This window comes from Polyodon spathula, chromosome 6 (assembly GCF_017654505.1).
Source record: "Polyodon spathula isolate WHYD16114869_AA chromosome 6, ASM1765450v1, whole genome shotgun sequence".
Lineage (NCBI taxonomy): Eukaryota > Metazoa > Chordata > Actinopteri > Acipenseriformes > Polyodontidae > Polyodon > Polyodon spathula.
Window position 1 is genome coordinate 64542648 of NC_054539.1, and position 520691 is coordinate 65063338.

Consider the following 520691-nt stretch of genomic DNA (forward strand, 5'->3'; position numbering starts at 1 on the left):
ACGTTTAAAGAACAACAGGTTCTATATAAACAGATTAAACATGTTAATATCAGGGCTTCATCTGTTTTTTAATTTAGATTTGAGGACATATAATACGTTTGTAAGTGTTTGGTGGCTGCCTCTAATCGAGTTGAGAGTGTACTTTCTCTTGCACATTTTGTATGACAGGCCTGACGAGAATGAAATGCACTCTTAACTTGATTTGAGGTAGCCACTGAACACTTATAAACATGCATTATAGGGAGAGGGTATCCTAACCTACAGAGCTACATATAAGCCCTTCCTACTGAATGAGTACAATAAAAGAGGGGCACAAGTACACAGATGTGATTTTTGACTTAGGCACCAAATAAAGAATGAGTCAGTCTGATACATGTGTGACGATTCCGGAAAATCACAAAGGAAACCTTTCCAGTATCATCCATTTATCCCCAGTGAGTCTTCCTGTCTGAGGACTAGATCTGCATCTGGAGATAGATGCTTGCAGGTTCATTCTATTTTTTGTAGCTGGTTTCTCGGCATTGAATTACAAGGTTGAATTTGGCTAAAGGTTAAAGGGTTAACAAAAGTGTCCAGTGACTTGCAAAAGATAGCATTTTAGGTTGACAGGCTATATAAAATAAGATTGTGACTAGACATTGTCTCTAGACCAGTTATTTGCCAGTCAGGTCACATCATCCTGATAAATTTAACAGCAGCTTGCGTACAGAGTAGATTCAGTGCAGAAGGGTACAAGTTGCAAATGCTCATCTGTTGCCTAGAGCACTTTTAAAATACCATACGGTTTTATTATTTGTGAAATTGTTAGACAGAATACCCCTAAATGTCATAAGTCACTTTGAGTTTCCTCTCAGGCTGTGGTAAGGACATGCAGGCAGCTACTTTGCCAATCATTTTCTTCAGATGAGTTTTAAAGGGAAAAAAAAACTGCCTTGATTTTTGGAAATGATGTGCAGTGCTTTAGTGTTTATTTGAGTGTGGGTAAGGGGTCGCGGAGCTGACATCTGACTGGTCCAAAGCACCAGTGAACTGCTGACACGGGCCGAACCAAACTAAAGATAGGATTGGACTGTTGAGGTTCACATCTGATGCAGTAATGGATGGGAGATTTTGTAACAATAGCATTTGTAATTTTATTTACATACAGGTTGAATTGTCAGCTTCAAACCAGACCTTGTGGTTTATAGCACATGGGTCCTCTCAGAGCTGTGGTGTGTATACAGATATTATCAACACATCACAAGCATTATCCAGTGAAGGGAGCTCTTTTAAAAGTTCTTTCCTATAATCCCCCACCAACCACTCATTTTGGAGTCGTGGTGCCACATTTCGTCTTGTTATCATTCCCCATGATGCCACATCTTACACAAAGCAATAGTCAGACTTAAGAAATATACTGTACCTGAGTCCCCTTTTGCTCCAAGGCCATCTTTAGTTTGGACTGTATTCTAGGAGGCTCCTGAACTGAGATAGTATCCATCAGACCTTCACATTGGCACTGTGTTTTTTACACAGGTCATTTTTGTCTCTCATTTTGGATACCATCTCAATTCAAGAACCTCCTAGAATACATTCCAATCTAAAAGATATAAACATGTTTTGATTGAACTGTCTGGTTTGTAACCCATGGACTTGAATTTGTTTTCATGTCTTCCATCTCTTCAATGATATAAGTCTCTCTAAAGTATATAGTTATAGTAGGCTATCCGTATGTATCTATATTATGCTATATGATAGCATGTAATGTTCACCAGATGCAATGTACATGATAATAACCTCCTGGGGTCATAGACAACAACAATATTGCCTATCATGTCTTGTAGAACAAAGTTTAAATAAATACATTAATGCATAAACAATACATTTAAAATGCAAACATGTACCTTAACAGAGTGACTGTTGACACCCAACTGTCCGTATTTCACTTCTACACTTACCATGTGGATCATAAATACTTTTTAAAAAACATTTTCTCCCATGCTAATTCGGATATGAACAATTATTGGACTAACTTCACGAGGGTTCACCAATGAGAGACCAGGTCCTTCCAGTATTCCGGGCAGTTTTCTCTTTTCATCGTACAGTCTCATACAAAATGCATTTCCAAAAGTCAGCTGGCGTCTGCTCGCCAATTTGCATTTGTCCCTGCGACTGCCTGTCTTGGTTGTTAAACTAGCAGTGTGAAACAGGGATCTAGCATGCATCTTTCCTGACTGTGTGTATGTCTATACACAAGAGTGAACGCCGTTATAAATTAAGTGCCCTGTGTTTCAGCAGGAGAAAAACTAAAACTAAAAACGAGGTTTGAATATTACAAAATAAATACATATCCAACTATGTCAGAACATAGAACATTTGAATTGGTGTATAATGCAGTTAACACTTGAACTGACATTGCGCCAAAATTACTTGCATCTCCTAAAGCCACCAAAATGTACTACCAGTTTTCTAGAAACGGCTAAAGAAATACAAGATGCTAGTATTAACAAGATTATTTTCTATCTGCATTCTTGTCTTTTGAAACGGGTGTCAATAACTTCCTTGTCTATTGTTGCCACATGGGTGTCTATTGAAATTAATATGTGCCTGGTGACACAATGGTGTCAACAGCATCTTCCTTACATTATTCATCCTATCTGTACCACGTAAACTTAAGCAAACAAGTAAAACACTTTCTAGAACCCGGTACAGTATCATGTTTATAAGCCCGCCAGCAGCACCCCGGTCGATTGATTCTGCTGTGCGCTGCCTGCTTGCCGACTTGTTGTTTGATGTTGAGAGTGACAGCGTGCGGTAGCAGCCACAGCTTTTCCGATTAGGTGTTGCTGCTGCTGCAGTCAAACGCTGAGCGGAGCGGGAGTTGGACTAACGTGAACATGGAGAATTACTACCGCTTGTTATCTTCTTGCCGGGAGATGTAATAAACGTATGCAGCCAGCCGCGACCGCTGACATTAATTTTTACCAAAACCTACTGTGATGAAATAAAGAAGACGTAATATTTCTACGCGTCCAGCACTAGGACGGATTTTTTTTTTCTATCTGTGATGCTGGAACTGGTAGTACCCGAGTAAGATTTTTCTGGTAAGTGTACAGCAAAGGTATTTCTTTCCATCTTAGACTTTAGCTGCTTGCAGGGGAGAGTTTGCTGCAGTTGTAAGTTAAATTAGTTTTTTTTCTTTATTAATTATGTCTTATTGAAAACTTGTACAGATCATTTTTATTATTATTTCGGGGGTTTATTTGGCATTTTAGTTATGAATGTATTTGATATTACTGGAAACCATTTATTAAATAAAAAAATAAAAAAATAAATTAACGGGTAAATAGTGAGTTAATTTTTGCAATATGGCCGCTCTTTTGTGTCTCCGTTGCTTTCCTGGAATTACATGATAGTACAGCGTTCTGTATTCTGCGGTTTAAATTTGATCATCCGTTTTATTTGCTAAAGGTGATCGAAAATGTAACGCAGTTGAAATATAATGTGCTGTGCACTGACTATTGATTGGAGAGACGCCGCTGTCAAACAATAAAGCCTGCTTAATGCATAGGACTGCAGTGCATTGACATCAAACGGATGCTCACGTTCCTGTTTAGATTAGAAAAATGTTGAATTAGTTTATGGAGCAATACACTTGTTTTAATAACATGCTGTTGCAAGAAAGGAAATAGGCGTTTTTTCAGGAAACGGCAGAATCTACATAAACTCGTTCTCCCTTTTTCATGTCATTACACATCAAAATGAATTGTTTGTTTAATTAAATGCATAGTGAGTACTTACAAATTGAATAGAAAAAACTTGGTGCTGTAGTTTTCAGATGCTGCTGTAATCGAGCTAGCTGAGAGAGCCTGCGCAGAATTTCCAAAATCGTTGTCCCTATGAAATAAAATGTGCATTGCAACGTTGTGCACTGTATGGCTCAATTTAGTTATTACAAAAATGTAACTTGTTTTTGTAACTTTTTATCCAGATGATTAGATTAGATGTATGTTCGTGATGTGAAAGTCTTCGTGTGTGTTTGACTGAGTCCCTGCGTCCCTGTGATTATAATGTGAGTGAGCAGGAAGTCTTGTTTTTTGAGGTTTTTTTGCCCATTACCTTGTACCCTTTTGACAGAACAGACCTGTTGATTTTTAATCTAATGTTAAATGATTCATCAGAAAGATATATACAGTACACCTTTGCTGTAACAAACCTGCTGGGGTCCAAGCCAGGATTTTGTTTGTTATATCGAGGGGTTTCCTTATAGCGAAAGGACAATTAAAATGAACGATAAACTGCTGGAGTAAATTCAGGGCCGGATTAAAGGACCTGGGGGCCCTACGCTAACCATATTTTGGGGTCCCAATGTATATTATGACAAATGGTGTTATTGGCATATTGGTTAATCCAGCCCTGCGTTGGGGACCTATACCAAGCCATATTTTGGAGGCCAGCTTCATACTGACTCTTTCACAATAATCAGGGTACTCAAGGTATGAGGCTTGTTAAATTATTTATGCCTTTATTGCCTTGTGCCATATGACAGAAATTACATGCAAATGATAATAATTACATCCTACTGTTGATTAATAATAATTTTAATTTACATTGAAACATCTTTTGGAACATACAACACAAAATGATGCAATATCAATTGCAGACATAAAAAAAAAATGCTTCAGTCTCAGGAGCATTAGCAAGTGCATAATATAACATCCACTTGGGTTAATGGGTCAGTGGTTTTGTTAATTAAAAAAAAAAAGTAAATAATTCACTGCAGTGTCACGGGTGAAGTATCTTTATTCGTGGAATGTGCACTATTTTGATAAAAAAAAAAAAAAATTTAAAAAAGCAAATAGAGAGAGAAATGCACTGGCATGAAAATCCATGTCAACGGGAGTGTCGTTGTTTATGTTTACTTTTCTCTACTGTTTAGTTAATTCTTCCTTTCTGTATTATTTTAGTGACATGACTTGGATTCTCTCCTATCTACATTTATTTTCATTCCCTAGCCACTTGTTTCACAGGGGTTCTAATTAGCCTCCAAGTCTCTTTTTTATTGTTATAGCAACTCTTATAGCACATTTGAGTTAAAAAAAAAAAAAAAAAAAGACAATTCCAGTAACTACTGTAATATGAATTATTGTCATTTTGTTGGTCAGGTTTTTTTTTTTTTTAAAGTAAAATGCACATATTATGCTAAACATGAAATTGATTTATTAGTGCCTTTATTTTCCCTAACCTTCTTTAGGGTTAATGTTGTGCATAACCATTTACAGGTAGATGCAATTCTCACAACATTCCAAAGTTTTTTATTATTATTATTATTATTATTATTATTATTATTATTATTATTATTATTATTATTATTATTATTTGTTGTGGTGACTGGTATTTTAACATTGCAGACTACACTTCATTTTTTGATTCCAATCCAATTCTGTGAGCTATGAGGACACAGTATTATATTACATGCAGATGTGAGATGCCTAAGCTCCCTACAGTGAAAACAAAAGTTGACTTCCACTGCAGATGCACAGTGTAACCACTGGGGACTAAATGGATGGACTGGAGCAATAGGAAGATTTAATGAGCTGTTATTTGTTGAGAAGAATAGACTATGTGGCTGCTCAATTTTCTTATCTACAGGCAATGATATGTTAATGTTAGCAATCATTGTAATACAAGCACCAGGATGTGATAACTGAAACTTATATAAAATTAATCTTAGCAACAATAATACATTAGTTATTATTATTAAGACTAGATTTTAATATTTCACGCCATACCAAGTACTGGCTTTTTAAAGTACAGTCAGCACTCACATGTCCGACCCTATAAAATTCTGACTTCAGTGATGGTTAAACGCATGTGACGCATATCTGATTATTTCATTTTGGCCCTTTCCAACCCTTGTCCATTTTTCAAGGAACACCAAAAAAAAAATACAATATCATAAATAAGCTGAAAGGACTATGTAAAATAAGTAGGCTTCCATTTAGATGCACTGTATTGGTTTTGTTGGTACAGTACTATATTTTCAACAGAATAAGTGTTTTAGTTCAGAACATGATTCTGAAAATATCCCTTGCCAAAACTAAAGACAACACGTTAACTGTAATACAGTACATACTTTTAAATCCGGTACGTATTGTAGCAGTATGTAAAATTTCCCATGAACGACCTAATAGCAAAATTAAATCTAAATGTTTTCCATGCACAGAACTGCGGAAAACGTAAAAGGCAATGCAATTTAGCAAAACCAAAAGATTAAAAAATAATAATAAAAAACACAAGTTATGTAATCTATATATGATAGGGATTGATTTTTTTCTTAATACATGGGCGGTAAAATGCAACAGATGTGTATCTGGGTAACGGATAACATGGAAAAAAACATTGAAAAACACAGTTATCATAGAGAATAACACAACACAATACTAGGGATGGAAATAAACGTTTAAACGTGTAAACTCTAACGAAGTGGTTAAACGTTGAATAATATGCTAGAGGTATAATCTGTCACATGACAAATTTCACCAAAACGCGTATTTTTTCATGTATTCATTTTAGTAATTTATCATCATATACAGCAGCCCACTGCGTTTCCAATTTCTGTGATGCCACAGTAAGGGCGGACATTATAAAAAGGAAGGGGTTTTGACAGTTGCCTCCAAGTAGTTTTTCTAACTGGTGCGACAGAAAGATTGACACTGAGGCAGGTTTTGTTCGCCGTGGATCAGGGACTTCACTGGTACACTGTGTGCGCATGCTGTAGTGGGCTTCGTGTGGTTCAGTCCACACAGTGTAAGAAAGGCGGTTTTTTCTTTCTTTCTGACATTTTTTGAATGTATTTTTAATAAAATTGCATCTCTAAATAAAGGAATGAGGCAAAGTCACGTTTTGGAATTATTTTGAGGAACTAGACGAGAAAAACGTGATATGTAAATAATTATGCCAAACTAAATTGCCGTACCAATAAAACACAAGTTCAGTGCTTCATTACTGTAATGAAAACATTCAGAATTACTGTGAATGGGGTTATTGAATGCAGTAAAAAGCAGACATCCATAATAAACAGAACGCTCTGATGGCGGCTGAATACATGTAACACGATTTTAAATGGAAGTTTTTTTTCTTTTCAAAATTAATTCAGAGAACACATAAAGTGTAGATGAATTATGTATAGGCTTTAATTTACCAGTACACTTTTACGCAGATGATTTGTTTAAAAAATAAATGCCGTGGTTATCTATGTAATCTGTCAACAGAAGTCGATATTACCAAAAAAAGAAAGCCAATAAGTGGTTTACCCGTCTGTGGCACCGACACAAATAAGACAAATCATAAAACAAATGATTTTATGAAGACCAAATTCCCATTGGTTTTTATTTAATTTAATTTATTTCTTTAGATTCTGTTGTTTTTTTGTATTACAAGCAGGACAGCTGCTATAAGATCGTTACCTTTATTAAAAATGTGCACGGATGAATCTACCGATTTGCTATACAGGTTAGTCAAGTAATGCCCATAAATTAACTAATCTAAAATTTGAATCGAGTGACAGCACTAATTTCAATATATACTTTGGTGTGTACGTGTTTTTTGTTGTTGTGGTTTTTTTTTTTTTTGTTGTTGTTGTTGTTTTGTTTTTTACTGTAGTTCAGTCTTTGCGATGTTAAAATGTTATTTGATTAATTAGGGGTTCTTTGCTAAAAATACTAACCAGGGCTGCCAGTATACATCAGAATGTAACATACAGAGAGTGTGTGTATGTAGATGTGGTTTAAATGTTTAAATGCTGACACCTGCATAGCTTTTTAAACGTTCATAACAATGTACCAAAAGCACAGCCCTACACATTGCAGGTGTCATTGTCATTAAAATAGGTCCCCATAACCTGTATTCATGGCATGCAGAATAGAAGCATGCCGTAACAAATGACAATGCATAGTTGAGAACAAACTGTTAATGTTACAGAACTAGGAAGAAACAGCTAAAGTGCATGCAGGAACTGTTAAATTAATATCCTGAAGTATCTTCTGCTTTTGCCATCAACAGCTGGATATTAAGTGGAGATAGACAGGACAGAGGGAAGGAGACACTTTTTCACACAGAGCATGATGAGGGTGTGGAATGGGCTACATCGTCATATTGTTGAGGGAGAGCACTTTAATATAAAAGCAGAATGTTTGGAGATCAATCAGCTACTAGGAACCGTGCAAGCTCAGATGGGCTGAAAGAACTCCTCTTGTTTGTAAATTGTCTTCTGTTCTTATGTTAAATTAAGGTGACCCCGACCTTTGGATAAATCAGTGCTCTGGCAGGATCACAGTGCTTAATATGAGCTCTAATGTCATGATGAAATGATGGAAATCCAGCTGTCTCTTTTTATATGTACAGCTTGAAAGTAGTGAATAATAGGTCTTTCATTTACAGAGCTGCAGTAGAAACACCAGAAGCATTCTTCCCCATAAATCAAGGCCAATCTTAACCGTAATATCCAAGTCCTTGGCCTTAACCTTGTCAAGTTAGTACTCTTAAATCTGTATTTAAAATGCTTTTGGACACTAATACAGTTTTTAATTAAGAGCCAAGCTGGTGCAGTCTAATCTTTTTTTTTTTTTTTTTTTTTTTTTTTTTTTTTCGGACTTCTACGCATGGTTGTGTTGAGAGTAATCTTTGTCAATCAAGGAATATGATGGAGGGATTTGATGACATTCAGATTATAGCTATTGAACACTGTCTTGAACTCTGATACTGAGGACTATGAGAAATGAAAGCCATTGAACTATATTGATCCCATAGATTATGAACATGAGTATCAATGTTACATTCACCAACATTAGTAGTTCTGCATCAATTCCAGTTTAATCAAACAATAGTAACATTTTCACAAATTTAATATGATCAGAATCTGTGCAGATAGAACTAGTATTGTTCCTTAAACCTGTATATCAAGAAGTTAAAACAGTGTGCTTCTCTTCCCAATGAATTTAACCTCATGCACTGTGCACTGCATGTGTTTAGCACATTCTTACCTTTCTTTTGCTGTTGTGACAAAGCAATCTAAATCCAGCCATGGTTCTTGCATTGTTAAAGTATACAAACCTTTCAAAATAATTCCAGTATATCTCCCCTAATATGTATTGCCATAATTTCGTAAGTCTCTCATTTTCCTATATGCACACATTATGGAAAAGATTAATTTGATTTTTCTTAACAAAAATCCTCATTGGCTCTCGTTCATCAGTGTATGATAAGATTGACAGAGGAACCAAGCGATATTATAATCACATATAGCTTGATGCTGCACTGCCAGTTTCAATTGTAGCCTATCTGAACTTTCAGTGTCTCATTGTGAATACTCATACAATGGGAAAAAAAATTAAAAATGTATACATTTATTTACCACAAAAAAATATCCAAAGGATTTACCAAGCAGTAAAAGCAAAGCTCTCTCAAACTAGGTATTCCAGAACTAGGTTTCAAGCTACCGTTCCTGAAAAAGTGGCTTTGTGTTCCCTCAGCTTTAGAGTCAATATATGAACGATGTCTACAAAACTGTAATGCTATTTGTAACATAACATTCGTGTTAGGTACGATTTAAGGGATTGGGCTCTGTTTAAGTAGCGAATAGCCTTTTAAGGAATTTTCCATGACGGGTACTGTTCTGTCTCCTAAAGGGAAGTAAGACCTCTCATTCCCTCCCTTGTCCCTCATTCTATCCCTCTCTGCTCGTAACCTAGGCATCATCTTTGACTTTTTACCCTTTCCCTTTTTGACCGTATCTCGGCCATAACACAGCCTGCCGTTTCCATCTATTCAACATCCGCAAAATATGCCCCTCCATTCCCTTTTGTGCTACTAAACTCCTAGTCCACTCTCTCATTTTCACCCAGCTTGACTACTGTAACTCCCTCCTCCTTGGCCTTTCCTCTTACGCTTTTACACCATTGCAACAAATTAAAAACGCTTCTGCTCGTTTCATATTCAACCTCCCCACTCCTTCCATACCCCCCCTCTCCTCCAGCTACACTGGCTCCCTGACTATTATAGGAGGGGACACACCAATTTAAATAATTATTATTTGTGAACTTTACATATATGAACATATTATATAAAACACAGTTCGACTTTAGTTTTAATACACCTATCTTTAAAATGTGAAAGAGCAGCTCAATGGAAGCAGTTTGTTTTCTGTGTGTATTTGTTAGTGATTTCTTAGTAGGCAGTTGGTGATAAATCTGCAAAATACTGGCACAAGAATTGAGAAATTTCTTTCTTTTTTTTCAGTGGACTCATCACCCGATCTATTGCTTGCCTTGATCCTTCTTTAACAAAGAGGTACCTATTCCTTAAATTTGTTCCTGTATTTTTTAAATTTGTTTTCAATCTGTGCTTTAGCAAATGTTTTGAGTGTTTGTATTCCACTGTTCATGAAACTGGATGTGATTTGTTTAAAAATTAAATGCAAATTGTGTTCTGGTCCTGGAAAAATAAATACCTGCATGCGTCAAAATTCTCATTCTCCGTCTAATACAGCAGATGGGTGCTCTGGTGGTTCGAGTTTCTGTCCATCATTTGTAGACCATTTTTACATATGCAAATGTTTAAAGCTTGATAGATGAGGCTGTTACTGTAGCTACCGTAGTTCATGACGTTCATATTGTTCTGACCTCTGATTGGTTGGGCTCTTATATCTTCAGCTGTACTTGCCCAAATGTAATTAAATATCCTTTTGACAACCACAAAAAGTACTCAAATAAAAACGTTGTTTAAGTTTCTTTTGCTCTTCAAGAATGAAGGTGACAAATTCAAAAAGGCTTTGTTATGTAGATGGACTTTAGTTTAAAGCGATTAAATAAGGTATGGATTTCCATTACAATCATTGCAACCTCTATCCTAACACTGCATAATATGTCAAAAACAATTAGTTAACTTCTTCAAGGTTTATTTTTATTATGCTGCACTTTTCTTTTTTTTTTTTTTAAAGCTGCTATAAATTGTTTTTCTATCAAACAAAGTGTGTAATCATTTGACCTGTTTTTCCATAACGAGCATTATTGAAGTAAGGAAAGTGGTCTTGGTAAACCACATGAGGGGGGGTAACAATACATTGTCATTTTTATGAGCGTATGAACATAAACTGCACATTTTACGAGATTGTAGGTGGTTATTGAACTGTTTTTTCTTCACTGTGGAAGAGGGCTTTAACTGTCAGTCAGCCTGCTAGCCTGTCTGTTTATTGTTCTTGGCACTGAGCTGTATTGTGATCATCGACTTGCCTTCCACTCCTGGGTCTCCAGGAGTAGAAAATCACGTGGCAGATTCATTTATAATGCGAATGAGACTGACATGTATTGTGTAATACTTAAAAGCTGCATCTCATCTGTTGCAAGCTGTTTTCAGTCAGGATAGGAAATACCTTTGACAGGCTTTGATGGAGAGCTGATGGTAAACAATTGTTTGGATCTTGCATGAGTTGTCCCCATAAGACTGTGTCTTTAAAAGCTGTAATCTATTCCATTACAGGTGGCTTTTCACTGGCATGTTATTTTTAACCACTGGACATATCAATTATGCAGATGATTTTTATGTGTTCTTATTACTGCATGTTTATAAACCATTCAATCTGATGTCAGATATCACTTAAATTATACCACCAAAGATGCTTTGTTTTTACACTTCTAGTTTTCAGATGTGTTTTTAAATGGAAAATTCTTGCAAGGGAAAAGACAATTTGTTGCTGGACATAATTAAAAGATTTTATATAAAAAGGTTTACTGTAAAAATAGACAATTTTATTGTTTTTCATTGGGCCATACTGTAGCTAAGGGAATACTAACACACTTTCGTCTAATGCAGTACAGCCAACATTCAGATTTAGTTTCAAAATCACTTTTTCATTTCTTTGTTAGCTTCAGTACTCTGTTTGCACACTATAGTGTATTCTGTGATTCTGGCACCCTAGTGCTAGCCCTAGTGTTCTCCCTAAATATCAACAGAAGTTGGAAGTGATGTATGCCAACGCAAAATGTGTTGCTTGTCAGTGGTTGCTCAGTTAATGTGACATGCTTTAAGATTTGTCTCTTTGTGAATGTAAGTGATGTTCTAATTGGAAAGGGACTCTAATTAATGTGGAACATTAAGGAGAAGTGTATTCTACAGTATACTATAGTTCTGTACCTTAAGAGACTCGGAGTAAAGGGAATAAAACAAAAAGTTGAGCTGTGAAGAGATAAGATCAGCAGCAGAAAATGGTGAAGCTAATAGTGTAACGAAGAGCTGGATACAGAAGGGTAGTGTGCAATCAAGATAACCCAAGAGGGGGTGTTCTGTTGGTGTGAACAAACCAATGGAAATTCCCAGTTTACAGATTTGCTTCATAGTTTTTTACACTTGGCACTAAACTTTTTATGACAATTCAAACATGGGTGCGGTATAGTATATATACATAGGGAAAGCTTAACTACAGTATTTGGCTGGTTGAATGTGTACTGTGACCAGCTGCATAGTATGCTGTAGGTTAAGAATTGAAATGTAAGATTGCATTCAAAGGTAGAATTGTTAGGGTTTACAAAGGTAAATTGTTCTCTAACCCACATGTGATTTAATGTTGCTTTTTTTGGCTCATTCACATTTACATGTCTTGCTCTTGAAGACCAATAAAACATGCATATGGAATAACACACAATGGGGTATTTTTTGTAGATACAGGATCTAAGTCTATTTTAATTTAAGTTGGTCCTATCCATCTATCTATGATTTATTGACCCCCTTATTAACATCACTAAGTGCAATAAAAATATTAAGAAAATGGGCATTTAGGTTACTTCTGCTTTTATTCTTGTTCACTAACAGTTTATGCACATGTAACTAATCTGTCTTTAAAAGATCTGTTGCATTATGATAATCTCCTCTAAAAGGCCCTATATCCCTTGGGAGTGAAACTATAAACAATAACTGGGCACATTAAGAGCGTAATTGCGTCACTATTTGGAGCTTTGGGGGCTGCCAGAGTGATTGAAGAATAAACGCATGACTCACTGGTCAGGCAGTAGTGCCAAGGTTAATTTAGCAATAAACCCTGAAAAAAAGAATGAACATTTTAATAGTCTTTCATATTTGGTGGTACTGTACCTTGGTGCATGTTGGGCTAGTTTTAGATTCAGTTGTTATTAGCGTCTACTGTTTATCACACCTACCGCACATTGTCATGCCCCTTATTTTGAAAAAGATGGTTATTTTCTGTCCTGATGCGAGTTTTATGGGGAATGCAATTTAATTTAGATTGATGTTACCGACACACTCTTTTTAGAAGTATTTGAAGTATCTGAATGAAATACACACATTTAGATCAGTCATGTGGTACTGAGAAAATGTACACTATGCCTCGGACCATAAGATCTTTACTCTAATAACTAAAGTAGCTCTCCTGAACTGATTTTCTATACTGTAATTGCCCACTGGCATCCTCTTGTCACAGTCGTCTAATTTAAGTAATCTGCATCAATGTACACATGTTAATGCTGTCAACATCTACAGTAGAATAGTTTGCAGTCTCCATTGTCTTAGTTGTAGAGTACAAACCAAGAGGGCACATCTGCAAAAACCTCCTGCCGTTGTCTTGAAGTCTTTGATGACTGTGTTGCTACATTATCTGTTGCATTGTGTTTGTATAGTAGTCTTGCTACCACATGTGTGAATACTGTACCTGATTATAGATAGTCTTTGGAGTATTTCACCAGTAATCCTGCACAGATGAAGGATGACAAAATAATTCATGCTGTTAATGCATATTCCCAATAGCAGGGTTAATGGAGGCTACCATCCTGTTATTATTATTATTATTATTATTATTATTATTATTATTATTATTATTATTATTATTATTTTGTCCTTCAGCGTTTCTCATAACCGTAAACAAAGGAACAGATCACCAAGCTACATCCTCTATTTGTACCTTCAGTCACGCCCCCTTAGTTATCGAGTGCAGCCGTTTCTCCTCCAATCCGCGGTTGCCACATCGCTTTCCCTCTGGGGCTTAGACTTAATGTATCACAGCTGTGCCCCCTTTATACATGGCCGACTTCCACCTAACTCTGGGAATGAATTGTCAGGCCGTGCAGGTCACTCTGTTCCCTTTACACTGCATCCTCGCTGATTGGGAAGGAGATTTATCACCAAGAATCATTTTTTCTCTGTGACAGGGTGACAAAACATTCTGCAGTTATGCACCAAGTTTGGGGAATGCTCTTCCTTGGGTGATCAAGTACTTTGAGACTGGCTATTTTTAAATCGCACCTTAAAACTTGCTTTTATACACTTACATTTCCTAATGTTAAATTCCCTAAATTGTAAAATCTGCTGTTTTGTTTGTTTATTTTTATTATTGAACTGTATACAGTGCTTGATGAAATCTGTACATGAAAGGCACTATATAAAATAAAGTGTATTATTGTTACATCAACTTGACTAATTGTGTAAAAAGAATCTTTGTAAGCGCATCCCATAAGATCCTAAAAATATACCCTTGGGCTGTGCCTACTTTGGAAATGCTTTAATTTACTCACTAGCAGACAGGGAAGTATTTTGGAAATGGCTTGCGATTTTAAGTAAGGATTGAGTTACATTTGTGTCATCCGCCCATGTCGTGAACTTGTGTAGATTTTCAAGAAACATAATAAAATAAACACCATATTGTTAGCTGCTTGATTTTATACAGAAAAGAACAAATAATGATACATGTGTGTGTGTGTATATATATATATATATATATATATATATATATATATATATATATATATATATATATATATATACACAGTGGCTCTCAACAGTATTCATCCCCCTTGGACTTCTACACAATTTATTGTGTTACAACATGGAATCAAAATGGATTAATTAGTAGTTTTTGCCACTGATCAACACAAAAAAAAGTCCATAATGTCAAAGTGAAAAATAAAATCTACAAATTGTTCTAAATTAATTACAAATACAAAACAGAAAATAATTGATTGCATAAATGTTCACCCCCTTGAGTCAATATTTGGTAGAGGCACCTTTGACAGCAATTATAGCCATGAGTCTATTTGGATAAGTCTCTACCAGCTTTGCACATCTGGACACTGCAATTTTTGCCCATTTTTCTTTGCAAAATTGCTCAAGCTCCGTCAAGTTGGATGGGGACCTTTGGTGAACAGCAATTTTCAACTCTTTCCACATATTCTCAATTGGATTAAGGTCCGGGCTTTGACTGGGCCACTCCAGGACATTAACCTTTTTGTTTTTAAGCCGCTCTGTGTGGCTTTGGCTGTATGTTTGGGGTCATTGTCCTGCTGGAAGATGAATCTTCTCTCAAGTTCCAGGTCTCTTGCAGACTTCAACAGGTTTTCCTCCAGGATTTCTTTGTACTTTGCTGCATCCATTTTGCCCTCTATCTTCACAAGCTTTCCAGGCCCTGACATAGAGACGCGTCCCCATAGCATGATGCTGCCACCACCATGCTTCATGGTAGGGATGGTGTTCTCAGAATGATATGCGGTGTTAAGCTTGCACCAAACATAGCGCTTAGCTTTGAGCTCTATTTTGGTCTCATCAGACCATAGAATCTTCTTCCACTTGGTCTCAGAGTCTCCCACATGCCTTCTGGTAAACTCTAGCCAAGATTTGATGCAAGTTTTTTCAACAATGGCTTTCTTTTTGCCACTCTTCCATAAAGGCCAGTTTTGTGAAGCACCCGGGCTATTGTTGCTGTATGCACAGTGTCTCCCTGCTCAGCCATGGAAGACGGTAACTCCTTTAGAGTTGCCATAGGCCTCTTGGTGGCCTCCCTGAGTAGTGCCTTTCTTGCCCGAATACTCAGTTTTTGAGGACGGCCTGTTCTAGACAGATTCACAGTTGTGCCATATTCTCTCCATTTCTTAATAATGGACTTTACTGTGCTCCGGGGGATAGTCAATGCCTTGGAAATGTTCTTATATCCTACCCCTGACTGGTGCTTTTGAAGAACCTTATTCCAGATTTGCTTTGAATGTTCCTTCGTCTTCATGATGTAGCTTTTATTATGAAATGTACTAAGCAACTGTGGAACCTCCCAGAGACAGGTGTATTTAACCTGAAATCATGTGAAACACCTTAATTACACACAGGTGGACTCCATTCAACTAATTATGTGACTTCTAAATACAGTTGGTTGCACCAGAGCTTATTTAGGTGTGTCATAGCAAAGGGGGTGAATACTTATGCAATCAATTATTTTCTGTTTTATATTTATAATTAATTTAGAACAATTTGTAGATTTTATTTCTCACTTTGAGATTATGGACTTTTTTTGTGTTGATCAGTGGCAAAAACTCCTAATTAAATCCATTCTGATTCCATGTTGTAACACAATAAAAAGTGGTAAAGTCCAATGGGGGGTGAATACTTTTGAGAGCCACTGTGTTCATTATTACAGTAGGTCAGGATTTGTTTATTTTTCTACTTTCAGTTACTTTTTAATACTTAACATTACCAGATTTATTTCCATACAAAAGCATGTAAACATGATCTGTGGTACTGTAATCCTGTCCCTGTAGACATCAGTGCACTGCTATTATCCTTATCTATTCACGTGGTTGAACTGACACATGTAATATCCTTTCATCTTCTAACTTCAAAGGTAATCCAAAAACAATGAGCCGGTGCCAAACATACAGTGAAATACAAAAAACAGCTTCTGTATCTACTAATAAAAAAATAAAAAAAAACAGCCAACCAAAACAATGAAAACTGACACAACAGAATACAGCCCTGAATTTACATTAGATAACCATTAGGATATGTTTAGTTATGTGAAGAGCTGCATAGCTTTTGAGAAACGCTGTTCCACAACACTATAAAATCTTAAGACACAGCGAGATAGCAAACTTATGCATCAGGTTAAATCCATAATTCTTGATGTCTGTATTGGATTGCTGACTTATTATCTTTGCAAAAGCATGGATATTAGATAGCTAGGACAGCTATTCATATCTTAAGAACATCCGCACTTCCTGATTTTACAAAGATTACCTGCACAAACAGCCTAGTTAAAATTGTCACATAAGCCTTTTTCAGCATCCTTTGGTCTATACAATTTATTTAAACCATAGTTTAAACCATAATTGTTTAAACTTTTAAATATTAAAAATAGGAAGCAACCTAGCATTTTCAGCTGAGTAATAACATTGAAAAGAGAACTGAATATGTATCATGTGATTACTACTAAACACAGCTGCACTGTAATCAGTTCACATTCTGTCTGTCACGTGTAGTGGAGAAAAGGGTAGCATGTTTCCTGACTTTCTTTATTCTTTCACCACAGTGAAATGTGACCAAAAAAAATCAAAGCATAATAGCTTTGCTCTTGCATGTTCACCCAACAATTACTTTACTGTGTCACAATTTAGTATAAGGTATGTAGCCATTCTGTGTTCTCTGTCCCCCAGAATGATTGATGAAGGTGGAAAAAGAGGCAAGACCGTGGCAGAGAAGAGACAGCTTTTCATGGAGATGAGTAAGTACTGGCAGCGAGCTGATGTACTGCAACTGATCGTTAACAAAGCAAGTCACCGATAGGCTGATTCAATCCACACCCCCTCCTTTTGTTCCCCTGACTGAATCTGATTGACTGCCTTGTGTGTTCATTGAAAGCATCAATTATGTAAGTTTTGCACACCCTCCCTTCATTTCGATACACAATGCTTTCAATCACACTGCTATTCAACATAGTTTTCAGTTATGTTAAGAACAATCATGTAAAATATTTGAATTTGACATTAGGAAGCAAAATATGAATGTTAAAAAATAATAAAATATTTCAACAACTGAAATCTATTTTCTAGATTGCAAGTGGCTGCAAGTGAAAGGAATTATTTTTTTGGCCTTGTGTCATAGGCCTATTTTTCCTATTTTTCCATCACTGTGACGTGCAGCGGTTTTTCCCAGCGAAACGATGTTGCAGTATATAATAAGCAGTTTGTTAGAATTATTTCCAATCAGGTACTGTAACTATAACTCAAACTCCATTTATTATTAAACTTGTATCCTTGCACAAAAAACCCTGGATTCCCTTTCATCAATCTTTAGCAGAAGTCACATGTGGGTGCTTTGTGCACCATCATGCAGGGATTTCAAATGAAAAGTGGCAGCAAAACGTCACGAAAAGAAGCAAAAGCACAAGGGATTTTATGAAAGCCATTTTAAATAAACAAGGGGAAAACATTGACTGCTTTATAGGATATGCAGTTTTCCTCGAAGTGAGTTAGCATCAGAAGCCAGCTCATAGAGTATAGTGTATGAGAGTCAGATGTTTCCCATATATAGATTAGCTAAGTCCTCAGCATTGCACTCTCATTCATGGTTGCACTAACTCCAAAAATAGAAACGTCTGTGCTATGTAGTGTGCAAATGGACAGTCCATTCCAAAACTACAGTTTTGCAACAAATATGCAGTACTAGGTGGCACAGTGAGTTAATCCACTATGCTGTGCCACAGGGGATGTCTAGCTTGTTGTGTTGTTCAGGTATCAAGCTGTTATTAATTAGGGTCTGCTCAACTTTTTCTGCTTCATGCTGCAACAATAAGTAATTAACCATCCACTCCATAATTTATCAAGGGAATATGACATCTGTTCCACAATAGGATCATATTTAACTGTTCTGTGAGTCACGTTTGTTGCTACACTGACCTGCCTTATTGAAACTTTAGCTTTCATCTCTCAGAATTAAATTGAGTAGAAAGAGTACATATTAGCTCTAGCCAATCTCAGATTCTCCCTTTTCATCATTTACTATCATCACCAGCTTGACCTCCCCCTTAGTGTCCTTTGCTAATACACCATGGGATGTTACTTTTGTTAGCAATCCTCCCATGCTGGTCAAAGCCACGCCACATTTCCTCAATTGCAAGCTTAAATCTGCTGAATTACTTTATTTCTATCCATGTCAATGCTAGACATACCCCCGTAAGAATCCTACCACAGCAAGCAACAGCCATGGGTGGGGAAGCTGTATCGGTTAGGCTTGCAATAAGAGAAAAATAAGATCACTTTTATTCAGTTCTTAATTTTTATGGCAAGGTTTAGCATTTTTATATTGTCATCACAACCTCTTATTTTAATTGTACTTGTACTTATTAATATTGGTTAATAGCAGTAGTTTAACACAAAGTGGTTTGTAAGGTCTGACACCACAGAAAAGTGATTTGCTAAAAGTAGGAAGAATTTGTTATTGTAGAGGGCTAATAATGTTTGTAAATACCGGTACGTGCAAAACCTTTTCAGTTTGATTCAATTCAATAGCTTATTGGATGATCTTAAAGTGGATTGGTTACAACCATTTATATGTAAATTGAATCAGGTTTTAAGTTACAATCTTTTCCCCAATTTGACATTCATTGGAAGTGAATATAATTTCATACAGCATAACCTTACACAGAGTTTCTTGCTGTGCTTAACCTCTTTACAGCCAAGCATTTTTGTCATAGATGTCACCCCACAGCCAAGCATTTTATGACCGTTTTTGCCACACTGTCTTTAAAGTGCTATACAAACTTATCTGAGACAGTAGAGAGAATTATTTTGTTTTATTATTTCCAGACCCTTGCTAGAACACATTATGTGAAAAATGTTTTTGTAAGATAAACAAATAAAAGGGTTTAAAAATGAAACACTTAAGTTAACCAAAGACCTTTGAAATAGAAATTACAAATAGAACATTTTTGTTGGGCCGAGGGACAAAAAGATTATTTGGAAATGTGGATCTGTGACAGAGTGACAGCGGCAACAGCAATCAAAGCCACTCTCTTCAGAGTGAACAGCCTATCAATCAAGCTGTGTAAGTAAACAGAGGCAAGTCTGGCAGGTTCTCAAAAGGCTTTACTGTCTCTATACAAAGTTTGGTGCAGTTTCATGACAGAATGTCGTAGTTTACATAGCTATGACAGGATGGATACCTCAAAATTGAATATAGCCGATGTCAGCTACCCAAAGACCAGCAGGGGAATTAAACAAAGCCAATGGAGGCTGCAGAGGGGTTAAACAAAGTGTGTGTGGTGCTGGGGAATAGTTACAAATCCAGGTTTGGAAAAATACTTCTTTTCATTGTCAATTTTTACATTGATTTCAGTAATGCTATTCATTCATCTTGTGTGAGCTCTCCTGCACGGGTGATGGAAGTGCTTTTTTTTTTTTTTTCTTGTAGTAATCTATACTGAATTTATTAGTATTTTCGCTTTTTCTTATGTTAGGGGCTCAAAATTTTGATGTCATCAGGCTTTCAACGTATCGGACGGCATGCAAGCTGAGATTTATTCAAAAGAGATGTAACCGTAAGTACAGTTTTTAAAACTTTCAGTGTTTGCATCTGGTTTTGCTTAGAGCTGTAGTAATTTAGAATTGTATCTGCTTTTTCCACCTCACAGTCCACCTTGTCGATGTTTGGAACATGATAGAAGCCTTTCGAGATAATGGCCTCAACACACTGGACCACAACATGGAAATCAACGTGTCTCGACTGGAAACCATTATCTCTTCCATTTACTACCAGCTTAACAAACGACTTCCGACCACACATCAGATCAACGTGGATCAATCTATCAGTCTTCTTCTTAACTTCATGATAGCTTCTTATGACAGGTGATTTCAAAGCACAATATTTAGACATAGATTTTTGGTCATTAATAGAATAATAAGAAATAGTCTGCTAATTTGAAAGTCTTTCTTCAGGCAGCTCATGTTTATCACATTCCCTGGAGTAGGCAGTGACCGTGTTTTGGCAAAAGTGAATATTTTCAATGAACACGTACATGACCAGGTCAGTTAAGATAGGAATTATTGTCAGCAATTACCTGCGTATGGTGATTAAGTATATGTTTGTAAGTGTTCTATGAAGTGAGTCTAATATGAGTTGAGGTTTGTAACGTGGATTCATTACGTGAGTGGCTCATCACTGAATAATACTGAGGCAGACACAAAGTTAGTTGTTGACAGGCCGCACCGGCGTGCAGATTTAATTCAACACAAGCGCTGCCACTAGGGTACCAGCAATGGCAGCCCTGGTCAGATTTAATAAAGAAAAGAAAAGAAAACAAAGCTAAAAATAAAAGTCTGCCATACAAGGTGAGCACTAGCCTCATTAAAAGAGACGACCAGTAACCTACTACACTACACAAACCCTCTCCTATACTGTTTGGAAGCAACATCCCCTAAACTAACCTACTGCTGTTGCTTTCGAAGTGACGGCCTCCCAGCGACTCTGTTTTGTTGTGACTGTCCTGGCTGAGCAGAGCTTTCACAGGCACTGTCTTGCAGTTAAAGGGTTCCGTAGTAGTTATCCTGCAGAGTGGACACTCTCCTTTTGAGCTGCGTGCAGCCTCCCCCGCCAAGCCCCCCAGCCAATCTGGAACGCCCGATCAGCTCAGTGCCAGACGAGCCTAACTGCTCAATTAGTTGCCAAGCATCGTGTCTCCTGTTCCGCATCCCAGCTGCACAAATTTGCACAAGAACCAGCAACAGGCCTCTCCCTGATACAAGGTTAGAGAACACTGTATAAATCATTAAATCTTACTTTTAGTTGTCAATAATTGGGGGTACAAAAACTGTACCTGGACTGAACCATTTCTGTTGGTTAAAGATGTATAGCTAATGTAATATCATTTAAATAAAGGGTGTCCAGAAAGTAGATAAGTAGATGTTTATCAAAGAATGCAAAAAGTTCACTCGTGGCACCACTGTCAGCAAATTTATAAATGTATTTGCTACTTTGGAAGGGTGTGGGTATTCAATGACACGGGAGACAGAAGGTTGTAATTTATTTTCTTTCTTTTATTATCCACCAGATGGCGCTAGTTCTGCTATCCCCAACACCAGCGATGGTAAAGGGGTTGCACTTGTTTTATGCAGAAATAATAATGAAAACAAACGGAGAAAGAAAAAGGGAAAATAAAATACAGTAATAAAACTACAAACAAAAGCTGCTGCTTATGCAGCATCCCCCACCACCGCTAAACTGGTCAGCTTGGGTCTCCAACCTACGCTTTGATATTCCCTCACTATACACTGGGGTGGCCAAGGTTCTCCCAACTACCTACACACGTCCCCCTCGGGTACATGACAATTATTTTTCTCTCTTTTTATTTACTATCCGCTGTCTTCCTCAGCCGTGCTTGCTTGTCCCATTCTTTCTCACCAGCTGCTGGCGGTCTTGCCTAGGTATTATTTACACCGGCTTCCAAGCCCAGCATCACTGGGTTTCCCTTGTCTTGGCTACCCGAACGAATAACGGAGCGTAGTAGTATATCCTGGAGCGTGTCTTGCTACCCGAACGATCATATACGGAGATCGTAGGTGGTATGATCTGTGTGAGCGACCCCCCCCCCCCCCCCCCACCCCCCCCCCCCAACCATTCAGAGAGAGGGAAAGACAACACACCCTCACCCAACCTCTTTGTGTCACTGCCAGGATTGACAGGTGGATCTTAGGAGGCTCTCTACCTCCCCCTGCAGGATGGTTCATGCGTCAGATAGCTATCACAGATCTCCTGTTACAGCTATGTTCTAATATTTGTATTAACAGGCAGATAGTCAAATGTTGCATTCAATGTTCAACAAGGCATAAACCATAGTTAGTTAAGTGTTAGTAAGTACTAATTTGGTTTCTTTTGAAATGGCGTGCCCAGGTATATAAACCGCTTAGCTGTAATGGCTGAAATTCAGTGTTTGCTAACAATAGATTTGCCTTTTTGTGAACTGGGAGTCCACATAATGAAATTACTACCGAGGTTGGAATCCTCCCGTCAGTCAGTGTAGACAGTTTTAAAAAGAGGTAATAATCCCTTGTTTTCCTGGAAGATCAGTGCTGTGTAGCAAGAAGCATAACTACAGCTGCACTATATTCTGTAGAAAGATTTTTTGGTGTTTTAAGATTGCCAAAATCATAAAAACTTTACCTTTTTATTAGCGTGAAGACACTGAAAAAGACTTCTAATTGAAACTTGTGTTAGCATGACAACTTTATAGGTGGCTTGTTGCATGACTGGTTTGTTGTCATACTTCCAAACACACATGATCAAGTCTGTAAAAAACCTTTATAATGACCTTGATTTAATACCTTATATGTTTTTTTTTTTGTTCAATCTCGACTTCAACATTTATAAGCCTTAAAATGAACTACCCTGTTTAATTTCCTGTCAGAAGTAGAACATTCACAGGAGATAACCTGAGATATGAATCATGTTGTACTATTATCTCCATCCCAAATGTAATTATCAGTCTACAGTGACAGGTGCTGTCTGCTCCAATGGTTTAAATAATTGAAGAGACAAAGAATGAGGATAAAATAAGTTCCTCAGAATGAAAAAAAAGTTTGAAAACATGTAACCAGTATTAGATACATAGAAATCAATTATATCAGGATGTTTTAGACTACAAGTACATTCACATTTATATGTACCTACATCAATTTTTTCTTTTATATTTTGATCCTTTTGGTACACAGTCTCTTTCAAATTGTATATATTTATATTTATAGCTATAGATATATAATGATGGGGTTGGAACCAAGAAACTGAATTGGATCTTGGAATGAAGTCACAAGTCGGATTAAGACATGTTGGGCAGGTGTTATTGTATCGAACTCGTGGTATAGTAACGAGAGCTTTAGTACCAAGTGCTTTTCAAACGAATCTTAATTAAATCAATATGTTAATGTTTTGAAATTAAGTCAAGGTCGTTAATGAACGCATTTCTCATTAAAGCTTATTTGTCGCAGGTCACAAACATCACTTCCTGCGTGAACGACTTGATAAGAGGAACTCTTATGTTCATGAGATAAAGAGAAATGAATGGAAGCATAATTTAATGTTATGGAAATCTGTTGTACAGGGAGACAGCTCTCTCACTAGCGAGCAGCAGCCAAATGGAAATAAAAAATAATGGAAATATCTATGTTGTGTATAATTTGTAAACTAAAATTGTGCATTTTGTTATCCAGAATGTACATTTATTTAGAACACTTCACATATAAAATGCTGATTTACGATTATCTGGTGAGGGTGTAAATTGGATGGCATGGATTAAAATAAAAAAAAAAAAAAATGAAACCCCATTAGCCATTTACCCTCGTTCGAGGGGACAGTTTGCCACAGCTTACTATATACTTACTTATTATATATGCATTTTGTAATCTTGTTTTGGTTAAAAAGAAAAAAATACCTTAAGCCATCTCTGTATATTGGTTAGAGTTAATTTTCTTATGATTACATCTACTTTTGTATGTATTTTAGTGTACGGTTGTAGGCTATATATAAATACATGCGTTTCATTGTTGTTTGTAGTTGTTAGTTATTATACATGTATACCATGTATGTAACACTTCATTAAGTATTTATTAAGCTTTTAATTACAGTAGAACTCCATAACCCAGTTCACAATTTGTTTATAATTAGGGATTCTGTTTTTCACGTTTTATTAATTGCATTTTTTCTCTTATTTTTTTGCTATTTTCAAGTTTACTGTAAATCGTTTTTTTCTGGGCTTTCATTTTTGATATACTGTATGAAATTAGTGTTTTCGGTTACTTTCCAAAATGCTTGAGCGTTTTTTGTGTCAAAATATGTATAGTAACTCAACAGTACTGCACACTTAAGTTGTACCTTCTTTCCTTTTCTGTCTTCCACAATGAAATCTCTAAGTTCATGGGCACATTCTTCTGGGGTTTTTGTGTGTAGGCATTTTTGTACATTTTGCCACAATTCTGTTTTTATTCCTCCGTATCTTAACTGTAATACAGCTTTAAATCCTGCTAACAAGCCTCCATCCTGATTGTAAGCTCATTTTAAATCTTGCAAGCAGAGTCTCCAATAGAATGGAATGTGCTGTCACTCAGTAGTTGGGGCGAGTTTAAAGTATTCAGAACGAATCACTGATAATTGCGTCAGGAAGGCGGGACATTGCCAGGCAGCACTGGGAAATGTATGTATTGTTATTTTTGTAGTAGGTTTTATTTTTTTTAACGGGTAAAGTCAACGTGAATAGATGAATCATTTCCACAGTTTTTCTGGGTTTTTTTTCGGTGTTTATTGGCTATCCATTGATTACATTTTTTTTTTTGTATCGGGGGTATTTTATCGGGTTTTCAAAGAAAATTAATTGGTAAAGAACGACCCGTACTCCCCACTAAAAAAACAATCCGAAATACTTAAAAGTACAATTAATAATCCTTTATTATTTCATTTTTTGATTAAAAAAATCTTTCATATCCACCCCGATTCGGAACGGAGCTGCAGACACGTCTTGCTGAAACGCATCTTTCATCCTTTTCCTAATCGGGGTGGATATAAAATATTTTTTTAATCAAAAATTAAATAATAAAGGAATATTGTACTTTTAAGTACTTTGGATTGTTTTTTTTAGTGGACAGTGGGAGTATGACATTACAAATACATTTAGGCAAAATCCATGTCAATGATCTCAATCACATGCCTACTGCATCGTTGTGTGTTCTTGATGCCTGTTCTTCATTCTTGTGTGGATAAGACACAGGTGTTAAAAGCAAATCCGCAATCACCTAAGGAAACTTTATTGTAATATCTAATATGCTGTTTTTCTATATCAAGATTTCAGTTGTATAATTCAAATAAAAGCTACAGTAGAGGTCAGCTGTCTTATAATGTACGTATGCAAAATTCAATAGCTACAGTTGCATTGATAATTTCTTGGTAGTCACTGGGTGCATTTTACGGTATGTCATTTAAGCAATACAACAAACGTTCCGTAAGGTTACAAATGGTTAAAGTAAGTGAATAAATCTAATTCATAACCATAAGTATAGAAAAGGCTAAAATATTTTCATAACTACAAATATTGAATTATCGAGGTAGTTTGTAAGAAATTAAACCTGGTCCTGTACACTCTCTCTCTGTATCGTCGGCAACACAGACGCGGTCTGTTAAATGTCTGTTTCAAGGTAAGTTATGTACTCTTTCCTTAATTAAAACCCTGTTTTTTCAAGTGCAAATTTAATTCCTGATAATTAACACGGATTTGCTTTTAAGTTTCCACACAAACAAAAGAAATAGTCGCAAGCACTGCTTGTTAAGGTATTAACATTATTTCGTAACTCAACCTAATTTCGGAAATCACATTAGCACAATTATTTAATAAAGAAATAGGCAAAACGACTGCTTGAAAAAGACAAAACCAATGCTAGATACCGATTTCTTGATTAACACTGGCGTTATCATTTATGAAATTTTGAAAATCCTGCCCATTATTTCTTACAAAAATGTTGTGGTCTGTGACAGTATATGTTTTTTGTAAGTCTGTTATTAATAAAATATAGTTTATTATTACATTTTATTTTGTATCTTGCTCTTAATTGTACTGTAATTCTTGATATGTATTTTTTGTATACATATCCTGGGTAAGGGCGCCTGCTAATAAATACATACGTACATACATACATACATAATAATAATAATAATAATAATAATAATAATAATAATAAAGAGTAGATGGCAAGAGTCTAGAAAAGTACCATGAATATAACATGACTCCACAAGGGAGTAATGACTTTATAATAAAACATACACTATGTTCATTAACTGACATTTGCTATAATTAATTATTATTCTAAATACAGAAGATGAAATATTGAAAAATCTGCTCACATTACTTACTCATATAAATAGGTCTTTATCAGGTGACAGCAACTGATATATTTCCAGTCCATTAAGTACCAGCTATAGTCATGGACCATTCATTACGCCATCATTGAGGAACCTTTGATTATTAATATTGTAGGCTGAAAAGGATGAAAGAATCTTCCATTCAATTCCTGAAAATAGTTTACAAAAGAGTGTCTTGCATGGCTGAGACAATGATAGAGTGATCTCGTTATGGATCAAAAGACCTGCTTGATGTGTTTATTGATTTTGGTGGGAATTGAAAAAAGCTAAATAAAAAACACTTTCTTCTTGTAAGATTCAATGTTCACAGTTTACGAAAAAATAATAATCCCTGGAAGATCAAGGTTGTATAGTAAGAAACATTACTGCAGCTGTGCTATGTTCTGTAGAAAGTGTGAAAGACTTGGGTGTTTTAAACATGCCTCAGTTTTACAGACTGACACGTTTTATAGTTTATCCTGACACGACACTCAAAATGTGTTTCCTCTGCAGCATTTGTGAGCCTTCTGCGCATATGACAGTGAGTTCATGTGAGGTCTTAATATGTATAGTCTGGTGTCAGGTTAAAAAAGCTTCACTTGGTTTGAAAATAAACTAAACGTTCTACAGCAAAATTAGATGTTTATTTATTTTGCTTGGTTATTACTACTTTAATTTTTTGTTATATCCATAATATGTTATCATGTTGGTTTTAAATAGCTATGAAGCATTCTGCCTTGAATTGATTTTTCATAAATACTTTAAAATGCTTTCTGTGTTTCAGTGAAGGCCATGGGAAGTTGACAGTGTTTTCTGTAAAAGCTATGCTGTCTACAATGTGTGGTGGAAAACTAGTGGATAAACTACGGTGTAAGTATACTTAAGAATAATGTATTATTTGAAGACAATGCTGTTTAATTTAATTTAGTTATTGAGCCTGTTCTTTTTTGCAGATTTCTAACCTTGAGCACCATCCAGTGGTTTCTGTAAAGACTTGAATTGTAAAATAACTACAAGCATTCTCACTGCATGTATCAGAAAATAAAGAAGAGATTCCTGCAGTTAAAAATAATAACATAAATAGGTTTGCATATCAGATCTGTAAATAACTTTGGGATGGAATTCTTACAGAAAGTTTGTTGTAAGAAAAGTACAAGTGTATTTAATTAACAACAACTTATGACATGATTCTCCTGAACTGCAAAAATAAATGTTATGCTTTAAATTAACTGTAATTTAGTCATTCCAATTTACAACTATTGCAAACAGAATTTTTTTTTTTTTTTTTGGAATAGACAATAATGAAAAACTCTTAACTATTTACTACACATATCTAGATTGTAGCACTAAAGCTTATTGGAAAATATGTAATTAATACTGTAGTGAGTTTCACAGCCATTATATGTTATTTGGTACAATTGTAGCTTATATTACAATGTGCAGTTTCTCCCTGGATAGCTATTACATTATTATCCCTTCGGCAATGGTTAATTACTTGTGTTATATATTTTCAAACTATCATGTTTGCTTACAATGCATTGACCAGGTCTGTATAACTTGGTGCCACCATTCCTACAGTATAGGGATGAGCTGAGACTTGGAGAATAGTGTAACACTGACTTGTATGTTGTTCTCTCTGTGAGTGGTAAAGCTTAACTTTGTGTTGTGTAACTAAATCATGTGAGTGCATGCAAGAATTTTACACCCAAGTCATATTAATGGTACCTGATATGTAACTCCTTAGAGGTAAAAATGTCTTAGAAAAGTTAAAAACACTTACCCACTCAACTTAATCTTCAGTATTATTCTTTCTTTCCTGTCAGACTGCAACTAGATATATAGTATATGATGTATTTTTAAATGTGATACACCTCCAAGCTCTGCAAACCTGATTATGAGTCAACTTTGAAGAAGTTACTGCAAAGATATATACATTAAAAGAGCATGACATATGGTAGTATACTTAGACTTCCAAATACAAACAGACAAAGTTTAGCACTAAAAACTAATCGTACAATTGAAATTGGTGGCAATACAAGAAACCTCCAAGTGGAGCCATGTACTCAGTGGAGTGCTGCAGGGATCTGTGCTTGGACCCCTGTTGTTTCCGATCTGTACAATTTACTTCAGGGGATACTCTGCAAGCTTGTAAAATGTACAGATGACGCAAAGCTTGGGGGAGCGGCTGATATGCTTCCAGCCACAATATCCAAAAGGGTGTAGACTGCATATATAACTGGGCAGTAACTTGGCAAAATAAATTATTCTGCATCTGGGGTAAAAATCTTCAGCTAGGTCGGTTTGACAAACTTACTAAACTTGGCTGGAAACAAACTGACCTTTTCTCTGTTCTGGGACAAAGGGATTCTGATTCCTTCCGCTGGCTGCTCACCCTGGTTACAATAACTGTGTTTGTCTTCTGAACACTTTAAACTGAAGGACTTTAAAATAAGAAACTTTCTTCACAATAAAAACAAACACACCAACCTTAAGAGATAATCGCTCAGACGGAACTATCTGCCGGTGATATATATGTTTGTTCAGTTAATCAGCAGTATTGCCCATATTTGTAATTCAGTTTCTGTCTAGTCCTAGGTGTCCCAAAACTCCCATATACACAAAATGTTATGTCTTGTAACCATATGCCACTAAGATCGAGTAGAACCACAGTCTGCCACCGTTTCCATCAACAGAATAATTCAATCTGCTCATGGGTATCTAGATCTATTGATATATTTCATTTTTTTTATTTCTTCCAGATATATTTTCTCAGATCTCAGACTCCAATGGAATGATGATGTATACAAGGTTTGATCAGTTTTTGAGAGAAATATTAAAGCTCCCAACAGCTGTGTTTGAAGGCCCTTCTTTTGGATACACAGAACATTCAGTTCGAACGTGTTTTCCACAACAGGTAAGAAAAACAAGCCCTATTTTCACCAAGACTACAACAATTGCCTGTCCAAGTATTTTCTTAAAGTCAGTGACATTATGCTGCATATTTGGAATTGTTTTATTTCAGCACTCTTCTTAAATACAAAGTATAGGCATACAAAATAGTAAATCTAAAATTAGGATTTTAAGCATAACTGAGTCAGAAAGCTGGTTGCTGTTTTGTGCAACAGTGTGTGTAACTTAATCTGCCAGAAACGTAGTAAAATTACGGCAAGACTTTTGAATTGCAAATTAGTTTCATGTCATTGCAAGCTGAGGAAGACAGCCAGATACTGATATCTCATTGCAGGCTCAAATATATGTTTGTCGATAACAAGACTGAGTATTATTATTATTATTATTATTATTATTATTATTATTATTATTATTATTATTACTATTATTCACTGCACCAGACAAGGCAAACCAAATTTTTAATACCAGAAGGTTCCGTGAACAAAAAAGCAAAATTATTTTTAACAAACAGATGGTGCCATCTGATATTTGAATCACTAGCTTATACTGAGCTGATCTTAGTCATCTATAGCTTCTATAGTAGAAATAGTGTGCAGTTATCTTTTTTAGACAAGAGCATTAAAAATGGTGTAGTCTGCTACTCATATCAAAGACAAAGCAAGGGCTGATTCTGCTGAAACAAATGGCCTGGGTGGGTTGTTGGAAACATATCTTTTTTCTTAGGGTTTACTCTTGTTAACAGATTTTGTGCCTCTTGCCATCAACAGTACTCAAGACATCGTACACACATTTAAAATTAGTTCTTGCTACCTGCTGGACAGTTATCATGTAACATGATGTCAAATTCTTTTTTTTTTTTTTAAATGTAATGTGTGTGTTTTTTGTTTTTTTTAAATTATTGCCTTGTATGGAATTCTGTGGTATTGTTGGACCAATAATCTACAGATCTGTTGTTCAGTGTAAAGCTTTATTGAAACCCTGTGCAGTGGAATTGAGAGTTCAGTTTAGCTCTCTAATCATACAAACTGATCACAAATCAAGGTTCTTCCAGGTGCATATGCTAGGCAGCGTCCGTCATGTGCTGCTACCTACAGCCAATCCTATTAGAGCTTGCGTCACTGGAAACAGCACAAGCAGACATGATACAAAACGCCATATTCACCAATAATTAACCACTGTGCTATTTTATTTTTTATTTTTTAAAGGGAGATTTCCATGGTGATTTAATACAAGAGCCCTTACTGTACCTGCAACTTATTTGTTTCTTGTTAATTCTGCAACATTAGCAGATTGTTCGTTTTACAAACAAATGGTGCACACACTATTGACGTCACCAGAGGCCACTCCCTTGCTTTTCCCAACAAGTTAGTATGTTTGTGGAATATGTATCTATACTCCCCTCTATACTGCCACTGTTAAATCCTTGCCTTTGGTGAACTGGACAAGACACCTTAACTCATGTTTGGTTTATTTGAGCTTTTTTTTTATCAAAACTGGGTTATAATCTCTTTTTTTGGTTTGTTTGTTTTGTTTTGTTCCAGAAAAAGATTGTGCTGAATGTGTTTTTAGATGCATTAATGGCTGACCCGCCTCCACAGTGTCTGGTCTGGCTACCTCTCATGCACCGACTGGCCAATGTGGAGAATGGTAAACTGCATTTATGTTCTTGTAAATCATTAAGTCCCTCTCGGTCTATTGAAATGCCTGTTGTCCAGAAAAAAAAAATCAGTTTCTATTTTTTTTGCTGACAAAAATTCTACAAGACACCTTTTTTCAAAGTAAAAATACTGTACTTAAACAGGGGTGGCCAATTTATAAAAAAAAAAAAAAAAAACTTCTTGTTGTCCAAGGGACTACATGCTAGAAAAATCTACTTGTGCTTCATAAAAATACTCGTCGCACAAAACACACACTAAAAAAAGTAGAATATAACTTGTAGGATTTTGGTTTAATTTAACAGTGAACACAATCAGTTAGTGATTAACAGATACAGATCTAGCCTTGTAGCTTGACGGGTTCACTAAATTCTTCAAAAATACTCAAAAGGTTCCTACTTTTTAAAATGTATGTGCTAGACCTCAAAAACTCTACAAATATACCAAGAGTGCCTTTCGAGCAGCAGAGCAAACATAGGAAAAATTAATTAAAAAAAAAAAACTAATTGTCCGACCGGCAAAATATAATGGCAAAACTTGTTGTCCGTCCTACAAACCTTGTTGTCCCGGCCTCAGTCGATACGAATTGCACGTCCCTGACTTAAATCATTGATAACACTTGATCAGAAATAGTTTCCCTGATAACCTTTATCAATACAAGTACACCACTTTAAATCATTCGAATTCACCAAATCTATAGAACCACCGCATTAACAAGTTGGGAAAACAGATATTATCCAAGTGGTTGAAATCTAAGTACAGTATAAACAATTTAGTTATGCTATGAACTTAATTTTGAACAGTTCTGTATCGATTATGTATAGCAATATTTGTCATAATGAAAGGAAGCCTGCATCTTTCTGATCTTTGAGTTTCATGTTGAAGGCTTGGTTAAGAAATCTTACCCCCATTTTTTGTTATTTTCAGTCTTCCATCCCGTGGAATGTTCATATTGTCATAATGAAAGCATGATGGGATTTAGGTACCGATGCCAACAGTGCCACAATTACCAGCTCTGCCAGAACTGTTTTTGGCGTGGTAATGCCAGCGGCACTCACAGCAACCAACACCAGATGAAGGAACATTCTTCTTGGGTAAGAAACATTCTTTTGCGTCGCCTGCATATTATAAAACCTTGAGTCTCCACGTCCAGTTGCGTTTCCACAAACGCAACCTACAGTATAAGATTTTTTTTTTTTTTTATATGGATTATGGTATATAGTTTTATTTTTGTTGCTGTTTTGTTTTTTAAGCCACTTGTACTTTGGTACCAGACCTATATCTCATAACTTGATTCTGTTCATTTGCAACCCGAATGCTTCGGGACAGGCATATGGAATCACAACCTTGTCAGACAGAAGTCCTGTTATAAATAGTGTGTGAGTGTGGGAATGTAAGTTTGACAGGGATGGGATTAAATCTATCCCTGCCAGCAATCACAGATGTGGCCATTCCCCAATTTGATAATTGGTGCTTATTGGGGAATGGCCACATGTATAAAAGGAAGGAAAACCCGTTTGTCTGGTCGAGGGAATGCTAATGCTCAGCCTATAGTACATACTGCTTTGTTTAACCTTTTATTTTGGCCCTTGTGCCTGTTCATTTGTTGTTTTGTTTATTAAATGTGCACTCTAGTGCTTAAACTGCAAAATAAAAACAGGACAAATAAACAGGCACAAGGGACAAAATAAACAGTTAAACAAAACAATATGTGCTGTAGGCTGAGCATTAGCCTTTGCTAAATGTATACAAACACACATTAAAATACCCGCCTACTCCCTCCACATACCATTTAGACATCCTTCTCAAGATGCAATTGTCTGAACCCTCTAAAGATAGCGATGATGATTTCATTCCATCCGTGCGGTAATGCATGTGCTGCAAGTTTATTATTGCTTTCAGTTTGTGTGTTCGCTTTAATATTACAAATAAAAACAACTCTACAGCCATTGCATTAATGAAAAAAGATTAAACTATGTCGCTCTGTTCCCCTATCGACTTCTTATCCAGCACATCCCTCCCTGCTACATGATGACGTAGTTCCCTCGGGTACTAAATAGCAAACCAGGCCAAAAAAAGCTGATGTGGCCAGAAATGGGAACGCACTTGTTTAGTAGGTTCGGCAGTGGAAACTGTGGCAGGTAAAGGAAAGGGAGCTTGTGCATAGTGTATTCATAAGAACAGTGAGGTTCAAAATAAAAGGTACCTTGACCACTGTAATACATTGGATGCAGAGTAATATAGATCTCATAGTGTGTAGGGTAACTCTGTGAAAATGGGCACTTGATAACAGGACCATTGCTTAGTTCTTGCTGTTATGTGTTAGTAGTGTATTTCTGGACTTTACTAAACAGCCTGTGCATGTTAAGGAAGGTATGCATTATCAGTCCTCCTGCCTGTAATGTGTGGTATGTTGTTTGTCATGATTAGAAAAGACTTCCCAGCTGTTTTATACTCCCACATGAAATCTTACACAGATGAATCTGCTCTATTCAAGGTCCCAGAGCTGCCACACACTCTGAATGCATTGTGAATCAAGATAACTGGGGCTGCTGCCTACTGTTTAAAAGCAAACCTAGCAGATGGTATACTGATTATGTGTTTTGTGATGAAAATTCAACATTTTAATTTGCTATGATGTTCCATCCAACTTTTTAAAAACCTTTTTAACCCCTTTATTGAACTGACTCACATTTCTTACTGCTAGAATCTAGTCACAATTATAACCTTGGACCTCAAATTCTGTACTTTCAAACAGTTATAAAGTGCAGGTAATGTGTGCAGGTAATTATTTTTCAAAAATGTGACACATTGTATAAGAGATGCAGAAAAAAAAAGTTTCACTTCAAAGGAATATAACTCATCTGCCACGCTCTGTTGATCTCTTCATTTGCATTAGCAACACCTACACCACTGTCATGGATTTTATTTGAAGTACATTTAACCGTTATGCAGATTGCGTATTTTGCATTCATTAATGCAGTTTTATTTATTTATTTTTCTTTATGCAGATTACCACATCAGCTTTGTGTGTAGGTATTTGTTTATTTATTTATGAAAAGCAATGGCTTTCAATTTTTATTCTAGCACCTTTTAAATTATTAAATTGTAATAGTAAAAAGAAAAAAACGTTTTTCATGTGTTGAATGTTAGTTGAAAAGATTATTTGGTTAAAAACTGTTAAGACAATTTTGGAGAATGAAATGGTAAAGCTCAGTTTGTACATATTTTGTTGGGATCACATTGTGTTGGGACTATAAATCAAAATAATGTTTCTAGTATCAAAAATATGTTGTTCCCATATAATAGACTTGTTGCAATCATTTTGTTAAATGGCTTATGATTTGTTGAAAATGTGTTAGCAAGAAAGAAGTCCTATCAAGTTGTGTGTATTGAATCCTATGAAGGCATCTTGTGCAGTTTTGCTAATTTTAAGGTATTTTTTCCTACATTATAGTAAATATTTTTAAATATATGTATTGCATCTTCTAATGCTAAACAGCATAATGATGGCTGAAGATGTTTAAATATGGTGCTCACAAAAAAATGTATGAAAAGTAGGACAAATTGCGTAGGATTCAGTACAAACTGGGTAGAAAAATAAAAATGTGGCATAGTTCATTTCTGCAAATAAACCCTATGGTAGTTATGAGGTGAAACAACTTCCATAGTAAATACTCATTTTTGTCTGTCACTTTTTGTCAAAATTCCGATATTGTAGACCTTTGTCTACAAGCTAAACATAACTAATACATCATATTTATTATTTACAGGCTACTATTGTTAAAAAGAGCACCTGTGTACTGTACATTTATTTAATGTAACGTTACAGTATTGGATTTTGATGGATTTTTTTTTTTTTATTTAGCTTTTCAAATGAGAAATCCAAGGCTTCTCAGATGAATGTAAAACTAATCCCCAGATTTACAAAATAAGTGAAAAGCAGCGTTTAAATTAGAAGACATGCAAAGCTTCTGTTTTTTATTATTATTCATATGGATTGTCGGGTGAAACTTCAGAATCGTACAACAGTTTTATAAATATGATAACAATTGCAAGGTCTAAATCGCTCACCAGATGGCAGTAAAAACTTCCAAATTTGTATTTGCACTTGTTAAAACAAAACATATCGCAACTGTCTTTGAATTATGTCCATAAGCCTGTCACAAACAGAGCACTGTACCAGCATTATCATTTCTACAAACCAGTAGTAGCATCTTACTAGGTAATCTTGGGGCTCAACTGCAGAAAAAAAACTAAAAAACATGGTGTTACCTGACAGCACAAACATATACAGTGCCTATAGAAAGTCTACACCCCCTTTCAAAATTGTCACGTTTTGTTGCATTATAGCCTGGAATTAAAATGCATTAAAATAGATTTTTATTTTCATTTATCTACACATCCTACCCCACAACGTCCAAGTGAAAAAAATATTATATGCATTTGTAGAAAATGTGTTCAAAATAAAAACTGAAATAGCATGGTTGGATAAGTGTCCACCCCCCTTGTAATAGCAATCCTAAATGAACTCAGGTGTAACCAATCACCTTCAAAATCACACACCAAGTTAAGTGGCCTCCACTTGTGTTAAATTGTAGTGATTCACATGATTACAGGATAACTTCAGCAGTTCCTGTAGGTTCTGGGTAGTGCATTTCAAAGCAAAGACTCAACCATGAGCACCAAGGCGCTTTCAAAGTTGTTGAAAGGTACAGATCAGGAAATGGGTATAAAAAAATATCAAAGGCCTTGAATATCCCTTGGCGCATGGTGAAGACGATTATTAAGAAGTGGAAGGTGTATGGCACCACCAAGACCCTGCATAGATCAGGCCGTTCCTCCAAACTGGATGACCGAGCAAGAAGGAGACTGATCAGAGAGGCTACCAAAAGTTCAATGGCAACTTTGCAAGAGCTACAGGCTTTTATGGCCAAGACTGTGCATGTGACAACAATATCCCAAGCACTCCACAAATCTGGCCTGTATGGTAGGATGGCAAGAAGGAAGCCATTACTCAAGAAAGCCCACCTTGAATCCCGTTTGAAGTATGCAGAAAAACACTCAGGAGATTCTGTAGCCATGTGGCAAAAAGTTTTGTGGTCTGACAAAACTAAAATGTGACTTTTTTGGCCTAAATGCAAAGCATTATGTTTGGCGCAAACCCAACAAACCACATCACTGAAAGAACACCATCCCCAATGTGAAGCATGGTGGTGGCAGCATCACGTTATGGGGATGTTTCTCATCGGCAGGGATTGGGGCACTTGTCAGGTAGAAGGGAAAATGAATGGAGCAAAGTACAGAGAAGTCCTTGAAGAAAACCTGCTGTCCTCTGCAAGAAAGCTGAAACTGGGACGGAAGTTCACCTTTCAGAATGACAACGGCCCAAAGCACACAGCCAAAGCTGCACTGGAGTGGCTACAGAATAAAAAGATAATGTCCTTGTGACCCAGTCAGAGCCCCGAATCCAATCAAAAATTTGTGTCATGACTTGAAGATTGCTGTCCATCAACGCTCCCAAAGAAACTTGACAGAGCTTGAACAGTTTTGTAAAGAAGAATGGTCAAATATTGCCAAATCTAGGTTTGCAAAGTTGGTAGAGACCTATCCCAACAGACTCACAGCTGTAATTGCTGCCAAAGGTGCTTCCACCAAGTGTTAACACAGGGGGGTGGAAACTTATCCAATTCTGATCTTTCAGCTTTGCATTTTTAATATATAATTTTTTTTCTCAGTAAAAACTTTTTTCCTCTTAACAGTGTAGAGTATGGTGTGTAGATAAGTGGAAAAAAATCCTCATTAAAATGCATGAAACTCTGAGGCACTGACACAACAAAATGTGAAAAAGGTTCAAGGGGGTGTAGACTTTCTATAGGCACTGTATTGTAACAGAGGGATGGGATATGTATCATGTTTTACAAAACACCATAATAAAGTAGCATTAAAAAGCTGTATAAAATACATACAGTAGTGTATCAAAGACAAAAAAACACGTAACCAGAGACGCCCCCTTCCCAGGTAGGTAGGTAGATGGGATCTGTTCAAAGAATTTAATAACAAATATTGCCTGACCATCTTTTACTCAAACACGCTGTATCTATTGACAGCTTGTACATCAGTTACTAGTGACTATGCATTTCTTTCTGGAATACTTATATAGAATCTCTTGATGCCAAATTGTTATTATGTAAGGATGCCCAACATATCAGAATATGTTTTGCCTCCCAGTGGTTGAATGTTGCAAATGAAAACAAAAAGTATACATGCAGTACTTTTGAATCTTCTCGGGTATGATATTACTGTAAAGTGTTGTACTCCCAGCTATTTACATTTTCTTTCATAGCCTGATAGAAGTTTGTTGGTTTCATTCTGTGTACCTCTTTTGACAACAACTACTGTATATACTGTACATCATCATTAAGCTTTATAGCTCAGATAGCAAAACAGAAAATAAAATTTATTTTTTTCAAATTGATTCTGGTGGTATGCAGCATTGGCTTATATGGTAAAAACGGACGGTGTAGGCCTATTTTTTTTTTCGTCCATATTCAACATAACAATGTGTTTTAAAAACAAATATGTGAGCCTTGGCTGTACTACTTTCTCATTTCAGTCTGCTATTTAGTAATTGTGTAGTTGACTGCTTCCTTTCTTAACGGTTGTCTTGACTCACATTGTTAGGCTGGTCATGAATGTCATATATATATATTTTTTTAATTAAGCTCAAATTCTTTGGGCGGTATGACTGTGAAACTGAGGTTGTTTGACTTTTACATTAACCCGACTGCTCTGGGCCTTTTAAAGTAATTCACACTTATTATGGTTAAAGTAGTGTCCCAATCACTGCATTTTTCTATTACTACTTCTGCTTGTAAGTTTTTGGATCTGACTGGGCAAATTATGAGACTCACTAAACAGAATAACAGATACAGGAAGAAAAAATACATAGCTGACTGTGATAGTGACGGTTTAAAACGTTAAATTTAGCACCTCATGAAATACAACTGAACTGATATATCTGTAAAATAAAATAAACCGTGACAGTGTGGCTCCATGACTGTAATTATCAGGACAAGCACCTTTTATTTTTGCTTTGAATACACGTACGCTACAGATAAGCTTCCAATACTTCCAACATGTTGAAGTAAATGTAATTATTTTGTTGTCCCGAGCCAAGGTCCTGAGGGAGCAGCACTAATTATTTTTCTGCCAAGGAGGTGAGACACTTGCTTGACCTTGAACCAAGGCTCTCGTCCAGCACGTCTTGGGAAAACAGACTTTTCAACAAATTCCTTGAGCTAAAGCACTTGCTTGACAGCATTCTTAAATGTGCTGCATTGTAAGTGTCATGAGGATTGGAGCCTCATCTGAAACATTCCACTACGTTTGAGATCATATATCAACCTTATTAAAAAGGACATTAAACCCATAGGCACCACAGGAGTGTACCTGTGCACTGCAGAAGCACTGTTTGATGGCCGCACAGAATTACATCTTGAAATCACTTCCTCTAGTCTGAAGAATCAAGTTCAAATGCTGCCTTCCCTTTGAGTGTTGTGCTTTGGTACAGATAATGATTCCAGACACAGTGCTCTTCCCTTCTCGCCAGGATCTACCACCTCCCCACCCCCCTCCACATCTTACCTCCCTTCGAGAATTACATTAGAACTGTGGTTTTGTTTTAGTTCAGAATATTATTTTTGATCCAGCAGCATTGAGGGATTTGTTGCCCTTGTTGACCTTTGACAAAAGGCAGGTTTTCTTTCAAACTGCAGTATGGTTGCATTTTTTTTAAACTTATATTTTTGAAGCATTGTACTAAATTATTACACTTAGTGTAATATTCATTCTTACAATTGACTGGTTTTGTTTTTTTAGGAAAACCTGGCCTATATAAATTTTAGCTTCTCAGGTGGTCTGGGTTCTATCTCTAGTTCTTTTGCTAGGATTTTCTGGTTTGGTGTGCATGACATTGGGCTAGTTACAATATCCACTGTATTGTATACAGGGTTGGGAAATATTTAGAGTATTCATTAACTGCATATTATTATTGTTTTATTAATTGCTGTTTAGATAAGCTCTTATTTGTGTAAATAGTTATGATGCTGTGAGTATTTACATACACATCTAATAAAAGGCACATTATTTACTATATGTATTCTTGGTGTTTCTGTAGAGGGTAGTAGGTGACTTTTAAAAATAATTTTAAGATAATTTAATTTACTTTGTGTATAGCCTTAAAGGGCAGCCAATTTACTCCCTGGAAAGTTTCACAAAGATGAGTGCTAGAGCTGCAGGAAAGAATGAACCGAGCCATCAATCTGTTACCAAGGTTGTCAAGCTTTCTCTGACTGACCTAAAGGCTGAATTACTACATTAGAAAAAAAAGTAATACATCACCATGCACTCTCTTGCCTTAAGGCAGGGGGAGTTATTAGCACACACACACACACACACACACACACACACACACACACACACACACACACACACACACACACACACACACACACACATATGTATATGTATATATATATATATATATATATATATATATATATATATATATATATATATATATATATAATACAAAGCTTGACCGATAATGATTCCTTTCATTTTATAATATGCATTTTATAAAAGTATAGGTTTCAAAGATGTATTTTATAATATTTGATTTCAGTATTAACATATTGTTTTTATAATGTGGATTATGTTGACCATGGATTTGGTCTTGTTGCTGGAATATTCGAGATACTGGCGGTAGTTGAGGGTATGATCAAGGGGGACTCCCAAGTACCTCGATTTGTAGTCGTGCACAAGCGGGGTACCACAGAATACCACATTGAGTGGTATCGTGGCCTCAGAACTTAGAGACAGTGATCTCCATGAAGTACTTTTAATTTGTGAAATATGGAATGTTGATTGACGGTCAGTGTAACAGAAGTCAAGGGACGGATGGCTACTTGAGTAGTTTCTTATGGGAGAGAATGAGAGCAAAAGCTGATTTAAAAATAGTGCAGGATATTATATTGAACTGAGCAAAAACGTACTTGTGGTCCCACGAAGAGCTTTTTTTTTTTTCTAATTTAAGAAATACGTAATTTTGTTGCATTAAAAAAAATAGTTAAATGTATTTTGTTAATTTTTTAGTTTACTGTAACTTTCAATAAAGGAGTCACAAAACTTGAGTTTCAATGCCTACTTCTCATTTCTTTCACAGAAATCACCTGCAAAGAAGCTGAGCCATGCGATAAGCAAGTCTCTTGGATGTGTTCCAAGCAGAGAACCCTCTCATCCTATGTTCCCTGAACAGCCAGAAAAACCCCTTGACTTAGCACACATAGTGTAAGTAATGGAATGTTTTAATATGTATCCTAGAACATATGCAGTACCACGATTTTGAGTTTACATAAAATATGCTTTGTTGTCAAGAAACATTTCTCACACAGATCTTGTACAACTAGGGTCAAAAGTGTTTTAGGATTGAGACATGGTTTTAAAAAAAAAAAAAAAAAAAAAACTATATATAGATCTTTTATTTAACATGTAATCAAAGAAACTACAAAGTGATATTGCAAAAGTCTAACCATAATAGTAGTACAGTAATAGTAAGCCATAATAGTAGTACAGTATTTCATGTTAGGCTTCAAAATGTCACATTTTACAATTTGTCAGTTTTTCATAAAGTATATTGAAAATTACAAAGCGGTATGTAATTCCGTATGTTAACGTAACATTATTCAGAAGGTTAATTCGACTTTAGGAAGCAAAATTAGTTAATTCTGTAGAGTGATGCAAAACTTTTGGCCATAGCTGTAGAACGCCACAACCAGTTAGACTCTGTTTTGTTAGAACCAGTTAGAATCTTGTTTGATGTTAAGCCAGTGGAAATGCAGTATTTCCATTAATTAATGTGCACTGTACTGTATTTACATAAAGATTACTCAGAACATTGTTATAGACCTTTGGTTTATCTGTAGATGTATTTTTTTATATATATTTGCTTATATTTAGATACAGTAAACAACTAACTAGAAAGAGATACAATACAAGATAAAATCTGGAAATAAATAAATAAACAAACAAACAAGTGACAGCAGTCAAAAAGTTCTTAAAGATTACAAATGCAGATTGTTTTTTTCATCTGTAATATTTAACACAGTTTAAGTAAGAAATAGACAGTATATTGGAACCAGTACAGAATTGCTGAAACATCTTGAAACGTTTCCTTGCAGAACGTTTCCTTGCAGAATTGTTGTAAGTGCTGTACAAATACCACAAAATTATAGTACAAAGTCTACCACCTCTACATACATATGAACAGGGTTAGAAGCAAATTATTTGAAACTTAAGTGTAACACTTTCATACAGGTGTAGGCCCACCATGGGCAACCAGAATGGACTCCATGTGACCGCTGTGAAAATTGATTAAATTGTTCTGGATGGTTACAATGCCATTTCTCAAAGCTTAATGCCTTTAATACCTTCATTTGGTTGAAGTGGAAAGTAGTCAGTTATGTTCTCCGGCCCATTTAAAACTTTATGATTTGTGTTTAACCCTACTCTGACTGTTCACTTAATAAATACAAATCTCTTTTTTTTTTTCTTGGAATTTCATCCAAGAAAGGGGCAGGATATCTATTGTCCATTTACCCAAATATATATATATAATTTGTAGCGCTGTGTTGCCATTTTTTCCTTTTAATGCTTTGGAGAAGACTTTTGAGGCAATTTGCATCTAATAGCAGCCAAACCATGTAAACAGAGAGAATTACATTTCAAATGTCATGGTAATTCAGGAGGCCCAAGAAAATTATCCAAACATAAGAAGACAGTACAGTAAGTGGAAGTGACACATTAGGGAAGTAATTAAACTGGCAAACAAACAGGGAAGAAAAGTGAGACAAGTGGGTAGAGGAGACTCTGTTAGCTCTGTTAATCTGAAACTAAAACTCATTGGAAATTGGCAAATTGACAAAGGGGCCCAGCCATTTAAAGTGGGGATATCAGAAACACAAGCCAAGTTTCAAGAAACCATTGGGGCAGCCTTCCCCAGCACAAAGCAAATAGGCCCAACAGTAAAACTGATGGGGGTCAAGGTGCCCCAATTATTTCTTCTAACTTGTATCAAAAACACAAGCTAAGTTAGAAGAAACAATTGGGTCAAACTTGTGGGTAGGTGTCAAGGTTGCCCCAGCTGCCTGCCATGTGTGTGTGTGTGTGTCTATATATATATATATATATATATATATATATATATATATATATATATATATATATATCTATATATATATATATATATAAAAAAACAACAAAAACAACATATGAATCCAAATTAACATGTATTTATACTAAAGTAATACAAAAATGACTACAAAAGATACTGTAAATACAGTATAATCGTAAATCTCGAAAAACTACTCACTTCTAAATCTTTTGTAGTCATTTTTGTATTACTTTAGTATAAATACGTGTTAATTTGGATTCATATGTTGTTTTTTTTCTGACTTTATGTGAACGAAAAGACACACATTTGCCCGTTTTCCTCATTGGAAATAGTGATATTTTGAAATATCACTGTCCTGGTCACAAAAGCAAAGTTTGTGGGGAATAATAGCCATTTTCTATACTTTTGAGGCATAAGCAATTAGGAAATAACACTTACTACCCAGGAACAAAAATTGTGTTACACAGTGTTATTTAAGATGTGTAAAGTAAATTACTAACAATTAAGATTGGGTCATTTTATATGCATTCTGAGACCAAAAAAAAGGTCAAAGGTCAAATTTCAGGGTAATGTATTTTAACAAGACCAATATTTATATATAATATCTTTATTTATTATATTAAATAAGCTCGTTCATATTATTTAATCAACAGTATACCACAAATACAATAGAAACTGTCAACACTGAAAATACTTCAGCATAATGTAGTTGACATATCTGACTTAAAGCAGAGATTTCAAAATATTCAGTATGCTTCTCTCCGTAGTAACACAAGTATCAAATTCTCACCTCGAGCTGGTAGAGTTACTTTCTCCACCCCCACAAATCGTAATGAGTGTGGAGATGATCCGTGACCAGATTTTTTTTTTTATAGTGTTTGGCTATTGCAAATTCAAGATTTTGTTTCCTAATTGTTGCTTTATGTTCAGAGACCCTTATTTTTAAGGCTCTGACCTATGTAAACCAGTCTGCATGGACAAATTGAAATGCATTGAAATGCAGAGCTGCTAGAAGTAGCCTAAAATATATATGGTCAGGAATGTTGTGTTCACTGTTGTGTAGAGTGACAGATCTGGAAATATTTCAACTATCAGTTAATATATTGATTTTTAACTATTCACAAACTACTCTGTAGGTCTGCAGCGCCATATGATTTTTATTTTTTGGCTCAGAAAAGAATAGCTCACAATTGAATCAGTGTAGTATCTGTCAATAAACAAATCTGTAACTTGTTGGTGTAATGATTGTAAAGCATATTACCATAGCCACCCCGCCATATTATAAAAGTGATAATAAAGTAAATAGTGTAAGTGCAAAGGTGAATTAAGGCAGTTTCCTTTTTTTGTTGCAGTTAAACCTTTAAAGACTCATCTGCATTATGTAAGCTTAATCAGCTACCCATGGTTACTAACTTGGCTGCAAATGCTGTCTTTGTTCTCCTTCTCCGAAGTGGGGGGGTGAAAGCAGTGTGGGAAAGCCTTATCCTCATGGTCATGGACATTTTGAACGTGGTTGGCCACTGATTTCCACTTGGCCTCAGCCTCCTTACCACTCTGTGATGTTGCTGCAGACCAGTAAAGATGGTTAACCACCATTTTACGCCAGTCCTTTAAGAAGCTTCCAGCTTCTTTGTAACACCTAGAAATTAAAAAATGGCACTGTTATTTTTTTTTAATTAAAAAAAAAAAAAAACAAATATGATAAACATCTACGTGTAGTATTACTACATTACTACATGTTTAATTATGTGGATGTAGCTTTAGCAACATGCCAAATGTCACAGTAGTGCTTCACTGATGGTTTCTCTTATCTCAAGTATGCCTGTATCTGGGGGTGGCTGTCTATTACGACTGCATGCATTTTTAGACCGGACTCCTCCAGAAATGCCAGACTTCTGGTCATGCCCTCTTTCTTTCTCCGTTCCGGTGCCGCTGCCTGCTTCGTTGTTCTGAAAAAAACAAAACAATGCACATGGCTTTAAAATAAAGTGCATCTTTGTGTGATACAAACAAGGGGCAGTGTTGATTTAGTAATGAAATGTCATATTTTCTGTATTGACCTGCACAAGTTGTCTATCTGTTACTCGATTGGTCTGAAGCTCCATGACGATGTAGGAGCCATACTTGGCGCAGTGACCAGGGCTGTCTGCTGTCATTTCGCCTCCTAGTACAACTGCTTCTTTCTGACTCAAATGTTGAAGGAGCTCACTCTGGTGACTCTTCCACTGCCAGTATATGGTAGACTGGAGCAGGTTGCACAAGCACCTGTAATGTGAGGAAGCGCTGATTGTCTTCACCTTGTGTAATAGTATATAATGGAGATTATAATTTCATGTGAACAGATTACTTTTATTAAACAAACGATGTATTGCAAAGTGAAGCTTATTTGTAATTTATTATACATGTACCTTGTACGGGCAATTCCTTTTTTTTTTTTTTTTATATAGCATACATGGGTTACTATATGTGTTCCATAGAAACCATGGCCCTATCTGCACTCTACAAGGAGTTATTAGCCAGTTTTGTAAGTTGATGACATCATCCAACGTGGCGTCATGTTTTTTATTGTAGCAGCTTCCCTTGAGCAAGGTTTAAAGACAATCACACTAGGATCATGTGTGCCAATTTTTGGTTCAATCGGACTAGCGGTTTCAGAGATAAAGTTTTTGTAAGCCAGTTTTTTTTGTTGATGATGTCATCCAATGTGGCGGCCATGTTTTTTATTGCAGCAACTTCCCTTTAACACCCTTTAAAGACATATAATAATAATAATAATAATAATAATAATAATAATAATAATAATAATAATAATAATAAAACACAGCAATAACAATATGCTTCCCAGCCCTATGGGCCTGGAAGCCTATAATAATTTAAGACCTGAACAAAAAGCAATAAGGGAGGTACTGGTAGACAGAGTGACTTTTTTAAATCGGGATACAACTGTTTACAAGTATAGGTGTTGCGAGAGAAAATAGTAATTAGAAAGTGTCTGGAGTAATGTATAATGTGTTGTCAACCTGGATAAAAAAAATGGAGTCTAATAAAATTCAGCAAAGCTACGTACATCTTCTTAAATGTGATTTGCAGTTATCTAATATTTACATCACTGAGCTCATTTTCTTGCATACAGTATTTGGATTTAAAATGTAGGGCTTTGATTTTTTTTTTTTTCGCCCATTACACCTGAAGGTCAGCTTAATAGACCAGAAGAGCTCTATGGGCTTTTTGTTTTTTAAATTGGATGTGATGTCAGTTGCAATGGTGCTGTCTATAAACTGGCATTTCTGTCCAGCACAGACCTGTAACCTTCTCCTGAGCATTCCTTTAGCAAGCCTCTACCAGACACCTGCTACAATAGGGTCAGTGATGATGCTTGTATTTTGCATCTCTATTCAAAACAGAAACATTAGTATTTTTATTTCTAATTTAAGGTCTAGATATGAAATACTTGAAGTTGCCGTTCCAACCCAGACTTAATGATATAATTCAGAAAAATAATTACATAATTCAGAAAAATTGAAAAAAGATTTTCTTAAGGCCCCAGTTGTATTCACAAGAGAATCTAATGTAGGTGATATTTTAGTTCACAGTAAACATAAAAGAATAATTGACGGAATTGGTTCTACAAATATTTGCACTAGTACATGTAAAATGTGTAAATACATGGACAAAAGTAAAAATATAATTAAACATAAGAACAACACATATCCACTAAAAACTAATACCTACTTTAAAATAGCAATGTTGTTTAAGGAATAAACATTGTAACATTGTGATGAAATAAAATATGTTGGAGAGACTGGAACAACTTTCTATAAAATAATTCAGAACCACCTTTAATTAATTAGAAATAAATAAGAAATAGTACAGCATTTTACCATCAAGGACATTTACCATCATTTACTTGACATAAATGGGTAAAGTGTGTAGAATTCACGTATGATAATAACATATAGGTTTCTATAGACCTATAGGCCAAATGCCCCAATTCTCTATAAAAAACCTATAGGTTCAATACAATAGCCTATAAGTCTTCTGTAGAATTCTATAGGTAACCTGTAAATTATTTTCATAAGAGTTAGAACACCTAAAATTAGACAGTGCCACAGTAAATAAACAAAATTCATTAAATGTTGTGCATGCTGATGCGCAGCGGAGGTGAAATCAAGGCTGTTCCTCAGAGCCAGCATTGCATGATAATATAAATATAAGTTTATATAAAATAAAGTTAATTAGAATTAATACAGATTTAAACATAGAAGTAAAAATGATGTAATAATATATAGAACACCATTACATCATGTAAGAATAAATTATGGATTTGAATATAAACAATAACAAGTAGTTGTCATGCCGTCAAAAACCTATAAATATCTCCAGTGTTTTGATTCAAACACGTGCTCCCTTGAGAAAGATATGTAACTATGGCTCTGCACTATAGCATTATAAAGGGTGAGCACTGTGTGTATATATGTATGTATGTGTGTGTATATATTATATATGGAATGATACATGACAGCATCTATTTTCTCATAAGTCCTGTTTCATATATTAATGCAACTAATAATACTGTAGATGTGAACATTGTAATGACTGAACACGTGTCCACTATTTTATAGCCTCCTGATGCCTTACTAATTCCGTAGAGGAGACCATCTGTCTCAAACCATCTGCTATCAACATGTAGTCGACAAGATGAATGAGACATACATACAGTATGAACAGAACATTTGCTAAAGTTTTCATTTTGAAATTCTGGTCAGGAAGAGACAACCGAACACTGGTTTTAATCTCAGGTTACAATCGGAGCAGAAAATGCCACTAATGTTCCACTGAACACTGTCAGTTCCAGTACCCTATCGCACACTATAGTTTGTACTGTAGTTTTTCAGGTGAAATAGTTAAATGCTGATGTTGTCTTCCAGGTTAAGTCCCTCTAAGAGATTGAGATTTTTATTTTTCTGCAGTAGATGTTCTTTGATAGATACCATATCATGGGGAGGAGATGGCTATAAATACTAAACAAAGGTCAACAAGGGACAGGTGAGTCCTGTAGTTGCAGGGCCCAATACTGTCTTTTTGTAAAGTTACATTTAATAGCTACTGATGAAACATAAACACAAACATCTGGAGATGAAAAGTTTGTGGTTGTACAGCCATACTACTCCAAGTATAGCCCAGAAGGTAGAGTGAATCGAAGAGTGATTGGAAACTTCAGATGCCAACATATTTTTGCTTTTCAGATTTTTTGTTACAGAAGAAGGCATTTGGTGAAATGTCTACTTGACTGAAAGGGTGACCAACGTACTGTATGTTCTGCCGGGATAAACTACTGTGGAATGTTTTAGAACATTTTACACCACTGAGCAATCCCATTGATGCAATCCTGGATGATTCCCTGGTCCTGTAAAACATTCCAATAAAATCCAGCTGTGGCTTATGTTGGGGGGGATACAGCTCTACCCAACAATATTGCTTCACCTAGAGTTTTAGGATTGAGACGTAATTAAAAACATTATGAACATAATTTAGGCAAAGAAACTACAAAATCGCAAAAGTCTACAGGAAGCCATAATAGTACAGTATTTCATGTTAGATTTCTCAGTGTCATATTTTTTCCATTTTTGTCAGCTTTTCATTGAGCATATGGAAAACTACAAAGTGGTATATAATTCAATATGTTAGCATAACATTATTCAGCATGGTTTCATTTGACTTTATGCAGTAAAATTGGTTCATTCTCTAGGGTGATGTAAAACCTTTGGCCAGAGCGGAGGACTGTATGGTTAAGTGTTTAGAAGTTATGGATGCAATTAACTTTAGTATTTATTTGGCACAATGAAGCATCACCCCAGACACATCCCATATGGTTGATATTGAGACAACTAGGTTTGCTGTGGTGCCACATCTGTAATTTTAGTCACTCTTTTGTCATTAAGCGTGCACTAATCTCCAATTTAATTATAAACAAATAGAGTATCTTATGAACCACAGTTCAGTGGATGGTAGAGTAGCGCACTGTTCAGGTCCATTCAGTGCCCATTAAACTGTGGCAAACATATTTCATGCTTTTGGAAACAAGAATTTTAACGGATGTTAAAGCACCCATTTCAAAGTGATAGTAACGTTTGCAAGCAATTAACAAAGTAATTATTGCAAAGACAAACAGGAATATTTTAAGTAGGTTTTATAAAGATAGTGCCATGTACGAGGCAATAATGTAGTCTAGTGAGTTATAACATGTAGGTTTATAAGTTAAAACAATTTAATGGGGATTTTTGTTATTATTATGAATTCTATTTCACTGGCAGACACGCTCTTACTTAATACAAATGCTTTTTAAAATATTGGATGCTATTTCATCAACAATTTCAGAGATCAATGTAATTATGAGAGGACTGCCTGATCTCGAATCATCCATGATGTACAGGCAGCCATTTTCAAAGAAGCGGCATTCTCTTCCTGATTAATTTGAAGAGAAGCTTTTATAATTTCAGCATTTTGCTATTAGACTCAGTTCTAACATTAAGGGATATTATGTAACTGAATAAATTGAAAATGAATTGAAGTGCAAAAACTTGATGTGAATAATTTAACCAATTAAATATCATTTGTTAATTAAAAAAAAAAATAATAATAATAATTGCATTCAAATCTAAAAGCCTGGAAGATGTCCAGTTAGATGTTTTTTTTAGTGTTTTTAATTTCCTGCTCTTAAAAATGTGCACAATTTAGCATTGATGTAAATGCTAGCTCTGGTTAGGAAAATAATTAATTACATTGAAAGTAAAATGCTTTATGGTGGGTAAAAAAACGCATTACCATTCTGTGAAGAAATAAAATTTTAATGAGGTTGCCTATAAATGGGAATTACATTGGGAGGCAGAAAATTACATTAGGATGTATTAAAATTAGAATTTAAGATGAAAGTTTCAGAACATTACATTCGGTTTGATAAACATATTAGCTGTGACTAACACGGCGGCAGTTTATGTACTCATATTTCTGTATTGCATTTCTTTTAATTGGCTTGACAGTGAGTGTGAAGAGGAGATCATTTGACTTTAACCAATATTTATCTTGGTCCTTTAACATTTGAATTCCCAATATAAAGTTTAGCTTTATAAATCAGGAATTGATTACTCAGTGGAAAGAAAACGTTGGGCAGGTTGATCAACTACTTTCCTAATGGCCTTAGTGTTACAAGAAGGAGCCCTATCCACAAAGGAGTTTTCTATCAGATTAGTTTATGCTCTGAAAGCATTCTTTCTCCAATAGTAGTATACATGACTGCACGATTGTTGGTAATGATAATAGCTGCCTGTTTACTCATTGTCTCATGTACAGTGTCACTTTGCTCAGTTATTGCACTAGTGTGTTCAGGTACTGTACCTGTAGGGACACAGGCTTACTCCTCAAACCTGCTTGCCTTTGTCACCCTGAGCCAAATGAGCAAAACAGCAGAACTGCATCACACTATTTCAGTAAATGTGTGGATACTTTATAAGGTGAATTTTGAGGAGTTATATACATAAAAGTATTGTGCAGAGTAAAATAAATTATGTTGATCAAAACAAACAATTAAAAGGCTAATACAGTGCATCCTATATAGATGGTGAGTCTGTTACTGTCCTATCGAGCATGGCTTGCATCCTGTTTTAGATGGTATTGGCTGAAATAGCATGTGACTGCATTTTTTTATGTGGCCATGTGACTGTTCTGTTTCCTAAGCTACAACAGCAGTGTAGTGCATTAAGATGCTCATTCTGTATGTAGACCGTCAGAGAGACATTTGGCACAGAGCTCAAAAGGTTGGAGGTACAGTTTTGTTGTAGATTGACATCTTTTCAATTCAAGCAGGTTAGTAAGTTCTCTGTTCTTGTTTCAGTGATCTTTGCTGAGAGTGTATGTGTCTAACACAATCCTGCCAGTGAATACCTAGGTTTATAACTTCAATGCAAAAATATCTGACTTTCATGTAAGATTAAATTATGGTGCATGATCTCATAAAATGTTTGAAAAAAACAAATATCTTACTTAAGGTAAATGTCCTTGCAGTTGTACTTTGCATTTTCGCAGTCATTAAGCCAGTGTTTGTGTTTTCACATGTTGTTGAAAGTCTGAGTGAGAATATAACGTTGAAGAATTGAATGTGGTTGAATTGTTTGTTTTGTATGAAAAATAAATTGTTGAATAAATGTAATATTGTAGGATATTGTTCATAACAGCCCTGTGTTCCGGTTTAACTGCAGTATTATCAACTTTGTAAAATAAAAAGGGAACTTGCACTTATACTAAATATGTGTAGCTATTTTTATGAGTGCATTGTATAGCTTGCTGTTGTAAACATGAGTGATGTTTCTGGCTGATTTTAACATTAGCTGTCAAACATGCTCTAAATAAAACAAAATGGTGCCAAATCAATGTGTACAACTGAATGTAGTTAGTTTTCGTGTTCCTCAAGATGTTGGATGTGTTTTCTTTTCTTCATTTAACTCTTGTTTGAAATGTGTATTATAAAGGTCTTAGCTGATATGCTCTGTGTTTTTTTATTTGTTTTAATGTTGCCAGCAGGGTATTGTTTTGCAGAGCATTTTACTCCATCATGTTTATGTTCATGAATTAATGTATACTTTGTGAAAAAGCACAGCATCTTAGCTCTTTTTCTATCGGGTGTAGTGGCTGCCTTGGTACAGTAATTGTAAAATAAATGCTTATAGGGAGAAATAAATAAGTTTGTTGATTTCAATACTGACCATAGTTAGTTTTGAACTGCCTTACTGAGAAATTTGTTAAGAATTGATTTTTTTTTTTTTTTTAAATGTGTGGAGTGAATTACATTTTGAAAGTACTGTATGTATGCTTATTGTGCCAGGTGGTTCTTTTAGTGGTTTTGTTTTTTTCCTGGGGCTTTTGCTTTTTATATGTTATATGAAATTGTTGTTTGTCAGTTACTTTCCAAAATTCTTGGCCGTTTTTTTTCTGTCACAATATGTATAATAACTCGACAGTAGTTGCACACTTCAACTGTTCCTTCTTTCCTTTGCTGTCTTCCACAACTAAATCCTTATGGTCACGGGCATATTCCACTGGGGTTGTTGTGTGTGTTTAGGCATTTTTATGTATTTCAACACAATTTGCAATTCTGTTTTAAGTTCCATGAATGTGATAAAAAAGCAGTGTTGCAGTACATTTGTATGTGTTTTTACTGAAATATTCTCTATTAATTTGGAGAATAATTAGTTTTTGCTTGTTTTATTTTGTCAATTCAGTAACTTTATACATTTTTATGAATATTACGGTAATATCCATTGCTTCAGATATGGTTTTGGGTCCTTGAGTAATTTACTCTCCAGTTTAGCGTGAGTACTTTCACTTGTACATACTTTAATGCTTAACAGCATTTATTTATAAAGAAACTACTGTAATACTGTATTCCTTATCGATCGCCTTGCTATACCAACGTAAAGCTTCCTGACTCTCTCCAAACACAGTTTATTCTATTTATGGTATGGATTTATCTTCCAAAGATTAAGTTGGCAGAGAGGTAAATAGCTAGGTTAGGTTGAGAGAGACTAAGATGGTTCAGAGGATTTAGAGTCCAGTAAAACAATACATAAAACACCCAGTACACAGATTATCTGGCGAGCTGGCTGCATCTATACATTCAATTCCTTGAACTCTGTTTCCTACTTGATTTTTGTTTTTATGCTGTGGCATATTGGCGGGCGATCAAGGCTGGTCAGTGGCAGAAATAGCAAACTCAGACACAGAGCTTCAGTTTAAATAGCCTCAGCGTACTTTTTCACAAATAACAAATGAAAGGTTTAAATAAAGCTCTTACATTAAGCAAACTCTATCACAAATAAACAAAATGGCACCCAAGCTACAGCTATCCCGGTGCAGGGCAGAAAGCACAACCTGCTTCTCTCTCCCAAACATTTGCTTGTCTTTTTATAGGGTGTTGTCAGGGGAAATTGACTTAAATCATTCAATTGCCACCAGCCCACATTCCACACTTTTCTAACTAACTAATAAAACAATTAAACAATTAAATTCACCTGTGGCTGTGCCTATACAGCCACCAAAAACACAGTTTGTTTGAGCAGGGCCTCTGCCCTGTGACATGTGCATTAAATAGCTGTGTTTATTTTAGCTGTGTAATTTAAGTGAATTGAATTTGCTGGTGCTTAATAGGCTTGTTGTTAAATAATAGATTAATTCAGTCTGAATGGGAAAGCAACATTGGCTTTTAAGCTGCCTGTTTTGTTGTTGTTTTTTCTTGGTTTAAAATATCCTTAAAACCTGCCTTAATAAAAGCCTGGTGCAATTATTTTCTTTGTTGTATTGTCTGTGGTACCAGAAATTATTTCTGCGTCAGTTCAGCTTACTCAAGTGCATATCCAACTGACCGGCTGCGTTAAAGAAAGGATGTTACAATAAGATATCTGCAGTCATTGAACTGGAATTCGGAGTAACCAGACACTATGTCTAGTTGTAAACCTCAGCATGTTTCTCCATGTAAAACAATGTTTCTTTATGGTTTTCTCTTCTAGCCCTTCAAGACCCTTGCCTAATAATATGAATGACACCATTTTAATGTCTTCGGGGGCACCTACCCCAACAAAAAGGTGAGCACACAGGCCTACATGCATTTATTTATTTAGTTTATTTTTTTGCGACCAGCTGGAATTACTGGGTATTCAAGACCAGTTAAAATTAACTATGGTTTTAGGGTGATAATGCTCCTAAAGACTGATACCAGTTAATGATATGGGTTAAATATTGCTGTTAGCATTATAAATCTGGATTTAGGAATTCCATAACAAGCAGTATGGTTGTGTCAAGCAGAAACGAGGGCTTTAGATTGTAATGGCATTTTTTTTCAGCAGTATCAGCAGTGACAAAGTATTTGGCTCAACTTTCCGCTGCTGGGAATGTTTACCTTGAGTACTATTGATTAGAGTTAATGTGGCCTGTGAAGTCTGAGTTTTTTAATGTCAGATATATTTCTAATAGCATTTAAAAAATAAAAAAAACAGTGGTTGTAAAGAAGAGGTGTCACACATTCACATGAGTCAAGGTGAAATAATAATTGCTTTTCCTTCCAGGGAACAAAAATATTGAAAAAAAATAAAAATAAATCAAGTGAAACATTGCATAACATGATAATTTATGTACGGTAATTAAACATGGCGTTAGTATCTACTGGCTTGTATCGCTGTCATTTGTGCAAAATATAAATCTTGTGTAATACACAGTATTGGACTTCCTGTTTTATCCCTGTCACTAGTTTTGACTAGAACATACTGGTCACTAAGTCAGTAAAATAAAAAAGACAGTTGCACTTTTGGTTATGTTTTCTGAAAGCCAATGTCATTCTACTAGAGCTCAGTTGGTAAGCCTTGCTAAATCCCACTGGTAGTACATTAACATGCGACTAAATTTGAATGTCATGTTAGCTAGTTAAACTTGTTTAGGCATTTGATTTACAATTTAAAGCTGCTTCTTTTAAAGGTGTGTGTACAGGCAGCACAAATCATTCATTTAAAATATATTATAAAAACTAATAGCCGTGTGTGTCATTGATTGTATATTCATATAAAATGAATTAAATAAATAAATCTACATTTTAGTGGGTTGAATTATAACATAAAGCCAAAAGCAGTTTATTTTTTATTTTTATTATCAAAGCACAAAACTGTAGCATCTGAAATTGGAAACACATTACAGTCCAGCAGTTGTTTCAGCCCTAATATCCAGTGGCTTATCCAGTTACCCACTACAATGCGAGTGCCGGGTGAGTCACACAAGCAGGTACTGTATGTACATGCTAGCTTGAATCTTAGTCGAACATTATATATTTTGACTGGGGGTCCCTGCATTTCACCTCATTAACCTTCAGTGACCCTTGCTGGTCAGGCACCCAATTAGATCAAGCAGATAATTCCCTGGCTGGGCCTCTAAGTTCAGCAGCTTGATATCATCTGTTTATTAGGTTTAGGCACGTAAAAACAGGTGATTGGTCTGACAGTGGGAATTGAGGTCATCTTCAGTTTACCTAATTGATAAGTGGGTGACACAATGAGTGCAGGGAGTAAGCAAGGTTGTATCGATCAGAAGAGCTTATATGAGGTAACGCAAGATGGATTTTCACCAAGTAGGGTGAAACAGGTCAAGGTTTTAGCGGCTACTATATTGTAATAGCAATAGAAAAGCAGTGATAAATGAGAAGATTTTAATTCATTAAAATACCCTATTGTGAAATGAAATTAAGTACTATACAATAACATACAGTTACCCTTAACTGAGATACCCTGACTTACAGAACCACGACTTGAAATGTGCTTTAGAGTTTGCGTGGGAATTGTGCTTGTTGCGTTATTGTGTCAATAATGGGGTTTCCATGCAGGCAATTTACACATGAAATGGTGATGTGCATGCACGTTTGGGAGAATTACTTGTGTAAATCAGGTTTGTGGCCAAAAAAAAACAGCCAAAGAGAGGGATAGGGTAAATCTCATTTACTCGGGTAAGTGACGAAACGCAAGGGAAAATCCATGCCGTTTCGCACAGAAACCCGCATTTCACGTGTAAATGTTAATGAGCATGTTTATCTTTAACTATAAATATTGCAATTGGTCAGGTCAGTTGTTACTGTGGATTCCAAGTCGGCAGTAAGTAGTGGCTGATAGGTGATTTTATGGTTAGCAGTGGTGTAGTTCACCTTAGTGATAATGCAGGCAGCTTTTTTTATTAATGTTTTTTGCTGTGTCTGGACTGTCATGTTGTATATCTCTTGTGGGTTTACAGTTCTGATAAAACCACTTAACATGAACTGCGTTTTGCCCTTGTTAGTGTATTAAAGCAGCTGTTTGAGAATACCCTTGCTGTAAAAACTAGGCTCAAGTTAAACATGAAGAGCAAGTGAGCTGCTTAAATGTCTAACTGAATTAATTCCCTTTTTTTGACCCTAGCTATGTCCAAAGACAACGTGTGTCTGCCGTCCATGTTAATAAATATAGTTGGTGAACTGGATGTCATGAGCCAGCTCAATTGCCCAAAACAGCGCAACAACATCCAACAAGTTGTTGATGCCCTATCAGAACTGACCAAATAAAATTGCAAATGAATGTATTGATTGTGTTTTATTTGTTTGCATCATTAATATTTAACACAACAGTAAATTCAGCACAACTTAAGAAAGGAGAGAATCTCAGCACAAGCCTCCTCAAATCGCTGTTGTCCAATTGAAACTGGCAGCTGAGTTAACCTTCACAGTTGCCAGGTAAGCGATCTAATAAGGGAGATGGGGCTTGTTTTTGAGAGTCGCGGGTTCAAATTGGTTAAACACCCATAATCTAACATGGGTTGCGCTTGATTTGGGCTTGTTTTGAAATGCCACTTTTTTTTCTTGTGAGACTTGGCAACACTGGCTAACCTTCCCTATCTGTCTCACAGGCAGCCACTGATTCATGAACACCTCAATTTGTTGTTGACAAGAGTTTGTGCAGGATATAGCAGGCAGTGGCAATTATGGGAATAAACTAAATGCTGCACTTCAGTCCATTTCATCAGTATCCGCCACCTCCCTTTCAAGTGCCCACTACCCGTATTTGCCCAAGCGTGGTGTTGAATGCTTCCTCAGCAGCCATGTGGACAGGTAGGATTTCTAAGCCAGGATAGTCTACGCAGCATCACCTGATCCCATTTATGCTGTATTGCCTGAATGAAAGGGAATCATATATAACATCTCCACCGATTTTCAGCCATGGTGCTCTGCAATACCTGTTGGTCAATTTCATTTTTAAATAATGAGTCATAAGATAAATTAGTTGAAACAGTATTTACTACTAACGACATGACACCACATTAATGACATTTGACAAACAATTTGGGTAAGAGCAGTAAAACACATTATTAACCAACCAGGCATGAGGTATTTTGCTTTATTACAGCAGCTTAGATTCACTCGTGTACCAGTTCTCTGTGCATGGAAACCACATTTTCACAAAGTTTCATAGTAATCTTCAAAAACAGCACAAGTACTTTATGCATAGCTCATTTACATATCAACCCCCACCTTTCCAATTCATTTGCATGATGTCGGGTGAAACGCCCAGTTACTCGAGTAAAATAAACTGAGCGAATGGAAACCCAAAAAATAATTTTACACAAGACATTTTTCTCAAGCAAATGTCTTGAGCTAAAAAAAAAAAACTCATGGATACTCCACCATTGCCTTTTTCATCCTAGAGGATTAGAAACAGGATGACAGAAAAGACAACTGCTTTTTTGCAGAAGTTTGTGGTGCTATTTGTGTGAAAATCCAAAAGTTTTGGGTGCATACCATTACCTTAAACTTTGAAGACCAATATTGCTATTTTCATAAAGTACTACAAATACAATCACAATCAAAAAGTACACTTCTTGTCAGTAGCCAGTGTCAGCACATCCACATACTGAACCTTGGAACAATCTCAAACAGACAAGAAAAAAAAAAAAAAAAAAGTCAAGCTTATGACAATGTATAATTATTTATTACAATATATATATATGTAGCATTACAGTACCATACATGTTTTCAAATTGCATTTAGAAAAATGTTCAGTATTCAAAAGCTGTACAAAGCTTAGTCAAAGCTGTCACATGAATAAATAAACAAATACGTTTTTGTTCACAATAATATTTTGAGATTCTTAAAGGTTTTTCTGGGTTAACGAAGCACTACTTTTAATAAAATCCAAAATAATTTGAATATGATAAGAGCAGTGTTATTAATAGGTAGTAGTATATTAATAATATTTTATTTTGCATTTGTTACGCTATTCGCCAGCACAGGATATGAGTATAAACCGTGCATTAAAGTAGAAGAGGTCATTCAATAGAAATCAAAATAAGAGTTTTAGAATTAGAAAGTGGAGCAGGAAAAGAAAAAAAACAAGGCAGTCACAAAGGTAGGTCATCATGACTTTCTTCTAATTGTAAGTTAAACAATTATTAGTTGATACTAAATAGCTGTGATACTTTATAGAGGATGAGTTATGATTTGTTTTCATTGATTTTAATAATATCCTGGTCTTCTCTAAATGTCATTACTGACTTCTGTGAGGTTTCAACTTGCATTCAAACGCGGTTTTAAAACTTGCCCCAAATCCAGTGATACACCCTATACCACATTAATGAGTATCAGCATCACTTTACAATAAAAGGCATTGATTTAGGCAGGCTTCCTTTGGGAATTAGTGAAGGCAGTGGCAGGTGTGTTCAGTCCCGAATGCTTCAAAAGTTAAGTGACAGCTACAACATTCTTGTTTGTTTGACCCCCGTAAAAAAAAAAATTATCATTACAAATATGTTTGTATGAATTTGCTGTATAAAATATATAGTAGCTTTGTGACATCTGAAATCTGCCTCAAAATAATTTTGCTTAGCATTAGTTTAAGCCTAAGGAATGTTTGATGGTAGTGAGTGTTACTGCATTGATGATGACAAGGGCATAGAGTAGCTGCTGAGAACTGCTGATGTATGAGAACTGTATACATTATCTCTTGTGTAATTGGCACCTCTTGTATAATACCCTAATGTCATGCCTACACGCATAAGCTGTTAAATAATTCATATTTATGTTTATCTTCCTAGTTAAGTAAAGTTAGCTGCTGTTCCTTATCTTCTGAAGATTATACTCAGGTTTTGGTTGGAGCGGTGTTCTAATTTCAGTAACTCATATTTCAGTTGTGACTCAGAGTGCTCCAGTGAAAATAAACCACATTTCTCCCTCAGACACAGATCTACAGTGATGTACTTCCTGTCAAGTCTGGTTACTTAAATATTAATCAGTAGAATTACTACAGTATCCGCTTAGACTTATTTGCATAATTGAATGGGTTGGTCACTTGTAAATGTCACTGCCATTAGACATTAGATCCCTGCATTTCAGTGCATTATAAAATATGTTATGTTTGTAGAGATTAATTTTCTACGCCAATAATAAATCGTTACAACTCAAACTTGTTGTTTACTTTTTATATTTATCAATCCAAAAATGATAGTAAGGTTAGGATTAACATCTTGGAACAGTGTGGGTATTTTGGCTCAAGTGGATGTGTGTTGTTTTAGTTTTATTCTTATTGTGAAATACATTTATTTAATTAATTTATTTATTTGTTTATAATTATTTATATAGCACAACATTTTACAATATAATAATTTAAAAGGCAAAGATAATTCCTATAAAACAATTACAAAGACAGTCTAAAATGATATATAGTCAGTTATAAAGTTAGGTTTTCAATGCTGTTTTTAACATAGAAAGATTCCCTGCTTTACATGATACTCATTGCACCAGAAGCATGTGTTAATCTCATAACCAAGTATCAAAGCAATAGAAATATATCTTGAGAATCATAATATGGCCTAGCACAAAAGCACACAGCAATATTGTACTTGCACCTATTGCATCTTTTTCTGTAGTTGTTATAGCAGTACTGTACAGATGACTCTGTGTCACTCATGTATGGCTGTACACCAGGTAAACAAGCTGACTGTAGAGAGCCTTCTTCAGCTGAAGATTTTCATTCTTCATCCGCTGCAGCGTTAATGAAAATGTAACACTAAAATATAAGAAGTAACACAAGTGTGCTAAAAATAAACCTTTACTCCCAGAAAACAGCAGAACATTTAGAAACTGCTTAGCAAGATATAATGATTGCCTTTTTTCCGCTTTCATGAAATATTATCTATATTATTCAGATTAATCTTTCACCTCGAATTACAACTACTTGTTTGCAGTTGTTTATTGTAACAATATTACAGTGTTTTAAGTCCAGAATTGTATTGTGTGTGTGTATACAGTGGCTCTCAAAAGTATTCACCCCCCCTTGGACTTTTCCACATTTTATTGTGTTACAACATAGAATCAAAATGGATTTAATTAGGAGTTTTTGCCACTGATCTGCACGGCCCGTTGTGGTTTATACCTTACATATACAGTGCCGAGAAAAAGTTTGTGAACCAAATGATAATTATGGAAATTCCATAGTTTTACCATGATAGCCTCCTTGAATCAAAACCAGTCTTTTCTTAAGTATCCAATAGAGTTTATATGAACCAATTCCATGTCTTTTGAATCAAAATGATGTATGAATTAGACAGACAATGAGTAATTAAGATTCACGGTATGTGAAAAAGTAAGTGAACCCCTGGTTTTATCAGCTCAATTAAGGGGATAATTGGAATGGGATGTTTAAATAATTAGGTAGATCTTTTGGGGTGAATTTGGGAGGCCCCACCCAATATAAAGATCAGAAACTGTGAGTTTGGTCTTCACCATACAGGTGTGTGGAAACACGTCATGCCATGATTGAAATCTCTGCGGACCTCAGAAAAACAGTTATTGATGCTCATTAGTCTAGAATGGGTTACAAAACCATTTCTAAGGATTTGGGGCTCCACCAATCCACTGTCAGACAATCTACAAATGGAGAAAGTTCAAGACCACAGTCACTCTACCCAGGAGCGGTCGTCCTACCAAAATCTCTCCAAGAACAAACCGGACAATCATCAAGGAAGTCGCAAATAACCCCAGAGTAACATCCAAAGATCTGCAGGCCACTCTTGCCTTGGCTAATGTGAGTGTTCAGGACTCAACTATCAGAAAAAGACTGAACAAGAATGGTGTTCATGGAAGGATAGCCAGGAGGAAACCACTGCTCTCTAAAAAGAACATTGCTGCCCATCTGAAGTTCACCAAAAAGCACGTAGATGATCCACTGGAACAATGTTCTCTGGACAGACGAGTGAAAGGTAGAACTTTTTGGCCTCAATGAGAAATGTTATGTTTGTCGAAAACCAATCACTGCATTCAAACAGAAGAACCTCATCCAAGCATGGTGGTGAGAGTGTGATGGTTTGGGGCTGCTTTGCTGCCTCAGGACCTGGACGGCTTGCCATCATTGACACAACCATGAATTCTGCATTGTATCAGAAAATTCTAGAGGAGAATGTCAGGCCATCTGTCCATGAGCTGAAGCTGAACCAGAAGTGGGTCATGCAGCAAGGCAATGATCTTAAACATACAAGCAGATTTACAAAAGAATGGCTGCAGAAGAAGAAATTCCACTTTTTAGAATGGCCTAGTCAAAGTCCGGACCTGAAGCGAGCTGTCCATGCAAGGATGCCCTCAAATGTCACCAAGTTGAAGCAGTTCTCTAAGGAGGAATGGGCCAAAATTCCTCAAAACCGATGTGAGAGACTGACCAACAGTTACAGGAAACGCTTAGTTGATGTCATTGTTGCTCAAGGGGGTGCCACCAGTTACTGAATCTAAAGGTTCACGTACTTTTTCACACATGGATATTGAATGTTGAATCATTTGTGGATAAATGAATGTTGAAAAAGTGTTTTTGTGTCATTTGTTTAATCAGGTTATCTTTATGTATTATTAGGACTTGGATTAAGATTTAATAACATTTTAGGTTTGAAATATGTGAAAATCCTAAGGGGTTCACAAACTTTTTCTTGGTACTGTACAGTTGCAGTCAAAAGTTTACATACCCCAATGGACATTTATAATTTCTAGACATTTTCTCTAAAACAAATAATTACAGGAAAAATCTATATACAAACACACACACACAGAGGGTCAAAATTACAGACATTATTGCAGTGGAAGTGTTTTTAACATAAGGTAGATAGATTACATCTGCAATTAGGCATGCTTAAAATTCAAAATGTAGAGCACAGCACACAGTCACAATAAAGAATCAGGAAATGCAGTTAACATATTTCTTGACTAGTGAAATACAATTCAAAGCTGCTGCAATATGTCCACTCTTTTCCCATTTCAAATCTTTTCACAAAGTAAACATTTAACTTTAAACTCTTTCCCTGTCAAATTGCAAAACCACATCACAAAAAACCTCATTTGTAGGTGAAAAAACGCCAAAATAAATCACTACATTTCAATATATGTATAAACAGGTGAGCTTTTCAGCCAGCTAAAATAAAGGGCTTTACATAGTCTCTGCATGTAATCAATGTGTAGTGTCCAGTTTGAAAACACAACATGAAATAACATCCAAAGTAGCACTATAGCAATAAAAATGCCACATTAAAAAATGGTTCTTGAGTTACAAGCTCTTGCAGTGTCTAAAAAAAATATGGATTGTAGCGTAACAACAGGAAAGTGTAATCAATCAGACTGCGGTGTCTGTATCATCTGAACTCCACGTCAGATGATACAGACGTGAGCCGTGATTTTTCCCCTTGGCAGAATTTGGTATGTATAAATCTTGTAAAGGTGGTCCTTTAAACCAATGCTATATACTAACACTAAACAGTTAAAAAAAAACACAAAAAAACAGGGCATTTTATTCAGCAATAGCATCTCTACCCAACTCCAGAAAACCTAGTTTTAACATTGAGTATTGTAGTACAAAGTGCCGTGTACAGGGAAATTGCTTTCTGTTCATTTATAGGTTTCAAGCTGCATCATAATCATTCGTTCAGAGGTAAAAATATAAAAACAGGACATACATTATCATTGTTTATACAGAGGTTGTTCTTTTTACCATTATGATTCACATTGAGTATACCAGGTTCTCTTGTTTGTTTGTTTGTTTGTTTGCCCATTATCCTATTCCACTCATTAACACCATGTATTTTTTGTTCCTGTGTTCGATTTTTTTATTTTTTTATTTCCTTCATCATCACTAGGTTGCAGCACAGCCTGGATATGGCCAGTCGATTGGCTGATGAACATGCGTTGATAGCAGTATGTGTGAGCCGGCTACAGAATGGCACACGGTCAGTGTTGGATATCTTGAAAGAGTCATATAATAATAAAAAAGCCAATACAGATTTGCAGATGTTTCATATACTACAAGTTTAAATATGTACAGTTGAGCTGGTCTCTGATGAGCAAGAGGATAACAGGGGCCAGTTTCACAAAGAGCTACTAGCACTTAGCAGGCTGCTAGCTAATAGCTATCTTAATTGTACCAGTTTCAAAAGACAATATTTTAAGATGGAACATCTACTCAGCAAGTTTATATGATTAAAGGATACATGTGTTTTCTTCTTTTTTCTTTTTTTATTTATTTTATTTTAATGGAAGTGAATTGGATTTTAGCAGACTGATCCCTATAACTGCTTTGTGAAATTAACCCCAGTACGGTACCTAGTCTAATCTGTCAGCCACAGTACAAGTGAGAAGTATGCCAAGCAGATACCGTAAATGACTTGTTCAAATGTGCATATCGGCATATTATATCGATATAAATTACAATCGGTGCCACTTAATCGGGACTCTGCTTAAATTGGACCGAACTCTGTGAGACGGTGCTTCCCAGTACGATTTATGTCGTTTAATTGGGACGTGCAGTATTTTCAAATGATGAACAAAGATTGCTTTTCAGAGCACGACAGGTTTGCGTAGCGCAGTGATTACATGATTGCTGTGTGGCTTGTGTAAACCAGGTTGAACTCTTGAAGGAGTCCCCGTGGTTTCTCAGGCTGCTGTGTCAACATCGTAATATTGTGCCGTGATAAGATGCGAGTTCATGATTTTTCATTTCAATTAGAAATAAAAAATAAATAAATAACATTTTGTTTTGGAGTAAAAAATACATTGACATTTATTCATAATGTGATGTGATTTCATTGTTTTTTTATTTAGAAATTAAAAAAAAACAGTAAACAATACTTCTCTTGTGCATGTTGTAATTTATGAATATACGTGCGAGGTAAGGTTCTCTCAGATGCCTCTCGTTTTAATTGGGATAGCTGCTTATTCAAGGTATTTTTACATCTCCCGAGGCATCCAGATAAAGCGGCGCTAACTGTATATATAAAAAAAAAAATCGGATGCTTTTCTGGAGCTTTGTACTTGAAGCTTTGCATGACAAACATCGGTTGCTTGTGAAGAACAAGCTGAGACTTAAAGATATACTTCCTGGATAAGGCAGATGATTTTTGTTTTGTCAGCTTGTGCTGTTCTAACAGACAGTTCTACAATAAATCAACTGTGATTTAAAAGAACGATTAATTTACTGTGACATTAATAGCATCCCAAGTATAATTTTGCATCCGTAATGTAGCTGTTGTTTAATCCACCTGGCACTAATTATTTAGCCATATCTTAGGTGTGTTTTGGTTGTTACAGTATCGTACGGTGACTACTAGTTTTAGATGTTTTAAACACACTACCTGGTCACTTTATTAGGAACGGAATTTGAGAATATGTCAATTTGACATGTGGTCCCTGCAGCACTATAAAGCTGTGGGAGCAGCACAATTGCAAACCGTTTACCAGAAATTGAGAAAGGCAAATATCTAACAGTATAGGAAAGAGACATTACAGTGGGTGAACAATCGGTCATCAGAGTGTATGAGCAATGGCACAATGAAAGGAAAGTGGTTGCCAAAGAGCTATGGCAGCAAACAGGTAGATGTGACAGACAAAAGGAAAGGATGGTTAGAGAGGCTTGTCAGGTCTGAAATATAAATGACTAAATGGATTAACATCCCTCAGGAAACGTTTCCGCACCCTGTGGAGTCTGTGCCACATGTTGAGGTTGTGATCAGGGTAAATTGTGTCCCAACTCGATTTTAGGTACTAATAAAGTGGTCAGGCAGTGTTGGTGTAACAAGGCTTTCCTTCCCAACTTCCCAGCTGTTCATCTTTTAAACTCGTAATGGATGTGATTTCAGAAGTGATTTGAGAGCAAGGCTGATGGCAGGCTTGGAATGTGTCCTTCGGGCCTCGTAAAATCTTTGAATGCTAAAAGATTAAGCATTCTAATAAATTCAAATGCAAGGGAATAACTGGGTATAAGAAATATTTTTATATATTTCTTTGTATACAACCTGCATAGCTTTTATTCAACCTGGAACCAGACAAATCAGTGTTCACCCTTTATAACACTATAGTGGGGAGCCATAGTTACAAGACCGTGCTATTTGTGTTCCGCTTTATAACGAGTTTAAAGGGGCTACTGTAATGGCATTAAGGAGCAAATGGGAGCAACGACTCTACCGTGCTATAAGCGATTCAGCACTATAACGGGGTGCATTATAAAGTGTGAGCACTGTAATTGGATCCCTCAAGGAAGCAAGTCTGTGAGACTTGGATAAAAAATAACTTTGTTACCTATGATGCATAATGCTGCACCAAACAGGAGTTGCAGTAGGGTGTAAAATGAGAGCATGTGGTCCATTACCAGTTCAAGGAAATGTTTTAGATACCTTTTCAAAGTTTTACATTTTTATTTCAGTGTTTTGGAAAGCCCAAGCAGATTAGATGAAGAACACAGACTCATCGCCAGGTATGCAGCTAGACTGGCAGCAGAAGCTGGAAATTCTACTGTGAGTACATGCACATGCTGTCTGTTTTTTGTTTGCTTTATTGTTGCAGTTGTAAAAATACATATTACAATTACATGAATCTGTATTCTGGTTTACGCGTAGGTTGTGTATTTTGATTATTATTTGGCTAAATCAGTTAATTTTGGTTATTAAAAATAAACACCAATCAGGGCTCCCCAGTGGCACGTCCAGCAAAGGCGCTCCATGTGGTTGTGCCCTATAGCCTGGGGATCACAGGTTCGAGTCCAGGCTATGTCACAGCTGACAGTGACCGGGAGTTCCTAAGGGGTGGTGCACAATTGGCTGAGCACCGCCCGGGTAGGTAGGGCTTAGGTCAGCAGGGGAATCCACGGCGCACCGTGCATCAGCGACCCCTGTGGCTGATACGGCGCCTGTGGTTCTGCAATGGAGCCTCCAGATCTGTGTTGTCCGCCGGCACTATAGGTATGGTGGCCTCGCTGTGGAGCCCCAGTGTGAAAAATGACAGATTGGCAGGAACACGCTTCAAAGGACACGTGCTCCAGCCTCCGTTCCCCGAGTCGGCTGGGGGGGGGGGGGTTGCGAGTGTTGAGCCAAGGGTACAGATAATAATTGGGCTTGCTAAATTGGGGAGAAAACCGGGGTAAAAAATTGGAGTCGGCTAAATTTATAAATAAATAAACACCAATCAAAGACATACATTTTCAGTTTGTAGAACTCGGGGTGAATTTTGAATCTGAGAATTGTGAGAAGTAACAGATTTCGTTTTTACGCCTACTATAGAGCTCTTTTTTTTTTTTTTTCAGCACTCCCCAGTCACAAGGACTCTAAAATGTGCTTTTGATTAAGTAGATCCAGAAAAAGTGATGACTGGTCAGCAGAAATGTGTTTGCACACTGTCAGGCTTCTGAAAGACGTTTTCTTTATGTAGAAAGAGAGTAGTGCTTGATTGACGTTATTTAAAATATACAGTCAGGTAATCGGGATCCTGATAATCGGGATTCCTGTTTAAATGGGATACAACCCTGGGAGACGGTTCTTCCCAATGCTATTTATGTTTTTTAATTGGGACGTCACTTTGTTTAATTGGGATACAGTATTTTCAAATGATGACCGGAGATCGCTTTTCAGAGCAGTACAGTTAGTACATGATTATTCTGTGAATTGCGTAAAACAATGGTTTTTGCCTCACTTCGCCTGTCATCATGGCTGAGATGCGGAAACACTTTGCTTCTGACTCAGAAGATAGAACTGGAATCTCCTGTGGCCTCTCAGGCTGCTTTGGCAAATAAATTGTGACCTTGTAATTGCTGGCAAACTTACCTATGCTGATCTTTTGGAGGCTGCAAATGACAGCAAACATGTCAGAGTTGAAACAACGGTGGGGGGATTCTGATTCTGACGATGGCAGTGTACCGCCAGCTCTCACCTTTGCCCAGAAGTTGCAAACGGTGAACCACCTTAGACAGTTCATGCTGGAAAATGGGCTGCAAGCTGTGCTGCCCCTTCTGAGGATGGTGGAAGACAAAATAGTCACAGAAACAGCACACAACTGACTCCTATTTCAAATGACTCATTAAAACAGTGAATACTTTTCCTGTTTGTGCATGTTGAAAATAATTAATATAATTGTGACGAAGGTCCTTTTAAATGCCTCTCAGTTAATTGGGACAGCCGCTTATTCTGGATATTTTTACTTCTCCCGAGGCGTCTCAAATAAGCGATGTCGACTGTATAGCCAAAACCCAGGTTATCATTTAAAAAAAAAAAAAAAAATTCTAAATATATCTTTGGTGCTGTTTTTTTGGTTATCAGTTGAAATTGAAATCGTCAAACCCTAATTTTATAAATCATATATCAGAAATCAACCAATCACAGTGAAGTATTTACCAAAATTCCAATACATCTTATCCTGAGTTCAGATAAGAACATAAGAACATAAGAAAGTTTACAAACAAGAGGAGGCCATTCGGCCCATCTTGCTCGTTTGGTTGTTAGTAGCTTATTGATCCCAAAATCTCATCAAGCAGCTTCTTGAAGGATCCCAGGGTGTCAGCTTCAACAACATTACTGGGGAGTTGATTCCAGACCCTCACAATTCTCTGTGTAAAAAAAGTGTCTCCTATTTTCTGTTCTGAATGCCCCTTTTTCTAAACTCCATTTGTGACCCCTGGTCCTTGTTTCTTTTTTCAGGCTGAAAAAGTCCCTTGGATCGACACTGTCAATACCTTTTAGAATTTTGAATGCTTGAATTAGGTCGCCACGTAGTCTTCTTTGTTCAAGACTGAACAGATTCAATTCTTTTAGCCTGTCTGCATATGACATGACATTCTCTATTTTACTCCAATCTACTTCTGTTAGTCTCTGTTTCATACCTTCATAGTTTGCTTTTATAAAATTTTAAACCTTAGCTTTAGTCATTTCTTTTGGGGATTTAAAAAACACTTCAAATGAGACCATGTTGTGGTCTGAGTTTGCCAGTGGTTCTCTGACCTCTGTTTTAGTTATTCTATCTTCGTTGTTTGAAAAGACTAAATCAAGGCATGCCTCCCCTCTAGTGGGTGCCTTCACAAATTGTGTTAGGAAGCAGTCATTTGTCATTTCCACTATTTCTATTTCATCCTTCGCGCTACCCACCGGGTTTTCCCATTTTATTTGGGGGAAGTTGAAATCCCCCATTAGTATGGCTTCTCCTTTGCTACACACATTTCTAATGTCATTGTATAACAGATTATTGTGCTCACCGTCTGAATCTGGCGGTCTATAGCATGCTCCTATTATTATGCCTTTTGAATTTTTGTCCGTTATTCTGACCCATATTGATTCGGTTTTATTTTCTTTGTCCAGGTTTAACACCTGGGCTTCAAGACTGTTTCTTATGTATAGCGCTACCCCTCCTCCTCTTCTGTCCTGCCTGTCTTTCCTATACAGTGTATACCCACAAATATTATATTCGTCCCCATCACTCTCAGATAACCATGTTTCTGTAACACCTATCACATCATAGTTACCTGTTAGTGCAGTAGCTTCAAGTTCTAGAATTTTGTTTCTGATACTTCTAGCATTTAGATAAATACATTTAATGGTTGTCTTACCTGAGTTGTTGTTCTTGTTTTGATGCGGTCTCCCTTCTGTTTTTTTTGTTGATTTCTCCCCCCTTCCTTTCTAGTTTAAATGCTTCCGATATATGAAACCGGGTTTCGTGTTCCTCTTGCTCAAACCTCTTGAGATGATACCTCTTACACTATAAGAGAACCCTAAACACAGCGTACCATAATGTACCATGTTTTTATGACAAGACCTCTCGTCTTTCGCACATTAGGAGACACAGTTAAATGAAGAGACCTCTAGTCAAAGGCACTGACAAGTTTTACTTACTATCTGCATCTTAATCTTATAGCAACACCCTCCAACGGACTTGGGGTTTAACTTTGATGTCAACAAGCAACAGAGACAGCTTATTGCAGAACTGGAAAACAAAAACAGGTAAGACACCATTGAATAAAGAGCTATTCTGCTTCAATGTTTAATACAATGTTGAATATGCTTTTTTTATTATTATTACAAGCCCCTAAATTAAATATTGAACTGGTTTACTTCTGCTTTGATAACTTTAATTTATGTATCTTCTGATAAAATTGTGCTTGCAATTGAGGAGTAAAAAGCTTTGAGTATCTTGCCCTTTTGGTTTTTGAGCACTTCTCACTTCTTCTCACGTGGCTGTGTGTGACTCTACTGATGATAATGTTATCTTTGGTATGTTAAGAGAGATCCTGCAAGAAATCCAGCGCCTGAGACTGGAGCATGAGCAGGCCTCCCAGCCCACGCCGGAGAAAGCCCAACAGAACCCCACACTGCTTGCTGAGCTGCGACTCCTCAGGTAACAGCAAGGTTTTTACAGATCACCATTATAACCTTTGAAAGCAGTGCTGTTTGTTTGTTTTTTTAACAGTAACGCTGGTCCGGAGGCCTTGTCACTATACAGGAAATGAATCTCCAGAGGTGCACCTTTACTTATCTTGGCGAAACAGGAAGTGCAGAAAGCAAGCTCTTCAGTTGGCTTAGTAGAAACATTGTTAGCCTGTTCTTGCATTCAGTGTATGTTTTAAATTAAGCGCTTCAATATGATCTGTTTATTTATTTGAAAGTTGAGCAGTCAAATTCATTTTTTAAATGTATTTATTGCTTGGACGGGCCAACAATACATTTTAAACAAATTGCCGTGTCTTCCTGTTTCAGATTGATTTCTAAAAATAAATTAATGCAGAGTAAATTTGTCCTTAATTCCATCTGTCTATTCAGAAGGGAAGGAGTTTGTATTTATTTCTATGCTCCACTTTTGCCATTAATTAAAAAAAAAAAAAGGTGATGAAAATACTTTTTGCTTATTTTTCCCAGAGTTGTCCAGTCAGGCAAGGCATCACATTCTTTCTGTCTTTGTGTTGCTCAAACAGGCAGAGAAAAGATGAACTGGAGCAGAGAATGTCAGCATTGCAGGAGAGCCGTCGAGAGCTGATGGTGCAGCTCGAAGGACTAATGAAGCTGCTGAAGGTAGGAGGAGATTCCTGATTCCAGATACTGGACTGCTGTGTGTTTTTATAGGAATCCAAAAAAATCACATAATGGCTCTCACCAAAACATTATGTATTGGGGACAATTTTAATAAGAGGGTTTTAAAGACTCTGTTACTCTATCCATACTGTTTGTAAAGTGTGAGTGAGTATAATACAGGACAAATAGCAATAATAGCCTGGGCTACCAACAACATTGCTTATAATAGAAGCCTGGTGTACTTTATTGTTGGTAAAACAAAGGTCTAATCCATAGGTGTTTGTATTGGGGAAAGCTGTATAGCGAAGCTTCACACAAGGAAAATATTGAATGGCTTCAATGGTAGTTCACCGGGCAGAACTAAGGAATCTCTGTTCCTGTTAATACTATACTTGTTACAAGTGTTAAAATGTAGCTGCTCATGATGCTTGTCGATTTGGCCAAGGGCTGTTGGTATCGAAGTACAAGTGTTTACTGGGGCACAAGTAGGGTGACAATAAGGCTGTTACTAGACTCGTTTTAACAATAAATGATTGTACCCATAAAATATGAGCTTGTCAAATAAAGTAGCCGGCACCTCACCCAGCCCCCAGCTGCTAACTTTCAGAGATGACCTGCTCACACATGGTTGTTTGTTGACACACACATTGTCAACTGGCAATTGCTTTTCATTTGTTGGAGAGCTTTAAGAGTCTTTTTTTAAGCCTTTTTTTTCTCAACTTATCATAGATTTTTCACATAGTAGCATTTTTTTTACTGGAGAATAAAAACATCTATGTTGTTTTCATTTTAGGGAGACCCAAAGTCTTCATTAGACCAGGGGAAACCATAAACATTCAGTTTCATGATAATGTCCTGGATTTGCACATGTTCACAGTTACTGTTTTTACATAATTAAGAGCGGTTCACAAGTGCTATCTTTGTGTTCTGCATAGATTGAACCTCCACCTTGGTACTGCTCAATTCACTACCGCTTAAACGTGGCATCTTTGTGGCAGACATAACACAGCTATAGAAGCTTGCAGAGCATAACAGACTCGGGACACCTAGACTTCAATTAAGCTGGTTGCTCAGTAGATAGCGATCACCAACCTTTCCTACATTACATATTTGTTATTGTATTTCAGTATTTTGTTAAACACATTGGTCCTAATTGTCATTCTGTTTGCAGCATTGCAAGATTTGCCGCAATGTAAATGTGATAAAACTAGTTAGACTACTCTGAACATTGATTTATTAATAATAATAATAATATAAAATAATAAATAATAATAATAATAATAATAATAATAATAATAATAATAATAATCTTTATAAGAAATATAAAATAGCGCGTAAAGTTCATAACCCACCATCTCACAAACTTTACAGAGGCTGTGAACTGTGCATTATATGTGGAGTCACTTACAATGTAGGACATTGATTTAACATCTCATCAGCAGGATGGAACACAAGGAGGTTAAGTGACACACATCGAGTCAATCAGTGGTGGGACTTTGTGGTTACTTTGTGGTTACAAACCACTCACCCACACTGCCTCCTATATTTAACTGATTTTAGTGAACTAAAGTTTCAGAGTTCTAGAAATATTTTAATAAACTCGAATCCTAAACAAACCAGAATAGTTACCATGACATAAAAACATACACATATACCTTCCTTCAGAAAAGTATGTAGTAATAATATAATAATAATAAATAATAATAAATATAATATTTTTATCTAGGCTACCATTTTGACAGTATTCTACTCAGGTGCCACACAATAAAATGACCCTAAATGATATCTTTATAAATAGGGGGGCAAAATGGCCCTTCAAGGACAAATCTGTCTGGTTTAATAATACAGAAACAGAAAGTGCAAGCTCCTTCAAGTGATAAGGGAAGCAATTAGACTGCAGGGCTGGCCTGTATCCAGAGGGGTCTGTTTGGAAACAGTGTACACAAGAAACAGCAGAATGCACTGGCGGATGTGCACTGAGCCAGTCAACAGTCAACCCCAAATCCTCATGAGAAGCCTCATTTATAAGGGGATGAAACATTGCTGTAGTGGGTAGGGCACGGCAGAAATTGACCTATTTGTGTCTTGGTTTGGTGAGGAATCGTGTCACAATTCATTTGTTATCACTTGAAGCCTGGACAGAAACATTTTTGACTATTCCTCCAATGGGAGGGATTGGTTCACATAGCGTACACGTCAGTAATGTAGCACTGTATCTGAACTGTTTCCCCATTTTATAATAAGAGCTTAAGAAGATAAGAAAGTTTACAAACAAGAGGAGGCCATTCGGCCTATCTTGCTCATTTGGTTGTTAGTAGCATATTGATCCCAGAAGTAGCTTCTTGAAGGATCCCTGGGTGTCCACTTCAACAACATGAAGTAGCAGAAAGGGCTGTAAGAAGTATTTGTCCTTGACATAAAGGTGCTATTCTGCATGTACTTCTCTCTCTTTCTCACACACAGGAAGCTTATCTTTCCAGCTCTGAAGGAATAAAAGCCTGTGTCCTTTCTAATTCCCAAGCTGAGCTGCAAATATAACATGTACACTTAAGAGAAAAGAAAGTGAGAGAGAGATTTGCCAGCTGTTAAGAATTTTAAAGACCTTTTTTACAGTGATCAAACAAGTTGGTTTTGGAGATTTGTAACCCTGCACAAATACTGTACTACATTTTACAATTTATAGTGACAGTTTAAAGGCACAGTGGGGCATTAGCATTCTGAAATACTGTACTACTATTGAACAGTTGTTTTAAAAATTGTGTGTGTGTGTGTGTCATTTTTTTGTATATTTGCATGTATCATTTTTAAACAATGTATAATATTGCAAAAGAAACAAACCTAATCTTTACGCTGTCTTTGTGTTTAAGAATTCACGTCTTTTTTCTACTTTGTCTTTTTTTTCTTTTTTACTTTGTCTTGTGCAGTTCGGTTAGTAATCTGTAATGTCTCTCTTTTTTGCCTTTTTTTGACTGCTGACTGTTTGTAGGACGAAGAACAAAAGCAGGCAGTAAGTTTATCGTTTGAGTGTGTAACTGCTGATGAAGCATACTGCATGCCTGAGATACATAAAAGCTACAAAAAAACATTGACTGTTCAGTCTCCTTCATTTAATTGTGCTGCTGTTGCAAAAACTAAATGCTAAATATTTGCATGTATAGCTGTGTTATATAAAATAAAAAAGAAAACAAACACAACCAAGTCTCATACGGTATAATTAACAAGATAGCAGTTTAAAGCTTCAGAGCATTAAAGGTACTGCTTAGTGATTGCATTCAGGAGTACAGTGCATGACTTTCATCGAAAACATCAGCATTAAAACCAAGTACATTTTGACATTTAAAGGGCAAATTTATACAGCAGGTGTTGTGGCATGATATTGCTTTGCATCTGAACGGTTTGACTACCACTGAAAATGCTTCTTTGTACTGTGCGTAACTTAACATATTTAGTTATGTGTTATTTAAAAAGACAACATTTGTTTTCTGAGAATGAGGAAATACTAAAGGTAATCCTTGATTTTATATATTTTTTTATAATTTCACTTTTTAATTGTAGTAGTGTTACTAGCTTTAATTAGATGCTAAGCTTATTTTCTTTCTTTCAACCTCAGTATTTACTAAGCATGGTATAAGTATGTCTGTCTGTGTATTCTTTGCTTAAGCTCATTTGCAGTTTTGTCTTTTTATATTTTCTTTTTCAAAAGTTTTACAACCTTATTTTCTGTTTTCATATTTACACAACAAACCAATACCAACCAGTACATTTTTGCTAAACTTCCATATACTGTACCTATAATAAGTACTTATCCATTCAAATTTAAAAACCATACATATTGAGTAAAGCACTTATATGCCTCTTATTGGGATTATTGGGCTTCTGTAATATTCTGTATCAAGTTATGCAATCTTTATGACACTTTTTGATACTGGTTTTATATTTTGCATAAATCCAGTATTAATGCAAATTGTGTAAAAGCACTTACTGGCCAAAAAAAATATATAATGCAAGAAAATTCTCCAGTCTTCATAGAGTTTAAATGTATGAGGACATGTCCTGTGATCCTCTAGACCTATATTAGCTGTATGAGACTTGTGTGCAACTATTCAGTTGCAATCACAGGAAAACTGAAAGGTCTAAAAGACTTCAGAAGGGGTATGGTAGGGAACTTTCACACTCAGTTCGTTTGACCCTTTGATGCGGATTGAAGTGCAGGAGTGATATGTGAAACCACATATTTGCACCAGGATGCGCATCAAACCAAGTGAACCGAGACCACTTGAAATGGTTGCCTCAGTTCGCTTGGAAGTGGACTCTGTACGTTTGCCACTTTGCTCCATTTCATTTTCTTGAAATGTGAAACAAAATTCCAGTTCACTTGGAAACAAATCGCTCCAGACAGTGAAGCAAATCGTGGAAGTGATGTACTTTAGCAGGCACCAAAAAGTGTGTCTCGGCAATGTCACACATACGCAACGCAGGGTTTGTCAAAACACACACACATACACACCAGTCAAGAACATCATAATGTCACATGTACACAACAGCACATAATTTGCTGTTGCTAATAACAGTATTTGAGATTTACAATTGCAGCAAGTGTGTTCTTTAAGCATAATAGGAAAACTGTCACAAAAAAAAGTATGAAATGACAATTGAATAACAATTTAGCACATGTATTACATCTGGCTTTATTATAATTGTGCCATATACACTCACAGGGAAAATACCGTGCCAAGACAAAGCGGTACTGTCTGTACTGACATGAGTAACTGTTGCATTTGTGTTGCTCTGGTTGAGTTCAGTGTTGCGTCTGTATCTCGCCACACTGTCATGCGTACAACATTTACAACAAACTGTTATTAGGCTTCCAGGCCCATAGGGCTGGGAAGCCTATTGTTAATGGTATACTTGTTTTTGCGTGATAGTCCAAGATTTACTGGTGTTTTGTAAGAAGCTGATAAGTTGTCTGGTATCGCGGCCATGGTATGGTGACCATGCTGCATGATGTCGTAATCACACGGTACAGAAGTCATAATTACAAAGTACAAAGATTTTCTTTTCCCAAACCACTAGTCCGATTGAAACAAACCCAATGGCATACATGATTGTAGTGTGCTTGTCTTTAAAGGGTGTTAAAGGGAAGTTGCTGCAATAAAAAACATGGCTGCCACATTGGATGGCATCATCATCAAAAAAAAAAAACTGGCTTACAAAAACTTTGTCTCTGAAACTGCTAGTCCAATTGATCAAAAAATTGGCACACATGACCCTAATGTGGCTGCCTTTAAACCTTGTTCAAGGGAAGTTGCTACAATAAAAAAAAAAAAAAAAAAAAAAAACATGGTGACCACGAAGGATGAGATTATCAACTTACAAAACTGGCTAATAACTCCTAGTAGAGTACAGATAGGGCCATGGTTACTATGGAACATATAGTAACCCATGTATGCATTCTGCACTATTTGCTTCAGTGTTTGGTACTGGCATTCTGCACTATTTGCTTCAGTGTTTGGTACTGGTACTGGAAGCCGTAAAGTTGCTGGCAACTCTAGTTATATTTAGCAGTAACAGCTACTTTGCAGTTGTTTGCAGTTGTCTTTTTTATTATTATGATTTCCACTGGCATTTCTACCAAAAGAAGTGTTTTTTCCGACAAATACTTCACGCACTTTCGGTATGTTATGTTTCTTGGTGGTGTTCTTATTTGATGTTGTGAGCACCACATAAACCAAAAAAATACGGACAACAGCACAACCACATCACAGAAAGTATTCCCCATGCCGGGCATGCTGGAAAAAGTTTTTCCAAAGAGCACTTCCACACTAGTAATCACTGCAGCGAAGCCAAAGGCAGATTATATTAATTTATTGTGTCACATTGACAGTAACAATTAGAGTGCATTCCAGGGGTGATTTACTGAATTTCTGGGCTGCGAATAAAGCCTGATAAATTAGATGGATGGTATCATCTTTACCTTTTAGTAGAAGAAAAATCGGTCATAAAAACATGTGACCACAAGAGGGTGATAGAAACTTGTGAATGCTTTAGAAACCAAACAAAATTTCATGTTGCTCTACAAGCATTCAAGTTGTTAAAACTTTCAGATTGACAGTAATAAAGAAATATTATAGTTATATTATGAATAGCAATAAAAATACAAGCTGGACAAGCACTGAACAAGTGGTGCCGGTTTAAACTCAAAATGCCCAAATAAAAAACTATCAATCTGCAGACAGAGTAGCAGGAATACAGTGTAGTACTGTGTAAAACTTCCTAAATTGAGCTGCAGTCATGTAGAAAGGTTTGATGAAACATTTCAAAGTGCTTACCGCTTGAAATTATTAATGCTTTTTCCTGTTATGTTGGCAGCACTTTTGGCACCATAGATCTCTCAGTAAGATTATTACATTAATTTCCTGATAGATGTTTTTTTTCTAGACTAAAATCTGAACAAGCACCTTTGACTTATGTATAGATGTAATGAAAGCCTTTTACACACTGATGTGATTTATCAGCAGGTCAGTTTTTAAAACGGAGAATTTCATAACCAACAGCAGTGGTTAGATTAGCACATAGAAAATGCAGGGGAAGTTAATTTACATCTGTGTTAAATATTATTTTGTGCCAGGAAATAGAGAGTCTGGATTCAATTTACCATTTCTTATTAATATGTCTAACCCAAATAACACGCTTATTATCTCCACCTGTAGTCCTGTGGCTTTAATGTAGTGAAATCATTTTAAATCTTGTAAAATAACAGTATGAGAGTCGAATCTGCCCTGGCACACACCAGAAACGTTTTAAATGAAATTGTACAAAAAACGTCCAGTGAATTAGAGACTGCAGACCTCTATATTTAGAATGTGTTTATAATATATATATATATATATATATATATATATATATATATATATATATATATATATATATATATATATATACACACACACACACACACACACACACACACAGTGCTCCCTCACTATAAGGCTGTCAGTTATAAAGTGCCTCTGATATCACGCTCCTACAACATGTCCCCCAATTCCCTATACTAGTGATTCATGCAATATTTCTACAGTATAAATACAGTACCGGTGTTCAAACTGTAAACAACTTCTCAGTCTAACTTTCGTTTCTTTCTAGCCCTTTTAATACAGTGTCTGAACTGAAGAAAAGCTGCGCTGGCACTTTATAACACGGACATCTTATTCAGCATTTGTTTTATAATTAAATAAATATTAGGCCTATTATGTGGTTATCTTTCCTAATGTATTATCTTTTTTGATGCGAGAGGAGCCGTGGCTTTCTCTGGGAGACGAGATGCTTCTGCTTCGCTTCAGCCCCGCTCCCGCAGCTGAACCTGGCGCGAGCCCATTCCCTTTTCCCTTCTCCCGACCCGCTCTCCTTTTCCCACTTGGTTTGCTGTCTGTCACTTCAGACTGAACTCCCGGCCGCTATTTAGCTATGCTTAGCTATCACTAAAAGGGCTGATATAGGCATTGCATGTAAGATGAACCAAGTTAGGCAGTAGTCCCGTACGCACTTGATTGTAAGCTTTTGACATGTACGATGCATTGTCAGACAGAAATGCAAAGACATTATCAAAATCAGCATTAAAGTTATTCAAGCACCTTACAATAACTTATGAAACGGTGTTGTAATTAACAGCCTGTAGGTAAAATGTATCAGCAAGGACAGCTTTCAGTTCTACGTCAGATGCATGTTCACCTAGACCTTGCAAAATAAGTAAAATGTGTAACACATACTGATACACAGTCTACTCGTCAGTGACCACTGACAAGCAAGCAGACTGTTTTACCAATTCCATAATCTCCTGCTTGTGATACTCAGCATCTTTAGGTAAGTATTCGAGTCTCAGCTGGGCTGATGAAGGAATCACTCCACCATTTGCTACATTCAGGCTGAAGAATGTACGTAACTTTTTAGTTGCCTAGTTTTTCAAGAAGGATCTTTGTGCAAACAAACACCTCTGTCAGGTCAAAATTTAACAAGTTTTGTGCTTCACATTTTTTAAGTGGACTTTAAAAACATGGAAGTTAGTGTTTTTTGTTTGTTTGCAAGTAAAGCAGTGCTGCTTTGGATTTTTACTTTTCTCTTTCGGTGAATGCTTGAATCTAAATGTCTGTCAACAAGCGATTTTCAGTAGTGATCTACAATAACGTTGCAGGAGGTACAGAAGAGCATACCTCCATCACAGTGTAATACTCCTGCTGGATACTGCTTTACGTGATCTGCTTCAGACACATTTTTTTGCCTTTTAAGAGACATCCACTTGTTTACAGTGTGCAATATTTTAATTTCCAGCTTAAATGGGTACATTCCTATTTCTGAAAGAATAGTGTAAATATACATATTTGTTGTCACTTAAAAATAAATACAGCAAACGCTTACCTTATTGACGCAGTACCTCAGCATTTAGAAAACTGGCAGCTGGTTTAGTTTGCTTCTGGTAAATGATTGAACAAACTGCATAGAGCTGCAAGATTGCTAAAAATCACTCTGTCCAATACAAGAAGGGGACATTTTACATGTCTATTGTTATTCTACATATTTTGTTTGATAATTCCCTGATGGTGAAAAGTGGAAAAAATTACAAATGTATATAAATATGGGCCTCAGTTTCCTGCAGTTCTTTTTTTGTGTGGCGCTTTATTTAGCGGGGTTAATTTATTGCCTCCAGTTCCCAAACACTGAGACACAGAATTAGAGAATGATCCAATATTTATTTAATTAGTTGCAGTTGCATGAAGCTTTTTTTTTTTCTTTCTGCTGTGTTGACTCTGTTCGGATACTATTTCCAGATGTTCTTTGGATACGTTACATACACGCATGTAATCCCTTAAACAGAAAGAAGTTAGACTGTTTGCACATGGGAGCACTTTATTACAATACTGGAAAAATAAAAGAATACCCAGGGGTCTAAGAATGAATAAAGAACCATCGGATGAAGATTTCTGTAAGAAATGGTGCAAAGTTCTTAGCAAATGTTCCTTGGATTTGATTCTCCTTATTATTGAATATGTCAATCTACAAGAAAGGAAATTGCAGCATCGCAACAAGAAGTCACTGAAAATTCTGACACTTGAAACTTTGAGAAATTGAGGAACGATGTAAAAGTCTAATTGAGAACAATCAATCTGAAATTCAACAAATGAAATTGAGAAAATACCGACGAGACACACTGGACTATAAAAACGACAATGTACATTCCTGGCTTAGAGGTTTACATACTCGGAGATACTCCAAACTTTCTAAATACCCTGAACGATTTGATACATCCAATAGCGTACATTCTACGTCCGGTGACTCGGGAATTGATTCAATTGTGGCGATATTTTTAGAACAAGATTAACGGAGGCGCTCCCCTGTGACAAGATCTTGCAATCTACAACACGGAAAAGACAGACAAGGAAGGTGTGACGCTGGTTGTTAATTTATCAGGTATAAATCTCTCGCCTGATCAAAAATTGGATTTGGTTGGATTTACAAAAGTGATTCTGGAAGTGTTAGAGGAGGGCAAGAAAAAAAAATTGATTTAAATAAAAATGAATTTGATAAATAAAAATCATACACCTGATTCTTGTTAAGCGTATGTAGTTGTCTCTTTGTTCCTTTATGATGCACTGACGAAGGCTTGATAGCCGCAATGCATCTGCTATTTTATCTTTTTTTTTTTTGTCATCTGCCTAACAGTGTTATTTATACTAAAATAAAAATACTATTTTTTAAGGAGTGCTGACTTGTTAAATTTTAATTTGCTATCAACAGAAGCCATTCCAAATAACCGATTTTAAAAGAAAAGGTGAAGGCATTAAACCTCTGTACGGCTTCAAAAAGCTGCGCACATATGCCTTTTAACGTGTTGTTCTCCTTTGGATCCACTTGCAAACGTGGCTAACCGTCAAGGCTTCCCCTATTATTAAATATTCACTGTGTTTCAATAGTTACATAAACCCCTGCTGCGAATACTTTGAAAATCATCCATCAATAACATTATGTTGCATACTGTACTGATGTGGGAACTAATTCTGTAAGTCTTTTATATGTTTTTTGCATATAAAAAAACCTCAAACATTTTTGGCATCAATATCAAATTCTACTAACAATACATTCTTCGTATATTGCAACAGGTCGGCAACATTTCTGGAGCAAAAATCAGTTTTATGGGTGTGATTCGCCAAATATTTATGGCTTTAGATTAACCATAATCTCATCAAAGAGGAGACAGTCTTTTCTATAAAGCAGGAATGCATGCTAGAATGTTACCGTCTCAAAGGTTGAGGTTACTAACTGTAGCTGTTATGCCTGCAGCAAAGGGACATTTAGAAAGTCCTTGCTGTATAAATAAAACGCAGTGGAAATGAAAAGTAACTGCTACAGTATGTACCTGGAGCCCAGACTAAAATTAATAAATGACTAGAGGTCCACAAATATCAGTCCTGAATAGATTGGACTTTGTTTTATCTTAGCTAGCTGCGGCACAATGATGCTAATTATACCCAATAGCCATCTGCTACCTGGCTTCCTGCCATGTGTCCAGAACAGAGGATTGGGAGGAGAAAGCAGCCATTCAGTCCATCGTACAGCTTTATTTGACAGTGCCACAGAAAAAAACATTACTGTTGAATCACATTTTGCAAACAGACTGTATGTTTATTATCCTTTTTATGTTTCACCATTGTCAAATGAAGAAATGTGGAAATCATCCAAAAAAAAAGTTATATATGTTTTACATTTTAAGATGGTATCTGTATTTAATAGAAATGCGCTTTAGAATATCATAACAAAACAGATGTAAGATTACCATTTAGAGATTTGTGATTTAGATGAGAGTAGTATTTCAATACAATACATTTAAATACTTTTAAATAGGGTTTTAAAAGGCAAGACTTGACTTCTATTAATACTAAAAAACAAATGCTGAGAAAGCATAACATGCAAAATTGAAAGCTGTTTTTTTTTTTTTTATCAGTATGACATTGTAATTAATTTTTGGTTAAGGTGTTTGTAATGACAACAGGGGACTAGTATCTGATGAATTATTGGTAGAATAGAACAGGTGAATGATGCATTAAGTATTAGAAAGTCTGTAGGCAAATCAGTCTGTAGGAAAATCACAAAGATATATATAGATATATTATATTATATATATATATACTCTATATATATATATATAGGCATATAATATATATATATATTACATGTCCTACAGGATGTCCCCAGGGACGTTTGGCCTTTTTACCGAAAAATGGTTCGTTTATGACAGGGAGTTAAAACCTCCCTGCCAAGGTAAACAAATTGTTTAATTTTAATAGTGTGGACACCTGGACCCTGGCAATTATTAAAAATTACAGCCAGGTGCAGGATATATTCTTTTGGAAAGCAGTCAAATCCCATGCTTTGAGGGTGCTGCTGTGTGGAGGGCCTGGTTGAAGGTTCTGAGGTGTTTAGGTGGTAGACTTTTGGTGTTTAATGATGGTTGTTTTTGTGTCAGCTGGTAAACAGCTTAGCTGTCTGGTTTTGTTAGAGTGGGTTCCTGTAGAGTAAGTGACTGGTCGTGACTTTGAAGGGAAAAGAACTCGTGCAAGCCTGTGTGGCGAGCCGCAAGTTCACAATATCTATATAGATAGATAAATAGAATGAATGAATGAATGTAAATCAGTTGAATTTCCATGTGGATTCCTATAGGCCAGTGTATTGTTCAAATACATGCTTTGTCATCAAGGATTGCAGTCTCAGGCAAAGACATGTTATGCTGTAGGCAATAGGGAACAACCTGTCATATTTATAATTTAACTTGGTTTAGCTGTGAAAAATGAATCAGTGATGAGCTGTCTCACTGTTCACCTCAGTGTCTTTGCCATTTACAAATATATAGTGATTGTTCAATCAGTGTACAGTATTCTTGCAGTAGTAATAGATGCATTGCCAGTTGAGAGCTGAGCATTAAAGACAAAAGTGACAGGTGATGTCACACTCCAAAATTGCGTGACCTACCCGTCACCGCGTAGGGCCAAATTCGCCCAGCAAATGCAGCGTAAGTAGCAGCCCCAGCACCATTGTGGCGACACTGGTGATCATATATCCCTAACCTGGTTAGACATAATTTACCCCAGATTAGGCCAACACATGCAGTAAAGAGCAGAGCACATTGTGGTCCATGTGGCCAAACATAACTAACCTTACAACTATTGTATTCCACTGCATTTTGCACAACAGGTTTTGTATTCCTTGTTTCCTTTCAAGTACGAAATGTAACCATTAACTTATAGGTATTTACCTCCTAAAGACCCGAAACCTGAATACTGATATACCAAAACTGCTCAACGAGCCTGTGATGCAGTCATGCCTTGCCCACGAGGGTACATAAGGACTGCACTCACAGATCTCCGTGCCATTTTTTCTTTCAAGACTGACCTGATTGGAGAGCTTGTTTCAGATAAGTACTTGTTGCTTCTGACTGTGTAATTTTTCACAAATGATTGTGTTTTACATATAATTTATGCAATAATACATTAACGCTGTAATAGTTTTTCTAATGACACGTATATTCTGCACTACAGCCTGTTGCTTGTTACGTCCCGCTGCGTCCTTGTGCCCCATGTGAAGCCAGCGGCTTGAGTCACATTTTCCCAGGGATCCAGCAACATAATTGGTGGCTTACATCAACCAACAGAAGAGAGGTTGTCACTATGGACTCATCCAGCCTGGGGATTGGCCCGGGTGCACAAGGTTTGTGGAACCCCCTCTTGGCAGGGTTTCCACATCAGTGTTTTAGAGCTGCAGGCAGTTTACCTGGCCTTGCAGAATTTTTTGCAAGGTTCAAGGAGACGTGCTTGACTGTACAGACAACACAACAGTGGTGGCATACATGAACCACCAGGGTAGCCTCAGGTCACCCACTCTCCATCGTGTGGCCTGCAAGCTTTTGCTCTGGGTACATGAGAACCTGCTTCCTGCAGGCAGTACATCTTCCCGGGGTGACAAACTGGATGGTGGACCTCCTCTCAAGGAGAGTCCCCAGCAGCTCAGAGTGATGAGCCTTATTTGGGAGAAGTTTGGGAGTGCAGAGGTAGCTCTTTGCCTTTGAGGAATCAACCCACTGTCCCCTCTGGTTCTCCATAATAGGCAGGGTGATGCTGGCAATAGATGCCTTGGCACACCAGTGACAGAGACAACTGTTATATGCTTGCTCCCACTGTATCTGGAGAAAATAAAGCAGGACCGGGCCAAGGTGCTCCTAGTAGCCCCTTATTGACCCAGGAGACTCTCGTTCTCATCTCTGATGCAGCTCCTGAGCGGCCAGCCGTGGAGACTGCCGAAGTGCAGGAACCTACTGAGGCAGGCACAGGGGACCTTATGGCATCCCAACCTATTGAGCCTGCAGCTCTGAGTGTGGCTCCTGAACAGCTACATTTGATCCCATCTACACATTCCCAGTACAGGTACAAGTGGGGTGTTTTCAAAATGTGGTGTCTGCCTCGTGGGTTCAACCCCACAACCTGTCCCATGGCAGTTACACTGCAATTTTTGAAGGACCTTTTTGATGAGGGGAAAGCCCCCTCCACGTTAAAGGTCTATGTGGCAGCCATTTCGGCTTGCCATGTCAAAATTGACATTTTCCTGGCGGGACAATTTTTTAAAGGGACCCTGTGTTCCTCGATAAAGCCACTCATAAAGCCTCCATTTAAGTCCCTGCATTCAGCTGAGCTGGAATTTCTATCGCTTAAGTGGCTTTCTTGCTTTATATCACCTCCTCAAAGCGGGTGAATGAGATGCAGGCATTCTCGATGGAGAAAGCCTGCTTAATTTTTACAGAGGCCAGGACAAAGGTTACGCTTCGTACCAATCCTGCCTTTTTGCCGAAGATGATCTCGGGATTCCATGTCAGCCAGTCTGTGGAATTGGAGGCTTTCCATCCACCTCCTTTCCAGTCTTACTAAGAGTGGCAGCTCCATACGCTCTGCCCAGTACAGCCCCAAAAAGTTGGAGGCAGTCCGAACAATTTTTTGTCTGCTGTGGGGCAAAATTGCATGGTCAAGCCCTTTCTAAACAGGGACGTCCTAGTGGATAGCAGGCCTGCCTGTGAGCTGGCCAACTTGCCCCCTCCAGAGAAGCTCACTGCCCATTCCATCAGGGGCATGGCAGCTTCATGGGCTTTACTCCAGGGTGCATCTGTCAAGGACATATGCAATGCGGTGGTGTGGGCTACTCCCCCATAACTTCACTAGGTTCTAGAAACTGAATGCTGTGAATCCTCTAAACCCTGCCTTTAGAGTGTTAAGGGTGCCTTCATAGTGGGCTCTTACAACACAGGCATGGAGTTGAGTATCTTCCTCATTTTATAACCCTAGCTACTTGTTACTGGGGTCTCCAAAGGTAACACACAAGGCAATCTCTCAGCTTAGCCTTGTAGCATTCTGCAATATTGCCCTTGCGACGGCTTTTGTGCACTCACCCATACGGTAGTGGTTACATTTTTGTACCTGAAAGGGAATATTAGGTTACTATCATGGTTCCCTCAAGTAGAAATGTAACCATTGGCGGCTCCCGAGTGGAGCGTCCAGTAAAAGCACTCTGCGTGGAGTGCAGGATGCGGCCTATAGCCTGGAGGTCGTCGGTTCAAGTTCAGGCTATTTCACTGCCGAACGTGTTTGAGAGTTCCCAAGGGGCAACACACAATTGACAGAGCACCGCCAGGGGGGAGGGCTTAGGTCGGCCAAGGTGTCCTCAGCTCACCGAGCATCAGCGACCCCTGTAGACTGGCCAGGCGCCTGCGGGCTTGCCTGTGAGCTATCCAGAGCTGCATTGTCCTCCAATGCTGTAGCTCTTGGTTGGCTGCATGGCGAGGCTGCAGAGTGAAAAAAAGCAATCGGCTGACAGCACATGCTTCGGAGGACAGCATGTGTTCATCTTCGCCACTCCCGAGTCAGCGCAGGGGTGGTAGCGGTGAGCTGAGCTTAAAGATACAATTGGATATATCAAATTGGGAGAAACGGGGTAAAATCAATTGGCGACTACTACATTTAAAAAATAATAGATAATTAAATAAATGTAACCATTAATCTTCAAGGTTGCTGCGTCAATGATTACAGCAGGCTTGAAGGAAAAAAAATAACCCTGAGATCTGTGAGCTATGTACCCTTGGGGGCAGGGCATGACTGTGTCACAGGCTTGTTGAGCAGCTTTGGTATATCAGTATTCAGGTTTCAGGTCTTTAGGAGGTAAATACCCATACGGTAATGGTTACATTTCTATTTCAGGGAACCAGGGTTATGATAATAGCCTAACGTTTTTCTCATGTGTAGGCTCAAGCGGCAGGCTCACCTCGTTCCTCACCCAGTCACAGTGCTAGTTGCCAGATGCCAATGCCGGTCCGCTCAACATCAGCTGGCTCCACCCCCACACACACTCCTCAGGACTCGCTGGCAGGAGTGGGGGGCGATGTGCAAGAAGCCTTTGCGCAGGGTGAGTGGTGACAAGAAGTTCAGTGGTGCATCCTGCCTTCATTAAAAGGGCTGTGTGTGGGAACTTAATGCACGCAGTTATGAAAGTGATTGTAATGAGATGTAGTTCACTTTTTGGCAGCCAAGGAATTTATATTCGTTAAAATTAACAAGATGGGTTTGTAACCAACCTATTTGTTTTTCAAAGTATACAGTATATTTCGAATAGTAATGTCATTTTGAAAGACTAAACAGAATGAGGGCACTTTATTTTATTTTCCCATATTTAAATTGGTATTGGATGGGAGTTTTATGTGAGGTTTAAATTTTAAAGTCTGTTTAAAGCAGAGTTAATTGACAGACTTGTGTTTTGGGATAACAAATGGGTAGCCCTGTTGGGAACATTTCCTGTCTGTGTATGCAAACTTCATTTTTAGTCACGTCCACATAAGCCTATCTGAGATTCTTCAATTTTAATGACCTTTGTCTGTGAAATGCTGCAAATATCTGGTTTTAAAGTGGACTATTCACCCTTGGGAGCATACATTATAATTAAGACTAGGATTAAGTCACGGTGGTCACAGGTGTCACGGATTCTCTGATTTGCGTTGGTCTCTGTGATTTTAGTAGAAAACATTGAACTTTACCAACACTACTTGAAATTCCACCTTAACCAAAAAAAAAAAAAAGCAAAAACCCCGCTTTTTTCACGGTTGTGCTAATGATGTTGAACCAGCTTGGTTGAGCTAATGATGTTGAACTACCTCGGTTGTACGAATGGTGCTGAACGAGCATGATGTTAGCTTGGTTTTTTGCTCCGTTACCTTAATTTGCAATGTAGCTGTTCACACTTTAACTCCAATGCCACATTGCAAACATTTTTTTTTTAAATTAGCAAAACAGCTAAAACAAGCGCAGTGTAACTGTAAGCGCACCTCACAAATATATTTTGAAAGCAACATAGCGGTAGATTACAGGAAAACAAGCTGTGTCACAAACGGGATGAGCAGTGCTTCAGAAAGGCATCAAACCCCTCAACAGACAACATGTTGTATCAGAATAATATGTAAACAAACAAAAATGTAAAATAACAGCAAACTGTACCACAGCAGAAGCAACAAATGCACACAAAGAGAGATTACTTACTGCAGAGTTGTCCATTGTAGGACTCTTCCATACAGTATATGGCTTATTGAGCCCCACAATATTTTTGAAGTATCGAATTGAAGGTTTGTAATGGGTTCTGATATCTTATTCCATGGGAGTCGCAAAAAAATGTAAAGGCCATAACATATAATGCCATAACAATTAAAGTATATAGACAATCATACGTAAAACCCTTCAGTTCCCAATAAACTCCGAAAAGCAATTACGGATTGCTTATACTGAAATAATGGTAATGAAAAAAAAAAAAACACTTTGTATGTTCTTGTTTACGGCACAGGTGCCCGGAGGAACCTTCGCAATGACTTGTTAGTGGCAGCTGATTGTATCACAAACACCATGTCCTCCTTGGTGAAAGAACTCCATTCAGGTAGGACAGCATTAATAATCACTGTGGCTTATTAGACATGGTGTTGAACTCGAGGCAAATGGAACATATTTTTATTTCGTACAGTTTTTACTTTCTACTTGCTCAGCAGGTTTCACTAAAACTCTCTTTACCAAAGCCTGCTGTTTTCTTTTTTTTCCTTTTTGGTTTGTGCAAGCTGATGTTGTTAAAGCAAGGTGCTAACAATCAGTACTTTTCTACAAATATTAATTCCTTAAATGCATAAAATGTGTTTGTCTCTTATAGATATTAAACCTTTTAATCCATATATTACACTCAAAGTCAGGATTCAGTCAATCATCAACAAAAATAAACATTTTCGCGATTTGAGCCTTTACAAATTATCAAAGAACAAAATGAAAGGTTATTTTGGTGCAAATTGTTAACCCAGACATTTCTTAAAGCAAAACTTTCAGGCCAATGATAGAAAAATTTGGCAAAACTTGTTGCACTTCAAAATGTGTTCGGGGACTGTGCATTTGCTCAAAGCACATTTCGCAATTTGAGTATAGCTTTACTCTTCTGTTTTGTGATTTGCTTGTTTTGGTATTTTCCATTTTGCAATTTGAGCAAAATAATTTGCTCAAAGACCAAAATAATCTTTCATTTCATTATTTGATCATTTCAAAATGCTTGTTTTTGTCAGTGATTGACTGCATCCTTAATGTGTAATACATATCCAAACCAAATCAAACCCCAACACTGATATGGGCATTATGGGTTTTCTCACAGATTTACAGCACATACAAAGTTGCTTCATAAATGTTTAAAAGTATACCAAGCCATTTTCATATGCAGAATGGCATAAACACATTGCTACTATATTGCCATTGAACACCATGCATTGATATAAAAAATGGAGCCCTTAGTCTTTTCTACCATTGGTCTGAAAGTTTTGTTTTTAGAAAAGTCTGGATTACCAGCATCTGAAAAACATTTGTTTTATAACTATTATACATTCTGATCTAATCTTATTGTTTATATTGTGAATAGAATTCAACAGATAAAAATATTGCAGCTGGCTGATCTTTCCAGTGGGAGCATGATGAACTTGAATAGAATACTGTAGTTTTCCACGAATTAGGATAGTTGAATAACCATTGAGCCTCATCAGTGGATAAAGTGGGCTGTTTACGGCCGTACTCAGGAGTGAAATAACCTCAGCAATCCGTGAAGTTCATGGAGTATTTTGGTTATATAACAAGCGCAGTGAATGGAAAACCAGAGTAAGTTCAGTTCTTTGAATGAGTCTGAAATAGTTCCATAAAATAAAACAATTTTCACATAGCTGCCGTGTCCAAAATTAATTGGCAACATGAAACTGAAAAACAGTTCTATCCTATTAGTCCAAATTGCTAACCTGTGTGAACTGTACAGCATAAATACAAGTTGGTATTTAAGGCAGTGCATGCTATTAAGTATATATATATATATATATATATATATATATATTTAACCTGAATTACATTTTGGTTTACTGAATAGCATACTGTTTTGCATACAAAATATTTCCTGTTCTACTTTTGTTGGGTTTTACTTTCAAATGAGCAACTTGACATTTCTAACTGTACTCCTGATTGATACGTCTGCAGAACTGAGAAACTTTACTGAAATACAAATTGAATAAAAAAACAAAAGGGATACGTAATGGCGCAAATTAGTTAAAGGAAGGGCTGAATTATGTTTTCTAAAAATGGACTGCGTTTTGTGCATTTCATGTGCCATTTATTTGTTAAAAGTACTGATCATGGACTGCGTTGTATTCTTTTGGCTTGTAGATGACGGTGGTGAAGCCGAGGAGGAAGGGAAGATGCAGAATGGAAAAGACCGGGGTGAGTCTCAGCTCATCAGGGGGGCCTTTCCGATGTTGTTCCTAAAAGCAGTCCTTGTAATGTTCAGTGAATGTAGGCCTCCCTCTGTGTGAGAGGAGCTTGTGTGTGTGTGTGTGTTCGCAAGCCTGCGGTGCCACCAGTGATACAGACACTCCTGTTTTGGAAAATCTAACCACCCTTCACTTTTAATTTTGCATATTTGAACCTTCACTAAGAAATATTCCATGTAAAAGTTAGCTACTTACCTTAATATAACATACCATCCATAATATTGTTTTTTATTCACATAACCAAGTTCTTTTTTTCATATTGCAGATTAAGTTGGAAGAAACAAAACTAAGCAATCCAAGTAAGTACTGGAGTACATTCATTTTTAGCTGTATAATTACAGAGATGTGATTTCACAGCATACTGCAATAACCTAAAGAGCCATTACCTTTTAATTTAGTCAAGGTTATAATAAGGTATAGTGATCTGTGAAATGGGTCCCTGAAGACATTGGATTTATTAAGATTCTTTTAGTATACAGTAACCTTTATGTGTATGTTGGTCTTTATGTTTAAATTTAACAAACTTTCATTTCCCTGTGCAAGGTCCTTTAATGGGGCACTTTTATTATCAACACAGGTTTGAATCCTTTATAGTTCCAGCACTGTCCTTCCAGCAGGGGGTTACAGTCCAGTCTTACTGGAGTATCCAAACTCTGGACTTATGCACAGAGTGCCATCTTATGATACCTTTCAATACCTATTATATACAGTTGAAGTAACTACAACCTGGCTAGTAGTTCCTAGACTTAAAATGTGAGTTCTCCCAATCAGGATACCTCCCTCCGTGAGCCCCAAACTCTCAGCATTTGCTGTTCAAATAGGGAATCTCTGTCCTTATTGGCAATTAGCCTTTAACAGGAGTTTTTCGTGGCATGATACCTTGGTTAATTGATCTGTGATTTATCTGAAACATTCCTAACACCTGTGCAACCAATTTTCATGCTTCACCTTTCACTAAAAGGCCAATTCTTAGAGCAGGGGTGGCCTCAACCAATTAAACTTCCATCCAGACCCTGGCATAGTTAATTATCCCATTGTACTTGTGAAACCTGGAGTGGAATGGCCCTCCAGGACCATGATTGGACACCCCTGTCTTAGAATTTTTGTCACAGTCGGTCAATTGCAACAAACTTGTAGATTTAGTATGGAGCTGCGTACTAAGTTGCAGGCTAGCTCGTCCGGTACTATCTCAAGATCACCCAGCTGAATACTGACTTAGTACCAATTGCATGCAAAAAGATGAGGAACAAAGCTGGGAACAAGCTGATCCCCAGCTTTAGTACGGAGCTCAGGATTAAGCTCTTTATTGTAGAGTGTGACCAAACAGGAACTGAAGGGGACTCAAGGTCTGAAAGAGTGATTTGTTCCAACTAGTTATGTTTTAAGAGTGTGTTATTTTTCGTTGCAAGATCCATAGAAATCTGACATTTTAATTGTTTTTTGTTTGTTTTTTTCACTTTTTTGAACTTAAGAAAATGATGCATGGAATTCTATTTACACACAAAAGTAAATACTAAAGCTGAATTGCATAAGAATATTTTCCCCTTCTTTTAAACCAAATTCACATGTATAATTTTTTTTTTTAAAACACCAAAATTAATGAAGCTGCATTAGAGGATAAACAAAACTTGTACTAGTCCTCATTATTTAATTCACACAAAAAACAAATGCTTTTATTTATATGATCAATGTAAATTGAATCAGAAATGCTAATTACATATTTCAGATATACTTATAAAATATTAATTTCAATAGATTGATCCATTTGTTGCAAACTCCCCCCCCCCCGAGAATTTGAATAGTTCAGTTTCATAGTAGTTGTCAATACATTATTGGATTTTTCATATTTGTTCCAGTTAGTATGGCACCACAAGTATTAGTCTACAGAAATTGCTAGACTAACTTAGTATTGTGTTTTAGTAGAGGACAAAAGCAATTACTATGGGTTTGTTGCAATTGAGACACATTTTAATACACAGCTGGAGACTTGAGCAGATTAGTTTGTTGGAATTGGTATTAACTTGCCTACTAATTTAGTACCGTCCTCGGTACTAACCACGGGATCAACACCAGTTAGTACACTCCCTTTAGTTCTCTGAAGTTGACCCAAGGAGACTAAAGCTCTTCACACAATTCAAATTTTAACCAAACGAGAACATCTTGCTTCTTATGTTCACTGATGTTTTTAGTACGACTGAAGCAGCCATTTTTAACACACAGTTAACTAAGTAATGACCTTTGCTGTCTGGATCTAATGGAACCCTCAGGGAGTTGGGTTCAAACACACTCAGGGTTAATGAATACTTTTAAATTCATTGAAAAGGTGTTAACCATTAGCCAGTTTGACCTTGCAGTAGCAAAACGCATCACCACAAGGGGCCCTGAATATTTTATTATTTTCTTTGTGGAAATATTCCTGGCCTACTCCATGGAAGTGAACAGACCTTGGGGGTTAATCTAAGAGTCTAAGCAGACAAGAAAACGGTTGTAAACAAATGCTGTAATATGTCTTGCCTTTTTCTCCATCTGTAGGCACAGTGACTGTACAGAACAACCAATCGCATTGCAGACATACCCTCATCCTTGCGGACAGGCACAGCATTCGATCGGTGAAGACACTGTCATGTGGCTGAAAGAACAGAAACTCAGCTGAAGGGGTGTTACTCAAACACGGTTTCCTTTCAGTAGCAGTTCCATTTATGCATGTAGTATGTTTACATTTTCTCATCTGTTAAAGGCTTAGTTTTCAAATGATTTTCCTCAATAACAAAGTTATTTTATGTCTATATGAAATGATATCTATATACCTAAAATGTACTCTTGAGGCCTGATTTTCAAAGCTGGGTACTTATGTTTAATAAAGCTCCATTTTTAATAAATCTCTGGAAGTACCTGAACAAAATAAAGCTTTACAAGTATTTTGAAATACAAAAGCAATGCAGATTTATACTAAATTGATTTGAGTAAATGTACTAAAGTCCCCTTTTTGAAAAGCAGGCCCTACGGTATGCACGGATTTCACGTACTACTGAAGCAGTCTTTTTCTCTTTTTGCTGTACTGATCTGTGGCCCTGTTTTTTTTTATGGGTAAATGGTTTTGAGTTCTGATTTCAGTGTTGCCAAAACATAGATCACATAGAAGAGTACACTGAAGAGGCACTGAAGATCTATGCACTGAAGATGATGCACTGAAGATCTATGCACAAATGCCCAAACCAACGTTAGAATGAATTCCAAGCAAAATTGATAGCACTTTAAGAAATCTGATCATTTGGATGAAGCGATCCCTTAACTGATGGGAATGCTCACTAGAAACCTGCATCCTTTGACTGCTATTCTGTGCAATTTATGTTCCAGAGGGGTTCCTACTGTACATGTGTTTTACTTTAGTAACTGCTGTTTAGCCCGGTGGTTATCTCACTAGCTGATAAATTATAATGACCACCCTGTAGTCAGGTTTGAAAATCGGTCTTTAAAAAGGATGTCTGCACTACATAATATTGGATTATCGTGCGTGATATAAGTTTTAATTGGATCAGAAGTATTGTGGCTAAAGTAAGCTTTATTTTGAATCAAACTATTTCCCCAAAGGTATAGAAGTAGTTTTGAATGTTAAAAAAATCAAAACAAAACAGTATGTATTTATGATTCTACAGAAAAAAAGGGATGAACCAGGCTCAAATAACAGTTGATTGCTTTAACGATGATGGATAAAAAAAAAAAGAAAGGTTCATGTTGGTGTTTCTTCGAAACAAAGTTTAGGTTTTGAATTAAAATAATTAGAAGAAAGCAATCTGAAATGTTAGTGTTACAGCTTATAAAATGTGCTCAGGGACATAATTGTTACTGAAACCTGTAGCACTAGTTTTATGTCATACAGCGGTTTCAGAAAGTTTGGAAAGGTTACAAAAATAATTAGGAAATGTTTGTGAGTTCACGGTGCAAAGAGAAAGTTTATTGTTGGTTGTGGATGTGACATTTTTAAAGAAACAGCTTTGGTATGTTTTGGGATTGTTCAAAAACAACCTGGTTGTTGAGTATAAATGGGAGGTGTTACACAGTAAGTTAATACATTGATGAGAGAGGTATGTTAATGGGGTTGGTATGTATTTATTGCATTTGAAATACACTGTAATATTTTGTGTGTGTTTTTATTATTATTATTAATGTTGCCTGTAAAACCAAAAAATTTTTATTTCTTGAAAGAAATTGTTTTAAGTGGGGAGTGGGGGTCACTGATGTTTATTGAAATTGCAGTATATATATATTCACACAATATGATGTAAAAGTTGCATGTGTCTTTTCCTAAAAAAAAAAAGTTATAGAAAGCACGGAGTAAAGGAACTTAAACCAACCTGCCTTGAGGTAATTGCCTTAGCTACTGTCCCAGTGTGAGGGTCTTGGAGTTTTTAAGCTATGTTATTGTAAATTTAAAAAAAGCTATACATGGAGAGGACTCTGTCCCATGTGCCGACTGTGGGGTGTGAAAAGTGAATTGTAAAACCTACAATTCAAATGCTGTTGTAAAATTTGGTTTAGAATATAAGATTGTGTGTGTTTGTATGTGCCAAATTATTTCTTCACAGTTAGCAATTGCTGTGTTTTGTTTAGGTTTCCTCTATTTTTAAAGTTTATTTTATTTACAATAACCGGTATAGTTGAAGACCTACTTGAAACTGGTTTGTTACTGAGTGAAATAAATACATATATGTTCAAGGAGACATAAAAGGATACAATTACGTACAGTTGTCTAGGTTCAGCAACACGGGTGTCTGACCGGAAGCACATATCTAATCTTGTCAAACTGTGTAATATAATGTACAACACTTGTAATATTTCACAGCTGCTACTGATGATCATATCGAGTGGTTTGTAGAAGAGTGTGTGTTGTATTTCTGAACATCATGCAAAATGTATGAATCCCCTGAGGTTTATTTTAAATAATGTTTTGGTGCTGGATGCCACTGCTTGATTCATTTAATAATCCTGATTTGATGTCACTGGATAACTGTTTCATAAATTAATAAAATGTGAAATAAAAAAGAAAGATAGAAAAAACACCCAGTGCATTACCTATTGTGAATTTCTTGATTTCAATTTTATTTCTTCTTTTCTTTCCTGGAAAGCAGGTAGAAATAAGACTCGCTGTCTGTAAAGCTGGAGAAACAAAACAAATTAAAAAAGCAGTTAATGCAAAAAGTTATTTTTATTTTTACATTTAAGTTTAGGACAAGGTGCAAGTGCAGTGAAAAGTGCAAATAAGTGCAGGCGTTTCTGTCACAACCGTGACTACCCTCACTGTTCACTTTCTTTGTAATAAATGATGTTGGTCACATGTGTAAAGCATCCATTCATTCCATGTTACTTGCCTATTAGGGGGTTATGTGAAGTTTTAATTCATGCATAAATACATGCCTTATACATGTGATCATCATTTGTTACAAAAGAACATGAACTAACAGGGCTGAATTCAAAATGAATTACTTCAGAACTCAACAGAAGTGCATACGATATCCAGGTGTTTTCCATCTTCCTCACTGTGCGTGGGGGCAAGATGCGCTTGCTTCCTTTACCAGTCAGATTTACCACTGTTCCACTGGTTTGGAACATCTTAATTATTTCCCTAATAGTTCCTTAAGACTGAGATGTACGTAAAAAAGTAGAATGTTAATGCAGTTTTAATTTTGTTTGATTTTATTTATAAGCATCTTTAGGGGTGCCAATAATTTTGACACCTATTTTTTTGAGAAGCAAAAAATATATATTACTTGTTAAAAATAAACGTTTTTTCTCTGAGCAATTGTATTAGTATAAATGAATATGGTTTTCCCATATTTTTGAGCATAAAATATAGCTCATTACCAGTGTTCTTTATTTTATACAGCCATTTTTGCTCATTGCTTATCTTTATCAAGGGTGCCAATAATTGTGTGTGTGTGTGTGTCTATTAAATATATATATTATACATTTAATAGAGAAAAGTGTGAGTTACTGCACGCAGGCAATAAAAATGTCCATTATAAATACCATATGGGAGATGAAGGAATCTATGAAAAAGACCTAGGAGTTTTTGTTGACTCAGAATTGTAAATTTGGTTGCTTTTCTGGAAGGACAACCCGCCCATAACCAATACGTCGTCATCAAGTGCATAAAAGCTCTGTGTACTATTCATTCTCATCGCTTCTTTTTGTTTCGGCTGCTTAGTCAAGCGCTGGGAGGCCGAAACGGGAGTGACGGCTTAGAGCCTGGAGGAAGGGCTGCCCTGAGCCATGGATTCCCTGAGGTTTCCCCCTAAAAAAAATTTAAAATATGTGAGTAGGGGTTTTTACCTTACCTGAGTGCTGAGTGGTCAAAATCCAGGGCTGGGGAGTGCAAGGGAGCCTGATCACTTGCATTGGCTGCCTTACCACACTGCTGCTTCCTTGCATATCAGTCTCACGTACTGCACTGAAAGCTATTGAGCCACCATGAAAAAACTCAGTTTTCTGCGTGGTGCCAATAGGCAGCGAACAAAAGCCAGGACTGGCTCCCTCTCTCCAAATGAGAAGCAGAGGCCTCCTTTTATATCAGGTGGCTGGGCGCTGATTGATCGTTAATCAACCTAATCAACTAATCAACCCCAGCCACCTGAACATAATAAACCCAGGCAGGTAGGGGAAGTTAACCCCATCCCTGCCAATTTAAAGGGCAGAGCTTTGCTCTGCCACAGCTAGTTTTTGTTCTAACAGGGACTGCAGCTTGGTATTGCAGGGAGGCCTGCAAAAAATGTATTGCAATAATTAAGCCTCTGAGAATAGCATGGACCATTTTCTCTGGAATGCACAGTTTGGCAATGTATCTGAGGTCATAGTTAAACATGGTGCCTGTCAAGCTGAAAGATAGCTGTTAACCCTTTATGGTGTCAGGCATGTTTTAAGCATTGTGTCTTTACAAATGTCAAGTGTTAACGTGCAGTATATGGAGTGACCACTAGATGGTAGTGTACAGTGTTTTGGATAGCCTCTTTATGTGGTCCCGTTTGATAGAGTTTCAGTTGTGTTCCTGAATCGCTTAAGATGGCTGCACTTGCTCCAAAATAAAAGTGTGTGGATTATTCGGTCAAGATATAACATTAAGTTAAATCCAGTGAAAGTTACAATGGAAGAAAGTAAAAGCTGGCAAAAGTGAATTCTGCCCTAGTAACTGTAAGTCAAACAATAACTGTGAATATAGTAATTGTTACAGCTGTGTATAATGGTATTTAAAACAAGATTCATTTATCTGGCTTTTTACATAGCCACCCTTTCTCTGGTCCTGCTGCAGTCGGATACAGTATTTACAAACAGTTTTATTACCATTTCTCTTTCTGTCTCAACGCATTTTGAATTAGTATCCTGCAAATTATATATACAAGAGAATGTGATGATGGGGGGAATCAGTTAAACTGAAACACAGTGAACAAAAATACATCCTTGGCTTTACTATGCAGCAGTCCTTGATGGATAAAGGAGAACACTGTGAATATATGCCAGTATTTTTGGTACCTGATGTATATAGCCTTTGATATGACCCATTCATTAGAGTAATGTTACACACATAGTGATCCTTGCTAAACACATATTCAAGGAAGAAAGCTAATTACAATGCTGCATCAAAAGCAACATCTGATAAAGCACAACATTCTAACTGCCAGGACTGAAAGGAGAAGTCTGGTGTACAGTGGCTGCCAGCATTCAGAGCAGGTTAATCCTCCTGGAATCCAAAATAGTCACCATGGTTACCTCTGCCACTTGGTCCCATGGGACTCATTAAAAGGAGGTTGGTACAAAATCAAGGCAGCATGCATGCTTACCATGTAGAGCGTTACAGACAGAGACAGACAGACACGAGGTTTTGACAAATCAGCGCCCGCTGACCTTTAAGTAACAACAATGTAATAGATTATCACATTCCCCACCCAATCAGAGTCCTGTACAGCCGCATGGGGTTCACGTGAACAGCACCGGGTGATCCCTGTGTAGACTGATCCAGTGCCAAGTCCCAGCATCTTGCCGCATGGTGCCTGCAATCAAGTTCCACAAATCAACTGTTCCAGAATGCAATACAGCCACAGACAAAGCTCAGCTGTCTGCACCTGCCGCTACGATATTATATGAGGGCCTCTAGTGGTTGCAAACAGTAAGTTTAATCTTGTTTTTCTCACAAATCTGTAGTAATCAACCATATTCAGAAAGTGATTATATTTTGGTAAATATGGCTAATAGACCCCATAAACATCTACCAAATAAAAATACTAAGGGCTAGATGTACTAAAGTGTTGCGTCTGTCGCAATCATTGCAAACCAGTCAGGAGTGTAGTGTGAAATGTACTAAACCAACGCAATGCAGTTAGCATCATTGTAACAAATGCTTTGCAGCTGCAGTTCTTATTTGTGCTTTAGCCTTAAATGAATATGTAATTCTGGATGTTCCTACAGAAACTCACAAAAACAGGGTGCAAATATTGTACTAAAGCTGCAGGCAATTGCGACACTTACAATTGCATCAATTTGATAAGAACTTTTAAAAGCATGTTTTAAACAGTGCAATTGTTGCTGGCATTTCCTAGTCTGCTTTTTCTTGTGTGTTGCCAGCTGTTCTCAATGTATTTTTGAGACCAACACCCAAGTACCTAATTTTTATTAGTCAGGGTGTACTTACAAGCCTTGAAAACAAAATTTCTAGGGCATTTCTGTTTTTCCCAGAGTGCTGGTAGCAATAGACTGTGCACACCTGCCACTAACCCCTCCAGCTCATTCTCAACATCTGTATAGGACCATGATCTATTATGTGTTAATTGTCTAGGCTACTAAGTAGACCAAGTTAAAAATAATAACAAAAAATTTAAAAAAAACTAAAATAATTTATTTTCAATTTTAAATAATCTTTTATTCGCATTATACACCAAAGTGTAGCAGCATGGTTTATTTAGTGTTACCAGTAGCTAAAGCCACCAGTCCTGGGCGCATGGAGTTCCGGGTTTTGTGCTGTCCCTTGGCGACAGCTCTGGAACATGTTAGCTGTCTAATAATAACAAATAAGAACAATTATATACAAAACAACAAACATTCACCATATTTTTCATCACTGGTTCTCTCAAGGGTTTGAAGGAACAGATTGCATCTCTCCATTCCCTTTCATGCCGTCACACATAACCCCTTGGTAAACAAATGCAGCCGCCCCTCCAGTCCGCGACTTCCCTTCCGGGTCAATGAGTTAATGCATCAGCGTTCCGCCCCCTTCCTAGCTGGCAGACTTCCCTTGAACCCTGGGAAAGAACTGTTGGACCAGCCCGTCCATGGTACTGTGTTCTCGCTGCTTAGCGCCCTCACAGGTTGAGAGGGAGATTTACTACCAAGAATCATTGTTTTTCTGTCACAGTAGCCTACCCAAAACACATTAGTGTTATTCCAGTGCAATGATTTGTATTTAAAATACATATATTTAAAATGTGTGTGTGATTTTATTGTATTGTTTTTAAAAACCAGACACCTCCTTATGCCGGACAAACATGTCCGGTTTAGTTAGGGGCAAAGATGGACAAATGGAAAGCATCATTTTAGTATTCTGAACCCCACTTTGCGGGCTGCAGATAACCAGATAACTAAAATGCAACAATCACATATTTAACAATGTTTTTGTTTACCATGTTCAATAGTTCATCCATGACTTTTTGTCATGTGCTTACTGTTTTTCTAAACTTTTTTGACTATTTGCAAAAGAGATTTGAAAAAACTGATAAACGTCGGTGTATATATATTGATATGCCACATATATTAATATATATATATATATATATATATATATATATATATATATATATATATATATATATATATATATATATATATATATATATATATATATATATATATATATATATATATATATATATATATATATATATAATATATATATATATATATATATATATTATATATATAATATATAATAGTCAGATGGCCACTTTGCCATGTTGTTGTGAAGAAAATCTTTCCTGCAGTGCAGAACAGAGGCACTATATAATAAACCATGTCTGTACAATTGTGTGGTTTATTATGTGTCAGATTCCATTGTCAAGGTTAAAAAAAAACATCCATAAAGTTAAATTATAAGATATTAAAGAGCAGCCTGGTAGGGGTGTGAAATATGTGCGTTATATGGACATTATATGAACTAACGTGTCATTATATTAACTCATGTGTCCTTCTTGTTCAGATTCATTTTGTACAATGTTATTTTTTAGTTAGAAAGCATCGGTGTGGCCTCAGTAGAGCTGTAAAGTCATGTGTACCCCAAGTGATAAATATCACATAGAAGAAATGTGCAGACAACCTCTCTACTGAGGCCATAAGGGCACTTCAAGCTTCTGCCATTTAAAAAAAAAACATGTGATTCTAAACAATTCAAATACATTAATAATGCCTTCAAACAACACAGCCTGGAAAGTTGCTTCCACAACATATGCTTTAGTCCACTTTTTACAACATTTTACAACATTTTCAATTTGACAACATGGCCCATACATTGACTCTTTGAATAATTGCTATATAAATGCAACCAGAGCAAAATTAATTCAACAGTAGAAAAATTACATTATAGCAGTCTGACACTGAAAATGAGATTAGTTCCATTCATTTTATCATTATAACGTAACAGAAACCCAGGTTTCTAATGCAAGATCTCTTGAGTTCTGTGGCGATACAGCTGTCTAGACCAGAATTTGCTATCTGAATGTAGCTAGGTTCAGTGGCTAGCTATGTGCTCAGTGAACTGTGTTAAAGACTATATTCTGAAGTGCAGCTTTACACAGCAGTTAATGAATTTCTACTCCTCAGCCAGTGAGTAGTTTTTTGTTTTGTTTGGTTTAAGCCAAACTCTGGTGCATCATTGACAGTTTCCAAATAAGTTGTAATATCAGACTGTAGTATGCCTTTTTTAGAGGGAAACATATTCCACATAAAAGCTGAAAAGTAATCTGTCGTAATCTGCAACTAACCAGAAAGTAGAGTACAGTAAGACATTTCCATGCAGGTCTGAAGAGAGAGCTCTGACTATACAGTGCCATTTGTTTTCAGTTTAATTGTTTTATGTTCCTTTTTTGGAAGCCGACACTACATCTTACAGTGCTTATCCTTTATAACGCTATAGTGGGGAGCCAAAGTTAAAAGACTGTGCTATTTCTGTTCTGCCTTATAACGAGTATTAAAGGGCTACTGTAATGGCATTATGAAGCAAAAGGGAGCCACGACCCTACCGTGCTATAACCGATTCTGCACTATAACGAGGCGCGTTATAACGGGTGAGCACTGTATGTATTTTAAAGGGTTAAAGATTATCTTATGCAAAAAAGCAACCAACTTCTCTGAACAAGAACATCACACGACCATACCAAAAACACAACAGATTTACACATTACAAAGCTTGACTTGTTGACCGAGTTTGTCTACAAAATAAAAAAAGAACCGATGGACAGATAATGAACGAAGCACAATAAGAGTTTTTTTAAGGTATGTATTTATCAAAGTGCCATTCAAAAGACATTTTAAAAATGTGCACAATTGAATGTGACATCTAAATATAATATTTAACTTATATATGCAACTGTGGCCATGATGTACTAACATACACCAACACACTCTTCCAGCTTTGTGAAGTGTTAATTCCCTAAAGGTTAGTGAGCCTGTGGTGTTTCCAGTTCAGCACAGCGAGGAGCATCAATTAATGATGTTGTTTAATAGAAGACAAGACATGACAAACATATGCACACTCACTCACTCGCACGCACACATACATACACAATGGCCTGTTTGGAAGAATGTAGACTCATTCCATTTATTTATTTATTTTTTTTACAGAGCTTTAACTTCAAAATCTATAAAACTGCACAAAAATACTATACATGATTGTGACAGAAATATAATGAGTTCTAGTTGGAAATCTCCCTCCCGACCTGTGAAGGTGCTAAGTAGCAAGAGGGGAAGTCTTTGGACGAGCTGGCCTGACAGTTCATTTCCAGGGTCGGGAAGTCGGTCAGTCTGGAAGAAGGCGAGATTCCATTGCAGGAACGTATTGACCCTGAAGGTAAACGAGGTAGCAGCTGTAAGCAATAAAAGCAGCTGCAATAGTTTACCAAGTGATCATGTGTGATAGCACAAAGGGGCCGGAGAATTGTTAATCTTTTCCTTCACTTGGTTTTTATTGAGAGACTGGAAGGACCGTGAGAGACACAGAGAGTTGTGTGTAAAGAGAGATATTCATGAGTGTTTGTTTTGTTTGTATGTTAGTAACTGTCTGTGTTTTTGAACCACCAGATGGCTAACACGAATCCAGAGCTGTCGCCTTGGGCCAGCACAAAACCGGATCACCATTCCAAAACGGGTTACTGTTTCCTTCTCTATGATTATTTCTGCACTGCATCACCTCTGCACCTGTTCATAATCAGCAGCCACTTTGCCACAGTGATGGTAAATTGTGATATTACAAATTGTTTTCAGCATAGACACATTATTAAAAAATAACCTTCTGGTGTTGGTGTTGTGAATCATTAACCTACCAAGAGATTTTTTATTTTTAATTAAAATGTAAGGAATAAATCTACTGTTGATTTTTCAGTCCCAGCAGAGGAAAACAATGATTGCAGAAACTTTTTTAAGGGTTAAGAGCCGTGCTGCTTTACAGGATACCACTGCGGCTCTATAAAGACTATATTTTAGGAGAGATGTCCACAAGTCTACTGTGTACAGTCGCTACCTATGTACTATAAACCTCAAAAGGTGTAGGGGTGGAGTGGGTGTCCATGTCTTCTGATCAGCTTTTAGCTGCTAATCTGAGAGACGGGTGCTGCTTTAAGATTGTTCCCTTGTTCTGTTCCCTCTTGGTTTGTTTTTGATTTTTGATCATGTTCAATTCCTCCCCGAAGGCAAGATTTTCATAGAGCGCAGAATTAAGATAGGAATTTCTGATTAAGCTCTTGGTTTAGAGGGGTTCAAGTGATTTTTTCTACACTTCACATCAACGGGTAGTGAAACATCCCCCAGCTCTTCAGAGTATAACTGCTCTTAATTATAATTCCTGTATCTTGTGTTTGACTTTACTCTTATATGCATCTGTATTCACGTTTTTTTTATAATTGCTCTTATTGAAATCATTTTCATCCTTTCATCATACTTACTACATGCTCATACTGGATTTTTATATGTAAAGACCTGTTTTAGTCTGGTGCTGATTACGGGGCAATCTTTTGTCTGAACTGAAAACAAAGGACATTACCACAAAAGAAAGCAATAAGGTAAACAAGCCTTTATACAGAATAACATTATTTCTGTTCTGTTTCTGAGGGGTTGGACTTAGTGAAACTTGTGGTTTGGAATCTTGTGGCTTGGCTTTGTTTGGTTGCTTAAAGGACTGTATTTGTCTTTCATGTGGAATTTTGGAGGTTTTAATGGGGAGCAAATTATGACCTGATGTGAAGTTTTGAGTTGGCCAAACTATTGAATTTTGTCAAGCAACTCAACCTCTAATAAAAGCTAGCAAATGGTTACAAGAGATAATTTTTGTTCTCCCTCATTCCTTTACAGAGAATGGGCCATTGTCCTTCCCACTGGAAAGGCATCATCCCTGACGTTCTAAAAATAACTGCTGGCTTGGTGTGTGCTGGATCCATCTTGTGGCTTCCTGCTGCAGCTCTTCTGTTAATGAAAAATCACTTTTTAATGCAAAAGAACTGGTGTTCTTTAACTGTGCAGCTAAAATGCACATCACAGTAATACTGTGTGCAGATAACAGTACCACAAGCTAATGTCATTTGATAATGCAAGTTACAATAACACTATGTAACACAATTTTTGTTCCTGGGTAGTAAATGTTATTTCTTAATTGCTTATGCCTCAAAAGTATAGAAAATGTCTATTATTCCCCACAAACTCTGTTTTTGTGACCAGGACAGTGATATTTCAAAATATCATTATTTCCAATGGGAAAACGGGCAAATGTGTCAAGTTTTTTTTGTTCAAGTCAGAAAAAAACAACATAAGAATCCAAATTAATATGTATTTATACTAAAGTAATACAATAATGAATACAAAAGATTGTAGAAGTGAGTAGTTTTTCGAGATTTACGATTATACTGTAAATATAAAATCGTGATAGCTGGTACAGTAGATGGTCACTGACTATTTGAAATGAAAGATGTAAAATGAAACATTTAATACATTCAGTAAGATTGGCTTCTCTGAAGTTCGGTGCCCATGGGGTGTTGACTAAGGAAGCTCATTGGTTATACATTATTATGAACGTAGTTTGATATTAAGGAAAGTGTTCTTCATAGATGGTTTCTTTAGCAGTAATCTAGGAAAGGTTTATAAATGACAAACTTTATTTGAAATATAAAAACATCCTCTGGACCTTTGTGAATAGGGCCCATTGCTTCTAGTGGTATATGAGCTCTGGTGAGATCACATTCAAATCATATATACGTGTGAGGTCTAGTATTTCATACATAATTAACCACTGCTGGTGTAACAGACACTTTTTTAAAATGTGGTTTCAAATTTTGCTTTTTTCCATAATCTCAGCGATACTTTGCCCCCTGTCTGACCCTAATTAAAATGTGTGCACTCCTGTGGTATTATACTAGATGTCAGGTTGCTAGTTGGCAGGATTATTATCAGCTGACTCTTTGTCAGACACTGCTGTCGTTCCCTCTGATTGCCCTTTGCTGTGCAATGTGAGTGGAAGCTCAGATGAAGAGACATCTGCCACCTGTGCACCAGAGCAGACAAACCCGTCAGTTTGATTATATTGCATTGAACAAATGACTTGCAGAGAATAGTTTACACAATCATTAACTACAAACCAAAAAAATATATAAATCGTTTTTACTCAAAAGAGCCTATATATATATATATATATATAGATAGATAGATAGATAGATATATATATATATATAGATATATATATAGATAGATATATAGATAGATAGATAGATAGATAGATAGATAGATAGATAGATAGATAGATAGATAGATAGATAGATAGATAGATAGATAGATAGATAGATAGATAGATAGACTTCAGTGAGTTGCAGGAAAATAATTCTATCTAGGGTTTCTGTGATGTCATATATTACAAGACCAAAGGTCAAGTAATTTATAAACTGTCACAGAATTCCAAGATTGAATTTTTTCCTGTAACTCACTGAAGAGGCCCATCTATTATGTTTTATAATACATACTAATATTAAAGAAGACAAGGTTGTTTTTTTTAAACATAGTGTTTCAGTGCTGTACAGATGTTCTGTGTTGTTATTCGTTAGTGCTTCAGCTTTATTCGATTGATTGCCTTTACCTTGTTTTAATTTCCAGTTCCTCTCCAGTTTCGATACGAATGTACCAGCTTTACATCATTTTTTTTTTATGTATTCTCATTTTGTTGATCATTAATGAACACTTCTGTACTATGGGTGTTGTCGAATGAGTGAAAACGAGACATTTTGTGTTTGAATTGAAAGTGATGGTCTTGAGGAGTACTTCACAAAAGACTAGATCAAGATCTGTAGTTAGCAAAGACATGGAACTCCAGGTTTGTGTCTGCAGCTGGAGCAAGGCGACAATGGTCAGGGAAGCAAACCATAACAGCACCCCTGTCATAGACGTGAGGAGGACTTGCATGGATACAGCTAGTGATGAACCTAATGATCCTTGTGAAACCAGTCAGACAAACCAACCTAAGAAAGAAAAGAACCTCAACGGGCACAAGCCTGGAGTTAAATGGCCAAGAGCTTGTAGGAAAATTACATGGGACACAATAAACACGGATCTCTGTTTTGCATTGGAATGGTTACGTGGAAAAGTTGAAAAGAAGTTGGATAAATTGGGAAATATCATCTATGCATATGGAAGCGAGAGGTTTGGAGTTGAGAAAAGGAAGGAAAAAGTACAAACTATTCCTGGAAAGTCTAAACGGCAGCAGGAGATTGAACGCTTAGATAGAGACAGCTGAGGAAGTAATGGAGAAGAGCAGAACAAAGTCAGAAGGAGGCACTCAATCTGTTACAAAGGGTTATAAAAGATAAGCTTGCAACATTGTGCAGAGCTGAGCACCTACAGAAATGCTACAAAAAAAAGGACCATACAAGAACTAACTTTTATAAAGATCCATTCAAATTTGTAAAGCAGTTATTCACCAGTAAGAAAAATGGCACACTAAAAGCATCTAAATTTGAGCTGGAGAGATATTTGGAGGAAACAGACACAGATTAAAAAAGGCAAGAGCCTATGGCAGTTCCTTCAGACATTCCACCTATCAATCCACCAGAATACCAAATGGAGGACTGTGCATCTAACGTAGAGCAAGCTGTGAAAAAAGCAAGGGCGTCATCAACTCCAGGGCCTAATGGAGTTCCGTACAGAGTGTACAAGAGTGCCCCTGGTGTTCTACGAATCCTGTGGAAATTGATGAAAGATTTTCTTCAGCATTATTGCTCAGAGATTGTCAACTTACCTATTAAAGAACTGCTTCATTGTCACTTCAGTACAAAAAGCGGGCATTCCAGGTTTCCCAGGATGCTTAGAACACATCGGTGTGATCAGGCAACAAATTCAATCAGCTAAAAAGGAAAGGAATGAGCTCGACATTCCTGGATTTGGCTAATGCATATGGTTCAGTGGACTGTGAACTTCTTTGGGCAGCATTTGATTTTTTCAGCGTACCGATGACAATAACAAATTTAGTGAAAGCCTACTTTGGAGATTTGCAATTTAGTTTTTAAACTTCAGAATTCAGCACTACATGGCAATTAAGAGAAGTTGGAATAATGGCAGGATGCACCATTTCTTCACTGGCATTTACCATGGCAATGGAAGTAATTATTAGGGCATCGAAATGGGTAGTGGGAGGAGAGCGCTTTGCTTGTGGAAGGTTACTACCACCAATTTGAGCATACATGGAAGGCACACATAACATGATCAATAAGTTCCCACCAGTTCCGTCAAAGCATTACACACAAAAGACAACATTCCTCCGTCCAGGAGAGCAGCCACCAAGAAAAGGTGTTAAAACCAAGCCTCACCCAAGACAACTGGAAGCTGCTAGAGACTGGAAACTGCTGGCAGATGTTAGTCAACGGCTAATTTTTCCACCCAAGATTGCCACCACTAACCTTTGACCAGATATTGTCTTGTGATCTGAACCAGCATGTCTTGTTCACCTGGTAGAGTTAACAGTGCCATGGAAGGATACTGTAGATAAGGCATATGAGAGGAATAAACTGTTATGCTCAAGTACGCTGGGCTGAGTTGAGTGGGGGACGGAGGTCAATGATGCTGGGACACCAGAATCACCGTCAAGCCCTCTTGAGGTGTTGTGGGCTAGTCGACCAAATACCAAGGATGGAAGGTGCCCACTTGAAGACCCCAGAGATGTACCCTACTTAGCTCAATCCAGACAGTTGTCATGCTGATGCGCTGGGGAAACAACACTGTGGTTGATCCCTGGAGCCAGCATTGCAGCCATTGTGTGTGCTAATGCACTGGGGAGGCAAAATAAGCTGATCCCTGGAGCCAGCATTACACTTCAGCCATCAATACTAGGCAGAAGGATATCTACATCATCAGATGGAAGGAAACACAAATGGATGGAGATGCAGATGGATCACATTAGCTTACTGTAAAGCAACGTCTTGGTTGGTGCTTATCTTGGCGAGAGCTGAGTTCAAATCAGAATGAAGTTTTGGGTATACGGTTATTGTGAAAAGAGCTTTAAAACAGACTTTAAAGTTTTAAGTGTAAAAAGTTGTCAGGATGTTACAATGAAAAGGAAAATTACAGGTACATTATTTAAACAGTTGTAGCAAAATATGGGGATGTGCAAAGTTATATTTTAACCCTGCTACTTTTTTTCTGTAAATTTAGTAATCTGCAATTATTTTATTATTTTCTCCTAATTTGGCATATCCACTTATTTTTAGGCTCAGCTCACCACTACCACCTGACACTGACTTGGGAGTGGTGAAGATGAACACATGCTGTCCTCCAAAGCGTATGCTGTCAGCTGACTGCTTTTTTTCTCACTGCAGAATCCATGCAGCCACCTCAGAGATACAGCTTTGGAGGACAATGAAGATCTGTGCAGCTTATAGGCAAGCCCGCAGGTGCCTGGCCAGACTATAGGGGTTGCTGGTGTGTGTTGAGCCATGGACACCCTAAGTCTTCCCTCCCCCATCTCTAATTGTGTGGCGCCCCCTGGGAACTCCCGTCTACGGTCAGCATTAGAATAGCCTGGAGTTGAACCGGTGACCTTCAGGCAACAGGGCATATCCTGCACTCCACTCGGATTGCCTTTACAAGATGCGCCACTCGGGAGCCCCCTTTTCTACTTACTCTTTAATGTCACTATCTGCATAGCATACCTCTGCATGTCATATGTTCAGAATTTCCCATGGGATGGCATAAATAATGTATGACAGGCATTTTATACTAATAGAAGGCACTTAAATGATGGTTTAGACCAGGTCTGTAGTGTCTAATCTTGTTATATCAAAGTAATAAGGAATGATGTACATTCTATAAAGAAATGCATGTTATTATAAGCTAGTATCTACTCAGTGGACAATACAAGCCTCTATAAATTATTGCCAGTGTCCTTTATCCCAATCTTACTCTCTGTCAATATGTTATTTGTTGGGTAATTCAGTTGTTTTTCTACATGTGTATATCTGTGTAATGGACCTTCCTTTTCTGGACTGTACTCCTATTTAAACCTTCCCTCTTAATACCGTGGGGTCTTGTGTTAACTTTATCAATGGTTCTTGTATTTTGTACATTTCAGTAACATTTAGTTTGTTAATGTCAAAGCATGATAAGCTATGGTAAAAACATTGGCAACATTATCACATTTACTGTGCTAAAGTTTTATAAGAGGATGCAGCAGCATCTCAGAATCAAAGATGTTTTGGTAAAAAGCCTTTTCCTCAAGAAGAGAAACATCTTGCTTCTTATCAAATCTTTATTATTTTCAGTTTCCTTCATTCATTTCTTTCTTTTGCTTCCACATGCTCATGATTAACATGTATCAATAACAACCAGCCATATATTGTTTTAATTATCCAAAACATCCATTTCATTGTCACATGTGGTCTGGTGAAGTCCACACAAAGGATTTCTGAGGTACTGCAACACAGATGTGAGGGGGAAAAATGAATTACCGGTAGTGGTGGAGAAAATATTTGAACTGCAATATCCCAATGCGAAGCATCGTGTACCATTCATCTTTCAAAGCTTTCACAGTCCACAAACAGCCTTGCCCTTAAACTTCAATCAAGTTCATAAGCACTGGATTGACTTGATTGAGATCAGACGTTTTATATTCAATCACATTCTCAAAACTAGCCAGAGAGCTCTGATGCCTCCCACTTACATGTAGATATGGAACACAGCTGAGGGTCAATCACATTGTCATTCATGTATGACGCAGCAACAGCCAATCAGTTTAAATATTCATGTTGTTAAATTGATATACTCTATAAACATGCAGTTATAGGCATGCAGTTATACCTACAGTCCATAACTGCAAAACACAAGTACAATTTGTACTGCATGTTTTTAGAAAGGTTTACCTTATACCATCAGTCCTAGATGACCTTATAACTGAATTAGATGTTTTAGGGGTGCCGCAGTTCCTATCAAAGGCAGTAAATCAAAGGATTAGTACCTTAAGTTCCAGTACTGTCCAGGTTGTATTTTTTTGTCTACAAAATATACGTGTGTACAAAGAAAATATATAATTAATTTGGGTTGTGTTGTGGTCGTTTTTTTTTTTTTTTTTTTGTAAGTTTATTTAATTACTGTCATTATTAATTTTATGTAATAACACACAAGTAATTATGTTTTGGGGCATTCTATTCTCACAAAGTGACAAGTTTCAATTCCCACTTACTAAGCTGTTCTGTCATTTTGCGTGAGGACCGGAGGACAGAGGCTAATGTCTATTTTAACTATTGTTTTGTTTGTGGTTATTGGTGCCCACTGGGCGCCGAGAGGTCAGCAGTTTAGAAGAGGAGTCTTTCTCTTTTAGATAATGAAGACACGTGCTGGGGATCCATTGGCGTTAGTTGGTTGACAGCAGCCGTGAACCACGTCCTGGCTGACAGCCAGAGAAACACAGACGCTACGTGTGGAGAATTTGAATGGGTAATGAAAGAGGCCTGATGCCTCTGCAACAAACTAGAACTATGGTAGGGAGGATTCAGTGCTTACAGATGGAGGGTATTAGTGTCAGTCTCTGGGAATAAAAGCATTCTACGCTGAGGGAGAAAGAGCCAGACAATGCATTTTCCGTGGCCTAAATCGAATCAATTTCTCTCCTTTGACATTACTTTGAAAACACACCCATGACATCTCATTGCTAACCAGGATGGAAATGCTGAGTTTCTGATAAAAGGGCCTGTATTAGTGCACTTTTACAACTTGAATGATATTGCAATGCCACACATTATTAATGGGTTGTTTAACAGGGAAACAAAACTTGGCCCTTAGCCTTTCAATTAAATAATTTACCATACAAGAACATATCGGTGAATTTGTATAAGGTGCTACTTGACCTGACTGCACTGATGCACTGATGGCTGGAGTCAATATAGCTATATGCACTATTGCACTACTATTATGTCCTTGAAAATACACATTGTCTTAATCCTAAATTGTTTCTTCTTATCTCATATTGTATTCTAGTAGTATTTGCACTAGCTGTAAACTTCACTGTACTTAAATATTGTTCTTGCACTGTAACCTTGTATTGCCCTATAACACCTGCAAGGCACCTTGGATAAAGGCATCTGCCAAATAAAGTAATAATAATAATAATAATAATAATAATAATAATAATAATATATTGACCCTTTTGAGATTTAACAGTTTATTTGAAGCATGTTTTAGTGGTTAATAAACACCATAACTATACAACCATGCAACTTCAGAATTGAAGGTACAATAATTATATTTAATTTAATAGGCAACCAACGTTTTATATTTCAGAAGAAAGGGATTTCAAGAAATGGTAGAGAACACTCAGGAGTAATTAGAGTAGATTTTCATCATGTAAAAGGGCCTTAGATGCAAACACCCCAGAGTATACAAATGACAGCATGACAAAATAGACTTGATGAGACTAAGGCTGTGCCTTATACTTCTCCTTTTAAGGTCTTTTAAGCTGGCTCATATTCATTTTAATTTCAAAGAAAATTCTATTGCTCATCCACATAGACACAAAAGAGATTATCACTGCACTCTAACTATGGGCACAATGGAGTGGGTGTAGATTTATCATGGAAACAAACAGCGACTTGGTCTCCTGTACAGAGGATAGGCAAGCATTTAGAATATTTGTCATCGGCTGTTTGCATTATAAATCCACACATACTACAAAGACCACTGCAGCTAAAAAAATAACATTGTTAACATTTTGAAGGATAGTTATTGTTGACAAATCATCCTGACAAAAATTATAAATGGTAAAAATTGATAAAGACGTGACAGTAGACGATTTTAACTCAGAACTGTATCCAGTATCATTATTATACTCAGAAAATTCCGTTTTTAAGAAAGGTAGAGCTCACATTTTTCCACATGAAAGATGCATGTTTTATGTTAAATGCATTTTTCATTGTTCTTATTTTTTTAATGTTATACATTTTTTACTTTTAGTTTCTTTAAAGAACTCAAACGTCACACAGAACCGATCTGTGCTTTTTCAATGACTGACGTGCTTCCAATGCGACTTCCTGCCTCTGAAATTTATAGTGCAGCTTTGAAGTATCTGCAAGGAGCACTCAATACATTTTCTTTAATAACAGGTTAAAATAAATTACCATCAAACAAATCAAATTCACCTCCACACCAATGTGTACGGCTTTCATTTAGTAAATGTTAACACATATTTGGTAAGGTTTATAGAATTATTTTGTTAGCACCAAGACCGTCGACCGTGCTGGTAACAATGACTTGCAAATGCAAAGCAAAGAAACAACACAAATACTAATGTTCTTAAAAATAATGTCACTCTTCTTTTCAATCAAAATAGTTTAATTCAGGAACAAAGCAAATCCAAAGACAGTACGGAACGTAATCACATGCAGAGGCTGCAGGTACAATCTTGAACAAACAAAGCTGAAGGTCAAAACCTACATGACTCTGTAACTGGAAATATAATGAGCAATGCAATACAAGCTACAGAGGTTAATATACAGGACAGGCCACACCCCCCGGGTAGTGGAAATCTCCCACCTTTGCCAATGTACAATGTTAGCCCCCTGTTTCTTAGAGGTGTGCCAGCCGGAGGCCTATGACAGCTCCATTTTACTAAAGCTGTGATCTGAACCAGTTTTATTTGGGTAGATTGTGGTTTGCACCTGTGGTTAAAATTAACATTTTAAGTAGCAAAGCAACTCACACATAAACAAGGGTCATCCACCCAAGGTCACAACGGCACTTTGGATCTTAAAAGAACCAGTTTGTTATTTTGATTCAGGCACCTTTTGCTGGGTGCAAATTTACATAGCTACAAGGACCTCATTGATTCTTCACTTTGCCATTTAAAGGGGTACATAAAATTATCACAATTAATATAAAACATTAAAACCTTACACTAGGCATTCAGAATAAATTAAATACAACTGTATATGAAGGCAGTTTCCTTGTTATTCTCACAGTTACCTATTCCAGTGTGAGTTTATTAGTCCCTCGCGAAACACAATTTACTGTCACAAATGGCTTATTGTAAAAAAAAAAACAAAAAAAAAAACAATGTATTTTTCTTGACAAAACACAAAGGGTTAGACAGAAATGACTGGGCTCTGTATTTATGCAAAATTATATTGGGATTATTTTCAGGTGCCATGTCACCTTCATATCTCATTCTCCTCTTTGCCATTTACTCTTTTATATTGAGACATAAATCCCAACAGAAGCAATGCACCTTGTCACAGGATGAACATCCTGAATTTACAACGCCACTTCAGTTTAAATGGACAGTACATCATAAAATATTTAGCATGAGAGGAACAGAATCATAAAACTTCTAGGACAGTGAGATAGTCTCAAAGCCTGTGTGATGGGGTACACCCTACCCATGTGTGTATTTAGTATTTTTATTGTTTTACTGTATGGTTTGGTGTGTTAAAAACACAATGTTTTGTTTATTGTTTACATCCTGGATGGGGTAAAATCTGGATAACATCGTGAGAATGCGCTGTCAACAGCGAGTGCTTATTGAAAAACTGGCTATTAGCCACGCATATGATAAGACTTGTGCCGAATGTGGTTGAGGGGTAAACTAGGTGATGAATAACCAGTTAACACTAGACCCGCTGCGGGATTAATGAGATTTAAAATGTAAACCAATCTACGTAATTTCAATGCTAAAAGGACAGCTGCATTGCATTCACAAATGCAGATTCCTTTACATTTTAAATCGAAACTGTCAAAATGACTACTCTAATGGTTCTAGTGTTAATCCCTCAGCCACAATATAATAACCTGCAGCTTTAGCTGAAGAAGGTTAATGTGTTCAGAGGTGGAAAGAGAGTCAGGAGGTAAAGAAACCAGAAATTATTACTCGTGCTAGTTTTACACCAGCACGATATTTGTTTTGTTCCGTGTCTGTTTGTTTTGGCCACTGTGCCATTTTGTTTTGTATCAGTGTTCTGTTTTGTTCAAACCTTTGTTTTGTTTATTTATTATTAAACCACGCATCAGCGTGTCTCCTCCATGGTCTGACGTCACCCACAAGCCATCTTGTCACAGCCTGTCATTGCTAATAGCTTATGAACTGATGCAACTCTACAACATTTGAATAATTCATAGGTATATTTAATAAGGGACCATAAATTCACAAGTTTCAACCTTGCAGGTAATCACACCCCAACCCCCCCTCCTGAATGTGGGTTTAATGCATTTATTGATTTATGAATATAAACTTCTGTATGTATGTAAAGTGCTACCCATTATAACGCTTTTGTTGGGGTCCATAATTGGAGACCACGTTGTTTTTTTCGCCTTTTAACAAATATTGGCATTTTTTGTTCCCGAAATGACTTACAATGGCCAAATTAATATTGTAGCGTACTGTGGAAAATGAAGGAAGGAGACACACACAATTTGCAGGTACTCAAATCCACGGTTTATTGGGACAATTATTCCTGGCACCAGTCAGCCTGGGCCATACCAAAAACAGTCTTGCACGTTCGCACAGCAGCTTGTCTGTCAGCTGTCAGCTCTATCTGTGTTGATGTGTGCTTTCATGTCCCCACATACCTGGATGTCAATCAATTCTGGCTGAGGCAAGCTTACCACTTCACTGCTTACACACACAGGGTCCGTAGACCAGTCATGTAACACTATAAATCCTGGGTCATTACAATATATACAGTATAATAGAAACTGATATTCCACTAGTGTAAAGTTTACACCACTCATATTTAAATTGTATATTTTTTATAATAAATGTTGTAAACTGTAACACAGAATCCAAGGACGTTTATACACACTTTTATTGTTTTGTACTTCTTTTGTAACATTAACAGACAGTTTGTTTTTACTTTTAGAAAAGTGCAAGCACAGGAGCCTTATAAGTAGTATATGTCCCTGTTTCAATTTAAATGGGTTTAATACAGTAATGTAAAACAACAATAAAACCCAACATTTGTGAGTCAAATTGCATTGTGGGGGAAATGGGAACTATGCCCTTACTGTGTTATAACTGATTCCATACTAAAACTGAGTGAACAATTACCAGCAAAGAAAATCCCCAAAAGCAGTAAGTAGACAAGCCAGTTTGGATGAAGAACAATTAAATGAACTGGAAGATATCAAAACAGAAATTTTTTTTTTAAAAAAATGCTGTATTTATACTCACTCATCCTGACTTTTGTCACTTTAAATAATGTCTTTTTAGCGGTTTGTAAACACTACAGAAAAACAAAAACACTTCTGCACACCATCCACCCCTCTCCGACACACACCTTGAAAGATTATTGAAATATGAGACGTTATTATTATTTATTTCTTTTTACCCCCGTTCTGCTGAAACAACAGCGTCTTGCACTCACAGAGAAATAATGAAAAATGAACAATCTCCTGGTGGACCTTTTCAATGGCAATGTGCAATTCAACACATCAAAAACAAACACTTTGCAGGTTTCAAGTTAATCAATTTACTCAGCTTAACTTAGTGTGTAGCTCAAAGTTATAAATGGAACTACTTTTGTGGTCCCTTTATTGATGTAAGGATATTTAATAAAAAAAACTAAAAAGTTTGCCCTAAAAATGACTTCTAGATTATAAATGCAATAAGGCCTTTCAGGCTGTTCATATACATCGAATATATACATTTCTCAGAGGTTGGTGGCACTCGACTTTGTCTAGTGTCCTACAACACACAAGATGGTGGCGTATATCTGACGTATACGGACACCCTGTCGGGTCTTACTGCATACATATATACAGTTGTAGTCAAAAGTTTACATACCCCGATGAATTTATAATTTCTAGAAGTTTCTCAAACTAAGAATTTTAGGGAAATTCTTTTGTAGCAAAAGTTTTGCTTTTGTGGATGAGGAAAAAAAATTACAAGAAATAGATGCAGTTTTTTTTCAAAGCTTCAAAAATGCTAATTCGAAAGTATTCATATCCTTTGATGCTATAAGGTGCTAGAAATTTCAATATGATAATGCAGAACCTATTTCTAGAAAAGTCTAGAAAATGCTGGACTGTAGGTGAACATACTTAGAGTAATAAAGGGTTAGGCATTGGCTGATTGCAGACATTACCAATAAGTCAATATGGGAAAAAGTAAAGAGCTGTCTGAAGACCTTAGGCAAAAAATTATTTATTGCCATAAAGCTGGAGAGGGATAAAAGAAGATTTCCAAGCATTTGAGTATCCCAATTTCAATTATTGTTTCTATTATCAAGAAGTACAAGACTCATTGTACTGTTGGTTCTTTCACCAAGAACAAGTAGAAGAATTGTGAGGAAGGTTAACAATCCGAGTTTGAAAGCCAAAGATATTCAAAGTGAATTGTCTGCAAGTGGGAGTGGGGTTTCCATTTCAACCACAGGTCAAGTATTGCATGTTAAATTTCTCAATAGTTGCAGGCAAAGGAAAAAGCTACTCTTAGGAAAACGTCACAAGGACATTCACTTAGTTTGCAAAACGGCATTTGTATGATGGATAGGAGCACTGGTCAAAGGTTTCGTAAAGTGAGGAATCAAAAATAGAGCTATTTGGTTATGCTGAGAAAGTTTGGAGAAAGTCTGGTGAGGCATACAAAGAAAAGATCACCATACCTACTGTGAAGCATGGAGGTGGTAATATTCTTCTATGGGGCTGTTTTTTTCCTCTAATGGCACAGGAAATGTAGTTCTAGTACATGGTAAAATTGTTTCCATGGCATACCAAAAGACATTGGCCAATCATCTGAAATCCTCCACTACAAAACTTGGTATAAAGCGCAACTGGACGTTCCAACACAACAATGATCCAAAGCACACATCAAAATCTACTTCAGAATGGTTAAAGAAGAATAAAATCAAGGTTCTGGAATGGCCTAGTCAAAGTCTCGATCTAAATCTGATTGAGAATCTTTGGTATGGATTGAAGGTGGTTGTGCACGAGAGAACAATCGGAATTTGAATGAACTGGAACAATTTTGAATTGAAGAATGGTCAAAAATCATTAAAGAATCATTACTGCTAAAGGTGCCTCAGCTAGCTATTAGTTTCATTTTACTTTTCAGAGTAATAATACTTAGCATTTTTTGAGCTTTGCAAAACAAATGCTGAAATAATTGTAGACATCTATTTTGTAACTTTTTCCTAATCCACAAAAGAAAAACTTCCAATTCTTTGTTTTAAAAAAAGTTCTAGAAATTATATATTTCCATTGGAGTGTGTGTGTATATATATATATATATATATATATATATATATATATATATAGTGGCAACATGAGGTGCTATTTACCACGGTACTCAACAGGTCTTTTCACAGCAGTCCTCTAGTGTGGTGTTGCAATAACACTCAGACAACAGAAATAAGGTCTAAACAGGGCAGGACCTGTGTGTTTATTCAGGTTTTACTGTGTCCTGTCAGGGGAACACAGAGTCATCAATTCACCAATTTTTAAACAAAAATTACAAAATAAAACTATCTCCTTTTTTTGGAGAACTTACTAACACAACAGCCATTTACCCTAACTATTACCCAGGCAGCTAAGCTGCTTGCTGGTTTCAAAACAAATTTAAATAGATACACACAACCCAAGTAGTTGTCGTTGATACCTTGTTTTTATTTTCCTCCACTCCGGTCTCCTCCATTGTTCATAGACATTAGCCCCACACTGCGAGAGAACCCCTCAGGTGGGGTGTTTAAATACCCGTCATTAATTAAGCACAGGTGCAACCCATTCTCCTATACTCTAGCCACTCAAAGCCCCTTGGGAAATGTAGTCTTTTAGCCCGCCGTCATTATCTCCCTGAGCTACATTTTGTAACTCAGTGATCAGAATAGTGCTAAACTTACTTTCTAATCACACTGTACATATCTAATCTATTACTTAATAGAATGTTTTGCAACCCTAGTGACTGCATGTTTTTGTATGATTAAGTAGACTTTTATTTTATTTTTATGTTTATTGTTTATTGAGTGTATTTTTTTTTATTATCTTGCTGTGACTTTTTGCTTAGTAAAGAATTTTAGGATGTATTGGCATGACTATGCTTAGACAGCAGTTCACTTCCTGTTAAATAACTTAAAGCCATACCATTTTTTCCTAAATTTGTTGAATCTTCCTTTTCTGTTATTAGAAAAAAATTTGAATACATCTCCATACCAAATAACTGGTTCCAGAGACTTTGATTGAATGCAGTAAGTAACATTTCGTTGCTTTTGTTATTGTTCAAAGGCCTCGGCTGTTATCGACTCCAGCCCATGTAGCTGCTTACTACACAGGTCTGTCCTTCTCACCTTCATCCTTCCCTGTGAGAACGCCTTTGTCAGTGTGGTTAATGCGGGATGTCAGTCAGGAATTCCACTAAACCCTTATTGAATTACAAATAACTTTCTTCTTTTATTCATCCTGAATTATTTTTCAGGCACCATTTTGAGACAGGACAGGCTGCAGAAATAACCTCTGCTTTTGTGCCTGTCTGGCTCACATTCTCCATTTGTTATTTTTCAATGTACTGTTTACAGTGTAAATTATTTTTTGTCGTTGCCAAGCCTGCTGCATAAAATAGATTGAATAACTAAAAACTCTTTCATTACTGAATGGCAAAGATCAGTGGCATAACTAGGTTGGTTTTAGGGGTTTGAACACCCCCCCCCACCCCCCACCCCCAATATTAATTATTCAATGACGTGGAAAAAAAAAAGTCTGCCACCTGCAAAACTGTAAACCCCAATCCAACCAATGAAAGATCCTGCAAGCTGTTTGCTTCGCTGCCCTCATAAGCACACTTAAAAAAAAAAGTAGTCAAACAACCCGATGTGTGATGAGACAGCGAAGTCGAAGATTAATCTACAAATTATGCCCTCAGCTAATGCTAGCAATACGGGAAAAGAAAAAAGAAATCTGTGATTTTTTTCATTTGTCCTACTTCTTTAAACCAGTGGTTTTCAACCTTTTCATCTTAAGTGCAATCTAAAGTCTGATTTGCACGGGACTAAAAATCATATAACCAGGTGGTTTCAGAATATTTATCGACACTGGTGAAATTTAGTCTTGTTCGAACTGTCCCGTTCTTTTTATCCCAGATCATTTTCTCAAAGGTCCTCTGATACTTTTACAGGACATCGGGACCTTCTGTAAAATGTAAAACTCAGACATCCTGTGCCTTTTACTCCTGTGCATATTGATCATGTCAGTGTTATGTTACAATTCATATAGCATTTCCATGGTATTCGCCTCAAAGCAATACCAGCCTTAGCAATAAACCATAATATAATATTAAAATTGGTACGAATTGGAACGAGATTCTACAATTCAGTAAAACACAATGATTGGGTATAACCAAGCTGTCGACTCTAATCTAATTATTTAAACTTGGTTCATTTAAAAATCATGCACAAAAACGCCTTCTCTGGCCACAACATTGCATTTAAAACTAATTTTGGGAGGTTCATTTTTACTTGCAGATACATTTTTATAAATTATTACCCATCTGCCAAAATATCCATCATCCCTGAAACAAAATCCTGGCTACGCCACTGGTTAAGCCAAGATGTAATAAAGAGTGATTGAAACATATTGTTGCTGAAGTACAGGAAAGTATTGTGAGACAGTAGATCGTTTAATCAAGTATGCTCACAATGACTCCACTGCAGGATGATGACACACTGTAGCATTACTTTTTATTCACTACAGGGGTTTTACAAATAAATACAGTACTGTTTTTAATATACATTCAATAAAAGTATGCAATTTACGTAGTTTTAATTGCCTGATTGATTACGGTCTTAAGTCATATTAGTCTATATACAAAAAAATGAATTTTCTGATTGTAGTCAAATTGGCTGGTAGTCTCCATTTGTCTTTGGCTCTGAGTTTGGCTTAGCACTCCTGAGGATTGTCCCCTTCTCCTTTTCCTCTTTACTCCTCTCTCTGACATTACTGATCCCCTGTTTGTGTGTTAAGACCTGTTTCTATAGCAACTAATCATTTCTAACCATCTCCTATTCTCCTATATGTTGGCAGGGACACAAATGTTCAATTGGCCTAGAGGTTTTTTATTTCCCCTCAGTCTGGCAGTTCACCTTTGGGACATGTGTTTGACTGGCACAAAGCAGCATTTCCATGTGCTTTGAAACATAAATAAGAAGGGTCTTTTCTCTTTCAACACTGTCCTGTGGGAATTGTCCCAGACTGTAAAGAGTCACAAGAACCAGGTGTGTCTGGTTTATCTTTTTTTTTTTTTTTTAAACAGCTGCCAAAAAAATATTTGGAACAGTTTATTCCAATGCATTTGTTAATGCAGTGTTTTAAAAAGCCTGCTACAGTACTACTTGTTGCAAAACTAACCTGAAACAACTTTGTACCACTGAAGAGTCTCAGTTTAAATGACTGTATTAATTAAAGGTTTTGTTTTGTTTGGGTTTTTTTTAGAAAAAGGGTACAATGGGGCAAAACACTACAGAAAAATCAAAATATCTCTAATATCTGACATTAAGGACATTTGTTTACACACACATATATATATATATATATATATATATATATATATATATATATATATATATATATATATATATATATATGGATGAAGGTGTCCACCAAAGAAATGAAATAAATAATATGTGGTCAACCAAAGTTTACAGATCAGGAAACAGGCAATTTATCAAAATCAAAATCAATTAATTCGGTCATCTCTACTGCTGATCCAGCTCAACTGGTCTCTTGCTGGCTCTTATTCAACCCCATAATTAAATAAATATAAAATTAAATATTCTAAGCAATAATCATAAAGCCTGTATTGCATAAAAATAGAATAAACACATAAAAACACATATTGAGCAAACCTTTACTTTGAGACATACAGTATGTTCCAACAAACTTTTCATTCATTCACACGTCTGTTTAAAAATAAATACAATCATGTAAGGGCAAACAGAGAGAGAGTCAAATATTTTGCAACAGAACACATGTTCAATGTATATTACTCAAGCTTCAGAGATGAACCATAACTAGTTGAATCTCTGCTGAACCCTTGACATGCTCTGTAAAGCTATTTCATACTGAATTTAAACTATGACCTCATCATCATCCTTATAGCAACTACGAAGAACTACTAAATAACAAAAATCTTTTGTTCACAGATCATTATAGTTATTATTAATGTAATCATAGTCTCATTCCCAATGGGCAAGACAGCAGATCTCACAGGCTTTGATAGAGTCACTTCTATACAGTAGGAGCTCTCTTGGTTGAAGGAGCTTCCGTATCTAACACTGTGTACTGGAAGAGCAGGCTCAAAACTAAAAACAGCCTTCACTTATAATGAGGTCCTAACCCTATTGACATTTTCAAGGCATGCAAGTTGGTTGTCCTGACCATGAATATGGACAACTTGGTAGGTATTCAGAAAAATTAGCAGCTTGAAAGGAGCATTACAGCCCTGTATATTTGGCAACGTGTTAATGCTTTATAAATAATTGTTGACTTGTTTTATGGCTATTTCCTATTTAATTATCTCAAGTAAAATATGGAGCTTTTTGATCATCATTTATTTCTGAAACATTAATTGGGATACAATTAAGGCACTATTCATAGAAGCCATATACATTTTTATTTAAATATAAAGACTACTATAATGGCAGTGTCATAAATCATTTACTTTTTTCTTAGAAATGGAAAAAAAACCTATGTAATGAATGTGCCTAATGTGAAAGGTGAGGGATGGATGGCACAGGAGAATAAAGCTCTGCACCTGTACCATCTTTCAATCCAGCACACGGAACACAGTGCCATGTACATCAATGTGATTCAACGGCCTGCCTCTACTCAGGAGCCAGGCAGATGGAGTTACCATTAGTATTCCATAAAGGGCCTCTCTTAAGGTTACACTTTAATTATAGCGGAGCTACAGTCTTCACTGTTGTACCTGTCAATCCCTAAAGTTTTAAATGCATGAAAAATGCATTCAATTATGAAACGACTTTGCCTGCCAGATATAATATCTGTTAAGCTTCTGTATAGCAGCAGTGTCAAGGGGTGAATTGGACTTTTTTTTTTCTCCGTCCTGTACAGAGTAGCTGTGCATACATTTTTGCAATCCCTGTTGTGTGCGCTTGCTGTCCAGAATTATTGTTAAATAATTTTTTTTTTTTTTTTCACACCACCTTGTAACATGCATTGTGTACCCACAGCTGGGATTTAATTGTATGTATAGTACTAACAGAAATGTTGTTGTTGTTTAAAAAGAAAACAAACAAACAAACTAATCAGTTTTAGCATAACATTGCAATTACATTCATCATACAGTAGTTTTAGAAAATGTTTTGGTTTCTATAGTGGCACCATAGTTAAAATGTAATCACAAACAAATATTCAAGCTATTTAAGGTGATATAAAGTTGCCAAATCACAAGGAATGTGGAAGATGGCTTGTCACATGACAAGCCAACTGTGCAACTGTGCATTATATACTGTAAAATGTAATTTCTAACATACATGAGATGAGAAAAAAATACATTCCATCTAACTTGCTTAACTGAATAATGTCTTGTGTTCCAACTTTTGATGATGTCATATAAAATATGTATTTTCTTCTGTTTGAATGACATTTTATCCCCCTCTTAATTTTTTTTAATTAAATGAAAGTTCTTCAGTGACCAGGGGTCTTTTAGGACCTGCTATGCTGAGAGGCAAGAAAATATGTTTGACATGTATTGATTATTTCTCCTTTATTATTATTATAAAATAATAATAATAATAATAATAATAATAAATAATAATAATAATAATAATTATTATTATTATTATTATTATTATTAGAGAAAAGCTACCTGCTTACAAAAATAAAACCGTGTAATAAACTCCTAGGTCTTGTATGCTAGTTGTTCAGTTTTGACATTAACATGTATTTTCCTTCTTTCAAAAATACAACCTTATTATAACAAATTGAACAGATTCAGTCTCTTACATGGAAATAAGTTATACAAAAATCATATCGGAGCATAACCCGAGACCAGTGCAGTGCTGACAAAATTCACGACAGAAACACTTTGAAAATACGCCCCCTTGTTTTAAATGTACATGCATGTAGTTTTAGTAAGTATCCATCACTGAATTGTATTTTTGCAAGCTGAGCAAACATAAACCTGAAAATAGATAATTCTATTTTAGGCTCAGTAGGCTAACTAATATGCAGATCCAAGACAGAAACAGAGAGAGGGCTGTATTTAGTAAAGCAAAAAAAAAAAAAACAAGGTTATTGAAATGAAAGCTGATGAAAGTGGATGGAGACATTCCCCTTTAGTGGAAAGATGCTATGGTGTATCTATTATCTTAATTCAAGCCGAGTAGCTGTACTACCCAACGAGCGAAGCTACCAAACTTGTAAAGTTAAAAATAAATAACTGCTGAAAATGTCAAAGCTCATGGCCAATGTAGCCTGGCTAAACAAAGCAAATGAAACCAGGTGAGAAAAGAACCAATATTGAGTTTTAATGTACTATTGTGCTGCTCTGTTACCAGATAAGGATCCCCCTAATAACCCTACAATTAATACAACAAATGATGGTCTTTTGGAAATGTACAAAATATATTTTACATTACAGCATGTGTTCAATTTATTATGCTATTAGATTATACATGTCTAAGGTGATCATATAGCTCTGTGTTCACTGGCGCAGTTCAGGCTTTACGACTCACAACCCAATGCATTCTGGTATGCGTAGACCTGCTTCTCTTAAAGGAAAGAGGTAAGTGAATGGTACCTGAGACAGCTAAAACGTACCAGACTGCATTGAGTTAAAAAGCCTGAACTGTCCCAAACTGTCCCGCTGAACACAGAGCCACATGGTCACCTTATACATGTCTAATCAGAGGCTAATCAGAAAGCGCGCTACTGCAAATCCAGAACTTCTTAAGAGCAGCACCATCACTTTCTTTAAGATAAAAAAGCTGCACTTTATAAATGGAAAGTCGGATATATCTTTGGCTTTCATAGCATTTTAGTTTAAATGTAGAAACAGATATACCTTAGTTAATTACCCCTTCATCAAGTCAATTACAAAATGCTTTTACTACACTTCATTTTCCAGTAATAAGACATCACCATTCTAATGTATTGTATGGCAATTGATTTATACAGCTGATTCCCTGCATGTAATCTTCTTGAGACTTTTAGGACTTTCACTAATCCTGCAATACACAGCTGTTTTGTTGTTATTTTAAGCCCAAATGTGGCCTATAATCCTGGGGGAGGTTAAAAACAAATACCCAGGCTTATAGTTACACAATTCATTAATAATTAAACTTAGTTTTATTTAGGTGAAAACTGTTTTGAGGAGCACTTCAATGCATTACAAATGCATTCCCCAAAGGCCTGCTTAACAATCGAGAAACAAAACAATTTAAACACAAACATAGCTTGTTCTCAGTAACAGCATACAGTAAAAGCAGAAATTTGAAAATGGATTGGTTTTATTATTTCGCATGTTTGTCGCAGCTGCTTTGGAACTGCCCATTCAGGAACCGAGAGTGTGTGTCTTTCATGGGGAAGTGAACTAGGAGTTCATTGTTGTAGCGTCTGGTGCTCCTTGAGCTTGTCCTGTGAAAAAATGAAAAATCTCAACAGGATGGAATAACTGAAACACAGCATTTCTGTATCACCGGATGGCTGAATAATTATTTAATGTGATAGGTCCCAATATTGTGCTGACTGGATATCAAATTCGGTAATGGACTCGGCAATTTACTTCAATAAAAATAAAAACATATGGAATACTGTTACTACTGCCTAACTACGCTATATTCAATGCTCCTGTATTCGGAAGTGGGTTCCAGTATTACTGATTTGTTAAACTACAGTATGTACATAGGTCTGAACTGTATTGAAGCTGAAAAGGAAAAGTAACTGCATTTGAAGGAGGCTGCAGAAGCACTGTATCATGCCTTTGTCCTTGAATGAACTCTTCTGCTAGACAGACAGAAGACAGACAGCCAGGGTCTGGTAATTACTCACAAACGCTTAAAGATCACATTTGACACAAATTATAATGTTTTTACACTGAGGGCACCTGAAATCAGCTGATTTGTTTATTTACTTTATATACTGTATTTGTTAAAGCATTTTTCTCTTCATCTTTCAAAGAACACAGCACATCTTTACTAAAAACAACCCCACCTAGTGGTAAGGAATTGAAATGTTCCCAGTTTCGAAGGAAATCTAGAACTGAGTGAGCTTTTCAAATCCTGACCTGTACATTGTGTGGGCCTATATTGCAATACTGTTCTGTTGTTGTAGACAAAACACTTTCTAAGACGTTACAAGATTGCTATCAGAAAAATGCAGTGGCGTTTTTGTAATGCTTGGATTTATTAAAAAATTAAAGAAGCCACAAACAGTTCTAAAATGATTTCTGAATATTACATTTTATTTAATTCAGTATTAAATAAAAGCAATTTTCTCAAAAATACTGCTGGTGTCATGTGCAGGGCCAAGATTACATGCAATGATTAGAAGTTTTAACTCATGGCTTAAAAATTGGTGTAGGCAAGAGGGGCACAGGTTTATGGGGCACTGGGGAAGCTGCTCGACGGGGCGTGGCATGTACAGATGGGTCGGGCTGCACCTGAACAGGAGAGGATCCAGTGCACTGGGGGAGACAGTTAACAGAGCAATCAGGCAGAGCTTAAACTAGTGAATTGGGAGGCAGGGAGACTAGAGCCAAGGGGAGCTACACAGCAAACTACAAAGTGCAACCAAATTGTTGCCGATGTTCATTAACTGAAATGCCTATATTTAAATGCAAGAAACATTAGAAATACATTTCTATAACTAAAAGCCGTAGTCAGTGTGGATAACTATGACATTATAGGGATAACGGAATCCTGGTTAATTCCAAGCAATGGAGACGAGTTTAACATGGAAGGATATAGCATAGTTAGAAAAGACTGACACGACTTAGAATTAAATCAAATCTAAAGGTTTAATGATGGGAGGCTGTTATAGGCCCTCAAGCTCCGATGAATCACTAAACAAAAACCTACATGCAAGCATCAAAAAAATATGTAAGAAAGGACACAATAATAATAACGATAGACTTCAACTTCCCAAACATAAACTGAGACCACATGACAAGAAAATAGTTCAGAATGATACAGTTAGTGCAAGACTGTTTCTTATCACAACTGGTGAATGCCCTGAATAGGTACAGTTCATGTCTAGATTTTGTATTAACAAACAATGAAGCAAGGATACACAACTTACAGGTAATAGAACCACTAGGAATAAGTGACCATGATATGATAAAGTGTGAGGGGCAGTACATAAATCATAGACAATGGTATATAATTTCAAGAGAGTAGATTACAAAGGAATGCAACAGGAGCTTATAAACATAGACTGGGATAAAATACCAATAGATAATGATGCTGAAAACAATTGGATTACATTTAGGGATATAATGTTAGAAATACAGGATAAATTTATCCCAAAAATGAGAAAAGGTAAACTTAAGAAAAAGAAACCACGATGGGTAAATTGATCTAGTCCGTTGGGTATTAAAAAGTAAAAGTAAATTATATCTTTCTATTAAATCAAAGGGAGCAGCCTCACAAACAGAATACAGAGAGGCCTGTAAAGACCTTAAAAAGCAGACTAGTAGATATATACCAAAATTAACAGAATGCACACAAACATCATTACCAGAGTTTATTATAGAAGAGAATGAAGTATTAAGGGAGCTAGCAGCACTTAAAATAAACAAATCCCCAGGGCCCAATGGAATCTGTCTAGGAGTCCTCAGGGAAACTAGAGAACAGATTTTAAACCAATATGTTATATATTCAACAAATCTATAAAGGAGCAATCCCACTGGACTGAAAAATTGGCAATGCTGTTCCTATATTTAAAAAGGGAGATACAGGAGCTCCTGAGTGGCGCATCCGGTAAACGAACTCCACGTGGAGTGCAGGAATGCGCCCAATAGCCCACAATTTGCCGTACATCACCCAGGTGGGGAGGGCTTAGGTTGGCCAGGGTGTCCTTAGCTCCAGCACTACGCACCAGAGACCCCTGTAGACTGGCCGGACGCCTGCAGGCCTGCTGGTAAGTTACCCCAAGCTGCGTGGTCCTCCGATGCTGTAGCTCTGAAGTGGCTGCATGGCAGGCCTGCAGAGTGAAAAGAAGCTGATGGCTGACGGCACACGTTTAGAAAGACGCATGTGTCTGTCTTCGTCTCTCTTGAGTCAGCTCCGGGGTGGCAGCGGTGAGCTGGGTTGAAATAAAAAAATAATTGGGCTTTCCAAATTGGAGAGAAAATGAGAAAAAATAATTGCTGATTCCAAATTTTAAAAATAAAAAAAGGGAAATACATTTCACCCTGGGAACTGCAGACCTGTACATCAGTCATATGTGAAATCATTGAAACTACAATAAGGACCAAAATTGAGAAATATTTATATAGTAACAACATTATAGGAGACAGCCAACATGGCTTTAGGAAGGGTAGATCTTGTTTAACTAATTTACTAGATTTCTTTCAGGAGGTGACGACTAGAGAGGACAAGGATAGTGTGTATGACAATCTACTTAGATTTTCAAAAGACATTTGACAAAGTATCGCATGAAAGGCTATATCTAATGATTAAATCAGTAAGAATAAATGGTAAAGTAGGGAATGTCATATGAAGATAAACTGAAATAGCTGAATCTGTATAGCCTAGAAAGAAGCAAAGCCAGAGGTGACTTAATAGAGATATTTAAAATTGTCAAGGGGTTTAACAGTAACTGCTGATAATTATTTTTCACAGGTCACAGAGAAGAGAACCAGAGGCCATAGGTGGAAGATGAAGGGCATATTCAGAATGGAGGGGAGAAGGAGCTTTTTCAAAGAAAGGGTGCTGAACCATTGGAACAGGTTGTCGGACAGAGTTGTTGAAGCAGAGACTATCGGATCTTTCAAGAATAGATTGAATGCTGTCAAGAACAATACTGTATAACCCTCTCTGTGACCATAATAGGACCTTTAGCTAGCTGTCTGGAGGAAGTGCAATCTGCTTAGCCACAGATTCCCGGAGGTTTTATTTCCCCTACTAACTAAATGGTTAGGGTTTTTTTATTTTTATTTGTCCTCTCCTGAGTGTTAACAGACCACGCTTGCATTAAGCGAGTGAATATAGGTGGGCCGAATGGCCTTTTCTCGTTCTAGAATTTCTTATGTTCTTATGTTCTTAAATGATAAGGAGCTTCACATTTATTATTAGGCTTCCTAGCCAAAGGCTGGGAAGCCTATTGTTATCGTTAAAGTTTTTTTATTTTTTTTATTTTTTTTTTTTTTTTCTTCCCAAAACTTTAAACTGCTGCTGCTTCGAGGCTGTCTGACTGACCAGGTTCCGACTTGGCAGTTAGCAAGCTGGATACATTGGCTGTCTGATGCTGAAAAAATGTTGCTGCTGCGTCCTTGCAATTGGCGCTGCAACGCATTTTTCGATAAAACCTTTTGAAATCTTCTTGGGAACCGTTGAAGCGATTGATCTGACACTTGGCATATATCATCCACATCCAAACCCGCATCAAGTTTGCAAAGCAGAAGTTGCTGTGATGAATTTTAATGTCAAAATGGCTGCCACAAATCTTATTGAAACGTGCCTTTATAATAGCTTATCTACAGAGCCCTTGGTACACAGTAGGACCATTGTTACTTATACAGTACTATTGTACCGCAATGGATATAATGAAGTGTGTTGTGTTGTTTTGCTTTATTATTGTGATTCTATTGATATATCAAAATCAGAATCAAAGTAGCTGCCAATATACTTTCATTGCCCCTCTGTGAATATGTACTGCTTTGCCATTGCTAAGGGTAGTGCTTATCTGCAGCTGCTTTCAACTAATCTTGCTAAACTTTATTGTACAGCAGAGTATTACCTGCAATCAGTGTGGTCCCAGGTGAATCCCAGGTTCAATTCTGAGTATTTGGCACCTTCCACATTCCTACTAGACTTTATTACAGAATACAGTTGGTTGCCAAAATATCATATCATTAACAGGAAAGCTAAAAGATAACGTTATCACAGGGTTGGCATTCAATATTCATTGTAATTCAAGTGCATCCCAAGGAGTCTAGAGATGATCTCGAGATTTAGCTAAATTAACCATTTCCTCCCTATTTCTACACAGGGTGCATTTTACATTTTTGTGGGCCATAAAGAAAGTATAATAATAGGTATAATATCTTTACAGCTATCAATAATTAAATCAACTATTCTGTTGTGGTTATTATTACTGTATGTAACCTTATACAGCCACAATTATTTTTACAGTACAAAAAATAAAACAAAAATAATCTTTTAGAACTTAAAACCAGGCAGAATTGCAACTCAAATCAGTGTTAAAATCTGCCCAAGTTTCTATATTGTGGTGTTAAATATAAAAGCCGGTGAGCAATCTTATGCAATTTAAGAGAGCCAGAGGGATCCAGTAGAAATAAACAGCAGCAAGGTAAAACGCTCCAGGGTATTTGACAAGCTCAGTGGTCTTCTCAAAATTGTTTACCTGTTATGCCTCAATAAGCTTACATTTTTGCACAGCTGACATAAATGAAGCAGAGAGCTTAATTAATTTATGCATAAGGGGATGGCACTTGTTATGCCCACCTTCAAAACTGCAACAAATTTGTTTTCTTTGTTAAAGACTATTCCTTTGAAGCCACCTGCACAAAACATGTGATAGTAGGGTTTAAGCATACTGCATTCTTACTAAACAGGTGTAGAATGTTTTGAAAGCCTGTTTTGATGGATCATCATTTATAGACATACAGTATGCTCCACAAGTGTGCTAAATATAGATTTATATAAAAAAAAAGGTAATTGTGCACCGTTTACCACAGCTTTTCTGTGATACAATATTTGATACAATAGAAGATGAAGTGACTTACTAATATTATTTACGAATTAGATGCTGACTCTTACATTTCAAAAAGTAGCAAAAACTCCAATTTCCCATGTGCACACTTAATAGCAATGCCATTTATTGGATAGATTTGTTTTACAGCCAAAGAATACTTGATACAAAATAAATGCAAAAAAACAATTTGATAAATTCAAAGATTTTCTGTTTGATATTTCTACCAGACCTTTGTAACTATATTAAAATTAGCACTGTTTTGAGCACATCGTTGAAATATCCAGAACACACATTATAATAATACCTGCTGAATAAGTGAAGAGGTATGCATCTTCCAAACAATCAGTAGGACGTTATCACAGTGCTGCTTTAAAAAAAAAAACTAACAAAAAAAAAACACTTCAGTGCCTCCCTGACTGCAGAGACAGTGAATAATAAAAGTGAACCTTCACATGAAAGCTGCCAGTAACAGTTCAACATGCCTTAACATGACCAGGGACTTGAATAGCACACATATAATGATAACATAACCCATAACCCATTAAAAGAGTTTAACCTGTTAGTTATGCAATGAAAGATTGAAGGCTTTAAAACCAGGGCTACATTAACAAAATCATGATGATGAGGAGCTGTGACCGAATGTTGTACACTAATACATTACTAGGGCTTGAGCCATTCACTGTAAGTTGTAAACTGCTATGCAATGGGGAGTCATAATACCCTAATTTCACAACTGTGCAGTACATGATATGTTTTGTAATGTGTTTCAAACTAGACTATGTGGTTTTGCCATTCCTTATGTACTGTATTTAAGTGCATACAATGTAATACCGTATTTTGGTCTACCAATTGATAGATTACTGTCACAAAGACGGCCGGAGTGGGTGGCGTCAGACCAGAGCCAGGAAATAAAACAACAAGAGGTGGAGTTTGGTGGAGCTGAGCAAATGCTTTCGCTCAGCATTTAATAAATAAACAAACAGACAGAAAATAAACGATTGCAACAATACAAAAGCAGGACATGGCATATTCGCCAAAATAAACAGACAAACAAAACGGACCAAACAAAACACGGTGAGCTTCCTTTACTTTACGTTATTATTAGTTTTATTCTCTTTACCTCTGTCTCCAATCCCGTTCTCCACTCACTAAACACCCAACCCCGAGTGAGTGAAAACATGCTGCTTTTATGAAGCTGTACCGCGACTCAACTGGTAATCAGTCATTCAACTGGAGTCTCAGTACAACTGCACGTGAATTAATAAAGTGCAATTCCCCATGCTCACATATTACATTTTACTTGCACATGAAGTGCTGTGCAATCCTCATTCCTAAATACAAATATACATTTTAAACACTCGTGTTACACAGACCCGTTTATATCCTGTGTACCAATGACTATACACCAACATTAAACACACAACACGCAACATATAATAGAAAATACACACAGGGGTGGGCACTTCGTCACAATTGCTAAAATATACCATATGTTGATAATGTTCTTTATTGAAGGTAGCAAAATGTGATGGGTGCAGAGCAGCTGTCAAGTTTTCAATTCTCTGTTGAAGGTACAACATTGGATGGGCGCTTCTATGCTGTCAAACTATCATACCTTTTCATATCCATTGTATCTGATAGATTTTAAAATGATTCCAAGGAAAATCTAAATATGCAGTATGTATATAGTAATATCGACTGGAGAGGAGGGCTATAATGGACAATGTTTGACCAGAGGGAAGACTATTTTTACCCTAGAGGTAACAATACTCTTCCAGAGGGGCATTTCATTTTCCACTGTGAGCTGAGTCTGCAGTACATATTTAATATATCAATCAAAATAATGAGAGGCAAGGTTGGATGATAAATATTACTTTATATACTACAGTCTTTTATGTGTTTTTCACGTATGAAAAAAACCGTAAACAATGTTGGCATGAATATCTTAGTGCTGTACATATAATGAAATAATATACTATGACCAGTGAAACATGTCACCAACATTTCTGGAGCTCCTGTGATGAGATTTTTGTTTCCAAGCACTGATTGTGTGTGTGTGTGTGTGTGTGTATGTATATATATATATATATATATATATATATATATATATATATATATATATATATATATATATATATAACAAGTAGTAGCAGCAGGGCTGGTATGTGACATAATCACATACGAAGACATAAGCCTGATACAGTGGCTTGCGAAAGTATTGACCCCCCTTGGCATTTTTCCTATTTTGTTGCCTTACAACCTGGAATTAAAATGGATTTTTGGGGGGTTTGTATCATTTGATTTACACAACATGCCTACCACTTTGAAGATGCAAAATATTTTTTATTGTGAAACAAACAAAAAATAAGACAAAAAAAACAGAAAACTTGAGCGTGCATAAGTATTCACCCCCCCAAAGTCAATACTTTGTAGAGCCACCTTTTGCAGCAATTACAGCTGCAAGTCTCTTGGGGTATGTAACTATAAGCTTGGCACATCTAGCCACTGGGATTTTTGTCCATTCTTCAAGGCAAAACTGCTCCAGCTCCTTCAAGTTGGATGGGTTCCGCTGGTGTACAGCAATCTTTAAGTCATACCACAGATTCTCAATTGGATTGAGATCTGGGCTTTGACTAGGCTATTCCAAGACATTTAAATGTTTCCCCTTAAACCACTCGAGTGTTGCTTTAGCAGTATGCTTAGGGTCATTTTCCTGCTGGAAGGTGAACCTCCGTCCCAGTCTCAAATCTCTGGAAGACTGAAACAGGTTTCCCTCAAGAATTTCCCTGTATTTAGCGCCATCCATCATTCCTTCAATTCTGACCAGTTTCCCAGTTCCTGCCGATGGAAAACATCCCCACAGCATGATGCTGCCACCACCATGCTTCACTGTGGGGATGGTGTTCTCGGGGTGATGAGAGGTGTTGAGTTTGCACCAGACATAGCGTTTTCCTTGATGGCCAAAAAGCTCAATTTTAGTCTCATCTGACCAGAGTACCTTCTTCCATAAGTTTGGCGAGTCTCCCACATGCCTTTTGGCGAACACCAAATGTGTTTGCTTATTTTTTTCTTTAAGCAATGGCTTTTTTCTGGCCACTCTTCTGTAAAGCCCAGCTCTGTGGAATGTATGGCTTAAAGTGGTCCTATGGACAAATACTCCAATCTCCTCTGTGGAGCTTTGCAGCTCCTTCAGGTTTATCTTTGGTCTCTTTGTTGCCTCTCTGATTAATGCCCTCCTTGCCTGGTCCGTGAGTTTTGGTGGGCGGCCCTCTCTTGCCAGGTTTGTTGTGGTGCCATATTCTTTCCATTTTTTAATAATGGCTTTAATGGTGCTCCGTGGGATGTTCAAAGTTTCAAATATTTTTTTATAACCCAACCCTGATCTGTACTTCTCCACAACTTTGTCCCTGACCTGTTTGGAGAGCTATAAAAAAAATATAAGAATATAAAAAAAACATTGTGGACTTACTTGCTTGAATCTTGAGTGATGTCATTTGTAGTCAAAATATTTTTACAGCCCATGGAAGACTTTTTAAATCACTGTAACCCACAGAAATCCACTGGGAAGATGAAGAGCTGGTTTGAAAAACCAAGTTGCGAACATTTGCAGTCAACCATTTTGTTTTTTCGTACCATGACCAATTAAAAAGGTGTTTTTGTTTTGGTCCATTCTGCTGAAGAAGGTCCAATTTAAGCATTGGACAACCTTTATTGTTATTTTTCATTCTTATTTTTTCCTCAATTGAAAGCGAGGAACATGACGTATGAATTAAAACAATCTACAATGTACTGTATGGAAATCGAAACTTAAGCAAGTAGCCACACGTGACCCATAACCTGTCTGGCAACAGATATGTCAAGATTAAGTCTAATTATGAGTGGCAGAGGCTAGCCACAAACTTGCATCATGTAGCCAATACCAATACATTAAAACTTGACAGACAGAGGTTGATTGTAGGTTGAAAACACACAGAATCCCACCCATTTTGATGGTACATTAGCCAATAGCAATACAGTTTACCTTGGAAAGCATGACATAAGGAAAGCTTTTTTTTTTTTTTTTTTTTACTTTTACATGATTACATGTAGGCTTAGCCTCCATAGCCTCTTATGATGAGCTACCACTGATACATATATATATATATATATATATATATATATATATATATATATATATATATATATATATATATATATATATATCTTCCCTTTCTTCAGTGCACCATTCAGGGCCCAGGAGAAATGTCCCCATCCTCCCCACCCTCTTGTGGGCATTTCGGCGGTTTAAAATCATCGAGCGGTCCAAAAGCCTGGTAACCCAAAGATTTCCAATTCAGTGGTGGCGCATGATAACACTGTGCTGCAGCTACTGTATCTATTGTATACTGTGGCAAAAACATTGCGTGCATACAGGAATGCAGTTTCATTAATCAAATACAGTATAATCACATTGATCTTGTAAAACTACTGGTACACGTAATTTATTGTTTGAAAAATAAACTACACTAGCCTAGAGCAGTGGTTCCCAAGCCTGGTCCTGATGACCTCCTATGTCTGCTGTTTTTTATTCCACCTGAGCTCTTAATTACAACTAAGTCCTTAAATGAACTGATAAGTTGCTTAATTAGACCTTTTTAATTGTTTTCAGCAGTGCAAACCACTAAAACCATCCCCATAGCTACGCCAATGGTCCCCAGGACCAAGGTTGGGAACCACCGGCCTACAGTATCATACATTATTGTAACTGTGTTGTGTGGAGTTGTATATTTTTTTTTATCCTATGAACAGTCAGTTAACAACTTGATAATTTATGACAGGCTACTAGCAGCATAGGCTTAAATATAGTTCTACCAGGTCAAGGACCTTCATGGTCATCACTGCGCTGACTATAACTAAAAATGGCAGTACAATGTATATTATCAACACAATAACAGAACTGAACATACATGAATTAAAACTGAATTTAATATTTATAATAAAATGATATTAACATGTATTTGTATATTTTGTAAATAATGTAATGTCTTACAGCACTTATGATTGTGTGCCTTTCAGTTCATCCATAATTAATGTTAATTTTGATAGTGCTCAATTTGATACTTTTGGTGGAAAGAGAAAATGTACAAATAATGAATGTAATGGTTATCATTATTGGGATCATTTGTACCATTTAGGTGTAAATAATATTGCAGAACTGGCTTTTTTTTCAGTGTTTTTACCATGACCTGCTAAATGTTTCCCGCTTATATGAATTTAAGAATATCATTTTTGTAAACGAGTCTATTTCGATCCTTTACACATGCATTCAAGACATAATGAAAACATGCATTCTAGGATATTGTACACCATGGTTTGCCTCCCACATGATTAGTTTTATGACAATAAAACTCATACTTTATAGGCTGACTCCATTGAGTCAAGATGCCAGTACACTGGATATAAAGATAGTTTTGATAACTCTATAATGTCATACGTGATTGCAAATAATTGAGAATTCATTTTTTTCTTCAGAAAAGACAATGTCTGCAGTGGTTATTATTATTATTATTATTATTATTATTATTATTATTATTATTATTAGTCAGAGTTATGCGTTATGTCTTCAACTAAAAGACAAAAAATTTTATCTGGATAGTCATAAAAGTATTTTACAAAATGTACCAATGGTTTTACGAAAATCGTATTTATTGTCATTGTATATATATATATATATATATATATATATATATATATATATAAGGTCCCACCGTAAGCTTTAGCTTTATCCTTATTTTTAGAATATAATTTTAGTCACGACCCCTGCTTTACGAAAAGGTATTTCCAAGAGTTTAAATTTATGGTAAACTATAATTTAACAAAGTTTTTCGTTATGGGTAAACGAGTTTTTGCACGCCTCGATATCGTATAAGCCGTTTGCTCAAAAACGTAGGCGGAGCAAGCATAGCAGCAGCAGGGGCAGGGAGTCGTTGCTTTATTTTACAGCAAGACGTTGCACCGATGTAAAACGTTAAAATAGGAAAATATACCAGTAGTAAAGAATAGGTTGTGTAAGTCTAACTTTAATCCAGTGAATTAAGTAAAAATTCTAAAATGGCTACTTTTTTTTTCTTTAAAATAATTACACAAACTAAAGTTTTTATGGAAAAAAAATAAGAAATGTATTATGTATCCTTCCACTGAGAAAAAAATAGTCCCTGAGGACTGTTTCATTGTGACATATATTTTTTACTTTTTTTATTTGCCATAAACATTAAATTAAACATTGCCATTTATAGTAACATTTCGAGAACATTTCAAGAAATTGAAAGCAGGCTGATTTCCCACATCTGTGAGAGGATTCACGGAAAAGCCAGCCACTGCACTGTCACTTGGGGGCCTACGTCAAGGGAGGTGCTTTTGAGTGTGAGGAGACGTCATTTTGTAAATCCTACTCCAGGTTTTAAGTACTTCAAGAGAAGCTGACCACACCGATGACTGGTAACCGAAATAATTTCCTTAGACTGTAAACCAGCATTAGATAATATGTGGACAGCAATGCTGCGGACTGAGTGGTTTGTGTAAGGTACTGAAAGCCCAATTTTCTCTAAAATGTGAGGCATCAAGTTTCTGAGGTAATTGACATTAATAGGTACTTTTTAAAACTGTTGACAGGCACATAGAATCACCAGGCTAGGCAAACATGTACCACAAGTACTTTCACGGTTGATCGCATTGACATACTTGTGATTTTTTGTTTGCACATGAGCAACAGGGTCACAAACTCCAGACCATTTTCATCTGTATTGATGACAAACGACGTCTGTGTTAGGTTACGCTGCCCCTACTGTCTGCGGCGAGCAAAACACAATTGTATATCGAACCAGACCTTGTTTAAAGCCGCTGCAGAGCAGGAGAGATATCTGAATTTTTAAAATTGTTTCTGAAATCCGATTGTGGTTCTGCTTCATGCATTAATAATTTGTTAAAATGCCAATCCTCATAAAAGGTCACAGGTTTTGTGGAAAGTCGTTCATGTATTATTATTATTATTATTATTATTATTATTATTATTATTATTATTATTATTATTCCCTTATGGTGCCTATGGTGCCATAGCTATACTGTAAGACAATTATTACTGCACTGTCATGTGATCTTGTTCAGCCAATCACAGCACTTAATTTATCCAAGCCAGTTTATAACTACAAAACAAAGGATGCAAAATAGCAGTTAAAGTTAAGCGTTGTTTTGCTTATTACATAATTAAATTGTACATAAAGTTGACACCTCATTTTATTTATTTATTTATTTTTAAAATATTCCTCGCCATTGCCGCTGATGCACAGTAAACAGTGGCCATATACGTTTTCATAAAGTAATAACAAACATGAGGTTTACTTGCGTGTTTTTGTAGCTGAACAACCAAACAAAAACTGAAATTTAACTTTAAACATTTCAAATAAAACAAACGTGGAAATGGCGTTGTAAAATGAGGGGAGCCAGGGGACGGGGGTCTCTCCGTTTTGGTTATCGTTTATTACATTCACATAACAAAGTAGCAACAAAAAATAAATAAGCTATATAAAAATCACTACACAACATTTCCAGCAAGCTGATCTCTGTTTAATCGAGGCATTTCTAATGAAATTGCTTGTCATTCTTCTGTCCCATGAGATTCTGACTGGCTCTAAAACAGCTTGACCCAGGTGGACTTTGACAGAGATCACTGTGCGCGCGCGCATAATCTTTTTGCTGTCAAAAAACTTTTAAATAGAGGCTCAAGCTGCTGTGTTGAAACTGTTGCAATGAATGACCCCTACTGGCCAAAAACGCATATTGTATGTGTGCATAAAACACATGACTACAAACCCCGCTAGGGGGGATTCCCCTTTGGCGAAACTGTAGCAGGGATAATGTAAAAAATAAATAAATAAATAAAATAACATATTTGGTAGCCATGTCCATGCTGACGAAATAAATTGACATTTGATTTATTAAACGAGAAACTAAATACTTTGAACACTTGAGAAGACAACTACATTGTGATGTCCTATTGAGAGGTGATCCAACTCGCTTTAGGACCCCGTGAAATCCCGTCCAATCCGCCGGTTTCTGCAGTAAGATCGGAGCAGCTGGAGGAGGCCTCGCCGGCTGGGGAGGAGGACAGGGAGAGAAGCAGAAGGAAGATCCGGGAGCCAGCAAAAACGAAAAGGTCCAGGCCTGGGACTGGCAAAAAGGGTAATTAAAAATGTGATCCACTAATTAAACCCCTCTACCCATTGTCAGTAGTCCTTGGGATGAGGGTAGCCTTCTCAGCTGCAGAAGGCAACCACAAAAGGGTGGCATGCCATTATATGGAGGATAAAACTGGCACCATTTATGTGCGTTTGAAGCGGTGGGTTTTTTTAGGCAGTGCGATGTGCACATGAAGTTGGAGTAGCCTGGGGGGAAAAAAAACAGTGACTAACAAAATAATTGCTACTTTATCAAGTTTTTGGATTTTCTGTGTTGCAATGTGTACCTCTGTAGTCACACTTAGCTAAAACGGGTGGTCATATGATGGTGACAGAGGTGGTAGGTTTGCCTTTTTTTCATTATTGCAGATGTGTCCATGATAACAATATTAATAGCAAATTATGCTTGCGTGCAGTACTTTTTCATTGGCATAATTTACAGTACCTACATTAATGCCATAGAATAGCTATTTGATATATATATATATATATATCTATATATATATATATATATATATATATATATATTATATATACTATTATGGCGATTGGTTGAAAAAGTACCCAGTTTTGCTATGCGTATTTTTACCTTCGATATTTAAATATGGAAGCTTGGTTTCACAGTATAAACCAAAAAGGAAGTTTAATGTTTCCCAGACCACGTATGAAGACGGTGCTTGTATTTTGCTGCGAACATAAAACGACGCTGACTGTAACGTAACTACTCTTCGTGACTACTATATATATATATTATAATATATATATATATATATATATATATATATATATATATATATATATATATATATATATATAATGCTTTTTAATGCTGACATGCCCCCAGGATCAAGAACTCCTACATTCGTATTAAGGGATGTAACGTTTGCATGTATACATTTTACAGTAATTAAAATAACTGAAATGTTTAAATGCGTGTCTGTCTGAATTTGCGTGACACTCGATATATAGTGTCAATATTTTATAAAACAGTGTAAATGTATAAAGTTTGATCTGTTTTTTTTATTGTATCATTATTTTAAACTGGCGTTATTAATATAGGGTATTTAGTATTGTATTCAATTAAGACATAAACACCATGTTAATGTAAATGATGCAGATTTTGACCTACATTTTTCAATGCGATCTTTTACGTAATGTGTTACAGCAGGAAGGACGGGTTAACTCTCAGACAATTATTATTGCAAATGTAAATACTGTAGGAAATGCAATAGATGCATGGTAGGTATATACACCCACAGCTGGGTTCAGTACAATGTTTCCTATATTGTTGTTGTTGTTGTTGTTGTTGTTGTTGTTACAAAGGCTTTCCCTTATAGGTGGTTAGTATTCTTTGCAAGTCTTCACACGTTATCATTCCAGACTTAACATTGAACCATGCAGACACCACATTCTCCTTTTACCCTTTTCTTTTTATTGCCCTTAGGTATTTAGTGGCAGTTAGTGACAGACAAGACACGTGTTTTGCAATGGCTGTTTTTTTGTTTTTTTTCTTCAACATTTGATTTATTTCAGTCATCGGAAAAGTTTAGTTTTTCAGACAAAAATACAGTAACATTTAGGCAGCACATATTTACAGAGTAAACTCTATCCATTAATTAAGCAATGCTGCTTTTAGTGGAGAAATATGCATTTTAAGCCAACCTGTATGATTGCCGTTGCATGAAAATGAGATATAATAGGCTTTACCACTGTCTAGTAGCACCAGCAGGCTGTAAAAAATCTGTTTTTCCCAAACACCTTTACAGTCAGAACCCCCCCCCCCCCCCCCCCCAAAAAAAAAAAACAACATTCAGTAATACAAAATTAGATTGTAGCTTATCTGATTTTTTTTCAATAGTACATTTTGTTGTAATTGCTAACAATGTCAATAACTCTGTGGTACACATGTTATGTTTAGAATGTCCGAACAGTAGTATTTGCACAGAACAAACCCACTGTTTATAATCGAAATGTTAAACAGATAATAATTGGAACCGACCTAGAAGCTGAGAGATGCATCTTTTTGGCTCAGATAACACCCAGATCGGTAAAATCCAGTTTATTTAACAGATCTACATCATGTGTTGTTGTTTGGACAAAATTGTACCAAAATTGTATCCGACCACAACCAGTTCCTAATTATTATTATTTATTTATTGTTGAGCGTCATACATTCATTTATTCACAGAAATAGTATGACCTATTGAAAATGCTTATGGTATATATTAAAAGTTGCGCTGAAACAGCAAGATCCTGCAGAATCACATTGGTCAGGTTTTCGTGCAATTGAACTATGTAGCCTAACACGTTGATAACACATCCAAATTGTATTAACCACACGTATTCATTTTCCTTCTACATGATAAATAAAACCCAATTACATAAAATACATCAATTCTATATAAAGTGTAGGCACGACTAAATACACAGTGAGTAGTCTAATTTTAAAATTTAATAATAACCCAGTACCACTGCACAAACTGAATTTTGACGTAATACATAGGTATGTAATTTGTCTAAAATTGCTGAATTCTAACGAATATTCAGACTGCAGATGGTAGGGCCGGTACACTGTAGCACCGACCTTTCAATCTGCGGCGCCCAATCCCGAATAGCGAAAAGGGCAGTGCGGTTCTGATAACACATTGTGAGTGTCTTTATTCTTCCCTCTACGAAGTCAGATTACAGTACTTTCATGTTCATTTTTGGATCCTCCATCTATGTGTTAAAATAATGCAAACTACATAAAAATGTGCCAAACACTGGTGTGTTAGATTTACAATATACATTGTATAAAACTGTACTGTTACATAGTAGTGCAGATTGCACACTGAATTGTTTAAAGTTTACATTGGCATTTCATTTTAACAAAATACCCCCCTCCCCCCATAATCAGTTCCCTTTGCACTGTCTGTTTGATAAGTGTGACATAAGTTGCACCAGTGTGAAGAACACCTGACCATCTGATTTAAAAGTGATTTATTTTAAAACCAAGAAGAGGGAAGATAGATTTATTTTAAATGTATATTAAGCATGGGGAGTTACGTAGGAAATGGAAAGATCTAGAATAAATTAGCTTCCCCCACTACTACATCATCATCAACTCGTGGCTAATGCAGCAGGATCACACATTTAAACACACATAAAGAAAGTGTAATTACAGTAGTAAACAACCGAATCAAAAGTGTAAGTAAGATGTTTTTTTATATTTAAGGAGCGTAGTGTGATTTTTTTTATTAACCACAATTATTACAATATGACTTCAGTTACCGATTGTTTAGGTATAGAGTATGTGGTACCTCGTTTACTACGCAATACAGTAACATTACTACCAACTTTGCTCATTTAAATTCTTTACTTCCTTGTTTTGAGCATATGCAAAAAGATCTGAATAGAGAATGTTATAAGCGGTAGGTTAGATTGATTTTTCCAATTTTTTTTTTACGTCAGAGTCGAGCTATGTGTGCTGAGAGTGCGCAGCAAGGATGAATGAGAGAAAACGTCAAAGACGTAGCAACAAATGCTAAGCTATAACAAATGGGCTAATGTTTGACATATTTTAGTGGAAGTGGTCTTTCTGTCTGAGAAGTATAAAAGAGAAAAAAAACACAATACGCTATGTTGGCACAGATTCAAAAACCGCCATGTTAAATCGTCTAGTGTAGAGAAGAACAGAAAAACGGCACACTTTTTAAAATCTAACAATATTTAATAAATAACACACACGCAGTTTATTTTAAAATGTGTACATTTCTAGACGAAGCATCACAATGTAAAATCAGTCATCTGTGTCCAGACACGGTACCGAGATGCCTGAGTTGTAGTTTTGTTTCTTACAACAGCATACATGCAGCCTATGTATCCACTTTCCCCAAATCCTCGGTACAGCATACACTGTATGTTTTTGCTCACAGTATTCTTAACTCTCCCAGTCCCTCTACCAGTCTCCCATACTGTTTATTTCTCAGGTTTGATATTTGAGATTGCTTGTACCTTAAAGGAATTGTATAGGCGCTGTATATTTTGTAATGGTTTATTCAGTAGAAACTATGAGTACTAAGGTTTATTTTTGTATAAGAACGGCGGAGTACTGCAAATCACATTTAGCCTATAGACATAGGTTACAGTATATTTTAATTATTATTAAATTAAAATTATCATTATTTTAAAGTGAATGATTAATGTGCACGTTATCGTGTCAACAAAGATGTATTGTATACACCACACACACACATCATACATATATATATATATATATATACACACACACACACACACTGTACAGTAATACATAATCAAATGTGTAGATTTTGACTAACGGTTTAGTTTTAACTGCACTAATTACACACTGCATCATTTGGTTCTTTGTCCACAGGTAAAAAGAACGGATAGTGGAGGGTCCACCCAAAGTCTCTTATGCTACTTTATTTTTTCCATTTTTTTTTGTTTCAAGCTGTTTTGTAAAAATCCTGTTTTCACAATGCCGTCCAACGCTGCCACAGCCACCACTACCACCACATTCAAAAGTTCCGACTTCGATCATGACGCAGCTGCATATAAAGTGGTAAGATCTTTTTTTTTTTTTTTTTTTTTTTAAGTGACCTAATTATCGTAGTATATTCAGTTTTGATTTGGAATGTTACTAATTTTGCTTAAATCTATAGCAACTGTATCAAACAGCCTAATCAGGCCACTTCGGGAAACCAGGCAGTGGCCTGGGAGACACTGCAGGAAGGCTGTCTGGTTTACTGCTGCAGTCAGACGATGGCTTACGTAGGCAATGTACTGTATAGCAGAGAACAGGCTTAAACGGTAAAAAAAAAAAAAAAATGTATGCGATTAACTGTTCTGATCCAGATTTTCAGTAACAATTTTTTCAACTAAATGTATCAAATCATATCGTACATAAAGTACAGTATGATTTTTTTTTTTAAATCTATGCATGTAAATGCCGTTTTTTTGTGTATAATACCAATGTGAAAAACGGCTTAAATGGGTTGTGTAAACGTTCGACAGCTGACGTGACAAAGTGTACAGAACAGTTTCTCTAAGACCTATTCCAGGTGTTAAAAATAATTATTTAAAAAGCGTGCTGTAATAGCAATTGGCTGGTACAGTCAGATATTTCAGCTGGAATATGTCTGATCAAAATACTCTATTGTCAACGAGTGTCCTATTTTGTTCTCCATAGCCTTTTTTGTTTCTGTTGCCAAGTCACTTGAAAAAGTGTCCCAATGATTTCTTGCCAACAGGTTTAATATTGTTCTCAGTCACATCTGGCCTACGTAAGTTTAACACAATAATTTTACAACTGGAGTGACAACTTAATAGCAGTACCTCAGTCACCCTCCAAAGCACTCCTGCATCATAAACCCAAATAAAGACAACCCCACTAAAATAGCTCACCTTGGTAAAGCCCACAAAGGATTGTTTACATATTAACTCCCAGCATTCTTTCCAACTAAATCAAATAAATCAACTGAAATAATATATTTGACTCCTGTTGTACTGTTAAAAAACAGTTTCTCCTAGTAAAATATATTTTACACTTATTTGACTTTAAACAGTATTTATTCTGTATTTACAGTTAACTATTACACATTTATTTTTCAGTTAAATTGCAGAAATATAATTTTCAGAAATATTTGACAGTTATCAAATATTTCTTTATATATGTATATATATATGTACTATATACTATCATATATATATAATATATATATATATATATATATTGTAAGGTACCAGGGAGGGGGTTAAAATCCTTCCCTGCTAAAAACCTTGTGAGAATGCACATTTGGGTGTTATGGGGTTTAATTGTAATTGTTTTAATGATTTAGTTAATCCTTGGCACCTGATCGTAATTATAAATTAGAGACAGGTGCAGGGTATTTGGGGAGGCAGCCAGACTGATCGGGGCGGCTGAGTGAAGAGCCCGACTGCGTGTGTGTCGAGTCGTATTGAAGAGAGTGCTGAGAGAAGCCCGTTTTGGTGTTTGTCAGGTAAACGGCTTAGCCGTCCTGTGGTTTAGTGAGGAACCAGTCTATGTTTAGTCAGAGCTCCAAGAGGGAGCTAGGCGTTTGTTTTGTTTTCATTTCTGTGTTTATTAAAAAGTGCGCGTCAGCGCCGTAAAAAATCAATTTTTGTGTCCTGGGTCTATCTTAAAGGGGCAACGAACTCCGTGAGTGCGAGGATCGTTTACAATATATATATATATAAAGGTGGTTGCCTTTTCTCATATGTGCACAATCCAAAAAAGAAAAGGCAGCCCATGGCAAATTTAGGCCGCTGTTTTGATGTGGCCCAGGGCCTGCAATCCGAGACCAGGGCCAGCCTTTACATATATATGAACGCAAAGTAGACTAGGGCCGGCTTTTCGTATCACATTACCAATTGGAGATTTTTTTGTTTTACATTTATTTGGGGAGGTGCAAAAAACAGGCAAGGCTTTTTTTGTTTGTTTTGATAATAACCAGATCAACACACATACCATATATAAACATTAACACAGGCAACTTTGCTTTAAATTTTTGTAAACATAACTGTCTAATAAAGCTGCTTCTGGTATTCAAGTTCAGTGTTGAATGAGGCTTCAGTTTACTTCAGTCAGTATCCAGAGCTGTTCAAAGATGCTGAAAACAATAACACTCACCCCTAAAGATTAGATGAATGAGTTTGTCAAGGATGAATTTCATGTTGGTGGTAATGTGCTGTGTTGTACTTCATGCAGCAAGGCTGTAGATTACACTGGTAGGCAGACCATTGTAGAACACACGGGAAGCGCTAAACATAAATTGAAACAGCAAACTTGGGATTCTTTTCTGTGCTCAGCGTCAGCGTCTCATGACAGTCTGGCTAGAGAATACTGAAGCTCTGTTTTACAGTAGCCATCCACGAAGGCTAACTTTGAGTTGAGCTAACATGAAAATCTTTTTTTTTATTGTTTTACAACAGGGAACTGTTTGTAATATTTGAAGTAAAAAAAAAAAGTTTGTTTTATTTATTAATGGCACTGGTAAGCTTGTAACTTGCGTAGAGTTTGAACATGTAAAAAATTGTATTTTCACTGTAATATTTCAATGTCTGTTATTTTGATTATTATTGTTAATGTTATTCTGCTGGCAATAAAACGGTAGTTTATGATGTATCATGCATGTTTTTGAGCAAGGTGTATTTGCTGTATGACAGTGTATTGCTGTATTTAGATTAGGACGCTTCCCTTAATGAAGTTGTTGTAGCTCCATGTGGAACAATGGTTTTGTTATAGCCGTATGTTCAGTAATCTTCCAGTATATTCAGTCTTTAGTTGTAATGGTTAGGGATTGGAGAATAATAGTGACAATGATAATAATAACCAGCAAACAATAGAATAGTTTGTGTTTTTAAACAAAGACGGTATTCATGCAGGTTAAACAAATACTTATAACTGAGAAAAAACGTGCCATGTAAATTATATGAATGTTTATTGTAAATTGAATCAATGTTAAATAAGTTTATTTTTGTATAAAATGATTCCTGGTGTAATCGGTTATTGAATAATGAATCAATTTATTATTTAATGCCGTGTCTTTCCTTAAGAGGGAGTAGTAGTGGTCAGTCATGAGCCACTCTTGTGAATGTCAGTCATTGTATGTACAACCTTTTAGTCATTTTCAATCTGAGTGAAGTATCTATTACGAAAATAAATATTTATACCTGTGAACACTACCAGGTTGCTGTTTCCCACGTTTTAAATACCTCCGTGTTCTTGAGAGAATAATGTGATTGTGGGTGGGGTTAAGCTCGGACCGTCACCCTGTTACACACCATAACATTAAGTCAAAGTAGTTAATAATAGATGGGTTTTTTTTAAATAGAAATCATAAAATTGTTTCTGTGCTGCATTGAAAAAAGATATATTAATAGGAAACATCTGCTACAAATCAAGGATTACTGTCCCAGTAGCTCTTCCATTCTGAGTGCAGGCTATCGTTCCATTAGAAAAAAAAAAATCAATTTGCCACTTTTTAGGCCTGCTTTTCAGTCACATGTGTGAACGCACAAAGACACTGTGCATCAGCGACCCCTGTGGCTCTACAGTGGAGCCTCCAGATCTGTGTTGTCCTCCGGCACTATAGGTCTGGTGGCCTCGCTGTGGATCCGCAGTGCGAAAAATAACAGATTGGCAGGAGCATGTTTCCTAGGACGCGTGCTCCAGCCTCCATTCCCCGAGTTGGCGGGGGGGGGGGGGGGGTGAGCAGTGAGTCGAGGATACAGATAATAATTGGGCACACTAAGAGAAAACCGGGGCAAAAAAAATGGAGACGACTAAATTTAAAAAAAACAAAACAAAAAAAAACCTGCCAATATGAACGGGGTTGCAGACCTAGATATGTGTCAGCCCTGAGGTGGCCCTGGGCCAACACAGTAGTGTGAACGTGGTCATAGTTCCCTTCATAATATAACAAAAGGGTTACTATCTATCGTAGCCATAAGAAATCCATAATGTTACTGTATCTCTTTGAGCAATGCAGGTTAATGGGAAACTAGTTTTTGGATTTCTCCGTCGCTAAGCCACACTATCTCCCACATTTGATCTTGCATCAGGGCATCATGTTATCCTTAATTTACAAAACATGCTTAATCTATCCTTGATATAAATCCTTTGCTAAATTCATTCATTTATAAGTGCATTAATTTTTTTTTTTTTAGCGTGTAGGATCATTTTATGGTTTTATTGTTGGGAATGCAGTTCAGAATGATTGCTGACATGCCATTTAGTGCCAACTTAGGAGACAGGGATTTGGGTTTTGAAACTAATACTCTTTGGAATAAAATGGGTTGTAAATTTGTAAGATGCAGTAGTATCAGATTAAGGCAATGTTGTATCTTTGTAGTTCTGAGAGTGTGTCAGTCTGCCAGTTGTAGAACTTAATAGAAACAAGGGCTGCCAAAGGGTGGAGGTAAACAGAAAACTACATTTTGACACTTTAAGATCTTTGCCTCAACTAAACCATTCAACCATCAGATGATGCTGGCCAATGCAAGATACTCAGTAAACCAAGCGAGTCTTTTAAATTTTTTTATTTTTTTTTTATAACAAAGAGATATTTATTGATCATGTATCGAAACTGTGTAGGCAAATAACAGATCATTTTAACGTTCATTAAATTGGCTTGAATGAATTGTTCCAATATGTTGGCTCAATAATAATGAACTATTTGCATACTTAAACGAAAGGGTTGTCTGTAATAACCCTTTCCTGAGCAATTATCACACCTAAATGTTGTAAGTGTGTGTGTTTGTCTGTGTTCAAAGCTGCAAGTGAAAACTATTGGGGTGATCCTTCATGAAAGTGCTCATGAAAGCTGATTATTTATCAGTAACAAAAACAAATAGGCCTATGGATTCTAGCAGCATTACATAATTAATCTTAGTGAGAAATTGTATTAAAATAATGTGCTGTAAATTGCAATCTTTTTTTATTTTACTAAATAATAATACAAAAATATCATATTCTGTTTGTAATAAGAAATGCAATTAAAAAACCAAACAAACCAACAAACAGCAAAAACGGCTTACAGTAATTAATGTAAATAATAAAAAATATACAGACAATCAATAATAAAAAGATGCTGTTTCCTCATGTTATTTAACACGGTTTTTTTTGTCTTTATAAATTATCACATTGGATTTCTGAGGATGGTTGGATAATTATGCTAGTAAGTACCTAATTATTTGGCCTACTCGTTAGGTGGTTAAAAATTTGGATAACATATGAAATGTTCGTAAGTGATAAACGGAGTATTTTTTTACTTTATGAATACCTACAAGAGCCTAGTGAGAATAAAAAACTCAGGAGTAAATTAACCAATTTAAAATATTACAACTACTTTTGGCATAACAACTTTCAGAGTTGACCAGAGTACTCATCCCAATAAATGTTCTGACATTTTTTTGAACAAATAGTTTTCAAAGAACATGCCGGACACTAGGCATCTGGATTTTGTCCCACTTGACATTAAATCTCTGTGTTCAGTGGTGAAAATCCCTTTGAAAAAGGTTTTTGTTTAACTTGTATCACAAAGTGGCCCCTGCCCCAACCAGCCAACACATGACCTTTGATTTCATTGTACTTTCCAGCTGCAGACAGGGTAACCCAAGTCAGCTTGCTTTAAGGTGCTTTAACAATAACTTAATGGGGAACATGCTACAGTGCAGCAAAGCACACATTTTCAGATGGCAATAAATGACTTTGATTAGAACATTGCTTTCATTTGGAAGCTGAAAGAAAGGCTGGAGGGTCATTTCTTCAAATCATGAATTACTAAGAAGCCCATTTAGAGATTCAAACATGTTTTTGTTCTTTTATATTTGCAAACTGTTGCTAAGGGAATGGATTTAGTCATATTCACAATGCATTTATACCAAGGTTAACAAACTACACTGATGGTCTAATAATTATTTTGCAATGATCAGTTGTAATATAGCGAAGTAATTATCATATTATCTGACCTCTTCTGTCTTATGATTGTCAGCTCTTTGTATTTATTGTTTTTCTCTGTGGGACAGAGTGGGGTTCAATGCTTAGCAGGTGGGCTTCTAACCTTATACATATTCAGATGAAGAGGCCATAGAAGTTCACAGGTGTAGTTGTGCATAACGTTCAAGCAGTTTGCTTTTCATGCCTAGAAGGGTCTTACCTTTTTACTCAATTCTAATACTGTATCTCACCCCCTCAGGGAGGGACGTCACGCTAATTTGAGGAGTATTCTGAGAAAACATTTTGTTCCTCCCTTGTAAATGTTAGCCACTGTATTTTTGCTTGGCAGTTTTCCCATGATTATACTACTGTAGTTTACCCTGGTTTGCCCTTTTTATTTATTTATTTATTATTAGCAGGCTTTACCATACCTCTGTGGGCTTTGCAATGCTTACCTATGCTTTATTACACTTTGCTATGCTTTTACTATGGGAAACTTTTCTAAGGGCTGAGACACCAATCCAGTTTCCAAAAGAAAGCTTTATCATCATCTCCATGAAGCCTGTATGTTCAATATGGACAGAGGTAATCCAAAAGTTCTTTGTTGTTTAGAGTATGCTTTCATATTTAGAGCATGCTCAATAAAACATCCCTAGAATACTAGTATGTAGGCTTGTAACGATAACGATAATAATCAAATTGTTTATCGATTGGGACTCCACGATAACAAATCGATAATATTGTAATGAAATCAAATATTCCATTAAATTAAAAACGTGTCTTCTATATATTAACTTACTGTCAAGAAGGTTATATGTGTTGTTGCTTCTAGACGTTACTGAGAATATGCGTCTGTGAACAAATACAGGATGATGCAGAGATCAGTAGTAACCCGCTTTGTTAATGTATTCTATACATATTTTGTTTTAAATCAGACCCTTCTGTAGCCGCCTGTCTTGAGCGAAACTAATAATATTTAACATTACTACGTTGTTACGTGCCGCTGTTTAAGAAAAAGTGGTATGTATTTATTTATTTATTTTGTTTTACCTTTTCGTTTGGAAACTATGCACTCTCCGCAACGTTTTTAGTTTTTGATTGATTGCTGTCTCAGTGTAAATGACACTGGATTGTAGCTCGACGTATGTGATCTAATGAAACATTGCAAGTTGTACAAAATAGAATGAAAAATGAACCGCTACAGTAATTATTGTAGATTTTTGTAAATTTATTTTGGACACTTGTAAAATGTTCGCTCGTTTAATAATGTCAGTTGAGATCTCCTAGGATACTGAACCCGCCCTAGAAGCCCATATCTACCAATCAGTGAGGATAGTGGTTATTGGTTGCTGTTAAGTGTCAATCAAACTATCCTGTCCAGTTTTATTTTTGAAATTGAAACAAGCTTACAATTATATCAGGAACCAGTACCGATATGCATAACTTAATTGGATTTACGTGCAGGGTAGAAGTACACAAAATAGACAGTTTTCATGGGGAAGAGTGAATTTCACTGTCCGTGTCACGTTTTTCACGACCGTGAAATAGGTAGGGCCTTAATAATGTACTGTATAAGTGTAATATAGATTGATTAGGCCTATACATGTATGAAAGAGATATCATACATATTCAAGTAAGGAGACGCAAAATAATATTATCAACCGGAGTTGACGATGTGGAAAGTTCCTCTGGAGGAAAGGGTAGGCTACCTCTAATGTACTGTTTGGAAAAATAACGATACAGTTGTATTCACTGAAAAGTCATGTCAAGTTTTGATTAAAATATGACAATAAAAAGTGAAATGCATGTCTTCAGCCGCGGCGCACTGGAAGGGACTGCTGCGCTCACTATCAGAAGCTGGGCCACATAATTCATAAATTGTAACCAACAGCAAATTAAAAAAAAAAAAAAGAGAGAGAGAGAGAGAGAGATCAAATTATTTCCATGTGAATAGGCCATAATGTTATGTAGTTTTCAAAACTTTTTTTTTTTTTTTCTAGTTTGGACTGTGGGGTTGATTTTTTTTTTTTTTTTCTTTTTTTTCTTAATTTACTGTTATGTTTACACTGGAAATGCCAGCGTATTTATCAAAACAACAGGATTTGTTTGAATGAGTTTTTCATACCATGCTGTATAGAAAGAGGACTTACTGTTCCTTTAAATTGTTACCATGAGGGTTTTTAAAAAAAAAAAATTAAGCATTTTAACTCTATAATGATCGATAATCGTCTTTGGAATTTGCACGATAATCGATGGCAACGTCAGGGTTTGATTTACAGCACTACTAGTATGTTTACATGTATTTGACTTCTATTCTCTCCAGATTCAGAATCTCTACAGATTCAGTGACTGTTTTCTGTGAAACCTAAAATGAATTACTCATTTGTTGTATTAACATTTCACTTCAGAATGTTAACATGCTATGTATTACCCCAAATGATGTACCATTTATTGATATTGTCAATTGGTGTTTACTTTGGCCATAGTATGCAAGACTGTATAAGACAGAGGCTGAAGAAAATAAGATTACTTCACCCATGGTAAATCAGTGAATGGTTCAGTGGTTCAAAACTTGACGATCTAGTCCAGGAGTCTCAAACCCTGGTCCTGGAGAGCTACAGGGTGTTCAGGTTTTTGTTTCAACTGCACTCTGTTACTTAATCAAACCAATTATTGGCCTAATTCGTCAAGGTTAACATGTGTTCCAGCTCTTTAGCCATTATGATGTAAAGACACCTAGAAAACCTGCAGGATTGGGGCTTTCCAGGACCAGGGTTGGAGACCCCTGATTTAGTGCCTTGTGTAACAGGGCTATAAACCTGACATGCTAGCCATAAAAGTACGCAGAATTGTCTGGAAACATGAGACTGATTGAATGAAGAGGGCTTTAACCACTGAGCCACACTACCTGCAGTTCTTCTTGTTGCGTAAGAATTATATCAGGGTGTCCTGAGTTTCGGCTCCCTGAGGCATAGTTTCTAAAAGGTTATTCAATAATTAAAGGGATTTCATGCCTATTCCTTAGCGCATATGCAAAACTAAGTATATGATGATGTATCTGCCACTAACATTTAAAAACAGATACAGCGTGTTTAATTAAACCGCATAGTAACAGTGGGAAAGATGTATGGAATTTGATCCAGAAACCTGTATAGTGGTGTTCTGAACAAAAAGCAATTTTGGCCATTCCAAATAGATTATATTTCAAGCAGCAGTCGCAGTTTTACTCTATTAAGTATATATTGTTGAATACTGCGTTGAACATGTATCCTCTGTAAAAATACTGCAGGTCTTAAAAACACACTCATATTCACAAAGCTTTTATAACACGGTTAGGTTGGCACCATTTTATTTTATTTTTTTTTTTTGTAGAAGGAAAACAATGTGGTACTTATTTTAAAGAACTAGCAGAGAACGTCCAAGGTGCTGGTAAGAGATATTAATGCAATTTGAAGCTTTGTAACTTACACGCCCACACAACTTTTTATCACCTCTTGTTTATTCTGACTACTGTAACAATCTTCTGGAATACGTATGAACTAAAATGTGGTCAAAATGAAGTAAAACCTAAAATTGTAATTTAAAATATTCCTAAACGTCTCCTTTTATGTATATTTTTTTAAGTAAAAATGAATCAGATATTTTTAAATCATTGTTTAAAAAGAACACAAAAAAAAACCCCTGCAGAAGTACAAAACAGTTATAAAAATAAAACTTCCTTCGAATGCAAATGCATGTAACACCTCATTGTGATCTAAAATATTGTATTTCTACAGTATAGCAGCCACATGAGACAATAAAATTTGGACACTTGCATAAACGATGCATTACAATTGTGATCATGATTGTACCACAGCTTATCTTATCTACCAGACACTGAGGTTAGTTTTAACTGCTGTTATTAAAACATCCAAGGAAATTCCTTGTCTTTCTACAACAGGATAGTAACTGAATGCAAGCATTGTGCTTCACACAGTTCACATACGTACAGAACGTTGCGCAAGCAATGTGTAGCACATTCTTAACTCAGATTCTAATAAAACTTTTGCTTCTGAATCAAAAAGAACATACATACTATGTTTTGCTTAAAATTCAAAGTTTGATAATATATATAAATAACAAAAGATTAGGCAGTACTGTTATTACTAACTAACTGGGAGGCAGTAATTACCAAGTAAATATTACAGAGTAATGACCTTATCATACTGTATTATCCTAACAATTACACAAATATTTAATGTGTGCCCTGTTGCTGAACACTGAAAATCGTAGAATCACAGGTTCTTATAAAAAATGCAACAATTGTAAAGTAGGCAGGCAGAGTTCATTTAAGGTCACTGTGGTGGACTGTGAAAGGATGATAAACAAAACAGAACTATCTGCCAGATGTTTGCAGCTATAATAATTTAGCATACAATGCATATATTGATTACTCAGAAATGTAAATATACCGTGTATATCCTCATGCTTGTAAAACAGCAGCCCGGTGGATGGGAGCTTTGTTGTTAACATGCAGCCAAATCCCTTATACAAGTATACCATAGTAAAAGCACATCAAAGTGTAATAAAGCACTGTGAAAACATTGTGATAAAGCATAGGAGAATAATAAAGAATAGTGAGGTTTGGTAAAGCATATAAAGAACATGGCAAAACAGGCTAAACTATGGTAAATGCATATTACTGTATATCCATATGAAAAGCATGGTAAAACTGTAGTGCAAAGTAAGTGTGGTAAAAAGTGTTTCATAGCCATAGCAAAATTATGAAAATGCACAGTTAGGTTGGTGTTGGTCATCTAGAGTGTTTTCTTGTTAATCAGTATTGCAAAACAGTTAATGAGTCACAGTGTAATCCAACTCAGAAACACTGCAGCGGACACAAGGACCTCTGCTTATCGAAGCAGCTTTTTTACTGCACTGTGCAATTTGGACCATTTTGTGAAAGAAATTAAAGCTGACACCTGGTTACAAAACTAGCAATCGTGATTCATTAGAAGTTGTTTTATACTGGTGTTTGCATTCTGGAGAAAAACAAACTTGTGTCAGGTGCTAGATTTATCAGAAGCTTTCTTAAACTAAAGAGGAATAGCAGTGGTGTTCTAAACAGTGGAGCTATCAGATCCAGTAAGCATCACTGCAATTTAATTTAATACAATGTAATATTTTGTTTCGTTTTTTTTTTTTCTCTCTTTGTGCATAGTGTAGTTAAACGCTGCCAAAATAAATCTCACTAGCATGACAAATGTTGTGGCTGCTTTACCGCAACTCACTGGATTACATTTAAATGAAACATCTGCCATTCTTTGTGTTTATTACAGTCTCTTATAATTTTAAGTAATGCGAGTTGGGGGTCTCTAAAAAAAAGAATGAGTGAAGCTGCAGTGAAGTTGAAATAAACTGGTACAAAAATTGACAATAAATATCAATTAACAGTAAAAATGGCAGATTTTTTTATTTTATTTTAGCAAAACGGTTTAATAAACTTCATGAAACTGCATATCGTTCATCGTTTTTTAAACCACGTAAACTTTTTAAGCCACGTCAGGTTTTTTCTACAAAAGTAGCTTGAACCATTGTCTGGTAAAACAAAAAAAAAAACTTTCACTGACACATTGTTTTAACCACTTACTTAACAAAATATTCCGTCAAATAAAATTTTTTTTCCCTTACATTACACTATGTCCTCAGAGATGCTTGTTTTTGTGCACAGTCGTACATAGCATACTCTACATTTTTTTCAGGCAAGGCTGGTTCTGTCTAATTTTAGTGGGAATTAATTTAGCAATATAGTTTGCATTTGAGGAACTGTACTTCGAATTGGCAATGAGGAACATAGCTGACTCTTAATCTTAGTCATTCAAATATAGTAAATCCTCCTGTTAAAAATTCAGCTAAACGACCATATTCCATGAAAAGCACATTGATACAAATTATACTAGTAAAAAAAGCAGGTCCATGTTTTAAATTGATAGAGAGAAAAATATGACATTACAAATAATGTCACATCACGATGACCTCATCAGAACTGAATTAGCAGCAGACTGAGCTCTTTTATTGTTGTTGTTGTTCTTCTTCTTCTTGTTATTATTCTTATTATTTATTGCATTTATGTAGTGCTTTTTATACAAAAAGTATCGCAAAGCACTGTACAGTACATAGCAGAAAAAAATAACAAACCGCATTACATTTGTATACCATGTCACTCATGCAACTGCCATCACAATCAGACCACTTAAATAACAGATTCAAATAAAAGTATACACATAATACAAAAGCAGCAATTTTAAAGTTACATTAAAACCCACTAAGATAAGAACGCCATTTTATAAAAGTGCGTTTTTAGTCTTGACTTGAAAACTGTAAAACGGTCCCAGATTCCCTGACAAGCATTCCATAATTTAGGAGCTCTACAACAAAAAACCCTGACTCCCGTGTTGCTTTTGTTGACCCTAGGAATAACCAGCAGCCCTGCATCCTGTGATCTCAGAGTGCGGTTTGGAAGATACAGGGTCAGGAACTCCTGCAAATAACTAGGTGCTAATCCATTCAGGCCCTTGTAAATTGACTGCACAATCTTAAAATCAATTCTATACTGCACAGGGAGCCAGCATAAAGAGGCCAAAACAGGGGTAATATGTTCACTTTTCCTGGTTTTTGTCGGAATTCTAGCGGTGGTATTCTGAACAAGCTGCAAGCGGGATACCACACATTTTGGGACACCGGAAAAAAGTGTATTACAATAATCAATTCTTAGACCATCAATAATTGATTGGTCTAAGTTTGGCTATAGTTCTCAAATGGTAAAAAGATACTTTAGTAACTTCCCTAATATGAGTCTCAGATTAGAGAGCGGGATCAAAGATGACCTCCAAACTCTTAATTTATAGTTTAAGCTTTGATGAGAGACTGCAAGTTCCTTTTAGTTAGTTCTGTGAGCCCACTAGCATAACCTCTGTTTTATCTGTCTGTAAGGAAGTAGCTAATAACACCAGGGCAAAAGAAATTCCTTGCATTCGGGACAAATATAGCTGTGAATCATCAGCACAGCAATGGAAGTTCACTCCGTGTGTGTGGGTAATGTCACCCAACGGTAGCATTTATAATGAAAACAACAAGGGACCTAGAATGGGGAGCCCTGTGGAACACCACAGACAACTTCCAATAATGACAATTTTATCTCCCCAACAGAAACAAACAGAAACCTATGAGTAAAATAAGATTTCGACCAGGATAGGACAAGGCCAGATAGCCCTACTGTGCTTTGTGCTGTGCAGCACTTAGATCTAGAAGAATTAAAACTGATGGAAAACCCTTATCAGCAGGTCATTCACAACTCTGACGAGGGCCGTCTGGTGCTGTGTGCAGCATGAAAACCAGACTGAAACTTCTTGAATATACCATTAAGAGTTCAAAATTTTTGTAATTGAATTGCAATAACACTGTAGAAGCTTATCTGAGAACGGTCGTTTGGAGATTGGCCTATAGTTATTGAGGACTTTAGGGTCCAAAATGTGTTTTTTAAGCATAGGCTTTACCACAGTGACCTTAAGTGCTGAGGGAACTATGCTGGAGGAAAGTGAACCATTTATAATTTTTAGATGTGGGTAATAATAACACCAAGAACAACTTTTAACAGTTTTGTAGGAATAGGATCAAAAGAGCATGTGGTAGCCCTCATACATTGAACTAGCTCTGTCAGTTGCTACAAGGTAATCAAAGAAAAAGCTCCCATAGTAGCTTTAATAGGTCTTGTTAGTAAAATTGTGTTGGAGTCCTCCCTAATAGGACGTATCTATTCAAGTTATACAGCTGTTAGGAAGTACACGCAGTAAACATTTTAGTGTGACATTTCACTAGCTGTTGCTGCGTCTTGATAATTTTCAACCAGAATTGAGTCTGTCTGTGATAACTGACAGTGAATTACGTTGTTCACAAAGTAAAGCAGTTTTTTAATATAACTTTAATATAACATTTTAGTGATGGACTTGGAGTAGGTTATCTGACGTAGAATGTTCTTAGGTGTATAATCGCAATCTTTGCTCTGGTTTTAGGTTATAGTATAGCTACATAGAAGTTCCTTCACTATTCTGCAGGTGCCTGAGAGAAGCTTTATATGTACTGACAGCATTTTTTTTTTTTTTTAACAAGGAAACATCTCCATCCTCAGCAGTGTGCAACAGAGCGCTCACAGTCTCGTTGCCTAGCAACATGAGCTGCCTGAAAAAACCCTTGCAGACAGAAACGCAATGAATGATAGTGACACTAATAAGGTTCAAATAAGGAGACCCTAAATAGAGCATCCAAAACAAACATGGAGTTTGATGTGTCATATTGGGCTTGTTTGGCTGTCCACCTCAATAACAGCACCAATTTGCCAATGGCATCAATAGTCCTTTATAATATTGGCCTTTTGTCATTAAAAAAAAGGGAAATGTTATGGGCCCTGAATTATTTTGCTTTGAATTTTTCAAGGACAACATAACTAATGCTTAATTAGACAGGCTTCAGGCATGGGTCAGATTAATTTGAACACAATATTACAGTTTTACATGAACTGCTTATCACAGTGACACCAGCATCAGCTGGTGACGTAATGTGTGGCCTATTCTTCCAAACAAATTGTTACATAAAGAACATTGCATGTGCACTTTAATCTCTAGCCATTATCTCAAGCAAAAAACATAGACAGCACTCTGTCTGAAGGTAACAGCGATGTACAATACAAGGATACCTCAAGGTCTCATAGCAAACAGAATTCAGAGCACAAAAGAATAGCCTTTTTCTCTTATGTTTTACATACCAGTTACTTTTTGAATTATCTGACAAGCTGAGTCACTCAGAAACATTGTGTGTGGCATACGTAACATAACAATGTCATATTATTGTAGGCTACCTTTCTATGTTATGCAGAAATGCTGAACCAACAGTAATCACAGTTTATCTGAATATTAATATGTTTAATGATGCAGGATGGTTGGAAATAGTTTATCCTATAATATTTCTCTAGGTCTTTATCTTTAACATATTCTAGTGAATTTATGCCACACTTGGCAAAGGTGTTATAGCAGATGTGATGGTCATGAGATTGTAAATGCACGACATTTGCACTTTGGTTTACTTTCAGTGTTTTCTCAATAATGGAGAGAGGCAGAATCAAAGACAGAAAGGGGTGCTTTTCAAGGGCATAGGGGCAGATTGTTGTGTAGGCGGGAAGATGAAACAACATTTTTAGTGTCTTTAGAATTCCCAAGGCTTGACAGATTAGATAAAACAAAGGTCCTTCGAAGAGCGGGTCTTTGTGTGAATTACCCCAACAAATTCCATTTTATAGGTACATTGGAGCCGTTAGTCACCAGTGCAGCATCCAGCCTGACAATACTGGTTGCTAGCAGGATTTTCTACCTTAGCAACAAACCTCTTACTGTAGGAACTCACTCGAAGCCTGGTGAATGTATTCACAAGGCATCGGATAAAATCTGCAAACTGGGCACCTCCAGTAGAACTGGAGCTAATTCCTGACATCAGTTGGGCCATGGGGACACGTGAAAATCTATCGCAGAAAGTGGTTTGTGCTGAGTAAACCAATACAGTGTACCACAATATGAAGTGCTGCTGTGGTTTACAGTACTTGGGCTTTCACTGGAACAGACTGGATTATCTGCCAGAAGATATTAAAAATGCTTTCTGCCAGCCCTCTGATTTTAAATTCTATGAATATTTTAGGGTAAAATATAATCTAATCATTGTGCTCAGCCACTGGCACAGAATTGGTGCTGCTGTAAAAGCTGTGCTTTATGTGCTTTAGTTTGACCAACTCAGATAAAGCATAGCATGTATTTAAAAGAAAGTAGGCCAAGATTTAGTTTCCCCTGGAGTTGCAGATGCTTCTGTTTTTTAATAGATCATCTTACTATGATTGATTATGGGTAAATGAGTTGAGATACTGTGTGTCTGATGAAATTATTAAACAGTGTTTGGCCAGCTTTCCTTTGGAAATAAGTCACTGGTCTCAATAGATTTTCATTCATAAATTCGTATAAAAATGTTTCAGGCTAAAACATCTTTTAAAAATCAAAAAAAAAAAAAAATCTGCCCAATAAAGGCACTACAATATAATTTGTCTGCAGACAAAGATACAATAAAGCTGTAAGCGAATTGGCATGCAGCTCAACACGGAGTTACGGGATTTTAGATTTCAGAAACAATAAACAACACAAAACAATGGGAGAAGGGGTCATGGTAAGATAGTAACTGCAATTCACATATTTTATTTGCATAAGTACCACCTGACATTTTTATAAATATGACAGCCAGTGGCCTGCAGGTTTTTATATTTAATAGGGTTGGACCAAATAAATTGAGCCGGAGGGAACTGCTGTCCACATTCAGAGCATATCCAAGCAACAGCCCTTGGCTTCATGTGTCTGGGGTTTGTCTCTCGGGGGTAACGTTTAAGATGTGGCACAAATCCTTATGCAATCGCATAAAATATACTGAACAAAATGTCACTATTCAGGTTTGAGGTGCAAGTTGTTCAGAGTTCTTTTGCTATGTAAGCTTGCTTTCTTCTTTTTTAACCTAGGGAAAAAAAAAATCTGATTCTGAGTGACTTACTTTTTCACTTTACTGACTCTCGATTGAAGGCTTTATGTACTGTCAGTACAGTACTGCCTGATGACTTGCTATGTATTTGTTATTGGTTTTGAATGCTATACAATTTCTATTACCAGGTTTATAAAATAGTGATACTTGGAACATTGTTATTGTAATTTGCTGGTACTACAGTACATAAATAAATTCTGATCCCCTATAAATGGCACATTGATGTTTAGGTTTTTAGAACCTAGAAAAGTAAGTTGGAAAAATATGTGTATGAACTTATCAGGCAATATATTCTTAGTCAGACATTATAGCCTGGGATCCTATAGGTTTGAATTTCAGCTAAGGCACTCCCTCGCTGTGTGACTTGGCAAGGCAAAGGAGGATTCTAAAAGATTCAAAAAGCTTTTTTTATCTGAATCTCGTTTTTTTTTTTGGCAAAAGCTAGGATGACACTGAAAAAAACATTCTCCCTGGCTCCTGCATGTGCCTGCCTTGCCCTGCATTCCTCCCTGCTGTAACTCCCTCAGTTGGGAAACTCACTCTGTATGCAATTAAGGACCTGTCCCCTGTGCTACTGTGCCTGTCACATTTCAATAGCACAAGAGTTTCAGAAAAAGAGAAACATTTGCAATTTTTTTCTTGATTTTGACGAGTAGCTAAGTAAAAAATGTTAAATTGCATATAGAATGTTACAGTAAGTGAATTAAATGTTTAGAAACACCACTGTTAGTAAATTGTTATTGTACTTGCCACACTAGTTTAAACACTGTATGGAGAGATAAGGTATATGGTCGTTCCAGTCTTGATGGATTTGCGGAGATTAGAAGTTTGATATTTTATTTGCTTCTGATTTGCAATTTCCGAGAGACTTTAGTATTTGAAAACCTTCTCATAGTCAAGGTTGGTCTATCCTAATGAGCATGCCTGGAATTGTGCTTGTCCAAGTGATGTAACTTAAAAAAAGGATGGTGAGTAAGTAGATTCAATAAAATGCAGAGTCATTTTCTTCAATCAGTTGTTAGGTTTATTGAAATATGCAGGGAGTCTGGTCCCAGGTACAGGACAAACAGATTACTATAAAATTTTATTTAATATAAAATAAAATAATATAATCCCCAAAAGCGTGCCCTAAGGCCTGCCCTGACCGTCCATATCGTTTCAGTACGGTGGCTTTTAAGTGTGCCAAATCAACTTCGACCTTAGCTTTGAGCAGCTTCTCTTCCGCTCTTTGTAGGGCTATTTTAACCAATTCGTGCACTTGAGAAAAAATGACCTAATATGAATCTAGATATGTGTCATCCCACCAAGTGGTAATTTGGAACTCCTCCACTTCAGGTTCGGGGGTGTATATATATATCTCCGAACTGCATGTGTTGGAGCAAAACAAAATCCTGGTGAAGTCTGACAAGTTAAATCTCCATACTTAAAATTGGTATGGTTTCTCAACACACACTATTGATATTTCCCAACCTGCACTGCTTTTTTCCACCCCTCAAGTGGGTGTACCTCTAATTCAGTTCATTTCTGTTAATTCCGGTGATTGCAGGACACCAGCAAATTACATGACTGTTTGTTTAATAACAGCATGCTTTATGAACCACACAACTTTTCATGTAGCCTTTTCCCAAACTGTCACTCATTGTGTAGTACCCCTATCGGTCTAATCTTCAAACTGTCTTTATACTGGTTATTAGGATCCATGTATGGTATTGAGAGATATAACCCTATATGACCAGATGGTTCCTTGCCATTCTCCTTTGGCCACACTAAACTAGCTCCCAGGAGGTCAGTCTGATCAGGGTGGAACATTGCCAACCTCAACCTGAGTTCCTCCTGTGCATGTGTAGGTAACTAATAGCCATTATTTCTACCTTCATTGGTTTTAAAAGGTTACCCGCAAATATTCTAGAATCTATTGCTTTGGTCAAATTGCGCAATGCTCCCTCTCTTCCATCCATTAGCTCATATATAGCTGTTCCCTGGAGTCTAATCCCTTGATTTACATACATCTGTCCATTCCCCAAACTTTCGATTCCCTCTCCAACAGTACTTGCTATCCAAGTTTGCCCTCTTGACATTTGATAAATATCCCAGCTGTTTGCAACTGAATTTCCTGCACCAAACCAGCCTGCTATTTCATCAAAAAGCCCCTCTTTCTACGTTTCTCATTACCTTCATATTCGCTCTTTGTAATCTTTTATTGTACTACCTATTTCCCTTTGAAGCCAATTCTGGATATTGGTATGTTGCTCTGACCTTACAAATTTAGGTAAATCGTTGTTATTTTTAACTCGCATATGTAAAATTCCATCTTTCTAGAATCCAATATTCTAGCTCGACCATCTCCATCTTAAAATGCACGTAAGATTGATTACAGTGACTCATTTGAATGTTACATTCTTTTCAAAATGAATGTCCAGTATAGCTGACAATATTCATCAGTAGCACAGCAGTTTTCAATGGTCCCATCCCATTCACAGCCCCTGCTGTATGACCAGTTGTTTCACCGTTGTCTCCACCTGTGTTCCAATACTTGAATCGCCATTAGAATTATTTCTTTTCCGAACCTAGAAGAAAAATCAAGTGCAATATTAATTATTTTTATAACATTTGATTTCATTTAAACCTTCAGTGGGGTTATTCTCTCCTTGAATTTTTTTTCTTTATTTCATCTAGGAATGTATAGGCTATTAAAGCAGTTTGTAACAGAGAAATATAATACTCGCTTCTTAAATCCAGTGATCTGTTTAAGCCTTTGTAAGCTTATTTATTTACAAGATCTCTACTGGCATTTAAGTGCAAAGTCTTTTTATTTTTGTCTTATCACAAAACAGCTATTTCTGAGCACATCACCCAGAATCGAAAAAAAACTTCAAGTTAATATCTTTTATACAATTTTTATTGATTTGCACAAGTTTGTCCATAATTTCATATGGAACTTTCCCAGTTGGCACCCTAGCTATCCCCCCCCTTTTTTTTCATAAGCAACACTTGTTCCCCAATTTGAAATTGTAACCCCTTAGGTGGGGGCTTAGTCTTGTGCTAATTGTGTGCTACTTCGATTTGTGCTTGTAATTGACAGAGAAACCCCTGTAGGGTGATAGTATACTAACACAGACTGCCTAATGTCAATCAAACATTTTACACTTGGTTGCCAGTCCATTTAGTATACATTATCCCTTAGTGATAGCTTGTATATTTAATTAAAAAAAAGTTATTGGTATTGGCTTATTCAATTTTCTATTTAATAACCCACCCTCTTGCATCTGATAAAACAGTAGCCTATATGGTAAGTTATTTAGTCTCTCTGTGTTAGTTTATCTGCCTGTAGCAAACAGATTCCTTTGTCTGTTTTTATTGTTTTTTAAATCGAGTTATAAAACCCTTTTCAAAAACTTGTTAGTTTGATTAATATCACTCCATGCATTTTCAAGAATTTACAAATAAATCTGTTCATTCTTGAAAAATAAGTTTCTAAAAAAACTTTCCATAATCAGTAGTGCTCCGTTTATTTAATCTAAATAAAGATAGTTTTTTAGTTTAAATTTACATTTTACTTGAAACATGGTGGAATTTAATCATCAAAATAATAAACGTCTTTATTTAACTAATTCACACTGGTGTTTCCCTATGACCAATCATGATAATGGCTTTTTAATACTGTGAGTGCATATTACTTTTGCCTCTGTGACTGTCTGTTCTGTATTACAGTGAAAAGTTGAATTTTGTTACACACTACAATACTGCCATTAGCTCAGCATCTTGCGTTGAACTTCCCCAAAAGATTATCCACACCCTATGTTCACAGACAAACAAGCATTAACCAACAGACTGTCGATCCTACCAGTACCACAATCCACCAAGCCTACAGTCCTATACTGCACTGTAAAATCCCTTGCACCAACATTCCTATTTCATTCTCAGTCTTTTTTATGGTTCAGTTATCCGATTAATCTAGTTATCACCACCTCTCATGTGTATGCTGATATTAGGTTTTTGAACGACTGAAAAAGTAAACTCACAAAAGCTTGGAGACAAATATCATTGTACAGTATGCGGAATTCACCAATCACGAAGCCTGTATTTGTTTGACCCCGTTGCCATAGTAACCACATGCATGGTATTGCGCTGGACCATGTACAGCAGGGATGTCAAACTCGTTTCGTTTGGCAGGCCTGATCCGATTCCCTGGTGCTTGGTGCTGACTGAGTGACAGTTATAAAAATACGAAGACGAACCCAAAACCTCTAGTATTGTATTTAACAAAAATGATCATACATATCTGTGGCAGGCTGGCGAGTGGATAGAGGCCCAGAGACAGACTGCAGTTCAAAAAAATAACTATTTTATTATAAATAAACACAAAATAAACATGCACAAGGGCAAAAACAAAGCAATTTAAACACAAAGAAAGACAAAAAGCAAAACTTACAAAAATAACAATTTCCAGGCTGGGCAATGCCTTCACTGGATTCAAACTTTTTAAACAACCCAAAAAAACCCAACCTGCTTCCTCAGCTCCCTCTCCCAAATAAGAAGCAGAGGCCTCCTTTTATATCAGGTGGCTGGGCGCTGATTGATCGTTAATCAACCTAATCAACTAATCAACCCCAGCCACCTGAACATAATAAACCCAGGCAGGTAGGGGAAGTTAACCCCATCCCTACCAATTTAAAGGGCAGAGCTTTGCTCTGCCACAATATCATATTTACATTCCCCTAAATAGCACATATTGATTATTTTACTCACCGTCACCTCTGAGAACACATGTTCCTTCGCATGAGCAATACAAATTGTCATGTTGCTGTGATTGCTGTCAATCGCTGACCACGTGAGTGAGTACTAAATAAAAAATTGATCCATATCTATTTTTTTTTTTTTAGTGCTGGGACAAACATGGAATTTACATGTTCGGATATTCGGTCAAGATTTAGGTATTCATTCGGATATTTGTTTTCAAAAAGTTATTAAAGAAATTATATGTAACACTGTATTAAAGGGTTTACTTTACCCTCTGGAATGAACTACAAAACAAATAAAGCAATACAGTAGTTAAATCTTGTATTTCAAGTAAAAACAATGTAGACCGAGCATTTTTTTTTAATAATCCCTGCAATTGTTGTGTCTTCACAATGAACACAAAGTGGTCATAGACATGTTTTCATGAAGTAGTAATAAGTATTTACCCCGATTGACATACACTGAGTATATATGTGTGTGTGTGTGTGTGTCTATATATATATATATATATATATATATATATATATATATATATATATATATATATATATATATGTATGTATAGAGTAGTCGCGGCAAGAATCCATGTGTACAACTTTTATATTCCAAAATACATAGCAATTTTATTTAACAAATAGAGTGAACAGCAACACTCACCAGTGCATGGTGCTGGTCTTATCTGACAGTCAGAGTAGACCACAAGAACACCCCCCACTGCTCCGCTACTGCCAATGGGGTGCCAGCAGGACATGCCCCCACTCACATCAGCAGCAGTGTCACAAGCAAGGAAAAGATGTAAATCCAGCCGCGACAATATCTATAAAATCTCACAGAAAAAAATATTTTTGATGGACACGGCCATTTTTTTTTTTTTTTCCTTGAATATTGTGTGGGCCGGATAAGATCGCTTCACAGACCGTATATTTGACACCCCTGGTGTACAGCTACAGCTCTGGCTTCTTCTTGTCTAAATGGCTAAGAAAAATAACATGCACAGTAGGCAGTCAAATACATGATTTCTGTGAAATTCTTGATGTCGTGAATTTTCAGGGGCATTTCTTATGATGGAGTGTACAGGCTCCTAACCTTCCTGAACAACAGAGGAACAGAGGGAAGGTACTGAGAAGGGAGAGTATTTGGGGTCTTCATGACCCTTTCTGATCTTCCTGAGGATTAAATTATAGCTCGATACTGGCTATTTCATTATGTTCTATTGTTGGTATTGGTCGTGTAATAAACTTGGTTCATTATATCCTTTTCATTATTGTGGCTGTGCAGAGGAAAAGCCCTGCACATAATTAAGTCCTGCATTTAAATAAATAGATTGTTTGGTGTTTATTGGTGATGGGAAAATGTATTGTTTGTTTATTTTAGAATGGGGTACTCCCCGCCCCTGTGCATATTTTGTATTTATTTTGTATTATTATTTATGTATAAATATGACAGTGAAAAGCTGTATGTTTTGTTATTGTTTGGCAGCGTGGATGGGGAAGTCCCATCCCACAAAACCCTCCCGGTGACCATCTCCCAATTGAATTAATTGATTTGTTGCTGATCAGGAGATTGTCACCAATTTAAAAGCCTGCAGCTCTCCCTGTTCGAGAGGAGAGAAACAGGAGAACGAGCAAAGAATCTAAAAGTAAACAAACCAAATCTCTAGGATCAGTGAGGGCGATTGACCAGCCTGACCTGGGTTTGGTTGTGTTTTGTGTTTGTGAGCAGGTTGTGTTTAATTTGTTCTGTGAGCAGTGTTTTAGTGTTTTTTTGGAGCTGCATCAAGAGCAGTGATGATGCGATGGTTGAGCCGGCTCTTGTAATGCGCCGTCCAGTTTTTGATCACCTCCATGTCCATCGGCTGCATTACGCTGGTGGTGTTGGGTGGCAGAAACTTGAGGTCAGTGTTTGTTAAACAGATGTCTGCAGGATACGGCAAGCAGTTGTCACGGTGATCCCATGTGCGAAGAGACTTGTCCCACTTGTGCAACCACTGCTGAAATAGTTGGCCAGTCATCCATGCCTTCTTCGAGCTGGTATAATTCACTGGAAGTTGGTTTAGCTCCTTCGGGAAGCAGCACGGTTGTTTGCTCTTGCTAATGATTAACAGAGGTCACTTTTCAGAGCCGAACATGTTTGCACAGAGCAGTGCAGTGATTCTCTCCTTGGCTCCTCTCCTTTTAAGGCAGTGACCTTTTTCAAGAAAGCCCCAAAATTACAAACCAGACTCATCTGCGTTGAAGATGTCATTAAGGCTGTATGAATCAAGAATTTGAGGCAGATTTGTATGCTTCCAGTCCAGGACAGCCGACAAGTCCACATCCTGGCTCTTTCATGAACACTATGTTGTGATGAGCCTTCCATCGAGAAAGCCAACCATCAGTGGGCATGAAGTCTGTTCTTTCAGCCACCACCAGATCTGCAGCATAGGGCCAGACATTCAAGCTCCTTCACTTTATTTCTGTCTAAACCACAAGAAGAGTGCATTGCTGACCTCCTCGTCTTTGCCCGCTCTCTGCTTCAGGATTTCATCTTTACCTTTTCATGAGGTGAGAAACTTGCGTGCTCTAAAAAGCAATCCCCGTTAATTATTTGAAAATACTGTATCCCAATTAAACGAAGTGATGTCCCAATTAAATGACATAAATAGCATTGGGAAGAACCATCTCCCAGGGTTGTATCCCATTTAAGCAGCAATTTTGATTAGATGGCGCCGACTGTAATAACATAATATAAAGTCAAGAAACTTACAGTAGTCAGCACGGATCATTAGATTAGATCGGTGAGTCCGTTTTTTTTGGTTGCTTTGGGTCCCTTTTGTATATATGGCCATAATTCCCTTATTTTGTATCCAGTTTGTTCAAATTGTTTTTTTCCCTGTTCACTACACTGTCAGATTTGAGCTGGCCATGCTATAATATTTTTTACAAACAGTAAATTATTTTTTTTCTAAAAGGCGTCTCTCTTTTTTTGTGGTTTTTGTTATCTGTATTGAACATGGTGAATTTCAGACTATTTCACTTTTATTTTTGAAATCCTAATGTGTGCATATTAATTTAGTGTACCTGTAACCATTATAGTTAAAGAGTTATAGCCACAAATCTAACAACAGTAAAAAACAGGTGAAAATAGCTGGGACCCCAGTTAATTTTGGGTCAGTTAATACATTCAGGATATGGTAAAATTTGTGCCATGGCAGAGCACCACTTTACACTCCGAATTTAGCGCTACGTCGATCTTGATACACATTCCCCAATTTTCCTTAAATAATATTTTTTGGTTTTTTTAAGTTTATTTCTGAGGACAATAATTAACATGTGCATTTTTATGATAATCAGTTTAATGCATTGAGTAGGTTGGGGGAAATGCTCAAAGTTGCAGTGCAGGAGATAGATTTGAACTGTCAGAAATGGCATTCCACGTCAAACAAGCGCAGAAAAAAAATCTGATTTTCAATCCTGTGCGCCCATTGTAATGCAGTTTGGTGGGTTGAGGCATTGCACCATTTATCTCTAGACACATTATAGAGCCTCCAGAGAGGAGATGCAGTGACAGAGAAAACTGGAGGCTCCAAAAGCCTTTGTGGAGATTTACAAATTCCATGGGTTTTCTGTCAAACTTCAATCCCCAAAAGCATTGTAGTTTTACTGTGGTCTCACTCTAGTCAGCCTGCAGCAGCATGTTTTATCACTCCAGAGATGATGTATATCACTTCCAAAGAGGAAAGATCACACAATATGCTTCTTAATCTCTTTGACAGTCCTGGTGAGCAGAAGTACACAGCCAATTTTACTGGAAGTGCCATTTGTTTTATGCACGCATTTGCTGCTCAAAACAGCAAGCAAAGTAGTTAACAATAATGCTTATCCAATAGTCCTGTCTCTCTCTCTAGAGGGTGTCGGTTGACTAAAATGTCAATGATAATCTCGTCATCTTTCTGTATACCTTGAGTAGCATGCTGTATTAGGAGTTTGTACAAACTGTTACACATACAGGAAGTATAAAGCCTTGATTAACAAAACTATTGAATGCATGGTGGTCAAGTCATGTAAGGATAATTACCTGATGTATTTATTTCATTCTGTATTAAATCTGATATTACTTGTAATTCCCAGTCTTCACAGGGATATAGTGTTTTTCTAAAATTGCCCGGAACCAATGCCTGGATCCTGCTGTCCTCTACTGGCTTTCTGAATTTATTACATAGACTGAATTACAACTTCCAATACACAATTAGTACTGGCTTTCATGCACTACTACATAGACTCCTCTAAACAACACTGAACACTGTTGGCTCAGCTCTGTACATACCACCTCAGTGGAAGTTTCCAGAAGTCTGCACCACGTGTATTGACCAGTGCTAAAGATTACATTACAGTGTGACCATATAAGGCAATAACACACACACTGAATATGGAACTTTCTAATCACAAATAAATACGTTGCATCACCAGAATGTTCTAATGCTATTTCATAAAAACAATATCTAATTCACTTCATTGTTTACAGCAGAGAAATAGTGTGACTGCTTTATGAATAATTTGTGTATCTAGCATACACCTTGCTCATAACCTGCATTCACTTTTTGAGCATATTGATGGAAGACTCTTGGATCTTATAGTGCAAACACATTATTTGAACAATTCTGTTTTTTCAGTTTCTAATTTTTATTCCGGTCTAATGTGTACATCTACACATAAAAAAGCAACACAAAACTGATTGAAAGAGAACATGTAGTATCAGTGATTAGGTCCTGTTTGTAAAGCAGAATGTAAACCGATTCAGTAGGGTTGATTGAAACCCACTAAATGTTAAAGTCATTTTGCTGAAAGTGTTTAAACAGTGTTGAAGAGTTGTAAGCTAGTTTTGAAGTTGTGAAGTCACACACTTTAGCTCAGTCAACACGAGCAGAATGTAAAGTAAATACATTAGACACGTCAAAGGCTTCTGGTCAGTTCAGTACTAAAAACAAACATATACCTAATAGATTTACAGCACATATTTAATGTTTTTTTTTTTAATTCTTGCTTTTACTATCATTTCAGTTCCAATTGTCACCAGGGTTTAGGTGTTTTCCCCAGTGGTTTAATTTGAAATGTTCTGGGGAAAAAAAATACTGATATTGCTAATATTGGCTTTATTGCAGTGAAGTTCAGGATTTTAGGTACATTTTAATTAAATGTTGCCTTTCTGAAATAGACTAGGACATGCCAAAAACATAGATCCCTGCCACTGTGGTGATTTCAAAGCTCATGTTACAGATCTCATTTTATCAAAATGGTACCATATATTTTGACATGTGAACAAATGTAAGCTTTGGAATACTGCTTAAAATTTAGTTCATAGCTGGATTCTGGGATTCTGACAGAAATCATTGAAAAATACTCTAAGAGCACTCACATACCCTGTTAGAGGTGTGAAGTGTGTTGCACGTGTCTCCTTTTGCTCCGACTGTATTTAAACTGTTTAGAGCAATTGAACAGACCCCATTATATTGTCTTCAAATTGAATTAGCATCGTCGTCTAATAAAAACATGCAGTGTTGCGATCACAAATGTAGCCTCATGCTGCATACTTCATATAAACTTATTCCACTTTCCACAAATGCATTTTGCTTCACTTTTATAAACCATTCTACTGAAGGTGCTGCTCTCATGAAACTATGCGCCTGGGTATGTTTTGTTTTTGTTCACAAACACATCAGTGTTTACTTTATCTAACCACATTCTATTTAAAGTATACCTTCTTTATTTAAGATTGCATTAAGATTATGTGCTGCAGATACTGGTGTCTGTTTTATCTTCACATTTTTGGAAACTTTCCTTCACACGCCCCCATAAACTCTCTTAATTTTCCAGGACCTTTATACGCTGCGTAAAAAAAAAAAAAAAAAGATACAGAAAGAATGTGTGCAGAATGCTTGTCTGGCAAGATTTCGCACGCTTATACTTGAGACATAGCCTCTTGGACTGAAAGTTCAGTTTTACATACCATGATAACTAAATTAGTTGGTGAAGTTCTTTCAGTCATAACCAGTTTTCATAAAGCTGTTATATAAATTTTTTTTTTTAAAAAGGATTGGCCACTTAGAGCATGATATTCGCATTGGGAGCACTATGAAAGTATTAAAAGGCGGTATCTTATTGCACGCTGATGGTCCTGACTGTATTTAAATGGTAGGTTATTAGAGATCCATTTATCATTAAAGCACTCCAGAATATAGCAGTGAATTATTGTTACTTGGCTCAAGCTGAGATGAAAGCTCATCACCTGCATGCCCTTGAGCATTAATAGTTAGGTGGCTTAGTGATGTTTTATTACCAATACAGGGTGGATAAAAGCACCAAATGTAGTTTTTGGGTCTTATAAGTCATTATAATCAAATTCAGGCTAGTAGCCTGTCTGAATTTTCCATATATTCCATATAGAAGTGCAGTACTGATATTCAAGATGGTTGACAGTGTGAAACAAAACCAAGCTCTGTTTAACTGTTTAAGGACCAGGATTGTGTTAACATGATCACACTGAAGTACGCTTCTAGGACGGCGATCGTGTTAAAATGATAAAAAAGCACTTTGTTTTGATGACTTACAGGGCCGCCGTACTTTGCAGTACAGGCTTGAAACACATATCATTGGATAGAGGAGGGACTGACGTTCACTTTCTGATATGTTTTTTTTTTCTTCACCGAGAGGGGCATTTAGTGTCTAAAGGGTGGAGAAAGTTTTGGCAGCGCGGAGAGAAAAGACACCACAGCCTGCTTCAGAGAAATGTGTAGAAAGACATGGAAAAAACGGTGGAAATCCGATGGATTTGACAAAAAAAAAAAAAAAAATGTATTGTGTCTCATGTGTTTTAATATATACACCTACCCCTGGTTATATCGCCCCTCGCTATACTGCGGATTTGGATATATCGCGGTCGTAGAGCTAGCTCCCCATTTTTACTGTCTAACTGTGCATGCCTTAGCTGTAATATACATAGGCACTTAGAATTACTGTTCCTTTTATTTCGTACTGCACATCACAAACAACAATATACAAAACAAATAAAAAACAAAGTATTAATATCGTACTGTTGTTATCATATACGCACTCATTGCACAAAGCAAATTACATATCTACTTGCTGAAGCGGTTTTTATTGTAGTCAGTGAGGTGTTCAGCAGTTCAGGCAGTGATGTCAGCTCCCTAGCAGCAAGCATGTTGGGCGTGAATTCTTTCAGTGCAGCGGGTTTGGGCATTTGAGAAAGGAGAGGAAGACTCATGAAATTAATTGGAGACTGAAGTTGATGAAAAGCAGTTACCCTCCACTGTCCAAATTAAAACTGTGCTGCTTTTTATATGAGAAATGAAAAAAGTGGGTTGCGTATACTTATATTGGACTCTAACGCCCCTGATAAAACGAGGGCATGGTTGTATAGTATTTGTTTTTTACCGGTCTCTCGCTATATATCACAGCCCTCAGTAAATTTACAGTATAATCGTAAATCTTGAAAAACTACTCACTTCTAAATCTTTGTAGTCATTTTTGTATTACTTTAGTATAAATACATGTTAATTTGGATTCATATGTTGTTTTTTTCTGACTTTATGTGAACGAAAAGACACAAATTTGCCCGTTTTCCCATTGGAAATAGTGATATTTTGAAATATCACTGTCCTGGTCACAAAAGCAAAGTTTGTGGGAAATAGCCATTTTCTATACTTTTGAGGCATAAGCAATTAGGAAATAACACTTACTACTCAGGAACAAAAATTGTGTTATATAGTGTTATAGCTGTGAGTCTGTTGGTATAGGTGTCTACCAATTTTACACACCTAGGTTTGGCAATATTTGACCATTCTTCTTTACAAAACTGTGCAAGCTCTGTCAAGTTCCTTGGGGAGCATTGATGGACAGCAATCTTCAAGTCATGCCACAAATTTTCGAATGGATTTAGGTCAGGACTCTGACTGGGCCACTCAAGGACATTTACCTTTTTGTTCTTTAGCCATGCCAGTGTAGCTTTGGCTGTGTGCTTTGGGTCATTGTCATGCTGAAAGGTGAACTTGGGTCCCAGTTTCAGCTTTCTTGCAGAGGGCAGCAGGTTTTCCTCAAGGAACTCTCTGTACTTTGCTCCATTCATTTTCCCTTCTATCCTGACAAGTGCCCCAGTCCCTGCTGATGAGAAACATCCTCATAACATGATGCACCCACTACCATGTTTAACAGTAGGAATGGTGTTCATTGGGTGATGCACTGTGTTGGGTTTGCGCCAAACAACGCTTTGCATTTAGACCAAAAAGTTCCATTTTAGTTTAGTCAGACCACAAAACCTTTTGCCACATGGCTACAGAATCTACAGTTTTTTTTTTTGTATACTTCAAATGGGATTCAAGGTGGGCTTTCTTGAGTAATGGCTTCCTTCTTGCCACCCTACCATACAGGCCAGATTTGTGGAGTGCTTGGGATATTGTTGTCACATGCACAGTTTGACCATTCTTGGCCATAAAAACCTGTAGCTCTTGCAAAGTTGCCATTGGCCTCTTGGTAGCCTCTCTGATCAGTGTCCTTCTTGCTCGGTCATCCAGTTTGGAGGGACAGCCTGATCTAGGCAGGGTCTTGGTGGTGCCATACACCTTCCACTTCTTAATAGTCGTCTTGACCGTGCTCCAAGGGATATTCAAGGCCTTTGATATTTTTTTATACCCATCCCCTGATCTGTGTCTTTCAACAACTTTGAAAGCACCTTGGTGCTCATGGTTTAACTTTCTACAAATTTCAAATAAATAAACAGACAACAGACATCAGTTTACAACATACATATTTATATAACTGAAATGATAGCAAGACATTTTTATCTTTTCAACAGCAATTGGTTTATTATCAGATGAGCAAACTCAACTGAACAACATAGATAAATAAACTTAGAAGAAAACATTTTACATAAACACACAGCACAGGAAGTTATAAAAAAAAGTCTAATTTATTTTTCTTTTTTTTTTTTGGACAAAAATGTTATACTTTTATCCTTGATTCTAAGGCTGTTCACAATCAATACAGATAATGCTCTTCTACACGCCGTCTTTCTGCACAGGACATGGCTGCCCAAAGTTTTATTTTTATTGCACTTGCCAACCTGGCATTGGTGTCTCTTGCGGTTCTCAGTGGGGTTGCCAGCTTCAACTGTGGGTACACGCTTGGCAGTCTCCCTCAGTTCTAAATGCTTCTTGAAGAGTTCTTGTGCTAACTGTAAAATATATTCTTTCCTTGTAAAATTCTTCTCCGTGCATTCTTTGTAAAGTACCCAGGAGTTGATGGCTGCTAGGTCCAATACATTGTAAAACACCTGCAGACCACCATCGGGAGCCAGCTTTCAGGGAATACTTCTGTGCCATCTGATCCAAAACATCAGCTCCATATTTTCTTGCATTGTAAAACTCCACGGTCTCTGGTATTTATTTTCACTTGTCCCGATGTTAATTGACTGACGAAAACAGCACAGCTTGCAAGCAGGCGCCAGTCTTTGAAAAGCTGATTGAAAAACAATAGACACAGGCAGAGAGTAGAGACTAATCTAATTACAGCTAAACACATTGCGCAGTGGTAAATAAAAATAATAAAGTAGAATACTGTTTTGTATTATCACAATACAATTGTTTTGTGTGTGTCTGTCAATGTGACTGCTCCCGGGGTTTTTAGGTATAATGTAATATATCTCCTTTATTATAATGTAATATATCTCCTTTATTTCTGTACTCCTGCGTTTTATGCTTTGTGAGAATATTTAATACATAAGTGCAGAAAGGTACATGAACGTGCAGCCCCATATGTGTTACACGACTGGAGAAAATTGCATTTAAAACCAAAAACTGCCAAAATGACAGCTGCGGGGTTTCTAGTGTTAATTGTTTTAGCATCAACTAAATGAATCCAGGTTGTCTAAATTAACATGGGAAAGCAGTATCAGGGGCAGTAGAATTTTCAACTCGGGTGAGTGGTGCATATAAACGAGGTGTATAGGATGGGCATGGAGGTCCCTTTCAGGGCAGGTTTGCAACACCTTGGCCGGACCTGTGTACAGTATTTGAAACTCATACTGGTGCTGTCCGTGCCTCTTCAGTGGGCAAATGAAGAACTTCAGTGTCCAGCACTAAACGCAGAATAAGGATGTGTGCACCAAGCCAAAGTAGTTCTAGGTGTGGAAGGTTCATTTTCATCAATCTCACAAGTAAGCACTTTATTTTTCCATTTTGCAATGCAGAATGAAGAGCAACCACTAGAGAGGAGTCAGGAGGAGAAACCAACCCACAGTGTACCAGCGAAGAAAGCAGGTCGACCTGGCAGGAAACGCAAGCAACAACAGGTGAGTACAAAACACCAGTTCCTTTATCGTGTGTGCAAGTAACTCCGCACCTCAGTCTGCATGTTGATTCGGATTGGACATGCAGATTGTTTCGTGGTTAGGCAACATTGATTCTTATTGATTCTTATGTTGATTCTGGTTCTAGTTAAGTGTACCATCCCATGGATCTGAACTCTGTTTTTGTTAGTCCAAACTGTAAATCAATTTTACTGGTTTATAAAGTGTATTTATGAAGGAAAGAGCTGGGCTGGTTCACATGTGGTTTGTGTAGCAATGTTATTTTTTTATGATTCACCTTATTCCAATTACTTTCTCCACACTACTTATCAAAATGGAATGTGTGGAGCTGGAGATCCTGAGAGGAGTTGATCCAGGAGCATATAAATACTGGACACACAAGGTCTAAAGGCCACTTGGGTTCATACAGTGCATTAGTTCCCTGAAAGTGGCAAAAAAAGAATTTCATTTGGCAATGTCTTCTCTGGCTAGTTCTGCGTTTACACCAACATTTATACTTTGTATCCCTACCAGATTAATTCCGGAGGAGTATTTGCAATTGGAAAATTGTTCCATTCCAAAAATCCTTCAACTGTAAACTTCAATGACCTAAGGTTGAATGTTACAGAGCCGGTAAATACCTGTCTGGATACATGTGCTGAAGAGACTGGGTGTGATTAATGTGAGGTTGAACAAGTCAGGAAGCCAACCCCCGGTCTTTATTGAGAAAATAGGACATTGCAGTGCCTGCAGTGGTAGGCCACAGGGCAATTTAGCTAATTCTTCTGGTCTGGCACAGGGTTATTTTTTATTGCACTGAATAGTGGTGACGTCCAAGTTTTCTTTATTCTGGGATTGTCATGTGTTGTCTGCAGCGATGTGTTTATTATCTAGATACATGTTTCCATTATTTTTATTGATGGAAATTGGATTTGTCTTTGAAGGATGATGTTCAAGTGTCTTTAGGGCAAACCACTTTGGTGAACTGCTACCTGACATTTATATGCTGATTGAACGGCTTTAACGATATCAGGTATTTTATTAGAATAATATACAGAATGAGCTGATGGGTAATTTAAGTGAAAGCATAACCACAGGGATCACACGTTGAAGACTTCATAAATAATTAAGTTCCCAAATATCTTTCCTAGATTTCTCATGTCACCGTAAGGATGACATATCTGTCTGTAATACTTGCAATTCTGCCACAGGTGTCAAGTTTTGATTGTACCATGTAAAATTCAAAAAACTTCAAAACACTGTTTTACATGTATATTAAAAATATTAACTTGGGAAAGTGTTTGAACTAGTTGTGGGCACCAATATCAATATTTCGACGTGATATCGATATCGTTCGATATTGATAATCTCCATATCGCGGGATTTAAAAGAAATTTCTCAGACGGAAAGCTTGCAGAGACTTTCTGTTGCTAGTGCTGCTAAAATACAAATACAGGATCATCACGTTTATTTTATATTAAGATACATACCAACCATTGTCAGTCTCGAAGCAAAGAAAAAACACAAGTATTATTTAACCATTTTATTCCATTGATTTGCACTTAGGTACCAAATGCTATTTCCATGCTGCATTAAATGTGGCACAATTGACAATCTGTAAAGTGTTGACGGACTCAGCCCAAATTTAGAGATATGCGCATGCGTCAGCATTTCATTTTGTCCGTGTGTTTACTTATGCTATTATTCAGTTAAATAACCGCCATGTACTTTCTGTATTATAGGCGAGATGTACTTTTTAGACATCAAAACAGTATAAAAACTGCAAAATTCAGCATGACATCATACTTAATACTTTAGAGGTGTCATGAGTCAGCATTTACGCACAGAACAGCGGAAGATTCAGTTACATCAGAATGTCTAGAAAGTGAACAACCCGAAGTCTGTGCGCAGTGAAGAATGGAAATATTGCGGTTTTGAGATGGATGATGGTGGAATCGTAAAAGATAACAAGACCTTGTTTTTCTCCATGGATATTACAAAGTAAAGCAACACTGAGTTAAAGTAAGTTAGTGCTTTTCATATGTAAATATCTGTTAACGTCTGTGTTATGCTAATGTATATCATTTAATGCATATATTTGATATTGCAATTGTGTGATAATATTTTTCTGTGTTTTGGAAGACTTTGATATTATCGATATCGTGCATTTTTGGTCATTAAGCTGCATGAATGATAAGTATGTGGTATACATATTGTATGCTACTACTACGACTACAAAAAATAAACACATTTTCATGCATGCTTTTCTTTTCTTCTTATCAGTTACAGTGTACTAGCCAGGTTGATAATTCAGATTAAATAAATGCTTAGTTATTTATGTGAAGATGCAAGTTTATTTACTTTTGTTGTGGTCGATCATTTTTCATCGGTTAAAACTGAAAATATAGAAAAGGGTTATTTTAAATGGAATGTCATTCCACTTCTCTGATTTAGTGCAGTCATGTTGCTCTTCTGATTTGCTGTTGTCAGACTGATAGAGACTGCAGCTTTGTCAGCTCTGTTTCAGATGTGCTAGTTGCTGTTGATCTGTATTGTTAAGGTTTATTGTGGGTCACAGGATTATTGTAATTGTTAAGTAACAGTTTTCTGTGTCAAATGCCAGTTTTCTTAAGAGTGATTGTTTCTCTCTCTGTCTATATGCTGCCTGCATATGTAGGGCTTCTAGAACTTCGAAACGATGTCCCAGCCTTAAAGCCTGTGTCCTGTGGCATTAACAGTAACACTGGGGAACACACATAAATGCACTACACTTGTAATGGCCTTGTTGGAATACTGCACAGTAAGTTGTGGGTCTGTGTTAATTATGTTAAGTAACCACACAGGAAATCCATTGAAAACAGTTCACTTCATTAAGGCAAACGGAACAGCTGTGGAGGATGGCGGGTTAGGAGAGGCAAGTGAGCATCAGCTGTTTTACTGTTGCTTGAGAAGTGAAAGTTGGTCTGTGGACCTGAACGGGCCTGTACGGGGCCTGGCACTGATGAATTATACCATACCAGGGGGAATGTATATAGTGAATGCTTTTCAACGATCATGAAAAACATGCGCTACTTGGCGCCAAATTGATTTAACACCCCCCTCCTTTCTAAAATGAGTCTTCCCCTTATATATACATGATGTAAAGTTGCTATGTGCTGCTAATTTGTAGGGCTGTCCTAAACTACAGTAATAGCCATGGTTACTTGATCTTTTAATCCAGGGATTCTCAATTTTTTTTTTTTAATCATTCCCCACCTTAACAATTATTTTTACTTGGAATACACCCCCCCCCTCCCCTGCCACAATAGAAACCAATGAATCACAGTGAGTTATTTGCCAGAATTCCGGTGCATCTTATCCTGTGTTCAGATGGCATCCCTTTCATAGAACACCACACCTGATTCCAATGTTCAAATATCTAAAAACAAAAACACACACATACCTGGTACCATATATAAAATGGATCATCCTACTAGCTTTACTCTTTACTTTTTTATGAACTTGACAAGCAAGGGTACAATACAACGGCAATAGAACTCTCACTGATTCTTGAACACAAAATCACCCGTGACTGTGTCTCTGCTTTATTAAGCATGGGTTTCCAGACTAAATAAGTACATCATATGTAAAATAAAATCATTCAAAAAAAATTGTGTAAAATGTACATTTTTATTTCGAATGTTTTTATTATTACTGTAACTAATATATACTGTATTATTAGAACACTCGCTGCTCCCCACCAGTTGAGAATCGCTGTTCTAAACATGCAAGAGATTTAATGACGAGATAATTTCCTGCCCGGTATCAATTATGCACTTTACAGATGCTTAATATATTCAGCATGTAAGCTATATTTGGTCTCCTGTAGCGGGCACAGTAGAGAATTGGCAGCCTATAGATTTGTCCTTCCCTAACCTCACTGTCAGAACTGTGGTCAAACTCTGTCTTTTCATAGGTCTCAGATGTCCTGTTGATGGATTTAGATGTCTGAGGGTTCTCATATTCAGAGATCCGTGTCTTCAATCAGAACCCAGCAGGCTTATTCTCTTACTGCACTGTGTCAGGCGCAGCAATCAATGTCATATACTAGATAAATTGCATAGGTTTTATTATTCTGCTGGTTTGTTTACTTAATTGCTAGGTGTGAAAAAATTGTACATTCCAACTTGTGCTAGATGTGTCTGATTAAATAAGCATCGGTGATGGGATTTTATATCTAATTTTCATTCTGCTGCAACTGTTAAGATTTCATTAACCATTTTATATGCCAACTTTATATTTTCATTGTCATGGAAATTCCTTGGGGAAAATCTAATGCTGCCTTTCACTTTGTGCTGTGACTTAAGATGGCTGCCATATTGTGGTCATGTGACTTGGTTTTTCAGGTGATGAAGACCTCAGGTTTTGAGATATTCGCCTCATAATCAGTTCCCAGCTGCATTATAATTTTATTTTGTTTTTTGTGGTGAAATTAGATCTTGGATATCACACAAGAAATATCAAGGGTTTTGTGTCAGTGATTTGATGAAGCTGCGGACGCTGGGTACCTCATATTTCCAGTCATATAAGTATGCTAAATGTTTGATTACCATAACATTAATATCAGATCTAATGTGGCTGCTATGACTTTCTCAATGAAGTTCCATTACTGGCGTTGCCCAGTAAATTAACTGTTTCACTGCCACGTTGTTTTAACCCACAACAGAGTTTTGAGATACTGGGGTCTATTCACTTGATTTTAACAGTGGCTGATGTAAATACTACCACCATTCATTAAAATAAGGGGATTCCATGAAACACTGTAAGTGTCTTTTAGATTATTTATGTTTTTAAAAGTAAAATGTCAGGTTTTTTTTATCGTTAAACTGCGACAGATCCTTTGAAAATCAATTGAAAATACCCCACTGTCTTTACAGTTGGTACACAGTTGTTTTACATGATTCTTTCAACAAAATTCCCAGAACTAAATACAGCAACACATTAAATCATTAAGTAGGACCCTGCTGGATATGTTTACATATTTGTACTGACATGCAAACATGCATGTTCTATGATTCATATATATGTTGTTTAACCACTGGTTATATCAATGATACAGACCATTTTCACATATCCATTTACTCCATGCCATTCCACTAACATTGTAGTCTTGGGAACCATTTCTATTTTATTTGTTGATAGTTGTGGGCACAGGGAATCCCAAGAACTATAGTCATTTATTCACAAGTAAACAATAGCCATTTATTCTTCTGACAGAAATTTTGTTTCAAGTTATTATAGGGTTGTGGGGTGTGTTTCCTTGTGTAATAGCAAAATTCCCTATATGAATGAGTTGCATGATCCAGTTCTGGTATAACATGTGAGTAAAACATAACATGCTGCCAGAGTAACAAGATAATGTAAGTGATGGAAACTTCTGCAGTGTGGTTGGTTCAAAACGCGTTCAGCATGATATATTTCGGGTTAAAGTTTAAAAAAAAGAAGATGTAAAACATTTGAACTGGTAATAACTTTTCCATCCCAGTGTATTACTTTAAAAAAGAGGTTCATTCTTCAGTGGATAACTCCGGACAAGTTAAGCAACTGGAGCTGTCAACACCTATGTGATCCTAAGAATAAATAAAGGCATTTCTTCAAAAGCAAAAACAGATGATTGCCTTGCAAAAGCACCTGCACATTCCAGTTTCCCAGGTGGCTGATTTACAAGTAATGTCACGGTTTTAAACACCTGTTTTATTTCTAAAACATTTCTAAAACAGCATGAATTATTTAAAAAAAAAAAAAAAAAACTAAAAAAACTTGTTATTATAAAAAGTGTATTTCCTCTCACCTTTAACAATTTAACACTACTTTGAGGGCAAACAGAATCTGCAGTAATTATTGATTTTCTTGGTCAAAAATGTATTTTCTTTAAGTGGTGTATTAGTATCATAAAACAATCTCAATAATCTTTGACCTCTCTAAAAGATTGTTTAATAAAATGTGTTACTGAAGCAATACAATTTTAAAGCTGGTCAGTAGGCTTTCAGTGATCTTTAACTTCCTCTACACAATTATCCACATATGAAACATAACAACACAGGTCCACTCTATAAATCATATCTTACTGTAAAATACTCCTTAAAACTTACATTTACTTAGCATGAATTTAATTTGAATTCAGATTAGTTTTGGTACCCCAATAGGTAAGAAGACAGTAATTTGGATGAGACTGTAAGGACTGTGGTGTATATCCGCAGATATATTCTTTTTTCTTCCAGTGCCTCTGTTGCTTATTATTGCAAGGCTAAGTTAATTGGGATTTGTACAAGGATTGTTGGTTTATGTGTTTTAGGTGTACTGTAGGTGTCAGTTCAGTGGATGGTGTACATGCATTTTGTTGTCAATTGACAGTAGACGGCACTGGCTATTGTTTGTGGAACCCTTCATTAGAAAGCACCCCTCAATCCTTTGAACTTGGAGGAGTTGTCTCTCTCCACTACTATTAATGTGAAACCTTATTTCATAACCACTGAAACCACAGATGAAACTTGCATACTTAATAAGTAGTATTTTCAATTTACTTTGCAGATGCTATTTTTGAAATCAGTTTTGAAAAAGAAAATACACCCTGAAAATACACCCTGTGTGGCTTCACATCTCAGCCACAGTAAATGACATGGGAAAATAAAGTTTTGGTATTCATACTTATTGCATCAACGGGGACAAGGTTCTTTACATTGTTTCTGTAGAGCGGTTCATCTGTTATCACAAAGCTAACGAAAACAAATACAGCACATTTGCTATTCAGATACAGTAAATGTGAATCATTGAGTTGTCATAGAAATTGTAAGAAATGTCATAAAACTACAAAAGGATGTAAAAGGGTAAATCAACAAACCAGCCAGCTGGATTATTGAGACATCATCAAAAATGTGCTTAATATTGGTGTGTGTATTAAAATTGTGGAATACTGGAACGGTGACTGTGTGTGTGTGTGTGTGTGTGTGTATATATATATATATATATATATATATATATATATATATATATATATATATATATATATATATATATATTCACTATATACTAGGCCTATTTATGATTAGAGTATTGCTAACTTGTCCATGTAAAATCTAAATAATTGTTTTAATATGCAACACAGGTACACATAATAAGAAAGCTATGAGAACAGCTTTCTTGTCAGTCTTTCAGGCATATTTTAATACGCAAGAATGTCATAATAAAGCTTTCTTTCTCAACAAAATGCAGTACTGATAAAATGGTAGCCACTCTGGTATTAACCCTGAAGAAGCTGCTAGTCAGGGGCTGTGTGTGAGCCAGCCTCTCTTTCAACTATCACAGTGCAGTGTGCTCAAGTGCCTTCTGCTCATGCTGCTGTGTTTCTAGGTTACCTGGTGACGGAAAATCCCCCATGGCAGCAGTGACATTGCGCTTCATCTTCCCAGCGCAATTTAAAGATCCTTGTCTGCCCGTTATTAATGCATTGCAACAAGGCTGAATAATGCAAAACTGTTCCCCATGTGGCACACGCTGCAGTGCACACACACACATACATACACACACACACACACACACGCTTGTTGATTAAGGTAAAGAATAACTAAGGCACTCATCTAGAACACCACCAACAAGCAGTTCACTTTATTTTTTGTGTCAGAAAATATATTGTTCTAAAAAGAAATTGAGTTACCAATGTCAGTGGTGGACTTTGTCATTAACAAACAGCATTCTTTTGCCCTTCTACTGTTGTCACTCTTGTATTAAAATGTATTTAAAAAAAAAGTTGTCTCATTAGCTGAAACGGTGGCAGACCCTCAGTGTGTGTGTGTGTGTATATATAATGTATACACACACACACACTCACACACACACACATTATTGTCAATCTAATTACTGTAGGAAGAAAAAGCAGAACTCAAACGCTGCACGCTCAAATTATATTTTAAAAAAATTATCAACAAAGAAAATGCCAAATTTTGTGGCACGTTATGTGTAAGATTTTTGCCAAGGAGTCTGGTTTCTGGTGTGTACAAAGGCTGTTACTGCTACATTGAATGAGTACTCCTTTTAAAAAGAAGACAAATTCTGGGAGCCAGATTTGATCCTTGCCTATTCATTGGACTACTCTATAGTAATAGAAGATATTGTATTATTGTCCAGCACATCAGCACAGTGCACTTACTGAGCCAGGTGTGTCTATAGGGTGGCTAGCCAAGGTTCTGAATTCATCCTGTCCATATTTCATCCTGTACATATGCAGCCAACCTCAGTTAACTCCATAAAGGATGCCATTTAGTGTTGACTTATCCAAGGTGTCCCGTTAACCACGGGTGCACATGAGCTATGGCATTAACATGCATATAAGGATCAGAACTCGCTTGTTAACAGTATTTACAAGTTTATTTTTAGTTAAATGTGCTTATGAAAACATTTGAAAGAACTGCAGTGAATTAATCAATTACAATATACAGTACTGTAGAAACACAATTTGTTTAGTTTGATTGAAATAAGAATTAATAAATTAATTACAGCGTTTTTTTTTTTTTTTATGAAAACAATCCAGCCACAAACTGTGCACAAACTGTTAACTGTGCTTTTACACTGAACAAAAATATAAACACAACATGCAACAATTTCAAAGATTTTACTGAGTTACAGTTCATATAAGGAAATCAGTCAACTGAAATACATTCATTAGGCCCTAATCTATGACTGGGAATACAGATATGCATCTGTGGTCACAGATACCTTAAAAAAAAAAAAAAAAAAAAAGGTACTGGAGTGGATCAGAAAACCAGTCAGTATCTGGTGTGATCACCATTTGCCTCATGCAGCGCAACATATCTCCTTCGCGTAGAGTTGATCAGGCTGTTGATTGTGGCCTGTGGAATTTGTCCCACTCCTCTTCAATGGCTGTGCGAAGTTGCTAGATATTGGCGGGAACTGGAACACGCTGTCGTACACGTCGATCCAGAGCATCCCAAACATGATCAATGGGTGACATATCTGGTGAGTATGCAGGCGGTGGAAGAACTGGGACATTTTCAGCTTCCAGGAATTGTGTACAGATCCTTGCGACATGGGGGCCGTGCATTATCATGCTGAAACATGAGGTGATGGCGGCGGATGAATGGCATGACAATGGGCCTCAGGATCTCATCACGGTATCTCAAATTCAGTTTGCATTCAAATTGACATCGATAAAATGCAATTGTGTTTATTATCCGTAGTTTATGCCTGCCCATACCATAACCCCACCGCCACCATGGGGCACTCTGTTCACAACGTTGACATCAGCAAACCGCTCACCCACACAACGCCATACACGCTGTCTGCCATTTGCCCAGTACAGTTGAAACCAGGATTCATCCATGAAGCGCACACTTCTCCAGCATGCCAGTGACCATCAAAGGTGAGCATTAACCCACTGAAGTCGGTTACGACACCGAACTGCAGTCAGGTCAAGACCCTGGTAAGGACGACGAGCATGCAGATGAGCTTCCCTGAGATGGTTTCTGACAGTTTGTGCAGAAATTCTTCGGTTTTGCAAACCCACAGTTTCATCAGCTGTCCAGATGGCTGGTCTCAGACGATCCTGCAGGTGAAGACACAGGATGTGGAGGTCCTGGGCTGGCGTGTTTACACAAGGTGCACCTGTGGAATGATCATGCTGTTTAATCAGCTTCTTGAAATGCCACACCTGTCAGGTGGATGGATTATCTTGGCAAAGGAGAAATGCTCACTAACAGGGATGTAAACAAATGTGTGCACAAAGTTTGAGACAAATAAGCTTTTTGTGTATGTGGGAAATTTCTGGGATCTTTTATTTCAGCTCATGAAACATGGGACCAACACTATGTTGCGTTTATATGTTTGCTCAGTGTAGTTATTGGCTTGCACTGTCTAATTTTGACGGTTTAAATAAGAAAAAATAACAAATGTGCATTCTACAGAATTAACCCAGTGAACAAAAACAATAATAAACAACTTGCAGTTTCACGCAGAAATCAAACATTGTCGATTATTTACGTGGAAAGGCACACACTTCAAAAGCTCTGCTGCCAAGCTTGTTAGCTATTAACTGGAGCTTTAAAGCCAATTGAATGAGAACTAATTTTTTACTTCTCACTCATCGTGAACCTACACTGTAACTAGCTGCACTTGGTAGTTGTGAATGAATGAATGAACGGTCCGTTTCCAGTCAGAGGTCAGTCACGTGAAACGACAGTGTCGAGTTATCCACTTGTCTTTTTAATAGTTTGTATCCCTTCGGTACTGGTAATAAGTGTCGAATTACAAAAATGAAGAAGCAGGATGCATATATTTTATATGGAGAAAATCCAAAGAAGTCTGTTGAATTAAGCAAAGGTGTCGTATTATCCACCAGTCGAGTTAACCAAGGTTGACGGTATATGATTTATTTTCAACAGGGAACAGTATGACAACATTTTTTTTAATGTGTGATGATGTTATGATAAATGCTAATATGGATTAAAATAAGATTAAAGTCCTGTGAACGTTGTAGAAACCTTGTTTGTAAAATGGTGCTGTTCAATGTTTCACTGAGTAAGATTATTGTATTTTTTATAAGGGCATATGTGACAAAGTGCCCGCCCCTGTGTATATTATCTGTTATATGTTGCGTGTGGTGTGTTAAATGTTGGTGTATAGTCACTGGTACATGGGATATAAACAGGTCTGTGTTTCACACGTGTTTAGGAAATGTATAATTGTATTTAGGCACGGGATTGTACATCACTTCACGTGCATTTAAAGTAGTTAATATGTGAGCATGAGGTTGCACATAATTAATTCACATGCTGGGATTCAAGTAAATAATTAATTAGTAATTGAATCCCAGCACAACAGTATATATAGATGCACGTTTTATTCAGTCGTGGTTGGGTGTTCGGTGAGTGGAGATCGAGGTAGGAGACGGAGGTAAAAATAATAAGAATAATAGTTTTCGTTAAATTGAAGCTCACCGTGTTTGTTTGTTAGTCCATTGTTTGTTTTGTTTAGTCCATTTTGTGTATCTATTTATTTTGGCGTAGAGTGCCGTGTCCAGTTTTTGTATGTTACGACCGTTTATTTTCTGTCCGTTTGTTTATTTATTAAATGCTGAGCGAGTCCATTCGCTCAGCTCCACCAAACTCCACCTCTCTGCTGTTTATTTCCTTGCTCTGGTTTGACTCCACCAACTCCGGCCGTCTTTGTGACAGCATAATTTATGGTTATAACCACAGCACGTTATCTAGTGAATTGAATAGACTGTATTACAAGATAAAACTAGTGCCAACAAAAAGCCTAGTATACCTGCAAGGTAGGTCCTATTCATGAAACTTCTTCTTGTTTCAAATCAGTCTAACTTTTAGGTTTCCTGATTTAGCACCTTTTGAAACCTTAGCAAACCCATAGCTAGCAGAAGACCTAAGTTATGATAGTCAGACACCTCTGAGCAGGAGGCATTGCTACAATATATCAAGTAATTGTTTTAGTTTCCAACTGCGCAAACTAATTTATGCTAGGGTCACATCAATATATTTGTTAACCCTTTCAGACTCTTAGACCAATGTCACGAGTGCAGCCTCATTAATATGTACAGACGCTATTTAAAGACAGTAAAACATAACTACTTTTTCCTTCTAGTAAAATACCTATAGCAATTACCTAAAAGAAAGTGGAAAAACAATATCATAGTAACTTTTTTTGGAACACCCTGTATAAGTAAAACATTTTTCATATGTGGAAAATGAATAATGCTCCCAGAAAATCATTTTTGGGTTATCATAGCAGTTTAATGAATATCACCACTCAATGCTCCTAATGTATGTAACATAAGATTGATACATTATGTCTTCTATAATCTAAATCATTATAAAGGCTGCTGAAATATGCTCTTTAATTTCACTGCAGGCTGAGGCACAATGAAAAAGTTGAAAAATATGTAAATGATCACAAAAGGCTTTTAATAAATCTAAAAAAGGAAAACCAATGGCTTGAACATTTTGATAAATCCAGCTCAGTAAATCTAACAAATCCAGCTCGAAAATATAAAAAGGGTTTTATGGAAGTCGTGATTTATATTGTGTATGACATACTATTGCCTAATGTAACCATTATTGGGCTAGGAAAGGATACTCAAGTTGGACCTTTGAATGGAATCAATGAAGTCTGTATCACACCATAGATCAGTTGTTGACCCAGGCCCCTGCAAACATGCCTAAATGTTTATGTCTAATCACTGTGGCAGTCAAGCACACCCTGGACAAGTAAAGTCAAAATCAGTGTAGTATAAAATGCAAGGGTGGCTCAGGTGAGGTGGCAAAAAATATTACTTATGACCATAATGTGTCAATAAAAATATCAAAACAATTTGATTATGTTAATACATATAACGCAACCCTGTCTGTAACAGGCCTGCATTTAGTTGTATAAATATTGTTACACTTTGTCTTCCAGACCCATTAGTCCCTGGTCCAGAGTATTGTATTTTTTATTTTTTTTTTAATGGGAAAGGGGTGAAGTCAATGTATATTTAGTAACCATTTCCAGTGGTTTTCCGGTGTTTTCCGATGCTTATTGGCTATACAGCCACGGGACTGTTTTGTTGTTTTTTATCGGTTACAAACGAAAATCAGAAGCCCTAATTATAATACATATTAAATACGTATTAAAGCATTATCAATTATAAATGCTACCTTCTGTGTTTCTTCATGAGTAATTTTAATTGATGCTGCCCTTTCTGTCTCTACAACATAACATAGTCATTTTCAGAAACCAAAAATACATGAATCAGTCTGACAGCTGCTAAAGCAAACTAAAAAGATAATGGCTTTGATTAAAGTAAGCCAAAAAATTTATAAAAAACACACACTCCAGTGCTCCCCAGATTATTTTATTTAATCATTTAAGTTTTCTTTTTTTTTTTTAAGTAAGTGCAAAGGCAGTTTTCCAGAGAGGAATAAATACAATGTAATTGTTGAACAATAGTTGAACCATTGTTTCGTTTTAGTTTTATACTATTACCATTGTTTTGGCTTTCCTCTTGCTTTTAAAGTAGCACCCCCGCTGTGGAGAGCTTCACAGTACCAGTGAGTTTAGCATTAAAATCCACTTTTCCCATGCAGTGCCTGTCCTAAAATTAGAAACACTCATACATAGTGGAATGTGACATTGCAGGACTCGCTAGTAAATAACTTGGACAGTATTATTTTTTATTTTCGTTTGTGCTACTGTACAATAGGTAGGTGTTGCTGTTCCTTGGCAGCCCTCCATTGTGTTTGAAAAATTAGTCTTAAGATCACTTTCTTAAACAGAATTGATGTGTAGAAAAAAGACACATTTCTGCCTTGATCAATACCAGGCAGATACAAAGCATATTATCTAATAATTTGTTCACAGCTTCTCCTCACAGACTGCCTCCAATGATGATGCATTGATAGCCTTGGTTTTGAAGAGGGAAGACATGCCTAGTATAGTAGGGTTGACATCATGGATGTCACCACAACAACTCTTTCCATGCTTTCCAGTTGGGCACAGCAGATATTGGAACATGCTTTTTGGTTGGTTGTCTGTACTGTAGGTGGAGTCATTGACAGCTCGAGTGGCAAACCATGCATCCAGAGAACAGTAAAATGAAGGGGTGCAACAGTTAATCGATTATTGATCATCTGCATTAAAACCTAGTATTTCATTTGGGATGCCTGCTTAAAAAAAAACAGACAGACCACATTGTAATAGATAGGAAGACAGTACCTTTCACTGATTTCAACAGATATGGTTGTGATCTCTTACAAAAGAGATGCCTTTTTTCAAGCTCTCAAATACCTGTTATACACATGTTATGCATTATCAAATAGTGAACTGTCTAAGATATCAGGCTGTGTTGTGAAGAAAAGGCTAATTATCTTTCTCAGGAACTTTTTTTTTTTTTTTTTTTGTTCAAGAAATTTTGTGCTATAACAACATATATGCAGTCTTGTGGTATTTAGGGTTTACTAGTATATCTGTATCACTTTATCAGGTGTAGAAGTTTTATGAAATCATTCTAGTTTCGAGGCGATTAGGCTTAGCCTAAATTGATTTAGAATTGATTTCTTAATCAGGCTGCATACTGGGGACTTGGTTATTAAATTCTTAACCACAGCAGTAAACCACCATAATGCATTGTGTTTTGCTAGTTGGTCAGTGATGGGTCATTCTTGAATTTGCATTTACTGTACCTGGAAATGTCTGTGCTTTTTGTTTCTAATACTTTAATTTGTCAGTCTTTCAAATACATAGTTGCATCATCATTACCAATGCCGTTGACTTATCTGTGAATGAAATAAGTGTATTTCAAGGCTCTCACTCAACTTGACCAATTAGGAATTCAGCCTTTGAAAGTGCTTATGCTTACTCTGCAGAACAATGACATCAGCAATTAGCAATATAGTATTCGTCTCTTATGACTTATTACAGACTCATATGTACATTTTTGTTAAACTATACACATTAGTAATTGCTTAAAACTTGTCCCCTATTCCCCCTGAATTTACTGTTTGGTGTTTTCAAAGGTGGTTTGCTTCCAAGTGCACTGAAACAATTTAATTTGTAAACTAACCGAAGTGGGTGAGGTGAGGGGCATCTGGGTTGGTTTACTTTCACATGTATGAGATATGGTTTGTTTGCAGATACACTCTCCATTTACTTGGATCCCTTCCATTATTTGGTAACTAAGTGCAGTTGGTTTCACATTGCATTTCTGTAAGCACATTTTGGTTTGTGTGATGATGGTGTGCAGATGTTGACATCGGTGTTGTATTGGGTGTAGCCAATATCAGCATGCTCTACCTTTATGTTGTTCCTCGTTTTCACCACTCCTGTAAACTTTGAATAAATAAATGATGTCCATTGGATTGTTTTGAAAGGTGTAGTAGTAGTTGTACTATATATGTAGGCGTTTTATTTTCTAGGTAAAGGTTTGGTTATGGGAAAATTGTCAATTTTAATCTCTGGTCCTATTGTCAACTATTCTCTGAGATAGCATTCCTCTCTACAGTCAGACCCTGGGATGCTTTGTTTTTCTTCACAAAAATACCCTCGTCCTAGTTTTATTTTCCTTATCAGGAACACTTTCATTACGCACCACTGATAATGTGTTTTAACGGGGCCTGGATCCTCCTCAGAAAAAAGTTACTAGCGTTTATCAGAGGGCCTATTTTCAAGCAGCTGCTTATGAAGGAAGGGGATACACAACAGAAGGGTGAACCATTTCAGGAGTTTGCACTGCATTTTCTGTTTTCACAGGTTTTTTTTGTATATGTCCATGTTACAGAGGTGCTTCATTTTTAACCCAGAGAGAGTAGAGCGCAGGTACAACACAGACAATGACAATCAATTAGGCCACCAAGTCCGGAGCCTCTTTATTTTTTGTGTTACACATAATTAATCAAATAAAACCATGAACTATGAACAATGGCCCCCAAAATTTAACAAACACAATTTGGGTATTTCTTTTAAAGTTATAAGAAGGTGGTTTTTTCAAATAAGAAACATTTTCCACTATGGGGAGAGTACTTAAGGCAAGTAGAGTTAATGTTCTCAAATACTTGTACTGCCCTTATGAATTTAATTGAAGTTGCATTTCCATCCTCTGTAATCAGTCAGCTTTAAAGATTGCCATGGTTGAGAAGTCTGTTTGATTAAAAAAGCAACGTGTGTGCTCTTTTGTGAAACCAGGTTGCAGCAAATTAAAGAGCTAAATAAATGAGCAAAAAAGCTAAATATTACTAAATGAAATATTTTATTATTTAATGTTTTTTGAAATCACAAAATCACCCTAGAGAGAGAGAGAGAGAGAGAGAGAGAGAGAGAGAGAGTGAGATTGCTTGAGACTGAGCTACAGAAAACAGTGCAGAAACCGTTACTGCTGCTCTTAATATAAGGCTTGGACACCACCCCCCTAACACACATAATACACTATACTACTGTACCTGAATTAACAGACAATTCTGTCCATTGAATGTATAATGCAACAAGTGTCCACATACACCCAAAACTTAGATGCCCATACTTTTACACAGACTGCTATCACGTTGAGATGAATGGACTATATCACATATTCAGTAAATGGGTGTACTTGCAAATGGACAGTTCCCAAGGAGCTACCCCTAGATTAATCTGACATAATAACCTGTCGCTGGGTAATCTCTTCAAGTCCACTGACAGAAGGGAATTTAGTGACATACATGTCCCAGATGTGTAAAGGCCAGTAGTGAAAAGAAAATTCATGTATAGTCCTTAACTCCGGTAATATACATTGTGATGAGTCAAACCTGTTTCCTCCTATACTTTTTTTCTTATTGCTTTACAAAATATTTGTCTTCTCTGTAAATAAAAATATAGTCACTCATTAAAAAGTGCACATAAATGTAATTACATATTAACTAATAGATTTTGTTTTGTTTTCTTCCATTCAAACACTGACAAGTAACACACCTGCTATGCTGGTGTTACAACATGTTTCGGAGAAGTACTTGTGAAATCCAATAGTATACCATTGGTTTAAAAACAAACACATTATAAAATGTTTAAAAACATTCAGATATCCACAAACTAGCTGTTCTAAATTTAATTTGTGCTGGGCATATACAGTATTTAGGATATTTACAATATTCAGATTCTTTGATTTTGTGGTTTTATGCAACTTGTATGCAGCTCTGTTTGCATTGCAAATACCATGCATGTATTCACAAGTCTGTGAATTTCAAAAGAGTTCCAGGGAAAATGCTAATATCTCGTGGAAATGAATACATTTAAATTAATCTAAACAGGAAATTAATATCAACTCAGACTACACCAACTTTCATATTTTTTTTTAATACATTAAAATGCTTGTGGACTATTTAGTGCGGTTTGTTTCACACCAAATGTACCTAACCATAACGGGTGCGGACCAAACCTTCTGAACAGACCCAGTGTGAACACAGCCTATATCTCTCACTCTCACTGTTTGTGTTCGATATTAATAATGGACCTCATGGAGAAGATATGACTTTTAAAGATGTGTCAGAAGATAAAAGTTGTCGTGACCGTATTTCCAGCTGCTGCCTCATTTAACTGCTATGAGGCACTAGTCTTATAAAATAACTACTGTACTTATTATCTTACAACTCCTGGGGGGAAGCTGCCTAATGCCAAACATCAGATTGTGTTATAATTGCTCTTGAGTGTAGGATATGCAATTGACATCTGATTGAATTGAATTTGCCTTCATGAAAGATTAAGGAGGTCTATAAAGCATAGGAAGTGAGAGGAATCTGTGAACATTCTTTGTAAATCTGGGTCAGAATGTTGCAAAGCTTTTTGAGCAAATATTTCAAGGCAGTATTGTATTTCTTTAACCCTTTGTATGCAAATATTTCTGTGAAAAAGAGAGAATTGAAGGTTACGTACAGAATGTGTCTAAATTATTGCCTGGTTAACGTAAAGAGGATGGGACCAAGCTTCATTTGGCTTTATAACAATCGCCATTTGAAATTTGCTGGGTAATGTGCTTTGATGTAGTTCTATGACTGTGTGTATTAACTTGTTAATACTAGTTTTGTTGTAAGCTTTACTAAGAGGCAGGGCAAGTGTGCGCCACATTTGCAGTCTGAAGCAAGTTAAAGTTGTTCGCTCCCTGATATATCTTATATAAAATAGCATAACATTTCACAATAACATACCATAACCCTACTTATTTCCAATCCTAAATCAACATTTTGTAAAATGTGTGTGTATATATATCATCATCATCATCATCCTCATCATTGTCATCATCATTATCTTCAGCCTTTGTTAATCCACTGCTGGATGAAGGCCTCCCAAAGATCCTTCCACAAAAGCCTGTCTGCTGCGTCCCTCATCCACATTGCTCCGACATGCTATACCTTCCTGGAGGTCGTCTTCTTGGTTGCTTTATATTTCTTGGGATCCAGTCTACTATCTCCTTGGTCCAGCGATGGTCTGTTCTTCTTGCTGCATGTCCAGTCCATACTGCCATTTCAGTTTTTATGCTCTTATAATAACATTGCATAGTTTTGTTTGAGCTCTTATACGGTCCTTCCTTTTCCTGTCTCCTCTTGTTATTCCCAGCATACATCTTTCCATACTGCGTGGAGTTGTTTGGAATTTTTTCATCGATTTTGCACTGAGGGTCCAGATTTCGCATCCGTAAGTTAGCACTTCCAGCATGCATTCGTTGAAGACTTCCGTCTTGAGACATTAGGGTAGTTTCCCTTTCAGAACCATGCTTAATGTTCCAAAGGCACTCCAGCCGGTTTTTGCTCTTCTGTTGATTTCACACATTGGGTTCTCCATTGCCGAAACTAACTGTCCTAAGTATATGTAGTTACTGACTTCTTTAATGACTTCTGTTTCCTGTGGAGTGGTGTATTTCTTGAACATGACTTAAGTCTTCAGGTTCATTTTCAAACCTGCTTTGATGCTAGCCTTGTGTAGTTCTTGTATTCTTGTTTTTAATTCTTCTGGGCACGTTGTAAATATGAGGATGTTGTCAGCAAATTGTAGGTTATTCAAGTAGGCTCCGTTGATCTTCAGCCCCTTATTTTCCCAATCCAGTGTTTTGAAAATGTCTTCTATTGTGGCTGTGAAGAGCTTTGGGGAAATTGGATCTCCTTGACGAACTCCTTTATCAATGTTGATTTTGTCGCTGTTTTTATGGAGTCTTACTGTAGATGTTGCATTCTTGTATATGGTGCTGATCAAGTCACTGTATGTTTTCTCAATTCCTTGTTTTTTTCAGAGCTTAATACAGATCTTGTGTAAACAGAGTCAAAGGCTTTTTTCATAGTCATTTCATTTTTCAAAGTGGTAGTTCATATTCGTTGCTGGTTTAAATCACTTGCCGTACAACTTGAAAATGATCCATTGTGTCTAAATCCACTCCTGAATGCTGCTTGCTCATTTGATTGTGCCGAGTCAGATTTAGTCTGTTGGTGAGTATCTTGGTAAAAATGTTGTAGATTATAGAAAGTAAGCTCATAAGTCTGTAGTTCTTGATATCTTCTTTATCTCCTTTCTTCATGTAAATTATCACTGATGTGCTCCAGTCATTTGGTACTTTCTTTTGCTTAATACAATCTGTAGTAATATGCGACAGTATTTTTGTCACTTCTTCACCTCCTTCTTTCACGATATCAGTTGTTATGCCCTCTTATTTCCTGTCTTCATATGTGTGATAGCATGTTTCATGTCTTCCGGTAGAACGTCTGGAACTTCTTCCTTGGGTTGCGTTTTTTTCCGTCTCATCTTTGTCATCTGGTACATTGCTTTTTTCATCTTGATATAATTTTCTGTAAAAGTCTTTGATTCTCTTCAAAATTAATTTGCGGTTCTTGATGACAGTCTTTGTTTTGCTTTCTTCATGCTTCGGTTGTTTTCAGTAGTTTTCTGTTTCAGTTGAATGACTGTATGTCCTCAGTAATGCACTTTCTTACTATCTTGTAGAGCTAAATGTATTCAATCTTTGACTTCAGAGCTGCTGTTTGTTTCATTTCTCTTCTTTTCTTCATGAGGTCTTTTGTTTCTTGCATGATCTTCTGGTCGCATTTTGTACTCTGTGTTCCAGTGATTTTTTTTTTTTTTTGCTGTTTCTGCATTTACTTGCATCACTTACTCATAGATTTTGTTTACCTCGATTGCTTCATCTTTTTGCAGATCTTGAAAAGCACTGGATCTATTCTTCAGTTCCAGTTGAAACACCAGGCTTTGCTTCTGAAGCATTTCTACTTTGATTGTGTTGGATTTTGTCATCACAAGTCTCTCTCTCTCCAGTGCTGTGTTTAGGTGTATTTTGCATCTTACAAGTCTGTGGTCACTTTCTGTGTTAAAATTGTTTAGTACTGAGACATCTTGTACGGTGTGCTTCTTGTTGGTGAGTATGTAGTCAATTTAGTTATTTACTCCATTGGGTCATCTCCATGTTCATTTCCTGATGGGCTTCTTCTGGAATGAATAAGTTCTTGTTCTCTGCAAATTTGACAAGTTTGTCGCCCCTTTCGTTCCTGTCACCATGTCCAAATTCGCAGACCGAATTCTTGTCTTCTTGCTGGGCTCCTGTTTTGTCACTGATGATGAACTTATAGTGGCTCTTCCCACTTTTGTGTAGTTCTTGTACTTCATAAAAAATCTTCGATGACTTCATCCGAATAGCTTGTTGTTGGTGCATATACTTGGATGATCTGAAGTTCATACTTATTTGAAACTTCAGTCTTCCGGACCTCTCTGATATGCTGTCAGTCTCTACTACCTGATTCTCTTTACAATTAATCCAACGCGTCTTGTTCGTCCATCTGTAGTGCCTTGGTAGAAGAGAAGACGTCCACTCTTGAGTTCTAGTAATCCTTCGTGTTTTCACCATGCTTCACTTAGTCCTACAATGTCCCACTTGATTCTTCCAAGTTCTTCTTCCAACTTTTGAAGTCTTGCTTCACCTGAAAGAGATCTGCAGTTGTACGTGGCCAGTGTTCTGTGGCAGCCTAAAATCAAAACTGTGATTAGCACCCTCTGCCCTCAGGCCTAACCCGCCTGCAGCCTTGGCGGAGTGACCCTCCCCTTTGTATATTTTTTGTTATTTATGGTATTATTATTGTTTGCAGCACGGGCGAAAAGCAGCCGCCTTTATTTGTTATTGTTTTATTGTGATTTTAGAAATACCTTGTGAGAATGCATGACTGTTGGCTAGTAATTATTGAATTTTCTGACAGTCACGCATCTTTGGTAAATCCGTGCAGAATGTGACCGAGGGGTTAACAAGATAATTAATAGCTAGTTAATCTCTTGGTCGCCACTGTAAGAACCTGCAGCTTTGGCTTGAGGGTGGAGAGTGTCAGAGGCAGAATGACATAGGAGTAAAGTGAGCCTCCTTGGTAACTAAACGACTGCTATTAGTATTATACCTTGCCTGTAGAAACTCTACACCCCCTTGAATTTTTCTCAAATTTTGTTGTGTCAGATTTTTTTCCACCACCACCCCTGTGTTATTGAAGGTGCTCCACGGTACTGAATTGCAGTATAGTCGGCGCTGCTTGATCGGGACACTTTGGGAGATGTAAAAATATCACAAATAACCGTCTCTCCCAGTTAAACGAGAGGCATTTTAGATGACCTTAGTCACACTTTTTTGTTTCTAAATGAAAAGAAAAAGAATTAAATTACATTATGGTTAAATGTCACATTATGTTGTTTTTTTTATTCCTAAACACAATGCATCTCTATTTTTTATTTCTGCATGATATGAAAATGAATGAAGTTACATCTTAGCAGAAGGCGGCAATCCAGCAATGTTGACACAACAACTTTCTTTGCAACAGCAGCCTGAGAAACCACAGGGGACTCCAGCTCTCTTAGGAGTTCAACGTGGTTTACACAAGTCACAGTGTAATCACATACCTCACTGTGCTACATGAACCTGTCTTGCTCTGAAAAGCGATCTCCATTCATGATTTTAAAATATTATATTCCAGTTAAACAAAGTGACATCCCAATTAAACTACATAAATAGCACTGGGAAGAACTGTCTCCCAGAGTTGTATCCCATTTAAACAGAAATCCTGATTATCAGTATCCAGATTAGGTGGCACCAACCGTACTGTCTCAGGGTGTTTGCTATTTATGCCGTTGGCCAGCCTTTACCGCCAGCCACGTTGACACAATGTATAAAAAGTATTAATAGATTATAGATAATGGTCCATATTCACAAAACTTCAATCCACCTCTGTTGACTAATGCTAGGTAAATACATTTTAATAAATACATAATATATATTTTTTAATAAATCAGGAAATTATGTTTTCTGAATAGGGTCCATTATACAATACAAAAAAAAAAAGAATATGTACTTTAACATTGCTGTGAAAATATTAGATGGGAAAAACAAATCTAACTTTGGCCAAGCATTCTAAAAATAGCCCTCATATCTCAATTGTCCTTTCTAAAAATGGGTAACAGAACAGAGGTCTTCATTATAATTAATAATCCTATTCCCCAAGGTCATCTGAAAAGACTCTCGTCTGTGCTATTCCTTCAGCATTTCTAAAAATGTAAATTAAAGGTTTTCCCAGAATTTGTTGGTATAGTTTATGAAAAGATGAAAATATGTTTGTTATATTTAATAGCCTGTAACCAGGGTTTAGGGGAAACTTTGTTTCAAGTCTTCAGATTCTAGTGTTTTTATTATTTATTTATTTATTTATTTATTTATTTTCTCTTTCACATACAATTAACAAACCTTGAAATCTAAGTGTCTGGGGTTTTAAAGAAGGCATGCTCTCTGGTCGACATTACAAAGAACTTTTCCTGTCAGTCAATTTGGACCGAAGTTATCGTGAGTTCAATAGCAATCAAGTTTACGAAATTTTATTCAAATGCTTGTACTTTATATATATCTATATATATATATATATATATATATATATATATATATATATATATATATATATATATATATATATATATATTTCCATACATAATAGTGTCCACCAGTGGCCCTCAGTATGATATGTTGTTAATTGTATTATTGAGTTGCTGTGCCTGTGCATGAATTTCTACTATCATTATGGCAAATATTTATAGGTCATGGATAGACAATTAAATGCAGTTTTCAGGGCTTTAGAGTAGATGGCAAAATAATATATTCTTCTGCAATTAAAACCTGTTACTGCTGAAATATATATTTCATATCTGATGCTGGCAAACAGCTGATTACATTTAAAAAGATTTGATGTTTCAGTGTCCACTTCTCATACCCACTTTCACAGACCAGCTTGACATCCAGTGTTGACATGTTAACATGTTTAGGACAGTACTGCGGTGAAGTAAGCATGACATGAGCCGTGACTCTGACATGCATTATCCAGGACCTCATATGTGGAACCGTTTTTATCCCAGTTAAGAATTTCTGAAGTTCCCTATTAATTAATTCCTGGAAACTGTCAGTCCTGCATGACAGGACATTCTATACTGCAAAATAAAATATCTTAGTTCTGAATCTCCTAACAACCAGCCATTTTTATTTATCTTGTAGGAGACAGGACAAAAGCATTAATCATTAGTCTTTTAACAAAACAAAACTTGCAATATGAAGATATAGATTATACTTATAAAAAAAAGACATGCTCCTTATTAAATGTGTGTACCCAATGACAGAAAAGGCGAATTCTAAAAAGCAGTGATCAGCAATACTGTTGCTTATATACGTGCCTCAATCTTTTGACAGAGAGCAGTAGCAATAGCATTGGTGCATGACTCCAGTCATCGGTGACCGCGGGCTGTTGGGGTGGATGATTAATTGAGAGAACCCACTTCTCAGTAATCCTGTGCTTGGTTTGGTCTCTAGCCTGACATGTTTATGGTGTCTGGTAAGTCAAGATGGCCAGAACCTCTTCCCAATCCCAACGCTGTTATTTATGATCTGTTTTTTTTTTTTGGAGTGTTGGGGGAGTCTCAATCCAACAGACCAGTTTAGGAAACATGCCATACAGGAATTTGTACTTGGACTTATGTTAATAGATGCATGCAGTGACATGGAATGGTGACCTGATTTGACATCTGTATGTATGTATATATGTATACCCGTATTTAAATCCTTGATGAATTGGTAAGCTGCTTACATGTTTTTTTATTGTAATTTAATTTGATGCTGAATTGTAAGCACTTGAGATTAAAGAATGTCCTGTTTAACCATAATGATCTGTTTATAAGCTTGGTATTGTCCCTTCAGTTCAAACCAAATCGTAAAAAGCTTGCTGTTCTATTCACAAAAGGTTTTCATGACGTATAATGAAAATTGCAGGCTATTCTTCCACATTAATCATATTTCAAAATACACAAAAGCATCACAAGATAGCGCCAAGTAGTATGACACATACTAAATGACATTTAATATAGAAAAGTGGTACTGTACATAGGCAATAAAAATGTCCATTATATATACCATATGGGAGAAAATGAAAATGAAGACGGAATCTATGAAAAAGATCTAGGAGTTTATGTTGACTCCTAGACAATGTGTGGAAGCTATAAAAAAGACCAACAAAATGCTCAAATATATAGTGAAAAGTGTTGAATTTAAGTGAAGGGAAGTAATGTTAAAACTTTACAATGCATCTTGAAAAAAGAAACAAGGACCAGGGGTCACAAGTGGAGATTAAATAAAGAGGCATTCAAGCAGAAAATAGGAGGCACTTTTGAAACTGACACCCTGGAATCCTTCAAGAAGCTGCTTGATGAGATTCTGGGATCAATAAGCTACTAACAACCAAACGAGCAAGATGGGCCGAGTGGCCTCCTCTCGTATGTAACCTTTCTTATGTTCTTACACCAAAGCTGTTCACCGGCATAAGTATTAGTTTCAAATTGTTTTTGCTTTTTTGATTTAATCATATAACCTTGTGATACTACAGCCCCTTTACTTTAATGCTATGGAAGATATCAGCACAGACATATGCATGTGATTCATGTGAAATAGTTTTAGGCACCTGCTGTACATTAATTGCACACATGCTTATAACACACATGCAATGTGTAATATGTTACCAGTATAAAATGTATAAAATGGCAGCTTTGAGTTTTGCTTCAGACGTGGCAGGACGGGTTTGTGGTGCCGTGCCCAGACCAGTAAGCTGACAGAGAGACATACAGACAGGTATTGCAGGTAAAAGCGCTGGTTTTTATTCAAAGTAAAATAATTCAACAAAAACAACGGTCACAGAGCAAAATAAAAGATAATTCAAAAACAATGTCTCGAACATAAATAATACTGACACCCAAAAACAAACACCGTGCTTCCTGCATGCATAGCAGTTGTTTTAGATCCCTATCAAGTACGAAATGTAACCATTACCGAATGACTGTTTACCTGTAAAGATCCCGGAACCTGAATAAAAGACCAAAGCTGTGCAGAAGCATCCGTGATGTAGCCATGCTCGCACCCAAGAGCATAAAAGGGCTACAGACACAGGTACTAGTATCATTCTCCTTTCAGATCCTGAGGGGAGAGCATACAGATAAGTACCAGTTACTTTAATCGGTGTATATTTGGCTGCTAACGCGATAATAATTATTTTTGAAACGTTGTATTTTTTGTTTCCTAATTACACATAATTTTTGCACACAGCCTGTTGCTTGTTACTTTTCAGGGAACCACCTGGAGTATTGGCGTCAGTGCACCATGGACATGGGTGCTTCTAAAGTACAGACCGGCTAGTCTGTCCAGTTCAAGCACGGTCCCCCTCCCTTTCGGGGCTTGACTGCAACATTAGTCACAGACCAACAAGACGCTGCAGTACTGTCTTGGGAGGTGACAGCTGTGCTACAAAAGAGAGCTATTTACACGGTACAACCCCTCCACTTGATGGACGGGTTCTAATCCAGGTACTTCCTAGTGCCCAAGTAGGATGGTGGCCTCAAACCAATCCTCGACCTCAGAAAGGTCAACCTGTATCTGAGTCGATGGAGGTTCAAAATGTTGACCATGCGACAGCTGTTTTTTGCAGTCAATCAGGCCAGGTGACTGGTTCACCACGGTGGACTTAAAGGACGCATATTTCCACATCCCCATAAAACCAGGGCACAGGAGGTACCTGTGGTTTGCTTTCCAAGGAACAGTGTACGAGTTCCATGTACTGCCATTTGGCCTCTCTCTAGCTCCCTGTGTCTTTTCAAAGTGCATGGAAGATATCCTTGCCCCACTGAGACTCAGAGGCATCAGAGTGCTCAATTATCTGGACAACTGGCTCATTTGTGCCCAGTCTTTAGCACAGGCAGAGGCCCACACTGGCCACATTCTTCTGTTGGGCTTGTCGGTGAATCGTACCAAGAGCCAGCTCACACTTATTCAGATAGCCTCATATCTAGGCATGCAATTGGACTCCAAATCCATGCTGTCCACTCTGTCGGACAACAGTGCAGACAATAGCCTCCTGTTTGAAGCTTTTTCAGCTCAATACAGCACTTACAGTAGTGACGTTCCAGAGACTTCTGGGCTTGATGGGAGCAACTTCCCAGACCCTTCCTTTGGGTCTCCTGCATATGCACCCTCTCCAAGTCTGGTTCAACAGCAGGGTTTTTCAGCCCGTGTTGAACCTGGGCCGCCTAGTGACAGTGTCTCGCCACTGTCTACAGACACGCTGTTGGTGGACACAGCCTGCCCATCTATATCTAGGTGTAACACTGGGCAGTGTCACCAGAAGAGAGGTCATCACCACAGATGCGTCTTGCCTAGGGTATCAAATTTTGACGGTATGGTAACTGTCAAAAAATATTCCACGGTTATTGTCTACCGCGGTGTAATGCCATTTTATTCTCAATTTGGCTTCAGCCAATGTTATGAAAAGGTTTGTATAATTTAAGTAATTGTATTACTGTATTATAGTAGTCTCCTCATAGAGGAACACTTCCCCAGAGAACACTTCAACTAAGGGAACACCTTGGCATTAATAGCGATTTGTTCACAATGGATACAGTACTGTTTTTTAACCCGATAACTCATCATCATCAAACTTCAATTAAAATGGTTTATTCAGTCTTTTTCAAAAACGACTTGTCATTGCAAGAGTGTCTTGAGGCACACTGATTGGTTTATTAGATCTTTCCAGAACCTCTGTTATATCATTGACTTGTTTTGTATTCTGATTTCCACAAGTGCACCTCATTGCTACAAACCTGAATCAGACTCAAGTTGCTTCACCATTCTGTTACATAATGTGCATGTCTTGTATGTTGCTGCTGCATTTTTTAACACATGTAGGGGTGCTGTGTTAATTTAGTTTGACAGTTTATTAACGTTACTTTATTATTATAGTTTATTAACATACACTTGCCTATTGCTTTTCTTTTACTTTCTCAGTTAATTTCATATGATGATGCACGCGTGTTATGACAAGTAATACATATTTATTGTGCCTGGTGGCTAACTATCTCAGTTGCACGGTCTGGGCGAGGTGTAGTTAAAAGATGGCTATCTACGTTCCGGTGTAATTTTGTCAGGTACAGCAGTATAGTAGTATTGTGGCAGTAAAGGTCATGTTGTGTTACTATCTTTACCCTTGTATTAAACTTTCAGTTTTATGTGATTGAAATTCTGTTGCCACAGAAGTTCCGTGATTTTGCCAGACACTTCAATTTCTAACTGTGTCTGACAGCTGCACTTGAATGTGGTTTTCCACCCCAATGTTGAGGAGAACTGTAATTTCTTCTGCGTCACACGAAGCAACAACTTTGTTGGGTTTGTTTCGAACACAGCGATCGCTTTTATAGCCGCCATTGTTCAAAACAGCTTTGTCTCTTTAGCTCACTCCTTTCGGTAACGTACTTCCACACAGCACAGTTTGCCCCAGTCTTAAAGATGCAAACTATACTGTCTGAGTTGTAGCTAAGGTATAGCTAGACATCAGTGGAAACACCCTCCAGCTACACCTTGACAAGACCATCCAGGTCAGCTATACCTGGGGAGAGGCAGTGGAAATGAGGCATACATCAGGTGTCGGTCAGGGTTTTCAAACAATCTCTTTGTAATTGGTTTTCATGCAAATTACACACTTCAGTCCAATAGAATGAATTACAATTTACACAGTACTGATCTAACAGGCAAGGACATGCACTGCTGATATTGCGATTGGGGCAAAAACACTTAAACAAACAGCTTTATGAAAAGGCTGTCAATTAGGCTTTCATATAAATATACAGGATGGCAGCTGCCTCACCTTTCCTGCCTTTAATTCATTCCAGCATTCATTCAGTTGACCGACAGAGGCTGTGAGATACAATGCTGTAATGTGTCTGCTGAAAATATTATGGCGGCACCATAGACTTTATGCAACGTCTCTTAAGCCAAATAACCAGTTATTCAGTGACTGGGCAAGGGTATGTTTTATGCACAACGTTCCAAGAAATTACTTTTAATGTTTTTTTGAGGTTTTTTTTCCATTTAAGCTAGTTAGCATGGCCATATGGTAGGTCGAAGTCCACTTGCATAAAGCCACCAGCTATCAGTAATCATTTGCAATGGAAATGTTTCTTTCTGCAGCTGGTAGCAATCGTCTGCCTCAGCGGTTAATTATGAGGTAACCTCCACCACTATTTCCCTGATAAGGGTCACTGCAAATAGAAGTAAAATAGATTTTTGTTTACAGTATAAATCTTATTCAAACAATAGTTAGCTAGGTAGTAAGGAAGTGCATTTCATTTTTAAGATATGGAATATTTACTGCAAATAAAGTTTAACAAAAGCATTCTTTATCATGTGACAAATGATGGTTGATCAGTTTGCCTTGCACTGTTTGCAACATGTGTCTGTGTTTTGTGTGTAATTTATGCAATAAAAACAAACAGACTTAAGTGAATTTAGCTGCTGCTTTCAAAAAATGCCTTTAAAACTTTCTGATGGCTTAAAATGATTTACGCAAGAGAGGTTAGCAGCAAGGTGATTAAACAAGGTCACACAGCAATTCAGTGGCTAGCTTGATCTGGTCCAATATACTTAATTGCACTTTGTACCAATTATCACATTATAATTTTAAATGGACAATACAGTTTTAAACAGAAACAGAAATGTTGTTAAACTAACACGACAGTACAAAATTGTACCGGTAAATGCTTTTTTCTACTCTGTGGCATTGCACTCAGTTCAGTAGAAGTTGTGCACGTAGGGAAGGGCACTGAGAAGTATTAAGGCCACAATATCGTAGGGAAGGTTTAAGTTATTTATGGTGTGGTCTGTGATATCATAACTGGAAAAAAAACATTTTTAATTCACTTAAGATATTATTTTTACACAATGAAGGGAAAACAGTATGTTAAGAAATGACTTGTTATAAGTGTTCCCCCAATATCTGGTTATTTCACTGTATTCCACGGTTTAAAAATAGGTATTTTATTTTATATTTTACTATTCAACATAATATTTCTAAAAGTTATTACATTCAAAATGTTTTATTTTCTCTAGAGCAGTGGTTCCTAACTGTTTTCAATCTAGGGGCCACCTTGGTGTTTTGAATTTTTCCCACACTTGCCATGCATTTTTTCACAACAGCATTTTGAAATGCATTTGTATGTGTCTATGTATAATTACATGTAGAAAGTAAAATATTTATATAATGTATACATATCCCTGGGCTTGAATCTTCGCTAATCTTGAATCTTGAACCTCCTGACAAATGATGCACTGGTGCTTTGGGTCATCCTTGGATCCATTATATGTAAATACCAATGCTGGTCCCCGCAGCCATTACCTCGTGTAGCAAATCTATCCATTTCTAATGCAACTTATTGCATCACTGAGTTGCCAACTTTGCTCGATGTACATAAAAAAAACACACCGGAATATGATTATAAGGTGGATGGGAAGCAATTTGAAAAGTTAAAAAATGATTGGAGAGTGTACAGGATGTTACTTACCTCTTCTGTTGGGCTGTGATGTGTAGATTGAACAGGATTGGTGGTACACAGTCGATAGGGTTTATTGCATTTTGGTTCAAATATGACAGCATCAAGAACAGACTGTACACCATTTCCAGAAATTGTGTTTGCTTTTGGCACATAGTCTTGTGAGACGTTAAACCTGGCTGAATAAACCTGTATAATAACATGGAGCTGAAATCGATCATTCACACTAAAGTACAGCTTACAAGTCAAGCAACAGATGTGGCCTTTTTGTTTCACATTAAATTCTGTTACTATATGCAGCTCCTCTCCAAAAAAATTTAATATGGAAATAATATGGATATTTCTATCCCTGACAACACTGTAACACATATTTGAATTTTTTGAAAATGAAAAGTAATACAACTGTGGTTTTATTGTTTTTTTTGTTTGTTTGTTTTAATTTAGTCGTTCCAACTGTGTTAGGAATATTGAATGCAGTGCACTACTTTGTGCGGAGCAAAAAGTCTGGGACAGACAGATTATGTTTTTTTGTTTTTTTTTCCAGAACAGTGAAAACAAGTATTAGGATGAGCACTCGTTAGAAAGATGTGCATTTACATGCTTGATGTAGATTGTTTTAAATAATGCTGCCTAAACAATAGTCTTTGCCTTCATAATGTGTAACCGTCAGTGGTGTAGCTAAGAGTGGTTTTAAGGGTTAACCCCCCCCCCCCCCCCCCAAAAAAAAAAAAAAAATAAAATAATTATTCGCTGCCTGCCTGAGCACACGTCAAAAAAGCGCTGTCATTTTTACACCAAACTCCTTTGATTGGACAATGATTGTGCACATTCTGTTATTACAGCCTGGGGGGAACTGGCGAAAATGCAAAACACAATTGATGACTCGTGATTCGTTGCGGTGAGACCAGAGGAAGGGCGGATATGTAAAAAGTCGGATGAATGAATCCTGTTTTTTTTTTTTTTTTTTTACTTTAGAGTGACCAATTATTATTTTCATTTATTTTCTTCCAATTTGTAATGTCAAATTATGTTTTTTCTCTGCACCGCAGCGATTCCCTACACAGCACAGACGTTCTGAGGACATGTCAGTGTCCTCCGATCTCATAGCCTAAAGCCAGAATCACTTTTATGATGAACAATTTTCTTTAAAATTCACGGACAAAGTATCGTATTTCGCAGAATGTGCACAGAACTATTTTAGAAATTAATTGTACAGATTATTATTATTTTTTAAAAAAATCAAATATAGAGATAAATGCACTGACTTCATCAAAACCAACGTCAAAGTTATTCAAGCACTTTACAATAGCTTGTGAAACACTGTTGTAGTTAACAGCCTGTAGGTAAAGCGTATCTGCAGGACAGCTTTCAGTTCTAGTACGTCAGGTGCATGTTCACCATTTAGGAATCATTTGAAATCATTTTTTTTTATTTCTTAATAATATTGTATAAATTGTGGTGTTGGGCTAATTTCATGATTTCCGCGCAGCCCGTGAAATCGTGTTTTACACAGGGCCTTAGATATAGGGTATTAATGCTTGTGACAGAGTAGCCATCTGCCATGTGGGTGCGTGCATTCGCTGCTGATTGACTCGCAGGAGATAGAGACAGATGTTGAAGTTGATACACGCGGCAGACGAATAAAATTTATTTACACACTGAACAGCTCACATGACACAGCAATGACAGTGCACAGAGCACATACAACACACTTGTACAAAAACTTTGGAAGGATCTACAATATCTGAACTAATCTTCTCTGTTCAATAATAAACTAATGTTGCTGAAGAGGTTGATTGTGGCAGTTAAATGGTTAGGGCGGATACGCAACGGGCAGGTACGTTATTTAATTTGTTATTTGAACCCGGTTCACTGTTTACAAATCATTCACGAAAGCGCCTTCTCTGGCCACAACATTGCATTTCATTTTTAATTCACCGACTTTTGTTGATAAAAATTAATCCACGTATGGGAGGTTGCTAGTCCTTTGCTTTTTACCAATTCTGAGGACATCTGATTTTTAGTCACATGCGAATCATGCATTAAACGGATGTTGTAAAACCGAGACTTAGTATAACTTAAGTACTCGACCAGTTTGCAGTGAAAAACAGAAAGATGGACTTGGGGATCTAAGCATCAGGTAAGGTAGGTTATTCTCTTATGTAATGTGTATGTTTCATACCTGCATAGTAGTGGGTAGTAAGTTGGAGTGCAGTTACTTTTTATTTACAGAAACAGTTTTCTAAATTACCCCCCCACCCCCCCCCCCCCCCCCCCCCCCCCAAAAAAAAAAAAAAAGAAACCCCAGTAATTTAGTTAGTGTTTGTTTCACATTAGAAAGCTGTTTCAGTTAATGGCTGCTTTGAAGGCAATGCTTGTTATTGCATCAAAGGGAGCTGTAATGTACTGTATATTAATTTATAAACACACCTGTAATAAAAGAAAACAGATAAAGGGGTAACATGCAGACTAGATGCATATCTTATAATTATATACAGTATAATGTGGTTAAAGCTGTTTGTTGTGTTGCTTTGTAATAAATATTGTAGTTGCACAATATGTGATTGTGTAGAAATGGGTGAATACAAGAACTGCTTAACCCAGTTTGGAGTTTACTCACAGACCACTGGTTGGGTACCACTGCTCTAGAGTTATTATGCCACATATGATCCTAAATATAAATGCTAATTGTAGAATATGTCATGTTCCCACCAACAGTGAATTATCAAACAAAATAAAAGCATAAATAAATGGAAAACTAACAAGACATGTGAAATATGTAGTGAATGGAGCGATCTTTAGCAAACATGTTTATGATCTTTGATGCAGCTGGTGTCTTTTTCATTTAAGAAATCATGCAGCTCTGTGCAATGTGTTCAGTCATTTACCGGAAGCAAACTAAACCAACTGCCAGGTTCCTAAGAGGTAGTGTATCAATAAGGCAAACATTTGCTGTATTTATTTTTAAGTGACAAAACTATGAATATTTATACTATTCTTTTGGAAAGTGGGAATTTACACGGTGAAGTACATATTACACGGCAATGTGTAAATTTCACGGAAATCATGACATTCGTGATAACCGTGACAAAAAAACAGCCTTATCAATAACCTCTGCTTTCTGCAACCATTCAGAACTCCCAGTCAAGACGAACTGTTCACTTCTTTTACCTTGCTAAAAAAAAGTCCACCATGTGCTGAATTGTATCAAGTTTGTTTATTCAATTAATCTAATAATAGTGACTCTTAAAATACTGCCACTGTAGAGGTTCTGAAAATCAGAGATATACAGGTGCATGAGAGTCTCTTTCATGTACTTTTCTTCTTAAAAATATGTAAATGGTTGGGTGTCCTATTTTAATTAGTTAAATTATGTGTATATTTAGGTTATATGAATTTAATACACACCTATAGGCAATGTGTATTTTGATGTCCGAATATAATTTCCTTCAGTGGCACAGAAAAAATGAGGGAAATTAAGTTATGGTTGAAGGAAATGAAGTTTTAAAGCCTTAATGTTTTTAATAATGTACAGCCTGACATACAGGCCATTACAGTTAAACTGGGGCTTGTCGCATACATGCATGATTAAATTCAGCATTCAACAGGAGAACCATCTGGGGAAAGACCAGGAAGGTAAAATTCAGAGCCCTACATCGGTGGACTGTAAAATATACTTAGATTTAGTATCAAAAGATTAAAGAGTTTTAAATCATGACTTCCAAAGAACATCTGCCTTTGGTGGGGATGACACTTATGTATCGTTCATGCATTTGTTCAGAATCTTTTAGATTCTGTTGCACCCTTATGAAAAACAATCTTTAGAATGTACTGTAGTATTTACTACAGTTTGTACTACATGTATGTATGGTATTTTTGCGAAATATAGAATTCTGTACTACCTACCTTAGTACAGTACTGTTGTACTATAGTAACTATAGTGTATATATATATATATATATATATATATATATATATATATAGAGAGAGAGAGAGAGAGAGAGAGAGAGAGAGAGAGAGAGAGAGAGAGAGAGAGAGAGAGAGTAGTGTTTCTGATATAGATAGACTTTAAAATTAAATACAGAACAAAACTTTTTTTAATAACAAGACAAATTTATCACGTTTGTTTCATAAATTAACAAGGTAACACAAAAACATTAAAATGACAGTATAGCACAAATACATATATTTAATCAATAAACAAACTAACAGTAATATTAATTATATTGCAATTCATGATTGATAATTTATCTTGGGTTCCTCTCACAGTTTACAGTTGTTTCTCTAACAGTTTTCTTACAATTATTTCATTTCTGTCTTACCAAAATTTCAGAATATTGTTGATGTATTGTAGCTGAAAGTGAAATAAGATATAACATTTTATCATTATTTAATACAATGGGGAAAAATAATTGAGCAATACGTTTGTGTCTTTATTCATTAGTTCGTTAATTAATATTAAGAAATCAGTGAAAATGTATGGATATGATGATGCGTGTATTTGTTTTTAAAGCACTTTAATGTCATTATGAAAATAAATAATTTGCAAAATACAACTGACAAGTGGAAAGGCAGGCAATGGTCTGTAAGTGAATACGCTGTGTGAATGGCGTCTAATTGTATAAGATGTGACATCTCGTGCTGTCTGAGCTAGAAGAATGGCAGGCTTGTAAACTCAGAAATGAAATGTTTATTTTAACCACAAGCATCTACAGAAAAGTATAATTCTTGATTTGTATTACTTTTTTCTTTATTATTTCATCCAAAGACCAAAAAATGAATCAACATAAGTATATAGTTACATTTATAAAATGGCTTGGATAAATTAAGTACTGTGATTGGCTGAGCAAGCTCACATGACCGTGCGGTAATAATTGTCTTACTGCACGGCTATGACATCATAGACCAACTTAATTACCTGATCTATTAATATTACTACACCTTAATGGTAACAATTATCTAAACAGTGTTTCTGTAGGTAAAAAAAAAATCAGCATACAACTGAAATAGCATTTAAATCACTCAAATATCTTTTTTTTTTGTCATTAAGAATTACAGAAAAATTGGCAAATATGCTGTGGTATATTTTAGTCAGAGAACAGAAGAAAACTGAGAGGCAACAGTAGCAGTAACACTATTCAAAAGCCATCTGAGAAATCACCACGCATGTCTCACTCAGCATGTAATATATATGGTATATGCAGCAGTGGCATCTACTTATTAAACTTAATATCACCTTATAAAACTGACTTAAACTTAAAATTAAACTAGACACAACAGATACATTTCACCACTACCCTCCGATTTTTCTGAAACATATTTAAAACAAAATTAAAATCTCTCCTGCTTTCTCCTGACTCAACCGTTGGGCTTTTTAAACAAGGTCAGGATCGGAATAGAATTCTATTGTGCTCACCGAGGATGGGAAGGACTGCGCAAACTGACCCGGAAGTTGTTTGTTTAGTCCAGAATATCATCCATCTACTGCTGGTTTACAATCTAGGGAAATTATACCGGTTACCAGCCATTGGTGTGAAAACAGCCTCCGAAATTATTGGTCATCTTCTCTCGACGACCGCAAAGCCTGAGTAGGATCATTTCCTACAAATTAAAAAAAAAATAATAATAATAAAAAAAAACACTCTGAAGCCCCTCCCTCGAGTGCCAATGCAAGTGCAGTGTTCCTTGAATCCTCCCTCAGATGTGGGAAATCAGTCTGCTTTCAATTCCCTGCCATTTCATCTCGAAAATGCTACCATGAATGGCAATGTTCAATGGAATGTTTATGGTAAATAAAATTTTAAAAAAGTACAAAATATATGTTACAATCAAACAGTCTTCAGGGACTATTTTTTTTCAGTGGAAGGAAACATAATATATTTCTTATTTTTTTCCTTAAAAAAGCTATTTTGTGTAATTAAAAAAGTGTAGCCATTTTATAAGCAAAATAACCCACAATGGTGTGTGGTAAGACAATTCTTACCGCACTTCCTGGGTGGTTGAAGGCACTTTTGGTAATGACGGTTTACACAGTTCATTACTTCCATTAAAATTTGATGACTTGTTCCCTGTAACACATGCATGCCAACAGTCCCTATGTGGTGGTCGGGACAGCCCCGATTTCCTGGCAAATGTCCCGCGTACCGATGCATAGGAAGAAAGGGCCGATATTTAGACATAGAAATACATTCATTTATTCTGCACAGTAGAGTTAGTGAAAACCACACGCTGTGTGCTTCGTGCGGCTGACACATTTGCTGATCACTAACTTACTGGTATAGAAATGTAAGAACGCTTCATTGTGTCTGGTTTTACTGTCATGTTGGTCGTGTGGTGTTGAATTGAGGGGAAACGTCTACTATTATATGATAGTGTTTTTTGCGTATGACTCCTCCCATGTGTATGATGCATATAACCCTCCCCCCCAGGGAGGAACGTCCCGCTAAACAGTTTCCAAATGTTAGCACAGTGCGTCACGATGTACTTCATAGTGTGGAGTCTGTGCAGGAGTTCATTTGTACCTTTCTGCAACGTGCATTACACTTCAGATGTCAAGGACATGGCATAAATGACTTAAAATGGGTAGTTTTAGAACAGCTGAAATTAGATAATGTTAAGTATGAAAGAATAAAATGTAATAAATGGATAAATAAGCTCAACACTATTATGCCAGGGTGACTAAATATAAAATAATTAATTAAGAGCAAAAATAAATAGACACATTTAAAATGAATAAATAAAAAAGTAAATGAATGAGTAAATGTATAAATACAGTCTATTCTAAGTTGTGTGAGCTAATGCACTGGGAAGGACAAATCATGGCTGATCCTGAGAGCCAGCACCACATGAAAATACAGATGCTGTAGGTTAAATTAAATTCGAATTAATAGATCTGTAAAGATGGTGTCACAACCTGTAGAATATTAGATTTGAATTTAAACAAATAGTTATAATGCTATAGAAAACCTATAAGTAGACCTCCACTGTTAGGATTCAAACACATGCTCCCTTGATAAAGATACAAAGCATGCTGAAATGCGAGGAAGCTAGTTTTTCTGTGGTAGTAGTTACAGTAAATAAATAAAAAATAAAAAAGTAGTTTAATGTCCATACTTCATGTTTTTTTTTTCTTTAAATGAAAGTAAAACCATATAACACATTTCAGAATATTTTTTTCTTTTATGATCGTATTATATCAATATCAATTTTTATTGCAATGTTTTATTTTATCCCTACACAAAACTACCTTTAATTAGGGCACGGAATTGTTGGATGGGGTGTAATGTCAACACATCCTAGTCCCACCACTTCTGTATTAATTCATAGAGCCCTTTTTTTTTTTACCTTCTATTTTATGAAATTACACAAGTTCAGAACTGGTCTTTTAAGTCATAATGGCTGAGAATCATGAATTATGCTTTATTTTATATTCATAAGGTTTGTTCTCTATTTCTTGCTCCTCATTAGCAAGAGGTTCTGACCTAGCCTCAGATGTTGTCATGGACATCACTTTGGTTGTTGTTGGCGTGCCTGTGTCTCAGTCCCCAGCTGAGTAGCACGGTTCAGAAGTCCTGCCAGTGTTCTGACAACATCAAGAATTACTAAAATAAAAATTGTGAAATTATACTACGTGTAATGTAATTACAAAGCTTCCCTTGTCTTGAGTCACATAATTACTTTTGATATCTTGCTTCATTGTTAAAATCTGATATCCTATTAAACATGGCTTAATTGTACAAAATGGGACTGATCAAATGTCCTACACCTTTTAAAACTCAGACTGCTTCCCATAAACACTTGTTTTCCTGTAGAAGGTTTGCATTTCCTCCTTTTAGTTTGTCCATCAGTTCTTCATTCTCTTTTAATACAGGCCCTTCTTATGTTCCTAAAGACATTAAAATAACAGATAGAACTTCCCACCTTATGTCAAACACTTTGTTTGCATAATATACCCAACATACAGTAACATATACTATTACAAACCTTTTGCGCCTTCAGTCTTTTCAGAATTTCGGTTGAGTTTTTCTGTTCAATATTTTTATTATTATTATTTTATTAATTATTTTTCTCCCAATTTTAAATGCCCAATTGTATTTAGGCCCAGCCCACCGCCAGCACACCTTTGCTGACTCAGGAGCGGCGAAGATGAACACACACTGTCCTCTGAAGCGTGTGCTGTCAGCCGACCACTTCTTTTCACTCTGCAGGCCTGCCATTCAGCCAGCCCAGAAGCACAGTGTAAGAGGACAACGCAGCAATGAGCAGCTTACTGGCAAGCCCGGGTGGCACTTGACCAATTGTGCGGCACCCTGGGCTTGCCATGGTTGGCAGTGAAATAGCTTGAACTTGAACCATAGTTTGACTATAGGACACATCCTACAATCCATGCAGAACGCCTTTACCAGATGCACCTCTTGTTTTGCTTTTACTTATTCAGTTAATTTCATATGTTGATGCACGTGTGTGTCATGACAAGCAATACGTATTTATTGATTCATATTGTGTCTGGTGGCTAACTGTCTTAGGCTATCAGATCATTTTGCTTGCTTACTGAGGGGTGTTCTCTTAGCCGGACAATACTGTACTCTGTAAATACTGTAGTACATACTATAGTACATCTCAAGATACTATAGTAGGTACTAGAATGTTCTATAGAATTCTATAGAATACTAAAGTAAGTACTATAGTATTCTATAGATATTTTTTTATGTGGGCATCCGCATATAAAATTGATGTGCTGCATTGAATTGGTAACTGGTGCTAGTTCAGGACCCACTGTTTGAATCTAGCCTGGCTCTATAATGATTTTTACATTTTATTTGTTATTCAAATGAGCCCAATACATTTACATTCTTTTTTTTTTTTTTTTTTTTTTTTTCCTGACGGTGTTATGCTAATGTATCCCTTGCTGGACAAATACATTAATCATTTTAAACTGCTTTCAATAGGCTGTTATACACAAGAGTAATTGAATCTATTTAACATGGGGTTTATGTCAGTTGTTGACAGTTGTTGTCCCAGGGCCCGAAGGTGATATTAACTTGTTCAGTTTGTCTGGTGCTTTCAACAGCAGCAACAAATGTCTTTCTAGAACAAAATCAGCAAAGTGTAACAATGCCACTGAATTTCAAAGTAAGGGTTACTAAATTAATGCATTAGCTTTTATTTCAAAGTATGACCAACTCAGAACCCATAGTTGCAGCTGATTGCTGATGGTACCCTAGATAGCAATCACAGTCTGATATGCTGCTCTTCATTGTTACAGCAATCAGCCGTGATATCAGTCATTTCATCTCAATGACAGCCAGCAGCAAGCCAGCACACCCCTAATTACCTAGAAAGAGAGCTGGATAAAGCGTTCTGTGGAAGCACTGTATTGTGCTGGCACGACCGTATTTTTAGTGGTTTTATTTTAGCCAAGAATGCTCTGAATCTCACAAATCTGAATGAAAACACTGCTTTTTCTTTTGGTCTAAGTCTGGCACTCAAGCATGTCTAGTTAATGTTAATGCCCTAGCGAGCTGAAGAGCTAAGTGGTGGTGTATGCTGAGATTGTGAATAGTTTCATTGTGCCATTAAATCCTACTGCTTTATTGTATCTGATCCCTGGTTGATAGAGTAACAATGTGGCAGCAGTAATGATACCTGTTCTGTAGTGTGACAAGAGAAGGTAACAAAATAACCTCCTGTTATCTGATTAAAAAAAAGATCAGTGTTTGTAATAAAGTACAAGATACAATCGCTGAACAAGAAGAATTGGAGATGAATAGAGAGACTGTGTCCTCTTGCTGTTTGATTGCTGGTTTATTACAGGGCATTGGTCTGCATTGGTGGAAAAAACACAGGGCTGGTAAGCATGCTAGTAAATGCATACAAGACTAGAGTCTGTATGGGTTTGTTCTCTGAAGTGTTTTTAATATATCTCTGACACTCTTTTGGTAAACTTACGTTTTTAAAGGGAAACTGTTTATTTTTTTTTACTATTAATGCACTGTTTCTGTTGGTGTTTTTTTTTTTTAATGCAAATAAGTACTTCATTCAACTCAATAAGATGTTTCTGACAACACTTGAACAATTACATAATCATTCAGGGGATGCACTGTATTAGGCTATGCAGTGAAATTAGCTTGAGTATCATCTTTATGTTCCAGGGTATTCCCATTCATTCTGAGTGTTTACATATTAAGTACAAACATTGTTTTCTAAAAGGCACAGAATCATTCTGCCGGCAAGCCAAAATGTTATCTACATATTAAAAGCATTATTCAGATTCAGTACAATTTAAACATGTATACAGTATATTTTACCATATTTCAGAATGGAAAAATGCACACAATAAACTTATCAAACAAGAAAAAAAAATATTTAGAGGTTTGTAAGTAGCCAAATGGCTGGGCAGAATCTGTCATCACATAGGCTAGTCTAATTTGCATTTTGGCCGTTGAAAACATATACTATAACAAGCTAAACAAATAAGCTCTATCTGTTTAAATGTCGACAGAGTGAAGACATAGAGAATGAGAACATTTTCTACAAGGCAAAACCCTGATACATTTTATAATGGAGGGTGTGCATTCTAGTCATGACATCTTTATTGGTTCATTGCCCTGCTCCATGTATATGGTATGCTTAGTTGTACATTGTGGGAAACATTAAACAAAATCCAGTCCTCTCCTCTTTTTGAAATTGTTTCTTTTGTCTGTGGTGTTTAATTATTGTATCATAATATACTGCTACAGGACCAGGCCCGGCTAGGCTTTAATTTTTGGGCTGTTTGACTGTAACTCAAGCACTACTCATTTCAGCAGAGCAATCCATTCCTGTAGTCTGCTTTTTCATGAATACAAAGCATTATTTTATTTTTTTTGACATCTTATTGACAACCTCAGACTCTTTAGGACTTCCAAGTACTCAGCTGACCATCAGTTGCAAGTTCTGATCACTCTTTGCAGTTAAAAAATAAGAACAGCTTTCACCTTTCAAACTGGGGAGCATTCACTTGAAACTGGTGAGCTTCAATGTGGAAATACTGCAGACGTTGTACCCTTCTTAGTCAAACAAAAAAAAAGTAATCACAAGCTGTTGATAAAAACATACAACTCAATTCTTCTCCTTATAAAAGGTGGTACAATAGTAAAACATGCAGTAATGCATTGTGAGCATAGTGAAGCATAGGCAAGAAGAGGAAATGGCAGATAGGTACTGAACGATCGAACCTTGGGAAAATGCATGTAAATGCATTGTACACCTTTCGGTAAAATAATGATAAACTTCTAAATCACTGCACAATTAGCTTTGTCTTTCTCTTAAATACAAGGGACCATATTTTCAAAGCTGATAAAATTCCACATTCATCTTATAAATTTAATTATATAGCCTACTTTGTTGTTTTGTTCTAGTTTTGTAATATTAACAGTTAATTGAAGACTAGCTGCTTTGAAAATATGTCCCAGGTTTAGAATCTGAGCTATTATTAAAACAAATGACTTCCATCTAGGCCTTATTTTAGAGTACATGAATTCAGTTTAAGGAAATGGTGGGTGGCTTCAGGAGCCATGCTTTAACAAGGACACAGAGCGTAAGACTCACGTTTACTGCACAGCAGTGTCTGTTTATATTGCTGGGTAGGGTTTATGTCCATAACGTATGTGCTCAATTGTGTGGGAAAGAATATCCATGTTAACTCCACTCCCCAGGGTGATAAAACACAGAGAAGGTCTACTAGGCACTGCTGACATCACACTGGACTGTCTTTTTTAAAAAAATGTTTTCACTAGGTTGTACAAATTGCAGGCCCATGCTTCCTACCTAGAGTTTGAATGGAAACAGGATGTGCAACTTGTTTCTCTTTTGTGGTGGAAGACAGTGTAAATTTAAATACACAGGAAGTGCAGCAAGGTCATATTAGTGTGACAAGAGAGACCGAGAGACAGAGTGAAAGAGGGGAGAGAGAGGCAGAGAAAAAAGAGAGAGAGAGACCAGGCAGGTCGCGTGCAAATCACGTGCAGGCTTATCCAAACTATTAAACCAGCGGAGAACGGTTCTGGAAACTGTCCCTATCATGGTAGGTTAAGCGTGAAGCTTTTTTTTTTAAATCTGATTTACTTCTTTTGAAGAAACAGTACAGTAGTTTTCCACTATGCCCTCCAGTAGGCCCTTTTATGAATCCTAATACATTCAAGATGCCAGCTGTGAGTTAAGTTTTTTGCCGACAAGCGGTCTAATTTGGGCATTTTGTGAGCATAATGTATTTTCTAGCAGTTTGAATGTTATGTTAGGACTTCAGTCTGATTATATGCACATACACAAAATAAGTACAGTATAAAAGTTTTCATAGGGTATGATGCTGCAATCGTGGTAAAAAAAACAACTTTAAGTTTGCTCAAAAATCTGATTTTGGCAGTAACACACAGAAGTAAAATTTCTTGGTAAATTTGGTTGTAGCTTATGTGAAAGGAGCTGGAAGCAGAGAGTTAAAAGTAAAAGTGTAGCCATGACAAATGATCTAGTATTGAACAAAATTAGGAATAACCTGAAGAAAATAAAGTTGCCTCCCTGCTCAGCTGTGCAATACTGCACCAACTTAAAATGTGTAGCTCTGTCTTTGTTGTGTTAAAGGTTGTTTGTGATTTGACCACTGTGCCAACTTTGTTGCTCTAAGCTAGTGGTTTTCTGCAAGTTTTACCAAGGGTGGGCTTCAGCAGGCTGTGCGTAAGGACCAAGCTTACTTTATAAGCAATGGAGCGCACAGCAGTGTCTGTTTTTATTACTGAGTAGAGTATATGTCCAAGACCCCCCTGTTTCATTACTGTAGGCCTTCATTCTGAGCTGTACTATTCAACTAGTGTGGCGTATAAATGGGATTAGTACTAATTAAATTACAGTAACTTCTATGAATGTATGACAGAAAATGTGTGCATGTCTGTGGCTTTAAACAAGGTGAGGTTCTGTATAATGGATTTAAAAAAAAAAAAAACTTTGTCAGCTGTTAATAACAGTGCTTAGAGTAGCTGGCAGGGTAGCTCCTATAAGATTGTGCTTCGGAGCTGAACTAATTGCAAGGTCACTGAGTTTGTCAAACCAAGAAAATCCATACAATATAGAAAACCCTTTGTTGACACAGTGCAAAGCTTTGGCTGTGGCTGAGGATATTGAAACTGTCACCTGTTCATAAGGAAGTTATTTGGATACAGCTTCAAATTACGGTCCCACCAGGCAGGATATTCGCAGTGGGTAATTGGTGGTTTTTATAATGCAGGAGAACTATCGAGTGAAAAGGGCAATAAAAATATAAAACCAGAGATCAAGAGAACCTGCAGGCTGTGGCAATGGGGATCTTTTACTGCCTGAATCAAGTCTGTCCGAATCTGTGAGCTTTCCAGCTAAAGACTTAAAGGCTAACAGTGTGTGCCCCCCATCTACCACCCTCCCTCCTTTCCTCCGTCTCTCCCCTCCCTCTCTCTCCCCTCCCTCCTTCTTTCTCTCCCTCCCTCTGGGTGTTGGTGGAAAAGCTCTTGTTCTGTTCATTTACAAATGCCTGGGAGCTAGGAAAGTAAGAGAATTAGAGAATTAGTGAACGCAGCTCCTGGTTTATTTTAGACACAGTCACACTCTTAGATCATATTAGAAACAGCAGATGGGCTTATGTCTGAAATGTGCCTGTTCTCCTACTTATTTTTTTCTCTATTAACTTGACAGCATCTGAAATAATGAGAGGTCGTAATTAGCCTTCATTAAGTACAGGGCGGGAATTTGTTGTTCACCATATAGAAATGCAGTCCTGTAGCATGCATTTTAACATTCTTTCAAACTGCCTCAGTATGCTTTGAAGCCTGTAAATGTGCGAATGAGGCAAGGATAGATTGGTGGCAATGTTTATTTATTTTTTGGACAATGTTTCGGACCATCTTAACAACGTAGTCTTCTCTAAACCCTGTGTATGACACATGTTATATGTAGGGATCTACTTAAATCTTGGTAAATGTACGTATTTTTCGCAGGTAGGTTATGGAATAAAATTAGGATTTCGCTGACCTGTTTAAACGTTAAGTTAACCTAAGTAGATAATATTTCAGATCACTATAAAAGCCTATAAAAAGTGGTACTTGCTTCCTTACTAAAACAGAGTGCTGTCATTTGTTAAAGGCAAGCATGCAGCAGTTGCAGTTGCTGCTGATATTCTCTGTCTCTCTGGTGTGAAAACTTGCCCATACAGTGAGACTGTACGTCTGCATCTACTGAATTGGTTGGAAGTGTAAAGCAAAGCTTTGCCAAGTTATATGTGGTAATCGATTAGAAACAGTCCCAAAACTCAGTTACCCATGGGCACCTGGCATTCTTTAATAAAAGCCATATATGCAGCATGTTATAATTCATTGTCATGTTGTTTGTCCCACCCAGGAATTCATTTTATTAGTACCGAGTCAAAACAAAGAAAACGTGCCTATACGGGTCTAAAATTCTAACTGCGTTTAATAAGCAAGCAGCAGGTTGTTTGAAGCGAGGTGGCTGTGCTAGATTGTACCTGTAGTACTGATTTAACTTAGCTACAGCCGACAGCAATACTTTTTGTCTGCACTGACTTTCCAGTTTGTTTTAAAGCTGTTATTTGTTTTATGTTCCATTTAGCAGCCTCTGTAGTAGACTTTCGTTTAATGTGTGATTCTGAAGTAAAATAGTGATTGATCGTATTTTCTCCAGTCACATTACAAAATGTGCAAAACAACTGACCTCATTGTGCATGTAAAGTTTATTTGGGAAATGTCTTGACACGATCCTCAGCCGAAGTATACTTTGCTTTTTTTTTTCTTTGTCGTCCATGTTCGGTATTTTACTTCCAATGCTGAAAACTATTTAGCAACTTAATCAAAATAACAATGCAACATTGACTTTGTTCCTCCTTCTACTGTACAGTACCGGCCACAGAAAAGCCAGTACAGATGCACTGATAGGCTGATTAAAACATGTGAACCGTAAACAAAGTGAAACACTTTGGAGTGTATTTATAAAAATAAATAAATAAAACAGGGATTAAAAAAAAAACTCTACAGAATTAAGATACATAGTTTGCATCACTTGAGGTGTGCATTAGTTAATTTAAATTAGGTTTCTTTTTTCTCTCTGTACTGGTCCGGTATGCATTGCCCCCGAAATCCGCAAAATCACGAATTAGATAGACCCCTAGTTATATATAACTGCCTTTGGACTTCACAAAATGATCAGCAGTGGTATTAAGAATATACAGTATTTAGCACACTAACTTACACAGAGTGATACTGCCCTTCAGTTTTTTTAAAAATGACCAATTTTGTTTTTCCCACATTGTATCAATTTATTGATAATTAAACATGGCATTTGAACATAAATATAACATTGATAGTTAAAATAAGTATATTTAGAAATATGACTTTTTTTTTTTTTTTTTTTTTTTTTTTTAATTAAAGCCTTTAATTAAAGATTTTCAATCAGACTCATGTTGCTGTAATAGTAAATAAAGCATCTGAAGAAACTTACTTGTCATAATGTTTATAAACATCACTTGGCTCATTGCTGGCGTTAAAATAAGCGGGAAAACTTACAACAGTTCAGAATACAAATGTCCAGCACTGTGAGAGAAACATATTTACTTCCACTAACACTGTAGTAACAGTCCAGCAATGTCATGTGAGAGTAATCCTGTGTACAGTCCTGCAATGGCATGTGATGGTAATCCTGTGTACAGTCCTGCAATGGCATGTGATGGTAATCCTGTGTACAGTCCTGCAATGGCATGTGATTGTAATCCTGTGTACAGTACAGCAATGTCATGTGAGAGTAATCCTGTGTACAGTACAGCAATGTCATGTGAGAGTAATCCTGTGTACAGTACAGCAATGTCATGTGAGAGTAATCCTGTGTACAGTATAGAAATGTCATGTGAGAGTAATCATGTGTACAGTACAGCAATACCATGTGAGAGTAATCCTGTGTACAGTACAGCAATACCATGTGAGAGTAATCCTGTGTACAGTACAGCAATGTCATGTGAGAGTAATCCTGTGTACAGTACAGCATGTGATGTAATCACAGTGCAATGATGTGAGTAATCCTGTGTACAGTATAGAAATGTCATGTGAGAGTAATCCTGTGTACAGTACAGCAATACCATGTGAGAGTAATCCTGTGTACAGTCCAGCAATACCATGTGAGAGTAATCCTGTGTACAGTCCAGCAATGTCATGTGAGAGTAATCCTGTGTACAGTCCAGCAATGTCATGTGAGAGTAATCCTGTGTACAGTATAGAAATGTCATGTGAGAGTAATCCTGTGTACAGTACAGCAATACCATGTGAGAGTAATCCTGTGTACAGTCCAGCAATGTCATGAAACACTTTGATAAAAAGGAGTGTTGACGGACTCATTGCCGCACAGGTTCACTGCTGTGTATCATCCGATAGTAGTTGAAATAGCGCCCCTTTCGTATAAACGCTTCAAATTGAGTTGAAGTTATTCCAAGTAGAAGATGCATACAGTGGACTGTCAAAAAATGTAATAAATGAGCTCAAATACAAGTTGTTGGAGGCAGAGAAAACTGCCCTTGGGACCTTATTATATATTTTTTAACATCAATTTAACCAAATCCCCGTGTGTGAAAACTGGATAACAGCAGGGGTGCTTTCTCTTTGATATTTGTATTCCATATGTTACATGTCCCATACATCTGTTACCAGCAGTGTATGCTGAACAGTTTAAAATAAAATGTACTGAAACATAACAGACTTCATGACTCTCTTCATTTTAAGTGATGATGTGTACTCCACTGGCAACAGATGTGGGGGACATGAGAAAAAGACTAGTTATTTTACTTGTGTGGCTATTATTGTTTAGTGACTTATATTGTAAAGCCTGTAACAGCTATTTATACAGTTTGTGTGAGGCATGGCATGTTTACACAAGAAAGCATATTGATTTTGAAAGCAGAGGTCGCGTTAGCTTTTATTGTTCATGCTTTCCTGAAATGCACGTCCAAAATTGTACGTCCCACCCATCAGAATATGAATTTCAATATTAATCAGTTATTTGTAGAAACGGCAAGCCTAGTTAATAAAGGCTAATAACGCTATATACATATTAGCAGATGTGTTTATATTTCTAACCAAATAAACTTTTAATATGCAAGAAAATTATTACAACACAAAACTGTAAAAAACACTCACCAAACTCTCTTGAGGGTCTGATCATGGGATGTCTATCACTGCATCCTGTATTTCTTTATTAGAAATGTTCTCTTGAGTCAACAAAGAAAAGCCTATCTGATAGCTTTCACAAAATATCACAATTGTATTCTTAATGAGAAGATTGTGTACAGAGCAGTTTAGCTGCATGTTTTTTTTTTCTTAGCAACAGTGGTGCATATAATAGGGGAAAAAATATGAGCAAAATCCTTTAAAAACAAAGTAAAAAAGTACATCAGTGTACTATGAATGTTCATTATTTTAATATAAATTAAAAATAATAAAAAATGTTCCCTGCTATAAATCAAAATTTGCTCCTTTCTGCAGCACCAGCGAAGATTTCAATTGCTCATGTGAAGTTAAAATATTCAATGTCATGGCCCTCCACACGAGAAACTTAAATTCTACGATAAAACTTTCTTTTGTGACTTTGATACAAGGCGTAGAGGTTTTTTTCTGGCGGTTTCATAAGAATCATCAAGTCTTTGCTGTGTGCTCTTTGAGTTAAGAATGCTATTTTGAACACTGAAACTATGTTCGCATTCCACTGTAGAGACGGGTATGACAAGGGCTGTGTTTGAAAGTCTTGAAAACTGTGGGAAAATATCTGCATAGTCTGTTGTCAATGCCTGACAAGTACATGTGAAGTTCAATGCGCCGTGGTTCTTCATTGTGAGTTTAAAGGGCAGAAATTAATTTCTTAGGACGTCAGCATCTGTAACTGGCGGTATTCCTTGGGTCTCTGCACATAAATTCCAGTCTCGTGGCTTTGTATTTGTTTACATTTGTCTGACCAGTGAACTGAAGTTTGTATCTCTTGAAGTGCTGGTCTGTGATCTCTTGCTCAAAGCTTCTCTGTCAGTGCTAGAGGTAAGTAAGTCACCAAGCAAATCTAAAGCTGTCTTTACTGATGGTTTGATCAGGCCAAGGTTTACATTCTCCAATTGAACAACTTTATTGAGTCTGTTCATGATGGGCATTACGTCAAGTAACATGTATGTGGTTGCTACAAAGCTGTAGGTTGAAACTTGTTTATGCAAACCCTCCGTTGTCGCATTGGTCTGGGCATCTTCACGGAACTGCAGTACAAGAGTAGGCCAATTTCTTTATATTCCTTCCACTACTCTGCCAAGCGACAGCCACCTCACAGAACATGGCGCTTTTAAACTCCTGAAGTCTCCTTCATCAAGAATTCGATTGAGTTCTTAGAGGTTTTCATAGCGGCAAGCAGAGTACTTGAAGTAGTTGAACACATTGTTGACTGTTTGCCTATACTGATTAATTTTGTTTAATTCTGCAGCAGCCCCTGAAAAGGTGAGTGCTACATGATGTTCTGTACAATGAACAGGTGTAATTCGGGGATTCAGTTGTTTTAAACAAGGGCTAACCCCCTACACGCTCCCGGTCATCAAAGCTGCTCCACCAGACCTAAAGCCGACAACTTTAGCTTTTGGGATATTATGCTGTTGTAGAACAAACTTAATTTTATTAGTTGAAGTTTCAGCACTAGCAGCAGGCACGTCAAAATTACCAATCAGCCGAGAAGCAGCTTTGCCGTTGTTCATGTAGTGTATATAAAAAATCTATTTCTTCCTAATATTTGTTTAATATAACTGTTTCGTCAACCAAAATTCCAACAAAAGGACTTGCACGCACTTCCTGGATAATTTTCTCCCTTACACAATCAGCTAAGGCGTGCTGCATGTTTGTCACAGATGAGTGGTGTCTATATAAATCATCAAGTTTGAGGTTTGTATTTAAGCTCTGAAGTCACATTATAGAAGAGAACTTCTCATTTGCCATCCAATAGACGGTCCGCATGGTAATCAGATCGGACTCTGAGCTCTGTTTTTTACTTTCCTCGGCAAGTGTTTTCATTTTTTTCTGTGTTCCTGCAACAGCAGCAGTATTTCCATGTTTGTGCAGATTAATATGTATATGCATTTTTTCTGCACAGAAAGCTTTTTCACAAACGTGACAATACATTTTGCTGTCTCGATAAACAAGCCATGGGTATGTCTTCTCCCATTCAGAGTTATATGAATGGCTTTTTCACTTGCATTTTTCTGCATTATTCGGTCACTGATGTGCTCACACACTCTCCTGCAGAAGTAGAAGGGTGCTGATCTTTTCATTAGATGCTGACTGCTTAGAAAAGAATCTCCCGAACGACATCTGCTTTGCCATTTTGACACACACTCACTAGTCTGACCACCAAAAACATCTGCAAAGCAATACAGTACTCGGGCTTAATGCTGCCACCTGCAGGATTGGAGTGTATTTTGTAAATGCTGTTTAAATTTTCCTTTAAAAAAAAAAATGGATAATGTTATTACTGTACAGTATGTTGGAGTGAAGCAGGCAATCTAGAGGGGTAGAAGAAAACTGCATCCCCTTGAACAGTTGATGTCAGAGATTACACATGCAGTTTCTCAGCTGCTTATTAATAAAAAAAAGCAGTCCAGTGCTGCACTGCCACGGCCCATAGCCAGATCTGATTTATACTCCATTTACAAGGGCAGCTAACTGGACTCAACTTCCATTCCCTCTGTAGAAACAACAAGAGAAGGAAGACTGTGGAAGCAGATTGTTTTATTGATCCTTCCATTAATACACCAATAAAAAAAATAAAAATAAAAAAAGAAACAGCCCTTGAGTTGATTGAGTGTAAGCAAGTGCAAGGCCTTGTTACACTAAGTTACTGTTTTGAATGCCCAGTGGTCTTACTCTACTTTTTCAAAACAAGTGGGTGTTTTGAAGTGGTATCGCATGTTTATTTAGTTAGAGTGAGGTAAATTTCCATTACAGTTTAGTGTGGGCATTGAGAAATTGCATCATAAAGCTGCACTGAGCTGTTTATTTTCCCCATGCCAAACAGTGCCCAGCAGCTATAACAGCTTGCAGTTTTAGCATAAGTATTTGGGCACTGCAGTGCTTTGAGTTTCAGTCATTCTTTATGACTCACAAGGATTTGTGTCTTTCATTTCCATACAACCTCAGTCTTATCTCTTTTGTTGATAGCATTGAACATTTGATGGGAAACAGCATCTATTTTGTTACTATCCATTCTGTACTTGCCTCTAATGTTTTTGCTCCCTGTGTGCAAGACTTTGCATTTATTCATATTACATTTCAACTGCCATGTGTCAGCCCAAGCTTGAATCTTGGCTAAATCTCTTTATATTATTAAAGTTGCTGATTGGGAGTTGGATACCCCTCCCAGTTTTGTGTTGTCTGCAAATTTACATAGTTTACTGATTTATGTCTTGGTCCAAGTCATTTATATGGATTAATAATAGCAATGGTCCCAATAGTGATCCCTGTAGTACCCCACTTGTTATGTTCCTCCAGTTTGATGTCTGGCCTCTAGTTATAACTCTCTGCTTCCTATCTTGTAACCAGTTATGAATCCACGTGGCTACTTTACCATTTATTCCTATTGATTTCATCTTTAGATATAGCCTTCCGTGCTGTACTTTGTCAAATGCTTTTTGAAAATCTAAGTAGATTATGTCATACACACTATTTTTGTCCACTAATAGTCACCTCCAGAAAGAAATATAGTAAATGAGTTAAACAAGATCTACCCTAAAGCCTTGTTAGCTGTCTCCTATACTGTTGTTACTACATAAATATTTCTCCATTTTGGTCCTCATGATCGTTTCCGTGATTTTACATATGATTGATGTTAAACTTATAGGTCTGTAGTTCCCAGGGTCAAATTTTCAATTTTCAACATTGTCAGTTTTCCAGTTCAGTGGGGTGGCTACATTATTTATAGATTTATTGAATATATAATATATTGGTTTAAAATCTGTTCTCTAGTTTCCCTCTGGACTCTTAGACAGATTCCTTCGGGCCCTGGGGTTTTGTTTAATTTAAGTGCTGCTAGCTCCCTGATTTCCATTACATGAGAGTAGATGTTGAACTTCATGCTAATTTGAACTTGACTCTCGCCAAGATAAGCACCAACTAAGACATAGCTTTGCAGTAAACTAATGTGATCCATCTGCATCTCCATCCATTTTGTTGTTTTCCATCTGATGATGTAGATATCCTTCTTTCTGGTGTTGATTGCTGAAGTGTAATGCTGGCTCCAGGGATCAGCTCATTTTGCCTCCCCAGCGCATCAGCACACACAACGGCTGTGATGCTGGCTCCGGGGATCAACCCAGTGCGCTCTCCCCAGCGCATCAGCATGACAACCGTCTGGATTGAGCTAAGTAGGGTACATCTCTGGGGTCTTCAAGTGGGCACCTTCCATCCTCGGTGTTTCGTTGACTAGCCCACGAAACCTCAAAAGGGCTCAACAGTGATTCTGGCGTCCCAGCATCACCCCCTTCCATCCCCCACTCAGTTCAGCCCAGCTTACTTACCTGTACATCAGCGTTGATTTCTTTCCATTGTGCTTGAGGTCCCCATCCAGAATCTTTCCGTCTCAACCACATCCAGTTGCTGCTCCTTTTTGCTGATACGTTCTTCACTGTGCGACGCAACTCTTGGCCACTGAACCCGACATCTCTGAGAAACCGGGTTGTGAGTGTGCCACAAATCCTCGACAACCCTGGGTAAACTCAGACTCTCCATCTTTGCTGTTCCGCTTCAGCAGCTAGTTGAACATACTGAAGTTTCTTCCTCTCATGCGCCTTATCCACAGCATCTTTCCATGCCACTGTTAACTCTACCAGATGAACAAGGCGTGCTGATCCAGACCACAAGACAATGTCTGTTCAAAGGTTAGTGGTGGCAATCTCAGGTGGAAAAATAAGCCATTGGCCAACATCTTCCAGTCTCTAGCAGCTTCCAGTTGTCCTGGGTGAGGCTTGGTTTTAACACCTTTTCTTGGTGGTTGCTCTCCTGGATGGAGGAATATTGTCTTTTGTATGTAATGCTTTAATGGAACTGGTGGCAACTTATTGGTCAGGTTACGTTTGTCTTCCAATGCTAAGGCCAAACATCTCAGCACCTGGTCATGGCGCCAAGTAAACCGTCTTTGGCTAAGACCCACCTTACATCCTGTCAAAATGTGCCTTAATGTTGCAGGTGTTGAACACAAAGGACGCAAGGGTTCCTGATCCTGATAGGTTCTGTGGTGATGGGAGAACATCATATGCTGATCTGATGAGGAAACTGATCCTGCTTTCCATTGTCCATAGGTCTTTCCAGCCGATCTTGCGTTGTTCCACACTCTTTCATCGCATCCATTCTCCCTGCTTGGCCTAGGAAATGGCCTTTACACACCTGATCCTCTCCTCCTGCTTTTGCACCTCATTGACTTCCAGCTTCCTCTGTTGAGCTAGGGTTGCCTTGTGCCATGTAGGAGGAGCTGAAATGAGACCAAAACCTCCTTTTCCATGCTGAACTTGCCCCATAATATCTCAGATTCGAAGGGCAGCCTTAGCATCTTCCTCGGTTAGGGCAGAGATTGGTAGCTGCAGTATTCCTTTACTATAAAGTTCCACTGTGCTGAGGTAGCGTGGAACTCCCAGCCATTTCCTGACGTATGAACAGATTAAAGCCTCCAGCTTCTCAACTGTTGTCAAGGAAACCTCGTACACAGTCAGTGGCCACAGCAGTCTTGGCAGTAGACCAAACTGAAAGCACCAGAGTTTCAGTTTGCCTGGTAAAGCACTGCTGTCTATGCTCTCTATGTTTTTACCAATGTTTGAGTTTGTAAACCGTTCTATTAAGAACCTTACCTGATCAAAAAAGAGTGCATACTGTTATTAGCTGTCTATAGCATGTTTTCGGAGGATTTCACATTTTCATATCCACAGTCTTTCTTTAATTATGCTACGTAATTTATCTGCCATCACCTCATTGAGCCCAGCGACTACATTTCAGATAATTTTTCTTTCAAAAAGTCGATGAAGGAGAGTATAAATGTGCCATTAGTTGGAGCTCAGGAAGGCTACACTCAATAGAGTTTTCACTTGCAAAATTGTAAACTGCAGGTTAAACCTTTGACACTTTTCCCACAGCTCTTGTTTAATTTTATTTTAAACAGGTAAAACCGTTAGCATTAGCTTATTGCCAGATTAACAATATAAACTGACCAACATGTTATTGAATGACATTCTTTGCTGTGCAGAGAACTTGCTGGTAATTTACCTTCCCTGTTCTTACTTCCAAACTCTGACAAAGTTGTGTTATTTTGACTATTAAACTTATGAAAGAGTAAGATGCCTAAGATGCTACTGTAGCCCCCAGACTCCCAGGCGCATATGCACACAATGCGTGACGTGACCCAGCTGCTTGAGAACGTGAGAAAATACAAAATTGTGTGTCTCTCATGCAAGTTGCGTAATACTTCGCAGGTCTGTCATAAATCCTCATCAGCACTTTGGGGCGCATCTAGGGTTCTTTTCAAAACTACAACCGGCTGTCTTTCTGATTTTCAGTTGATGCACACTGCCTTACCCTGGAGCCACTGGAGTCTCTGGCTGAGTGGAGCATTCACATCTGGTACTTAGCTTTAACCAACAGACCTCAGTGCTGTGTTTCAGATTCAGGTAGACAATGCAGGGGCAGCATTTTTGACAGTGGGGTTGCTAGTAAACCTCATGATGTAGGAGACAAAAGCAGGGTTTTAAAACACCTGGAATACATTATAAAAAGACTCACACTTTTGAAGTATGGATTATTAAGACTGGATAACCAATCACTAAATCCACACTACCTATCATCCCATTGAGTATACAAGGTGTTTACTCACCTCATACCTACTAGATAAAAAGGCCTTGGCCTGTTTTATGGTATTCACCTTTGTTTTGAAACATTTAATTAGGGTTTTAGTCTTTGGCTTGCTGATGTACAGGTATTAGTTAATTACAATGAAAGCATGTATTGTAGCACTGAGCTAATCGTTTTAGTTAGTCTATTTAAAGAGTAAGTAGGGGAGTTCTGAATTATATAGCGTTGCACGTCCCCATGTATTGCTACAACTGTTTAAATAATGTACCTCTATTTTTTCTTTTCATAGTTAACATCCTGATAACTTTGTACACTTACAACTTTAAAGTCTGTTTCAAAGCTATTTTTCAAATTGTTAGCTGTAGTGCACTGGTAGTGTAAGGCAGTGGTATGCAAAGTTTTTGTAAAGGTTAGAACATTTTAAATAAAAACATATATTAGTCCAAGTTCTTACCTTTCAAATGAGCCACTGGCGATCATTCTAGGACTTGTAGAACCAGAGAAATTATGTTTGAAGTGGCGAGTGTCAGTGAAACTGGAGTGAGGTATTTTCCCCAGATTTAATGTAAATCGAGTATTTTTCCTACATTTAACCAAGAAAAGTCTAGATTTAGCTAAATACATAAATGTTAGCAAACACATTCTTAAAAGTCAAGAGTGTAATCGCAGCTCTGCAGCATACAATGCCAAATCAAATGCGTCAATGGGCGTGGACTTGCATGTTCAAGCTCTAGAGCAAGTGAATAAAACATAATTAAATCTATTGATTTAAATGGAGTAATGCACACTGCAAGTGAAGCAAGCGGCATGAATGAGGCGAGCAAAGAATTTGTTTTATTTGGATTTGCACTACGCGCTGTTTGCGTCTCAATGAACCAATCAGTTTGTTTTTTGTGCAATAATATATTTCAGTTGGTTCCGTTCCTGTAATTGTCTACAGGTAGCAAGATATGAATTAGTTATTTATGTAAGGACTTGACTTGTTTGTTCATGAATGTTTAATTTCTGTAAAACGACATTATAGACAGGCAACAACAAACACAATTTACAATCCTATTTGTGCTGCCATCTATGCCACTGTGAGGGATATGTCTAAAAAAGGTTTTCGTCATGCCTGTTTAGTGTGGCCAACTTTACCAGTGGATCCTGTACATGGAGACCTATAGTAAACCTCTACGTAATTTTGATAGTATTTGGATTTTTTTAACACAGTACACGATTAATTCAATTAACCAGTATAACGACTAAGTTTTCACTGTAATCTGAATTCCTGAATCACCCTGTGAAGTGTTTCCCAAGTAAGGTGTACAGTGCTAGTAGGCTATGTAGTCCTGTCCTCAGTTAGTCTTTAAAGGAGAGGTTTTCAAACTAGGGGGCGTGCCCCCCTAGGAGTGCATGACAAGGTTATTAGGGGTGCGCAAGACCTGACCTGGTAAATGTTTGTCTCTGACTTCTTGGCGATTTGTAAAACAAAGTGCATCATACGAAATACTTGTTCACTTTGCCTCAACATATCTATGTGAAACTGGATTTTTTTTTCGCTTATTTACATCAAGAACAAGTATAGAAATTGCTTGAATGTAGAGATCTGAGGCTGAAACTCTGAAATCAAGCCAAGATACCACAAACTGTGCACTAGCAAGCAGGCTCATCCTATTCACTAGGGTAAATATGACCTTTTTATTAAGCATTTGAATACTGGTACTGTGCTATGTTGCTTTCTGTCATAAGAAAAATATGTTATTATATGTAGGGAAAATCATCTTTTTTTAAATACTGTACTGTTTATTAGAAGGGAAAAGTGCACATGGGGCATTCATCTCTGCAGGGGGGGCACAGCAAAAACAAGTTTGCGAACCTCTACTTTTAAAGTTAAGAAATGTTCAATAGCACAGCTAAGGGTTACATTTAGTATCCTCTAGCTGCTCTGTTCCTGCTCAGCGAAGGATCTTCTACCTCTGGGCACTTTGCAAGTAGACTAAAATACCCCCACCCTCCCCATCTAGGAAATATATGTCAATACAAGGCAATAATGTTGTGTGCTTTATTTTCAGCTCTCGATTTTCTGTAGTGTAATAACAAGAGCTGACGGTCCTTATGGGAAGGCTAGGGTTGATCAAGAGATCTCATTAAAATGACAGGCTAGGTTAAAAATACCTCTGCCCCATCAAACAGAGCTAAATATGGGTTTCAGCTAATCCTGTCTCAGTCCAGGCTTAATGGCCTCTTCTGTCCCCTGTCTTCTGTTATTCCTGTGAAGTTTTTGTCCTTCAGGGTGTGAGAGCGCCATGACCTCTTTGTGAGGTAAATTCATGTAATTGGTACATGACGTCAGGTTGTAATTGTGGTTGTAAATGGCATGTGACTAGACATTTTCCATGACAAAAAGCAAACACTTTTAGAAATGTTTGCCTTCAGATTTACACCAGATGATTTTAGGAAGACAGCATATCACAGGTCTGTAGATTTGGGACATTATAATTATTGCAACAATAAAGTTTTTTTTGATTTATTCAATAAAATATTTTTGCAGGGTTAAAAACCTACTGAGATAAAAACTAGCCTTGTCTCATTGGTCTTGTGCATAGTCATGGACTGAAAATGTGTATTTAATTAAACTTCCTGCACAAACATATAGTTCATGTAGTTTGCTGGAAAACCTGAAGTGGAAGCCTAAGGCAAAATAAATGGATGTTTTGTATTCACCTCTATCTTCTCAAGCAATGCCTCTGGCTATGTGTATTCTATATGTATGTCATTACATTAGCATATAACAGTTAGCGTAGTACAGTATTTTCCTAAGGATCAGCTGAGTTTAGTCATCACTCCCTTGCCACAGAAAATTTAAAAAAAGAAGAATTACTGCCGATTAACAATGTCGTTTAAATAACATCAATTATTAATTACATTTATTTTCACTAGTTCTGAGAATTACAGAGAAATCATTCATAAAACAAAAATAATTAAACCCCAGTCACTGGTATAGTAAACACAGATACATACATAAAATGCTTACTATTATGGAATATTGCAGACGTATCATCTCTGTTTGCACCATGCTGTGGATAGCAATAGAGATATGTGAACCGGCTCCTTTGAAATCGGGGACCCGGTTCCTCCTTTGGAACCGGCAAACTGGATACAAATATCAGAGATCCGGTTGTAATGAGTACTGTTATGTTTTTATTAAAACTGATTACTAAAACATTAATTTCTGTCAAAAATACGTTTGATAACTATAATTGACACATTACACTTAGAAAAAAAAGATCTGCAAAATATTTATTACAGCAATGACAGCAGGTTTAAAGTTTTTTTTATTTTTTAATTATATGCATTTCCTGGAGAATAATTCAGTCTCACTTTTTCATGAAGTGATGAAAGCGCTTTGGGTAAAGTGAATCTTGTTACCGTCCCCGTTGAGTAACACTGGCATGGTGAATACAAATGTGTATTCTGTATACTTTGGCCAATCAAAAACTACAAATGATTTTAAAGTAGGTAAACTGTTATAAAATAACAGAACAGAAGCCCTTTTCATTGTTATTCTGTAAAAACAAGTAAATGTTTAAAATGTTTTTTTTTAAATGTTTTAAATAAACAAATATAATAATGTGATTATCAGCGTTTGGAATTTCCACACAACACAGCAAAACCATCATACTGTAAGAGGATGGGAAAATACAGTGTTTTGAGTTTTAAACACCTTGATTTTAACTTATTCAATGTGACTTTTTGGTGGACATCTTGTGGGTTTTCCTATTACCATGATTGCTATAAAATAGCTGAATGGATTTCCTTGAATTATTTACAAAAAAGTTAACTGAGTTTTTTGCCCGTTTACTCCACTGAAACCACTTGTTTTCTGGTAGATCTTGATTTAGCGCATTGGGCAGTTACTTTAGTATCATAAGGTTTAATGCATCTATAGCCTGCTTGAAAACACAATCAGTGAACTTTAGATAAAGGTTATATAAAGAGCAATGAGTTCAATTCTACTGGTATACTAGCTAGTGAAACTGGTACAGTTGTTAATAGGATTTGGGTTCTGTGTTGCACAAACCTTTGCATTGTTAGTCTATTGACAGTAAGGTTTCCAAGCTTTATAGTCCTATTTTACATGGTTTCAGTTAAATATTAGGCCCCTAGGTTGCGACCCTGGTAAATAATTGATTTGCCGACTACATAAAGAGCAGATTATGTGCCAGAAACGGATCCTTGTAAACCATCTTTTTTTACTGCTTTGTAATTGTATGGAAACATATTAACCAATGGTTACGTTTTTACCGGGATGCTTTTTTTTTTTTTTTTCTTTTTTATCCCTATAGTTTACTGGCCTGCTATTTAACAACAGTTAACATTGCACCCCGATGGGCGTTTGTATGTTGCTGATTTCAAAGGTACCGACTAATAAAAATCCAGACCAATATTCTACAGCTAGCTAACCTGGTTTTATGAAAAGAGCTGCAAGACATTGGGATGCAGTACATTGAAGCACAGGCTGAACCAATTGTTCAAGCTACAGTCATTAGGACAGGCATCTCTTTACAGGATGTTTCTACATCTATAAAAATGTGTAAGCAATAATATGCATACCCCACTGAGCTTTATGGGGATAGATGGAGGGTTACTGTCGTCTTTGCTACTACTTTTAACACTGCTTCATTAGTGATGCTACAGATTAAATTGACTAGGGTCTTTTACCAGCCTCTTCAGTTTCAGTTCCTGTAGTAAAATGTGCCCTTCCTTCTAGTGCATTACCTGGATCACCACTGCTGTCTTCAGCCTCTAACGAAACAACAACACCCTCCTCATGCTGAACAGAGCCCTGTTTAGCCTAAGCCCTGCTTCCCAAATTAACCTCAAAACATTGCATGTTTAATTATAACCTGTGTCTGCTGCCCTTTGAGCTGCCCAAATACAGCTTGGGGGTTGCATTGCTGCCTGTTACCCAGCAGGAGCCCCTCTCACCCATCCGACCCCAGGTATGTGAGCCTGTTCCCATGGCACTGCTAACACCTTCCCCATCCCATTTTGAAAATACTGTACAGCGTTTCCCCCAGTACTGTACTTACTGTTGGTTTATAACCTGAGCTGTGGAATGTGTGTCTATTCTCAGTCAGCTCTCAGTGTTGTTTATTTGGAACTGCGTTGCCATGGAGGATCTTGCATATAATATTTAGTTTCCATACTTCACTCAGTTGAATGTAATGCATAATCTCTGTCTGCCCATCATTAGTCCTGCAAAACATTTAGTTAAAAAGAGTATTTTTAGTTAAAGCATAACAAATTCAGATGGGTAATGAGCTTCCATTACTATGAAGGCTAACCTTCCAGTGAAATGAAAAGCATACGAAATGTAACCATTACCGAGAGGATGTAACCTCTTATAGGCAAAATTACCTGAGCACCTCTAACAAAGCTGCTCTTTTAAGAGCCCCGTATGCGTCAGATGTCGTCTCCGCCCCCAGGAAATAAATGCAAATGACACAAGGCTCAGCGCCATTTTCTGTTTCAGCCTGCCTGAGGACGGAGTGAGCTCTGACATTAAGTCATAACTACGGAGATAAGTTGATTCATTCACTTTCTCTCATTTCATATTTTGGAATAATTTTACTTTAGAGATAATTATTAGCTTTAGGTTCTGATTAAGTCCCCTCTACAGGCTTGTGCCCTGTGTGAAGACAGCGGCTCTCCCTGCCCCTTCCCTGGGATTGAGCACCTTGTTGTGGCTAAGTTTACGCTGTCTCCCTTGCTGCTAAATTCTTGCTAGTGCCTTTTAATATTCAATAAATAGTATAATAATTTTTCTGTTTTCTTTCAGAAGTCCAACGCATGCACAGGCTGTCTCCCTGTACTAGAGTTTGCCTCAGACAGTATACTGTGCTAGCCGTCTGTTTTTTTTCCAGTCAGCTTTTACTCTACAGAGACACCGCCAGTTTTAATGGCTTTTTAGCTACAATGTGCTGTTGAACTGGCAGGAGCCTTTTCGACCGGAGAATATTCTGAGCCTCTATGCCGTTGTTGTGTTTGCTTTGCTGCACTGACACGAAGGCTACTAGGTTTTTTTTTTCTAGTAAACATGCAGCTGCAGCCTCTGTCTGTTTTGCAGTGCATGCTTGCAGACTGCCAGTGGCTTTTTCAGGTTTTTAGCTGCACGCCACTTGTCGGTACGGAGTGGACCGTCCCAGTACCAAGCGCACCCTCCCAGTACTGAGTGCTGGTACAGAGTGCACCGTCCCAGTACTGAGTGCCTGACACTCTACTGTGTGTGTTGACATTGACTACTGTGTGCACTGACACTGTCTGCTGTGTATACAGTACCAGAGCTGGTACCAGTCAGTACCAGGGCCTCTATCAGTGGCCTGGTCAGTATCAGGGCCTGTACCAGTCGCCAGGTCAGTACCAGAGCCTATACTAGTCGCATGGTCGGTCTGTACCAGTCTTCTGGTTGGTACCGCAGTCGGTACCACAGCCTGTACTAGTGACAGTACCAAAGTAGGTACCAGTCTTTATTGGTACCAAGGTCTGTACTACCAGAATCAGTACCAGTGACCAGTGCTCCATTTTTGTGTACACTGTACACAACAGTTTTCAGCACTGTCTTACTGTCTGTTCTTGTGCACATTCATTGCGCAGCAGAACTGTTTTATCAACCTTGCACCATGTCTTGTGCTGGTTGCAGTAAAACATTCCAGCAGAGGATGCGCATGATAGGTGCATCCACTGCTTGGGAAGGGAGCATGCAGAGGGAGCAGTTAAAGACTGCAGCTCTTGAGGGAGCAGTTAAAGACTGCAGCTCTTGCACGTGTTGTGCTTCCAGGGACCCGTCTGCATCTCTGATGTCGGTGCAGCATTACTTGCCCCTTTTGTCTCCTGCAGTGCAGTCAACACAGTCCTCACTCCCTGTTACACCGGGAGCGAGCAAGCAAGCAAGCTGCTAGAGGTAAGAGCAGGACTAATCTAGCTCAGAGAGCTCCCACTCTCCTCCTTCAAAGAAGAGGAACAGGAGTCGCCATAGAAGGTATTCAGATACTGGTCGGGTTGCAGAAGCTTTCTGAAGCTATGAATCGGCAGCAGTCCCTTTTGAGGGAGCGGTTGCGAGGCCCGCCCTGCTATCTCAGTCCCCAGGGTTCAGGCACCGTCACCTGACCCTCAACCAGAACAGGAGGACGCGGAATCAGATGTTTGGGTCCCACAGTAAGCCCCTCCCTGTCAGAGTAGCTCACCTCCCTGGGCCACAGAGGATGAGCTTAAACACTACATTTGATAGGGTGCCTACTGTTGTGAATCAGCACTTGATTTTCCCGGATTTTATTACACAAGGTGCAATCATCCTGGGAGCACTGGACAGTTTGTATAGGGTGCACGATGCAGATAAGCTGGGCCTGGCCCAGTTTCCCCCTGTTGAGGCTTCCATCGTCTCTTTGGTGCAGATGCTTAATCTAGCATTGCTGCAAAACACATTTTATGTCAAACAAACAATGCAGTGTCCCCAAGCTTAAAGCCTCAGCCCGTAAGCCAGCTAAGCATTGGCAAAACAGGTGTCTTCAGCCACAAAGGCAGATTCAGGCTTCTGCAGCCCCTGCTACAGCGAATGCGCGGAACCGTTTCAAGGTTCGCAAAGATTGCGAGACTCTTCAGAATGCCAGAGCAGTGTCTACACCTTCCCAGTATGGCTACAAATCGGGTGTATTCCTGAAGTGATGTCAATCACATGAACTGGACCCCACGACTTGCCCCATGGCAGGTATATTGCAAATTTTGCAGGACCTGTTTGATGAAGGAAAATCTTCCTCCATGCTTAAGCTCTAGGTGGCAGCTCTCTCAGCTTGCCATATTAAAATTGACTCCGTATCCCCAGGGGTACACTTCCTGGCAGGAAAGTTTTTGAATAGTGTTTAGAGGTTAAGACCCCCTAGAAAGGACCTTGCCCCTCACTGGTGACTTAATGTATTGCTGGAAGCACTTACAAGACTGCCCTTTGAGAGCTGAAATTCCTGTCATTAACGACAGCTTTTCTGCTAAGTGCGTAGGTGAAATGCAAGTATTTTCAACAGTAGAAGCCTGTTTGTTTTTTGATGATGCTAGAACTAAGGTTACTCAACGATCTAATTCTGCTTTTCTCTGTAAAAGCATTTCTGCTTTCCATGTCAGTCAGTGAGTGGAATTGGAAGCCTTCCATCCACCTCCTTTCCAGTCTGACAGGGAGAGAACGTTCCATACATGAAAGGTAACGTTAGGTTATTATTATAACCATTGCTCCCTGAAATAGAAATGTATCCATTACCCTTCAAGGTCACTGTGTTCACTCCAACGCAGCAGGCTGAGCCTATTACATCATTTGAGTTTATCTCCTGGGGGCAGAGACGACGCATAGTTTAAAAGAGCAGCTTTGTTAAAGTGCTCAGGTGATTCGGGCTATGAGATGTTATATCCCATTTGGTAATGGTTACATTTGTATTTGTTGGTCCGTACTGATTGTGCCAAAAGTGTTAATTACTACAAGCGAATTACAATCGGTACATTATTTTCACTGGTCATGGTATTTATTTTAGAGAGGTAAGCTTACAGTATAGCATTACTATACCAACCATCCAAAGAAACTTATCACTATTGTAACACTTTTATTTAAAAAAAAAAAAAAGGTATGTAAATGATGGACATTGACAAAATGTTTTTTTTAATCACTCGATCATTCATCCTTGACCATGACATGCTTGAGTGACAATGACTGAAGCATATGCACTTAATCACCTCATTAGTGAGACAGTTGACTGGACACTGGATATGGAGTGATTTCAGCTGTGAATTGCACGCTTGAACAAAAGCAATAAAGAAAATCACAGAAAAAAAAACAAAACAATATGCCACGTCTGTCAAGAGATCAGTGCCTTCAAACAGGCCACGAACTGGGAGACCAAGAGTCACACCACCTGCCCAAGATCGACAGATCATTTTTGTGATGTCAATTGTTAATCTGCACAATAAAAAGTCACTGCACCTGCTCTAAAACAGAGTTTGTCATTTTTCGATCACATTTAGTGAATTTTATCCAAATATAAGTGATAAGTTTCTTTTTATGCGCAAATATAAGTGATAAGTTTCTTTTTATGCGCAAATATAAGTGATAGGTTTCTTTTGATGCTCAGTATATTTTTGGGTAAGGAACTATAGTGATATTATGAAAGCATTGACTCTGGATGACCAGATGGCTGGATGGAATATGTTAGATTCTCAGTATTCTTCATATAATAATAATTTTAAAAAAATTAAATGTAAGAAGTTACGTATTTTTTATTTAAATAATGCATTATTTATCACTTAAATTACAGTCTTGTTTTCACACAGTTTGAATTGCAAATTACTCTAATGGAATGGTATTTTCAGTAAGGATACTGTTTTGTAAATTATTACTCCCTTGTGTTTTCCTGTCACTAACTAAATTACTAGAATCAAATACTCTCAGAAACAAATGTTAATTACAATATGTTGTATATTTGTAGATTTTTAGGACAGTAGCCACTCGTGTAAAGCAGTTCAATATATTATGAATACAGTAAATATATTCATGTAACCTACACTTGAGAGAGGGTGAATGTGCCAAGACTGAGAAGAATTGCCCCTAGAACGCTCAGGCACATTAATGAAGATATGACTAGTACAGTGCTGTATTTCGCCTGCAGTTGTTTTACAGTTAATTAATTTAAACTGCAGATTTAATACATTCATCAACAGTGCAGGTGGTATTGAAATTGCTGAACACCCAAGACTGCACACAACAACCCGCACTGTAGTCTACAATCCATTATTACTTAAAAATATTAGATCCAAGTAGGTTAAAAGTGGTTTGACGTAAAAAAAAGAAAGCCTGTAAAAATGGTAAGGGTCTTCTCAAGAACTGAAGTGCAAGATAAAAATGTTTAATAAAATAGTTTGAATTGCCAAGCTTCTGAAAGACATCGGGGCAGATTTTGTTTAATTATTAAAAGGTACATTAAAGTGCAAGCAAAATAGTCTCCCAGTAAATCGTCCCTAATATGTATTGCCATCACTTCACTGAATTTGAAATCCGCAGATGCACCAGAATTGCTGCCATTATGTAACGATCAGTACGTTCTGTTCATCGTTGGCTTTGAAAGAGAAGCTGCTAAATGACAGGAATTCATGTTTGGTAAAATTTACTGAAATTAGTTTGTAGATGAGAAAGGCAACAGAAACCAAACAACCCTGTAAGAAGATGAGAGGCTGGCTAAAAAGAGGGAGAGGGAACAGAAAGGAACGTTTTTGATCAGGCATTTTATATCATGTTTAGTGAAAGTCAGTGGGCTGGAGATAAAAACTGGTTCCCAACCTTTCGTCAAACAACATGACTGAATTGGACTGGCCTGTAAATTTTTTTTTTTTTCTGTAGAGATTTGCAGGTAAATTCACCACACTGAAATAAATACATCAATACCACCTTAGAGGGTCCCTGCATTTTTCCATAGTACAGTTACAACTTTTTCCATTGCCTTGATCTGGTTGCCACGTGCCGCTAATTGGGATAATTTCCTCCTGTAGCTACCCGTTTTATTTTAGTGAGCCGTCATGTAGTTAGACCTATTGATTTAACCAGATCTCTCTGCAGTCTATCTCTCCACAGCAATGTACAGTAACTGCTCTACCATTTAAGCTACAAGCTAGTGTTGACATTCTGGTTTTCCTTTGAAACCCAGTGTGGTGTTCCCTGCATCTCTGTAAAAAACGAAAAAAAATGAAAAAAAAAAAACATACCAGCTAATACAGGAGGTTAATACAGATAAATCCAAACCCTCCAGTTGCTGCTCCAGTAATTTATTTTGAGTTTTTAGATCCAACAAAATGAGTGTTTGCCAAAGCAGTTGAGTATCTGAAGACAACTTGCAAGCCCCTGCGTCAAACACAAGTCTGTACATTAAACACAAGCCCCTACGTCAAACACAAGCCTGTACATTAAACACAAGCCCCTACGTCAAACACAAACATGTACATTAAACACAAGCCCCTACGTCAAACACAAGCCTGTACATTAAACACAAGCCCCTACATCAAACACAAGCCCTTACATCAAACAAAACACAAGCCCGTACATCAAACACAAGCCCCTACATCAAACACAAGCCCCTACATCAAACACAAGCCCCTACATCAAACACAAGCCCCTACATCAAACACAAGCCCCTACATCAAACACAAGCCCCTACATCAAACACAAGCCCCTACATCAAACACAAGCCCCTACATCAAACACAAGCCCCTACATCAAACACAAGCCCCTACATCAAACACAAGCCCCTACATCAAACACAAGCCCCTACATCAAACACAAGCCCTTACATCAAACACAAGCCCCTACATCAAACACAAGCCTGTACATTAAACACAAGCCCCTACATCAAACACAAGCCCTTACATCAAACACAAGCCCCTACATCAAACACAAGCCCCTACATCAAACACAAGCCCCTACATCAAACACAAGCCCCTACATCAAACACAAGCCCCTACATCAAACACAAGCCCTTACATCAAACACAAGCCCCTACATCAAACACAAGCCCGTACATCAAACACAAGCCCCTACATCAAACACAAGCCTGTACATTAAACACAAGCCCTTACATCAAACACAAGCCCCTACATCAAACACAAGCCCCTACATCAAACACAAGCCCCTACATCAAACACAAGCCCCTACATCAAACACAAGCCCTTACATCAAACACAAGCCTGTACATCAAACACAAGCCCTACATCTAACACAAGCCCCTACATCTAACACAAGCCCCTACATCAAACACAAGCCTGTACATTAAACACACGCCCTTACATCAAACACAAGGCCCTACATCAAACACAAGCCTGTACATCAGACACAAGCTCCTAAACCAAACACAAGCCTGTACATTAAACACTTGTCCCTACATCAAACACAAACATGTACATTAAATACAAGCACCTACATCAAACACAAGCCTGTACATCAAACACAAGTCTGTACATCAGATACAAGCCCCTTGTGACTGGGTACTCCTCACCCCTGTGCATATTGTGACTTATATTTTGTATTTGTTTATTGTTGTGATTTATATTTTATACATGACAGCGAAAAGCCGGTGTTGTTATGTATTATTATTTGGCAGGACAAGTGAGATGCCGTCCGCCATTATTTATTATTGTTTTTTGTGTATTCTAAATGCATGACTGTCAGGTACTAATTGTTTAACTGTCTGACAGTCAGGCAAATTATGAAAATTGTGCAGACTGTGGCCGAGGGGTAATAAGATAATTAATAGCTAGTTAACCCCTTGGCCATGGTATAAAAGAGCAGCAGTTTGGCTGCACAGGTATAGTGTTCGTGAGCGGAGAACGGGAGTAGAGAGATTTCCAGAAAGTTTTTGACAAAGTCCCGCACAAAAGGTTAATTCTCAAACTGAATGCAGTTGGGATTCAAGGAAACACATGTACATGGATTAGGGAGTGGTTAACATGTAGAAAACAGAAAGTACTGATTAGAGGAAAAACCTCAGAATGGAGTGTGGTAACCAGTGGTGTATATTATTGGTAACCACAGGGATCAGTATTAGGTCCTCTGCTATTCCTAATCTACATTAATGATTTAGATTCTGGTATAGTAAGCAAACTTGTTAAATTTGCAGACGACACAAAAGTAGGAGGAGTGGCAAACACTGTTGCAGCAGCAAAGGTCATTCAAAATGATCTAGACAAGATTCAGAACTGGGCAGACACATGGCAAATGACATTTAATAGAGAAAAGTGTAAGGTACTGCATGCAGGAAATAAAAATGTACATTATAAATATCATATGGGAGATACTGAAATTGGAGAAGGAATCTATGAAAAAGACCTAGGAGTTTTTGTTGACTCAGAAATGTCTTCATCTAGACAATGTGGGGAAGCTATAAAAAAGACTAACAAGATGCTTGGATACATTGTGAAAAGTGTTGAATTTAAATCAATGGAAGTAATGTTAAAACTGTACAATGCACTAGTAAGACGTCATCTTGAATATTGTATGCAGTTCTGGTCACTTCGCTATAAAAAAGATATTGCTGCTCTAGAAAGAGTGCAAAGAAGAGCGACCAGAATTATTCCGGGCTTAAAAGGCATGTCATATGCAGACAGGCTAAAAGAATTGAATCTGTTCAGTCTTGAACAAAGAAGACTACGTGGCGACCTAATTCAAGCATTCAAAATTCTAAAAGGTATTGACAGTGTCGACCCAAGGGACTTTTTCAGCCTGAAAAAAGAAACAAGGGCCAGGGGTCACAAATGGAGATTAGACAAAAGGGCATTCAGAACAGAAAATAGAGACACTTTTTTACACAGAGAATCGTGAGGGTCTGGAATCAACTCCCCAGTAATGTTGTTGAAGCTGACACCCTGGGATCCTTCAAGAAGCTGCTTGATGAGATTCTGGGATCAATAAACTACTAACAACCAAACGAGCAAGATGGGCTGAATGGCCTCCTCTCGTTTGTAAACTTTCTTATGTTCTTATGTTCTAAGGTACAGCAAATTCTATAAAATAACAATTGCTACTTGTGCTGGAAGTACCGGCACAATAGTTGTTATTTCAGTATTGTTTGTTTGTTTGTTGTGGCCCACGTGCCCTTTTGTTTTCTGTCAGTGTTTTGTTTAAATTGTTTATTTGTTTGTTTAATAAAAAGCAGAGCGCGGTAGTATCTCAGTTTTGCCCCGCAGTTACCTGTGTGTTGTTGCATTCATTTCCTGGCCTGACGTCACCCCTGCAGCCATCCTTGTGGCACCTCTACATTAAACACAGGCCCAGACATTAAATATAAGCCCCTACATTAAATCTCTCAGTTGTCTACTTCTGGTTTGGCAACTTAATTGGATTAGTTTTACCTTTCTGAAAAAAAAGGTGTCGTAAATAGCTTTTTAGAATCTTGCTCTCTGTTTTTATTCTGTTTTTAATCATTTTGCTTCCATTTTTCTTCCCAATTTGAATTCCTGAATTCGAATGTTGCCTCACTGCTTCAACCCACTTAACTATGAGTGGACGGTAGTACCCATTTTTCTATAGTTCTCCCTATCTGTGATACCTCTGATACATTTGATGCCTTAAAAGTAGGGCTTTTTAAAAACAGTTCTCAATGGGGCATTTTGACTGAACAGTTATGAGAGGAGTCCCTTTCCGTTGATTTTATGTAGGAACAGATTAACATATGTTTTATGCTTAGGGGGTAGGCTTAACACTGAAGCATCACTCAGTGTAAGATCTGTTATAAGTCACTAGGTTCATTTTAGTGATTGCCTTATCAGTCTTCATGAGAAACAGGAGAAACTAAAAGAAACCTGGCTGTTGTTGACAGTCTGCTTGATAAAGCCATCTTTATTCAGAAGTAAATTAAACTGAACACAATTAAATTGCTGATGCTGCTGTGTTCAGATGTATAGGACTGGAAAGAATATGCAACGTCTTTTTAACTAATTTCCAATCCCTAGGAGTATTGCTGGTTGAATGGATTTTTTTGTTTGTATGTCAGACTGTGGCTTGTGAGGGGAAAGGTCAGAGGTTAAACCTGATTTTTCATGGTGGTTTTACTAAACCCTTCCCTTTTTAAGATGGCTAATCATGTTTTAGACATGAAAGTATAATCCAAGCAAGACTACCTTTAACGGTGATCTAGCAATACCACCTTAAATGTTAAATTGCTGTAGTTTCTGCAACTAACGCCCCCATGTAAATGCCTCATATACTGTAGATGCTGTGGGGTCAAGTCTCATATCAGCACTAACATTTATCTATTAGATATACATATATCCAGCAAATTGTTAGTACACCGTCGCTGTGTTCTCGGGAGTGTGCTATTAAAGAGAAAGAGTGGCCCCCTGGGTTAATGGGCTGCACAGCTAATGAGGGAGAGCAGTAAGATATTCATGAAGGAGCACTAGACAGAGGCAGAGGCCTGCTTACAGTCAGCAGTGCTGTCTCAGGCTGCTTGTTGTTTGTGTTGTCGTTGTGTATCCTGCAGTCACAGTGTTGGCAAGTGCCAGTTCTGGAGCTCACATAGCAACAATGGTGTCCAGACCATCTGTTTCACTGCTGCAGCTCACTGTAGAAGGAATGGATGTGTATTTAATTATTTATTTATTATTGTGACAGACTAGGGGGAAGAGGAGAGAAAAATGTAGTCCAGGAGGGGCTAAAGGACTACATCCCTCCAGAATGCCACAGAAGAGAGCCAGGATGAGGTTCACCTGGCTCATATAGTTAACAAGTGTCATCTGCCTGTGATTAGCAGGCAAGTATTTAAACAGGCTGAAATGTTTGTTCTGGGCAGTCCTTAGTCTGTGTGAAGGGAGAGGTTGTCAGAGCAATGAGACCTGTGTGGTTTAGAAAAAGGTAGTGTGAAAAACCTTTTTGTTTGTGTGTGTTACTAATTGGTGAATGGCTTAGGCATCTGATGTCAGGTAGTGCTGTGAAAATGAGTTGAGTTGGCGCTCCAAAATGGAGTTAGGTGTTTGTTTTTTATTTTGTTTTTGTTTTGATTTTTTGTTTCTCTACTCTTCTCTACCTCAATTCTTGTCTGGATTTGCTTATGATGGGCCACGAACCAAAAATTAAGTGGAAATCTTTCTGTGTGTGTGTGTGTGTGTGCGCGTGTGCGTGTGTGCGCTGCATACATTATTTTTTAATATTATTTTCTCTAGATACTTGAGTTAAGTGTTTGGTGGTCTCAACTAAGACCTGATTTTCTTTGGAAAACATGTGGTAATTTGGTTATTAACAACATTATCCCAGGAGCCAATCCCATCCCGTAGACTTTGATGTTAATGGGATTCTGATATTGGCAACTGCACGCCACTTATTGACAACTTTATTACTTGTTGCCAGTTCTACAGAGTGCACTTGCGTGATTTATGTGCGTACTTCACACTGACTTTGCAACTGCGTATTTCTGGCAGTCCGAGGCAGAATCTTGGATTTGAAACTGACTACAAAGCTGCACACAAAATTGAGATGGATTTACAACGGAAGGTGTACATTGTAAACAATGTATTTCAGTGCTGTATTTGTACAACTACAGTATATTGTTCCATATAAATATATGTTGAAAACGTGGGCTTTTCGCTTATTGGGAACATTCGGTTAATGACAACTTTTTGCTGGGAACCGAGAGGTAGGTGTGTGTGTGTGTGTCTCTCTATCTGTCTATCTATCTATCTATCTATCTATCTATCTATCTATCTATATAATCTGTGTGTACAGTATATACATTACATTTTAATGGTAGTGCTTTAAAGTTACATTGCAGAAAGGCACATTATACAGGAAGAGGAGTGCTACATGTTGGAAAGAAGTAAGAGGGTCATGCACTTGAATAAAGTTCTGCTGCTCCTGACTGTTGCTATACATTTGTATAATTACCCAGGGCTGAATGAAAAGGCTTTTCAGGTCAGAACAGAGCTGCACTTACATACCATGGCAATGGCATTTATCCTGGTGGTCAGATGTGAAACCCCCCCCCACAGAAGAGTTTCAGAAGAAATTTGGAATGAAACTAAGTTTCTGTTTAACTGTTTGTGGCTCATAGTAGTACCGACTACTAAAAACTGTACCAATGTGGTCTACATTCCAAATGGGGGGTTTATTACTGAGTGGGTTTTTAAATAGAACTTTTGAAGTACAGATTTAATAGCTGTAATGCATCCCTGAACACCGTATGCCAGAGAGTCTGATTCCCTTTCAAGTAGGCAATATTAACCATTATAAATGGGTGTTTCCGAGTGCACGAAGCGTACACTTGAAAATATAGTGGCACACAATTCTAGGGACCGTTCCCTCATGCCTGAGCAGCGTTTGGCATCGCCTTACTCTGTCAGTGACGCTGGTCCCTCCTGCCATGGTTCTCTACCAAGGGAGGGTAGAAGCTAAGTCAGAAGGAGCCCAGTCGATGAACCATGCTCCTCCTCCCCTTCCTCCTCTCCTTCCTCCAGTTCCCCCCCTCTAAAGTGGAGAATGAAGAAAGCTCGCCACTCATGTTCGGCAAGCAGGGGACAGATTGATAAGATCTGGGAGGCTATATCAAGCCAACAGGCAATGCTTGCTGAGCTGCTGCAAGAGCTTTCAGCCCCACCAGTACTGCCAGTGGCTACACCACACGCCCAACCTGCAACTTTGCAGACAGTGGCTGGTGAGATGGAGAGTGATATGCTTTCTGCCGTAGCCTCTGAGGAGGTTGATAATCACGTGGGGTTCCCATCTAACGATGCGCAATCAGACATTCCAGTGGCACAGCTCTCTTTGTCAACAGAGCTTATGCTCCTGATGCAGTGGGCTACTGCAGTCATGCAGGTGCCCTTTCCTGCAGCAAAAGAGGAGAGGCCCTCAGTATATGTTGAGCAGCCAACACTCTCCTGCTGCCCCTTCGGTCCACCCAGGGCTATCTGTTTGAGTTGCCTGCCACCTGGGAACACCTGGCCACGAACACAGTAGTTTTCCATACAGTGGACTCCTTGTACATGGTATTTGAAGCAGACAAGCTGGGTCTTACCCACTTTCCGCCGGTAGAAGCCCCCATTGCTATGCTTGTTCTATCTGCCAATCTGTCCTTGCTATCTAAGGACGTGGTATGCCTAAACAAGCAGTGCAGAGTGACAGAAGTTATTCTTAAAAATGCATATGTGGCTAGTGATTTCACTGCATCACTGGAAAGCTACAGTAGTATTCTAGTAGCTTACCAGGCACACCTTATTGGGTCCATCACTGAGACCCGTAAGCCCTTGTCTCAACAGTTGGACAAACTGAGCTTGATCTCCAGGAAATTGCTTCGGCTGTCCAAGCTTAGAGGACAGTCGATAGGCAGAAACCTAGCAGCATTGGTGGCTGCTCGCCGACAGCTTTGGCTCTCCCAAGCACTCGTGCTTGATAGAGATAGGACCGCATTGCTGGACGTTACTGTTACAGGTTAGAGGTCACAGGTTTGGCCCAGCGGTGGACGAGATGCCGTAGCAGTCTCAGCGTGCACGGGAGTCCACCAAGGAATTGGTGCGTCTTCTTCCTAAGCACCCACCTCCCAACACCCAAGCCTGCAACACAATGGCACCCTAAGCCCCAGTTTCAGAAGAAACCGGCGCAACAGGTGGCTTCAACATCAGGTGGACCCACCCGGATATAGCCCACTACTGCTTTTCGCAGGGGGCAAGTGTGCTTTCAAGCGCTCTGTGCCAAGACAACAGGTGCAGGCTTCGCAGCAGGCGAAACAACAGCTTTAGGATATTGCTGCCACAAGTCCAGGGCTCGCTCTCCGGAAGCCACTTGGACTACTGGTATCAGTGCACCACAGAGTGCTGGTGCTCAATACTGTGCAAACTGGTTACTCTCTCCCATTCCAACACGAACCCCCTCCATTTTAGGGAGTGACGATAAGGAGTCACTCAGACAGTGCAGGACGTAGAAGTCATGCTGCAAAAGTGGTCCATTTGATTAGTAGACCCACCCAACAAAAACTGGGTTATATTCCAGGTATTTTTGGTGTCAAAGTGGCGTGGCGGCCTCAGACCAATCCTCGATCTCAGACAGGTAACCTGTATCTGAGTCGGAGACGGTTCATGATGCTGACTTCGTAATGGCTGTTGCAGTCCATCAGGCCAGGCTATTATTTCGCCGTGGTGGATCTAAAGTACGCCTATTTCCACATCCCCTTAAAATCAACATACAGGAAATATCTGAGGTAAGCTTTTCAGGGAACAGTGTACCAAATCTGTGTTCTGCCACTTTGTGGCACCCCAACCCATCGAGGCTGCAGCTCTGGGTTTGGCCTCTAAACGGCTACATTTGAGCTGTCTGGGGTTATCGAACAGGGTGATTGATGCGTGGTTTTGAACCCACAACATGCCGTATGGCAGTTGTACTGCAATTGTTACAGGACCTTTTTGATGAAGGGAAATCTTCCTCTACTCTAAAGGCTGATTTTGTCAGTGCTCAATGCACTGACCAAACCTCCATTTGAGCCCATGCATTCAGCTGAGCTCAAATTTTTGTCTTTCAAGGCCGCTTTCTTGCTTGCTATCACCTCCACTAAGCAGGTGAGTGAAAGCTTGTCTAATTCTCTTAGAGGCCAGAAGGAGGGTCACCCTTGGTACAAACCCTGCTTTTTTAATGGTGGAATTGGAGGCTTTCTATCCCCGTCCTTTTCAGTCTGACAGGGAGCGCCAGCTCCATACTTTTTGCCCAGTGCGGGCATTAGCATATTATGTTGACAAGACTAAAAGCTGCAGGCAGTCAGAACAATTTTTTGTTTGTTACGGGTCTAAGTCCCAGGGACAGACTCTGTCTAAACAGTTTCTGTCTATATGGCTGACAGGCACAGTCCAGACTGGCAAATCTAGCCTGAGAAGCTCACTGGCCTTTCCGCCAGGGGTCAGGCAACTTCATGGGCTTTGTTCCAAGGTGCATCTATCCAGGACATATGCAGTGCAGCGGTTTGGGATTCCTCCCATACATTTGCCAGGTTCTATCGGCTGAATGTCGTGGACCTGCAGAATAGTGGATTTGGCACTAGAGTACTGAGGGTGGCTTCCCAGTACACCCTCACATCAGGACATTAGAGGTGAGTTCATCTTAAGTATTTTTCAGCTTGCTGGAATACTGTTCCACTCAAAGTGAGCTTGCTAGCTTTGTAGCTCAGTGTTGTATACCATGTCCTTGTGACAGCTTGGGTATACTCATCCACTGTAATGGTTAATATTCCCTACTTGAAAGGGAACGTCAGGTTATTATCATAACCCTGGTTCCCTGAAATAGGAATATTAACCATTAGCTTCAGGGTCGCTGTGTTCATGGGCGCAGTTCTTGAAGGAAAATGACGATGTTACTAGGGTGCGTAGCTGTCTTATGCTGTAGGGGCGGAGCAGCAGCTACATCACCCTGCTCGCTCTTTTGAGAGTCTTTGATATAAAGTTTTCAGGTTCGGGTGTCTTAAAGGGAAACACCCATTTGTAATGGTTAATTTTCCTATTTCAGGGGAACCTGGGTTATGATACTAACCTAGCGTTTTAAATGAGACATGGCTTAAGTTTCATTTTCAGTTTGTATTTATTTAACGTCATTTAAAGAATCCTTGAGATATATTGTTACATCTTATATTCAAGCGGTCCTGGCAAGATGACAAAAGAAAATTATACGATTTTAAAAACCACACATTAAGGTGTAGTGAAAGGCTTTGGTTATCTGAAGCTATCTGTAGATACATACTGTATATATTAATAGATGTTTTCTTGTTCCATCCATTGTAGGTTGATATCTGTGATACCTCAAAGGAATGTGTGGTGGGGCCTAAGTGCAATTCGAGCACAGGGAGCCAGTCCTCGGAGCAGGCTTATAACGGAGATATGGACAGTAGTCCTGGAGACACATGTGCTGCCTCCTCCCAGCAGAACAAGGACAAAGGTGTCCCAGAAAACGGTGTCCCCAAAGAGCCTCCCCGTAAGGCCGCTGAGCTGGATGAGATGACTAAGGGGGGTGACGGGAAGGGGGAGCAAGGCGTCTCTCTGAAGAATGGCTGCTTCACACACTGGAAGGACCAGGGCTCAGAGAAAGGAGAGGAGGAGCAGGTGCCGCCCCCTCCCTTAAAGAAGCGAGGGAGGCAGAAACTGGAGCATCCTGAGAAATGTAAGGAAAAAATATAACCGTCTTTGTCCTGAACTCGAAGTATCTGTTGAACCTTTATTTGACCCAATCTTAAAGCTATTAGTGCATTGATCTTTGGTATGTTCAATAGTGGAATAAGAATAGAAATGGCTAGTGCTCCTGCTCTGTTTCATGAAATCAACATTAATTAATGACAGTGACAACAACAGTTGTTGACAATATGAATTGTCAGTTATGTGTTGAGCTACATATTGAAAAAGAACAGACTACTACAGGTGTTTTTTAATACGCATTTAAAGCTGTCGTTCTTGTTCCAGCAAAGCAATGGGTATATTATTAGTAGTCGTAGTAGTAGTCATAGAATTGACTTAATCTGCTGAAGATTTCTTATGCCCTGTACAATGGGCTCCTTTCTTTTAGCGCAGGATAAGGCTGATAGAGTTAAAGACATCATCTGGATTAGGACAAGGTTCACCCTTCTCCCAGAACTGAACAAGGTATTTGCGAGTATACAGATTGTGAGATTTCTTACTGGTTGGGCTTGTGGAGCCGACATCCCCTAGTACAGTAAAGTACTTAATCATGGACAAGATAGAAGGTTGTAAGATTAAAACTCCTTTGCGCTCTTAAAACAATTTACACAGGTCTGCCTGTGTTCATCACAGTGTACAAATATAATATTAAGAAAAGAATACAGATTTTCACTTCAAACCTTAGACTTTGCCTTACAGTTTAATGCTGCTCCCAGAGTAACTGGTTCCATTAACGTGTCTGTGTCATTCACTACTGTAAACATCCTCCTCAGCCTTTTAGCCGAGAGGAGATAGAAGGCAGCCTCTCTATTTCTCATTTACCTTTGAATGCTCACCCTAGAGATGTTTCAGTACAGCTTAGAAAAATGAGAATGCCTCAGAATTGGCAAGTCAGAATGCTTCAGGTAATGATCATTTACCCTTAGGGCAAGGGTTTGGGTCTTGTATTTAATGATTGTCATAACGGGGTATAATTTAAGCCTGTTATTTATGAATGTGGTGGCAGATCAGGTCAGATCTTTTCCATCAGTGAAAATAAACCGATTCAGTACACTATGCAATGCAATTTGTTTATAAAGGGTGGAAACTTCCTCAAAGGGCTAAAAAGTAAAAAGCATAACTGATTGCAAGCATGCAAATGGAAAATGAATAGTGTTATAGATGTCTCTGTGGGAATCATATCTTAGTTTGACGTCTTCCTACAGGAAAAAACGTGTCAACAAAAAGAGATTGATTTTCCTAAAACAAAATTCGACTCACCGCCAACTGTATTAATACAGTAGTCCATTAGGTATCCGACTGCGGTGGGCCAGAGTAAGGGTGGATATGTAAAAAGTCAGATAAATGAATCCTGTTTTAAATACATTATACACAGGTGTAACAATTACTATATTCACACAATTATTGTTTTGAGATTCAGCTTTTATTAGGGAGCTCCCCTAAATTTTTTGTCTATATAGGATTTTAATGCTTGTGACAGAGTAGCCGTCTGCGTACATTTGCTGCTGAGTGACGGGCAGGAGATCGAGATGGAGGTTGCAGCTGATACACCCCACAGACGAACAGTATTCGTTTACACATCGTCGACACACTGAACAGCTCATTTGACACTACCAGCAATGGTAGCGCATGGAGCACGTACAACACAGTGTATGGAAACTTTGATGTGATCTATCTCTGAAGTAATCTTCTCTGCAATAATAAACTAACGTTGCTGAAGAGCTTGGTTAGGGTGGATAAACAGTTAGGGTGGATATGTGACGGGCAGATACAAGAACGCTGAAGTGTACATTTTGACCTTTGAAGGTTCGGAACACATTACCAAAGGGAGGTTTGAACCTTCAATAGTACTAATTTACATAATTTACTGGTGACGTCACCATAGCTACTTGTTTATATTTGATTGAAAATCCTATTATTTTACAGGTAAGCCATATAAATGGAATAAAACATTCACATGTAGTTTAAAAATACGTTACATAGAACAGAAATCATGTATTTATAATTTAAATAAAAACATGTTTATTTACACATAATTGAGGCTGCTTGCGATATATACAGTAAGCTTGCATTTCAGTAGCACCAACTGGAGTGGACTTAGGCAAAACAAAGCTTTATTTAACACATCACCATTCCAAGCAGGTTACACAGTGTAACAATTTTTTTTATTTTTTTTTGTTCCTGGGTAGTAAGTGTTATTTCCTAATTGCTTATGCCTCAAAAGTATAGAAAATGGCTATTATTCCCCTCAAACTTTGCTTTTGTGACCAGGACAGTGATATTTCAAAATACAATATAATCGTAAATCTCGAAAAACTACTCACTTCTAAATCTTTTGTAGTCATCTTTGTATTACTTTAGTATAAATACATGTTAATTTGGATTCATATGTTGTTTTTTTCTGACTTTATGTGAACGAAAGGACACACATTTTCCCATTGGAAATAGTGATATTTTGAAATATCACTGTCCTGGTCACAAAAGCAAAGTTTGTGGGGAATAATAGCCATTTTCTATACTTTTGAGGCATAAGCAATTAGGAAATAACACTTACTACCCAAGAACAAAAATTGTGTTACATAGTGTTATCAGTCACAGTCACATTTTACTACGACTAAAAATATTAATAATAATATAAACTTACACTTGTCAAGTGATCCCAGAGATTGGATATGCCTCCATGATACGAGTTGTTTTCAAAGTTTGCATTCAACTTTGTTTTGGTAATTTAACAAAGAAATCCCAAACAGTAGAGGGGTTTCGAGTCATTTCTTTCAATACAGCTTGCGCTATACAGCTGTCGAGATGGTGATTGAAGAAAGTAACAATTCAAAACCAAAATAACACGACAAAAGAAATTAAAGCGCTTTAATAATAAGGACAAATAAAAAAAAAATAAAAAGTGTGGTTCGGGTTACTCGACCGACATATTTTGTCCGCCCGACCCTAAATATTTTTTGCTGATAACGGGCTACACTTTTTCGCTATCAATCAGAAAAACTGACCACTGTGCACGGCAACGTTTTTGCTCCCATATTCCAGAAACTGCATAGTAAACAAGATCTTCTGTTCATATAAAATGTTGGGGTCTGAGCAGCACGGCTGCAGCGTATCGCCAAGTAGTTGTTTTGCACTATTGTTTGAAAAATGCGACCACATACCAGGAAAAAGTAACCAGTATTAGACTCGGGGTGAAACACCATTTTTCACACTCCGTCATCATTGTTATTTATCTTGAATAGTAGCCTATTTTATTTCACCAATACTTTTAATGTTTAATGTTCCCGACGCATGTTTTCCTTGTACTGTGTCTGCGTGTGCTCTCTGACTAAACAGTAGCATACTGAAATTGACAAGCGGCATTGGGAACTGAAATTGATGTGGCACCTGGTTTTTAAAGGGCATTCAAAATGATCTAGACAAGATTCAGAACTGGGCAGACACATGACAAATGACATTTAATAGAGAAAAGTGTAAGGTACTGCACGCAGGAAATAAAAATGTACATTATAAATATCATATGGGAGATACTGAAATTGGAGAAGGAATCTATGAAAAAGACCTAGGAGTTTTTGTTGACTCAGAAATGTCTTCATCTAGACAATGTGGGGAAGCTATAAAAAAGGCTAACAAGATGCTCGGATACATTGTGAAAAGTGTTGAATTTAAATCAAGGGAAGTAATGTTAAAACTGTACAATGCACTAGTAAGACGTCATCTTGAATATTGTGTGCAGTTCTGGTCACCTCGCTGTAAAAAAGATATTGCTGCTCTAGAAAGAGTGCAAAGAAGAGCGACCAGAATTATTCCGGGCTTAAAAGGCATGTCATGTGCAGACAGGCTAAAAGAATTGAATCTGTTCAGTCTTGAACAAAGAAGACTACGTGGCGACCTAATTCAAGCATTCAAAATTCTAAAAGGTATTGACAGTGTCGACCCAAGGGACTTTTTCAGCCTGAAAAAAGAAACAAGGACCAGGGGTCACAAATGGAGATTAGACAAAGGGGCATTCAGAACAGAAAATAGGAGGCACTTTTTTACACAGAGAATCGTGAGGGTCTGGAATCAACTCCCCAGTAATGTTGTTGAAGCTGACACCCTGGGATCCTTCAAGAAGCTGCTTGATGAGATTCTGGGACCAATAACTACTAACAACCAAACGAGCAAGATGGGCCGAATGGCCTCCTCTCGTTTGTAAAGTTTCTTATGTTCTTATGTTCTTAATATGTGATAGTGCCCGTCGATGTGGGCTCTACTCTGTGATAGTTGACCGCGACGGGAGTTATGCGTCCCGAGCCTTAGGTCAAGGTCATCTACCACACAGTAGAGCCATCATCGAGAGGGCTCTGTCGCTATTAGAAAACCATTTTTACCTTTTTTTTTTTTTTTTTTTTTTTTTTAACATCTTAAAACCTAGATTTACCTTGAACGTGTACTGATTCATCAGGTACCTTTCCACTGAGTAAAGATGTTCTAAGAAAATAGTCCCAAACATTTTTAAATAAAAAACAAGGATGACATACATATAAAGATAAAAACAATGAGTTTTTATTTAGTAAATCCATTTTTACTTTTTATTAACTTGTTAGGGTTTTAAACCCCGCTTTATAATCTGGACATTGCCTGAGAAATGAATGAAGCAATTACTGTTTACGATGGAGTCTGAAGTACTTGTTATTGGAACGTCATTTGAGCTGACGGAGTGGAGTGGCTGGTAGTGACAGGAACAGGACTCACTGTTTGATTAGTTGGTTTTGAGTCTTGTTTGGGGTATCCAGCTGAGGATAGTATTGTGGACCAATTGTGTTTTTGCTGAACATTTACTGTCCAATAGCTGTAAATTGAGCTTTCATTGCGGTGTCTTACAGACATGATTTCTCTTGTCTCCAGACTAGCGTCAGAGAGAATGTTGTCACTTTAGCTATAAGCAGGAATGAAATTTTAAAAAACCCGGTATACGTGCAGATTGATATAAATTTGATTCACAATTGGTGCTGAGACGTTCCAGCAGGCATCTACCATCTATTGGAGCCCGCAAGAGCTGGAAGCTGATTGGCTGACGGTACTGAATCGTTTTCTAATAAGATACACTTTGTGTTTAAGCGTATAGAATCCCAGCATGTTCTGTTTTTACAGCTGCAGTGGTTATTATTACAAGAATGCATGGTTTGGTTGGCAAGAATTTCAAAAGAAAATTAGCCTCTATATCTAATTGGTGATTTTATTTTGAAATAAGATAGTTAAGAAATTACGGGATAATATGGCCAATTCAAAGCAGTATAGTCCTGGGGAAAATGATTAGATTATGAAACACAACAGGGTTTAGGGAGAGACAGGACATGGTGGACTTTTAGGCAGGTTAGACAAAAGTGGAGCAAGACAGCCATTTTGCCCCACATAATAGCCAGATTGCACCACTTCTGAGATTGAATGATCTTCAGTCAATTTCCCATCAGACAGTACACTCACACATTAATGGGAAGCTTGCTGTGAATCTAGAGGCAAGTCTACAGCACCTCGCTATAATATAATTTGTCGTATAGTTTAATTTCAATGCTTACTTTTTCCAAAATGTCTGCAGTTCTTTTCACTGCCTCTTCCTCCACTGTGCCTCCCTTTAGGGGAGTCAGTGGGTCCCATTGCCTGATCTTAGATGCCCTTTAAGCTCTGACAGAGGCTCACCTCAAAAGAGGGTGTCTCCCGCTGGCCATAAGGCAAGATTCTGGGCCACAATGTTGTAATATATCACTGAATCTAATAAAAGTTATTATTTCTAATCCGTATCTGAGCTTTGCCACACTGCTGATACACACACACTCAGTTCTTTCTTTATAGTATCTTTGTTGTAACAATTTCCCACCCCATGTACTGTATGTGGACAGTTGCTCAATCAGATGCCTTTGTAGCTGATATAAAGAAAATACAAATTCCAGTAATGTGCTACAGTAAGCCCTGACAGAGAGTGATGGATATAAATTCTGTTTGGCATTTTTGAGCAACTGTGCCCAGATTTGTAGTCATCTTTTTGGCACATAAGGAAGTCAAAGCAGTAGCCACTGTGCACAGTTTTGTAGCTACATTTTGGTTTTGTATTAGTGTTATAAAATAATTATTTCAGCATATTTTAAAGAAAGAGTCGGCAGACCCACACAGTGGTGAAGTACTCTTGGCTTAAGACTGCATAAACTTTGACAAAATATGCAACTTTGTGCTGCAATGCTAGTTTCCACGGCTACCCCACTGTGTTAGAAAATCACAGCTGTTACATCTTCACTGGTTTCTGTATGAATGTGTCTGAGCCAATAAAAGAACACTGAAATTAGCCAGACACTTCACAAGCAGGATATAGACTAATTAAATGAGCCAGGGACACTGCTGGGGCTTCTTAGTGTGAAACCTTTCACATGCATTAGTTAGTTTGACAAAAAACGGTTCATAGTTTAGAAACTACGCAATGCCTTCCCATTTGAAAGAAGAAAAAATGAAGTATGCAATAAAGCTATAGGAATGTTGCCAGTACTGTGTATTTTGGCCTGCTGGGTTAAATGGCATTGCTGCTATTGTTTTAAATGCATGTGATTGTGAGCAGTGTTGCATTCAGCGCTGCCGTTTAAAAAAAAAAGCAGTATTTTGAATAAAAAGCTGTTCTTTCAATAATGAGCCACAGTCTGAAATGTTTGGACATGCTGTACATTTCTTTAATGCCCTAAGTGGCCTGCTGCACTTCTCATAAAGTGTTTTTATATCAGATATCAATATGTTGTGTTTGATCATTTCAAATGGGATTGAAGTGGGACTGTCACAAAGACGTCCGTAGTGGGTGACGTCAGACCAGAAGCAGGAAATAAACAACAAGAGAGTTGTTGGAGAGTTTTCTTTTCCAACAAGAGAGTTGGTGGAGCTGAGTGAATGGCTTCACTCAGCATTTAATGAGTGAACAGAACAGACAGAAAATAAACGGTTGTAACATACAAAAATACAGGACACGGCACTCGCCGCCAAAATAAAAATACAAACAAAACGGACTATACAGACAAAGCACGGTGAGCAGATATTTTAACGGGGTTATGATTATTATTACAATTATTATTATTACCTCCGTCTCCAATCCCGTTCTCCACTCACCGAAAACATAACTCCGAGTGATTGAAAACATGCTGCTTTTATGCAGCTGTATCGAGACTCGACTGCTAATCAATCATTCAGTTGGAATCACGGTACAACTGCACGTTAATTAATAAGGTGCAATTCCCCGTGCTCACATGTTATTACTTTTTACCTGCACGTGAAGTGCTGTGCAATCCTCATGCCTAAATACAAATATACATTTTAAACACTCATGTTACACAGACCCGTTTATATCCCGTGTACCAATGACTATACACCAACATTAAAACACAACACATAACACAAAATATACACAGGGTGCTGGCACTTTGCCACAGGGACCAGCAACCATCTATACAAAAATGTAGTTATAATTGTTTGGTTTTTTTTGTTTGTTTGTTTTGTTTTTTTTTATATCCCGCTGTGTTCTGTGTTTTTAGATATTTCAGAAGCTCCATTGTTTTGGTTTGATTCTCTGCAGTGGCAAGCAGATTTTTAACTAATGTTAATCCTACATGTATGCTGTTTGATCTCAATTTTGAACTGTTCAGCTGAATGTTGTTTCTGCCATGAGGTTTTATTTTGGTTTTACTTTTATGTTGATATTTGATCTGTTTGGCAGTGTACTATGGTGTGTTTTTATGATTTTATTTCACCTGAAAAGTCTTATAAAAGAGAATTTAACCTTATATATAAAGGTTACAAAAAAAAAAAACCTGGAACTTTAAAAAATGTAATTTATTACTGTATTAACACATTACTCCTTTTTTATATACAGCATCTGATTAGATTGTAGGCTTAATTTAGTTTTGAAAGGCAAACTTATTATTTTTTAAATGTACACTAGTACTGTAAATCCTGAAATAAACTCCCTGATCTGTCACTGGCCCAAGATGTCAATACCTCATTAGTCTAGTAAAACATGTCCAATTTATAAATCAGCATGATTCAGATCTCTAATGAAATGGCTGCTGTAAACCGAGTTGTTGCTTCATCAGTCATTGTTTTGTTTTCTGTTTCCTCGGTTCAATTATTTAAGAATCCTGAATTAGTCAATTTGACACACAGATTTCAGAACTGTATTGTTTTTGTTTTGTTCTTGAAATCAGCCTGTTAAAAGCAAATGGGGTTTCTGTCTCAGTTTTATTCTTTTTCTTATTTCCATTCATGAAGCAGATGAAAAGCAGTGTTTCAAAGATGAGTTTGTGACTATGATGCTTGCACAAATATTCAGGAGCTTGGGTTTATGGTTTTTTTTTGGTTTATGCAGGGAGAGACATTTTACAGTTCTGTTTTAGGGTAGGGGTCTGTCTGTGTGGAGTTTGCATGTTCTTCCCGTGTTCGCGTGGGTTTTCGCCGGGTACTCCGGTTTCCTGCCACAATCCAAAGACATGCTGGTCAGGTTGATTGGTCACTTTAAATTGGCCTCGGTGTGAGTGTGTGTGTGGTGCCCATCCAGGGTGTAGTCCTGCCTTGCACCCTGTGTCTGCCGGGTTAGGTGTCGGCTCACTGCGACCCTGTAAAGGATTAAGAGGTTATTGATGATGGATGGATGGATGGATGGATGGATGTTTGGGGTAGCTTCAGTAGTCTTGGTACAAGTATATGTGATATAGCTATTGTCCATCCGTGTAGGATTTGGACTTATTATACACACACACACAGACACACATATCAGTCCCGACTACAAAGAAGATATACAAATCACAGTCATACATGATCTGCCTATAAACAACCATGGCCATCCTTGGACAGTCCACATTCTTTCCAAAGTCTATTGGTAACCACAATTGTAAATTAGCCATGAGAGATTATTGATAACATGATGGATAGAGTTACCAAAGATCACAAAACAATAGAGATGAGCACGAATAGCTGTGGAATTAATGTAAGTAAGAAAAGCAGGGATTTCAAAACAGCTACCTTTTGAATTTATGCTTTTTTTTTTTCGATTCCAATGGACACTTCAACTGGATAAATGAAAATGACCTTCTACTAATTGAGTTGTTTTTTAATTAATTTGATTTCCTTTTTTTTTTTTTTTGTTTCAGTTAACAAATCAATTTGCCTTTTTCAATGTCAGTCCATTTCCATGCACACTCCCTCAATAAGATTAGCTTCAGTCAGCATTGACCTTGAGAAGAGCCATTCGGCAGAGAGGAGCAGCAAAGAGGAGGGAAAGGTAGCTGAGTGCAGTATTGGCAGGCTGCCCCAACTCAGCTTTAGAGAGAGGGGTGGGGGGCAGCAGGGCTGCTATTAGTCAGAGAAAAACAGGGATGGGATTCTTGAAGAAACTGAAGCTAGCTGGCACAGCACCCACCTCACAGTGAGGCTGCTTTAAAATGCTGCTGCCCAATGCATTCCTGTAGGGCACACACAGCTTTACCTCCACTTTTGTCCTAAAGAAAACGTCTTAGCAACAGGTACTTGGAGCCTGTGAATGTTGATTGTGATTACTGTGTTTTATTCATAATTGAAGGTGGGTGCCACATTGAATAAGTGTGAGTTAATGAGAACATCATGTTGGTGTGTGGGTTGAATATCTATAAAAGGAGTCCTCTTCTTTTTAGAACCCTGTAAAATGCTTGGCCAAACAAGGCCATAGAAGTTCAGTAAGATTCAGTTCTCTGAAGTACAGCTCACATCTTTGTTCTGTCTCAGTCAGAAACCCTTTACTTTTAGCACAATTTTACAGTTTCATTTAGAAACATGGTGTAGTAGTTTTATACCGTGCTTGATTGCAGTACTAATTGTAGTTATAAATAGAACTAGAAAACATTTTTAGTTCTTCATATACACCTCTGAACTTTCACACTGCATTGATCAAATGACTCACTCTTGATCCAGTACTGGGTGATAATGCACCTAAAAATACTTGGTAAAATGAGTTCCCTTGAGAAATTCATTGGAGGTTCCTTATCACAGACAAGGTTGTGGTTTACACTCAGAGCCCTCCTAGAATATTGAAAAATACTTTATTTTAAGTTCTTGAAAGCACTTGTTTTCAGAAACGTGTTATCATGTTTCGCTAAGCAGTCAGCGTTTCTATTTTTGCTTTATCCATCTTTTGGTTTCAGTTTAGAATATGAAGACACATTGAGGTATCTTAAATAAAGAGCTTGTACATTTAAAATTTACTAAATTTGTACTGTTGTGTCATATAGGGACTTAACAAACAGCTCAAAATGGCAGTATCTTATCATATTTGTCCTGGGATTCTATATGGCCCTTTCAGTTACATTTAGAGCATCGTGTTACCTTGGGAAGCCTCACAGAAGTGACATCACAAGCTGACAGAATCCACTCACTTTGGAGTATCTCACGAGTTCCCCTTGCAACAAAAGCAGATTCTTTATGAGAGAACACCCTTGTAAAAAATCTTTGACAGACAAAAACAGGATGCTTCGTGGCAATGAAGTGTCTGGCTGTGGCAGATACAGTATCAGATGTTTCTGGCACAGACCTGTATGGCTGAATGTCAAAAAAGGGCCCCTTCCTGTCTTAACTGCCTTGGCACACTGCACTAAGTTGCTGGTCATGATTTTGCTTTCGAAGCTTTAATAGGGGGATGGAAACCTTGTCAAGGAGCAGGAGAGTAATACAAATGAAGAAGAAAGGATACACAGAGAAATAAAACAAAACCTGTGACCTTATATGGCTGGCATGTGGTTATGTGACCTCTTTGGTTTGTGGATGTAAAGACCTTGATCTTTGAGATAATAGCTTGATTTTCAGTATATATATATATATATATATATATATATATATATATATATATATATATATATATATATAGATAGATAGATAGATAGATAGATAAATGTGTGTGTGTTCTGTAATTCCTTTGGCCAAGTTTGTTAGCGGGGTACACAAAAAGGAACCCTTTCTGTCAGGTTTATTTTTTGGTTTGTCTTTTTTTTGGGGGGGGGGGGCAGAGGTCATGTGACTTAAAGCTGCAGCTGCAATACACTTTATTGTCCTAATGTTTCGTACATAGCTGTATTCTTAGATTCTCTCACTTAAGTTCTGTTACCAGTGTTGTCCAGTTAAACTTAACCCTTTCACTGCTACATTGATTTAACTTCTGGACATATCAGTGATATAGATCATTTCCATTTGACATCATGTTTACAAACTGTTCGATCTCACATACTTTGTTTTTGTTCTAGTTTTTATTTTGGCTGTGTCTCCATAACTTCCCTCTGAGAATTAAGACACCCTGTGTCATGAGCCTGCCAGGGTTCAATCTGGAACAACTGAAAATCGAGACCCATGTCCTTTTAATACAGGCTGGTAGTACTGCTTTTCAAAACTAGGGTCCTTTTAATTAACTAATCTGTTTCCTGTATCAGCATAAAGCGGACTCAGTTCTGGCCCTTTGAAGATTTGATACAATGTGTACAGCAGTTCCATTGTTACGCAGTGCAGTGGAGCCAAGTAATACTGCACCCAAAGTGGCACAAAACCACATTCTGCTGTCTTTCTTTTTTATTTAAATGTTTTGTTCTCCAGAGACCCAGTTACAAACATTTCAGCTCCTCTGTTTTGCGCTGTAAGTAGGTGCATAGACTGAGAGGCAAGTAGAAGAATTGGACTACAGTCAACTGGCATATTTTACTCTGGAATGCAGTCCTACCTGTTTAGTAAGCCGTGATGACCTTGGTGGTAAAAAATAAATTAATTTAAAAAACCTTTACAGTACGTCAATACAGTTGTGTGGTGTAGAGGAGTTGCATAAGGACATATTTTGATAGACGTTCAGGTTTTGTGCTTTTGTCTTGGTGGCAGAGCCAAGCTTGGCTAAAGAAAGGTTTTCAGAAAAAAAACTACCAATCTTAAGAATTGAAGAGTCCATTGGGGCTCCCCTTATCAGTATGACACAGTCCCCATTTCTTGTTTAAATCAAAACAAAGGATGGAAGAAGCCTTCTCTTGCTGTTAACAAGGGAGTCCTTGACCAAAGGAGGGAGGAATTAGTTCAACACACACAAGGTTTATAGTAGCTCTCTATTCAGCCAAATCAAAACTCACACACAAAGCAATGTTGCATTTTCACACAAGAATGATATTGAAGGTGTTAAAAATGTATCATTGCCTTAAAGGTGTAAGAAATGTAGCTTTTTTTGTGTACATTTTTCTCCCTTTAGCTTTCCTAATAATTGTCTCCATTACATTGCACTTGAGTGTCGGCACTGCATTTTTATTCAGCTTTTCAAATGTAAGGGGCCACTGCCAGATTGTACTAGTGTCTTGTTATTGATTGTAAATGTATTCTACAATTGAAAGTTCTGATTGTCTTACTGTTGATGTACAATATAGTTTTAATTGAATGTGTCCTTATTGTGAGAAGTGTACTTTTAAGAGTACTTTTGAAAACACATTGGTGGTGGTCTGTAAACTTAAAGCACAGTATTCCAATGTGGTACAATGTAGTTCAGAAAACCAAAGCTTGTGATGTTGGAGCAGTTTTACTGCTTGCAAAACTGAGCCTGTCTTGCTTTTCAGAGCAAGACAGGCCGCATAGCACAGTGCAGACAGTATGTCATTGCGCTGTGATTTGCGTAAACCACGTTGAACTCTTGTGAAGGAGAAGCCATCTGTGGTTTCTCAGGCTGCTGTTGCAATGAAAGTTGGCGTGTCAGCATCGCAGGTGCGATTCACTTGGTTTAGGAATAAAAAAACATGGACTCGTATTTTAAATGATGTATTTAACATTTAATCATAATGTATAGTGCTTTTATTAACAATCACAAAAGTGTGACTAAGGCCATCTTAACTGCCTCATTTAATTGGGACAGCCATTTATTCTGGACATTTTTCCCTCCCAAGGCATCCCGATAAAGTGGTGCTGACTGTATTACATTTCACATCTAAATGTCTAAAACATCATAAGAAACAAACACAAAGCCTTCCAGCTGTTTTATTAATTACAGTTTAATGGAAAACAACTGTAGCAACAGGCTTTCATTTTGACAGTGTGTTAAGAAAGTTGCTAACAAACTTCATCTTTTTACTGAGTCTCCCAAAATTTAAAAAACAAAAAAAAGAGTTTTTAAAAATGAAGCACTGTTAAAAAAAAAAGTCCTCAAAAAAACATTCCGTGAACATTTCTTAAAAGTTTTGTGGAAATGTGCCATAGAGAGACAACTTTTGCTCTGTTTCGAATGCGTTGTTGATTTTGTAATCTGATTTTTTACCCTAGGGGAAAGTCCCATACACAAAACTAGTTCTGGTTGAAATTAATTGGGCACAGTCCTTACATCAAAAGGGATTACTCGTGATCTAACACAGCATTCTGTATTTCTGAGAAAATCTCATTATTTAGGGGTACCGATGCGCAGTCTTGCAAGCAGTAGAACTGATCCAACATCACAAGCTTTGGTTTTCTGAACTACATTGTGCCACATTGGAATACTGTGCTTTAAGTTTACAGACCACCACCAATGTGTTTTCAAAAGTACTCTTAAAAGTACACTTCTCACAATAAGGACACATTCAATTAAAACTATATTGTACATCAACAGTAAGACAATCAGAACTTTCAATTGTAGAATACATTTACAGTCAATAACAAGACACTAGTACAATCTGGCAGTGGCCCCTTACATTTGAAAAGCTGAATAAAAATGCAGTGCTGACACAAGTGCAATGTAATGGAGACAATTATTAGGAAAGCTAAAGGGAGAAAAATGTACACAAAAAAAGCTACATTTCTTACACCTTTAAGGCAATGATACATTTTTAACACCTTCAATATCATTCTTGTGTGAAAATACAACATTGCTTTGTGTGTGAGTTTTGATTTGGCTGAATAGAGAGCTACTATAAACCTTGTGTGTGTTGAACTAATTCCTCCCTCCTTTGGTCAAGGACTCCCTTGTTAATAGCAAGAGAAGGCTTCTTCCATCCTTTGTTTTGATTTAAACAAGAAATGGGGACTGTGTCATACTGATAAGGGGAGCCCCAATGGACTCTTCAATTCTTAAGATTGGTAGTTTTTTTTCTGAAAACCTTTCTTTAGCCAAGCTTGGCTCTGCCACCAAGACAAAAGCACAAAACCTGAACGTCTATCAAAATATGTCCTTATGCAACTCCTTTACACCACACAACTGTATTGACTTACTGTAAAGGTTTTTTAAATTAATTAATTTTTTTACCACCAAGGTCATCACGGCTTACTAAACAGGTAGGACTGCATTCCAGAGTAAAATATTCCAGTTAACTGTAGTCCAGTTCTTCTACCAGCCTCTCAGTCTATGCACCTACTTACAGCACAAAACAGAGGAGCTGAAATGTTCATCATTTGAAAATGCTGTATCCCAATTAAACCAAGTAACGTCCCAATTAAACAACATAAATAGCATTGGGAAGAACCATCACCAGGAGTTCTATCCCATTTAAGCATCAATCCCCATTATCAGGATCCCGGTGCCATTTGTATTAGTTTTATATGTTATATATATATATATATATATATATATATATATATATATATATATATATATATATATATATATACACACACACACACACACACACACACACACACACACACATACATATATATATATATATATTTTGGTGTATCATTTGACTTTGTGGTTATTCAAAACTTAAAAATTGATGACATTTTTCTAAACACATACACGTGTAGGTAAGGTTGGAATGCAAATTCAAGACTCAGTTTCTCTCTGGTTTCCAGCTCTTAGTCACAATGGGGGCGGTGGAGTCATAGTTACGGGAAGGTGTGGAGGAACTGCAGGGGTCGATTTGTTTGCACTTCTCATACGGTCTTCAGAATTCAGTTTTGATCACCCGATAAAGCCTGTCATGTTGAAAGCTTTTCTAGCACACTTATGATTCCATTCCAATAAAACCACATTTACTCATGGTCTTGAGTGAACTTCATTGACTGTCAGGGTGTATTGCATTCTCAACATGGCTTCAGCTGTAACTCTCTTTTGGACAGCAAAACAGCACTTAAATACATTTATTTCCCACATTTCTGAGTTTTTGCAGAATATATTCACAGATTATGTTTTCCACAGTGATTTCATAAAATGAAAATCTTTTTAAAATATTAAATATCTATATAGTGCAAAAGGTTGTTTAAATATTAAATATTATATAGTATATCTATATTATATATACAGTGATTATATATTATATCTATATAGTACTAGCATCAATAGATAGATATAGATAGATAGATAGATAGATAGATAGATAGATAGATAGATAGATATAGATATAGGTATATGAGTCAAAACACACCCAGTGCCGCTATAGAAAGTCTACACCCCTTTCAAAAATGTTGCCCTTTTGGAAAACTATAGCCTGGAATTAAAATATATAATTATATATATATATAATATATATAATATATAGATATATATATATATTATATATATTGCAAATATCAACACATTGTAGGCCTAGGATGCCGAGCAGCATGTTTTCACTCACTCAGGGTTGTGTGTTTGGTGAGTGGAGAACGGGTGTGGAGAAGAGAAAGTAAAAAAGTACCGTATATAATAATATCAGCTTGCTGTGTTTGTCTGTGTTGTCCGTTTTTGTCTGGATATTTATTTAGGCTAAAGTGCTGTGTCCTTTGTTTTGTTTGTCTTGCAACCTTTTATTTTCTGCTCTGTTTAATTATTAAATGCTGAGCGAAAACAATTGCTCAGCTTCACCAAACTCCACCTGTCTGTTTATTTTGTGTTGGTTCCTGTTTCTGGTCTGACATCACCCACTACAGCCGTCTTTGTGACAGCAAGTCATCTGCAGGGGGATGCTGCATGCTTTCCTTTAACAAATGACAGCACTCTGTTTTAGTAATGAAGCAATTACCACTATGTTTAGGCTTTATAGTGTTCTGAAGTACTATCTACTTAGGTTTATTTAATGTTTAAACAGGTCCATGAAATGTCAGCGAAACCCTCATTTAATTTCGCAACCTACCCTTGAAAAATAAGTACATTTACTGTGATTTAAGTAGACACCTACTTATAGGCAATACTATCATAGCATCAAACAGGAAGAATACTTTTGAATTAGCATGTTTGGAGATTTGCAACGAAATTGTTGAAATAAATCATTGTAGACATCTATTTCTTGTAACTTTTTTTCCTCATCCCCAAAAGCAAAACTTTTGCTACAAAAGATTTTTCCTGTAATTATTTGTTTTTGAGAAATTTCTAAAAATTATAAATTTCCATTGGATATATATATATATATATATATATATATATATATATATATATATATATATATATATATATATATATATATATATATATATATAGTGTTGTAAATCGAATCCTGACTTTGACATCGATTATCTTGCAAATTCTAATGATGATTATCGTCAGTCCCTCACAGTAACAGTTTAAAGGGACAGTAATTCATCTTTTTATAGAGCATGGTAAAAAACAAATTTAAAAAGACACGTTTGATAAATACATTGGCATTTAAATGTAGCACTCTCCAATTTTCATATTCCTGTCATCACTATTCCTTCGCCTTGTTTTGTGTAAAACCTCATTCCAGTGTAAACTAACAGTAAATTAAGGAAAAAAACAAAAAACAAAAACAAAACAACCCCACTGTCCAAAGGAGAAAAACAAAATAATGGAAATTCACATGGAAATAATTCTCTTGCTCTTTTATTTTATTTTTAATTTGCTGTTGAGTTTAGAATTTATGAATTACGGAGCCCAGCTTCTGGCAAATGCAGCAGTCCCTTGTCAGCATGCCGCGGCTGCAGAGATGCATTCACTTTTTGCTGTCGTATTTAATCAAAACTTTACACGACTTTGCATAGTGATTTAGATTTCCATTATCTTCAGTGAATACAACTATAGCGTAATTTTTCCAAATATTACATTAGTGGTAGCCTACCCTTTCCTGCAGAGGAACTAGACACAGCGACACATTCTCCGGTTGATCATTTTGGCTTGATGGTTGTTTTTTTTGTTTATCATCTACTTTTTCTGGATGTTTGTTTTTCAGATGTACAGCGAAGTTTGATAGGTAGTTACCCATTTGCATATTGCACACACTGCCTTGTCCTTGCTTATAAAAGGTACACAGTCTTGTCCTTTAATTTTCCAGAACCGAAAGTGCTGCCAAACATTACTTTTGGTTGCTCCTGGATTTCTCCCCAGCTCCTGTTCAAACACTAACATGTAGATAGCCATGTGCCTGACAAGCAGGTTGCATTCTGATATTTAACCAGAAAAAAAAATAAACTAAAATAATAATAATAATTTTTGAAACAGCGGAACGTGACAACATAGTTAAGTTGAAGAGTATTAGTTTTGCTCAAGAGAGACTGCTGCAGTTGGGACTGATTTTTAACAAAATTATATCTACAAAATGAATTAATAAAAGCAGGTTACTCTTGATCTCTGCAGCATCATCCTGTATTTGTTCACCATTGCATAGTCTCAGTAACTTTTAGTAGAAGCAACAACACAGATTACGTTCTTGACAATAAGTTAATATGTATAAGACCCATTTTTAATTTCTTGGAATGTTCGATTTCATTAAAATATTGTCTGTTTGTTATGGTGGGTTCCCAATCAATAGATAATTCGATTTTTATTATAATTCGATTTTATAATAATAACATTACGGAATATTAATATATATATATATATATATATATATATATATATATATATATATATATATATATATATATATATATAGCCTTCTGAATGCTATATGGGTCATTAGTAAGCAATAGCAGCTCAGTGTCTTGTGTAATGTGGTCTGTACAGAGGAAATGTATCCTAAAGCTGAAGTCCTAGGAGATGGAAGATCCTGATCATGAAGATTGAGTGTCATGCTTATGCCCTAGTCCATCCTAGCAGTGGCACATGATCTAAACAAACCCAACCTGTCATTAATGTGATGTGGTATCTATGGTTGTAGTGGGTTAACAGTTAAAATAACTGAAAAAAAACAGCTCAAGAATGACAAAGAGCAGGGTCTGGCCACAGGAAGGTCTGCAGCTCCTCTAGCATGTCAATCCCAGTAAGAATCGCTGAGAGCTGAGATCACACAGAGCTTCATGTTGGGGGAGAAAGTCCCCTTAAAATTACAATTTTAACAAGGTTATAGAGGGTGAAATGAGTTTCTTGCTGTTGCTTTGTGCAAGGCAAGGAATACCCCAGCATAAATAAATCCAGAAATGCTCAAAATGGAATGAATAGGTGGCATGCTGGTTCTTTGTCTAGTCTCCAAGGAGATGTGTGCCCTTAGCAGAGAAGCAGTCAAAATAATTGCACAGGTTCTTCAAGTTAAAGATGAGCTTTGGGAGAGCAGCTGTAGATTACTATTGACTTATAGTCTACATGTCATTCCAAGCCACTGTGAAGTAACATTTTCCTTTATCGAAGTTAACAAAATAAATTACCTTCATTTAAAACAAATGTTTGGCTGGTATTCTTTTATTTCTATGCCCCATGGACCGTGCTATTAAATAAAAATGGGAAAAAAATGCCTGAACCTTTCCAAATGATGCAAGTGAACCAAAATAAATTAATAGATAAATATACCTTTAAAATACACCGATTTACTTTCCACCTGTCTCAGGTGAACATTGATGCCTGACAAATCTTTGTGAATGATCAGGACTTTACTTTGGATTGTTGTTGTTGTTTTCTGTGCCGTTTGAATTTTGGCAATTTCTCTAATAAGTCGTACTTCTTGTCTGCTGTTGATCGTCTTTATTTTTCATTATGACTCCAGTAACGGTTGGCTGAGTCATGTTCCATGCAGTGGAGTTTTGTGTTTGGTCAGGTAGGGTACCCGTAATGGGGAGAGTACTTATTTCATCCTTGCATCTTTGTGGCAGGTTACTGTAAGTGGGCTTTACCTGAGTCAGAGTGAAATCATTATATATGTTGTTATTCTAATGAGAGATTTTTTTTAATTTAATTTTTTTGCTGAAGGTTTTAGACTAAATTATTCCATGGAAATGTGTTCATTTCCACTGGCAGAGGAAGGTAACTACTTGTGGTCTAGTTTTATATTTGCTACCCACGTACTGCTCCCCACGTACTGATCCCAACTAAGTCTTTATTTGCTGTGAAAAAAATCAAGATAGTGTCTGTGAGTTATGGAGACTGTCAAGCTGACGAAATTATTTTTGACTACTTAAAAGTACTGTTTAAGAATATGTTCAAATATATATACATTACACATTTGAACCAAGCAGCTGTTTGTCATTGGTACTTGGTGTATCTTGCACTTATGGAAACCAGCCTGTTTTACTAATAGCATTGCATGGTGAGGAAAAAGTATTTTAAAAATGGAATGCATAGTTATTACTGTTGTGCTTTGTCTTCTGCAGTGGCAATTTGAAATAGTATGAATGGATGACTTCCATGCCTAGCAATAACTATAGCAGCCCAGTTTGAAGCTTTTATGTTTGTTTATTGTCTTCTTCTCTAATGGACCATGACCCCTGTAATAAAAAGAACAGCTGCATAATTCTGAAATAAATTATCTTTCATTTACAGTGCTACAGTACTGTGTTACTACTTATATTTCAATTGATGTTGTAAAATACTGAACTTACACTGTCTGAACCACACAAATATATATACAGGACATGTTAACTAGCTTGTGTGGTTGACAGCAGAGCATGTGAGTGGAGCTGGGCCATTTTGCTAAGAGCGTGGAGTGGAGTGGGTAAAGTGCCTGAGCGGAGCATGAGCGTGAAAAGCCCCTGGCACTGCTTCTGCACCATTGCCCTGTACATGTAAGATATGATCCATAAACAGTGCAGCTTTGCAATGCTCCAACAATATTGTGCAATCTATGAAATTGCCCTGTATAATTAAAGTTAACAAAATAATCAGTAATATCCCATTATTTATTACAACAGCAAAAGCCATTGTGTGCTTGTATATGCTTATACAATTAAAAACATCTTTAACCACATGGTATGTGCAAAAGGGTCAGTGTATGTTAGGATCCCAATACAAAATAAGACACCATCAGCTTGGGGTTAAATTACTTTTAGCTGAAATTGCGTCGTGTTCTGCTTGGGGTTGTCTTGCGAGTGATCCCATCAAGGTGCAGAAGATTCACTTTTCATCACTTCATCTAAAAGTGAGAATGATTATTCTCCAGGGAAATAAATCTTAAAAAAAAAAAACACTTAAAACCCCAGTTACTGCTGCAATAAATATTTTGCAGACCTATGTGAACGTGTCAATTATAGCTATCAAATTGTCTGTGTGTGTGTGTGTGTGTGTGTGTGTGTGTGTGTGTGTGTGTGTATATATATATATATATATATATATAACACACACACACACACACACACACACACACACACACACTATCGGTCAAAAGTTTTAGAACACCCCCATTTTTCCAGTTTTTATTGAAAATTAAGCAGTTCAAGTCCAGTGAATAACCGGAAATAGTACAAAGGTAAGCGGTAAACTGCCAGAGGTTAAAAAAAAAAAGTTTAGGTTACCAAAAACTGAAAAATAATGTACATTTCAGAGTTATACAAAAAGGCCTTTTTCAGGGAACAAGTAATGGGTTAACAATTTACAGCTGTTCTGCAGCAATGGAAGTAAATTAAGCCTTGAAAGTTGATGCTAACAATTCCTACAGTTGATTACTTACAAACCCTCTGTCTATATAAAAGCAGTGTTGGAACAGACTGTTACTACACCTTCTTAAGCATTATTTGGACAGTATTGTACTGCAGGAAGTAGTATATTGCTATCATAATGGCGAGAAAAAGGCAATTAACAAAGGAAGACAGACAGACCATTATAACCCTTAAAAGTGTAGGTCTTTAGAGAAATTGCAAAGAAAGCCAAGGTGTCAGTGAGTACAGTTTCCTACACCATCAAAAGGCACTTGGAAACTGGAGGAAACTCTGACAGGAAGAGGTCTGGCAGACCCAAAGCCACAACAGAATCAGAAGACAAGTTTCTGACAGTCAACAGCTTGCGTGATAGGCGGCTCACAGGACAACAGCTTCAAGCACAGCTTAACACTGGTCGAAGTAAGCAGTAAGATAATGAGCCAAAACATACCTCCAGGCTATGTCAGAACTATCTTAGAAGAAAAGAACAAGACGGTAGGCTTCAAATCATGGAATGGCCAGCACACTCTCCAGACTTAAACCCCATCGAGCTGGTTTGGGATGAACTGGACAGAAAGGTGAAAGCAAAGCAACCTACAAGTGCAACACATTTGTGGGAACTTCTGCAACAGTGTTTGGAAGAACCTTCCTAACAATATTTGATTTCCATTGTAGAAAGAATGCCACGAGTGTGTTCGGCTGTTATATCTGCAAAAGGTGGCTACTTTGATGAGTCAAAAATTTAGATTAAATTTTGTTAAACATTTCTTTTTTTTATCTCCAATTGCTTATTTGTAATTTCAGAGTACATTGAGACATTAAACTCCGCAAATTTCAATAAAAACTGGAAAAATGGAGGTGTTCTAAAACTTTTGACCGGTAGTGTGTGTGTGTGTGTGTGTCTATATATATATATATATACACATATATATATATATATATATATATATATATATATATATATATATATATATATATATATATATATATATATTATGTATAGTTTACCATGATAGCCTTCTTGAATCAAAACCAGTCTTTCCTTAAACATCCAATAGGATTTATATTAACCAATTCCATGTCTTTTGAAACAAAATGATGTATGAATTAGTCAAACAATGAGTAATTCAGATTCAGGGTATTGGAAAAAGTCTGGATCTAAACCCCATCGAAATGTTGTGGCAGGACCTGAAGCGAGCTGTCCATGCAAGGAAGCCCTCAAATGTCACCGAGTTGAGGCAGTTCTGTAAGGAGGAATGGGTCAAAATTTCTCAAAACAGATGTGAGAGACTGACCAACAGTTATAGGAAACACTTAGTTGAAGTCATTGCTGCTCAAAGGGGTTACTGAATTTAACTGTTCATATACTTTTTCACATATGGATATTGAATGTTGAATCCTTTGTGGATAAATAAATGTTGAACAAGTTTTTGTTTAATCAGGTTATCTTTATGAATTATTAGGAATTAGATTAAGATTTAATAACATTTTAGGTTTTAAATATGTGAAAATACTAAGTGGTTCACAAACTTTCTTGGCACTGTATCTCTGCTCTCTACAGCAGGCCACTGCACACTACTGACAGCACTCCATCATTTACTTCTTCATTTACTGTTCAGCAGATCACGCCCTTTACTGTCACTGCTCACTACAGCAGATCTCGGCTCCCTCTTCAGATCTGCTTACTACTGCAGCATGCAAAAGTTGCTTTAGTTTAAATCTGCAACTGCCCTCTTCCAGAACTTCCAAAGTTCAAATTTCCTCCAGTACTCAGATCGTAGCAGACATTTCCCCAGTCAAAGCTAACGCTAATCCCTATCTAATAAAATAAATAAATAAATAAATGGTGCTTGACTTCCTCAGCAATCTAGTCATATGTGCTAATCCTCTCAAATACTACAAATATTAGTACATGGTGAGAGACGTGGTGTGAGACTGGAAATCTGTCTTGATTATGAGTTAAGGAGTTAGACTATTAGGAGAATGACTGGAGTTGTGAAACCCAAATCTCTGAATGTGAGTTCGCCTTTTCTATTCCAAGCAGACATGACAGTAGGAAAGCAGTGATTGATCCCGTGTTAACTAACACATAGGATGGTCGGCATCTCATCTCTCTGCCCTCGTTTCCAGAATATGGGGCGCCAAGGGCGCTGAGCTTCCTCAGCAGTCAATTAAAACCGACCAGTTTCACCAAGGGCATTTCATTCAACTCTCAACATATTTACTCTCCAGAATGCCCCTACTTATCCATGTCAAAGTACATTGCCTCAGAGAAACCATTTCTCCCATCAGACCCACTGTTCGACTCCCACACAATTATATCCCGCCACTGGTTCTCCTCTCATCTTGCTACCCTTGTTTCCCGAGCAGGCCTGCCTCCTCAATTCTATACCCTTCATTCATTTAGAGTTGGAGCAGCCACTTCTGCAGCCAAGGTCAACATCAGTATCCACACAATCAAAAAATATGGGGCGCTGGGCTTCCTCAGCAGTTGAGGACAGTTCTGCCGACATCGCTGAAGCCCATCAAAAAATTGTTGCCTGGAGTGGGGGCTACCTGTCTGCCTGGTCCACCATAGGTTTTCCCCTAAGAGCAAAGGGTTTTTTTCCTCTCCACTGAGCGGCAGGTATACACATATCATCTCACTAACCCTTTCTTAACCTCTCTCCTGTTCATCTTGTTTGTCCTTTCTATTTTTCTGGTATGCTTCTTTTATGTTATGCACTGGCGTGTTTCCTGTTGTTTGTCCCATGGTGGGGTTTCTGTGGGAAGACGGGCATCCATTCTTTGGGGGGCAAGTGAGTCTCACTTCCCTGACCTCCAGTCTGCTTCAGCGACCTCGTCCTCACTCTGGGGGTGTTCTCACCGCTGTGAGCCAGAGGGGACCCCCGGCCACACTGTCCTGTCGCAAATCATGCACTAATCTTACCTCGTCACCCGTGGCTCTGTTCTGTTTCCCTTGGGACATGGCCCGCTTTACGCTGTCAGTGCTGAGTCCCAGGCTAACCCATCTCTCTGTTGCAGGTTCCCTGCGGGATGCCTTTCTGTTCCCGGCTTCGGAGGCCATTGCCTCGCCTTCTGTCCTAAGTCCAGGCTCTCTCTGTCCCATTAACAAGCTTTTTTCTGCTTCCTCTGCTCTATCCTTACAGCCTCAGCAAATGACCCTTGAATTGAACATGTACATGGTTCTTTTTTGACCTTTAACAATTAAAAGGGAGTGACTTTCTGATGTAAACAAGTTGCATTTGCGATCCAAAGGAACAAGAACATTAAAAGAAAAGACATGCTGTACAACATTTATGTCAGCCCTTGTGCACAGGTATGAAAAAGTAGATTTCACTTGAAACTAATATTTTACCTCAGCTTCATTTGACTGGATACTTGCATCAAGTTTCATAGACTCTATTTTACTGTCTTTACTTGTAAAAAAAAAAAAAAACCCAAAAAAACATTTACCTAATTTTGCTTGGCACATGCTGTCTTGTTCATTCTCAAGTATTGGCATCTCTGGGTTTGTGTTCCTGAGTAAAAACCCAACACGGCAGTGGATTCCAGATTCCTGCCACTTTTCAGCTTTTTTTTTTTTTTTTTTTTTTTACTTCTCCTCACTGTCATCTCTGTTTGGGACTGACACGTCCAGTTGCACCACTTATTAAAAATTTTACAGTACAAAATAAAAATTGAACACTGTGGAAGGGTGTGGGTATTCACTGATACGGGAGCGAGAAGGTTGTAATTGGAAAACAACTCTCTGGTGCCCAGTTTTATTATTATTTCCTTTTGTTTTTTTTATTATCTGCCAAATGATGCTGGTTCTGTTATCCCCAATGCCAACAATGTTAAAAGGGTTGCACTTGTTTTAAGCAGTACAGGTGCTCAAATATAATAATGAAATCAAACGGCAAAATGAAAAAGGGAAAATAAAACACAGTAATAAAACTACAAACAAAAGCTGCTGCTTATGCAGCATCCCCCACCGCTGCTAAACAGGTCAGCTCGGGTCTCAACCTACGCTCTTATATTACCTCCCTATACACTGGGGTGGCGAAGGTTCTCCCAGCTACCTACACATGTCCCCATGGTACATAATTATTTTTCTCTCTCTTTTATGTACTATCTGCTGTTTTCCTCAGCCATGCTTGCTTGTCTCGTCCTTTCACTCCAGCTGCTGACGGTCTTGCCTCGTTTTATTTACATCGGCTTCCAAACCCACCATCACTGGGTTTCCCCTGTCTTGGCCACCCGAATGAATAACAGAGCGTAGTTCTTATAGGCCCGCCTCTCGACCACTCAGAGAGAGGGAAGGATAACACACCCTCACCCAACCTCACTGTGTCACTGCCATGATTGACAGGCGGATCTTTCAAGGCTCTCGACCTCCCCCTGCAGGATGGTGCATGTCCCAGATAGCCAGCACAGATCCCCCCTGTTACAAACACACTTTCAGGTTGTTCTATAAATCTTTCAATTGAGTGTTTAATATTAAAATGCAGTACATTTAAGCCACTATTAAGTAGAAAAAAAATCCCTGTTGCTCAGGATTTTAGGTATAATTATTTTAGGTACTGTGTGAGTGAGAAAAGATGAGCTACACTACGCAAGGAGTCAAGTTGGAGTCAAGTTGCAATGAAAAATAGTACAGTACTGTTCTACTCTGGCTAAGCAGGTATGTAGGTCTGGTACAGGGGTTAAAATGTGACGATTACTTAGGGATCACAGTGTCCCAGAAGCTTGCAGCTACAGTATTAGGCAAACTTGAGCTGCAGTACAACCCACTTGTCTATGGAAAAAGTCTAAATAGAGGGATAACTAGGCCCAACAAGAGAGTTGCAAGTAAGGCACAAAAACTATTCCTAGTTGTTAGCTCAAATCCGCCATTTAAAGATGAAAAAAAATGTGAGCCCTTGTGAAATGCCAACAAGAATGAAGAGAAAGTATAATTATAGACAGCTGTGTCTCATGGAAAGGGGATATAAGGTCAGTCTGCTTTTGTGCCAAAGTAAACTTGGCCATACTCCAAACCCATCACAATTCTGGCAACAGCAGTGGAACCTTTTTATTGTTTGAATACTCCTCTGTTCCTTGCCTAATGTATTGTTTGATCATTTTGTACAACAAAACACGTATGACGCCACCAGAGAAAGATTATAAGCCAGATAAAGGGCAGGGAAGTGTAAATTAATAATTTATTTTCAGAAAAATACATATTTCTTTCAGCCAAGGACATGGCCCAATTAAACAAATGTTTTCTTTTTTTTGTTTGTTTTGTGTTTTGTTATTAATAGTTTTAAAAAAGAGATAGACTTGACCTAAAAAATATGTCTCATCGTTTTTTAAATGGTTCCCTGTTGGGGTACAGAATTTTCCCAAATTTATTGTTGTTTTAATCTAATGACATTTTTTGCCTTCAGATATTTCATGTGAAGGTTACAATAGACCTTGTTAAGTTTTATATCGGGGCAAATAAGTTGTGTGTAAATTGACAGTATCTGTCAGATATCTTACTGTTTGTGTTTTGTGGGTTTTACAGTAGGTGTACAGATGCAGTTAACTTTTCTCCCTTTATGACCATCCTGCGACATTCTCCTGCTTCTTTCTAAGAACTTGAGCGCAAAGTTTTTGAAGAGTTGCTGGCTTTTAAATGAACATGCTCTCAGAGGAAGTGGCGCCAAAAAATTTGAAGAAATAATAGATGGTGTGTGCTTGTGAATAAATCTGCCAAACTAGGTCATTGTTTTTACAATCGCTCCCCTTTCCTCCAGTTCACAATGAGAGACCGGATGAACAGTACTCCAGAACAGTACATTATTTAACCATTTCAGTGACCAGTGTTCACTAGACTTCTTTGAATTTGCCATTGTGATGAAATCAGAAACCTACAGTCACAGCAAACCACCCGTGACCAAGTGGGAATTATGTGTGAGAAGGCTGTTCAGCCTATCTATGTCTATTAAGGTGTGTAAGGAATGAATAGGAGGAACTAGGCTGCCGCATCAGAAAATACTTTCTGAATTAAAAGCATAATTAATGAAAGCCCTCTGTGTGAAACATTGTGTAAGAACAGGATCCAATGAGATATGGAAATAGAAATATAACACCTGTAGCTTATGAAATCGTTATGGCTGGCAGCAAAGGCGAATCCAAGGTGAAAAAAAGCATGCAAATCACAAAAGAATAGCAAGTAGGTAAGACAATTTAAAAAAAAAATGTAAATCCTGGTTGCAGTATTATTTTTAGACAGTAGCTTTCGCTCCTTTTCCTGGAAGAAACTGAAGCTTGTCTGAGAAACATTGATTTTCTGATAAGACAGGAAGGAGAGGCAGTGTTTTAGGTCACAAAGGCTGTGTGCTTGCTGTCTGCATAAAGCATTTGCTAACACAGACAACAAGGTATTTTTGTTCAAGGGAAAGTGATATCAAATACAGGTTAGTGTTACAAGTATTCTTTTTTTTTTTTTCATACAAAGGCTGGTTAACTTAAGCGTATTCATATCAGTGCTTGAACTTTTCGCTCCCGGTATTTGTTTAATGGAAGTACACAGTGTTATCTGATTTTGTCTGAAGCGGTTGAGTTATCACCTTGACGATAAGGAGACCAGGTGTACAGCATCACCACCTTGCTGTAGTATGTTCCTTCTCAGCACTTGGATGGCAATAATGTACATGAGTAGACAACATTTTGGTTGTGTGACCAAGTGTTGTTGATGTGTTGTCTGTTTTATTATCTGTTTTCCAGCACAGTTTAGTAGGGATCAAAGTTAATTGATGGGGAGTCTATGGGATAAATGTTCTGGAGTTCTCAGAGTTGACATTGTATGAGGAACTGCTTGGAAGGCACATTAGTTCAGAGACCAAGGCTGTACTCCTTTGTCTCTTGTGGAGAGTTGTATTGTCTGCTTCATCACTGCAGTGTTCTCTAAATCTTCAAGATTCTGCATAACTGGCTTTTAGCCTGGAAGAGCAGAAGAGAAGTGATCTTAAAGTCAATATGTTGTGGAGTCAAAGGAATACACCCCAAAAGAGCTGGGCTGGCCTGGATTCTGAAGCTGTTCATGGACTACTAACAGCCCTGTCTGGGTAAACTACTGCTGGTATACCTTGATTAAAAATAGAGCACTCCAGAAATGCTAGTAAATCATTTTAATTCATAGGAGAATAGCTTGAAAATGTAACTAGCTAAGCCAAACATAAGGAGTGTTCTAGTACCGTAAACTTACTGTCATATTTGTTTCCTATCAACCTGGGAAAGCAGTATGATTTTCTTTCCTGACAACAGATTTTGAAGTTAGTCTAAATGGTGATTTTGATAAATGCGGGTAACTATCGATTTCTTCTTACAAACACTGAAATTCACTGTAATCTGTCACAGAAGGGCGGTGTTTCTCAAAAGGAGTTAAACAGGTGTTCCTGTTCAAATTCCATTTGACCTTGCCAGCATGGATCGATAGTACTTAACTAATGATAATAAAAATAATTGTGTTATCAGCATGAATACCGAGAGTTTTTGACCCTATACAGGTCAAACAGAAATCAGTGACTATCTTTTATTACAAATATCCATTTCTGAGATTACCAGAGCCTTCCTAAAAATTCCATTCATGTTCTAATGATTACCGTATCTATAGTCTTGCAACATTTTTTTTTTTTTTTTCTTTTCTGACAAATATTTTTCACCAAACAAAACTTGTTAGAGAGGTAGTGTGCCTGCTAGTGATTTTTAGTACTGTACGTTATCCAAGAAAATCCAGCAGACTTGTTCCCAACTGTTGTATTGTCCGGAATGATTTTTGACATAATGTTTAGGTTCACTTTTAGTCTAGACTTTTAATTTCATTAACAAAATTGGCTGTACTGTACTCATATATTTGTTACAGTTCATGTGTAAATTCGGTGAATCTATAGATTAGCTGGTAAATGTGTAGATTAACCAGCTCACTGGTCAGTGTATAAAACAACTAAGGAGATGGTAGTTTAGCCCAATCCCCTGCTTGAAGCCTCTCCAGGGTTTTAACTATTTATTGATAATGTTCACGACTAATAATCACATAGTTTTCTCTTTTTTTCTAGCCGTAGCAGTCTGCAATTTACTTACATCCATAATCACTGTCTGGCAACAATTCACAATACAAAATAATGTTTTGCTGGCGTTCAACTTAATGATACTAAATCACACTTAGTACAGGTATGATTTTTGCTGGAGAGATTTCATTATTACCATACCTAATGTTTACCCTATGGTAAATTTTGATTTAAAATAAAATAGAGAAAGTGATTTTTTTTTTCATTTTTTTTTTTTTTTTTTAACATAGTGAAAACAAAGTGGATAAAATCGTTAGAAATAAAACCAGAAGTGTATATTGGACAAAACATTGGTACATCCTCTCTACTAAATACATGTTGTTATTATTATTATTATTATTATTATTATTATTATTATTATTATAATAATATTATTAGTATTATTATTATTATAACGTTGCTTCCCTACAGTCACTTCGAAAGATATCTTTCTATAAAAAAACCCAAAGATTGGGTGTTCTAACCACAAAAATAATTAAATTATTAGTTAATAAATCAAATGGACTCTCTAGAATGTCTTTATTTATTTACATTATGTGTGTGTGTGTGTGTGTGTGTGTGTGTGTGTGTGTATATATATATATATATATATATATATATATATATATATATATATATATATATATATATATATATTTCGGTATATTATAGGAACCATCTAACTGCAATGACAAAAATACTTTATTTCTAAAGATCAGTGGTGGTGTATTACGACCATCGTAAATTGATATAGATTCGTAATAAGTATTTTATACATGATCATTTCTCACCGAGTCCTCGCATCTCCCTGTGAAGTATCAGGAGTGTTGCCCTTCTGGAAATGGAAGAACCTGCTGACCAAGTGCCTACTTATAAAAGTCTGTTGATCTTTCTTTGTCTTGTGCATCATTTTACACGAGTTACACAATATTGTGAGGGACGCTTTTGCATAACAAATTGGGCATTCATGTGAAGGAAAATGTGCGTCAAAGTGTGTGCTGTACATTAAAAGTAATTCATCCTTTGTCAAAACACTTTTACAGAATTTCTGATTCAGACCATTTGTAATCGTCAGTAACAGATAACACTTAAGGTTGGCTGTTTTGGTTTCTGTGTTTGTCTGCATGGAAACATTATTGCTTCATGATGTCATATCTAAGGAATGTGTCAGCTTGAGAGCAGAGAGTGATAAACAATAGTGTTGTGAGTATTTAAATACAAATACAAGCTTGCTACTGTACTGTATGTCGTAGTGAGGTATGTGTAGGACAATAAATGCAGATGCTAAACCTACTTTATCCCCTGCCAGGATTTTTAAAACTGTTTATTTTAACTCTATGAGGTACGTGAAAACACATCTATACATTATAAAGCATATAGTAGCATAAGAAACTGTGGCCAGAGGGTTATTGAAGAGGGCACAGTCACTGAAATGTCAATATCATTCATAAAACAAGCTCCTTAAAAAAAAACAGCTTATTCCACACTTAAAACCACTCCCACTATACACATATATTTATGTAATTACTTTTTTTAATTTTCCAGTAACTTTGTTGCGTTTTAAAATACCAGTGTTGAGTGTATACATGCATCTGTCATTTTATGTGAATGGTATTGTCTACAGACAAAACAGTGGGCTTGTGATATTAGTATAAACCATATTCTCAGATGTATTAGATTGGGTGTACTGTAGCAGTTAGAACGTCATACATTCTAAATAATGCATGTCAGACAAATTATATGCACCATTAGGAGTATACTTTGAGAACACTGAATTTCATCAGTTTTTCAAGCAGCATTACAGTTGACAGTGCATTCATTCCTGGATTTAACAAAACTAAACAGCTAGATTTTAATGCTACATTCATGCAACACAACACACTAATAGGAATGTAGTTTGTCCCAACCGTTTAATTACTAAAGCTGTAACACGTTTTACTGGTGCGGTAAGATTGTATACTCTTCATGCACAGGAGGGCCTGAAACACTTGTAGCCAGTGTGCTTTCAAATACAGATACAGTGCTGCTACATTATTTTTAGCACACAGTGCTATACCCTTAGTCTCAGTATGCTTGTTGTAGTATATCTGAATAATAAATAATTGAACTGGAACTTTTCCATCCCTAGATCTCAATCCGAGAAAATATATCTGTTTTATTTACGCACATTGATGTTTGATTTATGTGCATCTTTAATATACATTGTTACAAATATCAAATATAAATTTATATATATTGAAATGATTATATGTCAAGCATCAATGTGTAATAACTGAGTTTATATATATATATATATATATATATATATATATAATATATATTACGAGTGTCCAGATAAGGGACTGACAAAGTTTCTGTAGTGGGTAACACCACAGACAAGAAACTGTTCTTTGTTACCCTCAAAACAGTTTTGTCCTGTCTGTCTCTACTCAACAAACTTGCCAACGCGAGTCAGCATTTAATAACAAAATAAAAGATCTAAATTTATTTTTTTTGTTAAAAAATAATTTTAAATAAAAACTGAAATTAGTTTATTCGAAAACCTAAATTGGATAAGTGTCCCCCCCCCCCCCCCCCCCCACCTGTAATAGCAATCCTAAATTAGCTGAGGTGTAACCAATCACCTTCAAAATCACACACCAAGTTAAGTAGCCTCCACCTGTGTTAAATTGTAGTGATTCACATGATTTCAGGATAAATTCAGCAGTTCCTGTAGGTTCCCTCTGCTGGGAGGTGCATTTCAAAGCAAAGCCTCAACCATGAGCACCAAGGCAACTCCAGGACAAAGTTGTTGAAAGGCACAGATCAGGGGAGGGGTATAAAAAAATATCAAAGGCCTTGAATATCCCTTGGAGCACAGTCAAGACGATCATTAAACAGTGGAAGGTGTATGGCACCACCAAGACCTTACCTAGATCAGACCGTTCCTCCAAACTGGATGACCGAGCAAGAAGGAGACTGATCAGAGAGGCTACCAAGAGGCAATGACAACTTTCCAAGAGCTACAGGCTTTTATGGCAAAGACTGGTCAAAGTGTGCATGTGACAACAATATCCCAACAACACAATAATAATGTTTTAACTTAGGAAGAGTTCAGAAATCAATATTTGGTGGAATTGTCAGAGCAGAAGGAAGCAAGTTTTCTTCCAGGACAACCTTGTACTTGGCTTGATTCATGCGTCCTTCACAAAGACAAATCTGCCCGATTCCAGCCTTGCTGAAGCACCCCCAGATGAGTCCAATTTTCAGTTTTGCCCAACACCTGGTCGTCTAATGGTTAGACGGAGCCCTGGAGAGGCCTACAAGCCATAGAGTCTCGCACCCACTGTGAAATGTGGTGGAGGATCGGTGATGATCTGGGGGTGCTTCAGCATGGCTGGAATCGGGCAGCTTTGGCATGAATCAAGCCAAGTACAAGGTTGTCCTCAAAGAAAACTTGTTTCCTTCTGCTCTGACAATGTTCCCCAACTCTGAGGATTGGTTTTTCCAGCAGGACAGTGCTCCATGCCACACAGCCAGGTCAATCAAGACCCTGTCATGGCCAGCCCAATCTCCAGACCTGAACCCCATTGAAAACCCCTGGAATGTGATCAAGAGGAAGATGGATGGTCACAAGCCATCAAACAAAGCCGAGCTGCTTGAATTTTTGTGCCAGGGGTGGCATAAAGTCACCCAACATCAATGTGAAAGACTGGTGGAGAGCATGTCAAGACGCATGAAAGCTGTGCTTGAAAATCAGGGTTATTCCACCAAATATTGATTTCTGAACTCTTCCTAAGTTAAAACATTAGTATTGTGTTGTTTAAAAATGAATCTGAACTTATTTTCTTTGCATTATTCGAGGTCTGACAAAACTGCATCTTTTTTGTTATTTTGACCAGTTGTCATTTTCTGCAAATAAATGCTCTAAATGACAATATTTTTATTTGGAATTTTGGAAGAAATGTTGTCAGTAGATTATAGAATAAAACAAAAATGTTCTTTTTACCCATACACATACCTATAAATAGTAAAACCAGAGAAACTGATAATTTTGCAGTGGTCTCTTAATTTTTTCCAAAACTCTGTGTGTGTGTGTGTGTGTGTGTGTGTGTGTGTATCAAAATGTATATATATATATATATATATATATATATATATATATATATATATATATATATATATATATATATAGTTCAAAGTATATATATATATATCATATATATATATATATATTATATATATATATAGCATATATATATATATATCATACTATATAATTATATATTGACTTAGATCTTGAAACTTCACATGCGCAGATTTTGACACATGTGTAAAGTGAACATCTCCCAAATGAATCAAGTAATTACCAACTGGGGGATGGCCACATATATAAAAGCAAAGCAGCCACTCCTGTTGTTGATGAGCGTTGGAGAGAGTTTGGAGGAAGACGAAAATGTCTTGAGTCGGAGAGGCAGTAAGAATTATAATAACTATAAAACAATTGCTACTCGTAATTGTTTTAATTATTGTCTGTTTTGTTTTGGCCAATGTGCCTTTTTGTTTATGAAAAGTGTTTTCTTTCTGTCTGTTTAAACCTTTTATTTATTTATAATAAACATGTGCGTCAAAGCTTCATACCCGCAGTACTGAGTCTGTCTCTTCCTGGTCTGTGACGTCACTGCCAAACCACCTGTGACAATAAATAAATCATTAGATGAACAATGCTAATGTAGCATGGTGATGTAACATAATCTAAATTGAATTGCTTTGAATCATTTGCAAAATACTATACTACATGTACAGGTACTGGTTATTTAAACCCAGTTGTTTAAATCTACCTAGATTGCCTAGACCATTTATGTGATTTTCAGTATTGTTGGTGAGAACTCAAGTTTATATATAACAGTGAAAAGTGGATTTAACAAAAAAGGAGTCCCAGCACTCCACAAGTTCACAGTGTGGTTTGCATGGTATTTTTATTGCTTTCTGTTTCGAAATAGGCTGAGGTCACAGGGATTTAAACACCAGATTTCAAATTGGTTTGGATTTTTATCAGTTTATTTGCCAGCAACTGATTAATCATATCCTCCATATGAGCTGCATTCTAGTGAGAGTGCAGCGGGTGCAGCTATAAAAGGGTCTTCAGCAATACAACATGATGGTTTCAATTATAAACAATGCCTGCTTTGTCAAAGCAAACATTTAACTGCAGTGATCAATTTGAAAATAAAACACATTTTTATTTCTTATTTTCAGACACGGAGGAAGAAGAGGAGGCCAGTTATGATCCAGTCAAAACAGAGGTAAGGATCACCATTTGTTTCACAGGCCCTCCATTAATTAGATATATCCATTTTCTTTCAATTCAAACTTTTCCAGGTCTATCACAATATATATAAGATAGCATCACTATATTTCATTTGACTTTACATTGGAAGTCCCCCGTCCCCCCCAAGAAAATATTGGCTTGCTATTTCTGTGTAGTCAGGAACATTAACCAATTATTTTTGGCTGAGGCACATTTAAAATATAAAACAGGATCCTTTTCATATATTAAGGTAGGGTACCTATCCAGTCAAATCATTAAAACTCAGTTATGTTAAATACACAGTATTTGCCAAGTCGTAATATACAGGTAGTGTATTTAATTGCTGGATGTTTTTGTAGCGCTTCTGACATAAGTTTTAAGGCCTTCTCCCAGTTTGTTTAGCTGATGCTTAAAAGCAGATGCAAAGCAAAACTACTGTGTCTATCTTTTGCATTTAAAAGTTATAGTAACAATAAAACATAAAAAAAGGCTTGACACTCTCGAGCAGAGTCTCTTTCATGTTGTTCCGCAATTACAAAAGTTTCTCAATTATGCTCTCTGCTGGAATGTCACGTTCAGAGTAAGTGCATTCACCTGTCACAACAGTTTTAAAAGTCAGCTGGAAAGGAACTCTCTCTGAGCAGCAAAGGAAACATTAGGGACACATAAAAGCAGTGGACCAGGCTTTAATAGATTTGTTGTATAATATTTATAGGGCCTCATTCACTAAACAGCGGTAACGTGTTTTGCACGCAGTAAGCCCCTTTACTGTCTGCTCTGTATACCTGCTGTATTCACTAACCAGTGGCAGACAACCTAGCGCATGGAAAAAAGAGAGTGGAAAATGTACCACGTTCGAGTCATTTAAATATAATGAATTGTGTTAATGTGAGGAAATGTATGCAAATTACGTCACAAAATACCACTAGGGAGGTTTTTGATATGCAAACCATACTCACTTAAGGGCGCTAACTTTACTAGGTGCCTCAGCGTGTGTTAAAAGTACCGCTTATTGAAACCAGGCGGTGTCACAGAACCAGCAGAAGAGCGAGAAGACGAGTCAGGGAGAGAGTATTTCAGACCAGCCAGGCGTTACTAGGGCTGTGTGAGGAGGAGGAGGAGGAGGATGTAATAACTAGATACAGATTGAGCACAGATCATACTAGCCTTATATGTAGGGCCCTGGAAAATTTACATTATCACCAATTTCACAGACATCGTGGATTTGACTGCCTACTGTGAAAAATATGCATTCTATTTTCCTTACAGTATTTTACATTACTCTTCACCTCCCCTGTTGATTTCATACTTTTATCAATTAGGAACAGCGCTACAGTAGCTGTGCACAATCCAGCGTCAATGCCTTACTGTGGTAACGGGGTCAAACAAATACTGGCTTCATGAGTGTTGAGTTCCTCATACTGTACAATGACGTAATATGCGAGTCGGAGGCGGGAAGTTTAAAATGGTTGTTTAGAGTGGATAGTGTTGATTTATTAGTTTGCAGTCTAGGATTAACATTAAAAATGAAGACAGCTGACCAATCAAAAAAAGCTGGATTCATTTCAACAGAAGATAACGTTCCGAGGTACGATAAGGGGCATGCAGATGGTGGGATTCTGTTTTGCTCAACTTGTAAATTACATTAAATGTGTCTTTGGATTGTCTACAAAAAGGTACCATTGACAAGCATCTTGACAACACGGTGCACAAAAACAAGAAAATCAGACTCTAAGTTCAGCTAAACAATAACCGAACAAGCAGATCAATCACAGGATTGTTTTAAAAAGAGCACAGAATGTGGAGAAACATGTGATGTCAACACGTTTGAATTAGTGGAAGCTTTTTAATGAAAACAATGCCAAATTGTGGAGCTGTTCCTAACAGTGACACACTCAGACGAGAGTATCTTCCTAAGTGTATGCAGCACACAAAGAATATTTAAATGGCAAAATGAATGATTCTGAGTCTGTTTGTGCTGTATGCGACGAGAACACTGATGATCAAGGCAACGGTGTGTTTTGAACATTATTTTAATCACACTGAGCTTTACAACAGCTAATTCAGAGGAATTTACTACTTACTGAGTAGATACACTGCATGTTGACACTAACCACACAACAGTAGTAGATCATTAAAACGCTTGTGTGGTATGGCAGTTGTGTGTCTGCCTTTGTAATAATAATAACAGAGGGAGAAGCACTAGCTGTCTACATCTATGCTTAGTTGTATACAATGTATTAGTTATTATTATTTAAGCAATAAGGCACGAGAGGGCATGGTTTGTGCTGGATATTGTCAGTTGCGTTGTTAGGCACGAGACGCAGTCAAGTTTTGACCGGTGTTTTAATTGATTTTGGCACAGTGATACGTGGTTAGCACAGGTACAGTGATTTGCCTTTGTTCCTAAATAGTTCCTAATCGTGACATTGGGCTGGATATTGTAAGGGCTTGGAACCCTAATGGACCAATCAGCATGCAGCATTCTAACAATCAGTTTTATAACTGATCTTGTATCATTTACTAATAATTTGACAGTATCTGTGGTTTTAAAACTTCATAAATTAATTTTTTTATAAAGAAAAACACCAAAGCTTTGGTTTTGTTATTTCAGGTTTGCAGTTAACATTTCTCCCGTGTTTAATATTTTGGGATTAAAGGCAGCAAAATAGTCTATGGGAATTATATGGTCATTGTAATTAATGTGTTAACATAGTTTTTAAAGGTTTACAAAACTCAAAAGCGTTGTCATTCAAGGTTATTTTTAAAAAATCTATTTTGTCTGCTTGTTACTTTTTTTTTTTGCAGCCAACACAGACCCAGGCTTCTCCCCAGATCTTTTCAGCTACCAGCAAAGTGGCTGTCACCGCCCAGCTGAAAAAACCCGATCTGCCCGTCTTGCAGATGCTACTGTGCCTTTAACAATAAGGATTTATTGCGCGTCTAGCAGACCGTTGCTGCATGAAAGAGATGCTAAAACGTTAAAAATGACTGCTAAAAAAATAACCAATTGTTTTCAAAGCAAAAATAGTGACAATGAATGCAGGGGGGACAAAATAAGGTGCGATCGGCACAATCCACCACCTAATACTATATTTGTGCCGGCTAATTTATTAAAATATTAAGATTATTTTCGGGTATTATCATTGTCAATTATTTGTCATATTATTGTACTGTAAGGTGATATATAGTACATAATTGCTATACATCTGCACCAAAAAAAAAAAAACATATTCCTTTTGTTGTGATATCGTAACAGTGTACCCAAGGTGCTTGTGAGAGATTTGGGGGTTCATGTATAGAGGCTGTATGCCTTTAAGAAGAAAGGCATGATAGGATATCAGCGGAACACTTGTCAGCTGACATACAAATGCTTAAGTGCAGAGGTGCTGGGTTATTACACTCCGGTTTCATGCAGCAGTTGTGATGGTGACCAAACATGTATGAGTACTGTTTTGTAAAAAAAAAAAGGTTAAAATGAACAGTTGCATTAAAAAAATGCATTAAACAAAAACATGCATGCATTAACAAATTGCCCTGAAAACTTAACATAAAGAAAACAATTTAAATGACACAGTAAGCTCAATAATTAAGCTACAAAGGAAGTGAAAAGGTCACCTTTTTTTTGTGAACACCAACAATCCCCTGTCAAATCGTAGTGCCTAAATAAGCTTGGTAATATACCATAATAAAAAGCAGTCATTAAAAAGAATGTAGAACATAAAATAGATGACCAGATCCAGTCAACAAAAGACAACACATTATTCAATTTTTTTCGTATTATATATTTAAGGTAAAGCAAGTTTATTTTTCCGTTAAAAGTGCTGCCAGCTGTACAGAATTCCTAGGGAGAACCCTGGGACCATTTTAAATGACTCTTGTTTCCAGCAAAAGTTTGTTTCATTTTTAAAGATTGTTTTCAGTAAGTTCCAATGTTAAAATGTACGGTCCGGGATATATGGAGATTACGAGGCAGTTGTATATGCAGCACTTTTTGCTATGTTAATATATTTATATAGCCACCATGTATGTGTGATATTTAAGTAGGCTGTGCTTAAAATAGCTTTAAAAAGAAACTGTAAATGTCCAATAAATGAATGTACGCAGAGTGCAAGTTGAGATTCAGTCATAAATACAAGCAATCAAACAACATCTAATGTTAATGTGACGTTACACCTTTTGAAATGTAAATGGTAAACTTTTAATTGACTGAGCGAGTGCTTTGCTGAATTTTGATTAGTATTACAAAATAAATCAGAGGGAGATCAAGTTAAACAAACATATGTATTTGATTTGCAGAGTTAATCATAACTGTTCTATTATCAATGACTGTCTCTGCTTTGACTGTCTTGCGGGACGCTGTGATTTGGGACAGGACCCCGCACTCCTCCTACGGAGCGCATTTATTTGGTCCTTAATGTTTCATTGAAGTTAATGTTCTCACTGATTCACCACCAAAAAGCCTTTCATAATTCCTCACCACTTCTTCTGCTAATACATTTAGATCCTGGTGTGTAAACTTTAGATTCCTCACTCTGTCCTCCTTGGTCACTGTCATTGTGACAAACTCACAACCATACTTACCTTTTCTTTCGAGCACCCTTATATATACTATAGTACAGTGTGTATAAACCTCATGCATAATTCTGCATGTTGAATTCTCTGTGCGGAATTCTGCCTGTTGACAACTTGCAAATGAATCATTTAGCATGCTTTATTTGTGCATATAATTAGCTTAGTGAATAGAGCTACCCTTGGTTCATTTTTGTACTAGGTGTGGCTTCCATCTGCCATGTGATATTTCTGGTCATTTACCGTCGTTTAGTGAATGAGGCCCACAATATGTTATACTGTATATAGTTATGAAGGTGAGTATAATGTGCAGGATAAAGCTAATACAGCCTTGAATCTGTTCTTTCCCCTAGAAACGGGGCGCCCTTCTGATAGAAGTAACATTGCTTTACAAGAGCCATTAGAAACATGGTTGTGGACTGACCCATTTGCCCCCAGACAAATGAATGCAGTACACCCTCGCTATAACGAACCTGTTGGGGTCCAAGCTTTTTATTTGTTATATCAAGGGAGTAAGTTAATGAGATGAGATTGTGAATAAGTAGAATTACATGTACCTGCTCCTCTCATGTATGCAGTATTCTGCCTTTGCTTTATCCTATTTGTTAAAGAATTAAAACGCAGTACAGAAAGCACAAATCTGGAATTGAAGCTGAACTTTTATTCAAAAACAATCTGACATGAAGCATTTCAAAGTGCACCAAATCATAATCCAACATGCAAGAATCCCATACTGAGCTTTTTGTCCAAATCAGCCCGACAAGAAAAGGAAATCAGATCCACAAGTTTTTGTTTTTTTTAAATCAATTTTGCTTTGCCGCATTGACTGAACAAACCAAAAAAAGTGTTTTTTGACAACCTATATTCATGAAAGAGACATGCCCATGCTATTCCTTTTTTTCAAACAACCAATATAGTTCCCAGCTTTGGCAACATAAAATTATTTTGGTTTTGAAGGCATAGTTACACAGCGTGCAGTTTTTCTTAAGACAAAAGACTTCACTGGGGAGGTGGCATCCCGTGCGTTCAGACAGTGATGTTGACAGTGTGTTTATATGATCTTTTCTGTTTTTTTTATTTGGGGTTTGTTATAGCTGAAGGTTTGTTATAATGAAAGCTGTTATAGTGAGGGCGTACTATACTTACTTCATGGTTATAATAATTCAGTTTGACTTGTTTCCTGGAAGTGAAAAGGGGGGTGGGGGGGGGGGGTTAAGTCATACTTTATAGATGTTAAGAATAACGCATGGAACTGTGGGACACATTACATTTTTGGTCTCAGGTTTACAGTGTAGCCCTCTAGGCTATATCTTTATACAGACACAGCAATATTTGTTTTGTTCGTTCCGTAATGCTGTCTGCAGCAGGTATTAACTGACATTGTCTCCTGTTATCTGTCGTCGTAGCTGGGTAGCTGGCAGACAATGCCTCCTGCAGTGGGCTTGAATATTACTGCAAAATATTGTTTCAGCATGTAAGGTGGTGAGAGAATCCCTTTGACAATGCTGGGTATTTGTGCACGTCTATAATTACAAGCAACAACAGTGTGCACATTGTGGGAAATACATGTCTAGAGATTCCTCATTTTTCACTGTGCCTCTAATACTGTACCATACAGTTTTTTTTTCTTTTTCAAATAGCCTCTATTGTAGGCTTATTAAATAATATATTAGCCTGAACTCCATTAATATAAACATATTGTGAATAGGCCAATAAATAATGTTATATTACCTAATACGTTATTAGGTATCTCTAGCTGCCTAAGGAGGTACTGTACTTAACCTTTGATTTCCCAGCTCTCCATCACAGTGGCTGTCAGACAAGAACAAGGAGACACACAGGTATGAGCGTGTTATGGACTGGCGTCAGGAGAACAATGCAGACCAGCCAGAGACAGATGCCCGTTCACGTTGGCACATCTTGTTTCACCATCGTGCTCGCTTTAGTAATGAAATTGGATTTATCTCTCGCTCTGCTGACCACATTACGTCATCGGAAAGATATTGTTTTTACACTCAAAGGGTGGTTTCAGCTGCTGGAGCCTGTTACCACTATAAGTTACATTGTGACACTATAACCTGAAGAGGTTGTAGGTTATGAAGATTATCCACAAGATGTTTTGTATAAATTACATAAGAGCATTTTGCTTCCGATAAGCCTCACGTTGTAGTTAAGAATTTGTATTTTGCCCATAGGCTCATAAAGTCACCAACAACATTTTTGTTGGAATGCTGCATATTAATGCAACATAACTGGGTTGAGAGGCTGTGTACTATAGTGCCTTTCAGAAGTGTGGCACCCCACTTCATTGATGCAGCCTGTTCAAAACAAAAATGGCAGCATTTGACCCCTGAATATGACATCTGATAACTCTTGGTGTGGCTCTTCTGAAGCATTTTGAGGTTGATAGCTGGTACTTCTATGGAGAAGGTGTTCTTTTGGTTTTAGCTGTTTCTAAGGGAAAAGATGTTGCACTTTACACTATCGAGTGCTGGAGAGTTATTGTCTCTATTAAAGCAATAATCCTAAATGTAGGGCTTGTATAACACACAGGAATCGACAGGTTGATAGAGCTAAACATCTGTCAGGAGAAGAATCAATAAGGGGCGTCTGAGTTTCCTTCATTGTTTGCATGGTGATCCATCTGTCCTTCTGAATGCGTCTTTGAAAACATGCTCTGTGGTATTTCATTGAGACAAGGAAACAGTCACCTGATTGTCCTGAATGATAACTGCGTGTTTAAATGAATGGTACTAAATGGTATGTTAATTGAAAACATCAAATACACTTGGTTTTCCTATAAAAGATCTCCCCTTGCATCCTGTGTTGTGGTGGAAAGACCAGAACGCATGCAGTGGAGTCAACACCACTCAGTAAATAAAAAAAAAGCAGTCAAGATTAAACTATTTATTAATGCATAGATAGCCATAAAAAAAAGCCACGGCATAATTGTAGTGCTTTGTTCATGCGACTACAAACAAAATTCCACTTCTTACTTGTAGTGAATGCCTCAATATGAGGACAATTTTTCACTAAACTTTAGGCGCACCCATTCAGCTATTTCAGCACTTTTCAGACCCTGGAGTCACCATTTGGCGATGGCGATCCCAGCAGTGTTTGGAACAGTCTGCTTTCTTTTTGGTAAGGGAAAACACTACTCAATGGTGTATTTATTTTCCCGTGTTCTTTTTATCCCTTTGAGCAGGGAACTCGAGCCAGGCTAAGTGGGGGACTGGGCTGGAAAACCAGCCTACGTCAGAGGCCCATGCAGAGAATAACCTTCCAGGCCGGGGACCCTTTTTACATTAACAAGAGGAAGAGTGATGAGTGGCTGGCCAAATGGAAGATGGAGGTGAGTAAATCGATTGACAGTCTGTGAGGCAAACTAGTGAGGGATCGTCCTAAAAAAACAAAAACAAAGCACCTCTGTCAACTTGTAGGGAACAATTTGCTCAACAGAAGTTATATCATAGTTTAAAGCCAAGTGTATTTGATGGATCAGTTGCTATCTCGTGAAGGTACCATTTGAGTGTTGGTATGATTGTTGCCAAGCATGAGGGATATCCACGTTCCTGTTTTTCTGTTTGTGTGTTGCCCAGGCTGATTCAATCAGTCAATGTTTGATTATATCTTTTTCGTCGACTTTGAGTCATTCAAATGGAAAACGAAAGGACAGCTGTTCTTGAGTGGCTTACCAATTAAAGGTATGTTATACACGTTTGGAAACGTTACCACAGGGTGAAAAATATTATATTTTAGTTGTACTTAAATTATATAGCATATATGCTACATTGTTCTAAAAGAGTGACAAAAAGTTCAATTAAAATTGTGTTTCATTTGGCAGGGTACAGGGTAAAATGTTACTTCTATATAACATTTTCTCCATTCTTATTTTGTTGACTCAAATTTTTTTACCCCAGTTTTCCCCCCAATTTAGTGTACCCAATTATTATCAGTATCCTCTGCTCACTGCTTGCAACCCCCCCGCTGACTCGGGGAACGGAAGCTGGAGCACGCGTCCTCTGAAATGTTCTCCTGCCAATCCATCATTTTTCGCACTGTGGATCCACAGCGAGGCCACCAGACCTATAGTGCCGGAGGACAACACAGATCTGGTGGCTCCACTGCAGAGCCACAGGCCAATAGGCCACAGGGGTTGCTGATGCACGGTGAGCTGTGGATTCCCCTGCCGACTTAAGCTCTCCCTACCTGGGCAACGCTCGGCCAATTATGCGCCACCCCCTAGGAACTCCCGGTCATGGTCGGCAGTGACATAGCCTGGACACAAACCTGTGATCCCCAGACAATAGGGCACATCCTGCAGTCCACATGGAGCGCCTTTACTGGATGCGCCACTCTGGAGCTCCCAAATATTCATTCAATCTTTAAAATAAGTTGAAGACATGTAAATTCCATGTTTGCCCTAGCACTAACTAGTGTTAATACCTTACTTGAGTTATATTGTTCATGAAGAAGATAAGATGGACTGTTTGTTTTGACTTCACTAGCAACACATTGTACAGCATGGGACTGGCTATGTGTTGTAGATTATGTCGTGAGACAGCTAGTGCTGCTGCTGCCACTAAGGATGATTGTTGTGATGTTAATAAAAGCAGACCCTTTTATAATACTGCAATTACACACTCAAGAGCTCAGCTTGAGAGGTTGAAAAAGAAATAGCTGAGTTATCTTAGATTCAGTTGAGGAACATGTTTAAAAATGATTGTGTTGTGAGTGAGGAGTACGCTGTGGTCAGTAACTCTCAGAAGCTTCAGTCTGTCAATAAAGCCGATAGGCGGTCATAAATGTCTCTCAGGTATGGAATCTGCTTGCTGTGGAATTCACTGTCTGCTGGCCACAGTTTTGAATTAAATTCGTTGTCAAAGCCAGTTCGTTTTTGTCTGCGATTACATAAACTAAACTGAGTGCAGTAGAATCTGAAATTCTATATACCAACACTAGATCAGGTATGATCTTCTCTACGCTGCCTTCCTAATGTGCTTCAATACAGTTTCCACGCATATTTAATCCTTGATCTCTCTTAGGCGCTGGTTACCAAGGTAACAGTTTTACGGCTGTTATCACGATGTGGTGGGCACTTGTATATTTGTACAACTAAGTTGAGGTGACCGGAACCAATTTAACAGGTCCCAACAGCCTATGAGAGCTGCACAAACCGATTATTTGATTGTTTGGATCAAGCTTTCCACAGGTGAGGGTCATTGGTGTTGACTGGTCTGATGTACCATTCCAAGGTAAAAATCTGAAGAAACGCCAGTGACATGCTTCTGATTGTCAGCACCTGATTTCTGTGGAGAGTGCAGCCCGAACATTAAATAATGAGGCTGTGCAGCACTACTACAGATCTTTATTCATTAAGATCTCTAACTAAGATCTCTGCTGAAATGTTTCATTGTCAATCCATAAGCCGCCCAGCCCTGTATGAAGAAATAGCTAATGTGCACTGCTAAGCTTGGCGAAGGTCAAGCCTGTCCTCGCAGATGTGTTGTCATGATTGAATCCTGAGCCTTGCTGATCTAGCAGTAGTGGTTTGGAGAACTTCCAAACAGACAGAAAAAGATATCTAAGCTGTGTGCCAGTGACACTTTCACCCATACTCTGGAACTACTTGCATACAGTAATTAGCTGACCGTACATTATGAAATATAGATTTTTTTTTAAATATATGTATATGCAGTGCTCCCTTGCTGTAAGGCTCTCGATTGTAATGCGCCTCATATATAACTCTCCTACAGTACGTCCCCCAATTCCCTATACTAGTGATTCATGCAATATTTCTACAGTAAATACAGTACTGGTGTTGTAAAAACTGTAAACAACTTCTCAGTCTAACTTCGTTTCTGTCTCTCCCTTTTGATACAGTATCTGAACTGACGAAAAGCTGCACTGGCTCTTTATAACACAGACATCTTATTAAACATTAAATTTATAACTAAATAAATATTAGATCTATTACGTGGTTATCTTTCCTAATATATTTACCTTTTTGCTGCGAGAGGAGCTGCAGCTTTCTCCGGGAGACGAGATGCTTCAGCCCCTTTCCGGCAGCCGAATCTGGGGCGAGCCGATTCCCTCTTCCCCTCGCCCGAGCTGCTCTCCTTCTCCCACTTGGTTTGCTTGTTTGTCGCTTTGAACTGAACTCCCAACCGCCATTTAGCCAGGCTATTTACAGTTTAAAAACTGCTAGTTAAAATGATCCACAAGTGGGAATGTTACCTTTTTTTCTTTTTTTTTTTATAAATATAACATTGATTATGTGGTGCTTTATGTATTATTTTATTTTGTATATTAGTCTGATGTGTGTTATGTCCCGCCGCACCCCCTACCACCCACCCCCCCACTTTCTTTGGTTATAACGCTCATATTGTGTGAGTCCCGAGACAACGTTATAGCAAGGGAGCACTGTATTATAGCAATAGCACAACTGTAACGGTTGTAGTAGTGTTAGACATTTACAATTCAGCAAACGGATTAGCCAATCAAATCAATAGAAACGACACATTTACAAAAACACAAAAAAGCTTGCATGAAGGATCGAGATATACAGACAGCAAGTAACCTTACTGCAACCAAGTGGTCTAAAATTGAAGTGCTACTGAAATCAATTACAATGTTATAATTGTAAGTAATTTTTTCAAGAATTAAGGAATTATTTTTAAGTTAATTTAACTATGAATGGTTCATTATTTATTAGTAGTAGTAGTGGTTGTAGTACATTGATTTGACAAAGCTGCATGTATGTGTTTTATACAATAACTTTTACAATTACAGAAATGGTCTGGTCAGCTTTAAAATTTTTCTCAGTTCTGTGCCTTAAGCGTTAACACAGTGTTAACTGCACACTAGGTGGACACTTGTCAGTCAGTCAGTGGAAACTCACAGGTTATCAGTAAAATTTGGTTGTGCAGCAGTTATTTGTATCTTCAGCTTATCTCTTAATCAACACGCACAAGAGCACAATTTCCTTAAGGCCTTTCAAACTGGGCAGTGCTTTTGTTCATTAAAGATGTTGTCATTCTTTAAAAGTTACTTAAAAATGACCTGCTGATAATAAAGTAATGCTTTTGTAATCTACTAATGAATCTTTGTGTTGCCGAGCTTCCTAATGTTGGAATCGTTTACCTACATTTATGTACATATTTAAGTGGACGACAATTTTGAAAACAATTTTTTAAAAATGGTATTTCTGAATATCTTCCTATATTTATGTATTCATCAGAAATGTGCTGTCCCCATTAAACTAACTGAATTGTTGTGTTGTTTATGTACCAGATGGAAAGACAGTCATTTTGTTCATTCTTTCACTGCACGTCTTCACAAATGTAACCCAAGATCGTTCGTCTTCCTTTGTAACCATGTCTCCTCCTTGGAAACTGCAGTGACAAAACAATTAGCTAGGCCAGATACTGCACAAATGCCCCATCATCATGATAATAATACTAATAATAATAATAATAATAATAATAATAATGAGATGACAGAAAAGAAGCATGGGTTAAACAATTACATGATTAATTATGTTTTGCTGTGTTTTAATTGAGTGATTGTGTCGGCATTCCCTTTTGTTTCTGTGGGTATTAGTTTTAGTTCTTTCTGCCACAGCATTCAAATCCTGTTTTATCCTTTTAGAGGCCCCAGAATAACGGCAGATTTGTTTTGACATGCTGGATGGAGGGAGAAAGAGAGAATTAAAGAGATAGAGAGACGTGTCTTTCTGCACATTTCTGTTCATAGTCTGCTAAGCTGTGCAGGATCCATGCTATGTCTTGCATGCTGAGTTGTGAGATAATATTGCTGGCTGTGCCTTCAACTGTACAGTGGGGACACACTGTAGGGAACTGAAAATGATGGGACAGCACTGATGGCACAAGTTATGGCAGCCAAATGTCCGTTAACATTAACAAGAAGTAGTATAATGTATGCAGGTACATTAAATAGTCAAATAAGATCATTGATATTGATTATTAGTATGAAAGCCAAACACACACAGTTTTCAACTAAATCCATTGGCTAATACATGACAGACTTAATCCTTTTACAAATAAAAAGAAAATTTAAAAAAAACCAGCCCATTAAGTACAATAAGATTGTTCCATAAACCTTTACTTTATGTAGCCTAACTAAGCATTTAATTTATATGCAATGATCTATTTACTGAAATTCAGTTGCAAGTTAATAAAAAGCCAATATATAATGTATGCAAGAGGGGGTGTTTGTGTGTATCCACTGCCATTTCAACTGTGTGCTAATATTCCATGTGAATGTTTAGGATTTTAATTAAGGTGTATTTGCTACAGAACTTTCTTGTGCCTACAAATATTTAAGACATAGAGACCAAGATTACACCTATCAGAAGTGTTTCCAGTGGTAGCCAATTACTTTAATTTTGGGCCAAGATGATTAGGAGGAACACGAAACTCGTTGCAAGTGGATTATACAAGAACAGGGGAAGGAAATGAACTCTAAAGAACATCTTCACTTAATAGTGTTTTCATCCTTTCACATGAACTAAACAAATGCGGTTTTAAATATCACCACTGCTGCAACAAGGCCCATGCACACCACATTTATAAATAACAAACCACAAATGCACAAGTATTTAAACGGTGCCATTAATTAGATCTGCTGCCGTTAAGATCTATTGAACAGACCCCAAGATTTGAGAACGGCTCTGCTGTGACTTAAAAATATCTTGTGAAGGAAATCCTTAACATTGGAATTAAGTGGCTGCTCATACTTGGAGTGGATTCACATCCCAGAGACATCTGGATGACCACAGTCCACATTCTTGGCTTTGATGACTGGTTTTAAAAAAAAAAAAAAAAAAGCGGCAGAGTGGATTTCATCCCATCATTAAAAGATTGGATTTTCCAAGGCTGACCTTTGTTTGCCTCAAGACGAAATAAGAAACTGAACACTACTCGTCAATAACAGACCCGGGAGCTTTTCATTAAGAGACTGCTTTCACCACATTTCTATGACTTTGCATAAGCTTTCCAACAAAGTTCAGCAAAGAAATGCCTCTAAAAGAAATTGAAGAGTGGTTCATTTATATGGACTGAGACAAGAACTTCATGAGTGGAAAACATCATTATCCTCAACCAGCCCCACAACAAAATGTGTTATATTTCTTGTGTTCTTGGTTTGAAGCCCTATTTGTATAAACTAAATGTTGATTCTTGCAGGTGGATAATATACAGATCTACAGGTGTTAGTTATTCCATACATAGTTAACTGGCTGGAAAGGTTATATTCAGCCAAGAGAAAGCCTGCTTAGATGTTACCTACAGTTGGATCTTGTTCTGTTTAACACATGTTTATACACTGTCAAGTACTTTGACATTGAAACAAGTCTTTCTTTATTGCTGCATTTAACATTTCCCTACACTGTAAAAAAGAAAAAAAAAAAAGTACTACCTTTTGAGCTGAGCAACCCAGACTTGTGGAAATGAGCAAGCAGGTGTTTATCATGTTGCAGTTCTACTTCAGTTTCAAAGGATTTATTTGATGTAAAAATCTGCAGGTTTTGTCTTTGAAATCATGAGGATTTGTTCCATTAAATCCTGCTTTGGTTGATGGTTATAGGGCCAAAGTTTTTGTGATTGCTGTCACACATGCTGTTGTTACCCTTCCATTCATAATCTCCAAAAGGAACAATATGAACATGAGAAATAATACATTTATTGAAATAGGTTGGTACTGCAGTTTAATATATATATATATATATATATATATATATATATATATATATATATATATATATATGTAAGCGATCCTGCCACTCACGTAGTTTGTTGCCCCTTTAAAAACAGACCCAATACACAAATGGAGTTTTCTCTGCGCTTGCACGCACTTTTAATAAACACCAATGAAAAGAAAACAAAACAGAAACAAACACCTAACTCCCTTTGGAGCACTAACTAAACAAATACTGGTCCCTCACTGACCACAGGACAGCTAAGCCGTTTACCTGTCACCAAAAACTAACACACAATCCACACAATACCTCTCCTGGATACGACTGCTCTCACTCACACACAGTCGGGCTCTTCTCAGCAGCCCCTAGCAGTCTGGCTGCTTCTCTTAAATACCCTGCACCTGGCTCTCATTTGCAATTACCACCAGGTGCAGGGGATTAACTAAACAATAAAACAATTAACACAATTAAAACCCATTAGCCTGTTCACCCAAAAGTGCATATTCACATGTTTTAGCAGGGAGGAATCCCAACCCCCTCCCTGCTATCTTACTATATATATATATATATATATATATATATATATATATATATATATATATATATATATATATGTGCCAAAACATTAAAGGAACAAATTATGTACTTTGAGGTCAATAGGTATAAAAAGGGAAGCTACAACTAGATTTTAGTTTTTTGGGTTTTTTTTACATTGGAGGGAGATGTCTCTTGAGAAACTATTAGTAGTGGTTTTGTAGAGCAGCATGGTGTATTCCTTGTTTAAATCTCACAACATAGGAGTTGCTGCTGATCTTAAGGAAGGTAACCCAGTTATTTTATGTAAACCTATTTTCTGTAATATTTGCTGTCAGTGAAAGCAATGTCACTGAATCTGTTCAAACTCCAGTGACAACCCTTTGTCATTATAGTGCCCTCATTTCATTTTTCTGTTGGATTTGCGCAACACTTTTATCACAGCCACAAATGCCCCCAGAGATGCTGTTTAGAATTTAAATTCAACCAGGCCTGCTTTTAATTTGACACATCTGGTGAATTTGCTGACATTGGGAAGAAATCAGCTCACATCCAGATTTACTAGGGCTCTACTACAGTATATAAACAATTCCTCTATTTAAAAGGATAGTCAGTTCATTAAGTCCTACCCATTTTATAGACTAGAATCTGATAAACAGTACATTGTGTAGCAGTGCTTGGTTCTTTCAGGAATATTTACACTTGGTCAGCATACAAGCTTCAACTAAGAACATTCGTAAATAAATGATCACTGAAATTATACTCCTGATAATTCAAGTAATGCAATCCATTTTGGTAGATGCCCAAAAGGAACCTACACCATCAGCAATGTGAAAGTGAAAACATGAACAATAATAAAAAAATGTGTTTCAGTGCATGCTGGATCTCTAACTCCAGGGTGGCCCCTCGTGGCCAGTGCTTGACCCGCTACAATCGTATTAAGCTGGCAAGGAAGAAAATTTATATTGCCCATTCCTCTTTTAATTTTAGATACAAAGAGCAATCCTTAAAAAAATGTGTGTGTGTGTATGAATGTGTGTGTGTGTGTGTGTGTGTGTGTGTGTGTGTGTGTGTGTGTGTGTGTGTGTGTGTGTGTGTGTGTGTGTGTGTGTGTGTGTGTGTGTGTGTGTGTGTCTTTTAAAAGTTCTCCACTGCAACTAGAAAGACATAATGACAACGTTTGACATCCTTTGTATCGGAACTATAGTTATGTTTTTGACCATGCTACAAAGAATCACACAAAGTGTTTCTTCCTCTACTTGTGATTGAGCAGTGACTGTATAACAGAATATAAATGCCATACTCTCTCTGAGCAAAGTGTAGCTTGACTGCCTTTTCCCACACACCAATTTGTTGTGCGTTACACTTTTTCATCCACTAGGTCTGTTTGTTTTTTCTCTGTTTTGAATGGTAAGTTCCTTGATCTGTTGTGCATCTATTATTTTAGCTTGATGTCGCTCTGCATTATAGTTACTACACCTGAAACTTCCTGATTAGTTAATGAAAGTTATTTATTTAAAAAAATCTGAATTTCTTTGCTGTAAAACATTGCATTATACAGTACTGCATTTATTCATGATCATACATAATTTCAAAACAATCAAATGTAGAATGTGCATGTATTCATGGCACACCTTTTAAATAAGGTTAACGTTGCATGATTACTGATTAGTTTTTTGTTTTTTTTCGTGAATATGCAATTTTTACCTTTTATCCACAAGTGGATCTTTAGAGACGTAAAATGTACAATAGCAGTAAAGGAAGTGGCCATTTACTGATCAGCTATGAAAAGAAGCAACCAACTCCCCACTCCCTTCCCCCCAGTTCCTGTCTGTTACTGTTTACCCAGCTGCATTTCTTTTAAGCTGTTGCATCTAATCCTGTCAGGCATCCCTTGTATTTTGCTCAATGGCATGGAGCCTATGCTTGTATCTGGGGGAACAGCAGAAGCTGTGTTTACCGTAGTGGCTAGCAATCGGCCAAAAGGTGGAGAGACGTTATTAAAAGGAGTAGTGTATACCTTCCGTGTGTAGAGCAGCGGTTACATTGGAGAGACAAACAAGGGGGCGAACATACACAGCCAACCCAGCGAGCCGTTCGCATGCAGATCCGGCTTTGCAATGCCTGGCTAATGCCTTGCGACAGCTGCCTCTTATTATATACTTGGCCTCACTTCCAAGTAAAAGCTGGATAGTTTAATAGAGGTCTACAGGTGAATGTGGTTTAATGCTTAACAAAGGGTCTGAATAAGACAGTACTTGTAAGAAGAAAAAAAAAACATTGTCAACTTGCCTTCATGACAAATAAGCTCAGCTGGAAGTTGAATGAATACTGTAGATTTGTTTGCCCAATAAATGGGCTTGAGTCACATTGCTGGGGTGAGTTATAGAGAGTGAAGTGAGCCTGACTTGATGGATCGAACCGCCTGCAGTCTTTGGAACAGGTTGAGCAATGTGAATACTTTGCTAAATTAAAGAAAGGAGAGTGATATAGTGTTAAAATATGGTGAAATGGTGTACATTTAAATGCATTAAAAATGCTATGAATAAAAGGGGCTTTAATTAAAAATATTATATACGACTGCTCTTTTTTATGCTCATTTTATAAGTATTCCCCTTATCGTTTCATAAAAACTGTTTACATACCGTGTTCATCAGTCCTCTTTTTAAGAAGGCACTAACTTCTTTTCAGCTTGCTGTGCACTAGTGGCTCACTTACAGTGTTTTCAATAAGTATTGTTTTTAAAGTTTTTAAAGTTTGCTTGAATTATTTTTATTTTCAAACTCATTTATATTCAGTCTTTTTGGTCGATACTCCAACCGGATAAAGATTTACTTAGTTAGATTTTGAGAGATGCCATTAAGCAAGAGCTGCTTGATAAACTCTTTTCTATGAGGTAGACAGCAATATGTACAGCCATTGTGACCTCATATTTCTTTTCAGTTAGACTATCCTAGGAAAAAAAGGCTGTATAAAGGGATTAGGCTAAACTTAGCATTATATCCCTCAAGCTACTGGGCATTAAAGAGGCCATCAGTCACCAGCTTTGCCTGGAAATGAATTGTGTGTCTGGATCAATGTCCCTGGAGACCTCTGTGTCTGACCCTAACACCTCTTGTCAATGCAGCAACACCAGCAATTACCTAACCTTTGACCCCAGACATCCCAGACAGGGAGTCAAGTGTCCACTGAGAGGCTTCCCCTGAACACGGGCCTGACTGATTGGGACATACTGGATGGTGAAGGAGAGTAAAAACAAAACAGACCACAGGAGTTCCAAGTGCATTAGTCTTCTTCTGTTGGGGAAATGATTTTACAAACAGTGTTGTATTGTACAGTCTCTACAGCCAATTCAAACACATGCTTCCAGTACTTATTTTTTGCTACTTATTTTGTTAAATTATTTGAAAACAATGCAAGGATGAGTGAAAGTAAAATCTTTATTTATTTTTTTGTATTGTTTTTTATGAAATATAATTGACCATTCATGCATATTTAAAATCGACCCTCTCCTTTTTTTTGGTCGGTTATTTTCATTTCATACCTGGTTCTTGCAATGAAAATGTCCTGACAGCAGCAGAATATCTTCTTTCATCACAGACCATACCTTTGTGTAGCTGGCCAAACTCCACTTCAAAAAAAAAAAGTGCGTCTGTCATCAAAATCTGTTGACGTGGTAATTGCTGTTGTGTAGCTTAGTACGTGGAGTTTTCACTTGATTTTGTTATTTGTTTGTTTAGTAGACGTCTTTATCCAAGGCGACTTACAGAGACTAGGGTGTGTGATCTATGCATCAGCAGCAGAGTCACTTACAACAACGTCTCACTCGAGTGACAGGGCACAAGGAGGTTAAGTGACTTGCTCATAGTGAGACAGTGGTTTTGAACCGGGGACCTCCTGGTTTCTTTAACCACTGGACCACACATTGCTATTTGCCAGTTCATAGCCCAACCAAACATAGTTTCAACAATCAATAATAATTATTAGTCACTCACACCATATGAAGGACAAGACTTACATAGTACGAGATTGCAGGATCTCATTTTGGTTTTTCCAGATTGCATTGTTGTGGTGTTGTGGGTTTTACCCTAGTAAATCTCTTAATAAACAAACTGTCCTGTGAAATGTTCCCTTTCGTACGTATTCATTAACCTGTTCACTTCCCTGTGTATGCCCCTGGCATAAACTGGCAAGCAAACTGTGAGAGGAGGCAGGAAGCAAAGACCTGCTTGGGTGGTTGTGTGCAAAGAATAGATATTGAGATGCTTTTTTTCACATTTTTATGGCAAGACCCCAATAGGAAACAAAAATTACTGGTCAAAACTGATTTATGACCAAGAACCTTAAACATTAAATGTAAAAACAGATATCAATCCCCTCAGACTCCTATACTTTTCTGAAAGCACAATTTGGTTTTTGTATTTGAGGTATTGCACTAGCTGTGATTAACTTTTTAACAGTAATTTCTATTCCTTCATAAAAAAGGTGGCGCTTTTTCTGCCAAATTCTGAGCAAAACAGAAAATGCACAGAAAACGCAGTACTATACTATCCAGTGGTCCAGTCTGTATTTTACTCACCACTACCCTTCCCACTGACTAAACAAAACACATTGAGTTCAAAGCTTATTGGTGCTACTGCTGTACTTATTGACAATTATGAAAGCTTCATTGAAGTGGTAAGTAAACTATACAAATCAAACACAGTTTCAGTTTACAGGTGGTGTGTCATAATTATATTTCTCTCTCTTTTGTTTTCAGCGAAGTACATCTATTCCTTCCCTGAAAATAATGTACTGTAATTCATTAATTCCCATTGCCATTTGAAAAACAGTATCTGTTGTAAATAAAAAATATTTCATTTTTGCAGTTGGACATTGTTGCACTTTTTTGAGACAAAAGGTGGTAAAGCATGTGTTACTGTTTAAATCATTACAATGGAGCCCACTGCTGCTTTTATTTCATACACATGTGAGTTGCAACAGCTTCGAATGGAATGGTTGATACATATTCCGTCATACATACAACACACACCTATATGAATAAATGACAGTATATTCACAGTGTGCATTTGTTAGTATTGCTAACATATATACAGTCCTACATCTCACTCTTTGGCATACAGTATTGTGGGGGGAAAAAAAAAAACATTGACCCCATTCTAGGTAGATGACCCTTAAACATTAACTGAGCTATGGTATTATTACGGGGAAAACAGAAGAGAAGGGATCTTGCTTGGTTTTAGTGGATATGCAGTAATCGTTTTGCTGTCAGAAGCACTGGAATTCATTTCTATGGAATACAAAATGTTTTTCATGGTGATTTAATTTAAAAAGGAGAAGCATCTTTTAAAGACTACACTGGATGGAAATGTAATATGTCAAGTCAGTAATATTTGGAACTGACTCATGTTTTTTTGTAGTTTACCTAATGGCACTTGTGCAAATAGTGGGGTTCAATTTAGAGACCTAGAGACCGATCTTCGCGCAATCCCCTCGCTAAATTTATGCCTCGCAAAAAAATAGTGCTTTGGCACAAAATGAGAGATATTCCAAAATGGCACAAAGCAGTTGCGAGACATTGGAATATAGCAGTTTTTTGAGCAATTTACAAATGTGTTTGTGCCTAACAAAACCATCTGCGCATTCACTACCAATATAGCAACTGCACACAACAGCCAGGCGAGAATGCAGAATGATGGACAGTCACCATTAGTAATGGCATTACCCCGACAAGCTGCTAACATGTCGCCAGAATGGATTTTTTTCGTTATGACATTTTTTTTGTAAGAAAAATAATTAATTCTAAATATGTGCCTAAAATGTTAATTGTAGCCTACTATGATTTCTCAGTAAATGAACAGTCTCTGTACAGTTAGCAACATCGACATTCAGCAGACTGGACAGCTGCATAAAAATAGCCAGAAATTACAGTTAATAGAACTGTTTGTCCCGCCTTAGCTAACTTATCATTGGACTGCTGCATTGAAAGTACAGGTCTTTGATTGGTTGATCGTATCACTGGTCTGGCTTTAGGAAAACATTAACGTGCCTTTCACAGCAAGTGCCCTGACGGTGTTTGGCTCTCCGAACTGCAGCTGCTCATCCTACACCCGTAATACGCAGCAACCTATGGAATAGCCAAATAAAGCAATGGGCCACAAGATGGTTGTATGACGTATTTATACAATTAATTTACATGTGTGTGGCAACACCCAGCAAAGATAACAGGCAGGACCCCCCTCCTCTTCATCCTTCTCTCAATCTTCATTTCCGTACTTTGATGGTACACGTTGTCCAGAGATTCAGTACAATAGTGATAAAACACATAACTGATCCGCCCATTCAGTGTGTTCAACATTGCATCGCAGTTGATGCGAATATCATCAATATCATAACATAAATAACATGACACGGACAAGCAGTTGATCAGAAAACTGTAGAAGCTTATTGCAGTTGTACTGCACATGGTACAAAGGTCTCCATGTAACACTGCTTCTGCCTAGGTCAAGGAGTTGAGGGAGCTGCAACCACCCCCACCCCCCAATACTTTGTATAGGTACCTGTGGCAAAGTGGTTGGTAAGGGGAACAGGTGTCGCGGTGATGCGGTGCAGGAGTGATGAACAGACAACAGTGATTCAGTGAATAAGTGCTTTATTGCTCTTTTCCAGGTCTGGCGACCGTCAAAAATAATAAATCCCCGGCAATACACAACAATGTGTAAAGCACGGGGATAATGAAAACAAGAGCACAGTCCCGAACAAAAACAACGGTACGGTCACCAGTCCTGGGTGATCGAAAACATGCAGGTGCTCAGTGCAGTGGTGCTCCGGATAGTGCTCTCCTTTCGACAGCTCTGGAGATGTGCGTTAACTGTCTATTAGTGCGACAAAGACAGACAATTACAGACAGACAGAAAATAACACACAGCACGTAAAACACTCTTCACAAATACTCTGAGAGCTCCTCTCTCAGTCCTTCTCTCCTAACGTTAACCCAAACGAAGGAGAAGATCAGCGTTACCCTGGCCCCTATATGTAATCCCGCATGATATCGAGATAAACGGTTGCAGCTGCCTTATTACTTGCAGCTGCCTCTCGTTTACCTTTCAAATCAATACGGTCTTACAACAGAGTCGCGCTTCCCTCCAGGCTGACCCACTTCCCTGACCCAGAAACGAACTGTCAGGCCAGCCCTTCCAGATACTTCTCCTCCCGTTCTTTAGCGCCCTCACAGGTCGGGAGGAAGATTCATCACCAGAACTCATCTTTCCGTCACAGTACCCAACTCCCAACTCCAGAGTGAACTGTTACTCCGACACTATTTGAGCTAACGTTGCGCAGTTATTGGAACCAGTGCCTCAAAATTATTGCGCAAATATTGGTATATTCAGACGGATTACGGCTTTCGCCCAATTCAAATTTGATTGCGCTGTGTGCATATTGAATGTCCACCTAGCATCTGCATTTGCATCACGTTTCTAATTACCGATGCATTACCATATGCTAATAGGACCGTATTAAAGGAACAGAACAGGCATCTCCACAACAAGGAAGGCAGTATGAGTGTGGAAACATGAGTACATGTTTCCACACTCATCTGTAGGGCATGGGAATATGCTATAAACGTCACATGAACATGTTATATGTTATTATGGAAACAAAAAAGAGTCTTATTGCTTGTATGTTTTTGCTGCAAATTTACTATGGTGATGCAGTATATAGGTTTGCATCACCATCAACTTTAGGTAAACTGGACTCGCTATATCATGCAGCATTGAGGTACAATACAAATACAAGATTAATCATTGTATATTATACGATTTGGTAGGCTGGACTTCTTTGGCTTTCTGCAGGTTGAAGTACTGGTATATTCTGATATATAAAGTTATTCAATGTAAATTACCCTCTTATTTAAACGAATACCTTATAACTTTGCATAGCAACCATAGCCTCAGATCTCATTCTTTTTTGTATTGTAAAAAGCCAAATGTGCGTACTGAGGCTGGTAAAGGATCCTTTGCTTATTATGCCCCATGGTCCTGGAACGAGTTCCAGTCCAAGCTAAAGCAACAGACCCAGATCTTTTTTGCAATTTAAGTGTAAACTGCATGATTTCGTGACAGATAATTGTAATTGTTTTAAATAGTTGACAACTTTTGTGTATTTTGTTTTAAATGTGATGTATTGTTTTAAATGTGATTTGCCTGTGTCTTAATTGTATTTTATTGTGTATTTGTTCTTGTTGTCCGATTATATATATCTATCTCCTGGTATTGACTGCTGATCTACTAAAAAACGTTTTTTTTAAAAATAGGAAGATATTGCGTAGTCAGCAACCAGTTTGGGGTCATACAAGTACTAATATATTTCTGCAGTTTTTGCTAAGGCTTTGTTGGGCACACAAGCCGTCATAATATATGCATATTGAGGGAGTAGTAGCCCTTGCAGTTCATAAAGGCTGCTGCTTCCACCCATGCAGGTACCCGGATAGCAATATGGGGCAGTCAATTGCACCTACCACATGCGATAGGTGCACAACCTCATAAAAACCCTACATTATCTCTTCCCTGTTTGCTCTGGTACTGGGGAATTTAATATGTTGCTCAGCAGGTCGCAGCAACATTGTTATGAACCGGTTGAAGTGGAGGGACACAGCTGACTGGGTGATCCCCACTGTATCACCTGCTACCTTCTGGAAGATCCCGGTAGCCAGGATACACATACAGACAGACACTACCAATTGCTCAGACGAGGCATGACTGCACAGGTTTGTTCTGGCAAGGTCATCATGCAGCATGTGGCATAGATGAGTCGAGACGATACCTGGACATGTTTTGCTCATTGCTGAGCTCCTAATATATGTGCCGAGGCCGGTACACCCTTTCAGCATATCTTCACCTATGTCGGGGTTGCTGTTTCTGGGTGTGGCTTGCATCATTCACATCCAAATGTCGACGGACACGCTGCATGCTACCCACGTTTCCCATTGTTGCCTGTTTGTAGTCAGTGCTGTAATGGTGGTGTGTGCGGAGTTAACGCAGTCCTTTTACAATCCTTATTCTGCGCGTGACAAACCTGGTTTTGTGCTTGGTGCATACTTTCGAATATACCAGGATCATGCATATTGTCGGCCACTCCCCCCATATTGTGCAATGCATGCATTTTATTTCTGCACAGCGCAGAATGGATGTGATGCACAAAAGGACGTTTCGAATATGGCAACTTGGCACAACGGCCATTTGTGATGCGCATACCCCTCTGCGCAGTGCGCAAACCTTTCAAAGATTGGGCCCCTAATCTGTAGTATGGTACATGTGACCAGTATTTGACCTTTACAATACAGCCAAACTATAGCAGCAGAAAAATGGCAAATTAGACACCAGTAGGTGACCATGTTGGTTGAAGGATTTTAGTCTCCATTTTAAGCAGCAAGTTTATATATAAGCATTAGATAAGACATGCATTGGCAGATTTGTTTTTCTATCCTGTAAAGCCTTATGGAGCAACAACTAACACGTTTGAAATCACATAATGATAAGAAATGGATCTAACTAGGCATTTCCCTCGGTAATCTTTTAATCATGTCAGAAATTGCTTCCAAATTAATTTGAAGTAGTGAACAGTTCAATGTTCTATAATCTATCACCATGGAAACCTTAGCAGGGCCTTCTCTATCCGCTTTTGCAAAGCCTCAACCCTCTGCTGTACAGGGGATAGACTGTAGTCATGAATTTGTCTTGGAGGTGAAACTATTTCCAAACATTCAAAACTCGCTCTCAAAATCATGGCTTTTTTTCCCCCTACAAATTATTATTTTTGTTGCAATTCAATTGAAATAATATATTAACAACATCAAATGAATAGTCTAAGTATTATAATCTAAAAGCTTTCAAAATAAATACATAATTATGTATCCATTTATGGATGTCTTTTGTTGTTTAGTTTTTTCTTTCTCATAATTTATAGATACAGAACTCTGTACACTATATAGAATTACTGGCTAGACTGTAGGAATTCCTAAGTGTTTTTTTTTTACTTCAATACATAAAAATGCTGCCTTTTTTGTGGAAGCTTTGAAATAATGTAGTCAGTGTTTAGCACGAGTCATAGAGGCTGTGATTTGGAAGGGGTTGATTTTTAATAACATGACTTAAAAAAAAAAAGGCTTGCCTTTCATCTAGAAAATGAATGGTGCAATATTTGTGCCTTGTGCTAAAGTCTATTCCTTTCCCTCACCGTGGTAGGGGGTAGGGGGTAGGGGGTGGGGGGTGGGGGTATGATACCTTTACTTGGAACACAATATCTATTGAGGGTGAAGACAAGGTTTGCAGCAAATTTCCAGCCTGCATACAGACAGCCCCCTGGCTCACTGCCAGTGTTTGCAAGCCCCATCTAGCCAACCAGAATTCCTGTCGGAAATCACCTGACCCTGAGTTCCCAGACAAAGAACATTTTCAGCTTTTGTATTTTTTTTTTATTTTTTTTAAACCAAGCTCCTTTACCCCAAGAGAGGGGGGTAAAAATAAAATAAAACCCCACGCTGGATTTAAAGTTGCGTGCACCAGGGTTTATGGGTATGTCCATTCTATTATTTGTTTAATAACAGTGATATGTGCTTTTGTGTTTAGCCTGAGTACAGCAAGAGTAGAGAATATGCTGACTTAAGGTATTTCTGGAGAGTTGTTACGGAGCATCTGCTTCAAGCAACTTAAAGGGAAACCGTCACTTTAAATAAAGAAGGGAAAGCAACAACACAATCAGCAGTATAGGGTACTTTAAATAGAACTGTTCATTCACTGTGGTACTATGTTTAAAGCAAATGTGTTTTTGTGTAATGCTTTACACTTAAGTATTACAACAAGTATTAATTAATATTTAACTATATTATTACTTGCTTTGTCAGATGCCTTAATTGTTATTTAGAGATGATTAGTAGTAAGCCAGGGCTTTAGTGAAGTTTGGTTTGTCGTAGACTGACCTTATGGGTTGTTTAAAGGGAGATAAGCTGAAACTTGGGTACAGATTACAGTTACTGTAAAAGTTAATTACGTGGGCCTCATGCCTTTAACTTTGGAAGTTTGTCGGCAGAAAAGCTTGCTGCTGACATTCCAGAATAAATTAAAATGGTATGCTTTTTATTTTCTTTGTGTTTGAAAATGCAATAGTGAAGATGTCTGCCCTCCTCACTCATTTTTTTTAAGCACGATTCTTGTTTTGGAAAATGTGGTGGGGGCAGTTTTAGAAAAATCAGATTTGAAATAGTGTAAGAGACTTGCACAGAATGATATACTCATGGAAAACTGCATGGCAGAGTTCTGTGATTTTCTGTGTTTCTTTCTGTGTTTTTTTTTTCTACAGTTTGCAAGCCCCTTCTAGCAAAGCTTTGAAAGGGGCTTTAGGAAACATGGTACTGCATTCAATTATTTTCCTTTTTAAAATGTTCACATTTCAAAATGTTTTTAAGATGTTCTCTTTTTTCTTTTTTTTTTGTGTATGGCAGATTTTTTATATATATATATATATATATATATATATATATATATATATATATATATATATATATATATATATATATTCTGTTTGCATCATTTGACACCGTAGTGTTTATTTTAAATTGATTTTAAAAAATGCCTGTGGCGCTTAAAAGAGGGCGGCCTTTATACGAGGGCGACCTTTATTAATGATACTACGATTTTCAAACGCTGTAATATTTTATTACAGGATTTATTACATATTAGAAGTATCTCGGTTGCATATTTTCTGTAATACAGTAGCCTACCTATATATAGCAGCGTGTGTGGCTAACCTAGTTTGACTACAGTACCTTTATCAGTGACAGTTACCAAGAGCCTATTAGGTGGTAGTTGGAAGGTCAGGGAGTACTGTACCAGCGAACCAGTAGTGTGTATTGGTTATTAAGGGGCAGGACAATGCTGGTGTGGCAGTTAAATTCAAGAGTGTGATGTAGATGGTTTTATGCACCAAAAATTACCTCAGAATATCAGTTTTATTTCTGTAAAAACAACAATATATCCTACGCGGTTATTTTCTTTCTCACTGTAACTTGCTTGTTTGTAATTTCTCTGCAAGAGAAACCAAAACAAAATCTTCTCATAGATAGGAAGCACATTGTTTTTATTTGTTCGGGAATTACAATTGAACTAAAAACAAAACAACAAAACCACCTATAAGAACTTCAGAAGGACTGCTGTTATGTACGTAGTTTATCTTGCATTTTCTTTCAGAACTGTACTACTTAAAAAAAAAGTGCTTAATATATGTGTGTACATTAGTTTGTAATTTACATGCTAGATTGAGGTTACACTATTATGCTTCGGATACCACCTTGAAAATCGAATGATGTGAGCTATTTCACTCAATGTTTTTCCTTCTTTATGTAAGTCAAGGTTGTTATAATGGTAGAAAACACTAGTGGAGGCTTTGAGTAAATTGTTGATGCTCATAATGCACCAGAGAAAAATGCAACATGTCTAAGTCTTTTGCACAGCAGTGTATATCATTATTTATTTTTTCCTCAAAATAAATCCAATTAAACACTTAAAATATTTTTTGTTTGTTTTGTTTTGCTCAAATTGAGTGAAAGTTTATTATTGTAAGCTGTTAGGGTTTAGTTGATTAGACGGAAGAGTCATATAGCCACAGATGTGGTCTATTGTTGCCTTGGTGTGTAGGATTGTATATATTACAGCAGGGGCTCATTCTCCCATAAGAACAGGGCTTTTATCATATGGGCAACTGCTTAAGCATGTGATATGATAAAGCCTCCTTAAATAAATTCACTCACTGTGTGCTGGTGTATTATTAGGATTGTGTTGATACTGTATGGAGTTTCGTATATGTTTCCCCCAGGAAGGCCTACAGTATTAACTACAAAAGCAGAAGCTACACTGTGAAACTGTTCCCTTTCCAGTGTGTCTTTGTCACCCTGCATTGACAGTTTTTGTGTAATTATTTATCTGTCTACAGGTTTTGTACATTAGCATACATTGTGTATACAAAGTAGCATATTCATTTTTGTAAGTTTGTTTTAACTCGTTTTACCATGAATTCTCTAAGTACCATAAACACAAAAAATATATAATTTCTAATTCTTCAGAAAACTTTTACCAAGTTTGTGCATTGTGTGACAAACCACAGGTTTGATTTTTCCCTGTTATATTTTGTTTTCTGAAGGGATGTCGAGGACTGGCCAAACTAGGTTTTGCATGTTGCTTTCAGTAACCACCGTCAGTTCTGAGGTTGTACTGTAAGTGCTATCCACACATGCAGGCTTTAATAACCCTAAATGACAAGCCAGCTTGGAGGATCTCTGAAAGGGCATCACATACTGTCAAGCAGATAATGCTAAAGAGGATTAAAGGCTACCTGGTAACTTCAGTAAGAGTGGAGACCGATGTGTTCTCCGGTATACTTGAGACAGATGTCCTGTAATATGCGCTTTTATTTTTGCTGTTGCCGGTGGGATACCTGCATGTAACATAGATTGTAGAAGGGACTGGTCAGTTTGTGTCTGAAGCAATGAGAGAAATAGAGGGACAGATGCATTAAATTGTCTGAAATTTTTCTTTGAACTGTTGGCTTCCAAGTCTTATTGCTGCAGTCAGGCTGTCCCTGTGAATTAAGTGCTTGCATCTCAGTGGACTAATCCTGACTAAATAACTTAATAAATAAATAACCTGTTTATAGTATTTGCTTTAGTGGTCTTCCAGGTAACCCAATCTTTTGTTTTGATAGAGGGCCTCTGTCCTCACTTACCCTTCCCCATTTTTCATTTTATTGTTTTTCCTTTTCAATTTGTTGCTGACCATAATGGCTCGCCCTTCTGCTTCCACTTTCTTTCGAAGGACAGGGTACTGCTTCTTAGTGCCTGCAAACAGTACATACAGTAATGTATTTCAAGCGCTGTTAATAAAATATGGCAAATGATGTGTCAATAATATAACAATGGCAGCAAATATTATAATGAGATGTATGAAAGCTGCAGTCAATAGCGACACTTACAATTGCATCAATTTTTAAGAACTTTTAAAAGCATGTTTTATACAGTCGCAATTGTTGCTGGCATTTCCCGTCCGTTTTTTCTTGTGTGTTGCCAGTTGTGCTCAATGCATTTTTTGAGGCAAACAGCCAAATATCAATTTTTCCCTAAAAGCAGGCTGTACTTACAAGCCTTGGAAAAAGATTTGTATGACATTTCTGGTTTTCCCAACATGTTGGGAGCAATAGACTGCACAGGAGTCACTACATCGTTCTAGTTAACCATAGAAAAAATAGAATTCAGTAAAGTCTTTCTCAACACAAAATAATAAAATCCCGCTGTAACAATCTCAGGCTTTATTGAGTCAGTGATCTCCAGTCCACTCAAAAGTTCCCCGTCCTGGTTCGCTCCCATCCAGGTCGTTTTCGTTCACTGTCCATACTATAGTCAAGTTTGACTTTTGTCAGCAGGATTTTGTTTCAGTTTAAGATTAATTTCTGACATTCTGCTCCTTGTGTGTGAGTATTGCTGATTGATTCAAATAGTTTAAATATTGGTACTTCAGTACTTTTGATCAAATAAATATGAAATAGAGTGTCCATATTTCTATCATACTTTACTCTGATTTAAACAATACAATAAAGCACAGTGAAAGCAAGATAAAGCATAGATAAGCATTGTAAACCCAGCGAGGTATGATAAAGCATATTCAAAAAAAATAAAATAAGGTAAACTATGGTAAATGCATAGTGTAACCATGGGAAAGCTGTACATTTATATGCAGATGTACTACTTGGTAGTTGCAGAGATTTTTTTTATTATTATTATAAAAAGTTCAATTATTTTGGAGCCCCAGTGCCTTTTAAAACGAAGCAGTACAATTGTTCCTAAGTGATTTTCTTCTTTAAGAAATTACTCTTGTCAGTGAGGTCTTGGATCATATTGGGAGAGTTCATGGTTAAACAAAGGACCAGCAACTCACATAATACTACATGTGACAAAACATTTGAAGTTTACAATAAGATGATCAAGATGGGTGTTAATAGTCTTATCAATGTGTGCAATTTAGACTGAAAGCTTTTGGAAAATTTCAAGATGTTTCTGCTAATTACCAGCAGACCACTCAGTTTTTACAAAATATTGTTCAGGTAACTTTCATCAGATTTTCCATTTCCTCTTTCTTAATTTGTTTTACAGTTCCGTTCAAGAAACAGATAAATCCAAGGCATCCAATCAGTGGTAGCCTCCATCAGTAGTGTAATGAAAGGGATGCATCTGAGCATTGACCTACACCAGGTAAACCAGTTCTCAGTATTACACGTAGGGAAAGGGAGATGTTCCTTTTAATGTGTTCTCTTCCACATGAATAGAACTACCACTACAACTGCTGTACCACTTTAACCTGTATTACTTCAAAGCGTTTTAAAATTGAAACCAATTATTGACGCATTGTGGTTTTTCCATGATATGTCAGCCACTGAAAGATTGTTTTCAAAAATATTTTTTCTTTTTCTGTTCCTTGCCAAAAAAAAAGAAAGTCAGTCAGTAATAGGATAATTGCAGTGTTATTCTTCCAGTTAGTGTCTTGTCCAGGTTCCATTCATTACACGGATTGGTAATGTTGGTATTTCAGAATTAATCTATCAAAATCAGTAACATAAAAAGGAGTTTCCCTAACTTTTTAGTTTCTGCTGCATCCCTAGACTCGGCGATTATCCATATCGGGTACAAATGTTCATGTTTCATTTTATGAAAGCAATGAAACCAAAACTCAGATTGTATTACCAAGCAAAAAGTCAAGAATGTTTGATTAGAATATAAACAAAGTCATTCTTACTTGAATCAGGAACCTAAAAATCTCTTAAAAGTGTTTATTATTAGTTAACCTAGTACAATTTCAGTAACCAGCAGCTCTTCAGAGTCTGTTCTTTGTTAGGACACAGGACTCTCTCAAATGCTATTTTAAAAATGAAATCTTAAAAACTTCAAAGGAAATGTGTGTGCATTGTTCATCACTGTATTGCCCAGTCTACGTATTTCAAGAGTCAGGGAAAATAATTACTGTAGCTTTCTGGACTATATATGTATTACAATATGTCAGTTTTTGTTTGGTACTAAATCCAGGCAGAACAACATAATTAATTCAACTCTGTTTCACACTAAACCACTTTTGAGACTGATATTGTATTCTTTGCTCAAACTATTGTAATTTGTTTAAATGTAATTATTATATGACAGTGGACCATCTTTTTTGCTTGGGTCTCCATATAAATATATATTTCACTAAGTGAAGTATTAAAACCAGTGCACAAACATACATAGGGTCCTCATAATTGCCTAAAAGTTTCAGTACCTGAAAGGTTAAAAATGTCTGTATAAAATTAAGAGATTATGGGCTTATAGCCAAATGCAATATGAAACGTCCCTTGAGCACAGTAATTGACACGAGAATCACAATAAGGTTTAAATTAAATTGCTGCGTACAGTGTTTCACATTAAAAGTCATGCAAATAAAACATATTACAAAAAATATTTATGTAAGCCATAGTGAGAACACATTAACAGGGTTAAAATCATGCCATTCATGTTGTTGGTTATCTTACATAGTGTTTGTGGGCCCAAGTTTCAAAACTGTTGTCTGTTCAAAACGCTAGTAGATTCATATGCAAAAAAGAACATGGCAATAGTTTGTCCCCTGTTCAGTATCGCCAGGATGATGTATACACTTTGGCTTTTTATCAAGTCACCTTTACCAACCTCGCTATTACTAACCTTTTCAGATAATTTCTGTAGCATGTTGGCTGTTTTTTAAAATCTTGCAGACAGGGTGACTCTTGTGGAACAGATGTTGTATCTCAAAGGGCTATGCTTCATTGTTGTTTGGAGAGACAGATTGGCTAAGATGAGGGTGGCTAATTAGATTAGCCAGGGAGTAGGGAGACTTGTCAGTTCATGCCATGGTTAAATGGATTGATGGTTGTATTTACAGAACTGTATGTATGCACATTATCTGATGAAAGGGGCATGTATGTCTCTGTATCCGTTACATTGCTCTTTTAGAGAGGCCCAGGATTGAATGACAGGGTTTTTTCAGGTCAGGACTGTGGTGCACTGCCAGAACTATGAAGAGAAACTCTGACGGCAGAAGCCTGACTACCCAGTGCCATCATCCCTTACTTTTCATCGGCCCTAAATTCACACAACATTTAAAAAAATGTTTTTTTAATGTGTAAATGCAAGAAAAAATGAGTTCAGTTTCATATTAATTCCCTTTGTCATTTCCAAAACCCTTGAAACTCAGTAAAGAAACACATTATACAGGAAGCAAATTGCCATCTAATTTGATCGCATTTCTTGTTAAAAACATCTTTTAAAGCAGGAAGCAAGCATTTACCTCAGGATGCGTTTTATGTAAACTTCATGAGGGGGAATAGCTTCTTTCTTTCATGCCTGCGGCTACAGGATCCATAAAGCTGTGATTCTGTTGCAGAGCCTAAACTGGTAGGAAAATGGTGGGGGATACAGAAATCATGAAAGAAACATCCAGATGTATTTATTAGTGTTTGGCCATCATCATGGGACCTGCGTTGGTTTTTGAAATTCTGTGTAGTAGTATATGATAAAGCAGGTTACACGCTGCCTCGTTATTCTCTAAGCGGTTTTCAAGAATTTCAGAATTAAACATCATGGTGAAGAAAATCTGTTGCACACTTGTAATAGACAAGATTACGCGATTGGCAGCTAAGGATTTAAATAGACTGTTGTTAAATATTCTGTGTGATTTGCTCAACTCAATAGCATGCAAATAAAACGAGTTTGCATTACGAGGTCCTGTAACCCAGAGAGAATTGCGATTGGAATCTGCTGTATAAATGTACATACTGGTTCTGTAATACTGGTTCAGTTTTGTTTTGGAAGTAAGCTTTGTACCATTTGGAAACACAGACATGTCAAATCCTAGATACTGTTAGAACAGTATGGTGAAGCAAAGTACTGTAATGCATATAAGCAAGTTGTAAATTACAAATCATAACTTGTAAAAATTAATTTCTTGTGACTTAAAACTGCAACACAGTAAGATTTACTATTTCATTAACTTGTACTATCTGTGCATGCAGATTTGGAATGTATTATCAATCAGCATAAGGCTGTCCATCAAGGTTTGTGTTGCTTGACTGAAATAGCCTAAGCTATTCTTACAGGATGCCATGGCAAACAAGGAGTTCAGTTCAGTAAAATATCATATTTTTATTTGTAAGAGTCAATTTATTTGAATGACAAATATGTATTTTTGTTAAAGGTTTAGGAAAACCATTATAATTGAGAAATTAATAAATACCCTATTTTATTAAGGCCTAAAACATTGCTATGTTGCCTACCCTATTTTTTGCCTGTGTAATTGTAAGCAGTCCAGGTCTAATTATTGATTATTTTACTGATTATATTAGTTTAATGTGTGTTGTACTGTGAATTAGAAAATAAGTCATAGATTTCCTTTAATCTGATTGGTCAATATGATGTCCCTAATCCGATAAAGGATCTTGAATGTTATCTCTGTTCCAATTCGATCAGCCGTGAAATGCATAAACTCAGTCTCTGTTCCAGTTCCTGCCCTCCGTAAGTTGTCGGCTTCCTCGCTGTCCTGTACGTCCCGTCTGTCTATTTAAATCTAGACAGATTCCTGTGTTCTGATATTCTCAGAAACATATTGGTAGATGGAAGTGAGAATCAGTAGCCTGCTGGAAGATCAGTATGGCTTGAAATGTACAGTTTGAGGGTATCTCACACAAGTCAGTAAAGAAAATGCATGCATTGATTTCAAACACTTAACCATGACAAACTAGAATAACTGTCTTTGTTACCATCCTGTAGAGGTCTCAAAGAAAGAAGCAGCGGGATAGACTCCAACTGCTCAGTTACATTAAGAAGTCAGTTTACTACGCGCATATATGCACAACAGAACTAAGAACCAGCAGTGGCTACAGTTACTGTAAATCACCAGGCTTCCAGCTTTGCTGTTTATACTAATGCTACATTTTCATTGGACTCTGAGATTGACTTGAAAACTAATTGAAATCATTTCCATCAGCACCAGGTCATCATATCAGTTTGGGACTCTGCCAGCCCTGGTTAGGGTTGTGGGCTGGAAGAACTGAATCTCTCTAACTAGCGTTGAAGGTGAAAGCTTTATAGAACACCGTGTGTAATGCATTTAACACACCACCATCCTGATAGTAGTTTTATGAATCTAGCCCCAAGTCTCTTAATGCATGGAAAACAAACGTGTTTCGTACGTGTTTAAAACCTTTGTATGATTAGCAAGCTCGTACTGTCTCATTTATTTTTTTTACAGTAATTACACTTCACCCTCTAACTTGGAGATGGCATTTTAACTATAAAATGAAATCTACCAAAATAATAATAATAAAAATAACAGTTAAAACAAAGTTATTCTCACAACTTCTGATACACTATCTTTGGGTCCCAACTTTCGGTGCAGATTGCTCAGCTAAGACCCTGAAGGGTTAAAGCAGAGATGGTTGTAACTAAAGTATGCACACACTAAACTGACTGCCAAAGGTGCATGTATGTAATTAATAAAGAATACATTGTGTTTTCAACCACTTCTACTTTTTTATTTTTTTTTCTGGGCATCTGTAAAACTTCCCCAGCTGGTGTTGGTGAACTTGTGCGAGAGGCCCAGAAAGAGGGCAGGCACACTTGGATTTAGTCCAGTGGCAGCTCTGTGGTTCTGAAAACCTTTTAAACTTCCAGGTTAAAAAAAAAAAAGCTTCTGTACCTGTATAAAAAACAAAAGAAATGGAGACTTGGAAGTTTTCATTGTCCAAAATGCATCTTTTTGACATAAGGCCTTGTTAAAAAAAAGAAAACAATGAATGCATTGTCTGTTGCAGGGCGGATTCCACAAGTTGCTAAGATGACTTTATAAATATAATCTGGCAGAATTTTTTATAACCATTTGGGGGATGAGCACCTGTTTTACACCCCTGTGCATAGTGACTGGATACCAGCTAAAGCATGTTGAAAAGGATACAGCAGGAATATGTATTGGACAAGTTATAAAAATGTGTTTGCTAGCCAAACAAACTCATCTCTTTATAGGCAACCGACAGTCCGCTGGTAAATGTGTGATTTATTTTATTAAAATCTCTTGGCAATAGATAGGACCTATCAGTGGTGAACACATGGTAGTGAGGCTTCCTGTTCAAAACACATTCCTGGATTATTAAATTGCAACAGTTATGATTGGTTCCTATGGGCAGGATTTTCAAAAGTTTGTAAATGATAACTCCAGTGTTAATGAAAAAATCACTATGTAGCATCGATTTTGCTTTTTCAAGCGGTCACTGTGCCTATTTCGTTATTAAATAATCGTCCTAATGTGATTTCTGAAATTATGTTGATTTACAAAATAATGTTAATATCTTAACGAGCAGGGCTTCTTGAGACTATTTTGTTTGAGTGGAAATTTAAAAGGAAATCTGTGTTAATTGTCATAATCAGGATTTAATTTGCTGTTCGAAAAGGAGGGTTTTAATTAACAAAGGAGTATATAACTCGCCGACGACACAGAGAGAGAGTGTACAGCCAGGACCAGGCTTAATTTCTTACAGACTACCTTGATAATTCACTATTTGAGGTTATGAAAATATTTTAGCCTTTTCTATACTAGTGGTTATGAATGAGATGTATTTACTTATTTTAACCATTTGTAAGTGTAAAAAGTTTGTTGTATTGCTGAAGTGATACACCGTTATATGCACCCAGTGTAATGTTACTACAAAGAAATGATCAGTGCAACTGTAGCATATTTGAATTCTGCATACATACATTGTATGACAGCTGACCTCTACTGTAGATTTTATTTGAATTATACAACTGAAATCTTGCTATAGAAAACAGCATATTAGATATTACAATAGAGTTTCCTTAGATGATTGCAGATTTGCTTTTAACACCTGTGTCTTATCCACACAAGAATGAAGAACAGGCGTCAAGAACACACAGCGATGCAGTAGGCATGTAATTGAGATCATTGACATGGATTTTGCCTTAACTTTATGTACACTTTATGTAAAATGTACACTTTCACCTTCAGACGTTTGTATGCATATAAAATGTTCTTATAATACTATAAGTGTTCGGTGGCTGCTTCTAATCATGTTGAGTTTATTTATCGCGGAGGCAAGCAAAGAGTACCAGAGAAAATGCATGATTAGAGGAATTCACCAAACAATTAATTATAAACAAATTGTGTATTGGGTTAGGGAGTTCTATCGTAATTTTAAAAGCTTTTGAATTAGAAAACGATTGAGTGCGAATAGATGCCCGCTGGAACATTGATGTGCTTAACTGTGAATTAAATTTTAAATCAATCCGTGCATAAATACCGGCTTGTTCCCTTAACATTCTAACCTACAACTAATTTTATAACATAAAAAGCTACATAAACATTGATACTTTCTGACACTGTGTCTGTGACAGGACACAGTAATGAAGGCTCAATTTGCAGCTACTGGACAGCAAACCAACAACAATTCTGCCATAAGCTGGATCCAAACAACACACTGCCTCAAAACCAGCCAGTCAAACTGCCAACCCTGTTTTAGTTCTTTCCAATCTACTCCCTTCCAGCTTGAATGACGCCCCGCCTCCAACAAGAAGTTTCGAGTCCGACTCTGTAGTACACAGTCTATTCAACAATTCTACAGTTAATTTATCTGGCAATGTCATAATTTAATAATAATAATAATAAAAGCCGTTTTCTCTACATGTATGTTATTTTTGTAATTCTAATTATGTTAGAGACTATTTTCTTCAGCGGGTGGTTACCCGGCAAACTATCTGAAGTTCGTGGTAAATATAGGTTTAAAAGTTTTTTTAAAGAGAAAATAACAAAATAAATAATTTTCTAATAGTGATAGAGCCCTCTCAATGCTTGCTTGGGATGCATAACTCCAGTCGTGGTCATCTACCACATGGTATAGCACGCATCGACAGGCTCTATCGCTTAAGTGTTACATACATGGTATACATGTATAATAATTAACAACTACAAACACCAATGGCACTTGAAAGGTATGCATTCATTTATAGCCTACAATCGTACATACTAAAATACATACAAAAGTAGATGTTGTCATAAGAAAATAAATTCCAACAAATATACAGAGATGGTTTATGGTATTTTTTTCTTATTGACCAAAAAAAGATTACAAAATGCATATTAAAAGAGTTGTATATAGTTAGCTGTGACAGAATATCCCCCCGAATGAGTGTAAATGGCTAATGGAGTTTCATTTATTTTTAAATCAGTGCCGTCTGATTTTTACCCACACTCCAGTTAATGTAAAATCAGCATTTTTTATGTGAAGTGTTCTAAATAAATATATATTCTGCATGACAAAGTTTTCAAATTATACACAAAATAGATATTCCCATTATTTTTTATTTACATTTGGCTGGTAGGAGCCGTGTCCCTGTACGCTAGTTGTTTCCATAACAGTGAATTTTGCTTCCATTAATTTTTCTTGATCTCATTAACATGCATTTTGATTAATAAGTTCCCATTATTTGAGACAGGAAGGGATGTACGTGACCTGCGACAATTAAGCTTTTTGTCAAGAAATACATTAATTAACAACCTCATCGACTCACTTTCAAAGCATTAACGGATTGATTTAATTAACACATTTCATTTGAAAACCACTTGCTACTCGTTACTATACCAGGAGTTCGATACAATAACAATGGTTTTTGAAAATCCTGTCCATTTTTGTTTCATGGGTGATCTCATAAATGTTGGTCTGTAATAATAATAATAATAATAATAATAATAATAATAATAATAATAATAATAATAATCTATTTTTAATGTAGCACCTTTCACAATAACAATTGCCGCAAAGCGCTTAACGTGAATAAAAACATTGACAAATATTAATAAGAGAATGCAAGAAAAGCATAAAAACACAAAAAGCCACATAAAACAATAAAACAAGGCAGATTAAAAGGAACACAATTTTAGCATAAAAACGCTACATTATAAAAGTGTCTTTTAATCTTGTTTTAAAAGCAGTGACACTTGCTGCTTCTCTTACAGAGCTAGGCAGATCATTCCAGAGTTTATAACTGAATGCTCTACCACCTGTTTTTTTTTTTTTGTTTGTTTTTTTTAATTTGTTGGACAGTAAGCCACCTGGAATTCTGTGATCTGAGTGGGTGTCTCTGAATATATGGTTTGAAAAGATCATTTAAATACAGCGGTGCAAGGTCATGTAATGCCTTATAAGTTAAAAGCAACACCTTAAAGTCTAACCTGAATCCGACTGGAAGCCAGTGTAGAGATGCTAGCACAGGAGTAATGTGATCTCGTCTCTTAGTCCCGATTAAAATTCTAGCTGCAGCATTTTGTATATATTTCACTGAATTTGACATAATCTACAGTACTAAAGAATTACTCGTAGTTACCTCGCTTAACCCCTCTGAAAGTAATTACCACAGTACTTTTCCAGTAGGTGGTAGGTAAGTCATGGTATTGAAGGAAGCTGGTGTTTTGTGACCATCTGGATCTAGAACTGACATTTCTTTTTTTTGTATCATTTTAAAAAAGGGAACAGTTGTATCAATGTCAACAATAACACATGTATAACAATAACACATTTTCAAAGACAATACACACACACAGACACACACACACACACACATATATATATATATATATATAGAGTGAGTGTGAGTGAGAGAGAGAAGTTGGATTTCAGGAGAAGGAATTTTGTGAAGCCAGTGTGAGTTTTGTGTGTTGGTATTTATGACAGGTAAACGGCTTAGCCGTCCTGTGGTCAGTGTGGGATTTGGTGATTTGGTGTTTATTAAAAAGTGCATGCAAATGCCGTGAAAAACTCCATTTCAGTGTCTTGGGTCAGTTCTTAAAGGGACAACGAACTACGTGAGTGGCAGGATCGTTTACAATATAGATATATATATATATATATATATAGAGAGAGAGAGAGAGAGAGAGAGAGAGAGAGAGAGAGAGAGAGAGAGAGAGAGAGAGTGCTATGCTTCGGATACCACACCTTGGAAATTGAGTGATGCAGCTATTTCACTCAAAGTTTTTCCCTCTTTATGCAAGTTAAAGTTGTTATAATAGTAGAAAACACCAGTGGAGGCTTTGAATAAATTGTTGATGCATCTACACCCCCTTTCAAAATTTTCGCCATTTGTTGCCTTATAGTCTGGAATTAAAATGCATTTATTTTTCTTTCCTTTATCAACACATCCTACCCCACAACTTCCAAGTGAAAAAAATATTCTAGAAATTTGTAGAAAATTAATTAAAAATACAAAATGAAATAGCTTGGTTGGATAAGTGTCCATCCCCCTTGTAATAGCAATCCTAAATTATCTCAGGTGTAACCAATTGCCTTCAAAATCACACACCAAGTTGTGGCCTCCACCTGTGTTAAATTGTAGTGATTCACATGATTTCAGTATATATTCAACAGTTCCCGTAGGTTCCCTCTGCTGGGTAGTGCATTTCAAAGTAAAGACTCAACCATGCACAGATCGGGGGATGGGTATAAAAAAAAAAATCAAAGACCTTGAATATCCCTTGGAGCATGGACAAGACGATTATTAAGAAATGGAATGTGTATTGGATCATCTAGACCCTGCCTAGATCAGGCCGTCCCTCCAAACTGGATGACCGAGCCAGAAAGAGCAAGAAGGAGGCTACCAGGAGGCCAACGTCAACTTTGCAAGAGCTACAAGCTTTTATGACCAAGACTGGTCAAAGTGTGCATATGACAACAGTATCTCAAGTACTCCACAAATCTGGCCTGTATGGTAAAGTGGAAGAAGGAATCTCATTGAAGTTTGCAAAAAAAACACTCAGGAGATTCTGTAGCCATGTGGAAAAAAGTTTTGTGGTCAGACGAAACTAAAATTGAACTTTTTGGCAAATGCAAAGCGTTATGTTTGCGACAACCCAACACAGCGCATCACCCAAAGAACATCATCCCTACTGTGAAGCATGGTGGTAGCAGCTTCATGTCATTTAAATGCAGGAAACTGAGACACTGACACAGCAAAATGTGAAAAAAAGTTAAAGGGGGTGTACACTTTCTATAGGCACTGTATGTATGTATATGTGTGTGTGTATGTGTGTGCAGGGTAGGATTCTTCCCTGCTAAAAACATGTGCAAATGCATGTTTGTTGAACTTAATTGTGGAATTATCATCCGCACTTGGGCATGAATGTAAATTAGAACCAGATGCAGGGTCTAAAAAGAAAGCAGTCAGAATGCTCAAGGCTGCTGCATTGTGAAGAGCATGGTTGTGAGTGTGTGCAATTGTAAAAAGGTATTGTGTAAAACTGTCTGTTGTGCTTTGTGGACAAGGAAACAGCTTAGCTGTCCCGTGTTAGTTAGGGAAGATCCTGTGTTTAATTAGTTCTCTGAATGGGAGCTATTTGTTTGATTTGTTTTGTTTATTTTTGTGTAAATATAAAAAATAGCGCGTCAGCCCTTACAAAATTCCATTTCTGGGTCCTGGGTCTTGCATACTGGGGGCAAATGAATGACCGTGAATGACGGCCCGTTTGTATATATATCACTGAATTTTATTCTTGTAAACTTCCAAAAGTAGTACAATAGTGTATGTCCTGATAGTAAACGGACTACAGCACCAAATTTCAGTGAATGATGTTGAATTAAGAAAGCAGTGAGGAGTTAGCAGATAAACATATATTCTAAGTGCTTTACTGGAAAGAAGGACCTCTATTCTCAGTATTATATTGAATTAAATGGTCACCATTTGGATATTGTTAAAGCAAAAAAACATTTGTACTACTGTTCCTGACCAACAAACCATAAAGATTTGTTTTCATATTTCATTGAAATACGAACTCACTAAAGCAGAAATAGCCAGTAACACTAGCCCTGCACCCATTTTTGTTAGTACTGTTACTTAAAAGCGTCTGAGCCTCTACTGCGGGATCTGGACTTTAAAATGTATTTATTTTGAGCTTTGTAGATCATTTTGAACTGTGTAAGCTTATGGGACAGCCCTTGGTGTGTATAGATTAAGAATAAAAACAATCCAAACCCTGCCATTATACCTTTATACAGCTTTGGCCAAATGTTTTGCCTCACCCTATAGATTGAACTAATTTTGCTTCATAAAGTCAAATGAAACCTGCTGAATAATGTTACATTAAAATCTTGAATTACCTACCACTTTGAAGTTTTCCATATACTTAACCAAAATCTGACAAAAATAAAAAAAAATGTGATATTTCGAAATCTAACATGAAATACTGTACTACTATTGTGGCTTCCGGTAGACTTTTATGATTTGGACAAACAATGCCACACTCACGTAAAAAAAAAAAAAAAAAAAACACATTTTCATCTGTGTCATCTCTGGACATGTTTTCCATTACTGAAAGAAAACGAATACCAAATTAGATTTGTATTATTATTTGCTTGTGGTTGCTGTCAGTTATTGCTTAATTAAATCAGATTTACTAACTAAATATCAGCCTCTTGAGGAACAGTGTTCTTCTTTTGAAGTGGAATTTTGTTTTTTTGTGGATTGTTTTTTTTTTTTTTAAGGCTTATCATTCGTAAAGCTTTTGGGTGTAAGTCTTACATTGTTGTTGTTCGGTGTTTGCAGTAGATTACAAAGTTTTATTTTCTTGCCAGTCAAAATTATATTTGACTTTTTATCAATGCAAAATTAAAATTGCCTATTGTTTTTGTTAGGCTTAATATTATAGCCTAACTGAAATTTCTGTCAGTTGATTTTTATTGTGTGTGTGTGTGTGTGTGTGTGTGTTTTAACTGTAAATCGCCTATAAGAGCGTCTGCTAAAAAAACAAAACACATATAACTAACAACAACAATAATGATAATCTTCGAATCTCCTGTTTTTATATACTGTATGTATATGTTAATGCAATTCATTTGAATCAAATAAAATGGGATGAATGAGCAGTGGAATGAATGCAGCCCCTCTCGAACAATAACTTTGCATTCAAAACGCCGACAAATCCCCAATCAGTAATCAATATAGCCTGCTGTATGCCTGATATTAAAATCAATGTAAATATCAAGGTAAGGAAATGTAAACTGTAGATTGATCGATGTGTAGGGAGTGGTTTTATGCTACTGTGTAAGGGTCTATTTTATTGTTGTTGATTTAATTATACAGATAGTTGTTTTGTATCTGCTAGGTCAGTCTACGTTACATACCGTACTACTGTAGCCCTACTGCTCCTTCTGCACCAAGAATGTACCTGCTTAGAAGAGGGTATAGCTCAGCTATTTAAGCCTGATTTACCATAGGCTCAAATTGATGCAAGCACTGGACAGTAACGTTAAAGCCCTCTGTCCAGTATACTTTCTGCAAGTAATTACACAGTTGAACTTTAGAATGTTCACTGCGAAGTGTGCATGTGATAATGGGGTGAACAGTGTGTTGTCGGACCACCCTTTGACAGAGCGGGACGTGCAGAATTGGTGCTGTCTGAGAGTGTGAGGAGAGGGAGAGAAGATGAGGAAGAGAGAGGATGGGAATGAGATTGCGAGAAAGCTACATTAAATAGTATTAACAAAGCCTTTGACTTAACGGTTCACAAAGTTGTTATATAGGTTCGTGTTTACTGTTTAACGATAAAGAAAACTATACAAGTAGGCTACTACTTGGAGAATAGTTAGCTGTTTATCATCGTATTGAGACCCGCCAACTATGTATAAACTATGTGTTTACTGGAAAATAAAACTTAGAAGCTTCATTCAAGAGGATTAGCGACCTGTCCGGATCCGACCTGGCGAATCGGAGGACAAGAATACTTAGTAACGCCAGCTGTTTTTGGTGTTTCTGGATGCTTGAGTACCCTGCTACTGGCAGGCTGTTGTAATTCAAATAGCAATGCAATAAAGGGAGATGATACTTTTTTGATCTGGACTGAACTTCATATTTGTGTTTAGAACGGAGATACTACTTTTTGATCAGAAAGTAAATAATAGCCTGATGTTTCAGTGTGAAAGAACGGTCGAGATAGCAGCTTCCTGCAGCTTTTATTTTTAGAACAGTGAAGCAGCTAGCACAATCATTCCTTTGAATTCCTGTCCTATAATCATTATATAATAGGCTTATTGTAGATGTGGGTGGAGTTTTGTGTGACCGCTGGGTGTTTTCCATAGTGGTACCTTGGAAAACTCCTGCAATTCAGTGTTTGTGTGAGTGCTGGAGGGATGTGCGCCAAGTTAAGGTTTGCTTTTTAAAAGCGTTATTTTGTGCCTCGCAAACCTGGTTTGGTGCTTGGCGCATACCTTCAAATATACCAGGATCACGCATATTGTCGGCCACTCCCCCCATATTGCTCTATGCATACATTTTATTTCTGCACAGCGCAGAATGGATTGTGACGCGCAAAAGGATGTTTCAAATATGGCAACTTGGCACAACGGCCATTTGCGACGTGCATACCCCTCTGCACGGTGAGCAGAGATTTCGAAGATCGGGCCCCTTGTCTGTTCATGTCCATGCACTCTATTACCTGTTTTTGGGTTCCAGTTGGAGTGTTTCAGTACAGAGGTACTGTGAGAGCTAGGGGGTTAACAACAGGAAGAAAGAGAACGCAGACAAAATTGTAAATGTGAAGGCTGTCTGCCTTTTATGCATCCCAATCTGTCTTGTGAGTCTGCTTTTCTGCCACTGGGAATACAAACTGAATTCATTAGGCTGACAATGAATTGTAAACACTTTGAAATGCGTTGGGGGTTTCTTCTGTTAGTTTGTTTTAATTTAAAGACCTAAATCAATTTTAGACTCCACATATGCTTTAGTATCATTATCACTACTCCACTTATCCTTGTGCAGTTGAACTTTTCATTTTTATGTTTTCTTAACTGTTAAGGTTCTCAGATGTATGTCTCACCCTCTTCTCTAAACCATTAAAGTCCTGATAATGTAGTATTCTTGTTAAATAGGGATGAAGGTCCTTTTGTGTTCTGTATTCTGGACTGTTAATGCAGCCGTTTGTACAAAAAGCATTTATGTTACCCTGAAAAACATGGCAGATGTGCTCACAGGGAGATGAGAAATGTTGATAGTAATTTTTGGTAAATGTAGTCTTAAAAAGAAATGAATGTGTGCTATAAAGAGCCTGAAATCTGACCTGCTAGGGGCAACAGAGAACCATTGTTAGTGCATGAGGGGCAATTAGCTGGGCATTAAGTTTTTTCGCACTTTATCCTGGATTGTGCCAAGCTCATTTTGGAAGCAGGGGGCAATTGAATAGCATTTGAGGGATGTAATGTTTACCAGTGCAGTGTGGCCTTGCCTAGCCACCATAATGTAGTTATAGAAGGCAGAATGTCCTAAAGTTACATTATTATTATGTTTGTTGACGCACAAACGTAAAGAAAGCGTGGAGAGCAGTGATGTGTGGAGAGTTTCTTCCTAGACAAAGAGACAGATATATATCAAGAGACTTCCCAAGAGCACCAGAGTCTGTAGCCTGTTTAGCAGACCTCTCCAATTGTGTATGGGACTGGGTATTACAGATTATAAATTCCAACATACATATGTTTTCAAATCTGTCTTGAAGAGAAGTACTGCTCTATAATCTTTTATGATGTGTTTTTAGTCTGAAGGCTTATCTTCTTGTAAATACTGTAGTAATGCAAACCATTTACAATGCTGTTTTATGAACTGTTTTTGTCCTTTATTAAAATATAGTCCCTGACTATGTAGTACATTTAATAAAAAAGAGACTGCTCAATCGAGGCTAAATTGAATAGCAGTGACAGAACTGTGAATTTGTATCATATATATTATTTATAAAAGGTTAGCCCTTTGAGTGTCCATACCATTAAGAAGGGTATCTGCCCCAGTGCTGGGGAGAGGGGATGACATTCTCTGATCCTTTTTAGTCCTGTACACCATTTGTTACTTAAATGTCTATAGTTTATTTCTGGTCTCATAACTTTATTGGGTGCAGTTTTCTGTTCAGGAAAAAAGCATGGTTGAGGGCAATTTGGAAAGAAAAACTATTTATGTTTTTAGTTTAAAAAGCTTTTTTGTATGCTGCAGTGTACTCTATGAGAAACAGATTTTAGACTGTATTATTGTACGTATTTGAATGAATTGCACATATCTGCAAACTGGGGGAATACAGTAACAAATAAAAACATATGTTTTCTGCCATTTAACAGTGAATTGTATTTTAATTTAATTGTGGGGTGCTGTCTTACTGTAGCATTTGTCATTCAAACAAAAGCTTTAAACATAGAAGAAAAATAATCTGAGCTTGCTGACACGCCAGTGCGTTCAATGCTTTCTAGTGCACTGGAAAAGAAACGTGCTAACATTAGAGCATCCTTTCTCTCAACCAAAAGTTGAACTGTGACAAAAATGACATATCTGGTACATATCAAGTTATATAAAAATGTTTTTTATCAAACTGTACGTACGCTGAATTTCCTGTTACTATAAAGTGCTACAATATGTGGTTCTTAACAAAGGATTTGAGAAATTATAGTGATTTATACTGCTTTTATTAGTCATGTGTTTGCTTTTAGTCTTTTAAAGTAGTCCTCTCTAATCTTCTCTAAAGGACTGGAATGTGCAGTGTTGAAAGAAACACATGTTAAAAGTCAGCATGATCCAGAGAGATATGCGACCTAGAAATGTCAGAAGATATAGCTTTGTAACAGGCAACCAGTGAGACTGTATTCCTGAGCCAAGTAACAGCTGTGGTAACGTGACTGATGGTCAAGGCTGGCCAGCAGCAGAAATAGCAACCTAGATACAGAAACAGTAGTTAAACTCTTTCTGCACACCTTTTATTTACAAACACAAATAAAATAAAACACGGGAACAAGCAAAACCCTAACTCCCCTAGGAGTGCTAACTAAACTTTTCCAAATCCCTAAACTACAAGCCAGATGGCTTACCAGTAACAAAACCCACTTGTTACACACAGTCCCTTTTGTTTACATTCAACCACTCAGGTTTCCATATAGACAGCTTAACAAAATTTCAGACCTTGTTTTATACACTTCTATACTGGAACCAGGTGCACCTCATCATTGGCTCAAAAACCAATTAGCCCTCAAGGTATTTTGGGGGATATAGTCATATTTCAAACCTCTAGACTATGTTTTCCTCTTTCCTCCCCTACTCTGCCACATTGTATTCCACCACAGCCCACCTTCGTATAAGGGTTCTGTACATTATTCTAACATACACCCTTATGGGGTTTGCTGTCCATTCACATAAATCACTGTAAATCCTTAGCTGATGCTGTGATGGTTCATCTCATATTCTCTCCTTTATAAAGTCTGGGTTTTTTTTTTTTTCTTATGACACCAGTCAAGTATCCCAACAACATAATGTCCACGACTGGAGTGTAGCCAAGAGTGTTCAATAACAAGTAACCTGGAATACCGGACTGCTGCTCTTTGCTCATGTTGTTGTCATGTGGTAATTGTGTCCAAGATTGTTGCATGGATAATTCTTAAAAATAAATGACAAAGGCATTGCCAGGCACCATGCCGACAGGCTCAATGAGAGATTGCCCTCACAGCACCGCCATCCTAACATGAACACCTCCTGCGGTTCAGCTGGAAAATTGTCCTCAATAGTGCCACATTGTAGGCTGTGAGAAGATAGTGAATTAGCCTCCTGCATCACCTTCCCCCTTCAGTGTCAAGCCTGAATACTGTTAGAGAAGGATTAGGCATCCAGGAATTCCATCATCGATCTAGCTGCATGGATATAAATTGCAAGGCTTCACTTTCACTTGCTGCGTGATTTTACTGTTTCTTCTCTCATTCCATGATTTTCGTTGATAGTTTTCTTTACTGACTGCAGTTTATGAAAAATGAATATGTTGTTGCTGTTGCCCTTGCATTAGAGAACTGATGTAAGTATGGTTAAGTGCTGTTCTGTTTTACGTAGTTCACATGCACAGAAAACCTGGAAAGATGTATAAAAGACAATAAACTGCTCTCCCAAGCTGAGATTTCAGCTCAGACTAAAGCGCTCATAAAACTAGATGGACCTTGTATGCTATGTTTTGCTCTATTTACAACCAGATTATCTCTATTTTACTGCATGTTTATTTAATTGTTTTAATTAAGATCAGTATAAATACTTCCCATTCTCATTTGCTGAAGCCTTCATTAGTTATGGACCAGAGTATTGTACACACTCTTATTGAAACTCTCTCTCTCACACACACACACACTGCATGTATACTGTGTATGCTTTTATATACATTTCCTAACCTATTGCCTTACAGATTCTCTTGAAATTAATTTAATATGCAGCACAGCATGCATCAAACAAATCAAGCTGCCAGTGCAGAGTCTGCCCAAACCCAGCATGGGGCAGTGGGATCAGCTGGAGCTTCCTATCCCAGGGATCAACAGGGGCAGTTAATTGCCCAGAGCCTGGTTAAAATGAATGAACGACTCCAGATGGAAATGCAGAACTATTTAAAAACTACTTCAGTTATAAAAACATAAAAAACAACTTGAAATATGCTTCCTGACACCGTTAAAGTATTTGATTAATTGACTTAAACACCTAAGGTCATTCTTTCTAAAGCTTGTAATGAATTAAGTCAAATAGACAAACGTCACGGCTGGTGTACTCTGATTAGGACTAGCCATTTGTCTACCTGAGTTAGTTTCTTGTTAATACCTCTTAATGTAGAAGGATGAATTACCTTCTTATAGGTGCAGCTCTCTTACCTCTTCAGCCTTATGAAGCGCTTTCAATTGCAGAGCACAGCGCCAGGAAGTCAGTGACCCACTTTACCTTTTAAACTTCACGGAATGAAAATACCATACCTGATTTGTCTATATAGAAAGGAAAAAAGAAAGACTGAAACTTGTTTCTCGTGTAGTGTACTGGAGAAAACTCTTCCAGGTGAAACAATGGGAATTTGGAAGGAAGAAAGAAAAAAAAAGCATAACGGGAAGCTGCCTACAAGCCAAATCTAGAACAATTCATATGTTAGTGGTTATATTCGTATTTCTTAGAGTGTTGCTCAGGATGCTGGCTACCCCTTGAGACAGGTCCATGCAGATATGTTCACATGAGGACAAAGCCAAGACTTGGTTTTAAGTTGAAAATAATTAGGCCTTGTAGGAAGAAAAATATGCAACCCCATGTCCTAAATATTGTTTTCCAACAGTGTACAAAACTGCTTCTATCTAGCTTCTTCTTTCTTGGCCAACAGCTTCTCCTCCACCCTGGTGTACCTGCTTATCAACCACAGGCTTCAATTGGCTGTACTTGCAGAAACCTGTTTGTATCTTTTTTTTGTCCCGTACAGCAGTTTGCAGAGTTGCTTAACACTCACTTTAATAAAGCTTAAAGCTAACATTACATTTAGGTAAAACACTGTTAATCATATTTTCCCCTTCAGGTCCCCCATTTGGTTCTATTGGAGAACCAAGGCACAACCCTAGACTTGTGTAACTGGTGTCTGCTCAGTGTACCCCCATTTCATCATATTAATAGTCTGAGCCATCAGAACTTGTTGTCTGATTTCTTTCAGTTGTCTGCACTGCCACGAACATTGGATGAGAGTGACCAATAATACCATTACAGAGAGTGCAACGCACCCCTCAAAGATGTAATCCCAATACGAACCAGCCCGTCTTGCCCCGATAGTGGAACTCAGGCTGTTCTGGATCTTGTGAACCTCGATCAGCCCTTTCTTGGCTGAAATTGTAACCTGCACGGTCACAGCTTCCAACTTGTGTCCCAGAGCCTCAAGGGCTAAAGCCACCTTGTGTAGGATTGGATATGTAAATTTAGACTAGTGGTCATCCAGTGTCAAATTAATAGCTTCTTTTAGTGGTAACAGGTATCATGGTCACTCCCACTAGTATATTCAGTTCCATTCAAACACATTGAGTGGTTTTGTACTTCACTTTTCTGGGATCCCCACATGTATTGTCCCATGTCTGATGGGCCACTACTCGTGCTTTAGTCCAGCCATGTGCCAGTATGACTTCAACAGTTAAATCAATCATTGGCATGTTTTTAAACATTTCACAAGTACATATGGCATATTGGTTCTGCGTGTAGCAGCAAGCATTATCTTCTGCATAGAACAGGTTCATCAATGGCTATCCGTGCTAGTTTTGGAAAGTGTGTTACTTTGACCCCCTCAAATACTCCAAATAATGTAGCTTTATACACTTTCTGCACACTCACTGGTAGTGGGATTGTCAGACTAAATTGTAATAACATATTGTGTGTTGATGTATGGGTTTTGTGATAGCTGTTTGCATCATCATGTTCGTAACTTCCCTTGTAACACTATTATTCTATAATTCAGTTACTGGGCCTGCCAATGCGTTGGGTAGTTTACCGTGTATTAGGTTTACCATCATTAGTGTGCATTTGACAACGCTGTCTTTGCTGCAGTGTCTGGGTTGTTTTTATAACTACCTCGTTCATTGTTTTCTAACCCTGAGTGTTGCATGACCCATTGTTGGTGCTGTCTGTTCTCCCACATGACTGCGGTGTTCTTTACTGATCATGGTGAGAGCACTGTCCTGTCACATACTGTCCGTTGTCTTATATAGTACCGTTTTTTAACAGGTATTGCTAATGGGCTCACCTGTTCCATGCCATGCACAGTGCTACCCGATGGTTCTTTATCATACACCCTCGCCGGTTAATGGCCTTGCCGGTTCCGCTGAATATGATGTTGTTCAGTTGTAAGTCGTCACATGTGTCCGGAGACCACCCAGGATATTCGAGGTTGACCAGTTGTCCATATCCCATGGCGATGTGTTTAATTACACTGATGACATGAGGCCTCCAAGCCTCCCCTTTCTTACAGCATCTGCAAAAATCAAGCACAGTATCTAGTTATCAGTTGTTGCACCCAGATCCTTGGATCTGGTCCAGTTGACATCCTGTGTTTTTAAGTTCTTAAAAGGGCATTTTGTATTGTTTTGTCTTTGGGTGCCTGTGGCAGTGTGCCCACCCCTGTGCTTCTTTTTGTTTATATGTTGTGTGTTTATTGTGGGTGTATATGTGTAGATGCACAGGATATAATGTGGGTTATGAGCACAAGTAATGTGAAATGTAGATTTGTATTTAGGCACGAGGATTGCACATCACTTCACGTGTAGATAAAATGTGTATAATGTGTGTCACGGGAGTGCACTAATTAATTCATGTGCAGATGTACCGAGACTCCAATTGAATGATTGATTAGCAATCGAGTCTTGGTACAGTGAAAGGTGCACGTTTTCACCCACTCAGGGTTGTATGTTCGGTGAGTGGAGAACGGGTGTGGAGAGGAGAGAATTAAAAACTAAAGAAAGGAAAAAGTAAATGCACATGTTTTGACTCACCGTGTTTGTTTGTCTGTTAGTCCACTGTTTGTTTGTGTTAGTCCGTTTTGTTTGTCTCTTTATTTTGGCATCAAGTGCCATGTGCTATTTTTGTTTAAATCTTTTATTTGTTTCAATAAACGCACTGAGCGCCACAGTGTCTCAGTTTGCACCTGCCAGTACTGCCTGTCTGTGTACTCCTTTCTGGCCTGATGTCACCCCTACAGCCAGCCAGTTCAGTCCCTCAACCCATATGCCTTAGCCTGTGCTAAATGGAACCATGTTGACTCCCTTTGTTTTCCCTTTACCTTTACCGCGATGCACAGTCCCAGTATTTCCATGACATTGTACGGGTCCCTCCATCGTGCTACAAATGGTCCAGCTTCAAATCATTGTCTGTTACACAGGACTGGGCTACCTTCCTTTTCTTTTGATCTAGTTACTGTTGAAGTAACCCTGTCTCTAATTACAAGGCTTCAGGTTATGCTGTTACTTCCTTTAAGAACTGTGTCTGAATGTACTTCAGACCTTGCCGAATCAGTTGCTCCGCTACTGGGTCAAATGGTAATCTCATGGTTCTCCCTGTCATGAGTTAGTAAGGGCTAATCCCAGTTGTACGTGTGGATGTGATCCTGACTTTCATGAGCACCTGGGGCAGATGTACTGCCCAGCTATACTGCAACACCTGTTTTTGTGATGCTTTTCTTTTTAGGGTGTGGTTCATGCGCTCCACCAACACAGAGCTCTTTGGGTGGCAAAGAAAGTGGAACTACTGTTCTTTGCCAACAAGGACGCATGAGTTCTTCATGATTAAGCCAGTAAAATGTGTTCCTTGGTCAGAGTCTATTTGCAGAGGCGTCCCTCACAAAGGAATCAATTATGACCAAAGAGGTCTTGCTTCTGTGAGTGCATCATTACTCTTACAGTAAACGCTGGTTTCCCCCCTTTAGCCATGTACTGGACCTGTAAAGTTAATTTGTAACTTTTCCCATGGGCTGGTAGGGGGAGCTGGTCGCGACAGCCATCCCTTACCTGATTTGCCAGCATTAACCTGTTTCAAACAATTCAGATTGTGCTTCTAATAGTGAGATTGTCTGTGTTTTTCTATCACTGCTGACATGCTTTGCTTTGACTCAGAGGGTGTCTGCCTAATGGGGTTTTTTTTGTATATTTGCTGATGTTTCAGTGGGCTACCCTTTGCGGTCCCCATACTTCTTGTTGCCCACAACATCAGGTAGTCTGTCAGCACTCCCCATGCATACCTGCTGTCGGTATAAATTGATAAGGGGGAGTCAAATACATTATGCAAACACCAAAATACTGCCATTAGTTCGGCTACCTGTGCTGAGTCAACACCTTCGAGCGGTATTCTGGCCACTCTGTCTTGTGAGGGTATTCATACCCCATATCCAAAACAAACAACAAATAAACTGGCCACCATGCCAATATCACAACCCAACGATACCGTTATCCATTATTTCCACAAAGCTTGCATTCCAGCACTGTACTGCCATCCCCTTGTTTCAGCACACCTATTTCATCTTTGCTCTTACTTACGTTTCAGTTTAGCACTCTAGTTCAATGTAGTTATCATCACCTCTCCTGTTCTGCCGATACTGTGTTGCCCGACTGAAAAAACTCCCAAGATGCTCTGTAATACATTAATTGTGCTCAATATAAAACATATTGTATCCTAATGTATAAGGAGTCTGGCACCAGCACTGCCACCTTACACATACTGCCTTTCCCGCCAGTACTGTGACCTGGCCACAAAGCACTGCAGGTGCCCTGTGACATGCTTATGACCCATACACCCTGGGGGATCTAAAACAATCTCACATTTATGTGGTTCCTGGTCAGTGGCCAATCATCATGACCCATCTGGCTTGCGCACAAGCCAGATAGGCGAGCTGGTGGATGAGTGACACTCACGCACCACTTCCTGTTCATACAGTTCCTGAACAATAAACCTGACAGCATTAATCGCTTCGCTCTTGATGGAAAACGGCTTTTGAGCCAGCCCGGACACATTGGCAAGTTAGTAACAGCGTGGCGCCTTACCCCATGAGTTCAGTGGTCCTTATACACTTAACTCATTTATAGTCAGCTACCAGCTGTCTCAGGACCCATAGCTGTGGTCTGTACCATATGTGGTCTGCTTTGTGCACCTCAGTAGCCACCCCGTGATCAGACCCTGAACGCGTCCAAGCTTTTTGTTGCACTTAAACAATCATAGCCAATTCCTGATGACTGTTTGTAACAACCCAACCATAATCATGCATACTTGTTGCTCTGATGCTACTTACTCTGTCCGTCAGCCGACACACCCAGTTCACTCTGTCTCCGCCTGTTGCTGCAGAGTTGAAGTCTTTGTTCTTTTGAGTTTCATCTTACAGACACAGCAATGCAGCATAAGTTTTCTCTTCCTGGTGTAATATTGCTCTTTTCTGTTTCCAGACAGACATCACATCAGCCACCCCTTTGTCTCCAGTGCCGTCAAATATACATTCTGTGGCTACTTTCAAACCAAATCTGTAACTTATTTCAAATCAATTTTTGTATTTTTGCCTCCCTACGGCATGCTTGGCTCTTTGCCAGCTATTTCTCCCTTAACCCATTACGGACTCTGGCTGCAGCTGACTTAACCCACAAACCTTTGCAACATACATTCCGTAATGGTTACCCCTGAATTAGCTATTGTATAACCCCGTAATTTGTTACTTGTTGTTCTTCAGTTCTATTCAACAGCCTATTACACTATGCACATAGTATATTCCATTCACATATAGCTATATGATACTGAAAGAACGTTACTCCCCCAGGAAGCAGATGACCAGGACTGGACTATGATCCACCTCATCTTGCTCAGGTCAACGGCCGCCAGATGCACAAAGTCCCGGTGTTTCAGCACCAAGATGTAGGGAGAAAAATATTCAAAATAAGGAGACGACTGAGTCTGGTTTCAAAACTAGTGATTGTTTATTCCAAGCAACAGCAAAACCGAGCGCTCTGGAGAAGACATCAGAGACCTTTTGAGGAGCTCTCCTTGAAGCAAGACATTTTATAATGATTAACTCCCCAGATGCATATCCCACCCCAGATGATGAAGTATTTAACCAATGAGTGCAGACAACACCCCTAATTAAACTAATGTATTCCTCCTTCATGCTATTAAAACACACACACACAACCTCTCTGGAGGGGTGTCAGCCCAAATCATTTGGAATATTCTATCCTACTTACTTAACCCCATGTCCTAAATATTGTTTTTCAACAGTGTATAAAACTGCTTCTATCTAGCTTCTTCTTTCTTGGCTAACAGCTTCTCCACCACCCTGGTGTACCTGCTTATCAACCACAGGCTTCAATTGGCTGTACTTGCAGAAACCTGTTTGTATCTTTTTATGTCTCGTACAGCAGTTTGCAGAGTTGCTTAACACACATTTTAATAAAGCTTAAAGCTAACATTACATTTAGTGGGTTTAAAGTATTCAGAATGAATCAATGAAAGATACAAGACAGGAACGAGGAACATTGCCCACTGGGAAAGTTATTCTTATTTTTGTAGGTATTTTATTAATTGTTTTCACAGGGAAAGGGGTCAAGTCAACATGAATTGAGTAACCGCTTCCAATGGGTTTCCGATGTTTCTTGGATATCCACCAATTTAAATTTTTTTGTGTCAGTTATTTTTTATCAGTTTAAAACCGAAAATCAGATGCCCTAAACATATAGATTCCTATAGATTTCACTATAACAACAAATACACTCTTGTAAATTTCTATGCTATTGGCATTCCTATGGATTAACACAGAATAATACACTGAACAAAAATATAAATGCAACTTGTAAAGTGTTGGTCCCATGTTTCATGAGCTAAAATAAAAGATCCCATAAATTTTCCATACGCACAAAAAGCTTATTTCTCTCAAATTTTGCACACAAATTTGTTTACATCCCTGTTAGTGAGCATTTCTCCTTTGCCAAGATAATCCATCCCCACCTGACAGGTGTGGCATATCAAGAAACTGATTAAACAGCATGATCATTACACAGGTGCACCTTGTGCTGGGTACAATAAAAGTCCACTCTAAAATGTGCGGTTTTGTCACACAACACAATGCCGCAGATGTCTCAAGTTTTGAGGGAGCGTGTAATTGGCATGCTGACTGCAGGAATGTCCACCAGAGCTGTTGCGAGAGAATTGAATGTTCATTTCTCTACCATAAGCCGCCTCCAACGTCGTTTTAGAGAATTTGGCAGTACGTCCAACTGGCCTCACAACCACAGACCACGTGTAACCACACCAGCCCAGGACCTCCACATCTGGCTTCTTCGCGTGCGGGATCATATGAGATCAGCCACCCGGACAGCTGATGAAACTGGGTTTGCACAACCAAAGAATTTCTTTACTAACGGTCAGAAACCGTCTCAGGGAAGCTCATCTCCTTACCAGAGTCTTGACCTGATTGCAGTTCGGCATCATAACCGACTGCAGTGAGCAAGTGGTCACCTTCGATGGCCACTGGCACGCTGCAGAATCCCGGTTTCAACTGTACCGGGCAGATGGCAGACAGCTTGTATGGTGTCGTCTGGGCGAGTGGTTTGCTGATGTCAACGTTGTGAACGGAGTGCCCCATGGTGGCAGTGGGGTTATGGTATGGGCAGGCATAAGCTACAGACAAAGAACACAATTGCATTTTATCAATGGCAATTTGAATGCACAGATACCGTGACGAGATCCTGAGGCCCATTGTTGTGCCATTCACCCACCGCCATCATTATGTTTCAGCATGATAATGCACAGCCGCATGTCTCAAGGATCTGTACACAATTCCTGGAAGCTGAAAATGTCCCAGTTCTTCCAATGCCTGCATACTCACCAGACACGTCACCCATTGAGCATGTTTGGGATGCTCTGGATCGACGTGTACGACAGCGTGTTCCAGTTCCTGCCAATATCCAGCAACTTCGCACAGCCATTGAAGAGGAGTGGGACAACATTCCACAGGCCACAATCAACAGCCTGATCAACTCTATGTGAAGGAGATGTGTCGCGCTGCATGAGGCAAATGTTGGTCAAACCAAATACTGACTGGTTTTCTGATCCACTCCAGTACCATTTTTTTTTAAGGTATCTGTGACAAACAGGTGCATATCTGTATTCCCAGTCATGTGAAATCCATAGATTAGGGCCTAATGAATTTATTTCAATTGACTGATTTCCTTATATGAACTGTAACTCAGTAAAATCTTTGAAATTGTTACATGTTGCATTTATATTTTTGTTCAGAGTATAAACCTTCCCACAGATGTTCAAAATGTATAGAAACCAGCAAAATAGCAAAAATCCTGTATTTTTGGAAATTATAGAAAAATATATAGCATTCCGTTAGGGATATTATTTGTCTTCATAAAAAAAAAACAAATACCGGTGTTCAAGTGTTGCTGAGTTGGTCCGGCAGCAGTTCTAGTTTGTATAGCTGACTGGCTTCAATTCATGCAATGTTGTTAATCCTCAGGTTTGAAACGACATGTTGATTATGCATGTTTTATGAATTTATTAGGTTTAGTTTCCCTACCTCTTTAAAAGGCCATTGTAATGGTAATATGTGTCGTGCACAAGTACTTCAGCCTGGTTTGCTTGATGGTTTCACCTGAAAAGAACTGTAGATTATGTAGTATATTACGAGACATTGGAAGTTATTTTTTTTAATCTAAATGTATTTACAATTAGTCAAATATATTCACAAGTACTCTTTCTAATCACGTGAATGCCTTATCAAACATGTTCTTGTTAATTCATGAGTAAACATTCATTTAGAATGTGTAGAAAAGCTGTAAAGAGCTGGATTTGTTATTTTTACGGTCAGAATCCATGCATGTTCTTGTAACTAGAGTTTAAACTTCCTTTGACATCCAGGCTAAAGCAAATGCTGCAGTTTTGTGGTGATTGTTTTTTTTTTTTTTTTTTTGTACAGTATGTGCAGTATTATAATGCTGTCACACCTTTGTCCAAAAGATTGGGAAAAACACATTTTTAAATTACAAATAGTTACTTGTATGCTTGTTCTTCTGAAAGTTGTTCCAGTCCTTTGTCCTTTTATGTACTGTTCTCATACCCAACCTTTTTTTGTCCCCGAAATGTTAGCCACCACACCAAATTAGTCTCTTATGTTGTATACTTTTCTGCCAATTTATGATTAAAAGTACCTGTTGAAGATGCAATGCGAAATGGAGTCCCTTTTTTAAAAAAAAAAAGCATACCCATTATTTTTGTACCCCTAATACTCGGTTCATCCAAAAGCCCTTCATTCTTACACTCAGTATTCAGTCAGAACCAAAGCAGGTACAGCAGGTTTGACTTCTCACTTGTTGGGCCCTGTACATTTTGTGTATATGATGGCGTGTTATTGTTTTGAAAATGTATTTATTATAAATGACGGTGGGGCCTTTTGTTTGTGCAGTGTGGATGGGAAGCCCATCCACGTTAATAATTAAAACTTGTGCAGAAGGTGGCCATCTCCCGAATTGATTAAGTGATTAATCAGGAGATGGTCACCTACATAAATACCTGCAGCTGTCTGCACTCCAGGTGACTGTACGGAGGAGAGCGAGTGAGAGGAGAAGAAAATCAAATCAAAACAAATACAAAATAACACGGGCGGAGGAGGAGACCCCGTTCTAAAAATAAACTAAATGTACAGGGCTGCTCGCCCTGTTACAGGCCCCATGAGTTGCTTTCAGGCTTCAGAATGAGCAAGCCCTTTCTTGATTTCATGAAAAAATACAAAACACTGTTCATATACTATTGGTCTCATATCATTCATTACAAGGGACCGCTGCCGTGCTTCCCTATTTTGAACGAATTTCTTGGATTAACTGTGCATCATGTCTAAAAGTGACTTTTTTCTATTCTTGCCATGGATCTGTGGTATCTAAATACTAAAACGCAGCTACAAATAGTTCCAGATGTGTAAGTGTGCAAGGAAGAGCTTTGCATTATGGGGCTGGTTAATATTGATGTTTTTCACAGAAGAACTCCAAGCACAAACAGCACTACTGTAGCTTGAAACTTCCAGTCCCCCAGATATCTCTGCACTGTGGCACTGCATCCGCTTATTGTGTTTAAATGGTAAAGAAATGTTCTCAGTTTACCTTACTAACCCAGCCTCAAGGGCTGTCAGTTAAGAACCTTACAAGGGTCAATGTCATGCTTTCTTTGCTTGTTTAATGTGAAATTTAAATATTTAATAGGTAACTGATATCTTTGCTGAGGACCAATACCACACCGCTGTGCATCAGGAAGTCTGTTTATTATTAACTTCAGATTTTTTTGTCTGTTGTTTTTCTCACAGGCAGAGAAAAGGGCCACACTTGTTGCTGTGATGAACTCACTGGAGGAAACTGTCGGGAACGAGAGACAGAAGGAGGAGGAGGAGGAGGAGGAGGAGGAAGAGGAGGAGGAGGAGGACGTGTCCAGCGAGGTCCCCTCCCAGCAGCCCACAGACCCAGCCTCACCCACTGCTGTCACCACCCCCGAGTCCGTCGGAGCAGAGGCCCTGGAGAATGCCGCCTCCAAGTCAATGGATGACGAAGCTGAATACGAGGTGAAAAATCCACATCGTGATTTATTGATTTGATTCATGACTTTTGTTTGGAATTCAAGTCCAGGCTCAGTTTTAGCATATTTGTTAACCATGGCTTATTGTCAGGACTTCAGGTTCAGACTGGAGCATCGTGTTTGTCCCAGATTACTATAAATAACCTGTTTTAGTTGCTGTACTAGTACGGTGTTTGATGTCCTCAGTTCTATAAAGGTGCTGTAGAAACAAAGGCTACGAAATAAAACAAAGTGGTTTAATTTAAAGTGACCATATTTCATAAAAAAGCCCAAGCAGCCAGTGTAGGTCTTAATGTTCAAGCTGTGTACCCTGTGCTACAAATAAGTGTCATTTGCAGTAAATCATGTTATAGAGAAACCTGGAGTGCCATTATTGGTTTTTCTTTGTTTTTTTTAATTGTTTTTTCTTTTAAATTTTTTTAAATTGCATTTGCTAATTGATTTTTTCTCTCTCGAGTAATGCCATTGAGACCTATGATCTTGTTTCTTTTGCTGAGGGTGTGTTTTGGATGGTTTTTGTAGGACGACCGTGGCTTCGGAATCGGGGAGCTGATTTGGGGGAAGCTGCGCGGATTCTCCTGGTGGCCTGGACGCATCGTCTCCTGGTGGATGACCGGGAGGAGCAGAGCTGCTGAAGGAACCAGATGGGTCATGTGGTTTGGTGACGGCAAATTTTCTGTGGTATGTGCTTAAAGAAATGTAAAATTATAAACAGACTGTACTGGATACATTTCTACGCACTTTGCATTTATTTTAAGAGCTTTTGCCGGATATTACACAATGAAACTTGAAAGTCTGCTGAAACAATTATGTTATATAACCTAGCAGGATGCCATGAGTGCTGAAAACCTCAGCTCAGTGAGTGATACAGCCAGATCTCATTGACTTGACCTTAAAGCATCCAGACACAGCCGGCAGCCGGGTGTGATAACATGTTGATTTTAGGCTAAGCCCTTGTTTGTGTTGGCTGTTGGCAAGATGGCTTTTCATCCCATTATCTTTGGAAGACTGGTGGCCCAGTGCCTGATACAGTATGCGCCGGCTACCCTTGAACCCTCATTGCCCTCACTGTAATAAGCTGTTCCACCCACATTTCCTGGCACACTGCAGGACAGTTAATAGAGTGGACAGTCAAATCTGCCCCTCTTCAGATAATTTTCATTTTTGTCTCATGGATTTTAAAGGCAGTGTGTTCTGATGAGTAGCGAGAGGGTCTGTAAACCAGGAGATCCCAGATCCGAGAGTTGAATTCAGACTTAGTCACAGACTCACTCACTGTTGAACTTCATTGTGCTCCCTCCTCCACCAGAGTTGTAATACTAAATAGAAAGATAGCTGGTGTTGCAACATATTCAGGCTGGTGTTTTTCCATGTAAAAATAAACCTGTAGTAATACTAAAATGAAATGCTGTCATAGAATTGTGTAAGTTTCTTTTAGTAATACTGCAACATCATAGACCAGTAGCTGTCTTCAGTCATACCTATCAAAACGTAATCAACAGACCATCATTACCAACTGGGTTATCTGGATAACTTATTGTATTAAAGATGTTTTTTGACTGCATTCCTCCAGACTTCTGTACTTACTGTTTGACATTATACTACAGCTTTCTACCAAATACATTGAGAAATGTTGAGGACATTTCTAACAAATCAAACGTAGAACGATATCTGTTTGGATTCAGTCATAATACCACTGACTGTTACCCAAGTGGAACCTATTCTAATAATTAATTAATTGAACACGTCTTTTTCTTCCAGGTCTGTGTGGAGAAGCTGATGCCTTTGAGTTCATTTTCTAATGCCTTTCACCAGCCAACCTATAGCAAACAGCCCATGTACAAGAAAGCAATTTACGAAGTCCTCCAGGTGGGTTGTGTGTCACTTTAGAATGCATTAGAAATGCATTAGTGGGAGTTTAGCAATGGAGAATGGTGGCTTATTAGGCAGGGAGGCCACCATAGGTTTAAACTCTTAAAGGGCAAAATCTGTACTGTACACTGTACATCTATCTGTCAGTGCCTCCTAAAACTGTTTGCTTTTATAGCTAAAATAAAATAGAAGACCAAACCTTGCTGATAGGTAATGAAAACATGCCACTTCACATAGGCCTTGATATTCATGGTTTAATATTCTTCAATTACCCTACCTCTAGAGAATTCCCAAGCAGGGCTGATATTGACAGTCAGCTCTGTCATAAGGTGATTTCATCCCTTGGCAGTGTGCCAAATAAAAAGACCCATACAACACATCTAAATTAAGAAAACTTATAGCGGCTTTCAATCACAAAAAAATCTAAGTAGTCTTTCTCCACAATCATGAAAGTAATATGCTACAAGTGGCATATTTATCCATTCTAGATATTGTATTACATTTTTAAAACAGCAGGCAGGACTGTTATCTGAACAACAGTTTTTTAAATGTTTGACAATGGGGCATCTGAATTTAAAGACTTCTAGAAGGAGAGTCAAGGTTCCAGTATAAGAGGAGGAGACTTTTCAGAAAGTATTGTGCGCTGATGTCTTGAATATGTACAAAAGTGCAGGCACTTAGTATCCTTGTATAGGCTAACAGGACCCATCAGTGCATTGCTCAGCTACTTCAAATTTATGTTCTTTCCCTGCAGAAAACATAAAGCGGGTATTTCAAAGTACTGTAAGTAAAAAAAAAAAAAAAAAAAAAAAGCTAAACAAAAAATTGTATTCCCAAAGAAACAGGAAGCCACAATGTTTAATGAAAAGGATTTAGAGCAGTAATTATCAGTCTAGAAAGTAGTGCTATAAGGTGAAACAGACAAAGACACTGCAGTAGATCAGACCTTCCATTATTATTATTATTATTACGATAAATCGTGATTCATTTAGTGTGCATTAAAACTATTGGATTGATGGTACTAAGGATGTAAAGATTGTAGTGCAAAACAGGTCTGGTTTTTTTAATACACTCAGTGAAGGTAAATCTTTTAATCACTTATATGTCAAGCAGACCAACATTTGTTCCATTAGATGGTATAAATGATTATATGAATAAATGTTTTAATAACTATATAAATATATAATCTCGTCAGATGATAAATAAAGATGGAGCGGTTTTGAAGTGAATGCCTTCGTGCAGCCTGCCCTCTTTCCTACATTCAGTGTTTGAGTTATGTCCATTGGGTGTCAGTCCAGAACTTCAAAACCACCCAATCATAAATTTTACAGTAAAAACTTGTTAGAAACTATATCAATAGACAAATGTTTCAGATCACTGTCCTCTGCAGCATCAGTCCCCAGTCCCTCACTGACACTAGTTTTATTCTTCGATCTTTGCCATTGCTCGTATGACATAGTGGCACAGTGATCTTTGATTTCCTGGTTTCAGTAGCAGGTTAGACAGGCACACACTTTCATATCCACAGGTTATTTTTTGCATAGCAATCTCTGGTTCCCTAACTGGTATTCATTTAAGGTAGTGGCCAGAAGATGCATAACATTACTTTATGATGTGTCTGCAGTTCCTAATACAATGACCTGTTTTTTATATCGCACAAATGGAATTGTACCTTTTACATATTTAGCATTCTTAGGTTCAGCTGCATGGTTTACTACAAAAAGTGTCTGTCTCAGTTTGCTTAGGAAAGAGATCAGACACTTTTTGCCTTCACATCAGTAATAGAGGGGTATCTGCCTCTCTTAGTTACGGGGCATGGGGTACAAAACTGTTAAAGAGTTTGTGAATTCCTGCGCCATTCAGTATAATATAATGTGTGCCATCATGGAACGCATGTAATGAACATCCATCTGTTTTTTCATAGGTGGCAAGCAGCAGAGCAGGTAAAATCTTCCCAGCATGCCCTGACAATGACGAGACTGACACATCCAAAACAGTGGACTTTCAGAACAAGCAGATGATCGAGTGGGCTATGGGGGGATTCCAGCCCTCGGGTCCGAAGGGTCTGGAGCCACCAGAAGGTACAGAAAAACACAGTTTACAGGGAGATTATTAGGAATGGTGCATTGTTTCCTGAATTGTTCTTTTACCTATGGATTCAATAGTGACTTAATCATGTAAGTGAGCTTATAGTTACATTTGAATTAGTTACATTTTGGTATTGCTTAGGGGTAGGATTTCCGAGCAATAAAGTACTTGAGTACTGGGGCCAGGGCCGGCTTAACCATATATGGAGAACAGGCGGCCGCTGGGGGCGGCACAAATGGTACATCACTGATCACTGTTTCTTGTTATATTTCTATTTCCCTGGCTCTGCTCTTTGTTTTTTATCCCTGGCTCGGCACTTTCAGTTTTTTACCGATTTTAAAATATTTTGAATTAACAATCATTTCTTCAGGAAATTATAAACATATTTAAAATGATAAATGTATGCTGCATCATTTTTTTATGCAAACTGACTTAAAAAAATTCTCGGTCTTAGCACTTCAGACCATAAGATCAGTAGCACATTGCATTAACGTGATTTAAAAAAAAAAAAACTGGAGCCGGATCATAAAGTTTGGCTTTATAAAGTGGATCAGGTTCAGATTCCACTCTCCCGTCATTGTCATCCAACAGTAGTGCTGTATGCATGGTAGGAAGGCAAATTAACCAATGAAAATCAACTACGTCAACGCCATTCAGCTGCTGTATTTCAAACTGTTATTTTTTATCATCGGAAGTGCATACTATACTAAAGAAAAAAAAATGAAGCCAGGACACTAAAAATCCATAGTAGCTTTTTTAAAACAGCCTCAGAGTCAAAGACTAAACTTTGGTAGTTTTTGTTATTGCCTTTAGATATCGTACATACATGCCCAACAGTCCCTATATGGTCGGGACAGTCACGATTTCATAGCAAGTGTCCCTCATCCCGATGCATAGGAAGAAAGTCCGGATATTTACCGATAGAAACAAAATGTATTTGTTCTGCACAGTAGTTAGTGAAAACCACACACTGTGCTCTTGGTGCGGTTGACACATCTGCTGATCACTAACTTATACAAAGGTAAGAACGCTTCATTATGTCCATTTTTACGGTCATGATGGTCGTGTGGTGTTGAGTTGAGGGATACGTCAATTATATGGTAATGTATATGATCAGCATTCCAAATGTTGGCAAGTATGACCGTATCCATAAGAATTAATTGCATTTATCCTGCATGATGGCAGATTTGACAAATGTGTAATTTCGAAAGATTTTTTAGCAGTTGATTCGGTATAATAAATAAGTAACTTAGTGATTCTCTTAACTGTTTAAATTGTGTACGGCAGATGTATCAAGACTTGCCATGATGTTTTGTTGTTTGTCTATTTTATCCCCCACCCACCCCCCCACTTGAAATTTGACAAATCGCACCTTGCGGAACCATAATATGAGCAGTGGTTTAGTTCTAAATCTGGAAGTATGGGAACGCTGTGGGGGTGGGTGATCGTGTCGGTGTGGTGTCACGCGAAATCTGGTCTTCCCTGGGAACAGGCTTGTGGTTGTTGCTAAGCAAAGGACACATTGAAGTTCCTTTGCGCATTCCAATATGGCAGGGCATTATTGGATTTCAGTTAATTATCCTGACAATTTTTAAAGATTTTATATCTCTGAAATCGCTAGAATTGACAACAAATCTCGTCAAGTCAGCCCTTAAAGTCACTAGATTTAGCGAGATATTCGTTAACTTGGAAACACTACTTGAAGGCGCATAAAAGAATATTTGATTTCCTTACTGCTGCTTATTGCCTTGACACAACAAGGAAAAGAGACTGCTTCATCGGTGCCCAGGCACTGACATTTCAGCGGTTGTTGCCATTTAAGCATTTTCATAAGTCAAGGATCTGCCTATAGAAACAAGTACCAGAGGATTTGCTGTGCACTATTACGTGATCACTAACCTACACATTAGATATCAGTTTTATAGTAGTTAAGGAACGCAATACTATACTGTACAAATAAGGTACAATGAAAATATGATGTGTTTGAAGTAACCTGCGTGTCCTGTATCAACTGTTATTTGTAACTCTAAGCTCATGCATGGTGGTAGAATCCATTGATCATAAATATTGTCATTGTAGAGCTGACAGTAGATGTCACTACCATTTGAACCAGAGTATATAATTTTGTGATAATGTAAAAAAAAAAAAAAAAAAAAAAAAAACATAATCTTGTGTACAATAATTTGTTTATATATGTTGATATTAAAAAGTGAAAAGGGAGGGCGGCACTATTTCATTTGCCTAGGGCGGTAAAAATCCTTTTGCCAGCCCTGACTGGGAAATCAAGAATTTAGAGTGCTGCAGTACTCCGTACTCAAATCCAGTGGCAGGCACTACTCTCCACTACATACATAAGCTCTCAAACACTGCCACGCAGTGTAAACCTATTTCTCCCTTTTTTCAAATTTCATTATATTACATTAAATTACACTGCAAGAACAACCTGGCTAATTAAACTGATCAAGCATGCAGTCTTGTTTACCGGACCAGCTACCTGCAGCATGTAAGATTGACCAGTATTCTGGTTTATTATTGTAAGTGGTCTGTTAACACATATTTCACTATGACTCTTGAATTCAATAACTGTACTTATTAGAAAGCAGCAACCAAGTAAGCAGACCAGCAAAACTCATTTTGGGTCTTCAATACACAGCAAATTAAACGACTTTGCTTAAAAATAGACTGAGCTGCTCACAGAACCAGTTAAAATAGCCTACAGATATTTATTGCTGTCCTTACAGATATCTATAATGCCCTTTTGAATGCAGTTTTTCGTTGCAATAGGTTAGCGGTTTTGAAACTGTCACCTTGAGAGCAAACACAAAACAAGCAGCCCATGATATAAATGTCCAGTACTCTCACTGGAAAGCTTGGGTTTTAAGTAACTCATCAGGGTAGTAAGCATGCTTACTCAAATGACTGTTTTTGTTTTCGGTTGAGGTTGCCCATGCCTGTTGCATCACTCCCACTCACAGTGAATGCCCCACCATCGGTTACATAATATATACCATACAAATGTTTTACTGTTAGTTTTTTTATCATTATGCCATCTAACGAATACGGCATGATAAAAATCTTAAACCCACCTGGGACTGGTTAGCATATCACATTCAAGGCATAGCTTTCTCAGACAGACATTTACTGCAGTATTCCCCTGCAGCTGACAATGACAGTAAACACAGTTGTGCAAGCCTGCGGTTTAGCTACTGAAGGGTTCTGACCGATGTATTGTAATGTTGATGTGTTTGAATTTGTCATATCCAGACGAGCGCAATCCCTACAAAGAAGTTTACACTGAAATGTGGGTGGAGCCTGAAGCAGCGGCCTATACACCCCCTCCCCCAGCTAAAAAACCAAGAAAAAGCACAGAGAAACCCAAGATCAAGGAGATCATAGACGAGGGAACCCGAGGTACAGCGCTCTGGCGTGATTCCAATTCTAGTGCAACGAAGTTTAGGGACTATTCCCTGGGTTATTATCAAAAGGTTTTGTTCAGAAGGCTAAACTGTAAAGTTATCCCAAGTCCCTGTCTAACAGGAGTTTTGTGAATGTGAGGTGTGTCACTGTATTCTTCTTTCAACTAATGGACAGTCTTTAACCTCTGCATGGATCAATTAGTCAAAATGTGCTGTTAAAACAGGTGACCACGGATGTGTAAATGGGAGAAGCTATGTGTTTATTTATTGTGGTGTGGCTTAGAAACACTATCAGATCTGTATTTTATGCTGCCCTTTAGGTTAAAAACTACTAAACTACTAGCCCAACTACTGTATGGGTCTTTTTTTAACACTTACTTTGCCTGCAGTCACTATCCCCATACCTTAAGCTATACTTTATAGACATGCCTAACCGAGACTACGTCTGCAGGACACATAACTAACATGTGTGTTTTCTTTCTTTTAGAGCGACTTGTTTATGAAGTGAGGCAGAAATGCAGGAACATCGAAGGTGGGTGGTTGGTTAAATAGATTGGTAATTTTAAAGTTAAACTCCCTTATAATGTACTTAATTTATAATAGCAGTATTTTGCATCTTCTTCAAACGTACATGCTCTTATTAAAGTTACAGTACCAGCTAATCTCCTCAGTGTCTGATGTTGGTGTAATACACTATGTGAAGAGAGGTGCGGGTGCCAGCTTGGTGTGACTCTTCTCTAATACTAGTTTAAATCTTACGGGGAGTTGAGCATTATCATATTTGGTCTTTCTTTTGTTCTAAGGAGCTGGTTTTTAGTTTATAGTTAAGTAAGTGCCACTTCTGCGCTGAGTTTGACTTTAACAGAATCATTCAGCCCTACGGCAGGCTGACGTTGCTGCTCTCAGTGGACTCTTAATGAAGTTATTATTTTACCATATTGTTTTATCTCATTAAAACAGGTTTTGTAATCCCAGTGAAACTGAATGACAGAGACGTTCCACTTGTGACACAATTAAGTGGGCACATAGATAAGTCCTCTACCTGAATCGAGTACACTAGATGTGGTCAGTACTTATAGCTATTGTAAGCAGTCAAAATCATTAGAATGTTCAGAATGTGAAATAGTTCCTATTACAAGAGTATTAGGAACATCTGTAAGGTCTGACACAATACTTTGGAACAAAAATTGTGAGAATCTATGTGGAATTTAAACAGGAACAATTATTTATCGCTTTGTATTGTTTAAAAGGAGATAATACACAAGGTAGTTCTTCATCTAGTTGCAGGATACTCACTGTTTTTTCATTCTACTTTAGCTGCTGTATCGTGACAGGCAAAGGAAGCCTGTGTTGGAATTGGCTCAATAGTGCCTAGTAATACTGTTGTTATTAAAGGGGAAACTTCATTAGCTGCCCAGCCTAACTTCTAAAAATGTCCTCCTGTGTATTGACAAATCAAAATTGCTAAATTAAGTCAGACATGTATATCTAGCTGTGTCGTCTTCAGCTCATTGCTAGTATAGGTGCAAGTGGTCTTGAATAGTAGAATTTATATAGCACTTTGAGGCTTCCCCTTTAACTGACTGATATTCTTAAAGCGTGAAAGAAGGGTAAGTGTTTCACACGATCTGAGGAGCTGCACCAAGCAGCCATAAAATGTGTCCAAAAAGTATGTTGGCCAGTGGTTACAAACAGTGAGTACCTTTATGGGGAAAATGTGTAGCTTATCACTGGGGATTATGTGAAAAAGTGTTGGGGCAAGGCACTAATGCTAAGGCAAATGTCACTGGCGCCTGACTATGGGTGCTAGGTGGGCACAAGCAGACATTGCACTGTGAAGTGATTTTGGTCCTGAGTTTTGCCCTGAGTTTTTGCAGCTGCACTACTGCCAGATGTTGACAAAAATTTGGGAATGGCCACTATCATTTTCACCTAAGTGATTTTGAAGACGGGACAAAGGTTTGTTTGCCTTGGCAGTCCAAACAAACATCTTTTAAGGCACGTCTTTGCGAACAGCCAGTGCTATAGCAGGGAAGCTACTGAACACAGAATAAATATGCAGCTTGTGAGGGATACAGCTAAGAGCACAATGCAGAGAAGACTAATAAAGAATGCAGGTTAGAACAATGTTTTATTTATTGTAATTGAAAAAAATATATATTTGTGAATTGTATGACAAAATAAGTTATCCTCTTTGCTAAACAACAATTCACATTTTGAGAGGTTTTACATACCAGGAACTATTCCAAATCCTAAGGAAAATGTAATAAAAGTGAGCTAGTCCCAGTCAAAGACCAGACGGACAGGGCAGCCCTCACTGACCCGAGCTTCCTGTTTGGTGACCTGTCTTTAGTGTCAGGGTATGGTTTGTATTCTCTACTCCTATCAGAACACCTACCATGTATGCCTCTAAGAAGTAGCAAAATGAAGTCTCTGATACAGTTAGTTTAGGGGTGTAGGTACCTGTTTTGTGTTGTATGACCTTCTTTAGATGTCAGCTATTTGACTTTGCTACAGTTTGGATGCTGTAATGAGGACTGCTCGTGGCATTATATAGTGTTCTGTAGTATAAAATGCTACAGCAGTGGCAAAAACATAACTGGGTACAGTATACTACTATGCCATACTAACTTATTGTATACTACAGCATTTATTGTTTTACTGACATTGTTTTCTTTGTTGCAGATATCTGCATTTCCTGTGGAAGTCTGAATGTTTCCATTGGACATCCCCTCTTCATGGGAGGCATGTGCCAAAACTGTAAGGTAGGAAGAATGCAGTGAGCTCAAAAAATACAATTGATGACCTGAGGATTAGACCACCAGAGGTCAATATTCTTATATACAGTGCCTTAGTGACTACCATGTTGAACCCCAGATACGAGACAGTTTGTACAGTTATTAGCAGTATTCAGTAATTAGGATTATCAGATGGGTACTGTCAGCAGTGTGGCAGAAATATAATGTATGCCATCTAAAAATGTAATACATTTTAATGAAAATTGTGCATGGCAAGAAATCAAGTGAAGCTGAAAGGTTCCTTGTGAAAAATGTAATTGATTCATTTATTAACAAAATAAGATTGTTTAAATGTATATTGTAAGCGTTCCAATGTTAGAATTTGCAATATTAACTTTTTAAAAATTATTTCTTGCAGTACTTTTATTATATTTTGAGTATTATTATTGTTTTTTTGGGGGAGTATAACAGCAGTTGCAAATGTAATTTGTGTTTTATTTTCTATTGCTGGTCATGGTTTGAGCAGAAAGTTGCAGGAAAATAACTGACAACAGAAAAATAGCTGTTTTATTTCTCAGAATTTAAAAGTATAATCGGTTTAGTTTAGCAGGGATTGTCATTGTCTATTTTAATAATAAGGAAAGGAATTGCTGAGCTATTGTGGTGCCTTTAGGGAATTATTAGAAATGTGTTAAATCCACCAACACTCTAACTCTTTAAATGTGCAAGTAAGACCCCTTCCATGTTCTGCAATAAAACACAGAGATGTTGTTTCTTAACCTCATATAGCTGTTTTTAAACCCAGACTTTACTTATGATATGTATTCAGAACTGTGTTAAACCGTGTGCTGGTTTTGTGTCCAACGTTAGCTAGGTTGAGACCCCAGAACTCATCTGATCTGGATTTAAACCCTGGGATTCAGCTGTGAATTACAGTAGCTTATTGTGTGTAAGAGTGAAAAACAAAATGCTTACTGGATAAATGTATGAGCCAACTCAAACTATCCAAAGTAGCTGTTCACAAAGTTTATATTTTTATTAATTAGTCTTTTAGCTGCTGCAGTCACAACAGGACGTTTTATGTCTCACCTGAGAAATGGGTGTGATAATTATGTGATCCTTTCTTTGACATTTCTCACCTATTATTTTGTTAACCATAAAAGAGAGCAGAAGATCAATGATACAAAGAAGTTACTCTCATGAAAACATAATGAACAAAGGCCCTCTCCACACTACATAACCAATCTCAAGACCCATACTCAAAAACATTTGAATTAATCCAGCTCAAAATGTCCACACTGAAATACCATTTCATGATTAGTCGGGCTTAATGCGCCCACACACTATTAAAATAGTTCGGTTACAGTTCCTAGCAGCGCAGCTTCTAAGGCAGTGAAGAAAGTGAGCATGGAAGTCATATTTCAAAAGCGAAAAGTCAGAAATATGACCAAAAAAAATGGATGGATCTGCGACCTAACCCACTGTGTGTTTTTTGTGGTGAAATACGTGATCATAAAAGTATGAAGCCTTCAAAAATGTGCCGTCATTTAGAAACTAAGCATCCTTCCCTGAAGGACAAACCAACTGATTTTTTTCCAGAGGAAGTAAGCGAATTTAAAAAATAACAGGATGTAATTTTTCAAGCAAGTAGTGTGAATACTAAAACTGTCCGCGGTGGCTACATGGTGGCTTTAAGGATAGCAAAAAGGGGTGAGCCCCATAAAATTGCTGAATCACTTATAGTGCCATGCACTGCTCACATGGCAGCCATTATGCTGGGACCTGATTCCGCAAGTACATTAAATGTTATACCTTTTTCAAACAATTCGGTTGCACAGCGCATTTATGAAATGGCTGCTGACGTTCATGAACAGATTTACATGAAAGTGAACAGATTTACATGAAAGTGAAAAACAGTGACTTTTTTGCTATCCAACTCGACGAATCGACTGATGCGTCAGGGGCTGCACAGCTCTTACCTTTTGTAAGATACATTTGCAACAGATCCGTGCAGGAGGATGTTTTGTTTTGTTGTCCACTTTCAGGTTTAGCTACTGTTGAAAGCATTTATGACACTTTCTCTGAAGCAGTTAAAGATGCTTGGCAGGACTGGGAGAGGTGATTTGGCGTATGTACTGATGGTGCCGGAGCTATGACAGGAAAGAACAGTGGTCTGGAGACTCGAATTCAGAGTGTTACACGCAGTGCTACTTGGACTAATTGTTCAATACATCATGAAGCTTTAGCTGCTAAGAATATGCCTGCTGATCTTCACAAGGTTGATGAGGCTGTAAAAGTGGTGAACTTCATCAAAGGTCGACCAGTTAATGCATGTTTGTTTCTGTGCTTTGCAAAGAAATGGTTTCAGAACATCAGCAATTGCTGTTTGATACTGAAGTATGATGACTTTCCCGCGGGAAGGTTTTGACACGCTTGTTTGAGCTGAGAAGAGAAGCAGTGTTTTTTTTTTTTTCTGGAGAAACAACGATTTCCTTATACTGGGCTTCTCCAAGATTCACAGTGGCTTGCAATGCTTGCTTATCGCGGATGTGTTTGCTCAGCTCAGTGAACTCAACAAGTCTACAGGGGCGTGATACAAACCATCTTTTTATGAATGACAAGATTGAAGCATTCATTCAAAAGCTCAATATCTGGTGTTCATGTGTGCAGACTGGCAGTTTTGAAAAGTTCTCTCTGATGGCAGATTTCATGAGAGAAAATGAATTCTGTGAGTTGAAGATATAAAGGACATCATCCTGTCGCCCTTGCAAGGCCTGCAAAACCAGCTGCGACATAATTTTTCTCAACAAAATAAGCACTGTATACAGTGCCTCCCATTTATGGAAAGATTTTGAGAATTATTCAATCTTACGTATGGTTGTTGTCTTTCAGAATTGTTTCCTGGAATGTGCCTATCAGTATGACGATGATGGTTACCAGTCATACTGCACCATCTGCTGTGGGGGTCGAGAGGTCCTCATGTGTGGAAACAATAATTGCTGTCGGTAAGATGATAACGTATTTAAGGAGACACTTGCTACCACAACAGCAAAAAAAACAAAAAAACAACAGCTCAATATAATGAAGCACCTTTCAAGACAGCCATTGCTAAGCACTGTACAATAAGCCATTAGCCATTAGGTGATTACTCCAGGGTGTGGCTAATAAGAGAATTAGTCGCTTAGATATGCTACAAAATCTTCATTTTCTGTACTGTGCCTAGATATAGCACATGAATTTAGTAAAGTGAACCTAGCACTGGAGTATAATACAATAGTAATTTTACCTAAGGCAGCAGTTTCCTTAAAATTATATCCTGGTCCCCACCTTCTACCACTGTTGTCTCTGGTGTGGGATGTTAGTGTAGCTATAACTGCTCCCATGTTTCGTAATCTAGGTGCTTCTGTGTGGAGTGCGTGGATCTTCTTGTAGGACCAGGCGCGGCACAGGCTGCTATCAAAGAGGACCCCTGGAACTGCTACATGTGTGGCCACAAGGGCATCTACGGGCTGCTGAAGCGGAGGGAAGACTGGCCCACACGGCTCCAGCACTTCTTCGCCAATAACCATGACCAAGATTTTGTGAGTATCTGAGGTACAGGACTTGTGTGGTGATTGCCTCTGTATCGTCACCTGAGACAGCCGTAGAAGAAGATAAAAGTGGGATGGATTTTTGTCACCTCTTGTCTTTAATGAAAAAGGTGTTTTTCTGTTTTTTTTCAACACGAGTCTCGGGTCCAGTTGCAGTCTACCACAAATAAGTTGTTATGGTACAGAGTCCGGATTTCCGAATAATACACTGCAGTAAATGAAACTGTACTTTTAATTTCTCTAAAAAAAAAAAAAAAAATCTAATTATCTTGTCAATCTTTCAGGAAGCACCAAAGCTTTACCCTCCCGTTCCAGCTGAGAAGAGGAAACCTATTCGCGTCTTGTCGCTGTTTGATGGCATTGCGACAGGTGAGCTGTTTCTTGTGTCATTATAAAAAGCCCTGCACCATATCAAAGTAATTGCACTCATAATTTTTAGCAGAAACCTTTTTTTTTTTTTTTTTATACACTCACACTTTTTTTAACACTCACGAACGTAAATACACAAATGAGACAGGACAGCACGCAACACGAAACACTTCCACCTTCACCTTTCACTAACATCAACTCCAACACTAATCTAACACCTGTGATCACCCTATTTATACACCTGAGTTTTTACTGAGAGGATTTTAACTCCCTCCTTGCCACCCAATATTCCCCACTCGCACACCTGCTTTCGCCCTGCCACACGGACACATATGTCATATTTTCAGGGCAGTCAAAAGGTTAATGGCTTATCAACAGGCGAGAGTGAAGAACATGAGCTTTGCTGTTCCCAAGGGAACGCCCGCTTCTGTGAGGAACCCGCTAACTTGACTTACCCTCGCCACTCAATAGCCCCACCCTAACCTCCATCCCAGCAGAGTGCCCCATGCCATGCACACGCCTCCCATTACATAAACAGTCCAATAATAAATGCCCTGTTTAGTACTCTAACCCTTCACATTGTATTTGTGCTTTTGTGTCGCAGGTCTGCTGGTGCTAAAGGACCTTGGGATTCAGGTGGAGCGGTACATTGCCTCTGAGGTGTGTGAGGACTCAATCACTGTGGGGATCGTCCGACACCAGGGCAGGATCATGTATGTCGGGGATGTGAGAAATGTCACACGCAGACATGTGAGTATTCAGCTGTATGTGTATCTCTTTCAGCTAAGTGCAGTGGTAGGTACAAGGGGAGTTTAAAGCAGTACATAGTTAATGTGTTCTTGAAGGATTAAAGTTGACAGGAATCTCCTAAAGCAGTGAGAATGTGAATTCTCAAGCTGTTACAAACATTGTTATGGTTTACCAACAACTGAAAAGAAATAGTTTACTTAAGCCCTTGCCTGTTTGAAAATAAGACCCTGAAAAGGACTGTATTAATTCACATGCCTGCAAAAGGAATATCTGCTGTAGAGTATGTGTACTCTATATATTAGTATGGGAGATATTTTTTTAATGGCGTGTTATAAGGTTATATAACGATGAAAGTCTGTGTATGTGGGTAATATCAGTATGAATAGAAATGAACAGACCAAGGCTGAAAGGTCTGTTACGAGTTGCAAGTGCTGATATAACCCATACATCTATTAACATACTGCTTTATTATCAATATACAATTTATAAATCCAGCTATATTCATTTTCTAACCATTAACTATCTTTAATACTTTATTTCATTGAAAAGAGGGAAAATTGTGATGTCACTGTTGTGAATGGACTTTGAAGCTGAATGGAATTTTAAAAGGTGCCTCAAGTATGATATTTATTTAAAGGCAGTGACGTCAGCGGTGCTGATATGGAGAATGCATCATGGTAAAAACTGGCACGGGTGATGTCATGAAAAGGGTTTCTCAGTGATGTGTTGCCTTGCAGATACATTTAAGCCTGCAAAAACAGATGTTGTTCTTCCAACAGCTACATGAGTGGGGCCCCTTTGACTTGGTTATTGGAGGAAGCCCATGCAACGACCTTTCTATCGTCAACCCTGCAAGGAAGGGTCTGTTTGGTATGGAGTGAATCTTCAAACTACTGCATCCCAGTAAAATAAAAACTTAATTGTTGTAGCACTGTTTGGTGTTTTAAAATGAGAGCCAAGAGATTCTGGTTTCCAATATCCTTTACTCAACCGCTTTTTAATATTAGACCACTGGCAGGTTGCAAGCCCTCTTTAGGTTTCATGTGTATGATACAGAAGCCAAACCGTTTGCAGGATAGGGTACCAGATATGTTTTCCTCAGCTGTTACTAAAGTAAATCACAGCTTACAGGCCTTGGCTGTAAAACACGTTTGTTTAAAAATTACAGGTTATATACATAAGAGAAGAATAAAATAGTCCAGTGACTAAGGTTTACACTTGGAGATGTACATTATACCCAGTATTGGTTAATTATTGGGTTTAACATAAGCAGTGTTGCATTTATTTTAGAAAAAGTAAGTGGTGCAAAGAAACCGTTTAGAAATAAAGGGTTTATTCAGGAATCCTTTCATCCTCCTTTCCACTATTGATTTTTTAAAATGTTCTACCCTGTGTTCTTCAGAGGGGACAGGCCGTCTGTTCTTCGAGTTCTACCGTCTTCTCCATGAAGCGAGACCCAAGGAGGGTGACAACAGGCCTTTCTTCTGGCTCTTCGAGAATGTTGTGGCGATGGGCGTCAGCGACAAAAGAGACATCTCCCGCTTCCTCGAGGTACCAGCGCCAGATCACCTGATTTAGTTTGTTTATTGTAAAATGTGTGAGGAAGACCTTCAATGAAGTGAGCTTTCTGAGAGTCATCATGTTGAACATAACTGGAGGCCTGGTTCTGATAATGTACAGGCCCACAAATGCTGACACATGAATTAAATAATATTCAAAAGAGGACGATATTGAGATTCACAAAATACACATCATTTTTTAAGAACAACATAATTTAAGAAATCACCAACAAGGAGGTATTACTAACAGAAATAAAATGTTTATATTGTTATTAGTTGTTACAAAAAACATTCCCAGCTGTGGTTTGTTTGTAGAAATGAAAAGGTGAAATGTTCATAGAAAGCAACCAGTGGATAAACAGTATTTAATTAATGTGATGTTGGTGCCCTCCAGGGCCGGCAGTAGGTACTACAGCCAGCTGACAAATAATATTTCAGTATTTTGTTGTTTTGAATGAATAAAGCAAGATTAGTTCTATTTCTATCTAGTTTTATTTGGTATCTAATTTTCAGGTCTGTGTAAGAAAGCCCACATTGGTTTAACTACACAGAGCTAACTATAATTCCATTAAATCCTACCTAATATGTTTTGCCATAATTTTGTAGCTCTGACATTTTCATAAATGAAAGATGCATGAAGTGATGGGAATTAGTATTGTGTCAGATTTACCAGAATTGCTTGGCTAGCTCTGTGTTCTTTAGGTGGCGTGGTTCTTGTTTGATTACACATTCCCAGTGCCTACGTCACACACGGAGAACATTGTGTTTTTTGTTTAGTACTGCAACTGAAGTGTTCTCTTTATCCTTTCCCTCCCCCTTCAGTGTAACCCAGTGATGATTGATGCCAAGGAGGTGTCAGCCGCCCACCGAGCCCGCTACTTCTGGGGTAACCTTCCTGGTATGAACAGGTTGGTGAGAGAACGGTGAGGGAAACCAAAGTCAGTGTCCTGAAAGCCACCGCAGAGCGAGAGAACATCACACCACTGCTCCGCCTCATAGCTTTACAGTGTGGAGAGCTCTTAGGTTTCTTTATTCCCAGGTCGCTGGGCCCCGAGTGTAGGTCTGAGTATTTGGGCTGCATGAGGAACACAGCATTAGAGATCAGTCACAGTGAGGTGAGGACACACAGACACACTGGCAAGCAGAGGTGCAGTACTGCGCACAGCCACACAGGGCAGTGGTGCTACTGCTGGCTAATCTCCTCAAGTCAAAATGGGATATGGAAGTGGTAAGTTTTGTTTTCATATTAGGCACATCAGAAATCTCTGAAAACAGTACAAGAAAACTTGTTTTGTCACTGAATCAGGCTTATTTTGAATTCCTCCAATTGGCATGCCTTGTGTAGTGTCACTCATGAAATAAGCAGGACAACTGTTAAGTTTAAGGCAGATGAAACTGGTGTGCGTCTCAGTCGGCTGGGCCTCTGGAGAGCACTCCAAGCTGCTACCCTTTCCGTGTCCTTTCTTCCTCGCAGACCGCTGGTGGCGATGATCAATGACAAGCTGGACCTGCAGGACTGTCTGGAACATGGGAGAACAGCCAAGGTGAGGGTCTGTGAGCTCTGAATAGTCTTTAGCAGGAGCCCTGGACAAATAGGGTACTTATAAGAGCCCTGGACAAATAGGGTCTTTACAGGAGCCCTGGACAAATAGGGTCCTTACAGGAGCCCTGGATAAATAGGGTTCTTAAAGGAGCCCTGGACAAATAGGGTCCTTACAGGAGCCCTGGATTCAGGCAGGCTCGTTAACTCAGATGGCATATTATTTACTGATGTTTTCAATTTATTGTTTTTAGCGTTTTTTAATGGTTTCTTTAATTGGTTAATCGTGTGAGAGATCGATCAACTGAGTCCACTATGATATGGAATTATAGTAGTAGTCTACCACAAAAACAGTAATCATCAAAACATCTAATATTTGTCTGATCCCATCAATGCAGGAGCACATAAGTATTGTGTAAATATGACAGCATGTTTTACTGTTAAACATCTGCCAAGCTATTCTAAATACACAGTAAAAGACCAATAATTATTGTAAATATCCAGCAAGGACCGTGTTAAAGGGTCATAGAAAACACTATGGTGCTTAAACACATTGAATGACTACAGTTGCTGCATATTGTATTTTTGTTTTGATATTTTTATTCACACTTTATGGGTCAAAAAAGAAAGATGATTTGTCTAATGAACATCAGTGTACCCAGATAATCTCTGTCCTGCAATGGTGCTTGTTTTCTGTTCCACAGTAGACATTTATTTCAATCAGAGAATAGCATTAATAATCTTTTTGTTGTTTTACTTTTCCATTGTTTATATATAATACCATCTAAAAATCCCTTTTCCTTGATGAAGTTGTGTAAAGTAACAGAGTTAGGGCTAGTGTGTATTCTAACTATAATAGTTGTTATAATTTAATTATAGTTTCTCTCAAAGCCAATAAATCAAATCAGACTTTACATCTTTCTTTCTGACAAATGTTTCATTCCAATGAATCTATTGAGTTTGAGGTTATATTGTGCATCCCTCTTTTAAGTTGGCTCACCAGAAAAAGGATGCTGTGTGGTCCAGTGGTTAAAGAAACAGGCTTGTAACCAGGAGGTACCTGGTTCAAATCCCAGCTCAGTCACTGACTCGTTGTGTGCTCCTGAACAAGCCACTTAATCTCCTTGTGCCCCGAGTTTCGGGTGAGATATTCGTGTAAGTGACTCTGCAGCTGATGCATAGTTCACACACCCTAGTTTCGTATCTTGTAAAGCTCTTTGTGATGGTGGTCCACTATGAAAGGTGCTAAATAAAAGTATATTATTATTATAAAAAAAAAAAATCATTGTCTGCACAAATTGGCTCATGGGCTGAAACTAATCAATAGAAAAGAAAACAAGGGGATCTTTATTAATTTGAAAGAACTGTTTTTTCTTTCAGTTCGGCAAAGTGAGAACCATCACCACTAGGTCTAATTCTATCAAGCAGGGCAAAGACCAGCACTTCCCAGTCTACATGAACGAGAAAGAGGACATTCTGTGGTGCACTGAGATGGAGAGGTAAGTCTTTCTCAACTACAATGAATGATACACTGCCTTCGTAGTAGTGGAGGACTTGTTATATGAGTATTCAAAAAGACACAGACAAAAATAATGGGAACATCTGCTTGGACAGCTCAGTCCATCCACCTTCACTTTGGACAGATAACAGAGCTATACAAAACCAGCTGTCCTACCCAAGGAAGGGAACTGCCTCAAGTGGAGTTGGTGAGGCACAGGTTGCATGAAACTTAACAAGAAGATGCAGATGAGCTTAAATGAGGTGGGGCAATAAGAGCCTTTGTTGTATAGTTCACAACATTATCAAGCTGCCATAATCACTCAGCTGTTATACTTGTTGAGGTAGGGTAAATTGGAAGAAGTTGGTACCTCAGATGTAATTCTAACCCATTGTCTGAAGGTGTTCCCTGTGTTCCATCTCTCTCTCTCTCTCTCTCTCTCTCTCTCTCTCTCTCTCTCTCTCTCTCTCTCTCTCTCACCAGGGTGTTTGGATTCCCTGTCCATTACACAGATGTCTCCAACATGAGCCGCCTTGCCAGACAGAGACTCCTGGGAAGGTCCTGGAGTGTCCCAGTCATCCGTCACCTGTTTGCACCACTGAAAGAGTACTTCGCATGTGTTTAGAACCCGACACGCTTGCGGAAAAACAAACAAATAAAAAAAAAAGAACTTAAAAATACACAAGAACTGATATTTAACAAGAAATAAAATTTTACTCCGATGATTTACAAGAAAAAAAAATACATTTTAAGTAGGTGTTTTACATAATTTCTTGTATTTTTAATGTCATTCTTTTATTCTATTTAATTGTTTTGATGTTTTTTAAATGTCATTTTAATTTTTAGCTATATTATCCATTGAATTTTTTGTATTGGTTTTATGTGTGCAAGCTGTACTTGTGACAAGGCTTTCTCTGTTCTTTTACAGCCCTGAGAGACAATATGTCAATAGGATTGAGTACTGAAAAGGAAAATTAATGATTTCCGTAAAATGCATACATATAAATATATACAATTTTATATATGTGTATATAAATATGTATGTTAATTCTGTAATCATGTTTAGCCTGGTTTTGATGAACAGGAGCACAAGCCAGGGGTCTGTTACAGTAAGCCCAAGCATTCATACTCTTCCAGTTGCTGAGCCTTACTTTACCAGAACCATTAATGGTAACCAATTGCAAGCATACATATTTACAGTATTTTTTTAGGGATGTATCTTTAGGAAACCGTGAAAACAGAAACCAGCTCACAAACCACTTACCTCTCGTTTACAGTTCTTAATCAAAACCTAAAGGTACTACTTTACAATAGTGGCTTTATAATGGTGCTTTTAAATAACAGATGATTAGAAACATCAGCTTCCACCTGGCCTTACAAACTAAACTAACAGGGTTGTGACTGCTGTGTAAAAAAAATAAAAAATGCAATAATTTGCAAACAAAGTTGTATAGAACAAGAAAAAAAAAATTGCAAAGTGATCTGCCATAACTCACTTTTTTTCTAACAACATTTTTATACCGAACATACTGGTGCTTTTTACTGCTTAGGCCTTGTAAACTCAGGCCCCATGCCTGTGGCAGCATGAACAATACAAACCCAGCCAACTGTGTAGCCATGTTTTTAGTCATCTTGAATTTCAGATCACAGGCTGCAGTGAGCTACTGTTTTGTTTTACTGAGACTGGTATCATTTGTACTGTACATCTCTTTGGGGGTGGGGGAGCTGAAGGAGGCAGACATTCCCAGCACCCCCAGCCCACTCAAACTATATTCAATCAGGTGCATACAACAACAACATGGTGCAGCTTACATTGCAGCTATGCTTTTTTATAAGATCTGTTATGCTTTTTTCCACATTATTTAGCTTGTTTATATATGTGTGTTTTTCTTTCTTATTCCTGCTTATTTTGTTTGTTTGGTTTCTATGATATGTCTGACCCTCTCACTTCACCGTGCTAGGGCTGCGCCAAATGATGTGAAAGAGAAGGGGAAAACGTTGATTATTTTTGTAATTTGCTGATTTTAAAATGTACCATCTGGTGGGGGGTAAGTGGGACATTTTTAACAAATATATCTACATATGTTGCTTAAAAAAAAAAAAATCCCCTACTGTTTCCATGTCTTGTTTTTTTTTTTTTTTTTTTTTTTTTTAAAAGATCGGATTTTGGACAAGTTCTAACTCTGTCACTCTGAGGATAGGCATAAAACAGACCAAATTAAATGTGAATGTGCAGAATGTGGGACTACAACAGGAGAAAGGAACTATCAAGCCAATATAGTATCTGTGGATTTAGTTTCCTAGAGGTCATCTGGTACAAGACCTAAGTGATAAGACACATAAGCTTTTATTTTAATAATCTAAACACTCTGGAATTTATAAACCAGCCTATTATTCTAAGGTAAAAGAAAAACAATGAAATCAGTACACTGGATTTGTCATAGTCAGCCTTGGGTTTAACAGAGTTAGCTCCTTTCCCTGTTTGCCCTGCCCCCATCATTCAAATGCCCATGTTTCGCACAGTTTGTTTGTTATGTCTTTCTACATTAGCTGTACTATGTACAAATATGATTCTTTACTCATATATATCATGAAATTAGTAAAGCCTTAGATTACAAAATAAATAAATAAATTTAAAAAAAAAACAGACATGAATTTGTATCGGAATAAGCTATGAAGCAGCGGGGTGGGGGAGAATGTCCAACCCGCCTTTTATATTTATGAATTGTTTTTATGTTTGGATTTAAAAGTGGCTTGTGATGGTTTGTCAAGTGATCTTAACAATAACTTGCTGACAGCTTTAAGAAGGAGAAACTGAGCTTTATCGCACAGCCCTAGATGCAGTGTTTTTTTTTCTTCTTTTTTAAGTGTTAAGAGTGACTGTAGGTGTTTCATAAGGTGCTAAACATTTTATCTAAATGAAAAAAATATATATATTGTTAGGAGAAAATCAATTTGTCTTGACAATGACTGTTTTTAAGTTCTTGTAGTTGAGAAAAAGAAAAAGCACTATTATTTTACTCTTATACGAATATATTAACAAAGGCATTTTAACTTTGTACTTGAAAAAAATTAAAAAAATACAGATTCATGTGTTTAGTCTAGGCATTGCTGTAGTTGGTGCTTATCTGTGGGAATATCATGTACTCATATTAAAGATTTAACGGAAATTAGAAAACATTTGGTAATAGCTTTTACTGTTACGTATGTACTTGCTTGATCCCTGGCGGCCGTGCTTTTTTTAACCCACATTCCATGCAGCAAAAAAAAAAAAAGCAGTGTTTCTTATAATGTTTGTTTTAGATTCCATGTCATTTTTAACGTTGCATATATATTTATTGACAACAATAATGTACATTTCACAGTTCTGAGACTACAGGTCAATATCTCTATTTCCGTCTGTAATGCTATTGTACTTCTGTGTAACTATTGCTCGTGACATAGCTGTTTATGGATTATACTCTTCTAAAGGTCAGTGCGTACAGCCAAGGTAGCAGTCAGAATAAGTCCGCCTCCATCCCATTTTTTTCAGTGCCCAAAAGAAGAAGAAAAGGCTCCTTTCTTATGTACTTGTGCTGGAGAACACTTGAATAAATGTACTGTTTTTGTGCAAAATATGTTTCTGTCATCATTCACTCTTCACATATGCTTTGGTCACATACATGTAGCAAATAAAATGACACTGTTTGGGTTGCTTGACTTTATATGAGCAGCTTAGAGTATGAGGATTTGCTAGCTAGTTTCCATGAGCCTTTCTGTTGACAAGTGAAACTGTCCCATTACATTTCTCCAGTAGAGCTCTTACTGCATGGGATGAATATCACAATAGTGAAAAATGAGTGCAATGATATCATTTTTTGATGTCAGCATATTATGATTCCAAAAGGAAAAAAATGACATCATCACAATGCAGTGACAATTTCCACCTGTTTAGTCTCTACTTCTATTATTAAATAATATTTATTTATTGTTGTGAGACGTGGTGGATGCAAGTCTTGGTAATGTACTCCTTCATGTACAGACACCTGTAATGTGTTATTTATTTTGTTGCCTGGGGGAGGGGGGGTATGTCTATTACCAAATTTCTTATACCAGGTTCTTCAGCCTAACAAAGAAGTCTTGCCATTGTGTTCTTGTAATTGGTTATGTCATAGATCTACTGAAGAGTAGAGTCATTTCATTATTTCTTTACTGTCCCAAATATTGTGTATACAAAGCCGATCACAAAGTGGCGCTGGCATTTACTACTACAAAGAAACTCTGGCTGATCTAGTTTACTGTATGTAACGCATGTACATGGCAGGCTAGTAGACCGGAAGAGCAGCACTTTGATAGACTTCACAAAAAACCACAGTATTTCAGTGATTGCAATAAGAACCAATCCAAGCGATGGTATGAATAAAATGGTAAAGGCCACAGTAAACAAAAAAAAAAGAATGAAAGAATGTAATTTGAAGCTGCTTACTCTTAATAGCCAAGTCAGTACTGTCTGTGTTTCTGTGTTTTGGGGTGACCCTATATAGAGTTACAATCTGCAATTGTATGTGTTTTTTTTTCCCCCACCAATAATGAACCATTGTGAAAGCATATACCAGTAGTTCACAAGTTAGAAGAATAACAAGCTTTCATAGAAATGAATAACCACCCAAACATCCATACAAGAAAACATATACTAAGAGTACAGTATGTGCTCTGGAAGCTTGCACACACCCACAATAGTCACAGCCTTGATACACAACAGCAGAACAAATGGAATAAATAATAAATAAAAAGCGATTGTGTCTGGACCTAAAATCAGTCTATTCCAGAGTTGCGGGCCTTAGCAGCTAGCCTTAATACAGAGGGAAGAACAGTTAGCAAACGTGGATGTAGGATGAGAGACCATCAGGGTGCATGAGTCCAGTCAGGAAGGGGGGAGAGAGAGCACTTGAAGTCTTAAAAATTTGAATATCAATTAGCAAAAATGTGTTCACAAAGGGAGATTAGACAAAGGGGCATTCAGAACAGAAAATAGGAGGCACTTGTTTACATAGAGAATCGTGAGGGTCTGGAATCAACTCCCCAGTAATGTTGTTGAAGCTGACTCCCTGGGATCCTTCAAGAAGCTGCTTGATGAGATTCTGGGATCAATAAGCTACTAACAACCAAACGAGCAAGATGGGCCGAATGGCCTCCTCTCGTTTGTAACCTTTCTTATGTTCTTATGTTCATCCTATAAAAAAAAGAGATTTTCATCAACCTATATTTTCAAGCCATTTTAACATTACTATAGCTGTTAGGTTTAACAAACAAATTGATGGTTCATTTTGTAGCAGGAAAAATTTAATTGATGCATACAAACTTAAGTGATTTACAGCTACAACATTATACATATATCCTGTTTCATTTAGAATTATTCATCCATCCATAGGACAAGTACATTCATACAGTGGTATTGGGAATCTATAGCATACATATGGCCCCCTTTTCAGCACTGCTTACACCCCCACTACCACCAATGTATATGAAGTTGGTGGCGAGGAGGTAACGGAATAAAAATGCTGGGCCAGATATTCAAAAGAGATGCAAGTTTATCAAGGGCAGTTGCAAGTTTTGTCAGCGAGTGAAATTTTAAACCGGGGTTGAGGGAGAAATGACTATGCTGGGGCAAAATGTGTTGCACAAGTTTGACTTCATTTAACTAATTCACAAATAAGCTAAAATACTATTTAGATACTATTTATACCTATCAAGTGGGAGCTCACTAAGCTTTGTTTAACTTTTATTCAACATATACAGAGCTGTACGAGAATTGAAAAGAACCCACAAATAGCTGCTGCTGAATATATAAAACATGTATTGTTTTTATTATTAAATATGTATACAAAAAATAATACCTGTCTCTGGACATCTCTAAGATGTGTGCAGCTCCAATAATGCCGATAAAGGATGCTGATGTTCCAGGTAAGTTTAGCATTTCCATTTCAGATACTAGTACAGTGTATACAGGACATGTTGGTGGCACTGATGACTTAGCTGTGTCCAAAGCACTCCCAGTATTGGCATGGCCTCTAATACTGTACCTTCCACAACCTCTAAGGGAATTGTTTGGGACACCCTTTCTCTGTTAAAAGAGATCTGCTCTGAGGCAGGTCCTCCACTAGTGGATTTGGCAGGTTTTCAAATTTCTTTAACAAATGTCAAATGATAGTATGATATTTGTATAACTGTAGCTCATGGAACAGTTGAAGCAGTGTTGAAGCAGGATGATGTGCGGTTTTAGGCTTGCGCCAAACATAGCGCTTAGCTTTGAGGCCAAAAAGCTCTATTTTGGTCTCAGCAGACCATAGAATCTTCTTTCACTTGGTCTCAGAGTCTCCGACATGCCTTCTGGCAAACTCTAGCCAAGATTTGATGTGAGTTTTTATATAAAATGTACAATATATATATATATATATATATATATATATATATATATATATATATATATATATATATATATATATATATACAGTAAAATGTACAGTGTGTGTGTGTGTGTGTGTGTGTATATATATATATATATAATGTACAATACTGTATGTGTAAAGCCCACCACATCAGCGGAAATAAATTATGAATTCACAACATGAAGCACAAATTGAACATGTGATGCTTTGAATACGTTGCAGCCAGAAGTATTACAACCATTAGTGAAGGTTTGCCTGAACTTTCCTGGCATTCTCTGTGATCCTAGAAAATAAAGATTGAAGCTAATCCTTCAATGCAGACATGAATATAACATGTAGATTTTAAATTATGTAGTTTTGTCTTCACGGTGCAGTGCTAACTTGTGTAAATTTGTCATAAAGTTTTCAAAATAATATTTGTATTATTAGGCTTCTAAGCTGGTTGTTATTGTTCTCCCAACCAGTCAACATGAAACTTGGCAGGTATCATCCCGTGTAGATTTATTGGAAAAACCTTTCAAAATCTTCTTCTTGGGAACCGGGGAACCGATTCATCTGAAACATTGTATAAGTCATCAGCAACCAAACCCGCATCAAGTTTACGAAGAAGTAGTTGCTGCGATAAATTTTACAAAAGGCGCGCAAACATCAAACTGCTTCTGTTTGCAAACCATTTAACCAACTAACTCTGAACTTGGTAGGCATCATCCTGGGGACAATGGAATTCAAATAGAGAAACATGGTGTTCTTTTGTAAAGCAAGATGGCCACCAGACCTACAAATTTAAAACCTCTTCAGTTGAAAAATCATCGCTGTGTCAATGCAATTTACTTTTTCAAAAAGGGTGTTTGTACAAAAACCACTTGACGCATTTCTTTAAAAACCTTTCAAAATCAGCTTTGAAGTGAAATTGCTCCATAAAACTGATCTGTTGCTGACACTTGTGCTGCAATGCTACAGCTTGCTAAAATTTCCAACTGGTACTGAGTTTGGAAGCCGTAAAACTGCCTAGGAGTAGTTCTTCTTCTTCTTCTTCTTCTTCTTCTTCTTCTTCTTCTTCTTCTTCTTCTTCTTCTTCTTCTTCACACTGGTATAGATGATTACAAATATATGTAGTTTATTCCATTCATTTTAGTGTAGTGGTATGCAGGTACGCATTCAATATTTATATAATTCCTAGCCATTCTAGTCTCCATTACAATGTTTATAATGACATTCCAGTGATGGCTGAAACAACCATATTAATAGCAATTCAATTGAGCAGAAATGGTTTTGCAGAATCTGACAACTCCTAGTCCTTCTCTAAAGCTTAAGTTTCCTTATAAAGTTTCTGACAAAGTGGCTTAGCCTTTGCAGTGTTTAAAGGGTGCAAACCTTTTTACTTACCTTTGTTTTACCTTGTTGCTGCTTCCTGCTACCTAATCACTGCATGTATTATAGTGTAAACTCCTGTGATGAAAACAAAACAACAGTCCGTTCTATGCTTAATGTTTTAAGAGAGAACTCTTCTGCAGTTTGTTTATATAATAATTGCCTCCTATATTTAGTGCCTTTCAGTTATATATTTTCTGTCCTTACAAACAGTTTTTGGGCCTACTTGTCGTTTGTCTGACATAAGTATCAATCAGTGCTGAACACAATACCTTAGACTTAATGCATAATCAATCAAGAATTGTTGTTTAAACCCTTTTGTATGTATTGTCCTGCCAAAGCATATTGACCTTTGCGTCTGACTTTGAGATCACTTCGGCCACTGATGGAAATAAATGGTTGATTTAAACCCTATTTCTGGATTAGGGAAAGAATGGGAAAAGGCAAGAGAGTGGTTTCAGAGGGGAAATTTTATGCATATCTGTCTGTGAAATAATGTCTAACTCAATTAAAATCTCACATTTGTAAATTTGGTAATTTTTGCTTTTATGTATTTACCAGAGTTTAAAAGAGGCAAGATAGATAAAACGAGCATGTTAATCAGAAAATCAAGAAGCACAGTGTCATTGTGTTTAATGGAATGGCAAGAACAAATCAGTCATTATGTAATTGGGAACAACGGGTGACTGGTACTGACTGGCAAAATTAAATCTAAATGCTGCACACCACTAAGGTGGGATGTTGGTATTAAACAAAAAATCACAATGCCACCCAGTTGCTTGGTTTTAAAACAATAATTCAAGGGAATTTTACGGCCTCTCTAATGCAGTGGCTTGTAGGGGGCGTGCAATTTTATTGTGGTATAAAACCATTGAGAACCCACATTAAGTAATATAGCTCCTTTTTTTACCTTGACCTTATAAAACAATAACACAGCAACGCATAAGCGAAATGTAAAATGTGCATTATATCATACCAAAGTACACCAAACACAACCATAGACTACAAAACATTTAAGAAAATACATGGATTTGTGTATTTGTCATGCATTTTCATTATTTAAAGAGAACATTATTTAAAGTAACAAAATGCACAATAAAATACATAGTACAAAAGCATTATAACAATCTAATCCTGCCCCTCTACATACCATCATTTTGTATTAGCAACATTTTGGATTCCTGACCAAATCCCTATTGCAAATAATGGTGTGATATCCTCTACAGTCTGAAATCTGTCTGTTCTGCAATCTGGCATGATTTGTAAGTCTTGTCTGTCTAAAACAGTAGTTCCCAACCCTGGTCCTGGGGACCCCCTGTGTCGTCTGGTTTTCATTACAACTGAGCTCTCAATTATTTAACTAGACCCTTAATTGAACTGATAATTTGCTTAATCAGACCTTTTTAATTGTTTTCAGCTCTTAAACAGTTGCAGATTTCGAGTTAGCTATAACATTTTAACTTGAACTCTGCAACTGTTTACAGAGGGTCCCAATGCAAACCTGGTTGTAAAGTCTGGCATTAAGTTCCCTAATTTTTCTTTTCTAAGTTGTATATCAGCAGTAAAATATTTGTTGACTAATGGAGGGTAAAATTGAAATGAATACAACCATGGATTACAAGGTATACCTCCTCCTACAGTGTATCTACTATAATAACGTTTTTCAAAGTGTTCAAACAGTCTGTCGTTTATACGTTATAGGTTCACTATTTTACAGCAGCGACCTCTACAAAGCGGCACACTGTATTATCCAGCTGACTTTTCTGGTCCCATTTGTGTTATACACTATTGGATTCTACAAACTCTGCAATGTAAATTTTACAAATGCTCTATCGTTGAGTGACAGCGAGTTATGCATTTTGCCATTTGTATGTTTTGCATGAACAGTTATTCACACAAACATACTTCATTTTCAGTGTTTATAGATATTTATTTGATTTCAATAATAGTGCCTTCCAACTGCAATCTGTATTTTAATTTTCAGCCATTGTTTGAAGTGGTGTTTTTTCTTTTCTTTTATGCAGTATTCGACAAAATAGATTTTCGTAAATATAAAATACGAAATCTTTTGCCCATTATGCTATGCATAATTATTACGCAGTAAAAAGCTACGTCTCATGGCATTATTAACCATTTGCAAGGAACACAGTGTAACTCTGTACAGTACAATAGATTATATAGGGTACACCTACACTATAACATTTAGCTGTTAAATGTGTTTAATCTTAACCTCCAGGTTTGGAAAAAAAAAAGATCATCAAAGCACCCCAAATGTCAAATTCAAACCCCTAAGGCAATGCTTTATTTCACCAGTTCCACTTCTAACCACGGTTTTTAGAGTAGCAGTTTTCTCTATTGCCTTAAAGCAAGCTTGTAGGCGGTCCCTCCTATTCTAGACACAGTGAGTTTAAAGGAGCTGCAGATGTCAGAGTAGAGAGAGGACTGAGATTTCTGGGGATCAGAACAGAGCGGGATGATACTCTGGGCTGGCCTAGGCCACTCTTGTCTTGTACACAGATAAAGGATATTTCATACAAAAATGAAAACTGCATGTGCTTCACTATGGAAGGCTGTTCACAGGCTAGCCTGTAATTGAGTATGGTGTGTTCACTTCATCTGGTAAATTGCATTGACAGGACATCCCCTGTCCTGTCAATCAGACCCATCTTCTCAGTGCCTGCATTTTAGTCTTTTGAGGTGTCAATATGTTATGTTGAATATATTTACACTTTTCATTAGGGAAGAAAGTTTAAAAAAACAAACTGCAATAAACTTTCAGGGAGACTAGGTTCCTGAAGTGGCTAGCTGGTTCTGGAACTGTCCTTTATATGTTCACTTTGTTTGTGTTTGTTTACATTTTCATGTATTTTACATGGTCATGAGTATTTGGATAAAAGGAGTGGCTACTGACTCAAACACTACTCTGAATACAGTCTCCAATACAGTCTACTAACATGCTGGTCTCAAATACCCTTGCTCTTTGTTATTTTAATCGTTTAATCGGCTAGCCTATCAGTTTGTAAACCCATTGACTTTCCTTACTTGCGGACCTCACCCTAGATTGCAACCATAGCTACCTGAGAACATCGCTTGGGTACCTGGTACGACCGTAACGGTACTTGACTACTTTACGCTTCAGCCTGGCTATTGTGTAGTTCTACTCTTCTTTGTGCCGTTCACGCTAAACGTTTTAAGAACTACAACTGAGACATAAGCGATGGGAACAAACTCTATAGCTTCGAACAGCCTTAGCTGTCTGTATATTGGCTGATGGCAGTGACCTGAATTTTAGAAACCCTATTTAATTGGCTCTTTTTTCTCTCGCACGTCCGAGCGCCATTTGTCAAGAGGAGGTGGCTCTGGTTTTGGCAAACTGCAGCAGCATCTGGAGGTTTTCTTTTTACAGCTGTCGCTAGTTTGCAGAGAAAGCAAGGGTTATATTTTCGTGCAAGAAGGCGGCATTGGAAATAAGCAACCTGAGGTAAGTAAGCTTTTATTTATGTGTGTGAAACTGCATTTCAACAATATTTTGAAATTATGATGTATTTAAATATATTGATGAAAAAAGGGAACGTTTTTACCTCGCCGGGCTGTTATTACAGTTTAGCAGATGCAAGGAGAGGAGGTTCTTGCTTATTGCAAGTGAAATAAAGGCAATTGAAAAAAAAAAAAAAAAAGTACAATTTTGCATTTTATTTGTAACCGCAATATATAAATAAATACTAGTTTTCACAATTATTAATGAATTGCATTAATGACACATGAGTGGGCACAGATGCATGCTTACATGACAATAGCTAGGGTTTGCTTAGCAACAATGTACATACATTTTTGTTACTTGTTTCCTTTTTTTTGAAGAACTATGAAATTAATATAATGGGTGTGTGATATATTTGGTCATATTTATCAAAGGGCTTGACTGCTGTTTCGGTTATATATCAAAATGCATATTTTTGATTGATAATAACAATGCTGTAGAATATTAACAATTTATTTTCTATTGTAAAATATAAATGTATGAATTTACCCTATTTGATGTCAAGTGCCTGCTGAAAGATCTCGGTTTGCATGCTAGTACACTGCATTGCACTGCTTGGGAAACGGGGTCTGTTAGTTCAGCGACAGTTCCATTGTTGTTTCTATTGTGGGCTTGGAGATACAGCACAGAAGTAAAAACTAATTTTAAAACGTTTATTAAAATTGTCTTTGGGCAAAGGTGCAACAGTAGCAAGTGTTCTTTTGAATTTCGTGGTGTGATCCTATGAACTAACTAGAGATGCAAAGGCAGATGGAAATGATTATTATGTCAGTTAATACACTACATAATTTTTAAATACAGATGATTTTTATTTGGAATAATTTTTTGTGAATTGTGACTATAAGAAAGGTGTGTATAAATATATAGTGTAAATAAAACGGTGAATAGTTTTAAAAAAGAAGCCAGTGTTGACATTTTAAACCCCCAAAATAGCTAACCTGAATATTTTCATTAATTATTTTTGTCAAAGTGTGGACCTATCCTGGTCTGCCTGTGATTTATTCATGCCAGTTGCCCAAGGAAGAAGCGTTGTGCTTTATTCTCACAAACAAAAGGGGCGAGGTTTTTATTTATTTATTTTTGCATTAATTAATTTGTCAAGCAGTTTTCTGGTATTTAATTTGTCGTTTTAATTATTGAAGGTCAGTGAGCATCTGCACAGTGGACACAGGGTAAGTACTGGTATATTTTATTAACACAGTTATAATGTGGATGAGCTATATAGATAGAGGGGGAAGACCAGTCTAAAGCAGCAAGTCAAGTCTGAACTCAAGGGTGCAATTCTCTGTGACCCTTTAAGGATGAGTGGGCTTTTTCCGTCTTTAAATTTGGGGTTACTAGGCCTGGGATACAGTGAACTTTTAAATAGCAGGAGACTTGGCTCCCCATAGTTAATTTAAATTGTGCATCGATGCCAACCCGTTGTCCTTTTGTACACAAGTGAGAGTCCCCTTTCTAATCACGTTTTGTATTAAAAATAGAATATCACATTTTCATACAGTGTGTGAAAACATGCTTTTGTTACAAAATGTGGTTTTGGGCTCTGAGGGCATGTGTTTGGACAACTGTTAAGGATCACAAAAAAGTGTGTACAGTATATTAGCTGCTGCTGCTGTGAAATGGCTGTGATGGAAAGAGAACTGCCTCTTATAATGGTCACACCCTGTCTGCAGTTCTGGGCTGGACTGCATTCTGGGTACAGCCTAGACTCACAGTAACCTTTCTCTAGTTAGGGTCTACAGATAAATCAATGCTTGGAATAAATATACTGTGTTGGTTGTTGCTATTTTTCTGTGACCTTTTGCTGAATGACTTTGCTATCCATCTTGGATGTATTTCTTGGTACCATTATTGTTCCAAAACAGCTCAATTAATTATTTGAAATGCATTTCACATTTTGAGCTATAGATTAATTGTAATGTATGCTGATTGGATTTTGGAGAAGATCTCTGACTGGAATGCATATTTGGCTTTATGCTTTATCCTATTCAGACCGAGGGTTCCCTGTTAGATATTTTTTCTTCAATAAGTGGTATTTTCTTGACCTTAAGTCTTAGGTGAGTTGAAAGATATGTCAGTAGATTGCTACATTCACTATTTTTGGGACAAGATATCCCTTTAAATCAGGGGTAGGTAACCTTGGCTATTCCAATCCATTCAACTGCAGGACTTTGTTCCAATCAGACCCTTAATTGTTTAATTGACCCTATTGGAGGTCAATTAAATAAGGAAAGGTTTGGTTGGAACAGAGTCCTGCAGTGGGATGGACTGGAATAGCTAAGGCTGCCTACCCCTGATTTAAAGGGTTAAGTTGGTCATAATTTAGTGTTTCTAAAGATTAACAAAAACACTGTTTAATACAATATAAAGTAAACCACACCAAGAGGTTCCATAAACACACAGTAAACCAATATCTAGTACGTCAAAGAAATAGCAAAAAGTACTGATAATATAATTATTTGTTTCTCTGTACTGTACAACGTGGTATAAAGATGCAACATATAATGAAAAAAAGAAATAAAGAAATAACATATAAAGAAATAAATAAAGACTGATAACGTGACAATAATTTTAAACGCTATAATTAAGAATAAAACAATTTATTAATTTGTCAGAAGTCTTCAAACCGGCAAAGGATATTAAGATAATGTGTGTGTGTATATATATATATATAGTATATATATATATATATATATATATATATATATATATATATATATATATATATATATATATATCTATATATATATTTATACTCTCTTTTAGAAGGCAGCACTGTTTGAACCATAGGGTCATGACAAAGGACAATAGGGTCATGTCAAAAATGAAATCAAGCATGATATTTCTTCTACAGTATGACAAAGATAACTTAGCAAAGTGACTTCTAGGAGCTGCCTTCTGAAATGAACAGCAAAACTTGTATTTACTGTTATCTGAACAAAGTGGTCGTTAGTCAGTAACCCCCCCCCCAAAATATTTTTAAATAGATTTAAACACACCAAGAAGCAGAAATTAATTGGTGAAAGAATATTTGTCTTTTGTATCCACCTTTTAAATGCTCATTAAAGATCAGGGGCCCGAATTTTGTTGACAGCGCTAAGTACTAACGCTTGAGAAAATAAATCAAATTCAGAAAAAGCAAACACACCTTATACACAATGCTATTAATTCTGTTTTAATGTTTAACATAATATGCCTGCAGTATGGGAGCAGAACAATAATATTTTGCGTGATAGAGAGACTTCAGAGCTGTATTGATGTGTTACTGTCAGGGCAACAAAACAAAATACAGTAGGAGAATTCCAACAATCATGTGCCAGCTGTTGTCATGCCAAGTGTTGTCATGCCAGGTGTTGTGTTTATGTATCTTTTGCTGGAGGGTGTTGTGGTATGAACCGACCTGGCTGTGTGGTCCAGGATTGTGCCAGAGATGTGCCAGACATGCTCAGTCAGCAGAGATGTGCCAGGCATGCTCAGTCAGTGGTTTGCCCTTAATTGGTTTCCCCAAAGACCTATTCTCCTGGCTGTTTTCTTCATTATTATTTAAAGTACTAGAGGGCTTTCACTTTCTTAGTGTGGACTTTTATTGCCTTTTGAAGATTGAGCAGTTGCCTCTGTTTGTAAGCATTCAAGGTTAAAAAAAAACAAAACATTATTTAACATTGAAAAGAGAATCTAAAGCTGAGTGCAGTGTTGAAATTTCAGTAGGCAATACAGTTTATCTTCAGTCAGCTGCAATTCATTTTTGACATACTGTAGAGATGCCCAGTGTGTTTGTTAGTTTATTAATATGTATTTATTTGGTAATGTCTTTGAGATGCTGGATGTTGGTTTAGTTCATAAGACAGAAAAATGTTAGTTTAATGTCAGTTTTGAGAAACCACACCTACAAAAAATCTACAGACACATGACCTTGCACAAACTCTTTGTGAATATTTTATTAATAAAGCTCCTTTAAATGTGACTGTTTAATTAAGCAAAGCATTAGTTCTTGCAGGGAACTCACTTTTAGTCAAATCAAGTCATCAAGCATCAATAACCAGACCTTGTCAACCGAAATAGCAGTACCTATCGCTAACAATGTAATTACTTGTCTAATGATTATCAAGGAAAGGACTGAAATCTTACCTGACCCTCCCCGCTGTGACTTAGAGTTTGCCTCCTCCTCCCCAGCCCAACCTGTTTTTTGGCTCATCTACAAGGAAGGGCATGTATCCTGCCCCCTGCCCATGGCTTCCCTACAGTCAGCCTCTCCGCTTATCAGCAGGAAAATGTATGGGTAGGGGTTCCCTGAGGCGAGGCCAAAGGCCAAAGATTTATTATATGTTAAATGCTTTATGCAAGAGCGTATAATATGCATAAAAGCTAACCAATTTTAAAACACAATAGAACTCATGGAGCCAGGTTTGGCTTTTGCTTTTTATTGTGTTTCTAAAATTGGGGCCTTAGTTCCTCACATTATATAATTCATTGTACTGCCATTTTTTTAGCTTAAAAGCATTTTCATTTTCAGTTTTCATAATGTTCAACAGAATAGAACAGATCTCACCTCCATGTTGGTCCACACTGAGGGTGTGCATAGAACACAGTGTTGCTGCCACTCAGTTGCCATGGGAACATATTTTGTAAACCTTATGGTGCACAACATTTTACGTTTTAGATATTCTGTTAAATGCTGCTTATTTATTTTTTGTCCAGGATTATGGCTGCCAATTCCGCTACTGTGCGGATTCTTATAAAAGGAGGAAAGGTAGTGAATGATGACTTCACCCAGGAGGCAGACGTTTATATTGAGAATGGGATTATTCAGCAGGTGGGTCGGGAACTCATGATCCCCGGGGGGGCAAAAGTCATCGACGCCACTGGCAAGCTGGTGATCCCAGGGGGCATCGACACCAGCACCCACTTCCACCAGACGTTCATGAACGCCACCTGCGTGGACGACTTCTACAACGGCACCAAGGTATGGTTCTGTTTGGTTATGAAATCAGAAGACACTTGAGTTCCTACAGGACAGGTATCTGCAGATACAGTATTGTGGACAGATTACACTAATTTTTGTAATACATGTTTGCTATTTTTGCTTGCAACAGTTTTCCAGTTTTATGAAGATTTTTTTATTGTCAAGAAACAGTTCAGTATGTTATATAAATACTTATTCCTGCACATATGTTTTTTTTTTTTTGTTTTTTTTTTAAAGCATGCCACAAGTTAACCTATGGTTTCAGAAATGAATGCTGGTATGAAAGATTGAAATGGAGAACAGTAATGCAGTTCTGTTGTTTCTGTCCTACTTTGAGCACATCCTATTGAGAAACAGATTCCTTTCTAGTATTGTGTTTAAAAGCTAAAAGCAAAAGATGATTTACCCCCCTCCCCCACCTCCGCAAGAGAAGCCAAAAACTGAAGTACAGAACACCTCACTTCCACTGAACCTCTGTTCCAAAATAAACCAGAATCCCTCCCTTCATAGTGGAATGAAACAGCTCTGTTTTTATTGAAGTCAAAATTAGGAGAGTTATAATGAACTGAATTACTTTAAGTTGAGGTATTAGTTACAAGTACCTAACATTAATCTGAGAGAAAAATACTTTGCTGTATCAAAAGCCTGTAGAATTTGATATTTCTGGAGCGTTTGATATTTCCATGTTTTTTTTTTTTTTTTTTTTTTTTTTTTTTTTTTACATAACCTGTTATTTGAGTTAACTTTGTTTTATACGTAATATTCTAGAAATGTATACAGAAGGTACGAATAAAAATGGAATTGAGCTTGTAATTTGAATTGAAAAAAGAATAAATAATAAGAAAGTGACTCAGTAACTGGCTATACAAGCTAGTAGAAGAAATGAACAAATCAATCAGTGATACAGCAGCAATGTTAAACTTTGAAAAAGTGCTATATACAGTATAACAAAACCTGTATTTAACGTACAAGGCTGTCACAGAGGACTGTGCTAAGATGCACTGGCTCTGCAAGGCATCTTTTCATGCTGATGAAGAGATAAAATACCCCAATTACACACAAAAAAGACTTTCATTGAGGTCTTAGAGACCTCCTTTTGAGCGTTAAATAGCAGATACAACATACATTGATAGCTGCATGCCTTAATGCATTGCAGTTGGGGACTGGGTGCAACAGTGCTATTAGAGAGACAAAGGGAAATCAGTCCTTCTAAAGGTCCCTGTCAGATGGGAGCCACACAGAAGCGTACCATCTGCTTTGCTTTCATACCACTGCAGCTGACTTGAATCTGGTAAAGTCCAGTCTTGTCTTCCTGCAGAAGAAACACAAATACAGACTTTGCAGTTGATTTCCCAAGACAACTGAACTGTCGGCGTGTTTGTTTCCAAATGAAACAATTTCATACTTATTGCTTTTTCCGTTTTTGTCTGTTTTTAAGACTGCAGTACCATGACTCTACATGATAGCTGCTGACCATTTTTTTTTTTTAAATCATTGGCAGAAGTGTAATATTTATTGCCAGAACATGCTGCATGGTAAAAATGATTAGAGTATTCTAAGCAATATTATATGAGGAAAGTACAACATAAGAAACTGAGTCAAGCAGACAATCTTTGGCTAGTGCCTTGCATCTATGTTTGCAACTACACACCCTTTGTGTGGTATAACTTCCAATTATAAAAACAGACTGTGTAAGAAAAAATGCCCATTGTGGTTATAATTTATAATCTAATACATGTTTAAAATAAATGGTGCAATGAGAAGTTGGTTTAATTTGTATTTGTTTGTTTTTTTAGTTCAAGAAACAGTGAATATATTGTGCAAATGAACATGAATTGTTGCCTCTTTAAAGCTATGCTCACATCTGATTACTGAACACGGCCTTTACATTCAGGCAATGTTTTACTGCTTTCTAATTAAACATTTTTAAGAAACGTCATTCCATATAGGAAGTAAATTACTCATTCTTTTGCTCTTTTAATGTAACCAGCATAATCTTGTATCACTGCTCCCCAGTCCATATACACCACCCACTCGATATATCACGGGTGTCGGAGTCCAAAATAAATCTGCTATATATCGAGGGCCACAATATAGCGAGAGACCCATAGAAAAACAAATAGGTTGTATTTTGTATCATATTGTATCATATTGTATATGTTTCATATAAAAAGCAGCTCACCGTTTTAATTCGTACAGCGGAGGGTAATTTCTTCTCATCAACTTCAGTCTCCAATTAATTTCATGAGTCTTCCTCTCGAAATGCATGAGCCAGCTGCATTGAAATAATCAATTCCCAACAACAATACAGCAGGCTTGTTGCTAGGCAGCTGACGTCACTGCCTTGGCTTTTGCTAGTGCATTGCTGCCGCACGTGAGCGCCTCATTGGCTAAAATAAAAACCAATTCAGCAAGAAGATATTTAGTTTGCTTTCTATTGTGCAATACATGTGTATATGATAACAGTACGATAGTGATGCTTTGTTTTTAATTGTTTTGTATATTTTTGTTTGTGATGTGCAGTATGAAATAAAATGAACAGTAATTTATAAGTGTCTATGTATATTACAGCTAAGGCGTACGCAGTTAGACAATAAAAATGGGGCGCTAACTCCAGGACTGTGATATATTCGAATCCGGAGTATAGCGAGGGGCGATATAATGAGGGGTGGGTGTATAGATACAGTATCAGATAGGATTCAAAGCCTGCATATTGTTGTGTTATGTGCTTTTCTAAGTACTAGGGAAAGCTCTACACTCAACAAATTCACAGGCCATTAATATGTACTCTTGCTTTTAGACAACATATTGTAGGCTGGAGAGTAGCATGGGCTGTGTACAGGTAGCACTGTACTCATGAGGTAGACTTACCAAAGCTGCAGGTGAGTGTGAGGTAACTACAGGAGCACTGTATGTAGACCATTGAAAAACTCAGCAGGGTTCTTTCTAAAACACTGGGGATTTGTTATCTGATTCTAAGCATGGGCCAGCTGGCGAAGGAAATTACCGTTATGTAGGGTTTTTTCTTTTCTTCTATAACTAAAATTGGTCTGGGGAGTAGAGTGACTATCGCAGATCATATTCTGTTTCCATAGCAGCCATTGTGCAAGGAACCTCCATTCTGTCCTCCCTGTGTTGTGTTTAGGAACAATAGATTTAAACTGCTGTCTCCTGGTAGCTGCTGCCCTGCTAAGATAATTATTTCTGGATCAGCTGGCATCTGAGGTTTATTGGTTCTAAATTCAATATTATTTTCACACTGCTGTATTAAAATCTTTTAGGATAACCACTTTAAGTCTGTTGAAATGTATTCTTGCCAGGAATGCATATTCGTTTAGATGAATTTGCTGTGGAGACCTTCAGGGAGGTTTAGGTCATTTTGGACAGCATGTGGTACCATGCTTCACTATGATCTGTAGCCCTATATTTCCAAATGCTGCTTTCAGGTGACATTCTACATTGTTGAATATTCTGATCCGAATACTGCAGCAAGACCCGGTAGGATGTAGCTGTGTGGAACTGCGGAACAAATGTTTCAGACATGCTACTGTAAAACCAAATAATAACCTGCCCATTGTCTTGAACTCTGTCAGGTCTCAGCATATTTAAACAATTCTGGATGATTCCTTTTGGCTAAATACAGAAGATGACAATGTCTGTGTAACTAAATTTGACTGCTGTTTTTCCTGCATAGATCTCCTAGAACATGATTCCAAGAGTTCAAAGCCTGCTGAAATACATTCATAGAACTTACTTGGTTGTATATTATTCTTTATTATGCCGTAACCATATTGTAACCATCACGTACAGTCCCACATCAACTTGTACTGTATAGTTCAGTTAATGCAGCATTGTAAATGGTAGGGGTATGTGAAGTGGTAGTGGTATGTGATAATAAATAACCACATACAAGTCCAGTCACTCTCTGTTTGTATTTAACAATAATAGTGTAATGCACATGAAAACCTCACACGTGCATTCATTGTTACAAATACATTTACAAGCACAGTGCACATATACACAATACTGCTGCGTTACAGCTGAGGGTCTCTCCCTTTTTGTGGGCTCTGTTTACTGTTACAATGAATCTCTCATGTAGGACCCTGTTTTATAGTCTTGTCATGCCTGCCGGTTTGCCGGGAAGCTGTCCACTCAGACAGTGCTGAAATCTGTGTCAGTAGGGCCTTGGGCTGAAGTAAATTACATTGCGTTGCTGAATTAACTATAGCTGACACAGGGATGCAACTCCTGTTGCATTGCAGTTTCACCCATTCCAGGTTTTAATATGCGCTTGGTTAACTCCCAAGTGTTTGGGTAGCAAGCTCAGGTGTGTAAAACCAGGAATAGATCCAATTGCTATGGGGGGTCTTATTTCCATCGCAGTGATAATACTTTATTAGAATGCTATTTTGAAACCAGGTACATTTGCAAAGAGGAATAAAATAATTGTAACAGTTTAAAACAGCTCCTTCCCTTACCTGAGGATTGGACTGAATCAAACTTTTTTGCACAACAAAAGGGGTCATACTAGGTTTCATATTGATCTTGGTAGCTATATTTCTTTAGATTCATAGTGTGGCTAAATAGAACAGTAAAACTAAGTTCACAGATTTCCTATGGCATGCCTTTGTGATTTGAGGAGGCAAATCAAAGAATTTAAGCAGCAAATTGTATAGTTTATAGACTGTGTCAACGTGCCTTTTGTGCATTGCAGCCTGGAGGGTGATAAGATTGATCTATTAGAAATAATGGTCAGTTATTCAGCCAGTCGTTGGTCTGCTTTGGGGAATTGAAATATTAACCACACTGTCAAACATCATTTTTAGAGACCACATTGGTTTAACCTCTGGCCATGTCAATGGACAAGCTCACAAGCCATTCTCTTGGAGATGCTATTACACTTACATATCACACCTGGGAGGTTTTGTTCTCATTGCTTTTAATTTACACACAATACAGTAGTGTCAATATGTGTCAAAACTGTGCTAGAGTAACAGCAAATCACCTCTTATATTTACATGTTGAACGCTCATCAAAAATGATTTACTGTAGACAGCCTTACAGCAATGTTATCTTCATTCGTGGCACAAAAAACAACCCACATTTATTGACCTTCATTCTATGGCTGAAAGAACAATACTGAATGTACAGTATGGAAGATAGTCTTTGATAAATGGGTTGCACTGGTAATTGTACAGTACTTGAATTTAAAAAACAAACAAACAAATAAATAAATAAATAAATAATAAAGATGTAACCTGTGGTAATATAATCCTTGTCAGCTATTTCCAAATGCACCTGGAATAAAAAGCACTGTATTTTATTTAAAAATACATGGGAGTTTAAAGCAAATGTCTTTTACTCCATGTTTATTCTCATCAACTGCCCTGAGTCTGAGCTTTAACCAAGATTCAGGCCTTTTTATAAGAAGAGCCATTTGGTGCCCTGGTAAGTAGGATATCAATAGTACCTTTAACCAGGAACTGCTGATATGAAGCATTTCAATGGCTTGAAAGCACATTAACTTATACCCACTTTCTGTCTGTTTTGGTTTATCACTCCTTTGTGAAAATCTATACTTGCGTTTTCCCTGGGAGTACATAAGTCTTATTTATTGTTTACTGTGCTTGGAAAAAGAATAGGGATACTCCAGTTATTCTTACCATATTTTATACATGTTCTTGTGAGTATATGAAAGCTTGTGACTGACAGAGTCACTTCTAAAATGGTTAATTATTATCAGCAATCTGCCTTGTGCCACATTTATATACTACCCATACAGACTGTGTTGCCTTACATTGCATTGTCTGGCTTAAATGCTTAATCTATATTTTTTTGTTTGTTTAAATGCTGCTTTGGTATAATGGTATGACAAAGCTGACAAATATCAGTACATTTTAAAAGTAAACTTCTGAAGTTTAGTAGCTCTGTAGCATGTTGGGAGTGTCAAAGGCAGTGCTTTGTTTGCGGAACAGGTGGCAATGATAGCTGCCTGCATTACAGCTACACACTGTTGTACCGGACTGTGTTTCGTGACTGCACTTATGTACTTAATGGCAGTAAAACTTTTTGTCCTGTCAGTATCAAATTGCTTAAGTGGTTTTGCACAGCTGAATTTAGGGGCCCTGTAAGAGGTTGCTTGAAGCTGTATCGAAGTTAAATTTAATAATTTACTTGTGGAAAGTAAAGAATATGAGCGGACAAGAAAGCAAGATCCTTAAAACGTTGACTAGGCAAAAAACAACTTAAAAACGTCTATTTTAGTACATACACACATCTAACTAATGAAAGTATACATTGTAGAGATACAGTATAGGGAAGTGTCTGTGCCTGAGGGAATATCAGTCGAATGGATGAAGAGATACATTAACTATTGCAAAGTCATTGTTTTGAGTATGATTTTATCAAGGAGATGACGTCACCTATACCGACATTGAGAGTAAAGTACAGATGGTACTGTATGGTAAAACATAATACTGTACAGCTGATGTTTAGAAATTCAATATTGTTGTTGTTGTTTTTTTTTAGTACCTGTCAATGTGATGAATGACTCCTGTTTAACAGAGAACTGATGACCAATCTATTTCTAGAGAACCAGCTTGATTTATTGCTCCTGATCTCTATTGTGTTGGTAAAGATGGACTAACACATTGATTGTATTGATCACTTCATTTAATCCTAAGGCTGAATATGGTCACCAAATTGTCTACTGTTTTGCTTGTGAAATAAATGCTCCCCCCCCCCAATGGAATTCCATGCATCGAAACTAGTAAAATAGCATTCAGGCTGTAGACAAAAAAAAAATCCTAGGCCATGAAGTTGTTACTTCACAGTGATTTCTTATCAGGTTTCCCATAACACAAATACTCAATAATATATGCATACAAGTATGTGTATTTCTGTATATTATTGCTTAGGTAATCAAGCTGAGTTCTTGGTTGATCCTGCTTAAGTTGGTGTTCGGGTTTCGGCATTCAGCACTTCGGTTTTATTTATTTTGTAAATCTCGACCCTTCACACCAAACTAATGCAAAAATATGTTCTTTGTTCACTATCAACATGACATCTGAAAATGCACCTTATGTTATGTTATGTGTACAATACTGTAAATCAGCAAAGTTTTATTTACTGATTATAACAAATTGTTATTTTGCGTGAAAAAAGTAATTTTATGAGATGTGCTTTTGCTTGCTTTGCCACAGATTGAAACAAAGTACCAGATTTCCATAAGAAACTGCCAACATTGAATAGCTTTAAAAATAGCTGTATTGCTTACTTAAAAGAACCATGTCAGCCTTATTAAATTGTATTGAAATAACAAGATGCCATTTAGTATTTCTTTTTAAACTAGCATTATTTTATTATATTATCATTTTCTCTTTACTGATTGTGCTGTTGAGGCTATGATTTGTTGTGCAGTGAGTGGTGAGAAATGATTATTTATGTTTGTTGGCCAGTGGGATCCTATGACTATAACAAAGTTTTATTGAGATATATTATGTATGGTTAAAAACATGTTGAGCTTGCTTACTTGCATGGCTATTGCTGCTTTAAGACAGCTGATGTAACCATATGTTCTTGCTGCTCATATTTGCTCTAAACTGAACACACCACTGGGGATGCAGTTTCTGGGGAAGCTGGACAAGCCAGAATCCGTCAGCAGCAGACAGCAGCTTCTCCTGTGGGTCTTGCTCTTGATGTGCTGTGAGCTGTGCAGTACAAGGAGAAGGCCCATATTTCCTTTGTCCCTTTCTCTATTCCCCTCCCTTATTTAATGCCCCTCAACACTCTTGAGAGACCCCCCTCGTGTCTCTCCACCTATGTATTGATCTGGATATTCACAGGGGGAGGGGTGGGGCAGACAATAGAGGGGCCTGGGCTCAGATTGAAGCGTGTAGCAGCATTAACGCTGGCTTGGACAAAGCTTTTCTCTCAGATTGGATTTGGCACAGTTTGAAAAATGTATAATTAGCAAAATACACAAGCAGATTATGCACACAGCAAAGGCGAATCTGAATGCAGAGATTCATTGTCATGAAGATATATTTTATCTGTAGATTTTTTTTTTCTTTTTTGAAAATTATATAAAACCAGTTTGGAGGGAGATTGACAATTATTCACATGGAAAAATATGATCTTAAACGGTTTTCAGATTGGGAGACACTGAAAAAAAAAAACGAAATGATCTTGTAAGGCTTCAGAAATCTCATTGGTGTCCATGACTGACTGAGTAGTTTACCCCATTGCAATTCATAACTACATCACTGTTAGACTACCTGCTCTCCTGCTCATTTTGGAAAGTTGTAGTAGTAGCATTAATAGTATTTTACACTGCAAAAAAAAAATTGTCCACATGTGGGCTGATCCATGAGCAAATGGAGAAATCTCATTATTATCAGATACAAAGGATTACTTGACAAGGATTTTTTTTCTGTGGATTCTGTACCATGTAACAGTCAAACATAATGGATAGCAGAAGCCATTATCAAAAATATTTTGTTAATAAGTCCTGCATTTTTACTGAATGCATTTCAGCAGGGAAAATCAATTTCATGCAGTTATGTTTTGTGATCTATTGTTTTCCTCAAACATGCCACCCCTTTATTTCAAATTCTTTGTTATAGATTCTTTCTTTCCTATTGCAGTGTTTAAAAACAAACAAACAAACAAAGAACTGAAATGCTTGCAGCACACTAGACCATGGTTTGTCTATTTTTATACTTTCAATAACAGTTATTTTACTGTATAGTTTTAAAGCTCAATGTTTCAAATGGTACAGGATCGTGCATTATGCATTTAAAACAGCAGTGGCACATTGTTGCAGGGAATTGCAGTTTAGATCTGTCATGCAGAAATCTCCAGCCTCCATTAGCATATTTAACACATGACCAGGACCTCCTCACAGTCGGTGCTTTGGAAATAATGAACGTTCTGCTGTGTAATTAGAATGTTTGCCTCTCTGCTCAGCCAATGTCTTGACAGGGGGCCCATTTAGTCAGAAGGGTCTTCTCCAAAGCACACATGGTTGATTGTGGTCTCCCAGAATGTCAAAGGTTAGTTACTGAAGGAGATTTGAATAGCCACACTGGCCACTTTTCTACCCTCAGAGCAATAGTCACTTTTTATTTTTGTACTCTGTTTATTCAATTTTTCAGTTTATAGAAAAGCAGAAATACAACAAAATCATTAATATATCCATTCACAAAATTATCAATGCATCAAGAAAACAGAGAGACAGTAAAAGAGACTGAAAGAAAGAGAGGGATGCAGAAGGAGAGTGAGAGAGGAGGGTCACAAGTGGTCAGTTTGCAGGTTAAAAAACAACACAAAATAGAAAAACGTGTAAATAAAAGATAGATCAGTAAAATGGAAAGTGTAAGTTGGTTACAATGTAAGAGAAAGGCATACCAGACTTCTGAAAGGCTTCTGGAGAATGTAGAGAGAAAATTGAAGAGTTGAGAAGACGAGCTTTATAAAGTGCTGTAAAACATGGTGGCTGTGATCCAGAAAAAAAAATAGCAATTTCAATGAAATGTGTATACATGTGGGGAAAACACTATGGTCAAATATATTACAGATTCACTACATTTGATGGAATGCTGGGGCCTGTTACCCAGTCTAGTTATCACACCTTTCAGGATTCTGCCACATTTTACTGTAGGTGGACTAAAATATACATCAATACATTAGAATACAGGTAACTGTTTAAAAAAAATATAATCAATTACCAGCTACTCCATACGGGAGACATCAGCAAAAACTGCTTTCACATTTTCAAAGTCTAGGAGCCTTCAGAAAGCAGGTTATTGAGATATCAAATGGCAAGTGACTCAATAGCCATATAAGGAGAAGCATGAAAAATAAGTATCTGGACTACAGTTAATAAAATAGGTTTACACTGATGAGTCAAACCAATAAAATGGGATAAAAGAGCTTTGTTTTGCATCTCATACATTGGAAATCAGGGTCAACTTAAATTAGTTAGACTGAAGCTAGGGTCTGTTATTTTTAGCAGCATTTTACCTGACAGTCAGTCAGATAGCTACTATTCAAATATAAATTGTTAGAATGCGTTGGTGGGAAGGTTTTTGGGTAGCTTTTGAAGTTTACCCTCCCCCCTCAACCCTGACTCGGTATAAGAAAGGAATTTAAGCCTTCATCCTTTCTGAACCTACTCTAATATGCATATCCTTGTGTCTCCAGGCTGCACTTGTTGGAGGAACCACCATGGTGATAGGCCACGTGTTACCAGACAAAGAGACGTCCCTACTGGAGGCCTATGAGAAATGTCGAGCCCTGGCTGACCCCAAGACCTGCTGCGACTACGCCCTCCATGTGGGGGTCACCTGGTGGGGGCCCAAGGTGAAGTAGCAGGGTTCATTTGAATAATAAATGTCTTTTAAAAAATGTAAGTTAAAGATTTATTAAAGTCTTCCTAGTGTTCAAAAATGCAATACCCTTCTTCTAGTATTTCATTGCTATAGCATGCATTGGTAGTACAATCTGAGTAGCATATGTATCAGAATACAATCCTACTGAATGTGTTTATTTTAATTGTTATTGGAAAAAGGCCATATGAACTATAATTAACTTGTTTACAATGGCATCCAAAGACATTTTGCTTTTTCTCCATTGCGCTTGAAGGTGAGGTCTGAGATGGAGACCCTAGTGAGGGAGAAGGGAGTGAACTCGTTCCAGATGTTCATGACCTACAAGGATCTGTACATGCTTCGGGACAGCGACCTCTACCAGGTCTTCTGCACCTGCAAGGATATCGGGGCTGTGGCACGAGTCCATGCAGAGAACGGGGAGCTGGTGGCGGAGGTGAGTTCTCATTTATAAATAATGACCAATACAAGCAAAGGCAGTACTAAAAGCAGCCCTATGTGGTCAAGCTAACTGAGGACTTACAATCATATTTACCCTGTCTGAACTTCACTGGCTTCTAATTCTAATTAACCAGTATATTGATTCAATGGAAGCCTCTTGCATGCCTGTCATATCTAATTGCTCTCTACTACCCCTTCTACTGTTTGTCAAGAGGCAGTATAAAGACTCGTTCATTTACAAATACAATGATTTTTTTTTTTTTATTTTGTAGATTTTAAATTACTTAAAAGTTTGTTTAATTAATAAAGACACACCTATGCTACCAGGCACATCTTCAGATCAGGCCCCTTTAGTGTCCAGCACAGATATTGCTTAATTATACTGGCCCTGTCTTCTCCTTGTACTGCATCATTAACATTGAAATCAGTAATAGCAATATGCTGGCGTGACTTTTTAGTGCTGCTTTGAATTTACCCTTTTTGACTGTAAATGCCAGTTCATAATATTCCCCAGGAGAATTCTAATTATGGATGTCCTTTAAAATTTTAAATTTCAGGGTCTTTTATGCTGCCTGAGAATGTTTTCATGGCCGGGGCATTAGACTTCCTGGATCTCTGGCTTGCATGCATTATAAAATCAGGTCAGCCTTCCCTAGTGACTAAAGCAAAAAGACTAGAAAAAGAAATACATGTCAGACTTATTTAGTTTGGAGAACAAGCGGTAGGTTCCCTTTCAAGAACGAAACCATTACCGAATGGGTATTTAACTCCTAAAGGGCCTGTGATGCAGTCATGGCCCAACTGTGCTCACTGTCCTCAGAGACATTTTTCCTTTCAAGACTGACCTGGCGGAGAGCCTTGTTCAGATAAATACAATTGTTGCTTATATTTGTATATATTTAGCATTTTATGTGTTTTTACACATTTTGTATGTGATTATTAAACAACTCTCTGTAATAGTTTTTCCATTTAAGCGTATTTGTGTGCTACAGCAGACCGAGATGTTCTCTTCCATTTGTTGTTGCTTGCAATTACAAACACAGTATCTTGATGCCATTTTGGTGCCAGCTATTTAAATAGCATCACCATTGCGAAGGCTACTATTAGTACTAACTGAGTGGTTTTGCCAGTGGCTTTACTGTACATTGCTTGTACATTACCACCCACGGTAACTGCATCCAGACAGCTGCTTCTGGTACCGACTTGGTTCAGAACCGGTACCGACCCAGTGCTAAAGCCACTAAACCGGTACCGCCCTGACCTGGTGCCGACCAGGTCTCGAACAAGTACCAACAAAGTGCTAAAGTCACCGCCCGGTCGACCATATACAAGCAGATTGAGGCAGCAGCTGTACAACCCTATACCATACATTGCATTGTTTGCTCGCTGTATCATGCCCGGGTTCTATCCCTGTGAGACATGCAAGGCCAATCTGCCTATGGAAGACAAGCGGGATGGTGGCCTCAGGCTGATCCTTGACCTCAGACAGGTCAACCTATATCTGAGCCGAAGGCGGTTCAAGATGTTGAGATTGCAAAGACTGTTGCAGTCAATTAGGCCAGGTGACGACAGATGCCTATTTCCACATCCCCATAAAACCAACATACAGGAAGTACCTCCGTGTCTTGCCATTTGGCCTCTCTCTAGTGCCACGTGCCTTCTTGAAGTGCATGGAAGCTATTTTGGCCCAATTGAGACTGGTTAATTGCGGCTTGTTTCCAGCTCAGGCAGAGGCCCACGCGGAACCTGTCACCGGCCACCTTCAACGGTTGGGCCTTATGGTGAATCATGTGAAGAGCCAGCTCACACCTTTCCAGAGCCTGTTTTCTCGGAGTGTGCTTGGACTCCAGGTCCATGCTGGCCTCTCTATCAGATAATAGAGCGCAGAGAATAGCTACCTGTTTGGAGCTCTTTTAGTTCAATGCAGCACTAATGGTATGATGTTCTAGAAACTTCTGGGTCTGATAGTAGCAGCTTCCTAGACCCATCTATTGGGTCTCCTGCATGTGCACCATCTGTAGGCCTTGGTTCAATCGCAGGGTCTTGCAGCCCACGTTGAACCGCAACCACCTACTGGCAGCTTCCCACCTCAGGGCACTCTCTTGGTGGAAACAACTGGCCCATCTACGCCTAGGCGTAGCACTGGGCCTTGTCACCAGAAGAGAGGTCTTAACCATGGATGTGTCCAGCATGGGCTGGGTCGCTGTGTGAAGTGGCTGTGTGCAAGATGTGTGGAATCCCCATGGAAGGGTCTCCACATCAGTGTTTTAGAGCTGCAGGCAGTTTGGCCCCTGCATTCGAGCAGTTTTGGACTTTCCAACAGGGTACAGATGCAGGTGAGGCGTCTTTCAGACACGGTGTTTGCCTCGTGGGTTCAGTATAACTGCATGTCCCGTGGCAGTTAAACTGCAATTTTGCAGGACCTTTTTGGATGAGGGGAAATCCCCCTCCATGTTAAGGTCTATCTGGCAGCTATTTCAGTTTACTATGTCAAGATTGACCCTGTATCCCCAGGAGTTTGCTTCCTGGTGGGACAATTTTGAAGGGCCACCCGCAGCTTCGTCGACCTATGAACGGCATTGTTCCTTACAGGAGGCGAAATGTGGTGCTTAATGCACTCATGAAGCCTCCATTTCAATCCCTGCATTCAGCTGAGCTGAAATTGACATATTTTAAAGCAGTGTCTTGCTGGTTATCACCTCCGCAAAGCGGGTGAGTGAGATGCAGGTATTCTCTATTGTTTAAGCCTGCTTATGTTTTACAGGTGTCCTTGGATCACCGCGCACCAATGACCCCTGTAGTCCTGCCATGCGTCTGCAGGCTTGCCTGTAAGCTGCCCAGAGCTGCGTTGTCCTTCCAACGCTGTAGCTCTGAGGTGGCTGCACGGTGAGTCTGCAGTGTGGAAAAAAACGGTTGGCTTAAAAATAATTGGATATGCCAAATTGGGAGAAAATAATAAAATAATTGGCAATTACTACATTAAAAAAAAAAAATAAGTTACTCTTCAGTGAGGTCCTGGGCAGATTGATTTACAACAGAGCAGTCTGACCTTTGAATCAGTTCACTGTGGAAAGCTTTACCAATTAATCTTGAATTAATTTCAAAACTGAAGACTGATGTATGCAAATTACCTAGTTCTGCCTTTGGGTCGAGGTAAGACCTAGGTAACGCAGGTGAGGAAAACTAAGAAAGTAGCATGCTTGTACACTCAGCTTGCTAAGCTGCCGTATGCATGATTAGAACTCAAAATCCTTGTCTAAATTCTCAAAGCTATTTACTCCAAATCGTCATCAGCACATTTTTTTCAGAAAGGAGAAATGCGGCCAATAAAGTTAACAAACTAGAAATAAACAACTAAGACTTTTAATTCAGGGGCTTGAATGAAGTATTACTTTTTTTTTATTCTTTTAAAATGTTTACTTGCTATTTTTTCCATTCAGAAAGAAATTGCGCTAATGACGTCCATAAATATATCGAACAAAATATATGGACACTGAGATACAAATGAGAACAGTTATAAAAATGAAATGCAGACCCAAGTAATGCACACACCCACAAGTGTTATCTACTGACTGTCAAACTGTATCCGCTCCCGTCTTGTGCATCCAGCAAATGTGCTCCGCATGATGTGCCCTATAGCCTGGGGGTCGCAGTCGAGTCCAGCCTATGTCACAGCTGTCCGTGACCAGAAGTTCCTAGGGGGTGGCACACAATTGGCCGAGAGCTGCCCGGATAGGGAAGGCTTAGGTCGGCAGGCTTAGGTCGCCGATAGGGTGCCTGTGGTTCTGCAGTGGAGTCTCCAGATCTGTGTTGTCCTCCGGCACTATAGGTCTGGTGGCCTCGCTGTGGATCCGCAGTGCGAAAAATGATGGATTGGCAGGAGAACATTTCAGAGGATGCGTGCTCCAGCCTCCGTTCCCCGAGTCAGCGGAGGGGGGGGGGGGGTGCGAGCGGTGAGCTGAGGATACAGATAATAATTGGGCACACTAAATTTGGGAGAAAACCAGGGTAAAAAATTGGAGAAGAAAAAAAAATGCATCCTTCTAATTCTTTGAAGATTTTACCTAGAACTTTTAAATGGGTTTTTGATGTTGAAGTGTGTGCTTTACGTTACATTTGGCAACAATTACAAATTGAACTATGTGATTTTATATTCTTTTGCAAATGGTAGCGATGCAGATTGCACTTGTTTTGTAATTACAGCATGGACGGCTATTCGCATATTTGTTTAATCAATATAATTCAGTAACATTTAGTTGCAATGTAGTAAGGGGAATGAGGTTAGTGAATTTAAAATCTGTGTTTAAGACAGTTACTATTCAACATTGTCATGGGAAATAAGCGCTCAATTTCTTTTTTTTTTACAGGGTGCCAAGGAAGCTCTGGATCTTGGTATCAGTGGACCTGAAGGCATCGAAATCAGCAGGCCAGAGGAGGTGACCTTTTATATTGAGAATTTGAAAAAAATTTAACTAATTTCACTTTCACTGGCGTTTCAAATCCAGTTATCCTGCAGTAACACGACACAGCAAACATCCACAGCAAGAGCAAACTGCCATCGAGACAGCAGCCCTTCCCACTAGTACTTTGTCTCTCATTTTATCAACTGTGAAGACTCCAAGTGCATCACGCAGTTATCACTTAATTGAATGCATATGATAGTTGAAATAACAAGAAACTAAATCTGCAGTAGGTTTAGAACATTAATAGACCACATCAAACAGATCAGCTGTGAAGCAGTAACATACAGAGTATTTCATTCTTCATTAGTTTACTTAGTAATTAAACATTCAGTTACCGTAGAAACATGGAAGCAAGTGGGATGAGTCAAACCCGATACCAAGTGTTTGCATACAGTACGTCTCGGCTGTCAGAATGTGGGGGTACTTATGAGGTTGAAATCATGGCTAAGGTTACAAACTCTCTTACCCCTTACTGTAGCTGATATACAACACAGTGCAACTCACAGTAGTTGAGAGAGGCTTTCGTTTACACAAAGGTGCTCTCCAGTATATATTCCAATGTCAGTCTGAGGATTTTGACTGAATTCAGTGGTGGACTAGTGAAAGGTAAGGAAAAAAACAGTTGCTTCAGGCTTCCCTACATCCGGCTGCCTGTTGCAGCACTAGTTTATAAACCTGGTGTTTTGATGTCTTCAGTTATCCTTGTTGGAAATGGGGAAGGCCGTATAAATTTGTTCTAATAGCACTAGATGGTAGTCATGCGTTTGTATTTTGTAGAAAGTATGCATTTGGTAAAGTACATTTTAGCACAAATGTTCTGCTCCTTCCAGGGATGCAATCCCTCTCCATCATAGCCAAGTATGTGCAAGGTCCTCCTCGTCAACTGTAGAGTGTAGAGAGGTGACGTGTTGAGATGCAGGGATTTGTTGCAGTAAAACACGTATGAATCACCTTTAGGTGAGACAAGCTGGAGGTGTCATTTTAGAAACATTTATTGTCAGTGGTTATCCATGATCCGTGACATTTTCTCACTAATGCAATGTGTTTTTTTGTTTTTTTTTTTACCTGCAGCTCGAGGCAGAGGCAACCCATCGTGTCATTATGATTGCTAACAGAGTATGTATTGTGCTAGTGTGTGTGTGTTTGCTTCTTTTATTATTGTTCTTTTACATTTATCATCCATAAATAGTACATGCTCAAAGCGGTATTGTCTATCTTTGCTGACCATGCAGCAGCAATTATTTCACTGCTGAGAAGACAAGCACAATTCAAGTTGTTGTGTAATAGGTCACCAAAGTTATATCTTTAAAACAATATTTAGGGCTTGTTACAGCAACCCAACCTATTTAAAAAAAAAAAAAAAAAAAAAAAGGCTTATGTTTAGAGTGCATTTTTCTTCCTGGCTACCATGCACCGATCTTACCCCCCAATCAGACATAAAAACAGCCTTTTAATAACCTTTTCAGACGTTATTAATGGCTGCAGTACAGGATTAATAACCTGGACTCCTGTGAGTCTGTTGTGGCCCTGACACTTACTGTTTTCATAAAATGATATTTGAGTTTGCAATGTAAATGAGCCTGAAAAAAAATGCCTAATATCTTTTTTACTTTCAGACTCATTGTCCCATTTATCTGGTTAATGTGTCCAGCATGTCTGCAGGAGATGTTATTGCAGCTGCTAAGATGCAAGGTAAACTAAAAAAAATAATGATACGCAAACACACACAGAAGATGTGAATACAAGGTAGTTAGAAATGTACTGGAACCCTGGAAGTCTTGCTTGCTGCTGCGACAGACACATACAAAAACATCTTTACTTACTTAATTGCAGCTAGCAGAATAAATAACACATATTATTGCTATATGTGCAATCCTCTTTGTATAGTCCTGTATAAAAAGGAAAGTAAGAAATCAACTATTACTTCTTAATTTCATACACTATAGCTGTTACTTTTTTTTTTTTTTTTTAATTGCAGGTTATTAGATAGGTCAGTAAAAATAAATCGAACTGCACATCACTAGTTTTCAGCCCAGAAAGAAGATTAAATTGCGCGCCTATCAGAGGTTAAAGCCTGCCTTCCAACGCACTAATACATGATCACTTTGATTCACACACTAAAATTAATGTCCTTTAGTAAATACCATGTGAACACAGCTCATCTCATTATTCAGAGCTGGATGCTCATTTACATACATCAACATGCATTACCATAAAAGTCACATTTCATTCTGAATATCAAGGTGTGAAGCACTAAATTTAGTGTGCGCTATAATATGCCAAGTATCGCTCTCAATAATTAATGCAATTGCAATAGTAAATACGGCAGTCGTGAACATTCGCCCTTTCGTAAATGAGGCCCCTGGTGTAAAACTGAACAAAAATGTGCCAGCAAAATCAATAAATAAAGTGGGACAGATGTATCTCCGGTGTTAGTTTTATTTTGTGAATGCATTCTCTTTAGGGAAGGTTGTCCACGCAGAGACAACCACAGCCCATGCTGTGCTGAACGGACTGCATTACTATCACCAGGACTGGGCACATGCGGCAGCCTACGTCACTGTGCCTCCACTTCGACTGGACCCAAACACGCCAAACTACATCATGAGCCTGCTTGGCAAGTAAGAACACCCTATTCAGCAGCAGATATCCACAGTGAGACATGCATGCTTATTCGTAGTGGCTCAGTAGCTGATGTGGAGGGGAAATATCCTGTGATTATGATGTAATAAACACTGCATTACTTCCCCTGAGTTAATTTTCCTTGATAGTAACAAACTTGCAAGACATTTGCAAATGTTTTATTTTTATTATTCATTTATTGTATGAAGTTCTAACTGCTAAAATCAATGTTCTTCTTGTAAGTTGTATTAACACTATTACTGATTCCCTTTCAATTGTGCTGAGAATCTTCTGATTCTCAGCTTGTTATTAATGCACTTGATGTTTTTACAGTGACTCTGTAAACGTTGTAGCCTCAGACCACCGTCCCTTCACCACCAAGCAGAAAGCAATGGGGAAGGAAGACTTCACTAAAATCCCACATGGCGTCAGTGGTGTTCAAGACAGGATGAGTGTTATCTGGGAAAGAGGAGTGGTGCGCTGCACATTCATTATTACCACCAGTACTGGCCACCTCATTGGAGGGCTTGTGACAAAAGCTAAATTACTTGTTGGCTTCATTTTTGTTTGTGGTAGTGGATGTAAGAAATGCCTGTACATCTGTTAGAAATACAACATGGTGTTTCTTACTTCCAACCAGGGGCAGTGTTTCACAGGGGAGAAGACTTATGGTTACACTCTGGTGTACCAGAGGACCTGTTTGAGAGCTCTTTGAGAACAGTCATCAGGATGTGATTCCTGAAACTGAAAATTATACACAAAGTGAATGAAAACAAGAAGAAAAATACATTTTATTAAGATGTGTACCTTTGAATTTAAATTTGACAGACCTTTTAATAAAGTAAAAGAATTGGAAAGTAGTATGTTGTATGTATGCTATTTATTTTATTTATACAGGTTGTAATCTATTAAATACCTGTATATAATTATGAAGGCATTCAAGCTTATCAAAGCTTTTTATAATTAAATATGCTGGCCAATATAAGGCACTTTGTATATTAAAGAATTTCTCTACAAAGTCATAAAATAGTTATTAGCAATGGTAAACCAACCATGCATACCTCATTTATTTGTTGATATTTGTGAAGACAGGACTGGTTGCACACTCAAAAAAAACTATATTCTTAAGACATGATCCCTGATGTTGTTCATCATAATCTTACATTTTATTTGCTTAAAAACATTTTGATTCAAGCAAGACAAAGTAAAAACACAACATAGCGTGTCTTGAGCAGCTGCAGCGGTACAGAAATTGCAACAGCGATATTTGTTTGATCCCATCAGGTGGGAGGCAAGATGGATGAAAACCGCTTCGTTGCCGTGACGAGTTCCAACGCTGCGAAGATTTACAACCTGTACCCGAGGAAGGGCAGGATCATCCCCGGGGCTGACGCAGACGTCGTGGTCTGGGACCCAGACGCCACAAAGTAGGGAAATCAATTTAATCAGCACCTGACACATCCATATAATCGGCTCTGTGGTCTGGAGCTCTTGCATACATAATGTGTAATCCATGACAATTGTCCTGTTTCAGTTACATTCATTGAAATTATAGTAAATGGTAAATGTATAACCCATATACTATAAAAAGGGCAACAAAAGTGTTCAAGTAAAGTCTAAAGTATTTTTTCTAAAGCTTAAATGCTAATATTTTGGAAGGGACATTTCATATGCATTTATGCATTTTCACAGTTGCAGGGAGGTGTTGTTGATCTATTTGAACTTATCTTTATGAATAGTGTACCACCTGCTGGATGAACAGGGCTCTGCAACATGTAATTCCACCAAGTAACCAGCAAATGGCAGTAAATTCCACTGACCCTCAGCAGGGCAGACTATACAAGAAAACATGAATTATGAATACAATCACACAAATGATCTGAGCTTAGTGGAATGAACATGAATTGGGAGAAAAAAAAAATTAGAGGAAAGCATAAGAAAGCACACCATCACAAAGACATTTCTAATTTTGAAAATCCAGTGAATTTTGCTTTTTTAAGTACAACACATGACGTGGTTAGATATCAGGAAGAAGTAGCAATTTCTCATCCATAGTGTGGTCTTTGAGATATCAGAATATTCCAAAAATAAAGTATAAAATACAAGCAAAGAACCAAAAGAACTTCCAACAGAATTAAAATGGAAAGCAAGACAATATTGTTCATTCTGATTAGACAATTCTTTGGAAAGCACTTTTTTAAATGTGAAAGCCAGAATAATACTGCATTTTATTGGCATGCATCATTAAAATAAATGAAAATAAATGGAGGCTGGCAATTTAGCCATGAGGGGCTAGTTTTCAGTTGTAGTAACGCATTGAGTCAGTACAGTTTTTAGCATAGACATTTGTTAAAGGGCAAAACTTCAATCAAATGAAATAAGAGATTGTTCTAATTTTAACATTTCAGACAACTTTGCTGCATAGTTAACTGATCAAGCATCTCATTTGTGGCCCAGGCTCTCTGTTTCAACCCTTCGGTTTCTATCTTGTTATCAGTAACTCACATTTTCCTAGACCACACACTGGTCTATATGACACTTGCTCCAATATCATCACAGCTAAAATGCATTCTTAATGAGAAAATAAGCCTGAGGCTTGTGTCTCTGTACAGGGCTGGTCAGGGTCAATATACCAGTCCAAGGTGGGTTGTCTGGCGCATGATACCACTCCATAGCAGTTTGCCTCCGTGCAGCTCTGCTGTGTCACTGATGCAGCTTCAACAGTACTCTGTGCTCATTTGAATAAAGCCAAAGCTGTAAACAGGAGTGTTGTATCAGCATTCAAGCTGCAGAAAAAAAAACAAAAAAAAAAAACAGGGTTAGTTTTTTTTTTATCCTGCCCTTGATACATTTAATTTCACAAAGCTTATATACGTGTCCCTCACTCGCTGCAAAGCCATGTCAGGAAGCGTCACACTTCGGTAGTTATCAACAGCACTTGAGACAACAATGCATGCTACAGTCATGGTACTACTACTGCACGGGGGAAAACTAGTGTGAGCTGGAAATGCAGGATGAAATTACCTGCCTGTGCAGAAAACAATTTCATGAATTTCATTTGAATTCCCAGCCAAAATCCTAGCTCCAGTTAGAAAATGACTGATGTTTATGCTTTCCAACGTTTCAGTGTATTAAGACAGGGTTTGGTTTATAAAATATTTAAGGTGTTAAATCACACAACACTACCCATTGCATTGACAGTAAACATCTCTTAGGGACCATTTTAATGAAATATGTTGCAAAGGTTATGTGGCCTTGTAGCAGGGAGAGATCTGTGCTGACTCTGCTGGCGTGTTCACAGTACTGCAGGAAGAGGGCGGCAGTCTTCCAACAACCGCCTGTGAGTCATGGCAGTGACACGGGGAGGTGGGAAGGTAGGTGTGTGGACTTTCCCCCTCTCTGAATGGCTGAGAGGCGAGTCTTGGCAGATTGCTAGCCCTATAAAAAAATGCTCTGCTGTTTCCTCAGGTCTGCCCACTTAGACACGCCGAGAGTGCGGAAGCTCTGATTCAGGACTGGGAATCAGCCGGGAGAAAAGAAAGAGTTTCACAACGAGATAGAGAGAGCGAGGAACCCTTGGGCAAACCCTGGCGTATTGTAAAAGAGCAGGCTAGTTAGTCGACAGAGTAGGACGGTGATCTGGGTCGTGCGGGTAGCGGCGACCGGGATAACGCTGCCGAGTGCAGCACCTTTTATTTATAGTTTTATTACTGTTTTATTTTCCCTTGTTCTTTTCGCCTTCTGTTTTCATTATTATTTCTTTGAGCACCTGCGAGTGCACTTGCTGTTCGCTTACCAGCTGTGGTATTTCCGTGGTGCTGTCTATCATCGTTGATAGGCAGCCCACGGTCAACAGTGCCCTCTGCCGGAAAAAGCAAGAACTGGTCTAAATAAAACTGGCCACCTGTGTGGTGTTTTCAATTACACCTGTCTGTCTCCTAGTCCGTGAATTACCCACACCCCTTCCACAGGCCTGTTAATCAGTTACCATAGTTAGAGGCCATACATCTCTTTGTGTCATTCTTTTAATAATGTACTGCTTCACAGTTACATGATGCACTTCAAAAGCAGCGCGCTGCATTATTTTGTAAAAACGAATTGTCAGTGTCAATTTTGCATGACCTGTTCTAGCTCTGTATCTTTTTATATGTTCTGTATCTTGATTCTCTCTCCCCAGGACCATCTCAGTGAGCACCCAGGTGCAGGGCGGGGATGTCAACCTGTATGAGAACCTGCGCAGCCATGGAGTGCCGCTGGTCACCATCAGCCGTGGGAGAGTGGTCTCCGAGAACGGGGTGTTCATGTGTGCTGAGGGGACCGGCAAATTCTACCCACTCAGGACCTTCCCTGACTTCCTGTACAAGAAGATGGTACAAAGAGAAAAGGTAGGAGAGAGGAGATGCCTTACTACTAACACTTTGTGTGGGAAGACATTGTAGTTTCTGGCAGCGAACTGGGTCAAAACAAGACTAAGTGTTGACATTGTTTTGGTACTCAAGGAGTAGTACTGGACTATGAACCTGGTCCTGAATCTCACACAAGAAATCTGTTCTACCCGCTATTTACTTTCACTGTCAAGAAATGTCAGACCCATGACAAGGGACAAAAACAAATATCAGAATACACTTTAGTTTCCATCTCACCCAGGGAACAGTAAACGCCATAGTGACACTTAAAATACTTACAGTACATTTAAAGACACGTTAAATCTGCTATTTAAAATGTCTGGTTTAAATCCATGCTGGTTTCACATTTCAGTGCCAAACCCTGAAGGGTGTGGAGCGTTCTCCATACGCTGGCGACGTGGCAGTGGTCTCAACTTCCGGGAAGGAGTCGGGACCCCCGGACGGTGACGCTGCAGCCAGACCTTCAACAAGGCATGGAGGCATGAGGGACCTGCACGAGTCCAGCTTCAATTTATCTGGTAGGCATCTTGCGCCTGTATAATAATGTGGAGACTACTTTGCAACTGCTGGTATATTTTATTAAAATGGCAATAGTTGGACATTTTTCTCAGATTGCATAGTCTAATTAGTCTAACCATGTTAAAGAATACACACTGTACCACAGCATAGTAAAAACAGGTACTGTATGATATCAATAAAATTGTTTCACCAGTTCTTGTTTTGTATGTTCAACAGATTGAGCATTCAAGCTAAAAGCACATTTTTAAATCCTTTTAAAATATTATGTTCACACCAAAAAAAAAAGAGAGAAATGGAATGTTTTCAGATGTGTGTAAAATAAAAAAAATTATGAGGGAAAAAAAAGGGAAGTAGCTATTGCAGCACAGTTGAGGTTAACCGTTTTGCTTTGTAAATGCTGTGTTTTGTGTGCCTTAGGTACCCAAACTGATGATCATGTTCCAAAGAGATCTTCTGCCAGGATTCTGGCTCCCCCTGGTGGCAGGTCCAGCGGAATTTGGTAACCATGGAAACCCCTCAAACTTGGGACCAAATACAGCAGCGAATTCCAATACAATATCGCTACTGGGTCACAACACTGAAATCATTGTCTTAACTAACTGAAGGAGGAACAAAAAACACTGCACTGATTTTTATACCGTGCTTAGAATATCCTAAACAGATACTGTACTTTAAAAACTTTTAAAAGAGAAAGGCACTTCATTTTCTAATTGGACACAAACTAGAATTAGCTGCTTAGGGACTGATTAAAACAATGTGTATTTGGAAGATTGGCTGCTGACACTGTATGTGATAAACAATGAAGACGATGTCCCTGGCTGTAATGTTAACGTGTTTTTAGGAAGGAAATTTTAAATTAATGTTGATAAGGAAAGGCCGATAAAATAAAAGTTCATTCAAATATTTGTTTGTTTGTTTTCTGGAGGTTCAGCACTTAGTAAATCTGTCAGTAAAATATCTCTAGCCAGAATGTTTTTTTGTTTGGGTGCTACAGTGCAGTGTGTGTTGATTGGGGTTATGTGGCAGTACTAGAAGCGGAACAAAACATAGTGCTTTTCCTGTATAGTGCGCTTTGTCATGGTGTCTCCTTGTTACTCCAAATGCCTTGAAAACAGTATGTCAAAGTCCTGAAAAATATGAGTTTCTTTATTTAATAAATGGGAATGTTAGCCAAGAAAACATAGTTTCAACATGTATTTAATTTACTTCATGAAGTCCTTTATTTTAAACATCCCTGTTAAAGAAGTGATGCCCATTCATTACCTCTTGTTAGCTTCAGCAACCCCACTCCCTACGGGCAAGACGATTAATATTGAGATACAAATATCAAAACCACAATACACTGTACTTTCATGCATTTTGTGCCCATTGTCTGATTGGACCAGGAAGAGTTAATATTAGTCATTGTTTTGTTTTTCATTTCAAAACCCTGCTGCTTCCAGCACAAAATGCTATCCCACACCAAGATGACTGCCCCTCAGGTTTTTGTTTTTAATGAGCCCCAGTGGGATATCATCAGAAGTGCTAATCCACATGGTTCAATTTGTAAATCTAAACTCAATTACAAACAACCATGTAAGCAGTGTAATCTGTGGTATAATTAAAAAAATATTTTCATTTTTTTTCTTCAGATTAGTTTCAGTGGGTTATCTTTATATTGGCCAAATCTCTTTGGATATCTGGCACATTTCAGGCTTTATATACCAGTAACAGTCTTTGTAATATTCCGTATTCCTTTGAATTTAAGACATACTTCATAAACTAAGCCTACATCTTAAATTTGAGTTTAGTATAGTGATGCGTGCATTAAAATTGCCAACAAAAGATGTGACAGCCCCACTACACAAACAGCACCGTGACTGACTGGCAGTCGAAGGGTTCTGTGGTAGTTATCCTGCTCGATGTAAACAAAGCAAGCTTTCGCTCAGCGCCCGCCTGTGTAGCTATGGCGGTGATGCAGTAGCCTCGAATTGGCGCTGCTGCGTTCTTAAACAGGCATAGGCTCCCCGGACACACCCACCAGCCAATCAGGACCTCTTGATCAGCTCAGCTCCGGGCAAGCCTTCCTGTTCACCACAGCTGTCACAAAGCGTCATTTGAAAAAAAGCTTTTGCAATTTCAGCGTTTCGTCATTAGGCTTAGTTCTAATTTCTACTTGCCAAGCAGTACCACAGTTCACAGAAAGGGAGAAAAACGTGTGCGAGTAATCACAACTGGAAAAGAAGCCACGCATAGCTGTAATGCTCCGTGTGACAGCAGACAGCTGCAAACTGCCTCCTTATGTTGTTTTCTTATATGAGTAAATGCATCTTTGTAAATATATTTTATTTTATTTCTTTTTTTCCCTCAAGTTGAGGGTGGGAAATTTGGGCTGCATTTTAATGTCACTTGATCTGATTGCCAGCAATTGAAGTGAATCCAACATACAGCACGTAAATAATTAGATACCAGGAAGCAACAGCCAGGGTTCATCTGTTGTGTTGTACATTAAATAAATATGCATAATCAATGAAAAAAAAAAAAAAAAATTAAATAAGCAAAGAACTGCAAGCCTGTGCTAATATGAGGTAAAACCCTTATTTGGGTATCACTGTCTATTTGGATCCTTATAGTAATGGAGAACAAAAGATTAGTGTCACTTTTGCATTTCTATGATAAAAGGAAGTCTTTTTTATCCATCGCAGAGCACCTTTCGTGCCATTCTTGTGATGAGTATTGATGACGAACAAAAAAACATGGAAATTCATCAGTTCAGGACAGGCATTCTTATGGGTTAAAGGCTCTGAAACGAAATGAAAAACTGTATGAACATCATTTAGATGTACTATTTAATGTCATGTTAATCAAAGAAACAACAAAATGATACAGCAAAATTATTCTCAAGAAAATGTTTGAAAACACTAAATATTTTTACAAAATTCTTTTAAATGGATTAAAAAGGCCAGTCCACATGTTGACGTGTTTTTGAATGCACGTTAACATGGACGTTTTCAAAATAATATTGGAGTAACAATAATCGTACAACAAATACAGACTTGTTGAGCAAGATATATTTGTTAAATTAATGTCAGCTTGATAACTTTGTATGCTGAAAAAGGAATGGCTAGTTTGCATGGAAACTGACTGGTGCTGGTCTCTTTAACACAAACAACAAATAGGGTAAAGTGGTTGTTGCTTTGTTTTTAACAGGACAGTTCTTTTAATATCACTAGCTATGAAAAATACAGTTTAGGATGCTATACAGTTTTCCTTAGTGTATGCTGGTACGTTATTCAACTGCATGGTTTATCTTGAAAAAATAAAGAACTGCAAAAACATGTAGTATCCTATATTACTTCAAAGATTACCGGTATAGAACAACTGTACCGAACTGTAGAATGAAAAATCGAACAGTAGTACCTGAACTGATTTTGCAAAAAAGTTTTACATTAGTTTAAATATTCATTAGCAATCTGTTGTTCGTTGTAATGGTTTGAGCTTCACACTGCTGTCTCCGTTACCCAGAGTTTTTATTTTTCTTGTTAACTGCTTCATCCGTCTAGCTTCTTCATGTTAACTTGTATAATGCTAGCTTATAAACTGTACTTCCACGTGGATTGTCCACATGTTGGCTACTTACTACAGTATCTTCAAAGACGTCTTGGGAACGATGCAGTTTTTATTACCGGCCAGGCATTCATCAAATGTGTCTGTAGTTCATGTAAAACAACCAGGGCAAGGGTCAACAAATTAACAGTGTTACTGGACAGCATGAAATGAACTTCATTTTGCAGGAGATAAAGTGGTCACGTCATTTCTAAAAACAAACAGGATGTTTATTTTGATTTGATAAGCTGGAATCACAAACATCACTATGGAATGGGGAGTTTGTGTATGTCCATAGATTTACTGCATGGAATAATTCCATCCATGATTCCTAAGGCACGTCAATGTAATAAACCACTTGTTTTTTGTTTTTTGAACCAGCGGATGGAGTTAATTTGTCATGTCTTGTTTGGGTCATAATTAAATTAATGGATACAGAAATGTTATGTCACATTTGTGCACTTCTTTAATTCTCTAGTAGAATAAGAGGAGGCAAACAAGAGGCAGATAAGATTGAATAAACTCTTATAGTGTGTTATTCGTGTACTGGCTTACAGATTTACACATACCCAGACAACAGTTAATCAAGAATAATCACACAGACTCAGGTATTCAAAGTTTACCGCATCAGAGTATATATTCACTCCTTCGGTTTATTAATGCTTAAATGGATCGAGTGATCACAGATCTATTTTAAACCCTAGCCCATGGACAATCCAGGCAGTCTGGTGCAAATTACCAGCGTTAATACTATCTGTCTAAAGTATCAATTTACACTAATGAATACAGTATAACAACCTCTCTAAAGCTAATAATAATCCTGTCCTACAGCATCGTGCTTCAATATAGGTGAGATATAAATTCAAGATCATGCTTACCCTCTGCAGAGAAGTATGTCTTAAAATAGAAAACAGAATAAAGAAAGGAAAGTCGTCCAAACGAGAGGCTCTGAATACAACACAACAGTCAGCTTCACAGAGAGGTTTTAAAAGATGGACCAGTTAAGTCTTTGTTAACAAACTCAACTGATAATATCTAATTGTAATTTTGCTCCCATATGTATAGGACTTTCTCTCCCTTTGTGTGTCAGAAGGCTTTATTAAATCTAAACAGCTGGTTTGTTAGACAGTCTTTGGACTCTGTACTAATATTACTTACGTGTTCGTAAATACTGTGAATTTGTAACCTCCGTCCTTTCTAGAATTTTTGCATGTGATGTACTAAACAGCTATTTTTCGTGAACAACTACCAAAATATCTCTGCGAATTAACAAACAGAATAATTTGCATCTCATTATAAATAGATTTGCAAAGGTGAAAGTCAAGATTAAGAACTTCCTTCTGGAAAAGATAAATGAGTGGTATATTGAACAGGAAGAATTGGTAGGCAAATATAACAGGCTTGAGCTATGGCTTCTGTAGACTCCGACCTTGTTGCAACTATGACACCGGCCAAAAAGAAAAGGAAAACAAATTTCCACGAACACGGAATTGACCTGTTAGTGAAATCGGGAAATATTATTTAACACTTTGCACTGCCAAAAAACATTACGAAACAAAATATTATATTTTAAGGTGCTTTATTTTAAAGTAACTAAAAGCCTGAAAACGTTTAAACAGGAAGTGTCACATCGAAACAGCTAGTTGAATCTACGCCAGTGAGAGGCATGCGTAAAATAACAGGCACAAACCAAAGTCGTAAATAAGGATAAAATGATAACATATCAAGGGTAAGAGCGAAAGTTTGGTATTATAATGAGATTCGTCCATTTGCATACGAAAGTAGTTTGAAACGAACAGTCGTAACTAAAGTACCACAGCAGCGATGAAACTGAGTTACGGGAGTGAAAATGACTTTAGTACGTCGTGGGTACGTCTACGAAGTCATAAAAACATACGAAAAGTCAAGATATGAAAGAAAAATCAATAACACATTGAGCCCTTTATCTCTAAAATTATTATTATTGTTTATTTATTTAGCAGACACCTTTGTCCAAGGTGACTTACAGAGACTAAGGTGTGTGAATTATGCACCAGCTGCAGAGTCACTTAAAACAATGTCTCACCTGAAAGATAGAGCACAAGGAGGTTAAGTGATTTGTTCAGGGTCACACAGTGAGTCGGTGAGTGAGCTGGGATTTGAACTGGCGACCTCCTGATTACAAGCCCCTTTTCTGTAACCACTGGACCACACAGCCTCCATGTTCCTGTCATTTGTTAAGATAAAAATTATAAAAGCAAGGGGTCCTTGAGTTAGAGCACCTGGTCTGTCAGTGAGTTTTGCCTTGGTTATTAAAACATATTTTTATGTTACCATGAGAATCCTAGTATACCCACAAGATAAGAATAAGAAGTGTGAGACCCTTAAGTCCTAAATTGCAACTGCTGATAAGAAACAGCTATATGCACATTCCAAGAGGCCCATCAAGGTTATTGAATTATGTGGTCACAGTCTCATTTAGGCTAAGGAAGATTTCCGCAATAATATTTCTGCTTAGAGCTTTTTTAACATGTTCTAAACTAATACAGAGTTTTACAATAAAAGTATTGTTATTTATAGTTACTTTTCTTCCAGTGGTCTTTTGCGTCCACGATATCAGAGTGCCCCCAGCAGGATTGGAAATCTTTCTCTGGCTCTGCTGTCAGAGGTTTCTTAAAAGCGACCACAGGGTCCGGGATCCAGCACTGAGCATCGCAGGTGTGGGTCACAGTCTCAAGTACCTGATATCTGCAATAGACTTGAACTCTGCTAGCATTCTAGTTTGCATTCTAGTTTTCCCAAGTGTGCCCACTTTACTTGTTACATTACATCCTATACATTCAGTTCTCCTTAAATTGCCCAATTTAACATTTAAATAAAAAAAAGGAAAATCCCTGTGGATGAGGGATACACTCAGACATAATCCCACAATGCTTTACCATATGGAAACAGGGTTCTCCCCAGGAATTCTGTATAGCTGGGTGGCAGAGCATTATATCTGAGAGCACTTTTAACTGGAAAAATACAATTGCCTTACTTTAAATATATAATAAGACAAGTAATTTGAATAATAAGAAATTGAATAATGAATAATAATCCACCTTAATTCGTACACAGGCTACACTGCTCCATTTATCCCCTTATCCTTTGCTGCTTTTTTGTGTTTCTGGCAGAGCTTGCACATCATACCACCCAATTCCTCCTGTAAAAAAGGGAATTTACATTTTTTTCCAAATAGCATCTCACAGTGTTTTTTTTTTTTATGCACTGGCCCCTCTTGCGGTTTTTCCCATTCTCTTGCTACAAGTTGTTCTTGACTATATCGGGTTGCTCTTTTTCATTTTCTTTTTTTTTCATCATCCATTTTGGCTTGGTAATTTCCACATTCATTGTCACTGTTTGCTTTGAAAATAATCCGTTTTTTTTTTAGTGTCAAGACATAACACAGCAACACAGTTGACATGTGATTCCAAGCTTTTTTTTCACCCAGTGCTCGCAAGTGTTCTAGTTTGCTAGCAGCACAATCAGTTTTCAGCTCAGTGGCACATCTGGCTGAAAAGGCCTGGGGAGAACCCTGGGGTACATGCAGGACACGGTTTTAGTTCTGCTTCTGGCAGTCCAGTTTTACATCTTTGACATCCACATATTATTCTGGACACATGCCTGCCTTTTCAGAGAGTTTCCCACAGGGAGTAATGGTTCTAGACTGATAACTATTTTGTTTATACATTTCATTTGATCACAGAGGGCTGTTTTGTTAGGTATTCCTTTCATCCAAAATATAAGAATTCACTATTTTTCATATCAGAGGGTTCCCAAGCCTCAGTTTCCTCTACATCATCATTGGGGAACCCCCCAGAAAAAGTTGGTTCTATTGAAGGGCCATATACAGGGTTAGAAACAAAATTGTAGTACTTTTTGAAACTTGCTAGTCCTTATGTGAAGTGTCTAAGCTGGAATCAACAACAATAGTTGGGGTCCCTAAAAATATTAGTATTAATATTAGCAGTGGGCGAAAACCGCTTCAGCAAGTACAGTAGAATCTGCCAGAACTGACTGATGCTGAATCTACTAGGCTGGATACTAATGAGAGCATAAAAAATACAAAAGAAAAACAAGTAAAAGCTGGGGGACTTTGTATCAATGGATTTAAATATCTGGTTTGTCAGAGCCACCAGTGAATGTTGCTGTTAAAATGGTACTGTATTGATATAAGAAAAGGGTGTTTTAAAAAATAATTTCAGCTTCCATCCACTTGAAAAATAGAACACTCACACACTGTATTTTGCCAAATCTCACTTTTTTATTCTATATAAAAAATGTAAAAACAGAAGCTAACATTTCGGTCGTAAGACCTTCGTCGAAGCACAATTTGTAGAAGCTGTAGACACATCTTAATAAAGGACACACATTTGTGTCACAAGTTAACAATCACTTAACACAGTTAATTGGCACTTAATCATCTGAAAACTAGTTGTAGGCTTCCAATTATCACAGTATAAACAAATGGCTTTTTTAAGAGGATATACATGTGTTACAAATCAATCGATGAGCGTAACAGATTAATAAGAACATAATTTCCAATAAATTTGCAAATAGTAAAATAAACACAATTGACAAAGTGTTGTCCAAGCAATGCACCTGTTTCTAACTGATCAGCAATAATAAAGGAATAACTTAATGTTAAATTACCAGGAAAAATACCTCTTTAGTAAATATAAGTATAAATACTAATTAGTAAAAATTCAAAAACATTACCACACTTTTGTAAAAGCTTAAAATATGCAGTAAAATCAAAACGCCCAATAAACTTTGCATCCCATGCAGCGGAAGAACACAAATGTAAAATGTCATGGGGTTGGCTTTGCAGGGGAGATGAAGGGAGTTTTCAGTTTAGTTCCGAGCAGGAGAGAAGGGGTTTGAGGATCACTTGTGACAGTTAGTTCTCTCCTGTGACATGATTTTTTTTTTTTTTTTATATAAAGTCAAATATGTACATCTACAGTTTCGGTGACAATTAAAGAGCACAGGGAATAATTGGCTTTCTGAGCTACATTTCATCACAAAGATAGTGTACAAATTCTGGTCATTCAAGTATTAAATCCTTGATATCTGTGGTTACTAAACAACTAAATCTGTTACACATATTTTGTACGATTTGGAATGACCTCTGTGTTATTACCCAAATCTTATGCATTTTAATACTTTGGAAGACTTTTCACATTTTAAAATGACCTAGTGTATGCCTGTTTTCATGAAGTTCCATATTGTGTGTTCTGTACATACAATATTAGATAGAGTGGTATCTCTATGGTATCCTATGATAAGATAATGCAGTATTTTCATTTGATTTCAATATCTGACACTGACTATTGACAAAATGAGAATTTTGATTGCAAAAAGTACTTGCACAATTGTGTAAGAAAACTACATAAAACTATAGAAATTTACTACAGATTAACAGTTTCAGTAATACTAAATAGTTCCAAGAAACACATAAAAAACTACTGAATTTTCCAAAGGGTAGCTAGAATTTATTAAGCTTTTGTGTAAAATTGATTTCCTTTTTTTTTTTAAAAGAGCACTTTGTGAAAAGTTTGTGATTGTATGCATCTGTTGAGAATCATGTTGAAAGGTGAATTTAAGCAAATTATGTTGTTATCACATGAATGAGTGCTAAATAAAAATAAACACACACACATGCTGTGGCATTCTTTTTTCTGTTTCCTTAAAACTCTGCTCCCTTTAATACTAATTCATTTTTTTATTCCTCAAGAGCTTTCTCATAACCATTGAAACACAACCACTGTAAACATGGATGGAGCTTCGGTTTTCTTTGTTGTCATGATCTTGTCTGTTTTAGTAGAGACTAGGTGTGAACTGACAACCAGACATTCCCCATGCAAAGGTCTTAACCACTGCTCCGAAGAGCCCGACCCATCTGTTACAGCAGTGCAAAACCTAACACTGCCTGTTACTTATGCAACAATGGCTGAAGGGAATGCCTTAACACTGTCTTCAGGGTATAGTGCCACCAGGGCCGGCAAGGGTGGCAGAGATTCAGAGTGTTTAAAGCATTCTGTTGGAACAGAAAACCAAACCCCAGTGGAATCACCTTTTAGACTGCAGTCTGGAAGCAACAACCAACCATGCGCCTACCATCAGCCCTCTATCTACAAGTGCGTCGGATATGCTATTATGTCACTTGTGACTGAAACTGATTTGCAACATGGTAATGAAGCTTTTCTATATTAAAGAAAACCTGTCAGGGATGCCATGTGCAAAACAAATGAATTACTCATAAACCATTTAGCCCAGCTAAACGTTTGTACAACATATCGCAGCTGTTTCCATTTAAAATATTTGTATACAGCCACTGTACTGCACATAAATAAAATCAATATTTATATATATGAGGCTCCAAACAGCTTCTTAGTGTGTGCAGCTAAGTTTGTAGCACGTCACAATACTCAGAGCTGTGCTGCTTTAGTCAAGGTTAATTCAAGCAGCCTTGCATAAGTCTGCAACAAATCTTACTGTATGTTACAATCTGCTTTTTTTAGTCCTGGACAAGTCTGTAAACCTCCCTCTACATTTCAAATTAGAATTATAAAAGTACCTAGCTGCCAAGGACTATCTCAATATACACCGGTAAATGATTCCTTTTCCAAATGACTGGTGTGGCTTGTACCCTAGGAAATGTTTTGGAAAGTAGCTGATGTACAGTATACCTGCAAATCCTGGATAAGAATTACAGATTAAAATGACATACTCAGATGCCACCCTATTGAAAGAATGAGCTATAAGATAGTGGCTTTATTAAAAGTGTGGTGCAAAACTAATGTGACTATATACAGGACCAAATATTGTACAAAACCGTGATAATGTTCACATTTTCAGTTAGATCCAGACAAGATATTATACAAAAACAGTTAAACAATGCTCACTTGAAACTAACTTGGCTCTCATTTTGCAACTATATATATATAGCTCAAGTTTCAAGTTGTTTACAGTGAGAGCAAACATTTTATAAATGTCAGAAAGACATAGTGCAGCCATTCCAAACAATACTTGAAATAGGAAAATGGTGTTTATAGGATTAACATTTTTAAGGTCTTACAGTATACTGAGGAAAAAATAAACCCATTGAGATGTACATTGCACACATATCTCTGTTTTCCAATATTTCCTATATTTTGTAAGCAAAAAAGGTTCACTCAAAAGTAACAAGCATTCCAGGAAATAGCACATTGTTCATTAACCTGCTTAAAAACTCAATCATTCAAAAGATACAGGGTAGCAGCACTAATATACATTTCTTACACTGGTGTATCTGAAATAATTAGTGGGACATTTTACCAAGGTTTGGGAAAAACGTTCAAGTTATCCTGTTAAAAGGAAACGTTTGCGAGGCTTTGGATGTTATTGGCAAAGCACAGGGTACAGTAATGGAGGTTAACCAGGTTCAGGAAAAGTTCATTTTCCAAGGACGTTGAAGCCCTATCCCCGGATACAGATGCTCTTTGTTGGGTGCCCAACAATCACATCAAACACGCAAACGAATTTACATTCCAAGAGTATCCAGAAGGGGCTACCCACTACCCATACATGTATTTGTCTGGATCAGTACTGGTGCAGTCTATGCAGTGCGTTGCATTGGTTTCGGCTGGGAAACTCCCTAATAATTACCAAACAGCTCTCGTTGCCTGATGCTTTTCTGGTTGCGTCATGTTTGTTCAGTAGAACATTTACATAGGTTTGACTTGTGTAACCTCACTCTTATGCATACGCCATCTCAATTTAGCTAACACAACATCATCTGTCAAACCGCTCCGTCGCCGTCAGCTGCAGCAGCCACGATTCCGCACTATTCCGATACAACAAATTAGACTTAAATAAACCAACAACATTTAATATGAAACAAACATTATGGTAACCTTGTACTTCAGTTATAGTAATAACGTTATGTATAACTGAATTATACCAGGCAAGGTCCACAGTAAATTACATTTAAAACAGATATGTTGAATAAATGTAATACTACCAGTGAAGGTGTATAGTCTGTAGTACTACTAGGTACATTTCAACCACTGACGAACCGGCAAGTTTGAACTATTTTAACAGCTTTGGTAAATACTGTAACCATGTCAGTTTAATCGTGTGATGTTATTTTTCAATTGCTTTTTTTTAAGTCCACATGCTCCCTGCCGTTAATTAAAATAACCCAAAGCTAACCTAAATAATAACGACTTACCGATACACATTACAATCGTAATAGCTGTACTGCGCACTGTGCGTGTTTGTTGCAGCATATGGTTACCATGATGACACACGCTGTCCTGGTAATAGTTTTTTTACTCCGAAACTGATGCCATTTTGGCTCTCCATTGTGTCAGGAGTATAACTCGCTATAATGGGAAATTTGAGCCAAAATGGTGAACATAGACATGCAGCTCTGTAAGATCGCCTCAAGCCGTCGTCTGCGCAGGCGCACTGCGCTATAACCGCAGCGCTGGGCTGGTTGGCGAAGTAGCTGCGGTGGTGGGCGGCCTGCTGGACACACCAGGACTACGGCATTGAAGCTACAATAGCAACGGCAGCGTCAAAGACTGGGAAGAGTGCGCACTAAGAAATACAACATCTGAGAAAGAGGAGCCTTTGCTACACCGTGAGTAAAACAAATAATTGAAACAATAAATAGTAGGGAATGACTTTTTTTTTTTCGAAGCACATCATTTTCATATTGGCGCTTGTCTGAATGTGGCTGGTGTATTGTTAATGTGCCACAGGTTACATTAGCAAGCTTGTTTTACAGTACAAGTCAACAGCGACAGTTTTTTTTTTCTCCTCTCATTCAATGAAAATGTTTCTTGCGGTAAGTGAGATTTCCACAGAGCCCTGTAGATGGAGTCGGTTTATAGAAACACCATCGTACATTGTTGCGCAGGTGATTTGTTTGCTATTGCTGTCATATAGAATGATGAAGTCGTTATTTTTTAAAATTCACATGTGTAGGTTACGGTATGTAATGCTCAGCCACCCAGAGCTTTGACGTTAGTGCAGAGGCCTCTGCCAAGTAGCTTGGTATAGAATTCTGAGGTATTCATATTTTTTTTTTTGCACAACACAATCACGTTTATATAATGCCATGGCATTCAGGTTAAGCCTTTTCTGGTCAAAAAAATGCATCTACTGCAGTAATCATCATTCGAATTTTGACTAAACCACGGTTTCAGTAATGATGCTACTAAAAAAGAGTGCAACTTGTAGTGACATTGTTAAATGTATTAAAATACTAACATCTGTTGAGAACACCACGTTTTGTGTATAGGTTGTATACAAGAATTGTATTTTACAACAACACAGAAGTATGTTTTATCAGTTGCTAAAAATAAAAAGCTAAATAAAATATATATATATATATATATATATATATATATATATATATATATATATATATATATATAAACTTATTTAGAATATATTAATTGCGGGGTGACTCCAATTTTGGCCAGCTATTGTATTTGAGCTTTTCAAAATCGGAATTCTGCTTTAACGAGTTATTGATCACAAATGCAAGGTAATTTACACAGATATTTTGCAAAGGGTGTATTGCCACCTTCTGCTTTATCATGCTGGCAAGTGTAGTCAGTGGGGCCTGTGAGACAAGCGTAATGCTATGTCAAATCTTTATAGTTGTATTGCATTTGCTTGTCACGTTGATGACTGAGCTGATCATAACCTAAAACAAAAACGTCACAGGTTGACTTCTAAACATTGATACAATATCGTGGTTGTTAAATGTACCAGACTGATACAGAAAACGGTAAGGTAAGTTCCGAAATTGATTTATTTTGACGGATTTGTTAACGTGGCAAACGCTGCACTGGTTAGTTCCCTCATTGGGATGATAAAAAAATACGTCTACAGTTACAGAGGCATGTTGTAGATACACTGATCTTAGGATTGTGATAGTTATTGGCACCATGGAGACCACAGTGAGTAGCCAGCTGTGCATAGCCATTTGAGATTACACAGCCAATGTTTGCCACGGCCACGGGTTTCAAGAGGAATGGGATTTGTTATTTTAATTACTGTGTTAAAAAAAGGAGTGTTATTAAACTATTAGTAATACAGTATGGTAATACTACAGTTTTCTACAAAGGGTCTGGTTGTTAGTATTGTTAAATGTTGATCAATGGGATCTTGATTCTGTATATCTATATATGGTGAAGTGATACGAGAAATCTGGCACTGTAGTTTACTGATTACCATGTCCACCAATTCTTGTTTGAGCAAGAACTGGGTTGTCCAAACAGTAGTGCATAGAACATTATGACGCGAATAATAAAACGTCCGTGTTGTCTTAATTGGAGGTTTACGTTTATTTGAATTCTGATATATCGTTTTGTATTAAGCACAACAAAATAACCAAAAACAAAACGTTCATTAAGCATTTTATTACATTCAAACTGAATTGTGTGCGTAATGATATTAACACTTATAGTATAATAGTCCTAGCAATGTAGTTTGTCAAATCAATCAGTAGACCTTACTATAGCTCTGTTTTCAATATCCTGTTAGTTATTAGTCTATACCTCTATGATGCCCCACTGTAGCAGGGCTAGTGCAGTCTTTAGGATTGTGGTGCACTCTTTTACTGTACTCTTTGTAATCAGAGATTGTACTGTCAGATCTAACAAACATTTATTTGTATTTTATAATAAGAGTAAACCAGTTGAGGTAACATATATAACTTTTCAATTATATGTTTTTTTGACATTCTGCAAATAGTATGGTGTGGCGCGACTGCTTTAACCTTCTGGTCTTATTAAAATTCATTGTCATTATATCACTAGTCATTAAACAGGCTATTTGCTTGGTGATTTACAGCAATGCTTTGATGCGTTTTACTTTTATCAATGAATACACTAACTAGTGCAACATCATCAATAAAATGTTTAATATTGAAACTCTGTTTTGTGGTCAATAATCCTATAAATCGTTTAAACGGTAAACAGAAATAAAAAACGTGAACAGTATAATGATCTTAATGCCCTGTTTAGTCTGTCTTTTACCTTTGAAAAAAAAAAGTAATTTACAGTATCTTGATACAGTACATTGAAAACCACTGTAAAAAATACTGTTTATGAACCTCTGAAATACATAATAATGATCTGTTTGGACTGATTTACATTTTTGTGAACAGGACACCACCTCCTGAGAGGTAAAAGTGAATAAAGATAACTTTGTAATGTTGAATTGAACTCAGGACTTGCAGGCTCTTTGGTTTGTTGTTGCTCTTGTGAATTGTTGAAAAATAAATATTTTAAGTACTGGTAAGTATTTTGCCAGAAGTTTATGTATTATTTACAGGCCATTTATTTTCTGTTCCATAAAATTGTAAATTGTGGAGGTTTTCTATTGAGATATTTTTGCAATATTTAAGCCATTTCTTCAGATGGTTGTTGTCAATCAACAGTTCGTAAAATTATTAAATATCAACATGGTGACATAACTTCCAGTTCATTAGCATCCAGTGGCATGCAAGACGGTTTTGTGATCTAGTTGGCACATTCTTTGACAGGGTTCAATAACATTTCTTTATTTGTAAATGCTTACTATTTTGTAGCTTCTTTCAAAACTGCAGATGTAACATGACATATAAGATGGTGTTATTTCACTAGCTTTAAACCCTATAAATCAACCATAATAAATAGGCCCCAACATGCTATCTTGTATATTCGATCTCTGGACTGTGTTTCTATTTTACCCAGTAGGTGCTTTGATGGTAATTTATTGATGTGCTTCTTTGATGTAAATTAGCCATTTCTTTGCAGTGCAGGTTGTGCACTTGCTTTCAAGAGACCATTCTTGGAGTGCCAATCTGCAAAACTTTGTAACTAAAATAAGTAACTTTATTGTAGTTTGTACTGTTATACTGGAAGATGCCAACATGGATTTATTGGGGTATAATCAGTACTATTTTTTTTTTATTGGCAAAAAGAGAATTTCCTGTTTCAGAACCAATTCTTGCCATCAATTGCACTTTAATTGTGCACCGTGTTCAGTGCTGGATGAACAGTAAGTTGTAAGTTATTCCAATTGAAATTAAAAGTAATGTATTGCAGCAATATTTTGACAGGGATATTTAAATTGATGCCGTTTTATAGGACCATAGAAGTAGTGAAAGGCTCAAACATCTTGATAATTAGAACTTTAGCACCTGTAATGTGTGATACAAATTAAGTTGGAGAGGAGCAGACCTCATCTCCATAGCAACACTGATAAAGTTTAAAGACCCATGTTTAACCAAGGTTGACTCCCTAGAATTCCAGAGCTGGTAATTCAGTCCATCTGTTGTAAGAAATGAGCTATGTTTGAAAAAACAAACGAATCAGGATTACAAGGAAAAGGATTTTGTTTTTGTTAGTTTTAGTATTGTCTAGTCAGTCGGAGAAATGGAGAGCAGCTTTTAACATCTTGAACTGCCAGCTGCAAATAAAAAAGCACCTAGAAAGCACCCAAAATGATTCAATAAACTTAGACTCTGTCCACACTATGCCTTCAAACCATATTAGTTGCCTTTAAACCGGCTTAAAAGTGCTAAATACGGTTCGCATCCATACTACGCAGCGTTTAATACCATACTCGAGAACCAGACTCAAGACCACGGCAGGGGGTATTCTCCAGTCCAGTTCTAAATTAGATCACATCAGGTAGCAGAGTTCTACATTTAGATTTTTAACTACTGGCCCCTTGGGCCACTGAGCTAGTGTTTTTACTGGCCTGGATCTAATTTTATCTGGTCCAATATATGTATATATTTTTTCATGCTGGTTTTTATTTTCACTATGTTTCTAACTGTGTATGGTAACCAAAGAGAGCCCACGTCTCAAAAGAAAGTGGCTAAACAAAGCCTTTCAATATGTTACTTCAGCCATTTAACATGTATATAGCAAGTGCTATAAGAAGTAATCCAAACTTGGGCAACATTGAAATTAGAAAGGTAATTTAATGTTATGATGAATATAAAGACATACTAAATGTTATGCACAACAACACAGTAACTATACGAAAAGGCAAGATACTTAGAGGTGGAAAGGAGTCATTTTTTTAACTCTGGACTGTAGTTCAATGTAAAACATCTACTGTTGACTTTCTGTGAATGGATGGACTAACGGCAACATTTGCACTGATTATTAAAAGTACAACCAAGTATCCTTGTTTTGAGTTATTTACAGGTTATTGAATAAACAAAGTAACTTGACTTAGATTCATCTGATGTCAGTACTTGATGGCTAGTTGTAATTAGTAATGTTAAACTATTGCAATGTTGGAATGTATTTTCTATTTTGGCCAGGTTACAATATTTACACTAAGATTATTTGATAAATATTATTTGTTAGAATTAAACAGATGTAGAATATTTAGGTTGCTATATGATAGGTGTTATTTTATTCTGAATACACTACAGCAAAACTTTGGTAGTTTGCGCAATATTATTCTACTGTTGTTTTAATTGGAAGAGATACGTGCTGTGACGTTGCTGCTACTCATTGAGGTCTGTATTTTAATTAAGTAAACAAAAGAAAAAACTTGTGCCTAAGGAAATAGGGTACAAAGGGAAGAAATCTCGTCTTGGACATTGTTTGAACATTTTGTGCACTCGGCTAAACTTTACCGCCTTACACTGTGATGCTGTCTGCTTGTGCACACGCATTTGCCTTTTACTCTTGGCAGTTTAAGGGACCAGAGTTCGGGTAATCGAATACACAAAAAGGCAGCACCCTGTGTATTCACATAGGAAACAATTCGAAATTCCCATCCCTAATAAACATTATTAAAACGATATTCATAATACAAAATAATAGCAATCCTATATAGAGCGTTGTCGCTTGTGTAGCCTCTCCCACGTCAGCGCCAATCTTGCTGAGTGATACCAGCAAGTCCTGGAAAGATTGTGAATGGCATTTTCGACCTGAACGTATCGGATCCCAAATAAGTTTGACAATTCGATCGCGTACCTGGTTATCCATCAGGACATCTTACTGTGAGACTGTATATGATGTAAACGAAATGTGGAATTCACATCAAATAAAGCTGCTGTTTTATCTGCAAGTTTGGGAAACTGACGCCAAACAAGGCTAAACGTTACTTTTTTTCTAAATGTTGGTCTTCATAATTTTTCATAATTGCATTCTTTATGATTGATTGATTCCAGCTCTTTCCTTTTGGTTATTGGTTGCTTAGTTGTAGAACATCCGATTTGTAAAAGATTTGACGCGGGGACGACTACCAACACAGCACTTCGGTACGCAGTCTCAGATTCTGAATGTACAACAAATATGACGCGTGGCGGGAAAGTTAGGATTAGTTCGTAGTTATGTTTTAAAAAAAAAAAAAAAAAAAAAAAAAGGTTTGTAAATTAATTTTCAGCTTTTTGACACACTGGCCAATTTTCCTGCATTCATAAAAAGGAAGCCATATGCACTATATATATATATATATATATATATATATATATATATATATATATATATATATATATATATATTATACTAGTTAAATGTAACCGGCCCATTCGGGCCTGTGGTGCTTCATAACTACAGGCCAAACTTGGCTGTCTACCAGCCCAGGCCACCGGGCCATGGTTAATGTCGAACCCTGGGTAGTGCGGTTTGTCAGAAGTGTGGATGATGTAATACTGAACTACATTTTTTGTGTATTCAACAATATCCCAAAATGCTTTGTGGTATGTTTGGCGAAATACGCAGGGCCCTGAAGGACTTGCTATCAGTGTACTCGCTGCGCTAGATATTTATTTGTATGTTTAAAAACAAACATAAAAAAAAAAACAACTGTCATCTCAAGACATCTCTGTTAAACTAGTGGGAAAAATAACAAAAATAAAATCATCTGTAATTGACAAACCCAGGACTGGAAGACACAAAAAGCTGTCTAACAAGGATGAGCAATACTTGAAGATAATATCCTTAAGGAATAGAAAGAAGACATGCGTTGAATTGACAACCGAACCGGCAGAAGACACAGGTTCCATTGCCTGTCAAATCAACAGTACGAAGGTAACTCTTGAAATCATGACTTAAAGGATATGATGCAGTAAGAATATCTCTGTTAAGAAAGGGGAATAAGACTACAAGGCTAAAATATGCACAAGAACACAGAAAGTGGTCAAAGGTGCTTTGGACTGTTGATGGATGAACAACGACACCACACTTCTGCCAGTTCTGTTGTCAGTTCAACGCTTGTCTTTTTTCTATTCCTTAAGAATATTATCTTCAAGTATAACTCATCCTTGTTAGACAGCTTTTTGGGTTTTCCAGTCTTGGGTTTGTCAATTACAGATGATGTTTCTGTGTACTTGGTTGTTTTTTTTTTATTTTTTTTATTTTTTTTTTTTTTAATTTAGTCATCGCTAATGTTTTTTACTCCATTTTCTCCCCAATTTGGAATTATTATTTTTATTCTGGTTCACCACTGCAACCCCCCGGTGTCTCGGGAAACTGCAGCTGACACACGCGTCCTCCAAAACGGATCATCAGACCTATAGTGCTGAAGGACAACACAAATTTGAATGGCTCCACTGCTGACCTACAGGCGCCCTATCAGCCACAGGGGTCGCTGATGCATGGTGAACCATGGATTGCCTTGCTGACCTCTGCAGCAGCCAGGTCCATCACAATGCCTGCGTAAAGTAGCTGTACATATATATATATATATATATATATATATATATATATATATATGTGTGTGTGTGTGTATATATATATATATATATATATATATATATATATATATATATGTGTGTGTGTGTGTGTGTGTGTATATATATATATATATATATATATATATATATATATATATATATATATATATATATATAAGAATATTGTAGGTTATATTCAAAATAAAACCATGTATTAAAGTCAAAATTACGGCTTTGTTGCTAGGTGGGCGGGCTTTATAACTTCCTTATTTTCGTGATCCTGCTTTTCAAACACCATCGGGGTATTTATTTAGGAAAAGTCATAAACGGACAAAAACAGAACTTTCAGGCACGCAGAGTAATTTAAATTTGAAAACCTCAACCCATCAAAATGACTTCTGTGGCTAGTGTTAAGGTGGTACATGAATAAAATATTGTAACGACCCCTGATCTTGAGGCTCAACGCAGGAGACAGAGACGGGATTCAGGCACTAGCAAAACTACTTTATTAATTAAACAGGGTACTCTAACCCACCCCTAGTCAATGGTGCTTAATCCCTGAGGACAATACGTCAAAATAAGTCCTCGTGGGTAAGCAACTTGTTATATGATCACAATTATGTGTACTCAAGGCTGCAGAATCCTGTTTTACTACAGTATACTTGAGAAGCGATCGTCTCGTGAGGGTGCCTAGTTTAGTTGCTGAGCGGTGTTACATGTAATGGCCTTTGAATTAAAATGACATTACAGTACAATAAGGACTAACACTGCATTTAAGCATTTGTGGCTTGCTTTTTTTCAGTTGCTATGCAAATCTCAGTTTTTCAGTAAGCGGACATGCAAATTTTTTTCTATCTACACATTTTTTTTTCTTAATTTTTTCCCCACTGATATTCATTCATACTTGTCTCTCTAATTCCTGCAAAGAAGCCCCATGGGTAAAGGGCAACTTCCCCCTTGCTGCAGTACAGTAACCTGTGCCTCTATGTATCACAACAAGTCTGATTTATTCCTGGAATGTGCAACATCAGTTATTGCTGCAGTGGGGAAGCAATTTGCAACTGCATCAGTACTGTAAGCTTCAGTCAGCTTCAATCACTCTAGCTGTTTTTAAACTGCAGCTTTTTGATAATTGTACTGATAAATATCACATATCGAATATTGTACAGTATGTGCTATTGATTTGAAATAATGATCGTTATATGGGATAAGATACATAACATAGATACTGTCATTGATTTCTTTAGAAAATGCCATGGATATGACCAAAGCCATGGGATTTCGGAACACCTGATGCCCTGTTATCCACTGTTTTCTTTCAATGCTTGGTTTTCTCTTTGCGTGTCCGTCTGACTGGATAATGTTTTATGTCTCTCTGGAGCTTCCTTAGGGACTGGACACAGATCTCAGTTGAAATGCATTTGCCTACCTGGTGCAGGGTTTCACCAGTTACTTAAATGAAATATTAATTGTTTTCTGCTTCTGTGTGTTGAGCAGCATGTACAGTGTAACACATTGAGTGAAATATTTTTAATATGTTGAATCACAAGCAGTACAATAGTGACAGTACTGTTTTCTTGTTGAATATATTAAGTGAATGGCTGTTTTGTTTCAATGACAGATCTAACAGAGCACAGTTTCACACCCACTTCTCCTACAGTACTTTTTTCATTCTCTTTTATATGACAAATTTCTCAAACCAAGGAACTTTAACATTTCTCAAAGTAAAAACAAATCCTGCTTTTCCTACTGTATCTTGAGAAATGAGAAATTAATCACGCTGTAAAATTATAGTTAAGTGTCAGTCTTAAAGTGCAGCATCCCCCAATCCCCCCCAAACAAATACAGTAATTAGGGAACTTTTATTTTTGTGATCATTTTACTTTTGAGTTTGCTTGGGGTAATTTATGGGTTTTTGATGCCAGTTGGCAAAATGTTGACTCTACAGTAGAAATACTTCCATAATGTAAGGACCTACTAAAACATTTGATTAAACAAAACGTAAATACACTCCTAAAACATCCTAAAACATTACAGCGTGGAAATCTAAAGTATTACATGTTTAGTGACAGTTTAATAACATGTTGCTGAGTAGTGTATGTTCTGTAGTCCATGGTATGGTATGGTGCCTCTGTAGCCAACAAGATTAAAATGTAAAATAAATAATTTTGGGCCACATAGGCATGTCTGTTTTTTCACGACAAAGTCACTGTGCTACTGTACCACCTTCTCCTACAGCTACTGTAGCAAGCAGGCTGATATTACTGTTACTCTGTCATTGCAACGGATAGTTATTTTGGCAGCCAAGTGCTTCTGTGGCCTTGGCTGTGGTCAGACTGTCCAGGACTGAATCCCTATTCATGATCCAGCTGTTTTTCATTCTAATCTGATCCCTCTAAGCTGTCAAATATTTCAAATCCTGCTGAATCTTTCAGCAGCTGATTCAGCTGAATCTACCTTTTTTTTTTGCTTTTGCAAGCCGCAAGTATAGATTGATCTGAACCACTAATTGCGTATTTTGCTTTAAACCCTGTAAGATATATCAGCATGTTGTTAGACAGCACATGGCTTTAGTCTTTAAACTACACAGTTTTTGTAAGCCTGCAATCCTGGTACAGTGCAGCTCTTGAAGCACTCTAGTCCTTAGGCAATACTTGTCATGCTTCTTGAGGCTGGTGGCCCTCAAAGTTTACCTTAAACAAACAATAGATCGAATCATTGGCAGTGTACTGTATGTTTTCCAGTAAATTGTAGCTTTCCAAATTAATGGCTAAATCTGTACTGACAAGTAAGTACAATAGCATACTGTAAGTGTGCTACATTTTGAAAACATATCCCTTGGATGCTGTGTACAGTAAATCTTTTTTTGTGCTGTGAATGCCTCAAGAGGGCTGTCCACAGACACACCCATCTTCACAGTTTCTATTACTGTCTCTTTCTGGACATGGGAAACCTAACAGTATTTCTGCAGCACGAGATCCAAGATACTAAACATTGTTGGCTTTTTTGAACAGTTCAATCTTTTGACTGAACAATTTTGTAATAGATGTCCAGAACTGAGCAACAATAAAGAGTCTTCAGTACAATTTGCAGATCAGATTTAATCACCTTTTATTTAAGGAAGGAAGTGCGCAGTATTTTGATGCTGGAGGGCACATGGAGATACTGGAGATAAAATGAAGCCTGTGATGCAGGGATTAAATTGGGTGGTATACCATATGGTGCATTTCAGAGGGTTGCCCTGTGTACTATATATGTTATCAAATAAATCAATACAGCAAAAAGAAGTTCACAAATTTCTACATTTTCAGTTTGATGCTTATACTGTAGGTCTACTTATTATTCTTTATATTTCCCACAAGATCAATCACAAATATGTGCCGATATAATTTCACAGGGGTACTGTATAGTATTTATTAATGAGTTTAATAGGACTCGCGTTCCCTTTTTTGAGCCAAGCACTGGAGATTGCTGCAGTATCAAATTCTGTACAGAATATACAAATTATCATTTTCCAATTGTTGTTCTTGTTAAAATGAATTATTTACAAAGGACAGTAGCATATTTGTAGTTACTCCTGTGAACAAGGTCAAGTTTTATATTCTAATGGAATTATTTGTTTTAATGTTTAAGACTGGATACTCTATAGGATCTTCACTGTGTTTCGTGACAGCTTGCAGCATTTAAATGTACAATTATGTACAGTATTTGCACTTTAAGACAGGTACAGTTAGGTACTGTACAAACTTGGATCTTACTGAATTTGAAATAAATCTGAGGAACAACCATCAAAAATACCCCCATAGTCTGTTTTCAACTTTAGAAAATATGAGATTTGGACAAACACATAATTACAGGTTTGTATTTTAAATGGAAAGCCTATTATTCTTAGGAGATTTTTCTAGAAAGTATTGCAAAAATATAACATTTTATATGTAGACCATCACTTTTTCTTATTTCCATGTTGCAGAAAGTTTTTGCATCACATTGGGTTATTCACCCATAGCATTGTATCATTTTAAAGGGAAATTGTACGGTAGAGTAATAATGAATCTTGTTTATTTTTTTTCAAAACATGTTACATTGTTCAGGGTAACTTTGCTGAGAGTCATGCAAACTAGTGTCTGTTTTAGTTTTTGTGTTGGATTTTGGCCAGTGCGTTGTTTATACACATAGTTTTAGAGCTATTGTACTGTACAGGAAACATTTAGACAAGATGACATGTAAAATGAGCTGGGCGGTAGCCCTCTGCTTCCCAAACTTAAAACAGAAATTGATACTGAGCTGAAACAACTGTTGCTCAGCTATGCTCGTTTCTTATTTAATTGAATACAGTAGACTCCGGTTAAGAGAACACCCCTCGGGAAGTAAGCAAAGTGTTCTTATAGCCGAAGTGTTCTCTATGACAGAGTTAGTCATCAGACACATATAGACATGCAGATTATTTAACAGAATGGTGAAGCAACTCACCAGAACAGGAAACACCAAAGTGCTTGGCGACTTGTGTCTGATTCAGGTTTTTTTCAAGAGCTCAAACAATTTTCAACTTTGTGTAGCAAGAGAAACGCAACGCATTTCGCCATTTGTTTACGTGCCATTTTGTAGAGCTGCCCTCTTGGAAATCAGAATACCAAACAGTTTAATTAAATAAGATTTACTAAACGAATTCATGTCTCCTCAAGGACTTCTCACAATGACAAGTCACTTTTTTTTTTTTTTTTTTTTTACAAAACAGCACTGTATCCATTGTGAACTAATCACTATCGGTGCCAAGAAGGTATTCTTTTAAGCAAAGCTGCTGTTCTTTTAACAGGAGCATTTACAATGGGAAAATCGGTTTCACCACAATGGTGTTCCCTTAGACGAAGTGTTCTCTTATGAGGTGTTCCTATACGCAGAGACTACTGTAAGTAAACATACTGTTACTTTAACATTAACTGTAAAATATATTGCTTTTGTGTGTTGGTGTCAAGATGGTTTTCATAAAAGCCCTAAAATTATTTAAAAATACTCCCCCCCCACACACACACACACACACTTATAAAGGTTTACTACAGTAAATCTTTACATTTATTTTGTAGTTTCCCCATGCTCTCCCTGTGGTTATAGAGGTACTAATGGTGTTTGCTATTTTCCTGTGCTGTACACATTTTAATGCTATACTGCTAGACCAATCAGTGACATACAGAGGAGGGCCTCTAAAAATAATACTATCCCCATACAGTTGATGTGCCAGTGATTGCCTGTACGTTGACACAACAATTGGTCGGGGTCATCTGACAATGAGAAATCTTCTTTAGACTAGAACCACAGTACAAAGTAACAAAGTTAACCAATCAGATCAATTTGAACAATAGATGTTAGTAGAACAAATGTCTGGGAATCATGAAAAATTATAGTACAGTGTGTTACAGAGCTGCACAGGAGGCCTATTATATTGGGGGTTGCTTTGCATTTAAATAGTATTGATTGCACTGAGTAGGCAAGGTTACACAAAGCCTTGTTCATTAGTAGCAGCATTGATATTAGAGGTGAGTGTTCTGTAGAAGAATGCTCAAGGGACCAGGCTAAGTTTGTATGGAAAAAGAATAAATGTTAATCTGCAGAAAAGTAGTCATCTGTGGGATTTTCAAACTCTTGGGTTTCTAATTTCCTGAGAAAGTAAAATAAAAATGCAGATCTCATTGGTTCAAAGCGAAATAACTTTTGCAGGCATCTTTAATGAAATGATATTAATTTTATGGCAATGCTATTGAGAAGAGGATATCTGCTGATAGTGAAAATCACATGGGTTAATGTCACATAATATTTAACCTTCACACCGATTTGCTTGTTCAGCAGCACAGCAGACACAAACATATTGCTACACAGACTTACAGTGGCAACCCTGACTGCCGATGAGCAGGTAGGCAGTTGCAGACCCTTGAAGAAAATTCAGCAAACTAGTGGCTGTCACTCTTAAGATTGGTTAAAAGAGCAGGGTATTACTGTAGTTGATCTTAATGCACACTGAATGCTTTCTTCCGCTTTGCAAGTAGCCAGCAGCTCATTGTTGTACTGTGTAAAGGGATGGAAATGAGACTTCTATTGTATAGCAGTTTCACCCATTCAAGGTTTTACTATGAGCTTGATTAGATCCAGTCTATAGGTAACATACGCAGGTGTGTCTTAATAAACTTGTAGTAAAACCAGGACTGGATCAAGCTGATATGGCATCTCATTTCCATCATTGTGTTTATGCCTACAGTAATGCTATTTTAGCATTTTATGTTGACTAATCATCAAATGACTATTTACCACATTTTTTAAAATCCATTTTGTCACCACTTATTAGCATGATTTTTACTTGTTTTTTTATACTTATAAAATGTTTTTTATACAAATGCAAATGTTTAAAAGACAGCATCTTTAAAACTTCTGATAACTGCATGTCAAGAGAGACAAATTAACAATTTGATGTTCTTTCTCTTTTCTAGAAACCTAGGGGTCCATCAGATATGTAAAAATATTATATCTCAGAGGGAGTCATTATACTACATTGTAGTTGCTTTATTAACGTTGGGACATTCTAAATTAACAATGTCGTTATATCTGTGTGTCTAAAACACCAAATGTTCTACATGTAAACTATACAAAGAAAATCAGTAAAGATTATTGCAATACAGCATTCCAAAAACAGCTGTTGCCGTGCTTTGCACCACGAGTGTTAAACTGAGACAGAAACAACAACAAGAAAACACGCGCACAAACACAAACTGACTTTGGAGGTCAGCAAAAAACTCAGCTTTATCGGTACAGTAATTATATTAATCCCTTGTTTTCTTTTATTTAACATGGTTAAACTGGGCAGTTAAAAAGTAAAACTGAATTCCCAAATGCACAGTCTTTCTTTCTTTTAACTGCAATTGAATCCATTCTGTCCTGCTAAGAATTTAATTTATTGTTTTAGGCCCTGTCCACGCTGTCTTTAAAACATATTAGTTCCCTTTAAACCGGCTTAAAAGTGCTACTGTGCCCTAGAACAGGGCTCGAGACCACCTCAGGTCATCAGGTAGTGCGGTTTGTCAGAAGTCTGGATGCTGTAATACAGAACTACATTTTATGTGTATCCTCCAATATCCCAAAATTCTTTCTAATATGTTTTGGCAAGTGGATATTACAAATACAGTACTCAGAACACGCGCCTAAAGGAGTTCAGAACAACTGTCAATACTGCTGTACTGTATACAATTTCTGAGGCTTGTTGTAAAATGGTGGATCATGGAGCGACAGATCAGATGCCGAAATCAAGGCACATTGATATCTGGAGCGATGAAATCGGTCAAGGAGAACTTCACAGTTCAAAACTAAACGCACACATTATGGTAAAATGTACCTTGTGTTTTTAAGAAACAAAGCCATAAAGTTAATGCTAAGAAGCGCTATGTCTTCTGTGGGCATGGGCTTCATATTTGCCGGATTGTAAACATAAAATACAGTGTATGATGGAGTAATTTCATATTCAGTGCCACAGTCCCAACAGGAACTGTAACCAAACTATTTTAATAGTGTTTGTACGCATTAAGCCTGACTAACCATGAAATGTTACTTTAGGGTGGACGCTTTGAGCTGGATTCATTAAAATGTTTTTAAGTCTGTGTCACAGAGACGGCCGAAGTGGGCGGCGTCAGAGCCAGGAAAAGTAATGAAATACACAAAACACAGGACGGATGAAATGAAATGATGAAGACGCCTGTTGGCGCCGGTTTAATACAAAATAAAAGGTTTAACAAACACGAAAAACACAGGACACGGCACTCTACGCCAAAATAAATAGACAAACAAAAACAGACTAAACTTAACAAAACGGTGCACGGACAGACACTGACAAACACGGTGAGCGGATACTTTCTCCTCTTATCATTACTACTACTACTGCTTATTTCCTCCGTCTCCAATCCCGTTCTCCGCTCACCGAACACCCAACCCCAGTATGTGACAACGTGCATCTATATATACTATTGTGCTGGGATTCAATTACCAATTAATTATTCACTTGAATCCCAGCACGTGAATTAATAAAGTGCAATTCCCCGTGCTCACATATTACTACATTTTACTTGCACGTGAAGTGCTGTGCAATCCTCGTGCCTAAATACACATATACATTTTTAAACACTCGTGTTACACAGACCCGTTTATATCCCGTGTACCAATGTCTATACACCAACATTTAAACACACCACACGCAACACATAACAGATAATATACACAGGGGCGGGCACTTTGTTACAGTCTGGTTCTCGAGATTGGTTATGTAGTGTGGACAGGGCCTTAGACCCATATTAAAATGTGGATTGATCTGTTTCCATTAGTAGCGTTCAGTTGGTAGCAACATGTGTAAGTGACACATGCCAGAGGTCTGCTGGTTAATCGAGGGTGTTGTATCTTACAGGATCAGATATTCTACTGCATTAGAGAGCCCTTAGCACAAGTTATGGGAAGTTAGGTAATATAAAGAGGTGTCAGTCTCTTTTTCTCTACTATATGTACACACTTTGCATTTTTACATGCAGGCACATATGATAGATATAGGTTATGTTACCGATGGCTCTAATTTTCTATTTACTTTACAGCAATGGCAGGCGATGTATGTAACAAACTAACTTATTCATAAAATTATTTGCTGGTATGTGTTGGACTTTAGTATTCTTTTGATACTTCCCTGTACAAATGCTTGTTTCCGTAGACACTGTAAATACACATGGTGCATTGCCAAACCTGTATGCATGCTTCCACTTGCTGTACATGTCAGAGATAGCAGTGTGTAGAAACAGAAATACATTCTATATATTTCTTTATTTGTTTGCGATAACATCTTTGTTACCTTTGGCTCTTACTGTTCTTTAGGCCTATTTAGCAAGCATCAGTTTAATAAGCAGTATTAGTATGTTGGTGTTTTTCTTTAAATAAGGTAAGTTGTATTGAACATTTTGAATATGTTCCTTCTAATATTTTCTGTTTATTATCTGATCAGCAGTTCTGTTACTTTATTGGAAACTACATGTTGTGCTAAATCTGATTGAATGCATGGATTTATTTAAGATGTCTGAAGAGACTAGAAAGCTATTCTGATTTATTAGTTTAGTACAGTACACCCTCGCTATAACAAACATGTTGGGGTCCAAGCCTTTTGTTCATTATATCGAGGGCTTTGTTATAGCGAAAGAACAATCAAAATGAAGGATAAACTGTTGAAGTAAGTTAATGAGATGAGAGTGTGAAAACAAGTAGAATTACATTAACTTGCTTGATTTTTTTGAGGATGCAACATCGATAATGGATAATTGCAAAGCATATGACATGGTTTATTTAGATTTCCAGAAAGCTTTTGACAAAGTCCCACACAAAAGGTTAATTCTCAAACTGAACACAGTTGGGATTCAAGGAAACACATGTACATGGATTAGGGAGTGGTTAACATGTAGAAAACAGAAAGTACTGATTAGAGGAAAAACCTCAGAATGGAGTGTGGTAACCAGCGGTGTACCACAGGGATCAGTATTAGGTCCTCTGCTATTCCTAATCTACATTAATGATTTAGATTCTGGTATAGTAAGCAAACTTGTTAAATTTGCAGACGACACAAAAGTAGGAGGAGTGGCAAACACTGTTGCAGCAGCAAAGATCACTCAAAATGATCTAGACAAGATTCAGAACTGGGCAGACACATGGCAAATGACATTTAATAGAGAAAAGTGTAAGGTACTGCACGCAGGAAATAAAAATGTACATTATAAATATCATATGGGAGATACTGAAATTGGAGAAGGAATCTATGAAAAAGACCTAGGAGTTTTTGTTGAAATGTCTTCATCTAGACAATGTGGGGAAGCTATAAAAAAGGCTAACAAGATGCTCGGATACATTGTGAAAAGTGTTGAATTTAAATCAAGGGAAGTAATGTTAAAACTGTACAATGCACTAGTAAGACCTCATCTTGAATATTGTGTGCAGTTCTGGTCACCTCGCTATAAAAAAGATATTGCTGCTCTAGATAGAGTGCAAAGAAGAGCGACCAGAATTATTCCGGGCTTAAAAGGCATGTCATATGCAGACAGGCTAAAAGAATTGAATCTGTTCAGTCTTGAACAAAGAAGACTACGTGGCGACCTAATTCAAGCATTCAAAATTCTAAAAGATATTGACAGTGTCGACCCAAGGGACGTTTTCAGCCTGAAAAAGAAACAAGGACCAGGGGTCACAAATGGAGGTTAGACAAAGGGGCATTTAGAACAGAAAATAGGAGGCACTTTTTTACACAGAGAATTGTGAGGGTCTGGAATCAACTCCCCAGTAATGCTGTTGAAGCTGACACCCTGGGATCCTTCAAGAAGCTGCTTGATGAGATTTTGGGATCAATAAGCTACTAACAACCAAACGAGCAAGATGGGCCGAATGGCCTCCTCTCGTTTGTAAACTTTCTTTTGTTCCTTTGTTCTTACATGTACCTGCTCGTCTCATGTATGCAGTTTGCTTTATCCTATTTGTTAAAGAATTAAAACGCAGTACAGAAAGCACAAATCTGTAATTGAAGCTGAACATTTATTCAAAATCAATCTGACATGAAGCATTTCAAAGTGGACCAAATCATAATCCATCATGCAAGAATCCCAAACTGAGTTTTTAGTCCAAATCAACCAGATATGAAAAGTTCAGATACTACAGTTCGTTTTTTTCTGTAATAAGTTTTGCTTTGCTGCATGGTTGCTTAACAAGCCAAAAAAGTGTTTTTTGACAACCTATATAGTTTCCAGCTTTGTTGCCACATAAAATTATTTTAGTTTTGGAGGCATAGTTACACAGCGCACTTTTTTTATTAAGACAAAAAAGTTGACTTCACTGCAGAGGTGGCATCCCGTGTGTACAGACCAGGATGTTGACAGTGTGTTTATATGATCTTTTTTGTTTTTTTATGTGGGGTCCAGGGGCCAGGTTCGTTATAATGAAGAGCGTTATAGCGAGGGTGTACTGTGCTAGATTTATATGTCACACAAATTGATGTAGTTTCACAAAATTAGGAACAAGTAAAGGAGTACAAACCCCCAAACATACAAAACACTTCTGATCACTGTTATGAACATCTCTTTATTTCCTTCAGATAAGACTTCTGCCAGTTATCAGAATCCTTCTACCCCTGTCACTAGTGTCAGACAGAGGAAACAAGCACTGTCTAGACATTGGGAATCAATCAGCCAAGCTAGATAAAGTTTAAAAATACAACCCTGTAACACAACTGAAAACAAAGTGAAATGTGTATGGATTCGAATTGTATTGAGGTACAGCTCAGACCATTGGAAGTATACAATTAATCTTGGTGGTGCCCTGGGGAAAAAAATCGTTTCATTGCCACATTGTTTTAGCCTTAGTATGAATTATACAGACCACTTATCTTGAACTAATGATTCTCTCAATAAAGTTATATTACACATGCAGAAATGGGCACTCTCTCTGCCGTACAGTATTGGTTTAGCCTCTGGGTGCCTTAATGATAAACATTTTTTAGTTCCATTTTGCTTCTTGTTTCCAACCTATTTGATTAGATAGATCATTCCTCTTGCAGTACATTATGTCCTCAGTGATACTTTATGTTTCTCCCATTTCTAGTTCACTGTCCAGTCCCATCAGACATATCTGTTCAATGACTTACATGCTTTAAAGTTCTTCCTGCAATCCGCTGTGCTTGTTATATTTTTGTTCCCGTGGAAATCTAGTCCTCAAGACTGTCAGGCAATGTGCCAACAGGAAACATGTACATTGATCAAGTTTAGACATATCTGTTTTCTCCCCGCTGCCATTTTTCAGGGATAATCATGAGCCTTCAAGCATCTACCTTCAAAAATATTTCCTAGTCAGCTTTGTGTTTATTTTTGTTTGTTTAATGCAATGAAAGCACACAATTTACATGTTTGTGTGGTGAATGTCACAAGAGTATCCCTTTGCCAGCTCACATAACCCAGAAACAATGCACCCACTCGACTGAGTAAGAGAACTCAGAGGGCACACAGTGTAAATATAATACATTTTTTAGCAATCTGTACAGGATGAGCTCTTTTTCAAATGTTTGAATCTGGACACTTTCACAAGCAACTATTTCTCTCTCGGAACAGATGGTAGACTGCATATAAGTGCAAATTAAAAAGGTATGTTGGTATGTGAGCACAGGGTTGTGTGTGTGTATATGTGTGAAATAATAGGTGACAGCGAGGACGTTAGAATCATCCCCGCAAAAACGTGGGAATATGGCTGGAGCTGTGAATTGAATAAGTGATTAAATGATTAATTAAGGCTCCAGCCACATGTGTATAAGGTGATCATGGGTTATATGAGGTTGGAGTGTTAAGGAGTGGAGAACGGGAGTTAGAGAGAGAAGGTAAAATGATAAATATAAAGAAACAATTGCTATGTGTGCTGGTTGAACTCGCGCATCAGTGCTTTCATACACCAGATCGGTATGTGTCCATTGTCCTTCCTAGTCTGACGTCAACACAAGCCAGCCAGGTCACATATGGTGTAAGAAAGTGGGAAACAGCAAATCCACAGACTCAGGCCAGGGAAGGTACTGCGGGTACACAGTTATTTTGTGTGAAGAGGATTTTTTTTGGTTTTTTGAATGAAGAGGATGGAGGAGGGTCTGTATTGCCTGCGCTGTGCAAAGGTGGGGCACTACAGTGGTGACTGATGAAAAGGAAGGGCCACCTGTCTACAAAAGAGGGGTGGTCCAAACTTCCAAAGCCCAAGAGGAAGCAGTCTGTACCAGCTCAAGCACCAAAAATGGAGAGGAATGCGAGCTGACACAGGGAACCCCAGTGGATACAGGCGGAGTATTACACTGCTGAACAGGATGACGAGCAGTGATGCACATATTCCCTGCGCTACGAGCATGAAGAAGAGAGCTGCCTAGAGGCTGATATGGACACGGACCTGGAAGGGAAGTAGTCAGAGCTCCAGCGCACTGAAGGGGTGAGCCCGAGCGTCCAGTGCGCAGAAGGGGGAGCATGCGTCTCCAGTGCCACTGAGAGAAGCTCCACTGTCTTTGGTGCCACAGCTGGAAGGCCCTACACCTCTGCCAACTACACGGAAACCTACCTCCAGGCACTCGAGATCTCGAGTGGGTGCCCTCCCTATGGAGAGTGTGGGCACTTCCCAGTCAACTATGCCCTCCAGGAATAGGGGGAGGAGAAATAACAGCTGGAGTGCCCCGCACAGAGGTCAGTATTGCCATTGCCTCAATCACCAGAGGGAGACTACCTGCAGCTCCCGCCTCCACCGCCAGAGGGAGACCACCTGTGGCTCCTGCCTCCACCACCAGTGTAGCTGAAGCTACCTCCCAAGGGTCAGCTCCTGTTGTTGCCTCCCAAGGGTCAGCTCCTGTCGTTGCCTCCCAAGGGTCAGCTCCTGCCGGGTCCTGCCGAGCCTGCACCACCATCGTGCGGGGAGGCCAGCTGGTCTTGCTCAGTGGTTTCTAATCTAGATGGAGCTACCAATACATCTGTTGATTTTTAGTTTAACATCAGTCAGCAAGTTAGGCTGACATAATTTTAAATGAAGTCAAAAGTGTTACAGCAAAATCCAGGCTTCATTGGATCTGTGTTTATTGTTGTAATTCAAAGCCCTTTGTAGTTTTAATCAACCAATTCCAATGAATTAACTGGAAGGTGTAGATGCAAACTCACTTTATAAATGTGCTGACAGGATTGAAAATCTGTTTTTATCTATTCCCACCTGCTGTATCTTCACCACAGCAACTTGTCATGAAATGGCATTGCAACACAAGCATCAGGATTGACACAGTAGATATAGCCAGTTACCAGTATGTAGTAGTGTCACACTAGAGAAATTGTAACCAGTTATTATTGTAATCCAATTCTTATGAAATAGGTCATGAATAGAAAACAAATATGTCTGGATTTTTTATTTGCAATATAACAGTAAAGCAGTGTATAATAGTTATAATAATGATCTTTATATAGTGCCTTTCATAGTGGACCACCATCACAAAGTGCTTTACAAGATACAAGACTAGGGTTTGTGAATAATGCATCAGTTGCAGAGTGACTTACAACAGCCTGAAAGGCTGAGCACAAGAAGGTTGAGAGACTCGCTCAGGGTCACTCAATGAGTCAGTGGCTAAGCTGGGATTTGAACTGGGGACCTCCTAGTTACAAGCCTGTTTCTTTAACCACCGGACCACACAGCCTCCTTGTACAAGTTTATGTATTGGGTTATATCAACTGTCACACCATGTAAACAGTAAGGTTGAAAACACCAGCCTGTGCTGATACTACCCAGATATAGTATACAGACATTAGTCATCTTATAATCTTATTGTAACTTGTGGCTTTATATTTTATCATAATTCTAAAATATATTGTGCTTTTCAATTTAGACGTTAAAACATTTGATTTGTTTGGTTCACCTATAATCACTAGTGCATCTGTGTAAGTTGCTGTATAACAAATTAAAATTGTCCTTGATTACCCTCAAACTTCAAAAAGTAGGACATCAGTCCCTTTAGACTGCAGTTACTGGAGCAGTATTAAAAAACATGCTTGTAGCCTCTTTTAGTTCAGTTCTACAGGATGTGACCACTGCATTCGAAAATCAAGCAGGCATGTGGTAGTGCTGTAGGTGTCTGAGAGTTTCTGCGTCCCCGACTGGAACTGCGGCTGTGAAATAAAGGACCACAATGGCTGTCTTTACGGCATATGTCCCAGACGAACACAATGCATGGGTCCATGCAACCTCCTGTAGTGTAGTGATCACATAATGTAATTATGAAGTTTAAGATATTTCTGGGAGGGAGGGATGGCAATAGCCATGTTCACTTTCTAATCTTACTAGATCTAGTTTACATCAGGGACTACGTTGATTTTCCCCTTAGGTGTCTGTACAGATCAGAGAACGAGCAATATGATCGAGCGGTTTCAACTCTGCCATAGGGCTAAAATTATTTTCAACTCTAATTAAACATAATTTCCAGCTGCTGGCCGTTCGATGTTCTTAACCTAACTAGCATTACAACTTTTCAGATGAAATGGAAGTGAATTCTCTATTACCTATTAGTCCTGTTTGATTATGGTCCCACTTTGCAAAGGTTGAGGCTGTTTATTTGAACAATATTGTCTGTAGATTCAGTACATACCATTTAATCAGACCTGCTAATTTAAAATGTTTTAAAGGGGAAATAGGTTTACCAGCCAAAACCAAAATACAAACGAGCAGTTCATTACTGTAGGCCAGGGGTGTCAAACTCCTGGAGGGTTGCAGTGTCTTCTGGTTTTCATTCCACCCGAGCTCTGAATTACTTAATTGGTCGAATTATTTGATTAATTGGACAAATGTAACACATCTCTCCAGGTCTCAATGTTTCATAGGTCATGTACCTTGAATCAAGTGCATTTTTTAAACCATCAGCTATAAAAGAAAAAATATTAAATATGTCCAAATGAACAAGTAATTAGATCAATTAAATTAAATTAAGAGCATAAGTTGGAATGAAAACCAGAACACCCTGCAGCCCTCGAGGACTGGAGTTTGACACCCCTGCTGTAGGCTTTGAGCTTACACAAAACTGGTTGATTAGTATGTATTAGAACATAAGAACATAAGAAATTCTAGAACGAGAAAAGGCCATTCGGCCCACCTATGCTCGCTCGCTTAATGCAAGCGTGGTCTGTTAAAAAGGAAAAACTAAAAAAACCCATAACCATTTAGTTAGTTGGGGAAATGAAACCTCTGGGAATCCGTGGCTAAACAAACCGCCCTTCTTCCAGACGGCTAGCTAAAGGTCTTATTATGGTCACAGAGAGGGTTATACAGTATTGTTCTTGACAGCATTCAATCTATTCTTGGAAGATCCGATAGTCTCTGCTTCAACTACTCTGTCCGGCAGCCTGTTCTACCCTTTCTGTGAAAAAGCTTCTTCTCCCCTCCGTTCTGAGTATGCCCTTCTTCACCTTCCACCTGTGGCCCCTGGTTCTGTTCTCTGTGACCTGTGAAAAATAATCATAGCAGTTACTTTGTTAAACCCCTTGGCAATTTTAAATATCTCTATTAAGTTACCTCTGGCTCTCCTTCTTTCTAGGCTGTACAGATTCAGCTCTTTCAGTCTATCTTCATATGACATACCCTTCAGTCCTGGAATTAATTGTGTTGCTCTCCTCTGTATTCTCTCCAATGTCTCGATGACTTTCTTATGATACGGAGACCAGAACAGGACAGTATTCTAGGTGTGGTCATACCAGTGCATTGTATTCATTACCATAGTGCAAGATACGTGAAAGGAGAATGACAGTACTGATACAGTACTGTTTTGTAAAAAAGGTAATCACCAGAGATTCTTGAGGTACACTGATTGGTTTATTAAACCTTTCCAGAACTGCCATCATATCACTGAATTATTTTGTATTCTGATTTCCACGAGTCACCTCATTGCTGCAAAATGGCATGTAAACAAACAGCATAATGTGCTGCTGTTTCTCTTGCTACACAAAGTTGGAAATTGTTCAAGCTCTTGAAAAAACCTGAATCAGCAATTTGGTGTTTCCTGTTCTGGTGAGTTGCTTCACCATTCTGTTAAATAATTTGCATGTCTTGTATATTGCTGCTGCATTTTGTAACGTGTGTAGTAGTAGGGGTACTGTGTTAATTTAGTTTGACACTTTGTTTATTAACATTACATTAAGTTAACTCTAAGTAACACCCATTATTTTTGCCATTGTGATAGCTCGAAACACACCCGCCAGCTAATTTCATAGTCCATAGCGATTTAAGCTTTTTTACCGTGTTGTTTTGCTTTAGTTTTGTTAACGTTAGTTTGTCTGTTACTTTATTAGCATACTCTTGCCTGTTGTTTTGCTTTTACTTATTCAGTTTGTTTCATATGTTGATGCACGTGCGTCATGACAAGTAATGCATACGCATTTATTTACTGATTGGTTCATATTGTGTCTGGTGTCTAAATGTAGTCTTAGAGAACACTTGTTTCCCGAGGGGTGTTGTTTTAGCCCGAGACTACTGTATGCTGTTTATGCTTGAATGTAGCTGAGCAATAAGGTTAGGGACATGTTGCTAAAAATATATATTTTTGTGCTGTATTTCAAGTCAATGATGATCAAGTGCATTTTTGATGGGGTGTGTAGCACTTTCATTCTAAAAAGAAGTTTCAGCAGTTTTAGGCACAGTCTTAAATTGAGTCAGTATTGTAAATATTTATAAAACAAGAAAGCTTTTGACGCATTGATCCATGGCGCTCTGCCCGTTTGTCTACTTGAAGTGTAAAAATGCAGTCTTTGTTCCTGTGGGAGCTGGACTCACGTGCTATCTACATTGCAGAACATCAGTCAGTACCCCAGAGCCACTGCAGTGATTGACCTTTACCTGAAAACCCTGATAAGAGTAGTGGGGAGGGGTACTACTGTATTATCATACTCAAGCCTAAACTGTCATCTAATCTAAAAGCCTTAGTCATAAACCAAGTATTGGTATGTGCTAAAAATAAGTGTAGTTTAATAAGTATTGTAACATTTCCTTAGGCAGTATAAATGAAATATCGACAGTCCAATAACAAGCGACCATTATCATAGAATGGTAAAAATGTACTAATAGAATTTTAAAGAAAATGGAATTCTCCCGAATGTATTTTAAGTTGTCAAAAAGGCATATATTTAGCTCGATTTTATGTTTTAAAAGTATTTCCTAGTTTGTCTTTTTCACTGAAATAAAACAGAACGAGTGCTTTCATAATGGTCATTCTAGAGTAGGTCGATACTCCAAACAAAGGATAAAGTTTTTTTAATTATTCTTATAAATCTACTAGAGCTGTGTACGAAGGTTCAGAGGTTCGTTCACTAGCCAGTAATTCGAAGGTAGTTTTAAACCTTCGAAGGTTCGTCAGGTTTTTATACTTACTAATGTTGCCTTCCACACGTTTAGTGAGCACTTGGTACGGATATACAGCATAGCTTAGGGTAGAGCAGGAATGTTTAGACCCAAACCCAACAACTGGAGCAATATAACAAGATTATGTCGTACCTCAAAGCTCAGAAGACATCCTTGGTAGGTGGATGGATGCAGATGGCTCGAGCTAAAGAGGAATGCTTAACTGTAACACCAATCAGTAATGTTTATGATTCTGAAGAGGTTATCAGAATTGAAGCCCAGATTGTTGATTAATGGTGGCTGTCAGTGTTTGTTTTCATTACGCACAGCCATGCTTTTTTAAATTAAGTGATTATGATTTTCCAAGTATAACACAATTCAGTGGTATAGTTCAGTGATCTACTGTAAATACTGCTGCCTTTCAGATAGTAAGTAGAGGGATTCTGAAAAATATAGCTTTACTCGTCCCCATGTGTTGGTACAACTGTTTAAATAACATGCATGTAATTTTTCAACCTCAAAACTTTTTATACTTAAAACTTTAAAGTCAGTTTCAAAGCTCTTTTCAAAATGTCCGCTCTAGTGCACTGATAGTGTAAGGAGTATTGCCCACATTGTCAAACAGGTAAGATGGCAATAATGATCCATGATGTGGTACGGAACAGAAAAGTAGAGTAGTTGTTGTTATGTTTTTTTTTTTTTTAATCGCTGCAGTGATTTAGAGGACAGATCTCAAACCCCAGTGCACTAGAGCAGAGCTTTTGAAAAGAGCTTTTAAACTTTAAAGTTATATTTGTCCAAAGCTGTCAGGATGTTAACAATGAAAAGAGAAATTACAGGTACATTATTTAAACAGTTGTAGCAACGTATAACGCTATATTTTACGGAACTAGGGGTGGCTTTATAAAAATCAGTAAACATGATACAAATGAAATAGGTTCACAAAATGTCAGGTTTGTACACCTTAGGAAGGTGGTATTGTTGAACTTTTAAAAAAAGAATATTGCAATAGTTGACGAGGTCCATGGCTGAGCTGGGAAGTTGCGATCATATTCATCATTAAACCATACTGTAAATCTAGCTCATACTGCAGAACTCCTTGTATGCTTTCCAGTCTAGCTTAAAGTGGTTTTATCTTGTTTAGACCAAATTTAGAGAGCAGATTACACTGACATGCCATGTAAGGACTTCCTAAAAGCAGTAAGGGTTACTGCTTCCTTAAGGGAATATTGGAATTGTAATTCTTGAAGACAGACTCAGAGAAATGGCCATATGTGACCCAGTCATCCGTTTTGAATGGAAGAACAGGCTCAGCGGTTAAATGGAGCAGTGGTGGATTAATACTTTGTCTTAGTACTCTGATCTTTTGGATTTTGCATCTGTACCATGAATTGCTTGTGGATAACGTCAGACCAGGAAATATAGACACACACGGTATGGGTAAAGCGCTGATTTATTATAAAACAAAATAATTAAACAAAACGGCACGTTGTCATGCTGGTGCAAAACCAGCACAGGTAGCAATTTTTGTGTCTAGGCTTGCTACTTTTCGATATTAATCCGTAAAGCTGGTAAACGTTGAATTCCCAAAAAATGAGAGTTCGACTGAAATAAATTTATATAGGATAAACGTCGGTAAAACCACTCACTATTTTTTATTTTCTTGCCAAAAATAACAATTTAGAAATCATCTATAATTTGTTTAGTTTTTATACTTACTGTCTGTCCTGTCTTCATTCCACTGAATGGGTAGGAGTCTCTGTCAGTCATCTCAGTGATCTGTTGTATAGTTTCACTGTCACTGTTCTTTGCAAAATTTTACAAGAGGTGTGTCTCTAGATAGAATGTCTTTATGAAACAGTGTATAGTGTACTGACTGCATCCTTTACATAGTAAAGCGATCAATTTCCTTTAAGGAATGTATATCTAGAAAAATAGCTTTGAGGTTGTTTCTTCATCGTCAGATAATATAATTTAATTAAGAAAAGGTCATGGTTTAACATTGCAAATTGTAGCTTTATTAAATGCAGGTAGAGTGGTAAGAAATAAACTAAACGGTAATGAAATATGCAATTAATTTAGCTTACTTACTTCAGGAAAGCACCACCTCGGGCGCAGTACCTTAGGTCTAAGTTTTTCAGCATTGAAGAATACAGTGCTTTGCCATTTTTTGTTGCCATCTTTTTTGCTTTGTTCTCTACGTGTTTACAACTGGCAATATGATATTCAGTGGCATTGAGTCGTACATTATTAATCAAATGACAGCAACATTTGCAGAATAGCATCCCACCATCCTCATATAATTGGGGGACATACAGTATCTTGATAAGATATATCAGAAGGAACACAGTTAAGGAGTGTTTTATTATTATTTATTTATTTATTTATTTATTTTTAAAACTTAGCCTATTTTCTTAGTGGTGAAAAATAAAACATTACTGCATTCTAAATGTTTAGTTTTTTGTCATCAAACACTTGGAAAAGTAAACTTATTTGCATGTATTTTGATAAGCGTTCACTACTGATCATCTTACTGCTCTATTATCTTTCAAGTGTGGATGCCAGCCTTCTCAAGATATGGGTTGCTTCCAACAGGAATCTAAATTCTAAAAATGGATGAAACTGGACAGGTTTCTTATTTTTTAACTTTAATATTTTAAACCCATACACTGTGCTTTTAATAACTTCTGCTTTTATCACTGAGAAGTGAGTTGGGTTTAGTGATCACTACCTATAGTACATATACTGTAGGTTGAGATCTGACCTGCCACTGGTCTTCTTGTTTCTTGGTTGCCTGTGGACAGGCTGGGAATAAAACTGCCTTGAACTGCTCTGTATGGACATGGAGTTCAAAAGAATATAACATGCTGACATCATTTTTTAATTAGAATTTAACAGGGCTTCGGGGGACTTGGATTCTAACTGCTGCTCTTGGAGAGCAAGGCCTATGTGTTGCTGTCTTTAAGTGATTGATGTTTTAATCATTGTACTCACTCCCCAGCTTAAAATAGGTTGAACACTGTTGAAGCTTGCTTCTTGCTGGTTGCTTTGGTGTGTGCTACACAGTAGGGGTTTTAATTAGTAAAGATTTGCCCAAGATTGCACATATGAGATGGAACACCTTGTATATCTGCAATGCAGCCTCTATGCAAAATTTAGATTAATATAAAATGGACAAAAGGAGATCAATAACCTCCACAAATGTGCACAGTCAGCCAAGAACTGGAATCCTCCGGCTCAGAGTCAGGAGCTATTAATGCAGGTTGACATTGTATGAAACTGAGGCTGTGAATGCTCAAACAGTGAACACATATATAAATCCTAAATGCAAAAAGTAAAATATACACTTTCACTGTACAGTAAATATAAATGAAGTATACTGTGTAATTGAATATGCATAGTTAAACTTTACACAAAAGGTTTACATGTCTATTCTTGAAGATAACCTGAATTTTAATAAGAAAGTACATACAGTGACATTTATTTTACATGTGTTTTGTCAACCCCACTGCTTATAATACAAACAATGCATCCTGTCTTAAAAGCTCAAGGAATACAGTTAGCATTTCAATTGAAGTCCCATTGGTATTTTTTAGTGATTCCATTGACAGTGATACCTGGGTCTGCACAGCACTATGTGTCATGTTTGCGTGTTTTGATATCTATACTAGAGAAATAGTCGACCAGTTGAGATCACAACTTCATGTACATTTGTTACAAGACGCTATTGAACATATTATGCATGTAATTCTTTGCATAAGAGAAAAGATTTCAAAGTCATTTATATAATGTTTTATGTATAGTCTTCCCAGGGGATATGCATCTAGTCACGTGAAGTCTCTCGAAACAATGCCAGATACTTCAGTCAGAAGTGTGGCTGCATAGAGTTTGTGTGCCTGCCTGTGTTAAACAGTTTTTTTTTGTGACCACAGAACAATCTAGATCACATATCTGCAGCCTGTTGTACATAACAACATATCCACAAGTATAGTAGTGCAGGTTTCAAAGTTAATTGTTATTGTAGCTTAGAGTTCTGGAAACATCTCTGGGAGGAATGAAGTAATTTACTGCTCCATCTGGTGGTAGTGAACTGTATGTACATGTTTATACAGGTATGTGTTAACTGTTTTTCCATTAGGTTTTTACTAGTGAAGTAACTTTCTTAATTGCTTTGTAAATTATTGCCTCTAGCATTGTGTGCAATGACATGTTTTACCATGCTGCTCAGGTAAAAACTGGGAGCTAAAATGTACTACAGAAAACTAACAAATGTCTTTTCACAGCTGGGGCATGGCAGTTAATGTGTATTCCACCTCTGTGACCATTGAGAACCTGAGCCGACATGATATGCTGGCATGGGTGAATGACTCGCTGCACCTTAGTTATACCAAGGTCGAGCAGCTGTGTTCAGGTAAGAACATTTCAAGTAATTACAATGACTGGAGGCAAGTTTAAAGGAGGTTAAGGTATTTTAGACGCAGATATTGCACAAGCTTGAAACTATTATGATCAGTACTGTAGATTTTTTTAGGGATTGTATTATTCATCATAGTTTTATTAATATAATTACATTAAATTGTATTTTTATAATCTGTTTTATGAGTTTATGGTGCTATAACCCAAGTGTGGAATTTTGACAAAGGAAAAACAATAACTTTTCCATGACAGAATGGAGAGCAAATAGAATTACCAAACCTTGTGCACAATAGCAACACTTGCTGGAGATCCACTACTTGAACACCTGCATTAAACAAGTCCATAGAGTACTGTTACAGTGATTGTTTCAGGCTGTAGAAGGGGTCCTATGATTAGGAATCAGTTTCTTTGACATTACAGATTTTTCAGACAAGTGAATACATTTGTGTAAGAGTAAGAATAGAATGTTACTGTATTTCTAACATTTCTGAAGTGATTTTTAAAAGTATTTCTGAAGTGATTTTTAAAAGTACATTGCATAAACTTAAAGAATACTTGGCCCTATTGTTGCAATAATGCCGTTCCTCTTTGTCCCTCGCAGGAGCGGCATACTGCCAGTTCATGGACATGCTTTTTCCTGGTTCTGTACACCTGAAGAAAGTCAAATTCCAAGCCAAACTGGAACATGAGTACATACACAACTTCAAAGTGCTGCAGGCAGCTTTCAAGAAAATGAGCATTGATAAAGTATGTTATATTATTATGGGTATGCCAACCTAAAATAATTAATCTGGATGAATCTGTACAAAGATCCATATGAGATGCTCATCAAGGAAAATTGTGCCTGCTTTTGTACTGTAGGCTTGTAATGTTTCTGCACCTTCATGGAGCGGTGGATAAAAGTTATGCACCCTAAATGGTGAATTGGGCCACCAGCCCTATAGACCACTATCATGTTGAGGGATGTTCCCGTGGACCTGCCATGGATCTCTGCCATTTATAGACTAAAAAAACACCTAGCTTTTTGAGATGCTTCAATCCCCAATAATAGGTTGCCATTTTAGTTTAATGTAGACCAACTTGGCAAGTTGAACAGCAGTAGTGAGATGAGGTTAGGCTTCAGTGCCCCAGGCCAATTCACTACACTGTGTTGCTATGGACTTCCTTCTTTCTATGTACAGCTGAGGGAGAACATCTTATCCTGTCTCGAGACAACTTATTGTCAGAGAGCAGGGTAAATTAGCCATGTGCACCATTCTGCCTTAAGCACCTGCTCCATTTTGAGTGACCACACAAATTGATACTGTTACTTTCCCACTTAGATTTTAAAAAAAATCTTTTTTTATGGTACTAATGGATCTGATTTGTAATTTACTGTTGTGTCATGGAATGAATATCATGAAATCTTTTTTTGTTTCAGATAATTCCAGTAGAAAGATTAGTGAAAGGGAAGTTCCAGGACAACTTTGAGTTTGTGCAATGGTTTAAGAAGTTATTTGACGCAAACTACGACGGGAAGGACTATGACCCTTTGCAGGCCAGGCATAGCCAGGAGGTGGTGGCTCCACACAATCCAGGTGAGCACATTTTCAATAAAGCAAAGAAATCTGTTGGCACTACAGGAAACACACAGGTTATGTGTTTTTCCTGCAAAGCTTGTTCTGAAAAATAAAGTGCTCAGGCTGTTGATTTGCATCTGCTGTGTTCATTTCTATATGGTTTTGTTTCGTTATATATATTTTTTTCCCTCTCCAGCCACGCATCAAACTGCAGTCAAAAGCATAAATGTTACGGCCACTAGAGGGAATCTGTGAAAGGGGTCTTTCTATCCAGGAGAGTTACAAAATTAAATATGTAACCTAGGGAATCACTAGGGTGGCCGCTATAGAAAAGTTGTCTTATTATACAGGTCTTTTAAAACGGTTTGACTGCAGACCTCAAAATTAAATCATTTACATACAAAAGGACAACATCACCATTAATATGCACACCGCAGCCTTTACCTTACACAGACAGCAATGTCATAGCATCAGCACGGTGCCTTGTGAAAGATGGCAAGCATGCCCTACTTCTGTTTAACAGATTTCCAGGAAAATTAAGAGCAACCAAATTCATACATACATAACAGAAATGTATCCAAATCAGATCATCAGCTCCACTCCTACATTAAGAAAAGTGAAAACAAAAGGATGGGTCTGTCTTTGATGGTTCTTGCGTTATTTCTTTTTCAGGGATTTTCTTTAAAATACTATTGGAAGCAGGTTTGTACCAAACTCTGTAACTGTACAACACTTTATCCATATTGGATCATTAATTCTACTGCTGTTGTCAGAAACCAGAGAGTTGGCCTGGTGTTTAGTTTTTTTTTTCCAACCAGCCTTGTATGTACCTGTGTGACAGTGACCTTCCTAACTGGTAATGCCGTTTGTGAGATACAGTGCGACAGCCAGCTGGTCAGGTGGATAACAGCTGATGGTCAAGAATAATCAGCCTTTATTACAATGTCATTGATTAAATGGTTATAGACCATAAGATTCCCCTAAATGAAAAGAGGGCAATACATTTTGGTTATCCCTGAAAATGAATGCTGTTTTTGTTGATTCCAGCAGTTATAATGGTACTTTTCATTGATTTTTTTTTTTTTTTTAAGTAACCCAAATTGTGAGACACATTCTCAAATACAAAACCAATTCAATATAGCATTTCAAATCATTTTTTACCTAAAAAAAAAAAAAAAATTGGTTAACAACAAATCATTTTCTTAGACTTAAATTCTGGTATAATAAGCAAACTGGGAGTGGCAAACACCGTTGCAGCAGCGAAGGTCATTCAAAGTGATCTAGATAACATTCAGAACTGGGCAAATTACATTTAATAGAGAAAAGTGTAAGGTACTGCATGCAGGCAATAAAAATGTCCATTATAAATACCATATGGAAGATACTGAAATTGAAGAAGGAATCTTTGTTGACTCAGATATCTAGACAATGTGATTTAAAAAAGGGTCAACAAAATGCTTGGATATATAGTGAAAAGTGTTGAATTTAAATCAAGGGAAGTAATGCTAAAACTTTACAATGCGTTAGTAAGACCTTATCTAAAATATTTTGTTCAGTACAAAAAAAGGAGGCACTTTTTACACAGAGAATTGTGGGTCTGGAACCAACTCCCCAGTAATGTTGTTGAAACTGACCCCCTGGGATCCTTCAAAAGCTGCTTGATGCAAGTTTGGAATCAATAAGTTACTAACAACCTAACATGCAAGATGGGCCAAATGGCCTCCTCTCGTTTGTAACCTTTATTATGTAATCAGTGCCAAAAATGTGTTCTTTTAAGTGAAGTTCCTGTTCCTATATCAGAGCATTTACAGTAGGAAAAATCAGTTTCACCACAAGATTGTTCCCTAAGCTGAAGTGTTTGTTAGGAGGTGTTCCTATATGCAGAGACTACTGTATTGATTAAGCATAAGGCACACATTAAAGCTGAACATTTTTTAAAATCTGTTTGACATCAGAAGTATTTTTAATTAATCTTTCTGTATGTACCATTCAGTGCCACAGAGGACATCCCCAACAGCACCCAAGATTGCGCCAGCACCTCAGAGGGTGCCCCACACAACGCCCTTCATGGGCGGCGGCAGAAAGAACACGCCTGTTGTGCGGAATGGTGCCAGCGATGCAGATGCACAGATCATAGAGCTCAACCAACAGGTAGAGTCCCAGGGAGGGTAAGAGGACCTTTTGCTAAGACCTGATGAGCCCTGACAAACAATAGCTCTAGCAAAACTTTGCAAATTGGTTAAGCTCTACTTGGATTCAACATATATATTTATAACAGTGGTCAAACCTGAGGTGCACGTATGTCAATTGAAGAACCAGTCCTATTGTAAGTCTGTTTCAGAAAAACTCTAAATGGAATAATTTCATGTGTGGGTCATGTTACGGCATGTAAATTAAGGTTGAATCATTTTCAATATTTACCATTCTTTTACGCACATTTTGAATGTTATAGCAAATATCATTTTTTTTATTTGCATCTTTAAGCATTAAAAGTTACCTTTTTTTGTACTTTCTTTTTCATCGATAGTAGCATTTTATGGCATTTTAACGTCCAGCAATTTGAGATAAAGGTTGAGATAAAAAAAAAAAAAACTTTAATATTTTTGAATAAATTCTGATCAAGCTGAAAAGACAAGAATGTGAAGATCCATAAAAATGAGGAGTGGTGGAATTATGAGCCGTTTGCCCACAATAAAAAAATATTAAAAACTGCTGAAATATGGCTTTAAGTTGTCTGGAAAATAATTTTAAAATTCTAAGTGGCCGTAATTTTAACCAAACAGGTGGAATAAAATCTGTGTGGAAAAGGAAAACAATTCATTAAGAGTGTCACAAAGAATAAATGAAATTTCACATGATATGAAATTAATTTTGTTGTTGCTATATAGGGAACATATACAAGGATTATCATTCAAATACAAACACATTAAAAATTTCATTTTTCCTTTTAAAGTTAATGGAACTGAAATTGACAGTGGATGGGCTGGAGAAAGAGAGAGATTTCTACTTCAGTAAACTACGGGACATTGAGCTGATCTGCCAGGAACATGAAAGTGAAAACAATCAAGCCGTCTTGAAAATTATTGAGATTCTCTACGCTACAGAGGTAGATGTCAGGCATTTCGTTTATTCCTTAAATTGATTTGATGTGAACACATTTTAAAAACGGTATCTTTTGGATCCATGTACCAGGTAGGCATATAAATACATGTTTACAGGTAAATAAATACATACATAGATACAAGACCCACTTATTTATGCCATAACACCACCACTCACAGATCTGTCAATCTGACGGTTAGTAAACACATGCTATTTAGTTAAGCAGCAGTAAATAGTGAGGGCCCTATTCTCCAATAATGTTGAACAAATTTGCATGGTTAGTTGATGTATTATGATGTTGACTTAGCAATGCATACTGATCCATAGTTTTTCTTTTTAATGTCAAGCAAATTAGGCAAAGCCTAAGTTTAAAAAATTATAGATGTTTAACTTCGCATGCATTCTTCGTATTCATTTTTTTACAAATGTGATCTTCGAAGCGATGTCTAAATAAACATATACTGTTCTCGCTTCTGCTGCGACCATTGGGGTTGAAATACATGGCTTGAGATGCACCGAAGAATGTGTAATTATGATATGTGTGCAAACTCTTTTTAAAAGGATAACCATGAACCAAAGCATCTTATGTGCTGCAGTTTCTTATGTTACGTTGCGGACATAACTGAGAATCACTGTGGTGCTCGAAAGTAATGTGCCTATTTTTGTTACAGAATACCACAGTTGATGGGTAAATCCCCTAGTGCAGCAGACGTTGCGTAAGTTAAACATTTTAGTAATTATTGGAGAATAGGGGCCACAATGTTTCAGCAGTAAAGAGTGCAAAGGCTGTCTGTGCAGATGGGGGGGGGGGGGGGGATGAAACCATGACATTTATATAACGGTAGCAATGTGAGAGGAGAGGAAAGTGGGCGGCGGGTTGTTGGTTGTAAATTAATTAGTGCTCTTTTGCCTGTGGTCATACATTGTTCTGTTTCAAGGTCTTTTAAACATATCCTTGTTCTCTCCACTTCAGGATGGCTTTGCACCTCCAGAGGATGACGACCAGGATGAATACTAAACCCAATTTTTCCCCTCTCTGTCTCTTTCTCCCGCTTCTCCACACCCCGCTTCTCTGTCATAGAAGTACCCAAGGCTGTTTACTAGCACTACAGTTGAGTTTTTGAGTTGTACAGCCTTTTACCGCACAATCACATAACAGCAACAGACTCCTAAACATTTCAGCATGGTGTAAAAAAATAACACATACAATAAGAGGTAGGTAAAACAACGAACAAAACTGTAAACACTTAATGAGAAAAAGAAAACACAAACATGAATCTGAATCTATTAACAGCCCTTTGCGATACTGAATTTTAGCTTATGTCTTACTGTACATTGCAACAGGCATTCCCTCTGCCACAAATGCTGCAGCTGTTTACACCTTCCTACCACACTCCAACTGACAGACTGTATAATATTCAAGAAAGATATTTAATTTGTATATGTTTTTGTTAATGGCTTTACTTGCATTTTGCATATTGTTTTGACAGTGATCATTTGAAAAAGTTTAAACTGCTTATTTGTGTTTAAAAACACAGCATGAACTTTTTTTTTTTTTTTTGATTGGGGGGGCATTTATTTTAAAAAAGAAAAAGGTTTTCCAGTGAGCTGTTCAGATAGTCTTGTTTAATTGCATATCTAAAAGGCGCATGTGAATGTTTTAGCAGATGGTTAAGGGCTGGATTGGTATATTTTTTCTTGTATTTGAAGAACCCTCAGTCAGAAAGCAGGTAGAAGTACAGTGAGATTTATATATTTTTTCAGTGTTGCAGAAAAAAATATAAAACAAAATACTGAAATTAAGGGTGTTCAATATTCATGCATGAAAATCCAATATTGAGTTCATTACTGTGTAACAGTAATATTTAACTATGAAATGCATCTTACATTTCTACCAATCCTAAAAGGCCTGGAAGTATTCAAAATAAGAAACCTTAAGAAATAAGAAACCTTCTTTTGGAATTAAGTGAAATATCTTATGAAAAGAACAAGCAGCATTATTAACAGTTAAATGCTGTAAATGGAAAGTTAAGGAAAGATGTACGGTTAATGAAGGAATAAGAATGATTAAGGGAGGCGCTAGCACAGTTATACAACCATAGTTACACCACCAGACTTCAGTCCCTGCTTCATACAAGAAAACTACATAGACATTTGCTTTGGAAATCCCATACATTTTGCAACGCCTGTCTGATTAAAATACTGTGGTATTAACAATGGTGTGCAAAACTTGCATCTGCTTTAAGTTTTAATAAATAAATAAACGTGTGAAAAATGGGTCTTGCGTGAATGTTATTTTTCCTGTTATTCGACTATGATTTTGAAGATCAACACTTAGTAAATTGATAAAAGGCTTATTTTTGTTGACACATCATTTGGCAAAATTTACAATTACTGCCATAAGCTGTACTCATTGACATTACAATATGCTTCATGAAAATGTATGTCTCAATCAAAGGGAATTAGTCAAATTGAGTACCACAAGCAGATATGTAAAGGAAGAACACTGTTCAATACTACGTATTACCTTGAAACAAATCCATATGTTTTACTTTAAATCTACATTCAGTGTACTGCTTTAGATAAATGTTGATATTAAACTAAAAATATACAATGCATGTTATTAAAACAAACGTAACCGAGTTAGATTTTTTATTTTTTTTTTAATTGAATTACTGTTTTAATATCAAGCAGTTGGGCGGCAGTGTGAATGAATGTTTTAACAATAAAAGCACTTGTATTTCTTATGCCTTTAAATACACAATACGCCACAATAATGTAGAAAGAACATATTCGCGCGCGCGCACACACACACACACACACACACACACACACACAGTGACAACTCAGGCTATGCCATATGCAGAACCATCTTGTCTTTTTGTAAAGGAACAGCACTCCACAAGCCATGGTTGGTTTTAAACAGGGCAGTGTCTGTATGTTTACTTATTTTCACACAAACAAAATAAACTAAACAAAACCTAACTCCAATTTGGAGTGCTAACTAAACTAGCCACAATCCCTCATTACCTCACTGGATGACAAAGCCACTAAACAGTCATACTTTTACACAAGTGTAACTTTAACACCATACCCTTTTCCCTTTGTTCCCAGTCCACACACAAACTCTGTCTCCAATTCCCAACCAACCTTCAAACTGTGGTCTTTTGCATTAATCAACTTAATTAGTCACAGCTGATCAGCATTTTCTCAATTGTTATTCATTATCCTATAAATTGTCCAATTTATGAGTCCTTTAACAAGATGGCCTCCTAGAAACTTCAGTTTTACTAAGATGGAGTGTCCTCTCCTAACCCCCATGGTCCTAAAGCCTCCTAATTCTGGATAGGAGTGTCCACTCCACCACTATCTATCTATCTATACACACACACCAAGCATCAAAATAAACTTGTCACTATTATAACATTTATTTTCGAAAAAAAAAAGTATATAAATGATGGACATTGACAAAATGTTTTTGGTTTCTTTTTAGCTGTTGAATTGCCAGCTTGAATAAAAGCAATAAAATCACAGGGGGGAAAAAGTGTCCCATCCAGGAATTTATTTTATCTGTACCGAGTCAAAACAAGAAAACGTGCCATTCGGGTCTAAAATCCTAGCTGCGTTTAAAAAGTGGCTTTCCAGTTCGTTTTCTGAAAGATGTTTGTTTTACGTTCTGTTCAGCAGCCTCTGTAGTAGCCTTTTGTTTAATGACTGATTCTGAAGTTATAGCGATTGATCCCATTTGCTTTAAGTCACAAGATGTGCAAAAACAACTACCTCCATCTGCATGTACAGTTTATTTGGGAAATGTCATGACACGATCCTCAGCCGAAATATACTTTGCTTGTTTTGCTTTGTTGTCCATTTTTGGTATATAATATCACCTGAACAGCAAACAAGAAAGTTAACCGCTTTGGAGTTTAATTAATATATATATATATATATAATATATATATATATATATATATATATATATATATATATATATATATATCTCTATATTTTTTTTTTTGCCTAAGTGCAATGCACACAGGAAGGCGAAGGAATAAAAAAAAAAGCCTATCTACGGAAGAGAGATACGTAGTTTGCGTGAATTGCGTTGTGCAGTAGTTTATTTAAACAAGGTTTCTTTCCTCCTGTCGCCAAATGAGTGTGCTGATTTTTTACTCTTGCTAGCTGGTCACCCTACGCAGGGAGGGAGATTTACAACCAAGATTCATTATATTTCTGTCACAATGACGTCACAGAAACCCTGGATGAAATTATTTTCCTGTAAGTCACTGAGGCACTCTATTAGAGAGAGAGAGAGAGAGAGAGAGAGAGAGAGAGAGAGAGAGAGAGAGAGAGAGCAGACAAAAGTATTTGGGCAGTTTTAAAAAAAAAAAAACACAAAGAAATTGATTTATATAATTTCTAATTGTTCTGTTGAAAGATATATATTAAAGTAGAGAGTCATCTTTATAATAAAACAAATTATTACATAACGTGCATACAATAAAAAAAAAATAACATGGAAAAGCTAATTTCATACTTTGACAAAAGTATTTGGGCACCCTTACATTGGTATTTTGTGTGCCCACCCTTTGCTTCCTTTGCAGTCTTTTATTGTATTTTGAAACCAGTTCCTGACATCTTTCCTGAGATATTTTTGCGCATTCTTCAACACATACAGCTTTGAGTTCTGCAGTTGACGTTGGTTTCCTTTTTGCAACAGCAGCCTTCAGGTCAATCCAAATCTCGATGGTATTCAAATTTGGGGACTGTAACTGTAACTGTAATCTTCCATTTATTTTCAGAAATTCCTTTGTAGCCTTTGTAGAGTGCTTAGGGTCATTATCTAGCACTGGGTAACAAATGAGAGCACAACATTTCTTGATATTTTGCAGCATCCATTAATCCTTCTACAACACAAAGGTCACCAGAGCCTGGAGAAGAAAAACAAGCCCATCCCATCACACAACCTCCACCATGTTTAACACTGGGCATGATGAACTTCTCTTTACATTCTCCTCTCTTCCAAAGATATTGTCGCTTTCTTGGTGAAAAAAAGTTGTATTTGGGATTCGTCTGACCATAAAATATGGTTGAAGAAATCACCAAGCCTCTTCAGGTATTAAATGGAAAACACCAATCGCTTTCTTTTGTGTATTGTTTTTAACAAAGGTTTGCATCTTGGTTTTCACTTATGGGCATTCACCTTGTTAAGGTATCATGAATTGTTCACTTGTCAATTTCTTGACCATCTTCTCTCAATTCTTATGTCAAATCTTTTGCAGTGATCACTGTCTTTGTGATTTTTCTCATTTTTTTTAACAGCCCAAATCTTTTTGTCTGTGACTGTGGGTGTATAAACTAAAGTAAACTAACTTCATTTCCCTCCAAAAAGGTAAAACATCCTTGCAGTATGCAGCATACCTCCTCTTCTCCTCTCATTTTGCCACACTTTAAATTTCAGGAATTGTTTGTGTAAGAGAAACCACAAACTGGAAAGCTGAACAATTTAGCATCTTCTCAGAACACATCCACCTTAGCTATAGATTGAATCTACCCGTGTTGCAGAATACCATGTGTTGCATGGAACTTAATTTAATTTACCTCCCAAATATTAGGGTGGATTTCATAAAATTGACTTTGTTTTTAATGATGTCATCCTAAAAGCTATTGTAAAAAATAAAAAATAAAAAAGTGTTTTGTTACTTTTATTTCTTGACCCATTTTTTTGCGTACAAAATCAAAAACTTCATATCCGGACTTGCCAAGGATTATGCACATGTGTGACAAACAGTACAGTTTTGTTAAATACATTTTAACAATATACATATATCAATTCTGATATAAAGCTATATTTGAAATGCCCTGCTTGTGTGACTCAGATATGATAGGGACACCCTACACATAACATATGAAGTTGTATTATGGCATGACTGGAGCAACAAACATTTCTATCTCCTGCTCTACTGTTTAGTTTATCTGGTCTTGATTCCAATTGGAAAAAGAGGTTCAAATTTTGCAATCGAGCAAAAAGCTTTAATAATAATGTAGTACTACAGACTGTATACAGTATATTGCTGGTAATGCCAGTTAATAGGTACTGTTCTTCCACATAATGTGCTTGCATATAGTACAAATATACTAAAAGAAACTTTGTAAAATTATTTGACATACATTTTGAAATTAGGTATTTCTCAGTGCTTTCAATTAATGGAGTACATACTCCACCCTACAGTATAAATTGGGACATCCAACTGTCAAGATCGATGGCCACTATATTCGGTATTGTACCGTAAACTTTAGTTTTTGTGTTCTCCAGTTGCCAGCTCTTGAATACCAGACACACAGTGGGCCATTGCCTGTGTTGAAAAGAGAGCAGGATATATTCAGTTGCTTCAGGGAGCGTTAAATCGGAACACTTCACTTTCCCAGTCCGACACAGATATCCGCTTGAATAATAAGTAGTTTGGATACCAAGCCCTTGAAACACACTGAAGTGGCCCTGCAGTCTTTAGTGTTGAGCATTTGTTTGTTCCAGTTATGTTCATGTAAATGCAAATGTGGCTAGGGGCCTCAATGAAGACAGGCAAAGCGAAAGAGTAGGCTAATGTCAGACGAAGTTAGGTCACAGCCAAAATACTTCCTACAGTTATTTCACATATAGCAATTTGCAAATAGAACTTTATGAAAGCCTTGTCCTTGCAATATTCTACAGGCTATATGTGATAAAATAAATGACTGGATAACGAAGTTAAACTCTGGAGGGTTGCTTACATGCTTTGTCTTTTAAACATTTATCCATCAGCACACGAACAGCAATACTGCAGCTCTATAACTGCTTGTGCAGTTAAGAGCCAGGGCTTTTTGAAGTGGTAGGTACAGTACAAAATGATTTTGTTGAAATAGATCATTGAGGTAAAAACAAAATTAGAACATTAAAATAATGTGGTGATATTTTTGGTGATGCCTTGCAAAGTCAGGGAAAGTATTATAACAAGTATTATAACAAGTATTATTACTGCTGGAAATGCAAACATACAAACAGGAGGGAATTACCAGGTGTAAGTTTCCCCATTGGCAACAATTGATTTATTTTCCCTGTTAGTAATACACCAGGTGGAATCAAACCACACTAGCAGCATTGGAAGAGCCACATTTTCTATTACAACAAAATACAATGAAACCCATTTTCTGCAGTTCTAGTAAAACAGCTATTCAAATTATTGGATTTGTTCTCTGTATCAGTACATTGTTAATTGTATTGGCGCTTAGCTTCATGCAAATCCAGTACATGCAGGAAATGTCTTTAATCAAAGATTAAAAGCTGTCACAGCATTCACATCTGTGTAAAAACATTGCCTGCTGTAAAACCTTTCATTGAGATATCATAAAATACTGCTCAGAATGTCCACAAATGTTAGTTTTAATAGTTTATTCCATTTCCAGGGATAGACTGGGAGCCTGGGATGTGCAGAGGTTAATATTCACAACAGAGAAACACATTCAAACTGGGGATTTGTTGTTAAGACTTAAAACTACCTTAGATCTACAGCATATGTCTCTGTTCAGTAGATATATCAGAAAATCTCTTTCATTTGGAGATACCATGCCCATTGGAAAATAAAGGACACCTAAAATTGCAAATACAGACGCAGCATCATTTCATTTGCATATACCAAAATGCTGGTCAGTTGCAATAAACTTAGTACTTAGTTCTGCACTAAGTTGAGTACTAACTAGAAAATTGGAACAAACTTCAGAGGATCAGCAGACCTGAATGGTAAACTTATCATTTCTTCACTGTGAAGTGAAAGAGACTTCCAATAAGGTTATAGCTGGGGACCTGCATATAGTAGCTGAAACCAGGATTGGTTGCACATCAATCAGGCAAACAGTAAATAGATTCCCGGATACCCATAACCCTAACACTAGCCCCAACATTAACCCTAAACTTAATTCTAGTTAACTCTAACCCACACCCTAACCCTAACTCTGACCCTAACCATGCCACTATGCTAAAACTATATATATATATATATCTATATATATATATATATATATTATATATATATATGAAATTAAACATAATTATAATGTGGCAAAAATTAGGTTTTACTGAATTGTGTACTTATTGGCCAAGGCACTAAGACATTCATTTGTAAGCAGAATTTCTCAGGGGGGTGGGGGGAGCTGCACATGACCTGATGTGTCTGAGCAGTTCTGTCACAAGAGATTGCATCAAGTTTTCATGGATGCCTACACACTCATACACACACACACACACACACACACACACACACACACACACACACACACATTCATACACACACACACACACACACACACACACACACACACACACACACACACACACACACACACACACATACACACACACACACACACACACACACACACACACACACACACACACACACACACACACACATTCATACACACACACACACACACACACACACACACATTCATACACACACACACACACACACACACACACACACACACATACACACACACACACACACACACACACACACACACACACACACACACATTCATACACACACACACACACACACACACACACACACACACACACACACACACACACACACACACACACACACACACACACACACACACACACACACACACACACACACACACACACACACACACACACACACACACACACACACACACACACACACACACACACATTCATACACACACACACACACACACACACACACACACACATACACACACACACACACACACACACACACACACACACACACACACACACACACACACACACACACACACACACACACACACACACACACACACACACACACACACACACACACACATACACACACACAGGTAGCCGTGTTCAGTACAGCATAGAAATGTCATCATTCAAACTGCTCACATGTGACTTGTGACATGGCACCTGTATTCTGTAAATAGAAATTGCAATAGCTTGCAAGTCATAAATACTCGACAGTGAAGTTGTAATTGTGTCGTATTCCACTGCAGATAATCATTCATCACATCAATGCAATAGTCTCTTTTCTCTGCTCTAAAGATAAATAGACAGGATTTCACTGGCAGAAATGATTGTGTGAAAGTTAAAAAACAGCCAGGATACAAGATATCCTTTCATAGCCTCATGTAAGTGTCAATGTGGCAAATAACACTTTTCAGTTTTCCTATGCTTTCCCCATGGTTGGACTATGGCATTTTATGGGCATGTTTGTTTTTTTTAAATATGATTTGCAATGTTATCTTTTACTATGGTATATATTTATAAGGCCTAGCTGCTTAAAACTGGAACCCTCACTTCTCAAAGTGTCAATACCCAGTTAATGGTCATCTGTGAAAAGCAGTGTTTCAAACATGGCCCGCAGACGGCGATGTGGTAGCTGATAGAACGGCAGCATTTTAAATAATACATTCATTATGACGTCACAATTGGAAGAAGACGTGGCATAGCACGTTTAAATCCTCAGACGCTGGCAGAGTCGCCTATGTTACTACGTTGGGTACACGTTGATATTAGAAAAGGGTGACGCTTGGTAATATACAATCATTGTTGTGAGTCTCAAATACAAAGCAGCATTTTCATAAAATGGCTTCAACCACAAATGCAGGCGCCTCGATGAAATGGGAAGTTGTGAAAAAAAGCAAAAAGCCGAACAGTTCAGCAAGACAACAAAATGTCAAGACATCTGCGGGAAGGAAAGCTCTGGCCGAGTCTAACATGCCCAGGATTGACCCAGCGCGTAAGTGACTATGCACGCAGTGAGCAACTGCTTTACTGTGGTTTAACTACTTAACTGATTTAGCACTGAGCTCATGTGTAGTTGCCCATGGCAGTTTGCTTTTGCACAATTAAATCAATCGTCTGTGTTTTACTGGCACGTTTGGATTGTCTCACATTGCAACTGTACATGTTAACTTTTTATTTATTTATGTATCTATTGTAATACCTGTTCCACATGTAAGTTAGCATCGCATTTACTGAAAGCAAAGTTAACACTTCAAAGTGCTCTGGTTATTTATAAATTAACTGCTAGTAAAATACGTATCTTTTTTTTTTTTTTTTTTTTTTTAACAACTAGGTAAGCACTTTGAGATTAAAACCTCTTACAAGTGCGACAAATCATAATATACAGTCAACAGTCAAAATACATTTGAACATTTACGTAATGTAGAAGCGTTAGCTGTATGTAATTTCCATGGTATTTAAAACTTGTTAGTATAATTCTGCTTTGTGATGTGGAAAGAATGATTGCCGAAAATATTTCTCCAACATGAATTTCGTTATGATTAATTTAATATAAGCATATAAGGTGTGTGTTACGAGTCAACTGTACGTCATTACTGACTGACCTACGTGCATGACCTCGCAGTAATTATCTCCATGTTTGAAAACTTTACTTGAAATGCCAGTGTCTGCAATAGTTTCATGCGTCGTGTCACATGGTATTTATTTATTTATTTACTCTAGAATTACAAATATTCAACTTTACAAACATCAAATCACACTAATTTATTGAGTTATGTCTAATTAAAAAATGATTAATCTTTTTTCATTCTGGATTAAGATGTAGACCCTTATTGTGTTGCACTTTTTTTGTGAACAATTTTTTAAATTGTTTTTAGACAAAACAATTCTATTAATTTTAAAATAATAGTAATAACAAACTATTTACAATGCTGGCTGGGACAATAAGAAAAAAAAAAAAAAACAACTTACAGCATTAAAGTAAGTCTGTCACAGCTGTGACAATTTCGGACCATGATGAAATAGATTTGTGCTTGGCTCCCTGCAGCTTGGCTGTAGGTCTTTCTAAACGTGCGATCGACTGGAGACGTAATAACCAGTTACGTTCAGGATTGAACCAGGACTGTAGAATAGTTTTCTTTTCAGCAGTGAGAGCAGCTAAAAGGAGCCTATGATTAACTAAGGATAGACAGTTTGGAATCATCATTTAATAGAAATAAAGTGGGTGTTGGTTTAATTTCAGTCATCAATAATTTAGAAACAGTATTAGCCACACTACTGAGCACTCACAAAATATATGTAATGTAGTACCCATTTCACCTTTTTACAGCTGATAAAATAGGGGTCTTATTTTCATTTAAACGCTTGAGTGGAAGGTCTGTGTAAGGTTCAAGTGTATGAGTTGGTCTGTCACGCCTTGTTTTTGTTCATAAAGTGCCTTCACATGTATATACAATGTAAGGCTTATCACAGGACACAACACGTTTTTCCTGAATTTTGCATATGGAATGTTTTGATTACATGCAAATAGCAACTAATGTACTTTTAATGTGGTTGAATGGAAGCTAGGGTTTGTAATTGTAACTAGTCAAAGTAAATTCCTGCATTGCACCAGCTACACTTTGGACTGTAGGAGCTTAACTTTTCCCTCAATTCATCATTTAAGATTCTGTGCCACTTGTATACTTAATTGGGCTTCCATCCACTGTACGTGATCGTTAGTTTGAAACATGTACTCTGAAAACCTGATTATGAACTGTAGGGTTTTCATCATATGCCTGTAGCTCCAAAAAGCAAGTCATATTTGTATGGATATTAAATAAGATTACTATTACAGTTTTCACATATTCCATGTTTTACTACCAGCTTGATTAGTCCCAGTATATAAACAACATGCTCAGGTATGTATTGTTCAGAATCATAGTTAAACCAGGAATGTTTCAAACTGCTATGCAATGGGAGCCTTATTTCCATCCCTGCATGTAAGGTGCCAGTACTGAGAAATTATCGACCAGTACTGTATGGCCCTCAGTCATGAAATACAGATATGGTCCTCTTGCAAAATACAATGCTCAGAAGAACTACTCTGCAGGTCTAATACTTTAAAACTGCCGTCCACGTCAAAAAGGTTCTGTGAAGTGCAGTTTGAAATTGCAGGAATTCTTGGTAATACTGGTAAAACTAAACTAAATCCGCTTTCCCTGAACCCAGTCATGTTTGAACTGCAATCCTGAACAATTAGGTGCCTCCTGCCAACTTCCCAATTCTCACGTGCAGCAGGTGATAGCTGTACCGTAGGTGGAGCATAACATCCATCTGTTTCCCAAATGAGTCCATAAATGGCATCATTTTGTGAGACCAGACAAAAATGGAGACGCCCGTTTGGCAAGAATTTTTGCTTGTTCGGCTGAACAGTCTGGTCAATAAACCAGGTGGATCCTTTCCGAGCCAGGTGGATCATTTCAGAGGCGGTTTGTGTCATTAACTCCACCGTTAGTGGGGTATTGCTGATGGTGATTTCGGCCACCTTATAGTCCAACCCTGATCCTGAAGTACATGGGTGAATACTGTTGCTGCTGATGATCTTGACAACCTATTCAACTCTCCATTCTGTTCTGAACAGATTACAGTGAGTGAAACTAGGTAAATGAAAACCTAATACTGAAGCTAGACATCTGTTAAGCTGTAAGAGCCATTGCTTTACAGCTCATACCTGATCACTCATTTTTGCATAAGAACATAAGAAAGGTTACAAACAAGAGGAGGCCATTCGGTCCATCTTGCTTGTTTATGGTTGTTGGTAGCTTATTGATCCCAGAATATCATCAAGCAGCTTTTTGAAGGATAGCATGGTATCAGCTTCAACAACATTACTGGGGAGTTGGTTCCAGACTCCCACAATTCAGTGTGTAAAAAAGTGCCTCCTATTTTCTGTTCGGAATGCCCCTTTATTTAATTTCCATTTGTGACACCTGGTCCTTGTTTTTTTTTTTTTTTTCCAGGTCGAAAAAGTCCCCTGGGTTGACCTTGGCAATACCTTTTAGAATTTTGAATGCTTCAATCAGGGTGCCGTCTTTGTTCAAGACTGAATAGATTCAATTATTTTTAGCCTGTCTGCATTTAACATGCCATTTAAACCCAGAATATTTCTGGTCGCTCTTCTTTGCACTCTTTCTAGAGCAGCAATGTCCTTTTTGTAGCACGGTGACCAGAACTGAACACAATTTTCTAGATGAGGTCTTGCTAATTGTAAAGTTTTAACATTACTTCCCTTGAGTTAAATGTAACACTTTTCACTGTATATCGGAGCATCTTGTCGGCCCCTTTTATAGCTTCCCCACATTTCTGAGTCGACAAACTCAAATCTTTTTTGTGGATTTCCTCTTCAATTTCAGTATCTCCAATATGGTATTTATAATGGACATTTGCCATATCTGCCCAATTCTGAATGCTGTCTAGTTCATTTTGAATGACCTTTGCTGCTGCAATGGTGTTTGCCACTCCTCCTATTTTTGTGTCCTCTACCAATTTAACAAGTTTGCTTACTATACCAGAGTCTAAGTCATTAATGTAGATTAGGAGTAGCAGATGACCTAATATTGATCCCTGTGATACTCCACTGGTTACCTCACTCCATTTTGAGGTTTCTCCTCTAATCAGTACTTAATTTTTGTTAAATTATGTTAACCACTCCCTAATCCATGTGCACGCATTTCCTTGGATCCCTGCTGTGTTCTGTTTGAAAATTAATCTTTTAAGCAGGACTTTGTCAAAAGCTTTCTGGAAATCTAAATAAACGACGTCATATGCTTATCTACTGTTGATGTTGGATCCTCAAAAGAAAATTAAGCCATTTAGTTAGGCACGGTCTCCCTTTCCTAAATCCATGCTGACTGTCTCCCAGGATACTGTTACAATATAGGTAATTTTCCATTTTGGACTGTAGTTACCTGGTTCGGTTTTGTATCTCTTTTTGTGGATCGGTGTTATGTTTCCAGTTCTCCAGTCTGTCGATACAACCCCTGTCTCAAGAGACTCTTGTGTGATCTTAGTTAGCGGTGTGTAAATAACTTCTTTCATTTCTTAGAGTACTATTGGGATGATCTAATCTGGCCGAGGGGATTTGTTTATTTTAAGAACTGGAACAGGTCGACATGGGGGACATTTTCCGTATCCCCCTTTGTAAAAAAAACTTGTAAAAAGTAGTCATTTAATATATTTGGTATTTTTTTCCTCTTTATCTATGATGTTACCATTTGTATCTCCTTAGATATTTTACTTCTTCCTTGAATGTTCTTTTGCTGTTTTTATAATATTGGAAAAGCTTTTTGGAATTGGTTTTAGCCCCCTTGGCAATATTTGTTTCTATCTCTCTTGGCCTTTTTAACTTTGATTTGTGCTTGCAGTTTTCAAGTACTCTTTCTGTGTACTTTGTTCTTGGTCCCTTTTAAATGCTCTGTAAAGTGCCCTTTTCGCCTGAAATATTTTTTTCATTAGTCAAACATGTCAAAGCTGTTCTGCAATATTAGAATATGTGGACACTTAAACTAATGAGGGTGTGTGTCCTGTTGGTCACATGTATGTGTGATTCACCACTGTTACTAGGCAAAGATATGTTCTAAATAAATAATGCAGCTAGGCTTTAAAAACCTTAAGTGACACAGAAATGGGAATATGACTTTGAATAGCAACAAAGACTTCTAATTAATATCGTAAGTGTTCTAAACAAAACATGCATAGTGTGTCTAGTGCATGTCAGGGTTGTTAAGCTCATACTGAAAGCTGGAATGGCAATACAGGCTTTAATTGTGCCCCAAGGCATTGCAAAAGACGTTCAGATCAGGGGGAGAGACTTTGACTTTGCTTTCTTTTGTGCTGTTTGCGTAATCATGTTAAATTGCAAGTCCCCAGACATCCAGTGCACACTGACATTTAATGAAAGGTACACGTTGCTGATCATTGCTGTTGAGTAACTCTGCTGTTTGTAATGTTTAATCCAGCTCCTTTAAAACCATCGGAAACCATCTACGAGAGCTTTGAGAGGATGGGGAAGAAGAATAAAGAACAGGTGCCCCCAGCACCCCCCCCGGAACAGCAGCCGAAGAAACCCAATACAAGGAAATGTGACAAGAATTCCCAGGGAAACGGAGACAAAAACAGCCAAAAAACTGTGAAATTCAAATCGTTGGAGGATGCCATGAGAGCTGTAAGTGAATATGTTTTTATTAACTTCATTTATCCAAGTAAAATAAAACTTAGCTGTGATGTGCACTCAGATTTGAACTACTGTATCCTTTTGATTCAATAGAGTGAAACCTCTTATTAAATTGAAAGTACTTAACCTGTACATTGTTTGATATGATTGTTTACTTGATTTGTGTTTTTAGAAGCTATTGTTAATACAAATACTAAACGGATTAGATACTATGCAGGTATCTATGTAATTTGCATAGATTTTCCTGCAGATTTGGACTGCCTCTAGTTGTAGGTGAACACAGCATTGCTATGTCCTTCACGGCATTGCTGTCTCCTTGCAATATATCCCTTGCTCTTTCTACTAGACACCTTCCCACTACCACCCATGACTGACCAAAAGAATGTACTGCTGTGTTTTTTTTATACATGTATGCCAATAACAGAAGCTACTGTAGGTCAGAACATGTGATTATCTTATTTTCGTGATGTACAGTATTTATCTTAGGGTTTTTATCTTGTGCATTGTGACTGAGGAGCGTTTTTTTACTAGGATGTATTTGTGATATCACTTCAAACTTGGTAACATCACTCTTTACAACACATTCTTGAGACTAGCAGTGGATATATGCGTGCATGTCATATGTTTACATTCACGAACCGTATTGGGTTTGGAAGGATTCATGTTGCCGACCATAGGCTGCTTGTTTTTATGAAAGATGATACCTGTTAACAGCATTACACTTCAGAGAATTTTGACTTCCATTACACACCGCTTGCCCATAGACAAAGTACTAAATTCAAATCGTGTTTTTAACCAACTACTGGTATATGAACATATCACATTGATGGAAGGAAAAATGGAACCAGCTGTATCCAGCATTGAAATTCTGCTGATCTGCTTCAGATAGGGAATTAATTTAGTTTATTTTTTTGTGTGTTGTTTATGACTTTGTTGTAGGTGTTGTATTTGAAGTGGTGTGTGTTTATATACATATACACACACACACTGAGCAGCAAAAGAAACGTATCGCTTATCTGGATGAAATTAACTAGATGTGATTGAAAAATGACTGTTTTAGCACAAATGAAGTGACTTTATTTTGCTGATTAACAGTTGACATAATGAAGATGCTGCTAAATGATCTGTCGATCTTGCGCAGATGTGACTGTTGGTCTCCCAGTTCGTGGGCTGTCGTTGACAGAGTGTGTCTGGTTATACCGTCTCGCCAGGTTTGAAATTGCTGGCTGTGAGCACCCAAGACGGCGAGCCACAGCATGCTACCCTAGTCCTGCCAATTGCACGAAGGTGCTGCTCTCTTGACCGACGTGACATTTTTTTTTTTTTTTGTAATTGCTTTTATTCAAGCTTGCAGTTCAACAGCTGAAATCACCCCATATCCAAATAAATGTGTTATAATAGTGGTAAGTTTCTTTCGATGCTCGGTGTGTATATGTGTATATATAAATATAACTGCTCATCTAATGTACACTTCATTAAGCAGATTGGTTTGTGCAGGCTGTTAACTGTGTATACCGTTGCAATACTGCATAGAACTCTGAACCTTGGGTTAAAATGATACAGGTGTGTACAATCTGCATATCGCAGTGCATTCATTTCTTATGTTTTGGGTCTTTATCAGTTATAATTGGAAATAAATATTGCACTCCTTCATTCCAATGTTCAGCCCCCTGAAAACATATACGTCACTAAATTGATACAGAACGATTTTGCAATTAGAATAATGGTTAGGGAAACTTTTCATTATCCGCAGTGTTTAATGATGTAGCTTTAACAATCATCTTGTGTATTTATGTACATGTTTGTGAACACATTCTGCGGACCCTGATGCTTGCGAAGGAAATCTTTTTAAATGTACTTTCTGTCAAACAAGCAATGCTTCTTGTATCTTTTTTGTTTGTTTTATTAAAGCAGATTCAGAGGAAGCTTCACATTTGTCTGGGTTGCCAGGATTGTTTCTAACTTGTTTCGTTTGCTTTCAAAAGCTTAATCTGTCGGCACTTCAGCAGCAGCTAGAGAAGAGCCAGAGCCTCTTTCCTGAGAACCCATCTGTTTGGGTGAAGGACTTGGCCAGTTACCTCAACTATAAACTCCAAGCCCCGGAGATCGACCCAACCGTCAGCAAGTACTCCTATGGTCAGTGTTTAACAACTGTTAAACATTCAGTTGTGCCAAAAATACTAAAATAAACTTTTAATTCAGCTTCAACCCTTTTGACGAAGTCTCTCTGTGTTTTCCATTTTGTTGTTGACTAATTAAGTTGAAACTTTTTGCCATTTTGAATTTGTAATTTTTTTTTAAAGGGTTTTTTTTTTTTGTGGAGCATTTATATACATTTATAAATACTAAATCTTTGCTCAATGGTTGTTTGAATTTGAACTTGTGCTGAAAGAGTTGCTACAGTAAATCAGGTATGAATTTGCTCTACTACTTCCCCAAAATAGTAAATTCAGCTGCTTACTGGATTCAGATTATTATTTTTTTTAAATGTAAATGTTGGTTAGAACTTTAAAACTTGACATTTGGTATAAATCTCAGCATGTGGCTATTGAGCAATCAGGCTGGTGTCTAATTCTTTCACAACTGTATTCTGAATTCAGATACAGTGTTGTGTGATGTAATCTGGGATATAGTGGAGCAGTCTGTATGTGTTGCACAGTTTTACACACATCTGTGTTTATCATCTAGTGTGATAAACATGGCGAGGACATTATAAAGCATCTTAACATTGTTTTCGCATGGCTTTGAACCCCCTTTATTCCATACATGTCACTGTATCATTAGTGCAATTGGAATAGTCAGGTTTTTTTTTCCTCCAGTTAATTTTAAATGTACGTCTTTCACTGCTCCTATGAACTTGATCCAAATACTTAATGGGTTTTAAAAGAATCTGCTTTCATTAGGTAACCATAAAACAAACTTGCATGATAAACAACCCATTCTTAACAACATTCTCTCCAGATTACCCTTACTGCTTGGCAAGCAAGGAATTGAAGAGCATGTGCAGGACTCTGCTGGTGAAGTCAGGTGACAGCCAGCAGCACTTATTTGATCACTGTATCTACACCATGCTGCGTGAGCTGGACAAGCAACCAGGTACACTTTAAGACCAGATAACCATTTTGTTTGGGGCACGTCTTTTAAACCAAACAACTGTACGCAATTTGCTTTAAGAACTCCTGTTTAAATTGCACTTGTTCTAAATCTCTAAACAATTTTTTTTTTTTTTTTTAAAGGATGCTGTTTTCCTTTTGGCAGTGTTAGTGAGGAAAAACATTTGAACAAGACTGATTTACATATGGACTGGAACTTATTGTTATAGTAAATAAACCCATGTATAATAGAACATTTTTTTTAAATACAAAGGGTGAAATCTGCAGACTGTCGTTCCATTTGTTTCTCTCATTTGTGGAAAGGGATATTTGTAGCATTACAATAACTGGTATTGGTTTGTTTTGGCCTTACACTAATAGTATTATTTGCTCAGGGAAAAGTGAAGCCTGAAACAGTCAAAATGGGGCATACCCACACTACTGCTTAGGTGCCCCTTAGAAGTCGCTGGGATTTTCTGTTACTGACTGCTGAAATGTGATTGACAGGAAACTGCATTAGTAAGTGTTTGTGCAGACACATTGAGTGAACTTTGCTCCTTTTGCTGTGCTTCACTGAAAATGAACGCTGAGTCACTTGAATGCACAATGACCTTAGACGTTTTAGCTGTGTGACATAACCCAACTAGATGACATTTTTCTGCTCATTTTATAAACCAAAGTCCAGTTATTTGTTTGTTTGCTTTACTTGTGCAGGTGAAGCTCTGCATGGCTACAGGTTTTGCATTCAAGCCATAATGCTGGAAAATCCCAAATTAGCAACCCAGAATCTCGCCAGTGTGAGTACATGTTGGTCAGTGTGGAGCTTGGGTGCCACTAATGTTTTTTTTTTTTTGTTTTTTTATGTAATTTTGCAGACTTTAAACTGACTCAGTGTAAGCTTACTGAAGTCTGTTCAAATACACTACACTAACATGTAAAAAATGTAAAACAAGAAATAGTAGTCATTCAGCTGAAGTGTCATGAACAGTACCTTCTCTGAAGTCAGGAAATAATGAGTAGATGTTTTTTGTTGGATGACTCTGGGCTTAGAGTATTCCCCACACCATACCAGACCTACCAAAGTATATTTTCAGCTTTTTGACAACATGCCCACTGTGATCAGCAGCTCTAAACATTTTGTTTTATTTTATTTATTTTTTCAGCATTTGGAGCTGTTGAGGTCTCACCAGAACAAACCAGTCAAATGTCTCACCATCATGTGGGCCTTGGGGCAGGCAGGCTTAACAGATTTGACTGAGGGACTAAAAGGTTTGCTAGCTGTTCAGTTTGAGTTATTTATAAATATTGCAGAAGACATTCTTTAACTTTCAAAACCATTTTTTTTAACCTCTCATGGCTGTTGTAAGCCACTCTTTCACCTAGTCTGCACAATCCTGCAGCTGTCAAGCAGGATGAAGGCCATGGTTCAGTACTGGCAAAGTTTTGCAAATCAAGTTTGGAAATCTTTCTACAGAATACACCCCTAGAGATGTGTGAGGTTTAAGAAGGGGAAAATGAAGATTAAACAGCCTGTCAGTCTGCTCTTAATTGCTTGTCTATTGGGCCCCCTCTGTGTTCAGCAATAGGCTAGTAGCAACATACCTTTTTTGATCATGGCCAGTACAAGCATGATCCTTATCAGTTTTTTAAAACTGTCATCACAGTGGTAATACTAAGAACTGACCTAAATACTTGCCATTCACATTAACAAAAAAGCATTTAGTGTATGAAATATATTTCCTTGAGGAATGTGTTGATTTCTGATTCAGAACCTTGGTTGCAGTGCACAGTTCTACTGAACACAAAGCCCTCTCAATAAAAAAAATAAATAAAATCACTTCCTTTTAATTTAAAATTGTAATTCAATCATATTGGTACAGTGAAGCATCTATTCTTGAATTTGAGTTCTGTTTAGCACTGGTTGGTTGAGTAGCATCCAATCGTAATATAAGGAGCTTCCAGGTGCATTTTAGGCAGCATTCGTCATGGAGGGCACACCTGCAGCCAATCACATTCTTTCATTACATAGTGCTCTGAAGGCTGTACTTTGATGCTATTGTAGTCACCTTAGAATCCACTCATTCATTTTGATGAGCTAGTGTGTCTGTATAGTATGGATAGGGTGTCCCTGCACCAGCCGCTGCATTTGCTCTATAAAGGGTTCCTGTGGGCTGCACTCTTTCTCAATTAACAGGGATAGCATTGGGAAAGTAATCATACCAATGAATGCAATTTTTTTTGGTTTGCCAATTGTATACATGATTTTGTATTTTTATTCCAGTGTGGTTTGGCATAATGCTGCCAGTCCTGGGTACAAAGCCACTGTCCTTGTATGCTATTGGCTACTTAGAAAGACTGCTAATGTGAGTACTCCTTTTTTTTTTTTTTTTTTTTTTAAAGCATGTCATAATAATATATATATATATATATATATATATATATATATGATACACATTGTATAAATATATTCATATACAAATATAAGTATCTGTTTGTGACGCACAGCAACAAGTACACTGCGTGTGTGGGCTCATTGTAGACAACCCGAGTAGTGACGTTTTCATTTTATTGTTAAATGACAAAATCAAGTCACACACACACACATACATACATGTGTGTATATATATATATATATATATATATATATATACTTTTTTTTAAAAAAAAATTACCACGAGTTTCACTTTGAAAATATTTTTCTAAATAGGAAATGAAGTTTGTAAAATGTATTTTTATTTAGGGCATTTCGTCTAGAAGCTTTCTTCGAAACAAATTCTAGCTTACGCCGCACTGGGTTGACTTTTATTATTTATAAAAAATTTTAAAGGTGAAGAGGCCAAGGCTAACTCATAAAATAAATCTGATATTTTAATTTGGGCCTTGGCATGTTATATGTAAACCACGGTACACAGATATTCCTTTTAAAATCAGCACAAAGTTATATCCAGAGTGAAACAGATTTCTAAAATACTTAATGCGGAAATACCTTATGAAAGTAACAGTTTGATCGTTCTAAATCCTAATCCAGCTATAATTTTACAAAGCAGTTTTGTGTGTAGTTCAGAGTGAGGTCAGAATATTCTGATGCCATTTGAAAACATGTTTGGCAGCCTTGTCACTGAACTTCAGCTGTCTGCGCATACAGCATACCGTTCTGACAGCTCCACACACAACAACGCTTTGCATTTGAGACCAGTGACTTGACAGTAACTCCATTGTGCTATTCTGTAGGCTTAACTGGTTCAAGTTCACTTAATATACACAGCTTGAGGAGTAAAGCAGTTTGTGCGGAGGGACTTTATCCAGTGACGAATGTTGACATCTTGCACAGGGAGGTACTCTCCAAAACCCATGTTTTTTCTTTTTTTTTTTTTATCTTCCGTGCTAGGATGCATGCTAATTTAACCAAAGGCTTTGGAATTATGGGACCAAAGGACTTTTTCCCTTTGCTGGACTTCACCTTTATGCCCAAAAACGCTCTGTCACCCAGGTAAGAATATTAAAAGTGCCTAAGATACATGACAATGCCCTGCTCTGCCAGTTGTAGTTGAGAAAAGGCAGAGGGGTACTTGTGAAAGATATTGAAGCATAGTCATCCAAAAATAATCTGTACTTCTAACATTAACTCCAGATGTATTCCACTGGGGCAGGTTGCATGCAAGTGCCCTGTGTTGACAAGGCACTGTCCATATAAAGCAGAATCCCTATCCCAAGCAGAAAGTATTGGTGGATTTTCTGATAGAGATTTGTGCCATTGCATTATCAAAAGGAAATATTTGAGTATAAGAAAATACAAGCGCCCAGCCACATTTGTTTTCTGATTGGACAAGGTGCAGTGAAGTAGAACTAACTTGCCTCAGTGCTACTCTGGAATCCTGAATTAAGTGCCCCTTGTTGTTAGTCTGCAGGAGCAGCTGAGACTGTTGTACCCAAGATTGAAGGTGCTGGCTTTTGGAGCTAAGCCTGAATCTACCTTGCACACATACTTCCCATCCTTCCTATCCAGAGCAACCCACAACTGCCCTGATGACATGAGGAAAGAGGTTAGAGCTGGGGGCAAGGAATCCATAACAGTTACTGCACTAAAGCCAAATTGGGAACTGACATTGTTAGAATGGATATGTAAATAACCATACGTGCAAGACGTTTTACAGTACGTATCTCTTAGAAGCTTCTGCATCATGACAGAGCATGCAGTATTGATGTGCTTTAATAGGTAGGTTTAGTTTTAATGAATGCATGATGTTCTAACTTGTGGACACGATGCATGTAGTTATTTCCTTAGGACTAGAAATTGGTTGACCATACATCACTACATTTGTACAAGAGGCCCTAAAGATACAGCTTTGCAATACGGTCTAGCAGACCCCTTCGCAAAGGTATTCACAATGACACGCATTCCCACTGAAGCCTGAGGAAAGCATGTTCATAGCCATGAAAGCTACTAATCAAGCGATTTAATTGAAGCGGAGGTACATCACATGCTGACGACATTATTTCCTGTTCTTTGTTTAGCTCCTTAACAGTTTGACTGAGTGTTTGACTCTGGATCCTCAAAGTTTTAGTGTTTGGAGGCAGTTGTACACCAAACACCTTTCACAATCAAGGTAACAGAAAAGAATAACTTAATAAATAGTGTTTGTGTAAGGGGGAGAGGGACTGTCAATTCTGTTTTGTTACAATGAGCTGGCTTTTAAGTAAACCTTATTTAGAGAAGTCATTTATTTTTTCTCCTTTTTTTTTTTTTTTTGCAAGTCTTCTACTGAAACATCTTTTGGACACCTGGAATTGCCAGTCAGGAAAGGTATATTATCCCTGAACGAAACATGTGCATTTTGTATGAAACTTGACTTTCTCTAAATCTATGCATGGAGTTTTATTTAAGACAGCAAGAGGTTTAATGTGACTTGAAGGCTTTTTGTGTCCTAGTAAATGCACACCTTTCTTTTAGAACATGGAACTTTAATATTAAAAAAAAAAAAAAAAAAAAAAAACTTATGGTTGCTTTCTTTTCATATTTATGTAAAAGTTAAGAGCATTGAATAAAGTCATCATATAATGATGGTAGGACTTGGTGTGTTGTCCTGAATACCTCCTGTGGATTTCTTCTTTTTCAGGTTCGCAAATCTCTGCCAGAAACGGTTCAGTCTTTCAAAGTTACTAATGATGAAATGAGTACGTCTGCTGCCAGTTCACAGGGGGTTAAAGCCTGCAATGACGTCTGCAATGTAAGACTTCTCTATCTGCCATTAGATTTAATAATAAACTGTAAAAGGTCCTACCGGAAGGTATTTTGAATTCAGTGCTATTAAAATTTTTAAAGCCTGTAATTGTTGTTAGTTTATTTTGAAATGTAAACTTTTTATGCTTGGCTGCTGTTATGATTTCTGGAATGAAAATCGGCATTGCTGCTGTGTGTTTGAATTTCTGGAACTAATTTGATTTGATTCAATTAATAGGGCTCTACATTTAAATTTAACTACTGGCCCTTTGGGCTACTGAGGTGGTGTTTTTACTGGCCCGGGTACAATTTTAACATGATATATATTCAACATGGTTTAATTTCTGTATATTTCTAATGTGTACGGTAACAGAAGAGCCCACGTCTCAAGACAGTGGTAAGCGAAGCCTTTCAATATACATATTTCAGCTATTTAACATGCACACATTGGTGTGCTTGTCGTTTTAAAATGAAAATACTGTATTAAGATTTGAAAATGTATGTACAAATGATACTCGTTTCTCATAAGCAAAACTGCAACCAAGCTGTTACCGTATGGTCACAGCAATGCTAAAAGGTTAACTGATTTATACCAGTTCTAATAGTAAACACTATTATAACAATCAATAATAATAATAATCATAACAGTACTTGTCGTTCTCAGAGCATTGTTACTTGGGGAAAAATGTCGCATCACACTGAGGGTCAAGGGAGCATTGATCGATTTTTGCCAGAAAATGCCACGACAAAGGCCCCATGTTACAAATATATAAGCAAAAGTGAGAGGAAAGGGTTTTCCTGGACAGGTATTCGAAGACATCAACTTGCTTTGGCCATTGACAGCTGACAGTCTGCCTACAAAATGCAGTAACAAATACAGCTGTTGCTGATCGCAGCAACTTGCTGTATAGTTTTGTCCTGTCTGATCGGAGGTGTTCTCTTTCTGAAGACAAACTGAAGAGCATTTTCCTGGGTTCATCAAAACGGAAGCCATGTACACGATACTAATATATATTATACAAATATGTATACTAAAAAAATGTAACACGCCCATTTGGGCCTGTGGTGCTTCATAACTTCTGGCCAAACTGCGATCTCTAGCGGCCCCAGGCTGCCAGGCCATGGTTAAATTAACTTTATTTCTAGTCTGAGAAATCCGATTCTTCCACTGACTCATTGGCTGTTGCTGCCTTTTCCAGCAACTCCAGATAAAGATGAAAGGACGGGTCTTCCCGTGGTCTCGCCTGGTGTTGGTAGCGTTGGTGTTTGCTGTTGGGTTTGTGATGCAGGACATCAGAGCAAATGGGTCTTTTAAAGGTATGTTCTGCAGATCACATTTCTGTAATGTCACTTATTTAATGAAATTTTATGAAGTTAACTATTTTTATAGATGTGTAAAGTTTGATCAGCAATGCACAACACCCCTTGCCCTCCGTTTTCGTTCTGCCGCGCTCCATGCCTGCTTTGATGCTGTGTTGTCTGAATGTAGTTTTAATCTTTTTGTGGCACCCTATAATTGTAGTAATATTGAGAAGACATTTTCATAGCATAGGTGCACACATTGTTCACTTATCCTTGGAATGTAATTCCATTTACAGCAAATTCTATTAGGAAGTCCTCATCTCTCTCTTGTGCTGTGGTGTTTTCATGTTCCACACTGTATAGTGGGAGTGTTCTAAAGAAAACAATTATCAGTTGAGTAATATTGTCTGACATAGGGTCTTGCATTCCTTTAATGTTTTAGTAGACTTTTTAATTTTCTATTTATTGTTTACTTGATGCCACATTGTCCTTCTTGAAGGTGTAACTATTGTATATTTTCAATTGAAGCCTCCTCTGTTGCACATGTCCTTCAGCAGTCTGGAATGATATCTGCCTCACAACAAGCTTGGAATAAAATGTCTTTGTATTCTTACAAAGGTTACAGGTCAGTAGTTTGTTTGTTTCTGTAAATATATAAGATGTACTGAATGTTTGCATTAAAAGATGAGCAGTGAAGAAGTCTGTTTTTTTTTTTTGTGTAAACCTCTTTTGAATGTTTATCATGGATAGACTTACCATTCAAAACTACTCTGATAAACTCCACTTCTCTAACAGAGGAAAAATGAATCCTTCACATCTCAAAAATCTAGATTTACGTACATTGTCAGGATTGTAGTTGCAAAACAGACCCTACAAAGTGTTGTCAGTTGACCTTTTTTCTTTACTTTTTAGTTGGATGGAAACTAATGCACCATATTACTACTCTGAGATGGTAAATACAATGGGACCTATTTTAGAAATGGCTTTGGAAAAGACAACCCTGGCAGTGGGATACATTGCAGAAGTGTGTTCAAAACAGATTACTTTGGTCAAAGACAATGCACCCAGGCTTATTGAATGGGTAAGTCTGAGGATCATCTACCAGGCCTGTATTGTTTCCTACATATTGATAGGAGATCTGTGGTATAAAAAATAAAATGACCTGATTTTTTTTTTTTTTTTTTAAAAGATTCATGAAATAACTTTTGAAGACTAGAATTACTAGCCAGGCAATTTGATTGTTTAATTAAACACTTGCAGAACAGCAACACATACTGGATAAGCGAAGCGTTTGTCCACTACTGCTTTTTATTGTCTGCATCTGGCTCGTGTTGGTTTAACCATTTATTATATCCAACTGGGAATGCATACCCATGGCAACGGGGGATGTAGCGAAGACTTTGTATGTACGTCACGCTTTTGAGTTATATCTAGAAAGCTACAATTGGAATAAAACTTGGTGCGGTTTAGATAATTTAAGGGATACTGGCATGGCTGTGCTGTGTTCTGCGGTAATGTAACTCCCAAGTGAATAAAGCTTGAGATGCTTCTAAACATACATATTTGGTTACCTTTGTCTGAAGTCATTGCTGTCCACTGGAACAGTTTACTTTTGAGAGCAGTGCTCGAACATTCATTCAAACAGGTGTCATTAATTTATCTGTGCTTTTATTTGATCTTGTTATTGAATTATAACAATGACCGCAATAGAAAACTATGGGAGAGTAGTGCCTGGTTGTTGTATAATTTATATGTAAAATTCTGTGGCTGTGTACCTGTTTCCCTTATGCCTGCACTGTTGTATGTTTAATTTGGTTTTTTTCTGATTTGTTGTCCAGCTCAACTCCAATATCCCAGATGGCGTGGTCCAGTTTATTGAATATCTGAAGGAATTGCTGCTATTTGTTCATCAGAATTATCTACAGCCAGCTACGGTGTATGCCAAAACCTCTTTGGAAGAAGGATGGCAGCAGTTTGTAAAGTCTTGCAAGTAAGTGTTGAAACTACAGTCATTGCTTGAAAGGCTGAATTGGGGTGTGAATTTAAGCCCCTTTGTATTGTGTTGAACCTCTCTCTCCACTTAGCTATCATGTCCTGGGAGGTGGCTTAACTCTTAATCCCTCCCCCTTAATTGAACTGAACTTAATTGAATTAGACCTTTTTACTTGTTTTCAGCACTTATTTGCAGATTTCAAGTTTGCTGTAACATTTTATAAGTAACTTGAACTCTGCAATTGTTTAAAAGCTTATGGTCTAATTAAGCAAATTATCAGTTCCGTTAAGGGTCTAGTTAAGTAATTGCTCAGTTGGAATGAAAACCAGCAGCTACAGGGGGTCCCCAGAACCAGAACTGGGGAAACCCGGTTTTAGACAGTGCAAAGAATATCAAACAAATGACTATTGTAATAGATATAGAAGTGAACAATTACACTTTTTTTTTTCTCCATTTTGCAGAGGTGAAGTATCTTGGCCCTGTGTGCAGGATCACTTGGTATACATATCTATGTCCACCTGGACTTCCCTTCAAAACACAAGCATTGCTGTTAAAAACTGGGCATTTTCAATGCTCTCCAGGCTGTAAGACTTGTTTCACGCTAGGACTGAATCTGTTCTGTTCTCGTGATCAAGGACAATACCACCAGTGCTTTTTGATGACTCAGAAGAAGGGTTTTGTAAAAGATGAAGCTGCCGCTTACGAAATATAGATTTAAAGATTTTTTTTGTCAGGCTGCATGAAATTTTGTATCGGACTCCTTTTCTACTCTTTTGATGTCCCATTTTGTTTTTTTTCAGGTTTATAAATGTTTCAAACAGTGTTAAGTATAAGATAACTTGCCAAATGGAAATAAGGTTTAAGAAACTGAGCCCCCCCCCCATACTGTTCACAAAGATTATGGTTAATTTGAAGCTTTGAGGTAGTGAATACATACCCATGTGTGGCAAGGTATAAGAGTTGTCCCTGCCAGCCAATAGTGACACATTCATTTTACACACATTTGTGTAAAATGTGAAATCGGGTGGCACTGATTAGTTAATGTGTGCCTTAACATTCTACCTTGACCTTGCAAAGTGACCAGAGCGTTTTCCATGTTTCTGGCTGTGATCTGTAACAGTGACGTCACCTCTGCCTACATCTCGCAACTACTCGTGTACTGCGTAAGATAACATTTCAGTGTGAGAACTGTGAGCCCATTGAGTAGATTGAGAAACATGCACAATGTACACTGTCGGTTGTTTTTGCTGCATTTTGAATCTCTACTTCCCTGCTAATGTTGGGCTGTCCTATTGTCTTTTGGGGTGTTTTATTATAGAAATGCTGCTTTTAAAGTATAACCAGTTCATTACAAAATGAGCTGAAATACTGTGAAGCCTGACCAAACTCCTACAATAGTATTTGTGTTAGTTTATGTGTAAGACTTGTCTGAGGAGTTTAGTCCTATATAGTAATCCTTCTCCAATATTAGATGACTGTAAGAAAGGAACCTGAATGGTTGCAGCCAAACATCTTGATTTTTTTTTTTTCTGGAAAAATAAAGTATTTGAATGAGTGCTTGTGTTTTTTTTAATGCCATCAGTGCTTTTTTAAAATGTGTTAATACAATATTATTACTTGACTTTTTCAAGCTGTTTTTGATAAGTTAACAGGATTGCTCTTTTCTTTTTTGTATTTACTTTTCTGCCAGTTGCTTGCAATAACAAAGCAAGGATGATTTAGTATTAATGTATTATCCCAGTTAAAACGACCTCTCTGATCAAATGACATATTTCCCAAATACCCTACATATAAAGATTGACTTTAATGTGTAGCAAACTTAATGTCAGTGGTGCTTTGTCGAATACAATTTCAGTTATTCAGTTTAGCCTGTCGGGTGTTAAGAGGTAGGAGTAAGAAAATACATTTGTAAAAGAAAGTGATCTTGTGTAAGTTTTGATTTTCAATGTTTGTACTGAATTGAACGGTAATGGAGGTAGTCTCCTGGATAAGTTCCAGACAATGAAGTCTCAGACATAATTAGGCATCCTGCACTTAATATAATTCAAGAAAACATGTGGAATACAAGCATTTAGTGAACACTAGCCACTAATACGACAAAGATCAAAATACAATTTCTGGTAGTTTATTAGTTTATCAATTAACAATTTCAAATATTTGTTCATGAAAAATATTGGCACGTTTTATATTAAGTCTGTAAAAATATAACTGTTTTGTGAATATAGTCTATGCGTGAAAAACATTACGTAGTAGTTCAGCTGCATTACAAAGCTAATTGCCAGTACAGTAGTAATTATTGCCAACATTCATTGAAGAAAAACATTCTGGCAACAAAGCAGATGATGTAAAATAAAAGGAGTTGGATTCACGTTTGAGAAAAGCATTTGTATCGAACTACAACAAAATAAATAGTTACAAAGCAATATCAAAGAAATATGGAACACTAAATCCACAATCGGAGCAGTAAGTACCACAGAACAATTTCAACTGAGAAGTCGACGTTCAAAGAAAATTACTGATCCTAACCGGTAGGAGCAGCAAAAAAAAAAAAAAAAAAAAAAAAAGCAGTGATCACTCTGGGCAAAATCTGACGAGTTTACCCAATAATCTTCAAAGGATGATCTCCGTGAACGTACCCATTGGATAAATTGGTCAGATTCTGCACAAAATGATCTCTGAACACACTTAGTTTTTATAAAATTTCAAACATAACTGAACGAAAGAACGTTATAAAGAAGAGTTGTATACACGCAGACCTCACTGAAACCCACTCTGAAAGAAAAACATGGACGCGACGGGTTATATCTTTTTATATGTTTCCTTTTATATATTTATTTTCTTGGGGATTAGTTCAGTGTACATTTGTGAGCACTGTGTCTGTCTGTCTCTCTCTATATATATGACACACACACACACAAATATGAACTTCTGCCAAACTGAAAACAGTCTACAGAGTATTGAAGAGCAACGGGGATAGAAAGCAAGTCTCCCAAAGTCAACATCGTTTATAATCTCTGTAGGAGCGTGTTTTCTTGTTTTTATTCTACAAAGGGTTGTTTACTTAGTTATTTCGTTTACATAAACAATTCACCAATAGTGCATGTGTAACAGTTCAGCCCATGTATGCCAAACTGATCAAGACGCCAAGTCAATCCGCGATTTAAAATTCAAACCACCACTGCGGCATTCGTTAGTTTGTCAATGTGTTTGTGCAGAAATGGAAATGCGTTTCGCGGAAATGTAAAAGCGAAGTGGAAATTGTAAATGAATAGATAAATCAATACATGTCTATCTATTTATTTATTTTGATATTCATTCATTCATTATTTATTTATTTATATATGTCGTTATCTATTTATTTATTTTAAAATATTGCATGGGATATCTTCCATAAATATGTATATGTGTGTATTTATGATTTTAGGAACATTAGCAAATGACTGTAATCTGGTTAATTCCAATTTTATCTGGTTAATTACAATTTCGCTGTATAGGGTGAATTCGCGGTTTAGCGCAGAGCCTTCGATAGCTCAGTTGGTAGAGCGGAGGACTGTAGTGGATACATAGTAATCCTTAGGTCGCTGGTTCGACTCCGGCTCGAAGGACTTTTTTTTTTTTTTTTTAAACATTATCTTACAAGACTGAAATACATCATTTTCCATCTCATTGTATTTCTAACACACTATTAAACGTGTTCATTTGAAAATACGAACTTTGAATGCATGGAATAAATAGGGAGATTGCGCTGATATTTGTAACCATTTTAATTGCGTCAGATTTTCATATTACGTTGTGATCTCCCTTTAGTTTAACCTATACTTCAATCTAAACATAATACTAGGTTTTCGTTTAACTATGTTTAATTATGTTTTATTCTTTTAGACACTACCTTATCTGACCTATTCGCTGCTCGTCACGCACCACGGCACTGAACGGCGCTGCAGCCTTCATAGGCTTATATATAGGCTCCATTATGCAAAAAAACCCAGCTCCGGGGACATTCTTCTGGCCCACAGCCGCACAACAGGACCAATAGGTACAGACAGACAGCAACCAATAAGCGTGCACAGATAACAACAAATGGAAACAGACCAGGCAAGACGAGCAAACAGCGGGTAACATGGTACAGGAATGCACAGCAAAAGGTGAACAAGCAATGGCGGAATACAACGGGGAGGGAATAAGAGACACACACACAGTATGCAAACACAAACAGACCGGGACATTCCATCAACCATAACATCATAAATATCAAAACGCATCGATTTATTAGCCACTTTAAAAGTCGCTTGGCGCTGTCGTGTAGCAGCGTCAAATCACGGGTGCGTTTATAAACTCCATGTGAGTGTCAGAGCGCACTGTGAGTGTTGGTAAATCGGAGTGCTCGGTGCTGCCGTTAAAAAAACTCAACCAGTGTATTTCAGCGCAGACTGACCGCGCCAGCTTCAGAGCTCGAGTCTTAGAGCGTTCATTTTCAAAAATGGCTAACGACTCGCTCTGGTGGATGAGGGTATAATCTAAACCTATTTATTTCTATATTTGTCATTTTTATGTTTTTTCAAAAGAAAAAAAAATATTCCACATATTTTAAGTTCGGGTTTTACATTTTGAAGCGACTGAAGGGGAGAACTGCATATTAATATAGTTAATAATAGTACTATAAGTATTAAACCGTTTAATGTCGTTCGAAAACTAAAGAGAAAATTCCCGCTCTGAAGCACTCCGAAGAGATTTCTCGGACGCACTTTTCAGCGTCAGATTGAGATTACTAACGTACCTTTAAGTGCTTCTGAGCAGCTCACTTAACGCCCAGTGTGTGTACTTTGAATAAAATAAATGGAGTACTGGTAATTCGACTAAATGTTTACCTGCAATCGATGTCGTTGTAAATATATGCGGTATATATAGTAACCCATTCTAAATGGGTAGGTTTGGGTTACCAATTATAGTGGGATGTATGTTTGTGACATGCATTATGGCGATTTAGAAATTCATTGCTTGTCCGGGGGATTAGCTCAAATGGTAGAGCGCTCGCTTAGCATGCGAGAGGTAGCGGGATCGATGCCCGCATCCTCCAATACCCTTTTTTTACACTGCCTGTTTAAATGGTCTTGTTTTGTGATTTAAAATTTTAATTAAAATTATTTTAACATAGTAAAGGTTTGTTGAGGACTTGGAGTGAGCAGCATTGAGTTTACCAGGGTACTGGCAAGCCCCTTTGTCCCTTCAGGATCAGCAATCTGGTTAGACAGATGTAAGTTCTGCTGAGCCAATCACTGTGTGGCTTCTTTGCTCCACGCAGATTAAAAAAGGTTGGGTTTGTTTGGCTTTGAAGAGCTATACGCAGGCAAAGGGAGGCGGGCACAGGGAATGAAAACATAACAGTAATTGCTTTATTTAACCTCACATTTCGAAAGGCGAGTTACATTTTAAATGTCGAATTCATTTAAATAACATTAATTAATTAATTAATTAATTAATTAATTAATTTAAAGACAGCAGCGAGGAAATTATACATTGGGTTGAATTGTTTCTACGATGTTTATTTGAAAATGAGTTTGTGTCATGTGCAGAGTATGGGAATGCCGAACTGGTACCGTAATTTGAAATGTTAATGTATTTATCTTTAGACCATGTTATAAAAACGATACGGTGTCCACTTGACTAGGACATTAACCCAGTGAAGGAAACCCAGCATAATCTACACATTTATTATTTCGTGTTTTCGTTTTGTTAATCGATTGTAAGATTTATTTATACAAACCTTTTAAATGTATCAGAATTTGAGTAACCACATTGCATTGAACATAATCAACAGTTTAGCAGGTAGGATTGTTACAAAAAAGTACCTGTAGAAGTATATCCTATATATATATATATATATATATATATATCTATATTATATATATATATATATATATATATATATATAAGATCCAATTAATATGCCTTTCACTCAGGGACTTTAAAGTGACCATTAGTTAGAATAGAAGGAAAAGGACACACAATGGATATAATTGTCATAATGGAAGAGATTTACTCCTCTCAAACGACCAGTTGTGATTTTACAATATGAGACCTGTTTTGTTAAGTGTGTGAAGAAGCTTGCAATGTATTTGTTGGTTATTTTGAAAGCACAGATTTCCTTGACATCTGTAGGAGGTACTGTACTGTGCTTGTACTCTACTCCTGACAAACAAATTGAATGAAGTTTAGATTAGTACAATACCCTATTTCTTGCAATATTTAAATATATTTTTTGGTTTTCCACCTACTGTATGGTGATGTGGAACCATGCAATTGAACTGAAAAGCTTTTGTAAGTTTTTAAAATATTTTAAATATTTACTTCTGATTTTATAAATAACAAAGCCTGTAGTGTATTTGAAACAGTGGAAATTCTGTTTATGTAGAAACAAATTGTTTAGATTGTACTGTAGTGACAAGGTATAAACTGGCGTCGAACAAGGTCACCTAAGGAGGTTTGATTTATTTATATGTAACTAAAATAACTGTTTTATTCCATTTAATCTATTTTACAAATGAAATTGCTTGTAGTTATATTATTATTATTATTATTATTATTATTATTATTATTATTATTAACAGATCAGGAGTCAGGCCATTTGTACAATAGCATTATGTATAATCGTAAATCTCGAAAAACTACTCACTTCTAAATCTTTTGTAGTCATTTTTGTATTACTTTAGTATAAATACATGTTAATTTGGATTCATATGTTGTTTTTTTCTGACTTTATGTGAACGAAAAGACACACATTTGCCCGTTTTCCCATTGGAAATAGTGATATTTTGAAATATCACTGTCCTGGTCACAAAAGCAAAGTTTGTGGGGAATAATAGCCATTTTCTATACTTTTGAGGCATAAGCAATTAGGAAATAACACTTACTACCCAGGAAAAAAAAAAAAAAAAAAAAAAAAAAAAAAAAATTGTTACATGGTGTTATCTTTATTCTTAACAATAATTTTTTTAGTAACTCCAACTTTTTAATGAAGAAATTTGGTACACTGGGCCTACAGAATATTCAGCTATTTAAGCCTTTTCTCTTGTGGTAAACTATTTCAGTGGGACGCAGTTCTTGCTAAATGTGTTTCAGTGATGCTTCTATATTGCACAGTACCACAACAAGAGTGTAAGCTTCAACTGATAATAGTGTGAGAGAATGAAGAGGGGAGGTGATTGTCCTTAAGGGTGAAAAACAGACATACCAAGTCAGTTAACCTTCTACGCTGGAGCCAGGAGCAGTCTGATAGGCAGTGGATGAGCCCTTAGCAAATCCAGGAATCTATATCCATCTCAGCTGTTGTCATTGACTTGCAGTGGTGTTGGAGAATGAAATACCAATTCAAGGTACACTGCTGACATTGACTATATACCGTATGTGTATGGTAGGATACATGTTACTCTAGAGTTGACTAATAAAGGGGAATCAATAGGCATTGGTGGTTTGATCAGGTTTATAGAATTCCATTTTTAGGACACTTGTGTAATCTGCTTTTTATTTGTTTTTAGTCCGTCTTGGTTCTGATTCTACTAACTGCTTATGAGGTAGATAAGATTTGACTCCCTGCTTTTGTGGAAACCTGTCAATCTGTAACTCCATTGAATGTCTATTTGGAGCCGTTTATTCTTTTAAAGGGGAAGTAGTACTAAATCAGCTTTTCAGCTACAAAGTAATTATCAAATTTATTGAGATTTTCCCACTCCTTTATTTGCCTTACATTTTACTTCTGAGAGCTACTACCAGTTATGACATGTCAACACAAGTGATGTTCCTGCTCTGGTACGTTTCTAGAAGGGCTGCTTGTATAATGTATTCATGCCACATTACATTCACAATCCTCTTCTTAAGGTTTCTTTTTTTCTTTCTGTTTTTACCATATGAGTATCATTTAATTGTTTTTGCATTTCTCTTTCATTGCATAGGTTACAGCTGTCCTAATGTGCATGCTGGCTCTCCAAATAGTGGCTTTCTATTAAGGAATCGAATTCAGGAAAATTCGCGAATGACAGAATTTTCAAGAGGCATATGTGTTTCTGTACAGGTACTAAAAGACTACAAACCTCAATATTCAGAAGCTGTAATGGTAACTTAATAAAGTCACCTAGTTTAAATGAAAAGGAATACATACAAAGATATCATTTGCATACAGTGTGGCTAATAAGTAATGGCATCTTTGTGATGATACAAGCACAACTTGGTACATTTCCTTAAAGGGTTTCTCTACCACTTGCATAAAACTTTCAGTTTAAGGAGAATTTTGAAAATCCATTCTGTCTCAAAGCACAGGGTACCTCTAGTACTACAACCCCAGATTAATTCTGAATTGGAGGCAACCCCTTGACTTGCTTCTTATATCTTCATGTAGCTTTTTGGGGAAAATACTGTATCTCGATTCATGACAACCTGTAACTGTTGGGACTGGGCGTTTACTTATGTTCATGATAAAGGATTAATGAGGGAAAATATAGCACAAAGCTAATGCCATAAAAAAAGTAATTGTTGAATGTGCTGGTGTTCAGGTCATTTTAAATGATTGGAGAACACCACTGATTTAGAATGTAATTCTAGCTAGTGAATATAAAAGTAACTTTACTGTATATTGCATCTTCACGTTTTGTCATTATTGTTGCTCAGAAGAAAGGTAAACTCAAATTCAGATCTTCAGTGGACTATGCAAAGTAAATCCCTCACTTTGTTTGGTGTGTTGGTTTCGTCTTTTTAATAGAATACAAATCCTGGCTGGATGGTAGTGCTTTTAACTCCCAAAAGCTAAAACTACTTTTGTGGAATTGAAACAAACTTGATTTTCAAGATGGTATACATAAGAATAAACTATGGAAGATATACTAAGCAGGCTCCATGGAAACAAGCTACTAGTAACCTAAAAAAAAAAAGCTTTATACACATGCATTTGTACCTCCAGAATCTGGTGCTCTCAAAAACTAAAGAATGTCTAAGCCAGGTGTCATTAAAATTGGACAAATGGTTCTGTAGATCTAAGAGAAACCTAAAAGTGTAGCTGGTGTTACCCCCAGCAGGGGAAAGTGTGAAACAATTGCTTTCTCAAGTATAACCAGTTGCTTCAATTATAACTTGTAACAGCATGGCTTTATTCTGCTTTTATGCATAAATCATATAATATGTTTTAATTTGGTAGAACAATTGGAGGTTTTTATCTCCAATGGATTAATACTGAATTTTACATATTTTTTCATAGGTATGAGTTACAACAGAGGTCCAGTAAAAACCCAGTAAGAAAAGATGGCCCAAAGCCTGCCCAGAGCTTGATGCATCCAAATAGTGCAGATGGGGAGTTGGTCCTGAAAGTATGGAAACTTGTTCCACCCAAAAAACAATTCTCTAACAAGTGATAATAATAACCATAGAACACATGGTGAATGATAATATTCCTATTAACATCATTGTTTTACAGTTTTATTATACCCCTTGGTGGCACAAGACCAGTGTATAACAGGGTTGATGATAAAACTACTAACCTCAGTTTTTAAAACAAGCTCTACCACCAGTATATGAAAACACTAAAACACTGTCAATACCAAAGCAAACAACAGTGATCTGCAGATTTATAATTTTGTCTGCAGAAGACAGAGAAATTATGCAAGTAAACAACATAGATTTAGTAAGATATTACCTCAGCCACATGCCCCCGTGAGATAGGCAGTTTAGACTGATGGCCACCAGAAAGCAGAGGCTCTTAAGTGACGAGGAAATCATCCAACTCCACTGTCCAAAAAAGCCACAGGAATTTCCAATTCTTATCAGTAATATGTGCCAAGAAAATGACAATACAAGGAAAAATCACTTGCTTATATAAACCTCACAAAATAGTATCTGCATTCAGTGAGAGAAGCCAGATAACTTCACCAGATGCCTGGACTGGGATAAACGTCTTTCATCTTGTCAGTAATAACGAAATGGGAAAGACTGAACAAAGTCTTTGTTGAATTTATTATTTATTTTCCATTGTACTGTCCTTGTAGCGAGAGCGAGAATGGCTGCAGTTTGTTTTTAAATGTTATTCACTTTTGTGTGCTTTAAGAAACTTGGCATATATCAAAATAACATACGGTTCAGAAAATATTACATGTTAATATTAAAATAATACATGTCATTGGTTTTACATATAAGTGCTGTGCCACTCGTTCATTATTGCCCAAAACAAATAAGACATATTGTGTGATAATACATTCAACCTATACATTATTGTATTTGTAATTCTATCTTGGGTTTCTGGTGTCGTTGATAAATGTAATAAACTAACGCTCTTGTAATTTAGATGTCACCAGAAACCCTCTGTAAAGTGACAGCCTTACTTTGCAAAGTTCATTATACATTATTCTTTATATAATATAATCTATTAGAAAGAAATAACTGGCGAATTATGTGCTGTGCCCTTTAATTGGACACATGATAATTTAAAAGGAGGATGCGCATTGCAGTCAGCACTTGATTCAATAATGAAATTATTGTTGCAGATATTCAAGTAGATAGTTCAGCCCTGATCCTTCACTCCAAGGCTTCCCTGAAATCCAAGGCACACGACTCGCTGCACGTGAACAGAGATCAAATCTGATATCTCTGACAAGGTATTTTATTGCCGTACACATATTCATTCTTTTTGAGCTCCATAAGGTAATCATCACTTCATAATATGCAACTTTCTGGCAACTGTTGAATAAGCTATTTGATGTGACATTGTTAAGCAGTTTTCATCAAGTTTCACAAATGAAAAATATTTCCATAATGTCAGCTGAACTTATCACAAGAGAGATATTGCATTATATTGCCTCTTACAACTAGTTGCTTAAAGGTGCCAGAAAAAGTTGCCTGAGAGTCATCCTGTTACATGGGCTGTAGTGTGTTAAAAAAAAAAAAAATACACATGAGACTAAAAACCAGCCTTTAGAAAAGAGGGTACAATTAAATTCTAATGAGCTCTCTGTTGATACGCTTCATTCTTACTCCATCTTGCAATAGTTATTCACCTCCGGTTCTTTTCTTTACAAATCAAGCCCAGAAGCGCCCTCTCTGGCCACAACATTGCATTTCGTTTTGAACTTTCCTTAATGAAAACTAGTGCAATCTGGGAGGTTACTAGACAGCCCCAACTTTTCACCGATTTCCAGGGACACCTGATTTTTAGTCCCATGTGAATCATGCTTAATTCTGTTTGTGTCGGATAGCACTAAGTTATCAGGTAGCGAGACCATGTGGACGTTTATAATAGAAAGTGATGTGATATGGTCAGCACTCAGATATCCGTTACCCAGATCCACGTTAGTCGCGTTTTACCGCCCTTGTATTAAGAATAAAATCAATCCCCATTTTATATAACAGATGAGTGCACTTACCCGTCACATGTGATTTCTGACTCTGTCACAAGTTTTCTGATACAAAGCCTATCTCTTCAGTTTACTTTTTTTTTCTCACATGGCCAATCAGTCTGTCTTTATTTTAGGTTGTTGTTTTTTTTTTTTTAATTTGTGAATTTTAGTTGGTTTGTGTATTTTGGTTCTTAGTGTGACATAAGGTGTAATTAGTGGCAGGTTTTAAATCCACCCTTGAAATAAAATACCTGAGTATACAAGTAGAATGAATAGGTAGACACTCAGATTTGCTGTGTTTCAAGTGCACACAGAAACAATTAAGCCCAACAGAGAAACATGGCATTTATTTAAATTGAGTTTAGCTTTATCTCTTTGATGACATTTAGTATTAGTTATGTGCTTTTTGAAGTAAAACACAATTGTATTTGTAGATATTACTTTTTTTCCAAATATTTTATTTGGAGATTGCATTAAAATCTCACACTGCACTTTGAAAAATGTTATTCTGTATTTTGTAAATCTAATTGAATTTTGTATAAAAGCGTTTTTTTTTTTTTTTTTATGGGGTGGGGGTGTAAGGAGTGACTATGCAAACAGTTTGAATGATCAGAACGTCTGTATTTATTAAAGTAAATTATAGGGTTAGTGCTATGCTGGTTACGATCTGTTGCGTCCCCCACAGATGACCATCACAAAGGATTCGTTTAACAGTTTTGCAACTACGGTTTTAATCCAAAATGTCCGACTTCAGGTTCTAACCTACCATTCAGCCGGACCGTAATGAGCCTGGGGGAGAGAGGAGGGTGTAGTTTCAACCAAGACAGCTGTGATCGGATACAAACCGAGAGGCTGTGGCTGCAGTGATTGGGCGCTGAGTTTTAAACCAGGGAGGAAGAGGGTAGACAGCAAAACATGACAGGTAGAATATTTATTTCTTAGCAGACGTCCTTATCCAGGGTGACTTGTACTTGTTACAAAGTATCACATTACAAAATATCTCATTTTATTGAGTTATAAAATACAATCAAACCAGTCGTAAACAGGTACTAGTACCAAGTTGTTTGTTTGTTTTTTTTACCTCAGAAGTTAACAAGTTGGATTGTTATGGTGACATTGTATTATTTATTTTCTTTTATAATAGTCTACTAGATAGATCTGATGTATGTATGTTATTGTATTTTTCGATATTATACAATATTCTTTCTCAACCCGTGAACGCACCCAATATTTTAGTACGCACACCGTCGCCACTCACCCAGCTTCATTGGTGTGTGTCTCTTCAGGAATACAGGTATGAAAAAAATGAGTCGGGCCCTTTCTGGTCGGGAGGTAGACTTGCAGCTCAGATTCACCACCAATAATTGAATGTTTCATAATTTGCATCTTTTTTTTTTTTGTACATTTAAGGGGTAAATAATTATGGAAAACAGTGGTCATGTGTTATTTTAAAGTATATATTTTTAACCAAATAATAAAAAAAAAAAATTCCTAATTGTTTATACTAGGACATGGATAACCTATATCAGTCATACTGATATTATAGAAGACAATCCTTTACTACTGCAGTTTAGTAGATCTGTACAAACTAAATAAAGGCAAAACGGTGAATGGCTTTGTATGTAAATCAAGTTATCAAATTAATAACGTGTTAGTACAATTAGTCTGTCAAACTTTTCTTGGATTCAAAAAGTTGGGACTGTAGTATGACTAAACTTTCCATTGTATTCTGTATTCTTTCCAGCAAGATATGGAAAGAACAAAAATAAATGTTAGAAAGTACAGTACCATATGAATTCGTGGACATTTATTGAGAGCATTCAATAATACTTATGTGCAGCAGATCAGATGCATTCCATGAAATTTGCACAGTACAGAATGTAACTTAAAAAAAGTCACCCATGTGCCCAGATAACCTGCCCTATTATGTGCCTTGGCAATGAACAAATGATCGCTTCAGTTACATATCCAAACAATATTCACCTGCAGGTTTTTGGAATCTGGTGTCGCATTCATTCTGCTAAAATCACAGGCAATAACAGATGGTGACTGGAGTGAAGGTGAAGTTAGTTGGTATGAAAAAGGGATCTACCTGAGATTTTGTAACTGCAGTTACCTTGGTGTTTGTTAATAACAAATATTGACATAGGATTAGCGCTAAGAAACCAGACCTTGCACAAAAAACAAGTTTACTTTTATTTTTGTAAGTTTGTTTATTTTTGTGAAGGTGGGGAATGCAAGTGGGAAAACACAGTTGGGAAACAGTATGTCACTTATATACAATGATCCATGTGTGTATAAACACCAGCTCCCCAACTTTAAGGCTAATATTTCTGGAGAGGTTCATACAGTCATGGTGTGGCAAGACTAGCAACCAAGCTACATTTCTGCTGTTGCAGAAATGTAGCTTGTTGGCAGCAGGCCAACTTTACCCAAGCACATAATCTAAATAACTTTATATTATAATAGAATGCTAATGCTGCTGAATACTAACCCTTCTGCCAGCTGTAGCTGATGCAATGCTGAGAAGGAGCTCCTGGGTTTAGTGAACATTGGAGCCTTTCTAGAGCAGGAGTGGGTGGTTTTACAGACATGTAACCTTTTCATTGCAAATATGACTTTTTTTAACTTCTTCCTCTTGTTTAAGTGTTCTGCCGTACGATTCACTTAAATCTTCAAAAGACAATGATTTGGCTTGCTTATATAGACTCTTCGATTTGCATAATTCCTGATTTTTATAATAAACTTGGAAATGACAAAACCTTAAAGATTCACTTTGAGTGAGAGCAAACTCTTGGATTGGAGAGGTATCTCATTTGTTTGTTTCGTACTTCCATATGTTTACTGGCAGTACTTAATGAACAGTCACCCTTGCTGTTGAGCCATGTTAGGTTAAAGACATGTAATTACTAAAAGACTATTGTTTGTACGACTGCTTGGAGTACTTGTTTTAGGTGGTAATTTGCCAAGCTTTCTTGGGGACAAAGTGACTGACATTTTTTACGAATTCAGGTACATTTTATTAACATTTCCTCCATAAAGAACATACACTTATGTACAGAAATATTAGCAACTTCGTGTCCATTGTGGCAATCTCAGTTTTGTCTTGCATCAATCAGCTAGTAAAAAATGGTCCTTAACTGCAACCTGTAACAAAAAAAAAAAATAGGTGAATAGATTGTTTTAGTAATTGTGATTAATAACAATATTTATTTATTACAATTACAAACCGCTCATGTATTCTTGGTCTTTGTTACTAAAGCAGTCACCATATTTAGAAATATATATGTATCTTCATATAGACAATATGATAACCTAATGCTTTTTACATCGTCAGGGAAAGCCATAAGCTTACAGATTTTCCCAGTAGATTCCACTTAAGGATTTCACTGTAATGAAGACATCATACTGAAATTGGCCCTATTCTATGACAAATGGGAAAGGAGCCTGGAGTATAAGTGTATGTCTTCACCTTTCACACCAGTTTCTTTGGATTGTTGATCGATACATAGTGGTAGAGCACGACCAGGAGAAACAAGGAGACTCCCAGCATGTTGGCGAAGATTGCCAGTTGCACGTCAGTCACCATTCTACAAGACAAAGAACAAACATAAAACACATCTGACACTTAAATTGCGTTTTTTACGGTCACAAGCCCTGTTACAATCCAACGCTATGCCAATGACTGCCCTCCCGTCTGCAAACAGGACTTACAACAACAAAAAAAGCAGGCGGCTTAATTATTAATCTTTGGGTTTAAATAATTATATATATATATATATATATATATATATATATATATTATATATATATATATATAATTTGTGCAAGTACTGGGCAGTGGCATTTGTGAAATTAGCAGGTACTGCCTCGGTTTATGACTCATTAAAAGTGCAGCTACTTCCTGCCACATACAACCACACTGACCCATTGTAAATTACGAAACTAATGCTGCATAGGCTGTGACAAAAGGTGCTCGGTCCCATCACAACAATAAGAAACCTGGTGCTAAGTACTCGTCAATGAGTCTTTAAGTAGCGGTACATTATTATTTATATAAATACTGTAACACTTGCACGCATCACAACGTTCATACATTTCCATGAAAAACAATGTCAGCGTTGCGACTATTGTATAAGAAAACTCGTTTCTACATCTTCATCTTCGATAGCAGGCAATGTGAAAATAAATAAATCCTGCGTGTACACACATTGATACATTCCCGACAACCCAGCATTAACCTGAGCCGCAGTCCTCTTGTTTATTTTAATTATTTAATATAATATACGCACATATACACAAATCTATCTATTTCACTTACCTCGCAATTATTTTAATTTCAAGAAATGAAAAACACTCTTCCTACTCGAACGGCACGTCACGATAAAGACGTAGGGTACGTTTATGTCGCGCAACCTTTTGAGAGTGCGCAGGTCTCACGTCAAATGACGCTGGTCTGCGCGCATATCCTGCCAAGTTCGGCAACCAGCGTCACCGCAGCCGGATCTGACAACAGAGGTCACGCATCCTCTGGGCTCAGAGTCTGCGCATACCCTGCAGAGAGGTCACGCATCCTCTGGGCTCAGAGTCTGCGCATACCCTGCAGAGAGGTCACGCATCCTCTGGGCTCAGAGTCTGCGCATACCCTGCAGAGAGGTCACGCATCCTCTGGGCTCAGAGTCTGCGCATACCCTGCAGAGAGGTCACGCATCCTCTGGGCTCAGAGTCTGCGCATACCCAGCAGAGAGGTCACGCATCCTCTGGGCTCAGAGTCTGCGCATACCCTGCAGAGAGGTCACGCATCCTCTGGGCTCGGAGTCTGCGCATACCCTGCAGAGAGGTCACGCATCCTCTGGGCTCGGAGTCTGCGCATACCCTGCAGAGAGGTCACGCATCCTCTGGGCTCAGAGTCTGCGCATACCCAGCAGAGAGGTCACGCATCCTCTGGGCTCAGAGTCTGCGCATACCCTGCAGAGAGGTCACGCATCCTCTGGGCTCAGAGTCTGCGCATACCCTGCAGAGAGGTCACGCATCCTCTGGGCTCAGAGTCTGCGCATACCCTGCAGAGAGGTCACGCATCCTCTGGGCTCAGAGTCTGCGCATACCCAGCAGAGAGGTCACGCATCCTCTGGGCTCAGAGTCTGCGCATACCCTGCAGAGAGGTCACGCATCCTCTGGGCTCAGAGTCTGCGCATACCCTGCAGAGAGGTCACGCATCCTCTGGGCTCAGAGTCTGCGCATACCCTGCAGAGAGGTCACGCATCCTCTGGGCTCAGAGTCTGCGCATACCCTGCAGAGAGGTCACGCATCCTCTGGGCTCGGAGTCTGCGCATACCCTGCAGAGAGGTCACGCATCCTCTGGGCTCGGAGTCTGCGCATACCCTGCAGAGAGGTCACGCATCCTCTGGGCTCAGAGTCTGCGCATACCCTGCAGAGAGGTCACGCATCCTCTGGGCTCGGAGTCTGCGCATACCCTGCAGAGAGGTCACGCATCCTCTGGGCTCAGAGTCTGCGCATACCCTGCAGATTCTAAAAGGTCCTGCGCTGGAGCAGACCCGTCTTCAAAACAATGGAAGAGCGCCACCATGCAAGAGGGGCGTAGAGAACCACATGCAGGATTAGTGATCATGGTAGCGCCACCTAGAGGGGGGTGTGAATAACACAGAAAAAGATCTTTATAAATTATAAATGTTGTATTGTGAATGACAAATACCGGTACAATTATGCTTTTGCGATTAATTTTCAAACGAGACTGGTAAAACTATGGAGGATTTTCCATGCCAAAATTAAAAATAAATAAGTACACGTCCGTGTATTTATTTATTTCAACATTTATATATTTCTATATGTATATATTCATTTATGTATTCATTTAAATATTTATTTATTTATCCCGGTATGTATTGATGTATTTATAATTTTGGCATAGAATATCCTCTATATAAAACTGATGTACATAACTTCATTGCTTAAACATATTAATAATTAAAGATGGTTTTGGGGTTGCTGACATAAGTCTTTGCATAATTTATTTACCGGTTTAGTTATGATGGAGCTGTATGGGAACAGTGAAAAAAAAGCTATAGTCTTCTGCAATCAGAAAGGCAATCAAATCGGTCTTCGTGTTTCCTCAGTCGACTGTGCTGAGAAACCTCCCAAACCTGAGTGCCGTCTGCGTAGACCGGTGACGTCAGGCGCATAACCCGTCTACTATGCAGGCGGCGAAAAAACATTGTGAACGCGCCCATTCTGTGCAGAATCTGACAAATTTAGCCAATGGGTGCGTTCACGTAGATCATTCCTAGAAGATCATTGGCTAAATTGGTCAGAATCTGCACAGAATGGGTTCGTTCACGGAGATCGTTCTGCGCATATTGTCATTTTAAAATATGGACAGTTTTATTATGTGTATAAACGTGCATAGCTTGTGTCTCGTCATTTATTTCGCAGGTTGAAATGTAACATTTTGTTTGATTAATATGATATAACTGGCTGGAAATAATGTCCTGGTGACGTTTAAAAGTTGAAAACTGGAACGCAACTTGACTCCAAACCGCCCGAGGCTGCTGTACTCAAAGCGGGGGCACATGTGCTGTGACGTCAGCTGGGGTGCGTCGCCGGGTTCTGCGAGGAGTGGAGGTCAGAGCGTGAAAGTGAGAGGCAGAGATAGTGAGGAGTGAGGGATAGGGTGGAAGATAGCGAAAGACAGCAACACAGTGGGGAGAGCAGTGAGAAAAATAAATCATCCATTTAATTTGCAGCTTCTCTGGGGAAGAAAAACACGTTACCACAGGCATGGCGTTTTACGAGTACGTTAGTCAAGAGCAGCTAACCGGGTTTGACATGTACAAGGTAAAGCGGTGCATTTTATTTTCTGAACCTTTTTTTCTGAACAATGACAGTCATAGTAATCTGTTTAGCATGATTAATTGCAATCACCAAGGCTTGTCCGGCAGCGAGTCGGTCTGTTTTCAGCATCTTCTTTACAGACAGAGGTCTCACACAGGCCCGCAGATGTTAATGGTGGTGGACGTGGTTGCTACTGTTTTTGTTTTTGATTTATTTATTTATTTATTATTTTAGAGGAATACCTTACGAGGGGCTAGATGACTTAATCAGTCTTACCTACCCTAAGGTACGGGCCTTTGATCGGTTGATCTACACTAGTCTATGTGAAAATAACAAATACATTACTGTGTAATTTTAAAGTTAGCCACTGCTATTGTCCACACCGCTGCAGCGGCAGTGCATGTGTTTGCTTGAGTCGTGACAGACTCACACCGAAGGGAGACGCACAAGGAGAGCGACGGTTGTGGTAAATTCTGTTACTGGGGACTCGTTAATCATTTTTGCCGTTTCCTTTTTTGGTGATGATAAACAATACAATAGTGCCGGTAATACGTCTTTCTAATGATTAAGGTAAGGTTGGGGGTTTCCCGGTAATTACCGTCAGAATAATAAAAAAAAAAAAAAAAAAAGACTAGGGGAATATGACAAATAAAATGAAACAATTATAGGAGAGTTCATGCGTTATCCATCCAACTGTATTTACAACCCTGTGTACAGTAATGGATACTTTTCTTTTTATTTAAACAGAAGTTTCCCAAATCTTATCTACACACAGTGGTGTACTTTCACATATCATTTTTAAGGGTGTTATTTCTTTAACTGGGGTTGAGTTCTGCAAGGGGTGGATCAGCACGCAATACTGTATGCCGATACATTATTATACACCAACAGATTAAGCTGTGCTTTGTAATGTTCTACATGTGGACAATAAGTCCATTATAGAGCTTGTGAACTACTTGGCATACTATATCATGAGCCAGTAATCTCTGTGTAGAATTCAGCACCCATGCTACTTGACCCTGTTTTGTAGACATTCCATCTTATACAGCCTGTCCCTTTGATCTAACTTGGTTTTGTATGTGAAATATTTGTGGACACATGTTTTGCATATACCCTGCCTTGTTTTGTAGTGCCTTCTACTGTAGTATTGCCATTCATCATGAATACTGAACACACTACTTACCAAAATTATTGAAATACTGTTCCCTCACATGTGGGGTATTCTAACTCGGGTGGACCAAATTCCGGGTAGACGGAGGCTTGACCCTTGGACTCCACTCAGTCTTCAGTCTATGGGGTCATTCCATATGAAATCAATCAAAAAATGGCAATTTGTCACTTGACCTTCTCTGATTTTGATCAACTTTTGCACATATTATTGTCTTTGAAAGAAATGGTTAAATTGTGAATTGTAGGCCTGAGTGACCTCCCATTCATGAGATACAGGTCATCAAACCTTGACCTGATTTGGACACTCACCCTACCTTTACTTGGTCATAACATCCTCCAGAATCGACATAGAAAGCTGGTGTTGGTGTCGTTTTTAAGCTCTCACAAAAGGACTATCATATCAAAATATGTGAAATACAAGGTAACAAGCTGTGTGAATCTGTGATCTTTGACCTCATCCAGGTCAAATCGCGTAACCTTGGATTGTAGGCTAGACCCTTCTCTACATTTTCCTCCAAGTTTCATTTTGTGCCTGCCGTTGCTTGAGGCACAGCAGAGTTGAATGCAGAGTGTCAAGTGAAGCGATTACACACCTCATACAAATAAACAAAAATATTTATTTACAATCAATTATACTCTACTCTTCTGTTAAATTCTGTAACAGCTGTTAATATATTAATGAATTGACCAAGGTGCCCTATTTACACAATTGGCTAAAACAAACAAATGTATAGGTGAATTAAATATAAATCAATACTGAATTGTGCACATTTAATTTTATCCCTCCCCACCAGTGGTACTTCTGTCAGCACATGTTTAGTATTTAAGTGGTGCTTCTCCAGGAGCTGTCATTGCCACTGTTTAAATCCAATGAATAACTGGGCCTGGAAAAGAAAACCTATTTTTAAAAGTGGTGCAAATGTACATATTTCATTTTCAGGTCTCTGTCCTTGTATTTCTGCATTCAACGCAATTTACCACTCGCCTATTCTTAAGTTGCCCTTTTCCTTCGTAGCCACTCTAAAGGCCTTTGATGCTTTGGCCGTGTCCGTGTCTGTCTGGGTGTATGCCCTTCCTGTAGCAGTGGTTGGCTCCACTGATGACTGCAGTAAATTGATCTGGACGGTGTGGGAAACAGAATCGGGTGCAGGAAGTTAATTTCAGTCTCCCATTTCTTCTGACCAGCAGACACCACCAGTAGCTGTCTTACTGAACAGTAACGTAACATATCCTTTCACTTGGTCAAATGGTAGGACGTCCTCTTTGACTGTGATTGATTCTTCTGTTTGTTTTGTTGACTGGGAGAACTTTCTTACCAAGACTTTTGCTTTGGAAACTGGTTGAAAAGTGGAGATGCCATATGCCAGATGCAGTTCTTGCCTTGAGGAATCGTTGCCCCAGAAAACCTTGCTCAGCTTACCATTGCGTTATGAAGTATTCTACTTCAAGAGTCTTTTGCAATCCTGTACAATAGGTGTAGAGTCTGGATCTGGTCATGGTATGGACACCGCAAAGTGGCTTTTGTTGTCATTCATTTACACTATCAGAGGGTCTTTTGCCATGAGATGTTGCAAAGAAATTCCACTCTGCTTCCACATCAAAATCTTCCAAGTGCTGACAAATGTTGAACGTATTTTTTTTACATTTCTTGTATCGCCCTTTACACCCGTCAGAAGTAACAGATTTTTCTTCGGCGCTTCCCATATTTGTTCTGCAAGTACCTCAAAAGATGCTTTTGAAAGAGATAAACAGCGACTGTGTCATGAGTCATGCATTCTGATATTGCGACATATGAGATGTGCTTAGAATTCCTATCTTTGTCTCGCTAATAGCAAACAAAAGAATGTATGGCTGCCTGAGAGTTGTTCCAATGGTGTGATTGTGCTTCATCTTGCATGACGAAAGTGATTTTTTTCTGCAAAATCAACAACTAGGAATTCATTTTCTTGAAGGAGTTCATCCCTCAGCTGCTGATAATATGCAGTCTCCATCTTTGTGATGAAATCGTGTCGACAAAGACGTTGGAGATGGCTTTGAAAGTCTCTATGAACTGATCAGCAGGTTCATTGATTGTCTGAAGGGTGGATCTGGCAGTTGTAGTCCACCAGGCTGTCATGAAGGAGCATTTGTAGATGGGTCTTGAATCTTCAAATGATGGACAATTTTCACACCTTCCTAAGTGGCAATCGACGTTAGGTGGGGAACACAAGATAAGATAAGCAATGCCGGTAGTGATTCAACGGCACGTCTGTACTGGCATTCAGTTGTGGAGGCTTAGAAGAAGTGAACATCAGCTTTACATTCTGGTGTATTGTGCAGACACACGCAACATGTGTACCGCTACTGCCTGTCTGTTTTCAGCTCAACAGATTTGGAGAAGCCAATCTTAATGTCAAGATGCTGTATTTTGAAGAAACGATAGGCCTTTGAATGATTGTAGAGAACAAGACATTTTAATTGGTGCTCCCTCCTTCCTGACTCTATTGTAAACAGAAACAAAACCTTTTTTTCCGGCCATGAGTCGACTAACATCTTCCTTCTTGTAAAACAATTTTACCATTTTGAACTCCTCTGTTAGCGTTCTTCCTCCAGTTTTGGGATTTGGATCCGATAGGCATCCCTTCTCTTCCTGTAAAGCCTTGGATGTCCTGGGGCCCGTTTCATAAAGGCAATTTGCAAGGAATTGGTGTCACAGACCCCTCGCAGGTTGCAATTTATGTTTCATAAAACTTTCGCAGGGCTGCGACATCGCAGATTTACACTAGAAACCTGCGACTGTCAGACAGCAGTCTCAAGTAGCAATTTCCTTCGCAGATCCTGTTTTATCACATACCATGGCACTCGTACTACTAGCTCGCTGTGGAACTGTACACTTTATTGAATGGTTTTCTCAGGTAAAACATTCTGATGACAATATGAACTTGTCTCTGTATTTTATAACCCACCACCACCACACACCAGTATACTTTTTTTTTTTTTTTTACAAAAGGTTTCAATAATTAGGCTACAAAACAAAATGATGTATTTAATGACGTGTGACCCAAAGTTATGTGGGTGAAAAATAACAGTAACTGAGGCAAGGTCAAGTTGTAAAAACAAACACGGTTTATTCATTAAATACAATCATATACCAAAAGTTCTGATTTATGCAGTATGATAATAGCAGTATTGGGAAGATTGCATTCCTTTAAACTGGTGGCAATGCCGTGCAGCGATTATTACATTAATAATAGTAATGCAAACAAAATTAAATGTGTACAATAAATAACACAAATGTGATACAAATAAATAAAATGGACCAAACTCAAGTGACAAAAGTAGTGACAAATGTCTCCTTCTCACTAAATAAAATCTAAAAGAAATCTGCTAGATCCCGAAGTAACACAGCTTTGTTGCAGCAGCACCTGCATGTTATTACCTGCCCCACATATTTAAAAAGTGAGACAAAACGCAGCTTGATTGTCAGGCATGCCCATAAAGACTAGTGAAAGTGTCAAGGTAGCAAGTGTGCTTAGCTGGCTATATACGTTTCGTCCAAAAGACCATTTTAGTACATTTTCAGAAAAGTAAACGCAGGTCAGTACACTTTTTCTTTAAATACGTTTGCTACAGAGTGTTGTGTGTGTTTTTTTTTTTTTTTTTTTTTTTCTCTCTCTCTCTACACAGCTGAAAGGCTTTCCTTATAAATGTATAGAACCTCAATGTATAGCCTGTCACTTTTGACAGCTCCAAATCTCTGGTAAACAGTGAGGCCTTTTGGTTTTCCTCAATCAACTTTAAAGATTTTTCATCTCCCTCCTTTTAATTTTGTTCTGTTCGCTAGATCTGTCAATTTCATTTCTTATTTCAGTTACTGTTCTTTGCTCCTCCCCAACAGTGTTTACTGCAGCAGTGATCATCTGCAACTTTTTTTTATTCGGCACTAAAACTTCCAGAAAATTTGCCAAATAGAATGGATCATAGAAATCTTATTTCAATAATTGCAACGTTATACATATAACATAACACTTCTTAAAAAAAAAAAAAAAAAAAAAAAAAAAATAAATAAATAAATAACTAAAAATTCCTTTCCTTTGCAACCCTGCTATTGTGTATTAATCGGTCACTGTGCCTTAAAATGGATTACCGAGTTAGTGATTTCACTCACTGCAGATCACAATAGAGTGAGCACAAGTGACAGCACTTGCGAAGTGCTTTATGAAACGCACGCATCCTCCCACCTCATCGCAATCACAGACTTTTAAGAAACAAGCCCATGACTGAAGGCCTCTTGAAGCAAATTGTGAAACCTGGGGCACATTTTTTCATGATAGATTTTAATTTAATCCCTTTGTGAAAGTGGAATGGCTGTTTATCTGTAGTTCCTATTATAGGCTACATGACACTGCTGTATCATTTTTAACATCCAGGTCAAATCTGATGATCCCGCTACACACTGCAGCAATGCAAAAGTTTATTTTTGTTTGAAATATTAAAATTCAAACTGCTAGGGACACTCCACAATTTTCTATTTAACCTTGTGAGGATTTACCGTTAAACACTTACATGACGATCTCTGGTTTTGCGGTTCTGAACGCAGCACTATACCTTGCAAATAAGGCTCTGCAAGCACAGTTGAAGAATTATTAGAAAGTGAAAAGTACTGCAAGAAAATAAATTGCAACTCAACACTTTATATGAACAATTGATTCAGTGTAAAATTTCTGAAATGCACCCAGGAGCACTCAAGGACGCTAAGCAGAGTCTGGATGTAATGTAGCTCAGATATACTGTGCAGCAGTGATATTCATTGACTCTAGCATTTTTGACCTCAGGCTAATTCTGCACAGTGCTGTCTCAGGCTCCAGGAAGGCTGGTTTGTATGCTGAAGCAGAGGCATGGCGCAGAACAGTGTTCACGTTTGAGTAACTGTTATAGTTGTAGCAGTATAGCAGTAGCAGTTCAGTATGACGCTGAAAGAAGACTATGCTTTTCATCCAGTGAAAATGATACATTTATTGAAGATATTGACAGTACTGAGATTATACAGTGGCATCCAGTTTGCAGATATTGACTGACATTTACTTTTTGTATGCAAAATCAATTATTGAAACTGATTGTAGGCCTATCCCTTGTAAATTTTAGCTATTTAAATGTGGTCGATATTGTAATTTTTATATTGATTTCTAATTAGGAAAATGTTCATATTCTCATTCATTAAAATGAAATACAGTTTACTGGTCATTCAGTCTGTTATGATGTTGTTAACAAGATATCTACTACCTGATGCTGGTATGAATGCACTGAAAGATACTTCATACAGTAACTTAATTAGACGTGCATTACTGTCCATTTAAGCAGGCTGTCCTAAAGAGTAAGTAGCGGGATTCCGAAAAATATAGCGTTGCACGTCCCCATGTGTTGCTACAACTGCTTAAATAACGTGCCTGTAATTTTTATTAACATGCTACAATTACAACTTTAAAGCTCTTTTCAAAATGGCCGCGCTAGTGCACTGTTAGTGTAAGAGTCATTGCCCACATTGTCAAACAGGTAACACAGCCATACTGATCCATGATGTGGTACGGAACAGAAAAGGCAGAACACTTGTTAGGTTTGTTATCTATTTTTAATCGCTCTTCCTGCAGTGATTATGAGGACAGATCTCAAACCCCAGGGCCATTTTGAAAAGAGGTTTGAAACTAATTTTAAAGCGTAAAAAGCTGTCAGGATGTTAACGCTGAAAAGAAATTGCAGGTACGTTACTTAAACAGCTGTAGCAACACTTGGATGTATAATTTCAAAACCTATGCTACTTACTGTAAGTTCTAAATGTAAAAAAGAATTTATCAACTATACAGTAATTTAATTTCATTCAAAAGCACACTATTAGATTAAGGCAAATTAGTAGTTTATGAAAGAGTACAGTATTCAGTGCAGTTTATGAATGACCAATATTTCTCCATAGAGGCCTACAGTATACCTGGCCATAGCCCTTCTATTCATTTTATTATCAGCTGATGTTAGTGTACTAAATCTTTAGCTGGTAGATTAAAAGGTTCTTTTCCTTGAATCTAATCGTTTTCCCTGATGGTCCCATGATATCACAATGAGCCTTGAGAGCAGTCTCTTGGTCTCCGTGAAACATTTTAATAGGGAGTAAAATCTGATCTCTTATCGTTGCCCACTGTCTGTGAAGATTGAATGGAATTCTGTGTGGGCCTTTTTATGTTGAACAAAATGAACAAGCCATTATGCTGTAGTACGGTACATTTATTTCATGTTTTGATTTAATAAAACCCCAATTTCTAAGAAGAATGCCTCCTTTTAACCATTGAGTCTTGTGACTTGAACTCTGGGGCTCAGTCAGTTTAACAAACTATGCAGTTTTTTTTTTTTTTTTTTCAGCGAAGTGTTAATGTCATATTTAAAAAAAAAAAAAAAAAGTAAATATCCTCAAATATAAATAAATCAAGGGAAGTCCGGTGTGATTAAAATTATTAAAAGAAATGTATTAAAACGGTTTTGTAACTACAGCACTTCTATCTAGAGGTAGTGTTTGAGAAATCGTGCAGATTATTACTCCTACACAATCACCTGGAGACACATTACTATATTGAAAAAATTAATAAACTACAATTCATACATCTGGGTCTTTCCACCCAGGATCAGGCAGCGAGTGTCTGATCAATTTTACTGTAACTGCTGAGACAATGTGACAGCATGACACAACAGCAGGTTTCTGTCATTTTATAATAGTAAAATGTACTGGTAGTTTCTCCACTTCTTTGGCTGTATGTCCTTGGTATGATTTAAAGAAGAATTATTCTAGCACAATATATATAAAAATAAACAGTTTGTCATGTACAGTGAGATTACCAACCTTTTAGATGTCCCTGAAGAATGTTTTCAACACTTTTAGGGCTAGATTCTCATACAGTATCTTTTTACTCCATGCAGTTGTTGGCATGTTTCATTCGAAGCGCCAGAATTGTTGCAGGTGATCTGGGTGCACTCCAATCCTTGGGCATTTTATTTTTCTCTCCTAATAAACATTCTTGAATACATCTTAAGAAAATGTATTGTCAGGCTCCTGAGTGACGCATCCAGTAAAGGCACTCCACATGGAGTGCAGGATGTGCCCTATAGTCTGGGGATCGAAGATTCGAGGCAAATAATTGGCCGAGTGCTGCCCGGGTATAGAGGGCTTAGGTCGGCAAGGAAATCTATGGCTCACCGCGACATCAGCGACTCCTGTGTCCGATGGAGCGCCTGTGGTTTTGCAGTGGAGCTGCCAAATCTGTGTTGTCCTCCGGCGCTATAGGTATGATTGCCTCGCTGTGGTTCCGCGGTGCGAAAAATGACAGATTGGCAGCAGCAGGTTTCGGAGGACGCATGCTCCAGCCTTTCCCCGAGGATACAGATAATAATTGGGCTCGCTAAATTGCGGAGAGAACCGGGGTAAAAAATTGGAGATGACTGCATTTTTTAAATAAAAAAATGTATTGTCCACTTGATTTATTTGATGAAATATTTGTAGAGAGTCACCAATATATTAAAAAATATAACACTGCGATAGACAATGCAGGACATAGGGCCTATCTAATAATCGGTCGATTTTAGTACTTGGATTATTCATAATCCAAATATGTACACAATTACAGAAAATGATGCTTATTTTAAGTCACAGTGCTCTTACCATCAGTAATTGTAATCTAAGATTTAACACCATAAGGAAAAAAAAGACACATTCAGTTTGATTTTGTTTTTTAATTGAATTTTCTGCTAAATACAAAATCTATTTTTCATTTTAAAAAGTTTTATAGTATAGCAAGCACTGGAGATTAATGTCTAACAGAGAATGGTCACACAAAATACAGAAGGTTGTAGAAGTTGAGTATGAGGAAGTCTGTCGTCTACCATAAATATTTAAAATGTATTTTTGTTTTTTGAGTATTTAATCGTGGTAAAAATGCATGTTGATCAGCTGGTGAGGGACGGAAGCTTGCACAAAAATCACCTTGTTTTTACCGTCAGGTCTTGATTGAGCCTCTCGGTCTGTTTTTGCTTTTATTTCAAAAACAGCTGAAAAATTACATTAATTGTTCATCCAATTCTACTTTAATTTGCATTTCATTCATTGCGTTTTTATTTATTTTTGCTACAAATCAAGAATATTTTAAATGATGGATTTACTTTACACTTCGTACGGACTATTTATGCTGAAAAGAAAATTTGTCAGGACATCATCTATGTTTAAACTGGTGGGAAAATTATAGCACAACAAGGCTCAGATTAACGTTTAAAGGGAGGTAGAGAGATGGAAAATAAAAATGGAAAAGTATAAAGCCCTAAATATTCCCAACTTTATGTCATGTCGGGTTTTCAGAGAGTTTTGCGAGTTACAAAAGTACAGTATGTTGCTATAACATGTTAGAAGTAACTTAAACTCTGCAACTGTTTAAGAGCTGAAAAACTGTTTAAGAGCTGAAAACAATTAAAAATGTCTAATTAAGCAAATTGTCAGTTCGATTAAGGGTCTAGTTAAGTAATTGAGAGCTCAGAATGAAAACCAGCAGACACAGGGGGTCCACAGGGTCGGGGTTGAATACCACTGGTTTAAACGACTGCGCGTAATTGTTAATTTTCACCCTAAATATAATGGCAATACGGTTTTAAAATATATTTTAAGACAATTCAATCACACTGTAGTAAGACCTTACTCATCTTCTGAGCTGCTGGCCAAAAATACATGATTTTGGGGATGTTTTCTCTTTAGGTGTTCCAATAACAAACTTGTGCTGTTGTGATAAAGTTATTTCTTCCATATTTCTGCAAGACACCATTTTATTCAAGGGGTTTGTAAAGCAATCCCACGCTGTGAGGTTTTATTTCTGGATATGCTGTGTTCAGCTGAACCTGTATGTGCAGCATTTACCATTTTGAAAATACAACGAATACTCGATTCATAAAATTACAGATTTGTTTTTAATCGGGCATTTGAATACTCAGAATAAGTGTTGCAGCAAGTTATTATGAGAAAAGAGCTTACTGTTTTATCGGGTATCTATATATGGGGTTAGTTAAGCAACCTTAAGTGCTTAAACACTCAGCCTTGGCATTACTTATATACATTTTGTACACATTGATTTTTATATCCCATGTTCTATATTTAACCATATTTTGAACCTAATGATTCAGAATGTGTAGCCCAGTTCAGCAGGATAAATCATGCATGCAGCAGTCCAGATAAGCGATGTACCTGCCGTTTTAACGCATTAAAAAAATCTGAAATACGCACTAAATTTAAATTTAATGCGTAAAAATACACACTGCAATTTTGCTGCACAGCTTGTCTGCCTCCCCTCCAACCTCCCCTAAAACTTCCACTAACAATTACATCTCCCAAAATACAATGTCTTCAGTTACTAGGAAACTGTACACAAGAAAACCAACCCAACAAACATTATCCAACCTCTGGCTAGCCCTGTTGTCGTTGCAGCCAATCACAGTAAGAATAAGAAAAAGTCGAAGCTACACAGGTTGAAGCGTAAACACCCCAGTCCAGCTGCAAATCCATCTGGAACATTCAACAGGTGCAATTGCTTAAAAAAAATAAAGATGCCTGTAATATTAAACAAACTGTTTTATAACTTATTAATGCATTTCCTTATTTTATTTATCTGTATGGGTTTATATTGAAGTATCAACATGTTCACTTAGTTTTAGAATTGAATGTTAAAATATAAATAACGTAATTATTTTGCAAGTGTGCGCTACCTTGAAATAAATGTGCTGAGCCGATAAAGAACGTTGTAGAACACACGCATGGTTGTACAGCAGTTCAAAGTAACTTTGCAGTTAAAATGGAAGGCTTTTTTTTTTTGCCTACCCCGTTCCCATTAAAGATTGTACAGTGTTTATCGAGATTACTCATAACTTCAAGGTAATGTTGCATTTTATCCCCTGAAAATACATTTTGCTCTCTCAGTGCTCAAATTAGAGGGTAAGTTACTCCCAAATCCAAAACTATTATCTGGACCGCTGCTTGCATGCATTTAAATCAATATAGGTATTAGTGTCTGAGTTTAAGGATTATTAGCCAAGTGGTTAATGCTAATAATCTAACTTTAACGTTTGTTCTCAGTTAAATTAAGCCATGTAGTGGTGTGTTCCTACAGTATGCAGACTTTCAAGATGTCTTCCTGTTCAGACAAACATTTATATGAGTGTCTTTCCTCTTCCAGATGGACCTTGACCTTTTCAGCTACATTCATTTCAAGTTCAGTTGTAATTCAGTTATAATTAGCAGCTCAGCGGAAGAGAGATGACTGTCTATAACTATCATTATCATTGAGAGTAATTCCATTAATGTGTTGTTCTCTGGCATGTACTGTAACTAACTACTGCTTACATTATGAATAACCCTAACACTCAAGGAAGTTAAACGAGCTATCTTTGAAACGATTTCCTCAAATTGATTGTCGGAAAAGGTTTTGATCTTCGTTCATCGCGTTCAATCCTTTCAAATTGCAAAATTCTGGAGTACAATGTTTCTTTCTGACCGGGTGTGGCTTTGTCCTCCAGATAGAACAACGTTTTGGCTCACAACTGAGTCTCTGCACTATAAACTGATCCTTAAGGTACACTGCAGCATTGTGTCCTGCATCGATGAAATGCAGCTTCAGCTCTTGTGCTTTGGCATTTTATTGCTGTAACCTACTGTACAGGAGATGCATTCTGCAGTTTTAATTTAAAAGTGTAACATATAGACATGGGCTAGAGTACACTGTAAATATACAGTTCAATAAAGCATTTAAGATGGGTTTTAGTTGGGTTAGTTGTGTTCATGTTATGCATAGTTTTCATGTTGATGTTCAGTACCTAAACGTGTTAATTTTCTAGTTACTGTGCAGGAGATAAATAATTTGCAGGCTATCACTGATTTGTAATCCCACGCAGTGCGTCCCTACTATAAAAGTAGTGCCGCTGCAGCTTAGATCAGCAGTTTCCTGTGACATGTTGCCCCTTATTTGCGTATGGCACATTTTGACACATTTCCTCTGCAGTTGTCCCTCTGTTTTCTGAAACATAACCCCCCCATGCTTACTACATTAGAGTAATTAAACCTTTGTTATTGCATACAGTGCATTGCTGAATCAACTGCAAAATGTGTGTGTCTAACTGATACCCAAGTCTTGTTTTTTTTGTTTTGTTTTACAGTACAGTGCTGTAGACTCCAACCCACTGTCTGTCTATGTAATGCACCCATTTTGGAATTTTGTAGTAAAGGTAAGTGGTCCGGTATGTTATCTGTCGTATTCTTAATAAATAGTCTAATTGGTACCTTTTTGAAATAGTTAATACATCTGACATAAAAACCTGGCTTGATAGGCTGCAAAGTGGATGATAATAAAACTGTTTCAAGGCATTTTGTAGTTCAGTTACTTGCAGAGCAAAGATAACCTGTTTTCATGGTTTATTTCCCACTGATACACTGGTGGTATGGCTGGAGGGAGTTGTATCTCACAATGGCACAACGTCTGCTTTAAATGTGTACTTCAGTGGTACCTAATTGCTATACGGTAGATATGGATCAACATTGATCAAGCAAAAAAAAATGTTACTAGAACTCTAGGTTATTGCTCATTTTTTTATGATGAAGAGTGCACAATAATAACCCAGTTCTTTTCTGTCTCTGTTTTTAGTTTTTACCCACGTGGCTGGCACCAAACCTGATCACATTTACGGGTTTCCTCTTCCTCGTTCTTAACTTTTTAATGTTAGCCTTTTTTGACTATGACTTCTATGCTTCAGGTATGCTGTTTGTTTTAGAAGAAAAGGTGCACACTTTTCACATAAACTCTGTCCCTTGATATTTTGTGTGTGTACAATATTTATGGTTTGTAGCTTAATGAAAATGTTCATATCCATATCCATTTCATGGGTTTATTTACACGTAATTGAGCCTGGTTACCAGTCACATTTTACTACTACTAAAAATATTGATAATACTAATAATAATATGAACTTACGCTTGTCAAATGACCCCAGAGATTGGTTATGCCTCCATGATACGAGTCACTTGCACAGTTTGCATTCAGCAGAGGGGTTTCGAGACATTTCTTTCAATACAGCTTAAGCTATACAACGATTTGCTGTCGAGATGGCGAATGAAGAAATTAAAGGTTTGCCTCTGGATAACACGGATGGCGTGTCGGGGGCCGGACATTGCTCAGTTTTCGAAATTAAAATTATTATTGTTAGCGTATATTTTGTATGTTTCAAACATATTCTACAATAGCACTTCTCTTAGGCCTGTATTGCCTTGTACACTAGGTATTCAGTACATATTTTACTGAAGCAATACAACAACTAGAGGTACGACCCCACTGCTTTGGATACCATACCCTGCTCCAAGCACAGTAGCAGCACCATGTAGAGTTGCTACGTATAACGATTTGGTAGTATAACGATTTGGTAGCGGATTTTGTTTATGTAATATACATTATGCAAATCAAAAGATCGAATTTTATTTATGAGTGACATCTAATGTGTGATCTATAGTATTCACACATTGTCAATGGTCAATGAACCTGTCTAAAACAATCATCAAATCTGCCTAGCGAACGAACCTTCGGACACAGCCCTAAAAGATCGTAAAGACTATGTATTCTGGATATCAGAGGGGCTGGAAGGCTGTTTGTAGTCAGGCTCAATAAAAGACAGACGCTGACTGAGTCCTTGTACAACTTGAACAGTATCGCAATCATCTCTTCTGCTAGATCAGATATTTTATCTGGCCTTACCAGATCACAAAAGTAATGGCATGCAAATTGTGCTTGAGTCTTCATCTCGCTTGTAGTGAGAATGTTTGTTTCATAAGGAGATGATTGAGCATTACACCCGTGGAACTGCCGCGATAACTTAGCAAGTTTGAACAAACTGCATTTTATAGTATTGTCCTCCAGCTTTTTCAAAGTAGGTCCAAACAGGACTTCTCTTACATTTTTGAATGAGACATTTTTTTACCTCTCTACAGACTGGAATGACGTTTGTACATATTACGATGGCACACTGCGTTCTACCAGTCTTCTCTGACTGGCTAAAGATTAATCATGTCATGGACTGGAGGAGGGGTGGGGCAAGCCTAAGGCGCAGAGGAAGTAAAAATAACTGAATGGAAATGTTTTGATTTTTATTTATTGAGGCGGGGGGGTATACGTATAATTTAAAATGTAAAATGAAAATGTTTTTAAAATTTTTACCATTTAAACTCTTCCAAACTTAATTAGAATCTACCCATTCAAAGTAATAGCCGCAGGTGTTTACATGTGATTTGAATGAGGATTGCAGATACTAAAAAATAAGCTGCAAAACAATATGGTCAAGCTACCTCTGATCAGCAGAATAACTTTCAAATTATTATTTTTTCTGTAACTTTTTTCTTTCTTTTCAAAAACATATTTTTCACTGACTGGCACAACACTTAAACACTGCCATCACAACAAAATTTCCTCTGCAACAAGTTAGGACCCTACCTGTGATGCTCCATCAAATCCTATGCATAATAGACTATGCGGGCTTAGGGTCCCTAATACCTGCTGCACATGAAGTGGTCTTATAGGGTTGTTGCGGTCAGAGCAAATCTGAAGTCTGGAGACATTCTAGAGAAAGCAGCTGTCAACAAGCATGATGTCACAGCACATCCGCCATTGTAAAACTTTTTTTTGGGGAGTGGGGGGGGGGGTTGATTTGAAACAGAAAAATAGAAGCGTAAACTGTACTCCTGGAGGACAGCCTCTGATCTAGGAAAACTCTTTACTGCACTTGCGAACGTTGTCTCTTTGCACTTTCTGCAGACTTGTGTTTTCTTCCTTCATTTCTCTTTTGCAAGAGAGAAATGTATCAAATTTTGACTCAAAACAGTACACAGGATAACCTGGATGTATATCAAACACTGAAAACAATTCAACCAGTCACTGTTTCTGTTGTTACTAAAATGCAGCTGCGCCAACTGTTACCAGTGGAAAAACCTGCTCAGTCAAAAGCACGCATGCGTACAGGTGGATAACTACTGTATAGTCGGACTGTAAACTTTGAGCTGCTAAACAAAAATTAAGTTTTAGATGTAATATAAAATACTGTTTAAAAAATGATCCTTAGAAGTGCCCCAGGATTACACGTACCCCCAGTTGAAAACCTCTGCACTAGGTAATGCTGCTTCACATTACTTTCAACAACTTTCAAGGGAGCAGTATAGAGGCTTAGTAAGTATGGCTGTATATTTAAAAACAAAAACAAACAAAAAAAACTGCACAATTAATAAATACCAAGTCCAATTTTGGAAAGCCATGCAAGATTGAAGAAGAGTGTTATAACAATTTCTTTCTTGTCTATAAGTTTCAAAGTATTCTGCTTTGATGTACTACTGCTTTAATATATTTACATTTAGACTGTTAAACAGATAACATTGTTACAGTTTTTTGTGTATAGGTCTATATTTAGATAGTGATACAGCTGGTTCAGATGTCATTAGTTCCACTAGAGATTTCTGGTGTTTGTAATGAAATAAAATAACTTCAAAGCACTTTTTGCATAGTACAGTTAAAAATATGTATTTAATTTATTGTTTTATTCCTCTAACAGCACCAGACCACGTGCATGTACCAAGCTGGGTGTGGATTGTAGCAGGTCTGCTAAACTTCATAGCATATACATTAGGTAAGAGTTAATTTATTATGCATCAGGTAAGTCAGTTATTCAGTCATGTCAGATCGTGTTCTATTTATTGATCATGCTGTGCTGAGCAACCGCAGAGACTGGTTCTGCTTTTAATACCTGCCCAAACATTATGATTCAGGATTTAATATACAGCTGTAGAATTCTCAATTGATTATGCTTGATACCAATGCTGCTTAAGCAGAGCAGCACGGAATGAAAACATTTGCATATACTTATGCGCTGCTTGTAAGTTGAAATTATGTGTCACAAATGTATATGTTTAAATGTTTACCAGACAAAATAAATAATTTGTTATACTGATTCTAAAGCAGGATGGAAGCTGGTCTAATGCTCCGTGTCTCATGTTCTAGATGGTGTAGATGGGAAGCAAGCTCGAAGGACGAACTCCAGCACACCGCTGGGGGAGCTTTTTGACCATGGGCTGGACAGCTGGGCCTGCGTGTTCTTTGTCGTAACCGTGTACTCCATCTTCGGGAGGGTGGAAGCTGGTGCTGGTGTGGGCGTGCGCACTCTCTACTATATCCTGTGGGTGGTGCTCTTCTCATTCATCCTCTCACACTGGGAGAAGTACAACACGGGAGTGCTGTTCTTGCCCTGGGGCTACGACATCAGCCAAGTGGTAAGCACAAATACACTTTACCTGGAATGGTGCTTAGTATTGGAATGCACCCTATGGTTACATCGAATACATCCTGTCTTACTCCACCCCATTTAACCAAGTATCTTCAGTCTGCTTTGATTATTTTAGTGCTGAAAACAGATAATCTTGCTGAATTGTGCTGCAGCACCTACCTAAGATGATGCAGCTTAATCGCCAGAGGGTGATTTTGTTGTCGACAATTTATCACAAGTGATTTGTCGCATGTGACTTTTTCGCCACACACATGGCGATTTTGTCGTTTAGTGAGTGACATTGGCAGATGAAGAACTGGCGGTTTTATGTGCTTGTGCAGCTGTTGCTATGATGTTAGAGAGAAAAGCAGAAGGCAGAATAGGAAAATATGGGTTAGAGAATGAATCCAAAAGAGGGGCTTATAAGAATTTAATGGCAGAAGTGCACCATGAGGATTTGTGTGGGTACAGTAATTTTGTTAGGGTGGATCCTGCCGCATTTGACGAGTTGCTGGGGGAAGTGGAGGGTAAAATCACTTATCAAGACACAAACATGAGAAGAGCCATTCCAGCAGGTGAACGACTGGCACTGCGTTTTTTAGCCACCGGTGAGTTTACAAAATTTGTATATCTCCAATATCTTAATTAAAATAATCAACCCTCCCTCACATTCTTTTTTTTTTTTTTTTAATGTGTCTCTTACCGTTGTATTTTCAGAGTCTGGAGTATTTGTACAGGGTACCTGCACAAACCATTGGGTATATTGTGCCTGAAACTTGTAAAGCGATTTGTGAAGTTCTACAGGAAGAGTGTTTCAAAGTAACAAACGGAAATAACCAACGTAAAATCACCTGGTGGAATGTAAACATTCTAAACGGTTTATTTAAAATTAAATTGTAGGCTATTATGTATGTTGGCTGTGTGTTTATTCACTCGCTGTTTCACTTAACTGACACTTTCTAATATTAAACTCTGTAAAAGTAATTTTGCTTGAATCTCAAACTATAAATATATTTAAATGTCTAATTGATTTCTAACTCTCTGGTCTCTGAAACACAATAAATGTAGGACTACATCAATGTGAAACTGATGCAATGAGCAGGTAATCTATATAATGTTAGAAACCTTATGACCATAGTCAGAAAGCAATGCTATGTTTACACCTGTTTTTGTTTTTTTGTTTTCTTCTTTAAATAAGAAAACAGAACATTGATGTTACAAAGCTCATTTCTGTCTGTAATAACTTTTCCCTTGCTAAAATGAATGCTGCAAACTTGTAGCCACTGGAATAAGTGCTTTTTGAATATTGCCTTAAGGATACTATATACAGGGTGAATTTTTCTCAGTGAAGCGACACAAATATGACACATTTAAGCATGAGTTCAAAAACATTTATTTTGTTCAATTTGTTTGTGATCTGTTCCAGTTAAATGATAACAACGCTGAAACAAATGCAAAATGGTCAAACTTTAGATTGCTAATAAGCAAGAAAAAAAAGCAATAACAAAAAAAAGTGGATGGAAATTAATTTAGTAGTGTATATGTGGGGGGTTTCTGGTCTGCTGGATTCCTGTGATGTGTGGGTGTAAACTGCAAAAGGCAAGGGGCTGGTATGCACAACTGGAATTTGATGTGTGTGACATTTGAGTGTATGGTGGAGGAATGGGAGCTGGCATGGGAAATTAATGTGTGTGTGCTGGTTAATTCTGAAATTGGTGCATCGGGTATTGAAATGGGGGAATGATTCTGTAAATCCTGACCTAGGCTTCAAGTAATATATTTTGTATTTTTAGTTTAGCCAGTCTCCTTGGTTTTTCTTCTGCAATGGTTCTCATTTCTGATGCCACACATTTGCCAAAATGATCAAACTCGTCCTCTTGAACGGTGCTGAAATTCTTGGAGACATGTGAGAACAGATTGGAGAACCATCTCCTCTTCTCTTTTCGGGCGTTTTGTCTTTTGCTTCTGACTTTCTTAAGCTAGTTGTCTCAGGCTGGCATTCCTCCACGTCAACATCTTCCTCTCCCTCCCTGTCACTTGCACACTCCTCTGTCATGTTAGTATCTGACTGAGATAACTAAGTATAAACCAAAAATATGCCAGTCTCCCAAACTGATCACAGTTGTAATATTTGGGCTAAATCTGTATTTGACTGAACCTGATACTGGCAGCTAAACCTATTATACTCGATTTGCACAGGTGCCAAGAACAGAAGAAGAATGGAGGAAGATCTCTGAAGGGTTTGAGGAGTGCAGGAAATTCCAGCGCTATAAGAACACGTTTAGCATTGTGTTGCTTGCTGTAGTGGATGCTGACTACAAGTTTGTACATGTAGATATAGGCTGTAATGGGCGCGTGTCAGATAGAGGGGTATTTAACAATTCCACCTTGGGACAAGCACTAGTTCATGTTAAACTATCAATCCCTCAACCCACTCCCTTACCTACTGAAATGGAAATGCTAAAGTATGTGTTTGTGGCTGATGATGCTTTCACCTTAAAGGAAAACATCATGAAGTCATATGGATCGCATGGTTTATCTGGCGAGAAGCGCATTGAAAAAATAATTTTTAATTACCGATTTGAGTAGAGCTAGGTGAATTGTGGAAAATGCCTTTGGAATGTTATCGAACCGTTTCCGTACTTATGTCCCCTATTGCTCTAGAACCAGAGAAAGTTGAACAGATAGTTGTGTCTGTCACAATTTTCTGCGTTCTCGAAGTACAGCCCGTCATATTTATATGCCTACAGACAGCTTGGATATTGAAGACACTGATGATACTGTTGATTCGCACATACTTATATATATATATATATATGCTCTGAGCACACTCTTAAACCCAGGGGAGGTGTTTAAGGAAGACAGGGATGTTCAAAACTCCTGTAAGTGGTTTTGTTCATGCACTGGGTGTGCTGTGTTTCAAGACAACTTTTTAATCATCAAGAAAATCACACAAACTCCTTTTAATTCAAAGATTTAATGAATCAGAGCAGTAGTAGTGCTCTTTCGGTTTATTAAATGCTTTAAAGTGGATTGGTTGATTGCACAGAACACTGTAAATCCCAAGTAATAAGCAGTCTGGGCATGCAGTGCTTTTACAGGTTTAACAGCATTAGTACTTCAAATCAGTAATACAAAATTATATGCTTGTATGCATTATATGCTTAGCCCTTGTGCCAGCTATGCGAAAAGCTAAAACACCCACAGCTATATTCTAAACATTCAATATATCACTCTTTTTTTAAAACTAATACATCATTTCTGTAATAAATTCAAATAAATGCTTACCTTCCAGTATATGGAAGAATAGTGTAGGATATAGAAAAATAAGAACTGTCTTCAAAAGGCAAAGACTTCTGAATTTGTTCAAAAGTCAGTTTTTCAGAGACCCTTAGACAGCATGGACCACTTTGGCTTGCAAGATCAATTTGAGTGGTATCGAATGGGGTCTTGCTCTTGGCTTATATTGGATTTTCCCTGCATTGAATACATCAGAAGACCCAAGTAAATCTAATCATCACTTGGCCTTGACATTCCTTACTTTGAGTTAATGATACATTCCAGAAGGATCAGGTCAATGCCTTTTTAAAACTGGTTGGATATAACTTATTGCCAAAAAATAGTGGCACGTGATTTCATAGCTCATAGTCAGGTAGACCAGAGTACACAGAATCCTTGCTGTAATACTATACAAGTTTATGTGTATATATGAGAGATTTGTTTAATATATAACACCAGCTGTATTTGATTATATTAAGCTGAGTCAAAAATTATTATGTTAAATAATATTATGTTACCTTTTCAGTGTGTTGTCAATGGGCCAGTTTAACTTCATATACAAGTGTGTGTTAACAAAGTGTGGGACAGACTGCCTCTGAATAAGCTTACAGTGGTCAGATCAGTTATTTTCATTTAAATTTTAAACTATAGCTTTGTTTAACTGTCTGTTTGTAAAAGTTGCCTGCTGAAGCAGGTTTCAGACCCCCTGTTTACTTGCCAAGGCCACTGTTGTGATTAATGTGAAACTCCACTGTAAGCACTACTTCAAATTCACTGCATGAAGTCAGTTCTCTCAAAGAAAGACTCTACTTATTTGATAAGAACTGATACTGGACACAATTGCCCTAATTTGTGGAATGCCAGGTTTTCTTATCATAGAAAGACCTTGGATTCAAAACTGCAGGACGATAAGTAAATCTCGGTTAGACTACCCAAAAGAACCTTCCATGTCTAGCACCACTCTGCTTGCAAGGAGATGAGGGCAAGGCTATTTTTCTGTAGATTTATTGTGATTAAAATTATTGAATACAGTTTACATTATTTGTCTAATATTCCAACCTAACAGTTCCTGTTTTTTTTTATTGCAGTAACTTTATATAAACTAAACTTTTTTGCTCTTTAATTTAATGGATATTGTACTGTCTAAAAGATTTTTTGTTTAGTTGGAGAAAGAAACTGAACTAACTCTTAAATTGATTAAATTAAATGCTCGCTCCTGCTTTTACAGTCTATTTGTATTACAGTAGAGCCTTAACAAGCAAAAACACTTGTTAGTTTAAGTGTTATGTTTCTTATTAATATTAATAGTTTAGATTTTTTTTTAAAGGTCATAATAGTTATATCCAAATACTAAAATATTAACTGAATCACAGTACATTTAAATACATATTTAATATAAATAAATACAATTTTGGTATTTGTATGTGTCCATTAGTTGGCCATTTTGCACTTCCTTACCTAATTCCTCTGCAGAGTGACCAAGTTACTATAATCACCCTGTATATATTTGATATATGTATTTCTTGTTTGTTTATATAAGCATTATTTGAATATCGCTGTATGAATAGATTGATGCATTATCTATTTTTGTGTACTTATTAAAATACCTCCTTTGTATAATGTAGTGCTCTTGAGCTGTTTTTCAATTCTGTACCATGAAATTAATAGTGCAAGAAATAAGTAGATCCTCTAGTCCGAAGTCACAAGGAGGCACCCCCCACCATATTTTTATTTTTATTTTGTATGAGTTTGAAATCATGCCTTTTCTCATGTAGAAAGGACATTCTACTGTTGATCCTTTAAAATGTATAACAAAAAATAATGTAAATGCTTCTCCTGCCTTTTACAATTGTCAGAAGCTACGGGTGTTAAATTGTGTTTTCCTTAATCAAATACACGCTTTGTTAAATCTTGGCTTAAGAACAACGGTGTTTGTGTTACATTCAACAGAATTCGTGTTGTACTTTAACACAGATGATGTTAACACACACTATGTTGTCGGACTAACACTATTAATTCTACCATCCTTTACTTGAAAAGGAGGAGCAACAAAACTTAATGGGGAGAGACGGGGTAATCCTGGGTAATATGATGAGCTACGTATTCTCGCCTCTAAGTTTGATGTTCCTGTTTTTGGTGTGACAGAGACGTCAAGGAAGCTTAGCCTTGCCAGGTAGCACCACTTGGGTTTGTTGTTTGCACCACTGCCACTTTTTTTGCATTCGGCTTGCTTTTTTTCTTTCTCATACTGTGTTCTAAATGTCTTACTTTTTGAAAACTTGATCTAACCCTAGAATATATATAGGCTACTGTTATAAGCTTTATGCACATCGCATGCATTTCAGTATTTGCTTTGAATACATGATCGCTTAACATACATAAACATAGATGCAGTATGACATGTTTGGTATAGCCTAGTAATTATTTTATTTAGAATACAACATGAAAAATAATAATAATAATAATAATAATAATAATAATAAGGGAAGTATCCTAATTATGTCTGTAGTCCAGAAAGATAATATACATAGCAGTAACTTTTTAAACTTTTTTAAAAATAATTTCTAATTTAACATATTGACCGGTTTAAATCAGTTTGTCCGGACTGCACTTTTCACCTCTAAATATCAAAACCCCACCTGTCATGTTAATTTCGTCGTCAATTTTCTCTGTTGCCTTGCTCCTTACATTCCTGTCATAGTATTGTTTTGTTTTGGTATTGTATAGGCACAGATAGTTCTCATACAGGTCAATTAGTGTTTCAACTGACTCCCGCTGCCGTGTAACTATAGATGCCATTTTATCACCGTCGTTATGAATGACTTTTATCAAATGATATCAGCTGCTGCGATTATTGGTTGATTACAAGCGACTTGTCGCCAAGAATAGAGACGAGCTCTATTCACTGATGACTTGTTGTTCCTCGCAGGAACATACACGGGCCGATTTTGTCTGCCGTTAGTTTGCCCCTCATTGTTGTCTAATATATTAGGCAACAACTAGAGCAGATTTAGATTACTCAATCTTAATTGAGCATGATCTAGGGGCTGTTGGGGGCAATGAGTTAAGGTGGTCCTGCCCCAGTATCTAGTGAGGTCAGGCATTGACGTTAGAAAAACACTTAAAAATAGGAAGCTGACGAAAGGTAGAAAAATGCTCTCTACATTCACCCATTTGTGTGTGCCTATGTTAATTGAAAGCTTCACAGCGGTGACCTGATTTGTTGATCTTTCACTTTATTTTCCAGACTATGTCGCTTGTGTACATTGTGACAGCTGTGGTTGGAGTAGAAACTTGGTATGCACCTATATTTATGAGTTTCCACTACAGAGACCTCTTCACAGTTATGATCCTGGGTAAGATTCCTTTCCTGATTTGTGCAGTGTCTGTGAATAAAATGCACACCAGAAACTGATCATCTAATTTAATAGGCTTTTACATTTTTTATTTTTTTATTTAAATGATAAAACTGTGGGTCAGAAGCATCAAGTAACCAATGGTTAGCTACAGTTAGTGTATTGCTATGGTTTAACAAATGTATGCATCTGCGAGACATAATTCTAATTCTCTTTCTCCCTATCTCTTTGCTAGGTTGTGCATTTACAGTAACCCTTCCAATGAGTCTCTACAATGTTTTCAAGTAAGTATTTAGATACTTTTTTTTTTTGTTTTAAAAAAAAAGTACCTGGTTTATTCGGTTTGCTTTCCTGTTCCTGTAGATGTTAACTTTCTTTCTTTCTTTCTTTATTTGTTTGTTTGTTTGTAAAATAAGGCCAGTTGGAATGTAGAAGTTGTTTCCACCAGTCAAACACCCATAAAATGGCTGCTAGGTGTTTTTATGTTTTTGTTTGTTTTATTTGAACAGAGCTGCCTTAGGGAATGACCAATTTCTCATCCCCTAATGCCAGTATTCCCTCTGTAATTAATGCGTCTTCAGGATTGAATTCCGGTAAATGTTTCTGCATGTGTGTTCTTGGCTATTTTATGTACGTCAGGCATCCCGTCCCATCCCAGCAGCAGAGGTAATTGTATTTGGTGACTCACCGTTCCTGTTTTCTAATTTTGAATGGTTTCTCCACAGGGTATACAGGAAAAACAATCTGAAGTTCAGTTCTGTTTATGAGTCTTTTTTACCATTCCTGTCACCTGTGCTGCTTTTTATTCTGTCCACACTGTGGGTGTGCCTCTCGCCGTCAGACATCATTGAGAAACAGCCTAGAATATTCTACTTCATGGTGGGAACTGCTTTTGCCAACATAACAGTAAGTGAAGAGAATCAAATTGCTGCAGAAGGTTCTTGCTGAAGAAAGGATATTTTTTATATCAAATGTTATACTTGATTTACTTATTAGAAAATCCTATTAGTATCAAATACATTAATCTGTATAGGGTATTACATTTTAAATACACTTTGAATAATTTCTGTTCTGTTTCTTTTAACTTTAACAAATTCACGTGATTGCTCTCTGCAGCTGGTGGTGATTTTGTTTTACTTCACATCATTAACATCTGGTTTCGTCCTCTTTCTTTTTCTAGTGTAAGCTGATAGTCTGTCAGATGAGTAAAACTCGCTGCCAGCCTCTGAGCTGGTTACTGCTGCCCATGGCTGTGGTAGTCCTAGTGATCCTTTCAGGACTAGTGCAGCACTATGAAACTCTTATCCTGTATGTTTGGACAGCAGCTGTAGCACTAGCACACATTCACTATGGAATGTGTGTGGTAAGTTACCTTTTTGTTTCAGGAAGAGATTTGTTTTCTGTACATGGCATTGTGAAGCTCTCTGTTTTTTTAAGTTTTTTTTTATTTTAAATGTTCTCAAATGTAACCCCCCCCCACACCTTACTCTGCATTCTGCAGAAAGCACCCTTGTTTTGCATGCTGTTAAGCATTCTGTTTGTTTATGTTTTGCGCAGGTTCACCAACTAAGTGGGCACTTCAACATCTATGCCTTTTCACTGAAGAAACCGAGCACAGATTGACTAGAAGAGAAAATCGGCCTGCAGGACGCAGAGGTTTAAAGCTAATCCAGCAGCAGCCTATAGACACTTCCTCCATCACCGCAAAACTGGCATCCACCCCCAAGAGGAGAGAGAATAAAGACACACCCAAGCTGACAGTGCACCTGGTACTGAGGACAGTGTTACACAGGGGTATTCCTGTGGGGCCCAGATACAAGAGCGTAGGAATTGCAAAATCATTTAATTATGTTTTCAGTAGGAAATATGAGTTCCACTTGTTTCCTAAGGAAATCTGAACAGTTCAGAATAGAAGGTGTCCAATACAACTTTTGATTTTATAGCTTGAAAGCAGGTACTTTATTGTTTTTAGAGCTATGTATATTGCCTTCCAGGAATTGATTTTCTGTTGCCTTTTTTGTACAGGTATGCTATCTGTAGCTTTTATCAAATTTGAATACTCCATCCCAGCCCATAACTTTGCACAAATCTGTAGTGGTTGTCACCAGATAACAAAGTGACATACACATGTCCAACCAAGGGCATCACACGGTTATTATTGTAGTCACACTTTAATGCTAATTTAAACCTTGCAGTTAGGCTTAAGGGTAAAAAAAAAAAAAAAAGAAGTTTTTAGTATTACTTTTCCCCTCAGTTTTTTATATGTTTTTTCTTTGTGTCTTTTTGATTTTGCAATTGATTTTCCCCAGCAGGTTTTGATGTTGCTATTGAACAGCATAGCACCTATATAGTGTCATGTCAATTCACATATTAATACAATTTGCACATGGAATACCTACCACAGCAATTACATGTACAGCAAAACGCTGGGAAAATAAGCAACAGGATTATCTGGAGGCACCAGCTAACAGGACAAGCATAGCTCACATTTCTGAAGGAATACATTTTCTACTTTTTCGTATAGTTTACAAGGCTTGGTAATGTACTTATGAATCTTCCATAGTAATTAACACAGATATATAATGTTACATACAATCATATTATTTCTTTTATATTGTGCTCTGAAGATAACCTGTTTCTCCATTTAGTAACTTTGAGAAAACTTGCCATGTCGTAAGATTGTGTTTTTTCCAATTGTGGTGGATTCTTACACCATGTCAAATTTGAAACTTCCAGTTTTACTTGCTTTTATAGAAGACCCATGTCTTTTTGGATGATGTTTTGTTTTAAGTTCTGGGTTTGCTGTTGGTGTGGTGAAATGCATGTGTTTTTTTGTGTTTTTTTTTACCATGTACGATCTTTTAAGGTGTTTTTTTTTTTTTTTTTTTTTTTTTTTTTAATAGCAAACTCTCCATGTTTTATTTTACATCCATGAGATTGTGCTTCAATGAAGATTGTGCCCTAAACCCGTCATTGGACAGGACACACTTGGAAGGAACAAGCATGATCTAAGTTTTGTCTAGTTTTGCTAAAAAAAAAATAAAAAAAATAAAAACAAGGTTGTGCAAAAGGGTTTCCATTTTAAATGCAGTGTCTGCTCTTTGGAGCCGTTTATTCATTTTTTTGTAAATTATATATCTTGCCATAGATTGTTCAACCTCAATACTGATACCTCGGCTTCAAGAGTGCATGTAAATATTGTTGTTTTTTTTTTTATTATTATTTTTATTTTGCAATTTTAAAGTAACAATTCAAAAAAATGACTCCTTATTTTTAACATTTAGGGTTTTTGTTTAATCATACAGAAAATTAGTTGTTGATCAAACTTGTTAAGGCTGAGTATGCATAAAAGGAATGTCATACATTTTATTCTGATGTTTACTGTTGTCTTGATATGGTTTTGTTTGTATTAATAATAATGTAAATTAATTTTTCCTTTTGTTAGTTACACATGGTAGCTGATTGTCTGTGATGAACACCTTGTCTCCAGAATCATGTATTAAAAAGAGGATGTGGCTGTATTCTATACTAGACCTATTCTTGCAGAATGTAAAAACAAAAATATGTATTTATTAGTCATAGATAAACAAAATTGGCTGGTGTGTGGAATATAGTATATGTCTAAAGAAAAACTGTTATTGGCTAGTTTCTACATAGTTGTTAAGGCTTAGAAAAAGATTGGTTTCTTGGGTATACAGTCAGAGCATTTAATTTATAATGCATGAAACCAACTTTTTAGTTTCTGAATAGAGCAAAAATATTCTGTGCCCGTATAGGCTCATCAATGGAAAACAGCCACTGTTTCTACATTTTTAACTGACAATGTGCAGTCCAAGTGTGAAATTATGAATAATATCAATGGGACCACAAGCTTGATCTGAAGTATATTCTGTTGTTAAACCAGGATGACACACTCCTCTACTTAGGAAAAATAAACTTCTGAACTGGAATTAAAAAGAGTTGAAAACTAAATGAAGTTTACAGTGCGGAAAATAAAATGCATGGATATAGACCGGGGGTTTCCAACCCTGGTCCTGGAGAACTGCTGGTTTTCGCTTCACCCAGTCTCTCTTACTTAATTGAACCAATTATTGGCTTAATGAGTCAAGATTAACAGGTGTTCCAGATCTTTAGCCACTGATAATGTAAAGACACCTAGAAAACCTGCAGGATAGGGGCTCTCCAGGACCAGGGTTGCAGACCCCTGCTATAGGGCATTGTTTAATAGCTATGTGTTCATATTTCAAAATGTGTCTTTAAGGTTGACTGAAAGATAATTTTTAAACCTTTTAATAAGTTATTTTAACTAAGCTGTGAAAAATTATGAAACTCCAGTTAAATTCTTTTTTTTTACTATCCTTCGTGGTAAAGGATTGGAAAATGCTTTTGTGAACTTGATAGATATTTAGTTTACCCTGTGATGTCTTTAATGCCAGTTGTTACCGTTGAGTGCAGTACACAGATTGCCAAGTGGAAAAGGTGTATTGTAATGCCTCAGGTATACAGCTGAAGGAAGTTTTTTTCAATAGAATAAAACCCTTTCGATGTGCTTGTTACTGTAGTTTTGAATCTGTTCTACCTCAGGATATCGTCCGTCAGGAGTAGCAGCAGCAGATTATGCTTCCACGGCGAGTACTAAAGCAACAGAGTACCATTCGTTTTATACCACACAAAAACATTGCTTACTTTTTAACAGTTGGTTCTTGCACAGTTGCTGTGTCATAATGTAGAGCCAGTGACATTTAAATCAATATTCTTGCTTCTCTTTTTCGGTTTTGTAAAGGGGCAATGCTTTGCCGTTTGTATCATCAGTACTGTTTTAATTCTGATATACCTGTGGTTGTTTGGTTTCTGCAGCAGCCAAGTGTGTGATACCCACGCATTTTAGGCAACTCAGAAACACAATTCTCTTCCTGTTCATTTCAGACTTAATGCTGCTTTAGTTCAAGTATTGGACCTCTTAATTGCTTTCCAGAGGCCTTGTTTGTAATCTACTAAAATCACAACATGCTGTGTTCTGGAAAGTAAGCTTTTAATTCTGTAACTAAGGCACATATCAAATAAATGTTTGTATTCTCTGGTTGTGGTCCTGCTAATTTAAAAATCTTATTTCACTTCACTTTTGTCAGGCTTTTCATGTGGCTTGACATTTGTTTTACAATATATTTTTTTTTTTTTCAGATTCTGAATGTGTTGTTCTCTCGCATGTTTCAATACATTTCTAGCAATCACTTCTGCATTAGTAATTTTAATAACAGTAGACGTGGCTTCTAACAGCTGTTTAGAAGCCTTTGGTGTGTTAAGATGAACTCAGAAACTGGATCTACTGATTGAAACTAAAGCTTTAGGGAGGCTGCCTTGCTGTTTCCCCAAAAATACAGAATACATCTGCTATATTGTAAAAGTGTAAGCAGTTTTTTTTTTTTTTTTTCACATTTTACATTTACACTGGTGCTGGTGCAATTGTATGCAAGTGGCATCATCTGAAGATGCATGTCAGAACAGTGCTGTTTTGCCATATAGCAGTAATTAAACTTTTGTCACATAAATATTGAGGTTCAGCACCTTAATATAAACATAAAGAAAAATGAATTTATGCAATTAAACGTTCTAGTCCTTTTATTCTAATCTATACAAACCTGAATCTGATCCTGACATAACCCGAATACATTTGTTTTTAGTAAAGTCTCTAACAAAACTAGACAACCCATTTACAGTTGAACAGTGCCTTGTGGAAATCCCCTGGCCAGGATGGATATTCAATTGAATTTTATAAGCAATTTTGGTCTCTTTCTCCTGTCTTTTAAAACAATTGTTAATCATTTGTATACTTTTAATTTACTGTCACAGTCTATGAGCACCGCCATAATACCTCATGTTGAAAAAGAAAAAAAAGATTACTATCATCACATACTGATATTAAAATAACAAGTAGAACTACTGAGTCAAGGTTAGAAAGTGTCCTTCCATGTCTGATTCATTCAGACAAAAAAAGGCGCTCGTTAGATAATGCTAGACATTTTTTATATCTTGCATCTTGTTAGCAAAATAATTTGTAGATGCAGAGAAGGCGCTCAATGGAATTATTTTGTGTTTTTTTTTTGTGGTATTAGAAAAACTGGGATTTGGGAAATGTATTCTTGAATGTATTAAGACGTTATAGAGTCCCCCCTACCTATGCCTCGATTATTACTAATTAAACTATTAAGAGGTAACAGTCAAGGCTGCCCGATCATCTACAAACATACATCATAAAGTAAGTTTATACGTTGATGATATTGTACTGTTTATTCAGCACTCTGATAAATTATTACCACCTGTTCTTGAGCTCATAAATTATAAGATTATTTCAGGGTATAAAATGAATTGGTCTAAATCTGGAATACTGCCCTTAAACCAGTTTAGGTTGGATACTTTAGCCTCAACTCTCCCTTTCAGGTGGTCTCTGGTATCAGATGTCTTGGAATTAACATATCGCCTCAATTTGATCGAAATCATGTTCTCCTCTTAAATTCCATCGTGGAAGATCTTGAAAGCTGGAATTCCCTTCCACTCATGCTGATGGGATGGATGGGTGGCTGCAGTTCAGATTAACGAATTACCAAAACTGATGGTGGCTTAGCAGCCCACAACTTTTTAAAAATACTTTCTTGCTTTCCAATTACGAAATTAAAATTAAATTAAAATTAAATTAAATTAAATTAAATTAAATGATTAAAATGGCTAGATCCCCAGCTTGGATAGATCTGGAAGATTCAGAATGTGGTTCATTACATGTCAACGACATACCTTGTGTAAGTGAAGATATTCAAATGCATCCATGTTTCAGTCAAAGCACGGTTAAGAGCTCGTATAATTACTTAGCTCAACTTGCATCCATCTCCGTGCTCTCCCTTGTGGCACAATCCTGATTTTCTGACAGCAGCTAAACCATTTAAATTTATTTCCTGGAGGCAAAAGTGTATTTCTCATCTAAACGACCTTTTTGAGCATGGGGGATTTATTTTTGAGAGGCGGCTGCAAGAAATATTTTGCCTTCATAAATAAGAGTCTTTCTAATATACATAATTTCTTGGTATCCAATGAATGGAGATTGTTGATCCCATTAATAAGTGGGGGAGGGATCTTAAATTACCGTATGCCGTTTTCTGGGGTGAAATATGCATAGAGCACACCTTTCCAGCATACACCCAAACATGCCAATAGTATTGAGGGGATAAGATAGACAGTTATGTCCATGCACTGACTATGGTACTGTCCAATAACAGAAAGTCCGAAACACTCTTATATTGTATCCTTGGATGAGACGTCCCTGCCTCACCTGTACTGTTTACTCGCAACCTTTCAAGCTTTAACCTTCCTTTTGAAAAACGATTTTTTTTTATTACTATCCCTTAAAATTGATATGAAAAAGTAATTTACTAAACTTGAAAAACGGTACTAACACATCAGTCCCCCAGTGGATCATACATCTATGGAGAGACTTTCAGCAAAGTATACAGTTTTTATGCACACTTGTTGATATTGGTGTGTCACATGTAATAGATGGAGAACGGAAGTTTTAATTTCAGTGTCACGTTATCAAAAAAAATGAATAAAAAAAATGTTCTTGGAGTCGACAGTCAAATTATAAAAGCACTAAAAGGTCAGGGGGGATCGACCCATTACAGATTTGATTTTCTGTACTAACTGTCTTAGCAGTTAAGGTTTTCTGCACAAATTGATTGATCATTCACAAGACGTCACCCCAACCTGAACAAAGTGATACAAACGGGAAATTGGCTTGTTTATTTTTAAAAATACGTTATTTAACCCCCAAGATTGATGGGTTCGTTATTTCGGCATAAAGCCGAACCTGGGTGAAACAGTGCAATTAACAAAGTTTATAAAAAAGCACACAATGGATTTCACTGTTGTAATAAAACTGTTACTGTGCAAATTGGAGATTATTAATTATTTCATTAACTTTTATTAACTTTACAGGGCGATTTCATAGATTGCACAATACTGTATTGCTGGAGCATTGCAAAAGCTGTGCTGTTTATGTGTCATATCTTATATGCACAGTTTCTGTCAAATATTTTTCCCTTGTAAACAGTTTTGGAACTGGAACCAGAATCGAAATACCCAGTTACAATGACAGATGCCTGATTCCAGGGATCCCCCCTACCCCTACCCCTTTACGGATACACAAGGGGGCACCCGCCCACCCCGACCAACGTTTTTAAACCTCTTAATATTAAAAATAAATGAAAATTGTCCGCTAAAAAAGTATATAACGTGTTATGACCATTTTCACGCACCTGGTTCGTAAACGTTTTCGGACAACGGAAAAATACACACCATGTATTAGAAAATGTATACCGGGTTCGGTGTTCAACAAAAAGACAGTTGATAACCAGCCACCAATCCCCAAGAATGCACGGCTTCCTGCTCTCCAGCCCTCGATTGTTGCAACATCTTATCCCCTGATTTTTGACAACAATGTTGTAACCGGTAAATTTACAGTATTATCGTAAATCTCGACTTTAGGTTAAATACATGTTAATTTGGATTCATATTGTGTTTTTTTCTGACTTTATGTGAACGAAAAGCACACATTCACCCGTTTTCTCATTGGAAATAAGTAAATTTCAAAATATCACTATACTGGTCACAAAAGCAAAGTTTGTTTTCCTTTTGAAAATCAATTATTTAGGAAAAAAATTAAAATTTTGTTCATATGTTCTTTTTTTTTTTTCTGAAGGATTGCACAATACTGTATTGCTGGAGCATTGCAAAAGCTGTGCTGTTTATGTGTCATATCTTATATGCACAGTTTCTGTCAAATATTTTTCCCTTGTAAACAGTTTTGGAACTGGAACCAGAATCGAAATACCCAGTTACAATGACAGATGCCCAGATTCCAGGGATTTTTTACCCCTACCCCTACCCCTACCCTTCTACCCCTACCACCCCAAGCCCACCCCGCCAGGCCATGCCCCTGGCTCACCAGCCACCAATCCCCAAGAATGCACGGCTTCCTGCTCTCCAGCCCTCGATTGTTGCAACATCTTATCCCCTGATTTTTGACAACAATGTTGTAACCGGTAAATTTACAGTATTATCGTAAATCTCGAAACACTACTCACTTCTAAATCATTTGTAGTCATTTTTGTATTACTTTAGTATAAATACATTTTAATTTGGATTCATATGTTGTTTTTTTTCTGACTTATGTGAACGAAAAGACACAAATTCGCCATAATAATTTTCTCATTGGAAATAGTGATATTTTGAAATATCACTGTCCTGGTCACAAAAGCAAAGTTTGTGGGGAATAATAGCCATTTTCTATACTTTTGAGGCATAAGCAATTAGGAAATAACACCTACTACCCAGGAACAAAAATTGTGTTACACAGTGATATCATTATTTTCTTAATGCTCATTTTTTTTAATTTTATTTTTTGTATTACTCCTCCCATGAAGATACAAATTAAAGTCATGCTTACTAGCTACTTAAGTTTTGTCGTGTTAAATTAAACTGTTCATAAATGGGATTCTAAAGTTGCTTGACCATTATATGAGAGAAACAATGCCACTAATTAAATATATGATCATTTTTTTTCTTTACGAGTAA

At 37.3% G+C, this 520691-nt stretch overlaps 7 protein-coding genes and 2 non-coding genes across 22 annotated transcripts; 8 read left to right on the top strand and 1 right to left on the bottom strand.

The window, feature by feature from the left end:
• The first annotated feature begins 2760 nt into the window (after positions 1-2760).
• Positions 2761-93323, top strand: LOC121317468 (dystrobrevin beta-like). Of its 4 annotated transcripts, XM_041253424.1 has the most exons (22): positions 2762-3083; positions 10279-10329; positions 17457-17524; positions 20258-20338; positions 20432-20645; positions 27458-27543; positions 29433-29587; positions 31125-31230; positions 32166-32332; positions 40465-40589; positions 53031-53105; positions 62191-62280; positions 64749-64839; positions 68219-68304; positions 68585-68698; positions 69273-69369; positions 72356-72376; positions 84699-84858; positions 86281-86370; positions 88167-88220; positions 88536-88569; positions 90803-93323. In XM_041253424.1, exons 3-21 carry the CDS (start codon positions 17458-17460, stop codon positions 88538-88540), a joined length of 1884 nt encoding a protein of 627 aa, XP_041109358.1. In that variant the 5' UTR covers positions 2762-3083; positions 10279-10329; position 17457; the 3' UTR covers positions 88541-88569; positions 90803-93323. The 4 variants fall into 4 exon arrangements, with proteins under 4 accessions (XP_041109359.1, XP_041109358.1, XP_041109361.1 ...); XM_041253425.1 differs by lacking the exon at positions 72356-72376 and having other exon boundaries at positions 2761-3083; XM_041253426.1 differs by lacking the exon at positions 62191-62280 and having other exon boundaries at positions 2764-3083.
• A 42670-nt stretch (positions 93324-135993) lies between these two features.
• LOC121317469 (DNA (cytosine-5)-methyltransferase 3A) lies at positions 135994-361257 on the top strand. Of its 7 annotated transcripts, none has more exons than XM_041253429.1 (23): positions 135994-136129; positions 140501-140689; positions 172169-172270; positions 245914-246289; positions 280323-280369; positions 288149-288298; positions 337957-338208; positions 338745-338903; positions 339984-340091; positions 342019-342175; positions 345447-345593; positions 346086-346130; positions 348284-348363; positions 351229-351341; positions 351734-351917; positions 352211-352295; positions 352900-353045; positions 353825-353915; positions 354448-354596; positions 355427-355527; positions 356079-356148; positions 357525-357643; positions 358126-361257. In XM_041253429.1, exons 2-23 carry the CDS (start codon positions 140606-140608, stop codon positions 358265-358267), a joined length of 2907 nt encoding a protein of 968 aa, XP_041109363.1. In that variant the 5' UTR covers positions 135994-136129; positions 140501-140605; the 3' UTR covers positions 358268-361257. The 7 variants fall into 7 exon arrangements, with proteins under 7 accessions (XP_041109363.1, XP_041109364.1, XP_041109365.1 ...); XM_041253430.1 differs by having other exon boundaries at positions 288152-288298; XM_041253431.1 differs by having other exon boundaries at positions 135995-136129; positions 355427-355512.
• Positions 361258-368805: 7548 nt separating this feature from the next.
• LOC121317470 (dihydropyrimidinase-related protein 5-like) lies at positions 368806-400807 on the top strand. 2 transcript variants are annotated; one of them, XM_041253437.1, is made up of 14 exons: positions 368806-368922; positions 370122-370151; positions 373678-373942; positions 384146-384304; positions 384587-384766; positions 389139-389207; positions 390306-390350; positions 390851-390926; positions 391699-391855; positions 392190-392331; positions 393141-393283; positions 396034-396241; positions 396615-396780; positions 397199-400807. In XM_041253437.1, exons 3-14 carry the CDS (start codon positions 373682-373684, stop codon positions 397282-397284), a joined length of 1692 nt encoding a protein of 563 aa, XP_041109371.1. In that variant the 5' UTR covers positions 368806-368922; positions 370122-370151; positions 373678-373681; the 3' UTR covers positions 397285-400807. The 2 variants fall into 2 exon arrangements, with proteins under 2 accessions (XP_041109371.1, XP_041109370.1); XM_041253436.1 differs by lacking the exon at positions 370122-370151.
• An 8024-nt stretch (positions 400808-408831) lies between these two features.
• On the top strand, positions 408832-444575 carry LOC121317471 (microtubule-associated protein RP/EB family member 3-like). 2 transcript variants are annotated; one of them, XM_041253439.1, is made up of 8 exons: positions 408832-409013; positions 438281-438408; positions 439015-439160; positions 439834-439990; positions 441966-442123; positions 442926-443078; positions 443746-443790; positions 444048-444575. In XM_041253439.1, the coding sequence occupies exons 2-7, from the start codon at positions 438288-438290 to the stop codon at positions 443764-443766; spliced, it is 756 nt and encodes a 251-aa protein (XP_041109373.1). In that variant the 5' UTR covers positions 408832-409013; positions 438281-438287; the 3' UTR covers positions 443767-443790; positions 444048-444575. The 2 variants fall into 2 exon arrangements, with proteins under 2 accessions (XP_041109373.1, XP_041109372.1); XM_041253438.1 differs by lacking the exon at positions 443746-443790 and having other exon boundaries at positions 408842-409013.
• Positions 444576-452589: 8014 nt separating this feature from the next.
• Positions 452590-471263, top strand: LOC121317473 (transmembrane protein 214-A-like). Its single transcript, XM_041253440.1, has 17 exons — positions 452590-452880; positions 457886-458091; positions 460086-460236; positions 461062-461196; positions 461907-461989; positions 462356-462461; positions 463474-463555; positions 464581-464682; positions 465094-465235; positions 465708-465799; positions 465948-465996; positions 466310-466420; positions 467613-467730; positions 468244-468340; positions 468628-468796; positions 469554-469705; positions 470170-471263. The coding sequence occupies exons 1-17, from the start codon at positions 452727-452729 to the stop codon at positions 470294-470296; spliced, it is 2076 nt and encodes a 691-aa protein (XP_041109374.1). The 5' UTR covers positions 452590-452726; the 3' UTR covers positions 470297-471263.
• A 1964-nt stretch (positions 471264-473227) lies between these two features.
• On the top strand, positions 473228-473313 carry trnay-gua. Its single transcript is given in 2 exon segments — positions 473228-473264; positions 473278-473313. It is a non-coding gene; the product is annotated as a tRNA-Tyr (tRNA).
• A 1399-nt stretch (positions 473314-474712) lies between these two features.
• On the top strand, positions 474713-474785 carry trnaa-agc. The gene has a single exon. It is a non-coding gene; the product is annotated as a tRNA-Ala (tRNA).
• A 5479-nt stretch (positions 474786-480264) lies between these two features.
• LOC121317474 (ethanolaminephosphotransferase 1-like) lies at positions 480265-516150 on the top strand. Of its 3 annotated transcripts, none has more exons than XM_041253443.1 (10): positions 480265-480342; positions 500302-500370; positions 500787-500895; positions 503728-503802; positions 504174-504442; positions 510962-511070; positions 511306-511354; positions 511796-511976; positions 512251-512433; positions 512628-516150. In XM_041253443.1, the coding sequence occupies exons 2-10, from the start codon at positions 500341-500343 to the stop codon at positions 512691-512693; spliced, it is 1071 nt and encodes a 356-aa protein (XP_041109377.1). In that variant the 5' UTR covers positions 480265-480342; positions 500302-500340; the 3' UTR covers positions 512694-516150. The 3 variants fall into 3 exon arrangements, with proteins under 3 accessions (XP_041109377.1, XP_041109378.1, XP_041109375.1); XM_041253441.1 differs by lacking the exon at positions 480265-480342 and adding an exon at positions 487673-487932; XM_041253444.1 differs by lacking the exons at positions 480265-480342; positions 510962-511070; positions 511306-511354; ... (1 more) ...; positions 512251-512433; positions 512628-516150 and adding exons at positions 487598-487932; positions 506635-508772.
• On the bottom strand, positions 484077-485510 carry LOC121317475 (dolichyl-diphosphooligosaccharide--protein glycosyltransferase subunit 4-like). The gene is made up of 3 exons (XM_041253445.1): positions 485402-485510; positions 484553-484670; positions 484077-484227 (listed from the first exon to the last, which is right to left on the bottom strand). The coding sequence occupies exon 2, from the start codon at positions 484667-484669 to the stop codon at positions 484556-484558; it is 114 nt and encodes a 37-aa protein (XP_041109379.1). The 5' UTR covers position 484670; positions 485402-485510; the 3' UTR covers positions 484077-484227; positions 484553-484555.
• Positions 516151-520691: the final 4541 nt, after the last annotated feature.

Coding starts and splice junctions, on each gene's coding strand:
- LOC121317468 (XM_041253424.1), top strand. CDS start 17,458: ATGATTGATGAAGGTGGAAAAAGAGGCAAGACCGTGGCAGAGAAGAGA. Junction 17,525..20,257: donor ACAGCTTTTCATGGAGATGA/GTAAGTACTGGC, acceptor TTCTTATGTTAG/GGGCTCAAAATTTTGATGTC. Junction 69,370..72,355: donor GACTAATGAAGCTGCTGAAG/GTAGGAGGAGAT, acceptor GACTGTTTGTAG/GACGAAGAACAAAAGCAGGC.
- LOC121317473 (XM_041253440.1), top strand. CDS start 452,727: ATGGCTTCAACCACAAATGCAGGCGCCTCGATGAAATGGGAAGTTGTG. Junction 466,421..467,612: donor CCTGCAATGACGTCTGCAAT/GTAAGACTTCTC, acceptor TGCCTTTTCCAG/CAACTCCAGATAAAGATGAA. Junction 468,341..468,627: donor TATTCTTACAAAGGTTACAG/GTCAGTAGTTTG, acceptor TTTACTTTTTAG/TTGGATGGAAACTAATGCAC.
- LOC121317471 (XM_041253438.1), top strand. CDS start 438,288: ATGGCAGTTAATGTGTATTCCACCTCTGTGACCATTGAGAACCTGAGC. Junction 442,124..442,925: donor TCATAGAGCTCAACCAACAG/GTAGAGTCCCAG, acceptor TTCCTTTTAAAG/TTAATGGAACTGAAATTGAC. Junction 443,079..444,047: donor AGATTCTCTACGCTACAGAG/GTAGATGTCAGG, acceptor TCTCCACTTCAG/GATGGCTTTGCACCTCCAGA.
- LOC121317470 (XM_041253437.1), top strand. CDS start 373,682: ATGGCTGCCAATTCCGCTACTGTGCGGATTCTTATAAAAGGAGGAAAG. Junction 393,284..396,033: donor TGGGACCCAGACGCCACAAA/GTAGGGAAATCA, acceptor CTCTCTCCCCAG/GACCATCTCAGTGAGCACCC. Junction 396,242..396,614: donor AGATGGTACAAAGAGAAAAG/GTAGGAGAGAGG, acceptor TTCACATTTCAG/TGCCAAACCCTGAAGGGTGT.
- LOC121317469 (XM_041253429.1), top strand. CDS start 140,606: ATGCCGTCCAACGCTGCCACAGCCACCACTACCACCACATTCAAAAGT. Junction 353,916..354,447: donor TGCAAGGAAGGGTCTGTTTG/GTATGGAGTGAA, acceptor TGTGTTCTTCAG/AGGGGACAGGCCGTCTGTTC. Junction 354,597..355,426: donor ACATCTCCCGCTTCCTCGAG/GTACCAGCGCCA, acceptor CTCCCCCTTCAG/TGTAACCCAGTGATGATTGA.
- LOC121317475 (XM_041253445.1), bottom strand. CDS start 484,669: ATGGTGACTGACGTGCAACTGGCAATCTTCGCCAACATGCTGGGAGTC.
- LOC121317474 (XM_041253441.1), top strand. CDS start 487,876: ATGGCGTTTTACGAGTACGTTAGTCAAGAGCAGCTAACCGGGTTTGAC. Junction 511,071..511,305: donor CTTCACAGTTATGATCCTGG/GTAAGATTCCTT, acceptor TCTCTTTGCTAG/GTTGTGCATTTACAGTAACC. Junction 511,977..512,250: donor CTGCTTTTGCCAACATAACA/GTAAGTGAAGAG, acceptor TTCTTTTTCTAG/TGTAAGCTGATAGTCTGTCA.